This window comes from Lepisosteus platostomus, chromosome 10 (assembly GCF_059453375.1).
Source record: "Lepisosteus platostomus isolate fLepPlt1 chromosome 10, fLepPlt1.hap1, whole genome shotgun sequence".
NCBI lineage: Eukaryota > Metazoa > Chordata > Actinopteri > Semionotiformes > Lepisosteidae > Lepisosteus > Lepisosteus platostomus.
In genome coordinates, this window is record NC_142620.1 from 37,018,434 (window position 1) to 37,595,149 (window position 576,716).

The 576,716-nt window shown below is 38.4% G+C and overlaps 1 protein-coding gene, 1 long non-coding RNA gene and 2 pseudogenes across 3 annotated transcripts; all 4 read right to left on the bottom strand.

Moving 5' to 3' along the window:
- Window positions 1-58,498: 58,498 nt before the first annotated feature.
- Window positions 58,499-59,505, bottom strand: LOC148653666 (uncharacterized; annotated as a pseudogene).
- Window positions 59,506-247,173: 187,668 nt separating this feature from the next.
- LOC148653667 (uncharacterized) lies at window positions 247,174-256,770 on the bottom strand. 2 transcript variants are annotated; one of them, XM_088648937.1, is made up of 3 exons: window positions 256,634-256,770; window positions 255,199-255,277; window positions 247,174-250,537 (listed from the first exon to the last, which is right to left on the bottom strand). In XM_088648937.1, exon 3 carries the CDS (start codon window positions 250,534-250,536, stop codon window positions 248,767-248,769), a length of 1,770 nt encoding a protein of 589 aa, XP_088505063.1. In that variant the 5' UTR covers window position 250,537; window positions 255,199-255,277; window positions 256,634-256,770; the 3' UTR covers window positions 247,174-248,766. The 2 variants fall into 2 exon arrangements, with proteins under 2 accessions (XP_088505063.1, XP_088505061.1); XM_088648935.1 differs by lacking the exon at window positions 256,634-256,770 and having other exon boundaries at window positions 255,199-255,763.
- Window positions 256,771-407,491: 150,721 nt separating this feature from the next.
- Window positions 407,492-408,319, bottom strand: LOC148653668 (uncharacterized; annotated as a pseudogene).
- A 118,015-nt stretch (window positions 408,320-526,334) lies between these two features.
- On the bottom strand, window positions 526,335-526,969 carry LOC148653669 (uncharacterized). The gene is made up of 2 exons (XR_015941729.1): window positions 526,860-526,969; window positions 526,335-526,780 (listed from the first exon to the last, which is right to left on the bottom strand). It is a non-coding gene; the product is annotated as an uncharacterized LOC148653669 (long non-coding RNA).
- Window positions 526,970-576,716: the final 49,747 nt, after the last annotated feature.

Here is a 576,716-nt window from a genome sequence, read left to right on the forward strand (position 1 = left end):
GTGAGCCCTAAATGAATTAATAGCAACTATGGTTTCATGGAGAGCTTCTCAGATAGTTGGGCATTCAGGTAAACTGCCAGGTGAAAGGATTTGTAAACATATTTTGTTAAAGCAAGTCAGTTTTTTCCGCAACACATAAAATACATTTTTCCAAGAAAGTTTAGCCTTTGTCACTAATGAAACCACTAAATAAAGACATAAATATAGAAATCTTAAGATTTTTTTTATTCAATGTTGGTAGCAGGATGAACTGTGCTAAGGTCAAAGGTGGGGAGTAGACAGATAATAAGCCATATACTGTAGGTACTGAATGAGGATGAGGATTTTGAAGTTGACTCGAAACCTGATAGATAACCAATGCAAGGACTTGAAAACAGGTGTTATGCATCCCTGATAGGATTCTCGCTGTCATATTCTGAACATATTGAAGATTGCTCAGTGTGGATTTAATTTCCCCAGTGAACAGGATGTGCATTTATTAATTCTAGAAAAAAAAGCCTTTCTTGATTTCTCTAGTTCTTAGTTTCTCTAGTTCCCTTTAAAATAAACTATTATTCCACAATGCAGAGTATTACATTGCCAGTATTTACACATGATATTTGTGATTTCAAGAAATTAACACAAGCAGCTTTTGGAGATTTAAGTGTTGGCTGAGTTATTGCAGGATAAAAGACTAGAGATGTTGGTAAGAAGAAGATAATTTTGGGATAGCTGAGGAATACACTGATAACAAGAACACTTCCTAATGGGGTTAGGCATACTTTTGATGAAGATGATGAAGTTAACAGACTGTATGTTTACATAGATACTGAAATGAGGATTGTATTTTAGATTTTGTGTAGTTGCTAGCGTTGAACTGTGTGTTGGATGCACATGAATTGAAGGAATGGGCAAACATAGCTGATGCGGATCCACAGAGCCAGCATAATAAGATGTTTATAATTAGAGGCAATTTGTTTAAATAACTAGGTATGGATACTGATGTGCAAGAGAGGTGGAAAGGCTGTTTCCTTAAGCCAGCACTATAAAATGTTTTATTCTCAGTGAGATGCTGCCATTTCATAGTGGGTTTCTAACACTGTGTATAGTTCCATCCACACAGTGCCTTTACTTCCATCCATTTCTAATCTCTTTATCCAGTACAGAGGATTTGGAGCCTATCCCAGTAAGCGACGGACACAAGGCAGAATACACCCTGGACATAGCGCCAGTCCATCACAGGACAGACAGACACAAACACACACACACCAGGGCCAGTTTAAATCTAACCTCAGAACCTTTCTTTTCAGAAGACTTAGTGTCTGTATCTGCTTCATTTTCTAATTTTGGTAGCACCTCTAACTGCTTGTCTTTCTTATATGCATTTACTTTGTAATCTGTGGTCCTTTTATCTGTTTTTACATCTACTGTATTGCTTTGAGATGCCACCTTTAATGGTGATATATCAAATAAAGTTTTTTATTATTGTTATAGGGAAACATGATCAGATTTTCCCTGGTTCAGAAAAAAAGATCTAAAGTATACTAGTTTGTCACTCTTCTCATTCCCTTTGCTAAATGACTTTTCATACTAATCTGATCAATCTAACTGCCAGTTTTCTGTGCTTTCTCTATCCTGCTAGATTTGCAAATATTCTGAAAATTTTCATCTTGAAATAACTAATTTCTAAATACCTTTTTCACTGTTAACATCTTGCAGCAACTCTGCGACAAAATATACACTTAGCTCAACCTGACAGTTCATCCTGCTACCAACATTAAATAAAACAAATCTTAAGATTTCTATATTTATGTCTTTATTTAGTGGTTTCATTGGTGACAAAGGCTAAACTTTCTTGGAAAAATGTCTTTTATGTGTTGCGGAAAAAACTGACTTGCTTTAACAAAATATGTTTACAAATCCTTTCACCTGGCATTTTCGTAGTTAGAAATTATGGAACGCTCTGTTAAAAGCAAGGGAGTTTTTATGTCCGTTGCAGTTCTTTTGCAACATGAATATAATTATATCGTTATTAATTTCTTGAGATACACGATTCCATATTATATTCCCTTTTAATCAAATTCTAAAAGTATGCTTGTTGACTCCGGTATTGCGTTAGTTAAAGACTTTGATGCTTAAAATGTTTAGGGAGAAATGGAATACTGGTGTGTATGTTTTCTTTAAAGTACCGAGACCAGCCATATACTGTATGTTTAAGTTCCAAAATTAATATTGTTTATGGACTTCACACGCGTTGCAGTATGCTCCTATTCTTTTTATGCTCAGGCACTAAGATTTCCCTTCTGCTTTGTGTAAGGATGGTATCAAAAGCAATCTTAAGTGGTGAGAAAGCTGTGCTCAATGTATTTAAGGGACTTTCGAAACTCTGCCCCAAAGTCATGTGACTGATTTTTCGCCCTGTTTCGTTGGTTAAACGCAATGATCACAAGCATCACCATGGTAACTGGGATGTGTAGTTTTTAATTCCGTTTGAATTATGACTGTACGTACTGTCTTCATATTTGGCCAGGGCTTTAAAGAGAAGGCGCGCCAAAAAATTTCGGTGCCGTCATCTCCGCTTTAAAGGTACCCCCGTGCTGGAAGAATTTGACCTCGGAACGTTTGCCCAGCGTACTGTTAAACCAACGCCTTAGCATGTTAAAGCGATTCTATTGAAGGAGTAGCCCAGCTACCACTTGACACTGTACTTCCTACTTTGAATGCCTGTGAAACCGGTTTAATTCATCACAGCCAGCACTCCGGGAGAGAGGGGGTTGAGTACAGTAGTGGATGCAGGCGAGATTTCCAGCGAAAGACACCTTCCCCTCAAAAACCCAGTAAGCAGTAAAGCAGTAAAGTTGAAAATCGAGGTAGATTTTGAGGATGATAAAGAGGGTAAACTGGGATGGGAGGAGGGTTTGGTTTTGCATAGGGGTTTTGCATAAGGGGCAGAAGATTTCCCTTCTGCTTTGTGTAAGGGAATTGAGTGTAAGTAAAATTACCTTACACTCAATTTAAACACAAGCTTTCTTTCTGTATGAACCTCTAAGCTGGTTCATACAGAAAATGTAGAAATGCATTAGCCTGATTATGATTAAAAAACACATAATTAAACATGCGTTTGCGAATTAAATCAGAACACGATTTAAATCAATATAAATGTTTATATTGTAACGCATACTGTCCAGCCTCCATTTCTCTATAAAAATTTACTCTGTTGCACACACACACACAATAGAAGCAGGAACCGCTGTCAGAAGGGATGAAGGTGACTATTCATTGTTATCAAAAATGACTTAGAATCGATCATGTTGCGATATTTTGAAATATAAAAGTCAATTGATTGTCCATAATATCGCTATTCTATTTTTTCGAAGAAATGTTTGTTAAAAGAAAAGTCCAGCACCAGCTGGATTCGAACACACAACCTGTGCGTTGTTAGTCACGCACCTAGACCAGTAGGCTACAAGACAACTCGCATGAACAGGGAGGCGAAACAGCCTTACACAGCCCTGTCGCAGTACACGAATATAATCATACCGTTATTAAATTCTTTAGATACGTGATTCCATATTATATTCCCTTTTAATCAAATTCTAAAAGTATGCTTGTTGACTCCGGTATCACGTTAGTTAAAGACTTCGAAGCTTAAAATGTTTAGGGAGAAATGGTATACTGGTGTGTATTTTTTTCTTAAAAAGTACCAAGACCAGCTATATACTGTATGTTTATGTTCCAAAATTAATATCGTTTATGGCCTTCACACGCGTTGCAGTATGCTCCTATTCTTTTTATGCTCAGCTACTAAGATTTCCCTTCAGTGGTAAAATTCAATATCTACAACGGGCACAGTAAAGACGTTTACAGTAAGTCTTTCTACGACAGACCAACGGACCATGAGTGCCCCTGTCGGTCAACCAATCACGTACCGCGTCATCTTGCGTCATGATACGCGATACCGCAGCCAATTACCTGCGGTACGTGTCTGTACCGCGCACTTTGAATGGTTGCATCTGTATATTGTAGTGTTTCCGGGTTCAGCAAGGACGGGCACAGTAATTCAGACACTCTTGATTGAAAAACGGTGCTTTGATTTTTCGGCATAGCCAGCACAACCCCCACGCCCGCGCACCAGCAGAGAGAGAGATGAAACCACTATTGATAAACATACAGAAAAGAGTATTAAAGAATGCGCTACACCTAAAAAACAGTGACAAAAAATCTTACCACCACAAAGCCCTGCTGAGCCAGCTGGTCTTGAGGCTCACTGGCCCGAGCCACATAGACAGCAGCTAGCCTCAGAACAGCACTGCTAGAGCACCACAACTCACACTCAACCACATCACAGCACAGATCAAACAGCAATATCTCACACAGGGACACACACAAACACAACATAAACTGGAATGCTACAGAACCTTAAACAGACAATACATACTAGCCAGATATTTGACCAACATAAGAAACAGAAAAAATAAACAAACCCTGATGAAGTACAGGCTTGGTGACCACAGCCTGGCCATAGAAACTGGGCGACAAAGGCAGACCTGTCTGCCCAGAGAGGACAGGCTGTGCTCCCACTACCAGCGGGGAGAAATAGAGACAGAAGCACCCTTCCTACTGCACTGTGACAGATATTCTGGGATTAGAGAAACATTCTTCCCTAATTTCAGAAATCTACTCCCAGAGTTCCTACACCTTCCAGAATCACGAGTTCCAATGCTACTGGGAGAAGGAGGCGGGAACTCAGTTGAACTGGCAGCCCAGTATGTGATTTCCTTTCAAAGCCCGAGGAACAATTAATCTGTCTCCCAATAATGTTCAACATGTTTACAGCATATGTAAATATTTAATGATTTGTCTTTGTTGTAAATGTCAGTAATACTGTATGTCTGTAGATTTTTTTTTTGTTTTGTTTCATGTTAATTTTATTATTTTTATTTGCTTTGGCAACACTGATTGTACCCATCGGTCAGGCTAATGAAGCACCTTGAATTGAATTGAATTGAATTGAATTGAATTGAGAGAGAGAGAACAAGTGAGCACCAGAGAGAGCAAGAAAGAGAGAGCACAAATCCTTTCACCTGGCAATCTACCTGAACATAAAGCAAGTGGTCTCGTAACTCTAGGAGGTCTCATGAAAACACTACAGGCATGCCAAAATCATTTTCAAACTCCAAGCTAACTTTAACACAGTTGAAAACCGAAGAAAAAAATGACCCTGAAAAGGTTACAAGAAGCTTGAAATTATTATTAAATTAATACTGTTAATAATGACCAGACATATTATTATTGTTTCAGTGGTATTTTTAATACCGCTTTGTTTTTCTCGATTTTAATTACAATACATACGATTTCATTTTAAGGCTTGTGGCGTTAGATTGCCCCACTGAATAAAGTGTTTTGAATTAAACCGGTTGAACAACTCTCAGAGCTCTCATCTCTCAGCATTCTCAAAGAAGAATAGGTGAACCTTCCAATGAAAGACCCCTTCCCCCTGCGGACAGACTGACAAATGTTTTCACAGCCTTCACTTTGTCAGGCGTAATTCATTAGCAACAGACAAAAAACAAGCTGTTAACAGGCTGTTTCATGTTCTTCATAATATTGTTAAGTGGGGGACATTGTGATTTCAGATGCTTTTGTTCTGTCTTGCATTGTCAGATTGTGAATAAATAAAAACATTTTTTTAAATAAATATAAGGTAACCAGCAATCAAATGTCCTGTTTTTACTTTACATTCATTTTTCCATACTGTAATTTGAGTCTTTTTGTAAGCTGTAAGTTCTTTTTACTTCTTAAACATTTTTGAAACACTTAAATTTTGTAAACGCAACGCGCATTCTGTACAGAAATAAAATCATGTTTTCTACAGGTGTGAAGCAGATTAGCAGGTTGCTGACTAAATAGCGCACCATCCACCACTGCCCAGTATAACTTTAAATGAACAGGAAAAAGAGCATTTTCAGAGAGCAATTACGTTCTGTTTATGTAGAATAAGTGATTAGATTTATGAGCAATTTCATTTCTTATTAGTTTAAGATAAATGAGGGGAATTAAATCAATCAGAAACTTGGAGTGCCAATTGTAAAAATAACTCTTCTTCCTTCATTTGTTTAACTTAAATAATTTTGCGAAGAAAGTTTGTAATGTAGGGCGCTCTGAACGAGTTTGTCAAGATCACAGTTTCAAAATAAAAAAAAATATCACCCCTTAGATTGGTTGAGAACATCATGATTGTTTTGCAAGGATGTGAACTTTGAACGTTTTGTGATATTTAGAAATACCAACAAATTCAATATAATGTCGATAATATTTATTATCAGTAATAACAACAGTTGAAGCAGCTTGAAATTATTTGTTGTTATTACTAAATGACTTAGCTTCGAACATGTGATATTTAGAAATACAAAAAATGTCAATATAGTATCCATAATATTTGCTATTTTAGTTTTTCAAAGAAATGTTTATTTGTTAAAAGAAAACTCATGGCGACAGCTGGGCTGGTACCTCCAACCTCATATGAGGTACATGCTTAAGCCATCACACCACAGACTTAATCATGTGGAAAGGAGTGAAACTGAAGCAGACATATCCAAAGAAAGTGTACTACTGTGATAATTTGAGCTACAGTATATGCATATAATTATATTGTTATTAATTTCTTTAGATATGCGATTCCGTATTATATTCCCTATTAATCAAATTCTAAAAGTATGCTTTTGTTTACTGCGATAACGAGCTTATTTGCAGAAAAGGTTAAAACATTATAACTTTTTACAAAGTATATAAACTTAATATAGTCAGAGGGAGCATGTAAAAACGTTTCCAAAATAACCACATGTAAGACTCTGATGCTTAAAATGTTGAGGATATAAAGTGGAATACTGGTGTGTATTTTTTCTTTAAACTACCAATGCCAACCATATACATACATACATATATATACCATATACACTTTATATAATATGTTTATTTTCCTAAGTTAATATAGTTTATGAGCATGTGAAAGGCATGGTGAATCGGAGATTCTCAAAACTTACTTTGTATGATTGGAAACGAATACCTGATCGGATCAATGAAATGCTGTGGTGTTACTTTTTGTCAATAAAAAATAAAGTATTTTAATTTACAAAGATGGTTACAAAGAAAGTGGACCACGGTAAAACTTTGAGCTTACAGCCTGTCCAAGGTCATTCATTATTAATACTATTAGTAACATCTTCCGTAAAGACTTTGATGCATAAAATTTTTCAACTAATACCAGCCATATACAGTTTACATAATATGTTTATGTTCCTAAATTAATATAGTTTATGACCATCAGACGAGTTATGTTCCTCTTCTTTTTATGCTCAGCTACAAATATTTCCCTTTAGTTGTAAAATTCCATATAAATATTCAATACTAAGCAGATTTAAACATGCACAGTAAAGAGATTAAATGATTAAATTTTTTCACTAACAACCAATGCACCACAAGTGCTCCTGTCTGTCAATTTGGCAAGCTAATCACATACTGTGGTACAATGCAGTGACCTGTGGGTAAATGCATGCAGTACAGGTTTGTACCGTGCATTTTGAATGGCTGCATCTGTACAAGACCATTTCTAGTTGCATATAATGCACAAGAGTATATTCATTATGTGCATGCTGTAGAAGAAAAACAACAACAAAGTTTGTTGTGCCATTTTTCTCTGTTTTGTTAATGTCAAGTGTTGTGTGTGTTTTCTTTACAGAGAATATTTTGTGTATAATTGTATATCTTTTTTTTATACACAAAATATGCAATTCAGTAAAAGAGTTTGTTACGTCCTAGTGTGTGTTCTGTGTGTGTTTCTTCTGTTATGTCCACACTGCTGACCCTTGATTGTTGTCCCTTCCCCACTGGCCCACCATTACAGCACACTTTCAGTATGACGTCATCATCAATTAGCTCTCAGCCAATCAGAACACATCTTATTCAGCATATAACATGAAGGTTTTCAGCAAGGAGAGGCCTTTTCGTTTGACTTTGGTCCCGTTTGGTTTTGGTTATTGCTTCGCTTCGCTTCTGGTTATTGCTTCGGCTTCGTTTGTTGGTTTGTTTTGCTTTGTGTGTGTGTATTTTCGTATAGCTTCGGCTTTGTTGTTTTGTTGTTTTTTTGTTAGTTTCTTTGTACTTTGTTTGTGTGTTCATCCTTGTTTTGCCATTACCTTGCCCCAGTGTTACATGTTCAACTTTTGTGTTCTTTTGTACCCTGCTCCTGTTGATTACTCTTGTTTTCCCTTATTTGTATTCCTGGTTCACTTGTGTTTTTGTGTGAACTTTTGTACATAAGGTTAGTTTAGGTTGTACACTTTACACACTTAGTTGATTTTGTATTAGTACACTAGTTTAGTACGGGTGAGTGCCATTTGTCTTGTATGGTTTTGGGTAGTCAGTGCAGGTTAGCTAAAGTGTTGAAGACGCCGAAGACCCGTGTGTTTCGAGTTTTCTTTTGTAGTTAGGTTAGCTTTCCCTCACTGTCCTAGCCAGCTCCATTTTGTTTGATATTTTCTTTTCTTTGGCACGACTCTAGTTTCTTACCCTTATCACGCTTCCTAGTCCCTCACCAAAACCCACCTGCTTCCAAAAGAAGTATCCTAAACGTTACACCCCTTTACCCCTAGACACTTGGGGTCGTAACAGAGTTAAAAAACCACACTCCAAATAAAAAATATCCAACTTTTTCAAGGGTATTACCAAAATAAAGAGGCATAGGCAAACAGACTGTTTCTAAATATGTGGTAATTTTCCCCAAATTGGATTTAAATCAAAAAATGTTTTTGGATCATAGCCTTTAACAAGTTCCCTTTTGAATAGTTTTTGTGGTGTGAGGAGAATGTTCACATATGACCTTTCTGCCAGATACAATCAAACTCTCATTGCAGTTCATTAACATTGTTAACATTTCCCCTCAACAGTGACCAGGGACATGGACCCATGACCACTAAATCAGAGATTTGAATGCATCTTATTAAAAACCCTTCTATCTAGCTGGTGGAAACTAGGTGATGAAACCTTCTGCATTCAGGAGCTGTGAAGGCTAAATTCTCAGTATACATTATACATCGCAGTATACATCTCACATCTCATCTCATTACAATGCTTAGATCGTTGCATGAAAATACAGTACATAGATCTGGTGGCTTTTTATGCAGTGTTAATGGACCATGAATTGCAATTCTGCAATTCTAAGCAAATATGTTAAACTGTTAACCCACTTTTATTTATAATCCAATTTTACTTGAACAAACTACCACACTAAATGCTCTCTAATTTTGCATAGAAAATTATTGTGTATAATAGCAAGTAGATTAATTTATTTTTTATTCACGAATTGTAGATGAAGTGTAGTTTTAAAAAAACAGAGTTTATGACAAATGTTTGGGAGGGCTGACAACAGCCAATTTCAATCAAACTCAGCTGTCAGTAATTCGCAATTACTCCTGATGTCCTTAACTACCTCTTTCTGCATCCCATCTCCACTACATCTTCACCTTTGCAGCTTCTATTTGGTCACTCCTCACTCTGCATCAGGGTCTTAGCTTAGTCCTCCAATGGCCAAGAGGTTAGCACACAGTCAAGTGAGTAAAGCTATATTTTGACTAAAACACTCCATAATCCTTCCAATACACTTACATTCTTGGAAGATGTTATTCCAGTTATTCCTAAATTGAATTTTGCTAGTCATTTGAAAATTACTACCCTAAATCCCACACCAGAGTTTATTTTAAAAATGTTACTGTAGGATGCCCTGAAAAAAAAAAATTAAAAATACAACAGAAAAGTTCACAACATCTTTATGGTATGAAATATGAAATGGAAAATGAAACAAACTGGACATTCGTCATGTGTTAAGCTCCTTTAATCAGTGAATGTTTAAGTGATTCGTGGGTTTACAACAGAAACAATGCCTGCGTTCTAAAAAAAACAGGAAGAACAGTGAAGCAATGATGTTTCTTCTGCTAAACACTTGAAGGAAAACAAAAAAATATTTAATTTGTTAAAAACCATCCTGTAAGTATCTCAAGTGCCTAACATGTGAAATTGAATTTTAAGAAACAGGGTTGAGCCTGTTATAGTGACTTAAACCCCTATGGTCACGTCCAGAACTGTGGCAGCTTTCAGCCTAAGGCTGCAAAGGCAACCTTTCAGTTCAACCTTCCCCCTACCAATCATCTAATTAATTCAGATTCCCTATTTAATTCCTGAAGGGGTACAAGAAAGGTGCTGACATTGATCTGCTGAGCTCCTGCTACATTCACCCCATCTTTAAGATATGCTATCAGTGAACCTGAAAAAGCAGAAACTAGGTCCCTGCAACTTGAAACCTAAGACCCAAAAATCAAAAACCAGCCTGAATCTAGTTTATCAGTATTTTTACCATGGCATTCTTTCCTGTCCATTCCTCCCCTGTATCTTGATCCTGTCTGTATTCACCCAATCAGCCATTTCTCACTTCTCCACGGCATACTCCGCTACCCTCTGGAAAATTCGGAGCTCCTCCAATTTGATTCCCTGCCTGCCTATGAGACATGCTGTCACCAGCAGAAAACCATGTCATTACACCTATGACACCCAAAAGCACTGATATTTACCTTGACATTTTGTCTGACATGTTTATTAGTGGAATGCACTGCCGTTGGATTAGACAATGTGTAGCCAGTGTTATGCCTGAGAAACAGACATAACCTGCAGACACCACAGTTTTGTTGATGTTATAACACAGGATAATATAAAGGAGAATAATGCAATAGGATCTCTTGGGTATATTAAACCACTTTGTATTATTCATTTTTACAATTATTATCTTTAATGGACCATATATTCGGCTATTGTCCTCCTACGTCTTGGAAAGAACGAAGTGAAAGGGGAACTGCAATGTTTTTATATTTCAGGGATAGAATGAATCAGCATTGATGGGTGCATTTCAAATCACAATAAAAGTAAAATGTTCACAGTAACATGGAAAACCTCCAATTTACATAACAAAATAGACATCATTTCCAGGTATGCACAACACGTTTTTGCCATCATTATCTGTGATTTAGAACAAGACAACAAAACTTCCACTGACGTGAAGCAGCCTTATTATTTTGTAAACAAGCAGGCTTGTGAATACATCTCTTTTAACCCTACAGAGATATTGCTCTCAGCTTTGAGACGGTTTTGCCTAAAAATGTCTGCTGAACAACTTGTGCTTATTTGCTCGTAAAGTACTTTGCATTACATTAGTTATTACAGTAACAAGTAAGCAGGAAGGGCCATTTCACATCACAATTTGCATGAACTCTTGCTCACACCCATGGTGAGATCAGCAGTTTGCGATGGTTCACGACTTATTGTAGCCGAGCTAGTTTGGATACGGTGACGTCAGTGCCCTCACTGTGCATAGCAGGGACCTCAGCTGCCTGGACTGGGGCTGGAGTCTCCTTTAGCTCACGCGGTTGGTTCCCTGTTGCATTACGCCGGAGACCCAGGTTCGCGTCCCAGGTGTGCAGGACGGAACGGGCGGCGGGGGGCAGGACACTGCGCAGAAGCGCGACGATCACATTGGTGCCGTGACTTGGGCGGGAGTGTGGAGTGTTCTTCGCCTAGGCGAAGTTCAGCAGGGGAGGGTGTAGCAGAGCTAGTTTGGATACAGTGACATCGGTGCCCTCACTGCGCATAGCAGGGACCTCAGCTGCCTGTACTGGGGGAGGTCTCCTTTAGTTCACGTGGCTGGTGCCCTGTTGCATTACGCGCCCCAGGTGCTGCGGGACGGAACAGGCGCTAAGGGACACAACACCGCGCGGAACCGCGATGATCACATTTGCACTTAATTCGAAATTTGTAAAATATTTCCGTACCGTCAATTAATGTATTTTGTTACCCAGATTAATAATTTGTCTGAGAAATAGGGGCTGCACTTCCCCTTTAATTGAATGTTTTAGATTCTACAAATATGATAGAAATACTTGGATGGTTGTTTTTTCATAAACAAATATAGTTTTATAAGCATTGTGGTTAATATATACTGTATGTGGACTGGTTACTCTAGAAAATGAACCTGAACCTCATAGTTGTATGTTTAACATGTGGATTGTACAACCATTCATATGAATGACAAGTTAGCAGTTTTTGAACTGTTGCTTTAGCAGCCACTGGTCGTGACTCAATTCTCACTGTACTCCTATATCTGATTTCCCATTACTATATTTATACAGATGCAGCCGTTCAGATTGTGCATCAAAACTCATTGCCATGGAAAGCTGATTGAGTTGTACCACATGTGATTTGACCAAAGAAGTTTGATACACTTGTGGCACTTATGGTACATTAGATGGAAGTGAAAATATGAGCTTTTTAACCTGTTGTCCTAGTTCTTAAAATCCACTTAATATGGAATCATGTAACTTAAGAGAAATTCTGAAAATAAAAATAAGAATCTGAATGTCATCAAGGATATTAAGTAATGATATCATTATAACTGTTAGTGGTAATTAAAAATTAAAAATAAGGTACACAACAATATTCCACTTTCTTCATAAACAATTTCCTGCATCAAATCCTTAAACTCAGTCACTTGCAATGGTTATTTTGGGAAAGTTTTGACATGCTCATTTTGATTAGATTTTGCTGTTGTTACTGCTGTAAAGGGAAAAACGAAATGCTTGTAATTTATAATTTAACTTGTCCAATTAGAGTGACACTCTGGTTCAATAGTAAAATTCTTGCTTCTTGTGGATGGTCTGGGTTCGATTCCTGGTTTGTACTTTTAACAATTAAATACTTTTTCCCTAATAACAAAATATAATAAATAATATGTATGGTTCATTGACAATTATATTAATTGTATGTAGCGGCAATGCTTGTTAATAAGACAGAATTAAGCGTTGCTGTGCTTTCCCAAATGAGGCCCCATCTCTCTCTTCATCTCCGTGGTGCATCCACAGAGAAGCTATTCATTCAGGCTGATTTAAGCTGTTTTCTTTTGATAAGGGATAGCTCCTAAATGGGGATGCACTTGGCTAAGCCTGGCTATCATGATCAATGGTCATCCATTGGCTCCTTTATGTCTAGGGAGTGCCAGATGGACATCTGGACTGCATTCCTAAGTGTCATGAGTAAATGACTCATATCTCACCTTGATCAACCAATCAGGGACTGGCAGGGGGTGGTAATACCACGTGGGTCTCTGATGCCCATGAAACTTTCAACCAATGAACAACCTGCAGTTCCTCTAGGTAAAAACAGGCAACACAGAGAGCCTGTAGAACAATTCCTGGGCAGAATGGTTTGTGGGGCAGAACAGTTCCCAAGGGAACACATTTCCCAAGCGCAGAACATTCTCTCAGCGCGCCTCCTGGTCATTCAGCCTCAGGGCTCCACCTGAGCATCCTCAGACTCAGCCCGGAACACCACGTAACGGCCAATGTGTCCGAGTGCCAGGACTTTTCTTTGTTGTAAGAGTCGAGAGGAGACGTTGCCAGCGCGTGACCAAAGCATCCACCTGAGGTTAGCATCAGAAGCAAGCCTCCTGAACAGCTCAGAACTGTGGACAGCTGAATCACTATTCAGAACTAGCGCTTCATCAGGAACGAACCGGTCTTCTTCCTGACCTGCTGGGACCCACAGTCACTTTTTCTCCTGTGCACAAACTCTGCTAGATTAAGGCAACACTACCTAGCTGGTTTTCAGAGAGCATCAACCGCATCGCAGGAATCTCTTTCACAACGTCGCAAGCAGCACCACTGCTTGACACCGAGCCAGAGAGCGCAGATTGGACAGCAACAAGCCTGCCTTTTCTTTGTGTCGAGCGGGAGATCTGAATCTCCACAGCTGGATGAGTATTCAACTTCACTGCATTACCGCTCGAGAATTCAATTGTTATCTCAACGAGTTGATATCAATTTAATTCCTAGGAGTGATGTACTTGTTTTGAGTATCTAGTGTAGAACTTGTAATCCAAGTTCATTTATGAAACGGTCTAAATGAATGATATACTGACTGTATGTCCTCTTGGTATGTGCAACTCTTCGTGATTGAATATATACCTTTTGTATTCTGCTAACCCTCACGATAAGATCTGTTATGTTCATGTGCACATTTTATGTATTAATAAATGTATTATCGTGTATAAGTACCTGTGTGTGTGCGTTGTTTGAGTTATCCCGCAAAGTTGGATTCTAATACCATGAAAAGAATAATTTTGTGACTTACTGCTACAATTAAGAATTGTCCCAGTAAATGCACAACCCCTACATTACTGGAGCCTCGTGAGAGGATACCACATAAATTAGCGTCCTTGGATGGGCATCGTGAGACTGAAATGAGTTGACCAAGCGGAATCATTCAAAAAGAAAATGCCGCGGGTTTCATGCATGACAATACAGAGTGTGCTGTAACACAGGAGAAAGTGTTTCTGGTCAGGAAAACCACCAGCAGAGCTGTACATGAGTGGATGGCTAGGCAGATGAAGGAAGTCTGTAATGACTTTGAGGAGCTGTGTCAACCACTTATCCAAGAATACAGTGTGTTTATTGACCCGACTGCCGCGATAGCCACCACCCTTAACATTAAGCACGAGAGAGCCGAGTCCCCTAGCTAATATTATGAGAGACTTAGACAAGCTTATTTTGCAGGGTGAAATGATGAGGGTTGCGAAGAGAACACAAATTTCAAGGGTTTATTCATTGCCAATCTCCACCCTTCAGTCAGAAAGATGATCTTAATACATACAGATGCACAGACCAAGAAAATGACTGATATTAGGAGATTGGTGCAAAAAGCCTGGGAGTATGATGTCCAAAATCGCTCCGAGCAAAAAGCTGTTAAAGCGACTGTGTTCGCAGTCAGATCCAGAAGGGTTAATTCCCCCCTTAACACACTGCAACTTTTTGAATGGATTTTTATCACCTTCATCACCTTTATCTGTCTGGGTCATGGGGGTTGCATCCCCATCCTCAGTTTAACATCTGATACGTCCCTAGTAAACCGAGAGACTAAAACCCACTATCGATAAAACATCTACTTTGCGACATTTCTCAAATTGCTTCAAAGTTGGGCACAGAGTAAAATCCTCTAAACTGAAAGCCACGATGGACACCACAATTACCTGTCACACAAACTGTAGTACTGTAATACCTGTAATACAAAGGACCACTACAAACTAAAACAACCCCAAGTGCAGCAAGGAAAAACTATTGGCTCCACAAAACAAATAGAAGATAGATCCTTAACAAGCAACCAAATATACTACATCCCCACTGTAGTTACGGTAAGGTGAAAGTGGGAAGCTGATTTTTTAAACTTGTTTAAAGAAAATCGAAAATAAGAAACAATGACATGTCCCAGCCTAATTTAGACATTGCATGACTTTAAAAGTTTAAACTTTAAACAGTAGAAACTCAATTATATTCACAATTGCATTTCCAGTTTCAACAGATACAAATCTTACCACAAATCCAAAACCTTTTAAAACAGAAGCGCTACATCACACCTGCATTTCCAGTTCTTGGTGTGCCCAGCAGCTCTTTTGTTTGGATTACATTATGAATAAATCCCTGAGGCATATCATCCAAATTTTTGAAATTAAAAAAAAAATCAAACCATTGTATCTTTTGAGGAATCGTGTACTGACTGCAAAGAATCTGATTCTGACAAACCTTAAAGAGCTAATGTTGCTTGAAGAGTTTAAAATCTGTCTGCCTGTATTGCAGTTTATTTCACTGAACTGTTTGGACAGCTGCGGAAGTACCCATTTTAAATTTAAGGTCTGCTTCTTTCACAATTTTGTTGTGTGAAATGTTTTTACACTTGTTAAACTCAGAGATCCTGACTGATTTGACTTTATATTTGCCCCATCAAGCTGAAACAGAAAAAGAATACGTTCTGTAGTTAATATTTTTTTAGTTCAATTTATTATAATATTTGTTAATTGCCATTATTGTTAATAATAATTAGTGTTACATTATTTATTATAAAACCACTAACATCGACACAGGTGCTGCTGCTGTTCATACCCTTTCATTAACTTAAAATGGGCTGAACTGTGCCACACAGTACTCCTTTGAATTTTTAACACCTTTATCACCTCTACCCCACTATGAGAACATGAATGTGAATTGAACATTCAAATACTTTGATATATAAAATGAATACCATGATACAACCAGCTAAATACATATATCTATATCAATAAATTAAAATCATCAACAGCGCACAGAAACTTGTTGGAAGCAAATTCTTCAAAAATTAAGAAGCTTCATATCGTAATGATTGTTACACAAGGAAGTGAAACATGACAATTTGTTATATTTATGATCAGGAGAATTTTTTAAAATTATTTTTATTATTTTTTTATTTATTGGTGGCTGCTGCAGTTGCACCTTGGCTAGATAGTTAACCCTTCCAAATTGCTTTGTCAGTCTGTCCATAGAGGGGTGGGGTGGGGAGTGTTTCCTTGACATCTGACACTCCTCCGTATGTTTAAGTGATCGTGAATGTCAAGTAAATATAATGTGATATATAGAATTAATACAAACATCAATGTAAACATCATATTTACAATTGCTTTAATTTGTCATCGCACTTCAAACTTGGATCACAAAGAGAATAAAAATGGTTGTAAAGTTCTCAAAAACCTCATTCAAGAACCGAGAGTTCAAGCAGGGAGCTGCATCAGCATGCGATGTGTAGGCTGCAAAGTAACAACTAAAGGTTTATTCCATGCTGAAAAGGGAAGAAAAACACAATGTTTCAGGAGTGAATTGTAGTCTAATTTTCAATTTCAGCCCAAACCTTCCCCCTTATAGGATATACAGAAATAAATCACTTTATAGCTTTATATGGTCAGGTGTTTTGCATATGTAGGAATAATAATTCTTGCATTATGAACTCACTTAGACCTGTGATCCACTTTATTCAAAATAAGGTTTTTGAAAATGGAACCAGGTACTAGATGTTGTTTATTAAGAGCTTTTTCACAAATTGTGATCTTTATAATGCCTGTAGTTTGAAGGCTCTGTGTCATTTGTTGGCAAAGTTATTGACATCTGAAGCATCCTGCCAAAAAAATAGGCATTTTAATAAGAAAACAAAGGTTGTGAATACAATGACAAATGACCCTGAACAAAATACAGTTTGAAATTGTTATTATTAATTATTTAATATTTAATATCTCCATAGTAAAAAAAATAAAATGACATGCATGGTACCTTAAGGATTGTTTGAAAAAATAAAAAAATGTATTGGGCAGTACCTTAAGACATACAGTGGCATGTTCTTGCAGCAAACCTCATAGCAAGAGGTATGCCCTTAATAGATATGCCCTTAAGGTTGGCAGGGGCTAAAGCTTGGATATTCTGTCTTGCCCACTACATCTTTTGGCAGTGAAATAGTATGCCTACCTTGCAATGCATTATTTGTGTTTTAAACCCAGCTCTGGGAATGCCTAAATCTATAAGGTTTTATAATTAAACAATACATAATCAATTTCATGGAACAATTTAACTGTAACCAGTTAAACTATTTTAATTAACTGATTTAGACATAATTTGAATAAAAAACAGTCCTGACCAAACCTCCTTTTATTAAACAAATTATTTGCATAATTGATCAATGACTTACAAGTGTTCCTAATATTTTGAAAAACAGGTAATTCGGGGTGACCTATCAGACTGGGGCTCTCAGGAACTTGGATATCCCTGTTTTAATTAACATTACATTTTTTAAAAAGCAGATGAAGGACATGGAGGATGTAATAATATGTTTACAGTAGAAACAAAACATCAGCATTTATTTAAGAATTCACGTGAATTCATTTAGCAAGCTATTTAAAATAATCTACCTCATCTTCATCTCAGTCCGGAATTAAACGTATGGAATTTGTGGTGAGTTTATAACTGATTATGTGACAAGAAACAAAAAATAAAGTAACACAACTGTATAAATGGTTGTTTGTTTCAATTAAGTCTTAACATCTCACATTTCTACAGGATTAGAAACCTCGTACTACTGAATGGCTTATAAACCTGAAAAAGCTAAAGATACTTCTTATGTCTGTCATTCTTTGATATTTACTAGGTTGCAAGATGGAGGTATCCCACATTTCTTATACCAATTCATTTCTTATATCAATTTCACCCTTTTGTTAGCTGAGTTGGGAGGTCCACAATGACAGAGCGGACACACAGACACATACATACATTCAAGTATTGGACCAATTTTTCCAGAAGTCAACTAACCGACCATAATGTTTTGGACTGTGGGAGAAAACTGAAGCACCCAGAAAAAAAACACATTAATATGGAAAGAACATACAGATGCAGCCATTCAAAACTCGCGGCATGACGCGGTATCACGCGTCATATGACGTCATATCGGATTGTATCCAGAATCACCCGCCAGGAGGAGCCAATAAAGCTTAACCTCTCATGTACAGCATTTGAGCTTTTAAATTTAAACTGTGTATTACAGCATGTTAATCATCAGTCATTAAGAAGTTGGTATATTTTATGAAAGCATTATTGCTCAGTTGGACAAAAGTGCACAACCTACCTTTATCATAAATATTTTAATTATGCAGAAATATTTTATGCATCAAAGCCTTTACCGAAGATATTACTAATAGTATTAATAATGAATGACCTTGGACAAGCATTACGCTTTTCCACATTATTTGTAACTGTCATTTTAAATGAAAAGACTTTATTTTTTCATCGACAAAAGGTAACACCACAGCATTTCGTTGATCTAACTAACAAGGACGGGACATTAGCTAGACAATAGGATAAAGGAATAAATTACTTTTTTTGTTTATTTCTTAAGCACATTTATTTGAACATTTCCATCGATTGTACAAGCACTGAAAAACTGTCCAATCCCTAGTTCGTCAGGCATTTTCTTTTTGTATCACAAACATAATAACTCCCTTGCTTTTAACAGAGCGTTTCATAATTTCTAACAACTAATATTATTTAAACTGCGACACTTATCATTCAACCAGAGCTCAAAACATCACAAGGATCCTCAAGAGACAACAAAAGATACTTGTATCAGATACATAAGAATCCAAGCTTTTTTATTTATGCTTTCTTATCTACGCTAAGAATTAGTCTAAAATTTATCACACAGTAAAAAGTCAAATTTCTGGGGCGTCAGTATACCAGAGATTATGGTACCGCTTCAGAAGGGTGTCAGCTAGTCAGATTCCAGGACCGGAATTATCTGTTTTATAATCGAGAATATGTAATCACGTATCTAAAGAAATTAATAATGATATTAATTTAAGGATCTAAATATCTAAATCTATGTATCTATATAGCTGGTAGTATTACTTTATTTCACTTTCTTTGTAAAGACGTTTTGTTAACACCCGAATCGCAGGTTGATTCTGTTTTTTGGTCTGTTATGGTCTGTAGCTCAAATCCTGCTTAACTAAAAATTAGACACAAGAAGAGTATTATTGGACAATGTTGTGAGGCTCTGGCGGAATTTCTCTGTTAACTGAAGAGTTATAGAGGAGACAGGTTGTGTATCGCTTCTTTTGATACTTGTAAAAAAAACATTCCAATGTTAATGCGACACGGAAGATAATGTGGTGTACTGGTCTTTTGTGAAAAGATTTTATCATTTAATCTCTTTACTGTGCACATTTTAATCCGCTTAGTATTGAATATTTATATGGAATTTTACCACTGAAGGGAAATTTTAGTAGTTAAGCATAAAACGCAGAGGAGCATAACGGTCATAAAGGTCATAAACGATATTATTGTTATTGTTGTTATCCTGTAAAATGCTTTGAGAAGCATACTGTCCAGCATATTGTATTTCATTGCACTTTGACAGATCGTCTTATAATCACTTGTTGTTAGAATATCCCCCAAGAGGATATTCCCCCCAAGAGGATATAGAGGATATCCCCCAAGAGGTATCCAGGTAACAGTGAAACAGGTGTACAGTCTGGGGAGATCGCCCGTTTTCCATGTAAATAGTTCCCTGGTTCCGCACCCCTTGGTGTCTCTCTCTCTCTCTGTCTGTCTCTCTCTGTCTGTCTCTCTCTCTCTTGGGCCCGTGCTCTAGGCGGGCTTGTCTTGTGTCTCTCTCTCGTCTGGGTGCGGGAGTGCTGCTGGCGAGTGGTGACGGTAAAGAAATAAAGCACAACCACCCACCTGCTGCAAACAGTACAACCCAAGGATACAGTCCTCGTGGACTGGGGCAGGGTAGAAGGAGTGTTTCACCCTCGCAGCCCAAAAGTGCACGGTAAGCGCCCTGGGGGTCCGGCTGCCTCGGTGCCCGGCAGGACACCAGGCCGCAGCAGGGTGATGGTCGAACCGGTGTCGACGAGGGCCTAGCAGGGTCTGCCCTTGATGAGGCAGGGAAGAAATAAGCCCTGGCTATGACCAACCCTTCCCACAGCAGGCAGGGTGAAGCGCTCTTTCTGGCTTTCCGGAGCGGGGATAGCTTCGCTCAAGGGCGGCTTTCCCCCCTTTAGGCCGCCCGCTCCCGTTTCCCGTTGGCCTCCAGTGTCCCCAGGGCACCTGGCACTCCCAGGCGATGTGCCCCCTCTTCCCACAGTGGTGGCAGATGTCTAGCCGTCGTCGTTCCCCCGGTGTCGCCGTGCTGGCCGTCTCCTCCTCCCCATCTGATTCCCCGTGTGCCCCTTCGTTGGTGCCCACCGGTCTCCTCGAATACAGCATCAGCTTGCTCAGCCAGAGCCAGGGCCTGCTCCAAGAGGACCGGCGCGGCCAGCATCACGTGGCGCTGCACCTCAGTCGGCGCCAGGGCCCAGAGGAACGCCTGGAGCACTATCTCCTGATGGGCCTCCTCCTGGAGAGTAGGGTAACCCTGGCGGGCTAAGTAGGCCACGTCTGCAACGACTGGACCCAGTGGCTCTCCCGCTAGGCAGCAGCGTTGGGCCAGCGTTGCCAACAGCAGTCCCAGCGCCTCCCCTCTCCTGCCAAAACGCCTCCGGATGGCCAACACCAACGCCGTGTAGTTGTACCGCTGGTACATCCAGCAACGCCTGGCAGGCCTTCCCCTCCAGGACGGCGGTGAGGTGGCCCACCATCTAAACCTGAGACCAGCCGTTTGCCCAGTCCACCATCTGAAACTGGGCCTCAAACATCTGCCATGGGATCTCCCCGTATAACGGCTTGGTCTCACCGGCGCAGGCTGGAGCAGGGGTGCTGCTCGCCCCCAAAAGGCGCTTTAGGGGGTCACTCGGCTGCTGGGGGAACCGGCGCTTCTCTGAGTCCGACATCATCGGCCGTTCACTGTCCATCCTCCTGCTTCTAACACCAATGTCATGAATTTGGGTTCGTTGAGGATGAACACAGAGACTCAAACTTGTGGAGTTAAAAACTGCGCTTTATTTCTTCTCTGTCACCACCCGCCAGCAGCACTCCCGCGCCCAGACGAGAGAGAGACACAAGACAAGCCAGCCAAGAGCGTGGGCCCGAGAGAGAGAGAGACAGAGAGAGAGACAGAGAGAGAGAGACAGAGAGAGACAGAGGGAGAGAAAGACAGAGAGAGAGACACCAAGGAGTGCGGAACCAGGGAACTATTTACAGGGAAAACGGATACCTGGATACCAGGATACCTCTTGGGGGATATCCTCTATATCCTCTTGGGGGGAATATCCTCTTGGGGGATATTCTAACAACAAGTGATTATAAGACAATCTGTCAAAGTGCAATGAAATACAATATGCTGGACAGTATGCTTCTCAAAGTGCTTTACGGGATAACAACAATAACAACAACAATTTTCCAAGTCCTGGGAGGAAGAATATCATCAATATAAATAATAATAAACTTTATTTTATATAGCACCTTTAAAGGTGGCTTTTTTAAAAAAAAAACTTTTTTTAAATGCATTTGCATTTGCACACAGCAGTGTTTACTTGAACATGGAGATGCCATACTGAATAATTCCTGCACACAACCATTGCAGCGGAATTTGAATTGTTTGGCAGGGCTGTGATTTATACAAGTGGTGGTAGATTTGGAGACGAAATGTATTTACATTGGGTTGCTGTAAGTGGAGCACTAATAAGCCCAAAGCTCTACTTATTATTTTACAAGAGAATGCACCTGACAAGCGGGACAGTATGCTTCTCAAAGCGCTTTACAGGGTAACAACAACAATAACAACCAACAATTTACAAGTTCTGGGAGGAAAAACATGATCAATATTAATAATAATAATAATAATAATAATAAACTTTATTTTATATAGTGCCTTTAAAGGTGGCTCCTCAAAGCGCTTTACAGGATAACAACCGATGAAACAACAGGGGCTGGGGATTGAAAATACCTGTGAAACTGGTTTGTTTACAATGTACTGTAGACACAGAGTGTTACACCAACGCATTAGCATGTTAAAGCGATACCATTGTGGAGCCGGGAGCGATCATTTTTTTGTTCCTTGATATCTGATCTGCAAGGCCATTTGGCTGCAGCGAATGTGAATTCTGTCTGAAAAAATAAAAGTATTTTAATCAAGATTCCCTTATACAATTAACGTGAAACAAAACAAAAACTAAAAATAAGACAATCTACAGACATTCACAACATAAACATATCTTAAAACATTTACATATATTTGTAGCCCGGGAAAGAACACACCGTACTACAATAAACTTAAATGGGGAATTCTTTTTATTCTGGATCTGCATGAAATCATAAAAATGAGTGGTTGTATTATTTTCTGTTACAGAACTTAGATTGGATGCAGTATAACCTTTAACCCAAAAGATTCACATAGATATACATGGAGATATACACACACCAGGATGCACAAAGTGCTACTAAAATAACAAAGACAAAGGAAAAAATACGGTAGTGGCAATTTCCTTTAATCTCGTCTAATCCAAGACGCACAGAATATCACAGTCTTCTTTTAACACGCTCTCTGCATTCACATCACACGGAGCCACACACCAAGCTCAACTTTACAATGTCCACTTTCACAATTACTGGCGCACTGACGTCACTCATAAGTGCGTGTCTTAAAGCGACAGCTACCAATTTCAGTGTCAGATTTCAAATATCCACTCCGTAACCACCTGGTTACATATTGTTAAATTATTACTTTAAATATATACTTTAAGTTACTGAAACAGCCAGTTAATAAAATTGTTGCAATTTGGAGGTGGGGATATTCTGACAACAATTGATTTAAAGACAATCTGTCAAAGTGCAATGAAATACAATATTACGGAGGTACCTTTCAAGCGGAGATTATGAAAATAAAGTTTATTATTAATTTGCTGGACAGAGAGGTGAACAATATTATGCAGAAGACAAAGATAACGATTTATGTTGCATTGCCAGATTGTGAGTCAATAAAAATATTAAATTAAACACGGGTTTGAGATTTAAATGGAAATTGGGTGATGGGAACTCTTAATCTAAATAAAAATAAAATAAATAAAACAGGTTTCGATAGTTAATAACCACTTTTTATGTGTGAAACACGGGTGATTCTTCTTCCTCCTGATCAGTTTAGAAATCTGTGTACGCTGTAAGGTTTTTACTTCCTAATTAAACTTTTAAAATACACGTTTCGAATAGAAGCAGCATATGCTCATGTCTTCCTGCTATGTAGAACAGATTAGCAAGTTTTTTTTTTCTCCAATCAAGGGGTGTCAGATGGTGTCAGCCAATCACCATTCTGAAGCCTACCGTAATCTCTGGTATAGGGGTAGCCTAGAATTCTGTCGCATTTTCATTTTAGGAAATTATGAAACGCTCGGTTAAAAGCAAGGGAGATTGTCCGTTATATTGGACATAAAAACAAGAGTATGCTGTGGCAATTTTACCAATTTTAACACAAATCGCCGGCATTATATCCTAGAAGACACAGAAAGAAAATGCAGATGAACTAGGGATTGGACAGTTTCCAAGTGCTTGTACAATCAATGGAAATGTTTGAATAAATGTGCAAAAGAAATAAAAAAAATAATGTATTCCTTTATCATATTGGCTAGCTAATGTTCTCTCTTTGCTAGTTACCTGTGGCTGTGTTTCTGTGTTGCGTAGCAACTAGTGACTATATTCTCAGGCGGAGGAACGTAAACAGCTTAATTTTTGTGTTAAATAATTAAAATTCAATCTATACAGCAATCGCATATTTGGGGACCATTTCATAAAACTTTGATGCTTAAAATGTTTAGGGAGAAATGGAAGACTGGTGTGTATTTGTTTCTTTAAACTACCAAGACCAGCCATATACAATACATTTTACATACAGTAATATGTTTATGCTCCTAAATTAATATCGACCAGGTTGATCTGTCTGCCAGTATGGAAAAAAAATGATGATGCAGTTGGAGTTTTGAAAAAAAAACAATAATTTACGCTAGTAAAAGAAGCACAGAATATTATGAAATCCAACCCGAGGCTAGTGAGGAAGTCACCAGAGGCCTTTCTAATGTGGGTAATGGTATAGAGGGGAGTGCTTCCAAAGATTGTTGAGTGCATTGTCTGATTGTTGATGTTCACTTAAAAGTGATTGAAGCAGAAGACAAATGTTTTTTTTTTCTTTCTTTCCCATTTTTATTACTGCTTGTGCTTCTGGAGGTTCTAACTTGAACTCCTTTTCTTGCCAGAACATATCTTGATTTTGATGATGCAGAACAGCATCTGGAGGAGTCTAGGAACTTAGCTCAATTTGGTCATACCAGCATACTGTATACAAAAAAGTGGGTCTTGCTCTTTTTCTTATTCAAATCAATGTGATTTGAATAATGAAAATGAAGTGCTTTTCAGAAAGTCTCCAGTGTGGAAATATCATATAATTCATTTACAGATCTTAAAAAAATACAATAAACTGAGTTACACAAATCATCTGAAATGTTAAATATATATTAACATTATATAAATATAGTCTTTGCTTGAGGTTCCTAAACCAGTTTTTTAAACCACCTTAAATCATCTGATTCAGAATACTTGAAAGTTATTGTCAAGTGAGCAAATAAGTTGTTTAATTAGGTAATATTAGGACTTGAGATCTGCTGAGCATTAGATATAACTTAAAATGAATTTCAAATTAACAGCAACAACAGCAAATAACCTGTTTAATTGATTACAAACATCACTAGTCTTTAAAATTGAGGATGGACAGTAAAGTTTACCTTCAATATTACACCTACTGGCATGGAACTTTCCCACACGGCAGGGTTCCTGCCACATAGAGAACTATGTCCAAGGGAAGAAAAAGACAGCAAACATCTTTTTTTTTTCGAACAGCAAGAAAAATAAAATAAAGTTGGATTTAAGAATAGTCTAATAATCTAAGGATTTAAGTGTTTTGACGTGCAAGGCATATGCCTAAAAATATACTAACAGAAAAAAGAAACGCAACACCTCCTCCTCCACACTCTGGCCCTCCCGTCTATGTGGAACAGCCTGAAGAGTGACTCATTCATGAAGAGGACCTGATGCCACTGCTGGCGAGTCCATCAGTCGGGTGTGACATCTAGGAGGTTGTGAGCAGAGGGCTTTTGACAGGTCGCCTTGTGTTGGATCGGCTCTGATGTGGTCACTCGAGTGCGACCGGATCTTGGATGGTTATCTGTTCTGCCAGTCTGCTGAAACCTTCTCTGCAGTAGGGACACAGTGGAGCGGCTAACTCCATAATGTCTGGCAGCGCTGGCACATAACTTACCTGCCTGCAGCATGCCGGTGGCCCTCTCCCTTGCTTCTGGAGACATTCAAGGCATTATGGAATGCACAGAAAACTAAGTGAGGCATTTTTCTTGCAGTGACCTAAGCTTTGAATTTAGGAATGTTTTAAAGGTGACCTGATCAGGCATGGTTTCACCTGGTTTTACCTCGTTGGGTAACAGTGGACCAACAATGTTTTGTGTGATTGGCAAGTTGCATGCCTCACTGCACAAGCTGTATTGGTCAAAAGGCTTAAAACAAACTGACAACTTTTTGTGAAAATACATAAGCTATGAATATAGTATTCTCAGTCCAGAAAATGTTGCATTTCTTTTTTCCATTAGTATAGTATTAAAGAAAGATATAAGATGTGAAAAAGGGGTTAACTGATTTCTTTCTGCACTAAGACTTCTTGTAACACAAGACATTCCATGCTTAGGCGCCTTTGAGTTATGGCAAGGATGGGAGTTAACAGGGCATTCCATGCTTAGGCACCTTTGAGTTATGGCAAGGATGGGAGTTAATTGATATGAAATTCCAAGTGCAAGATAAAGACCCCCCTAACTAAGGAAAGATAAAAATGACCATTAAAAGTGTTCAAGGTCTTGGGAATGTCCAAAAATAGGTGGTCCCCCATTACTATGGTAACAATTTGCATCAGAAGCGGGTGAAATTTGCTATATAAACTGGAAGTTTTATACCTATATTTTGAACAATACTTTGGTCTTATTGTTCCTTGCATGCAATAAACTCAGTTGTTCAAACTTCATCTCGGGTTCTGGTACTTATTTGTCTATTTCTACAGTTTAAAAACAGAAAAGGGTAAAATAGCTCCTTGGACATGAAAAGATGCTCAAATGAGATTGTTTGATATGGAAAGAATTTTTAAGAGGAAACTATCATTAATGTGAAAGACTCTTTTTCTTTTTACCTACCTTTTTTTGCAAACTGCGGGATGAGAATACTCTACCCAGTCTAACAGGTAAGGCTGAATTATAGGTCACGTGTATTCCAAATACAGATGATTCCAAAATCTGTATAAATTGCTCCTAAAGCATGATCTGATCTTCATCTCAGTAATTAAAACAGATAAACACAATCAGATTAATAAATAACACACAGACTATTGTACTTTTTCATGTCTCCATTTACTTCAATTACCCCCTATAATTGAGGTCATTATTCCTAGAGGTTCACATACTTTTCCAGCATAGACAGTGAATGTTTAAACAATATGTTCAATAGAGACAAGAAAAAGTACAATTGTGTGTGTTATTTGTTTAATCAAAGTGTGTTTTCATCTATTATTATGACGTAGATGAAAGTCAGACCACACAATTAATGCAAGAACACGAAAAGGTTCACAAACTTTTTCTCACAACTGTATAGAAGTGTTAAGTTTTGGCAATGACATTCTTCACATTGTTGAAAATAAAAAAAATGATTGTTGTTAATGTTCATGATACCTTAGAAATATAGATATTTAATTTCCTTTTTTAAACATTTCTTTCCATCTTCAGAAATCTTTCTTGGGAGAAGCAGAAACAGAACCTTCAGCACTCTTTATTTTCAGTTTGCTCTCTGCCAACATTTACTGATGAACAGTAAGCTTGTATCTGGTAAATTTTCCCTTTGCTCCAACCTACCAGGGCATCTATTAACTCTTTCAAAAAGGCCATAGCCCCTGCTGGCTGATATCAAAAGTGAAAACTGGCATACTAATTTTGATTGTGACTCAACAGATTCACACACAACACTGGAAAAATTGGGTCCTCTCCATCATGGAAATGGTGTCATTTGAGTTTTCTGGTTTATTGCTGTGCAGTGATGTGATCTCAACCAGTCATTTCTTCAGTATCCTTCTAAGTCTTTCCCAAACAGTGGTTGGCAAGGAAATCAGAATCAGTACAATTTAGTTTATACACATACAGTTCATTTATCACTGCAATTACCTATACGTGCATTCAAGCACATTGATCTTATTTCACACATGAACATAACACTTACTTTTAAAAACACAAATTAAACCCTACTGTTTATTACAGTACAAAATAATTTTGCCCATTGTGTTGAACATTCTGTTGAAATTATTCCAAACGTATTAGGTATGTAGAGGCAATGCTTGTTAATAAGATAGAATTAAGTGTTGCTGTGCTTTCCCAAATGAGGCCCCATCTCTCTCTTCATCTCTGTGGTGCAGCCACAGAGTAAATTGGCATCCCTGGGTGGGCATGGTAAGACTGAAATGAGTCAACCAAGCGGAATAATTCAAAAAGAAAACCCATGCACGACAATGCAGTGTGCTGAAAGCCGAAAGAAAAAAAGTTCCCCTTGCTCTTTAAGCAGTGCTTGATTGTTTTGTGATCTTTTGCAATCTACCGGGTTGATTGCATGCTTGATCTTGTGGTTTTCTGTGGTAGAACTGTGATTTTGTACTTAAAAGTAATACTCTTTAAGTTTAACGATTGTTGTTAAAAGGTCTGAATTCGAGTCACTATTAAGCACTCTCTCTAGCAGCGACAAGTCTGACTACTGGCATAGTATTCAGAGAGGGCTAGAAGCTAGGCTGCATGAAAAAGGAAGGGAATTGGAGAGTTTATACGAACGTAACCATATTATGAGCCAGGACTTAATCAAGTTCAAGTTCAATTTTATTGTCATTATACTCATATACAAGTATATATATAATAGTATATGCTATTTAGCTAGCTCTCGGACATAAGTAGTGCAAAGAAAAAACAACAACAACAATATAATTGTATAACAAAAGAAAGACAGAGACAACAGGCAGTGTGCAAAGAGCAACAACAAGCGATGTGCAAAAACAACAACAGGCAATGTGCAAAAATAACAAAAAGGTAACAGGTTATGTGCAAAAACATGCATCAACAGAATGAAATAAAGGGATAGAAATTATGGGGAGTGAGCTTTTGTTGGTAGAGGTAGATTTTCAATGTGTGTTTGGGTTTTTGGTAAGGAAGAAGGCACTGTGAGGTTCAGATCATAGGTGAGAGGTGAGGTGAGAGTGAGAGAGGCTGGGAGTTTAATAGTTTGATAGTGCTGGGGTAAAAACTGTTTCTGAGTCTGGTAGTCTAGACCCGAATGCTCCGGTACCGTTTTCTAGATGGTAGCGGATCATACAGTCTGTAGCTGGGGTGTCTGGGGTCTTTGATGATACTTAGAGCTTTCCTCAAGCACCGTCTATCATAAATGTCCTGTATAGATGGGAGGGCAACCCCAGTGATGGACTGGGCAGTTTTCACCACCCGCTGTAGGGCTTTGCGGTCAGCAGTACTGCGGTTGCCATACCACACTGTGATGCAGCCTGTCAGTGTGCTTTCTGTAGTGCATCTGTAAAAGTTAGTGAGGATCTGGGGACATATCTTAGCCTCCTTCAACTGTCTTAGGAAGTACAGGCGCTGTTGTGCTTTCTTGATCAGACAGGTGGCGTTGAGAGACCATGTGAGGTCCTCGGTGATATGGACACCAAGGAATTTAAAGTTACTGACCCTTTCCACTTCAGTCCCATTGATGTGGATAGGGGCATGTCCAGTTTGCAGTTTCCTAAAATCAACGATCAGCTCCTTGGTTTTGCTGATGTTGAGGGTAAGGTTGTTGTCATCACACCACGTTGTAAGGAGATTGACCTCCTCCCTGTAGGCCCTCTCATCATTGTCTGTGATCAGACCTACAACTGTGGTGTCATCGCCAAACTTGATGATGGAGTTAGTGTTGTGTTTGGCCTAACAGTTGTGGGTTTAGAGGGAGTAGAGCAATGGACTAAGCACAAACCCCTGGGGGACCCCAGTGTTCAGAGTTAGTATGGTTTCCAAGCCTGACAGCCTGAGGTCTGCCTGTCAGAAAGTCCCTAATCCAGTTGCAGAGGGTGGTGTTGAGACCCAGTGGACTGAGTTTCTTGGCTAGTTTCTCTGGGATGATAGTGTTAAAAGCTGAGCTGAAGTCGATGAATAGTAGTCTTGCGTATGTGTTCTTTATGTCCAGATGGGATCGGGCAGTGTGTATGGCAATGGAGATTGCGTCATTCGTGAATCTGTTGGACCGGTAGGCAGACTGGTACAGGTCCAGTGTGTTTGGATTGGTGTCCTTAATGTGCTTCATGACCAGCCTTTCGAAGCACTTCATGATGACAGGTGTTAGTGCCACCGGTCGGTAGTCATTAAGACATGCCACTGTGGTTTTCTTTGGTATTGGGATGCTGGTGGTTGTCTTGAAGTGGGTGGTGACTACGGCTTGGGCCAGAGACATGTTGAAAATGTCTGTGAATATACCCGCCAGTTGATTGGGTATGCCGTCGGGTCCTGCAGCCTTGCATGTGTTCACTTTTAGCAGAGATCTCCTCACCTCATCTGCAGACAGTGAGAGCAGCTGGCCAGCTGCGGAGGGTGCAGTTCTGATGACTGGTTCCGTGTTGTTGGCTTCAAACCGAACATAGAAGGTGTTGAGCTCGTTAGGCAGGGAGGCATCATGGGCAGGTGCACAGATGTTCTTCCTCTTGTAGTCTGTGAGGGCCTGTATACACATACTCCTTGGGTCATTAGTGGTGAAGTGTTCCTCTAATTCCTGTTTGAGCGTGTTTTTTGCATGTTTAATACCATTGTTAAGATTGATCCTGGCTGCCCTTAGTTCTGATTTATTGCCCGATTTGAATGCTGCATCCCTTGCTTTGATTAGGATGCGAACCTCACTGTTCATCCATGGTTTCTGGTTAGGAAAAGTTCTTATTACTTTTGTGAGTGTGACATCGTCAGCACATTTCCTGATGTAGCTAGTGACTGACGATGCATATTCCTGTATGTCGGTGTATGATCCCTGTGTGGCTGCCTCTTTAAACACATTCCAGTCAGTGCATTCAAAACAGTCCTGCAGGGTTGATTCAGCTCCTTCAGGCCACACGTCCTGACCACTGGTTTCACTCGCCTGTGCAGCTGTCTGTATGCCTGGAGGAGAAACAGAGTGATGTGGTCTGAGTTTCCACAGTGGGGGAGGGGTACTGCCTTGTAAGCGTTCTGAATCTTGGTGTAAACATGATCCAGAGTGTTTTCTCCTCTCGTTGGGAAGGAGACATGCTGATGGTATTTTGGGAGAATGGATTTGAGATTTGTTTGATTGAACTCACCCGATAAAGGTTGCGTCAGGATGTGCAGATTCCTGTTTGTTTATTGCAGTGTGCAGTACCTCTAGCGCTTCTTTGACATTAGCGTCAGGGGGGATGTAGACGGTGGTGATAATAACAGATGTAAATTCCCTCGGCAGATAGAAGGGGCGGCACTTGATCATTAATAATTCCAGACCAGGTGAGCAGTGTTTCGTGATGTTAGATACATTGTTGCACCACGCATTGTTAATAAAAATGCACAACCCCCCACCCCTGGTTTGACTGTAGTTCTGTACACGCGGAAGGCAGAAAATCCGTCTAGGTGTATCGCCGAGTCCGTAATACTGTCTGTTAGCCATGTTTCAGTAAAAATAAAAGTGCAGCATTCTTTAATTTTTCATTGTCGGGAGAGCCTCAGTCTGAGATAATCAAGTTTGTTGTCGAGGGATTGGACATTGGCGAGTAAAATGGTTGGTAAAGGATGTTTGTTCTGTTTGGTCTTTAGTCTTGTTTGTAGCCCAGCTCGCTTACCGCGTTTCCGTTTTCGTTTGTGAATCTTCCTGGCTTGGTTACCTTGTTCAGGTGATACCGTTGTTTCCAGGCCTTGTCGGAGAAGTCCAGATCTTCCAGACTAAGTGATAGTCCTGCAGATCTTGTCCCGATGTTTAAACCTGTTTGTGGATCATAAGTTATGTACATGAACATTGTGGAGAGGGAAACTGAGGACTAAGGACTAAGTAACAAATGAAAGAACAAAGAAAAAGAAAACAATGATTAAGATCTGTTTAAGAGAGCTCGCTGGGCTGCTGCCTGCGTGGGCGCCGTGGGTGACTTGTTGCGTGTCAGTGAGGGTAACAACTCGCTTAGACAGCAGCCGCACCACATGGTCCTCACCTCCAAGCAGTCCGGAGCACTCAGTTAGCCAGGAGAAAAAGGTTCCGCCTGTACAAGATCTCTCCCGGACGGGATCTGTAACTGGGTCATTGTGGGGTACAAAGCTGAGTTGATTAAGGCGTGAGCCCCCAGACCACGATCTCCACCATATCTCCGTCAGCGGAGAAGCTAGAAAAATATACCTCTATTCTCTGAGAGAGCTCACAAAGGACATAGAGAGATTTGACCCTGCAGTGTCAAAGAATAATATCGAGAGTTATATTCAGGACCTAAGGCACACACTGCCGTTCATGCCAAAAGCCACAGAACAGGAGAAAGTCTGGTCAGAAAAACTTATAGCAGAGCTGTACATGAGTGGATGGCTAGGCAGATGAAGGAAGTCTGTAATGACTTTGAGGAGCTGTGTCAAGCACTTATCCAATAATACAGTGCGTTTATTGATCCGACTGCTGCCATATCCGCCGCCCTTAACTTTAAGCACGAGAGAGCCGAGTCCTCTAGCGAATATTATGAGAGACTTAGACAAACTTATTTTGCAGGGCGAAATGATGAGGGTTGCGAAGAGAACATAAATTTCAAGGGTTTATTCATTGCAAATCTCCACCTGTCAGTCAGAAAGATGATCTTAGTGCATACAGATGCACAGACCATGAAAATGACTGATATTAGGAGATTGGTGCAGAAGCCTGGGAGTATGATGTCCAAAGTTGTTCAGAGCAAAAAGCTGTTAAAGCGACTTTGTTCACCATCAGAGCCAGCAGGGTTAATTCCCTCCTGCTCGAAGGAGCACAGGTTTGAGCTGGCTAAGCCCCGGCACACAGCAGGCACACAGGACCGCACCAAGTGTCCTAAATGCTGTGAGAACACCGGGGGAGGGAAAAGGCTAGAAAAGGCTGATCAAAAGGGCTCAGTAGCCGCCCGCCTGGCCAGGCTTGAACAAGCTTTATTAGGACAGAGACAACCGTTCCTCAAGGCTGCCGGAAAGGTGAATGAGCTAGAATCCACCCCAGGAGAGCAGGCCACACCCCTCTCCACTGGAGGCAGTGGAGACCCGCCCCCTCTCCCTCCCTCAGTCTATCTGATTGAGCGGAAGGGTTCCTGCCTGGATGAGTACAGCCACTTCCAAGCGAGTGCTGACTCCACCCCTGAAGTCACAAAGCAGGCAGCATAATACAGAGGGAAAGCAAGAAGCTTTTACCTCTAGTCTGCCATGGGAGAAGTCTTACACAGTGAGACACTGATTGACACTGAGGTTGAAAGGTGTTTGATGTCACACGGCAAGCTCAAACGGATAGAAAAAGAAAAGGGCGTGCAATGGAGAGGAACCATTAGTGGATCACCAGCAGGGTAAATTGTGGGATCAGGTCAAGGCCCCTAAGCTTTCTGTACAGAAGGAAAGGGGGGCCAAGAGGCACACTGTGCTCACACAGTGCCCACCGAACAGAAAAGCCCATGTGGAGATTCCTTCTGTTCCCTCTGGACAAGAAGTAAAAATATTTTCTTGTTCCCCGGATATACAGGGAAGTCGTGTCCCGGCCAAGATCCCAACAGCCTCCTTGCCACAGGAGCGGTGCTCCAAGCAGCCGCCTGATCTACCAGCTAAAGCACACCCCTGTACAGCCCTAAAGAGGAGCAGATCTCCCCACCTGGTGATGAAAAGGAGCTTTCCCTGTGCACCCTGACACCCAAGAGGGGTCAGGACCACCACCCCAAAGTGGTGGAAGGGATCCAGATGGCAGAAGAGCAGGTTGGTGATGTAGCCCTCACCCTTAGCCCTGAGAGGGCCTCTATTAGTGAGGATCTGCTTGAGCAGCTGTCCCAGGGTCACCGCCAGGTGTCACTGGTGCAACATTCACAGGTTAGACAGGAGGCCCAGCTGGACATTGGGACATTGCGCTGTGGACACAGCTGATCTCAGATGCCGATTTCCTCTGCTGTGACCCAGGGAACCTGCAGTCAGGTAACATTTTTTCTTACAACTACCAGGTAGTGAGTGAGATTGACCTGATTGTTCCTGCCTCAACGGCAGGGTTTCCAACACACCCAGTCCCCAGGAAGGGACAGGGAATGAAAGCCGATGAGGTTTTCTTACAGCCACCAGCTCAGTTTGTCAGTCTGAGTCTGACCAACAATGGTACACCCAGACTGGAGCTGGATGGTCAAGCCACCCACCTGTTAGTGCAGAACATGGAAAAGGGGGGTGTCAGAATCCCCGCCTGCACTGACATGGGCCTGGTGAGTGATAGCGAGTTCAAAGACTGTGAACTAGCTATCCCAGTGCTGGGGCAGCTCCCTGAACCCCTAGCGAGGGAAAGGGGGAGCGAGCAGGTGTCCTACACCCACGCCCAGCAAACAATTATAAACATGCTGATAGAGGGATTCTTCAATCAGGAGGTGTGCAGGGTGGACCTGTACAGTGAGAATGGGGTAACAATCCCAGATCACTCAGGTGCTCCAGACGACCACTCAGCCGAGGGTCAGGCATGCTCCACCGCTTCACCACCCCCAACGGGGTTCCTAGAGAACAGGCATGACGTAATTGAAAAAGCAGATGCCCTGGAAATGGAGGAGCAGCATCAGCAACTGCATCAGATCTCCCCAGATTTCCAGGATATTGGTGCCCAAGATGCCACATGGCATAGTGAGAAAGACACCATGTACATGCTGCGCCAGCTTAGAAAGGCAACAGTCACTCAGAAGGAGATGACTGAGATCAGCCACCCTAAAAGACTTTTGGGAGGACTGATTGCTGCCTCCACTGTTGTGCATTTGCTATTTTTGGTAGGTTTGTTTGCTACTGACACTGCCCCAAGAAGGCAGGTGTCAGAAATAGCGGGGGGTAGTGACAGACTGTATCAACACAGCAAAAGCTGGAAAGCCTAGGGAAAACTCTACAGGCAACTTTCTACAAGTGGACATTATTGTCGTTGTTATACAATGGGTTTACGCTTGTGTGCAACAAGCCAGAATGTTGACGCAAGACCTGGTAAGGGAGCTTAGTGTCACTGTAGCCAGTCTAGCCATTGCACAATTCCCAAACCACTTGATTCCACTCCTCTCAGTAGAGGAGCATGTGACATTAACCACCCCATCGCTCGTAGCTCACCCAGAAGGTGATCCAACATTGAATTTGGTTCCAAATCTTGAGATGGGTATGGCTACCAAGGCTATCCATTGGCTGTGTCTAAATGATCCACCAATGAAGGGTGTAAAGCTACTAATGAGCAGAGGGAGGTTAATAAACCCCACAGAGAGTAGGTGGGAAGTAAATGGCTGGTCAGCACACCACATTTAACTGTCACTATGACTTATGACAGGCATGATACAGCTACCACAATCCAGCTGCCTAATCAAACAGTTTTACTGCAAGTTCCCAAGGAGGCCATAGTACATCTTGGACTTAACACTGTAGACTTAACACTGTAACCAGACAATATAAGACCAAACTTGAGGTCGTGGATGCCTTCATGGGCCACACTATTGAATTGGATAGAAATCCAAGAAACAGTAAGCCCTGAAGAGGGACAGATAGTTGGGTTTGCTTTTAATGGAACAAACCTCCAAACCACCCTAGCAGGTGCCCAACACAGGTGTTGTGGTTCATCAGGGGGGCTGGGAACAGGAACCGGTGTTATTGTAACACTGCTGCTGGGTAGCTGGATCATGACTGGGTGTATTCTGGATGCTGTACTCTAACATCAAGATATACTCCAGGTAGCATGAATGAGTCAAAGGTAGTATGTCAAAAGAAAGGAAGTGACTACTCCCCAAATATCTGCCTACTTCAGAGGTATCAGATACTGACTGTGAACTTTCTGATGCGTAATGCCTAGACTGAGATGATGTCTCCTACCTTGTTTATACATACACCAGATGTTGTTCATCATGTTTGTTTCCAATGCTGGTTCCTGTATGAATTCTCGAGGAGTAATGTAGACATTTAAGGTTAATGTTCTAATGACAAGGGACAATACTTAACTCTGTTTTTGTTTTGAAGGCAACAAAAAGGGGGGAAATGTAGCGGCAATGCTTGTTAATAAGACAGAATTAAGCGTTGCTGTGCTTTCCCATATGAGGCCCCATCTCTCTCTTCATCTCTGTGGTGCAGCCACAGGTATATTATAGTCAAGCTAAACTGATTTTACTTCTCATAAGGAATATCTGTAAATCCAACAAAAGTTTTATTTTGAGTCATTCACCATGTCTTTGTCTGAGCAGTTCATCTTTAAGATTGAATGGTTTACTTTTCCCCAGTGGTTAACTATCAGCCTTTATTTCCACACTGTGTTCGAGAAAGCAATCTGGAGACTGAATTGATTTTTTAAAATTCCATTAATTTAATTACAAATTAAAATATCTGTAACACAGTTGTATCCAGAAAATACCCATGTGGTCTGCTTTATCAAAAGGTTTTTACTAATACGCAGTTTATGAAGTATGGTGTGTATCTTGGTGCAAACAGCAAAAAAAAGAAACCACATTTTGTCAGAAAATAAATCTCCATAGGTAGGTGAGTAAATAATAATTGTCCATATACTAATGCATTGGCCAGTGTTTAATATTTTTCATAGTCTTTGATGTTTCAGTAATTAATATATAGCCTGGATATAGGTTTTAAATCTTTCTATTCTTTGGATAATTACACCTTGTATGTAAAACAGGTTGAAGAAATAACCTATAGCACCTTGTAGCTTACAAGGACAAACACCTTTAATACACCCTTATAAAGTTAATTTAATTTATACTGTATATCTAGTATGGAAGTTAACAGTAATGTAATGTATTAGTTAACATCTCATTGTAACCTAACACAATGTTCCATATACAACAAAGGCTCAAAAGTATATAGATTTATATTTGTTGCAATTTGAATTACATTTACTACATACTTTATATAAAGAAAAACACAACAAATGATTTCTAGCTTTTTTGGAATAGATGTCTATCATTCAAGGACTCATCTAGCAAAATTCCTGTAGACTGGAAAAACATTTTCATTCTTTCAAGGATTGTTAATGAACAATTATTTAACATTCCTCAAAATGTGCAGTTTTACAATACAACTATATTTGAAACTTTAATGCTAATGTGTGTACCCTGATGGATATACAGTAACTAAATTCACAATTTTCATAGCAGCTATATGTACATTACATTTGTGTACAAGAATCATCACATCAGTTGTTTTTATAATTACATAGAGTTGCAACGTATTGAAAGTACAGAAAGTGTATCACATGCTGTCTGCTATCCTTTTTTCGAATATTTAAACCACCTTTCTAAATCATGTTGACATGTTAAATGTGCTGTAGACAACAGACCAGTAGTAGGAGTTATAAATCTAAGCTAATTTGATTTATTGAATCCAACCATCCATTTTCAATAATTTCTTCTATTACAGAGTCAGTGAGCCTGAGAAAAACTTGGAAGACAGTTGGCTTTAGATAAAATACACCCAGAATGGGACACAAAATCACAAATTAACCACAATTGAAGGATGCCTTTGGACAGTGGGAGGAAATTGGAGCACCTGGTAAATCCCAGATCCACAATCCATGTTTGTCATACTAAAAACACACTGTTTGTCTTTTGATTGAATGTTCTGATAATCATAACCAAGCTGTGCAGGTTTTTCTCCATTATTACTAAAAACAAAATGAGCTTACATATTCATTCCTGAGGGTTTTCTGCATACAAATTATTCCAAAATCACTTTGCAGTTTCTAGATTAAAAAACCTATAGGCATGCTTTCTCATATATAAAGCAAATAGATGCTTCTGATAATCAATTTCTCCTAAAATAACAATCATTCACCAATCTAAAGTGTTTAACAATCTAAAGTGTGTAACACCTGGTAGTATAAGCATTTTCAGCTTCAAAACAGAGAGGATGTTTGCTGAGATGTAGGCTGTTCAGAGTCTGTGATCAAAACAACCCTAAAGTTTACCATACAGATGCAGCCATTCAAAGTGCGCGGTACAGACACGTACCGCAGGTAATTGGCTGCGGTGTCGCGTATCATGACGCAAGATCATCGCATATTTGGGTACCGTTTCATAAAACTTTCATGCTTAAAATGTTTAGGGAGAAATGGAAGACTGGTGTGTATTTTTTCTTTAAACTACCAAGACCAGCCATACACAGTACAGTTTACATACATATAGTAATGTTTATGTTCCTAAATTAATATTGTTTATGACCTTCAGATGCGTTATGCTCCTCTTCTTTTTATGCTCAGCTACTAAAATTTCCCTTTAGTGGTAAAATCCATATAAATATTCAAAACTAAGCGGATTAAAATGTGCACAGTAAAGACATTAAATGATTAAATCTTTGCACTACCAACCAATGCACCACGAGTGCCCCTGTCGGTCATTTTGGCCAGTCAATCACTTGCCCTGCGGTACCCTCCGGTGCCCCGCGGTGGCTTGTGGGTAGGTTAACGTACCGCGGGTTTTTACCGCGCATTGTGAATGGCTGCATCTGTACAGCGTACCGGAAAATAATGCGGTATCGCCTGCGCATTTTGAATGGCTGCATCTTTAGTTAATTTCATTCTGGGTAAATGATTAGGTGTTAATCAACAGTCCAGAAACACACAATATAAGATCAGAATGGGAAAAAAGGAGAAAAGAACAGACCACAAGAGAGTGAAGAGAGGGAACTTGAAGTTTGTGCCAAGCGATCATCCTAAAAACCCAATTGCAGCTAAAAATCTGAATCTTGCTAAGAGAGCTTCTGTAATCCAATTCTGTAACTTGTATTTCCTGAGTAAAGAATCCCCTAGATCTGTGTTATGCATCGCATGGCTCACGAGCCAATTGGAGGCTCCTGTCCATCAATAGTATATAACCAAATATTGCATCAAACACAGTGCACTTTGCAAAAAAGGTTTTTTTGAAGCAGCCAATATATTCGGCATAATATGTGTCTTATTCAGTAGGTGGCAGCATATGAAAACTATATTACAAATTCCAAAACACCGTATGGTGGCGAGCAAATATCGTTTCTCTTTGTTTAGTGGGGTTTCATAGTTAGCAGTGTGCTCTATCAAGGAAAACCATGAATCGATTTGTGGCACTATTTTGACATCTTTAGAACTTGATTAATATGGAATATAATATGGAATCGCCTATCTAAAGAAATTAATAATGATATGATTATATTCATATACTGTAGCTCAAATTCTAATAAACTAAAAATTAGGCACAAGAAGAGTATTATTGGACAATGTTGTGAGGCTCTGATGGAACCTCTCACTGATGGCTCTGTAAACTGAAGAGTTATAGATGAGACATGTTGTGAATCGCCTCTTTTTACACTTGTAAATAGAACATTCTAATGTTAATGAGAAACCTTCGCACAAATTCGTATTGAGCAGTATTTTTTACACAGAAGACTGACACAGATTTGCATTGTGAATCTCTTTTCTCCTGGTTTCATTTAATGTGGCACAATGCACTGGGAAAGGGGGATGCTGTTCACGAGCCAATAGCATTTAAAACACAACACCCACAAAGCCTCGCTTTGGGTTGTGAAACCTTTTTAATTTTTTTTAATACAGAAATACAAAATGTACTTGCAAAAATAGCTATTACAAACATTTAAAAATCATACTTCCTTTATACTGTTATACTTTACAGTGTTTTAAAACACTCTATGGTCACTACACTTAGAGTAATGCTGCCTATTAAACCTCTTTTCCACAGTTTCACAAAGGGCAAGGTCACGTAGCTGATTCACAGCTGGATACAATTTTATCTTGCAAAAATTCAGATATTTGTCAACATTTACTAAAACTATTGTAGCGGCGAGGCTTATTAAAGTACAGGAATTAAGTTTTCTGCTCCTTTGCCAGTCCCTCTCTCCTTCATCTCAGTGGTGCTTGATACAGAGAGGCTATTCCATTTGGTTCACAATTGAGGTGTTTTTCTAGCTGATAGAGTGTCCTGATAAGGAACAACTCCCCAAAGCTGGGACACATCAACCACCCTAACAAGTAGTTATCTGGCACCTTAATGTCTGGGAGATTCCAAGGGAGTTTATTCAAAGTTGGTTTACAACTCTAAGGTCAGAGTGCATGGTTACTCATCATCAGCCAATCAGGAGCTGGTAGGGCATGTTAATCCCACGTGGGTCTCTGATACCCATGAAACTTTCAACCAATGAACAACCTGCATTTCCTCCAGGTAAAACAGTCAACACAGAGCGCCTGTAGAACAGTTCCCAGGAGCAGGACATTCTCGCAGCACACCTGCTGGACATTCAGGCTCAGGGCTCCTCCTGAACATCCTCAGACTCAGCCCGGACCACCTCGTAATGGCCAGTGTGTCGAGTAGTAGGACTTACCTTTGTTTTAAGAGTTGAGAACGGAGGTTGCCAGCGAGTAACCAAAGGATCCACCCAAGGTTAGCCAGCAGCAAGCCTCTTGAACAGGTCGGATCTGTGGACAGCTGAATCAGTATTCAGAACTAGCGCTTCATCAGGGACGAACCGGTCTTCTTCCTGACCTGCTGGGACCCGCAGTTACTTTTCTCCTAGGCACAAACTTTGCTAGGTTCAGCCAACACTAACTAGCTGGTTTTCACAGATCATCAGCAGCGCATTGCAACAGGAATCTCTTCCACCACGTCGCATGCCACAACAGCACTGCTTGGCACCGAGCCAGAGAGCGCCGATTGGACAGCAACAAGATTGACACTTCTTCTTTGTGCCTGCAGGAGATCTGAATCCCCAGAGATTGGATGAGTATTCAACATTCTGCATTACCGCTCGAGAATTCAATTGTTACCTCAACCTGAGTTGATATTGTAACGCCCTCGCCTGGTGGTGAGGAGGAAGCGCCCCTAGGCACTCATAGTACCGCTGGGCAGGCTGGGAGTCGTAGCCGGGGAGAGTCTGAGGGTCAGCACGATGACCAGCGGCTGACCCTACCTGTGTAAATAATGTCATAGTAGATCTACTGTCCTGTGTAGTCTTATAAGTGTATAGCTTGTTGTTGAGTAATTACCACCCTAAAGATGTGTACAGATGCAGCCATTCAAAACAAGCGGGGTATGCTGCAGTATACTATGGTAGGCGTATCGCAGTATACCGCATCATACTGTATGCAAATTACATTATGTTAATAGTATCCGGATCACCTTGTAAAACCGCCAGATGGAGATAATAAAGGTTAACCTCTCCTGTACAGCATTTGAGCTGTCACCAGAAAACGTTGGTTTCGAATCCCGATCACTGCTGAGGGACAATCTTTATTCAATTAAGAATTTAAGTTGTATACTCTTTAGACTTTTAAATTAAAACAGTGTATTACAGCATGTTAATCATTAAACATTAAAAAGGCGGTATATTTTATAAAAGCAAGATTGTTCTGTTGGACAAAAGTACACAACCTACCACCATTATCATAAATATTTTAATTATGCAGGAATATTTTATGCATCAAAGTCTTTACCGAAAATATTACTAATAGTATTAATAATGAATGACCTTGGACAAGCTGTAAGCTCAAAGTATTACCCTGGTCCACATTCTTTGTAACCACCTTTGTAGACGAAAAGAGTTTAATTTTTCATTGACAAAAAGTAACACCACAGCATTTAGTTGGTCCGATCACGTATTCGTTTCAAATCATACAAAGTAATTATTGAGAATCTCCGATTCACCATCCCTTTCACATGCTCATAAACGATATTAATTTAGGAACATAAACATATTACTGTATGTAAACTGTACTGTATATTGCTGGTCTTGGTAGTTTAAAGAAAAAATACACACCAGTATTCCATTTCTCCCTAAACATTTTAAGCATCAAAGTCTTACATGTTGTTATTTGGGAAACGTTTTTACGTGCTCCTTCAGACCATATTAGGATTATATACTTTGTGAAAAGTGATAGTCTTCTAACCTTTTCTGTGAATTCGCTTGTTATCTAACAAATTCATACTTTTAGAATTTGATTAACATGTAATATAATATGGAGATGCGTATCTAAACAAATTAATACTGATATAATTATATTCATGTACTGTCTGGTGGAATAAACTGAAGAGGTTAGTTAATGCGACACGGAATTATTAAGAATTATCACCTCTTTTTACACTTGAGAACAAATGAGAACATTCCACTCAGTGGGCGGTGCATTGTTATCTCAATCACCTGCTAATTCGTTTTACACCACTGGACGACAGGAGAATATGACTGTACTGTATCTGTACAGAATGTGTGTTTCAATCAATACAGTAATTGATTAAAATCGCAATCGCGTGTTTAATTAAATGCCTTTTTTGATTCACAATCTGAAAATGAAAACCACGGTAAAGTCACCTTGAATTTAAAAAAAAAACGATTTCGGCATGCCTGTAGCATTTTCACGAAACCTCCTAGAGTTGTGAGAACACTTGCTTTGTGTATAAAGTACATTGTGAATGTTTTCACAGCCTTCACTGTCGTTTTTATGCCATTTTTTTTACCACGCACGAATATTCCTATGTCCGTATCTTCGCAAGGGAATCAGTGCGAATTTTAATACTAATCAAATGACCGCGGGCACTTTCCACCCCCTCTACATTCTCAGAGTAGAACAGACTAACCTTCTAATGAAAGACGGTCCACCCCCCCCCCCCCCCCCACGGACAGGAAAATAGCCCACAGGCACTTAAACTTAATATGGTCAGTAACAGTAAACAGTAACATGGTCAGAAGGAGCACGTACAAACGTTTCCGAAATAACCACATGTAAGACTCTGATGTTTAAAATGTTTAGGGAGAAAGTGGAATACTGGTGTGTATTTTTTCTTTAAATTACCAATACCAGCCATATACAGTCTGTAACGTAGGGATTTCTATATGTCTTTATTTAGTGGTTACATTAGTGACAAAGGCTAAACTTTTAGCTTCAGTAACGCGTAAGCCGTATGGCATAAATGTTTGTTTTGGGTTTTGCTGGTTCACATATCTCCCCTTTTTATAAAATGACATGATTGAAAACTGTTCCAGAGCCACTGTTGTTTCATCAGTGAAAAGTACATCATGAAATGCCTCTCCCTGTTCAATCCACTGGAAAAAAAGAAAAAGGGCATAAAGCTTCTGATGGTCATAAGCGATATTCATTTAGGAACAGTATCAGAGATATGTTTTTAACTGCACTGCATTGGAGAGAATACCATAGTGTGTTTTTTTTTTTACACCCTGGCGGAAACTGGTTTCCGTAAGAATCAGTATGGCTCAGAGATTAAATAAAACTTCACTCGCACCAAACAAATGTATATTTCTAAATATCACAACATGATCAAATTTAAGTCATTTTAATAACACTGAATAGTCACCTATGTGTTACAATATAAACATTTATATTGATTTTAATAGCGTTTAAATCGCCTTTATTTAAAACCCATAAATAAAGCTGATACTGTTTAGACTTTTAATTATTTAAAACTGTATTACAGCAGCACAATGCACAATGCAATGTAAATCGCTATCTTTGTCTTCTGTGTAATAATGTTCACCTCTCTGTCCAGCAAATTAACAATAGTAATAATAATTAACTTAATTGTGTATGGCGCCTTTAAAGGTGGCTCCTCAAAGCGCTTTACAGGTTAAAAACAATAACAACAATACTGTTAGGCTGGGCAAACGATTTTTTTTTTAAGAAATACAAAATGAGATATAATGATGTGTTCCGGCTTAGACATTAACGAAGAGCATAACACGTGGGCGGCATGGGCAGGCTCTGGTTTTCCAATCTACTGTATACCGATGCACTGCAAATACACCCCCCCTCTCTGCGGGAGTGCTGGCTGTGACAAATTAATCCGGTTTCACAGGTATTTTCAAAGTAGAAGGAGGTGAGATTTCCAGCGAAAGACACCTCCCCCCTTCCAAAACCCAGTAAGTACAGTACTTACTAATTAAGAAAGCAAGGCTCCTCAATGAAATCGCTTTAACATGCTAATGCGTCAGTGTAACAGTCCGGGCGTGGCAAGCTTCTAATGTCAACTTGACTACGGCGAAAGGAACCCTTCTTTCATTGGAAGACAATGAACATATTCTAGCCCTAAATGAATTAATAGCAAACATGGTTTACATAAAATAAGGGGTTTTGCATAAGGGGTGGGGTTATGGAAATGAGGTATATTTGGAAATGTGGAGTTACATGTTCTGGCTGTTTGTGAATTATCATTGTTGAGTATGGAGTGTTGAGGTATTGATTTTGTGTAATGCTTTATGTTGAAAATTGAGGTGGATTTTGTTTATAATAAAGAGGATAAACTGGGATGGGAGGAGGGTTTGGTTTTGCTTAAGGGGCAGGATTATGATAATTGGAGGAACTTGAGAGAGTTTAATGGTTTGATTTTGTATTGCGGTTGTTATCTATGTTTTGGTTGGTATTATGTTTATATGGTTGTTTTTGTTGGTTGGTCGTTATTATGGTTATTAATATTATGATCTATAGTTGAAATCGGAGCCTAAATAAAAAGAAAAGGCATTTTCAGAGAGCAATTACGCTGTGTTTATGTAGAATAAGTGATTAGGTTTATGAGCAATCTAATTACTTATTCGTTTAAAACGCTATATAAAATAAAGTTTATTATTAATTTGCTAGACAGAGTGGTGAACATTATTATGCATAAGACAAAGATAACGATCCTGATCAGCTTAGAAATCTGTGTACGCTGTAAGGTTTTTACTTCTTAATTAAACTTTTAAAATACACGTTTCGAATAGAAAGAAATCCTCTTCCTGGTACAGTATGTATAGCAAATGTCTTTTTTCTCCAATCAGAGGGGTGTCAGATGGTGTCAGCCAATCACCATTCTGAAGCCCTACCATAATCTCTGGTATGGGGAGACCCTAGAATTCTGTCCGATAGTTTATGTAGATAGATGATAGATACTTTTATTGATCCCGTGAGGGAAATAAAGTAAATCATTTTCATTTAAGGAAATTATTAAACGCTCAGGAGATTGTCTGTTATAGTGGACATACACAGTACAGTTTACGTACATACAGTAATGTTTATGTTCCTAAATTAATATCGTTTGTGACCTTCAGATGCGTTATGCTCCTCTTTTTTTTATGCTCAGCTACTAAAATTTCCCTTTAGTGGTAAAGTTCCATATAAATATTCAAAACTAAGCGGATTAAAATGTGCACAGACATTAAATGATTAAATCTTTTCACTACCAACCAATGCACCACGAGTGCCCCTGTCGGTCATCTTGGCCAGCCAATCACTTACCGCGGTGCCCTGCGGTGGCTTGTGGGTAGTTTACCGTACCCAGGTTTGTACCGTGCATTTTGAATGGCTGCATCTGTATGTGTTCCGTCAGTCTCCACATGTTTGTATATCCTGTGTTTGGTTTTGTGTGGTAGATAAAGAATAAAGCTTTTGCTTGGTTCGTTTATCGCGTCTCCACTGGTCCTTTGTCCTGAAAAGAACCTGTTAACGCTACAATATCAATGTAATTCCTATGAGTGATGTACTTTTGAGTATCTAGTGTAGAAGCTGTAACAAGTTCATTTACGAAAGGATCTAAATGAATGATATACTTTAAGTTTTACTTGAAGATGTAAAAAGGGTTAACTTAACCCTTTCAGGTTCTGCCTGAAAATTAGACTTCTAAGCAACAGGGGTTTATGGCAGGAAAGGGGGTTAACTGATAAGGATTCCAGATGCGAGCTAGGAACCCCCTGGGGGCGTAATCTTGAACTGACCATTTGGCCAGGATCTCTTAACTGGCCGAATACCATGACCCCCCCCCCCCCCCTTACCATAACACCGAATGACGTATGAAGCAGCAAGGAAGGACTATATAACCTAAAAGTTTGTATTGGCACATGGAACAATACTTCGGTTTTGTTGTTTCTTGCGGGAAACAAGACTTCGGCTTTATTGTTCCTTGCATGCAATAAACTCATCTGTTTTACTTCATCTCGGGATCCAGAACCTTATTCTTTCTGTTACATCAAATTTGGCGTAGTCGGCGGATGCTCCAGAAGGCGCAGAACTTCCCATCGGCAGGAGAGACGGTCAGCGCTCACATTACTAAGAGGTAAGGACTCCTCTTTTAAAAAAAAAAAAGTCCCGACTCTCTGACCGATTGGGAAATCTCTGCTCCCTGCGAGAATCGCCCGAGATGACAGAGTAAACGTAAGTTCCTGAATTCCTCTGGCCCGGGGAAGACACCGGTGTATGTAATGGGTAGTTTGCTGTAAGCCCAGAATTTGGTCTGGCAGGCAGTGATTCGCGGTATTGTGTACAGGCGTTCGAAACTGGTGTATGCCTTAATTGCACGTGGAGTTTTTGAACGGGTTTTGGACCTTTACCGCGAAGTTCAGGACTGGTCTGGGCCTTAATTGCGCCCGGAGTTCTGAGGCTCAGGATCGGTGTGGGTCTTAATTGCACCTGGGGTTCTGAAGCTGAGTGGTGCATTAAATGCACGTAATTCAGGACTGGTGTGGGCCTTAATTGCGCCCGGAGTTCTGAGGCTCAGGATCAGTGTGGGCCTTAATTGCGCCCGGAGTTCTGAAGCTGAGTGGTGCATTAAATGCACGTATAATCCAGGATTGGTGTGGGCCTTAATTGCGCCAGGGGTCCTGAGATTAGCTACGCCTTGATTGTGCACTGATTGGCATGGCGTGGTTTTTTGTTTTAAAGGGAACAGGAGAGAAGTAGAAGATATAGATGTATGTTTTTGGTGTTTTCCTTGTTTGTGAATACATATACACACGCACGACACTAACATAAACACACCTCATAATAAAAGAGCAAAGCACTAAGTAGCAGGATCTAAAGGACGCTGAGATCCGAGAATCTCCCTGATTGAGCTCAGTCCACCCCGGGGCAAAAGCAGCGAGGCTGGCGTTCTGGGGATGGTGAATTACTGATCAAGGAAGGGGGTTTTCGAGGTCTCGTTCCCTGCCTGTGAACAGTGCGGTGTAAGTCCTCTCTAAAGGCTCTAAGAGGCATTTAGATCTGGAGGTAACAGAAGCCCTTAGCTGAATGAGTGCAGGAATGCACAGGATTTTCAAGGAAAAGCATCCCCCTACTGTATGAGCTGTTACCTCACACACGACAAAAGTAAACTCTTAAAGAGACCAAACATGTGTGCTAACTGATGGTTTGAGAAAGTGGTGGAAGGGTCCGTTTATATATCTGAAAAGTGTGAATTGACGGAAAAGAAGGAGAAAAATATGGGAAAAGCTGAGTTTGTCAGAGGGAGTTTGGGGCGAAGACGCCTGTAAAGAAAGCATATGAGTATTGATTGGCAAAAGCACAAGCATGTAGCTGCCACCCTGGTGCACGGCCGGCACCAGTGGTGGCAGATACATGAGAAAAAAAAAAAGAAATTGGGATGTGACTTCTTAAAAGTGTGTTTACGAGAAAAACAAAATCCCCAAAAGAAAAGATACTTTACTCGCGACGAAAGAGTATGAACAAAAGCGAAAAGAGGCAGTGCAGGAGAATCAGAAACTAAAGGAAGAATTAGTTCCTGGTCGCACTGCACTAGTTAATGTGTTACAACCGTCAACTAAATTATATCCTGCTCTCCCATAGGGGAACAGACAGGCAGGAAATGAAAATAATTGGGATCAATTCCCACAGTGACCATATGGAGACGGCGGGTCTGAGTGGGATGACACCTGGTACGAGTGTGATAGAGACGAAACACAGACCTGTACTCTCACCTGAAGTGGGAAAGGACTTGATGTAGTGGGGGCTGGCGCTGTTGATGACAGCGTCACTCTAACTGTCTCGCACCCCGTCGAGGGGGTCCGCACTCGCACCTAACTTCCCTGATTCCCCCATACGATCAAATTCAAAACCGGAAGATATTGACCAGTGGGCTAAAGTACCGCATCCGAAATTAGTAATGCAGCGAATCTGGAGTGCACTTCAGGAATTAAAAGGATTCATGTAGAAGTGAATCAAGAATAAAGCACATTGTAGTACGAAGAGAAAAATATATTCTCGATGTGTATGTGTGTTTTATCAATTTGTGTGCCAGCATGTATGTGTGTAACTGTGAGTTTTGGTATACTAAATGACGGTGCGAGTGTGTTTTGCCAGTGGGACTGGCTAGAGACGTAACTAAAGAGACTTGACGAAAATCAACTTGAGGAGATTGGAAAATATAAGAGCGTCTGAAACGTATAAGTACAGTACAGGTGGATGTAAAAGGAGTTAGATAAACAGTTTTTGTATGTATATACAATTAGTTGTAATAGTGGAAACAAGTTGGATTTATGCGAATGTCTCAAAACCAGACATGCTGAAACGGTGTAGGTATAGAACCGAGACTGGGGAGAATAAACTGTCTTGTGAGAAGATCTGTTTACCTAACGATTAGATCCTGTAAATCCCTTGTAGCCTCCCTAAGTCTGTCCCAGTCCAGTGCATAAAAAGGAGTTAAACCTAAAATGTACTGTTAATGGCGTGTTGGTTTCTCTGTTAGGTGATACTGGAGCACTACTGTCATGCTTGATTCACTCCTCTGTTCAACAGTGTGCTATAGAGTAATGTATATGGGGAGACGGCAGGAGGCCACAGGAGTATTGGGGCAGCAAGTTTTACTTGCTGAGTACCAGATTTTAACATTCACGTGCACTTATCACGCGAATGTGGGTAGTTTGGTTCAAGCAGCAAAAGCCGCCTGTAATAATTTGAAACAAGCTCTCTTGCAGGTATTGAGACTGGGGTTTCCTCAGATTGATCAACCATACCTTTGTATGTAAGTGTGGACAAAGCGTTCTGGGAAGCTGTGCTGATGCAGGAGCATGGAGGTAGGCACTATTATACCATTAGATGCTGTAGCCAAAAGGTGGGGGACTGTGAAAATTTAAGAAAATGTAATACTGTTTACTGATGGGTCCTCTCTGATGCATGAGGGAGAACAGAGAACAGGCTGAGCCATTACAACAGAATTCAAGGTGCTAACAATAAAAAAAATGCCCCTCCACTGCCTCAGCGCAGCAAGCCAGTTAAGAGCACTGATGGAAGATTGTAAAAAGAAAGATGTTAAAGGGTTACTGTATATGTATATAATGTATGTATTTGTTGCATGCAGGCCACAATTCTGGTGGCTATGGAGAAATACGATTCTCTCACAACGGCAGGGACTCCAGTTAAGAATACTGGGCTTGTCTCTGAACTGATTTGTAGTTTTACAGCTGCTGACGGAAGCAGCTGGAGTAAGGTGTAAATAACACAATAAATAAAGAATTCCAATAACTCAAGGTAACAACCATGCAGATGCAGATGCCAGACGAGCGGCACTGGGAGAGCGGGAGTCTGAGACCCCTGTGAATCCTCTATTGGGAAAAGGGGAGAATTCAGGTTGAGGCCTTTAATAGATGTTTAATAGTGGTTAGAAAAAATGTGTAAAGAATGTGTGATTGTATGATGATAGGATATGGGCTGGCGCATACCCAAGTGTATGACAAAGATGATCCCGTGGTACGGACTGCCCTGCCCCTTGGATACTGATCTAGGGGCATACTACACTGGGAAGGTGTGCCAGGCTGTAATCGCCTCACTAGGGGTAAGTTGGAAATCACATTGCCCCAATCACCCACAGTCTGAAAGACCAACTAAGGAATTATCAACTGAAGGAACACCGTGGGTAGATGCTCTACCTCCGGTCCTGTGCAGTTTGCGGGCTGGAGCAAACGGAACTGTGAGACTGAGCCCATTTGAGATCATCACGGGCAGCCAAAGAAACTCTCTGGAAGTTTTGCTAACGGACTGTTGAATTTACTAACTCTCTACTACAGTATTGTAGGTTTGTTAACTGAAGTGGTGCACAGGGCTTGTGAACAGGTGCTGGACAATTGAGGACCTCCAGTAGAGGGGAGACACGACCGGATACCTGGCGAGTGGGTGTAGGTGAAGAAGAGATACCCTGCCAGACGTTGCAATCCTGCTGGGAGGGACCATATCAAGTGCCACTAACTACTGACTGTGCCATCTGAGTGACAGGATGAGATCGCTGGATCCACGCATCGCACTCTCACCGACCCACGGCACCAGAGACTGAGTGAACAGAAAAAAGGATGTTGTTACCGTTTCTGTGTCTGATGCTTCCTAAGACCAACAGTGTGCTTGTTAGGCCTGAAGAGTATTACTGGGGATATGGTATCAATACATTCCGGGTGTTGGCATATCTATCAGCCAAAAAATGATAATCGGAGTTGGGTCAATATTGCTATTCCAAGATCCTGACGATAGATCTCCACATGGCTGAGGTCTGCGTTTGGGTCCTGGGGTAGGACTTTATGTATTTGTAGGATTAGGATTGTTTTATATGTATAATAGTTACTATCACTTGTACAAAAACATCAATCACATCTTGTTGTAACCCTGGAATGCACAATGTCATGGTAATGCATGCCTGTACATCTAAAAAGGAAAGATCTGCCCTGACATTGTATGTGTAAAAATAGGCAGTCCTGACATATGCCATATTTTATAAGGGGGGAATGAAGTAAGACACAAGATGTAAAAAGGGTTAACTTAATTCAGTTCTGCCTGAAAATTAGACTTCTAAGCAACAGGTTTATGGCAGGAAAGGTTAACTAATAAGGATTCCAGATGCGAGCTAGGAACTGACCATTTGGCCAGGGTCTCTTAACTGGCCAAATACCTTGACCCCCCCCCTTACCATAACACCGAATGACATACGAAGCAGCAAGGAAGGACAATATAAACTAAAAGTTTGTACCGGCACATGGAAGAATATTTCGGTTTTGTTGTTTCTTGCGGTAAACAAGACTTCAGCTTTATTGTTCCTTGCATGCAATAAACTCATTTGTTTAACTTCATCTCGGGATCCAGAACCTTATTCTTTCTGTTACAACATACTGAACGTATGTCCCTCTTGGTATTTGTAACTCGTTGTGATTGAATATAAGCCTTTTGTATTCTGCTAACCCTCACGATACGATCTGTTATGTTTATATGCACATTTTATGTATTAATAAATGTATCTCGTATATTAGTACCCATGTGTGTGCGTTGTTTGAGTTATCTCGCAAGGTTGGATTCTAATTACCGTCAGAAGAATCATTTTTTGACTTGCTGCTACAATTAATAATTGTCCCAGTTAAGCACAGAACCCCTACATTTACTGGTGCCTTGTGAGAGGATGTCTACACTATTTTTCTCAGTATTCATGCATAATTAAAATATTTATGATGAAGGTGGAAGGTTATGTACTTTTGTCCAGCTGAGCAATCTTGCTTTTATAAAATATACTGACTTTTTCATGTTTAATGTTTAACATGCTGTAATACAGTTTAAAATGATTAAAAGTCTAAACAGTATGCAACTTGAATTCTTATCTCTATTAATATGTCTATCAAGTGGTTTTAAATAAATACAACTTTATTGTATAGATGACACTTTTCTAAAATGTATTAAATAAAAACAATTACAATCTTATCTTTCCTCGTGTGAGCCCATGAGGAAGTATAATACGCTGCTGCTTTGTTTAATGATGGTATGAAAAATAAATCTAAATGGTGAGAAAGCTATGCTTAAAGTTAATTAAGGGACTTATAAGACAAATGTAACAATTTACGTTGCATTGTCTGATTGTGAATCAATAAAGGCATTTAATTAAACACGCGTTCCTTGTAACTACACTGCTGTCGATATTGTAGCAATAGACAAAATGAAACGGTTAGAGTTCATAATTTCTATATTTATGTCTTTATTTAGTGGTGTCATTAGTGACAAAGGCTAAACTTTCAGCTTCAGTAACGCGTACGTTGTATGGCCGACATTACAGGTATTGTGTGAGCCAACTTGCCGCTGCAGTGATGTCACTGCCTTTCATGTGAATAGCAGGGACCTGATCTCAGGGCAGATCTCACTGTAGCTCGACTGGCTAGTTCAATACCCCAGCTGGTAGGGTACATACCCATGGAAGTGCTACATTATTAATAATATCTTCCTTGGAATGTTCTTTTTTATAAGTGTAAAAATACACAATGTGTCTCCTCTATAAATCTTCAGTTTATAGAGAAATTCTGACAGAGCCACACAATATTGTCCAATAATACTCTTCTTGTGTCTAATTCTTAGTTTAGCAGGATTTGAGCTACAGTATACAGTATGAATATAATTATATTGTTATTAATTTCTTAAGATACATTATTCCATATTAGGTTCCGTTATAATCAAATTCTAAAAATGTTAATATAGTGTCCATAATATTTGCTATTTTAGTCTTTCAAAGAAATTGTTATTTGTTAAAAGAAAACTCATAGTGACAGCTGGGTTTGAACATCCAACTTACTACTCAGAAGGCACACGACTATCCTATTACGCCACAAACGTAACCATGTGGGAGAGAGTGAAACTGAAGTAGACATTTCCAAAGAAAGTGTACTACTGTGATAATTTGAGCTACAGTATATTAATATAATTATATTGTTATTAATTTCTTAAGATACATTATTCCATATTATATTCCCTATTAATCAAATTCTAAAAAGTGTGCTTTTGTTTACTGCGATAACAAGCGTATTCGCAGAAAAGGTGGTAGGTTGTGTACTTTTGTCCAACTGAGGAATCTTGCTTTTATAAAATATACTGTCTTTTTAATGTTTAATGATTAACATGCTGTAATACACATTTTAAAATTATTAAGTCTAAAGAGTATACATCTTAAATTAATGGAAAAATTGGAAAAAGATTGTCTTTCAGTAGCGACCAGAATTTGAAAGCAGGCGTTTTCTGGCAACAGCTCAAATGCTGTACATGGGAGGTTAGGCTTTATTAGATCTGCTTAGCAGTTTTACAATGTGATTCTGGATACTTTTATCATAACTGCGGTATGACACGGTATGACATGTTGTGACCTGCAATGCCTAACGCGTTTTACTGCAGCCTACTTCGTGCATTTTGAATAGCTGCATCTGTATATCTGTCAAACACTAAGTGGCATGGAAAGAAATGCATAGGTAGTTTAGATAGATATGCTGAATGTTGGTTGTATTTGGTAGGTAGCTCTCCTCTTGATGGTGTCCCACCAATGCGGCTCCCTTGGTAAAAATAGTGAGGAACACTGCCCTAGATTAAAATTGCCTTGGTTGCATTTTAGAATAGGGAGGTAGGCTCCCATTTATTTTATGGCATCGGGTTAGAGAGAAAGATATTTAATCATAGGTTTTATTCTATTTACTCTAGAAGGAAGCTTATCTCTTCTTTGGCCTCTGTAGGCATTATTTAGAGTCAAATACTTACAGATGCAGCCATTCAAAGTTCACGGTACAAACCCGTACGGCATGCATTTACCCACAAACCACCGCGGCATGTGATTGACTGGCCAAAATGACCGACAGGGGCACTCGTGATGTATTGGTCGGTAGTGAAAAGATTTAATCATTTAATCTCTTTACTGTGCACATCTTAATCCGCTTAGTATTGAATATTTATATGGAATTTTACCACTAAAGGGACATTTTAGTAGCAACGCATCTGAAGGTCATAAACAATATTAACTTAGGATCATAAACATATTATGTAAACTGCGTCAGTGGCGTTATGGCTTAAGGGACTGACTTATAAGCTTGAGGTTGGGTGTTCAAATGAGCTATTGCCACGAGTTTTCTTTTAACAAATAAACATTTATTTGAAAAACTAAAATAGCAATAGCAAAATAGCAATATTATGGACACTCTATTGACTTTTTATATTTCTAAATATCACAACATGTTCTAATCTAAGTAATGTATTAATAGCAACAAATAGTTTCAAACTGCTACTGATATCATTATCATCAATATGTGAAAAAAGTTAATCCTGTTTTTTTATGGTCTGTAGCTCAAATCCTGCTTAACTAAAAATTAGGCACAAGAAGAGTATTATTGGACAATGTTGTGAGGCTAAAGAAATCAATAACGATATTAATTCAAAGATCTAAATATATTTAATGCATACGCCTGACATTAGAGGGTGTGTCTGCTCGCCTGGGCTGTGACGGCACTGTATTTCCCTCTGAATCACTTCAGTAGCAGGAACCTGTACTGAGTGGATCCCTTTAGATCTCCCTTCAGATTTAAAAGGTTATTAATAATATCTTCAGTGTCGCATTAACATTGGAATGTTCTTCCAAGTGTTAAAAGAGGTGATTCTCAACATGTCTCCTTCATACATTTTCAGTTTACATACCATACAAGATCAATTTTTATTAATAATGTCTTCCGTATCGCATTAAAATCGGAAAGCTTTTCACAGGTGTAAATCCACCTATTTTCTAAGTGCTTTATCCAGGACACATAACAGTTTCACAACTCACCCTTCCCCCTGCCTGTCTGACTTTCTTTTTAACCCTTCTGTGCCCGAATCACAGCGGGTAAGACATTTTTCCAAGAAAGATCTGATGACAAGGAAAAAAAATCACCTGTTTTTGTGCACAAAAAGTGGTTATTAACTATCGAAACCTGTTTTTATTGCTTTTAAAGTCATGCAATTTCTAAGTTAAGCAGGAACACATCATTACATCTAATTTTTTATTTTTTTTTAAATTAAAAAAATCGATTGCCCAGCCTAAAAGGCATTTATAATATTGTAGCATTATTATATAGGACAGACACAGTGACTCAGGCACTCGTTGAATGAAAAACGGTGCTTTATTTTTCAGTACAGCTGAGTAAAGAGAGACACACACACACTTTTTCATTGACAAAAAGTAACGCCACACTCTCTTGTTTAACGCACACAGGCAGCTGAAGCACCACATCTCTTCCTGTAAAAAGTCTTTGTTTCCATACTATGACCACTGTAGTCCAGGCTCGCTGAGTTTCTTGTAATGTGAGCTCAGCCCAATCCCTTGGTCTATTTATATTATGTTCTCATGTACGAGTAGAATAGGTTCTTTGTCTTCCAATGAAAGACAGGTTGCTTTCGGTCAAGACAGACAGGGGACATTAGAAACTCGCCACACCCAGACTGTTACAGTAACTGAATCAACTTTAATAGGCTTGCAAATGAGCTCACACTGTTGGATATATACACGATGCTCCAGAGATGTCACATTTTACTGTACACGTGAAACCGGTTGCTTTCTATTGCAGATGTGCTCCTGCGGATACTTTTTTTCCTCATAGCACTTTACACTTAGTTTAAACTACTGAGTGAAATAGGTTTAATACAGGTGGGTAGCCATATACAGCATGCGTAGGCTGCAAATGAGCAAGTGATAGGTTTATTCCATGCTGAAAAGAGAAGAAAGACAACACAACGTTTCGGCTGTTTCAGGCTGCGCTGTTCTGCTTCCTACAGATGCAGCCATTCAAAACGCGTGGGGTATTTCGCGGTACACTACGGTGGGCATGTCGCATGAAAACGCAGTATCACGCGGTATATCGCGTCATTTGACGTCATGCCGAAAAGTATCCGGAAACACCTTGTAAAACCGCCAGGAGGAGCCAATAAAGCTTAACCTCTCTGGTACAGCATTTGAGCTTTTAAATTTAAACTGTGTATTACAGCATGTTAATCATCAGTCATTAAAAAGTTGGTAAATTTTATGAAAGCAAGATTGCTCAGTTGGACAAAAGTACACAACCTACCTTTATCAGAAATATTTTAAATATGCAGAAATATTTTATGCATCAAAGCCTTTACCGAAGATATTACTAATAGTATTAATAATGAATGAATTTGGACAAGCTGTAAACTCAAAGTATTACGCTGGTCCACATTCTTTCTAACCGTCATTTTAAACGAAAATACTTTTAGTTTTTTCTTTGACAAACACCACAGCATTTTGTTGATCTAACTAACGAGGACAGGACATTAGCTAGCCAATACAATAAAGGAATGACTTTTTTTACTAATTTCTTTAGCACATTTGTACAAGCACTTGGAATCTGTACAAGCCCTACTTTGTCAGGCATTTTCTTTTACTGCAACGGACATAAAAACTCCCTTGTTTTTAACAGAGCATTTCATAATTTCTAACTATGAAAATTATTTATACTGCGACACTTATCATTCAACCAGAGCTCATGAAAGACTGTATTAAAAGATACTTGTATCAGATACATGAGAATCCAGACTTTTTTATCTACGCTTTCATTTCCATATACCAGATATTATGGAACCACTTCAGAAAGGTGTCAGCCAGTCAGATTCCAGGAATCGGTACTTTAAAGAAAAAATACACACCAGTATTCCATTTCTCCCTTAACATTTTAAGCATCGAAGTCTTTAACTAACATGTGAAATAGCGTGTAAAAAAGTGGTAGTTTTAAGCTTTTCTGCTAATATAATATGGAATCACGTATCTAAAGATACAATAACTATATAATTATATTTGTGTACTGCGACAGGGCTGTGTAGGGCTGGATCACCTCTCCCTTCACGTGACTTCCCCAGTAGCCACCTGGTCTAGTGCCTGATTACTAACCTACAGGTTGTGTGTTCAAATCCAGCTGGTTCTGTGACTTTTCTTTTAACAAACATTTCTTTGAAAAAATAGAATAGCAATATTATGGACAATTAATTGACTTTTATATTTCTAAATATCACAACATGATCAAATTTAAGTCATTTTTAATAACAATAAATAGTCACCTTCTTACCTTCTGACGGTCCCTGCTTCTGCTTCCTGTTTCTATTGTGTGTGTGTGGGGGGGGATCCCTTTAGATCTCCCTTCAGATTTAAAAGGTTATTAATCATATCTTCAGTGTCGCATCTTACCAGTGCAGTTGATCTTTTGCTGCCTGGGTCAACTATCACAAAGCTTTAGAGAACTTAACACGTCTATTATCAACAAATTATAAATACGACGTTTACATTGGCATTATTAATTTTTCACATGGGTGTATGGAGGATTGTCAGCTGTCACTGACAGTAGACCCCCCCCCTCTTAGGCTGCGCAGACGATCTTTTAATTTTTTATAGAGAAATGGAGGCTGTACAGTATGCGTTACAATATAAACATTTATATTGATTTAAATCGCAAACGCGTGTTTAATTATATGTGTTTTTTTAATCATAATCAGACAAATGCAACATAAATTGATACAGTATCTTAATAAACTTTCAGCATAGCTTTCTCCCCGTTTAGATTTATTTTTCTTGGGATTTTGGGATCAAACGTGGAAAGATTAGATTGTAATCGTTTTTATTTTTTAAATATGTTTTAGAAAAGTGTAATCTATACTAAAAAGCTGTACACCACCTGCTATATAGATACATATTGTAATACTTTCAGGTTCGGATAGGATTGACACAAGAACTCAGACTTGCGGAGTTAAAGGAAGTGAAAGCCTTTATTTTTCTTCTCCGTCACCACCTGCCAGCCCGGCTCTCCCGCGCCCCCGCCTGCCAACAGCACGAGCCAACACACCGCCCGCGCGCCCGAGAGAGAGAGAGAGAGAAAAGAGAGAGAGTAAGACCCAGGGGTTCAGAAGCAGGGAACTATTTACAAGGAAAATGGATACCTCCCCAGACTGTATACCCGCTTCACTGTGGGATAGCCGCACTGGTCAGCAGCCTTCCTAAACCCCGCCCTGACCACTTTCACTCCTGTCTTGCCCCTCACTGCGCACCCCAGCCGGGCGCTCTTCAGCCTCTGCCCGGGGCGAATGTATATTTTGATATTTAGACCCGGTGCGGCACCGAGAGAGCGTCTGCATTTATAACTTAGTTTTTAAAATTAGTCAAGCAATATGAAGCATCTCTTTTAACTTTTAAGTCCCTTAATTATCATTAAGCACAGCTTTCTCACCACTTAGATTACTTTTTGATACCGTCCTTAGACAAAGCAGAAACTTCTTGTATTTTCCGATGACATACAAGTGGAAAGATTACAGATTTTAATCGTCTTTAATTTTGTTACGTTATACATTTTAGGAACGTTTCATCTATATAAACACCACAAAACTATTCTCGATTGTATTTCTGAATGTTATGTTACACTTACAGTAGTTCACTGTTTTAAATACATCTAATTAAGAAAGTTAGGTGTAAGCATAAACTATTAGTAATCAATAATATTGAATTTAGCACTGTAATAAGTTGTTGCACTTTCCCCTGCATCTTGTTAAAATATATTTTCATTGTTCAAATATACATTAAATCTGACTATCATATAATAAGTTAAATACAAAACCAAAGAAAAAACAGGGTAAAATATAATTCAAAAAATTTTGCGTACAATGTTAACTGTTTATAAATAATCACTTGTGTTAACTAAGGAGTAGGATGGCACAGTTATTAGTATGCTTTTTGTTTTGTTTCTTTTTCATAAATAAAACAGTAGAACCTGATGTCTCAGTGGCTTTCAAAATTAAATTATGCATGTAAACCTGTGAACTGGCCTGTGATACTGGCTATGTAATACCCTGCATTGTGGAATAATAGTTTATTTTAAAGGATAGAGAAAGCACAGGAAACAGGCAGTTAGATTGATCAGATTAGTATGAAAAGCCATTTAACAAAGAGGGAATGAGAAGAGTGACAAACTAGTATACTTTAGATTTTTTTTTCTGAACCAGGGAAACTCTGATCATGTTTCTCTATAACAATAACAAAAAACTTTATTTTATATAGCACCTTTAAAAGTGGCATCTCAAAGCAATACAGTAGATGTAAAAACAGGACCACAGATTACAAACTAAATACCCAGACAAACGCAAACGGGTTTTTAAAAAAATGCTTTTATTAATTCAGCAGAGAGAGTGAGAGACATCCAGCAGTGAGAAACACACACACCGGTTTTTATTGACAAAAAGTAATTGTTTTTTTTTTACACTCCTCTTGTCTAACAGGAATGTTTTGTTTGTGGACAGACTGTCTACAAACGTGAGACTGTCTTTCTCAGACTCACATTCCCGAATGTCCCCCGCCCCGGTCAACAATCCTAGGAAGAACACGAAATAGCCTGTTAATAAAATTGTTGCAATTTTGTTCGGTCACTTCTTCCTCCCAGAATTTATAGATCGCATCGATCAGTTCCTGCTTTGTGACGGGCTTAGCAGTTTTCCGAACATAGTCTTTCAGCGAATGCCAAACCATCTCTATCGGATTTAGATCTGGGGATTCGGCTGGAGTTTTCACCCAGTTCACTCCTTCTGCTACAGGCCTTGCCCTTGCTGCTGTGTGTTTCGGATAGTTGTCTTGAAAGAGACGCTGCCTTGATCCAAAGTGCTCCCTGATATATGGGGCGGCATGCTGTTTCACCACTGCTTCCTCGAATAATTCACGATCCATAATTCCATCGAAAATAAAAAGTGGTCCCGGGCCTCTTCTAGATATTCCCCCCCAGACGTGAACCTTCAGTGGATGTTTGGGCTTTGGCTTGTCCACATATCTCCCCTTTTTACAAAATGACATTGTTGAAAACTGTTCCAGAGCCACTGTTGTTTCGTCGGTGAAAAGTACATCCTGAAATGCCTCCCCCTGTTCATTCCATTGGAGCCCTTGTGTTGGTTTTTCTGTATCTCCATCCGAACCTCCTGCGCACTCTTCTTATCGATGTCGGACTAACCCTCGCACCGAGGTCAGCCCATAGCCGTCTTTGGACTTGCATCGCCGGTAGCTCATCATTTTCATCAGTCAGTCTGTCGATAGCTCGCACAATAGGACTTGAAAAAAAAAGAGATCAACAGTTAGTTTTAAAAATAATGTGCATAGTTGTATTTACATGAAAGAAAAGTATTTTTAGAAAGTTATTTACCTTTGAATCGCCCTCGGTTTAGATTCTCTTTGCCTCCTCTCCCCTTTATAATGTCGTCTCACTGTGCTTTCACAAACGAAGATGTCCATCGAAGCCAAATGCTGTACAATGTCCCGTGTTGACTTCCCGTTTCTTTTCATCTACATTATTTGGTATGAGAGAGTCTTCGTAATTTTGGCCATAGTCCGTCTCCTTACCAAAGCGATACAGTGGTGCAGCTTGAAGTCTGTTCCTATATATAGTATGGTACAGATAAAACTTACACCATACCGATGAGCTAATACGAGGGAAAGACACTCCTATTTTATTTTAAACGCAATACGCCAGGAAATGTGTCTGATGCATTAGCCAGTTAAAAAAAATGAGTCGAAAACCCGGGCATAACAGTTGTTTCCTTTTTCTGATCACTCGCTCTCTGGATACTCGTCTCACCTGTCCTGTTCTTTGTTTTCTTATTTATTTGCTGATTATGCCTGCTGCGATCCACTCCTGCCCTCACACCTAAAGAAGACTATTTTAAATTTCTTTGTGAGGCCCATTGTGCAATTAACCCTTGTATGTGCTGTCCTTTTACAAAACAAGACTCACCAGATAATGTGAATCGAAACCTGTTTTTCTAGCCTTTAAAGTCATGCTATGTGTAAGCAAGAACACATCATTATATCTTACATATGAAAAATATATAATATAGCTCCCAAACAAACGCAAACTTGTTTTTAATAAAATGCTTTATTCACTCATAATCTGACAATTTCAGGAAGACTAAGGAAGGAGTAAGGAAGTTGTCATCTGTTGTTGAAGCTCTGTGAGCTTGGTGACTTTGAGACCACTTGTTATCCCAAGTTGTTTGAATCGCCACAATTCAAATAGAGAAAAAAGAGCTGACTGACGAATTAAGATGTGGCTGTCAAAGTTGGATTAAAAAAAAACACATTGCCAAACGTTAATTGCATTGCTTGAAAAAAAAAATTATTTCGAGAGACTGGATAAGTAATTCAAGTGTTTTTTTTAACTTCCTGAAAAGTAAATAATAATTTAACAATATGTGCAAACGTTTTATGATATGTCGCTGTTGTGAATGTCTGTGGAGTGTATCTTATTTGCCTGTCCTGGCTGGTGGAGCTCATCCAGCTGTGTCTGGATATCTTGTCAAATATTCGGCTAGTGTGTATTGTCTGTTTAGGGTTCTGTAGCATTCCACACGGCTGGACAGCTTGTTCCCCACTCCCGCCCCCCTCTGTGTTCAGTAGAGCCTCCTGTGCTGGCTGGAAAGGAGGCTCCACTGTACACAGAGAGGGGCGGGAGGGGGGAACAAGCTGCACAGCGTGTGGTTCAAGCTGATATGCTGGATTCTCTCCAGACAGAGCTGTATGGGCTCCACCATCCAGGACAGGAGGCTCTACTGTACACTGAGAGGGGCGGGAGGGGGGGGACAAGCCGATACATACTCTTAGAGTTTCATTAATAGGGAACATAATATAAAAATATAGTACTAAAAATAAGATACACTCTGCAGACGTTCACAACAGCGACTGTCAGAAGATAGGACACAGCGGCTCAGACACCCGCTGAATGGAAAGGGGCACTTTAATGTTCTGTACGGCTAATATTAAAGCCTACACTTTAATATTCTTTTCTGTATGTTTAACAATAGGGGGTACTGGCCTAATTCGGCCCTGCTCCCGTTGTTAGGTGTTAATGTGTTGTTGTTAAGTGCCTGCACTACAGCGACCACAGTACAGTATGGAGACCAAGACCTTTTACGGTAAGAGATGGGGTGCTTCTGCCGCCTCAGCCTCAAAGAGAGAAGGGTAAACAAATACAGCAGGCATTATCTGAAATACGCGATTATAGCGCATATTACAAGGTATTATTGCTGTTTTGAATTTTACATTCAATTATAAATATTTCTTCGTAGCCTGTTCTTCAAGAAAACACTGCACAGGCGAAACGCTCTTCGAAATCTACCACCAGGACAGTAAAATAGAAAGCAGTAAGACGGATAAAAAGAAAAGTTTATTTTGACATCTGTTCCGCAACTGATGAATACTACTGTGTGACGCTGTACACAGTGGTCCCCCATGCTCCAGTTAGTGCGTAATTATGCATCGATGAAAAACCAGAGGTTTAAAAAAAGAGAATTAGCTCACTGATAGTTTTATGTGGAGGCTGTGAAGATTTTCACTTGTTGTGGTCTTTAAAATGGATTTGGTTTGAAGGCTTTCTGTGTTTCCTTTCCAAAGATATGGACAGAAGAATATTCGAGCATGATCAAAAAATGGCTTAAAAATGACATACAGATGCAGCCATTCAAAGTGCGCGATACAGACACGTACCGGAGGTAAGTGGCTACGGTGTCGTGCATTGTGACGCACAATGACACGCGGTACCGCGGTACGTGATTGGTTGACCGACAGGGGCACTAGTGGTCCGTTGGTCTGTCGTAGAAAGATTTACAGTAAACATCTTTACTGTGCCCGTTTTAGTATTGAATATTTATATGGAATTTTACCACTGAAGGGAAATCTTAGTAGCTGAGCATAAAAAGAATAGGAGCATACTGTAATGCGTGTGAAGGCCATAAACGATATTAATTTTGGAACATAAACACACAGTATATGGCTGGTCTTGGTACTAAAAAATACACACCAGTATTCCATTTCTCCCTAAACATTTTAAGCATCGAAGTCTTTTAATAACGTGATACCGGAGTCAACAAGCATACTTTTAGAATTTGATTAAAAGGGAATATAATATGGAATCGCGTATCTAAAGAAATTAATAACGATATGATTATATTCATGTACCGCAACACAAAAATAGTACATGCTGTACATTGTCTGTTGATAATGTTTCTGTAGTGCTTTTTCAGCACTCTGCATGTGACCTTGCCGGTGGCGCTGTGGGTTAGGTTCCTGATTCCCACATCACACGGTCTGTGATCGAATCACACTGGAGCCCTGACTTCCTTTTTTAACAAGCATTTCTTTGAAAAAATGAAACGTTTCCCTTGGTCAGAGATTAAATAAAACCTCACTCGCACCAAACAAATTTCAACATATTTCTAAATATCACAACATGATCGAATTTAAGTCATTTTAATAATAACGAATAGTCACCTATGCGTTACAATATAAACATTTATATTGATTTAAATCGTAAACGCGTGTTTAAATATATGTGTTTTTTTATTCACAATCAGGCAAATGCAACATAAATTGATATCTTTGTCTTCTAAGTATCTTAATAAACTTTCAGCATAACTTTCTCCCCGTTTAGATTTATTTTTCTTGGGATCTTGGGATCAAACGTGGAAAGATTAGATTGTAATCGTTTTTATTTTTTAAATACATTTTATAAAAGTGTAATCTATGCTAAAAAGTTGTACACCACCTGCTATAAAGATACATATTGTATGCTTTCGAGTTCGGATAGGACAGACAGGAGAACTCAGACTTGCGGAGTTAAAGCAAGTTAAAGCCTTGATTTTATATATCACCTTTAAAAGTGGAATCTCAAAGCAAAGTAAATACCCAACACTGATTGTACCCATCTGTCATGCTAATAAAGCACCTTGAATTGAATTGAATTGAGGGAGAGAGGGGGGGAGGGCGAACGAGAGAGCCAGGACAAACAGGCAAATAAGATTCACTCCACAGACATTCACAACAGCAACATAACATAAAACGTTTGCACATATAGTTAAGTTATTACTTGGTTTTCAAAGTGCAATGAAATACAATATTGTTGTTGCTGTTATTGTTGTTTTTATCCTGTAAAGCGTTTTGAGAAGCCACCTTTAAAGGCGATATATAAAAGCGCTGATTCTTTGAATGTGAATGTGTGGGGATTCACATTTTGTTTTTAATCGCGTATCTAAGGAAATAGCAGTATAACTTTGTTCATGTACAAACAGTGGCATGTTACATTATTAATTTGGGTGTCTCCCCTTGCCAGAAAGCTCTAAATTGCATTTTGAGTGCGGTTTTTGACTTTTTCTAAATTGCAACCCATAAATAAAGCTGATACTGTTTAGACTTTGAATTATTTTAAACTGTATTACAGCAGCACAATGGACAATGCAACGTAAATTGCAAAAATGCACTTGGAATCTGTCCAAGACCTACTTTGTCAGGCATTTTCTTTTACTGCAATGTACATAAAAATTCCCTTGCTTTTAACAGAGTGTTTCATAATTTCTAACTACGAAAATTATTTAAACTGCGACACTTATCATTCATTCCATTCCATTCCATTATCAATCTTCCATTTCTCCCTAAACATTTTAAGCATGAAAGTTTTATGAAACGGTACCCAAATGTGTGATTGCTGTATAGAATGAATTTTATTTTTAAAAAATTATTTAACACGAAAATTAAGCTGTTTACATCTTCCGCCTGAGAACAGTCACCCGTTGCTACCCAACGCAGAAACACAGCCACTAACTAGCAAAGAGAGGACATTAGCTAGCCAATATGATAAAGAAATAAATGATTATTTTGTTTATTTCTTTTGCACATTTATTTGAAAATTTCCATCGATTGTACAAGCACTTGGAAACTGTCCAATCCCTAGTTCATCAGGCATTTTCTTTTACGCTGCGGGCATTCTCCTGGTCTGGCGCCGGTCTTTGTCTTCTAGGATATAATGCCAGCTAACTCTTGTTTTTATGTCCACTATAACAGACAATCTCCTTTGATTTTAACCGAGCATCTAACCCCTCTGATTGGAGAAAAAAGACGTGCTGGTTTGCTATACATACTGTACCAGGAAGATGATTTCTTTCTATTCTAAACGTGTATTTTAAAAGTTTAAGAAGTAAAAACCTTACAGCGTACACAGATTTCTAAACTGATCAGGATCGTAATCTTTGTCTTATCCATAATAATGTTCACCGCTCTGTCCAGCAAATTAATAATAAACTTTATTTTATATAGCATTTTAAATGAATAAGTAATTAGATTGCTCACAAACCTAATCACTTTTTCTACATAAACACAACGTGATTGCTCTCTGAAAATGCTTTTTCTTTTTATTTAGGCTCAGATTTCAACTATAGATCGTATTATTATAAACTTTCTTGGAAAAATGTATTTTATGTAAACCATGTTTGCTATTAATTCATTTAGGGCTAGAATATGTTCATTGTCTTCCAATCGAGTCGAGTTGACATTAGAAGCTTGCCACGCCCGGACTGGTACACCAACGCATTAGCATGTTAAAGCGATTTCATTGAGGAGCCTAGCTTACTTAACTAGTAAGTACTGTACTTCCTTGGCTTTGGAGGGGGGAGGTGTCTTTACCTGTGAAACCGGTTTAATTCATCACAGCCAGCACTCCCGCAGAGAGGGGGGTTGTACTCGTTAATGTCTTAGCCGGAACACATCATTATATCTCATTTTCTATTTCTATAAAAAAATCGTTTGCCCAGCTTAACACTATTGTTGTTTTTGTTTTTATCCAGTAAATTGCTTTGAGGAGCACAGCTTTCTCACCACTTAGATTACTTTTTGATACCATCCTTACACAAAGCAGAAACTTCTTGTATTTTCCAATGACATACAAGTGGAAAGATTACAGATTTTAATCGTCTTTTTTCTGAACCAGGGAAAATCTGATCATGTTTCTCTATAACAATAATAAAAAACGTTATTTTACATATCACCTTTAAAAGTGGCATCTCAAAGCAATACAGTAGATGTAAACCACAGATTACAAAGTAAATACCCAGACAAACGCAAATGCGTTTTTAATAAAATGCTTTTATTCATTCAGCAGAGAGAGAGCGTAAAACCTGGGCGTAACAGCTGTTCCTTTTTCTGATCACTTGCTCTCTGTATAAACATCTCACCTGTCCTGTTCTTTGTTTTCCTAATTTGCTGATTATGCCTTCTGCGATCCACTCCTGTCCTCACACCTAAAGAAGACTATTTTAAATTTCTTTGCGTGGTCCATTGTGCAATTAACCCTTGTATGTGCTGTCCTTAAGGTGATATTACATAAAGGTGATATGTAAAGTAATGTTTTTTATTATTGTTATAGAGAAACATGATCAGATTTTCCCCGGTTCAGAAAAAAAGATCTAAAGTATACTAGTTTGTCACTAGTATACTTTTAATACAGTCTTTGCTGTGCTCTAGAGGATCCTTGTGATATTTCAAGCTCTGGTTGAATGATAAGTGTCGCAGTTTAAATAAATTTCGTAATTGGAAAATTATGAATCGCTCTGTTAAAAGCAAGGGAGTTTATATCCCCGGCGGAACACATTCCATAAGAATCAGCGCTTTTATATATCGCCTTTAAAGGTGGCTTCTCAAAACGCTTTACAGGATAAAAACAACAATAACAGCAACAACAACAGTATTATATTTCATTGCACTTTGACAGATCGTCCTTAAATCAATTGTTGACTTTTCTCTCTTTACTACTGGACTTGTTTGGATTGACTGAGCTCCGTTCTGTACCACACAATGATCCCCCCAGAGTCTCTGCCCCTGTTGATTTGGTTTTTTTTTACAAAGGGTAAAAAACTCTCTCTCACACTTGCCCTCCCCCCCGTGTATTGTCTGTTTTTTTTGTGCTGTCCTTTGACAAAACAAGGCTCGCCAGATAATGTGAATCGAAACCTTTTTTTCTAGCTTTTAAAGTCGTGCGATGTGTAAGCAGGAACACATCATTATATCTTACATATGAAAAATAAATAATATAGGTCCCAAACAAACATATTTTTAATAAGATGCTTTTAATCACTCATAATCTGACAATTTCAGGAAGACTAAGGGAGGTCTGGCTTTTTTTCTGGAAAACCATAACTCTGGTCTTGTCCAGATTGACTGTCAGCGCCCAGGTCTGACAGTGCTGCTCCAGTAGTGCCAGGTTCTGCCGCAGCCTCTGTTCTGTGGGCAACAGCAGGACCAGGTCGTCTGCAAAGAGCAGCAACTCAATTTCTGTAATTAATGCAGATCAGTAGATCAAGGGACAAAACAATTATTGCGCCCGGCTCCTCAATGGGCTTTGACGTGCTAATGCGTGGGTTTAACAGTCCTAGTGTGGCAATGTTTTTTTATTAATGTTATAGAGAAACATGATCAGATTTTCCCCGGTTCAGAAAAAAAGATCTAAAGTATACTAGTTTGTCACTCTTCTCATCCCCTCTTTGCTAAATGGCTTTTGAATAGAGTCACATGAAGAGAGAGGTGAAACAGCCCTACACAGCCCTGTCGCAGTACACGAATATAATTATATCTTATTAATTTCTTTAGATACGCGATTCTTTTAATACAGTCTTTGCTGTGCTCTTGGGGATCCTTGTGATATTTCGAGCTCTGGTTGAATGATAAGTGTCGCAGTTTAAATAATTTTCGTAGTTAGAAATTATGGAATCCTCTGTTAAAAGCAAGGGAGTTTTTATGTCCGTTGCAGTTTTTTTCCAACATGAATATAATTATATCGTTATTAATTTCTTTAGATACGCGATTCCATATTATATTCCCTTTTAATCAAATTCTAAAAGTATGCTTGTTGACTCTGGTATCACGTTAGTTTAAGACTTCGATGCTTAAAATGTTTAAGGAGAAATGGAATACTGGTGTGTATGTTTTCTTTAAAGTACACAGACCAGCCATATACTGTATGTTTAAGTTCCAAAATTAATATTGTTTATGGCCTTCACACGCGTTTAAGTATGCTCCTATTCTTTTTATGCTCAGGTACTAAGATTTCCCTGCGGTGGTAAAATTCCATATAAATATTCAATACTTAAACGGGCACAGTTAAGACATTAAATATACATATACATACTGTATACAGTACAGTTTGCATACGGTAATATGTTTATGTTCCTAAATCAATCTCTTTTATGAGCATGTGAAAGGCATGGTGAATCGATTCTCAAAAATTACTGTACTTTGCATGATTGGAAAAAAATGCGTGATTCCAAAATGCTGTGATGTTACTTTTAGAAAGACGGTCAATGAAAAAAAATAATGTGGACCAGGGCAATACTTTGAGTTTACAGCTTGTCCAAGGTCATTCATTATTAATACTATTAGTAATATCTTCGTTAAAGACTTTGATGGCGACAGCTCAAACCTGAGAGGTTGAGCTTTATTAGCTCCACCTTGTGGAAATTCCGGATACTATTATTTTGCTTGCGGTATTATAGGAGAATTTACGGTAACTAGCGGTATTTATCGGTAACTCGCGGTAGACTGCGTAAAGCGCACTGCAAAATAATGCGGTATCGCCCGCGCATTTTGAATGGCTGCATCTGTAGTGAAGGTTGTGAAAACAGCCACATGTACTTTGTACACACAGCAAGTGTTTTTGTAACTCTATTGGAGGTTTTGTGAAAAAGCTACAGGCGTGCTAATTGTAATCTTTTTTATTTTTAAATACATTTTAGAAAAGTGTCATCTATACAAAAAAATTTAATTTAATACCACTCGATATTAATATATTAATAGAGATAATCTCTCTATTAAAACTCAGATCAAAGATCAAGCACAGATCAAACAGCAAGATCTCACACACTGGGACTGATTTTTGATCTCTGATGTGGTTGAGTGTGTATTGTGGTGCTCTATCAGGCTGAAAAAAGAAATAAAAACCAGTTTAACAACTCTTGAGAATACTTTAGTATTTGTTAACACATGTTTATTAGTGAAAAGACCGGGGGCATTTTTCCTCCCCCCTACATTCTCAGAGTAGAATAGAATTTATTATTAGCACAATTTATTACAGTGCTTAATTTAATATTATTGACTACTAATAGTTTATGCTAACACCTAAATAAGATGTATTTAAAACAATGAACTAAGTGTTACATAGGATTCAGAAATACAATCGAGAATAGTTTCGTGGTATATGTATAGATGAAACTTTTCTAAAATGTATAACAAAATTAAAGATGATTAAAATCTGTAATCTTTCCACCTGTAATGTCATTAGAAAGTACAATACGTTCCTGCTTTGTCTAACAATGGTATCAAAAAGTAGTCTGAGTGCTGAGAAACCTGTGCTTAATGATAATCAGGGACTTAGAAGTCAAAGAAAATGATCTACGTTGTTTAATTTGAATGAATGCAGACGCAATTGGTGCTTTATGGCCATTGTGCAATAAGTTCAGCGCTTCCTCCCTCTCTCGGTGCCGCCTCCCCCTCTGACGCAGTGCAGTTGGCAGCACGCTGTTTTCAGAGACTGTGATTGTTCTACATACCAGGAAGACAATAGAATATTATTTTTTCTATTCGAAATATATATTTTAAATGTTTAATTAAGAAGTAAAAGCCTTACAGCGTACACAGAGATTCTAAGCTGATCAGGAGGAAGAAAAATTACCCATTTTTCGTGCATAAAAAGTGGTTATTACTATCGAAACCTGTTTTTATAGATTATAAAGTTGTGCCATGTCTAAGCAGGAACACATCATTATATCTTGTTTTTGCTTTATTTTTTAAGAATTAAAATAAAAACTAATTTTAAAGACCTCTACTTGTGAAAGTTTTCACAGCCTGTACATAAAACTATATACACAATACTGCTGACAGCCAGAACATTCATATTCTTTACTCAGCAGCTTATTAAAAACAGCAGCCATGGTGTTCAAACCGTTTTTTTTTTACACAGAAGAGTGACACAGCTTCACATTGTGAATCTGTTTTTCTGTGTTTACAAAGAAAGTGGAATACAGTAATACTACCTGCTATATAGATAAATATATTTAGATATTTAGATGATCCTTAAATTAATATCATTATTAATTTCTTTAGAAATTGAGGATCCTTGTTTGAGCTCTCATTGAATGATAAGTGTAGCATAGTTTAAATCATTTTCATTCTTAGAAATTATAGAACGCTCGGTTAAAAGCAAGGGAGATTATGTCTGTTATAGTGGACATAAAAACGAGAGTTCGCTGCGGCGTTATAGGAAACCCAATTTTAACAACAAATTGCTTGCGTTATATCCTTGAAGGCACTGAGACCAGGACCAGTAGGAGCGCTCCCACAGCGAAAAAGAAAATGCCTGGCGAACTAGGGATTGGACAGTTTTTCAGTGCTTGTACAATCAATGGAAATGTTCAAATAAATGTGCTAAAGAAATAAACAAAAAAGAAGTCATTTATTCCTTTATCATATTGGCTAGCTTTTCACAAAGTATATAAACGTACAGTAATATGGCCAGAAGGAGCACTTAAAATGTTTCCAAAATAACCACATGTAAGACTTTGATGCTTAAAATGTTTAGGGAGAAATGGAACACTGGTGTGTATATTCTTTAAACTACCAAGACCAGCCATATATAGTACACTTTACATACATTAATATGTTTATCTTCCTAAATTAATATCTTTTATGAGCATATGAAAGGCATAGTTTGTATGATTGGAAACAAATGCGTGATCGGATCTGTGGTGTTACTTTTTGACAATGACAAAATAAAGTCTTTTCATTTACAATGATGGTTACAAAGAATGTGGACCGGGGTAATTCTTTGAGTTTATCGCTTGTCCAAGGTCATTCATTATTAATACCTTTAGTAATATCTTCTGTAAAGACTTTGATGCATAAAATATTACTGCATAATTAAAATATTTATGATAAAGGTGGTAGGTTTTATACTTTTGTCAAACTGAGCAACCTTGCTTTCATAAAATATACCAACTTTTTAATGTATAGTTATTAACATGCTGTAATACACAGTTTAATTTTAAAAGTCTAAAGAGTATACAACTTAAATTCATAATTGAATAAGATTGTCCCTCAGCAGTGATCAGGATTTGAAACCAGATGTTCAAATGCTGTACAGGAGAGGTTACCCTTTATTAGCTCCGCTTGCCGGTTTTACAAGGTGATTCTGGATACTATTAACATAATCTAATTTGCATACGGTATAATACGGTATACTGCGACACGTTCACAGCGTTGTACCGCAGCATACCCCGCTTGTTTTGAATGGTTGCATCTGTAGATCTTAGGTCTCAAATACTTAGAGACATAGGTCTCTGAAACGCCTAGTCTGGAAACCTGTAAATACAATAACTTGTGTATTGTATATTTATGTTGTGCATAGTGTGTGTCATTGTTAATAAATATGTTTAACCCAATGTACCTGAATTGTTACTCCTTTCACCAAAGCTGTGCTTGTGTTTCTCCTTTCTATTTTCCAGCATGGACTTAACCTTTACTTGTTCTGTATCAGTAAATATGTAAAGTTATTTTCTAATAATAATAAATCACTCAACACAACACATACACGTGGAATTTACTCACCCTTCATTCTTCACCTTTCATTTTGTGACTGCAGCTTTGAGGTTAAATATTCCTCTTTGATTTAGCGACACATAAGATGTGAAAGTAAGAACATAGACTTGTTATAATAAATAAAATAATGAATAAAGAAAATCCAATGTTTAGCTGTCACTGGAATGCTACATTTATCAGAAGCCAAGAGAAATCAAAACATGTAAACATGTAACATGTCTCTTCTCAGTTCAGTGTGTATAGAGCAATTGCTGACAGACTCAGTCAGAAGTTGTTGACCAGCAGTTTGGACTGCATAAAGCACTTATGGCACAACGGTATACATTTTCAATTGGTTCCAAAGACCTCAGTAAACCAAAGAAACAATACATTGGACTTATAAAATATGTGTCAATTTTGTCTTTAATGTTAACTAGTAGATATATATCAATGCTAAAGATAAATCTCTGGTTGTCCACATGTTCTGTGACCATAACTTGCTAAGTTTGATTTCAATGGGATAATTACATTTAATTGAACTGTGTGATTAATATAAAATGTACCTGTATATCAATAATAATAAATAAATATGTATATTTACTTTAATTAAGAATAATAAACTGTGTATGTTTAAAAATAATACATGTTTTTAACAACGTATGCTGCAGTTGTATCTTTTAACATATATAGTATGCCAATAATACAATGACCCACAATAAGCATGTAGTTTGGCATTCATTTATTTTATATAATGTTATGATTTTTTGAAAATTTAGCATTTACTTGAAAAAATGATTACTAGCTAAATTTGATTCTGTACTACGAACTATCAATACAAAATTTTTCTTCTGAGTACTTATAACTAAGCTGAACAATAGAACAACATTACTTTAAATAAGTAGCTTTTATTTCTGACATTTCTAGCAGCTAAATACCATTTGGCTTCATTTAAACATATGAAGAAATATGACATGTTGGCAAGTTTCTTCATTCCTCTGATGCCAAATCAGGCATTTCTCCAACAACTTTCTGGACCAGCATTTGGGGGGTTATTACACTTCTGCAGCTTTAAATTGGCTTCTCAGTACTCAAGGTCTTTATATGAAATGTTGTAGTAATTAGCACTTACATCTGGTATGTTAAACAGCTCAGGGAAATGTTCATAACACAGTGAAATATTTTAAGGAAGCCAAAACAGATTAAGTTTAACTTCTAATTAAGTAAAAAAAAAATCACAGTCATATTTTATTGATCATTTTCTTTTTACAAGAATAATACAAATATTGCAAATTTTATAGATTATTCTTCATAAATATTAAAAGCTGTTTCACAAAATATGTCTGTTCTCATTGTAAACATTCAGTTGTATATTTAGGCCTTTTCATTTGCTCAATTATTTTCTAGAAGTGCATACACTACTGAAAAAGTAATATTTATTTTATTAGGAATGATGACACCCAATCAGATGTTGATTAGAAAAATTAGACATAGAGAATTTTGACCTAATCCATTAGGTTAACCTCAATTAACCTCAGTTAAAATTTTCCATGTACCAGTGACTTAGTCCACATCGTGTGAACAAATACTAAATAGCAGAGTAAATTAGTTTATTAAGAAGCATAAAAAACAAAGGTAAAAGTAAAGGAGTTAAAAAAGTTATGCATCATAAAATGACAAGGAAACATTTTGTGGATAAATTCAAGTTTCAATTCCTCATGCTGCCTACTTGTTAAAAACAATCATTCTATTTCTCTTTTTATTTACAAATGTGAAACCAGACATTCCATAATTATTATAAAGATCTTCAACCTTTTCGCAACAGGCCATCTCAATGTCTGTAACAATTGCAGAAAAAAATAATTTGAATGGAAGCAATTTTCTGTTGTTGCATAAACCAATCTAGCCAAATATGTAGAAGTCAAATTTATTTGTGAAACTATGCATATATAAACAATATACTGCAAAATGTTCAGTGTTCTATACTGACCAGAAATTAGCAGAAATATGTTTACTGCATTTATTGTACAAAGATATATACATTTTATATTCATAAGATAAACAACCTTTTATATAGACGCAGCCATTCAAAATGCGCGGGCGATACCGCATTATTTGCTGGTGCGCTTTACGCAGTCTACCGCGAGTTACCGATAAATACCGCTAGTTACCGTAAATTCTCCTATAATACCGCAAGCAAAATAATAGTATCCGGAATTTCCACAAGGTGGAGCTAATAAAGCTCAACCTCTCAGGTTTGAGCTGTCGCCATCAAAGTCTTTAACGAAGATATTACTAATAGTATTAATAATGAATGACCTTGGACAAGCTGTAAACTCAAAGTATTGCCCTGGTCCACATTATTTTTTTAATTGACCGTCTTTGTAAAAGTAACACCAAAGCATTTCGCAATCACGCATTTGTTTCCAATCATGCAAAGTACAGTAATTTTTGAGAATCGATTCACCATGCATTTCACATGCTCATAAAAGAGATTGATTTAGGAACATAAACATATTACCGTATGCAAACTGTACTGTATACAGTATGTATATGTATATTTAATGTCTTTACTGTGCCCGTTTAAGTATTGAATATTTATATGGAATTTTACCACCGAAGGGAAATCTTAGTACCTGAGCATAAAAAGAATAGGAGCATACTTAAACGCATGTGAAGGCCTTAAACGATATTAATTTTGGAACTTAAACATACAGTATATGGCTGGTCTTGGTACTTTAAAGAAAACATACACACCAGTATTCCATTTCTCCCTAAACATTTTAAGCATCGAAGTCTTTAACTAACATGATACCGGAGTCAACAAGCATACTTTTAGAATTTGATTAAAAGGGAATATAATATGGAATCGCGTATCTAAAGAAATTAATAACGATATAATTATATTCATGTTGCAAAAAAACTGCAACGGCTATAAAAACTCCCTTGCTTTTAACAGAGCGTTCCATAATTTCTAACTACGAAAACTATTTAAACTGCGACACTTATCATTCAACCAGAGCTCGAAATATCACAAGGATCCCCAAGAGCACAGCAAAGACTGTATTAAAAGAATCGCGTATCTAAAGAAATTAATAAGATATAATTATATTTGTGTACTGTGTAGCGGCAATGCTTGTTAATAAGACAGAATTAAGTGTTGCGGTGCTTTCCCAAATGAGGCCTCATCTCTCTGTTCATCTCTGTGGTGCAGCCAAAGAGAAACTATTCATGCAGGCTGATTTAAAGATGTTTTCTTTTGATAAGGGACAGCTCCCAAATGGGGATGCACTTAGCTAAGCCTGGCTATCATGATCAATGGTCATCCATTGGTGCCTATCTGTCTAGGGAGTGCCAGATGGACATCTGGACTGCATTCCTAAGTGTCAGGACTAAGTGACTCATATCTCACCTTGATCAACCAATCAGGGACTGGTAGGGCCGAGTAACCCACGTGGGACTCTGATGCCCATGGAACTTTCAGCCTATCAATGAGCTGAAGTTCCTCCAGGTAAAAACAGGCAACACAGAGAGCCTGGTAGAATTCTGAGAATTCTGTAGACTTTTCTAAAGGGAATTCAAAGGAGAATTCCAGGGCAGGACGGCCCAGGAGCAGAAGGCTCCCAAGGGCAGGACATTCTTGCAGCGCGCCCCTGACCATCCTGAGACTCAGCCCGGACAACCACGGAACGGCCAGTGTGTCCGAGTGCCAGAACTTTCCTTTGTTCTAAGAGTCGAGAGCAGAGGTTTCCAGAGAGTAACCAGAGGATCCACCCGAGGTTAGCACCAGCAGCAAGCCTCGTGAACAGGTCGGAACTGTGGACAGCTGATTCAGTATTCAGAACTAGTGCTTCATCAGGAACGAACCGGTCCTCTTCCTGACCTGCTGGGACCCACAGTCATCTTTTCTCCTGTGCACAAACTTTGCTAGTTAAAGCCAACACTAACTAGCCGGTCAGTGAGCATCTGCAGCGCACCGTCGCACACCGCACAGCACAGCCTGGCACCTAGCCAGACAGCGCGGATTGGACAGCAACAAGCCTGCAACTGCTTCTTTGAGTCCGCAGGAGAACTGAAACCCCAGAGATTGGATGAGTATTCAACTTCATTGCATTACTGCTCGAGAATTCAATTGTTATCCCAACCAGTTGATATCAATTTAATTCCTAAGAGTTATGTACTTGTTTTGAGTATCTAATGTAGAAGTTATAACCAAGTTCATTTACGAAACGGTTTAAATGAATGATATACTGAACGTATGTCCTCTTGATATATGTAACTCTTTGTAACTGACTGAATATATACCTTTTGTATTCTGATAACCCTCTCGATAAGATCTGCTAGGTTTATATGCATATTCTATGTATTAATAAATGTATCCTCTTGTATTAGTACCTGTGTGTGTGCGTTGTTTGAGTTATATCGCATGGTTGGATTCTAAAGCCATCAAAAGAATCAATTTTGTGATTTACTGCTACAATTAATAATTGTCCCACTAAATGCCCAAACCCAACAGAACTGGTGCCTTCAGAGAGCACACTACAACTGCGACAGGGCTGTGTAGGGCTGTTTCACCTCTCTCTTCATGTGACTCTATTCAAAAGCCATTTAGCAAAGAGGGGATGAGAAGAGTGACAAACTAGTATACAGTACAGTACTTTAGATCTTTTTTTCTGAACCGGGGAAAATCTGATCATGTTTCTCTATAACAATAATAAAAAACATTGCCAGACCCGGACTGTTAAACCAACGTATTAGCAGGTCAAAGCCCATTGAGGAGCCGGGCGCAATAACTGTTTTGTCCCTTGATTTACTGATCTGCATTAATTACAGAAATCGAGTTCCTGCTCTTTGCAGACGACTTGGTCCTGCTGTCGCCCACAGAACAGAGGCTGCGGCAGAACCTGGCACTGCTGGAGCAGCATTGTCAGACCTGAGCGCTGACAGTCAATCTGGACAAGACCAGAGTTAAGGTTTTCTAGAAAAAAAGCCAGACCTCCATTAGTCTTCCTGAAATCGTCGGATTATGAACGAATAAAAGCATCGTATTAAAAACACGTTTGCTTTTGTTTGGGAGCTATATTATGTATTTTTCATATGTAGGATATAATGATGTGTTCCCGCTTACACATCGCACGACTTTAAAAGCTAGAAATAGAGGTTTCGATTCATATTATCTGGTGAGCCTTGTTTTGTCAAAGGACAGTACAAAAAAAACAGACATTGTGTGGTACAGAACGGAGCTCAGTCAATTCAAACAAGTTCAGCGCTGATTCCGTTTAAAAAAAACTGCAACGGACAGAAAAACTCCCTTGCTTTTAACAGAGCGTTTCATAATTGCCAACTACCAAATTTATTTAAACTGCGACACTTATCATTCAACCAGAGCTCGAAATATCACAAGGATCCTCTAGAGCACAGCAAAGACTGTATTAAAAGTATACCAGTGACAAACTAGTATACTTTAGATCTTTTTTTCTGAACCGGGGAAAATCTGATCATGTTTCTCTATAACAATAATAAAAACATTATTTTACATATCACCTTTATGTGATATCACCTTAAGGACAGCACACACAAGGGTTAATTGCACAATGGACCGCGCAAAGAAATTTAAAATAGTCTTCTTTAGGTGTGAGGGCAGGAGTGGATCACAGAAGGCATAATCAGCAAATTAGGAAAACAAAGAACAGGACAGGTGAGACGTTTATCCAGAGAGCAAGTGATCAGAAAAAGGAACTGCTGTTACACCCAGGTTTTAGCTCTCTCTCTGCTGAATGAATACAAGCATTTTATTAAAAACGCGTTTGCATTTGTCTGGGTATTTACTTTGTAATCTGTGGTTTACATCTACTGTATTGCTTTGAGATGCCACTTTTAAAGGTGATATGTAAAATAAAGTTTTTTATTATTGTTATAGAGAAACATGATCAGATTTTCCCTGGTTCAGAAAAAAGACGATTAAAATCTGCAATCTTTCCACTTGTATGTCATCGGAAAATACAAGAAGTTTCTGCTTTGTGTAAGGATGGTATCAAAAAGTAATCTAAGCAATTTACAGGATAAAAACAAAAACAACAATAGTGTTAAGCTGGGCAAACAATTTTTTTATAGAAATAGAAAATGAGATATAATGATGTGTTCCGGCTAAGACATTAACGAGTACAACCCCCCTCTCTGCGGGAGTGCTGGCTGCGACGAATTAAACCGGTTTCACAGGTATTTTCAAAGTAGAAGGGGGCGAGATTTCCAGCGAAAGACACCTCCCCCCTCCAAAGCCAAGGAAGTACAGTACTTACTAGTTAAGAAAGCTAGGCTCCTCAATGAAATCGCTTTAACATGCTAATGCGTTGGTGTACCAGTCCGGGCGTGGCAAGCTTCTAATGTCAACTCGACTCGATTGGAAGACAATGAACATATTCTAGCCCTAAATGAATTAATAGCACACATGGTTTACATAAAAGACATTTTTCCAAGAAAGTTTATAATAATACGATCTATAGTTGAAATCTGAGCCTAAATATAAAGAAAAAGCATTTTCAGAGAGCAATCATGAGCAATCTAATTACTTATTCGTTTAAAATACTATATAAAATAAAGTTTATTATTAATTTGCTGGACAGAGCGGTGAACATTATTATGGATAAGACAAAGATAACGATCCTGATCAGTTTAGAAATCTGTGTACGCTCTAAGGTTTTTACTTCTTAAACTTTTAAAATACACGTTTCAAATAGAAAGAAATCATCTTCCTGGTACAGGATGTACAGTATAGCAAACCAGCATGTCTTTTTTCTCCAATCAGAGGGGTTAGATGCTGGGGTTAGATCTCCGGCGGAACACATTCCATAAGATTCAGCGCTTTTATATATCGCCTTTAAAGGTGGCTTTATCCTGATTTACAGGATAAAAACAACAATAACAGCAACAACAACAATATTGTATTTCATTGCACTTTGAAAACCAAGTAATAACTTAACTATATGTCCAAACCTTTTATGATATGTCACTGTTGTGAATGTCTGTGGAGTGTATCTTATTTGCCTGTCTGTCCTGGCTCTCTCGCTCGCCCTCCCCCCTCTCTCCCTCAATTTAATTCAATTCAAGGTGCTTTATTAGCATGACAGATGGGTACAATCGGTGTTGGGTATTTACTTTGCTTTGAGATTCCACTTTTAAAGGTGATATATAAAATCAAGGCTTTAACTTGCTTTAACTCCGCAATGTATTTAAAAAATGAAAACGATTACAATCTAATCTTTCCACATTTGATCCCAAGATCCCAAGAAAAATAAATCTAAATGGGGAGAAAGCTATGCTGAAAGTTTATTAAGATACTTAGAAGACAAAGATATCAATTTATGTTACATTTGTCTGATTGTGAATCAAAAAACACATATATTTAAACCTGCGTTTGCGATTTAAATCAAAACGTGATTTAAATCAATATAAATGTTTATATTGTAACGCCTAGGTGACTATTCATTGTTATTAAAATGACTTAAATTCGATCATGTTGTGATATTTAGAAATATAAATTTGTTTGGTGCGAGTGAGGTTTTATTTAATCTCTGACCAAGGGAAACGTTTCATTTTTTCAAAGAAATGTTTGTTAAAAAAAAAGTCATGGTTCCACAGTGGGATTCGATCACAGACCGTGTGACATGGGAGTCAGCGCCACCGGCAAGGTCACATGCAGAGTGCTGAAAAAGCACTACAGAAACATTATCAACAGACAATGTACAGCGTGTACTATTCTTGTGTTGCGGTACATGAATATAATTATATCGTTATTAATTTCTTTAGATACACGATTCCATATTATATTCCATTTTAATCAAATTCTAAAAGTATGCTTGTTGACTCCGGTATCACGTTAGTTAAAGACTTCGATGCTTAAAATGTTTAGGGAGAAATGGAATACTGTTGTGTATGTTTTCTTTAAAGTACCAAGACCAGCCATATACTGTATGTTTAAGTTCCAAAATTAATATTGTTTATGGCCTTCACACGCGTTACAGTATGCTCCTATTCTTTTTATGCTCAACTACTAAGATTTCCCTTCAGTGGTAAAATTCCATATAAATATTCAATACTACAACAGGCACAGTAAAGACGTTTACTGTAAATCTTTCTACGACAGACCAACGGACCACGAGTGCCCCTGTCGGTCAACCAAACACGTACCGCGGTACCGCGCGTCATCGTGCGTCACAATGCACGACGCCGTAGCCAATTTCCTCCGGTACATGTGTGTACTGTGCACTTTGAATGGCTGCATCTGTATATGTCCATCGATTTATTTTAAAGTTGCATTACCAGTAAACTTGTAATAATTTGCTAGATAGTTCTCCTTTTTCACAAAAGCTTGTGTTACAGTAAGATGACCCCTTAAACAAGAATTATTCCTGCCCCTTGTATGATTACGCAACCCAGTAAATACAAACGGGTGCTAGGGCCCCTCTACTTTGCCACAAGGTCTGTTTGTCTCCCAGAATCACATATGCACACAAACCAGGAACAAACACTAATATTGTTTGAGTGCTCTTTTTATATTTTCCATGCACATCAACATTTACTTTTACCCCAAGAAGAAAAAAAAAACAGCTTCTGTAGAAACAAAAGGTAACTCCAAAGGTTACACTAGATTCCAGAAGGTCAGCAGTCCATTTAGGTAATGAGGGAATGGCACTAGGAAGTCCTTATTAGTCTTCAAAAGTACATGATGGTACATAGCCATACAAAGAAGAAGGATGTCCCGTAGTCCAATTTCCCCAATTTTAAGCATCTGTTTGGGCTGTAATGAAAGTCCTCCCTGTGTTCCACTCAGTTCAGTGGATTTAGAAACCCCAGTGAGAAGAGTGTTACAGCAGTCAATTAGAGAGAAGAGAAATGTGTTGATCAGGTTTTCAGCCACAGTGATAACATAGGACGTAGTCTAGCAATATTTCTGAGGTGAAAGAAAGATGTTTTAACATATGCTGCGCTTGTGGGTTGAATCTCAAGCCTGAATCAAATATCAGGTTTTTCAATTTTGATTAAAGCTACAGTACCATCCACAGATAGGATTACAGCATTGGCTTTACAAAGTTGATGGGGGGTGCCAATAAGAAATTTTGAGTTATCCAAGTTTGTATGTCGGAGATGCAATTAGTTAGACTAGAGACAGTCACATTAGTGTCAGGTTTGGTATAAATTTGGTATATTTGAGTATCATCAGCATAGTAATGATAGTTGAGGTCATGTGATCTAAAAAGCTGACCAAGTGGAAACGTAAATACTGAAAAATAAGGAGCCCAGTATTGAGCCCTGAGAAACACCAGACTTAACGAGTCCAATTTCAGACCTAAAACCGTCAAGAGAGACAAAGTGACAGTGATCAGCGAGGTAAGGCTTGAATCATTTGAGAGCAGCATCAGAAACTCCAAACAGTCTCAAGACGAGAAAGTAAGAAATCATGGTTAACAATGTCGAAAGCTGCACTGAGATCAAGATGAAGTATTAGAACATGGTTAGTGACTTTGACCAGGGCAGTTTCTGTGCTGTGAAGTTGTCGGAAGCCGGATTAGAGGGGTTCACAAAGGTTATATGCAATGTGGTGGTTATGTAACTGAAATGTGACAGCACATTTTAGAATTTTTGCAAGAAAGGGTACTTACCCTTTCTTGCAAAAATTCTAAAATGTGCTGTCACATTTCAGTTACATAACCACCTCATTCAACTTTGAAGATGGTGCGAAAATTGATTAGATTGTCCGGAGCCATGTTAGGCTTCTTTGGCACAGGGGTAATGGCAGAAGTTTTGAAGACCATTGGTACAACACCAGTGCTCAAGGATTCATTTGTTACATTGAGGACAACGGGGTGGAGAGAAGTGAAACAGGACTGAAAAATATTGATCGAGATGGGATCTAATATACAGGTGGTGGGTTTCATGTTTGAAATCAGTTTACTGATGGATGCAGAGTCAAGAAGAGAGAGGCTGAAGTAAACCAGAAAACTTGGGCAAGCAGGGAGGAGGTGTGGAAATGATATGCGCTGTGGCGAGAATGTGATGTCGGATATTGTTGATCTTGGAGCTAAAGCAATCTAAGACTGTGTTGCAAAGTTGCGATGAGGCAGGTAATGTCTGTTGATGGTGGAGAAAAGACGCCTGGGGTTGTTATGGTTATTTTCAATGATGTGAGAGACGTAGGTGGATCTAGCAGACTATCATATCCTTATATTCAGACAGGTAATCTTTCTAAGCCTGATAATGTACATTAAGTGTTGTGTATCTTAATAAAGAGCCGTTCTTATATTCTTTTGACTGTTTTATTAACAACACAAATCACACCCTTACACCATATATTCCCGCCTCTACTCTCTCGTTCTGTTGTCTCGCGATGTCTACTCACAAAACTTCATCCCCTTCTTTGTTATTTTTAAAGTCCATAACTTTCCCACTTCTGTCCTTTCCTCATTAGTTTTCTAAGGAGTTCTGATATATCTGCATAATTAGGAATTAATTTCTTCAAAAATCCACAAGTGCCTAAGAGCAAGCGCAAAAGTGCAACATTCTCAGGTCTCGGTGCACTGCAAACAGCTGTCACCTTTTACTGAGTCTGGTTTTATTCCTTCTGTAGTGACCAAATGTCCCAGTATCTCGATCTCTTTTTATGCCAAAAATACACCTATCTGTATTTAAAGTTAAGCCTCTGTCTTTGAATCTTTGGAATACTTGCCTGTAATATTCAAATTTGGTTTTACCAGGAAATAAATCCATTTCAGTTGCAGTAGATGCAGTGAGGTGTACCTTAGAAGCATGTTCATGGAATCTGAATCTGAAGGGAATCTTGAATCAAGGCAGTAGCAGGTGGTGAAATGTCCTCAGTTGAACAATTCCATCGGGGAGAAGTCGACAGTAGAAGCAGCAGTCACAGTGGAAGTGGAAGTCATGTTTATAAATTGCAACACAGAGTGGAAAAAAATAAGTAATTAGAAACCAGGGTGGCAGAGAAAGAAAAAACTGGTGAGAGGAGCGGCAGCCAAACACGCCAGCGTTCCCTCTCAGCTGGAACCAGAACCATACTGGAACATGTATCTATACCAGAACATGTATCTATAGGTACAAGCACAAGTCTTTAGGTCCTCTGCCATCCGAGGCCAGTAAAAACTTAAGCACAAAACCAATAGGATCTTCTGACTTCCAATTGTCTCCTATTGAGACCACTTGCCTCATGGTATTCTTACAGAGCAATGGTATATATCTTGGGGGACTCTAGCACTAGCACCCCCCCCCCCCCCCCCGAAAGAGGTTGAGATTCTTCTGGAGCCCTTCTTGTCAACACTGTTGCTTCACTTCCTGGCTGTGTTGCCCCTGATCAATTCCTTCCCATTTTACTTGCAGGGTAGGAGTCTTGCTGTAGAGGTAATCCAGTCACTGCTCCTGCCTCTTCTGGAACTGCATGCTGTGCTAAAGCTGCCACTATGGCAATACCTGTGGGTTTCCTTGACAATATATCAACCTCATGATTGAGCACCCCTGGTCTTTACTTAATGTCAAATGAAAAGTTTGCTAACTGGGCCACCCACCTCTGTTCAGTTGCACCAAGGTGGACAGTATCCAAATATACTAATGGGATATATAATCAATGAACACTGTAACCTCTGCTCCCCACACATAGTCCTTAAATTTCTCTGTGACTGCCCACTTCAAAACCACCAGCTCAAGCTTGAACAAATTATAGTTCTGATCATTTCATTTTGCAGGTTGGAGACTATGGCTGGCATATGTAATGACCCACTCAACTCCTTGCTCTTGGTCCAACAATGCCCCAGGCCCCAGAAGCTGGCATCCATGTAAAGCTTAACTAGCCAGCTGAAATCTGCATTGTCTTGGATTGGGGCATTGAGAAGTTCTCCTCTAGTGTCTCAAAAGCTTCCTGGCAGGCTGGTGTCCAATCCACTTCCTTTCTCTTTCTCCCAAGGGCGGCTGTGTCACAAAATTAGGCATTCAATGGGGCCTCAATCTATGAAAACCATGGGATAAACTTGTAATATCCCACAAAACCCAGCGCACCTCGAGTACTGTCCAAAGTGGTGGCCAATATTTCATCGTCAATGTTTTCTCAGGATCAGACTCAACCCCAGATTTACTGACCACATGCCACAGGTACTTTATCTTTTTGAGAAAGAGCGCACATTTCTGTTTTCAGTTTTGAGGCACCTCTTCCAGATGCTGTAGGTGAGCATCAAATGTAGGTGAGTTCACAATCACGTCATCTACAGATACAGCCATTCAAAACAAGCAGGCGATAGCGCATTATTTTGCGGTGCGCTTCACGCAGCCTACCGCGAGTTACCGTAAATTCTTGCATAGTACCTCATAATACAACGTGGTACCGCAAGTAAAATAATAGGATCCAGAATTTCCGCAAGGTAGAGCTAATAAAGCTCAACCTCTCATGTTTGAGCTGTTGCCATCAAAGTCTTTAACGAATATATTACTAATAGTATTAATAATGAACGACCTTGGACAAGCTGTAAACTCAAAGTATTGCCCTGGTCCACATTCTTTTTTTCATTTAACGTCTTTGTAAAAGTAACACCACAGCATTTCGCAATCACACATTTGTTTCCAATCATGCAAAGTACAGTAATTTTTGAGAATCTCTGATTCACCATGCCTTTCACATGCTCATAAAAGAGATTGATTTAGGAACATAAACATATTACTGTATGCAAACTGTACTGTATACAGTACAGATGCAGCCATTCAAAATGGGTGGGGTATTTCGCGGCATACCCCGGTGGGCGTGTCGCGGTATCACGCAGTATCACGCAGTTAATCGCGTCATTTGATGTCATGCCGGAAAGTATCCGGCGTCACCTTGTAAAACCGCCAGGGGGAGCTTAACCTCTCATGTACAGCATTTGAGCTTTTAATTTTGAACTGTGTATTACAGCATGTTAATCATCAGTCATTAAAATGTTGGTATATTTTATGAAAGCAAGATTGCTCAGTTGGACAAAAGTACACAACCTACCTTTATCAGAAATATTTATGCATCAAAGCCTTTACCGAAGATATTACTAATAGTTTTAATAATGAATGACTTTGGACAAGCTGTATACTCAAAGTATAATTTCTTTAGCACATTTGTACAAGCACTTGGAATCTGTCCAAGACATACTTTGTCAGGCATTTTGTTTTCCTTCAACGGGCATAAAAACTCCCTTGCTTTTAACAGGGCGTTTCATAATTTCTAACTACAAAAATGATTTAAAATGCGACACTTATCATTCAACTAGAGCTCAAAATATCACAAGGATCCTCAAGAGCACAGCAAAGACTGTATTAACAGATACTTGTATGAGATACATGAGAATCCAGGCTTTTTTATCAATGCTTTCTTTTCCGTATACCAGATTTTATGGAACCGCTTCAGAAGGGTGTCAGCCAGTCAGATTCCAGGAATCGGTACTTTAAAGGAAAAATACACACCGGTATTCCATTTCTCCCTAACGATTTTAAGCATCGAAGTATTTAACTAGCATGTGAAAAAGCGTGTGAAAAAGTGGTAGTTTTAAGCTTTTCTGCTAATATAATATGGAATCGCGTATCTAAAGAATTAATAACGATATGATTATATTCGTGTACTGCGACAGGGCTGTGTAGGGCTGTTTCGCCTCTCTCTTCACGCGACTTCACTTGTAGCCCACAGTCTATGGCCTGATTACCAACTCACGGGTTGTGTGTTAAAATCCAGCTGGTGCTGGACTTTTCTTTTAACAAACATTTCTTCGAAAAAATAGAATAGCAATATTATGGACAATCAATTGACTTTTATATTTCAAAATATCACAACATGATCGATTCTAAGTCATTTTTGATAACAATGAATAATCATCATCTTCCCTTCTGACAACGGTCCCTGCTTCTGCTTCCTGCTTCTATTGTGTGTGTGTGTGTAATAGAGTAAATTTTTATAGAGAAATGGAGGCTGGACAGTATGCGTTACAATATAAAAATTTATATTGATTTAAATCGTGTTTTGATTTAAATCGCAAACGCGTGTTTAATTTTATGTGTTTTTTTTAATCATAATCAGACTAATGCAACATAAATTGATACAGTATCTTTGTCTTCTAAGTATCTTAATAAACTTTCAGCATAGCTTTCTACCCGTTTAGATTCATTTTTCTTGGGAATTTGGGATCAAACTTGGAAGGATTACATTGTAATCATTTTTATTTTTCAAATACGTTTTAGAAAAGTGTAATCTATACCTGCCCAGACTGTACGCCTTCCTAAACCCCGCCTTTCACTCCTGTCCTGCTCTTCCCCGCGCACCCCAGGTGGGTGCTCTTCGGCCTCTGCCCGGGACGAATGTATATTTTGATATTTACACCCGGCGCGGCACCGAGGGAGCGTCTGCATTTATAACTTAGTTTTTAAAATTAGTCAAGCAATATGAAGCATCTCCTTTTACTTTTAAGTCCATTAAATACATTGAGCACAGCTTTCTCACCACTTAAGATTACTTTTTGATACCATCCTTACACAAAGCAGAAACTTTCCGATGACATACAGTACAAGTGGAAAGATTACAGATTTTAATCGTCTTTGATTTTGTTACGTTATACGTTTTAGGAACGTTTCATCTAAACAAACACCACAAAACTATTCTCGATTGTATTTCTGAATGTTATGTTACACCTACAGTAGTTCACTGCTTTAAATACATCGAATTAAGAAAGTTAGGTGTAGCACTTTAGATCTTTTTTCTGAACCAGGGAAAATCTGATCATGTTTCTCTATAACAATAATAAAAAACTTTATTTTACATATCACCTTTAAAAGTGGCATCTCAAAGCAATACTGTAGATGGAAAAACAGTAAAAAGGAACATAGTAAATACCAGACAAACGCAAACACGTTTTTAATAAAATGCTTTTATTCATTCAGCAGAGAGTGAGAGGGACATCCAGCAGAGAGAGACACACACACTGGTTTCCATTGACAAAAGTAATTGTTTTTTTACATTCCTGTAGTCTAACAGGAATGTTTTGTTTTGTGGACAGACTGTTAGACTAGAGGAAAAGAGTGCCTCCTTCTACGAAGCATTTCGTTGATCCGATCATGAATTCTTTTCCAGTCGCACGAAGTAAGGGTTGAGAATCTTCAATTCACCATGCTTTTTTTTTGTGATGGGAGCTCACCCAATCCCTTGGTGTATTTATGCTACAGATGCAGCCATTCAAAGTGCGCGGTACAGACACGTACCGCAGGTAATTGGCTGCGGTATCGCGTATCATGACGCAAGATGAAGCGGTACGTGATTGGTTGACCGACAGGGGCACTCGTGGTCCATTGGTCTGTCGTAGAAAGACTTACTGTAAACGTCTTTACTGTGCCCGTTGTAGATATTGAATTTTGCCACTGAAGGGAAATCTTAGTAGCTGAGCATAAAAAGAATAGGAGCATACTGTAACGCGTGTGAAGGCCATAAATGATATTAATTTTGGAACATAAACATACAGTATATAGCTGGTCTTGGTACTTTAAAGAAAAAAATACACACCAGTATTCCATTTCTCCCTAAACATTTTAAGCTTCGAAGTCTTTAACTAACGTGATACCGGAGTCAACAAGCATACTTTTAGAATTTGATTAAAAGGGAATATAATATGGAATCGCGTATCTAAAGAATTTAATAACGGTATGATTATATTCGTGTACTGCGACAGGGCTGTGTAAGGCTGTTTTGCCTCCCTGTTCATGTGAGTTGTCTTGTAGCCTACTGGTCTAGGTGCATGACTAACAACGCACAGGTTGTGTGTTCGAATCCAGCTGGTGCTGGACTTTTCTTTTAACAAACATTTCTTCGAAAAAATAGAATAGCGATATTATGGACAATCAATTGACTTTTATATTTCAAAATATCGCAACATGATCGATTCTAAGTCATTTTTGATAACAATGAATAGTCACCTTCATCCCTTCTGACAGCGGTTCCTGCTTCTATTGTGTGTGTGTGCAACAGAATAAATTTTTATAGAGAAATGGAGGCTGGACAGTATGCGTTACAATATAAACATTTATATTGATTTAAATCGTGTTCTGATTTAAATCGCAAACGCGTGTTTAATTATGTGTTTTTTAATCATAATCAGGCTAATGCATTTCTACATTTTCTGTATGAACCAGCTTAGAGGTTCATACAGAAAGACAGCTTGTGTTTTAATTGAGTGTAAGGTAATTTTACTTACACTCAATTCCCTTACACAAAGCAGAAGGGAAAATTTCTGCCCCTTATGCAAAACCCTTATGCAAAACCAAACCCTCCTCCCATCCCAGTTTACCCTCTTTATCATCCTCAAAATCTACCTCGATTTTCAACTTAAAGCATTACTGCTTACTGGGTTTTTGAGGGGGAGGTGTCTTTCACTGGAAATCTCGCCTGCTTCCACTACTCAACCCCCTCTCTCCCGGAGTGCTGGCTGTGACGAATTAAACCGGTTTCACAGGTATTCAAAGTAGGAAGTACAGTGTTAAGTGGTAGCTGTGCTACTCCCTCAATAGAATCGCTTTAACATGCTAATGCGTTGGTTTAACAGTACGCTGGGCAAACGTTCCGAGGTCAAATTCTTCCAGCACGGGGATACCTTTAAAGCGGAGACGACGGCACCGAAATTTTTTGGCGCGCCTTCTCTTTAAAGCCCTGGCCAAATATGAAGACAGTACGTACAGTTATAATTCAAACGGAATTAAAAACTACACATCCCAGTTACCATGGTGGTGCTTGTGATCATTGCGTTTAACCAACGAAACAGGGCGAAAAATCAGTCACATGACTTTGGGGCAGAGTTTCGAAAGCTTAACCTATCAGCAACAAAGCGAAATTTACACGATAGGCTACCTCAAACTGTCAGTTACACGACTGTGTATGTCGCTTAAGCCACTCCTATTTGGTATTTTAGTTATGGAGGCGAGAAGACCTCCCCCCCCCCCCCCTCTGGGTGTCTGATTTGCCACCATCTTTAACCGCTTCATGTCCGAATGGTAGTAGCTACGCGTACGAAATAAAGTTCATCCCAGCTACAAAACATATATATTTTTGTGGTTAGAGGGAGCAAAACATCAGTATTTACTGCTATTAATTAGTGTACGATCTACTGAGCCTAAATATAAAGTTAAAATCTCGACAAAGCAATGAAGGAAATACAGATGCAGCCATTCAAAGTGCGCGGTACAGACACCGCAGTACAGATACCGCAGGTAAGATGACATGCGATACCCCGGTGCGTGATTGGTTGACTGACAGGGGCACTCGTGGTCCGTTGGTCTGTCGAAGAAAGACTTACTGTAAACGTCTTTACTGTGCCCGTTGTAGATTTTGAATTTTACCACTGAAGGGAAATCTTAGTAGCTGAGCATAAAAAGAATAGGAGCATACTGTAACGCGTGTGAAGGCCATAAACGATATTAATTTTGGAACATAAACATACAGTATATAGCTGGTCTTGGTACTTTAAAGAAAAAAATACACACCAGTATTCCATTTCTCCCTAAACATTTTAAGCTTCGAAGTCTTTAACTAACGTGATACCGGAGTCAACAAGCATACTTTTAGAATTTGATTAAAAGGGAATATAATATGGAATCGCGTATCTAAAGAATTTAATAACGGTATGATTATATCCGTGTACTGCGGCAGAACTGTGTAAGGCTGTTTCGCCTACCTGATCATGCGAGCTGTCTTGTAGCCTACTGGTCTAGGTGCGTGACTACCAACCGGCAGGTTGTGTGTTCGAATCCACCTGGTGTTGGACTTTTCATTTTTATTTATTTATTTTTTAATCGCGTAACATAAACATATTACCGTATGCAAACTGTACTGTATACAGTATGTATATGTATATTTGATGTCTTAACTGTGCCCGTTTAATTGAATTAAAAAAAAATTATTTAACACGAACATTAAGCTGTTTACATCTTCCGCCTGAGAACAGTCACCCGTTGCTACCCAACGCAGAATGGTGATTGGCTGACACTATCTGACACCCCTCTGATTGAAGAAAAAAGACGTGCTGGCGTGCTATACACACTACCAGGAAGAGGATTTCTTTCTATTCAAAACGTGTATTTTAAAAGTTTAAGAAGTAAAAACCTTACAGCGTACACAGATTTCTAAACTGATCAGGATCGTTATCTTTGTCTCATGCATAATAATGTTCACCGCTCTGTCCAGCAAATTAATAATAAACTTTATTTTATATAGCTTTTTAAACGAATAAGTAATTAGATTGCTCATAAACCTAATCACTTGCTTTTTCTTTTTATTTAGGCTCAGATTTCAACTATAGATCGTATTATTAATAACCATAATAACAACCAACCAACAAAAACAACCATATAAACATAATGGTGGTGCTGGACCTTCCAGTTTTATTTATTTAGTTTTTAATCGCGTAACATAAACATATTACCGTATGCAAACTGTACTGTATACAATATGTATATGTATATTTAATGTCTTAACTGTGCCCGTTTAAGTATTGAATATTCATATCTAATTTTACCACTGAAGGGAAATCTTAACTTAAACATACAGTATATGGCTGGTCTCGGTACTTTAAAGAAAAAAATACACACCGGTATTCCATTTCTCCCTAAACATTGTAAGCTTCGAAGTCTTAAACTAACGTGATACCGGAGTCAACAAGCATACTTTTAGAATTTGATTAAAAGGGAATATAATATGGAATCGCGTATCTCAAGAAATTAATAACGATATAATTATATTCATGTTGCAAAAGAACTGCAACGGACATAAAAACTCCCTTGCATGGTTTCATTACGACCAGAATCGGTCTTGAGATATTTTTAACTTGATTTACAGTATTTGAGATGTATGTCTTAACACCGATACTACAGTGCTTAAGTACTGCTCACGTATATGTTTCTAGGTTTATATTATGCATTTCATACGGTCAAATTACTTTTGAGCAATAAGAAGCGAGAAACGGTATGCGTTTTACTTTCGTTTTGTGCTGGGACCCGTGGATTGATTAGAGATATCAAGTACATACAAGTCATTTTTTAAATGTTGTAGTTCGTCTTGAAAAAATGTTACGAGTACATCATCTATCAACAATTACACAGGTTCTGTTTCCATATTGCGGATTTTGGTTACGTAATATTATTTTCTAGATTTCACGTTGTGAATATGATGGGATGTCTGATGGGATGTTTCTAAAAATCAATCCTCTGTAAAACGTCTTCTCTAGTTGTCCTGCATATGTATTCGCTAATGAAGCTGTGTGTTCTGAGCCTAGATCTCTACATTTCTGTATGAACCAGCTTAGAGGGCTAAAGACAGCTTGTGTTTAAATTGAGTGTAAGGCAATTTATGCTTCTAAAGTCATGGTCAGCATTTATCTTTGTACTGTGTTGTAAACTTGTTCTGTGCCAAGTCACATTATTTTATAGCGTTTTTAAAGCGTTATCAAATACGGTGTTACTGTAGTTTACTGAGTCCCATGTCACATGGTCTGTGATTGAAACCTGTAAAACCGGTTTAATTCGTCACAGCCAGCACTCTTCAGGTGTGAGGGTCTTCTGCTCAGAATGAAACGCTAAAATGTTTGTGTATATTCTAATGGTAGTGGGAGCGGGGTGTGTGGGAACAGGTTTGGTTGAAACATTTTCTCTGAAAGCATTTTCTTCTTGTAACCGATCTTGTTACAGCATGTTACAGTTTACTATTATTAACCATATTAATTTTAAGTGCTTAATGTAAAATCTTGTAAAAATATATTTTCATTGTTCAAATATACATTAAGTCTGACTATCATATAATAAGTTAAATACAAAACTAAAGAAAAAATAGGGTTAAATATAATTCAAAATATTTTGCTAACAATGTTAACTGTTTATGAATAATAAAATGTATTAGCTAAGGAGTAGGATGGCACAGTTGTTAGTATGTTTTTTTTTTTTTTTTAACCCAATCTCCGGGAAACCATTAGTACGATGGTGAATCGGAGATTCTCAACCCTTGCTGCGTACGACTGGAAAAGAATTCGTGATCGGATCAACGAAATGCTTCGTAGGAGGAGGCGGTCTTTTCCTCTTGTCTAACAGTCTGTCCACAAACAAAACATTCCTGTTAGACAAGAGGAATTGAAAAAAAAACAATGTTGTCAATGAAAACCGGTGTGTGTGTCTCTCCCTGCTGGATGTCCCTCTCACAAACTGCTGAATGAATAAAATAATTTTATTGAAAACGAGTTTGCAATTGTCTGGTCTTTAAATTCTGGAGATACGCGATTCCATATTATATTCCCTTTTAATCAAATTCTAAAAGTATGCTTGTTGACTCCGGTATCGTGTTAGTTAAAGACTTCGATGCTTAAAATGTTTAGGGAGAAATGGAATACTGGTGTGTATGTTTTCTTTAAAGTACCGAGACCAGACATATACTGTATGTTTAAGTTCCAAAATTAATATCGTTTATGGGCTTCACACGCGTTGCAGTATGCTCAGGCACTAAGTAAAAGGAGATGCTTCGTATTGCTTGACTAATTTTAAAAACTAAGTTATAAATATAAAAATTGCAGGCGCTGCTCTGGTGCGTCGGCTCCTACATAGTGCCTGTCTGCCGTAAGCGTTACAATATACATACAGTTCCCAACACTGCTTGTACCCATCTGTCATGCAAATAAAACACCTTGAATTGAACTGAATTGAGGGGAGAAGGGGGGGATACTAAAGCCAATACTGGCTCAATGGGCTTTGACGTGCTAATGAGTTGGTTTAACGGTCCGGGTGTGGCAGGCTTCCAATGTCAACTCGACTTGATTAGAAGACAATGAACGTATTTTAGCCCTAAATGAATTAATAGCAAACATGGTTTACATAAAATACATTTTTCCAAGAAAGTTTATAATAATACGATCTATAGTTGAAATCTGAGCCTACTTTAAAAATAAAGGAAAAGCATTTTCAGAGAGCAATCACGCTGTGTTTATGTAGAAAAAGTGATTAGGTTTATGAGCAATCTAATTACCTATTCGCTTAAAACGCTATATAAAATAAAGTTTATTTAGAGATGAATGATCAGTGTCGCAGTTTAAATAATGTGAGTCAGGAAACTAACACAGCCCCACCGGATTTAATAACGCAATAAAAACGCTATAATATAATGTGACACAGTACAGCACAGTACAACAATACTGACCATGACTTTAGAAGCATAAATTACCTTACACTCAATTTAAACACAAGCTGTCTTTCTGTATGAACCTCTAAGCTGGTTCATACAGAAAATTTAGAAATGCATTAGCCTGATCATGATTAAAAAACACATAATTAAACACGCGTTTGCAATTTAAATCAGAACACGATTTAAATCAATATAAATGTTTATATTGTAACGCATACTGTCCAGCCTCCATTTCTCTATAAAAATTTACTGTTGCACACACACACACAATAGAAGCAGGAACCGCTGTCAGAAGGGAAGATATATTCAAAATATCGCAAATATCGATCATGTTGCGATATTTTGAAATATAAAAGTCAATTGATTGTCCATAATATCGCTTACCTATTTTTTCCAAGAAATGTTTGTTAAAATAAAAGTCCAGCACCAGCTGGATTCGAACACACAACCTGCCAGTTGGTAGTCACGCACCTAGACCAGTAGGCTACAAGACAGCTCGCATGATCAGGTAGGCGAAACAGCCTTACACAGTCCTGCCGCAGTACACGGATATAATCATACCGTTATTAAATTCTTTAGATACGCGATTCCATATTATATTCCCTTTTAATCAAATTCTAAAAGTATGCTTGTTGACTCCGGTATCACGTTAGTTAAAGACTTCGAAGTTTACAATGTTTAGGGAGAAATGGAATACCGGTGTGTATTTTTCCTTGTGATATTTTAAGCTCTAGTTGAATGATAGGTGTCGCATTTTAAATCATTTTCGTAGCTAGAAATTATGAAACGCCCTGTTAAAAGCAAGGAAGTTTTTATGCCCCGTTGAAGTAAAACAAAATGCCTGACAAAGTATGGCTTGGACAGATTCCAAGTGCTTGTACAAATGTGCTAAAGAAATTATACTTTGAGTATACAGCTTGTCCAAAGTCATCCATTATTAATACTATTAGTAATATCTTCAGTAAAGGCTTTGATGCATAAATATTTCTGATAAAGGTAGGTTGTGTACTTCTGTCCAACTGAGCAATCTTGCTTTCATAATATATACCAACATTTTAATGACTGATGATTAACATGCTGTAATACACAGTTCAAAATTAAAGGCTCAAATGCTGTACATGAGAGGTTAAGCTCCCCCTGGCGGTTTTACAAGGCAACGTGATACTGTGACACGCCCACCGGGGTATGCCGCGAAATACCTCACCCATTTTGAATGGCTGCATCTGTACAGAGAAAATAAATCCTTTCTGACATCTAAAATCAGTTGCGATCAAGGACTCTAAAACGAACAAGAAAAAGAGGATTTTCGGAGGGCAATTACGCTGTGTTTATATAGAATAACTGATTTATAATCTAATTTCTTGTTCGTTTAAAACAGTGAAATGTCAGCTGCAAAAGATCGCACCAGAAACAGCACTCTCTCTGCCTATCATAGACGTTCAGGAAAGGCTGAATGAAGTCATGTCAAGTACAATAATTCGGTAATCAATAATAACAGTTGTAGGACAAGAAACAAAAGATAGTGAAAACTTGAGGCTAAAACTCAAATTCATTCTACAAATTAATGCAAATGAAAATTCAGGACGTTAAAGTGCACAAAAATGCACATGGGCAAAAAGTTTTAGAAATGGAGCAGGTGTTGCTTTGAAATAAACAAACAGAAAAAAAGCCATGACTATAGTGCAGAAGAGGGATGCAGGAACACTTGCTTAGATATACAAAAAAATACACAAAAAGGTGTATGTTACAAAAGAACATGCAAACATGTACATCAATTTCCCTTCGCGATCAATAGTCTTATCTATAAACATGAAACAGAGTGAGGAATCAGAAATTAGCATGCATACAAAACAGCAATTCTGTCAGTGAGCCCTAAATGAATTAATAGCAACTATGGTTTCATGGAGGGCTTCTCAGATAGTTGGGCATTCAGGTAAACTGCCAGGTGAAAGGATTTGTAAACATATTTTGTTAAAGCAAGTCAGTTTTTTCCGCAACACATAAAATACATTTTTCCAAGAAAGTTTAGCCTTTGTCACTAATGAAACCACTAAATAAAGACATAAATATAGAAATCTTAAGATTTGTTTTATTTAATGTTGGTAGCAGGATGAACTGTCAGGTTGAGCTAAGTGTATATTTTGTCGCAGAGTTGCTGCAAGATGTTAACAGTGAAAAATGTATTTAGAAATGAGTTATTTCAAGATGAAAATTTTCAGAATAATTGCAAATCTAGCAGGATAGAGAAAGCACAGAAAACTGGCAGTTAGATTGATCAGATTAGTATGAAAAGTCATTTAGCAAAGGGAATGAGAAGAGTGACAAACTAGTATACTTTAGATCTTTTTTTCTGAACCAGGGAAAATCTGACCATGTTTCCCTATAACAATAATAAAAAACTTTATTTGATAAATCACCATTAAAGGTGGCATCTCAAAGCAATACAGTAGATGTAAAAACAGATAAAAGGACCACAGATTACAAAGTAAATGCATATAAGAAAGATAAGCAGTTAGAGGTGCTACCAAAATTAGAAAATGAAGCAGATAAAGACACAAAGTCTTCTGAAAAGAAAGGTTCTGAGGTTAGATTTAAACTGGCCCTGGTGTGTGTGTGTTTGTGTCTGTCTGTCCTGTGATGGACTGGCGCTATGTCCAGGGTGTATTCTGCCTTGTGTCCGTCGCTTACTGGGATAGGCTCCAAATCCTCTGTACTGGATAAAGAGATTAGAAATGGATGGAAGTAAAGGCACTGTGTGGATGGAACTATACACAGTGTTAGAAACCCACTATGAAATGGCAGCATCTCACTGAGAATAAAACATTTTATAGTGCTGGCTTAAGGAAACAGCCTTTCCACCTCTCTTGCACATCAGTATCCATACCTAGTTATTTAAACAAATTGCCTCTAATTATAAACATCTTAATATGCTGGCTCTGTGGATCCGCATCAGCTATGTTTGCCCATTCCTTCAATTCATGTGCATCCAACACACAGTTCAACGCTAGCAACTACACAAAATCTAAAATACAATCCTCATTTCAGTATCTATGTCAACATACAGTCTGTTAACTTCATCATCTTCATCAAAAGTATGCCTAACCCCATTAGGAAGTGTTCTTGTTATCAGTGTATTCCTCAGCTATCCCAAAATTATCTTCTTCTTACCAACATCTCTAGTCTTTTATCCTGCAATAACTCAGCCAACACTTAAATCTCCAAAAGCTGCTTGTGTTAATTTCTTGAAATCACAAATATCATGTGTAAATACTGGCCATGTAATACTCTGCATTGTGGAATAATAGTTTATTTAAAGGGAACTAGAGAAACTAAGAACTAGAGAAATCAAGAAAGGCTTTTTTTCTAGAATTAATAAATGCACATCCTGTTCACTGGGGAAATTAAATCCACACTGAGCAATCTTCAACATGTTCAGAATATGACAGCGAGAATCTTATCAGGGATGCATTACACCTGTTTTCAAGTGCTTGCATTGGTTATCTATCAGGTTTCGAGTCAACTTCAAAATCCTCATCCTCATTCAGTACCTACAGTATATGGCTTATTATCTGTCCCCACCTTTGTCCGTCTGACTCTGGTCTTCTAGCTGTCCTCAAGAACATCTACATTCTGTGGGTGACAGGGTCTTCTCTAGCTGCACCCCAGAGCTCTCAATTTGTATTCCCAGTGATATCAGTCATGTACCCTGAGTGCATTTAAATCTAACCTCAGAACCTTTCTTTTCAGAAGACTTCGTGTCTGTATCTGCTTCATTTTCTAATTTTGGTAGCACCTCTACCTGCTTGTCTTTCTTATATGTATTTACTTTGTAATCTGTGGTCCTTTTATCTGTTTTAATATCTACTGTATTGCTTTGAGATGCCACTTTTAAAGTGATATATAAAATAAAGTTTTTTATTATTGTTATAGAGAAACATGATCAGTTTTCCCTGGTTCAGATAAAAAGATCTAAAGCATACTAGTTTGTCACTCTTCTCATTCCCTTTGCTAAATAACTTTTCATACTAATTTGATCAATCTAACTGCCTGTTTTCTGTGCTTTCTCTATCCTGCTAGATTTGCAATTATTCTGAAAATTTTCTTCTTGAAATAACTCATTTCTAAATACCTTTTTTCACTGTTAACATCTTCCAGCAACTCTGCGACAAAATATACACTTAGCACAGTTCATCCTGCTACCAACATTGAATAAAATAAATCTTATGATTTCTATATTTATGTCTTTATTTAGTGGTTTCATTAGTGACAAAGGCTAAACTTTCTTGGAAAAATGTATTTTATGTGTTGCGGAAAAAACTGACTTGCTTTAACAAAATATGTTTACAAATCCTTTCACCTGGCAGTTTACCTGAATGCCCAACTATCTGAGAAGCCCTCCATGAAACCATAGTTGCTATTAATTCATTTAGGGCTCACTGACAGAATTGCTGTTTTGTATGCATGCTAATTTCTGATTCCTTACTCTGTTTCATGTTTATAGATAAGACTATTGATCGCGAAGGGAAATTGATGTACATGTTTGCATGTTCTTTTGTAACATACACCTTTTTGTGTATTTTTTGTATATCTAAGCAAGTGTTCCTGCATCCCTCTTCTGCACTATAGTCATGGCTTTTTTTCTGTTTGTTTATTTCAAAGCAACACCTGCTCCATTTCTAAAACTTTTTGCCCATGTGCATTTTTGTGCACTTTAACGTCCTGAATTTTCATTTGCATTAATTTGTAGAATGAATTTGAGTTTTAGCCTTAAGTTTTCACTATCTTTTGTTTCTTGTCCTACAACTGTTATTATTGATTACCAAATTATTGTACTTGACATGACTTCATTCAGCCTTTCCTGAACGTCTATGACAGGCAGAGAGAGTGCTGTTTCTGGTGCGATCTTTTGCAGCTGACATTTCACTGTTTTAAATGAACAAGAAATTAGATTGCTCATAAATCACTTATTCTATATAAATACAGCATAATTGCCATCCGAAAATCCTCTTTTTCTTGTTCGTTTTAGAGACCTTGATCGAAACTGATTATATAATTATACGAATTACACGAATATAATTATATCTTATTAATTTCTTGAGATACGCGATTCTTTTAATACAGTCTTTGCTGTGCTCTAGAGGATCCTTGTGATATTTCGAGCTCTGGTTGAATGATAAGTGTCGCAGTTTAAATCATTTTCGTAGTTAGAAATTATGGAACGCTCTGTTAAAAGCAAGGGAGTTTTTATGTCCGTTGCAGTTCTTTTGCAACATGAATATAATTATATCGTTATTAATTTCTTGAGATACGCGATTCCATATTATATTCCCTTTTAATCAAATTCTAAAAGTATGCTTGTTGACTCCGGTATCACGTTAGTTAAAGACTTCAATGCTTAAATTGTTTAGGGAGAAATGGAATACTGGTGTGTATGTTTTCTTTAAAGTACCGAGACCAGCCATATACTGTATGTTTAAGTTCCAAAATTAATATCGTTTATGGACTTCACACGCGTTGCAGTATGCTCCTATTCTTTTTATGCTCAGGCACTAAGATTTCCCTTCTGCTTTGTGTAAGGATGGTAACAAAAGCAATCTTAAGTGGTGAGAAAGCTGTGCTCAATGTATTTAAGGGACTTTCGAAACTCTGCCCCAAAGTCATGTGACTGATTTTTCGCCCTGTTTCGTTGGTTAAACGCAATGATCACAAGCACCACCATGGTAACTGGGATGTGTAGTTTTTAATTCCGTTTGAATTATAACTGTACGTACTGTCTTCATATTTGGCCAGGGCTTTAAAGAGAAGGCGCGCCAAAAAATTTCGGTGCCGTCGTCTCCGCTTTAAAGGTACCCCCGTGCTGGAAGAATTTGACCTCGGAATGTTTGCCCAGCGTACTGTTAAACCAACGCATTAGCATGTTAAAGCGATTCTATTGAGGGAGTAGCCCAGCTACCACTTAACACTGTACTTCCTACTTTGAATACCTGTGAAACCGGTTTTATTCGTCACAGCCAGCACTCCGGGAGAGAGGGGGTTGAGTAGTGGAAGCAGGCGAGATTTCCAGCGAAAGACACCTCCCCCTCAAAAACCCAGTAAGCAGTAATGCTTTAAGTTGAAAATCGGGGTAGATTTTGAGGATGATAAAGAGGGTAAACTGGGATTGGAGGAGGGTTTGGTTTTGCATAAGGGTTTTGCATAAGGGGCAGAAGATTTCCCTTCTGCTTTGTGTAAGGGAATTGAGTGTAAGTAAAATTACCTTACACTCAATTTAAACACAAGCTGTCTTTCTGTATGAACCTCTAAGCTGGTTCATACAGAAAATGTAGAAATGCATTAGCCTGATTATGATTAAAAAACACATAATTAAACACGCGTTTGCGATTTAAATCAGAACACGATTTAAATCAATATAAATGTTTATGTTGTAACGCATACTGCCCAGCCTCCATTTCTCTATAAAAATGTACTCTGTTGCACACACACACACACAATAGAAGCAGGAACCGCTGTCAGAAGGGAAGAATGTGACTTTTCATTGTTATCAAAAATGACTTAGAATCGATCATGTTGCGATATTTTGAAATATAAAAGTCAATTGATTGTCCATAATATCGCTATTCTATTTTTTCGAAGAAATGTTTGTTAAAAGAAAAGTCCAGCACCAGCTGGATTCGAACACGCAACCTGTGCATTGTTAGTCACGCACCTAGACCAGTAGGCTACAAGACAACTCGCATGAGCAGGGAGGCGAAACAGCCTTACACAGCCCTGTCGCAGTACACGAATATAATCATACCGTTTTTAAATTCTTTCGATACGCGATTCCATATTATATTCCCTTTTAATCAAATTCTAAAAGTATGCTTGTTGACTCCGGTATCACGTTAGTTAAAGACTTTGAAGCTTAAAATGTTTAGGGAGAAATTGAATACTGGTGTGTATTTTTTTCTTTAAAGTACCAAGAGCAGCTATATACTGTATGTTTATGTTCCAAAATTAATATCGTTTATGGCCTTCACACGCGTTGCAGTATGCTCCTATTCTTTTTATGCTCAGCTACTAAGATTTCCCTTCAGTAGTAAAATTAGATATGAATATTCAATACTTAAACGGGCACAGTTAAGACATTAAATATACATATACATACTGTATGCAGTACAGTTTGCATACGGTAATATGTTTATGTTCCTAAATCAATCTCTTTTATGAGCATGAGAAAGGCATGGTGAATCATTGTACTTTGCATGATTGGAAACAAATGCGTGATTGCGAAATGCTGTGGTGTTACTTTTACAAAGATGGTCAATGAAAAAAAGAATGTTGACCAGGGCAATACTTTGAGCTTACACTTACAGCTTGTCCAAGGTCATTCATTATTAATACTATTAGTAATATCTTCGTTAAAGACTGATGGCCACAGCTCAAACATGAGAGGTTGAGCTTTATTAGCTCCACCTTTCGGAAATTCCGGATACTATTATTTTGCTTGTCATATTATAGGAGAATTTACGGTAACTAGCGGTATTTACCGGTAGCTTGCGGTAGACTGCGTACAGCGTACCGGATAATAATGCGGTATCGCCCGCGCATTTTGAATGGCTGCATCTGTATATTCACATGTACGGCTAGAATGTTCATTGTCTTCCAATGAAAGGCAGGTTTCGATTCACATTAGCTGGCGAGCCTTGTTAACAAAAAAACAGACAATACACAGGGAGGGGGAGGTCAAGCCAGAGAGAGAGTTTTTTACCCTCTGTCTAAAACCCAAATAACCTGGGGCAGAGACTCTGGGGGGATCATTGCGTGGTACAGAGCGGAGCTCAGTCAATTCTTATGGAATGTGTTTTCTTTCTTCTATTTTTCAGCATGGAATAAATCTGTTACTTGATTCATATGGATGCCCGGTTACGTTATACGTTTTAGGAATGTTTCATCTAAACAAACACCACAAAACTATTCTCGATTGTATTTCTGAATGTTATGTTACACCTACAGTAGTTCACTGCTTTAAATACATCGAATTAAGACACCCAAATTAATAATGTAACATGCCACTGTTTGTTCGTGAACAAAGTTATACTGAAATTTCCTTAGATACGCGATTAAAAAAAACAACAAAAAATGGAATCCCCGGCAGAACACATCCCATAAGAATCAGCGCTTTTACATTATATATCGCCTTTAAAGGTGGCTTCTCAAAATGAATTACAGGATAAAAACAACAAGAACAGCAACAACAACAATATTGTATTTCATTGCACTTTGAAAACCAAGTAATAACTTAACTATATGTGCAAACGTTTCATATGTTGCTGTTGTGAATGCCTGTGGACTGTATCTTATTTGCCTTACGTCCTGGTTATCTCGCTCGCCCTCCCCCCCCTCTCTCCCTCAATTCAATTCAATTCAAGGTGTTTTATTAGCATGACAGATGGGTACAATCAGTGTTGGGTATTTACTTTGCTTTGAAATTCCACTTTTAAAGATGATATATAAAATTTTGACTAAAATAAATTGATATCTTTGTCTTCTAAGTATCTTAATAAACTTTCAGCATAGCTTTCTCCCCGTTTAGATTTATTTTTCTTAACTAGTATACTTTAGATCTTTTTTTCTGAACCGGGGAAAATCTGATCATGTTTCTCTATAACAACAATAAAAAAAAACATTATTTTACATATCACCTTTATGTCATATCACCTTAAGGATGCGCAAAGAAATTTAAAATAGTCTTCTTTAGGTGTGAGGGTAGGAGTGGATCGCAGCAGGCATAATCGGCAAATTAGGAAAACAAAAAACTGGACAGGCGAGACGTTTATCCAGAGAGCGAGTGATCAGAAAAAGGAACAGCTGTTACATCCAGGTTTTACGCTCTCTCTCTGTTGAATGAATGAAACCATTTTATTAAAAATGCGTGTGCGTTTGTCTGGGTATTTACTTTGTAATCTGTGGTTTACATCTACTGTATTGTTTTGAGATGCCACTTTTAAAGGTGATATGTAAAATAAAGTTTTTTATTATTGTTATAGAGAAACATGATCAGATTTTCCCTGGTTCAGAAAAAAGATGATTAAAATCTGTAATCTTTCCACTTGTATGTCATCGGAAAATACAATCAGTTTCTGCTTTGTGTAAGGATGGTGTCAAAAAGTAATCTAAGTGGTGAGAAAGATGTGCTCCTCGCATTACAGGATAAAAACAATAACAACAATAGTGGCTGGGCAAATGATTTTTTTTTATAGAAATACAAAATGAGATACTGTATAATGATGTGCATGAACAAAGTTATACTGCAATTTTCCTTAGATATGCGATTAAAAAAAAAAATTTTTGAATCCCCGGCGGAACACATTCCATAAGAATCAGCGCTTATATACAGTATATCGCCTTTAAACACATATATTTAAACACGCGTTTACGATTTAAATCAAATCGCGATTCAAATCAATATAAATATTTATTTTGTAACGCATAGGTGACTATTCATTGTTATTAAAAAGACTTAAATTCGATCATGTTGTGATATTTAGAAATATAAATTTGTTTGGTGCGAGTGAGGTTTTATTTAATCTCTGACCAAGGGAAACGTTTCATTTTTTCAAAGAAATGTTTGTTAAAAAATAAAGTCATAGTTCCATGGGATTCAATCACAGACCGTGTGACATGGAAGTCAGGAACCTAACCCACAGCACCACCAGTGCGAGGGCTGAAAAAGCACTACAGAAACATTATCGACAGACAATGTACAGATTTGATAAAGCTATAAAATAATGTAATTAGGCACAGAAGAAGTTTACAGCACAGTACAATAATAAATGCTGACCATGACTTTAGAAGCATTAATTACCTTACACTCAATTTAAACACAAGCTGTCTTTAGCCCTCTAAGCTGGTTCATACAGAAATGTAGAGAACCAGGCTCAGAACACACAGCTTCATTAGCGAATACATATGCAGGACAACTAGAGAAGACGTTTTACAGAGGATGGATTTTTAGAAACATCCCATCAGTGACATCACTGAAGTCAACTCCTAGGTAACTGTCGTGTGGATAGTTTCACAAGAATCAGACAAAGGTTTAAGCATCGCTTGTTCTAGATAAAACTGCAAAAAAAACAAAACAACAACCCATAATGTACTTCTTTGCGGCTCTGTTTGCCCAAATCATATATTCACAACGTGAAATTAGAAAATAATATTACGTAACCAAAATCCGCAATATGGAAACAGAACCTGTGTAATTGTTGACAGATGATGTACTCGTAATATTTTTTCAGACGAACTACAACATTTAAAAAATGACTTGTATGTACTTGATATCTCTAATCAATCCACTGCACTGCATTAAAACAAAACGAAAACTAGAACGCCCTGGGCATACCATTTTGCGCTTCTTATCAGTTGCTCAAAAGTAATTTGACCGTATGAAATGCATAATATAAACCTAGAAACATATAAGTGAGCAGTATTTACGTAGTATCGGTGTCAAGACATACCTCTCAAATACTATAAATCAAGTTAAAAATATCTCAAGACCGATACTGGTCATAATGAAACCATGTTTTGTATATGTTTTCTTTAAAGTACCGAGACCAGCCATATACTGTATGTTTATGTTCCAAAATTAATATCATTTATGGCCTTCACACGCGTTGCAGTATGCTCCTATTCTTTTTATGCTCAGCTACTAAGATTTCCCTTCAGTGGTAAAATTCCATATGAATATTCAATACTACAACGGGCACAGTAAAGACGTTTACTGTAAATCTTTCTACGACAGACCAACGGACCACGAGTGCCCCTGTCGGTCAACCAATCACGTACCGCGGTACCCCGCTTCATTTTGCGTCACGATGCGCGAAGCCGTAGCCAATTACCTCCGGTAGATGTCTGTACCGCCCACTTTGAATGGCTGCATCGGTACGTATATGTATATTTAATATCTTTACTTTGCTCGTTTAAGTATTGAATATTTATTTGGAATTTTACCACTGAAGGGAAATTTTAGTAGCTGAGCATAAAAAGAATAGAAGCATACTGTAACGCGTGTGAAGGCCATAAACAATATTAATTTTGGAACATAAACATACAGTATATGGCTGGTCTCGGTACTTTAAAGAAAACATACACACCAGTATTCCATTTCTCCCTAAACATTTTAAACATCGAAGTCTTTAACTAATGTGATACCGGAGTCAACAAGCATACTTTTAGAATTTGATTAAAAGGGAATATAATATGGAATCGCGTATCTAAAGAAATTAATAACGATATAATTATATTAATCTACCACAACACAAGAATAGTACACGCTGTACAATGTCTGTTGATACTGTTTCTGTAGGGCTTTTTCAACACTCATCATGTGACCTTGCCAGTGGTGCTGTGGGCTAGGTTCCCGACTTATACATCATCCATTGGGTGTTCGAATACAGCTGGAGCCGTGACTTTTTTTTAACAAACATTTCTTTGAAAAAATAAAATAGGGTTAGTGTTAGGGTTACTGTCAAACTTTAAATCAACAATTGATTTAAGGACGATCTGTCAAAGTGCAGTGAAATACAAAATTGTTGTTGTTATTGTTTTTATCCTGTGAAGCGTTTTGAGAAGCCACCTTTAAAGGCGCTATATAAAAGTGGTGATTCTTATGGAATGTGTTTTCTTTCTTCTTTTTTTCAGCATGGAATAAACCTATTACTTGATTCTTGGATGCCCGGTTCCGCCGGGGATTAAAAAAATAAAAAACATGGAATCTCCTCTTGCCAGAAAGCTCTAAATTGCATTTTGAGTGCGGTTTTTGACTTTTTTTAAATTACAACCCATAAATAAAGCTGATACTGTTTAGAATTTTAATTATTTAAAACTGTATTACAGCAGCACAATGCACAATGCAACGTAAATCGCTATCTTTGTCTTCTGCGTAATAATGTTCACCTCTCTGTCCAGCAAATTAACAATAGTAATAATAATGAACTTTAATGAATATAGCGCCTTTAAAGGTGGCTCCCTAAAGCGCCTTACAGGATAAAAATAATAACAACAATACTGTTAGGCTGGGCAAAAGATTTTTCTTTTTTTTTTTTAAGAAATAAAAAATTTGATATAATGATGTGTTCTGGCTTAGACATTAACAAAGAGCATAACGAAGGTCATAAAGGTCATAAAGGATATTAATTTTGGAACATCAACATATTATGTAAACTGTATGTTGCTGTTATTGGTATTTTAAAGAAAAAATACTGTAAAATCCTGGGTCAGGTAAAATGTTTCAGGCATTCATGTGAAGGACAACAGAGCTTTCACTGGCCGATTATCAAACTTTATTGATAAAACAAAAACTAACGCACCACGAGTGCCCCTGTCGGTCAACCAATCACGTACCGCAGTATTTTGTGTCATCGCGCGAGGCCGTAGCCAATTACCCGCGGTACGTGTCTGTGCCGCATACTTTGAATATCTGTAGATATATCAGCAAATGGGAGGTTACGTAAATGCTGAAAATCAGGAATTGACTGAGTGGTTTAGTTAATAAGTAAAATAATAATGCATAACCCCCAACTTGTATGTGATTTCACCGGAATATACCCAAGCCGTTGGTATAGTTGAAGGTACGTGAATTCTTTATTCACTTTTTTTTAATTTGGTTTGGATCATCATGAAGTAGGGGTACTCGCTTGGTGCAAGCTTCAAGTCCAAACTCTTCCAGACCCTTATCTCTCCTCTTCTTCATGTTTTTTCCTTTCTCTGTGCTCTTAATGTGATCTTATATTGTGTGTGTCTGTACTGCTCTTTGCCAATCATTAATCCACAACTTACCAAGGTATACTAAGGTAAACTTTACAATTGTTTCAGCTCACAGGGGATCCCCTCCCGGCCCTCAGCAAACATCCTCTCTGCTTTGAAGCTAAAAGTGTTTACTCTGCCGATTGTCACAAACGTTATCTGAAATCAAAGAGACACTTCACAGTCACCTAAAGCTGTAACAACTAATTTATCATTGGCCCAAGGCAGTGCTACATCAGTTGCTGAAAAGTTGCAGGGGAACCCACTCAAGCTCGTATAACCCCATTGGAGTGGTGAAGGCAGTCTTTTCCCTATTCTGTGCACTAACCTGCACCTGCCAGTAACTGCAGGCTAAGTCCCGATTAGAGTACCATTCTGCCTGTGACAATATTTGCAGTGACTCCTCAATGCAAGGGAGTGGAAAAGCATCTTTATGGGTCACTGTATTCAATGATCGCCCATAATGTCATTATCATAAAGATTGCTCAGTTGGTGTGGTGAAAGTGTGGTTTCCTTAAAAATCTTTTACAGTAAAGACTTGTATCAGCTACAATGAAACATGCAGTACATAACTGCAAGTCTTTCTTTGAAAGTCATTCAAATAACTATTTGCCTTTGTTTAAGTGTTTTAAGTGTTTATTTGTTTTTATATATAATGGTTTTAAAGTCACTATATAATATATTCTAAGAAATCAAAATGTAAAATAAAATTATGTTTTCTAATTACTATTTATGTACAATTACTAATAATTGTGTATGATGTATGTATTTAAAAAATAATATATATATATATCTTAGTATTACTGTATGATTAGCACAGGAAAGTTCTAATGGAATAATACTGATTATTTGAAAATATAAAAACGACAAGGCACAGTGCTGTTCATAATGCCGCTGTGCTTGTTGCAGTATGCTACCTGACAGCACATTTTATATGCCTGCTAGTGTATCATACTGTACGTGAACTATAATTTAGTATGTAATGTCTCTTGTGCATGTCTGTGTTTTTATTTTTTTTCTGCTTCCTGTATTCAGGTACCCCACCCCCCATTGGTCCATCACTACACTATCACTGCAGTTGTAACGTCATCAATCAACTCCAGGCCAGTCAGCAACCAAACCTCAAAGTTCAAATACCTGATGAAGTTTAGACTCCACTAGCTTTCTGTTTCGGTTAGCTTCGGCTAGTGTTCGTGTTTGTTCGTTTGTTGATTCAGCTTCGTTCGCTTGTTTGTTTTGATTACCTGTGTTTTATTACCTTGCCTGCACTTGTTACTTTCCTTTTACCTTGCTTGTGCCCATTTGTTACCCTATTACTTGCTCCTGTGTTTTCTTTGGTATCACCCGTTTTCCCATAATCATGCAATTGGTTCACAAGTGTTGTTATTGTTAACTGTGAACTTGTTGTACACCAGGGGAAAAGATATAGGTAAGGTCGTTGGGTTACATTGTGCACACTTAGGTTTGTTTCTGTCTAGACACACTAGATTATGGACGTGTGCCACTCATGTATTTTGGTTCTGGTTAGTTCAGTGTAGGGAAGTTAGGGCGCATGAAGACGCCAAAGACCCTTTTGATTTTAATTTGTTTGGGTTAATTAGGTTAAACCTCACTGAATTATCTATCTTTTGTTTTCTTTCCTTTGGCACCGCTCAAGTCCCTTTTCACTGTGTGTTATTGTGTCCTGTATATGTACCAGTCACTTATTCACTTTTTAAAAATAAATTACTTTTGCACAAACTTTTGTTTTCACACTTCCTAAGTGCCCCACCAGAAACTCATCTGCATCCAAACCCACCTTAAATGTTAAACACCTTTACCCCTAGACACCTGGGGTCGTAACATAGTATAACTGCAATTATACATTCAAATACACTGATCTCTGCTATTATGCGTGTTTCCAAAATGCGAATTAGCTCATACGTTACTGGTAAATAGGGGACATATTTCTGTATAACTCTAAACTTGTGTTGGCTTATACGCGATTTCAACCCCGACATGATTTCATTTTGCATGGTGGAGTACCAACTCTGAACGTGACGATTCCGTGGAGGAATACACATGATGCTTAGTTGTCCAACATGCTTTGTTTTGGAAGTGTTAATTGGGAGGTGCTCCTCAATTCTCGTGTTATTTTCACTAAATTTTCTGTATTGTTGATGTAGCAGCAGGGCTTATTATTAATACATGAATTAAGTTTGCTGTTCCTTGCCAGTCTCTCTCTCCCTCATCTTAGTGGTGCTTGACACAGAGAAGCCATTCCATTTAGTTCATATTTAATTTTTCTATCTGAAAGAGTTTCCTGATAAGGAACAACTCCCAAGGCTGAGATTCTCCAGCCACTCTAATGAATGATCATCTCTGGCGCCTTACTGTCTGGGAGATTCCAAGGGAGAGACTTATCCCAAGGTTTACAACCCTAAGGTCAGAGAGCATTGTTACTCATCCTCCACCTTGATCAGCCAATCAGGAACTGGTAGGGCAGGATAACCCCACATGGGTCTCAAATGCCTGCGAAACTTTCAAATAATGAACAACCGTAGTTCCTCCAGATAAAAGAGGCAGCACAGGGCCCAGAAGATGCCCCTCCAGGACATTCTCAGACTCATCTTGAACAATCATGTGACGGCCAGTGTGTCCAAGTGCCAGGACTTTACTTTGTTCTAATAGTCCAGACCGGAGGTCACCCGCACGTAGCCAAAGGATTCGCATGAGGTTAGCCTAGCAGCAACCCTTGTGAACTGCCGGTACCCCACCAAGAACACTCGCCTGATCAACGAGTGAACTACGGTCGGAACTGTCAACAGCTGAATCTCAGTATTCAGGACTAGAGCTACATCAGGAACGAACTGGTCTTCTTTCCGTCTAAAGAGTGTGCAGTCACTTTTCATGTGCATAAACTCTGCTAGTTCAGCCTGGACTAACTAGCTGGTCTTCAGAGAGTCACTGGCAGCACACCACAGCTGGAATCTCCCCCTCCGTTCTCCCACACCTCTAGCCGCACCAGGACTGCCTGGCACCGAGCCAGAGGATGCCGATTGGACGCAGCAACAGCCTGTTGCTGTTCCTTTGTGTCTGCAGGAGATCTGAATCCACATACATTGGATGAGTATTCAATATTCTGCATTACAGCTTGAGAATTCAATTGTTACCTCAACTCAGTTGATATCAATTTAAGTCCTATGAGTGATGTAATTTGAGCAGATACTTTTGAGTTTCTAGTGCACAAGTTGTAATCAAAGCTCATTAATGAAACAAAATAAATTAATGTTATACTGAATGTATGTGTCTCTTGGTATTTGTAACTCTTCGTGATTGAATATATACCTTTTGTATTCTGCTAACCCTCACTATAAGATCTGTTATGTTAATATGCACATTTGATGTATTTATAAATGTATTATTGTGTACTAGTATCTGTGTGTGCGTTGTTGAGTTGTTCTGCAAGGTCGGTTTTCTAATAGCCATCAAAGAATCATTTTGTGACTTACTGCTACAATTAATAATTGTACCAGTAAATGTACAAAACACCTACACTGTAAATATGAGTGAACAAAGTGACAAGGATGTGTCTAAGTGGTGTGCTAGTAATAAAATTTCAGGTGGTGAACTTCACTTTATATCAAGGTAAGGTCCTAAATTTACTGTAGTATTTATTTATTATTGTAGCTCCCTTGCCTGATGTCTTGGCAAAAGCACACTAGGATAATTAGTATACACCTCGGTGCAGGCTGGAACCACTGTCAGGGTACTGTTAGGAGAAGGGCTTAGGTCCCACAGGCTGACCGCTAGCTAACATTAGCTATGTAAATGTTTTTATAGAAAATTGTACTTGGTTGGTTGATGTTTACCCCTGTTTTCTTCTCAAGACCCATATCTACCCTAATGTTATTTATGTGTTCCCTTTGCTGCCCTTGTGTGTTTAAGTTTTGTTCAAGAGGTTTATGGTTTCTGTTGCCTGGTAACAGGCTGATGGAGGCCTGTAATAAAGAATGTGTGTGCTATCTCAATGTCTCATTGTTGCCCACATGAATCCCATAAGCCCTGTTATTTTTATTGCACGTTTTTGCATTATGCAAGGTTTTACAGGAATGCACCTATCGTGCTAAAGCAGAGACACATGTACATGCAATATCAAAGGTGCATGATAAAACAATTAAATTTTAATTTTCGAATTTACATACAAATCATTTTATTGAGTGGTGTTTTATCCTCACATATCAGACCACAAATAGTGAATCTAAGATATATAGAATTATGTTTTTTTAAGTAATTTCAAATGAAGAATACATATTTTTTCTCTTTTCATTTCTAAGTAGGATATACTTAGAATAAGAAAGCACATTAACCTCTTGTGTAGTCAGATTGATCATTTTTCTTGTGATCATTATAATCTGATACACTTTCACAAATATGTTAAGAGTGGTCATGAATCAATTGAATAATGTCTACAGTACCTAATGAGCACAGTACTGAAATGAATAATCCTGAGCTAAACATGGTGTATTATATTTAACTCATAGCTTTTAAAGTTCATTGTTCACTTGAAGAAAACTAAATATTGTCTTATTGGTCTGTATTTGGGGATGGGTGGGGTGGATCTGCAACTTTTAATTACAATACTTTACAATACTCTTTTCTCTTTTGAAAGCTTAAAACGTATAACGTACCTTTGCTGTATTGTTGATATGTGTAATATTAGTAGAAAAGGAAGATGCTTATTAAATTTATTGCCCATATATTTTAATTATACTAAAGTTTCACCAGTATTATTAACATTTTTAATAGAATAAATAGATTTAAAACTGAAGTGATCAATATATTGCATAGTTAATGGATTCAAATGAACAATTTAACGATTAAAAGGGATAACTGATCCCTGGTAAGTCTTGATGTGGTGTATTTTCACTCATTTTCCTATTTTCCTCATTATAGCTGTCATTTAGGACGAGGATGCCAACAGATACTATGGGCATAATCCACTATCAGAAAGACAGTTTTAATGGTGAGGGTCACAGCAACTCATAAACTTTCTTGGAAGCAGAGTGCAGAAGGTATGATTGAGAACATGACTGGCAGTCTTCCAGAGGGCCACAATAGCAAATCAAATGCAGCCGCCATATTTTTGGGAGGTAGAAGGAAATCAGAACACCTGGAGAAAACCCAATCTCAGCAAAGACTAACAAGATAATGCTTTATATCTGAAATCATGTTGTGGAGTTAAATACACTTTTGTTTTGTTTTTAAAATATTGCTGTCAATTTTTAGAGGGCTGAGTTTTGCTCCGTAGAATACTTTTTTCCCCAGTTTATATGTTTTTCATAGATGATGAGTTTTTATGGATTTTATTCACAGAGAAAAAAAAAAGATCAGACATGTCCTGGAGCAAAATGTTTAGAATGCTTTACTGCAAAATATTTGGATAGCTCTTACACAAGATCATTTAGATTTATATTTAAGCAGACATTAAAAGTAAACACAATTTAGAAAAATAAAAGCAAGCAAACACAAAACATTTAATTTGTGTTTTAACAATCAGTCTGTTTTCTAACCGTTTTATCCAGTTCAGGGTTGCAGAGGAGCCTAAGCCTTTCTCAGCATGCAACAGGATCAAGGTGGGAACACTCTGGATTGGGTTGCCAATCCATGGCAAGCCACACACAGACAAACACACACACTCATACGAGAGCCAATTTTCCCAGGAGCCAATAAACTTAAAGTATGTCTTTTGACTGTGAGAGGAAACCAGAGCAAATGGAGGAAACACACAAGGACACAACGAGAACCTACAAACACCGTCCAGATAGCACCCCAGGTCTAGAATTCAACCTAGGTGCTGCAAGGCAGTAATGCTAACCACTGAATCACTGTGCTGTCCTGTTTTCATAATAATTCAGTTATTGCATGTATTTGTTATGTATTTAAAAAAACAAACAAATAAACAGTACAGTGAATTTTTAGTTTCAGCTTTTGTTTGGATTTAAGAGTTTCTAGGGTGTTATTAATGTTATTGAGTGTTAATTAAATGAAAACTAGACACAAAAAACAAAAAACAACTCCAAAAGACACACATTCCAAACCAAAACAAGTATCCAACTGTACCCCAGTTACCAAAATCCTGCAGTCCAACACTTCTGTCATCTGTGTGGTCCTTTGGTTGTTCTTAGGCATCTTCTGTGGTCCTGGCTAAACCGAACAATGTCATTCCCTCATGCCCCCTGATTTCTCCAATTAAAATGTCAGGTAAGGGGGAGGAAGATGATGCTGGAGCCTTCCTCACCTGTAGAGTCCGTGGTTTCAGCATTCTCTCCTTGGCCCAGTGTTGTGATCTTTCCTACAATCCTTTCTGCTTCCAAAATAAAAAAAACTTCAGTTTTATATGACTGGGGCTTTTTCAAGCCTTCTTCACAAATGCTCTGGACTCTTCCCTCAGGGGTGGAAGCATCCGTGAGATGTGTGGAGAGGATGCCAGCAGCCCAGGGCTCATTCAGGTTATGAGCCCTTTCTCACACCTGAAGAAGGCTCCACGGCCAAAACGTTGTGCTTTCTTCTCTTTTCAGCATGGACTAAACCTATAACTTGTTCTTTTGCAGCGTACGCATAAAGACGCAGCTACACACCTGAACTACTTCAACTACATCTGCTGCTACCCACTATGTCTTCCTGCACATCTTTTTCCAGATCTCTTCATCATTTCTTCTCTTCCTCCCTCGGTCACTTGCCCCTCTCTCTTACTAAACCAGCTTTTCGTCTCTTCACAGAAATCGGTTCCAAGACCAGGCTTTCTAACCACCTTCTATTCATTTGCAGATGCCATCAACATAATATCATTCCTAAAGGATTTTGCCTGAAATTTAATACTTTTTCTTCTGACCCTGATACCACCCAGAATAAACTTCACTCAGAAATTTCTATTACAATTTCTAGGAAACTAATGCTTTCTACCATTTTCGCCCTCAAAAAACAGATGATCCTTTCTGACAACAACATCAAAGAGGCTAAGGAATTTCTATGGCTGACAGCTCCACATCATCTTTCCTTTATAACTAACCTAATCAGATCTCTCAACTCCAAATTCTACCAGTTTCTCACTACAGAGAAGGATAAAAAACTCAGTCATCTTCTACAGAAGAAAACCATCAACACCACCAACACCTCCACCAATCCTAACTTTGTTGTCACTATACCTTCTGACCTTTCCCTTTCACATGATGAGTGATCCCTCCTCGGCAAAGGCCTCAGTTTTGTACCAGTTCCCAGGAAGCTGGACCCAAGTCTACCTCAACCGCTTTTACTGCAGGATCTGGCTCAGAGCACATTTTGCTGACGATTCCTCCTCACAGGTAGCTGACAACAATCCGGTTATTGATGTCATTAACAATATTAACAGAGCTGTTGGACTCCCCCCTCCACCAGTCGATTATTTCATTAACCAATGCACCAATCAAGCTCCCAAGACACTCTCTATACCCAGTAAACTCAGGTCTAACCTCACCCAACTTACATCTCGGCCTTTCTTGACAGCCTTATGAGACTGCTGGTTGAAAGTATTCCCTCATACATCAAGGACACCAACCACACGCTCCATTCTTTTAATGATTTCCAATTTCAGGGCCCCAAATGCAACATTTTTACCATGGACATCACATCTCTTTAAACTGTCATTCCTATAATGACGGTCTTACAGCCCTCAAACACGCGCTGGACAAACACACAGTGCTTGATCCACCCACCCACACCCTAGTACGTCGTGCAGAATTGGTTCTCACACTGAATGCTTTCTCCTTCAATAACCTATTTTATAAACAGGTTAGTGGAGTCGCCATGGGCACCAGAATGGGACCCAGCTATGACAATATTTTTGTCGGCTTGGTGGAGGAACACTTCTTCGTTTCCTACACTGACTTTGTCCCTGACCTCTACAAGCGATACAGATCCAGTCATTCAAAGTGCGCGGCACAAACACGTACCGCGGGTATATGGCTACGTCATCGCGCGTATGTGGTGCGTTGGTCGGTAATAGAAAGATTTACAGTAAATGTCTTTACTGTACCCGTTTTAGTATTGAATATTTATATGGAATTTTACCACTGAAGGGAAATCTTAGTAGCTGAGCATAAAAAGAATAGGGGCATAACGCGTGTGAAGGCCATAAATGATATTAATTTTGGAACATAAACATACAGTATTACGTTATGTAAACTGTAAACAGTATGGCTGGTTTCGGTTCTTTAAAGAAAAAATACACACCAGTATTCCATTTCCCCCTAAACATTTTAAGCATCGAAGTCTTTAACTAACATATAAAATAACGTGTATAAAAAGTGGTAGTTTTAAGCTTTTCTGCGAATACGCTCGATACTGTAGCATACAAGCATACTTTTAGAATTTGATTAATAGGAAATATAATATGGAATCGTGTATCTAAATAAATTAATAACGATATAATTATGTTCATGTACTGCAACACAAAACAATGTCTGTTGATACTGTATGTGTACGGCTGTTTCACCACTCCTCATGTGACCTTGCGAGTGGTGCTATGGACTTGTGAGTAACAGGTTGGCTGTTCAAATCCAGCCAGTGCCATGACTTTTCTTTTAACAAACATTTCTTTGAAATAATAAAATAGCAATATTATGGACAATTAATTGACTTTTTATATTTCTAAATATCACAACATGTTCGAATCTAAGTCATTTTTTAATAACAGTGAATAGTCACCTTCTTTCCTTCTGACAACGGTTCCTGCTTCTGCTTCCTGCTTCTATTGTGTGGGATCCCTTTAGATCTCACTTCAGATTTAAAAGATTATTAATAATATCTTCGGTGTCGCATCTTCCCAGTGTAGCTGATCTTTAGCTGCCCACGCATGCTTACACAAACTCCCTGGGTAGACTATCACAAAGCTTTAGAGAACGTAACATTTTTATTATCAACAAATTGTAAATACGATGTTTACATTGGCGTTATTAATTTTGCACTTGAGTGTATGGAGGATTGTCAGCTGTCACTGAGAGCAGACCCCCCTCTTAGGCTGTGCAAACGATTTTTGGAGAAAAATGGAGTCTGTACAGTATGCATTACAATATAAACATTTACTGTCAAACTTTAAATCAACAATCGATTTAAAGATGATCTGTTAAAGTGCAATGAAATACAATGTTGTTGTTGTTGTTATTGTTGTTCTTATCCTGTAAAGCGCTTTGAGAAGCGTTTGAATAGCGTTGATTGATGTGGTATTGATGGATATCTATAAATAAAAATTTTACCAAGCAAAGCAAAATATACTGTAGTATAAACTGAGTTGCTTTCCGTTTAGGATAGCGACCAGAGTCCCTTATCATAAAATGGGATTTCTAACCATTACCAATTCTGAATACTGTAAGTTTTTACTCGAACCTATTTGTCCTACTGTACCAATATAGAAAAGCACATATTAAATTTGGTTTCAAATGTCCTCATATCAACGATGCCTATACTGTTTTCCTCTACAGTATGCTAATCTATTGTAGTGCATTCAACCTGGGCAGTGGCTGAGGAGTATTACCATGTATTTAAAAATATAAATGATTACAAATGCCAGCAGAGAGAGAGAGACACACACACAGTTTTTCATTGTCAAAAAGTAATTGTTTCAGCACCCAGACAATCACGTGTTTGTGCCGCGCACTTTGAATGACTGCATCTGTATCGCTTGTAGAGGTCAGGGACAAAGTCAGTGTAGGAAACGAAGAAGTGTTCCTCCACCAAGCTGACAAAAATATTGTCATAGCTGGGTCCCATTCTGGTGCCCATGGCGACTCCACTAACCTGTTGATAAAATAGGTTATTGAAGGAGAAAGCATTCAGTGTAAGAACCAATTCTGCACGACGTACTAGGGTGTGGGTGGGTGGATCAAGCACTGTGTGTTTGTCCAGCGTGTGTTTGAGGGCTGTAAGACCGTCATTATAGGAATGACAGTTTAAAGAGATGTGACGTCCATGGTAAAAATGTTGCATTTGGAGCCCTGAAATTGGAAATCATTAAAAGAATGGAGCGTGTGGTTGGTGTCCTTGATGTATGAGGGAATACTTTCAACCAGCAGTCTCATAAGGCTGTCAAGAAAGGCCGAGATGTAAGTTGGGTGAGGTTAGACCTGAGTTTACTGGGTATAGAGAGTGTCTTGGGAGCTTGATTGGTGCATTGGTTAATGAAATAATCGACTGGTGGAGGGGGGAGTCCAACAGCTCTGTTAATATTGCTAATGACATCAATAACCGGATTGTTGTCAGCTACCTGTGAGGAGGAATCGTCAGCAAAATGTGCTCTGAGCCAGATCCTACAGTAAAAACGGTTGAGGTAGACTTGGGTCCAGCTTCCTGGGAACTGGCACAAAACTGAGGCCTTTGCTGAGGAGGGATCACTCATTATGTGAAAGGGAAAGGTCAGAAGGTATAGTGACAACAAAGTAAGGATTGGTGGAGGTGTTGGTGGTGTTGATGGTTTTCTTCTGTAGAAGATGACTGAGTTTTTTATCCTTCTCTGTAGTGAGAAACTGGTAGAATTTGGATTTGAGAGATCTGATTAGGTTAGTTATAAAGGAAAGATGATGTGGAGCTGTCAGCCATAGAAATTCCTTAGCCTCTTTGATGTTGTTGTTGTTGACAAGTGCACCGCAAAATAATGTGGTATCGCCGGCTTGTTTTGAATGGCTGCATCTGTACATTGCTGACTGCATCAGTGCTGCCACATGCTCTAACGACCAGCTTGAGCACTTTCTGCATCATTTCACCAAATTCCACCCGTCCCTCAAATATACAGTTAACATATCTTCCACTACTTCTCCATTTCTAGACATCAACTTCTCCATTAACTACCCCCCACTCTCTACATCTGTCTATTACAAACCCACTGATTCACACAGCTATCTCCTGTATAGGTCATTTCACCCTAAACACACTAAAACTCTTCCTTTTTCACAGTTCCTTTGGCTACGATGACTCTGCAGCAACAACATCGATTTCCAGAACCAAGCCCTCAAAATGTACTCTTTTTTCATCAACAGATGATACCCTAACAGTGTTATTGACAGGGCCCTTGCCTGAGCCAAAAACACCCCTGGGACCATCAACTTGAGCAGGAACTCCTGCCGTAACAACTGCATTCCTTTGGTCCTTCCCTACCACCCCAACACACTTCCTATCCCCAGGACTAATAAAAACAGCTTTTCCATCCTACAGGATGATCCCTCCATTGGGTCCCTCTTTTCTGACCACCCCATCATCTCATATCGCCATCTTGTTCGCAGCTCCCTTGACAGCCCTCGGCAACCATCCACACCCGGCACTTTCCCTTGCAACAGAGCTTGCTGTATCACCTGCAAGTACATATCTAACACCACACTCATTCAAGGTCCCTCAGGACAATTCTGGATCACTCAGATGACATGTTGTACCTCCAGCAACCTTATTTACTGTATCTCTTGCAGTAAATGCCCAGCCATCTTTTCTGGGGAAACAGGAGGTAGACTTGGAGACCATTTCAGAGAACATGTAAGGGCTGTGAAGATTAAAGATTTTTCCAAGCCCATTATTTCTCATTTCACCTCTGACGGCCATGATCAAACCAATCGCTCCGTCTGTGTTCTCAAATCAGACGATTTCCACATCAGAAAGGCTACTGAAACTAAAATTATCCTGCAGCTAGGATCACACCTTTCTCCCTCTCTCAACGACAGACTCAGTTTCTTCTAAATTCTCTCTATTTATTGTTGGTTTCATTTCACACCTCTCCTCACCCATCCTGACTTCACACTACCTGATTGGCCACTCTGTCTGTCCCCTGCTCCTGCCTCAGGCCCCTCCTCTCTCCCAGCTTTTGTTCTCCTATGCTACATTACCTTTGCTTACTGCCGTGTCTTTCTCACACCTGAAGAAGGCTCCACAGCTGAAACATTGTGTTTTCTTTCTTCTCTTTTCAGCATGGAATAAACCTATTACTTGTTCCTTTGCAGAATATGCATGCTGACACAGCTACCCACCTAAACTCATTCAGGTTATGGCTGTCCAAAAATGGTCATGTGTAATGATGCTTGCAAAGCCAACCTGCTTATTGTAATATATTGTAACAATATAAAAACCAAAAAGTTTCCACACCAACTTATAATTGTCAAGCATTTCAGCATTAACTGAATTTAAAGATAGAGCAGGCTAAGCAGCAATTCATTGATTGATTATAATGCATCAAGAATGTATGTGTTTATTTTATCAATTTTGCAATGAGTTATGTACTGCATTTGGGCCAATCAATGTTTAGAAATGTTTAGAAAAATAAATTGCAAACTTTACACATTTTAGAAAAAGCAGCACTGTTGATTTCCATTCTGGTTACTAAAAACAGTCCCTTTGTAGGTATGAGTGTACTTAAAAGTACAGATACTTGAAAGCACTTATGGAGTGGTACATAAAGAACAAAACAAGGTGCTTGTAACTACACTTGTAATTTAGAGGGGTTCATAATTATGACCAGTTACAGATCCAGCCATTCTGAATGCATTCAGTACATTGCAGTGTGCACGCTGCACGTTTCTGCATGATTTTAAACATATTCAGTTATGCAGTACTTTAGAAAACTGCCAGTGAAAGCTTATCAAGGCATGTGGAAGCATTTGGGCTTTCACCAGAAAATACCTGGTTTCGAATACTGGTCAATGCTGCTGAGGGACAATCTTTTTCCAATTATAGAATTTAAGTTGTATATTGATTAGACTTTTATTAATTTAAAACTGTGTATTACCGTATTTAAAATATTACATTATTTTAAAAATGGGGCTATTTTACAAAAGCAACATTACTCAGTTCAATATATGAAAAATAGTTTATAATTGTACTGTGGCTTGTTGTGAACCGGTGTGCTTCTTTCAGGCTTACATCTGCATTGAGATCTATACTGTGCCTTTACGCAAATTTTAGCAATGGGTAATAAGGATAATTTAATTTTAAATTTTGATTGTGAAAAATATATTTCACATGTACTGTAGTGGCTTTAAAGCTGTAAGGTATAATACGTAACATAGGTAGGTAGCTGCATCAGCATGCATAGGCTGCAAAGGAACAAGTGATAGGTTTATTCCATGCTGAAAAAAAGAAGAAAGAAAACACAACGTTTTGGCCGTAGAGCCTTCTTCAGGTGTGAGCGTATTATATACCTCATGTATATACAGTAGTGGTAGTGGTAGCTAAGTATAAAAAGCACAAAGTACACACAGTATTCCACCATGTTCATGAACATTCTATGCATCATATTCTTTAACTACTTAACTTGCTGTGGTTATTTTTGAAAAGTTTTGATGTGCTTGTACTAACTACATAACGTTTATGTACAGTACTTCATAAAAAGCTATAATATTTTATCCTTTTCAAAAGATGTGTAATAAGAACTCTTGTCATTATTGTTCTAAAAAAAGGTGTAATGCTGATTTAATACCACACGATAGAGAATATTAATGTAAGCTTAGGTCCTGTTGTTTTGTTCAGTTAAGCAGTTTGAAATGTTTTTGAGTTGTGTGAACTTTTCTGGTTCAGTTGATGGATAGGTTTACTGTAATGTGACTGTGTTTCCTGATTGGTTATGGGGTAGAACGTGACTAGGAAAGGGTGAGATCAGGAAGAGAGAGAACATGGAGTAGTAAAGGTGGCTAATCAGTAATAAACTGCAAAAAAATATATCCGTCTCCATCGAGTTCCCTTACATACTGGCAGAGTGTTAAACCACCATTGCACGAAACTCACAGTTACATTAATATGGAATCATGTAACTAAAGACATTTAGGCAGTTAAAAATATCATTTTGGGATATCTTGAAAACATTTTGATGTCATTTTTTAAGATTATATTGTCCTTACAGTGGCAATGAACATTTAAATGCTCATAGACTGTAATATAGCACATTGTACCCAAGTGGCATTCAGCACACCTGTTAAGACAAGTGGTTTCTATCCCATAGAAAGTGGTTCAAATCCTGGTCAGATCCATCTTTTTGGTTACATTTTTTACATAGCCGGAAGTATGAAAATATTTTATTATTATAGCTTGTTGTAACTGCACCTCTTTCAGGTTTACATCCACATTAAGAACATTTATAATTGTCTTAATGCAATTTTCAGAAAAGAGAAATCAGCAATTTAAATAACTTTTGATCATGAAAATAATTTCACTTACACTGTAGTGACTTTAAAACCATACGGTATCATTCTGTATATACATTTTATTTATACGATCACACAGCAGTTCATTGATGTGTACGCTAATGTTTCAGTGTATCTGTGGATCTGACTGGGGATTGAAGAGAGTGATGAAAAGTGAAATAAAAGCCCACATCCAGTTTCCCTTCCCCCTACTTCGAGATGATAATTCACTAGCTGGCCAGCACAAAACAATTCCTCCCATGCTCTTTCCCAGCATCATAGAGATGATCTGGAGTTAATTTATGTTATTATGTTATTATAAATATGTATAGAGGGAAGTGGGGGTTGTCTTCCCACCTCTATGACTAAAATGTCAAACAGGAATGGCTTAAGTGGCATACAGAGCAGAATAGCTGGCACTTCGAGGTAGCCACTCGAGTAAATTTTGCTTTGTTGCTTTCGAAATGAAGTCATGTGACTGATTTTCAGCTCCTTTTCGTTGGTTAAACTCAATGATCACAAGCACCACAATGTTAACTGGGGTGTCTAATTCAGTTTAAATTTAAACAGTATGTACTGTCTGACTATTTGGCCAGGGCTAAATAGAGATGGAGTGCCAAACATTTTTGGTGACGTTGTCTCGGCTTTAAATGTAACCTCTGTCACATAATGGGCATTATACAGATGCAGCCATTCAAAATGCATGGAACAACCCCGGACAGCACACAATTACCCACAGTGCTAGGCGGTGTACCGCAGTACGTGATTGGCTGGCCAAAATGACCGATAGGGGCTCTCGTGGTGCAGTGGTTGTTAGTGAAATAATTTGATCATTTATTATCTTTACTATGCATGTTTTAATCTGCTTAGTATTGAATAATTATATGGAATTTTACAACTAAAGGGACATTTTAGTAGCTGACCATAAAAAGAAGAGTAGCATAACGCATCTGAAGGTCATAAATGATATTAATTTAGGAACATAAACATATTATGTAAACTGTATATGGCTGGTATTGGTAGTTAAAATCAAAAATACATACCAGTATTCCACTTTCTTCCTAAATATGTTAAGCATCAAAGCCTTGCATTCGGTTACATACTGTGATTATTTTGGGAAAGTTTTTACGTGGTCCTTCTGACTAAATTAAGTTTATATACTTTGTAAAAAGTTATAATGTTTAAACCTCTTCTGCGATTATGCTCATTATTGCAGTAAACAAAAGCATACTTTTTAGAATTTGATTAATAGGGAATATAATATGGAATCGTGTATCTAAAGAAATTAATAACTATATAATTATATTCATATACTGTATCTTAAATTATCACAGTAGTACACTATCTTTGGAAATGTCTGCTTCAGTTTCACTCCTTCCCATGTGTTTATGTCTATGGTGTAATGGGTTAGGGGTGTGCTTTCTGACCTGTAAGTCGGATGTTCAAATCCACCTATTGCCATGGGTTTTCTTTTAACAAATAAACATTTCTTTGAAAAACTAAAATACAAATATTATGGACACTATACTGCTCGAACGTGTGCCCACCAGCTAACACACAGAAGCAAACTGATTACAAAATGTACTTGCGAGAATAGAGATTACAAACATTAAAAATCATACTTGCTTTATACTGTTATACTGTACAGTGTATTAAAACACTCTATGGTCACTACACTGTGAGTAATGCTGCCCACTAAACCTTTTTTCCACAATTTCACAAAGGGCAAGGTCACATAGCTGATTCACAGCTGGATACAATTTTATCTTGCAAAAATTAAGATATTTGTCAACATATTTACTAAAACTATCGATCTCAGTATTTATGCATAATTAAAATATTTATGATGATGGTGGAAGGTTGTGTACTTTTGTCCAACTGACCAATCTTGTTTTTATAAAATATACTGACTTTTTCATGTTTTAATGTTTAACATGCTGTAATACAGTTTAAAATGATTAAAAGTCTAAACAGTATATAACTTGAATTCTTAATTGGAAAAAGATTGTCCCTCAGCATGAGACGTTTAGCTTTATTTGCTCCACCTGGCGGTTTTACAAGGTCTTACAAGGTGCTTCTGGATAATATTATCATAATCTAATTTGCATACGACATAATGCAGTATATTGTGCCACGCTCACCGCGTTTTACCACATGCATACCTCACTCATTTTGAATGGCTGCATCTGTATGTAAACTGCATATGCCTTTAAGAGAGCTGTGTTATGACAATAATTGCTGTATCCTGTGCAATGTTCTAACATAATGGTTTACGGCACCGGTGCAAGCAGCCGGTTGAATGTTATGTTAAAATGTAAAAAAGGCTCCCGCAATTATGCTTAGTTTTATTAGTTATACAGATCCAGCCTTTAAAAATGTGCGAGGTATGCGGTGCACATGGCGCAATATACCGCATCATACCACATGTTAATTGAAATATGATAATAGTATCCAGAAGCTCCTTGTAAAACTGCCAGGTGGAGCTAATAAAGCTTAACGTCTCATGTACACCATTTGAGCTATCGCCAGAAAACGCCTGGTTTCGAATCATTGTTGAGGGACAATCTTTTTCCAGTTAAGAATTAAAATTGTTTACTTTTTAGACTTTTATTAATTTTAAACTGTGTATTATAACATGTTAATCATTAAACATTAAAAAGGCGGTATATTTTCTAAAAGCAAGATTTCTCAGTTGGACAATAGTAAACAACCTTCCACCTTCATCATAAATATTTTAATTATGCAGACATATTTTATGCATCAAAGTCTTTAACTTGATAATTTTCATGGGTTCTGGTTTTAATGTGCTTGTTCTTACATTATTACAAATATTCTGTACTTCATAAAAAGTCATGACATTTTATCCGTTTCTAAGAATACGTAGTAAGAACTGCACTTGCTGTTGTTTTAAAAAGGTAAATGTTGTAGTGATGTTGTAGTGATTTATTAATATTAATAAAGTATCACAAGTGGACATTTTGGAAACATTTTGACATTCTTTTTTTTTTTTAAATTCTATTGTCCTTGTAGTGGGAATGAGCACTGTAATGTAGTGAGCTGCAGCCAGGCGGTTTAAAGCACGTTTAGAGAATTACTTTGTTATATATATATACAAATATATAGAAATAGTCCACTATTATAGTTCAGATTCTTGGGCTTGTGCCCTCACTGCTCCTGCCCCAGTTCGCCCTTCATCAGATGGACTTAAACCTGGGTCTCCTGGGGTGCTCAACATAAGTTTTTCCAGCTGAGCTACAGAAGACCTCCTTCAGAAACAAGCCAGCAGCCCTGTTATGCACAGGGGAGTGCTGTACTGTCACCACACTGCAACTGGCTTGTACCATCTATATGCCTGTCATTCATTACAATATTAATAATGAATGACCGTGGACGAACTGTAAACTGAAGAGTTAGAGAAGACACGTTCAGTCTTGTCTTTTCAGCTTAGAATTTAACCTTTGCAGGAACCGTTTTGGCTAAATGTTTTACATAGCCGGATGAGTAAAACTATATTGAATTAATAACTGGAGTAAGAAAAAATATTTCAAACATACTTTGAAACCATACAGCTTTGGAACAGCAGGAGGTGAGACCTGGCTGGAAGGTGGGGGGTGGAATTTTTTTTTCTGCTCGAACTGTATTCGCTACAATACTATAATGAGTCCCTGAGGCATACCGTTCAAAATTCAGAATGATAAAAATTAAACCGTTGTTGAGTTTGCATGAGAAACAAAAGGTACCTTTTGAGAAGTCGTGTACTGTTTGCAAAGTAGCAGATTTTGACAAACAGCTAATTTTGCTTGAGGAATTTAAAATCTGTCTGTACTGTAGCTTTATTTAATTGAGCAGAAAGTTACCTTGCTCTTACAAGCGGCTCTGTTAAGCAGAATTTGCGTACCCTTTTGAATGAATTTTAATCAACTTTGTCTGTAAGCTAAACAAATGACCGTGAGCACTTTTTCTTCACCCCTGGTCTGAGGTGATAATGCGGAAAACAGGTTTTTTAGGTACAGTGAGACTAACACAGTGAGTAACACAATTCAGTTGCAGCCTAAAACTTTCCCCACGCACCCTGCCCCTGCTGCAATTGGAATACACACAAACAAAGCACCTTACCTTCATATTTTTACTTTATAAGTTTGTATTTTACTTATGTTCTGATAGTCAGATTTAACGTATATTTGAACAAATTAATTAAATTAAATTAATGTTTTTAGAAGAAGTGTGGAAGAAGTGCAACAAATTTTTCCATTGCGAATTTTAATATTATTGATTATTAATAGTTTATGCTAACACCTGACTTTATTATTCAGATGTAAATAAAATATTGAATTAAGTGTGACATTCAGAGAAGCAATTGAGAATAGTCTGTGGTATTTGTATAGATGAACCTTTTCTAAATGTTTTTAAAAAATAGAAGCTGTAGAACAGTCTTTACGGTTAGTGGATGGTGTGTTATTTTGTCAGCAACCTGCTAATCTGTTTAACACCTGTAGAAAACCTTATTTTATTTCTGTACAGAATGTGTGTTGCGTTTACAATGTTAAATTGTTTAATAAAGAAGTAAAAAGAACTTACAGCTTATACAAAGACTCTAAACTGATCACGCGGAAGAAAAATCACCTGTTTTTCGTGCATAAAAAATGTTTTTAACTGATTTATATAAATAAAGTATTTTCATGTTGATTTACGTGTCCTTTTTCAGTTGGATTGCATGATTATTGTTATGATTTCTCTATTATTATCTAATCCCTCAACTCGTTCACTTGTGATTATTTTGGAAATATTTTGACATGTTCCTTTTAACTTGGAGTTTATAATGTTGGGCGCTCTGAACGAGTTCAAATGAGCTGTGATGCAGTACAAATAAATGTATTTCCCACAAGCTATACTGTAGTGGATTTAAAGCTATACAACATCACACTGTTTGCATGTGGCATGTCTTTGTTCCAAGTTTTAAAACTACAGTATGGAAAAACAAGTGTTAAGAAAAAAACAACATTTAATTGTTGGTTGCCTTATGTTAAACACCAACAATTACAACAGTACATGCTATTGAAAATTCCTTCCTATCCCCCAGAACTGTCTGTTCTACATAGCATTACACAGCGGGGTGTTAACACTCCTAGCCTTTGTGAGAAGTACAGAGCTGCAGTACATAAAGTAGCTGCAATGGAATATACTCGTAGGTAAAAGTTAATTCCAAGATGGAAAGAAAAGACACAATCTGTCTCCTCTATAAATCTTCACTTAACAGACCATCCAAGGTCATTTTTTTATTAATATTTCCAAATTGCATTAAAATTGGAACATTTTTCACAAGTGTAAATCCACTTATTTTCTAACCGCTTCATCCGGGACAGGTAACAGTTTCACCCCTCCCCCTTCCCTCTGTCTGACCTGTTCCCATTTTTAACATTCTGTGTCCAAATTGCAGCAGGTGAGAGAGAGTAGGGAGAGACAAAAAAAAGTGAACCCTCGTTTTTTGATGGTCAGAAGGCTTCAACTGATGCATAAAAAATATAGCATATGAAGTCACTTGCACCTCGGATCAGCTTTATTCAACTAAGGTTTCTAAAAATGCAACCAGGTACTAGATATTGTTTAAATAAAAGCTGTGAAATGTTTCACAAATCACAATCTTTAAATCTGTAGTTTGCAGGCTGTGTCATTCAGGTTTTTTTTTCATTAATAATATCTCTTAATATTGAATATGTTGTAATATATAAAAACACAAAAAATGTTAATGTAGTGTACATAATATTTACTATTTTTTTAAGTCTTTGTTAGAAGAAAAACTTTTGCTTGAAACAAGTATTGAACTCTGATCGGCTAGACAGAACCCCTATCAGCAAAGCCGCTATACCAACAGGCTGCTCAGGAACACAGCTGAGACGAACAGCTTAAAAATGTTTCTAAAGTAATCATGCATGAATGAGTCCAATTAAAAATAATACGTTTACAAAGAAAGTGGATTACAGTTATACTACCAGCTATATAAATACATACTGTATATTTAGATCCTTAAATTAATATCGTCATTAATTTCTATAGATAAGCAATTCAATATTATATTCCCTATTTAGCGGATTGTAAAAAGTATGAGTTTTTTTTACTGCGATAACAAGCACGAGTATTCATAGAAAAGGTTAAAACATTGAATACAGAGGGAGTTTAAAAAATTAAACAAAGGTCTGGAACACCCTGTCTCAACATACACGTTTAATAAATTGAAGTTTGTGAAAACAGTGACAAATCACCCCAAACAAAATACAATTTTAAAATACAAGTAGTTTGAAATTATTAGTTGTTATTAATAAATCACTTTGAACGTGTTGCTGTATTTAGGAATACCAACAAATTCAATATAGTGTCGATAATATTGACTATTTTAGTTCTTCAAAGAAATGTTTATTTGTTAAAAGAAAATTCATAGAAAGAGCTGGGCTTGAACCCCAGACCTCCAGCATGCAAGTTATATGCCAAAGCCATTACACCAACGTACTGCTCGACAGCTTAAGCTATAGCTGAAAAGGGCAGGATAAAAGTTTCCAATTAATCGCAGGTGATTGAGTCAAATTGATGCAGATGTTAACAAATAAAGTGTACTACTGTGACAATTTTAGCTACCACTACCAACCATATACAGTATGTATAATATATTAATATACCTAAATTAATATCGTCTATGATGTTTAGAGATGTTATGCCCCTATTGTTTTTATGCTTAACTACCAAAAATTTCCTTTAGTTGTAAAATTCCATATTAATATTCCAAATTGAGCAGATTTATACATGCACAGTAGATAGATTAAATGAAGAAACCGATTCACTAACATCTAATGCACCAGAAGTGCCACCTATTGAATATCTTTGGCCAGTGAATCCACGGTAAAGCGCAGCACAGTAATGTGTTATGGGTTTTAACATACATTCTGAATGGCTACATCTGTATGTTAGTTTTCAGAAAATATGGCCAGTCTTAAGTTACCTGTACTGTGCCTGCATCTAATGTATAAAACCTAAATGGAGGTTGCTCATAACTCTGGAAATTGTGTTATGGTTGATCTTTCACAAATCTTTCCAACTGAAAAATGAAGCCATTAAAAACCCCATTATTGCAACTTGAAAAACATCATAACTTTTTTATGAAGAAAAATGCTGAATTTAACCATTTTGTTTTAACTGCAGTACAAGTATAGGTTCCGATTCTTCATTTCATCAAAGTATTTTACTAAACTTTCCCTCTTTTATTTCTACAGATGCCAATTTAATATGAACATGTACAGCGTTATTTTAGACTCCATTTCTTGTTTTTATTAAATGAAACCAGATTTTATTCCTCAGATGTCATCTTAGTGTTCAGTTATTAATTAAAAAAATCATAAAACAAATGTCGTTTGCCCAAAAAAACAAAAAAAGAAGCAAAAAGGAAGACAAAAACAACTTTGTAAAATGCCTCTACTAAAAAAATGATGCACCAAAAGGGGAAAAAAGTAATTCCCTGTGCTTTTTCTGTGTCACCTGTTTTTTAACTTTCAGTTCTGCATGATGTGTGAGTTTAGTAAGTCAGTTTGCAGCTGTGATTTTCCTTTCCATTTATAAAAAGTAGCCATCAGCCACAAATATACTGTAGCAGCATCTTGGTGAGAAGGAACAAATGTGATATGGGACTAAAGCTCTAGAGATATAGGGCTATTTTATGTAACTGAGATGTACAGTACCTCATTGAATGTGCACATATCCTACTTGGAACTGGTGTATGCCCCTTCTTTTAGACGGATCCACGCATTTTCTTTTAAATGTTTTTCACCCTCTTTTAAAAGACAGATTTGTTTAGTGTTCTAGTCTAGTGTCCGTTATACTGTTTCTCACCATTATGTTTTTGTAAATTATTTTTTTATTTATTTTTTTATTATTGTTTTTTTTTTTTTTAACATTCCCCCATGTATCCAGGGCTGCATTTTCTGTTGATTACTACAAAAACAGAGACTTTCTTTCTGGTTTGAATTGAATTTGTATTCTCTTTTCATTGTTTGTTTCTCCATTTACTTTCTTCTGACCTTTTGTTTCAGATTAAACAAAATGAAGGAAAATGATTAGGAGAACAAGTCATGTCAGTTTTTTTTTTATGTTAGGCTATGCCATAGTCTCTACATTGGCCTTTAACCTGTCTGTCTGCCTGCAGTTGTACCAAATGTCACTTTATGAATGAGTTTTGTGTATTCCGTGTAACTGTGTTCTGTGTTTTCATGTGCCTCGCTAGAGTACCCAGTGGGCAGTGATTTGTCAAATATACGTATATTCACGGCGAAAATATGGCTATACGTATATATACGTCGCCACGACGTATAATCAACGTTGAATTGCAACCGTAAAATTGACGACATTAGTAAACGCATATATAACGTCGAAAACACATCTAACACAGTGCCTGAGGCTTTTTACTGTATAAATGGTGTGTGCCGCAACTAGGAGTATATGGCACTCTGCACAGTGTACAAAGTAAATTATTTTACAGTAATTAATTTATTTCTTATATTTATTACTATATTTAGTATACACATGTAAATAAATTAATTACTGCGAAAATAATTTACTTCGTACACTGTGCACTATATATACATATAGCTTTATTTTCGCCGTCGATATACGTATATTCGACGAATCACTGCCCACAGCTTGGCATACAAGGGTTTTGCGGAAGGGCTCTTGTCACCTGCCTGAAAAAAACAGTAAAATGTTTGAGTGCCTATAGAGTTTCTATTTTTATTTTCTTGAGAAAAGTTGATACCATTTCCTGGACACCCCGTCCCCCATCAGTGCGCGGTGCCCGGGGAAAAATCTGTTGGGGGGTGTCTGAAATTCTGACGGGGGGGTGATATTTCGGTTGAAATGGAGCTGTACGGTGCAGCTACCCAAATAAAATCTTGCAGCTATGCCATTGATTAGTGCTTCATGATAGAAGATAACGACTAGGAATTTGGTATTTGCGATGAAGTTCAGTTTCACATTTTCATCGCTCTCGTGGTTTCTATTGCCTGGAGCGAAAAGTACCATAATTGCAGCTACATCAATGGAGGTTCTCAATCGTTAAGAAAAAATTGTTGTAAAACCAACAGAAAGCACAGACTGCTATAACTAGTCCTAGTTATATAACGATTTTAAGTATAATGATAAACTACTGCAAGGAATCGGTCCACCTGAGCAAACAGGATCGTAATGTTGACACTCAATAGCGACACTGATACAGATGCAGCCATTCAAAATGGGTGGGGTATTTCGCGGCATACCCCGGTGGGCGTGTCGCGGTATCACGCAGTATCACGGGGTTAATTGTGTCATTTGACGTCATGCCGGAAAGTATCTGCTTAACCTCTCATGTACAGCATTTGAGCTTTTAAATTTGAACTGTGTATTACAGCATGTTAATCATCAGTCATTAAAATGTTGGTATATTTTATGAAAGCAAGATTGCTCAGTTGGACAAAAGTACACAACCTACCTTTATCAGAAATATTTATGCATCAAAGCCTTTACGAAGATATTACTGATAGTATTAATAATGAATGACTTTGGACAAGCTGTATACTCAAAGTATAATTTCTTTAGCACATTTGTACAAACACTTGGAATCTGTCCAAGCCATACTTTGTCAGGCATTTTGTTTTACTTCAACGGGCATAAAAACTCCCTTGCTTTTAACAGGGCGTTTCATAATTTCTACGAAACTACGAAAATGATTTAAAATGCGACACTAATCATTCAACTAGAGCTCAAAATATCACAAGGATCCTCCAGAGCACAGCAAAGACTGTATTAAAAGATACTTGTATGAGATACATGAGAATCCAGGCTTTTGTATCAACGCTTTCTTTTCCATATACCAGATATTATGGAACCACTTCAGAAGGGTGTCAGCCAGTCAGATTCCAGGAATCGGTACTTTAAAGGAAAAATACACACCGGTATTCCATTTCTCCTTAAACATTTTAGGCACCGAAGTATTTAACTAACATGTGAAATAGAGTGTGAAAAAGTGGTAGTTTTAAGTTTTTCTGTTAATATGATATCGAATCACGTATCTAAAGAAATTAATAATGATATGATTATATTCGTGTACTGCGACAGGGCTGTGTAGGGCTGTTTCGCCTCTCCCTTTATGCGACTTCCCTTGTAGCCCACTGGTCTACGTGCCCGATTACCAACTCACGGGTTGTGTGTTCAAATCCATCTGGTGCTGGACTTTTCTTTTAACACACATTTCTTCGAAAAAAATAGAATAGCAATATTATGGACAATCAATTGACTTTTATATTTCAAAATATCACAACATGATCTATTTTAAGTCATTTTTGATAACAATGAATAGTCACCTTCTTCCCTTCTGACAACGGTCCCTGCTTCTGCTTCCTGCTTCTATTGTGTGTGTGTGTGGGGTGGGGATCCCTTCAAATCTCCCTTCAGATTTAAAAGGTTATTAATCATATCTTCGGTGTCGCATCTTACCAGTGCAGCTGATCTTTTGCTGCCTAGGTGGGTCAGCTATCACAAAGCTTTAGAGAACCTAACATTTCTATTATCAACAAATTGTAAATTTGTAATAGAGTAAATTTTATTGAGAAATGGAGGCTGGACAGTATGCGTTACAATATAAAAATTTATATTGATTTAAATCGTGTTTTGATTTAAATCGCAAATGCGTGTTTAATTATATGTGTTTTTTTAATCATAATCAGACTAATGCAACATAAATTGATACAGTATCTTTGTCTTCTAAGTATCTTAATAAACTTTCACCATAGCTTTCTACCCGTTTCGATTTATTTTTCTTGGGATTTTGGGATCAAACGAGGAAGGATTAGATTGTAATCATTTTTATTTTTCAAATACGTTTTAGAAAAGTGTAATCTATACCTGCCCAGACTGTACGCCTTCCTAAACCCTGCCCTGACCACTTTCACTCCTGTCCTGCTCTTCCCCGCGCACCCCAGGCGGGCGCTCTTCGGCCTCTGCCCGGGATGAATGTATATTTAGATATTTACACCCGGCGTGGCACCGAGGGAGCGTCTGCATTTATAACTTAGTTTTTAAAATTAGTCAAGCAATATGAAGCATCTCCTTTTACTTTTAAGTCCCTTAAATACATTGAGCACAGCTTTCTCACCACTTAGATTACTTTTTGATACCATCCTTACACAAAGCAGAAACTTCTTGTATTTTCCGATGACATACAGTACAATTGGAAAGATTACAGATTTTAATCGTCTTTAATTTTGTTACGTTATACGTTTTAGGACGTTTCATCTATACAAACACCACAAAACTATTCTCGATTATATTTCTGAATGTTATGTTACACCTACAGTAGTTCACTGCTTTAAATACATCGAATTAAGAAAGTTAGGTGTAGCACTTTAGATCTTTTTTCTGAGCCAGGGAAAATCTGATCATGTTTCTCTATAAAAATAATAAAAAACTTTATTTTACATATCACCTTTAGAAGTGGCATCTCACAGCAATACAGTAGATGGAAAAACAGTTAAAAGGGACCAAAGTAAATACCAGACAAACGCAAACGCGTTTTTAATAAAATACTTTTATTCATTTAGCAGAGAGAGAGGGAGACATCCAGCAGAGAGAGACACACACAGGTTTTCATTGACAAAAAGTAATTGTTTTTTTCATGTTTCGTTTGTGGACAGACTGTCCACAAACGTGAGACTGTCTTTCTCAGACTCACATTCCCGAATGTCCCCCGCCCCAGTCAACAATCCTAGGAAGAACACGAAACAGCCTGTTAATAAAATTGTTACAATTTTGTTTGGTCAGTTCTTCCTCCCAGAATCGATCAGTTCCTGCTTTGTGACGGGCTTAGCAGTTTTCCGAACGTAGTCTTTCAACGAATGCCAAACCATCTCTATTGGATTTAGATCTGGGGATTCGGCTGGAGTTTTCACCCAGTTCACTCCTTCTGCTACAAGCCTCGCCCTTGCTGCTGTGTGTTTCGGATCGTTGTCTTGAAAGAGACAGTGCCTTGATCCAAACTGCTCCCTGATATATGGGGCGGCATGCTGTGTGACCACGACTTCCTCGAAGAATTCACGGTCCATAATTCCTTCGAAAATAAGAAGTGGTCCCGGGCCTCTTCTAGATATACCCCCCAGACGTGAACCTTCAGTGGATGTTTGGACTTTGGCTTGTCCACATATCTCCCCCTTTTGCAAAATGCCATTGTTGAAAATTGTTCCAGAGCCACTGTTGTTTCGTCGGTGAAAAGTACATCCTGAAATGCCTCCCCCTGTTCAATCCATTGGAGCGCTTGTTTGAGTCTTTCCTCTTTGTTTTTTAGCCTTATCATGGGGCATGTGTTGGTTTTTCTGTATCTCTATCCAAGCCTCCTGCGTACTCTTCTTATCGATGTCAGGCTAACGGTCGCACCGAGGTCAGCCCATAGCCATCTTTGGACTTGCATTGCCGGTAGCTCATCATTTTCATCAGTCAGTTTGTCGATAGCTCGCACAGCAGGACTTGGAAAAAAAGAGATCAACAGTTAGTTTTAAAAATAATGTGCGTAGTTATATTTACATGCAAGAAAGGTATTTTTAGAAATGTATTTACCTTTGAATCGTCCTCGGTTTAGATTCTCTTTGCCTCCTCTCCCCTTTATAATGTCGTCTCAATGTGCTTTCAGAAACTAAGATGTCCATCGAAGCCAAATGCTGTACAATGTCCCGTGTTGACTTCCCATTTCTTTTATCTTCATTATTTGCTGTGAGAGAGTCTTCGTGATTTTGGCCATTATCCGTCTCCTTACCAAAGCGATACAGTGGTGCTGACAGTAGGTAACTGTCGTGTGGATAGTTTCACAAGAACTTTGACCAGTTTTTACAGGACATCACAAAGAAATAGGATGGTATAATTCTTATAAATGCTTAGTGATTGTATTTGGAAGATTATGGACTAAACAGACTTCAGGGATGCCAGTGGATCATTGTGCTATTTGGAATTATTCCAAAAATCAAGTGACCTCTTTGCTGTAGTATCTTTAGTATTATTTATTTAGTATTAATAAAGAATAGATTTATTAAAGTCGTGCGATGTGTAAGCGGGATATGTAAAATAATGTAAAATAATTTTTTTTATTATTGTTATAGAGAAACATGATCAGATTTTCCCTGGTTCAGAAAAAAGACTATTAAAATCTGTAATCTTTCCACTTGTATGTCATCGGACATTAACGAGTACAACCCCCCTCTCAGGTATTTTCAAAGTAGGAAGTACAGTGTTAACTAGTAGCTAGGCTCCTTAATGAAATCGCTTTAACATGCTAATGCGTTGGTGTAACAGTCCGGGCGTGGCAAGCTTCCAATGTCAACTCGACTCGATTGGAAGACAATGAACGTATTTTAGCCCTAAATGAATTAATAGCAAACATGGTTTACATAAAAGACATTTTTCCAAGAAAGTTTATAATATGATCTATAGTTGAAATCTGAGCCTAAATATAAAGGAAAAGCATTTTCAGAGAGCAATCACGCTGTTTTTATGTAGCAAAAGCGATTAGGTTTATGAGCAATCTAATTACCTATTCGCTTAAAACGCTATATAAAATAAAGTTTATTTAAAGATGAATGATAAGTGTTGCAGTTTAAATAATTTTCGTAGTAGGGCTTGGACAGATTCCAAGTGCATTTTTGCAATTTACGTTGCATTGTCCAATGTGCTGTTGTAATACAGTTTAGAATACAGTAAGTCTAAACTGTATCAGCTTTATTTATGGGTTGCAATTTAGAAAAAGTCAAAAACCGCACTCAAAATGCAATTTAGAGCTTTCTGGCAAGAGGAGACACCCAAATTATAATGTAACATGCCACTGTTTGTGCATGAACAAAGTTAAACTGCAATTTTCCTTAGATACGCGATTAAAAAAATAAATTTTTTGAATCCCCAGCGGGACACATTCCATAAGAATCAGCGCTTTTGTACAGTATATCGCCTTTAAACACATATAATTAAACACGCGTTTACGATTTAAATCAAAACACGATTCAAATCAATATAAATGTTTATTTTGTAACGCACGGGTGACTATTCATTGTTATTAAAAAGACTTAAATTCGATCATGTTGTGATATTTAGAAATATAAATTTGTTTGGTGCGAGTGAGGTTTTATTTAATCTCTGACCAAGGGAAACGTTTCATTTTTTCAAAGAAATGTTTGTTAAAAAATAAAGTCATAGTTCCATGGGATTCAATCACAGACCGTGTGACATGGGAGTCAGGAAACTAACCCACAGCGCCACCAGCTCGGTTACATGCTGAGGGCTGAAAAAGCACTACAGAAACATTATCGACAGACAATGTACAGATTTGATAAAGCTATAAAATAATGTAATTAGGCACAGAACAAGTTTACAGCACAGTACAATAATAAATGCTGACCATGACTTTAGAAGCATAAATTACCTTACACTCAATTTAAACACAAGCTGTCTTTAGCCCTCTAAGCTGGTTCATACAGAAATGTAGAGAACCAGGCTCAGAACACACAGCTTCATTAGCGAATACATGTGCAGGACAACTAGAGAAGACGTTTTACAGAGGATGGATTTTTAGAAACATCCCATCAGTGACATCACTGAAGTCAACTCCTAGGTAACTGTCGTGTGGATAGTTTCACAAGAATCAGACAAAGGTTTAAGCATCGCTTGTTCTAGATAAAACTGCAAAAAAAAAACCAACAACCCATAATGTACTTCTTTGCGGCTCTGTTTGCCCAAATCATATATTCACAACGTGAAATCTAGAAAATAATATTACGTAACCAAAATCCGCAATATGGAAACAGAACCTGTGTAATTGTTGACAGATGATGTACTCGTAATATTTTTTCAGACGAACTACAACATTTAAAAAATGACTTGTATGTACTTGATATCTCTAATCAATCCACTGCACTGCATTAAAACAAAACGAAAACTAGAACGCCCTGGGCATACCATTTCGTGCTTCTTATCAGTTGCTCAAAAGTAATTTGACCGTATGAAATGCATAATATAAACCTAGAAACATATACGTGAGCAGTATTTACGTAGTATCGTGTCAAGACATACCTCTCAAATACTGTAAATCAAGTTAAAAATATCTCAAGACCGAGTCTGGTCATAATGAAACCATGTTTCGTGTATGTTTTCTTTAAAGTACGGAGACCAGCCATATACTGTATGTTTATGTTCCAAAATTAATATCGTTTATGGCCTTCACACGCGTTGCAGTATGCTCCTATTATTTTTATGCTCAGGCACTAAGATTTCCCTTCAGTGGTAAAATTCCATATTAATATTCAATACTTAAACGGGCACAGTTAAGACATTAAATATACATATACATACTGTATACAGTACAGTTTGCATACTGTAATATGTTTATGTTCCTAAATCAATCTCTTTTATGAGCATTTGAAAGGCAAGGTGAATCGGAGATTCTCAAAAATTACTGTACTTTGCATGATTGGAAACAAATGCGTGATTGCGAAATGCTGTGGTGTTACTTTTACAAAGACGGTCAATGAAAAAAAGAATGTGGACCAGGGCAATACTTTGAGTTTACACTTACAGCTTGTCCAAGGTCATTCATTATTAATACTATTAGTAATATCTTCGTTAAAGACTTTGATGGCGACAGCTCAAACATGAGAGGTTGAGCTTTATTAGCTCCACCTTGCGGAAATTCCAGATACTTTTATTTTGCTAGCGGTATTTACCGGTAACTCGCGGTATTTACCGGTAACTCGCGGTAGACTGCGTACAGCGTACCGGAAAATAATGCGGTATCGCCCGCGCATTTTGAATGGCTGCATCTGTATATGTATAATAGTCCTCTAAAGTTATCCTTATAATAGACCTCTAACCATATACGTATAATAGACCTCTAAAGTTATCCGTATAATAGACCTCTAACCATATACGTATAATAGTCCTCTAAAGTTATCTGTATAATAGACCTCTAACCATATACGTATAATAGTCCTCTTAAGTTATCCGGAACTCCAACCATATATGCATAATAGTCCTCTAAATTTATCCGTATAATAGAACTCCAACCATTTACGTATAATGAACATCTAATCATAGACGTATAATTGACGTATAACAATAGACGTATATTAGAATTTCATTCTAGACGAATTGCGGACCACATTTAGATGTCTAAAGTATGCGTTTAATAGACATATATTATACAGTGCCTTGCGAAAGTATTCGGCCCCCTTGAACTTTTCAACCTTTTGCCACATTTCAGGCTTCAAACATAAAGATATAAATTTTTTATTTTATGTGAAGAATCACCAACAAGTGGGACACAATTGTGAAGTGGAACGAAATCTATTGGATTTTTGAAACTTTTTTAACTAATAAAAAAATGAAAAGTTGGGCGTGCAAAATTATTCGGCCCCCTTGCGTTAATACTTTGTAGAGCCACCTTTTGCTGCGATTACAGCTGCAAGTCGCTTGGGGTATGTCTCTATCAGTTTTGCACATCGAGAGACTGAAATTCTTGCCCATTCTTCCTTGCAAAACAGCTCGAGCTCAGTGAGGTTGGATGGAGAGCGTTTGTGAACAGCAGTTTTCAGCTCTTTCCACAGATTCTCGATTGGATTCAGGTCTGGACTTTGACTTGGCCATTCAAACACCTGGATACGTTTATTTGTGAACCATTCCTTTGTAGATTTTGCTGTATGTTTGGGATCATTGTCTTGTTGGAAGATAAATCTCCGTCCCAGTTTCAGGTCTTTTGCAGACTCCAACAGGTTTTCATCCAGAATGGTCCTGTATTTGGCTGCATCCATCTTCCCCTCAATTTTAACCATCTTCCCTGTCCCTGCTGAAGAAAAGCAGGCCCAAACCATGATGCTGCCACCACCATGTTTGACAGTGGGGATGGTGTGTTGAGGGTGATGAGCTGTGTTGCTTTTACGCCAAACATATCGTTTTGCATTGTGGCCAAAAAGTTCGATTTTGGTTTCATCTGACCAGAGCACCTTCTTCCACATGTTTGGGGTGTCTCCCAGGTGGCTTGTGGCAAACTTTAGACGAGACTTTTTATGGATATCTTTGAGAAATGGCTTTCTTCTTGCCACTCTTCCATAAAGGCCAGATTTGTGCAGTGTAAGACTGATTGTTGTCCTATGGACAGACTCTCCCACCTCAGCTGTAGTTCTCTGCAGTTCATCCAGAGTGATCATGGGCCTCTTGGCTGCATCTCTGATCAGTCTTCTCCTTGTCTGAGCTGAAAGTTTAGAGGGACGGCCAGGTCTTTGTAGATTTGCAGTGGTCGTATACTCCTTCCATTTCAAGATGATCGCTTGCACAGTGCTCCTTGGGATGTTTGAAGCTTGGGAAATCTTTTTGTATCCAAATCCGGCTTTAAACTTCTCCACAACAGTATTACGGACCTGCCTGGTGTGTTCCTTGGTCTTCATGATGCTCTCTGCGCTTTCAACAGAACCTTGAGACTATCACAGAGCAGGTGCATTTATACAGAGACTTGATTACACACAGGTGGATTCTATTTATCACCATCAGTCATTTAGGACAACATTGGATCATTCAGAGATCCTCGCTGAACTTCTGGAGTGAGTTTGCTGCACTGAAAGTAAAGGGGCCGAATAATTTTGCACGCCCCACTTTTCATTTTTTTATTAGTTAAAAAAGTTTCAAAAATCCAATAGATTTCGTTCCACTTCACAATTGTGTCCCACTTGTTGGTGATTCTTCACATAAAATACAAAATTTATATCTTTATGTTTGAAGCCTGAAATGTGGCAAAAGGTTGAAAAGTTCAAGGGGGCCGAATACTTTCGCAAGGCACTGTATGTCTTTAGCCCACTGGGTACATTGTATGCACTTGTGTTTCTGTACACCTCAATGCCTGGGCATAGTTCAGTAGCTTCATACACTCATTATTCCCTTTATGCTCCTCTATGAACTACATGTTACCATATTCCAAGTTGTTATTCAAATAGACATTAAAGAGAGTGCAGAATACAACAAGTTAGGAACAAGAAGTTATGGCTAATGAGGTTAAACAACAGTTTCACTACCATTGTGAAGATGTTCTTCTGCAAAATGAACAATGCTCTAATCTCATCTATCTTGACCCTTACCACACATTTAGTCCATTGGTGTATAAAATTGCCAGCGTCATCTGTGCACATTTTTAGCACTGAGTCTGTGTGTCCATGTTAGATGTCTTGTCAGATATTACCTGCATTCTCCAAGTCAAAGTCTGTTCCTCTTGGCTTTCCCTGGGTCTGTCCATTCATTTGCAATTATCCAAAAGCCTCAGACCTGCTTGTCTTGCTCCACCTCCATCATGGTACCACTCTTGTTCAATGTCATGTTCTCTATGTGGACACAGCAAACATCATAGAGAATGTTCACCTGTCACCCTGCCAACAATGACTTGTTAAAAGTTCAGCCACACCGAGCCACTTGAAACTCAACAGAGGAATCTTTAGAAACAGATATTCATAGCAGCTTATTGTAATGGGTTCCCCTTCAGGTATCCTCTAGGAAGATTCACCCTAGAAAGCATCTGTGCATGTCAATATCCCCCTGTTCCAGACATGTCAAGAGGCCTTCAAATGCTGAACCTCAACACTCCACTGAATGGCACTCTTTCTATTGCTGCTGAGAAGCTGAAACGTGTATTTCCATATTTCCCCTATTTGACACAGTAACCAAAGGGGATTTGATCTCTATGCAAGGGTAAGATTCAGTATGTCTCACTGGCTTTCCATCCATGGATTTGGAGACGCTCCTCCTTCTGCCAGATTTAAACAACTGTTTGTCCAATTACGCAGTGTCATTTGATGCAGTCCTTTGTTGCTGAAGCTGCTTGAGCGCTGAATGCCAATAGTATCCTTCAGATTTTCCAGGCAATATTAATCTGGAAATGTCCATTTTATTTCCTCATCATGCCAGGCTTCTACTTGTGGAGATCCTTAGATTAATGAATGGCTTTGCCTACGCCACTGATAAGAGTCTTGTGGCTGTTACATTGGGTTGTCATGAGCAATGTCTAATACGCTTGCATATCCCAGACAGTGAAATACTGTTCCTTTTAGACAACCTTATTATTCCAAGTGTTCTCTATTATAAGTTTCCTCATCCTCAGAGTCTGGTAGGTGTGCTGAACCACTAAGTCCACAATAAACATAGTATATGAGTTTAGACTCAATGTAAGGCTTCCTGTCATAATTGCTATTTAAATCCTGTAATTTCCTAGCCCTCTCATAGTCATTATAACCATAATGCCTGCAAGAAAAATGTATGGCCTTCAAACAAATCCCCAAAATAACAGAAATGTATCATCAATAATAATTAATAATTCCTTAAACTAACAGTATTTTGCACTTTTCTGGATACTCCATTAAAGTCACTTTACAGGTAATGGGGATTCCCCTTAACCACCACCAATGTGCAGCACCACCAGTATGCTCACCACACATCAGCTATCAGTGGGGAGGAAAGCAGAGCAATGGAGCCAGTTAGATGGGGATTATTAGGAGACAATGATTGGTAAAGGCCAGTGGGAAACTTGGCCAGGATGCTAGGGTAACTCTTTTTGAGAAATGCCGACAGAGAGTGGGGCCTTTTTACACTATTGTGTCCCGATCACTATACTGGGGCATTAGAACCCACACAGGCCACACAAATATATATATTTCTGTGGCCCCTGTGTACCAGAGTAATCAGAAGACCCGAGTTTCTCTCCCTCACTGACAGAGCACTCTTTCCAATTACAAATTATCCACTGACAATGTAACAGCCTATCAGGCAGAGAACTCAGTATCTGTTCTAGTTATTGTAGGAGTAGGGGTAATAAATACAGCCCTACAGTTTATCTAGCTGGGTTACTCCACATATGTTTTTAAGGTTTTACCATTGGGTGTAGCTGGTCCTCTAAGTATTTCTGTGGCCACCTCTTAGAGATAACACTGTGGTCTAGAGCTGATTTATAAATTCCAGTCTTGGTTGCACTCCCTGTACATCAACATTTCGCACCTGGCCTACTAACAACTGTGTTTACATGCTATCCCATTGGATGCTGCCCACTCTTTAAAATGAAATGGAATGAACATACAGAACACATGAATGTACACAAAGACAAGAATTCGCTAGTACCATGGAGACAGCAATATTCCATTGGCTGGTGGTTAATTTTTATCATTCAGTTACAGAATAACCCTAATATTTTCACCTCTGAGTTTGTAATGTATATGTTTTTCAAATCTCTGGTTAAAGGGCTACAAAATGATTAAATTGGAAACAAATGCTCTTACTTTTACTCTCATGATATTTAAAGGGAAACGAGATGGAATATATTAACCTCTGCACTGTGAAATTACCTTTTGTTTAATAAAGTGAGTAAAAACTTTCAGGAAAGTTCCGTTTTACCCACTAAGCTTCATCAGCACAGTGAAACAAGCCACTTACAGTGCACAACATACAAAAAATATATAATTCTGAATTCCAAAACAGACAATTTTCTAATAAAAGTCCACATTAATGAATACTAATTTTCATTGAGATTAGTTGATGTTGAACAAAAATAGTTAACTCTGTCCATTCATTTTCCTTATTTGTCATTAACTATTACATCAGAAGTCCTACAACATACTGATATGTACTACATCTTAACAATGGATTGAATACAAAATAAACAGTTGTCCAGGCTTATAAAAACTGTTGCCTTATTCCACATTGGTTTTTAGAATATAAGTGCAAACATACAGAATAAATTTCCAAAACAAGGAAGGAAAATAAAATAATGAAAATAATTAAATGTAACATTCCAGTAATCATCAAATAAAGTAAATTCTAAAAGTGTCTGATGAGAACAAACAAGAACAGTATTTTTTATTTTATTTATACCATAAGACTGAAATATTAAAAAAAAAACTATTAGAGCTACAACTGCTCTAATCACTGTCCTGAAATTATTCACTAGTAATTTTAAGTGTACAGTATTGTGATAACCTGTATTTTTACATTATTATCTCCTTTCCTTGTATGCCTGGCATGCAGTGTTTGATTATGGTTTACACAGTAGTTCATTGCAAGCAAACAGCATTGATTTCCCATGTGTGACCACCTGACCAGTTGTTACTGGGCTCTTCTTGTTCTTCTTTTTTGCTCAAAGGCACAATTAGTGACTAGTTAGAGGAGTGAGAATCTTAATGGAAAGTTGGCTACGTAGCAGTGTGTGGTGTTGAATATTTGATTCAAATCCTTCTCCCTGTGCCAGCAGAGAAATACAGCTCCCTTTGCAAGACTCTGAATATACCCGAGGCTAATTACTTTTTCATTTAGTTTTTGTTGTTCATAATAATGAAGTTCAATCACTTTCTCCTTTGGCAAATAATGTGGTGCTCTATTCTGGAGAAGTTCATACAATATAAGAGAGGCTTTGTAGCTTATTTTTAATGCCATTTTAAAGTTTGTATTGCACTCTAAACCCCTACTTACAATGTGACTATCACGTTTTGCGACTTCCTTACAGAAAAAAAAACAGTGCTCAAAATACAAACTAGATACATGCACATTAATTGAGAAATTGAACTATCCAGAAAAAAAATCAAAGTCTGGCTCTGCTCCTAAGAGTTCCCTGTACTATAGATATCACATGTGACATGACAAATTGGCAATTTACTAGTTCATCTTATCACAGTAAAGGTCTGAAATCATTTGCAAGGTGGATTATTGAGGCCAAATTAAAACATCTTAAATAAGAGAGAAGATGTTGTGTATGTAACTTAGACATGGCTAAACTTGCAGAAATGACATCCCACATAGATAACTCCACCTTTATTACATTGATTTACAGATGCCACGTCTAATTGTTTGAACATATTGTGTTTGTTCCTTAATAATAATAATTCCTTACACTTATATAACAGTTTTCTGAACACACCACTCAAACCGTTTTACAGGTAATGGGGACTCCTCTCCACCACCACCAATGTGCAGCACCCTGGATGATGCAATACCAGCCATAGTACGCCAGCCAGACTACAGCTATCACTGGGGAGGAGAACAGAGTGATGAAGGCAATTCATAGATGGGGATGCTTCGGAGGCTATGACTGGTAAAAGGCAATGAGAAACTTGGCCAGGACACAGGGGTTACAACCCTACACATCTAAAAAAATTGGATTTCCAAAGAGAGTCAAGACCTTGGATTACATCTCATCCAAAGGATGGCACATTTTTGCAGTAGAATGTCCTCTTCACTATACTGGACCAGTAGAACATACACAGGATGAGCATCTCCTACTTGACCCAATAACATCACGTCCAGCAGCAATCTTAGTTTTTCCCAGGAGGTCTCCCATGCAGGTACTGACCAGGCTCACACCTGCTTAGCAGCAGCAGGTTTCCATTTGTGAGTCACAGGGTGATATGGCTGCTAGCTATTATCCTACCACAAGCTTGATTTTAAATGAAGAACACCCTTGTACTCTGGCAGAGTTCTTAATCATTAAAATTTAACTGCATTAAGCAGTAATTGCAACATCTGCATTACATCGCAACGGGCTACATGGTAATTTGCCCAAATATTAGGAACCTCCCATCTGATACTATTTCACAGTGCCAGTAAATACAGTACATAGCTGGCTTGAGCAGTATAAGACTTCCATCACCTTCCCTGGTCAGAACAATCCACAGATTGTAGTCCTACTGAAATCTAATGAGATCTTTGGAACATTTTGGAACATGGAGATACACCAATGCCTATGTTTCCTTGGCAGAAAAGGGTGTGAGGGTTTTAGTTCCCATTTTATTGAACCAGATAACGATCAAGTCCTGTTGTCTGATGGGTCCAGCATCAAGGTGCCAACCAGTTGTAGCGGCAATGCTTGTTAATAAGACAGAATTAAGTGTTGCTGTGCTTTCCCAAATGAGGCCTCATCTCTCCCTTCATCTCTGTGGTGCAGCCACAGAGAAGCTATTCATACAGGCTGATTTAAAGATGTTTTCTTTTGATAAGGGACAGCTCCCAAAGGGGGATGCACTTAGCTAAGCCTGGCTATCATGATCAATGGTCATCCATTGGCGCCTATCTGTCTAGGGAGTGCCAGATGGACATCTGGACTGCATTCCTAAGTGTCAGGAGTAAGTGACTCATATCTCACCTTGATCAACCAATCAGGGATTGGTAGGGCCGAGTAACCCACGTGGGACTCTGATGCCCATGGAACATTCAGCCAATGAACGAGCTGAAGTTCCTCCAGGTAAAAACAGGCAACACAGAGGGCCTGAGGGATTCTGTGGACTTTTCTAAAGGGAATTCAAAGGAGAATTGTAGGGCAGGACGGCCCAGGAGCAGGACATTCTCGCAGCGCGCCTCCTGACCATCCTGAGACTCAGCCCGGACAACCATGGAACGGCCAGTGTGTCCGAGTGCCAGAACTTTCCTTTGTTCTAAGAGTCTAGAGCAGAGGTTGCCAGAGAGTAACCAGATGATCCACCCGAGGTTAGCATCAGCAGCAAGTCTCGTGAACAGGTCGGAACTGTGGACAGCTGAATCACTATTCAGAACTAGCGCTTCATCAGGAACGAACCGGTCCTCTTCCTGACTTGCTGGGACCCACAGTCATCTTTTCTCCTGTGCACAAACTGTGCTAGTTAAAGCCAACACTAACTAGCCGGTCAGTGAGCATCAGCAGCGCACCGTCGCAAGCAGCACAGCACAGCCTGGCACGGAGCCAGAGAGCCCGCAGGAGATCTGAATCCCCAAAGATTGGATGAGTATTCAACTTCACTGCATTACTGCTCGAGAATTCAATTGTTATCCCAACCAGTTGATATCAATTTAATTCATAAGAGTTATGTACTTGTTTTGAGTATCTAATGTAGAAGTTATAACCAAGTTCATTTACGAAACGGTCTAAATGAATGATATACTGAACGTATGTCCTCTTGATATATGTAACTCTTTGTAACTGACTGAATATATACCTTTTGTATTCTGATAACCCTCTTGATAAGATCTGTTAGGTTTATATGCATATTCTATGTATTAATAAATGTATCCTCGTGTATTAGTACCTGTGTGTGTGCGTTGTTTGAGTTATATCGCATGGTTGGATTCTAAAGCCATCAAAAGAATCAATTTTGTGATTTACGGCTACAATTAATAATTGTCCCCGTAAATGCCCAAATCCTACAGAACTGGTGTCTTCAGAGAGCACACTACACAGTCAACTCTCAAAAGGTTAGCAATTCTGCAATTTAGAACTTAATTATCAGTTCTAAAATAATCGTTTTAAAATTCATTTTTATTAGTGGACAGATATGAACTATCCAATACCGAAGGATGGCTACCAGCTCAGCTCAGTTTTATCAAACAATAAGATTGATTTAAAATAATATCTATAGGATTAACATGATGTATATCAGGGGCATGCTGGCACTATGATAAACAGAGCTGTAGGGCCCTGGGTTCAATTTTTGAGGTGTTATCTGCTTGAAGTTTTAATGTTCTCCCCGTGTTCATGTGGGCTTCCTCCAGGATCTCCAATTCCTTCCTGCAGTTCAAAGACATACTGGTAGTTTAATTGGCTTCAATAAAATTGGCCCTGGTGTAAGTATGTGTTGTGTCTGTGTGGTCTAGTCCAGGGTGTATCCTGCCTAATGCCCATTACTTGCCAGGATAGGCTCCAGTTTAGAAAATGGATGGATGGATGTCAGGAGAAATCTAAATTAAAACTACAGACTGTCCCTTATGTCAATCTGCGTGTTCTTAAGTGATATTTGCACCATGAGTCAAATACAAAAGAATATCAAAATGATTATTTTAGACATGTTAGCATAGAGAACACTGTGTGTGTTTTAATGCTTCTATGTGCCTTTGTGCATAATTTTCAAGATTTTCAAGTGTGCTAGTTACATGATCCAGACTCCTTTCCTATTTTTATTTAAAGAAGTTTAGAAGATAATTATGATTAGAAGATAATTATGTTACCTAGAAATCACACATTTTTCTCATAAAAGCCATGATCTCTTTTATGCATTCTACTTGAAATAATGGATTTGCTGCATACAAAAAAACAGAGGCTGAAAATCCTGTAAATATATTGTGGGTGCCCTTAAAATAACATGCTGATAAACATAATGTATAGATTGTAATGGAAAGTTAATGAAGAAAAGTTTTTTATCCTAAAAATGTTGTATACAGGCAGAGCTGTGTTGTAAAAGCAGCTGGATTCTTTGAAGAAAGTGTGATTGTACCCAGCGAGTCAAGGGCACAGGATGTTTTAATAATGTTTATCTCTGCCCCAGGAAAAAAGGCTATACAAAACTGCACGTAGCTGTCTTCTCTGTCCTTCAAGGCTAAGACCTATAAGGACTGGAATATTACTGTCTTGCCTGTCTTTGTATTACTAACCAACCATAATGAAGTAAACAAGTTGAGGTGTTGCATCAGCTAAGTGTATAAAATTAGGGACCTTTCCCTATTTTACTTTGGAAATCAGGTCACACTTGCTGCACAGATTGGTGTTGCTGTTTGTCCCTATTGCGCAATATGAATAAATCCTTTCCTGGCTTGTCTTTGATAAAGATTCCACAACAAGATTCACCACGGGCATACTCTATTCTTGTGTAACAGTTATGATATAGGAGAAAAAATATTACATTAAAAACCTTCCCAGAATCTGGACAGACCACCCTTTAAAGGTAATCTCTTTAAAAAAGGTTAGAGGTCTCACATGTAGTATTCAAGCTATATAAATCACATAACCTCTGTTGTCTTCCTGGGGTGTTAATATTAATATTAAAAGGATTTCTACACTGCTCAAATACACTAGGGTTGATTCATTGTTAATCTCACCATTCAATAATAGGGCTAAAGTATTCCTTCCCCCTGCTAAGTACAATATAATATTAAAAATAAATAAACATGCCTAGAGCAAAGTAAGGCAGCATTCTTTTACAAGTTTTGAAAAGATTGCACTGCTTTACAAACAAACCCCAGCATTACCTTTTTTTTCTTTTCTCTCCGTGTAGTAAGTAATGCTGACCAAAAAATATGTTTTTCTGACTGTGCTTGTGCTGCCCCCTTTAGTTCAAATTGTAAAAACTCTTTAAAAACTCTTAACTCTTAAAAACACCCTGATAAAAACGGTTGAGTACTTGTAAGGAAAGGTAGAAAGGTAACCAGAATAAGAAAATCATACACTAGCTGATTATTCTTGTAACCATCCACTAAACACAACAAACTGTGCAGAATTAAGATGTACACTCTATGAGCATCATGGTAATGTAATATCTAATTAAACGTAAATGTTTGAATGGCTTAATAATAACATATGCATGTAGCTGTTTTCCATCACTAACCGGAAATAATGTAATATAAAAATATGGTGAAAGTTATTTTCTTGCTTTTGTTTTGTTTTAAGAAAAGATGTCATTTTCATTGCATGTTCTTTTCATCACGATAAAAAAAATCATGCAAAGGATCTATACTGTGGAAGATGGAAAACATGAAGATTTAAAATAATAGTTCCAGACTGTATTCTTGATAGATCTGGATCAGAAATGAAATTAATTCTCAAGAAGGGACTCTATATAAAAATATACCTTCATAAGTGATAATGAATCCTAAAGATTATAGCTTTGGATTTCATAGGAATTTTCCCAGACATACAGTACCTTTAGATTGTAATTTTAGTGGAATTTAACACAAAACAGGAAATATATACAGATGCAGCCATTCAAAATGGGTGAGGTATTTCACGGCATACCGCGGTGGGCGTGTCACAGTATCACGCAGTATCACGTGTGTCACGTGTGTCACGTGACTAACTATCCGGCGTCGCCTTGTAAAACCGCCAGGGGGAGCTTAACCTCTCATGTACAGCATTTGAGCCTTTAATTTTGAACTGTGTATTACAGCATGTTAATCATCAGTCATTAAAATGTTGGTATATATTATGAAAGCAAGATTGCTCAGTTGGACAGAAGTACACAACCTACCTTCATCAGAAATATTTATGCATCAAAGCCTTTACTGAAGATATTACTAATAGTATTGATAATGGATGACTTTGGACAAGCTGTATACTCAAAGTATAATTTCTTTAGCACATTTGTACAAGCACTTGGAATCTGTCCAAGCCATACTTTGTCAGGCATTTTGTTTTACTTCAACGGGGCATAAAAACTTCCTTGCTTTTAACAGGGCGTTTCATAATTTCTAGCTACGAAACTGATTTAAAATGCGACACCTATCATTCAACTAGAGCTTAAAATATCACAAGGAAAAATACACACCGGTATTCCATTTCTCCCTAAACATTGTAAGCTTCGAAGTCTTTAACTAACGTGATACCGGAGTCAACAAGCATACTTTTAGAATTTGATTAAAAGGGAATATAATATGGAATCGCGTATCTAAAGAATTTAATAACGGTATGATTATATCCGTGTACTGCGGCAGGACTGTGTAAGGCTGTTTCGCCTGCCTGATCATGCGAGCTGTCTTGTAGCCTACTGGTCTAGGTGCCTGATTACCAGCTGGCAGGTTGTGTGTTCGAATCCAGCTGGTGCTGGACTTTTCATTTTTATTTATTTATTTTTTAATCGCGTAACATAAACATATTACCGTATGCAAACTGTACTGTATACAGTATGTATATGTATATTTAATGTCTTAACTGTGCCCGTTTAATTGAATTTAAAAAAATATTTAACACGAACATTAAGCTGTTTACATGTTCCGCCTGAGAACAGTCACCCGTTGCTACCCAACGCAGAATGGTGATTGGCTGACACCATCTGACACCCCTCTGATTGGAGAAAAAAGACGTGCTGGTGTGCTATACCAGGAAGAGGATTTCTTTCAATTCTAAACGTGTATTTTAAAAGTTTAAGAAGTAAAAACCTTACAGCGTACACAGATTTCTAAACTGATCAGGATCGTTATCTTTGTCTCATGCATAATAATGTTCACCGCTCTGTCCAGCAAATTAATAATAAACTTTAATTTATATAGCTTTTTAAACGAATAAGTAATTAGATTGCTCATAAACCTAATCACTTGCTTTTTCTTTTTATTTAGGCTCAGATTTCAACTATAGATCGTATTATTAATAACCATAATAACAACCAACCAACAAAAACAACCATATAAACATAATGGTGGTGCTGGACCTTCCAGTTTTATTTATTTAGTTTTTAGTCGCGTAACATAAACATATTACCGTATGCAAACTGTACTGTATACAATATGTATATGTATATTTAATGTCTTAACTGTGCCCGTTTAAGTATTGAATATTCATATCTAATTTTACCACTGAAGGGAAATCTTAACATAAACATACAGTATATGGCTGGTCTCGGTACTTTAAAGAAAAAAATACGCACCAGTATTCCATTTCTCCCTAAACATTGTAAGCTTCGAATGAAACCACTAAATAAAGACATAAATATAGAAATCTTAAGATTTGTTTTATTTAATGTTGGTAGCAGGATGAACTGTCAGAGTGTATATTTTGTCGCAAAGTTGCTACAAGATGTTAACAGTGAAAAAGGTATTTAGAAATGAGTTATTTCAAGATGAAAAAGAAAACATACACGAAACATGGTTTCATTACGACCAGAATCGGTCTTGAGATATTTTTAACTTGATTTACAGTATTTGAGAGGTATGTCTTAACACCGATACTACAGTGCTTAAGTACTGCTCACGTATATGTTTCTAGGTTTATATTATGCATTTCATACGGTCAAATTACTTTTGAGCAACTAATAAGAAGCGCTAAATGGTATGCGTTTTAGTTTCGTTTTGTGCTGGAACCCGTGGATTGATTAGAGATATCAAGTACATACAAGTCATTTTTTAAATGTTGTAGTTCGTCTTGAAAAAATGTTACGAGTACATCATCTATCAACAATTACACAGGTTCTGTTTCCATATTGCGGATTTTGGTTAGGTACAGTATTATCAAATCCAGTGGCGCTGTGTGTTACTTTACTGAGTCCCAGTCTGTGATTGAAACCTGTAAAACCGGTTTAATTCGTCACAGCCAGCACTCTTCAGGTGTGAGGGTCTTCTGCTCAGAATGAAACGCTAAAATGTTTGTGTATATTCTAATGGTAGTGGGGGCAGGGTGTGTGGGAACAGGTTTGTTCTTCACACCTGAAACATTTTCTCTGAAAGGATTTTCTTCGAAGTTTAACCGATCTTGTTACAGCATGTTACAGTTTACTATTATTAACCATATTAATTTTAAGTGCTTAATGTAAAATCTTGTAAAAATATATTTTCATTGTTCAAATATACATTAATATACATTAAGTCTGACTATCATATAATAAGTTAAATACAAAACTAAAGAAAAAATAGGGTTAAATATAATTCAAAATATTTTGCTAACAATGTTAACTGTCCGTCCACCCCCCACGGACAGGAAAAGTGCCCACAGGCACTTAAACTTAATATGGTCAGTAACGGTAAACAGTAACATGGTAAGAAGGAGCACGTACAAACGTTTTCGAAATTACCACATGTAAGACTCTGATCCTAAAAATGTTTAGGGAGAAAGTGGAATACTGGTGTGCTTCCAGAAGAATCAGTATGGCTCAGAGATTAAATAAAACTTCACAGACATTAACGAAGAGCATAACGCGTGTACTGTATACACTGCAAGTACAACCCAACTCTCTGCAGGAGTGCTGGCTGTGACGAATTGAACCGGTTTCACGGGTATTTTCAAAGTAGGAGGCGAGATTTCCAGCGAAAGACACCCCCCCTCAAAAACCCAGTAAATACAGTACTTACTAGTTAAAGGCTAGGCTCCCGACTACGGCAAAAGGAACCCTTCTTTCATTAGAAGACAATGAACATATTTTAGCCCTGAATGAATTAATAGCAAACATGGTTTACATAAAAGACATTTTTCCAAGAAAGTTTAGCCTTTGTCACTAATGAAACCACTAAATAAAGACATAAATAGAAAAATCTTAAGATTTTTAAAATACATGACTTTGCTAAAATTTATTTGAAAATAAAAACAATTACAACCGCCAGGGGAGAGAGAGAACAGGGGAGGGATGTTGGTTTTGCATAAGGGGCGGGGCTATGGAAAGTAGGTATGTTTGGGAATGTGTAGTTACATGTTCTGGCTGTTTGTGAATTATCGTTGTTGAGTATGGAGTGTTGAGGTATTGATTTTGTGTAATGCTTTATGTTGAAAATTGAGGTGGATTTTGTTTATGATAAACAGGATAAACTGGGATGGGAGGAAGGTTTGGTTTTGCATAAGGGGCGGGATTATGATAATTGGAGGACTGTGCGAGTGTAAAATGGTTTGATTATTTGATTTTGTATTGTGGTTGTTATCTATGTTTTTGGTTGGTATTATGTTTATATGGTTGTTTTTGTTGGTTGGTTGTTATTATGGTTATTAATAATACGATCTATAGTTGAAATCTGAGCCTAAATAAAAAGAAAAAGCAAGTGATTAGGTTTATGAGCAATCTAATTACTTATTAGTTTAAAAAGCTATATAAAATAAAGTTTATTATTAATTTGCTGGACAGAGCGGTGAACATTATTATGCATGAGACAAAGATAACGATCCTGATCAGTTTAGAAATCTGTGTACGCTGTAAGGTTTTTACTTCTTAAACTTTTAAAATACACGTCTAGAATTGAAAGAAATCCTCTTCCTGGTATAGCACACCAGCACGTCTTTTTTCTCCAATCAGAGGGGTGTCAGATGGTGTCAGCCAATCACCATTCTGCGTTGGGTAGCAACGGGTGACTGTTCTCAGGCGGAACATGTAAACAGCTTAATGTTCGTGTTAAATATTTTTTTTAAATTCAATTAAACGGGCACAGTTAAGACATTAAATATACATATACATACTGTATACAGTACAGTTTGCATACGGTAATATGTTTATGTTACGCGATTAAAAAATAAATAAATAAAAATGAAAAGTCCAGCACCAGCTGGATTCGAACACACAACCTGTCAGCTGGTAGTCACGCACCTAGACCAGTAGGCTATACGACAGCTCGCATGATCAGGCAGGCGAAACAGCCTTACACAGTCCCGCCGCAGTACACGGATATAATCATACCGTTATTAAATTCTTTAGATACGCGATTCCATATTATATTCCCTTTTAATCAAATTCTAAAAGTATGCTTGTTGACTCCGGCATCACGTTAGTTAAAGACTTCGAAGCTTACAATGTTTAGGGAGAAATGGAATACTGGTGCGTATTTTTTTCTTTAAAGTACCAAGACCAGCCATATACTGTATGTTTACGTTCCAAAATTAATATCGTTTATGGCCTTCACACGCGTTACAGTATGCTCCTATTCTTTTTATGCTCAGCTACTAAGATTTCCCTTCAGTGGTAAAATTCAATATCTACAATGGGCACAGTAAAGACGTTTACAGTACAGTAAGTCTTTCTACGACAGACCAACGGACCACGAGTGCCCCTGTCGGTCAACCAATCACGCACCGCGGTATCGCGTGTCATCTTACCTGCGGTATCTGTACTGCGGTGTCTGTACCGCGCACTTTGAATGGCTGCATCTGTATGCTACATTATATATGTAGCATATATACATAATATAATAGCATTATGTAGCATAATATACATTTATATACATAATATGTATTATGTAGCATAATATACATTTGGTGTCCTGGCCAAATTTCCCCCCTGGCCTTTACCCCATCATGGCCTCCTAATAATCCCCCTCTATGAATTGGCTACATTACTCTGCTCTCCTCCCCACTGATAGCTGATGTGTGGTGAGCGTTCTGGCGCACTATGGCTGCCGTCGCATCATCCAGGTGGATGCTGCACATTGGTGGTGGTGGAGGGGAGTCCCCATTACCTGTAAAGCGCTTTGAGTGGAGTGTCCAGAAAAGCGCTATATAAGTGTAAGCAATTATTATTATTATTATTATTATTATATATAATAATAATAACATATGCATGTAGCTGTTTTCCATCACTAACCGGAAATAATGTAATATAAAAATATGGTGAAAGTTATTTTCTTGCTTTTGTTTTGTTTTAAGAAAAGATGTCATTTTCATGTTTCATGTTTGTGTTGAGAATTAATTATATATGGCTTATATATACATAAAAGCAGCCATATCACCCTGCAACTCACAACTGGCAACCCACTGAAGCTCAGCAGGTGTGAGCCTGGTCAGTACCTGGATGGGAGACCTCCTGGGAAAAACTAAGGTTCCTGCTGGAAGAGGTGTTAGTGGGGCCAGCAGGGGGCGCTCACCCTGTGGTCCACGTGGGTCCTAATGCCCCAGTATAGTGATGGGGACACTATACTGTAAACAGGTGCTGTCCTTCGGATGAGACGTAAAATTGAGGTCCTGACTCTCTGTGGTCATTAAAAATCCCAGGGCGTTTCTCGAAAAGAGTTTCCCATTGGCCTTAACCAATCATGGCCTCCTAATAATCCCCATCTATGAATTGGCTTCATTACTCTCTGCTCTCCTCCCCACTAATAGCTGATGTGTGGTGAGCGTTCTGGCGCACTATGGCTGCCGTTGCATCATCCAGGTGGATGCTGCACATTGGTGGTGGTGGAGGGGAGACCCCATTACCTGTAAAGCACTTTGAGTGGAGTGTCCAGAAAAGTGCTATATAAGTGTAAGCAATTATTATTATTATTATTATTACATTGAGAAACAGCAACAAATACTGTAGCTTGTATACTGTAAGTATTAAACAAAGCAAACACAAAAGGGGGTTGGGCTCACATTAGGTATTGTGGAATACATTTACTGGAGGATATGAAGGTAAGATTTTGTAAAATCTAAATTCTAAGAATAGTTCAAGTTCAAAGCTATACATTATATTTTCTCAGGGTAATGCATGTTTACAGAAATGAAATATAGAACAAATGTCATACTGTTTCCCACTAAACTCTTAAATTTTACATTTGAAGACTATCTAATAATGACCAATTACTGTCCCTAAATTACTTGATGCTGAACAGGCATTAACATAAAAAGTTGGTTTATTATTTAGATGCAATTGTATAAGAGATTGTATTGCAAAAATGAAATGTGTTACATTCTTTTAATTAGGGACACTTAATATTTAGCAATTGTTAATAGATTCCTCTTCAGGTGTAGAAATGTGGGTTGGAAAATTATTTTCGTTACAACAATTATATTCAATGGCCTCTTTACCATCACTTAAGCTTTTTTCAATTCACTTTTTTTTAGTTTTTAACATAAGTACTTCAGTTCGAAATATCTGGAATGGGATGAGATGTGTCTTCTTTTCCATATTGGTACTGTAAGGAAACAAAACTGTATGGAAGCCAGAGTGAACACAAGTAGAAGTAAATTAGTCTGTAAAGAATAATATGGGATACAGTAAACTAATTAAAACATTAATTAAGACTATGATACTGGGAGATGCTCTAAGCAATTCTCATAGATGTGTTCTTTCAGCACATACAATTGTTGACCAGAACCAGACTGAAGTATCTCGTCAAAGAATAATCAATGTTGCTGTGTAGGCCAACTTTGTACAGTATCAAATACATTTCTGCATTGCTTACATTGTATGTATTATAAATATAGCTATAGGAACAAAGGATTAAACTGCCCTAAATTATCTCTGCTTTTTTTTCCTAGAGAGATTAATAAAACCAACTAATGTAAAGTATACTGTAGCACACTCACAACATTTATTACAATACAATAGCCTTTCAGAAGATGAGGTATTGAGCAATACACTCAGTAGAAGGGAAAAGTGCAAACAAAATAAGTTAATTTTTATAAAGTAACAAAGATAACACTTTAAATATGAAAATGTTTCTCTCTTCAATTCATCTTTGATATGTGCTGGACTACAAAATCCTTTCAGTCTTGTTCTGATAACGAGCAATAAATATATACTGTAGGTTTAGATAGATAAGCACTAAAGAGCAGTAAATATATAAAATATTGATTGATAAATAGGGCTAATGTTTGTGCCTCCAGCATTTAAAAAACAGTAGAGAATAAAATTAAATTATAATATAACTGTGATAGTGATAAAGAGCAGGACAAAATAACTAGAGGAGCTAGATTTAAAAAAGCTGGTAGATTTGAAAAAAGTAGATCAATATATTAAAACGCTAGGGGCTAAATCTTTTATTTTATAGCAACAATGGAATGTTATATTCAAAAGATTACAATCTTATTCCAGTCATGATAACAAAAGCCTCCCATCAGCATCATTTGTTGAGAAAAAAAAGAAATCAGACAGATATTTTTATTTGTATAGCCCTAGGAAAGGAATGGAAAGGCTCTGAAATCACAATACACTGAATAATTGGTGTAGTCAGAGCCTTGATGAAATTTTGGAGGTGGTGCAATTATTTTGCCCTTGTCAATATCAATGAATCCTCCTCTATATAAACTTGGTAATGGGTTTCTACCCTGTGTCCATGTCCCTTTTCTTCTTTTATCAGCAGTTTTGGCTCCCTGGGGATTGGTCTGTTTTACAACACTGTCTTTGACACAAATGCTTACTGATACATTTCTCTTTGTCTAACTCCCCTCCAGAATGGAATTGGAGGTGATGTTAAGAACTGAAATTCCCATAGTTTTTAATCTAAAACAATCATTTTGTAGATTTTCAAATTACCAGGTAACTATGTGCACATTCACTGTTTATAATCCTATCAATATTAACTTTATTAGATCCATAATCTAATTCTGATCAATTTATTTTATTTATCATAATGTGTTGTAGACTGCTTCACAGTTAATCCAAAGGTCATAAATGGAGTATGCACTTAAACATGACCAGACAGATCCAGTTTCAAAGCACGTGATACGGAAAGTCTTACCCAGTAAACAACATGTTTGTTCGATAAATTGTGGTGCTCTGTATGTTAAAATGCTGAAGGGAGTAGATTTTTATCTAAATTTTCTTATTTCGTGTTGTTCTTTCTTTTCCTGTTGAATTTTTTTTTCGTATTTCTTTGTTGACTTCCTGCTTAGATTAACACTGTCACATAGCATGCTTTAAGATAAACATCAGGGGCTATTAACAATGAACTGTCCATTGGATCTTCAGATGTTAGCAACACAAACTACAGTTTTCTCAGACTTTCAGAAACACATTTTTTTTCTGTATTGTATAGTAATAATATATTAATAATAATTTAATGGTAATATAATGTTGGCTGTTCTCTGTTACTACTGTAAATAAAAAAGTCCACTGCAACTTTTAATCATGCACACTAAAAGAAATGTTTCCCAACCCTATCCCTCGAACTACAGTACAGGTGTTCTTATGTTATCTGTGACCCATTATTTGTATCTCAGTCCTTAGGGAAGAATGCACACAACACTTCAAGTACCCAAAGTATTATCCATTAAAGCCTTCTTCTAAGGTTACATTCCTTTTCACTATGGCAAATTACAATATGGAAATATGTGATTTAGTGTGATTCATCTGCCTTTTCCTGAGTGCATCTAAGATTGTGCTACTTGGAATCCTTATTGTATCAGTAGGGCAACTTTATCCATTTTCTCTATTGTGCACAACCATGTCAACTTGAACTTGAAGCTGTTGCTAACAGTTTTTGTCTTTGTGTATTCTTTTTTTCATTGCCATGCTCTTGGGATGAAAACTGACATTTGCCCTATGTTTCCTTCTCAGGTGCTTTGCATAGCAACCTCTTGACTCTGCAGTTTGTGTCATACTGCTGGCAGAGTTTGACATTTACAATTTGTACTATAGCCTGTCCCATATGAAAAACAAAGTGAAGTAAATTGGTTTCAAGAGAGTCTGTTTAGATTTCAGATTCACAGCACTTTCAGTGAAGTTTGTGGTTCAGACTTCTTAGTTGATGACTGAAAACTAAAAAGTCCAGCTTTGTAGCTCAGACCTTTTAGCTTTCAGTCATTAATAAAATACTCAAAGTGTGCATTATTTTCATTTTTTTCCTTCCTAAAAAATAATGTAATAAATCTATTATAAAAACCCTAAAACTTCCTGATGTAAATGTATATACCTGATATGGCATTGAGAAAAGATATATTATAAATACAATTTTGAGGATGAATGCTGAATATATTTAAATAATTAAAACGACTAATTTAATTAAAATCAGTATATGATACCTTCATTAGGAAGGCTATTGTGTAGTATAATTTCTCAATCCTCCAAGAATGTTCTTGGCTTTAAAATAATTGTAAGCAAATCCAAAGCTCTTGTTCAATTTTCCAATTAATATTCTTTTTTGTCTGAGCACTGCATGTTCAAAGCTTGTAGTGGCTCTGGCTCATTATCTGACTGTGCTGTAGGCTTATTTAAATATTAGATGAACAGCTTCATTTCCGGTAAAGAGGCTTACAATAGCCCTGGAAGTTGGTTGTCAATAGAACACTAAGTGATTCATTACAAACTTTCACAAACCAAGTGTAGCGTGGTGGCACAGTGATCCAGTTCCAGTGTTAGCTGTGTGAAGTTTTCCCTGTGTTTGCATCTGTTTCCTCCAGGTACTCCAGTTTCATGTCACAGTCCAAAGGTATAGTGGTTATTTATTTGGTTTCTATGAAAATTGTCACTGGGGTGAATGTGAGTTTGTGTCTATATAAACCCTCAATTCGACTGGCGTCCCATCAAGGGTGTATCCTGCCTTTCTTCTGTTTCTTGCCGGGACAAGCTTTGGCTCCCCTGCAACCCTGATTTTGGACAAGGCAGTTAGAAAATGGATGGATGGGTTTTCAAAATGAAAATGCAGCGATTAAGTCTGACATCAGCTAGGCACCTATATAATGTTATTTAGTTTTTAAACTAAGAGTAGGTTTTGTAACTGAATAATTTTCTCCTTTAATGTCTAAATACAGGCCCTGTGATATTTTAACACCAAGTTCTCTGTGTTTGGAATTTGAATTGATTTAAAATGGGTTGATTAAGCATCTGTATAAACTTCCATCAAAACAGACAATTTTTAATTTTAATTCATGCAAGATCTGACCTCAACTCAACTTAGTAATGAAGATCAATTTGAAACTATTGGCATGATAAGAGGCTCTGTAAGAACAGTTTCCCAGAAAATGATATTGTCCTGCTTTTGTAAAAAGCACACTGGTATAGAGAAATTATGAAACCATCTTTTTTATGCCTAAGATTCACCATGACCAGTCAGATCAAAATGATCTTTTGCATAATCAGTTTCAGGTAATGTTGACAGCTAAGAGAAGGAATCATCTTCTGGTAGTCAAATACAGATCCAACCATTCAGATTGTGCAAAACATAATATACCATAATGCATCATACATGCTGTGTTACAATGTGCTGTAATGCCCACCACATTTTTTATTTTTATTAAACTGTTGCAGGATTTTGTAAATGTTGTAAATTTTCTTAGATTTTTGTAATAATATAATAAATAACTTGTTTATAAACTCAGGCACTTAACTATTAGTTTAGTTAAAATGACTAACCTAATTCACATGTGGATTTATGACAGATTACTGTAAAAAATATTAAAATTAATGTTTTAATCAGTTTTTCCATAGCTTTCTGTAGTGGTTTGGTCACAGCTCGACTAAGTCAGCAAACGTATACACACACTGTACTCTAGTGGCTTTAAAACTGTACAGTATCATGCTGTATTTACTGTATATACAGTATATTTATACAGTATACAAATCATACTGCAGTTCATTGACTTGTTGTTTCATCATACCTGTGGATATGACTTCTTATGATTTTCACATGTGTCATGTTGGAAATTGTAGTGAATTGATTCACATGGCCGACATTTTAATATGGTAGTACACACTCTGAAGAAAATATGTTCATACCATTTCATAATAATAATGACGATGAACCACCTTTAGTAACACAGTGTTCTATAGAAAGTAACATTTGTGGTGCTTTTATCTAGAGACACTTTTTGCTGAGGTCCTGAGGTTTTAGGGCAAGCCAAGCTCCAGGCACAAACTCAAAGTGGATCCTCCCTCTGGAGTCTTCGGAAATGCATTTGAGAGATGATGAAGTAATAAAGCTGGCTGATTAAAAGTGGAGCTGTATGAGTAATGCGGACTGAAAATAGGCTGAACTTGAATATAGTTGCAGCTGTATTATCCTGCAGCTCACAACTGGAGCTCACAACCCACTGAAGCTAAGTAAGTGTGAGCTTGGCCAATACTTTGATGTGAGTAAAGCTAAAGTTGCTGATGGAAGAAGTGTTAGTTAACAATATGTAGGATAAATTATGTCGCAAATAAAAAATGTATATTTGTTTTATTATAAAATCACTAACATCAATACAGGACATGCATATTTTTCAGTGTGAAAACACTAATATTAAACCTGTTAATAATAGTATACACCTAAACAACAACACACGTCTATGGCTCACAGTATTATTATACATTATTGTATTAACAGTTACGACAGATAAAAATTTTAAAACAAATCTTACATATTTTAAGACAGAAGTTATTATCCCTACTGTAATTCATTCCTGCATGTGAGATCATGGTGTGCAGAGCTTTTGCTGTGTTTTGATTACTGAGTGTAAAGATTCAATGAGGACCAGGGGAAAAAGTAAGATTACTCAACAAGATAACTTTAGTAAAAGTTAGTTATAACTTCAGGACGTTTTCTGTGTCTCTAAAAACAACAAGAGATGCAATTTTAGCCTTAAAAGGAACTGTCACGGACGTCCAAAGGGACTAACCGTGGGGAGCAGGAGAGCGGAAAAAGACCCATATGCATAGCAGTGAGACGGGAAAAAGGCCCGGGCTCATTAGTGCAAAGAGTTCACGAATGCCGTATAGAAACCTATGCCCTCAGGAAGCAGACGTGGGGCTCCCTGGTGCTAGGCCGGTCTCAGGACATCCGAACGTCAATGCTGAGCGAGGGCAGAGTGCAAGACCCGGAAATATATAGCCCAAGGGAAAGAGAGCGACCGGAAGGACAGCAGGCAGGAAACTAGGGACAGGACAGAGAAGGAGCGCCCTCTGGCTGCAGAGGGCATGACAGGAACAATAGCAAACAATTACATTTTATTAAAAAAGCCTTTAAAAAGCATGTTGTAATACTTTGTAGCTGTGTTAATATTTTTTTTAAACTGAAGACGTAATGTAATCAGTTTCTCATTGAATTATTAAACAACTAGACAATTAAAAAAATGTTGAAAGTTTCAACCAGTCTGTCGAGTCACACATTTAAAAAGGCACTTTGTACTAAGTTTACCTATGTAACTATTGCATTATCTTGCAAATGCACTCATTTCAACTCCTGTGGCCAGCAGAGAAATCCTATTCTGTTGGGCCCCTAAGCAAGGCCCTTAACCCCAACTGCTCCAGGGGCGCCTTACAATGGCTGGCCCTGTCCTCTGACCCCAAGCTTTTCTCTCCCTGTCTGTGTGCCTGTGTCTCATGGAGAGCAAAGCTGGGGTATGCAAAAAGACAAATTCCAAATACAAGAAATTGTAAAGGGGTAATATAGTGATCTTATCTCTGCATCACTGCAATCTTTGTACTGACTGGATAGTTACCTCCAAATTGCTTTCTCAGTCTGTCCAGGGGATGGGTGAGACAGAAGTTTATTTCTCCTGCTCCGCTTCCTTAGTTTAATATCTGATATGTCCCCCTGACCTAGTAGCTGCTATGGGCTTAATAGATCAAGAATGTTGAATGAATATTTAATATGTGATATAGATTGTTACACCTATAGGTGACTAGGAAGTGCCTCAATGAGTTTAGATGGAATTTGTGACACCTGGCAGAATAAAGCCTTCTAGCTTCAAAGCAGAGGGAATGTAGGGGACCCTTGATCAAAAACAATTGTAAAGTTTTCCATGGGATACCTGTTGTGGTGGATTAAGGATTGTCAATGAGCAGTACAGAAATACACCATAGAAGATCACATTGAGACCACAGAGAGAGAACAAGAAAAAGAGACATCAAGCAGAAAAAAGGACAAGAACTGAGAGAAGAGAGGGAAAGTAGAGACGAGAGAGGAGTCTGGAAGAGTTGGAACTTGAAGCTTGGCCATGTGAGAGCTCCTACTTCATGATCATCCAAACAACACCTGATGGGAGATAAGTATCTGAACCTTCCTAGAGGGATCTTGCTATTCTGTTTTTAGGTACCTTTAGGTACCTTGGTTAGAGATACCATGGTTAGAGACATCTTTCCTTATGAATATTTGTCATCTTAATCATCTCCAGCTAAACACCAGCAAGACCAAAGAAATGGACTTTCGAAGGAATAAGTGTCACGACTATAGTCCCCCCTCCTTAAGGGTGCTCCAGCCCTTTCACTAAAGACTTCATTCCATGCACCTGCGCCCTATTCCCTGCCCACCTTATAAGCCAGGCGCTGACGCTCTTCCGGGCTCTGCTCTGATTTCCATATCGTGCGAGTCCGGGACCTGGAAGCGCCTGGTCCCGTTAAGGTTTTAACCCCTTTTCCTGTTCCTTGTTCCCTGTCCGACGGTTCCGACCCGGCCTTCGTGGTTTTAACGTCGTGTTTTGATGGATCTCCTGGTTTTGGACTTACTCGTGTGTTTTGGATACTCTATGGATTACTCTCTGGGATTGTTCGCCTCGGCCACGCCTCCCCCGTGCACCAGCGCACCTTGGACACGCCCCCCTGTCTTCAGCCCCGTTTTCCTGCATGACGTTTCCCCTGTGTTTCCCCACTCCGTCGGACTGTGTCGTCCGCATAGGGTCCGGAAAGAACTGTTCGTTACAATAAGTCTCTGCTGAACCCTGTTTCCAACCAGGGTGAGGACATAGAGGGGGTGCTGTCCTACAAGTACTTAGGGGTACACCTGGATGATAAGATGGAGTGGACTGGCAACACTGACACCCTATACAAGAAAGCTCAGAGACGACTCTATTTTCTTAGGAGGCTCAGGTCCTTTGGTGTGTGTGGAACACTGCTACACATTTTTTATGAATCAGTGGTGGCAGCGGCCATCTTCTACACTGTTGTGTGCTGGGGCAGCAGCGTCATGACAAGAGATGCAAATAGGCTCAATAAACTCATCAAGAAGGCTGGCTCTGTGTTGGGGTTGAGCCTTGACACCCTGGAGGTGATGGCTGAAAGGAGAATGCTAACCAAGCTCACAGCCATCATGAACAACACCTCTCATCCGCTTCATGGTATTGTTACTCGGCAACGGAGCACTTTTAACAACAGACTGCTCCAGCTAGGGTGTTCAAGGGAACGTTTCCGCAGGTCTTTCCTCCTGGCAGCTGTCAGGGTGTATAACGCTGCCCTAGGCTAGGACTGTTAGCCCTTCATTTTCTCATCTATGGACAGCATGTTGCTCCATTATACTTTTTGGACAATCAATCTGTATAAACTTATGCACATTTTGCATATATTCTATTGTTTTTTACAGTGACTATGATAATCATATTTTGCACACACCTATGTATTTATTTTTATTATTTATTTTATATTTATTTTGTATAATTTTTCATCTATTCTGTTGTCTGTTTTTGCTTGTCTCCGGCTAGACTGCTGTAACACATCAATTTCCCTTCGGGATCAATAAAGTCTTATCTATCTACTGTATATATTTTACTTATTGACTAATAACAATTCCAGATTTTCACCATTTTCGTAACCCCCCAATAGTAACAATATTAATTAGATTTTATTATTAGAGAATTAGTTTATTTAAGATTTTTTTTGTAAAAATATATTAAACATGGGAACTTGGGAAAAAATGCAAAAAATGTATTTAAAAGTAAATGAACACAAAAAGGCCAGAAACAACAAAACTTTTGTAATTTGTTGTGTTCTGTAGCACGCCTTACATTAAGGTGCATTAGAAACCAGGAGACACAGACACTTCCATAATTATATCAATTATCAACTGAAATTCAGATTTTTTAATTATAAAAAAATCATTTTAAATTAAATATTTAAGTTAATACTTACCCTATTGTGGTAGTTTAGAACCGCCAATGTGTCACTCTTTAATATGCATTTCATTTTATATTACAATTATATTAGATGCAGTTGTAGAAGCACGTTAACACTTTTCTGAAATAACCACAGCAAACATCCAAATTAAAGACATTGATGAAGAAAATATTTATGAAGACGGTAGAACACTGTTGTGTAAATTTATTTTTAACTACCAGTCCATGCTTTATATGTATATTATTTTTCATTATATGTTATTAATAAATTAATGTTGTTAATGAGGTTCAGAAATGTTATTATACTTATTGTTATTTCTATTTTTAGCTACCAACATTTCCCTTTACATGATTCCATATTAATATCCCCTATTAAGTGGATTAAAAAAGTACTTCAACTTCTTTACAATAATGACAGCAAGTAATCATAGAAAAAGTTAAAACATTATAGCATTTTATACAGTATAGAAATGTTATATAGTCAGAACAAGCATGTCAACTTTTTTGATGTTCAGAGGTGTAACAGCTCTGTTATATTTATTTTCACCTACAAAAAATTATGTTTAGATACATAATTCCATATTCATATTCTATAATAAGTGGGTTTAAAAAGTACAGTATAGAAACAGGTTAAATTAAGCAATCATTTCACTAATATCTAGCACACCACAAGTGCCACCCATCTATCATCTTTGGCCAGTGAGCCACACAGTAACGTACACCTCTTTGTGCTGTAGTACCTCTAACACAGCAATGAGTATTACCATGCTTTCTGAGTGGCTGCATCTGTATTATATTATTACAGCTAGATGGGGTGTTCAATATTTGCAGTTCTTGGACTTTTATAGCAAGTAGAAATAATATATGGAAGATGAGGTAATGAGAATGAGATGAGAAAAAAAACAGAAAACAAAGAACAGAAAAAGGGAATAATCATAAATACCAGGCAGTAGGTAAGTATTTGAAACTTGTTAAGGTAGCTTGCCATTCTGTTGTTCTTAGGAAACTGTGATTTCATGTGTAAAGAATCCCTAAGTTAAAATGGTCTCTGCTGGTTTTTGGATGTATTTTTTTAGAATAGGGATAGGACTCATTCTCTGAGAAACACAGGAAACTTAGACTTAAGCTATATGTTTCAGACAGTAGAATGATAAAGTTCTGTAATAATAATGTATGTTTTAACATAGAAGAAACAAAGGACTTTTAATTACTTCAAGCACTAAATATCAATAAATCTTCTGGGCCCAATTATATCCTACAAATTGTACATAAGAAATCAAAAGAGATGTTGTCCATAACTTATTGACACATTTGGAAAAACAACCTAATAAATCTACAGTAGCTTTGTGACTGTTTTAATGAAAAACAAAAAAGTCAAAATAAATTGAATTACTGTATATAATCTGTTAAATTTAACATACATATTTCTAAGAAAATAAAGAAAACCATGATCTGATTATACTGTCATGTTGAATTAGCAGTTCCATTTCTTTGATGCTTTCTAACACATTTAGTGACATTTAATTCTACTGCCTCAAAGCTTTTGGGTACTAGATTCAATGGCAGACAGGATCACCTCTCATGTGAAGTTTGCTTCTTTTCTTCATGTTTACATGTTCTATGTTTTCACTGGGTGCTCCCCATCCCTCCCAATTTCCAAAGACATGCTAGCTATGTTATTTAGTATCTCTCTTTTGTGTGTGTGCATGTGCCATGCAATGGACTGGCATACCATCCAGAGTGCAAGTCCACCTTGAGCCCTATGCTTCCAGGATAGGCAGCAGCATACCACTACCCCTACCAGAAATAAACAGCTTTTCTTATAATAGATAGATGGTTGACATCCCATTTAGCCTATTGGGACAAATTATAGTACTCCCAACTGTCTTGTTCTGTTTGCAGCAATGGCAAGTCTTAATGTGAAATCCTGAGTTATGTGCTATATTGCATTCCACAATTCAATTTCTGCTCAAATATACTGCTTTTGTCAAGATCCATCAGTGACCTGTTTGTACTATATATTGCTTTCCCTCCTTTAACCTACAATGGCTTAGCTCGTCATAGTAGCCCCATGCTATGGGCGATGAACAATCACACTTTCCTAATCAGAAGCCAATTTCACAAATCTAACACTTGGGACATCATATGTCTGGCTTCTGCTTTAACAGAGGGCTGACAAGTTAACACTATACCATTTCAAGGCACATTGCTGGCAGCCAGGCACAACATAATGGACTGAAAAAATGAAAGACAACTGAACATCATTACAAATCCCTATAATTAATTACTTTCAAAAAGTCACATATATTGTAACAGTTTAAAGAATACTATGACTGAATGCAGAATAAGATAAAATATCAGTTCATTGCCAGAATCATGCTAAATACATTGCATCGATACACATCATTGTTCAACTATTTTAATGGTGAAGAGATCCTTCAGTAATGAATATGATTAGTGTGATATTAATATGAGTTCACTATATCTGTCTAGTCTATTAAAAAGATTTCATGTACAGTAACATTTAATCCTGCTCATCAATATTGCTATAAATAAATAACTTATTTAAAGTTAATCTTACTGTTAAATTATTCTAAATATAAATTCAATCTATTTTCTTTCATTTATTTTTTTACATTTAATTCATCATTTTAAAATATTCCATATTCTTAATTTAAAAAACCTTGTCAGTAGACAAAAGAGTAGAAAATAACTTTTTAAAACATGTATAAATGTATTTACAGCATTATTAAAACATTTATCTAAAGCCATATAACTCAGTATTGCACAGGAACAAGTAATAGGTTTAGTAATAGGTGTTCACCTGAAGAAGGCTTCACAGCCAAATCAAAGGTTTTCTCTCTTCTCTTTTCAGCATGGAATAAACCTATTATTACTTGCTCCTTTGCAGACTACGCATGCTGACGCAGCTACCTACCTGAACTAACTCAGTTATTTTTTCTTTTTCATTTATTAATATGGGACAAAACATACAACTGAAAATATAAACACAATACAAAAATATATTATTCCCCAAAAGTTTCCCTCCCCATCACTGACACTTCTCCATCCTTTCCCTTGCACTCCCATCATTAGACAACCTCCCGCAGTCTATCACACTAAGGAACTGTGAAAAGAAAAAAACAACCCATGAATTAGTGAATGATGTTAGAGTAGTGAAGATACACCTTTTGTGAAAATCTTTAACAGGTCCCACGCCCTGTTTTTAACCAGTGGGTAATCATTATTTCTGTATAAGTAATAATGCTTTTGGCACCAATGGCTTGGAGATGCTGTCTTGTTCTGCTCTGTCTGGTCCCCCCTTGTCACTTGTATTTATAGTTTTTTTTAAAGAGTTTATAGTTTGTACTGAGTGTAGGTGGTCATGTCCACACAAAATTTCAGGGTGTTATATTATACTCCTATTGAGTTACGGCCGTATGGAGCCTAGTTAGGGCCATGTGATCCTGGGGTGGGTACGTGAGCCATGGCTGGGTGTCAGACTGGCTGTCTGAGTGTACAACCCAGGTGGAGGAGGCAAAGTATTTAAGGCATTAGAGACAAAGAAATAATAGGAATATCTTTGGTCCCATCATACCAGCAACAATAGTACCTCGTGAATTTGAATCATGCCTTATGTGTGTAATGTTTAGAACTCTGGTACCAAAGATGAGTTTCAAATATTAACAGTTTAGTTATCCCTACACAAAGAACAGTATAAAGTGAACAAGAAAACATATACCACTCAGAATACAGAGTTTTAAAATATATTACTTTTTTATTTCAAGAAAGATTTTGTATATTGTACAATTGAATCTTCAAAGGCTGTTACTAACATAAAATAACTAAAAAACTTAACTTTTCTTTTAGCGTATTAGTGTGTTAGCGTGGAAAATGGGTGCTTAGCATGTCACAATAACTACAGCTGTAGAAAGAAAATCAGCAGTGTCTGACAATGCACTCATAATTCCTTTTCATTCACCAGCTTTATATCTGTAAACTCAGAAGTGAGCAATGCTGTCAAGCAGAGTAAAAAAATAGCATAGTCTTCAGGGACATGGTACTGCCACGGGTTCTATTCAGAACCCATTGTATTTTAACATAGATCCCACTGTTATCACTGTTGCTTTCAGATCTGAAGACAGCTGATTTGTAATAATGTCATTCAAGCTCAATGTAATTTCTCTCTCTTTTACAACTTTGTGTACTTCATCATTTTTTTCTTTGACCTTCAATTCTAGTTTTGTAGAAACAAGGCTGTAGAGCCCTCTTTCAAAGATTTTTCTTTATACATTCAAAGTTCATTTTTTTTCCAATCTTTCAAATGGATCTGTGAAATAGAGTGTAGTATGGAGGGTTTAAGTTACAATAACTTTAAGGAATCAATCAAATATCATAATTTACAGTCTCTCACACATGGATTCTAAATATTGACTACATACTTTATTGATATAAAACCACAAAATGCCTAACATGAACATGGAGCCAAAGACATGTGAACATGGTGCCGGAGAGTGGTGACGTGTTGTGTGTTGCTCCTCATCTGACTGACAAGTGCTTATGGACATTGGTTCAAGAATTGTTGAGTTAAACACAGACATATCATATTTGGAACTGAGTGAACTATCCTGTGTCCCTCTGCACACGGACCCCCCACCTGACTCAGTGCAGAGCCAGCGACTGACAGACGCAGAGGTGCGGTTAGATGGGGAGGACTTTAAGCAAGAGTGAAGCAATGTGGCTACCAGACCCCACTCCCGAGTGTCCTCCTTGCAAACATGCAGTCCGTGGAGAACAAGATGGACGAGCTAAGGGGAAGGTTAAGCCATCAGCGGGACATCAGGGATTGCTGTATTCTCTGTCTCACCGAGACCTGACTGACCCCCACTACACCTGACTCCGTGCAGCTTGACGGATTCTCCACCTATTGTATGGATTGCTCTGGCTCAGCCGGTAAGAAAAAGGCAGTGGTGTTTGTCTGATGATAAACAACTCTTTGTTCTCCCGACCTGGAATATTTTACTGTAAAATGTAAGCCTTTCTTTTTACTGAGAGAATTTTTAACTGTCATCATGTGTGCAGTGTATATTCCACCCTGATCGGACATGAAAACGGCACTATGTGAATTATATGCCAACATTAACAGCTATGAAACTGCCAACCTCGATGATGTATCTTTTGTTGCAGGGGACTTTTAATCAAGTCAACCTAAGGAAAGTTCTTTGAAATATTACCAGCATATCTCCTGCCAAACAAGGGGTGTGAATATGCTTGATTACTGCTACACTGCAGTCAAAGACGCCTCCCGCTCCATCCCCCACCTGCACTTCGAACAGTCTGAGCATCTGCGGGTGCTTCTCCTGCCGACTTACAAGCAGAAGCTGAAGCGGGAAAATGTGTCCACAAAAGCAGTTCAACACTGGACGGAGGAGACAGATGAAGTGCTGCAGGACTGCTTTGAATCTGTGGACTGGGCCATGTTTAAAAGTTCACCAGTGATCCTTAACGAGTACGCTACAGTTGTCACCGATTTAATTAAGAAATGCATGGATGACTGTGTGCCCACAAAGACAGTTTACTTTTTCCCAAACCAGAAACCATGATTTAACATTGACATCCGAAATATGCAGGCATGATCGGAGGCCTTTAAATCTGGTGATCTGGATCGTTATAAGAAGGCAAGGTATGACCTGCAAAAAGCTATCAGGTACGCTAAAAGGAAATACAACATCAAAATTGAAACACATGCTGCCTCTGCCGATGTGCACCAAATGTGGCAGGGTATTCAGACAATTAAAAACTATAAAGCCAAAATATGCAGTGTTACATCAACCAGTAATGATTTCTCTCTCCCAGATGAGCTGAATGCCTATTATGCTCGCTTTGAGAAGGGAATCACAGAACTGGCTCGGTGCTCCCAGACGTTGCTGATACAGCTGTGTCTGTCACAAAAGCTGAAGTCAAGGCAACTTTCAGACAAGTTAACACACAGAAGTCGTGTGCAGACCAGTTGGCCACGGTTTTCACTGATATTTTTAAGCTTTCACTTTTACAGTCTTCCTTTCCAGTTTTAAGAAAACTATTATTATTCCAGTCCCAAAGAAAAATATTGTGACCTGTTTTAATGATTACAGACCGGTAACTCTTACGTCCACCATAATGAAATGCTTTGAAAGGCTGGTGTTGGGGCTCATTAGCACAATAGTACAAGTACATTAGTACAATAGTACCTGAGTGCTTAGATGCCCCTGTGGTTGCATACCGGCGAAACAGGTGCACTGATGATACTATTTCCCTGGATCTTCACACTGCCTTGACTCATTTGGAAGACAAAGACATACATCAGAATGATTACAGCTCCGCTTTTAACAAGATAGTTCCTTCCAGACTGGTCAGGAAGCTGAATGATCTGGGGATCAACACCTCTCTGTGCAGGTGGATTATGGATTTCCTGACTGGAAGACCACAGACTGTGAGGGTAGATGTAAAACTTTCTTGCACACTGACCATCAAAACAGGTACCCCCCAGGGCTGTGTGCTTACACCCCTGCTGTTCTCCTTGTTTACCCACGATTGTGTGGCCAGACACAGCTCCAGTTCCATCTTTAAATTTGCTGATGACACTACCCTCATTCACAATACCCTCAGTCACTGCTAATGATGAGACAGCCTACAGGGATGAGGTCAGGAACCTGACAATAACCTCTCTCCCAATGTCAGTAAATCCAAAGAGCTGGGCATTAATTTTAGAAGGCAGGGCGGTGACCACACCCCTATTGCCATCAATGTGGTGGCTGTTGAGGTTCTATCAGTTTAATATAATTTAATATCACATTTATTCTCAGATACAATTTAATATGCATTTACTTTTGTGAACTAAACAACAAACATGCATTTGGAATAACACTTACAGATGCAGCCATTCAAAATGCGCGGTAAAAACCCGCGGTACGGTAACCTACCCACAAGCCACCGCGGGGCACCGGAGGGTACCGCAGGGCAAGTGATTGGCTGGCCAAAATGACCGACAGGGGCACTCGTGGTGCATTGGTTGGTAGTGCAAAGATTTAATCATTTAATGTCTTTACTGTGCACATTTTAATCCACTTAGTTTTGAATATTTATATGGATTTTACCACTAAAGGGAAATTTTAGTAGCTGAGCATAAAAAGAAGAGGAGCATAACGCATCTGAAGGTCATAAACGATATTAATTTAAAACATTACTGTGTGTATGTAAACTGTACTGTGTATGGCTGGTCTTGGTAGTTTAAAGAAAAAATACACACCAGTCTTCCATTTCTCCCTAAACATTTTAAGCATGAAAGTTTTATGAAACGGTACCCAAATATGCGATTGCTGTATAGAATGAATTTTAATTAAAAAAAAATATTTAACACGAACATTAAGCTGCTTCCATCTTCCGCCTGAGAACAGTCACCCGTTGCTACCCAACGCAGAATGGTGATTGGCTGACACCATCTGACACCCCTCTGATTGGAGAAAAAAGACGTGCTGGTTTGCTATACCAGGAAGAGGATTTCTTTCTATTCAAAACGTGTATTTTAAAAGTTTAAGAAGTAAAAACCTTACAGCGTACACAGATTTCTAAACTGATCAGGATCGTTATCTTTGTCTTATGCATAATAATGTTCACCGCTCTGTCCAGCAAATTAATAATAAACTTTATTTTATATAGCTTTTTAAACGAATAAGTAATTAGATTGCTCATAAACCTAATCACTTGCTTTTTCTTTTTATTTAGGCTCAGATTTCAACTATAGATCGTATTATTAATAACCATAATAACAACCAACCAACAAAAACAACCATATAAACATAATACCAACCAAAAACATAGATAACAACCACAATACAAAATCAAATAATCAAACCATTTTACACTCGCAAAGTCCTCCAATTATCATAATCCCGCCCCTTATGCAAAACCAAACCTTCCTCCCATCCCAGTTTATCCTGTTTATCATAAACAAAATCCACCTCAATTTTCAACATAAAGCATTACACAAAATCAATACCTCAACACTCCATACTCAACAACGATAATTCACAAACAGCCAGAACATGTAACTACACATTCCCAAACATACCTATTTTCCATAGCCCAGCCCCTTATGCAAAACCAACATCCCTCCCCTGTTCTCTCTCTCCCCTGGCGGTTGTAATTGTTTTTATTTTCAAATAAATTTTAGCAAAGTCATGTATTTTAAAAATCTTAAGATTTTTCTATATATGTCTTTATTTAGTGATTTCATTAGTGACAAAGGCTAAACTTTCTTGGAAAAATGTCTTTTATGTAAACCATGTTTGCTATTAATTCATTCAGGGCTAAAATATGTTCATTGTCTTCTAATGAAAGAAGGGTTCCTTTCGCCGTAGTCGGGAGCCTAGCCTTTAACTAGTAAGTACTGTATTTACTGGGTTTTTGAGGGGGGTGTCTTTCGCTGGAAATCTCGCCTCCTATTTTGAAAATACCCGTGAAACCGGTTCAATTCGTCACAGCCAGCACTCCTGCAGAGAGTTGGGTTGTACAGTACTTGCAGTGTATACAGTACACGCGTTATGCTCTTCGTTAATGTCTGTGAAGTTTTATTTAATCTCTGAGCCATACTGATTCTTCTGGAAGCCAGTTTCCGCCAGGGAGTAAAAAAAAAACACACTATGGTATTCTCTCCAATGCAGTGCAGTTAAAAACATACCTCTGATGCTGCTCCTAAATGAATATTGTTTATGACCATCAGAAGCTTTATGCTCCTTTTCTTTTTTCCAGTGGATTGAACAGGGAGAGGCATTTCATGATGTACTTTTCACTGATGAAACAACAGTGGCTCTGGAACAGTTTTCAACCAAGTCGTTTTATAAAAAGGGGAGATATGTAGACGTTACTGAAGCTAAAAGTTTAGCCTTTGTCACTAATGTAAACACTAAATAAAGACATATAGAAATCCCTACGTTACAGACTGTATATGGCTGGTATTGGTAGTTTAAAGAAAAAATACACACCAGTATTCCACTTTCTCCCTAAACATTTTTAGGATCAGAGTCTTACATGTGGTTATTTCGAAAACGTTTGTACGTGCTCCTTCTTACCATGTCACTGTTTACCGTTACTGACCATATTAAGTTTAAGTGCCTGTGGGCACTTTTCCTGTCCGTGGGGGGTGGACCGTCTTTCATTAGAAGGTTAGTCTGTTCTACTCTGAGAATGTAGAGGGGGTGGGAAGTGCCCGCGGTAATTTAATTAGTATTAAAATCTTAGTTATCTTTCTAGTTCACAGGTTTGCATGCATAATTTAATTTTGAAAGCCACTGAGACATCAGGTACTACTGTTGTATTTATGAAAAAGAAACAAAACAAAAAACATACTAACAACTGTGCCATCCTACTCCTTAGTTAATACATTTTATTATTCATAAACAGTTAACATTGTTAGCAAAATATTTTGAATTATATTTAACCCTATTTTTTCTTTAGTTTTGTATTTAACTTATTATATGATAGTCAGACTTAATGTATATTAATGTATATTTGAACAATGAAAATATATTTTTACAAGATTTTACATTAAGCACTTAAAATTAATATGGTTAATAATAGTAAACTGTAACATGCTGTAACAAGATCGGTTAAACTCCGAAGAAAATCCTTTCAGAGAAAATGTTTCAGGTGTGAAGAACAAACCTGTTCCCACACACCCTGCCCCCACTACCATTAGAATATACACAAACATTTTAGCGTTTCATTCTGAGCAGAAGACCCTCACACCTGAAGAGTGCTGGCTGTGACGAATTAAACCGGTTTTACAGGTTTCAATCACAGATTGGGACTCAGTAAAGTAACACACAGCGCCACTGGATTTGATAATACTGTACCTAACCAAAATCCGCAATATGGAAACAGAACTTGTGTAATTGTTGATAGATGATGTACTCGTAACATTTTTTCAAGACGAACTACATTTAAAAAATGACTTGTATGTACTTGATATCTCTAATCAATCCACGGGTTCCAGCACAAAACGAAACTAAAACGCATACCATTTAGCGCTTCTTATTAGTTGCTCAAAAGTAATTTGACCGTATGAAATGCATAATATAAACCTAGAAACATATACGTGAGCAGTACTTAAGCACTGTAGTATCGGTGTTAAGACATACCTCTCAAATACTGTAAATCAAGTTAAAAATATCTCAAGACCGATTCTGGTCGTAATGAAACCCTGTTTCGTGTATGTTTTCTTTTTCATCTTGAAATAACTCATTTCTAAATACCTTTTTCACTGTTAACATCTTGTAGCAACTTTGCGACAAAATATACACTCTGACAGTTCATCCTGCTACCAACATCAAATAAAACAAATCTTAAGATTTCTATATTTATGTCTTTATTTAGTGGTTTCATTCGAAGCTTACAATGTTTAGGGAGAAATGGAATACTGGTGTGTATTTTTTTCTTTAAAGTACCGAGACCAGCCATATACTGTATGTTTATGTTAAGATTTCCCTTCAGTGGTAAAATTAGATATGAATATTCAATACTTAAACGGGCACAGTTAAGACATTAAATATACATATACATATTGTATACAGTACAGTTTGCATACGGTAATATGTTTATGTTACGCGATTAAAAAATAAATAAATAAAACTGAAAGGTCCAGCACCAGCTGGATTTGAACACACAACCTGCCAGTTGGTAGTCACGCACCTAGACCAGTAGGCTACAAGACAGCTCGCATAAGCAGGCAGGCGAAACAGCCCTCCTGCAGTACACGGATATAATCATACCGTTATTAAATTCTTGAGATACGCGATTCCATATTATATTCCCTTTAAATCAAATTCTAAAAGTATGCTTGTTGACTCCGGTATCACGTTAGTTAAAGACTTCGAAGCTTACAATGTTTAGGGAGAAATGGAATACTGGTGTGAATTTTTTTCTTTTCATGATACAGATGCAGCCATTCAAAATGGGTGAGGTATTTCGCGGCATACCCCGGTGGGCGTGTCACAGTATCACGCGGTATCACGCATTTCACGTGTGTCACGTGACTAACTATCCGGCGTCGCCTTGTAAAACCGCCAGGGGGAGCTTAACCTCTCATGTACAGCATTTGAGCCTTTAATTTTGAACTGTGTATTACAGCATGTTAATCATCAGTCATTAAAATGTTGGTATATATTATGAAAGCAAGATTGCTCAGTTGGACAGAAGTACACAACCTACCTTTATCAGAAATATTTATGCATCAAAGCCTTTACTGAAGATATTACTAATAGTATTAATAATGGATGACTTTGGACAAGCTGTATACTCAAAGTATAATTTCTTTAGCACATTTGTACAAGCACTTGGAATCTGTCCAAGCCATACTTTGTCAGGCATTTTGTTTTACTTCAACGGGGCATAAAAACTTCCTTGCTTTTAACAGGGCGTTTCATAATTTCTAGCTACGAAAATGATTTAAAATGCGACACCTATCATTCAACTAGAGCTTAAAATATCACAAGGAAAAATACACACCGGTATTCCATTTCTCCCTAAACATTGTAAGCTTCGAAGTCTTTAACTAACGTGATACCGGAGTCAACAAGCATACTTTTAGAATTTGATTAAAAGGGAATATAATATGGAATCGCGTATCTAAAGAATTTAATAACGGTATGATTATATCCGTGTACTGCGGCAGGACTGTGTAAGGCTGTTTCGCCTACCTGAACATGCGAGCTGTCTTGTAGCCTACTGGTCTAGGTGCGTGACTTCCAACTGGTAGGTTGTGTGTTCGAATCCAGCTGGTGCTGGACTTTTATTTTAACAAACATTTCTTCGAAAAAATAGGTAAGCGATATTATGGACAATCAATTGACTTTTATATTTCAAAATATCGCAACATGATCGATATTTGCGATATTTTGAATATATCTTCCCTTCTGACAGTGGTTCCTGCTTCTATTGTGTGTGTGTGTGCAACAGTAAATTTTTATAGAGAAATGGAGGCGGGACAGTATGCGTTACAATATAAACATTTATATTGATTTAAATCGTGTTCTGATTTAAATCGCAAACGCGTGTTTAATTATGTGTTTTTTAATCATGATCAGGCTAATGCATTTCTACATTTTCTGTATGAACCAGCTTAGAGGTTCATACAGAAAGACAGCTTGTGTTTAAATTGAGTGTAAGGTAATTTATGCTTCTAAAGTCATGGTCAGTATTGTTGTACTGTGCTGTACTGTGTCACATTATTTTATAGCGTTTTTATTGCGTTATTAAATCCGGTGGCGCTGTGTTAGTTTCCTGACTCACATTATTTAAACTGCGACACTGATCATTCATCTCTAAATAAACTTTATTTTATATAGCATTTTAAGCGAATAGGTAATTAGATTGCTCATAAACCTAATAACTTTTTCTTCATAAACACAGCGTGATTGCTCTCTGAAAATGCTTTTCCTTTATTTTTAAAGTAGGCTCAGATTTCAACTATAGATCGTATTATTATAAACTTTCTTGGAAAAATGTATTTTATGTAAACCATGTTTGCTATTAATTCATTTAGGGCTAAAATACGTTCATTGTCTTCTAATCGAGTCGAGTTGACATTGGAAGCCTGCCACACCCGGACCGTTAACGCATTAGCACGTCAAAGCCCATTGAGCCAGTATTGGCTTTAGTATCCCCCCCTTCTCCCCTCAATTCAATTCAATTCAAGGTGTTTTATTTACATGACAGATGGGTACAAGCAGTGTTGGGTACTGTATGTATATTGTAACGCTTACGGCAGACAGGCACTGTGTAGGAGCCGACGCACCAGAGCAGCGCCTGCAATTTTTATATTTATAACTTAGTTTTTAAAATTAGTCAAGCAATACGAAGCATCTCCTTTTACTTAGTGCCTGAGCATACTGCAACGCGTGTGAAGCCCATAAACGATATTAATTTTGGAACTTAAACATACAGTATATGGCTGGTCTCGGTACTTTAAAGAAAACATACACACCAGTATTCCATTTCTCCCTAAACATTTAAAGCATCGAAGTCTTTAACTAACGCGATACCGGAGTCAACAAGCATACTTTTAGAATTTGATTAAAAGGGAATATAATATGGAATCGCGTATCTACAGAATTTAAAGACCAGACAATCGCAAACTCGTTTTCAATAAAATTATTTTATTCATTCAGCAGTTTGTGAGAGGGACATCCAGCAGGGAGAGACACACACACCGGTTTTCATTGACAACATTGTTTTTTTTTCAATTCCTCTTGTCTAACAGGAATGTTTTGTTTGTGGACAGACTGTTAGACAAGAGGAAAAGACTGCCTCCTCCTACGAAGCATTTCGTTGATCCGATCACGAATTCTTTTCCAGTCGTACGCAGCAAGGGTTGAGAATCTCCGATTCACCATCGTACTAATGGTTTCCCGGAGATTGGGTTAAAAAAAAACAAAAAACATACTAACAACTGTGCCATCCTACTCCTTAGTTAATACATTTTATTATTCATAAACAGTTAACATTGTTAGCAAAATATTTTGAATTATATTTAACCCTATTTTTTCTTTAGTTTTGTATTTAACTTATTATATGATAGTCAGACTTAATGTATATTTGAACAATGAAAATATATTTTTACAAGATTTTACATTAAGCACTTAAAATTAATATGGTTAATAATAGTAAACTGTAACATGCTGTAACAAGATCGGTTACAAGAAGAAAATGCTTTCAGAGAAAATGTTTCAACCAAACTTATTCCCACACACCCCGCCCCCACTACCATTAGAATATACACAAACATTTTAGCGTTTCATTCTGAGCAGAAGACCCTCACACCTGAAGAGTGCTGGCTGTGACGAATTAAACCGGTTTTACAGGTTTCAATCACAGACCATGTGACATGGGACTCAGTAAACTACAGTAACACCGTATTTGATAACGCTTTAAAAACGCTATAAAATAATGTGACTTGGCACAGAACAAGTTTACAACACAGTACAAAGATAAATGCTGACCATGACTTTAGAAGCATAAATTGCCTTACACTCAATTTAAACACAAGCTGTCTTTAGCCCTCTAAGCTGGTTCATACAGAAATGTAGAGATCTAGGCTCAGAACACACAGCTTCATTAGCGAATACATATGCAGGACAACTAGAGAAGACGTTTTACAGAGGGTGGATTTTTAGAAACATCCCATCAGACATCCCATCATATTCACAACGTGAAATCTAGAAAATAATATTACGTAACCAAAATCCGCAATATGGAAACAGAACCTGTGTAATTGTTGATAGATGATGTACTCGTAACATTTTTTCAAGACGAACTACAACATTTAAAAAATGACTTGTATGTACTTGATATCTCTAATCAATCCACGGGTCCCAGCACAAAACGAAAGTAAAACGCATACCGTTTCTCGCTTCTTATTGCTCAAAAGTAATTTGACCGTATGAAATGCATAATATAAACCTAGAAACATATACGTGAGCAGTACTTAAGCACTGTAGTATCGGTGTTAAGACATACCTCTCAAATACTGTAAATCAAGTTAAAAATATCTCAAGACCGATTCTGGTCGTAATGAAACCATGCAAGGGAGTTTTTATGTCCGTTGCAGTTCTTTTGCAACATGAATATAATTATATCGTTATTAATTTCTTGAGATACGCGATTCCATATTATATTCCCTTTTAATCAAATTCTAAAAGTATGCTTGTTGACTCCGGTATCACGTTAGTTAAAAACTTCGAAGCTTACAATGTTTAGGGAGAAATGGAATACCGGTGTGTATTTTTTTCTTTAAAGTACCGAGACCAGCCATATACTGTATGTTTATGTTAAGATTTCCCTTCAGTGGTAAAATTAGATATGAATATTCAATACTTAAACGGGCACAGTTAAGACATTAAATATACATGTACATATTGTATACAGTACAGTTTGCATACGGTAATATGTTTATGTTACGCGATTAAAAAATAAATAAATAAAACTGGAAGGTCCAGCACCACCATTATGTTTATATGGTTGTTTTTGTTGGTTGGTTGTTATTATGGTTATTAATAATTCGATCTATAGTTGTAATCTGAGCCTAAATAAAAAGAAAAAGCAAGTGATTAGGTTTATGAGCAATCTAATTACTTATTCGTTTAAAACGCTATATAAAATAAAGTTTATTATTAATTTGCTGAACATTATTATGCATAAGACAAAGATTACGATCCTGATCAGTTTAGAAATCTGTGTACGCTGTAAGGTTTTTACTTCTTAAACTTTTAAAATACACGTTTAGAATTGAAAGAAATTCTCTTCCTGGTATAGCAAACCAGCACGTCTTTTTTCTCCAATCAGAGGGGTGTCAGATGGTGTCAGCCAATCACCATTCTGCGTTGGGTAGCAACGGGTGACTGTTCTCAGGCGGAACATGTAAACAGCTTAATGTTCGTGTTAAATATTTTTTTTTAATTAAAATTCATTCTATACAGCAATCGCATATTTGGGTACCGTTTCATAAAACTTTCATGCTTAAAATGTTTAGGGAGAAATGGAAGACTGGTGTGTATTTTTTCTTTAAACTACCAAGACCAGCCATACACAGTACAGTTTACATACATACAGTAATGTTTTAAATTAATATCGTTTATGACCTTCAGATGCGTTATGCTCCTCTTCTTTTTATGCTCAGCTACTAAAATTTCCCTTTAGTGGTAAAATCCATATAAATATTCAAAACTAAGCGGATTAAAATGTGCACAGTAAAGACATTAAATGATTCAATCTTTGCACTACCAACCAATGCACCACGAGTGCCCCTGTCGGTCATTTTGGCCAGCCAATCACTTGCCCTGCGGTATGCTCCGGTGCCCCGCGGTGGCTTGTGGGTAGGTTACCGTACCGCGGGTTTTTACCGCGCATTTTGAATGGCTGCATCTGTAGGTGTCGCATTTTAAATCATTTTCGTAGTTAGAAATTATGAAACACCCTGTTAAAAGCAAGGAAGTTTTTATGCCCGTTGAAGTAAAACAAAATGCCTGACAAAGTATGGCTTGGACAGATTCCAAGTGCTTGTACAAATGTGCTAAAGAAATTATACTTTGAGTATACAGCTTGTCCAAAGTCATCCATTATTAATACTATTAGTAATATCTTCAGTAAAGGCTTTGATGCATAAATATTTCTGATAAAGGTAGGTTGTGTACTTTTGTCCAACTGAGCAATCTTGCTTTCATAAAATATACCAACATTTGAATGACTGATGATTAACATGCTGTAATACACAGTTCAAAATTAAAGGCTCGAATGCTGTACATGAGAGGTTAAGCTCCCCCTGGCGGTTTTACAAGGCGACGCCGGATAGCTAGTTACGTGACACACGTGATACCGCGTGATACGCCGGTGGGCGTGTCGCTGTATGCCTTGAAATACCTCACCCATTTTGAATGGCTGCATCTGTAAACTCTCAAGAATTATACTGTGATTTAAACTCAAAAATCCATTGAAGGATATGCTTGACAAATTAAACTTTCTGTTTGGTGGGTTGGTCCATGGTCAAATTTTGGCAACTGTTACACAGTCCACCGTGTTTAGTTAGGGAGTTACAACATTGCTGTGCTAATGTTTTGGAATAGCGCTTTATGGTCTGATTGAGTCAGAAAGTCACTTAAGTCAGTTAATTATAACATAGGATGTAGTCTGGTGATATTTCTGAGGTGAAAGAATGATGTTTTAACAATATGTTGCACATGTGGGTCGAATGTCAAGCCTGAATCAAATATCATTCCCAAGTTTTTTGTTTTGATTAAAGTTCAAGTACAGATAGGGTTATAGCATTCACTTTACAAAGTTGATGTGGTGTGCCAATAAGCATGACTTATTAAAACTATGTCAGAGTTTAAATGGAGGAAATTTTTAGTCATCCACATTTTTGTGTTTGAGATGCAATTAGAGAGAATAGAGACAACCACATCTGTGTCAGGTTTGGTATTATGTAGATTTGAGTATTGTCAGCATAGAAGTGATAGTTAAGCCCAGTAGCCCATTACCAAGTTGTCTTTAGGACATGGAAGCAGCTGGAGCCATACAACCAAGCAAAAGTCCATCTGATTCCCTAGTGGTTGTGACATAAAAGAACAATGTGTCCCTCTATACATTAATTATCAGCAGCTGGACTCATACACAGTGAAAGGTGTCTTCCCACTGCTGGGGCAAAATTATCACCTTGGATTTGACTGCTGAGTACTGGCAGGTTGAGGCTGCTGAGTTTGATTGCACAAAGATAGCTTTTACCACACCTATGGGCCTTTTTGAATGTAACAGGATACCATGTGGGTTACAGAATGTTCCATCAACCTTCCAAAGGCTAATGACAAGCTGCTTTGGTGATGTGAATTTCTGTAGCCTGTTATTGTACCTGGGTGACATCATTCAGCTGCACATTCAAGAAACATCTGGCAGCTCTTGAGATGATCTTCTTTCGTCCAGGAGAACATGAGTTGAAGCTTAAGCCCAAGAAGTGCAGCTTCCTGAAGACCCAATTTAAATGCCTTGAGCACCTAGTATCAGAAGCAGGGATATCAACAGACCCTGAAAAGACTTCAGGGGACTAAAGGAGAAGCTTACAACTGTCACGATTGACCCACTGAGTAAACGGGAGGATGGACCCTACGCCGTACCTTAGGGGGTCTGAAGATAAGGAGGTAGTTTTCCGAGCAAACGAGGGTTAGATGAGTGGCTGGGTCGAAGGTGAGTTTCCGTAGTTCATAACGAGTAGGTCGGCAAGAAGGCTTCCAATCCAGGAGAGGGTTAGGCAGTAAACGTAGCCAAAGGGGTTGTTCCAAGGTTCGTAACGAGTGAAGAGTAGGATCCGAAAACAAAGGCAAGGTAGGAGCTTACCAATACCAGGCAAAGAGCAGAGGGTTAGGAGGGTTTAAGTATTGTGAGATGAAGAAGGTGCGCTGATTTATGGAGTGTCGTGGATGGCTGATTGATAGGAGCGATGTCGTTTGGCAGAAGTGCTCGGGGCTGGAGTATAATTAGCGCGAGTGTGCTTCCGTGTGAGAATCTGGTGGGATGAGGGCATGACAACAACAGCCCTGGTATGGGGGGATATGAGGGAAACAGTAAAACCTTCATCTTTCACCTCTAATTTTCTGAGTAGCTGCATCTGTTTATAGTTGCCCTTACAATTGTGATCTGGGTAATGTATTTTGATAGTATTGACTATTCAAGACATCAAACTGTCTCTACCATTTTTACCACAGCATTATAGCAATGAGTAATTGTATTTTTTAAATCTTTAAAAACGCTTGGAGTGTAATACTTTTAATGCTGTGGTTTTGTTTTGTAAAATATGTCAGGAACATTACAAAGTTATTTTTCTTCTACCTCAGTAACATTTCTTGTTATAGACCCTTACACTGCCTATTAAATGCTGAAATATTTATGTATACCTTTTTCATCAAGACAGGTCTACTTCTTTAATAACTAATAATGTACTAAAAAGTATGTCCAGAATTCTGTCTCTCATACATAGGTAAAAGTATACAGCAACAGCACATTGTCTCGATTGTAGTCCCTCCCCCTAAAGGGCGCTCCGGCTCTTCCTTGTTTTGCCTCATTCCCCGCACCTGTTCCTTATTCCAGCCCCTTTTCAGTTCCCCCTTAAAAGCCAGACGCTGACACTAATCAGGGCTCTGCATTGGTTCCGCATCATGCGAGCCCCGGTTCTGGATGCGTCCGGCTTTGTTATGTTTTTAACTTTCTGTCTCGACCCGGTTCCTGTCTGCATAGGGTCTGGAAAGAACTGTTTGTGACACACATACTAAGTCCTGTGCTCGGTAAATTGTAATAGTTCTAAATTTTAGAATTGACTTTATAATGTATAGTTTAGTTTTAATCTTAGTTTTACTGTGTTGTTTCCTCTTTCTTAACTTCTCTAATGTGTATTATGTGAATACTATTGTACATTGCAAAAGATAAGATGGATGGGATTTCTATTTTTTAAGGTATAACCCATTTTTTGGAACTGTTACAGTTTCAGAACCATCATAATATTAATGGGTGCTGCCTAGCTGTTTGTGCCTTGATGCAAATGTCCTCTAAATGTATAAGAATGATTGATGCAAAATGCCAGCAGCTATCATGTAATCTTTTATCTAAGAAAGCAAATGTTGCAACCTGCCAATGATTCAGATTATGGGATACACAAGTATTTTATCAGCCATAGTGAAAGCTTTTTAATTTTTTATTTTAATGATTATTTTAGATCAATAGTATTTGTTTATAGTTGTTTATTACCTTTGCCTTAATTTGAAAAGAGCTGCATATGGTTTAATACTGGATGATTTCAGACTGGAAAAATATAGACTAAAATATAGATTGGAATATCTGAGACTTAAATGGACACTGAAATGTTTTGACAGTGCTGGTATCAGCAGGGGGTGGGAGCTTGCCGTGATTCTTTCATCTTTAAAGTATACCCCTTTCCAGTCTCTTGATAATTGCTATGCTAAAGGGACCCTAATCACAATTTGGAGTAGTTATGTTGTCATAGTCATTGATGAGGCTTTGGATTAGCTGTTACTTTGTATGGGTAGGTTGATAATAGGATGATGTTAAAGGTGAACTCTGTCCTTTTACTCTTCAACATTTTTCTTTTACCTGATTATGTATATAAGGGACATATTTTGTGTTATTGGATTTTATTGATCACTTGCGCTTAATGATGCAGACCATTTTTTTGTTTTAAGTGGTCAACGATGAATGGTCAATTCAGGCACTTTTAAAATAATTGGCGTCTCAGTATTCAATTTGAATCTGGCTTTGCTAATGATCATTATCTGATCAATTATATTTGTTAAAATAATGCATTTAAAACTCAGAGAAAGCAACATTTTATTTGAATAAATCACAGAATGAAGTGTTGCAGTGAATTTTCAGTGAGGCCATTCTCTCTGGTCTGAACCACAAATTAGTCCCAGATGATCTTTGCGTGGTGGAAAGCAAGGGAAGAAGAGCTTGTTTGATAAGGAAACAACCCAGAACAGTGCTTTCCATGAAGTATACCAGCTTCTGGTGCTGGATGCCTAGTAGAGAAGGATAGGCTCATCTGGTCTTTAATTCACAGTTTGTGGTCAATCACCCAAAAAATGGATGGAGTGGTCCTCATCCTAATCGTGACAAAGGGCTGTGCTGGCCATTGTCACATGGCCTTGTGGCCTGTCACAGGATGTGTATATTGTTTTTTTTTTTTGTAGTATTTATTGCTATCTTATATGTATTGTTTTGTTTTGTTAAGTGTTATCTGTTGTGGATCCACAATGTTTCTGAAACGCTATAAAATAAAGTTTATTTAAAGATGAATGATAAGTGTCGCAGTTTAAATAATTTTCGTAGTTAGAAATTATGAAACGCTCTGTTAAAAGCAAGAGTTTTTATGTCCGTTGCAGTAAAAGAAGATGCCTGACAAAGTAGGGCTTGGACAGATTCCAAGTGCATTTTTGCAATTTACGTTGCATTATCCAATGTGCTGCTGTAATACAGTTTAAAATAAAGTCTAAACTGTTTCAGCTTTATTTATGGGTTGCAATTCGGAAAAAGTAAAAAACCGCACTCAAAATGCAATTTAGAGCTTTCTGGCAAGAGAAGACACCCAAATTAATAATGTAACATGCCACTGTTTGTGCATGAACAAAGTTATACTGCTATTTTCCTTAGATACGTGATTAAAAAAAAATTTTTTTGAATCCCCAGCAGAACAAATTCCATAAGAATCAGCGCTTTTATATATCGCCTTTAAACGCATATATTTAAGCACGCGTTTACGATTTAAATCAAAACGCGATTCAAATCAATATAAATGTTTATTTTGTAACGCACAGGTGACTATTCATTGTTATTAAAAAGACTTAAATTCGATCATGTTGTGATATTTAGAAATATAAATTTGTTTGGTGCGAGTGAGGTTTTATTTAATCTCTGACCAAGGGAAACGTTTCATTTTTTCAAAGAAATGTTTGTTAAAAAAAAAAGTCATAGTTCCAGTGGGATTCAATCACAGACCATGTGACATGGGAGTCAGGAACCTAACCCACAGCGCCACCGGTGCGGTCACATGCAGAGTGCTGAAAAAGCACTACAGAAACATTATCGACAGACAATGTACAGCGTGTACTATTCTTGTGTTGCGGTACATGAATATAATTATATCGTTATTAATTTCTTTAGATACGCGATTCCATATTATATTTTATATAATAATATTTTAATCAAATTCTAAAAGTATGCTTGTACACTCCGGTATCTCTTTAGTTAAAGACTTCGATGCTTAAAATGTTTAGGGAGAAATGGAATACTGGTGTGTATTTTTTCTTTAAAGTACCAAGACCAGCCATATACTGTATGTTTATGTTCCAAAATTAATATCATGTATGGCCTTCACACGCGTTACAGTATGCTCCTATTCTTTTTATGCTCAGCTACTAAGATTTCCCTTCAGTGGTAAAATACCATATGAATATTCAATACTACAACGGGCACAGTAAAGAGGTGGATTGAGGGTCAATACCCGGTTACTGCCTCGGATGACCATCAGTGGTCTTATGTCTTCCTCCAAACTCAGCAGAAATAGATTTGTTCAACATTCCCTCAGGATTCATTGTCTGCAAGATGACTGCCAGCCTGTGATTCAGCTTCTGCTGGGGGAATCGGGCATTCAGAGTCTTTTGCCTAGTTACTGTTACATTTTATTAATGTACAGTCTAACAAAATGCCCAGCCATCCAAACCACATATTAGTAATTCGGCAGGAAGTATTAATAATTTTCATAGTGGTAAAAAAGGTCACAAGGCTGATAATTGTTTCCTCATAAAGGGCAAATCCAATTTTTTTCTTGCTTCACATCAGAATAAACACAGTGAGTTTATTTGCCATATAAACCTTAATGGGAAGCTCCTGTATGTGTAAGTCGATAATGGTAGTGAAAGAGTCTTTTGTATCTGATGAAGTTAATAATGGGGAACTTACCATTCATACTATCTACAGCAATAAAAAGTAGTATAACCGTGTTCATGTCATTGGAATATAAAAGTAAAGCAGCCTGGAATGTTCTTAGTTGGAAAGGTTATTATTTTTTATTATAATAAACGTTTATCAAATATAATTATATTATTATGTTTTAAAAACATCAAAGTTCATTCCTAAAATCTGTACTACATTTATACATCATTGTCTCTTTTATTCATACAATTAAATGGTTTATGAGCATTCTTTCTTAAATACACTATCAAGAAGGTATATGTGTCTTTTCCAGCAGTGAATTTGCTATTTATATTTTTAATGTTTATAGAAAAATAAAATGTCTAAAAAGAAAAAAATATTTATTCTTATATCATTTTCTAATGCTTTTTTCAAAAATATTAATTTTGTATCAGTTAAGTTAAAACAGTTTCATTCTTCCGTGTAAGGGACACCAAGTGTATATTCATAACTGCGACATACTGCATGTGAATATAAGAATGGAATGATACTCTGCCCTAAATCTCCTCTGAAATTACCTCTGCTGACAGTATACCAAGCATGTTATAGAAAGTTCTCTGTGTCTCCTGAAAATAGAAGTTATGGAGACACCACCAAAACAGAGAAACATGGCAATCACCTGCAGTTATTAGGTCAGGTATTGGGTAATCCCAGGTACTCTCACAAACATATCGTCATAATCATATACCCAGCATTTTAAAGGACCTTTCACTGCCATTTCTGTGTTAAGCTCATACATGTTTGACACAGTGTTATACTTTTTGTCTTTAAATCACGATAAACTACTCAATAAAACAAATAATTACCATTAAATCTTTGTTTTGGACTTATTTTGTTTATGTACCGACAGACTGACAGAATATATAAATTCATTTGAAATACTATTTTATTGCACATTTAGAAATGTGCAATAAAAGTAAATGATTCTATTACAGTTACCAAATAAATTGTGCATTCCTAAACGTCCCATTAATGAACTATGAATAATATTTATATCATATTATTGATACTTTTATTATTTAATATTTATTTATTCAAGTCCATCTCTGTTATATAAATGGGATGTAATATACTTTTTTAACATTAGTTTTCCATTACAGATTTAGTTGATTGCTGAAGTTTTTCAGGTGTCAAATTTAAAGCTCTTAAAGAAGGTTCTTTTTTCCCAGTTTAACCAGGCCAATTACACTAGAAAATGAAAGAAGAAGCATTTCAAAGAAAAAATTAATTGAAAACTTGTCGGAATGAAAAAGCACAGCAAGCCGAAACAAACATGTCCAGCTTTAAAGCTAAGGGGATGTTTGCTCAGATATAGGACGCCCAGTTTCGCTGATCAAAGCAATTGTGAACTTTACCCTGGTTTACCTTAGGAACAAACTTTACCTGGGTTAAGTAAGTGGCAATCATTAGTCCAGAAAGACACCATATAAAAGATGAAGGACGAGACAGGGAGGAACAACAGACAATACCAAAAGAGAATGATCCAAGGCGAGAATTCCTTGCTCGAGATCACCTGGGAAAACCAGATTGACGCTTAGTACAGTATTTGAAACCTTGTTGAGACAGCTTGCTATTCTGTAGTTTTAGGAATTTTCTGAGTGAAGAATCCCTCAGTTAAAAAATGGTTAGTGGGTGAATTTTAGAATACAGAAATTGACAAAATCTGTTCTTTTGGCTTCTGTAAGTATTATTTAAGAGTTGAATACTAGGAAAAGGTCTATGGTTTTTCAGCATGGTTAGAACATTAGGTCTATGGGACACCTTCTTTGTACATATATATAGGATAACTTAGTGTTGTATGTTTACAGATGCAGCCATTCAAAACAAGTGGGCGATACCGCGTTATTATGTGGTGCGCTTGTCATGGTGTAACCGTATAATACCGTATTAATATAGTATATTCTTGCATAATACCGCATGTTACTGCAAGTAAAATAATAGTAATTTGCGGAATTTCCGCAAGGTGGAGCTAATAAAGCTCAACCTCTCATGTTTGAGCTGTCGCTATCAAAGTCTTTACCGAAGATATTACTAATAGTATTAATAATGAATGACCTTGGACTAGCTGTAAACTCAAAGTATTGCCCTGGTCCACACTCTTTGTAACCGTCTTTGTAAACGAAAAGATTTTATTTTTTTATATAGCGCCTTATTGTGCAGGTTTTAGTATTGAATATTTATATGGAAATTTAGCACTGAAGGGAAGTTTTAGTAGCTGAGCATAAAAAGAATAGGAGCATAACGCCTGTGAAGGCCATAAATGATATTAATTTTGGAACATAAACATAAAATATTATGTAAACTGTATATGGCTGGTCTTGGTACTTAAAAAAATATCCCCCAGGATTCCATTTCTCCCTAAACATTTTAAGCATCAAAGTCTCTAACTAACATGTGAAATAACGTGTATAAAAAGTGGTAGTTTTAAGCTTTTCTGCGAATACGCTCAATACCGGAGTAAACAAGCATACTTTTAGAACTTGATTAATAGGGAATAGAATATGGAATCGCGTATCTAAAGAAATTAATAACGATATAATTATAATGCATGTACTGCAACACAAACTTGATACTGTATGTGTAGGGCTGTTTCACCACATGGTGAAATGGTCTAACTGCCTGCCTTCTAAGCGAGAGATCGGCTGTTCAAATCCCGCTAGCGCCATTAATTTTCTTTTAACAAACATTTATTTGAAAAAATAAAATAACAATATTATGGAAAATTAAATTACTTTTTATATTTCTAAATATCACAACATGTTTGAATCTAAGTCATTTTTTAATAATAATGAATACTTATCATATGAATACTTTCCCTCTGAATCGCTCCAGAAGCAGGAACCTGTATCGGTGGGGATCCCTTTAGATCTCCCTTCAGATTTAAAAGGTTATTATTAATATCTTTGGTGTCACATCTTCCCAGTTTAGCTTATCTTTTGCTGCCTACGCATGCTTACACAGCTCCCTGGGTAAACGATCATACTTGACTGAGAAAGCTTTAGAGAACTTAACATTTTTATTATCAACAAATTGTAAATACGATGTTTACATTGGCATTATTAATTTTTCACTTGAGTGTATGGAGGAGTGTCAGCTGTTAATGAGAGCAGACCCCCCCTCTTAGGCTGCGCAAACGAGTGTAAAGAAATGGAGTGTGACAGAGGGATCTCTGTCACCGTCCGCAAACAGTACATTACAAGACACTCATCATCCATCTTGAGTTACACACAATCTCGTATACACTTTCCTGTCGGCTAGCTAGCTCATGAGGGTGCACACTCGGGGCTTGCCTAGCAGTTACCTATTTTCATACACGCAATACATTATCACCTCTTATTTCAAAATCCGTTTCTGTTACCTGAAGAGACACAAACGCAAACTCTGTTTCTCTTTATTTGTACTTATCTGTGTGAGAGAACCCTCTGTCTTTTTGTCTCTTCCGTGTTGCTGTCCGACTTCCTGGTATGGTGGCCTCTTGGGTCCAAACCTGATACCCGTTTTCAGCTTGGCTTTATAATGTCAACGTGGAGTGGTGCATGTGCACATCTTCCGGTAAAGGAAGTACCATTTTTACAGGAGGTTAAAAATAAGTGAACTGTATTCAGGGTTGGTGTTTTTTTTTGTACATTCTGTTTACACTATTCTTTAAAAGAAAGAAGGAATTCCCATGTTGGGGAAATTAGTTTATCTGGGGTGAAATGCAGCTCCATAATTTTGTAGTTGGGGAAATTAGTTTATCTGGGGTGAAATGCAGCTCCATAATTTTGTAACAGTGGTACAGTCCAAGGGGGCAGGGCTTTATGGTACAGATGCAGCCATTCAAAATGCGCAGGCAATACCGCATTATTTTGCGGTACGCTGTACGCAGTCTACCGCAAGCTACCGGTAAATACCGCAAGTTACTGTAAATTCTCTTATAATACGACAAGCAAAATAATAGTATCCGGAATTTCCGCAAGGTGGAGCTAATAAAGCTCAACCTCTCATGTTTGAGCTGTGGCCATCAAAGTCTTTAATGAAGATATTACTAATAGTATTAATAATGAATGACCTTGGACAAGCTGTAAGTGTAAACTCAAAGTATTGCCCTGGTCAACATTCTTTTTTTCATTGACCGTCTTTGTAAAAGTAACACCACAGCATTTCGCAATCACGCATTTGTTTCCAATCATGCAAAGTACAGTAATTTTAGAGAATCGATTCACCATGCCTTTCACATGCTCATAAAAGAGATTGATTTAGGAACATAAACATATTACCGTATGAAAACTGTACTGTATACAGTATGTATATGTATATTTAATGTCTTAACTGTGCCCGTTTAAGTATTGAATATTCATATCTAATTTTACCACTGAAGGGAAATCTTAGTAGCTGAGCATAAAAAGAATAGGAGCATAACGCGTCTGAAGGCCATAAACGATATTAATTTTGGAACATAAACATACAGTATATGGCTGGTCTCGGTACTTTAAAGAAAACATACACGAAACATGGTTTCATTATGAGCAGAATCGGTCTTGAGATATTTTTAACTTGATGTACAGTATTTGAGAGGTATGTCTTAACACCGATACTACAGTGCGTAAATACTGCTCACGTATATGTTTCTAGGTTTATATTATGCATTTCATATGGTCAAATTACTTTTGAGCAACTAATAAGAAGCGCGAAACGGTATGCGTTTTAGTTTCGTTTTGTGCTGGGACTCTGCTTTTAACAATGTCGCCGTGGATTGATTAGAGATATCAAGTACATACAAGTCATTTTTTAAATGTTGTAGTTCGTCTTGTAAAAATGTTACGAGTACATCATCTATCAACAATTACACAGGTTCTGTTTCCATATTGCGGATTTTGGTTACGTAATATTATTTTCTAGATTTCACGTTGTGAATATATGATTTGGGCAAACAGAGCCGCAAAGAAGTACATTATGGGTTGTTGGTTTTTTTTTTGCAGTTTTATCTAGAACAAGCGATGCTTAAACCTTTGTCTGATTCTTGTGAAACTATCCACACGACAGTTACAGTACCTAGGAGTTGACTTCAGTGATGTCACTGATGGGATGTTTCTAAAAATCCATCCTCTGTAAAACGTCTTCTCTAGTTGTCCTGCATATGTATTCGCTAATGAAGCTGTGTGTTCTGAGCCTGGATCTCTACATTTCTGTATGAACCAGCTTAGAGGGCTAAAGACAGCTTGTGTTTAAATTGAGTGTAAGGCAATTTATGCTTCTAAAGTCATGGTCAGCATTTATGATTGTACTGTGCTGTAAACTTGTTCTGTGCCTAGTCACATTATTTTATTGCGTTTTTATAGCATTATTAAATCCCGTGGCACTGTGTGTTAGTTTCCTGACTCCCATGTCACATGGTCTGTGATTGAATCCCCTGGAACTATGACTTTATTTTTTAACAAACATTTCTTTGAAAGAATGAAACGTTTCCCTTGGTCAGAGATTAAATAAAACCTCACTCGCACCAAACAAATTTATATTTCTAAATATCACAACATGATCGAATTTAAGTCTTTTTAATAACAATGAATAGTCACCTATGTGTTACAAAATAAACATTTATATTGATTTGAATCGCGTTTTGAACCAGCTACCAGTTAACACTGTACTTCCTACTTTGAAAATACCTGTGAAACCGGTTTAATTCGTCACAGCCAGCACTCCGGCAGAGAGAGTACTCGTAAAGTAGAAGCAGGCGAGATTTCCAGCGAAAGACAACACCTTTGAGTGCTTTGTGTATATTCTAATGGTAGTGGGGGCAGGGTGTGTGGGAACAGGTTTAGTTGAAATTGCATTGGAGATCTATGTTCTTCACACCTGAAACATTTTCTCTGAAAGCATTTTCTTCGCAGGTTAGCTGATCTTGTTACAGCATGTTACAGTTTACTATTATTAACCATATTAATTTTAAGTGCTTAATGCCATTTTTTGACCAGGCACGAATATTCTTAAGTCCATATCTTCGCAAGGGAATCAGTGCGAATTGCAATGCTAATAAAATGACCGCAGGCACTTTCCACCCCCTCTGCCAGCAGGAACATTCCTATTCTTAGCTCAGCAGCTCATTACAAACCGGGTTTTTTTACACAGCGATACAGCTTTGCGTTGTGAATCTGTTGTTCCGTGTTTACAAAGAAAGTGGAATACAGTGATACTACCTGCTATACAGATGCATATGTTTAGATATTTAGACCCTTAAATTAATATCATTATTAATAATAATGATTATAATGATAATAATGATAATCGGCCAGTGAAAGCTCTGTTGTCCTTCACATCAATGCCTGAAACATTTTACCGAACCCAGGATTTTACAGAGAGGGAGGAGGCGCGGAGCTCAGCAGTACAGAACGAACATTCTGCTGCCTGGAGCGCTTATGGCAGCGATCGCGTCTGCATTTATAACTTAGTTTTTAAAATTAATCAAGCAATATGAAGCATCTCTTTTTACTTTTAAGTCCCTTAATTATCATTAAGCACAGCTTTCTCACCACTTAGACTACTTTTTGATACCATCCTTAGTCAAACCAGAAACGTGTTGTTCTGTGTAATGACATTACAAGTGGAAAGATTACAGATTTTAATCGTCTTTAATTTTGTTACGTTATACATTTAAGAAACGTTTCATCCATACAAACACCACAAAACTATTTTCGATTGTATTTCTGAATAGTATGTTACACTTAGTTCACTGTTTTAAATACATCTAATTAAGAAAGTTAGGTGTTAGCATAAACTATTAGCAATCAATAATATTAAATTTAGCACTGTAATAAGCTGTTGCACTTTCCCCCGCATCTTGTAAAAATATATTTTCATTGTTCAAATATACATTAAGTCTGACTATCATATAATAAGTTAAATACAAAACTAAAGAAAAAATAGGGTTAAATATAATTCAAAATATTTTGCTAACAATGTTAACTGTTTATGAATAATAAAATGTATTAACTAAGGAGTAGGATGGCACAGTTGTTAGTATGTTTTTTGTTTTGTTTCTTTTTCATAAATACAACAGTAGTACCCGATGTCTCAGTGGCTTTCAAAATTAAATTATGCAGCAAACCTGTGAACTAGAAAGATAACTAAGATATCCATCCATTTATAATGGTGGCGAAGTGGTTAGCATTGCTATCTTGCAGCACTGGGGTCCTAGGTTCAATTCCTGCCATCCTGTGTGTGTGGCGTTTACATGTTCTCTCTGGGTTACATGGTTTTTCTCCATATGTGTGATATGACTCCCTCTCCCACTCCAAAACATACTGGTAAGTTAATTGGTTTATGGGAAAACTGGCCCTGGTGTGTGTGTGTTTGTGTCTGTCTGTCCTGTGATGGACTGGCGCTATGTCCAGGGTGTATTCTGCCTTGTGTCCGTTGCTTACTGGGATAGGCTCCAAATCCTCTGTATGGATAAAGAGATTAGAAATGGATGGAAGTAAAGGCACTGTGTGGATGAAACTATACACAGTGTTAGAAACCCACTATGAAATGGCAGCATCTCACTGAGAATAAAATATTTTATAGTGCTGGCTTAAGGAAACAGCCTTTCCACTTCTCTTGCACATCAGTATCCATACCTAGTTATTTAAACAAATTGCCTCTAATTATAAACATCTTAATATCCTGGCTCTGTGGATCCGCATCAGCTATGTTTGCCCATTCCTTCAATTCATGTGCATCCAACACACAGTTCAATGCCAGCAACTATACATAATCTAAAATACAATCCTTATTTCAGTATCTATGTAAACATATAGTCTGTTAACTTCATCATCTTCATTAAAAGTATGCCTAACCCCATTAGGAAGTGTTCTTGTTATAAGTGTATTCCTCAGCTTTCCCAAAATTATTTTCTTCTTACCAACATCTCTAGTCTTTTATCCTGCAATAACTCAGCCAACACTTAAATCTCCAAAAGCTGCTTGTGTTAATTTCTTTAAATCACAAATATCATGTGTAAATACTGGCCATGTAATACTCTGCATTGTGGAATAATAGTTTATTTTAAAGAGAACTACAGAAACTAAGAACTAGAGAAATCAAGAAAGGCTTTTTTTTTCTAGAATTAATAAATGCACATCCTGTTCACTGGGGAAATTAAATCCACACTGAGCAATCTTCAATATGTTCAGAATATGACAGCAAGATTCCTATCAGGGATGCATTACACCTGTTTTCAAGTCCTTGCACTGGTTACCTATCAGATTTCGAGTCAACTTCAAAATCCTTATCCTCCTTATATACTGTCCTACAACTGTTATTATTGATCACCGAATTATTGTACTTGACATGACTTCATTCAGCCTTTCCTGAACGTCTATGGCAGGCAGAGAGAGTGCTGTTTCTGGTGCGATCTTTTGCAGCTGACATTTCACTGTTTTAAACGAACAAGAAATTAGATTGCTCATAAATCACTTATTCCATATAAACACAGCGTAATTGCCCTCCGAAAATCCTCTTTTTCTTGTTCGTTTTAGAGACCTTGATCGAAACTGATTTTAGATGTCAGAAAGGATTTATTTTCTCTGTATTTCCTACACTGCTTTGTCGAGATTTTAACTTTATATCTAGGCTCAGATTTCAACGATAAATCGTACAGTAATTAATAGCAGTAAATACTGATGTTTTGCGCCCTCTTACCACAAAAATATATGTTTTGTAGTTGGGATTAACTTTATTTCGTACGCGTAGCTACTACCATTCGGACACTGAACAGTTAAAGATGGCGGCAAATCAGACACCCAGAGAGGGGGGGGGGGCGTCTTCTCGCCTCCATAACTAAAATGCCAAATGGGAGTGGCTTAAGCGACATACACAGTCGTGTAAAGTTCGCTTTCTTGCTGATAGGTTAAGCTTTCGAAACTCTGCCCCAAAGTCATGTGACTGATTTTTCGCCCTGTTTCGTTGGTTAAACGCAATGATTACAAGCACCACCATGGTAACTGGGATGTGTAGTTTTTAATTCCGTTTGAATTATAACTGTACATACTGTCTTCATATTTGGCCAGGGCTTTAAAGAGAAGGCGCACCAAAAAATTTCGGTGCCGTCGTCTCCGCTTTAAAGGTACCCCCGTGCTGGAAGAATTTGACCTCGGAACGTTTGCCCAGCGTAGTTATAGTGGACATAAGAACAAGAGTTCACTGGCATTATATCCTAGAAGACACAGACCGGCGCCAGACCGGTAAATGCCTGATGAACTAGGGATTGGACAGTTTCCAAGTGCTTGTACAATCGATGGAAATGTTCAAATAAATGTGCCAAAGAAATAAACAAAATAATCATTTATTTCTTTATCATATTGGCTAGCTAATGTCCTCTCTTTGCTAGTTAGTGGCTGTGTTTCTGCGTTGGGTAGCAACGGGTGACTGTTCTCAGGCGGAAGATGTAAACAGCTTAATTTTCGTGTTAAATAATTTTTAAAAATTAAAATTCATTCTATACAGCAATCACATATTTGGGTACTGTTTCATAAAACTTTCATGCTTAAAATGTTTAGGGAGAAATGGAAGACTGGTGTGTATTTTTTCTTTAAACTATCAAGACCAGCCATACACAGTACAGTTTATGTACATACAGTAATGTTTATGTTCCTAAATTAATATCGTTTATGACCTTCAGATGCGTTATGCTCCTCTTCTTTTTATGCTCAGCTACTAAAATTTCCCTTTAGTGGTAAAATTCCATATGAATATTCAAAACTAAGCGGATTAAAATGTGCACAGTAAAGACATTAAATGATTAAATCTTTTCACTACCAACCAATGTACCATAAGTGCCCCTGTCGGTCATTTTGGCCAGCCAATCACTTACCGCGGTGCCCTGGGGGTAGATTACTGTACCGCGGGTTTTTACCGCTCATTTTGAATCCCTTGGTCAGAGATTAAATAAAACCTCACTCGCACCAAACAAATTTATATTTCTAAATATCACAAAATACATTCATTGTCTTCCAATCGAGTCGAGTTGACATTGGAAGCCTGCCACACCCGGACTGTTAAACCAACGCATTAGCACGTCAAAGCCCATTGAGGGTACTGAGCCAGTATTGGCTTTAGTATTCCCCCCCTCTCCCCTCAATTCAATTCAATTCAAGGTGTTTTATTTGCATGACAGATGGGTACAAGCAGTGTTGGGTATGTATATTGTAACGCTTACGGCAGACAGGCACTGTGTAAGAGCCGGCGCACCAGAGCAGCGCACCGAGGGAGAGTCTGCATTTATAACTTAGTTTTTAAAATTAGTCAAGCAATATGAAGCATCTACTTTTACTTTTAAGTCCCTTAAATACATTGAGCACAGCTTTCTCACCACTTAAGATTGCTTTTGATACCATCCTTACACAAAGCAGAAGGGAGATCTTCGTGCCTGAGCATAAAAAGAATAGGAGCATACTGCAACGCGTGTGAAGTCCATAAACGATATTAATTTTGGAACTTAAACATACAGTATATGGCTGGTCTCGATACTTTAAAGAAAACATACACACCAGTATTCCATTTCTCCCTAAACATTTTAAGCTTCGAAGTCTTTAACTAACGTGATACCGGAGTCAACAAGCATACTTTTAGAATTTGATTAAAAGGGAATATAATATGGAATCGCGTATCTCAAGAAATTAATAACGATAAAATTATATTCATGTTGCAAAAGAACTGCAACGGACATAAAAACTCCCTTGCTTTTAACAGAGCGTTCCATAATTTCTAACTACGAAAATGCCAGGTGAAAGGATTTGTAAACATATTTTGTTAAAGCAAGTCAGTTTTTTCCGCAACACATAAAAGACATTTTCCCAAGAAAGTTTAGCCTTTGTCACCACTAAATAAAGACATAAATATAGAAATCTTAAGATTTGTTTTATTTAATGTTGGTAGCAGGATGAACTGTCAGAGTGTATATTTTGTCGCAGAGTTGCTGCAAGATGTTAACAGTGAAAAAGGTATTTAGAAATGAGTTATTTCAAGATGAAAATTTTCAGAATAATTGCAAATCTAGCAGGATAGAGAAAGCACAGAAAACTGGCAGTTAGATTGATCAGATTAGTTTGAAAAGTCATTTAGCAAAGGGAATGAGAAGAGTGACAAACTAGTATACTTTAGATCTTTTTTTCTGAACCAGGGAAAATCTGATCATGTTTCCCTATAACAATAATAAAAAAAACTTTATTTGATATATCACCATTAAAGGTGGCATCTCAAAGCAATACAGTAGATGTAAAAACAGATAAAAGGACCACAGATTACAAAGTAAATGCATATAAGAAAGACAAGCAGTTAGAGGTGCTACCAAAATTAGAAAATGAAGCAGATACAGACACTAAGTCTTCTGAAAAGAAAGGTTCTGTGGTTAGATTTAAACTGGCCCTGGTGTGTGTGTGTTTGTGTCTGTCTGTCCTGTGATGGACTGGCGCTATGTCCAGGGTGTATTCTGCCTTGTGTCCGTCGCTTACTGGGATAGGCTCCAAATCCTCTGTACTGGATAAAGAGATTAGAAATGGATGGAAGTAAAGGCACTGTGTGGATGGAACTATACACAGTGTTAGAAACCCACTATGAAATGGCAGCATCTCACTGAGAATAAAACATTTTATAGTGCTGGCTTAAGGAAACAGCCTTTCCACCTCTCTTGCACATCAGTATCCATACCTAGTTATTTAAACAAATTGCCTCTAATTATAAACATCTTAATATGCTGGCTCTGTGGATCCGCATCAGCTATGGTTGCCCATTCCTTCAATTCATGTGCATCCAACACACAGTTCAACGCTAGCAACTACACAAAATCTAAAATATGAGCTCTACTTGCCACTTACAATACCAACAGTACCAGCTAACTTTAGAAGTGACATTTTCATGGATCTTTTTAACAATAAAATTTACAACATCAGACTTCAGACACAATTAAACAGGCCTCAAAAAAGTCTGGTACAAACATTTTCAGCATGGAATAAACCGTTACTTTAATGGTATAAACCTTAAATTGATTCATATTCTCAATAAGATTTGGTGCTCAGTAACATGACTTAGAAAATGACAGAAGACATACGTATCATGCTTAGCCTTCTATTTTTCATAATCGTAAACTCCTTAAGGCAGTTACATTTTCTCTGTTCTGACCTGGAGTTACAGAGAAATTTAAATTCTAATAAGAGATTTGTAATGAGGAAAGTCATACCAATCACTCATACAGTACCAGGATTTGCAATTACAATACAAATACTTTCTTTCTGTATGTGTTTATTTTGCAGTTTGAGTCTATGGCATTCCTTTGGGGGTCTATACTCCAAGGCATGACTTTTTTATGGGAACATGACATTTTTTTAAAGTCTTTTAATGCAAGCTTGATATAAACCCTTAGCAGTGGTTACTGTCTGGAGCAGGCACTTGAATGGCACAGATTCATTGAAATGATTCAATTTCTTTTGAAAATATCTGGGATAATACATATTCCAGAAATCACAGCCGTTGAATTATCCAGAAATTAATTTCTCTCAGGGTGTATTTAACCCCTCATGGATGGCATTGTATGAAATGAGTTTGTAATTCCCCATTTGCCTCTATTATGAGATGCTGTGGACACTATTTTATACATTTTAGGAGTGTCCATAGGAAGGTATGTTCTAGAAAGAGTGAACTTCTGTTTTGCCATTATTTTTAATAGGGACGTTACATGTTTACACTTGGTGCTCCTACTAGAGGAGAGGATATGATTAATCTAGGCTTATCACAGAAACTGAAACACATCTGGTTGGTGAGTCTACTGTGGGTAAAATGTTACTGGTACCGCATGTTGTAAAGCACGGTATTTTCTCTCTTGGCCTGACTTTTTTTAATGTCTGAGTGTTAGAATCCATGTTGTTGATGGTAAGGGAACGGTAGGTGCTGTGATTGACACAGTCAAAGCCTTGTACAGAAATACCATTGTAGCTGTTTGACAGTATTTTAGATGCCCTTAGTTAAAAGCATGGGAGGAAGCCAAAGGGAGGGGGGGAGCAAGGATTTTTTCTTTGAGTTTGTGAGGTTATTTTTTGTTATATTGTGTTTCAGAAAGCAAGAAAATAAAATGTACTGTATGATAAAAAGAGAAAGAGCTGGAGTAGATCCTCAGATCAGTTTGCTACCAGCAATCAAACAAAAAAAATGGAAAGAATTGTCTCCTCCTGATTGGAACCTTTCTTACTGTCTCATAATTTATCAGGCTACCTTTTAATTTCCACTGAGAGAAGGAAGTCACTTGTCATGCAGCTATTTTATTCTTCATTGCACAATATGCTCTAAGTTAGCAAATGAAACATGAACACTTATTGAAATAAATCAAGAATACGATTAACATGAATGTATAAACATCCAAACTATACTTTATCACATTTAATTATTGTTTACATCTTCCGCCTGAGAACAGTCACCCGTTGCTACCCAACGCAGAAACACAGCCACTAACTAGCAAAGAGAGGACATTAGCTAGCCAATATGATAAAGAAATAAATGATTATTTTGTTTATTTCTTTGGCACATTTATTTGAACATTTCCATCGATTGTACAAGCACTTGGAAACTGTCCAATCCCTAGTTCATCAAGCATTTACCGGTCTGGCGCCGTTCTGTGTCTTCTAGGATATAATGCCAGCGAACTCTTGTTTTTATGTCCACTATAACTACGCTGGGCAAACGTTCTGAGGTCAAATTCTTCCAGCACGGGGGTACCTTTAAAGCGGAGACGACGGCACCGACATTTTTTGGCGCGCCTTCTCTTTAAAGCCCTGGCCAAATATGAAAACAGTACGTACAGTTATAATTCAAACGGAAATAAAAACTACACATCCCAGTTACCATGGTGGTGCTTGTGATCATTGCGTTTAACCAACGAAACAGGGCGAAAAATCAGTCACATGACTTTGGGGCAGAGTTTCGAAAGCTTAACCTATCAGGAACAAAGCGAAATTAACACGATAGGCTACCTCAAACAGTCAGTTAATCCCAACTACAAAACATATATTTTTGTGGTAAGAGGGCGCAAAACATCAGTATTTACTGCTATTAATTACTGTACAATTTATAGTTGAAATCTGAGCCTAGATATAAAGTTAGATATAAAGTTAAAATCTCGACAAAGCAATGTAGGAAATACAGAGAAAATAAATCCTTTCTGACGTCTAAAATCAATTTCGATCAAGGTCTCTAAAACGAAAAAGAAAAGAGGATTTTCGGAGGGCAATTACGCTGTGTTTATATAGAATAAGTGATTTATGAGCAATCTAATTTCTTGTTCGTTTAAAACAGTGAAATGTCAGCTGCAAAAGATCGCACCAGAAACAGCACTCTCTCTGCCTGTCATAGACGTTCAGGAAAGGCTGAATGAAGTCATGTCAAGTACAATAATTCGGTGATCAATAATAACAGTTGTAGGACAGTATATAAGGAGGATAAGGATTTTGAAGTTGACTCGAAATCTGATAGGTAACCAGTGCAAGGACTTGAAAACAGGTGTAATGCATCCCTGATAGGATTCTTGCTGTCATATTCTGAACATATTGAAGATTGCTCAGTGTGGATTTAATTTCCCCAGTGAACAGGATGTGCATTTATTAATTCTAGAAAAAAAGCCTTTCTTGATTTCTCTAGTTCTTAGTTTCTCTAGTTCCCTTTAAAATAAACTATTATTCCACAATGCAGAGTATTACATGGCCAGTATGTACACATGCTATTTGTGATTTAAAGAAATTAACACAAGCAGCTTTTGGAGATTTAAGTGTTGGCTGAGTTATTGCAGGATAAAAGACTAGAGATGTTGGCAAGAAGAAGATAATTTGGGGAAAGCTGAGGAATACACTTATAACAAGAACACTTCCTAATGGGGTTAGGCATACTTTTGATGAAGATGATGAAGTTAACAGACTATATGTTTACATAGATACTGAAATAAGGATTGTATTTTAGATTATGTGTAGTTGCTGGCATTGAACTGTGTGTTGGATGCACATGAATTGAAGGAATGGGCAAACATAGCTGATGCGGATCCACAGAGCCAGCATATTAAGATGTTTATAATTAGAGGCAATTTGTTTAAATAACTAGATATGGATACTGATGTGCAAGAGAGGTGGAAAGGCTGTTTCCTTAAGCCAGCACTATAAAATATTTTATTCTCAGTGAGATGCTGCCATTTCATAGTGGGTTTCTAACACTGTGTATAGTTCCATCCACACAGTGCCTTTACTTCCATTTCTAATCTCTTTATCCAGTACAGAGGATTTGGAGCCTATCCCAGTAAGCAACGGACACAAGGCAGAATACACCCTGGACATAGCCCCAGTCCATCACAGGACAGACAGACACAAACACACACACACACCAGGGCCAGTTTTCCCATAAACCAATTAACTTACCAGTATGTTTTGGAGTGCGAGAGGGAGTCATATCACACATATGGAGAAAAACCATGTAACCCAGAGAGAACATGTAAACGCCACACACACAGGATGGCAGGAATTGAACCTAGGACCCCAGTGCTGCAAGATAGCAATGCTAACCACTTCGCCACCATTATAAATGGATGGATATCTTAGTTATCTTTCTAGTTCACAGGTTTGCATGCATAATTTAATTTTGAAAGCCACTGAGACATCAGGTACAACTGTTGTATTTATGAAAAAGAAACAAAACAAAAAACATACTAACAACTGTGCCATCCTACTCCTTAGTTAATACATTTTATTATTCATAAACAGTTAACATTGTTAGCAAAATATTTTGAATTATATTTAACCCTATTTTTTCTTTAGTTTTGTATTTAACTTATTATATGATAGTCAGACTTAATGTATATTTGAACAATATACAATATATTTTTACAAGATTTTACATTAAGCACTTAAAATTAATATGGTTCATAAAAGTAAACTGTAACATGCTGTAACAAGATCGGTTAAACTGTGAAGAAAATGCTTTCAGAGAAAATGTTTCAGGTGTGAAGAACATAGATCTCCAATGCAATTTCAACCAAACCTGTTCCCACACACCCTGCCCCCACTACCATTAGAATATACACAAAGCACTCAAATCTTTCGAGCTAATGATCAGGTGACCCGAGAGAGAGCGAGAGAAACACCAAGGGGTGCGGAACCAGGGAACTATTTACATGGAAAACGGGCGATCTCCCCAGACTGTCCGCCCGTTTCACTGTTACCTGGATACCTCTTTATTTAGAACTCACTAACACTGATTTTTAGTTTAGAAGGATTCAAGTAGGGTTTTAGATGAAAGGCAGCGACCTTAATCAAGCCCAAATCATAATTGAACCCATTCAGAGCCTACATTAAATTTTAGCGTTTCATTCTGAGCAGAAGACCCTCACACCTGAAGAAGGGGGAGGTGTCTTTCGCTGGAAATCTCGCCTGCTTCTACTTTACAACCGGAGTGCTGGCTGTGACGAATTAAACCGGTTTCACAGGTTTCAATCACAGACCATGTGACATGGGAGTCAGGAAACTAACACACAGCGCCACCGGATTTGATAACGCTATAAAAACGCTATAAAATAATGTGACTAGGCACAGAAAAAGTTTACAGCAGAGTACAATAATAAATGCTGATCATGACTTTAGAAGCATAAATTGCCTTACACTCAATTTAAACACAAGCTGTCTTTAGCCCTCTAAGCTGGTTCATACAGAAATGTAGAGATCCAGGCTCAGAACACACAGCTTCATTAGCGAATACATATGCAGGACAACTAGAGAAGACGTTTTACAGAGGATGGATTTTTAGAAACATCCCATCAGTGACATCACTGAAGTCAAATCCTAGGTACTGTAACTGTCGTGTGGATAGTTTCACAAGAATCAGACAAAGGTTTAAGCATCGCTTGTTCTTGATAAAACTGCAAAAAAAAAAACAACAACCCATAATGTACTTCTTTGCGGCTCTGTTTGCCCAAATCATATATTCACAACGTGAAATCTAGAAAATAATATTACGTAACCAAAATCCGCAATATGGAAACAGAACCTGTGTAATTGTTGATAGATGATGTACTCGTAACATTTTTTCAAGACGAACTACAACATTTAAAAAATGACTTGTATGTACTTGATATCTCTAATTAATCCACGGGTCCCAGCACAAAACGAAACTAAAACGCATACCGTTTCGCGCTTCTTATTAGTTGCTCAAAAGTAATTTGACCGTATGAAATGCATAATATAAACCTAGAAACATATACGTGAGCAGTACTTAAGCACTGTAGTATGGGTGTTAAGACATACCTCTCAAATACTATAAATCAAGTTAAAAATATCTCAAGACCGATTCTGGTCATAATGAAACCATGTTTCGTGTATGTTTTCTTTAAAGTACCGAGACCAGCCATATACTTTATGTTTATGTTCCAAAATTAATATCGTTTATGGCCTTCACACGCGTTGCAGTATGCTCCTATTCTTTTTATGCTCAGCTACTAAGATTTCCCTTCAGTGGTAAAATTAGATATGAATATTCAATACTTAAACGGGCACAGTTAAGACATTAAATATACATATACATACTGTATACAGTACAGTTTTCATACGGTAATATGTTTATGTTCCTAAATCAATCTCTTTTATGAGCATGTGAAAGGCATGGTGAATCGATTCTCAAAAATTACTGTACTTTGCATGATTGGAAACAAATGCGTGATTGCGAAATGCTGTGGTGTTACTTTTACAAAGACGGTCAATGAAAAAAAGAATGTTGACCAGGGCAATACTTTGAGTTTACACTTACAGCTTGTCCAAGGTCATTCATTATTAATACTATTAGTAATATATTCGTTAAAGACTTTGATGGCCACAGCTCAAACATGAGAGGTTGAGCGTTATTAGCTCCACCTTGCGGAAATTCCGGATACTATTATTTTGCTTGTCGTATTATAGGAGAATTTACGGTATCTCGCGGTATTTACCGGTAGCTTGCGGTAGACTGCGTACAGCGTACCGCAAAATAATGCGGTATCGCCCGCTCATTTTGAATGGCTGCATCTGTAAGTGCAATTGTGGCTGAGCCATCATTTAGTTTTAAAAGGACGCACTTGGGCACCCCTCCTGCCCTCCCTGTGACATTTGGTGGCAGCTGTGGGATGGCTAGCCGCAAGACAGTGCGTCCCTGGAAAAAACGTGTAGGCCTGCGTTCACAAGGAAAGGCACTGCCACAGTTCAAAGCAGATGAGCCTTGGGACACGGTGGCCTCATCAAAGGAAGAAGGATGCTGTGAAGAGCTGGGATCTAGACCTAGAGTCACCTCTCAACAAGTAACAGGTGTAAGACATGCGTCCAAGACAGAACCTCAAGGGGAGATGGTGAGCCTGCTCCGAGACTTTCTGTCTGGGCAACAAAAGAGAGAGGAGGGATTGTTTGAAGAATTACGTGGACTTAAAACCTCCCTTCAGGAGATCTTAATGGTACCAGCATCACAGGCTCAGGGAGCAACACCTGGAAGCATGGAGACAGCAGAAAGTCCACGGCTTGCTCTTCCTACACCAGCACTACGACAATGCACTGCAGTGACATCAGGTCAGGACCAGGGTCCACCAAGGTCAACACCCATGTATGCTACATGTGCTTCAGCAGAGGGCATGTTCCGTAAAGAGTCTAAGATGCCCCCCTACCAGCAAGGTGAGGACATTGAAAATGATCTCCTCCGATTTGAGCGCATGGCCAGAACCTGGAAGTGGCCAGAGGAGGAGTGGGCCTGTCGGCTTGTGCCTCTGCTTACAGGCAAGGCCTTGGAGGCTTACAGTGCCATGGATGAGGACCGATCTAACATATACAGTGACCTGAAGGAGGCGCTACTTACTAAATTTGACATATCCCCAGAAACATACAGACAGCACTTCAGGATGACCACAGTTTCTCCAGGAGAAATGCCTACGGAAACCTAAAACCGCCTGAGGAGTCTGTACAGAAGATGGATTCGCCCAGAACAGCATTCCAAAGAGGAGATTGGCAAGGCCATTATTTTGGAGCAGCTGCTACGTGTCCTCCCCTATGACACAAGGACTTGGGTGAAAGAACATGAGCCAGCCGATGGGTTGACACCAGCTAAACTGGCTCTACAATATATCAACGCGCGACAAGGGGGCCCTCCACGACATCCATCTTCTGTGTCAAGAAGGACCAGAGATAATCAAGAGCCCAGAGGTAACTCTGTTGAGGCAAGGAGGGCACAGGGGGAGGTCAAGGACCCTAGTTTGCATGGTACCAGTAAGGGTCTGGTCTGTCCAGGACATAAAGCTTCCACCTGTCCAGTGCGCAAGCCAAAACTGACTGGGTTTTGTTATGTCCCAAGAAAGGATGACATCCCTGGATGGGAAGAAGGAGGAGAGAATATTAGTAGTTTTGCAAATTGTTCTGTTCTAATTAATGGTCAGACAGCAAATGCTTTACTGGACACTGGCAGTTCAATGACTCTTGTAAAAAAAGCCCTGATTTCGGATAGTAGAATCAACTTTGAAAACCAAACATCTGTACAATGCATACATGGAGATAAAAGGAAATACCCAATGACAGAACTTACTGTGGGGGTGGATGAACAAATGTATTTGTTAAATGTAGGGGTTGTTCCAGAGTTGCCAGCAGACATTATCTTGGGGAGGGATCTGCCGGTGTTAACAGATTTGTTGAAAAATCTCAACTGTTCTAAGAAGCAAAGTGGGGCACAAACTTCATGTGCGGTTGTTACAAGACTCCAAGCAAAAGCTGGTTTACAGCCACTCCCAGACTTAGATGATAGTCTATGTGAGGGCGGAACCAAAGGGCCAAGAAAAACGTGCTGTCAGCGGCGCATTGCAAAATACTTGGGTACTCCAATGCCTGAGATCGATGGGTCTGGTCTTGCTGTCCAGGGATGGGAAGTCACGGCTAACATTGCCTCTTTACAGCGGGATGACTTATCTTTGCAACCCTTGTTTGTAAAAGCAGGTGTGGAGAGTGGGAAACCTAATACAGAATATAACTGCGGGGATGTTTATTCCATTGATAATGATATCCTATATGTCAGGGAGACGGGAAGCAAACGTTTGGTTGTACCTAAAATATGTAGACCATTAGTACTTCACCTCGTACACACAATCCCCTGGGCAGGTCATCTAGGACAGCAGAAGACATACAGGCGCATCAGTTCACGTTTTTATTGGCCCACCATGTACACTGATGTCCAAAAATACTGTACTACTTGTGCAGTTTGTCAAAAGACAAGTGCTGTCCGGGGATCTGATAGAGCTCCATTGTATCCATTGCCGGTGATCTCCACTCCTTTTCAGCGCATTGCGATGGATATAGTAGGACTATTAGAGAAGAGCCATACAGGATATCAATATATCCTGGTTGTATGTGATTATGCCACCCGGTTCCCAGAAGCTTTTCCACTTCGCTCTATCACAACACCGAAAATCATAAGTGCTTTGGTGCAGTTATTTTCCAGGATGGGCATTCCAGATGATATAATCACAGACCAGGGAACTAACTTCACATCCCGCCTGATGGGTCAACTCCACAAGCAGCTTGGCATCACGACTATCAAGACCAGTCCCTATCACCCACAGACAGATTACCTGGTTGAGCGCTTTAACCAAAACCTCAAAAATATGCTGAGGAAGTTTGTCTCTGACACAGGTAAGGACTGGGACAAGTGGTTGCCATTCCTTCTCTTTGCATATAGAGAAGTGTCACAGTCCTCTACTGGGTTCTCCCCCTTTGAGCTCTTGTATGGGTGGACTGTCCAAGGACCTTTGGATCTTCTGCGGAAGACCTGGGAAGCCACTCCTGTTATAACTTCGGAAAAAGATATTGTGCAGTATGTGTTGCAGATGAGAGACCGCCTTGAGAAGTATTGGGAAGAGGCTCAAGAGAACCTAAAAGAAGCCCAACAGGCCCAGAAGCGTTGGTATGATCAGAATGCATGCCAGCGGGAGTACCAGCCAGGACAGAAGGTATTGCTCTTGCTTCCCTCTGCAAACAGTAAGCTGCTGGCCAAGTGGCAAGGGCCTTACACCATCCTCCGTAAGGTAGGGCTGATTACATATGAAGTGCACCACCCAGACAAGGGGAAGGAAAAGCTGACGTACCACATTAATCTCATTAAGGAGTGGAAAGAACGGGAGTCTGCGACCTCGCTTATGGTGTGTAAAGTGGAGGAGGAAAAGGATGACTTTGCCGGCTTAGAGGCATGGAAGCAGCAGACAGAAATGAACCTAAAACACCTGACTGGAGGCCAAGTAGCAGAGTTGCAGCAACTGTTTGTGGAGTTTCCTGTCCTATTTGCTCAGAAGCCTGGGAAAACCAGCATCTTTCACCATGCCAGTCACCTCAATAATCCTACACCAATTTGCCAGAGACCACATCGCGTGCCTGAGAGGCTAGCTGGAGCACTGAAAGAAGAGATCCAAACCATGAGAGACATGGGAGTTATTGAGCCATCGACCAGTGAATGGAGTAGCCCCATAGTCATTGTGCCCAAGAAGGATGGGTCACTAAGAGTTTGCTTGGATTTCCTTAAGCTCAACGCTGCCTCCCAGCTTGATGCTTACCCAGTGCCCCGTATTGATGACCTCCTTGAGAAGATAAGGGCTGCCAGTTTCATTACCACCTTGGATCTCTGTAAGGGGTATTGGCAGGTGCCTCTGGATGAAGCATCCAGACCTTACACCGCATTCCGTACACCATTGGGATTATACCATTTTACTGTGATGCCTTTTGGACTACATGGAGCAGCTGCAACATTCCAACAGGTTATGGACCGGGTACTAGAAGGCTGTGAGGATTACAGTGCGGCTTACCTAGACGATGTGGTCATTTTCAGCAACACCTGGGAGCACCACCTAAAACATCTCCACCAGGTCCTGGGGAAGATACACAGTGCTGGACTGACACTCAATGCCCAAAAGTGTGAATGGGCCAAAGGAGAGGCCTGGTACCTAGGATACCACCTGGGGAATGGCCAGGTCCATCCACAAGTTGACAAAGTGGAGGCTATTAGGAATAGCCCTCGTCCCCGGACCAAGAAACAAGTAAGATCCTTCTTGGGTTTGGCTGGGTGGTACCGACGGTTCATTCCACACTTTGCCTCCATTGCGGTACCGCTGACTTACCTCACTACTAAGGTGTCCAAAAATCCCGTTGTATGGACAGAAGAGTGTGAAAGAGCATTTAACACCCTCAAGAACCATCTTAGCTCTGCCCCATTGCTTCGTAGTCCAAACTTTCAGGAGAGGTTTTTGGTACAGGTGGATGCCTCCGCTGTGGGTATTGGAATGTTAGCTCAAGGGATGGAAGGGGAGGAGCAACCTATCTTGTATTTGAGCCGCAAGCTCCTGCCCCGGGAAGTCCGGTACTCCACCATCGAGAAGGAATGTCTTGCCATCAAGTGGGCCCTTGACAGTCTCCACTACTATTTGCTGGGACGAGAGTTTGATTTGGACACTGACCACCAAGCACTCACTTGGTTGCAGACCATGAAAGATCACAATGCTAGGGTGACACGGTGGTACTTAGCATTACAACCATATTGTTTTAAAATTCGTCACAAAGCTGGCAAGATGAACATCACTGCGGACTACTTATCTCGATTGCCAACATTCGTCAATCTTGAAGAGGAGGGAGGTAATATGACAGAGGGATCTGTCACCATCCGCAAACAGTACATTACAAGACACACATCATCCATCTTGAGTTACACACGATCTCGTATACACTTTCCTGTCGGCTAGCTAGCTCATGAGGGTGCACGCTCGGGGCTTGGCTAGCAGTTTCCTATTTTCATACACACAATACATTATCACCTTTCAAAATCCGTTTCTGTTACCTGAAGAGACACAAACGCAAACTCTGTTTCTCTTTATTTGTACTTATCTGTGTGAGAGAACGCTCTGTGTGTTTGTCTCTTCCGTGTTGCTGTCCGACTTCCTGGTATGGTGGCCTCTTGGTTCCAAACCTGATACCCGTTTTCAGCTTGGCTTTATAATGTCAACGTGGAGCGGTGCATGTGCACATCTTCCGGTAAAGGTAGTACCATTTTTACAGGAGGTTAAAAATAAGTGAACTGTATTCAGGGTTGGTGTTTTTTTTTGTACATTCTGTTTACACTATTCTTTAAAAGAAAGAAGGAATTCCCATGTTGGGGAAATTAGTTTATCTGGGGTGAAATGCAGCTCCATAATTTTGTAACAGTGATACAATCCAAGGGGGCAGGGTTATATGGTACCTATTTAGGAAGGGGGGAGAGATCTAACTGGGTTTTAGTCTCGCTATCGCTACAGTGTGGAGCTGATAGAACCTAGGTGTGCTAGAACTCCTGACCTCTTTCTTAGACAAAGGTTTTTTTTTTTGTGTGTGTACTAGTTCAACTTTGTTGTTTCTTTTTTTTTGTTGTTTTGCTATATATAAATAGTCTGTGGGGAGCATTGTCATAATATACCATCATCTTTGCACCTAAGTGCAATTGTGGCTGAGCCATCATTTAGTTTTAAAAGGACGCACTTGGGCACCCCTCCTGCCCTCCCTGTGACATGGAGGCTGTATGCGTTAAAAAGAGGAAACACTTTACACTTTAACTCTTCAGTTCACAGTGAAATTTCACCAGAGCCACTCACTAATAGTTTATGCTAACACCCAACTTTCTTAACACATGGCCCCCCTGGGGGTTCCAGTTAGTGCGTGATTCCGCATCAGTGAAAAACCGGAAGTTTAAAAAAAGAGAATTAGCTCACTGATCTGCGCCTCAGGTACTGTGATATGGTAAAACTTTACAAATACACGTTGAAAAAAAAACTCCCATCTTCTTTAAAACACAATAGGCCAGGAAATGTGGGAGCTTTTGATAGAGATTTTCAAAGTATGTTTGCAAGATTGTTCCATTTTGGATGACCAATTCTTCTGGTTTTGATTTATTTAAATTGTTCTATTTCTCCCAGAAACCGTTCTGATTTAGTGACTCCTCAATTTCTGCAAGTTGTTTGTTTATATATGTGTTACTTTTCTTTTTCAGCGTGTGTTTGTAAAGTTTTACCATATCACAGTACCTGAGGCACAGATCTGTGTTGTGTGGTTGTCTGTGTTTTTCATTTGAGACTTTTTGTAGTGCATTTCTGATATTATTGCACTCCGTATCAAACTGCCTTTCTTTTGCTTTTGTTTTTTGTTAGTTTATTTATTTATTTATTTGTTTTTAGCTTGGATTTTGATGCTAGTTTGTGAAATAAGTGATTTAGTTTTTGTGTGGCCAAGTTTATGCCTAATTTGTTGGTTTGATATTTAGTTTGATATGGACACCAACAGTGTCTGAATTTCGTCATCGTCCAGTGCAGTTTGGAATCTGTCTAGGCTGTCTGTGTCCGATCTGTATGCCTGGTTGAGGTCATACAGCAGGCTGGGCTGTGTCAGTGTGTCTCTGTGCTGGTGTGCTCTCTTCATGTAGAGTGTGATCTGGCTGTGGTCGGAGAGAGGACCTTTAAAGGTGGCTTCTCAAAGCACTTTACAGGATAAAAACAACAATAACAACAACAACAATAATGTATTTCATTGCACTTTGACAGATCATCTTTAAATCAATTGTTGTCAGAATATCCCTGCCTCCAAACAAGAACAAAATTGTGACAATTTTATTAATGGGCTGTTTCAGTAACTCAAAGTATTTATTTAAAGTAATTATTTAACAATATATGTAAATGTTTTATGATATGTCGCTGTTGTGAATGTCTGTAGAGTGTATCTTATTTTTAGTTTTGGTTTTAGTTTTGTAGCCAGAGGGCCTACAGATCAGAATATCAAGGAACGAAACAATTACCGCGCCCAGCTCCTCAATGGAATTGCTTTAACTTGCTTATTGCGTTAGTGTTAACAGTCCGGGTGTGGCAAGCTTCTGTCTCCCGACTCCAGCGAAAGAAACCCGTCTTTCATTGGAAGACAACGAACACATTCTACCCATACATGAGAATATAATATAAATATACCAAGGTATTGGGTTGAGTACCCATCACATCACAGCAACCATAGTATGAAGACCTTTTACGTCTTACATTTTAGCACCCAAACAAACGCAAACATGTTTTTAATAAAATGCTTTTATTCATTCATAATCTATCTCACATAACTCACATTCCCGAATGCCCCCCACCCCGCTTAACAATTTTAGGAAGACTAAGGAAGAACTAAGGAAGTTGTCATCTGTTGTTGAAGCTCTGTGAGCTCTGTGACTTTGAGACCACTTGTTATCCCAAGTTATTTAAATCACCACAAATCAAATAGAGAAAAAAGAGCTGACTGACAAGATTTAATATGTGGCTCCATAAAAAAATGAATTAAAGAATGTGCAATTAAGTTTTTTGTACCTGAAAGGTTTTCATCATCACCATTTCACTGATTCCCAGTTTTAGGTGCTCTGGGATATGTTCAGACACAATCAAGTTAGTATGTGCCAGAAACCCAAAACTATTCTCTGAAGACATGTTGGCAGTGCACAAAATGTTGTAGCTAAAAATCATTTCTAGCATTCACGGGATAAGAAGTATAACATGAAATAGGTGAGTATTTAGATTTGCATTTGTTCTGTAAGTTAATGCTAATTGGCATTAAATAAAATTTATTCTTTTGTGTTTTTAGAAGCATTTTCAGACACATTTAGTACGGCCTCAGAAAACAAAAACTACTTTTACCTGTACCTAAAATCAACACTGTTCAGATTTTGTTCACACAGGGAATCTTCACAAGTGGAAATGGCTCTGTCTTCGCATTAATGTGAGTGTTTTGCATCAGGGAAGACGAATACGAACCTATTTCCCTTTGAAACTCGTCAAAAAAGATACACTCACTAGAGCTTGCACAACTAAAACAACTAAAACCTCTTCACTGTGTGATAATACAACCTTTATAAGTTTATGCAGGTAAATAATTGCTATTAGGAATGATTTTTTTAATCTATCAATGTTAGATGTTAATCTATCAACACATTGCCCGACGTTAGAAAGCATCTTGCATTACATTGCTTTAAAAATAATTTTATTTTGAGAGACTGGATAAGTACAGATGCAGCCATTCAAAATGGCTAGGGTATTTCGCGGTAAACCCCTGTGGGCGTGTCGCAGTATCATGCGGTATCATGTGGTTAATCGCGTCATTTGACGTCATGCCGGAAAGTATCCGGCATCACCTTGTAAAACCGCCAGGAGGAGCCAATAAAGCTTAACCTCTCATGTACAGCATTTGAACTTTTAAATTTAAACTGTGTATTACAGCATGTTAATCATCAGTCATTAAAAAGCTGGTATATTTTATGAAAGCAAGCTTGCTCAGTTGGACAAAAGTACACAACCTACCTTTATCAGAAATATTTATGCATCAAAGCCTTTACCGAAGATATTACTAATAGTATTAATAGTGAATGACTTTGGACAAACTGTAAACTCAAAGTATAATTTCTTTAGCACATTTGTACAAGCACTTGGAATCTGTCCAAGCCCTACTTTGTCAGGCATTTTATTTTACTGCAATGGACATAAAAACTCCCTTGCTTTTAACAGAGCGTTTCATAATTTCTAACTACGAAAATGATTTAAACTGCGACACTTATCATTCAACCAGAGCTCAAAATATCACAAGGATCCTCCAGAGCACAGCAAAGACTGTATTAAAAGATACTTGTATCAGATACATGAGAATCCAGGCTTTTTTATCAACGCTTTCTTTTCCGTATACCAGATATTATGGAACTACTTCAGAAGGGTGTCAGATAGTCAGATTCCAGGAATCGGTACTTTAAAGAAAAAATACACACCGGTATTCCATTTCTCCCTAAACATTTTAAGCATCGAAGTATTTAACTAACATGTGAAATAGCGTGTAAAAAAGTGGTAGTTTTAAGCTTTTCTGCTAATACAATATGGAATCGCGTACCTAAAGAAATTAATAACGATATGATTATATTCGTGTACTGCGACATTTCTTTGAAAAAATACAATAGCAATATTATGGACAATTAATTGACTTTTATATTTCTAAATATCACAACATGATCGAATTTAAGTCATTTTAATAACAATGAATAGTCACCTATCGTTACAATATAAACATTTATATTGATTTAAATCACGCTTTGATTTAAATCGCAAACGCGGGTTTAAATATATATGTTTTTTGATTCACAATCAGACAAATGCAACATAAATTGATATCTTTATCCTCTAAGTATCTTAATAAACTTTCAGCATAGCTTTCTCCCCATTTAGATTTATTTTTCTTGGGATCTTGGGATCAAACGTGGAAAGATTAGATTGTAATCGTTTTAATTTTTTAAATACATTTTAGAAAAGTGTAATCTATACTAAAAAGCTGTACACCACCTGCTATAAAGATACATATTGTAATACTTTCGGGTTCGGATAAGACAGACACAACAACTCAGACTTGCGGAGTTAAATCTCAACAAAACAACAACAAATCTCAATATCTTGTACGAATTATTCATAATACAAAGCAAAAATTCTCTCAAATTCCTCCAATTATCATAATTATCATACCCCGACCCTTATGCAAAACCAAACCCTCCTCCCATCCCAGTTTATCCTCTTTATCATAAACAAAATCTAGCTCAATTTTCAACATAAAGCATTACACAAAATCAATACCCCAGCACTCTATACTTAACAACGATAATTCACAAACAGCCAGAACATGTAACTCCACATTCCCAAATAGACCTCATTTCCATAGTCCCGCCCCTTATGGAAAACCAACATCCTTCCCCTGTTCTCTCTCTCTCCGCTGGCGTTTGTAATCGTTTTTATTTTTAAATAAATTTTAGCAAAGTCATGTATTTTAAAAATCTTAAGATTTCTATATTTATGTCTTTATTTAGTGGTTTCATTAGTGACAAAGGCTAAACTTTCTTAGAAAAATGTATTTTATTTAAACTATGTTGGCAATTAATTCATTTAGGGCTAGAATATGTTCATTGTCTTCCAATGAAAGAAGGGTTCCTTTCGCCGTAGTCGAGTTGACATTAGAAGCTTGCCACGCCCAGACTGTTACACCAACGCATTAGCATGTTAAAGCGATTTCATTAAGGAGCCTAGCTTTCTTAACTAGTAAGTACTGTACTTTTGGAGGGGGGAGCTGTCTTTCGCTGGAAAGCTTGCCCCCTTCTACTTAAAATGCCTGTGAAACCGGTTTAATTCGTCACAGCCAGCACTCCCGCAGAGAGGGGGGTTGTACTCGTTAATGTCTTAGCCGGAACACATCATTATATCTCATTTTGTATTTCTATAAAAAAATAGTTTGCCCAGCCTAACAGTATTGTTGTTATTGTTTTTAACCTGTAAAGCGCTTTGAGGAGCACAGCTTTCTCACCACTTAGATTACTTTTTGATACCATCCTTACACGAAGCAGAAACTTCTTGTATTTTCCGATGACATACAAGTGGAAAGATTACAGATTTTAATCGTCTTTTTTCTGAACCAGGGAAAATCTGATCATGTTTCTCTATAACAATAATAAAAAACTTTATTTTACATATCACCTTTAAAAGTGGCATCTCAAAGCAATACAGTAGATGTAAACCACAGATTACAAAGTAAATACCCAGACAAACGCAAACGCGTTTTTAATAAAATGCTTTTATTCATTCAGCAGAGAGAGAGCGTAAAACCTGGGCATAACAGCTGTTTTCTGATCACTCACTCTCTGGATACACGTCTCACCTGTTCTTTGTTTTCCTAATTTGCTGATTATGCCTTCTGCGATCCACTCCTACCCTCACACCTAAAGAAGACTATTTTAAATTTCTTTTCGCAGTCCATTGTGCAATTAACCCTTGTATGTGCTGTCCTTAAGGTGATAACACATAAAGGTGATATGTAAAATAATGTTTTTTTATTATTGTTATAGAGAAACATGATCAGATTTTCCCCGGTTCAGAAAAAAAGATCTAAAGCATACTAGTTTGTCACTCTTCTCATCCCCTCTTTGCTAAATGGCTTTTGAATAGAGTCACATGAAGAGAGAGGTGAAACAGCCCTACACAGCCCTGTCGCAGTACATGAATATAATCTTATTAATTTCTTTAGATACGCGATTCTTTTAAACTGTATTACAGCAGCACAATGCATAATGCAACGTAAATTGCAAAAATGCACTTGGAATCTGTCCAAGCCCTACTTTGTCAAGCATTTTCTTTTACTGCAACGGACATAAAAACTCCCTTGCTTTTAACAGAGCGTTTCATAATTTCTAACTACGAAAATTATTTAAACCGCGACACTTATCATTCAACTAGAGCTTGAAATATCACAAGGATCCTCAAGAGCACAGCAAAGACTGTATTAAAATAATTAAAAGTCTAAACGGTATCAGCTTTATTTATGGGTTGCAATTTTTAAAAACTCAAAAACCGCACTCAAAATGCAATTTAGAGCTTTCTGGCAAGAGAGCCAAAATTAATAATGTAACATGCCACTATTTGTGCATGAACAAGGTTATACTGCTATTTCCTTAGATACGTGATTAAAAAAAAAATAAAAAAAAAATTGAATCCCCGGCGGAACCGGGCATCCATAAGAATCAAGTAATACATTTATTCCATGCTGAAAAAAAGAAGAAAGAAAAACACATTCCATAAGAATCAGCGCTTTTATAATTTGCCTTTAAAGGTGGCTTCTCAAAATGCTTTACAGGATAAAAACAACATTAACATTATTGTATTTCATTGCACTTTGACAGATCGTCCTTAAATCAATTGTTGACTTTTCTCTCTTTACTACTGTACTTGTTTGGATTGACTGAGCTCCCCTCTGTACCACACAATGATCCCTTCACTGTCTCTGCCCCGGGTGATTTGGGTTTTATTGACAGAGGGTAAAAAACTCTCTCTCTCGCTTGCCCTCCCCCCCCCCGTGTATTGTCTTTTTTTGTGCTGTCCTTTGACAAAACAAGGCTCGCCAGATAATGTGATTCGAAACCTGTTTTTCTAGCTTTTAAAGTCATGCGATGTGTAAGCAGGAACACATCATTATATCTTACATATGAAAAATACATAATATAGCTCCCAAACAAACGCAAACATGTTTTTATTAAGATGCTTTTATTCACTCATAATCCGACAATTTCAGGAAGACTAAGGAAGGACTAAGGGAATTGTCATCTGTTGTTGAAGCTCTGTGAGCTCGGTGATTTTGAGACCACTTGTTATCCCAGGTTGTTTGAATCGCCACAATTCAAATAGAGAAAAAAGAGCTGACTGACAAGATTTAAGATGTGGCTGTCAATGTTGGATTAAAAAAAACACATTGCCCGACGTTTGTTGCATTGCTTGAAAAATAACTTTATTTAAAGAGACTGGATAAGTAATTCAAGTGTTTTTTTTTAACTTCCTGAAAAACAGCTAGTAATTTAATTATATGTGCAAACGTTTTATGATATGTCGCTGTTGTGAATGTCTGTGGAGTGTATCTCTTATTTGCCTGTCTGTCCTGGCTGTGCTCTCTCGCTCGCCCTCCCCCCTCCCTCTAAAATCAAGGCTTTAACTTGCTTTAACTCCGCAAGTCTGAGTTCTTGTGTCTGTCCTATCCGAACCCGAAAGTATTACAATATGTATCTTTATAGCAGGTGGTGTACAGCTTTTTAGTATAGATTACACTTTTCTAAAATGTATTTAAAAAATAAAACAATTACAATCTAATCTTTCCACGTTTGATCCCAAGATCCTAAGAAAAATAAATCTAAATGGGGAGAAAGCTATGCTGAAAGTTTATTAAGATACTTAGAAGACAAAGATATAAATTTATGTTGCATTTGTCTGACTGTGAATCAAAAAACACATATATTTAAACCCTCATTTGCGATTTAAATCAAAACACGATTTAAATCAATATAAATGTTTATATTGTAACGCATAGGGGACTATTCATTGTTATTAAAATTATTTAAATTCGATCATGTTGTGATATTTAGAAATATAAATTTGTTTGCTGCGAGTGAGGTTTTATTTAATCTCTGACCAAGGGAAATGTTTTATTTTTTCAAAGAAATGTTTGTTAAAAAAAAGTCATGGCTGGATTCAAACACTCACCATGTGATGCAGGAGGCAGGAACCTAACCCACAGCGCCACCGGTGAGGTCACATGCAGGGTGCTGAAAAAGCACTACAGAAACATTATCAACAGACAATGTACAGCGTGTACTATTCTTGTGTTGCGGTACATGAATATAATTATATCGTTATTAATTTCTTTAGATACGCAATTCCATATTTTTAAATATGTTTACTTTTAAATGCACAGTGACATGGTCAGAAGGAGCAAGGGGCACGTAAAACGTTTCCAAAATAATCACATGTAAGACATGTAAGAAATGTTTAGGGAGAAATTGAATACTGGTGTGTATTTTTTCTTTAAAATACAGTACCAAGACCAGCCATACACGCCTTTATATAGCGCCTTTAAAGGTGGCTTCACAAAGCGCTTTAGGGGATAAAAACAACAGCTGTTAAACCGGTTTTTATCTATTTTTCGGCACAGCCAGCCAGCTGTTGAGTGGTATTAAATGCAACTTTTTTGTATAGATGACTTTGCTAAAATGTATTAAAAAATAAAAAACGATTACAATTGGCACACCTGTAATTTTTTCACAAAACCTCCTAGAGTTACGAAAACATTTGCTTTGTGTGTCACATTGTGACTGTTTTCACAGCCTTCAAAATGCCCTTTTTAAGCCATTTTTTTTTTTACCACACTCGAATATTCTTCTGTCCATATCTTTGGAAGGGAAACACAGAAAGCCTTCAAAGCAAATGCACTTTGAAAACCACAACTTGTGAAAATGTTTACAGCCTCCACAGAAAACTAGAAAATCAGCGAACTAATTCTCTTTTTTTAAACCTCCTGTTTTTCACTGATGCGTAATCACGCACTAACTGGAACCCATGGGGGGGGGTGCCATGTGTTAAGAAAGTTAGGTGTTAGCATAAACTATTAGTGAGTGGCTCTGGTGAAATTTCGCTGTGAACTGAAGAGTTAAAGTGTAAAGTGTTTCCTCTTTTTAACGGGAAGAGACGTGGTGCTTTTTTTAAATCCCTGGCGGAACCGGATTTCCATAAGAATCAAGTAATAGGTTTATTCCATGCTGAAAAAAAAGAAGAAAGAAAACACATTCCATAAGATTCAGCGCCTTTATATAGTGCCTTTAAAGGTGGCTTCTCAAAGTGCTTTACAGGATAAAAACAACAATAACAACAATGTTGTATTTCATTGCACTTTGACAGATCGTCTTTAAATCAATTATTGATTTAAAGTTTGACAGTAAATGTTTATATTGTAACGCATACAGCCTCCATTTCTTTATAAAAATTTTAAAAATCGTTTACGCAGCCTAAGAGGGGGGGTCTGCTTTCATTAACAGCTGACACTCCTCCATACACTCAAGTGAAAAATTAATAAACGCCAATGTAAACATCGTATTTACAATTTGTTGATAATAAAAATGTTAAGTTCTCTAAAGCTTTCTCAGTCAAGTATGATCGTTTACCCAGGGAGCTGTGTAAGCATGCGTAGGTAGCAAAAGATCAGTTAAACTACGAAGATGTGACACCAAAGATATTATTAATAACCTTTTAAATCTGAAGGGAGATCTTGAGGGATCCCCACACGATACCGGTTCCTGCTTCTGGAGCGATTCAGAGGGAACGACGGTGATAAGTATTCGTTGTTATTAAAAAATGACTTAGATTCAAACATGCTGTGATATTTAGAAATATAAAATGTCAGTTAATTGTCCATAATATTGCTATTTTATTTTTTTCAAATAAATGTTTGTTAAAAGAAAATTAATGGCGCTAGCTGGATTTGAACAGCCGACCTCACGCTTAGAAGGCAGGCAGTTAGACCATTTCACCATGTGGTGAAACAGCCCTACACATACAGTATCAAGTTTGTGTTGCAGTACATGAATATAATTATATCGTTATTAATTTCTTTATGGACACTTTAAAACACTTTTTAAAAAAGCCACCTTTAAAGGCACTATAAAAAATAAAGTTTATTATTATTATTAATATTGATGATATTCTTCCTCCCAGGACTTGTAAAATTGTTGTTGTTATTGTTGTTATCCCATAAAGTGCCTTGAGAAGCATACTGTCCAGCATATTATATTTCATTGCACTTTGACAGATCATCTTATAATCACTTGTTGTTAGAATATCCCCCAAGAGGATATTCCCCCCAAGAGGGTATAGAGGATATCCCCCAAGAGGTATCCAGATAACAGTGAAACGGGCGAACAGTCTGGGGAGATCGCCTGTTTTCCATGTAAATAGTTCCCTGGTTCCGCACCCATTGGTGTTTCTCTCTCTCTTTCTCTCTCTCGGGCCTGCGCTCTTGGCTGGCTTGTCTTGTGTCTCTCTCACGTCTGAGCATGGGAGTGCTGCTGGTGGGTGGAGAAGGAGTAGAAAAAAAACACAGTTTTTAACTCCACAAGTCTGATTCTCTGTGTTTGTCATCAACAAACCCAAATTCATTACAATGGTGTCAGAAGTTGGAGGATGGACAGTGAACAGCCGATGATGTCAGACTCAGTGAAGCGCCTGTTCCCCCAGCAGCCGAGTGACCCCCTAAAGTGCCTTTTGGGGGTAAGCAGCAGCCGCCAGGGGCCGGGACGACCCCTCAGCACCGCCAGTGGCCACAGCTCTTATCAGGGCTACCCAACGGTGACCTACTCAGCAGAAGGGGGGCCCTTTCCTGGGTCGCCTCAGGCAGGTCGCCTGTGGCAGGAAGGAGACGCCAGACCAGCGGGGTCCAGCCCACCACCCCTGCTCCAGCCTGCGGCGGTGAGACCGGGCCATTATAATGGGGAGGTCCCATGGCAAATGTTTGAGGCCCAGTTCCAGATGGTGGCCTGGGCAAACGTCTGGTCTCAGGTCAAGATGGCGGGCCACCTCGCCGCGGTCCTGGAGAGGAAGGCCTGCCAGGCATTGCTGGATGTACCCGGGGACCAGCGGTACAACTACGCGGCATTGGCGTCAGCCCTCTGGAGGCGTTTTGGCAGGAGAGGGGAGGCGCCGGGACTGCTGCAGGCAAGGTTGGCCCAACGCTGCTGCCTAGCGGGAGAGCCACTGGACCTGGTCGCCGCAGACATGGCCTACTTAGCCCGCCAGGGTTACCCTACTCTCCCGGAAGAGGCCCACCGGGAGATAGCGTTCCAGGCATTCCACCGGGCCCTGGCGCCAACTGAGGTGCAGCGCCACGTGATGCTGGCTGCGCTGGTCCCCTTGGAGCAGCTCCTGGCTCTGGGTGAGCAGGCTGATGCCGTATTTGAGGAGACCGGTGGGCACCAACGGAGGGGCGAACGGGGAATCAGATGGGGAGGAGGAGACGGCCAGCGCGGCGATGCTGGGGGAGAGATGACGACTGGTCATCTGCCACTGCTGTGGGAAGAGGGGGCACATCGCCCAGGAGTGCCAGGTGCTGGAGCCCCGGGGATTCCATTGAGCGACGCTATCCCCACTCCTGAAAGCCAGAGGGAGCACTTCACCCCGCCTGCTGCCGTGGGAAGGGTTGGCAACAGCCGGGGCTTATTTCTTCCCTGCCTCATCGAGGGCAGACCCTGCCAGGCCCTCGTCGACACCAGTTAAGCAATCACCCTGCTGCGGCCTGGTGTCCTGCCGGGCACCTAGGCAGCCAGACCTCCAGGGTGCTCACCGTGCACTTTGGGGCTGTGAGGGTGAAACACCCCTTCTACCTTGCCCCAGTCCGTGAGGACTGTATCCTGGGGTTGAACTGGTTGCAGCAGGTGGGTGGTTGCCTTGACTTGGGCCGGCGAGAGTTGGTGGGGCAGGGGGAACGAATCAGTCTCGCGGTTGGCGGGCGGGAGGTGTCCCGGGTGTGCGGGTTGATCAGAGCGGGAAGTGGAGGTGGCAGTTGCGGGCGTCGCCTGTGCCTGTCGGAGCCACGGGTGTCGGGGCGAGTGTGCCATAGCTGACTCCCAGGATGGTGAGATAAGCTTGCCCCTCACCAGAAGTCTGTAAGGCCCTCTGTGCACTGTGGGAGGCCTTGGAGGTAAGGGACGGGGTGCTGCGCCAGGGTGGCAGGTGCCCTCCAGCGGTGAGGTCACTGCTTGGTGGCTTCCAGCTGGCTGTGCACCGCTTGGAGAACTGCCCCAAGGAGCAACCGCAACACCACAAACTGCCACCTGATCTCGCCGCTGAAGGGCACCCACCACCCCCAGCAAAGCACCCCGTCCCTCACGCCCAAGTCAAGGCAGTAACCCACCTGCTGCAACTAGTCCAACCCCAGGATACAGTCCTTACAGACTGGGGTGAGGAAGAAGGGGTGTTTCACCCTCGCAGCCCCAAAGTGCATGGTGAGTGCCCTGGGGGTCCGGCTGGACTATGCCCGGCAGGACAGCAGGCCGCAGCAGGGTGATGGTCGAACCGTTGTTGACGAGGGCCTGGCAGGGTCTGCCCTCGGTGAGGCAGGGAAGGAATAAGCCACGGCTGTGGCCAACTCTTCCCACAGCAGGCGGGGTGAAGCGCTACTTCTGGCTTTCCGGAGCGGGGGTAGTGTCGCTCAAGGGTGGCCTTACCCCCTTTAGGCTGCCCTGCTCCCATTTCCCGACGGCCTCCGGAGTCCCCAGGGCTGGGGGAACCAGCGGTTCTCTGAGTCTGACATCATCGGCCGTTCACTGTCCATCCTCCAACTTCTGACACCAATGTAATGAATTTGGGTTTGTTGAGGACAAACACAGAGAATCAGATTTGTGGAGTTAAAAACTGCGCTTTATTTCTTCTCCATCACCACCCGCCAGCAGCATTCCTGTGCCCAGACGTGAGAGAGACACAAGTCAAGCCCGCCAAGAGCGCAGGTCCGAGAGAGAGAAACAACAAGGGGTGCGGAACCAGGGAACTATTTACATGGAAAATGGGCGATCTCCCCAGACTGTACGCCCGTTTCACTGTTACCTGGATACCTCTTGGGGGATATCCTCTATATCCTCTTGGGGGGAATATCCTCTTGGGGGATATTCTAACAACAAGTGATTATAAAATGATCTGTCAAAGTGCAATGAAATACAATATGCTGGACAGTATGCTTCTCAAAGCACTTTATGGGATAACAACAATAACAACAACAAGTCCTGGGAGGAAGAATATCATCAATATTAAAAATAATAATAATAAACTTTATTTTTTATAGCACCTTTAAAAGTGGCTTTTAAAAAAAAAAAACTTTTTTTAAATGCATTTGCATTTGCACACAGAGCAGTGTTTACTTGAACATGAAGATGCCATACTGAATAATTCCTGCCCATAACCATTGCAGCGGAATTTGCATCCTTTGGCAGGGCTATGATTCATATAAGTGGTGGTGGATTTGGAGACAAAATGTATTTACATTGGGTTGCTGTAAGTGGAGCACTAATAACCCCAAAGCTCTACTTATTATTTTACAAGAGAATGCACCTGACAAGCTGGACAGTATGCTTCTCAAAGTGTTTTACAGGATAACAACAACAATAACAACAACAATTTACAATTGGAAAATTGTAAAATTGGAAAAATATTATCAATATTAATAATAATAATAATAATAAACTTCATTTTATATAGCACCTTTAAAGGTGGCCTCTCAAAGCGCTTTACAGGATAACAACTGATGAAACAACAGTGGCTGGGGGTTGAAAATACCTGTGAAACTGGTTTGTTTACAAACAATGTACTGTAGACACAGAGACTCAGTAGCAATAGCAATTACCAATAGCAAAATAGCAATATTATGGACACACAATTGACTTTAAAAAAAAACTTTTTTTGACAGCTGGTTTTTGTTGACAGCTTGACACAAGTTTATCAGTGAAAAGACCAAGGGCATTCTCCCCCCCCCCTACATTCTCAGAGTATAATAGAATTTATTATTAGCACAATTTATTATAGTGCTAAATTTAATATTATTGATTACTAATAGTTAATGCTAACACCTAGCTTTCTTAACGCGAGAAGTTCTACCGTAAGTACTGTACTTACTGTACTGTACTTAAGTACTACTGTAAGCAAAAAAAAGGGGCTTTGGAGGGGGGCAAGGTGTCTTTCGCTGGAAGACTCGCCCCCTTCTACTTTGAAAATACCTGTGAAACCAGTTTAATTCGTCACAGCCAGCACTCCCGCAGAGAGTGCTGAAAACCGCGCTGCGCCAGGCGAATGCACATAATGTTGGGCTTTTGGGCTCAGGTGGATTTGCGCCCTACAGTTCAACCTGCGGTACCGCTGTGTACTGTACATACAGTACGAACATGTGTTATTTTGAAAAATAAAAAATGTCAATATATTGTAGTGTCCATAAGATTTGCTATTTTAGTTTTTCAAAGAAGTGTTTTTGTTAAACGAAAACTCATAGTGATTGCTGGATTTGAACACCCGACCTCACACTTATACTGTAAATTGGTCACTTAAGCCATGATGCCACCGAGGCAAAACATGTGATATACACTGAAACAGCAATACAGATATTACAGTAATATGGTTGGAAGGTCAACCACATGTAAGACTGGTGCTTAAAATGCTTACGGAGAAATTGAGTATTGGTGTGTATTTTTTCTTTAAAATACCAATAACATCAACATACAGTTTACATAATATGTTTATGTTCCTAAATTAATATCGTTTATGACCTTTATGACCTTCGTTATGCTCCTCTGCGTTTTATGCTTAGATACTAAAATTTCCCTTTAGTGGTAAAAGTCAATATAAATATTCAATACTAAGTGGACAAAAATGTACACAGTAAAGAGATTAAATGATTAAATCTTTTCACTAACGACCAATACACCACATTATCTTCCATGTCGCGTTAACATTGGAATGGTTTTTTTACAAGTATCAAAAGAAGCGATACACAATCTGTCTCCTCTATAACTCTTCAGTTTACAGAGAAATTCCGCCAGAGCCTCACAACATTGTCCAATAATACTCTTCTCGTGTCTAATTTTTAGTTCAGCAGGCTTTGAGCTACAGACCATAACAGACCAAAAAAACAGAATCCATCTGCGATTCGGGTGTTAACAAAATGTGTTTACAAAGAAAGTGAAATACAGTAATACTACCAACTGTATAGATACATAGATTTAGATATTTAGGTCGTTAAATTAATATCATTATTAATTTCTTTAGATACTTGATTACATATTCTCGATTATAAAACAGATAATTCCGGTCCTGGAATCTGACTGGCTGACACCCTTCTGAAGCGGTACCATAATCTCTGGTATACGGACACCACAGAAATTTGACTTTTTACTGTGTAATACATTTTAAAGACTACTTTTCAGCGTAGATGAGAAAGTGTAGATAAAAAATCTTGGATTCTCATGTATCTGATACAAGTATCTTTTAATACAGTCTTTGTTGTGCTCTTGAGGATCCTTGTGATATTTTGAGCTCTGGTTGAATGATAAGTGTCGCAGTTTAAATAATTTTCATTGTTAGAAATTATGAAATGCTCTGTTAAAAGCAAGGGAGTTTTTATGTCCCTTATAGTAAAAGAAAATGCCTGACAAAGTAGGGATTGGACAGTTTCCAAGTGCTTGTACAAATGTGCTTAAGAAATGAACAAAAAAAGTCATTTATTGCTTTATCATATTGGCTAGCGAATGTCCTGTCCTCATTAGTTAGATCAACGAAATGCTGTGGTGTTTGTCAATGAAAAAAATAAAGTATTTTCATTTAAAATGACAGTTAGAAAGAATGTGGACCACCGTAATACTTGGAAATATTTATGATAAAGGTAGGTTGTGTACTTTTGCCCAACTGAGCAGTCTTGTTTTCATAAAATATACCAACTTTTTAATGACTGATGATTAACATGCTGTAATACACAGTTTACATTTAAAAGCTCAAATGCTGTACATGAGAGGTTAAGCTTTATTGGCTCCTCCTGGCGGTTTTATAAGGTGATTCCAGATACTTTCCGGTTTGACGTCAAATGACGCGTTATACTGCGTGATACTGCGTTTTGATGCGACACGCTCACCGTGTTGTACTGTGAAGTACCCCACGCATTTTGAATGGCTGCATCTGTAAATAACACTTGTATTCTTGAAAGTGTCTCCTAAACTGTGCTTTGAATAAATTGTAATAGCTATTATATGGTCATATGGTATTGTGTGAAATATTTGCTTTACAGTTACAGTTTATGCAGCCACATTTTCTGTTTGCATGGTGCATATAATTTCAATACTTCTTTCTGACCATACTAATAACTGTTTAACATCATGCTTCTGCTGCTGGAATATCTAAAAGAATAAAGGTAATTGATAGAATGTTTTTTTTTTTTGCTTCCTATGTTTGGAGCTACTAATGCTGTACATTGCTAAAATTATGTTTGTTTTTGCTTCAAAATGTACAAGACATCATCTTTATTTCAATATCAAAAAAACAGCAAAGCTGAAATCATATTACATATTTTTTTTTATTTTAGATAGGTTTACTATCATTTTTTGTACCAATTTTCTTGAAGGTTTTATGTTCAAATCCAAGTATTAGCTTACAGCTACCACTTAAATTGCACATACAATTGCATTGTGACTGTAACTGTTAGGTTTACAGAGTCAAAGGGAGAACAATCAAAGTCGGAAGTGTGGAACATAACAACATACACACATAGACCACACACTGGGACGTAACAGTGTCACAGCAAAGATGCTACAGATGCAGCCATTCAAAGTGCGCGGTACAGACACCGCAGTACAGATACCGCAGGTAAGATGACACGTGATACCGCGGTGCGTGATTGGTTGACCGACAGGGGCACTCGTGGTCCGTTGGTCTGTCGTAGAAAGACTTACTGTACTGTAAACGTCTTTACTGTGCCCGTTGTAGATATTGAATTTTACCACTGAAGGGAAATCTTAGTAGCTGAGCATAAAAAGAATAGGAGCATACTGTAACGCGTGTGAAGGCCATAAACGATATTAATTTTGGAACGTAAACATACAGTATATGGCTGGTCTTGGTACTTTAAAGAAAAAAATACGCACCAGTATTCCATTTCTCCCTAAACATTGTAAGCTTCGAAGTCTTTAACTAACGTGATACCGGAGTCAACAAGCATACTTTTAGAATTTGATTAAAAGGGAATATAATATGGAATCGCGTATCTAAAGAATTTAATAACGGTATGATTATATCCGTGTACTGCGGCAGAGCTATGTAGGGCTGTTTCGCCTGCCTGATCATGCGAGCTGTCTTGTAGCCTACTGGTCTAGGTGCGTGACTACCAGCTGGCAGGTTGTGTGTTCGAATCCAGCTGGTGCTGGACTTTTCATTTTTATTTATTTATTTTTTAATCGCGTAACATAAACATATTACCGTATGCAAACTGTACTGTATACAGTATGTATATGTATATTTAATGTCTTAACTGTGCCCGTTTAATTGAATTTAAAAAAAATATTTAACACGAACATTAAGCTGCTTCCATCTTCCGCCTGAGAACAGTCACCCGTTGCTACCCAACGCAGAATGGTGATTGGCTGACACCATTTGACACCCCTCTGATTGGAGAAAAAAGACGTGCTGGTGTGCTATACCAGGAAGAGGATTTCTTTCAATTCTAAACGTGTATTTTAAAAGTTTAAGAAGTAAAAACCTTACAGCGTACACAGATTTCTAAACTGATCAGGATCGTTATCTTTGTCTCATGCATAATAATGTTCACCGCTCTGTCCAGCAAATTAATAATAAACTTTATTTTATATAGCTTTTTAAACGAATAAGTAATTAGATTGCTCATAAACCTAATCACTTGCTTTTTCTTTTTATTTAGGCTCAGATTTCAACTATAGATCGTATTATTAATAACCATAATAACAACCAACCAACAAAAACAACCATATAAACATAATACCAACCAAAAACATAGATAACAACCACAATACAAAATCAAATAATCAAACCATTTTACACTCGCAAAGTCCTCCAATTATCATAATCCCGCCCCTTATGCAAAACCAAACCTTCCTCCCATCCCAGTTTATCCTGTTTATCATAAACAAAATCCACCTCAATTTTCAACATGAAGCATTACACAAAATCAATACCTCAACACTCCATACTCAACAACGATAATTCACAAACAGCCAGAACATGTAACTACACATTCCCAAACATACCTACTTTCCATAGCCCCGCCCCTTATGCAAAACCAACATCCCTCCCCTGTTCTCTCTCTCCCCTGGCGGTTGTAATTGTTTTTATTTTCAAATAAATTTTAGCAAAGTCATGTATTTTAAAAATCTTAAGATTTTTCTATTTATGTCTTTATTTAGTGGTTTCATTAGTGACAAAGGCTAAACTTTCTTGGAAAAATGTCTTTTATGTAAACCATGTTTGCTATTAATTCATTCAGGGCTAAAATATGTTCATTGTCTTCTAATGAAAGAAGGGTTCCTTTCGCCGTAGTCGAGAGCCTAGCCTTTAACTAGTAAGTACTGTATTTACTGGGTTTTTGAGGGAGGGGGGGTGTCTTTCGCTGGAAATCTCGCCTCCTACTTTGAAAATACCCGTGAAACCGGTTCAATTCGTCACAGCCAGCACTCCTGCAGAGAGTTGGGTTGTACTTGCAGTGTATACAGTACACGCGTTATGCTCTTCGTTAATGTCTGTGAAGTTTTATTTAATCTCTGAGCCATACTGATTCTTCTGGAAGCACACCAGTATTCCACTTTCTCCCTAAACATTTTTAGGATCAGAGTCTTACATGTGGTTATTTCGAAAACGTTTGTACGTGCTCCTTCTTACCATGTTACTGTTTACCGTTACTGACCATATTAAGTTTAAGTGCCTGTGGGCACTTTTCCTGTCCGTGGGGGGTGGACCGTCTTTCATTAGAAGGTTAGTCTGTTCTACTCTGAGAATGTAGGGGGGGTGGGAAGTGCCCGCGGTCATTTAATTAGTATTAAAATCTTAGTTATCTTTCTAGTTCACAGGTTTGCATGCATAATTTAATTTTGAAAGCCACTGAGACATCAGGTACTACTATTGTATTTATGAAAAAGAAACAAAACAAAAAACATACTAACAACTGTGCCATCCTACTCCTTAGTTAATACATTTTATTATTCATAAACAGTTAACATTGTTAGCAAAATATTTTGAATTATATTTAACCCTATTTTTTCTTTAGTTTTGTATTTAACTTATTATATGATAGTCAGACTTAATGTATATTAATGTATATTTGAACAATGAAAATATATTTTTACAAGATTTTACATTAAGCACTTAAAATTAATATGGTTAATAATAGTAAACTGTAACATGCTGTAACAAGATCGGTTAAACTTCGAAGAAAATCCTTTCAGAGAAAATGTTTCAGGTGTGAAGAACAAACCTGTTCCCACACACCCTGCCCCCGCTACCATTAGAATATACACAAACATTTTAGCGTTTCATTCTGAGCAGAAGACCCTCACACCTGAAGAGTGCTGGCTGTGACGAATTAAACCGGTTTTACAGGTTTCAATCACAGATTGGGACTCAGTAAAGTAACACACAGCGCCACTGGATTTGATAATACTGTACCTAACCAAAATCCGCAATATGGAAACAGAACCTGTGTAATTGTTGATAGATGATGTACTCGTAACATTTTTTCAAGACGAACTACAACATTTAAAAAATGACTTGTATGTACTTGATATCTCTAATCAATCCACGGGTTCCAGCACAAAACGAAACTAAAACGCATACCGTTTAGCGCTTCTTATTAGTTGCTCAAAAGTAATTTGACCGTATGAAATGCATAATATAAACCTAGAAACATATACGTGAGCAGTACTTAAGCACTGTAGTATCGGTGTTAAGACATACCTCTCAAATACTGTAAATCAAGTTAAAAATATCTCAAGACCGATTCTGGTCGTAATGAAACCATGTTTCGTGTATGTTTTCTTTTTCATCTTGAAATAACTCATTTCTAAATACCTTTTTCACTGTTAACATCTTGTAGCAACTTTGCGACAAAATATACACTCTGACAGTTCATCCTGCTACCAACATTAAATAAAACAAATCTTAAGATTTCTATATTTATGTCTTTATTTAGTGGTTTCATTCGAAGCTTACAATGTTTAGGGAGAAATGGAATACTGGTGCGTATTTTTTTCTTTAAAGTACCGAGACCAGCCATATACTGTATGTTTATGTTAAGATTTCCCTTCAGTGGTAAAATTAGATATGAATATTCAATACTTAAACGGGCACAGTTAAGACATTAAATATACATATACATATTGTATACAGTACAGTTTGTATACGGTAATATGTTTATGTTACGCGATTAAAAAATAAATAAATAAAACTGGAAGGTCCAGCACCACCATTATGTTTATATGGTTGTTTTTGTTGGTTGGTTGTTATTATGGTTATTAATAATACGATCTATAGTTGAAATCTGAGCCTAAATAAAAAGAAAAAGCAAGTGATTAGGTTTATGAGCAATCTAATTACTTATTCGTTTAAAAAGCTATATAAAATAAAGTTTATTATTAATTTGCTGGACAGAGTGGTGAACATTATTATGCATGAGACAAAGATAACGATCCTGATCAGTTTAGAAATCTGTGTACGCTGTAAGGTTTTTACTTCTTAAACTTTTAAAATACACGTTTAGAATTGAAAGAAATCCTCTTCCTGGTATAGCACACCAGCACGTCTTTTTTCTCCAATCAGAGGGGTGTCAGATGGTGTCAGCCAATCACCATTCTGCGTTGGGTAGCAACGGGTGACTGTTCTCAGGCGGAAGATGGAAGCAGCTTAATGTTCGTGTTAAATATTTTTTTTAAATTCAATTAAACGGGCACAGTTAAGACATTAAATATACATATACATACTGTATACAGTACAGTTTGCATACGGTAATATGTTTATGTTACGCGATTAAAAAATAAATAAATAAAAATGAAAAGTCCAGCACCAGCTGGATTCGAACACACAACCTGCCAGCTGGTAGTCACGCACCTAGACCAGTAGGCTACAAGACAGCTCGCATGATCAGGCAGGCGAAACAGCCCTACATAGCTCTGCCGCAGTACACGGATATAATCATACCGTTATTAAATTCTTTAGATACGCGATTCCATATTATATTCCCTTTTAATCAAATTCTAAAAGTATGCTTGTTGACTCCGGTATCACGTTAGTTAAAGACTTCGAAGCTTACAATGTTTAGGGAGAAATGGAATACCGGTGTGTATTTTTCCTTGTGATATTTTAAGCTCTAGTTGAATGATAGGTGTCGCATTTTAAATCATTTTCGTAGCTAGAAATTATGAAACGCCCTGTTAAAAGCAAGGAAGTTTTTATGCCCCGTTGAAGTAAAACAAAATGCCTGACAAAGTATGGCTTGGACAGATTCCAAGTGCTTGTACAAATGTGCTAAAGAAATTATACTTTGAGTATACAGCTTGTCCAAAGTCATCCATTATCAATACTATTAGTAATATCTTCAGTAAAGGCTTTGATGCATAAATATTTCTGATGAAGGTAGGTTGTGTACTTCTGTCCAACTGAGCAATCTTGCTTTCATAACATATACCAACATTTTAATGACTGATGATTAACATGCTGTAATACACAGTTCAAAATTAAAGGCTCAAATGCTGTACATGAGAGGTTAAGCTCCCCCTGGCAGTTTTACAAGGCGACGCCGGATAGTTAGTCACGTGACACACGTGACACAGCGTGATACCGCGTGATACTGTGACACGCCCACCGCGGTATGCCGCGAAATACCTCACCCATTTTGAATGGCTGCATCTGTATGTGAAGAACAATGAAACATATTTATGAATACAATATAAAAAACCTAGTCCAGTGACAAAGAGGACTGCAGCTCATGTAAACATCATTTTCTGCACATCTTAAGCATGCTAAGATAGCTGTTAGGTAAGTTTAATGAGATTTTAACTGGGGAATTTCTTGTAATCATTATATCATTTTTGGCAAAGGCAGCAGTAAACAAAACAACTTTAAACAACTCTGAAAACCATAGCTCAAAAGCAGCAAGGACTGAACATGAATGGTGACAAAATATGCTTTTTAGTACTGTATTCCTGTATTAAATGAGGATGCAGTAGGAATCAAATTCACTGTGGTAGACAAACTTGGCAGGTGGAAATATTTAGATGTTTCTAGAAGAATTGCATTACTGAACAAATGCAGAAAAATATTGAAACACCTCATTAAAACAGCCAATTAAGACACCCTGGAAAAATTCCTCAAAGTTTCTAAAGAAAATAGTGGGATAAGATCTTTAAAACCTACAAAAGATCATCAGAATTATTTTCCAGTGGTAGGTTAATCTCAATTTTGTGAAAAAAACAACAACATTACAGTCATTTCAAACTTAATTAATGTAAAACTGCCTGTGAAGACTGAATCCTTAAAAGATTTCTGTTGCCATTTACAATGTAACTGTGTTATTTACTTAGATATATTTAGATATATATTACTTAGATTTATTTAGATATAAAATAAATTGTTAAAATGATAGTGAGAAACCAAGAGTAATTTCATAAAGGGAGCATGGAAAACTGATGGGAAATCTTCAAAATGTATCAAAGATAACCTTTACATCTTCTATTTGTTTAGCAGAATAAAGTACAAGTGTTGCATAATTCAAATAGTAATAGTGGTAATAATGTGATTTACATTTCTATAAACACTTTTAATGTGAGAGCATGAAAAAAGATTCTAAATATGACTTGGTTAACTTATATGCCATTGTAAAACTATATTACTTTATTTTACCATTTCTTGTTAGAAAGGAAACATATCTTGAGATTTTTGCACTTCATGTCTTCTGAAGTGTTAAAACATCACACATTATTCTCCAAATTCTGTGTGACAGAATATTTTATTTGCAAAAATACTGACTATATTTGCAGTTTCAGAAGTATGGACTGAACAGGCTTAAACAAAACTATCTGTTTTCAAGCTGTCGTCATTTTTTTCCAATGACAATTGAGTGTCAGATTGACTTGTGCATTGTCAAGAGAAAAGGTCTGCTGAATCACTTTTTCATGCACGCAACCAATCACTTTATAGGTAAAGATTGCAGTAGCTGTGACAAAATAGTCTTTTCTAAGCTGAGCAGGCCTTTTTGGCCTGCCATTCTTCAATGGCATTGCTCCAAAAAAGGAGAGAATTTTGTAGATCTGCAGATCAAAAACTCACAGGTTCCAGCAAGAAATCAATGCACAATCTTAGTTTCTTGATGCTTTTCACTGAGGGAAGCAAAATTTGCACTGCAAGAGGCAGTGCTGAAAGAATCTCCTTAACACCACCAGCACACTCTATATATATATATGTATTGAACCTGTCACCAAGCAGGAAAAAGAAGAGTCATATAACTTGATCATACATTTGCGCTCAGGGAAATAAAGAATATAGTCTACTTTTGAATGCAGTTTGCATTTTTTTTTGGATGTTGTTTTCTCCCTAGAATGTAGGACATTTTTACTTACTAGTATTTAGAATTGTGTTCAGTAAATCAATTAATATGTACCAGTAAAAAAAACAGAAGTAGAAAAGTCTTTAAAAAGCAAAGCCTTCATTCTGTCTGGCAATCATACACTGTAAAAATGCTTGTGAATTCAACAGAAAAGATCTGTTAAATGGCAAAAATAAAATACCTTCTCTTAAAAAATGTTAAGTCACCTTAAGTTCAACAGAAAACCTGTATATAGTAAACAAGAAACTGTATTCATTATTAGGAGCAATATCTGTAAATTAGATTTTTACCTTACAAACATAACATAAATTATGGTTGGGTAAATTTACATGTAAAAACCAATAAAAAAATTACAAAATTGTTTCAAATTTCTTTTCAAACAGAAAGTATTTTGGAGTCTAAATGTTATTGTTTATGTTATTGTTTAGCTTTTTTAATAAATATATATCCACGCATATGTATTTTATTTTTACTAGCGTTTATTAACTCTATAGGGGAGTTTAAAATCTGTATGTATTTGAGCAATATTAGAAGAAAGTAAAACTTCTGTCTGTTCTGTTAAATGTATTTTTAATAAGCATTGCTGTTTTAGCAAAATTAAATCAATATATGTTTACTAATAATATACTGGATACATATTTCCTATGTTTCTAGAACCTTCCACTCAAATTGCTACCCGATTTGTGTTTACTATTGACAAATTGTGACTGACAACGCATCCACATTTCAAACTTCAAGGGCATTATTCAAGGGTTATTATACATACACACAGTCAGGCTTTTCTTTTCTAAAATATTTAATCCTATATGGCTGTATCAAAGTTCCCCACTGAAGCTAACCAGGTCTGAGTCCAGCCAGTACCTAGATGGGAGAAAGCTAATGTTGACGTGGACACTATACTGTAAAAAGGCACCGTCCTTTGGGTAAAATGTAAAACTGAGGTCCTCACACCCTTTGGTCATTAAAAACCCAGGGCATTTCTCCAAAAGACTATTGGTATTACCCCAATTTCCTGTCCGAAATTTCCCATTGTCCTTTAATAATCGTGGCCGTACTGATAGCTGATGTGTGTAAAAGAGTACTGGCACACTGTGGCTGCCGTCGCCTCATCCAGGTAGGTGCTACACATTGGTAGTGGTGGAGGGGTGTACAGTGCCTTGCGAAAGTATTCGGCCCCCTTGAACTTTTCAACCTTTTGCCACATTTCAGGCTTCAAACATAAAGATATAAATTTTTTATTTTATGTGAAGAATCACCAACAAGTGGGACACAATTGTGAAGTGGAACGAAATCTATTGGATTTTTGAAACTTTTTTAACTAATAAAAAAATGAAAAGTGGGGCGTGCAAAATTATTCGGCCCCCTTGCGTTAATACTTTGTAGAGCCACCTTTTGCTGCGATTACAGCTGCAAGTCGCTTGGGGTATGTCTCTATCAGTTTTGCACATCGAGAGACTGAAATTCTTGCCCATTCTTCCTTGCAAAACAGCTCGAGCTCAGTGAGGTTGGATGGAGAGCGTTTGTGAACAGCAGTTTTCAGCTCTTTCCACAGATTCTCGATTGGATTCAGGTCTGGACTTTGACTTGGCCATTCAAACACCTGGATACGTTTATTTGTGAACCATTCCTTTGTAGATTTTGCTGTATGTTTGGGATCATTGTCTTGTTGGAAGATAAATCTCCGTCCCAGTTTCAGGTCTTTTGCAGACTCCAACAGGTTTTCATCCAGAATGGTCCTGTATTTGGCTGCATCCATCTTCCCCTCAATTTTAACCATCTTCCCTGTCCCTGCTGAAGAAAAGCAGGCCCAAACCATGATGCTGCCACCACCATGTTTGACAGTGGGGATGGTGTGTTGAGGGTGATGAGCTGTGTTGCTTTTACGCCAAACATATCGTTTTGCATTGTGGCCAAAAAGTTCGATTTTGGTTTCATCTGACCAGAGCACCTTCTTCCACATGTTTGGGGTGTCTCCCAGGTGGCTTGTGGCAAACTTTAGACGAGACTTTTTATGGATATCTTTGAGAAATGGCTTTCTTCTTGCCATTCTTCCATAAAGGCCAGATTTGTGCAGTGTAAGACTGATTGTTGTCCTATGGACAGACTCTCCCACCTCAGCTGTAGTTCTCTGCAGTTCATCCAGAGTGATCATGGGCCTCTTGGCTGCATCTCTGATCAGTCTTCTCCTTGTCTGAGCTGAAAGTTTAGAGGGACGGCCAGGTCTTGGTAGATTTGCAGTGGTCTGATACTCCTTCCATTTCAAGATGATCGCTTGCACAGTGCTCCTTGGGATGTTTGAAGCTTGGGAAATCTTTTTGTATCCAAATCCGGCTTTAAACTTCTCCACAACAGTATTACGGACCTGCCTGGTGTGTTCCTTGGTCTTCATGATGCTCTCTGCACTTTCAACAGAACCTTGAGACTATCACAGAGCAGGTGCATTTATACAGAGACTTAATTACACACAGATGGATTCTATTTATCACCATCAGTCATTAAGGACAACATTGGATCATTCAGAGATCCTCGCTGAACTTCTGGAGTGAGTTTGCTGCACTGAAAGTAAAGGGGCCGAATAATTTTGCACGCCCCACTTTTCATTTTTTTATTAGTTAAAAAAGTTTCAAAAATCCAATAGATTTCGTTCCACTTCACAATTGTGTCCCACTTGTTGGTGATTCTTCACATAAAATAAAAAAAATTATATCTTTATGTTTGAAGCCTGAAATGTGGCAAAAGGTTGAAAAGTTCAAGGGGGCCGAATACTTTCGCAAGGCACTGTATATAGTGCTTTGAGTACAGTGTCCAGAAAAGCACTATATACAGTAAGTATAAGGAATTGTCTCTCCCTGCAGGTGTACCAAGTGTAAACCACTGGGAGGAGACCCCAGGGGTTCACCCAGCATTCACTGGAGGGATTATATCTCTCAGTGGCCTTTGGAACACCTGAGAATCCCCCAGAAGGAGCTGGAGACATCTTCTGGGGAAAGAGATGCCGGATCCACTCTGTTCAGTCTATTACCATCAAGACCCTCACCAGGAATACGTGGTTAGAAAATGATGATGAAAAAAAGAATAGAATATTTGCAAACTGTCATCTTTATTTCTTTTGAATTTGAATAAATTTATAATATGTTCACATTACAAAGGAAAAGAAACAAAGCTTTAGGAAATCATGAGGTTTTCTAGAGATATTTTTAAATTCATTTACTGAAACGTCATGTCAGGAATAAGATTGCATTAGCAAATGCAAGGCTTTTTAGATCTTTTAAACTTACCATTAAAGAAGTTCAGGTGGGTAGTGCATCAGTATGCGTAGGCTGCAAAGGAACAAGTAATAGGTTTATTCCATGCTGAAAAAAATAAGAAAGAAAACACAACGTTTCGACCGTGGAGCCTTCTTCAAGTGAAGGCTACTTCACCTAAAGAGGCTCCACGGCCGAAATGTTGTGTTTTCTTTCTTCTTTTTTTCAGCATGGAATAAACCTATTACTTGTACCATTAAAGAATATTAAATCTACACATACAATACCTAAGTAAAGGTAAATTGTAATTGAAGACAAAGTTAAAAGCTTCAAATAACGATGCATATAATAATATTTAAAGAAGGGAAAAAAAGTTTTAAACCAATTATCCCATCATTATTTCAACAAATACTATTGTAGCTAAAGCCATGACTCAGATTAAGAAGTCCCTTACAATGCAATCTGTCTTCAATGTGTTATTTAAAATAGTAAATTTTTGGTTTGTTTAGTTGTGTGAAAGTGTTATTATACCTAAGGAAAGCATTTTAGTCATCTGGAACATTTCTTAAATAATGCCATTTTGCAAATGTGTTTATTTCAGCTTTCTGCAAGACAAGAGAGGCCTTTATGCAACATAAAACAGGAAACATGAAACACTCCTGCTTTCATCATAACCTGCCAGAGTACATTATTACAAGGCTTATTGGTTCTCTGATTTTCATTTAATGCTTCTCTGTGATGCACCATTGCTTTTCCTAAATTATCTCATTTTGTTTTATTATACTTCCATTGTGTCTTTCTAATGTTGTGCACTCTTTATGGCAGTCCAATAAATTGCCTCTGATTTTATTTAAAGCCTTTTGGCCATGTCACTACAGTGAAAGGGTTATTACTTGAAATGTCTGCATGCACATTACAAATGAGAACACAAGTGTCTTCTTAGAAGTGAAATAAACAAGGGTGTCCATGAAGTGTGATGCTGTTCAAGTAGCACTTTGATCAATCAAATGTATAAATCAGCTTTCTTAAGAAAGGAGAAAACCAATAACTACAGCCTTCCTAAGATAAATTGGCAGTGACTTATGCTGACTTCAGTCCACGTTTAATGAGACACTTTTCCATTTCCTAAGGGCTGCTTTCATTGTTTGAAAACCATATTGTGACAGACATTGCTGACATTGTGATTAGACATTGTTTCTAATCACAATCACATTATTTCACAGTCAACTATATATGCAGTGAATGTACTTTAATAAAAAGAAATATATGCAATTACCAATATCATATTTAATATTATTTTGGAATATTTTTAATGGAAAAACATGAATAGCTCCAAATAAAAAAAAAATCCCGGCAGGAGACAATGAGGATTTAAAGCTTAAGTGTTTTCAAAATGAGGCCTAACTTTAGTTTCTGCATGATAACTTATCTAGTAATAGCAAGATCTACAGACACCCCATCAAGAGTGCATTAATGTACTGGATAAAAATTTTAGAAAATGGACTATGTTATATATAATATATTAATTTGTATAACTCTTAATTTAATTGGATTTATAAAAATATTTTTAATGTTTTCTGAAATGCTTAAATATTTTTATAATTCTTTAAAATATTGATTTCAAGCTGTAAAACCTCTTAGAGCTTCTGCAAATAATCTGCACTAACATGAGCAAATAATGTATGTGAATAGTGTACTGTAGCTTGTATATTTTTTGTGTACCTGAGTTTATCATAAATCATCTGCATATAACCTGCTGCATTCTATTTAATTCCTAAATTAACTGAAGGAACAATAAATATGCTGATAAGCATTAAATTACAACATACTGTAGTTTTGAAGATAACTTATCATTTTAATACAATCATTTGAAACATCAAATGGCATAACTGCAGGAGGCACATTGAGGGAGATGCCAGGATAAGCATAGGCCCAAAAATTTAGGCTGCAAAATCCAGTTTGCCTTGTAGTGAAGCAATTATTTTGTGCAGCAACCTACAGTATGTCAATTAAATAGTTATGCAAATTATTCAATGAGCTCAGTTTTAGAGTTGCAAATACGGTAATAAGAATCACAATGAACATTAGGCTATTTGGTAGCCAATGTTACAGCCCAGAGGTGGGGAGCAAACCAGTAAAACAGTGCAACAATTAAAATTAACTAAAAAAAACAGAGAAGGGGCAGCAATAGTTATCAAGAAAAAAAAGCAATGAAATGCAAAGTTTATTTACTTGGAGTCTACACAACAGAGGAAAATGAGCATGAAAGAGACCTCTTTCAAGATGCCTCTGACACATATATTTAGCTTATGTTAGGGACAAAAATGTATATATCTTATGGTAGATTATGTTTTATTATGTTTATTTTATTATTATATTTATAATGTCTTACAGTATCTTATGCTTATGCTTAGGAAGCTTTAGCTTATATTGTCAGTGTTACCAAGAAGAATGTGACACAGGTGTCAGGTCCTCTGACAGTGAACAATAGCAGGAGTGGCAATGTAGTACAAGACTGCATTGGGAACAAGGCACAGCTGTCATCAACATCACTGGTGACACCACTGAAAAGGCTAGTGCAATGCATAATCTATGTAGAATAACTAATGTTCAATGTGGTCTGAATATCTTAAATCTAATGCAAAGAAACAGCTCTGGTTCCTCACTATTTTTCATTTCTAGGGGATATGTGAAAAAACAATTAACTAAGGCAGTAATAATGACACCTTGCTGGGTTGTTAAATATGTGCTATAGAACAAATATATATTTATAGAGTTTAGAAATAAAATACAATGATGACCACCTCAGTTGTTTTGTGCAAAGTGTCTTGATAATTTTCTGGGGTAGGTATCCTGAATTTCCTGCAAAAGGAAGCAGACAGAAAGGTCAGTGAAATCATGGTCTGGAGAGGTGCTCTGACATGTTCCCTGAAATGGTCAGGAAGTCTTCTTTATGCCATTTTCTGTAAGAGATGCAGCAAATGAAATGTCTCGGTACACACAATATTCTCCATGTAATTTTGAAATAGCCCATGGGTCCGTGTATATGTGTGATATTGCATATATATTTTCAGGTAATGCACTGGCTTCTGTTACAGGAGAAGGTGCCTGGTGTGTATGGAAGCTGTGGGTGCATAAGGGAACTGTGGACAAGAAGGTTTGGCAGATTTGTTGTTCAACACTATGAGATGGTAGAGGGTTGGGGAAAATGTTTCCAGTTGACAACTTCCAGCTCTATTCAATACATTGTGCAATACATTTATATTTATATTTATATTTATATTTATATTTATATTTATATTTATATTGTGCAATGCGACTTTTTTGTGTACTGTTCTGTTCTTTGTGTTTTCTGTACTGTGAGAAACTCTTCGTAGTGTACTTCTCACTGTACTGATTGTATTGTATGTATGGTATTATTATTATTGTATCATTCGTTACACTGTTGCTGTGTTGTCTGTGTTAAGCTGCTGTTGCACTGGAATTTCCCTCACGGGATCAATAAAGATCAGTCTTTCATCTATCTATTCCTTAAATTATGGTAAAGATCAGTCTTTCATCTATCTATTCCTTAAATTATGGTAACAATAATTAGAAACAAATTAAGGATCTTGTTATGTTAGAATTGTACTTTTAATTAGTAAGACCTCATTTAGAAAAAAAACCTAGAGCTTTGTTCACTGTATTATATCTGGAATCAGTTCACTTTTCTACACTGACATAATCATTTAATGTAATATTCAACTAAAATTTAATTCCAAGCACAATATGTCTCATGTTTTATTAATGAAGGAAGGTGTCATCAGTATTACTCCTACTGATGCACACAGAGCAGAGCATGTAGTCTGCAATAGAGAGATCTGAGATATATATTGAGATAAATATTCTGTAGAGGGAAAACAAGATTTCATAGACAAGTGATAACATCAACCCTAAAAAACAAGGCTGTGAAAACAATTTTAATTTTAAAGAATTATAATAACATACTTTGTATCACACATATAACTGAATTTTGATAATAATAATAATAATAATAATAATAATAATAATAATAATAATAATAATAATAATAATAATAATAATGCATGGGTTATACTTTAAACAGGTGGATAAAAAGAGATAGTTCATGAATATTTAAATAGGAAATATTTAAACAATCTGTTTATTGTCTATTTTAATGTTTTATTTTTACAGTACTGATATATATGCATCAAGATACCTTAAGATGACATTCCCATTGCTTAAATACATGATGAATATCTTTACTTATACAGCATTTTACAAGATGTTACCTTGGTAACTACACAGAGCTAATTATACTCCATTGACACCAGATAAACAACGAATTATGCTGTATCTCTGTGTTTTTTTTTTTAAAAGATTGAAACAATTTAGCAAATTGCTTAGAGAAAAATATGTACAAATTAACCCTTTGAATTAATTGAATACTTAAAACTTTCACTCTCTCAGAGTCTTGCTTGTCTTTCCCTCCTTGTTATATTTTTCCCCCTACAGTGTTCATCCTGCCATCTCTCTCTCTCTCTTTACCTTCAGTCCCTCTTTTACCCTTCTGCTTGTGACTTGTAACTGTGACTAACGTGTTAAACAGAAAATACCACGCTCCATCAGATGAAGATATATACCTCGCAGCTGTAATCACCTCAGTAGGTGACCTGTGTCATTTTTAACATTATTTTCACAGTTACATTACACAGTCAATATTGAGTTGACACAGAATTAAAAAATATATATTTAAAGGATGCACAAATGAGCAATATCATCTATCTATAAAGAAATTAAAAGAGTAAAGATAAAGAATGTTTATCTTTATTAGGCTCTACTGAATTCAGTTCTCGGAACACAAATGTAAACAGATTTCTACACATTATACAGTTGCATTATCACAACTAAACCTGATCCCATCAGATCTGAGAAACTCAACAATACTAGGCCTGGTCAATACTGCAGTGAATTAAGGTCAAAGAGTGACTTAAATTTGCAAAAGTTAGTGGAACTGGATTTGGATCAGCTTTTGGCATTGTACATCCGGACATTGGTCATACAGAGCTTTTACTAAAGTTCTGCATGAGAGACTAAAAAGCATTGCTCATAACTATGGCTTAAAAATTGCTGGAAAGCAGCAGTCTGTCACAGATCCATGCCAACAGACAGATGTGGAAAGTATGTTTGGCTCTTCGGGCTTTTAAGGTTGAATGGGTACAAAAACTTGCTTTAGGCTTAGATACTGTGCTTTGCAAAACAAAGTTTTACATCTCATTGAATTGCAAAATGTCCCTTTTGGAAAAAAATTGAGTTCTAGCCAGTTGCCTCAAAATACTAGTTGGGGTATAATGCATCTGTGCCCCAACACTGTAAGAACTGTCATTTTGTAATAGTTTAAGTCTGACTTAAATGGTATAGGAGAATTTCTAATACCTGATGTTGTGAAAGTGATCTGCTGAAACAGTTGAGTACAATTAACTTAGAACATAAGTCATTTATGTCATTTCCAGCATGGCATTGGATCCCTTTTTAAAGCCCTTAACATTAGTTCTAAATAATCACTCGGTGTAAGATAAAAATGTAAGTACAGTTGAAAACAATATACTGTTAGTGCATGCAGCAATTTTTTCATTACACATTATGGACATGCATTTCTCTTTCATCATTACACAAGCCCCTTTATTATTAGCTCACTTGTGATTTGTTACTTTTCCACTGAATAGCCTTTCAGTTCATATTAATAGACATTCTGATAAACAATCTAACAGCCTCAAAAAAGTCGGAACTGAAGAATTGCAGGACAGTTATTCTGTTCATGAAGCTCCCGTTTTTAGACACAGGCAAATATCTGGAACTATCATTAAAATCTCTCATCCAGTCTAAAGCATTTTACATACTGTACTGTATATTACTTCTGTGGTGACCTCATTAAAGACTGAGTACATTCAAACCACAAGTTCAAATGTAAATTAAATATTTTAATAATATTCAACAGAATATCCAATGTTCAACAGAATAATCTGCAATATACTAAGACAACTTAAGAGTCTACTTTCACCAGTTCTGACAAGTAATTAATGACCAATAACTGTAACTTGATCAAATGTATGAAAAATACACTGATGAAAAATAAAAATAAACAGGGGTTAACTTTTATGAGGTTGCTTTCTTCACTCATGTTCATCTGTAGATGTAAAACTAGGCATTTGAATATGCTATAAAGCTCAAAGATCAAAACATATTAACTTTAATGCATGTTAAATATACATGAAAAATAAGTCATAAATAAGTCTAATGGAATCCGTTTTTACACAAAGTTCATACCCAAACCCTTCAGATTTTTAAAGGTTGATTCTGGTCTAATTTAGCATCTTAAACCACCTATTTTTAAAGTATTTAATTTTTTATAAAGTTTTTTTGCTCATCATGTCACAAAACTTCATTTGGGATTCTGACAACTGGGGCAAATAATGAAACCAATTAGACCATCAACACATTACTGGAAGACATGTAGTGAGTGAAACACAAGACATAGTATGTCCTAGGCTGAAACATGAAATTCAGTTGAAGTGAAGGATTCAGTACATATTTACATCAATGCTTAGTAAACTGAGCCTGAATGAGGTATACTTGAAAAAGACATTCATAGTCAGTTTTAAATATGAACAAATTGATTTTTAAGTGATCATCCTATAGTACTATACACATTCTTACACAGCCTGGCTGCTTTTTGCTTCATTGTGTTGCCCAATTTTACAAGATGTTCAAGAAGGGATGCAAATTGGGCTAATCAGGCAGTTTGTCTTGTTATAACTGTGGAAATATAAAGTGTTTAAACCAGGATAGTTGTAGACAGCCTGCAAGCAATTGGAGATGAGTCATGATCTATCAGTTTTAGTAAGAATCATAGCAGAGGATTAATGGCGATTAAAAGTCACAGCAGTAAATATTGGTAGTGTTAGCGGGTTGTTTGAAAGACATTAGCATTCTGAATGTTTGTGGTCTACAAGTTAAAATGTACCTGTAGATGAACGGCTTCGGAAGCTTCTTGAGTAATACATTCAGTAATAATCCCATTCACAGTTCAAAGCTTCTCTGCACTGCATTTTTAGCTGGCTTTATAAAATATCCATTTATTACCATCACATATAGTTTAGAGTACAGTAGAATATGAAGATAAAAAAACCATACACAAATTACACGAATACAAAAAAGATCAAAACACTTTGACAAGTAAAAATCAAAATAGCTGTAGAGTAAAGATTAACAAAATCATCTAATTAAATAACTTTATTATACTGATGGCAGATAAGTTTACAAAAGCAAAGCTGTTCTTTCTTAGACCTGAGTTATTTTCTCTTCAGCAAGGTGTACAATATTTTGTACATATAACCAAATTATTTAGCATTTACTTAAAAAGCTAACATTTAACATTTGCTTGTGCATTTAATTTAGGGAAAAAATATTTTTATGGCTACCTGAGTACTTAGTACAATTGCTTAGATTATTTAAAAAAAAAAAACATTCAATCTAAAATATGTGATAAATCACTGAAATGCTTATCTTTTCCAAGCCTCTTTCCAGTCTACAACGGTGTAATAAAGACTCACAGGGAGCCATCAGCAGAGAAAAAAATATTTTATTTAAATAAAAGTTTGATTGCTGTGACCATGTGATCTGTGTTCAGTGCACCATGACATTAGGGATGCCAGCTTTCCTTTCTCTCCTATTTATGTAGTGCAAAGAGCTTTATACAAATTTGACTGAAACTACTAGAAATTGACATCAGTAAATCAGGTGGACACCCTAATACATCTGTAAATTATATCAGACTAAATCACAGAGAGCAGCTCTTATTTATCCATTCAGAGGTTTATTACCCTGGATGTCTTACAGATGCAGCCATTCAAAGTGCGCGGTAAAGACACCGCAGTACAGATAGCGCAGGTAAGATGACACGCGATACCGCGGTACGTGATTGGTTGACCGACAGGGGCACTCGTGGTCCGTTGGTCTGTCGTAGAAAGACTTACTGTACTGTAAACGTCTTTACTGTGCCCGTTGTAGATATTGAATTTTACCACTGAAGGGAAATCTTAGTAGCTGAGCATAAAAAGAATAGGAGCATACTGTAACGCGTGTGAAGGCCATAAACGATATTAATTTTGGAACGTAAACATACAGTATATGGCTGGTCTTGGTCCTTTAAAGAAAAAAATACGCACCAGTATTCCATTTCTCCCTAAACATTGTAAGCTTCGAAGTCTTTAACTAACGTGATACCGGAGTCAACAAGCATACTTTTAGAATTTGATTAAAAGGGAATATAATATGGAATCGCGTATCTAAAGAATTTAATAACGGTATGATTATATCCGTGTACTGCGGCAGGACTGTGTAAGGCTGTTTCGCCTGCCTGATCATGCGAGCTGTCTTGTTGCCTACTGGTCTAGGTGCGTGACTACCAGCTGGCAGGTTGTGTGTTCGAATCCAGCTGGTGCTGGACTTTTCATTTTTATTTATTTATTTTTTAATCGCGTAACATAAACATATTACCGTATGCAAACTGTACTGTATACAGTATGTATATGTATATTTAATGTCTTAACTGTGCCCGTTTAATTGAATTTAAAAAAAATATTTAACACGAACATTAAGCTGTTTACATGTTCCGCCTGAGAACAGTCACCCGTTGCTACCCAACGCAGAATGGTGATTGGCTGACACCATCTGACACCCCTCTGATTGGAGAAAAAAGACGTGCTGGTGTGCTATACCAGGAAGAGGATTTCTTTCAATTCTAAACGTGTATTTTAAAAGTTTAAGAAGTAAAAACCTTACAGCGTACACAGATTTCTAAACTGATCAGGATCGTTATCTTTGTCTCATGCATAATAATGTTCACCGCTCTGTCCAGCAAATTAATAATAAACTTTATTTTATATAGCTTTTTAAACGAATAAGTAATTAGATTGCTCATAAACCTAATCACTTGCTTTTTCTTTTTATTTATGCTCAGATTTCAACTATAGATCGTATTATTAATAACCATAATAACAACCAACCAACAAAAACAACCATATAAACATAATGGTGGTGCTGGACCTTCCAGTTTTATTTATTTATTTTTTAATCGCGTAACATAAACATATTACCGTATGCAAACTGTACTGTATACAATATGTATATGTATATTTAATGTCTTAACTGTGCCCGTTTAAGTATTGAATATTCATATCTAATTTTACCACTGAAGGGAAATCTTAACATAAACATACAGTATATGGCTGGTCTCGGTACTTTAAAGAAAAAAATACGCACCAGTATTCCATTTCTCCCTAAACATTGTAAGCTTCGAATGAAACCACTAAATAAAGACATAAATATAAAATCTTAAGATTTGTTTTATTTAATGTTGGTAGCAGGATGAACTGTCAGAGTGTATATTTTGTTGCAAAGTTGCTACAAGATGTTAACAGTGAAAAAGGTATTTAGAAATGAGTTATTTCAAGATGAAAAAGAAAATTTTTCACTTTGAAAATCCATGGAAGTTTATTTATCTGGCCAGATACAAAGTTTTGCACTGAATAATTAAACCAAGCTGCTTTCCTTATTTTAATTATCGTAATGACTCAGCATTCAATTTCCACAAATTAAGCATTTCAATTTCTAAGTTGTTGAAGAGCATTTGTTGTGTTTTAATTTATAAGGCATATTATTTTATTTATATACTTTATACAAATGTTATATTCCTCCCTATATTGGATGTTTTCAGCTATAAAATTAGGAATTAATTACTTTTTTGTTTCACTAGTGGTGAAAGAAATATTAATAAAGATGTATCAATATTTGTTTATATTTCAGCAGAATTTAGTTACTGTGATTCCTTGTATAATGCTATTATACATTATATAATGCTATTGCTTTAGCATTATTTCACAAATTATAATGTAAATGGAGAATGATTAAAATGTTCTTATTATTAAGATTAACAAATGTTCATATTTATTTTTCTTTTTATGTAATAAGGATATTACAAAAAAAACATTTATACCAATATCACTAAGAAAATGTAGAACCCTGATGTTTTAATTTCTCTCTGTTTAATACATTTTAAGGCTGTTTTCTATGGATTGATATCACAAAGCCCAATTATTATTAGTCCTGTACTTATTTATTGAATATAAGTCCAAAATTAGTGCTAATTAGAGTCTGTGAAACTAATTTGTTATACTGTTACAAATCGTAAATTATTTTTTAAGAAAAAAGATGCTTTATAACACCTAAAACATATGACAAAGAAGGGAAAGCAGTATATGAGGTTTCAAAGAGAGGGAAGGGAGTGTTCTAGCTAAATAAATCAAAACTACATTCTCAACTAATCAAGTGGAAGCCATCTCAGAGCAATCCAAATTGTGGCTCTAGCAGGACCTTTGGGATCTAAGGATACAGAAACACTCCCCTCTTCAATCAGTTACAAATAGATGAATTGACTTCACTTCAATCTGCGACTTGTAGTGGCTGAGAAGTAATGGATCATTCTGTTGGGAAGGACAACCAATTTCTCTGACCTTGTCGCACCATACAGTCCTCAGATCTTCACTACACTTTTTGATCTGTGAAGCTCAGCATACAGATATGGTTGTTTGTTTTTGCCCATTGTGTTTCAGTGTAAAGGCTTTTTTAGATTGATGCATTTAGAAAATACCACAGGGTGTTCTGAAATGTTTAAATACATTATTTTTGTATGGATGAAAAATTTCAATTGCCAACCTTAATTGGCAGAATGCAACATTTAGCTCTAAGAAGACATGGGTGAGGGGATAGTTATTGAAGTTTTCTCATTGTGAATCCTGTTAAAGGTTAAAAAAGAGTTAAGAAACCCCTGTCTTTTTCAAATATATTTCTTACTATTCTAAACAAGGTTGTTCTTTACTTTCTCTGAATATATTTTCTAAAATGGTAAGTCAAATCTTGACACAAATCTGGTTGGCTCATCTCACTACAGCTAACAACATGTTTATATTGTTTCTGTATATTGTATCTTTGTATTGTTACAAATAGGGGGTCAAAAAACAGAGAAAATCATAAATAAATAAGTGGATTAATCAATAATTAAAATAATAATAATTTCCAACTTATTATAAAATATTATAAATAGAACCAGAAGACAGAATGGAAGTGACATGGGACAGTTTCCTTCTACAGAAAGGTTCGTGGACTACATACAGTGTAACTTCCATGTAATTTGAACAATATCAAAACCAATTCTATGCCTTATGCAAGAGACTGTAGTTTTATATTTGTGGAGATTCTGATTTCCTATTTGTGGTATCTACCAGAATAAAATAAATCTTCTTTGCCTAGTGATTCATTCTTTGGTTAGTGATTATTCTAAATAGGGAAATATGGTATGTTTCCATTTGTTTAAGATTCATTTTGGTTTTGATCCTGGGTCCTTTGTTTCTCAAAACACAGGCTTTCTCTTTTTCTTTTCTGCTGTATAAACACCCGAGTTTCACAGATCTGTAAATGACTGTATCTAATTGTCTGAAACATTGTGTATATTTGTAATTTATTGTATATATATTTATTTTGCCACCTATTCGTTACCTAGCAATCAGGGCGTGAGACAAAGAAAATGTATAATTATCTTGCATAGCAAGCTGGTGTCATAGCCTGACATTGATTTGATTAAAATTTCCTATTTATAATTTAATCTCCCTTTATTCAGTTATTTTCAATTATTCACATCTTTATTCAATTATTCACTTCTCCTAACTCATTACAGTATTGTGCAAAGACATGACATAAAGACTGAGAAACACTGTTTTACAATGCGGTAAGTACTCTTATAGTCTCCTAATTTCCCCATGTCTTGTTTTTTCTAGGTTGTTAAAAAGAAATCCTAAGCTTTTTTATTTTTTTTCTTATCATAGAACAATTGAATATAGTGCAATATTATCATTATAAGCTTATATTATCATAAAAATTACACAACAAGCTTTTTACGTCTTAACCACACTAATTAGGATCAGGTTAAATCACATGTACAGTATATACAGCTCTACTCAAACATGATTGACGTGTGAGTGTGTTGTTCTATAGGATCCAAGGCTTTTGCAAGTTTTTTCACAACAGACATGTTGTGTACTGATGTTGTTGAATATAAATATTGTTTTTGTATATATAGTTATGACAAATCTTATAAAACTGACTGTCGAATCTTTCTTATGTTTTAGAGAAGAAAGGGAGAGATCAGATATACTGTATAACAGGAATAGGTTGGTTGAGTGAAACAAAAGCTTTCAAATTTTTCAAATAATCTGATGCAGGCCTGCACTACTCTTTAAAACTGCTGTAGGCATCCTCTCACGAGGCACCAGTAAATGTAGGGGTTTTGTGCTTAACTGGCACAATTATTAATTGAAGCAGTAAGTCACAGAATGATTATTTGATGGCTATTAGAATCAACCTTGCAGGATAACTCAAACAACGCACACACACGGATACTAATACACGAGAAAACATTTATTAATACATCAAATGTGCATATAAACATAACAGATCTTATAGTGAGGGTTAGCAGAATACAAAAGGTATATATTCAATCACGAAGAGTTACAAATACCAAGAGGGACATCCATTTAGTATATCATTCATTTAGACCGTTTCGTAAATGAACTAAATTTATATCAACTCAGGTTGAGGTAACAATTGAATTCTCGAGCTGTAATGCAGAATGTTGAATACTCATCCAATCTGTGTGGATTCAGATCTCCCGCAGACACAAACAGGCAGGGGCAGGCTTGTTGCTGTGTCCAGTCGGTGCTCTCTGCTAGGCAGTGCTGTTGCGGCTTGCGATGTGGTGAGAGAGATTCCTGCTGCAATGCTCTAGCAGTGGAAGTGACTGCGGGTCCAAACAGGTTACACTGTTTAGACAGGAAGAAGACCGGTTCATTCCTGAAGAAGTGCTAGTCCTGAATACTGGTATTCGGCTGTCCACAGTTCCGACCGTAGTTCACTTGTTGATCAGGTGAGCGTTCACGGTGGGTTCACGAGGGCTAACCTCGGGTGGATCCTTTGGTTATGCGCTGGTGACCTCCGTTCTCTGCTCTTAGATCAAAGGAAAGTCCTGCACTTGGACACACTGTTCGTTACATGGTTCTCCGAGCTGAGTCAGAGAATTTCCAGGAGGAGCTCTGAATCGAGAACGTCCAGGAGGTGCCCAGTTTTACCTGGAGTTTCATTGGTTGAAAGTTTCATGGGCATTCAAGACCCACGTGGGGTTAACCTGCCCTACCAGTTCCTGATTGGCTGAGGATGAGTAACAATGCACTCTGACCTTAGAGTTGTAAACAACTTTGAATAAGACTCTCCCTTGGAATCTCAGACATGAAGGCGCCAGAGATGAACATTTGTTAGGATGGTTGATGTGTCTCAGCCTTGGGAGTTGTTCCTTATCAGGACACTCTATCAGCTAGAAAAACACTTAAATTGTGAACCAAATGGAATGGCCTTTCTGTATCAAGCACCCCTGAGATGAAGGAGAGAGGGACTGGCAAGGGAGCAGCACTTAATTCCTGTATTTTTAATAAGCCTTACCGCTACACTGCCAACTGGTGCCTTCAATCCATAATGTACCGCAGCTGTGTGCAGCTGTCACACAGATCTTATTTTATTAATAAAAACATTTGAAGAATGTTTTTCTCTAAATCTCAGAAATTATAATGTAATGTTAACAGATCTAACAGATCTAACAGATGTTAGAATGAAGCTCTGAAACTATTCTGAGTTAATTCACCCAGTTTCACCATTTCTTTTGTTCTTTGTCACCAAATTTGAACATCAGGAAAACAGAATCTCAGTGTTATTTATGTAGGAGTTTTGAGCTTTTCATTGCCACCCTCACCATCCTTATCTTTGTGCATGGTGACAAGATGGGCTTACGTCCTCTTCCTGGCAAATTAACCACTCTTCCATTGGTATTGAATTTTTTAATTATTGCTCTGACAGTCATAATTGGTATTTTTAAGGTATTACTTATTTTTATTTGTAACCATTATTTGCATTGTGAAGATCAACAATGGTTTGCCTCATTTCTGTTCTTATTTCTTTGACATTCCCCATGCTGATGGATGCCAAAAGGTTTTTCTGTGCATGTTTCATCATTGTTATACCGTAGGGAAACAGGAAGTCACTAAAGTACACACATTAGTTCCTTAAGACAAAATGTAGTTTATTTTATTACAACTTTTTTTTCTTCATATTTATCTAGGGGTACCAATAATAATAAGTGACTCCACTGTAAACGACTGAGTCAGGAGATCCCGGAGGGAGAAGTTTTAACAAAAATCTGAGTATCATTTGCATACCAGTGAAGCTGGAGACATTTGCATATATTCTCACCGAGAGCAAGCATATGAATAATACAAAGTAATGGGCCAATGACTACACCCTGTGACACACCGTAATTGACAGGGGCCATGGGAGATTTATTTGGACCAAGGGAAACAAAATGCAGCCTGTCAGTCAGATATGAACAGAGCCAATTAAAGACCATACCATTGTAGAGGTTTTGATGGGTTTACTGAGACAATTATTAATTGTAGCAGTAATCACGAGGTTGTTCGTTGGGGCTTTTAGAAAATCAATCGTCAGAACAACTAACAACGCACACACACGGGTTCAATACACGGGATACATTTATTAATATAACTGTGCACCAAACATATACTAGTCTGCCTGGATACGAGCGGCAGACCTTACGGTGAGGGTTATCAATATACAAGGTATATAATCTCGAAGAGATGCAAACACAAAGAGATACACAACAGAGAATATATGTCAATATATCGTTCGGTTACCAAATCGCTAATCAGTGTTATTACCCACTGTTACTCTAAACTCGGAAGTAAATACATTACTCATGAATTAAATTGATAACAACTTGTGTTGAGGTACAATTGAATTCTCGAGACGCAATGTAGAACATGGGGTTTACTTATCCATTGTGTTTGGATTTGGAATTTCCCGGCACGAACACCAAACCAGCTGACAGGCTCTGTTGCAGCCTCTGTTGCAGCGGTTGTCCAATGGGCGTTGTGACGGCGTCCTCTGGCTACCGGCCAACCAGTCGAGGTGCAGCTCGGAGTAGGACGGGCGGAGGAATCTAACTGCGGCGCGCAGGGCAGTCGTTGCTCCGAGGGGATCTACCAGCAGTCCGGCTGGCTAGTAGAAAGTCTCTATGCACAGAGTGTGACCGCGAGTCCTCACAAGTCACTCTTTTGCCTGGGAAGAAACTGGTTCGTTCCCGGTCCAGCGCTGCTTCTGAATAAGCTATTCAGGTTGTCGACGAGGGTCCAACTGTAGGCTGCCGTTGATCAAGCGGAGCATTCACGTTGGTAGAATTCTGAGTACGTACGGGATCCTCGGCCTCGCGCTTTGAACAAAGTCCAAGTCCTTTTGCAGACAACAGCAGTTGTCACGTGATTGTCTCTGAGGATGCGCGAAAATGGCCAAGGAGAGCCCAGAACTGAGCTTGCGCTCCCTTTTTGATCAAGACCCAGATGTGTGCTGATTGGTTGAGAGTTTGGCGGGCATTGGAGACCCACGTGGTATTACCACGCCCTGCCAGTCCCTGATTGGTTGGTCAAGGTGAGATATAAGTCACTTACTCTTGACACTTAGGAATGCAGTCCAGATGTCCATTCGGCACTCCCTAGACTGATAGGCGCCAATAGATGACCATTGATCATGATAGCCAGGCTCAGCTAATTGCATCCCCGTCTGGGAGCTTGTTTCTTATCACAAGAAAACACTCTTAAATCAGCTTGCATGAATTCTTTCTCTGTGGCTGCACCACAGAGATGGAGGGTGAGATGGGGCCTCTTTTAGGAGCATACCAACGCTTAATTCTGTCTTATTAACAAGCATTGCCGCTACATATCCCCCCTTTTTGAAGGTCACGAGGTCCTGAGGCGTTGTTGCCTTCAAAACAAAAACAGAGTTAAGTGATGTCTGTTGTACCCCGGTGGATTCTACCACCCAATATTCACATTACCTCTCGAGAATTTGTACAGGAAATAGTGTTGGAAAGAACATTGCGTATACCTGCTCTCAGTTATAAGGTACATAGAAATGAGGCATCGGGCGTCATCATTAGCCCTAGACCTTAAACTTCCGGCAGTTCACTATCAGTATCGGATAGCTCTGCAGCAGGCAGACGTTTGGGCGTGGTTACCTGATTTCGGTGATAAACCATTGCTCCCTTTGTCTCATTCAAACTACCCCGCAAGGCTTTGATACAAGAGAACAGCATCCAACACATTACCCCAGCCATGATCCAGCTACCCAGCAGCAGTGTCAAGATGACCACGTTTGCTGTTCCTAGCGCCCCAGAGGATCCACAACGACTGTGCTTGGGACCTACCAGTGTAGTTTTTAAGTTTGTGTCGTTGAGAACAAATTCGACTACCTGTACACCCTCAAGACTTACTGTCTCTTGGATTCTCTCATCCAAGTCAACGCTGTGTCCTCTGAAAGCGTCCACAATCTCGAGTTCCGTTTCATACAGTTCTGACTCCAGGTGATACAGTGCTAAATCGTTGAGATGCACTATAGCTCCTTCAGGAACTTGTAGAAAAACTGTTTGGTTGGGTAGCTGCACTTCGGTAGCTGTATCATGTCTGTCATAGGTTATTGTAACCGTTAACTGTGGTGTGCTGACCAGCCATTTCTTTCCTACCTGCTCAACCTGGGGTTCGTTAACCTCACGTTTGCTCGTCACTTTGGCTTTACACTTTTCAGTGGCAGCCCCCTTTCTGATACCACACAACCTCTGAGTTGTGTCCCTAAGGAATGGCTTACTTGGGCATACCCAGTGGATATCCTTGGTTGATATACACAGTTCCAGGTTTGGAACAAGGTACAAATTCGGATCATCCTCCTGGTAAGCTACGAGCGGTGGGGTGGTCAACTTCACATGCATGTCCCCCCTCCAGAAGCCAACGTTCAATATAGACTTGAGTCTATAGATATCCTTGCTACTCACGATGGGAAGGTTCAACAGGAAACCTATTTCCTTGGCTTCGGGGTTGACATGTATGGGAATGGCACTGCCTAGACTGTATGCAAGATGTACTTGCAATGGCTGCACCATCTCGGAAGTGGTTGACTTCAGTACTTCTTCTACTAAGGACAGTGGAACCAAGTAGGTTGGAATCTGTCCCATGGCTAGGCTAGTTACTGTGGCACTAAGCTCCCTAAGCAGATCCTGCATCAGCATTCTGACCTGTTGCACATAAGCATAGTCCCACTGTAACACGTCGACAATCCTGCCCACGGTGTGGAGGGTGTTATTTAACAGTGCTGCATGAAGGTTTACTGCTAAAATTGTGCCCTGTAAGGTTTTCCCTAGGCTTTCCAGCCGCTGCTGCTGTTGATACAGCTTGTCATAAATTTCTGGCATTTCCTTACGTAACCCAGACACCTGCCTTCTCAGGGTGGTCAGGGTGACAGTGTTAGCAGCAAACAGACCCGCTGAAAATAGCGAACCCACGGCGGAGGTCGCAGCAATCAGACCCCCCAAGAACCTTTTGGGGCGGCTGAGGCCTGTCATCTCCTCCTGGGTGACTGTTGCCTTCCTCAGCTGGCGGAGCATGTGTATAGTGTCTAGCTGGGCATGCCATACAGTATCCCCAGCACACTGCCTACCATGATAGGACACCCTACTGTTCATGTTGATGTGCTTCTGAAACACATCATGTGGGTCCAGCCGTACATACACTCGCTGAGTATATGTTCTGCAATTTGTTAACAACAATCCGGGAGCGTCCTGCAGGACTATGCCGGTAGGAGGACCGGGTTCCACAACTTCAAGGGGCTGTGTCGAGGCGATCCACAGTACTGTCAGGACCAGCCGTGGCAGTTTTAGGATTCCCATTCTGGAACACAGATGAGGCACATGGTACAGTTCCACTATATTTTTGAATATATTTTCCTAGCAGGACCTACACTACCGTACCTAACTACCTGCAACTACAAAGGGGCACCCCCCTCTTTGATCGGGTTTAGACTTTTAACCCTATTCTGTGTCCTCCGGCGCCATTTGAGATGGGCGATACAACCGGAGGTGGTTGCGATGCACCCACTTGTAGACCAGAGATTGCCTTCCCTTTTCAATCCGAATTCGATAAGCTACCGGTGATACCTTATCGACAATCTCGTGGGGTCCTGTCCAACTGGGTAAGAACTTCCGGGCCACCCCTGTGGGTTTGGCAAATTGGAAGTACAGGACCTTGTCTCCTACTTGGAGTTCCTGGTTAACTGCCTTTCGGTCATAGTATGCTTTCCTACCCTCTGCACTCCTTCCCAGATTGTTCTGGGCAAAAGCAAAGGTTGCCTGCAGATGTGCTCGCAGGTCTGACACATACTGATGGGCCGTAGCAGCCCCCGTCGTGCTCAGGTCCTCCACCCCATAGAGACAGTGTAGGGGAAGAGTCATCTTCCGACCTGTCATCATCTCAAAAGGTGGGACCCCCGTAGAGCAATGGGGCGTGGCTCGGATGGCCATCAGAACCAGGGGCAGCTTAATGTCCCAGTCCCTACTGTTGGTGGAGACAAACTTTTTGAGCATACTAACCACCGTTCGGTTTGCCCTTTCTGCCTGGCCCGAGGATTGAGGGTGGTAGGAGATATGCAACTGGGCCTTGACCCCAAGCATATTCCACAGGGTTGCCATTACTGTAGCTGTGAAATGGGTTCCCCGATCCGAGTCCACGGTCAGGGGGAGTCCCCATCGACTGAACACATGGTTCACCAACAGCACTGCAGTTGTCTCTGCCGTGTCGTTGGGTGCTGGGAGGCACTCAATCCATTTTGTGAATGCACATGTAACAGTGAGGAAATATTTGTTCCCTCTGGATGACCTCACCAGCGGCCCCACCCAATCCATTTGTAGATTGGACCAGGGGAATGTCATGCCCTTTTTCTGGAGTGGTGCACGGTGCAAGGGCCGTGATGGTTGGAAATGGCTACACGTCAGGCACCCCTTTACATACGCGGCGATGTCTTGGCCCATTTGAAGCCAGAATGCCACCTGCTGGATAGTGTCGTACGTGGCCTTGATTCCCCGGTGACCCCCACAGGGTTCGTCATGAGCGTGTTGGATCATGACCCCCCGATGACAGCGGGGGACTACCCACTTTGGGACACCTTGTGCAACTGGTACACAAACCAACAACCCCTTTATAATTTTTAGGTTGTCTTTCACCTCTGCCAGCTCCTTCAGCTCCAGAGACTGGCTCAGCACCTGCTCTGAAAGAGGTTGACGCACTGGGTCAGCGATATGCTGATACATTTGCCCAATTGCTGGGTCCTGTTTCTGCATTTCCGCAAGATCGGTGTTAAAACCCTGTGACCCAAGCACTACAGATTGAGGGTCGGCTCCGACATCCTGTCTAGCCCTGCTTCGGGTGACCGCCTTGACCTCAGCCACGGTTTCTGGGGGTAGCCATTCCTGCTGGAACTGCCAGGGATCACCCTCTAAGGCGCCAGATTTGGCCAGCCGGTCGGCCTCATCATTCCCGTCTTTGTCGGGTCCCTTCACCTGGGAGTGTCCCTTCACCTTCCTCCAGTAAACCATCATTCCAGCCTCGGTCGTGAGCTTGTCACTGGCCAGGAACAACTCTTTGTTCTTTACTTCCTTGCCCCGGGCATTTTTCATGCCGTTACCCTTCCAATACGGAAGATGGGACACGAAGCTATGTCGGGCGTAGTTCGAGTCACTACAGATGACAAATTGTTTAAGGCCATTTGTCAGGGCCTGCTGGAGGGTGATCAGCACCCCAGCTACTTCCGCATACTGACTAGTCTTTGGTCCTAGCTTATAGCGGGTCGGCCCACAGGGAGTATTGTCTTGCCAGACTACACCTACCCCTGCTAGCACCTGCTGTTCGTGGCGAAAAGAGCAACCGTCAACATAGGCCATGGGTAAGCCCTGGCCCACGTTCTCATCGTAGTACCGATGATTGTTCGGTAGCTCAGCAGCGGGAATCATTTCTGGAGCTTCCATGTCAGTGTCACAGCCGTGACACACTTGGCCCAAAGCCAGGCCCTGTCCCAGGTACATTTTCTTGCTCTGTGCATAACGTACCTCTATCTCATAGCCTTGTAGGGCCATCATCCATGCCACAATCCTGCTATTTGACACCCTGCCTGCTTTCAGTCTCTGGCTATGCAGGAATGTCACAGGTTGGTGGCAGGTTTCGATGATGATCTTTTGTCCCCCTACATAACTACGGAAGTGTTCTACCGACCAGACCGTAGACAACAGGGCCTTCTCGCAGTCCAAGAACTTTTGCTCCACTGGGGTCAGGGCTCGACTGGCATACGCCACCACCCTTCGCTCTTGGTCATATTCCTGACTCAGAGCAGCCCCAAGGCAGTGCTCTGAGAACCCTGCTTCAAGGTAGAAGACCTTATTTTTGTCAGGGTAGGCCAAGCACGGCGCACTACCGAGTTTGCGCTTCAGCTCCATCACAGCCTGTTCTGGGGAAGGTCCCCACTCAAAGTGCACGTCTTTCTGCAACAGCTTGTGGAGGGGCCTTGCTATTTCAGCGTAATCCTCAATGAACTGCCGGGAATAATTACATACTCCCAGAAAGCTGCGCAGTTCAGACAGGTTAGTGGGCGACTTCATATTCTGGATAGCTTGGACTCTGCTGGACTGTGGCTGTATGCCTTGGGCTCCAACCAACAGTCCCACGTACTCCACTTGGGTCCTACACCACTGTCCCTTAGCCAGAGACAGTTTGGCCCCTGCACGGGAGAGCTGGGTCAACACATGCCTGATCTCGGCCATGTGTTCTTCCCAGGTCTGACTCCGCATCAGAATATCGTCCACATAGACCAGGTTGCCCCTGGCGGCTGCATCACTCATGGCTTTGTGCAGAAATATGTTGAACTCCGCTGGGGAGTTGGAATACCCAAAGGGGCATCGATTCCAGGTGAACTGCCTGTTTCCGAAGGAAAAGGCCAGTTTGTACTGGTCTGTCGGTTCTACCTTAAGGGTCCAGAACCCATTGGCCACATCCACTGTGGTGAAATATTTTGCTGTTGTCACCTTGGCTAACTCCTGATCTAGGTAGATCATTGGCCATCGTGACAAAGGAACCTGTTTATTCAGCTGCCGGTAGTCAATGGTCAGACGCCACTTACCATTGGGTTTCAGCACCGGCCACAGTGGGGAGTTATAAGTGGAGTTACACTCCCTTATGATCTGACGCTCTAGTAGAGCATCCAACGTCTGCTTTATGGACTCGTATGCCGTGAGGGGAATGCGATACTGCCTGACAGGTTGGGCGGGCGCCAGGGGCTCTGGGAATGCGCACTGTGTGCAAATCCGTCACCCCGCAGTCATAGGCATCCCGTGCAAACACCTCCTGGAAATCCTGGAAGATCTGACGCAGCTGCTGACGCTGGCTTTCCGTTTCCAGGGCATCTGCCTTACCAACCTGTTCCTGTACCTGCTCTAGGAACCCCGCTTTTGACGGCATGGCGGTATCCCGGGTCGCACTCTTGGCTGAGTGGTCCGTCGGAACACCTGCGTGTACTGTGTACACAACCATCTCATCCTTATCGCTAAGGTCCACTCTGCACACCTCCTGGTTGCAGAATCCCTCTATTGGCATAACTGCGATCATCCGCCGGGGGTAGGTGTAGTACACCTGCTCGTTTCCCCCCTCCCTGGCCAAGGGACCAGGGAGCTGGCCCAGTACTGGGATGGCCAGTTCGAAATCATAGAAACCATTGTCAATTACCAGTCCCATGTCAGTGCGAGCAGGGATTTTGACATCTTGTTTTGCTATGTTCTGCACCAACAGGCAGGTGGCTCGGCCATTCCGTTCCAGTCTGGGGGTACCACAGACTGCTAGGTTCAGTCTGATAAACTGAGCTGATGGTTGGAAGAAAACCATCTCAGCATCCATTCTTTGTCCCTTCTTCAGGACAAGGCGTACCGGAAACCCTGCTGTTGATGCAGGAACGATCAGGTCCGATTCATTTACAACCTGGCAGGCCTGAGGAATCGTCTGACCTGACCGAATGTTCTCGGGGTTGCCGCTTAGAGAGTGGGCATCTGGGTTCACCCGTGTCCACAGCACACTGTTTACTGTGTCCAGCTGGGCGCCCAGTCGAACCAACAGGTCTGCACCAATACAGACCGAATTGGTCAGCTGAGGTGCTACCTGGAAGTAGTGAGCAAACTTCCTTTTTCCGATGGAGATGGAAGCTACACAACTTCCTTTGCTCCAAATGGACCTATGAGGTGGGGGTGCCCACCACAGAACCTGTGACTGCGTCACCAGGGTCACCTGACGGCTTCGCGACAGGTCCTTGAACAGACCTTCACTGATTATGGACTTCTCAGAGCTGAGGCTGAGAATTACATCATCAACCTGCACTTCTGCCACCTGGACCCCTCCCACCACCATGGGGTGGTAGTCCTGGTCCCCCTGAGGTACCAGGGCGCACAGAAAGGACTCCCATTCATTACCGGACAGGGAGATCCACTCTTTTTCAGGGATGAAAAAGGGGTGTGCTTTACCTGGCGGGTCAAGCAGCTGCTCGGAGCACTGCTCCTGTAGTTGGGAGACCGTGGGAGTGCTGGCCTGGGCAGGACTTCCCTGTAGTTTTGGAAAGCAAGAAGAGACATTTATTTCTCGTCCAGAGGAACCAGGTGGAACCTCCAACTCAGCTATAGTGTTCAGTGGGCACTGTGTGGTCACAGCATAACCACTGAACCCCCCTTTTTGCTGTACGACAGGCTTAGGGTTTTTGACCTGAGCCCACAATTTTCCACGCTGGCAGTCCACCAGAGGCTCCAGCCTGTCAAGCAGGTCTTGGCCAATGAGTAGTGGCTCTGTTTTAAACCTAGAGATGTAAACAGGATGCACCACATTCATTGGCCCGAACCTAAGTGCCACCCACACTCGGTGTGTGATCCTGGCATGATCCTGGGTATAGCTGGAAATATCTATCTTACACGGTTCTACCTTAAGTCTGATGCCTTTTCCTTTCGCTACTCGTTTGAGCTCGCTGAGTAGATCGGCTGACATCAAACTAATTTCAGCCCCAGTGTCAATCAGTGCTTCTCTATCTAAGACGCTTTCAAGAGAGACCTTGATATAAATACGCCTTGCTTTGCCTTTCTGGCTGAGATTCCCTAAGAATTGTTGGAAGCCTGCCTTTCCTTTGACTTCAGGGGCGGGGTCAGCGCCCAACTCAGAGTCACAGCCTTCTTTCAGGCAGGAACCCTCCCACCCAATCAGATAGACTGAGGGAGGGGTTTGGGGTGGATCCCCGCCTCCTCCAGTGAGAAGGGGCGTGGTCCCCCTAAGCTCATTCACGCTTCCGGCATTCGGTGCGGAAGGTTTACCCTGTCCTGGTCTCTCAAGCAGGGCTTGTTCAAGCCAGGCCAGGCGGGCTGCAGTCGACTCCCTTCGTCCAGCCTTATGATAGGCTCTGCCTGAGCCCTTGCCTTCCCCGTAGCGCTCACGGCGGCTCTGACGCAAAGTGCGGTCCTGCCTGCCTATTTTGCGCCGGGGCTTATAGGGCTCAGGAACCTCAGCTCCCTCGAGCTGAGGCGAGTCGTCAACCCTGCTGGCTTTAGTGGCGAACACGGCCGTTTTAGCAGGTTTTCGCTCTGAGGAAGCAGAGACTTCAGCTCCCCAGGCTTTTTGAGCCAACCTTCTAATGTCAGCCATTTTCATCGCTTTTGCATCTGTGTGCATCACAATCATTTTCCTGACTGAGGGATGCAGATTAGCAATGAATAAACCTTTGAAATTCACGTTCTCTTCGCAACCCTCTTCATTCCGCCCTGCAAAATAAGTGCGCCTAAGCCTCTCATAATAGTCGCGAGGGGCTTCAGCTTTTTCGTGCTTAATATGGTGCGCAGCGGCCACGGCAGCTATGGGATCGATAAAAGCCGAAAATTCTTCGATCATTGCCTGACACAGCTCCTCAAAGCTATTACAGACCTCCGGTCCTTGTCTGGACATCCACTCGTGTACCGCTCGGCTAGTAGTTTTCCTTACTAACATAGCCTTTTCCTGTTCGGACGCTCCGGGCATAAACTGCAAAGTATGTCTCAGCTCATCGATGTAGGTTTCCACATTGTTCCCTGACACTGATGGGTCAAACCTTTCTACATCTTTGGCTAACTGCCTCAGGGAGTGGAGGTTAACTTTTACGGTTTCTCCGCGGGCAGGGGGACGGCCGTTATCAGGAGAAGGGGGTCTCTGCCTGAATTGCATCGCCCTTGCGTCTCGCGCAGGACTCGGCGATCTCCCCCATGCCGATCCGACCACAGACCCTGGCCGGGAGAAACCTCCTCCCGGCGTGCTGGGTGAGCGCTCCGGGCTGCTAGGTGGGCTGGCATGCAAGTGGGATCTAGCCTGTTTTGCTTCCAGTACGGCAGCATCTAACTCCTTTTGCCTTTCCTGGCTGAGCTCATTTAAACTCTCAATTTCTTTTTCTTTTTCTTTCAAGCTCGCTTCCAGGTCTCTCCTAGCTACCTCAGCCGCAGTTTCTCTAGCAGACAGGTCATCTAATTTACCTAAAACTTCCCTGAGTCTGTCTTCACTTTCCTCATTTTTCACTCTCTTTTCTCTGATTATATCCAACAACTCAACTCGCTCCGCCTTATATCTTTCTAGCTTTCCCTGAAGCTTTTGAAACTTTGTCAGCTCGGACAAAGACAGTTCCAGCTGTTTAGCTAGATTTAAGGCGAAACTCGATAGGACCTGAACTGCGTTCACGGACCCCCTGTGTTAAGCTGGTTCGCTACCTTGGCTACTAAATCTACTTGCAGCTTCTCAATATCATCAAAGTTCAACTTTTCGATACCGCTCCAGTAACCAGGATTGTCGTCGCTAGAAATAGTACTTATAAGCGACTCCACTTCAGACATTTTAGCAGCCATTGTCATTACGTCAGAGAAACTTTAAGAGTATTACTTTTTTTTCCTTTTACTAAAATACAGTATGGAATTTAAACACCCGAGCAGATGGATTTCCAATCAGCACACGTTACACTAAACGCTAGAAAACAGGGGGATTTCTTTGCGCAGTTATCAGCACACCCGGTATTCGCGTATAGAAGCCGTGGCGCTGTGCTGAACTTGAACTCACAGCAATATCAGTTATTCTGTGCGATTGATTCTCATTTCATTCTAAACTCCGCCCACCCAGGGACGCCATTAAATGTAGAGGTTTTGATGGGTTTACTGAGACAATTATTAATTGTAGCAGTAATCACGAGGTTGTTCGTTGGGGCTTTTAGAAAATCAATCGTCAGAACAACTAACAACGCACACACACGGGTTCAATACACGGGATACATTTATTAATATAACTGTGCACCAAACATATACTAGTCTGCCTGGATACGAGCGGCAGACCTTACGGTGAGGGTTATCAATATACAAGGTATATAATCTCGAAGAGATGCAAACACAAAGAGATACACAACAGAGAATATATGTCAATATATCGTTTGGTTACCAAATCGCTAATCAGTGTTATTACCCACTGTTACTCTAAACTCGGAAGTAAATACATTACTCATGAATTAAATTGATAACAACTTGTGTTGAGGTACAATTGAATTCTCGAGACGCAATGTAGAACATGGGGTTTACTTATCCACTGTGTTTGGATTTGGAATTTCCCGGCATGAACACCAAACCAGCTGACAGGCTCTGTTGCAGCCTCTGTTGCAGCGGTTGTCCAATGGGCGTTGTGACGGCGTCCTCTGGCTACCGGCCAACCAGTCAAGGTGCAGCTCGGAGTAGGACGGGCGGAGGAATCTAACTGCGGCGCGCAGGGCAGTCGTTGCTCCGAGGGGATCTACCAGCAGTCCGGCTGGCTAGTAGAAAGTCTCTATGCACATAGTGTGACCGCGAGTCCTCACAAGTCACTCTTTTGCCTGGGAAGAAATTGGTTCGTTCCCGGTCCAGCGCTGCTTCTGAATAAGCTATTCAGGTTGTCGACGAGGGTCCAACTGTAGGCTGCCGTTGATCAAGCGGAGCATTCACGTTGGTAGAATTCTGAGTACGTACGGGATCCTCGGCCTCGCGCTTTGAACAAAGTCCAAGTCCTTTTGCAGACAACAGCAGTTGTCACGTGATTGTCTCTGAGGATGCGCGAAAATGGCCAAGGAGAGCCCAGAACTGAGCTTGCGCTCCCTTTTTGATCAAGACCCAGATGTGTGCTGATTGGTTGAGAGTTTGGCGGGCATTGGAGACCCACGTGGTATTACCACGCCCTGCCAGTCCCTGATTGGTTGGTCAAGGTGAGATATAAGTCACTTACTCTTGACACTTAGGAATGCAGTCCAGATGTCCATTCGGCACTCCCTAGACTGATAGGCGCCAATAGATGACCATTGATCATGATAGCCAGGCTCAGCTAATTGCATCCCCGTCTGGGAGCTTGTTTCTTATCACAAGAAAACACTCTTAAATCAGCTTGCATGAATTCTTTCTCTGTGGCTGCACCACAGAGATGGAGGGTGAGATGGGGCCTCTTTTAGGAGCATACCAACGCTTAATTCTGTCTTATTAACAAGCATTGCCGCTACACCATCGTAGACAAGACTGTACACAATTGAGCAACACTGAATGATTTACTGTATCAAACAAGGAGCATAAGTATACGTATAGTCCCCAAATCAAACACAATAAGTAAATCACTTACAACCCTGACAAGAGCAATCTCAGTACTACAACTAGAGTACAAACCAGACTAGAAAGGTTCAAACAGCTATCATGTGAGTTGTAATTGATGTACAACCACACATTCTAAATCCTTGAATAGGAATGGTAAACTAGCAATTGGTCTGTAGTTAATCATTATATGAGAATCCAAACCAGGATATAGGAGTGATTAAAGCAGTCTTTAAAGCAGTAGGAACACCTATGGAAAGGGAACTTTTGATGATATTGACAATTAAGGGGCAGATGTTTGTCAGGTAAGCTTACAGTAAAGAGATAGGGTTGGGATCTGGGCAACAAGAAGATGTTTTGCAGCTGGTAATAATTTCTGTTAATTGATATGAATTAATAAGGCTAAATTCAGAACAATCTGAAAATCTGATACAGATGTCATTAGAAAAGTTGGGGCTCATATAGTTGGCCAAATCAGGAATGAGACTAATGGTTAATTCAAATAATTGTAGATTTATAGCATCAATCTTGGACTGAAAGAATTGCAAAAACGTAAGACAGGGGTCAGGGGTGGAAGAATGAGAAGAGTTGTCAGGGAGTATAATGAGCTTGCTAATAATAGAGAGGAGCACTTTATGATTTCCTAGTCGAGAGCTGATTGTATCCAAATATGGGAGGATCTGGCACAAGTTAAAGCAGCTCTGTAGACTTGCAGGTGCTCATTATAAGACTGAGTGTCAACCACTAGGCTATTTTTTTACTTAAGTGCTCCAGATACTTAAACATTATATATTATAATCTGCATTACTTTGCATTGTATTTTGCATACTTTGCATACTTTGCACACAACCATTTAACTAATCTAAGCAAAGAGACTGTGTGGTTCAATAGTAGATTGGTAGTTCAGTAATAGAACTCTTCTCTGATATGTGGGAGGTTTGGGTTCAATTCCTGGTCAATGCACAAAATGTACTTTAACAATTTAAATTTAAATTCCCACTTGGGGATAATAAATATATTTTCTTTAATAATAAAATATAACGAATATTAAGTATATCGATATTTTATTAATTTTATATGTCACAGTAAGCTGAACCTGTGTAGTGTATAGCAAATGTGAGTCACTGGGGCTGTTTCACAAAGCAAGATTACTCTGGTAGCCAGACATACAAAATCATTGTTTACTGTGTAGTTTGACCACAATGTGTTTTTTTCATGTTAAAATATGCATTAAAATAATTTAGATCTTGCCTTTATGCTAATTATACAATCTAAATGATAGAAGGAAACAAATATAAATAAGAAAAGATAGTTTGTTCTTTTGGTGAAAGAATTTATACATAATGGGAAGCTTTCTAGGCTTAGGAGGGCTCCAATGCAAAATTTATTTTATACCGTAAAAAGTTATCCTTCATACTGTGTGTTGTCTCTGGGGCAAAAACGTACGAAAATGAGATAAATTATTCAAACCACACTTTTCTTTCTTAATTTTCGTGGAGTTTAACTGTTTCTTCCGTCTGTTTATCTTCCAAACCCAGTCCATAATCCGTTCTCTCAATCCTTCTTCTATCTGAGTTCCAAAGTCTGTAAAGTAGCACAAATCCGTGCCGTATCCAAGCCCCAATCCGTAAACCGTAATCCATATTTCCTTTCAATAGGACCTTATTCTTTAATCCTTTCTTTAACACAATCCTACTTCCTCTCTATCCTCCAAATCACATTCACCTTATCAGCTTCCGTGCCAGTTCACTGCTTCCGGGGCATTTATATTTTGGTTCCTGATGAAGCTCAGCTGTGTCTCGTTGTTTCTCTGAATAGACCCTTTCCATATGCGAGTCAGCTGGTTCTTCTTGGCGGCCATTTTGCTCAGGTCTATGTCGAGTATATTAAGCAGGTCGTTCCGGAAATACAGGTTATGAGGAACCGGCTTCCTAAGAATACCGGCTTCCTAAGATACCGATTCCTAAGAAGGTTTAAGAAGGCTAAGATATGTCCCCAGATCCTCACATAACGTTTACAGATGCACTACAGAAAGCACACTGACAGGTTGCATCACAGTGTGGTATGGCAACTGCAGTATTGCTGACAGCAAAGCCCTACAGCGGGTGGTGAAAACTGCCCAGTCCATCACTGGGGTTGCCCTCCCATCTATACAGGACATTTATGACAGACGGTGCTTGAGGAAAGCTCTAAGCATCATCAAAGACCCCACACATCCCAGCTACAAACTGTGTGACCCTCTACCATCTTGAAAACGGTACCGGAGCATTCGAGCCCGGACTACCAGATTCAGAGACAGTTTTTACCCCCACACTATCAAAGTATTAAACTCCCAGCCTCTCTCACTCTCACCTCACCTCTAACCTATGATCTGAACCTCACAGTGCCTTCTTTGTTTCTTACCAAAAACTCACACATTGAAATCTACCTCTACCTTACATGTCAAAAAGCTCACTCCCCATAATTTCTATCCTTTTATTTCATTCTGTCGATGCATGTTTTTGCACATTACCTGTTACCTTTTTGTTGTTGTGCACATTGCCTGTTGTTGTTTTCCACATTGCCTGTTGTTGTTTTTTGCACACTGCCTGTTGTCTCCATCTTTCTTTTATCATAAAATTGTACTGTTGTTTTTTTTGTACTATGTATCTTCTGAGAGCTAGCTAAATAGCATTTCGTTATACCATACAGATGCAGCCATTCAAAATGCGCGGTAAAAACCCGCGGTACGGTAACCTACCCACAAGCCACCGCGGGGCACCGGAGCATACCGCAGGGCAAGTGATTGGCTGGCCAAAATGACCGACAGGGGCACTCGTGGTGCATTGGTTGGTAGTGCAAAGATTGAATCATTTAATGTCTTTACTGTGCACATTTTAATCCGCTTAGTTTTGAATATTTATATGGATTTTACCACTAAAGGGAAATTTTAGTAGCTGAGCATAAAAAGAAGAGGAGCATAACGCATCTGAAGGTCATAAACGATATTAATTTAAAACATTACTGTATGTATGTAAACTGTACTGTGTATGGCTGGTCTTGGTAGTTTAAAGAAAAAATACACACCAGTCTTCCATTTCTCCCTAAACATTTTAAGCATGAAAGTTTTATGAAACGGTACCCAAATATGCGATTGCTGTATAGAATGAATTTTAATTAAAAAAAAATATTTAACACGAACATTAAGCTGTTTACATCTTCCGCCTGAGAACAGTCACCCGTTGCTACCCAACGCAGAATGGTGATTGGCTGACACCATCTGACACCCCTCTGATTGGAGAAAAAAGACGTGCTGGTTTGCTATACCAGGAAGAGGATTCTTTCCATTCAAAACGTGTATTTTAAAAGTTTAAGAAGTAAAAACCTTACAGCGTACACAGATTTCTAAACTGATCAGGATCGTTATCTTTGTCTTATGCATAATAATGTTCACCGCTCTGTCCAGCAAATTAATAATAAACTTTATTTTATATAGCGTTTTAAACGAATAAGTAATTAGATTGCTCATAAACCTAATCACTTGCTTTTTCTTTTTATTTAGGCTCAGATTACAACTATAGATCGAATTATTAATAACCATAATAACAACCAACCAACAAAAACAACCATATAAACATAATGGTGGTGCTGGACCTTCCAGTTTTATTTATTTATTTTTTAATCGCGTAACATAAACATATTACCGTATGCAAACTGTACTGTATACAATATGTACATGTATATTTAATGTCTTAACTGTGCCCGTTTAAGTATTGAATATTCATATCTAATTTTACCACTGAAGGGAAATCTTAACATAAACATACAGTATATGGCTGGTCTCGGTACTTTAAAGAAAAAAATACACACCGGTATTCCATTTCTCCCTAAACATTGTAAGCTTCGAAGTCTTTAACTAACGTGATACCGGAGTCAACAAGCATACTTTTAGAATTTGATTAAAAGGGAATATAATATGGAATCGCGTATCTCAAGAAATTAATAACGATATAATTATATTCATGTTGCAAAAGAACTGCAACGGACATAAAAACTCCCTTGCATGGTTTCATTACGACCAGAATCGGTCTTGAGATATTTTTAACTTGATTTACAGTATTTGAGAGGTATGTCTTAACACCGATACTACAGTGCTTAAGTACTGCTCACGTATATGTTTCTAGGTTTATATTATGCATTTCATACGGTCAAATTACTTTTGAGCAAAAAGAAGCGAGAAACGGTATGCGTTTTACTTTCGTTTTGTGCTGGGACCCGTGGATTGATTAGAGATATCAAGTACATACAAGTCATTTTTTAAATGTTGTAGTTCGTCTTGAAAAAATGTTACGAGTACATCATCTATCAACAATTACACAGGTTCTGTTTCCATATTGCGGATTTTGGTTACGTAATATTATTTTCTAGATTTCACGTTGTGAATATGATGGGATGTCTGATGGGATGTTTCTAAAAATCCATCCTCTGTAAAACGTCTTCTCCAGTTGTCCTGCATATGTATTCGCTAATGAAGCTGTGTGTTCTGAGCCTAGATCTCTACATTTCTGTATGAACCAGCTTAGAGGGCTAAAGACAGCTTGTGTTTAAATTGAGTGTAAGGCAATTTATGCTTCTAAAGTCATGGTCAGCATTTATCTTTGTACTGTGTTGTAAACTTGTTCTGTGCCAAGTCACATTATTTTATAGCGTTTTTAAAGCGTTATCAAATACGGTGTTACTGTAGTTTACTGAGTCCCATGTCACATGGTCTGTGATTGAAACCTGTAAAACCGGTTTAATTCGTCACAGCCAGCACTCTTCAGGTGTGAGGGTCTTCTGCTCAGAATGAAACGCTAAAATGTTTGTGTATATTCTAATGGTAGTGGGGGCGGGGTGTGTGGGAATAAGTTTGGTTGAAACATTTTCTCTGAAAGCATTTTCTTCTTGTAACCGATCTTGTTACAGCATGTTACAGTTTACTATTATTAACCACATTAATTTTAAGTGCTTAATGTAAAATCTTGTAAAAATATATTTTCATTGTTCAAATATACATTAAGTCTGACTATCATATAATAAGTTAAATACAAAACTAAAGAAAAAATAGGGTTAAATATAATTCAAAATATTTTGCTAACAATGTTAACTGTTTATGAATAATAAAATGTATTAACTAAGGAGTAGGATGGCACAGTTGTTAGTATGTTTTTTGTTTTTTTTTAACCCAATCTCCGGGAAACCATTAGTACGATGGTGAATCGGAGATTCTCAACCCTTGCTGCATACGACTGGAAAAGAATTCGTGATCGGATCAACGAAATGCTTCGTAGGAGGAGGCAGTCTTTTCCTCTTGTCTAACAGTCTGTCCACAAACAAAACATTCCTGTTAGACAAGAGGAATTGAAAAAAAAACAATGTTGTCAATGAAAACCGGTGTGTGTGTCTCTCCCTGCTGGATGTCCCTCTCACAAACTGCTGAATGAATAAAATAATTTTATTGAAAACGAGTTTGCGATTGTCTGGTCTTTAAATTCTGTAGATACGCGATTCCATATTATATTCCCTTTTAATCAAATTCTAAAAGTATGCTTGTTGACTCCGGTATCGCGTTAGTTAAAGACTTCGATGCTTAAAATGTTTAGGGAGAAATGGAATACTGGTGTGTATGTTTTCTTTAAAGTACCGAGACCAGCCATATACTGTATGTTTAAGTTCCAAAATTAATATCGTTTATGGGCTTCACACGCGTTGCAGTATGCTCAGGCACTAAGTAAAAGGAGATGCTTCGTATTGCTTGACTAATTTTAAAAACTAAGTTATAAATATAAAAATTGCAGGCGCTGCTCTGGTGCGTCGGCTCCTACACAGTGCCTGTCTGCCGTAAGCGTTACAATATACATACAGTACCCAACACTGCTTGTACCCATCTGTCATGTAAATAAAACACCTTGAATTGAATTGAATTGAGGGGAGAAGGGGGGGATACTAAAGCCAATACTGGCTCAATGGGCTTTGACGTGCTAATGCGTTAACGGTCCGGGTGTGGCAGGCTTCCAATGTCAACTCGACTCGATTAGAAGACAATGAACGTATTTTAGCCCTAAATGAATTAATAGCAAACATGGTTTACATAAAATACATTTTTCCAAGAAAGTTTATAATAATACGATCTATAGTTGAAATCTGAGCCTACTTTAAAAATAAAGGAAAAGCATTTTCAGAGAGCAATCACGCTGTGTTTATGAAGAAAAAGTGATTAGGTTTATGAGCAATCTAATTACCTATTCGCTTAAAATGCTATATAAAATAAAGTTTATTTAGAGATGAATGATCAGTGTCGCAGTTTAAATAATGTGAGTCAGGAAACTAACACAGCGCCACCGGATTTAATAACGCAATAAAAACGCTATAAAATAATGTGACACAGTACAGCACAGTACAACAATACTGACCATGACTTTAGAAGCATAAATTACCTTACACTCAATTTAAACACAAGCTGTCTTTCTGTATGAACCTCTAAGCTGGTTCATACAGAAAATGTAGAAATGCATTAGCCTGATCATGATTAAAAAACACATAATTAAACACGCGTTTGCGATTTAAATCAGAACACGATTTAAATCAATATAAATGTTTATATTGTAACGCATACTGTCCCGCCTCCATTTCTCTATAACAATTTACTGTTGCACACACACACACAATAGAAGCAGGAACCACTGTCAGAAGGGAAGATATATTCAAAATATCGCAAATATCGATCATGTTGCGATATTTTGAAATATAAAAGTCAATTGATTGTCCATAATATCGCTTACCTATTTTTTCGAAGAAATGTTTGTTAAAATAAAAGTCCAGCACCAGCTGGATTCGAACACACAACCTACCAGTTGGAAGTCACGCACCTAGACCAGTAGGCTACAAGACAGCTCGCATGTTCAGGTAGGCGAAACAGCCTTACACAGTCCTGCCGCAGTACACGGATATAATCATACCGTTATTAAATTCTTTAGATACGCGATTCCATATTATATTCCCTTTTAATCAAATTCTAAAAGTATGCTTGTTGACTCCGGTATCACGTTAGTTAAAGACTTCGAAGCTTACAATGTTTAGGGAGAAATGGAATACCGGTGTGTATTTTTCCTTGTGATATTTTAAGCTCTAGTTGAATGATAGGTGTCGCATTTTAAATCATTTTCGTAGCTAGAAATTATGAAACGCCCTGTTAAAAGCAAGGAAGTTTTTATGCCCCGTTGAAGTAAAACAAAATGCCTGACAAAGTATGGCTTGGACAGATTCCAAGTGCTTGTACAAATGTGCTAAAGAAATTATACTTTGAGTATACAGCTTGTCCAAAGTCATCCATTATTAATACTATTAGTAATATCTTCAGTAAAGGCTTTGATGCATAAATATTTCTGATAAAGGTAGGTTGTGTACTTCTGTCCAACTGAGCAATCTTGCTTTCATAATATATACCAACATTTTAATGACTGATGATTAACATGCTGTAATACACAGTTCAAAATTAAAGGCTCAAATGCTGTACATGAGAGGTTAAGCTCCCCCTGGCGGTTTTACAAGGCGACGCCGGATAGTTAGTCACGTGACACACGTGAAATGCGTGATACCGCGTGATACTGTGACACGCCCACCGGGGTATGCCGCGAAATACCTCACCCATTTTGAATGGCTGCATCTGTATACCTGTATATGAGTATAATGACAATAAACTTGAACTTGAACCTATGAATGACCCTTCCCCTGGACATCTTACAACTGTAATTCCTTTAATAAAGTAAAGGTTATCTCTTTCTCACTCCATCTCTCTTTTGACTGGCTTCCTCACTCTCAATCTCTGTCTCAAATACTTTTAATTAAGCATAGATAAGCTCTAAAAAATTATAAAGCTTCTGTGATTTTAAAAAGCTGGACATGGGATTGGAATTCCTTAGTCACTTCTCACATTGCAGGGGGTCCCAGCCTCCTTGTCTTCAAAGTGGGGAGGAGGGGAACAAGGGGAATGTGAACGCATTTTTGGTTTGTTTTCATAACATCATTAATCTCAACATCTTTGTTGTTTATTGTCTTTTAAATTCTGCTTTCAGGTGTAAAAAAAATGTAATTAATTGTCAATAAAATGACTGCCAGCAAGAGAGAAGCTGGACTAGCAAGAAAGAAACTAGAAGTACATCGACCACACATTCACCACAATACCACAATATTTCTAACAAAATGTTTTTGATTTTTAATATGCTGTTTTGTTGTGTTACTCAGTAATTTCCTAATTTAGAATTTCTAGATCTATTCCAATCTCCTAATTTCCTCAGTAGGGGTATCACTGTATAATACCAATATTACCATACAAGACCAAAACACTCTACAAAGGGTTGTTGCAACTGTACAGAGGATTATAGGATCTGACCTACCAGACAAGATCCACACCATCTGCTGTCACAATAAAGTCCAGCCCATTATTGAGGATCCCAACCATCCCGACCACAAACTGTTCTCCCCTCTGTGCTCTGGCAAGTAGTATCACAGCATTAGAACACGGACCACTAGGATTAATAATAACTTCTACCTGATGTCAGTGTGCCCCATTAACAGATAATTGCATACTACATGAGAATTCAATGCATCTCTACACTCTTCACTTTCTTTTACTAGGCTACCACATGTTTAATTTGTTTAGCTTACACGTCTCATTGTATGTTGTTGTGCAATGTTGTCTAGCCAGTTGATTGCAATCCTCACATTCAGTCAGTGAAAACCTCCTAGACACTAACTACAGTACATCCCCCTATAAGCCACTCTATAAGCCACTGAAAGGCTGCCAGAGTGACACAAAGGCCAAACATATTGATTGCTATAGCCTCCTATAAAATGCATTCCTTTTAATCCAATCCTAAAATGTAGGAGACTTTACCAAACTGACCCTCCACCATGGTCCATGGTTCATCAATAATAAGGAGCAGATAGGCATCTTCCCTTGTAACCTGATTATGGTCTCAGTAGGTCACACAGAAATGAGGCATCCTTTATTCACCCTTAATTGAGCACCAGCCTAAATTCCACCTATGAAGGGCTCCATGAGCCTGGAGCTGGTGTCAGCTGGTGTTGACCATTCACTAAGGCTCCTCCAGAGAATGAGAAGAGTCTCAAGCAGCAATAAGGAAATAGTGGATCTCTTGTCAACCAAGGCCTCCACCCACACATACACCACAACACATGAAACATGCATGTGTCTCTGTGCTTATTTAGATGGGGCAATTCTCTACTTTGACAGCCACTCCTGTCACACCCACTACTGCAAGTACATCTGTTTTCCACAATATCAGTAGTGTATTGTGAGACCTCACATTCCATTGTCCTTCACCTCATGGCTAAATTCTTTCTCCTGTTCCTCATGCTTTCCCTGCTCTAAATCCACTGCCCTTTCAATGCACATTCACTGAAATCTGCCTATATCCTCTCTGCTAATTCAAATATTGAATCTAAATTAGGTGAATCCACAAGAATTACCTACTGGTGCAAAGGCACATAGAAGTCATCAGTGTGAGAACTTATTTTATCATTCCACCAGGGAGGAATGATTCTGGGCTACCATGTCTGAGGCAAAAGAGTTCAATCTCTTTGAGATGAGACATATCTTAGGGTCTAGCTACTGACAATATGTGATTTGAGGCTCTGAATTGCTGAAGCACCGTGACAAAGCCATTCACAGCTGTTTGTAAAAAGGTTGACCACCTGCTCTGCGCTGCATTTTTGATAATACAATTTGAATAACTCACTTAGAAATTATACACAGCAAATGCTGAAACTCAAAAGAACATAGATTTTTTGTGTTAATTACAAAAGTCTGTAATATTATTTATTTTTTTCATAGCGACTGTAAATCTGAACAAAGATCAGATATAAGCCTAAAATCACAGCCTAGTTAAGGGAATTGCATGGTTTCTTCTTATTGAAAAGTGAAAGTTTAATATCAGTTCTGATAATCTTTGCAGAAAACATTGAAAATAGTTTGAAAAGTTAAAAATATTTAAAAATTTGAAAGTAACCCCAGTAGGTCAAAAATGTGTCTTTTTCCACAAAAATAATAGACAGTTCAGTAGTTACTGGAACAGTTACACTTTTGAATGATGAACAGGTTCTGTGACCAAGAGGCTCTACCCTGCTTTATCAATAGAATAAATTGGATGATTTTCACTCGGTTATTATATTGTTCAAGGCAAACTCTTTTTTTAATACATCATTCATTGCCTAAGGCAATACTTTCTTCCTTTGATCCTCTGCAAGATTGTGCATAAAGGATCACAAGGAATACTGCCATTAGTACTTGGAGGATCAACTGATGTAAAAGAACAACTTCTTTTATCACTTTAATCAAAGTGTACTTGCCACTGCCCATTAAATATACACATACTTCTGCTTATGGAAAGTATAAAGTTTGTTCACAGGGTTGAGAAAAATTAACTTTTAAAAAAATAAGAGACTTTAAACCACTGTATCTATTGCCTGTTTTTGTTGCATGAGAGTTAAAACATATTTAATTGTAAAGCATCAGTAGCATTATAAAATGAAAAAAAAAGATTTTCACTGTAACCCAGTGGGCAAAAGATGTAGAATATACGTCTATTAAACGCATACTTTAGACGTATAAATGTGGTCCGTAATTGGTCTAGAATGAAATTCTAATATACTGTACGTATATCGTTATAGGTCAATTATACATCTATGATTATATGTTCATCATACATAAATGGTTGGAGTTCTATTATACGGATAACTTTAGAGGACTATTATACATTTATGGTTAAAGGTCTATTATGCATCAAAGATTTTAAATGCATTTAAAGGTTTTATAGGTTTAGAAACTAGTAAATCAAGCCAATGATTTGGTTTAGAAATGTATTCTGAAAATGTACAATCATTCACACCTAAAAAATATGTAGTTCAAATTATACATTATTACAATATTGTAATCAACATATGGCTAATCATCATAAAAAAACACAATTAGTAAACTTCAGCTACAAATTCTAGTAACATGGCAATATATATTGTAAATATATAAAGTAAAGACAAACTCAAACTAATTACATGAACATGCTAAAATTGAACTCAAAAACACATTTTGATTCAAATATAAGTTTCAAAAATTACAACTTCTATATTTCCAAGAAAATATTTTTACAGTATGAAGTTTTTTACTGCTCACCATTTGCAAAGCCCTGTCTAATTGTCCTAACAGTAAGAACCAGCAACTTATCATTTTCAGTGTCCAGACTTCCAGGCCCCCTGCCTTGCATACACATTCTTCAAACAACATTGTGTGTCCTTTATTTCTTTTTCTGTTGCTGTTGGGTGGGACTTCAGCACCGCAGCTAGGAGAAAATGTTATAATATTAGTACTCAAATAACAGATGATTAATCTTATCTTGAATATAATCTCAAAAAGAACCATTAATGTTAACTAAGCTCAATGCTTAATCAATGTATACGTTTAGCTTGCATCATAGTAATTGAGCAATAAAGTCTGCCCTAATTAAAGAGTACCCAAAGTTTGAAAGTACAACATAGAATAAGAGTACCTTTAATTGCTCTAGAAAGATTTGTGTCTCCTAGGCCCCTCTTTTGTCGTTGATCTTTCCGGTTAGTGCCAGCGAAGTTGAATTCCATCATCAGTTCATTTGTCTTAAGTCTTAAAACCAAATTATCACTGAGCCTAGACATTTTTCAAGTGAGTTTCCACTCAATGTTTATTTACTCAAATATTTAGGATCAAATCTACTATTGTAATCCTTAGATTTTAAAAGACAATTCTGCAGTTTTACATCTTGCAAATTCAGTGGTTAACACATAGGTATATATAAGCTACATTTTGTGGATATTTTAAGTTGATCGAAGTAAAAATATAATGTAAAAACATTTAAAAAATCAATAAGCAATACTTTGACAACACTGTGAACACACTCTGACATCACTGCCACCTACTATCCGAAGTGTTGCTAATGTACTACATGCAATTTATAATCTTAAAAATTTAAATTCCCACATTTGTAGTTGATTTTGTGTGATCTTCACCTTCACACTATTTTATGTGCCATTTATTGCTTATTAACATACTACTTTTAATCAAAATAATATTAAGTAAGACCTGGATGTATTCAAATAGTATTATTATTATTATTATTATTATTATTATTATTATTATTATTATTATTATTATTATTATTATTTATACTTACTCGTCAAAAGAGGATTGCTGAGATTTTTGCTGATTTCTTCTTCGTTGAAAAACTTGAGAGTATTTAACCAAAATGGCAACTAATGAATATCAGCAATGCATTGTGGTATGTAACCGGAAAAGTTACTGTGTTAGATATGTTTTCAATGTAAATAATATATGCGTTTATTAATGTTGATGAGATTACGGTTGCAATTTAACATTGATAATACATCGCGGCAATGTCCCCCCTGCTGTGTGCTGATGTACAACTTTAACGCATGCAGTTAGTATGGAAATGGTCACTGTTGTAAGGTATTATAATATATATAATGACACTATGGAATAGGATTGGGACAGGCCTGGCGTCACGGGGGGAGGGAGGGTGTCATCCCCTCAGTTCTGGGCAAAAGGATTTTTTAACACTTTCTCTCACTTAACCTGCACCCTAAAAAAATGTGGTACTTTGTCAATGATCAGATAACACTATTTGACACTAACAGTCACACGGACTGTTTGATGTGCAGGAGGGCTATCCGTCCAGGAACGGCACATATAAGTATCGTTATTGGGTGTCAACATGATCCTGTTTGCTCAGATTCCTTGCAGTAGTTTATACTTATACTTAAAATTGTTATATAATTAGGACTAGTTATAGTATGTGCTTTCTGTTGGTTTTACAACTTTTTTTTCGTAACGATTCAGAATCTCGTTACCGTCGATGTAGCTGCAAAAATGAACGCATGTGGTACTTTGTCGCTCCAGGCAATACTAACCGCGAGAGTGCCGATAAATGTGAAACTGAACTTCATCGCAATTACCAGATTGTTAGTCGTTATCTTCTATCATGAAACACTAATCAATGGCATAGTCGTAAGATTTAATGTAGGTAGCTGCAACGTACGGCTCCGTTTCAACCGAAACATCACCGCCCCCCTCAGAATTTCAGATGCCAGCCTACAGATTTGTCCCCGGGCACCACGCCCTGATGGGGGACGGGGTATCCAGAAAATGGTATCAACCTTTCTATAAAAATAAAAATAAAAAATCTATAGGAATTCAAACATTTTACTATTTTTTTCAGGAAGTTGGCAAGACCCCTGCCGCAAAACCCCTGTATGCAAAGCTGTGTAAATAAATTGCTGCGAAAATAATTCGTACATTATGCAGATTGCCATCATACTCCTAGTTGCGGCCGGCACACACGATATATAAAAAGCCTCAGGCACTGTGTTAGATGTGTTTTCGACGTTATATATGCATTTATTAATGTTGTTGATTTACGGTTGCAATTCAACATTGATTATACATCACGGCAATGTATATATACGTATAGCCATATTTTCGCTGTGATATATAATAATAATAATTACTTACACTTATATAGCGCTTTTCTGGACACTCCACTCAAAGCGCTTTACAGGTAATGGGGACTCCCCTCCGCCACCACCAATGTGCAGCATCCACCTGGATGATGCGACGGCAGCCATAGTGCGCCAGAACGCTCACCACACATCAGCTATCAGTGGGGAGGAGAGCAGAGTAATGTAGCCAATTCATAGAGGTGGATTATTAGGAGGCTATGATTGGGAAGGGCCAATGGGAAATTTGGCCAGGACGCCGGGGTTACACCCCTACTCTTTTCGAGAAACACCCTGGGATTTTTAATGACCACAGAGAGTCAGGACCTCGGTTTTACGTCTCATCCGAAGGACGGCGCCTGTTTACAGTATAGTGTCCCCGTCACTACACTGGGGCATTAGGACCCACATGAGCCGCAGGGTGAGCGCCCCCTGCTGGCCCCCCTAACGCCTCTTCCAGCAGCAACCTTAGTTTTTCCCAGGAGGTCTCCCATCCAGGTACTGACCAGGCTCACACCTGGTTAGCTTCAGTGGGTTGCCAGTTGTGAGTTGCAGGGTGATATGGCTGCTGGCTATATACATATATTTGACAAATCACTGCCCACTGGAATGCTATGTAAGCCATTAGCAAACTTATCCAATAGTTTGTAGTAGTTCAGGTAGTTCAGGTGGGTAGCTGCGTCCACATGCGTAGGCTGCAAAGGAACAAGTAATAGGTTTATTCCATGCTGAAAAGAGAAAAAAGACAACACTGACACCTGAAGAAGGCTCCACGGCCGAAATGTTGTGTTTTTTTTCTTCTCTTTTCAGCATGGAATAAACCTATTACTTGTTCCTTTGTCCAATAGTTTGCTGGTCTGACAATTCACCCAGGATAAGCAGTAAAATTTATTTAGGATTAAGTTTTAGTGCTAGCCTACCAGAATGAGCTGAATACCTTTTACTCCCGCTTTGAGGCTCAGAACACTGAGCCCGCTATCAAGGCTCCCTGTGAACCAGGGGACTTTGTGTTACAGCTCTCTAGACATGAGGTGCATAGAGCCTTTAAGAGAGTGAAAACTTGTAAAGCAGCCGGCCCAGATGGTGTCTTCCCCTGTGTCCTTAAAACATGTGCAATTCAGATATCTCCTGTGTATACAGACATTTTTAACCTCTCTCTGTCCCTGTCAGTTGTACCAGAGTGCTTTAAGAAAACCACAATTGTGCCACTTCCCAGGAAGACCAAGGTAACTTGCTTGAATGATTACCTCCCAGTGGCTCCCAGTGGCTCTCACTTCAGTGGTCATGAAGTACCTGGAAAGTACCTGGAAAGACTAGTATTGTCCTATATAAATTGCTCTATCCCAGACTCCCTTGACCCACTTCAGTTTGCTTACTGCCCAAATAGGTCAATTGATGATGCCGTATCTCTAGCACTTCACACTTCCCTAGAACATTTAGATGGATGGGGTACCTATGCTAGGATGCTATTTATTGATTACAGCTCGGCCTTCAACACAATTGTTCCTGCCAAACTGGTCCAAAAACTCTGGAATCTGGGATTATCAGATCTATCTGCAACTGGATACTGGATTTCCTGACAGGCAGTCCTTAGGTGGTGAAAATTGGCAACAATATCTTCCCTACAGCGATCCTAAACACTGGAGCTTCACAAGGGTGCTGTCTCAGCCCTAGGCTATACTCCTTGTTGACCTACGACTGTACAGCCACGAAAAGCCACAACCACAACATTAAGTTTGCAGATGACACCACTATAATTGGGCTGATCTACAACAACGATAAGTCTGCATACAGGAGTGAGGTAGGGCATCTTACAAGATGGAGCCTTGTCAACAATCTGGTCCTGAATGTCAACAAGACAAAACAACCCATTATGAACTTCAGGAGACCCAGAGGGAGCCATGCCACAATTAGCATCAATGAGACAGCAGAAGTCAGCTGCTTCAGGTTCCTCAGCCTGCAGATCTCTACTGACTTGGCTTGGTCTCAAACCTTGAAGCCAATCTGAAAAAGGTACAACAGCACTTGCACTTTCTGCGGGACTTAAAGAAATGTGGTATAGAGAAACATTTCCTCATGAACCTTTACCGTAGCACCATAGAAAGTGTCCTCACTAGTGGCATCACTAAGTGGTATAGCAATACTACCAAGCATGACAGAGATGCACTAGAAAGGCTTGCGGCAATGGCACATTATAGGATGTGATTTACCATCAATCAGTGAGATCCACACCATCTGCTGTCGCAATAAAGCCCATCCATCATTCAGGATCCCAACAATCCTGGCCACAAACTGTTCTCCCCCCTACCCTCTGGCAAGTGATACCACACTGTTAAAGCAAGGACCACTAGACTCAAGAACAGCTTCTATCACACTGCAGTATGCATCCTCAACAGCTAACTGCAGTGCTTTAATACACATCTGCACTACTGTTTTTTTGGTCTCACTACTACATATTTATTTGTCTACAACATATTTATTGTTCCTTATTGTTCATTGTGTGGTACTGTCTGTTGTACTGTGTATGTCTCGAGAAATCTGTGTGATTAAGATTTCCCATGTATGTGTACATATGGCAATTAGCTACTCTACTCTACTAACTCAGTGTCGGAAAAATCAACAGGGACAAGTTACTCAGCAGTCATATGTTGGTATTTTGGATTATTTAAAATATGAATCTCAAGTTTTTAAAAAAAGTAATTATTTAATGATGGAAGAATTTACAAATACAACAATACAAACTAAAATAATTTATATTATTACCCAACACTTAATATCGGTTTTAAATTGTATTATTTGCAGTTCTGGTTACTCTCATTGATTAAAGGTCCTCCTTTTGCAGACACTCGTTAATTACCAAAAGGTTCAGAGGTGACATGTGGGAATGCAAGACACGCCTAACTTGGCCTCTCAGGGGCTCTAGAACGGGGACAGAATAGACATTGCATCATTATACCCGGCATGGGGAGTCTGGTGAGGGCCGCAAGATCCCGGGGTGTTAGAGGCGCCAGCCGCGGTCGGGTGGCCGAATGGTTGTCTGGCCAGGCGGCTTATACGCTGCACAAGCCATGTCTCAAAAACATCCTGGGTTGTAAGCACACACACACACTGACTGCCCAAAGTCTCATGGAAAGAACTCTCAGGACAAACAGCATATGAAATGTGAACCACTTTATTTCATCAATAGATTTTCAAACACAGAAACATTGTAGTACACACTTTTCACAAATGTTACAGACTCCAGTTTGCAAGCATGTGAAATGCGAACCACTTTATTTCATCAATAGGTTTTCAAGCACTGAAACATCGTAGTACACACTTTTCACAAATGTTACAGACTCCTGTTTGCAAGCATGTGAAATGTGAACCACTTTATTTCAACAGTAGGTTTTCAAACACAGAAACATTGCAGTACACACGCGTTACCGGCTCCTGTTTGCAATCAACAATTAAATGTTGGTGCGGAAAATTAGTTAGGTACACGTAACCACCACCCCAACATTGCTGAGAAACTTTGAGGCATCTGAAAAAGCATTCATAATCCCCTTCCGCTCTCCATGTCTAAAACCATATGAACCACACTGGGTGATCCGATCTAGCAGAACAAAAAAATTAGCCTGCGTAATCAGCGGGATGGTGTTACCACAGGTTCTGTGCAAAACACGTTGTATTTTGGAATACACACTGCAGAATCCCCCAGGCTTCCGTTTCTGATCTGAAAACATCAGATCCGCAATAATTTCACTCATGTTCTTGACATACGCATCTATCTCTTTGACAAATTTAAGGACATTAGCATTCGACTCTTTGTTTTTCATATCAAGCTTTGTAGAAAGAAGTGTGTAAAGCACTCTTTGTAAGAATTCAGATGTATACATTCGAAATTCTTCATTCTTCGGACGATGGCACACCCGGGTCTGTAAAACAGAGTTTAAGCTGTATTCACACGCTGTGTATTTCACATTTTACATACAGTTGCAGCCATTCAAAATGCGCGGGCGATACCGCATTATTTTCCGGTACGCTGTACGCAGTCTACCGCAAGCTACCGGTAAATACCGCGAGTTACCGGTAAATACCGCTAGTTACCGTAAATTCTCCTATAATACGAGAAGCAAAATAATAGTATCCGGAATTTCCGCACGGTGGAGCTAATAAAGCTCAACCTCTCATGTTTGAGCTGTGGCCATCAGTCTTTAACGAAGATATTACTAATAGTATTAATAATGAATGACCTTGGACAAGCTGTAAGTGTAAACTCAAAGTATTGCCCTGGTCAACATTCTTTTTTTCATTGACCGTCTTTGTAAAAGTAACACCACAGCATTTCGCAATCACCCATTTGTTTCCAATCATGCAAAGTACAGTGATTCACCATGCCTTTCACATGCTCATAAAAGAGATTGATTTAGGAACATAAACATATTACCGTATGCAAACTGTACTGTATACAGTATGTATATGTATATTTAATGTCTTAACTGTGCCCGTTTAAGTATTGAATATTCATATCTAATTTTACCACTGAAGGGAAATCTTAGTAGCTGAGCATAAAAAGAATAGGAGCATACTGCAACGCGTGTGAAGGCCATAAACTATATTAATTTTGGAACATAAACATACAGTATATAGCTGGTCTTGGTACTTTAAAGAAAAAAATACACACCAGTATTCCATTTCTCCCTAAACATTTTAAGCTTCGAAGTCTTTAACTAACGTGATACCGGAGTCAACAAGCATACTTTTAGAATTTGATTAATAGGGAATATAATATGGAATCGCGTATCTAAAGAATTTAATAACGGTATGATTATATTCGTGTACTGCGACAGGGCTGTGTAGGGCTGTTTCGCCTGCCTGTTCATGCGAGCTGTCTTGTAGCCTACTGGTCTACGTGTGTGACTAACAACTGACAGGTTGTGTGTTCGAATCCAGCTGGTGCTGGACTTTTCTTTTAACAAACATTTCTTCGAAAAATTAGAATAGCGATATTATGGACAATCAATTGACTTTTATATTTCAAAATATCGCAACATGATCGATTCTAAGTCATTTTTGATAACAATGAATAGTCACCTTCTTCCCTTCTGGCAGCGGTTCCTGCTTCTATTGTGTGTGTGTGTGCAACAGAGTAAATTTTTATAGAGAAATGGAGGCTGGACAGTATGCGTTACAATATAAACATTTATATTGATTTAAATCGTGTTCTGATTTAAATCGCAAACGCGTGTTTAATTATGTGTGTTTTTTAATCATAATCAGGCTAATGCAACATAAATTGATACAGTATCTTTGTCTTCTAAGTATCTTAATAAACTTTCAGCATAGCTTTCTACCCGTCAAGATTTATATTTCTTGGGATTTTGGGATCAAACGTGGAAGGATTAGATTGTAATCATTTTTATTTGTCAAATACGTGATTGTATTTCTGAATGTTATGTGACACCTACAGTAGTTCACTGCTTTAAATACATCGAATTAAGAAAGTTATGTGTAGCACTTTAGATCTTTTTTCTGAACCAGGGAAAATCTGATCATGTTTCTCTATAACAATAATAAAAAAACTTTATTTTACATATCGCCTTTAAAAGTGGCATCTCAAAGCAATATAGTAGATCGAGAAACAGTTAAAAGGGACCAAATTAAATACCAGACAATCGCAAACGTGTTTTCAATAAAATTATTTTATTCATTCAGCAGTTTGTGAGAGGGACATCCAGCAGAGAGAGACACACACACAGGTTTTCATTGACAAAATTGTTTTTTTTCAATTCCTCTTGTCTAACAGGAATGTTTTGTTTGTGGACAGACTGTTAGACTAGAGGAAAAGAGCGCCTCCTCCTACGAAGCATTAATCGCGTATCTAAGGAAAATTGCAGTAGACCTTTGTTCATGCACATCATTATACAGTATCTCATTTTGTATTTCGATAAAAAAAAATAGTTTGCCCAGCCACTACTGTTGTTATTGTTTTTATCCTGTAAAGCGTTTCCTTTTTCTGCGTTTTCCATTTCCTTTTTCTGATCACTCGCTTTCTGGATACACATCTCGCCTATCCTGTTCTTTGTTTTCCTGGTTTGCTGATTATGCCTGCTGCGGTCCACTCCTACCCTCACACCTAAAGAATACTATTTTAAATTTCTTGGCGCAGTTCATTAACCCTTGTATGTGCTGTCCGCGCCCAAAATGTAAAAAAATTTCAAAAAAGTCAAAAACCGCGCTCAAAATGCAATTTAGAGCTTAATAAGATACACTCCACAGGCAAAATTAAAGACAAAATTAAAGACGATTAAAATCTGTAATCTTTCCACTTGTACTGTGAGTCATCGGAAAGTTTCTGCTTTGTGTAAGGATGGTGAGAAAGCTGTGCTCAATGTATTTAAGGGACTTAAAAGTAAAAGGAGATGCTTCATATTGCTTGACTAATTTTAAAAAACTAAGTTATAAATGCAGACGCTCCCTCGGTGCCGCGCCGGGTGTAAATATCAAAGTATACATTCCCAACAAGAATTGTACCCATCTGTCATGCAAATAAAACACCTTGAATTGATTTGAATTGAGGGAGAGAGGGGGGTAGGGGGACAGAGATACTGTAGACAGGACTCAAGGCAAATAAGATACTTATGGGTACGCAGGCATTCACGACAGCAACATACGAAACGTTTGCACGTACTGTATAGTTAAGTTATTACTTGGTTTTCAAAGTGCAATGAAATACAATATTGTTGGTGCTGCTGTTCTGGTTGTTTTTATCCCGTAAAGCGTTTTGAGAAGCCACCTTTAAAGGCGATATACAGTATACTGTAAAACCGCTGATTCTTATGGAATGTGTTCCGCAGGAGATTCAAATTTTTATTTATTTATTTTTTAATCGCGTATCTAAGGAAATCTCAGTATAACTTTGTTCATGAACAAACAGTGGCATGTTACATTATCATTAGTTTTTTTTAACAAGGCTCCCCAGCTAATGTGAATCGAAACCTGTCTTGCTAGCTTTTAAAGTCGTGCATGTGTAAACTGTACTAGAGGGCATGCAAGTTACTTTGCCCCTTTCAGCTGCAGGGAGTCCCTCTGCTGCAACACACAGCAGACAGAACGGGAGACTATTGCCTTTCATATCTGACACCAGTGAAGTAAAAGGGGTGTCTAAAGGGGTGATTTCAGACCACATTTTAGTTACTTTATTTTATTTACTTTTAACATTTCTGTAATTTACAGTAGATGTCACAATAGAAGCCCGAAGCCTATTATACTCAGTCTAGCCTTGGATCCTCTGAGTCCCATGACTTAGTCTTGTCTGCTTTCCTAGAATAAAACCAGTTAAGTCTTGTGTACTATGCAATTTATATTTTCCGATTCCATGCATTCCCTTAATGTTTAGAGTTTACTATATTCTCCAGACTCAAACACATAAGTACTAATAGCTCTGTCCCTTTAGGAGACTCTTTGCAGTACTGTGTCCCACTACCCCCATGAATTCTTTAGGTTGGGTCTAATATTTTCCAGTAATATACAGAATGGCATACAAAATGCTGTCAGGCAGGTAACAGAAAAGAGAAAAATATAAATATTTCCATTTTACAGACGTTCACACATTTATAACATTTTGGCTCAATAAAAAGATAACCCAATAATTAAATGTGATAAAGTATAGTTTGGATGTTTATACATTCATGTTAATCATATTCTTGATTTATTTCAATAAGTGTTCATGTTTCATTTGCTAACTTAGAGCATATTGTGCAATGAAGAATAAAATAGCTGCATGACAAGTGACTTCCTTCTCTCAGTGGAAATTAAAAGGTAGCCTGATAAATTATAAGACAGTAAGAAAGGTTCCAATCAGGAGGAGACAATTCTTTCCATTTTTTTTGTTTGATTGCTGGTAGCAAACTGATCTGAGGATCTACTCCAGCTCTTTCTCTTTTTATCATACAGTAAATTTTATTTTCTTGCTTTCTGAAACACAATATAACAAAAAATAACCTCATAAACTCAAAGAAAAAATCCTTGCTCCCCCCTCTCCCCTTGGCAGTACTTCCTCCCATGCTTTTAACTAAGGGCATCTAAAATACTGTCAATCAGCTACAATGGTATCTCTGTACAAGGCTTTGACTGTGTCAATCGCAGCACCTACCGTTCCCTTACCAGCAACAACATGGATTCTAACACTCAGACATTAAAAAAGTCAGGCCAAGAGAGAAAATACTGAGCTTTACAACATGCGGTACCAGTAACATTTTACCCACAGTAGACTCACCAACCAGATGTGTTTCGGTTTCTGTGATAAGCCTAGATTAATCATATCCTCTCCTCTAGTAGGAGCACCAAGTGTAAACATGTAACGTCCCTATTAAAAATAATGGCAAAACAGAAGTTCATTCTTTCTAGAACATACCTTCCTATGGACACTCCTAAAATGTATAAAATAGTGTCCACAGTTTCTCATAATAGAGGCAAATGGGGAACTACAAACTCATTTCATACAATGCCATCCATGAGGGGTTAAATACACCCTGAGAGAAATTAATTTCTGGATAATTCAACGGCTGTGATTTCTGGAATATGTATTATCCCAAATATTTTCAAAAGAAATTGAATCATTTCAATGAATCTGTGCCATTCAAGTACCTACTCCAGACAGTAACCACTGCTAAGGGTTTATATGAAGCTTGCATTAAAAGACTTTAAAAAAATGTCATGTTCCCATAAAAAAAGTCATGCCTTGGAGTATAGACCCCCAAAGGAATGCCATAGACTCAAACTGCAAAATAAACACATACAGAAAGAAAGTATTTGTGTTGTAATTGCAAATCCTGGTATGAGTGATTGGTATGACTTTCCTCATTAAAAATCTCTTATTAGAATTTAAATTTCTCTGTAACTCCAGGTCAGAACAGAGAAAATGTAACTGCCTTAAGGAGTTTACGATTATGAAAAATAGAAGGATAAGCATGATACAGATGCAGCCATTCAAAGTGCGCGGTAAAGACACCGCAGTACAGATACCGCAGGTAAGATGACACGCGATACCGCGGTACGTGATTGGTTGACCGACAGGGGCACTCGTGGTCCGTTGGTCTGTCGTAGAAAGACTTACTGTACTGTAAACGTCTTTACTGTGCCCGTTGTAGATATTGAATTTTACCACTGAAGGGAAATCTTAGTAGCTGAGCATAAAAAGAATAGGAGCATACTGTAACGCGTGTGAAGGCCATAAACGATATTAATTTTGGAACGTAAACATACAGTATATAGCTGGTCTTGGTACTTTAAAGAAAAAAATACGCACCGGTATTCCATTTCTCCCTAAACATTGTAAGCTTCGAAGTCTTTAACTAACGTGATACCGGAGTCAACAAGCATACTTTTAGAATTTGATTAAAAGGGAATATAATATGGAATCGCGTATCTAAAGAATTTAATAACGGTATGATTATATCCGTGTACTGCGGCAGGACTGTGTAAGGCTGTTTCGCCTGCCTGATCATGCGAGCTGTCTTGTAGCCTACTGGTCTAGGTGCGTGACTACCAGCTGGCAGGTTGTGTGTTCGAATCCAGCTGGTGCTGGACTTTTCATTTTTATTTATTTATTTTTTAATCGCGTAACATAAACATATTACCGTATGCAAACTGTACTGTATACAGTATGTATATGTATATTTAATGTCTTAACTGTGCCCGTTTAATTGAATTTAAAAAAAATATTTAACACGAACATTAAGCTGTTTACATGTTCCGCCTGAGAACAGTCACCCGTTGCTACCCAACGCAGAATGGTGATTGGCTGACACCATCTGACACCCCTCTGATTGGAGAAAAAAGACGTGCTGGTGTGCTATACCAGGAAGAGGATTTCTTTCAATTCTAAACGTGTATTTTAAAAGTTTAAGAAGTAAAAACCTTACAGCGTACACAGATTTCTAAACTGATCAGGATCGTTATCTTTGTCTCATGCATAATAATGTTCACCGCTCTGTCCAGCAAATTAATAATAAACTTTATTTTATATAGCTTTTTAAACGAATAAGTAATTAGATTGCTCATAAACCTAATCACTTGCTTTTTCTTTTTATTTATGCTCAGATTTCAACTATAGATCGTATTATTAATAACCATAATAACAACCAACCAACAAAAACAACCATATAAACATAATACCAACCAAAAACATAGATAACAACCACAATACAAAATCAAATAATCAAACCATTTTACACTCGCAAAGTCCTCCAATTATCATAATCCCGCCCCTTATGCAAAACCAAACCTTCCTCCCATGCCAGTTTATCCTGTTTATCATAAACAAAATCCACCTCAATTTTCAACATAAAGCATTACACAAAATCAATACCTCAACACTCCATACTCAACAACGATAATTCACAAACAGCCAGAACATGTAACTACACATTCCCAAACATACCTACTTTCCATAGCCCCGCCCCTTATGCAAAACCAACATCCCTCCCCTGTTCTCTCTCTCCCCTGGCGGTTGTAATTGTTTTTATTTTCAAATAAATTTTAGCAAAGTCATGTATTTTAAAAATCTTAAGATTTTTCTATTTATGTCTTTATTTAGTGGTTTCATTAGTGACAAAGGCTAAACTTTCTTGGAAAAATGTCTTTTATGTAAACCATGTTTGCTATTAATTCATTCAGGGCTAAAATATGTTCATTGTCTTCTAATGAAAGAAGGGTTCCTTTCGCCGTAGTCGGGAGCCTAGCCTTTAACTAGTAAGTACTGTATTTACTGGGTTTTTGAGGGGGGGTGTCTTTCGCTGGAAATCTCGCCTCCTACTTTGAAAATACCCGTGAAACCGGTTCAATTCGTCACAGCCAGCACTCCTGCAGAGAGTTGGGTTGTACTTGCAGTGTATACAGTACACGCGTTATGCTCTTCGTTAATGTCTGTGAAGTTTTATTTAATCTCTGAGCCATACTGATTCTTCTGGAAGCACACCAGTATTCCACTTTCTCCCTAAACATTTTTAGGATCAGAGTCTTACATGTGGTTATTTCGAAAACGTTTGTACGTGCTCCTTCTTACCATGTTACTGTTTACCGTTACTGACCATATTAAGTTTAAGTGCCTGTGGGCACTTTTCCTGTCCGTGGGGGGTGGACCGTCTTTCATTAGAAGGTTAGTCTGTTCTACTCTGAGAATGTAGGGGGGTGGGAAGTGCCCGCGGTCATTTAATTAGTATTAAAATCTTAGTTATCTTTCTAGTTCACAGGTTTGCATGCATAATTTAATTTTGAAAGCCACTGAGACATCAGGTACTACTGTTGTATTTATGAAAAAGAAACAAAACAAAAAACATACTAACAACTGTGCCATCCTACTCCTTAGTTAATACATTTTATTATTCATAAAGAGTTAACATTGTTAGCAAAATATTTTGAATTATATTTAACCCTATTTTTTCTTTAGTTTTGTATTTAACTTATTATATGATAGTCAGACTTAATGTATATTAATGTATATTTGAACAATGAAAATATATTTTTACAAGATTTTACATTAAGCACTTAAAATTAATATGGTTAATAATAGTAAACTGTAACATGCTGTAACAAGATCGGTTAAACTTCGAAGAAAATCCTTTCAGAGAAAATGTTTCAGGTGTGAAGAACAAACCTGTTCCCACACACCCTGCCCCCACTACCATTAGAATATACACAAACATTTTAGCGTTTCATTCTGAGCAGAAGACCCTCACACCTGAAGAGTGCTGGCTGTGACGAATTAAACCGGTTTTACAGGTTTCAATCACAGATTGGGACTCAGTAAAGTAACACACAGCGCCACTGGATTTGATAATACTGTACCTAACCAAAATCCGCAATATGGAAACAGAACCTGTGTAATTGTTGATAGATGATGTACTCGTAACATTTTTTCAAGACGAACTACAACATTTAAAAAATGACTTGTATGTACTTGATATCTCTAATCAATCCACGGGTTCCAGCACAAAACGAAACTAAAACGCATACCGTTTGGCGCTTCTTATTAGTTGTTCAAAAGTAATTTGACCGTATGAAATGCATAATATAAACCTAGACACATATACGTGAGCAGTACTTAAGCACTGTAGTATCGGTGTTAAGACATACCTCTCAAATACTGTAAATCAAGTTAAAAATATCTCAAGACCGATTCTGGTCGTAATGAAACCATGTTTCGTGTATGTTTTCTTTTTCATCTTGAAATAACTCATTTCTAAATACCTTTTTCACTGTTAACATCTTGTAGCAACTTTGCGACAAAATATACACTCTGACAGTTCATCCTGCTACCAACATTAAATAAAACAAATCTTAAGATTTGTCTTTATTTAGTGGTTTCATTCGAAGCTTACAATGTTTAGGGAGAAATGGAATACTGGTGCGTATTTTTTTCTTTAAAGTACCGAGACCAGCCATATACTGTATGTTTATGTTAAGATTTCCCTTCAGTGGTAAAATTAGATATGAATATTCAATACTTAAACGGGCACAGTTAAGACATTAAATATACATATACATATTGTATACAGTACAGTTTGCATACGGTAATATGTTTATGTTACGCGATTAAAAAATAAATAAATAAAACTGGAAGGTCCAGCACCACCATTATGTTTATATGGTTGTTTTTGTTGGTTGGTTGTTATTATGGTTATTAATAATACGATCTATAGTTGAAATCTGAGCATAAATAAAAAGAAAAAGCAAGTGATTAGGTTTATGAGCAATCTAATTACTTATTCGTTTAAAAAGCTATATAAAATAAAGTTTATTATTAATTTGCTGGACAGAGCGGTGAACATTATTATGCATGAGACAAAGATAACGATCCTGATCAGTTTAGAAATCTGTGTACGCTGTAAGGTTTTTACTTCTTAAACTTTTAAAATACACGTTTAGAATTGAAAGAAATCCTCTTCCTGGTATAGCACACCAGCACGTCTTTTTTCTCCAATCAGAGGGGTGTCAGATGGTGTCAGCCAATCACCATTCTGCGTTGGGTAGCAACGGGTGACTGTTCTCAGGCGGAACATGTAAACAGCTTAATGTTCGTGTTAAATATTTTTTTTAAATTCAATTAAACGGGCACAGTTAAGACATTAAATATACATATACATACTGTATACAGTACAGTTTGCATACGGTAATATGTTTATGTTACGCGATTAAAAAATAAATAAATAAAAATGAAAAGTCCAGCACCAGCTGGATTCAAACACACAACCTGCCAGCTGGTAGTCACGCACCTAGACCAGTAGGCTACAAGACAGCTCGCATGATCAGGCAGGCGAAACAGCCTTACACAGCCCTGCCGCAGTACACGGATATAATCATACCGTTATTAAATTCTTTAGATACGCGATTCCATATTATATTCCCTTTTAATCAAATTCTAAAAGTATGCTGGTTGACTCCGGTATCACGTTAGTTAAAGACTTCGAAGCTTACAATGTTTAGGGAGAAATGGAATACCGGTGTGTATTTTTCCTTGTGATATTTTAAGCTCTAGTTGAATGATAGGTGTCGCATTTTAAATCATTTTCGTAGCTAGAAATTATGAAACGCCCTGTTAAAAGCAAGGAAGTTTTTATGCCCCGTTGAAGTAAAACAAAATGCCTGACAAAGTATGGCTTGGACAGATTCCAAGTGCTTGTACAAATGTGCTAAAGAAATTATACTTTGAGTATACAGCTTGTTCAAAGTCATCCATTATTAATACTATTAGTAATATCTTCAGTAAAGGCTTTGATGCATAAATATTTCTGATAAAGGTAGGTTGTGTACTTCTGTCCAACTGAGCAATCTTGCTTTCATAAAATATACCAACATTTTAATGACTGATGATTAACATGCTGTAATACACAGTTCAAAATTAAAGGCTCAAATGCTGTACATGAGAGGTTAAGCTCCCCCTGGCGGTTTTACAAGGCGACGCCGGATAGTTAGTCACGTGACACAGGTGACACACGTGATACCGCGTGATACTGCGTGATAGTTTGACACGCCCACCGCGGTATGCCGCGAAATACCTCACCCATTTTGAATGGCTGCATCTGTACGTATGTCTTCTGTCATTTTCTAAGTCATGTTACTGAGCACCAAATCTTATTGAGAATATGAATCCATTTAAGGTTTATACCATTAAAGTAAAGGTTTATTCCATGCTGAAAATGTTTGTACCCGACTTTTTTGAGGCCTGTTTAATTGTGTCTGAAGTCTGATGTTTCTGATGGTACTGTTGGTATTGTAAGTGGCAAGTAGAGCTCATAGTTTACCGCTCCTGTCTTTCTGAGCAAGGAAGAGCTCTTCATCTGCAACATATCTTTATGAAAGCGACCCTTTAAGAACAAAACGAATTCCATAATTTGGTAACACCATGGCTGAGTCATTCATGCCTACCTCAGACATTGTACTACACTCATACTGTAAGTACTTCACACAAGTGCCAGACATCTTTTTCAACTTTCACTTTTGCAAGTGACAGAACTATAACAATAATTTATTATTAATTACTGGCAAAGGATTGTGTACAGCATATAAAAATTATCACATACACATACTGTATATCATTAAAACCTACACTTGTTCTCTCAAATCTATAAACAATAGTTTTATATATTTATTTATTGGAAACTAGCAAGTGCACAAAAACCAGGCAGACAGTTGGTAATTCTGTTTGATAGGCATGCTCAGTATTATATCAGGGCAGTACCAGGACCGTTCCACACTCTGTAATGACTATAGGTTATTGTGAAGTTAAAGGGAACTTCAGAGATTGTGCACTTTAAAATTATAAAGTGTTTAATAACCTTGCAAGGGTTTGTTGCTTTCAGCTATCTGTCACAACTTTTTTTTCCTTTGAGCAGGAGAAAGCCTGGATGAATTTATGAGAGATTTAAATGGTTGAGCATGTGAGTTTGAGGTAACATGCAAATGTGTGTTTCATGCATGAAGCACGAGATATGATATGGCGGCAGATGGTTCACTGAAATTGCTGCTGCAGACAATTCAAGGTACAGTATAAAGCTACTGTAACTGCTTATCATTTTTGTCAGAAGTATGAGATTTTATTTTGAAGATGGGTACAGTACAAAACAAATGTTTTCACATTAAAGGACACATCAGTCTTCTGCATTTGGAGAAATTAGCTTTCTAATGTAGAGTATTGAGATTATTTTATTTCAATGAAAGTTCCTCCAAAATTTAACTTCTGGACATATACTAGAGAAATTGAAAATTGAAGACTTTTGTTCAATGTTACATGTTGTGGCCTGAAAAAAGACACAGGCACATCCTTGCTTGTGACCTAATATTCTTGCTGAAGTGTCAAGAAATTCTGCTAATAGGCAAAATCCCTACTCAGCAAGCTGGTCATAAAGTTTTAAAATAATGTATAAGAGATCTTTGGGAGTCGTGTGGTGGGGGTCGGTGTTACGGTATTGACCCCCCCACACACACACACAAAGCCCCATGTGTTTTATCAAGAGCGAAAAGTATTCACTTATCAGTATATAAGTTTTAAACTTTAAAAGTATTAACACACAACACAAACACAAATGATGTGTTTGCCCAGAAAAGGAATTTTTAAACATGCAGGGTTGGTCTTAAAGTTTTAAAAATACTGTAATAAGACACAGCTTATTTTTAATAACACATTCGTGACAGCTTTTCAAAAGTTTGAAATGAATTTCCACACACTGCACGCGTAAAAGTCTTTAAAGTATTAACAGGCAACAAATGATGGGGTGTTGTTCTTTATATTTTAACGGACTGGTCTTAAAGTTTTAAAATAATGTATTATCGATCTTTGGGAGTCGTGAGGGTGGTCAGCGTCATGGTAGTTAATGGCTCTGCAATGCTGAGACAATTTATGGTTTTATCTAGCAAGCACGTGTGCACACCGGCCGGAGTCATGGGGGGGTGTGCTAAAATTGACCTCATAGGGAAAGTTAATAAAATGTGTCTATTTCACAGATGCTGGAGAGGGAACGAGCTACACATTTAAAAAATCTCGTTTGGGGTTTACAATACCCCCTCAAAACCTCAATTACCAGATCGCCTGGGAGAAGAGGTCGGTATTAAGGATTGTCTGTGTCGTGTTATAAAACATTCTTTTAGCATGTAGTAGTTCAGGTGGGTAGCTCCGTCAGCATACGTAGGCTGCAAAGGAACAAGTAATAGGTTTATTCCACGGTGAAAAAAAAGAAGAAAGAGAACACAACGTTTCGGCCGTGGAGCCTTCTTCAGGGACACCTGAAGAAGGCTCCACGGCCGAAATGTTGTGTTCTCTTTCTTCTTTTTTTCAGCATGGAATAAACCTATTACTTGTTCCTTTGCATTCTTTTAGCATGCACATTTAAAGGTGTCTATAACTAATAAAAATTCCCACCGTTTTCTATTTTTTGGTAATTTGGGATGTTGAGTTCTTTCACTAATGGTATTTTCCCTCTCCGTGCAGAACCAAAACCTTCAAAAAATAAACTGCGACGCAATGCTAAGACTTTAACTAAAACAGCGAACTCAAAACGTCTCAAATCAACAAACAAAGGTTAATATAATTTAAGCGTGGTCAAGATGTGTTATGATCCACTTACTTTAACAGTTACTTCTTTTGTTAGAATGTTAATTCATTGAAAGATCCTAGTTCACGTAGTTTTCTGTTTTGGGTTATTAAAAAGCCTTATTTTAAAACTGCTTAGCCTTTAAAGTTAAAAGCGACTGGTCTGCTCCATGTGTCTATATGCCGTTAACCATACTGCTTGACCCAGTAGCGCCACCACTGTCTTAAAGGAAACCAGTGTAACAACATGTCCGGGTAACTTGTTCCATTCACCCGCAGCCCTTTGTGTAAGGATGAGCCACATGTGTGGCGTTTTTATCCTAGTTATCGCAGTTTTCTGATTTTGACCATTTAGATTGCATTGATTGGTGTGTTGAAAAGTCTTTTATTTTTATTTTTATCATAGTGTAGTTTTCTGATTTTGAGATATGATACACTGGCATGGTATTAAAAAGTCTTTTATTTTGATTCACACAACAGCTGTATCGACGAGCGGTGAAAAAAGTGTGGAGGAAACGTCAGGCCCTAAGGTGGTGACAGCGTCGAAGATGGCCGTTAATATGCTGACCAAATCCAAATGTGTCAAGCCTTTGAAGCGAAATAATAACGCAACTAGAGACTTGGTGTTTGGTGATGTGCTAGATTCAGTACGGTGTATTACACAGTTACTATCAACTGTGAGCACTAATGTGGTGGATAAAAAATGAGATTTAGAGCATCTAAGAGCGGCTTTTGCATGTGTACATTCCTTGTTTCCAAAACCGATCCAGGCTTTCGCCGCTAACCTCTTAGATATAATTTCTACAGAGATTGCAGCTCTAAACTCAGGATTTCACAACGTGATGATGATATTTCATGATTCATTGGTGAAGATCCCCAGTGATAAATGACTAAGCATGCAGTCTAAAAAGTGTTTAAAACACCGACCTCTTGCCAACATCAAGCGGTTGTACATTAATAAAATAATTAAACTGGCAAAAGCATGTTTGTTGAGACGTAAAAGATTCAGAGAGAGGCCTCAGATTTCCCAAGGGCAGCCGAACGAAACAATGAGAATGCATTGGTGGAAAATAACCAACAGGATGGCGGTAACTTTGAAAACCAAGAACAGGTTGTGATGAATGTTGTGAATCAGGTTGGTGACGGTGTCGGCGCGAATAGACTCCTTAGTTTTCCTGGAGCGTATACGTAGTTATAAACGGTCTTATAATAATTTTAGAGCAACAGAGCACTATGAAGAATTTCGTTTTGTTAATCTTGACAGAATAGCCTCGTATGTACAGGCTATAGACGCTGTGCATGGTGCAGTCCAGAAAATACTGGATGAACTTTCTCCAAACATTGGGGCGAATGATTTTGTACAGCTGTGTTTGACTTGGGGTGGTTTTAACAAACCCTTGTTCTCATGCAGGAGACGCCCCGGAGAATTAAATGCTGACGAGGAGGCATATTTTTGCACTAACTGTATAGTCACCGGAACGCACACGCCTGTGTTAAAGCTTGTAAAACCTGTTTAGATCCCCAGTGTTGTGAAATAGCTCTCAGAGTTTGACGAGAAACTTTCAGAATGCGGCAACGGGTGTTAGTAAGTGTGAGCGCAGGGTCTTTTGTGAGAAATGTGGGGTTTATTACCTCGCAAGTCACAAATGTAAGAGAAACTGTGCTCACGTTGTAACAATGGGATCGACACCCCTGACACACATTTGTGCTACATCCCGCCTTTGAATAACCCCAAAATTTCAAACAAGTACATTTTTTTCGACTTTGAATACATGCAAGAAACGGGGACACACATACCAAATTACGTCCACGCCCTTCATATTAACAATAAACAAAGCTGGGAATTTTATGGTTGTAGCGGTGAGGCTTATTAATAAGGCAGAATTAAGTGTTGCTGTGCTTTCCCAGATGAGGCCTCATCTCTCCCTTCATCTCTGTGGTGCAGCCACAGAGAAGCTATTCATGCAGGCTGATTTAAAGATGTTTACTTTTGATAAGGGACAGCTCCCAAAGGGGGATGCACTTAGCTAAGCCTGGCTATCATGATCAATGGTCATCCATTGGCGCCTATCTGTCTAGGGAGTGCCAGATGGACATCTGGACTGCATTCCTAAGTGTCAGGAGTAAGTGACTCATATCTCACCTTGATCAACTAATCAGGGACTGGTAGGGCCGAGTAACCCACGTGGGACTCTGATGCCCATGGAACTTTCAGCCAATGAACGAGCTGAAGTTCCTCCAGGTAAAAACAGGCAACACAGAGGGCCTGGGAGACTTTTTGTGGACTTTTCTAAAGGGAATTCAAAGGAGAATTCCAGGGCAGGACGGCCCAGGAGCAGAAGGCTCCCAAGGGCAGGACATTCTCGCAGCGCGCCTCCTGACCATCCTGAGACTCAGCCCGGACAACCACGGAACGGCCAGTGTGTCCGAGTGCCAGAACTTTCCTTTGTTTTAAGAGTCTAGAGCGGAGGTTGCCAGAGAGTAACCAGAGGATCCACCCGAGGTTAGCACCAGCAGCAGGCCTCGTGAACAGGTCGGAACTGTGGACAGCTGAATCAGTATTCAGAACTAGCGCTTCATCAGGAACGAACCGGTCTTCTTCCTGACCTGCTGGGACCCACAGTCATCTTTTCTCCTGTGCACAAACTGTGCTAGTTAAAGCCAACACTAACTAGCCGGTCAGTGAGCATCAGCAGCGCACCGTCGCAAGCCACACAGCACAGCCTTGCACAGAGCCAGAGAGCCCGCAGGAGATCTGAATCCCCAGAGATTGGATGAGTATTCAACTTCAATGCATTACAGCTCGAGAATTCAATTGTTATCCCAACCAGTTGATATCAATTTAATTCCTAAGAGTTATGTACTTGTTTTGAGTATCTAATGTAGAAGTTGTAACCAAGTTCAATTACGAAACGGTGTAAATGAATGATATACTGAACGTATGTCCTCTTTATATATGTAACTCTTTGTAACTGACTGAATATATACCTTTTGTATTCTGATAACCCTCTCGATAAGATCTGTTAGGTTTATATGCATATTCTATGTATTAATAAATGTATCCTCGTGTATTAGTACCTATGTGTGTGCGTTGTTTGAGTTATATCACATGGTTGGACTCTAAGGCCATCAAAAGAATCATTTTGTGATTTACTGCTACAATTAATAATTGTCCCAGTAAATGCCCAAACCCTACAGAACTGGTGCCTTCAGAGAGCACACTACATGGTGAAACTTGTCTAAAAGAATTTGTGTGTAAATTTATCGATAGTCGTTTCAATAACCATACTTTCATATCGCACAATGGCAAGGGTTATGACAATTACCTAGTAATCAGACAGTTGTTAGATGAAAAGATGGACGTTGAACTAATTAATCAGGGTGGTAAGATACATACATGTGTATGACCGTAAAACCTCTGAACATCAGATTTATCGATTCTCTAAACTTTCTCCCTATGAAATTAAGCAAACTGCCATCAGCTATGGGGTTCCCGGGGGTAAGGGTCATTTTCCACACTTGATGAACACTTCAGAAAACCAAAATTATGTAGGCCCGATGCCGCCACCAGAACTTTATGGCGTTAACTACATGCTGCCGAGCGAGAAAGCCGAGTTTTTGGTTTGGTATGAAGAATGCAAGGGGAGTGTGTTTAACTTACAGAGAGAGTTGAAACACTACTGCCAGCTGGATGTGGCAATTCTAAGAGAAGTCTGTGTCAGGTTCCAGGACAAGGTCATGAATATGACCAGACAGACGCATGTGAGTGAGTCAGGGGCAGCCTGCGTTGTGTGCATAGACCCCTTTCAGTTTGTGACTATCGCTAGTGTCTGCATAGCCATGTTAAGACTTATGTTTTTACAGGAAGAGACGATGGCGTTGCTACCCCATGACAATTACCACGCCAACAAAAACAATTTTCTACACCCAGCATTCAGTGGCTTATGTACATCGAACACACAGAGCACGTTAAAATCCAACACGTGTTAACCACACCCGGTGAGTTCAAGGTTGGACCATATTTTCTGGATGGGTATGTTGTAATTGACGGAGTACAGACATCCTTTGAGTTCAACAGTTGCTTTTTTCACGGTTGTAGTGTGTGTTATTGTGAAAACTATTTTAATCCGCTGACAAACACTACTTTTGGTTGGTTGTACAGAAAGACGACGGTGAAAATTTTAACGTGTGTGTTTTGTGGGAACACGATTTCAGAGACATGCTTGTTGAAAATGGAGACTTGGGTAAATTTCTAACAGCTGCGCAGTTACCAGAGCCTCTGCAACGATTCGCTTTCTGGGGGGAGAACAAATACTATTTGTTTGCATTACACAGCGCAGCCCGGTGAAAAAATTCATTACTATGATTTCACCAGTCTGTATCTGTTTGTGAACAAAACTAAAAAATACCCACTGGGGCACCCCCGAATAATTTATAACAACTTTGGAGATTTAAAACGGTATTTCAGTTTAGCGAAGGTGAAAGTTTACCCACCCAGACGTTTGTACTTTTCAGTTCTTCCAACCAAAATTGACAAAAAACTGTTTTTCACACTGTCGTGCGTGTGCTAAAACAAAACAGACCACTCCCTGCGAGCACAGTGATGAAGATCACGCCTTAACTGGTGTCTGGTGCACCCCAGAATTACAGATGGCTTTAGATCTGGGGCATAGAGTAGGTAAAATTTACGAAATTTGGCATTTCGAAAAGTCCTCACACGATCTTTTTTCCAATTACATCAAACTGCATCTGAAAGGGAAACAGGAAGCTTCTGGGTTTCCAGAGTGGTGTACTGATGTCGCGAAACAACAAAGATATATCAGCGAATATTATGAAAAAGAGAGTGTCCGGCTGGACCCCGGCAACATTAAAAAGAATCCGGCCAAAGACAGCTTTCAAAAATTGCCTTGAACAGTTTGTGGGGCAAGTATGGCCAAAGAGACAATTTACCACAGACCACCATTGTGAGAAACCCCGATGAATTGTTCAGGTACTTATTTAAGCCATATCATGAGGTGTCAGCCTGCGAGGTTATCGATGAAAACACAGCCTGTGTTACATGGAAACACACTAAAGACCACTATACAGGCCACTAACATTTTCATCGCTAGCTTTACAACAGCCTATGCCCGCTTGGAGTTATACAACCTGCTAAATGCTTTGCAAGGCCGCTGTCTGTACCACGACACAGATTCCATTATCTTTGTGAGCCGGGAGGATGAGTGGAATCCGGGGCTGGGTGATTATTTGGGTGAGCTGACCAGCGAAATCGATGCTGGACAACACATCACCGAGTTTGTATCAACAGGACCCAGGTCGTATGGGTACAAGCTGTCTGGTGGGAAAGCCTGTTTTAAGGTGAAAGGTATTACGCTCAATGTGAACAATTGTGAAAAAGTTAACTTTGAGAGTCTGCAGGACTTGATTTTTGACTATGGTGTTAACCCCTATGCTGAGTGCCGGGAAGTTAAACACATTTCTATTCAACAGCCGATGATCGTGCGTGTTAAAAAGGATTGGCGCATTGAGACCCAGACCTTAAAGAAAACCCAGAAGGTGGCGTACGACAAGCGGGTGCTGCAAGAAAATTTGACATAGTTGCCCTACAGATATTAACATGATGGATGTCAGGTTAACACACCCTTTTTCATGCATTTTGTCCGGACCCTCGAATTGCGGTAAAAGTTATTTTATAAAACAACTCTTGGAGAACGGCGATACCGTTATGACTCGTAAACCCGAAAACATAGTCTTGTGTTACAGCTGCTGGCAACCTCTATACGCTGAGTTGCTTGTGAAATTTCCATACATTCAGTTTATAGAAGGACTATCGACGTCGATTTCCGCCGACCAGCTACTGCCATTGGATAGAGTAAATTTGATTATAGTTGATGATTTGATGGAGTCTGCGTGTGAAATTAATGAGATAGAAAAAGCTTTTACCAAATACGTACACCACCGAAACCTCAGCATCATGTACATCGTCCAAAATGTGTTTTGTCAAGGCCGGAAAAGTAGAACCATAGCGTTAAATACAAAGTACATAATGCTGCTTAAAACCCCTAGAGATAAACTACAGATTACAACCCTGTCCCAGCAGATGTACCCCGGTAAAGCCAATTTTGTTTTGGAAAAACCTTTCGGTTACTTGTTGGTGGATATAAATGCAGACACCCCAGATGACTATCGCTTGTAAACAGGTCTTTTCCCCCCAGATGTACCCATGGCTTATTTATTTAAAAAATCTAAAAGTCGGTGATCTCGCAACCATAAACTCATTCGAAAAAACACGTTCGGGCCGTCATCATATCTTCACGCATTCGGAGAAACCTGACTCTCTTACATTTTAAGGTAAAAGCCTTGAATACCTTCAATCGCCTTGAATACCTTGAAAGAGAACATACCGTTATCTGCTAAGCAGTTTGGGACCCTGAAGAGAAAGCGTAAGCTTATAAAGACTTTGAGTCGAAAGGGTCTTTCTCTTAAAAGAAAGAGACTCTTGGTGAACCAGTCCGGCAGTTTTATCGGGACCCTGTTGAGTATTGCAGTACCATTGATTACGGGGCTTCTACAACATCAATAATGGAGCACACTGAAAAAATGTACCTGGTACCTCAGAAACAGCTCGATCGACTCCGAGAGTGGTCTGGCCTCCAAAGCGATGTAAGAAAAATAACAACCCGCCGGTTGGATGATGAAATGAGAGACATTCTTCAGAACTCACATCTGGCCGAATATTAAAAAAGTAAAATTGTACAGTCAGGTGTTACAAAGGTATTTGACATTAGTACGCCAGGAGACTTCCGAAAAGGGGACTTTAACTGTTGTTCTACTGGAAAATGCACCCGTCGAGCTGTCACACACGTTAGCACAACAGCCGTCATCGAGCGACGCTGACTTTGGGTATATTTTGGACAGTGTGTCTCAGCGGTTCCGGAGAATTGCCGAGATATTGTTAAAGACTATGGCGCGCAATGAACCATTAATAGCCTGGAATGAAAAAGGGGAATTTGTGTACAAGGGGGCACCCGTTGAGGGCTCTCACATGATTGATCTTGTCAGGGCTCTCACGCAGCAGCAAGCAGTTGCGGCCAGTAAGAAGCCAAAAGGTTGGGATGTGTTCATGGAGGCTATGGCAGAAATCAACATGCTGGGCACCTTGCTAGCCAACGCTGGTAACCGAGAGCTACTTGAAAATCTCAAGGCTGCCCCGCTGGGGTGTGCAGCGTCGATTTTCAGAAACATTTCAACCATGCAGTCATTCTGGATTGCATTCGTAGAATAATAATAATTAATAAAGATAAGCCTTTACATCTATGGTATAGAAAAAAGACGCAATGTAGTCCGCAGGTCACTGCAAAAGAATCTTGCAATTGTCTGTTGTTGTAAAATATGGAATTAGCATTTCTGTTTAAGAAATCAATAATGTTCTTGGGAAAGAAAAAGGCTTCTGGTGAAAATCCGTAGGAGTAAAAAAATTATTCTCCCTCGTCATCAGGTAAGTAAATAGCAAGCCAGTGTTCACTGGGGCGGTTGTGCGGGCGGGTATTAACTATTAAACTCAGATGGTTTAATTAAACTCAAAGTTAACATTGTAGTGTTTAAAATTGAAGGGGTTTTGTGTAAAACTGCAGCTGAATGCTGCGTTGACCACAAACCCCAAAATTACCACTTTGGGTTACTGCCCGAGAAAGAGGTTTTCTTGGTTACACACATGCTCCCTGCAGGCAGACTGAAGACTTTCATCTGTACGCGGTCTATGGGGTATTTAGCGTTGGACGTCAGGAGTGCTTCGGCGTGTCCCAGTCTGACCCCTGGTGACACTCTGACTCTTTTCACAAACAAAGATGCAGAAAGTACGCTCAGTTTGTGTTCTCCAATGTTGTTCATTAAGCAGAAAGCATCTCTGTTGCGCGTGAGTTTTATTTTCAGGTCAAAGCCATTCAATAGTAGTTTGTCCTGAAAAAACAGGTCTGCGTGAATGTGACCCAGGAGCTCCAGTTTTCAGCTTTACGTCGTGTATGATGCTCTTTTTCAGAACCCCTGATTGGGTCCATCCAAAATTGTGGACTCGTGTTGCCCGGCTGTGTCTTTGTAAAAGAGCCCTGTTGAATACTGCGTCTTCAACGTCTCTTCACTGTAGTTCAGGACAGACTCTATAAAGGCTCTGTAAGGATAACAGTTGTTGCTCTGGCTGACCAATCAGTCTCCTATGGTGATGTCAACCTAGCTGAAGATGGCAGCGATGGGGAAATTCAACAGACTCACACTGGCTGCCGTATTAATGTCCCAACCGTCTGCTTTCATTATTTTACAGGTCAAATAGAGCAGCGTGTTGTTTAAATCTAAATAATCTTCTCCATTGCCTGCAATGTAGAACTCCAGAGGTGCGTTTTCTGTTAGGGCCGTGAGGGGTGGAACTTCTATGTAAAGGCTTTTCTCGATGCTTGTTTGGGTAGGCGCTAATTGAAATATGTCCAGCTCCAACTTTGCGCATTCTGCAGACCCGCCGTGAACAAAAGCCATATTTCAAATATGTCTTGTTTCGTATCTCTTTGATTGCGGTGTGTCACGGCCCTCTTCTTGGTTGACCTGAAGCTTTTATGAGATGACTGTCTTCTCCTAGCCGTTCTTTTATCAGGTTTCGGAGGCCCCCGACGGTGTGATGATGACGTCTGTCTTTTTCTCTTGACACCTCTGCAGATGTATGCTAGACCCGAAACTTCCTGCTGATGTGCAGCCACCTTAGACATGACTGCACTTGTAACTTTGCTAACCACGTCTTTGGCGATGTTTTTAGCCGCCGATGCCATGTGCGGCTTAGCTATTTCAAACCCTCGTTTCAGAAAAGGCATGGCTTTTCTAAATAGTGCTCTGAAAATACCCCCTATACCCGCGCCGTACTGAACCGGTAGCCCAGAAAATCCTGGTATGCAGCTTGACGATGACTTTACCAAATGCAAATGACACGTGCTCGTTTTGATCCGTCTTTATTTCAATAGTGATGTTGTTAAAATGATCGATGCTCACCGGCACATAATGGGGTTTGTCATACAATACTGTGACGAATTCACCAACCACGACTCTGAAGGGCACACAACGCAAAAGCAGTGCGTAGACGTCGCCTATTAACTGGTGTTCTATGATATCGGTCTGCATATACAGATGCAGCCATTCAAAGTGCGCGGTACAGACACGTACCGGAGGTAATTGGCTACGGCCTCGCGCATCATGACGCGCAATGACACAAAATACAGCGGTACGTGATTGGTTGACCGACAGGGGCACGCGTGGTCCGTTGGTCGGTCGTAGAAAGATTTACAGTAAATGTCTTTACTGTGCCCGTTTTAGTATTGAATATTTATATGGAATTTTACCACTGAAGGGAAATCTTAGTAGCTGAGCATAAAAAGAATAGGAGCATACTGTAACGCGTGTGAAGGCCATAAACGGTATTAATTTTGGAACATAAACATACAGTATATGGCTGGTCTCGGTACTTTAAATAAAAAATACACACCAGTATTTCATTTCTCCCTAAACATTTTAAGCATCGAAGTCTTTAACTAACGTGATACTGGAGTCAACAAGCATACTTTTAGAATTTGATTAAAAGGGAATATAATATGGAATCACCTATCTAAATAAATTAATAACGATATAATTATATTCATGTACCGCAACACAAGAATAGTACACGCTGTACATTGTCTGTTGATAATGTTTCTGTAGTACTTTTTCAGCACTCTGCATGTGACCTTGCTGGTGGCGCTGTGGGTTAGGTTTCAGACTCCTGTGTCACATGGTGAGTTTTCTAATCCGGCTGAAGCCATGACTTTTTTTTTTAACAAACATTTATTTTTTTAAAATAAAACTTTTCCCTGGGTCTGAGATTAAATAAACCTCACTCGCACCAAACAAATTTATATTTCTAAATATCACAACATGATCGAATTTAAGTCATTTTAATAACAATGAATAGTCACCTATGCGTAACAATATAAACATTTATATTGATTTAAATCGCGTTTTGATTTAAATCGCAAACGCGGGTTTAAATATATGTGTTTTTTGATTCACAATCAGACAAATGCAACATAAATTGATATATTTATCTTCTAAGTATCTTAATAAACTTTCAGCATAGCTTTCTCCCTGTTTAGATTTATTTTTCTTGGGATCTTGGGATCAAACGTGGAAAGATTAGATTGTAATCGGTTTTTTTTTAAATGCATTTTAAAAAAGTGTAATCTATACTAAAAAGCTGTACACCACCTGCTATAAAGATACATATTGTAATACTTTCGGGTTCAGATAGGACAGACACAGGAACTCAGACTTGCGGAGTTAAAGCAAGTTAAAGCCTTGATTTTATATATCACCTTTAAAAGTGGAATCTCAAAGCAAAGTAAATACCCAACACTGATTGTACCCATCTGTCATGCTAATAAAGCACCTTGAATTGAATTGAATTGAGAGAGAGAGAGAGGGGGGGAGGGCGAGCGAGAGAGCACAGCCAGGACAGACAGGCAAATAAGATACACTCCACAGACATTCACAACAGCGACATATCATAAAACGTTTGCACATATAGTTAAATTATTACTTGTTTTTCAGGAAGTTAAAAAAACACTTGAATTACTTATCCAGTCTCTCGAAATAAAATTATTTTTCAAGCAATGCAACTAACGTCGGGCAACGTGTTCTTTTTAATCCAACATTGACAGCCACATCTTAAATCTTGTCAGTCAGCTCTTTTTATCTATTTGAATTGTGGCGATTCAAACAACCTGGGATAACAAGTGGTCTCAAAGTCACCGAGCTCACAGAGCTTCAACAACAGATGACAGTTCCCTTAGTCCTTCCTTAGTCTTCCTGAAATTGTCAGATTATGAGTGAATAAAAGCATTTTATTAAAAACATGTTTGCGTTTGTTTGGGAGCTATATTATGTATTTTTTCATATGTAAGATATAATGATGTGTTCCCTCTTACACATCACACGACTTTAAAAGCTAGAAAAACAGGTTTCAATTTACATTGTCTGGCGAGCCTTGTTTTGTCAAAGGACAGCACAAAATAACAAACAATACACAGGGGGGGAGGGCAAGGGAGAGAGAGTTTTTTGCCCTCTGTCAAAAAACCCCAAATCACCCGGGGCAGAGACTGGTACAGTCATTATGTGGTACAGAGCGGAGCTCAGTCACTCCAAACAAGTAGTAAAGAGAGAAGAGTCAACAATTGATTTAAGGACGATCTGTCAAAGTGCAATGAAATACAATATTGTTGTTGTTGTTATTGTTGTTTTTATCCTGTAAAGCATTTTGAGAAGCCACCTTTAAAGGCAATATAGAAAAGCGCTGATTCTTATGGAATGTATTTTTTCTTTCTTATTTTTTTCAGCATGGAATAAACCTATTACTTGATTCTTATGGATGCCCGGTTCTGCCGGGGATTCGAAAAAAAAGTATTTTTTTAATCGCGTATCTAAGGAAATAGCAGTATAACCTTGTTCATACACAAACAGTGGCATGTTACATTATTAATTTGGGTGTCTCCTCTTGCCAGAATGCTCTAAATTGCATTTTGAGTGCTGTTTTTGACTTTTTTTAAATTGCAACATATAAATAAAGCTGATACTGTTTAGACATTTAATTATTTTAAACTGTATTACAGCAGCACATGGATAATGCAACGTAAATTGCAAAAATGCACTTGGAATCTGTCCAAGCCCTACTTTGTCTGGGCTTAACAGCTGTTCCTTTTTCTGATCACTCGCTCTCTGGATTATACCTGCTGCAATCCACTCCTGCCCTCACACCTAAAGAAGACTTTTTTAAATTTCTTTGGGCGGTCCATTGTGCAATTAACCCTTGTATGTGCTGTCCTTAAGGTGATATCACATAAAGGTGAAATGTAAAATAATGTTTTTTATTATTGTTATAGAGAAACATGATCAGATTTTCCCCGGTTCAGAAAAAAAGATCTACTTTTAATACAGTCTTTGCTGTGCTGTTGAGGATCCTTGTGATATTTTGAGCTCTGGTTGAATGATAAGTGTCGCAGTTTAAATAATTTCCGTAGTTAGAAATTATGAAACGCTCTGTTAAAAGCAAGGGAGTTTTTATGTCTGTTGCAGTAAAAGAAAATGCCTGACAAAGTAGGGCTTGGAGAGATTCCAAGTGCTTGTACAAATGCGCTATAGAAATTATACTTTGAGTTTACAGCTTGTCCAAAGTCATTCATTATTAATACTATTAGTAATATCTTCTGTAAAGGCTTTGATGCATAAATATTTCTGATAAAGGCAGGTTGTGTACTTTTTTCCAACTGAGCAATGTTGCTTTCATAAAATATACCAACTTTTTAATGACTGATGATTAACATGCTGTAATACACAGTTTTAATTTAAAAGCTCAAATGCTGTACATGAGAGGTTAAGCTTTATTGGCTCCTCCTGACGGTTTTACAAGGTGATGCCGGATACTTTCCGGCATGACGTCAAATGACGCGATTTACCCCCTGATACTGCGTGTTACTGCGACACGCCCACCGGGGTATACCGCGAAATACCCCACCCATTTTGAATGGCTGCATCTGTACATGGTGTTAAATCCGCCAGTCATATCGACGGGGTGTGGTGATTTTACACTTCCGACACCCGATTTGAAACCCAACATCCTCACCAGACGATTATGCACATGTATAACAAGCCGGTTAGCACTAACAATCTTTACTGACCGGCTAATGTGGTTGTATTTGAGTTGTATTAAGGTTGTATTTAAGACTTACAGTCGTTTACTTGGATTTTTCCGCAGCCCGTTTCATTTCATGCAAGAGCTGCTCGATGTTGCTGTAGTACCCTCTAGGTAAGGTACATATCCATATAGTCTTGAACTCATCGCTGACGAACAGAAAAACTTCGTCTTCATCAAACGTGTTTAGAGTATGCGGATAGTGTCGCTGGACCAGCCCCACTTCCCAGCTCCCGTCCAGGTCAATCGCCTTTGCCAGATGCTCTGTGAAGCACACGCTGGTGTTCTTTGGAAACATCTTTGAGGATGAATTACTGGCCAGCTATTGGGGTTCATTTTTCACCACCTCTATGTGTCTCTGATCTCGGAAGCCTTCACCCAACTATTGAATTTATCGCTTCAGCCGTGCCAGTTTACCAAAAGCTGTTTGTTTTTGCCACGACCCCTGGCTGCTAAAATCTTTTGGATGCGGTAGATGTTCTCAACATCTGGGTTTATCTTCTGTAGCTCTTCTGCATAGAAGGAGCCCTTAATGTTGTCGCCTGCGTAGTCCTGCAGTTTGTAATAGGGTCTCAGAGCCGAGGTCCGCTCTTTGACAATGAAAATTTCATCTGTGAAGGTCTGTTCATTCTCAAACACTCCCTTTATTTTGGACACCCGCACGCGATCACCCACATTAAATGAAAACTTTGACAGTTTTCGCTTAAATGTTCATCATAGACCGTTCTCCACACCTCAAGGTAGTTGTCAGCCATAACAGAAGCCGGGGTTCATTTCATAGTCGTGTGGTAACTATGGTTACAAGAGTAAATAAGATCTGATAGGACATCGATATATCGAAAGGTGTTTTTGTGTGTCGGATACCTCCACATTTTTGTTTTAATAGTTCTTTTAAACCTCTCGACCACGCTAGCCTTCACATAGCTGGCCATAACGAAATGTTCAATATTCTCACATTTGAGAAAATTTTGGAAGGTCCTGTTAAGAAATTCTTTACCCTCATCCATTTGTAGCTTTTTAGGAGCACGCCCCTCTTGCTGTATATTTCGTAAGGCGCCTGTCACAGCCCCTCCAGACTTGGTTTTCAGAGGCACTGCCCAAGCGTATTTAGACAACATGTCTATACATGTTAAGATGTAACAGAAACCGTCGTTGAACTCGCGGTGTTCTTTCATGCCCACCAAGTCGGCCTGCCACTGCCAGTCCATTTCCAACACCAACGTCCTGTTTCTCTTAAAATGTACGCACGCCGGCTTGTGAAGCGTATAAGCCGCCTGGCCAGACAACCATTCGGCCACCCAACCGAGGCTGGCGCCATTCACACCCCAGGATCTCACAGCCCTCACCAGACTCCCCATGCCACTGTAACTCCCCGATTCCTTAGGTTTATAATAAAGCGCACTCAACCCCGCGGAAGACATGGTCCCCTTCCAAACCAATACACGCTTTCACACACATAAATCGAGGGATTCGGCGGCTGGTGCTTTTGGACCCTGAGGCTCCAGAACGACCGGCAGTTGGAAGGCGGGAGTTCTGACCCTTAACGACACACCATTGGCTCCTGAGGGGGTGGGACATGCATCTATAACAACCCACCATTGACTGGCAAGGGGGCGGGACATCCACCCACCGTGGACACCCATTGGCTAAAAAAAGGGGGCGTGGTACCTGTAAAAAAAGTTTGACGATTGGTGTCGCTTTATACTACTAAGGGACACTTCCACCCCCCCCGAGAATGAGTCCTGGCTAGGGAGCTTCATAAATTCCAGTCAGGAGGACTAAGAATAGGAGGATTTGAGAGGGAGGAAGTGAAGGGGACACAGATTGGAGCATTGTATCCAGGAGAGGTCTTTAAAAAGAGCAGTAGAGAAAGGCTCCGGCATTATCTTCCTCTCCTCATATCTGACATTGGACTTGGAGAAATCAAGGTAAGGGGGGAAGATCAGTGACCTGGGAAGTCGTGTTATGTGTTCTGTGTGTCACGTGGGCAGTTCTAGAAAGTTGGAACTTGAAAGGTTCAGATTTAAAACAATAAACAACATATACTTGAACAAACATAAATTATATTCAATGTATGTTTTTTTTAGTGTGTTTCTGTAAATTTCAGGTATGTTTTTGTTCAGTGTTTTTTATTCATATTGTTTTATTTCAAAATATTTCAAGTTAATTTGGTTTCACTTGCTCTGCAACTAATTATAACCCAATAATTTAAATTAGTGTTAATATTATATATTGTATATTATGTTTCTTTTCAGTGTAATGGATTTAATTTAGTTTATCCAAGTAGAGTTACACATTGGTGGTTCAGTGGTAGATTTTGCCATGCAAGAGGCTTGGTTCGATTTCCAACCAAAGCACAAATTGTATTGTAACAATTTAAATTATTTGAATTGTCCCTTGGGAATAATAAAGACTCTTTCTCTAATAATACAATATAATAAATTATATGTTTGCTATATTGACCTTTTGACTAATTTTATGTAGAAAATATGTTAAATGTTAAAAATTAATATTATTTTATTATTGTTATTGTTGTTATTAGGAAAAAGTAATAGGTTTATTCCATGCTGAAAAAAAGAAGAAAGAGAACACAACGTTTCGGTCGTGTTCTCTTTCGTCTTTTTTTCAGCATGGAATAATCTTATTACTTGTTCCTTTACAGCCTACGCATGCTAACGCAGCTACCCACCTGAACTATTGTTGTTATTAATATATAAATAACAATAAAAATAACAATAACATGGATAAACCTGTGTAGCGCATAGGAAACATGACACCCTGGGGCTTTTTCACAAAGCAAGATTACTCTGTTGTCCGATATATATATATAAAAGAGTTTATTATATAGTCTAAATAAGTGGGGTTTTTTTCAGAGGCAATTGATTGTTGGGTAGAACAGGTAACTGGGGGCAACAAGCTCTTGGAAAATATACTGAACCTTTTTCTTTTAGAAGGGGAGGGACAATTTGATGAAGACATATAGAAGATGCCCAAAGAAGCTAAGAAATTAGTGAAATGAATGGACAGCATGGGAAAAATCTTAATATATTAGTGCTTGGGTTGGCTATAACTTTCATTATAGTATGTAAGTAGTAAGATTGTAGTTAAAAATGTTAATAAACGTTTCTATTTTTATTTGCTAAATGTATATAAAGTATTTATTTGTGCTTCCTCATTACTCTACCATCTCACTGTGCCAAGAAGAAACACAGAAATTATGTAATCCACTTGTACATTTCTAATTACAGACAGTGTTATCAGATAGAGCCCCTTTAAACTGGTGTCAAGATACTTATTATTTTAAATTAATATAGCACCCAGAGAACCCTATCCTTTTTAATATGTTGATATTCAGCAATTGGCAAAAACAATCTAATCCCTTTAAACAGGATCACCTTCAACTGATGGTAGTAATGTAAGGTCTGAACTACAGTCACATTCCAAATATTTGTAGCACGATTGGTCAGGTAAAGTGATAGAAGTTTGTTTCACATCAAAAAACATATTAGAATAATTATTGTGGAAAGCAAACAATTTTAAATTGCAATACTATATATGTTATTTACATTCTTATTATTGATAAATAATAATGTGGATTTAAAAGATTTAACCATTATTCCTGCATTTTTACCAAATTCCATATGTATATGTATTTTTACCAATTGTTATTCATAGAACAATACATTCTGAATTAAAATTCAGCATGCACTTTTTTAATACTTCAGAAATATCTTAACATCTTATTTTAGGTATAGTTTTGTTTCACATAAAGTGTGAGAATTACAAAAAAAAACATCAGTGCAGCTCTGACTTAAGTGCTTCTGTCCTGCAGGAAGATCTAACACTCTTTCTTGATAAAGGACAATCAAAAATAGATCAACTCGGTCGAACAATGACAAAATATTTTAGTTTTATCCAGTATGATCCTCTCATAAGCATATACTAAAACAATGTATTATGCTTAGGTTACATGTTGCAGTTAAGAATTATTTCATCATCAAAAATATTTTTAATTATAAGTCAGTAATAAGATTGAAACTTATTTTAAAATCTTCCTTGGCTATCTTTTTAATTAACTTTTAGCTCATTAAGAAGTTGACTTGTACAAATTAATTTAATTACTTAATGTTTTGCATAATTCTTTTGAGATTACTTTTGTAATTGCAAATTCAAAATATTAATGACATTAAAATGGTTGTAGGAGCTATTTGTTACATTTCATTGCAGTTACATGTATTTTGTTTCTTAGCCATTAGTTAATCACATATGTCTGAAACTTCATCTGATAACAAGCAACTTGGTATCAGATGGATGTTATCAGGTATGCCCAAATCAGTTTTGCTTGAAACTGGATGGACAATTTAACCACTTGCTTAAGCACTGATTTGTGGACCAATTATGATTGAAATCACTTTATTTTACTTTGAATGTACTTTTTAATTGGTGCGATGTCTGTTATAGCCTTACAAATATTACTATAGTATACTTACTAATTTAGTTCAGGTGGGTAGCTGCGTCAGCATGCGTAGGCTGCAAAGGAACAAGTAATAGGTTTATTCCATGCTGAAAAAAAGAACAAAGAGAGCACAACGTTTCGGCCGTGGAGCCTTCTTCAGGTGAAGTAGCCTTCACTTGAAGAAGGCTCCACGGCCGAAACGTTGTGTTTTCTTTCTTCTTTTTTTCAGCATGGAATAAACCTATTACTTGTTCCTTTACTTACTAATATTACTTTTTTTGTGGAAATAAAACTGCATAGAATTAATAGCTAAAGTCTGAAACTTTTACATGTACAAGCAATTAGTGCAAGGTGATGTGTTATTATTGTTAATTGATATTTTTATTGTAACAAGTTATAGGAACTTATGTTCTAAAGAGTTTTAAATATAAATATCTAGGCCATTTCTTACCTTCAGAAAAGTTAAGATTATTGAAATCACAATCAGTTAATTATACATGATTGAGGATCCTTAATCATCAAATGTTAACTTTTGTTTCCATAACAAGGTGTTTCAAGTACAGATATGCATTGAATTCCAAGTATAATTATAGAAAATAGATATTTCAATAATCCCAAATCCAGATTTTAGCTATAGCCCAGTTTTGGCTAGGGTATCATTGTAATTGTAGTGTATGCTCACGGACATCTTCAATTATTACAATGTAAGACATCCAAACAGTCATAATGAACCACAATATACCTTCATATGCAGTATTAACCTTTTCTTGGGAAACTATATCAAAGATATCAAAGTATATAGATTTAAAATATAACATGTTATCAAAAATATAAAAATCTCAAGACAAATGCAAAATTTCAGAAAGAATAAGAATTAATTTAATATGACAGATTGTGTCATAGCCATCTCAGATGCATAAGTGCCGCCATTAGGTAAACAAACACAATGTTCTTTTTTACAGTGTAGGGAAAAAAACCCAACATAAAATTCAACAACTAAACAAATTAATGCCTAGCTCTGTTTGACCTCTAATTATACGTCTTGTGTCTCTCTCTACATGCAGCCAGAAAGTTAAAATGTTTACCAGATTCAAATATTCTGTCTCTCCAAGACTCAAATGCTTTCTGTAAAACTTACTGCACAAACCATTCTCTCTTCTTAAGTTTCTCACTCTTCCATGCTTATTCATGCTTTATTTATTCTATGGGCTCAACAGTCAGTCACTCCCTTGTTCATCATTGGTTGGGTGACTGAGGATGGCAGGCTGTTCTGGGCGGTACTGTTCTGACAAGAACCCTGAGCTTGTCATTTCCTACTGCACTCTTACATCATTCTATCAGATTTTTAAAACCCCACTCACCAAGCACAGACACACATTCTTAATATATTAATATTGTAACGCCCTTGCCCGGTGGTGAGGCGAAAGCGCACCTAGGCACTCATAGTAACGCGGAGCACGCTTGGAGTTGTAGTCGGGGGGAGTCTGAGGGTCAGCACGATGACCAGCAGCTGACCCTGCATATGTAAATAGTGTAATAGTAGTTTTAGTGTCCTGTGTAGCCTTATAAGTGTATAGCCTGTAGTTAACGAATTACCACCCTAACGATGTGTACATGTTCCGTCAGTCTCCTCATGTGTGTGTATATCCTGTGTTTGTTTTTTTTTTGTGTGGTTTCAATAGGAGAATAAAGCAGTCGTTTGGTTTACTATCACGTCTCCACTTGTCCTTTGTCTTGAGGGAACCTGCAAACGCTACATTGGTGTCAGAAGCGGGCAGGATGGACAAACCGTGGTAGACACTAGCTGATTCTGTCAAGCGCCCGCTGACCCTAAAATAGACCGATCCCACCGGCAGCGCACACACTGAGCATGAACTCCTGGGTGCGACAGGTGGCCACAGCCCTTACCAGGGCTACTCAGTAGTGGTCCCGCCGGTAGAAATGGGGCGACTGCCCACTACTCTTCCCACACCTGCCGGTGCGGGTGCAACCCGGTCGCTACGACGAGGAAGCGCCTTGGGAAACCTACAAAGGGCAGTTCCAGCTCGCGGCCCGAACGAATGGCTGGAGCCGGGCAGAGATGGCCAGCCACCTGGCGGCAGGGCTGGAAGGAGCAGCCTGCCAGGTGCTCCTGGATGTCCCGGAGGAGGACTGAGGCAAATTCACGGCGCTGGCAGCAGCTCTCCAGCTGCTCTTCGGCGTGGAGGAGGTGCCGGACCTGATGTGGGAAAGGCTCGCCCTGCGGCGGCGTTGACCAGGAGAGCGACTGGGCCCGGTCGCCGCTGATGTCATGTTCCTTGCCCGCCGAGGATATCTATTTTTCCCCCGGGAGTTGCAGCAGGAGATGGCTCTCCAGGCCTTTCTCAGGGCCCCCACACCCGAGGAGCTGCGGCGCCACGTACAGCTGGCCACGCCAGCCTTGCTGGATCAGGCCTTGGCCCTTGCTACATGGGCTGAGGCCGTGTTCGGGGTGGCTGGAATCGCCAGCGGACACAGTGCGCCCTGCTGGCTGACCGAGGCGGCGACGGAGGAGTCCAGCGAGGGGGAAGAGGAGTCAGCCTGCGCAGTGACCCCCGCAGAACAGCACCTCAAGCTGTTTTGCCAATGCTGCGGGAAGAGGGGACACCGAACCCGGGATTGCCGGGCCCCAGAGCCTTGCATCGGCATCGGGAAACAGGAACAGGGCAGCTCAGTGCGGAGATGAACACCTCAACCCCCGCTCCGGAGAGCGCTGCCCGACACCGGCTCATTGGTAATCCTACTCCGGCCTGGCGTCCTCCCCGACACTGAGGGCACCAACCCCCCAGGATGGGAGGCCTCTGGCCTGCGGCTGAGGACCGTGACAGGACAGCTTGCTGCAGTCCGGGGAAACAGGTGCTTGCCTTCCTTCTGGGTACAGCAACGGTGCGCCACTCCTGCTACCTTGCACCCATCCAGGAGGACTGCATCGTGGGGCTGGACATGCTGCAGCTGGCAGGGGCCAGTTTAGACTTGGGCCGTCAGGATTTGGTGTGGCAGGGAGAGTGACTTCACCTGGTTGAGGGCAGGCCTGGCGAAGGCCGAGGGACGCAGGGTTGCTGGAGTTGGAGGAAAAAGAGGCAGTGGCGGCGGCGGCAGTCGCTGGGGCAGACCGGGCCTGCGAGCCGGGGAGTGAGCGTGCCGCATCCTGCCCCTGAGTCACCCGGGGGGCCAGACAAGGCAGCGTTGGCAGGGGCCGAGCGTTGTGTGGAACTGCGGCACGCCGTTGAGGACCTCTACCAGCGAAGCAGCGAGGGCCTTGATCAGGACCAGCGGCAGTGGCTCTAGGCGCTACTCGCCCAAAACAACTGCACCCACACTGCCCTGGTCCAACATGAGATCAACACCGGCGGCGCTCGGCCCATCTGGATCACACCGGGACGCATAGCTCACGCCAAGTGGACCGCCACCGAGGAAAAGATCCAGGAGATGGCCCCAGCGGGGGTGATTGAACCTTCCGTGAGCCCGTGGTCGTCACCAGCTGTACTGGTCCAAAAAAAAGATGGCTCGTGGAGATTCTGTGTAAACTGCAAGCTGAATGAGGTCACCCGGAAAGACTCCTACCCCCTGCCGAGGATAGATGACGCCTTGGACTACATTACCGGGTCAACCTGGTTCAGCTCCCTTGACCTCCGCTGTGGCTACTGGCAGGTACCGCTCGCTCCTGATGCTCGCCCAAAGACTGCCTTTTCCATCGGCCAGGCCCTCTGGCAGTTTACTGTCATGCCTTTTGGCCTGTGCAATGCCCCAGTGACTTTCGAGAGGCTGATGGAGAGGGTGCTGGCATCAGTTCCACGGAACCAGTGTGTGCTGTACCTGGACGACCTGCTGGTTCATGCTCGGGCTTTCGACCAGGCCTTGACGAACCTCCAGGTGGTGCTGGCCTGCATCCGCCGTGCTGGTCTGAGGCTCAATCCCCGCAAGTGCGAGGCAAAATACGGTGGCAGCTGGTGGTGCCACAGTCGCTCGGCGGGGCTGTGCTCCGAGCGGTGCACGGCCAGCCGGGCGTGGGGCATTTGGGCTGTAAGAAAACTCTGCAGCGTCTCCGAGGCCACTTTTATTGGCGGTATTGCCGAATGTGTGCGGTATGCTTGGTGCAGAAGGGTCTCCCCGAGCGCTCTCGGGCCCCCCTCCAACAACATCAGGTGGGGGCTCCTGTGGAGTGGGTGGGGGTGGATGTTTTGGGCCCGTTTCTGTGCACCGAGGCCGGGAACCGGTGTCCTGGTGGCAAAGGACTACTTTACGAAATGGCCGGAGGCCTATGCCCTCCCGGACCAGAGTACCACCACCATGGCGGATGCACTACTGGAGGGGATGTTTGCCAAGCTAGGGGTGCCGGAGGAGTTACACAGTGACCTGGGGCATAACTTTGAGTCCCAGCACTTCGCCAGCGTGTGCCAGCACCTGGGAATCTCTAAAACACGGACCACCCTGCTGCATCCCCAGAGTGACGGGTTGGTGAAGCGGTTTAATCGGGTGCTCCCAACCCAGCTGGCCACCCTGGTGTCCTGGCACCAACGGGACTGGGACCTCCACCCCCCCCTTGCGCTCTGGGCATTTTGGACCACGGTCCAGGAATCTACTGGGTGCACCCTGGCCTCGCTCATGCTGGGCCTGGAGATGAGTCTGCACCGCTGACTGAACCGGACTACGAGTGGGACCTGCGGCAGCGAATGCTGCGGGTGCACAGTTTTGCGCGGACCCACCTGACTCAGGCGGGACACCGGCAGAAGCGACACTACGAACTGCGCTGCAGGGGACCTGCCTTCCAGCCCGGGGACTTGGTTTGGGTGTACAGCCCGCGCCGCTGCAAACGCCTCAGCCCTAAGCTGGCGCAGTGATGGGAGGGGGACGCTGAGGTCCTCAGGGTGGTGGGCGAGGTCTGCTACCGGGTCCGGTTGCGAACAGTGGTGAGAGTGGTGGTTTTGCACCGTGACCGCCTGGCCCCCTACCGGGTCCGGGAAGGAGGAGCCCCGCGGGGAGGCTCTGGAGGAGCAGCCGGGGCCAGAGTCGGCAGACAATGGGGCGTCCGTGGGCCACGAGCTGCCACCCCGGCGCAGCCATTAACCTGCAGGATGCCAGACGCTTCAGGTGGGGGCAGTGTAACGCCCTCGCCCAGTGATGAGGAGGAAGTGCACCTAGGCACTCAAAGTACTGCGGAGCAAGCTGGGAGTTGTAGCCGTCTGAGGGTCAGCACGATGACCAGCAGTTGACCCAAATATGTAAATAGTGTTATATTAGTTTTAGTGTCCTGTGTAGCCTTATAAGTGTATACCCTGTAGTTGACGAATTACCACCCTAATCATGTGTACGTGTTCCGTCGGTCTCCTCATGTGTGTGTATATTCTGTTTGGTTTTTTGTGTGGTTTCGATAGGAGAATAAAGCAGTCGCTTGGTTTACTATCACATCTCCACTGACCAATTAGTCCTCTGAAAACAATGGCATCACCTCAGGGATCCAGTTGACATTGGAGTTACATAGTCATAGCCAAAACTCTTTTCAGTTCTCAGATGTTTTTATTTATGAAACATACTATACTAGCTTTCATACCATTTTTTTTTGGTCATACATCAGTAAATATAATCAAAAAGAAATTTCATGAAATAGCAAAAAAAATCCTCATGTACTGTACAGTACTATCCACTCTACTATTTATGTAACAAGGTATTGGGATTAAACAATTATTAACCTTAACTGCAATCTGTTATTTAGCAATTACATTTTCTTTCGTTCATTTGTGTTTCACCTGAATATGATGAGCTACTTGTTGGAGATAGTGGTAATGCCTGCACAACTTTTTTAATGACTACCTATCATGTTCCTGATTCTGGAGTCCAGGCCCAGTGTATTTGGGTTCTTATGAAGACATGAGCCCACATAGAAATAAGATTTGGGATCTGGAAGTCAAGATTCCATTGTCTTATAGGTCAGACAGGGCCTTTGACATTACTGTTGTATATGCTGTGCTACATAATATTGCCACCCTAAAGAAGGAGGCAGTTTCTCCCCTTCTACCCGTACCATATGATGACCTGACTTCCATTCATCTGGATCAACAGGATGGCACAACTGTGAAAACATTATTACCGAACATTTTAGTTGGAGTAACCATTTTTTGGGGGTAAAATGTTTTTGCATTGTGTTTAGGTTATTTGTTTATTTATTTGGTTAGATTTTTTCACTCAGATATTTCACACCAGAAAGTGTTGGACAATCAAAAACAACAATCCAAATAATTAATATGCTCTTTCCTGTGAGGATGATAATGATTCCTCTGAAGGTAGAAGAAATGGTCAAATGGTAAAAAAATCGTCAGTCAACAAGTACTCTGCACTCAAATCGTTTTACTGAATTGTTCTACACATACACACTCAAGTTCAGCTGTTTCTCAGGACGTTTTATTGCCACATTTCACATTTCACATTTATCCTTTTTTAGCCTGTTCTAGTTATGAAGTTTCCCTTTCAAAGTCTCTAAAAACCAGAATTGTATATACAGATTCAGGCATTCAGAATGAATGGAGGATAATCCAGTACATTGCAGTGTGCAGTAGGGTTACTGCATGTTTTTAAAAATATTCATTTGTTGGACTGCAGTACTTTGTAAAACCAGGAGATGGACCAATGAAAGCTTAACATGACATGTGGAAGCATTTGGGGTTTGCCAGAAAATGCCTGGTTTTGAATACCAGTCAATGCTGAGGGACAATCTTTTTCCAATTATAGAACTTAAGTTGTATACTTATTAGACTTTTATCATATTATATAACTTTTATTTTAAACTGTGTTAATGAATGTTAAATTAATTAAGAGAGTAAGGCTATTTTACAAAAACAACATTACTCATTTTGACATGAGTATAGTTTATTATTCTGCTGTGGCTTGATGTGCTTCTTTTAGGCTTACATCTGCATTGAGATAATCTATGTTGTGCCTTAATGCAAATTTCAGCAATAACCAGCAAGTAACCAGGATAATTGATTCAATTATGAAAATTATTAAAAATATATTTGACACATACTGTAATGTAGTGACTCTAAAGCCATATGGTAACATACATAGTATATACCTAATGTACATACAGTACAGTAAGTACAGGAACCTGTAGTGGTTATGCTTGTTCTAACTTCATACTTCATAAAAAGATATCCGGTAGCACTTTAGAATAAGGTTGCAATATTAAGGGTTTATAAATTATCTTATAATAATGAACTAATAAGGATTTATAGTTTATTGAAAATAAACAAAGTATTAATTAAGGATTAACAAAGGTGTTCTTAGGCCTTTATTAACTGTGATTTCCATGCTTTGTAAATGTTTTCTTAGAATGGATTTAACACAAACTCAGTTTATAGAGAATGAACAACACATTAACAGATGCCAATTTTTGTTTTGCTAGACTCTGTAGAAGAGCAACACAAGCTGTCCCTGGTGCACCTACAGTAAGTGCTTTATGGAACACCCTTTGAGGAGATCCACAGCTTACTCAACTACAACCACATGCAGACTAAGCCTTATGAACAACCTTCCTATTTACTAACCCTACATTGGGTACATATATACAGTATTAATAACAGGCATTTGTAAAGGCTTTATAAGCCTTTTATACATTCTTTGCAGCACCCAATGTAAAGTGTGAACCTATGTGTGCTTATTAATGCATAATCATGTTGCAGTAAACTATTAATAGACATTAATAAAGCCTTTGTAAACCACACATTAAATATGCCAATAATACAGACCACATATCTAAAACATTATTTTAATGACAATTATTGTAACCATTGTATTACTTACAGAAATAGTTTGCAAATACAAAAACAGAAATCTTGGACAAAGTAACTTTACAGTATCTTAATGAAAAATATTTGTATTTTACACAGAAATTAAATTTAACAAATATCCTATATTTTCAACAAAAACACTGAGGTATGGTAACAAAGTAAATATTATTATTAATTCAGAAAAATAGATAAAATTGAATATGAAAGTCGGTTAACAAATAGAAAAATTATTATTTTTTTTGTTGGAAATTTTTTTGTTGGAAAAATTTGTTGGAAATATTAGAAAAATACCTTTCATTTATATCTTCCTACATTACTCCATGCACATTGTTATTATTGGTCACTGAATTATTGCACTTAACATTGCTTAATTCACCCTTTTTCTCAAAGTCTATGACAAGCAGAGTTGTGCCATCTCTAGTGCGATCTTTTACAGCTGAAATTTCACTGTTTCAACTAATAAGAAATTAGATTGCTAATTTCTAATCTAATCACTTATTCTATGTAAACACAAAGTAATTGCTCTCTGAAAATGCTCTTTTTCTCGTTCAATTTGGAGACCTTGATCGAAACTGATCTGAGTTGCCAAAAGAATTAATGTTCAATTTGTATTTCTGCTCCAGACAAATTGTGCATTTCTACCATTGCTCTTTTTCTCCAAACAACAAAACCTCAATTTTATTATAGTTGAGTTACAAAACGTTTTCACACATCGAAGTCTTTACTTCATTCATGCAATTAACTAAAGTGATAATAGAAGAGTTGTCGTTTGGTGTAAACGAAATGCATATTTGTGTGTCATCACCATATGAATGAAAGTTAATATTATTTTTTTCATATTATCCTACCTAGCCGGAGCATGTAGAGAGAGAACAATATTGGTCCCAGCACTGATCCCTGTGATACCCCAAATTGAACTGGTGACATTGATGAAGCAGTACAATTATTAGATATTTGAACATAATGAAAACGATTACTTAAATATGAAGTAAACCACTTAAGGACGGTTCCAGATAAGCCAACCTCAAACTCAAGCCTGTGTAACAAAACAGAGTGGTCAACCGTGTCAAAGGCAGCACTAAGATCTAGAAGCACAAGCACTGTTGCATTCCCTAAATCAGTAGCTAACAGAATATCATTTACAACTCTTGTTAATGCAGTTTCAGCACTGTGGCCTGTGTAGTAACCAGACGGAAATTTCTCAAGTATATTATTTGAATCCAGATACGATTGCAGTTGGACCACAACTATTCTCTCAAGAATTTTAGATAGAAATGGGATGTTTGAGACAGTCCTGTAGTTGTTAAGAACTTGTGGATCCAAATTTGGTTTCTTAAGAAGCGATCTAACAACCACTAACTTAAATTGGTCAGGTACAACGCCATATGCAAGGGACATGTTCGTTATACTAATTATAAATCCAGCCAGTACTTCGAGGGAAGCTTTGACTAGCTGAGTGGGGATGGGATCTAGCGGACAGGTGGTTGACTTTGTCTTAATAATTAATTTCTTGAGTTCTTGTTCATTAACTAATTGAAAAACACTAAAGAGGTGCTCATATTGTGTCTGTACCAGACTTCTTTGTGGCTTATTTGATTGTGTTTGAAGTCTGATGGTGTTAATTTTATCGTTAAAAGTAAAAAACAAGGAAGGGCTGGAGCGTCCTTTAGAGGAGGGGTTTACGATCGTGACAGTAAACCTCTTCTGCTCTAGTTTGGGGCACTCCTGTTTAAGGGATCGTGTGTGATCATTATACCATGGAGAGTGTCTAGTGGTTTTGACTACCTTAGTCTTTAATGGGGCAATTTCATCAAAGGCCTCTCTGACCACTGGACTATAGTTATGTGTGATTTTGTGAACATTATTACTGGAGATGAAGCAAGCATTGTTCATCATTTCATGAAATTTCATGAAATTCATTTTAAGTACCCCCCCCCCTTAATGTGTCAAGTTGTAATAGTCTTCTCCTTGGCAGCTATCAAGGGCAGTCGAATCTCGAAAGTAATTAAAGAGAGTTATTGATGGGATGGACTAGTACATGATGAATATTAGCTCTGTGAATGATAATTAAGTCTAGTGTATGATTGTATATGTGTGTTTGTCCTGTTATATGCTGACTACAACCTACAGAGAGATACCTAGTTGTCCACCTTATCTGGGTAAGGCTGTAAATTTATATTGCTTATTTATATTTTGCAAAGTTTATGAACCCAGTATACAACCCATTATACAAAATATTATGGGAAAACGTGGCTCTTTATAGTTGATGTATAATAGGATACTATAGATTTCTACTGTATCACTTGGATTAAAATTAAATTATATTCCATCCTCTGTCAATACAGATTTTGATCTGGGCATTTGATGGTTATTCACTTGTAGTACCCTGAAAAAGCTATTAATTGTAACTATAATTGATAGATCAATAACATAAGCACTAATATACTGTCGGTGTAAGAAAATCAGTGAAAAACATGTTTTTCATCCTCTTGCATACATCTCCTTATTGTATTGGTATGCACAAGAAATCGCCAAGTAAATGAAAAAAATAACGTATTTTGCCATCCTACTAAAATACATGCGTAAATCAAGAGGAAGGACAATGAAAGTGTTAAATATCAGGCAATTTAATCTGAAACCAATTCCCTAAAACTAAAGAGAAAACAATTTAAATCAACAAATAAATTGGTTGAACTTTTAGTTACTAAACATTCCCTCACTGACTCTTGAATTAGATTTGCCCAAGGATTGCATCTTCGTCAAATAGATATGATTCAGGATGGCATAGCCACGAGCAGCAGCTCTTTGTCAAAAATGGCCAAGAAGTTCTGGGGTGTCTGTGTGAAAACTATCTGGAGGTACCACAGAGACAAAGGACAAGTCCTGGGTGGGAGATGGGAGGTTGTAGTAAATGATGAGAGCAATTTCAGACACAGAAGAAAGGTACATTCTGTATGTGATATTTATGGCATTCCATAATTGTTTCATTTTCTTTTAGCTTTCTCTTCATATTCTGATGATAGGAAAATATATTTCCAGACAATTGGAACACTATTAAGACAAAACTATAAAGTTCTAACAATAATTTCTTGAGAGCAGATTTTGCAATAATAGAACAACACACCTTACAGATTGACCCATTTCACACAAAAGAATCACTAGAATGATTCTTAAAAAAATGAAGATAGAAATGTAGAGCAAATCTCCACTTTTGTTATATTTTCTTGTTATGTAATAGGTACTGTATTTGATAATGTTTAAAGTAACCTGTTTCCTTTTTCTTTTTTTGTCAGTATGAAAGGGTGTGGCAACATGGCAAAGTGAAAATGGGTTTTTGGAATGCTGGGGCTGAAGGCTGAAAAAAAGAAGCCAGTACTGCGTCTAGTGGAGAAAAGGTCATGAAGACATCTGATACCCCCTCATTGTTCATTATGTTCGATAATATGTATATACTTGATTTTATTTACACCTGAAGAAGGCTCCACAGCCAAAGTGCTGTGTTTCTCTTTCCTTTACTTTTCAACTTGGAATAAATCTTTGCCTGTTCCTATTTGATTTTATGTATTTACTATTTTGTCTTCAGTAGTCATTTCTTTGTTGCCATGCCTCAAAGTCAACTAAATGTAATTTCTAGCTGTGTAAAACAAATATTGTTTTGTTAAGATATTGTAAAGATACATTGTATAAGATTTCTGTTTTTGTACTTGTATTTACAAAATAGTTTTATAAGTAATAAAGTGGTTACAATTATTTACATTAAAATAATCTTGTTTTAGATATGTGGTCTATATTATTGGCACTTTTAATGTGTGGTTTACAAAGTCTTTATTAATGTCTATTAATAGTTTACTGCAACATGATTTTTCATTAATAAGCATGAATAGGTTCACACTTTACATTGGGTGCTGCAAAGAATGTATAAAAGGCTTATAAGGCCTTTACAAATGCCTGTTAATAATACTGTATATATGAACCCAATGTAGGGTAAGTAAATAGGAAGATTGTTCATAAGGCTTAGACTGAATGTGGTTGATGGTTATAACTGGCAGAATACCGTAACAACACAAATAACATACCGCCATTCTACCACTGTCCTGGATGAAAGGAGTCCACAGCCTGTAACTGCATACACACTCACTTTAACACATCTAAGTTTACCACTAATATCCAGTAAACCTTCAATTGTAACCTTGTAGTTGAGTAAGCTGTGGATCTCTTCAAAGGATGTTCTATAAAGCACTTAGGTGCACCATATACAGCTTGTGTTGGTCTTCTAAAAGTATGGAATTCATGTCTAGCAAAACAAAAATCTACATCTGCTAATGTGTTGTTCATGCTCTAAAAACTATAGGTTTGTGTTCAATGAAATATTTATAAAGCATGAAAATCACAGTTAACAAAGGCTTAACAACACTTTTGTTAATCCTTAATTAATACTTTGTTCGTTTTCAATAAACTTTGTGTCACGAATCACACTTGGGCATGTAAGCGTTCCCACATTCCCACAAGCTCTTCTCTCCCTAAACGCACCAATCTTCTCAGCACTATTTAAACCCTCACTAGTCATCCTTTCCTTGCTCATGATTGAGGTCTCCTCCCTGAGCTGGTTTTAGTTGTATATAAAAGATTGAACTAAGTGTGACATAACATTCAGAAATTCGAGAATAGTTTGTGGAACAGTATTTGGATAGATTCAACATTTCTGAAATGTATTTAAAAATTAAAAACCATTAATGTATAATCTTTCCAAGTCTAATGTCATTCGGAAGTACAATAAGCTTCTGTTTTGTTTAACTGTGGTAAATAAAACTAACTGGTGAGAAAGCTATTTTTAATCATATTTAAGACTTGAAGTTAAAAGAAATTGTTTATGTCGGTTGATTAATTTTAAAGGCAGATACGCTTGGTGTCATACGCGCTCCAGGTGGCAAAACACTCATTCTGTATGTTGGAACAGACAATTAAGTTCTGAACCCCGTGTATGAAGTTTAAACAACTGAGTTTTATTGCATGCAAGGACCAATATGATCAAAGAATTGTTCAGAGATATAGGTACAAAGCTCCAGCTCCAGCTCCAACTTCAGCCGTTTCTGACGCAAATTGTTACTATGGTAATGGTTGGAGGTCACCTCTGTTCGGACATTCTCCAGACCTTGAACACTTTGAATGGCTGGGTCTCTTCTTCCCATGGTTAGGGAGTCTCTAGCTCGCATATATTTTATCAGTTAACTCCCGTCCCTGCCATTACTCAAAATTGCTTAAGCATGGAACGTATTGTACCAAAAGAAGTCTTTGTGCAGAATGAAATCAGTTAACCTTTTTTTACATTTTGTATCTTTCTTCATGTATTACTGACCTCCACGCCTCCTCTCTCTCCATGCCACCACTTGACGGAGCTCAATGGGCTGTGTGCTATTTTCTCAGCCACTAAAAATAAAAGACCTGCTGATCTGCTTCACAGTCACCATCTTTCCCTCTGAATCGCTCCAGTAGCAGGAACCTGTATTGTGTGGATCCCTTTAGATCTCCCTTCAGATTTAAAAGGTTATTAATAATATCTTCGGTGTCGCTCTTTCCAGTTTAGCTGATCTTTTGCTGCCTACGAATGCTTACACAGCTCCACAGGTAAATTATCATACTTGACTGAGAAAGCTTTAGAGAACTTAACATTTTTATCATCAACAAATTGTAAATACGAGGTTTACATTGGCGTTATTAATTTTTCACTTGAGTGTATGGAGGGGTGTCAGCTGTCAATGAGAAGAGACCCCCCCTCTAAGGCTGGGCAAATGATTTTTTTAATTTTAAAAAAATAAATAAAAAATTAGATATAATGATATAAACATTTACTCCAATACAATACTGCAACGTTCCTGCTGTGAATCCTTCTTCACGTGTGAGGGTCTTAAGCTCAAAATGAAACACTTGGAGTTTGTAATGTAGGGTGCTCTGGACAGGTTAAACTTTAATGGAGGAAAAATATATTTCCCAGAAGCTACAGTACAGATGCAGCCATTCAAAATGCGCAGTCTACCGCAAGCTACCGGTAAATACCGCGAGTTACCGTAAATTCTCCTATAATACGACAAGCAAAATAATAGTATCCGGAATTTCCGCAAGGTGGAGCTAATAAAGCTCAACCTCTCATGTTTGAGCTGTGGCCATCAAAGTCTTTAACGAAGATATTACTAATAGTATTAATAATGAATGACCTTGGACAAGCTGTAAGTGTAAACTCAAAGTATTGCCCTGGTCAACATTCTTTTTTTCATTGACCGTCTTTGTAAAAGTAACACCACAGCATTTCGCAATCATGCATTTGTTTCCAATCATGCAAAGTACAGTAATTTTTGAGAATAGATTCACCATGCCTTTCACATGCTCATAAAAGAGATTGATTTAGGAACATAAACATATTACCGTATGAAAACTGTACCGTATACAGTATGTATATGTATATTTAATGTCTTAACTGTGCCCGTTTAAGTATATCTAATTAAAATATCTAATTTTACCACTGAAGGGAAATCTTAGTAGCTGAGCATAAAAAGAATAGGAGCATACTGCAACGCGTGTGAAGGCCATAAACTATATTAATTTTGGAACATAAACATACAGTAAATGGCTGGTCTCGGTACTTTAAAGAAAACATACACGAAACATGGTTTCATTATGACCAGAATCGGTCTTGAGATATTTTTAACTTGATTTACAGTATTTGAGAGGTATGTCTTAACACCGATACTACAGTGCGTAAATACTGCTCACGTATATGTTTCTAGGTTTATACTATGCATTTCATACGGTCAAATTACTTTTGAGCAACTAATAAGAAGCGCGAAACGGTATGCGTTTTAGTTTCGTTTTGTGCTGGGACTGTGCTTTTAACAATGTCGCCGTGGATTGATTAGAGATATCAAGTACGTACAAGTCATTTTTTAAATGTTGTAGTTCGTCTTGTAAAAATGTTACGAGTACATCATCTATCAACAATTATACATTATATGTTGTTGTTTTTTTTGCAGTTTTATCTAGAACAAGCGATGCTTAAACCTTTGTCTGATTCTTGTGAAACTATCCACACGACAGTTACAGTACCTAGGAGTTGACTTCAGTGATGTCACTGATGGGATGTTTCTAAAAATCCATCCTCTGTAAAACGTCTTCTCTAGTTGTCCTGCATATGTATTCGCTAATGAAGCTGTGTGTTCTGAGCCTGGATCTCTACATTTCTGTATGAACCAGCTTAGAGGGCTAAAGACAGCTTGTGTTTAAATTGAGTGTAAGGTAATTTATGCTTCTAAAGTCATGGTCAGCATTTATTATTGTACTGTGCTGTAAACTTGTTCTGTGCCTAGTCACATTATTTTATAGCGTTTTTATAGCGTTTTTAAATCCGGTGGCACTGTGTGTTAGTTTCCTGACTCCCATGTCACATGGTCTGTGATTGAATCCCATGGAACTATGACTTTATTTTTTAACAAACATTTCTTTGAAAAAATGAAACGTTTCCCTTGGTCAGAGATTAAGGTCGCTGCCTTTCATCTAAAACCCTACTTGAATCCTTCTAAACTAAAAATCAGTGTTAGTGAGTTCTAAATAAAGAGGTATCCAGGTAACAGTGAAACGGGCAGACAGTCTGGGGAGATCGCCCGTTTTCCATGTAAATAGTTCCCTGGTTCCGCACCCCTTGGTGTTTCTCTCGCTCTCTCTCGGGTCACCTGATCATTAGCTCGAAAGATTTGAGTGCTTTGTGTATATTCTAATGGTAGTGGGGGCAGGGTGTGTGGGAACAGGTTTGGTTGAAATTGCATTGGAGATCTATGTTCTTCACACCTGAAACATTTTCTCTGAAAGGATACTAATTAAATGACCGCAGGCACTTTCCACCCCCTCTGCCAGCAGGAACATTCCTATTCTTAGCTCAGCAGCTCATTACAAACCGGGGTTTTTTACACAGCAATACAGCTTTGCGTTGTGAATCTGTTTTTCCGTGTTTACAAAGAAAGTGGAATACAGTGATACTACCTGCTATACAGATACATATGTTTAGATATTTAGACCCTTAAATTAATATCATTATTAATAATAATGATTATAATGATAATAATGATAATCGGCCAGTGAAAGCTCTGTTGTCCTTCACATCAATGCCTGAAACATTTTTTTCATAATGTCGACATACACAGTCGTGTAACTGACAGTTTGAGGTAGCCTATCGTGTAAATTTCGCTTTGTTGCTGATAGGTTAAGCTTTCGAAACTCTGCCCCAAAGTCATGTGACTGATTTTTCGCCCTGTTTCGTTGGTTAAACGCAATGATCACAAGCACCACCATGGTAACTGGGATGTGTAGTTTTTAATTCCGTTTGAATTATAACTGTACGTACTGTCTTCATATTTGGCCAGGGCTTTAAAGAGAAGGCGCGCCAAAAAATTTCGGTGCCGTGGTCTCCGCTTTAAAGGTACCCCCGTGCTGGAAGAATTTGACCTCGGAACGTTTGCCCAGCGTAGTTATAGTGGACATAAAAACAAGAGTTCGCTGGCATTATATAATTATACGAATTACACGAATATAATTATATCTTATTAATTTCTTGAGATACGCGATTTTTTTAATACAGTCTTTGCTGTGCTCTAGAGGATCCTTGTGATATTTCGAGCTCTTGGTGAATGATAAGTGTCACAGTTTAAATCATTTTCGTAGTTAGAAATTATGGAACGCTCTGTTAAAAGCAAGGGAGTTTTTATGTCCGTTGCAGTTCTTTTGAAACTGAACTTGTTTGAATTGACTGAGCTCCGTGCTGTACCACACAATGTCTGTTTTTTTTTGTGCTGTCCTACTGTACTTCCTACATTGAAAATACCCGTGAAACCGGTTTAATTCATCACAGCCAGCCCTCCCGCAGAGAGGGGGGTTGTACTCGTTAATGTCTTAGCACAAAGCAGAAACTTCTTGGAAAGATTACAGATTTTAATCGTCTTTTTTCTGAACCAGGGAAAATCTGATCATGTTTCTCTATAACAATAATAAAAAACTTTATTTTACATATCACCTTTAAAAGTGGCATCTCAAAACAATACAGTAGATGTAAACCACAGATTACAAAGTAAATACCCAGACAAAAGCAAACGCGTTTTTAATAAGATGCTTTTATTCGTTCATAATCCGACAATCTCAGGAAGACTAATGGGGGTCTGGCTTTTTTTCTGGAAAACCATAACTCTGGTCTTGTCCAGATTGACTGTCAGCGCCCAGGTCTGACAGTGCTGCTCCAGCCTCTGTTCTGTGGGCGACAAAGAGGAGGAAAGAGGAGGAACTCAATTTCTGTAATTAATGCAGATCAGTAAATCAAGGGACAAAACAGTTATTGCGCCCGGCTCCTCAATGGGCTTCGACGTGCTAATTCGTTGGTTTAACAGTCCGGGTGTGGCAATGTTTTTTATTATTGTTATAGAGAAACATGATCAGATTTTCCCCGATTCAGAAAAAAAGATCTGAAGTACTGTACCGTATACTAGTTTGTCACTCTCATCCCCTCTTCGCTAAATGGCTTTTGAATCGAGTCACATGAAGACAGAGGTGAAACAGCCCTACACAGCCCTGTCGCAGTACACGAATATAATTATATCTTATTAATTTCTTGAGATACGCGATTCTTTTAATACAGTCTTTGCTGTGCTCTAGAGGATCCTTGTGATATTTTGAGCTCTTGGTAAATGATAAGTGTCGCAGTTTAAATCATTTTCGTAGTTAGAAATTATGGAACGCTCTGTTAAAAGCAAGGGAGTTTTTATGTCCGTTGCAGTTCTTTTGAAACTGAACTTGTTTGAATTGACTGAGCTCCGTGCTGTACCACACAATGTCTGTTTTTTTGTGTGCTGTCCTACTGTACTTCCTACATTGAAAATACCCGTGAAACCGGTTTAATTCGTCACAGCCAGCCCTCCCGCAGAGAGGGGGGTTGTACTCGTTAATGTCTTAGCACAAAGCAGAAACTTCATGGAAAGATTACAGATTTTAATCGTCTTTTTTCTGAACCAGGGAAAATCTGATCATGTTTCTCTATAACAATAATAAAAAACTTTATTTTACATATAACCTTTAAAAGTGGCATCTCATAACAAAACAGTAGATGTAAACCACAGAATACAAAGTAAATACCCAGACAAAAGCAAACGCATTTTTAATAAGATGCTTTTATTCGTTCATAATCCGACGATCTCAGGAAGACTAATGGGGGTCTGGCTTTTTTTCTGGAAAACCATAACTCTGGTCTTGTCCAGATTGACTGTCAGCGCCCAGGTCTGACAGTGCTGCTCCAGCCTCTGTTCTGTGGGCGACAAAGAGGAGGAAAGAGGAGGAACTCAATTTCTGTAATTAATGCAGATCAGTAAATCAAGGGACAAAACAATTATTGCGCCCGGCTCCTCAATGGGCTTCGACGTGCTAATGCGTTGGTTTAACAGTCCGGGTGTGGCAATGTTTTTTATTATTGTTATAGAGAAACATGATCAGATTTTCCCCGGTTCAGAAAAAAAGATCTGAAGTACTGTACCGTATACTAGTTTGTCACTCTTCTCATCCCCTCTTTGCTAAATGGCTTTTGAATCGAGTCACATGAAGACAAAGGTGAAACAGCCCTACACAGCCCTGTCGCAGTACACAAATATAATTATATCTTATTAATTTCTTGAGATACGCGATTCTTTTAATACAGTCTTTGCTGTGCTCTAGAGGATCCTTGTGATATTTCGAGCTCTTGGTGAATGATAAGTGTCGCAGTTTAAATCATTTTCGTAGTTAGAAATTATGGAACGCTCTGTTAAAAGCAAGGGAGTTTTTATGTCCATTGCAGTTTTTTTGCAACATGAATATAATTATATCGTTATTAATTTCTTGAGATACGCGATTCCATATTATATTCCCTTTTAATCAAATTCTAAAAGTATGCTTGTTGACTCCGGTATCACGTTAGTTAAAGACTTCGATGCTTAAAATGTTTAGGAAGAAATGGAATACTGGTGTGTATGTTTTCTTTAAAGTACCGAGACCAGCCATATACTGTATGTTTAAGTTCCAAAATTAATATCGTTTATGGACTTCACACGCGTTGCAGTATGCTCCTATTCTTTTTATGCTCAGGCACTAAGATTTCCCTTCAGATGTAAAATTCCATATAAATATTAAATACTACAATGGACACAGTAAAGACGTTTACTGTAAATCTTTCTACAACAGACCAACGGACCACGAGTGCCCCTGTTGGTCAACCAATCATGTACCGCGGTACCCTGCGTCATCTTGCGTCACGATGCGCGACGCCGTAGCCAATTACCTCCGGTACGTGTCTGTATCGCGCACTTTGAATGGCTGCATCTGTATACTGATTCTTATGGAAGCCCATTTCCACCAGGGAGTATAAAACAAACACACTTTTTCATTGACAAAAAAGTAACGCCACACTCTCTTGTTTAAAGCACCATGTCTCTTCCCGTTAAAAGGAGGAGACACTTTACACTTTAACTCTTCAGTTCACAGAGAAATTTCACAAGAGCCTCTTCTTGTGTCTAATTTTTAGTTTATCAGGATTCAAGCAGGATTTCAGATGAAAAGCAATGACCTCAAGCAAGCCCAAATCATAGTTGAACCCGTTCAGAGCCTACATTACATTTTAGCATTTCAATTTGAGCTGAAGACCCTCAGACCTGAAGAAGGCGTCACAGCCGAAATGTTGCGTTTTCTCTCTTCTCTTTTAAGCATGTGTACGATTCTGTAATACAGTTTAAAATAATTAAAAGTCTAAACAGTATCAACTTGAATTCTTATCTCTATTAATATAACTATCAAGTGGTATTAAATAAATACAGCTTTTTAGTACAGATTACACTTTTCTAAAAAATTATTTAAAAAATAAACAAACGACTGCAATCTAATCTTTCCACGTGTGATCCCAAAAGGAATCACAATGCACTCCTGCTTTGTTTAGTGATGGTATGAAAAATAAATCTAAATGGAGAAAAAGCTATGCTGAAAGCTGATTAAGATACTTAGAAGACAAAGATAACGATTTACGTTGCATTGTCAGATTGTCAATCAATAAAGGCATTTAATTAAACACGCGTTTATGTTTTAATTTAAAATGGGGCTAATGCGGACTATCTTATTATCTGTCTTTCCGTGGGGGGAAGGGGGACTGTCTTTTATTGGAAGGTACGCCTATTCTACTCTAAGAATGCCCGTGGTCTTTTCACTGATAAACTTGAGTTAACAAAAAATACAGCATGCTTAAGAGTTGTTAAACAGGTTTTTCTTTATTTTTCGGCATAGCCAGCCGGCTGTGCCTGCTAGAGCACCACAATTCACACTCAACCACATCACAGATCACAGATCAGTCCCAGTGTGTGAGATCTTGCTGTTTGATCTGTGCTTGATCTTTGATCTGAGCTTTAATAGAGAGCTTATCTCTGTAAATATATTAATATCGAATGGTATTAAATGCAACTTTTTTGCATAGATGACACTTTTCTAAAATGTATTTAAAAATAAAAATGATTACAATTGGCACGGCTGTAGCTTTTTTACAATACCTCTTTGAGTTACGAAAACACTTGGTGTGTGTACAAAGTACATGTGGCTGTTTTCACAACCTTCACTATGTCGTTTTTAAGCCATTTTTTTACCACACTTGAATATTCTTCTGTCCATATCTTTGGAAGGGAAACACAGAAAGCCTCAAACCAAATGCATTTTAAAGACCACGACATGTGAAAATGTTCACAGCCTCCACATAAAATTATCAGTGAGGTAATTCTCTTTTTTTAAACCTCCAGTTTTTCATCGATGCGTAATTACGCACTATCTGGATCCCGGGGGGACCGCTGTGTACACACGTATACAACGCGAGAAATACTGCTTAATACAGCTTCGTTCGAAAAACCTGTATATAACCATAGGAAACAGAACAGCGTAGCCTGTAACCACAAAACAAACGAATAAACCATTTCTTTATGTTCTCTTTTCACTCAGGTAAGGGTCAACTATATACACAATACTGCTGAAAGCAGGAAAATTCCTATTCTTTACTCAGCAGCGTCTTAAAACCAGCACCCATGGTGTTCAAACACATTTTTTTTACACAGAAGACTGACACAGCTTCACGTTGTTAATCTGTTTTTTTTTTAAAAAAAGGTGAGTGGGGAGGTGGACTTGCCCTTATTAGTCTTTGAAAATACCTGTGAAACCAGTACCAGCACCAGGCGAATGCACATTAATGTAGAGCTTTCGGGCTCACGTGGATTTGCGCCCTACAGTACAACCTGCGGTACCTCTGTGTACATACAGTACGAGCATGTTGTGATATTTAGAAATATAACAAATGTCAATATAATGCCAATAACATTTGCTATTTTAGTTTTTCAAAAAAATGTTTATTTGTTAAAAGAAAACCGATGGCGACAGCTGGGTTTGAACACTCAACCTCAGGGTTATAAATCAGTCACTTAAGCTGTAACGCCACCAAGGCAGTCACATGATTTCTTTAGATACATGATTCCATATTATATTCCCTATTAATCAAATTCTAAAAGTATGCTTCTGTTTACTCTGATATAGAGCGTATTTGTAGAAAAGCTTAAAACTATCACTTTTCTCACAAAGTACTGTATACTGTATAAACGTACAGTAACATGGTCAGAAGAAGCAAGGAGCATGTAAAAACGTTTCCACATGTAAAAATAACCACATGTAAGACTTTGATGCTTAAAATGTTTAGGTAGAAATGGAATACTGGTGTATATTTTTTCTTTAAAATACCAAGACCAGCCATATACAGTACAGTTTACATACAGTAATATGTTTATGTTCCTAAATTTATATATTTTATGAGCATGTGAAAGGCATGGTGAATCGGAGATTCTCAAGAATTACTTTGTATGATTGGAAACAAAATATTGATTGGATCAACGAAACGCTGTGGTGTTACTTTTTGTCAATGAAAAAATAAAGTATTTTCGTTTACAAAGACAGTTACAAAGAATGTGGACCAGGGCAATACTTTGAGTTTACAGCTTGTCCAAGGTCATTCATTATTAATACTATGAGTAATATCTTCGGTAAAGACTTTGATGGCGACAGCTCAAACACTGTACATGAGAGGTTGAGCTTTATTAGCTCCACCTGGCGGTAATTCCGGATACTATTATCTTACTTGCAGTATTATGCAGTATTATACGGTAACCCGTGTTATACCGCGAAATGCCTACCGCATTTTGAATGGCTGCATCTCTACATATATGGTTGGAGTTCTATTATATGGATAACTTTAGATGACTATTTTACATATATGGTTAGAGGTCTATTATACATCAAAGATAGGTTTTATTGATGTAGAAACTAGTAAATCAAGCCAATGATTTGGTTTAGAAATTAATTCTGAAAATATTCAATTATTCATACCTGAAAAATATGTAGCTCAAATTATACATTATATACAATATTGTAATCAACATATGGCTAATCATAAAAAAAACACAACTAGTAAACTTCGGCTAAAAATTCTAGTAACACGGCAATATATTTACAAACACAAACTACTTACATGAACATGCTAATATCTATCTCAAAACCACATTTCGATTCAAATAAAAGTTTTAAAATGTACAACTTCTATATTTCCAAGAAAATATTACTACAATGTGTAATTAAGACGATTTTTACTGTCCACCATTTGCAAAGCCCTGTCTAATTGTCCTAACAGTTAGAACCAGCAACTTATCATTTTCAGTGTCCAGACTTCCTGGCCCCCTGCCTTGCATACGCATTCTTCAAATAATGCATTGTGTGCTCCTTTATTTCTTTTTCTGTTGCTGTTGGGTGGGACTTCAGCACCGCAGCTAGGAGAAAATGTGATAATATTAGTACTCTAATATTGGATGATTAATCTCTTCTTGAATATAATCTCTAAAAAGAACCATTAAGGTTTACTAAGCACTAAGCTTAATCTATGTATTAAATTTAGCTTGCATCATAGTAATTGAGCAATAAAGCCTGTTCTACTTAAAGAGTACCCAAAGTTTGAAAGTACAACATAGAATAAGAGTAACTTTAATTACTGTATAAAGATTTGTGTCTCCCAGGCCCCTCTTTCATCGTTGATCTTTCCGGTTTGTGCCAGGAAAGTTTAATTCCATCATCAGTTCATTCGTCATAAGTCTTAAAACCAAATTCTCACTGAGCTTAGACATTTTTCAAGTGAGTTTCCACTCAACGTTTATTTACTCAAATATTTAGGATCAAATGTACTACCGTAATCTTTATATTTTAATAGACAATTTTACAGTTTTACACATTGCAAATTCAGTGGTTAACACATTCAATTCAATTCAACTTTATTGTCATTAAACTTACACATGTGCATAGTATAATGAAAAGTGTTTCTCATTAGTCACTCAGGTGCAGTATATAAATAGGACAGAAGATAAGACAATAGACAGTAACACAATAGCAATAACAGTAACATCTAATAACATAACATAAATAACATGTTATCAAGTAATCATAGGTCATAGGTATCATAGGTATCTAGGTATCATAGGCTCATAGGTATCTATAAGCTAAATTTTGTGGATATTTTAAGGTAACAATGTAAGGTAAAAACATTTAAAAAATCAATAAGCAATACCTTGACAACACTGTGAACACACACTCTCTGATATGACATCACTGCCACCTACTCTCCAAAGTTGGTTTATCTGGAAATAATATTACATTAGAAATAATATTAGAAGCTATTTTACTACTAGATCTTCATTAATTAACTAATCAGACATACCCATTACACATGACCATTCAATGGAATGAAGACATTTTCACGTATTAACTGCGCTTTTCTGCAGTATTTACTTAGTCTTAGAATCCAAAGTGACCATATTTCAAAGTTCAAAATTTGTAGTAACTTTTTAGAACATGGAGTTTTTTGTAAAACACTTTATTTTGGCATTCCAAGATGAGCAAGATTATACATTATAAACCAAAAATAAGAAAGTATCCCAGAGATGGAACCTATTAATTAGATGTAGGCTGTCAAATTATGACCTATCTGTAACCCAGAATACTAGTAGTGAATATTGTCTACACCACAGACAGAATATAATATCATACCAGCAGGTTTTGATTATCCCTGTTGTAAAGGTCTCGCTCATGTGTACAGTATTCTTCCATTGTGCTCAGCCTCTTGATGTGGAACTGGGAGTCCAACGGTTCTGTACACCTGCCCACATGCCTCAGTTCATCTCTGATCTCTATCAGGAGACCCAATACCTACTTCTGAAACTCTGAAATCATTCACAATTTGTATCAGCATTTGAAAGGAATTAGGTCAGGATTTTCTCTCACTATTGTTACATTAGCATAACTGTGATGTTGCTAATGTGCTACATGTAATTTATAATCTTAAAATTTGTAGTTGATTTTGTGTGTTATCACCTTTACACTATTTTATGTGCCATTTATTGCTTATTAACGTACTATTTTTAATCAAAATATTATTAAGACCTGTATGTATTAAAATAGTATTATTAATATTTATACTTACTTTTCAAGAGAGGATTGCTGAGATTTTTGCAGATTTCTCCTTTGTTGAAAAACATGACAGTATTTAACCAAAATGGTGACCGACGAATATCAGCAATGCATTGTAGGATATAACCAAAAAAGATGCTGTGTTAGATATGTTTTCAATTTCAATTATATATGCATTTATTAATGTTGTCTAAATTAAATAAAAAAATATTTAACATGAAAATTAAGCTGTTTACGTTCCTCCGCCTGAGAATATAGTCCCTCGTTGCTGCGCAACGCAGAAACACAGCCACGAGTAACTAGCAAAGAGAGGACATTAGTTAACCAATATGATAAAGGAATAAATGACTTTTTTTGTTTATTTCTTTTGCACATTTATTTGAACATTTCCATCAGTTGTACAAGCACTGAAAAACTGTCAAATCCCTAGTCCATCAGGCATTTTCTTTTACTATAACAGACATAAAAACTCCCTTGCTTTTAACCGAGTGTTTCATAATTTCTAAGAATGAAAATGATTTAAACTATGCGACAATTATAATTCGACGAGAGCTCAAAATATCACAAAGATCCTCAAGAGCGCAACAAAGACAGCAGAAAAAGATACGTGTATCAGATACATGAGAATCCAAGCTTTTATATCTACTCTTTCTTATATACGCTAAGAAGTAGTCTTTAAAATTTCTTTATCACACAGTAAAAAGTCAAAATTATGGGGTGTGCGTATACCAGAGATTATGGCATGGCTTCAGAATGGTGTCAGCCAATTGCGGTTCTGAAGCCATTCATTTTTTTCCTCTTATTGTGGAGAAAAAGACCTGCTAATCTGTCCTACATATCAGGAAGACAACAGAATATGATTTTTTCTATTCAAAACGTGTATTTTAAACATTTAATTAAGAAGAAAAAACCTTACGGCGTACACAGATTTCTAAGATGATCAGGAGGAAGAAAATCACCCATTTTTCATGCACAAAAAGTGGTTAACTATTGAAACCTGTTTTTTTTTAAAGTCATGCAATTTCTAAGTTATGCAGGAACACATCATTGCATCTCATTTTTTATTTTTTTAATAAAAAAGTATTTTATTTTATTTTTCAGTACAGCTGAGTACAGAGAGACATACACACACACTTTTTCATATATAAGATTTATTACATATTTTTCATATATAAGATATAATGATGTGTTCCTGCTTAGACATTGCACGACTTTAAAAGCTATAAAAACAGGTTTCAATAGTTAATAACCACTTTTTATGTGCTTAACAGGGGTGATTTTCTTCCTCCTGATCAGCTTAGAAATCTGTGTACGCTGTATGGTTTTTAAGCCTTACTCCTTCTTGGCTATCCCAAGAAAAATAAATCTAAGCGGGGAGAAAGCTATGCTGAAAGTTTATTAAGATACTTAGAAGACAAAGATAATGATTTATGTTGCATTTGTCAGATTGTGAATCAATAAAGACATTTAATTAAACATGCGTTTGCAATTTAAATCAAAATGGGGGTAAGGGGGACTTGCAGTGCATCGGCATAAATGGGAAAGCCAGAGCCGACCGCTATACCACCCTCGTGTTTTGAAATCTTGTGACTTTTAAAATTTACTGGGGGTTGAAAATACTTGTGAAACCGGTTTGTTTACAAACAATGTAGACACAGAGACTCAGACAGCAGCAATAATAACTCTAATAATTAATAACCCTAATTACTCGAATCCCAGGTGTGAGTTCATAGAGCCTTAATTACATACTATGCCTACGTCTGCGAAACATCTGATCATCTACTCTAATGATTTCAGTGCTTTATGTATATCCTAATCGCAGTGGGGGCAGGGTTTGTGGGGACAAGTACCGGGGTAAAGTTAGCTTGAAGTTCAAAAACGATTTGTGAGAGTTGTGAGAACACTTCCTTTGTGTATAAAGTACATTGTGAATGTTTTCACAGCCTTCACTTTGTCGTTTTTATGCCATTATTTTGACCATGCACAAATATTCTTAAGTCCATATCTTCGCAAGGGAATCAGTGTGAATTTTAATACTAATTAAATGATCACGGATAATTTCCACCCCCTCTACTCTTCTCAGAGTAGAATAGGCTAACCTCCGGTGGCTGTTTTGGGTTTTGCTTGTTCACATATCTCCCCTTTTTATAAAACAACATGGTTGAAAACTGTTCCAGAGCCACTGTTGGTCATAAATGATATTTATTTAAGAACAGCCTCAGATACATTTTTTTTAACTGCACTGCATCAAAGAGAATACCATAGCGTGTTTTGTTTTTTACTCCCTAGCACATTATTTTTTTACTCCCTGGCGGAAACGGGCTTCCATAAGAATCAGTATAGCTTCTGGGAAATACATTTTTCCTGCATTGAAGTTTAACTCGTTCAGCGCGCCCTACATTAGAAACTCCAAGCGTTTCATTTTGGCTGTGTTTATTTAACAGGCAGTAAAAACAGTAACAATGTACTTTGTATGCACAGCAAGTGTTTTTGTAACTCTAGGAGGTTTTGTGAAAAAGCTACTTCAAGCTAACTTTACTCTGGAAAACACCTGATCATCTGCTCTAAAGATTTCAGTGCTTTGTGTATATTCTAATCGCAGTGGGGGCAGGGTGTGTGGGGACACTGGTGTTCACAAGCCAATAGCATTTAAACCACAGCACCCACAATGCTGCAAGTGTTTTACACACTAAGCACACTAAGCACTAAGCACAGAAGAGTGACACAGCTTCGTTTTTAAGCCTTTTTTTTACCACGCTCGAATATTCTTTTGTTTATATCTTCGCAAGAAAAACACAGAAAGCCTTCAAACCAAATGCATTTTAAAGACCACAACTTGTGAAAATGTTCACATTTTCCACATAAAATTATCAGTGAGGTAATTCTCTTTTTTTAAACCTCCAGTTTTTCATCGATGTGTAATTACACACTAACTGGAACCCCGGGGGGGACTGCTGTGTACACACGTTCACAACGTGAGAAATACTGCTCAATACGGCTTCTTGCAAAAACCCATATATCACCATAGGAAGCATAACAGCGTGGCTTCCCATTACTCAGACTGTAAGCACGGGAATAAAGCTTTGTTTGATTTCTGAAACGCTTTCTTTATGTCCTGTTTTCATTCAGGTAAGGGTCAACTATATACACAATACTGCTGACAGCAGGAAAATTCCTATTCTTTACTCAGCAGCTTATTAAAAACAGCCCCCATGGTGTTAAAACCAAGTTTGTTACACAGAAGACTGACACAGCTTTGCGTTGTGAATCTGTTTTTCTAAGAAAACATGTGTCCTTGGGGAAAGGTGAAGTCTCTTTCATGGAAGACTCACCCCATTCTACTTTGAAAATACCAGTGAAACCGGTTTGTTTACAATCAATGTAGACACTGACTCAGACAGTGGAGTGAAATTCAGCACAGCCGGCACATCGGAGGGGAGGGAGAGAGAGAGAAAGATGCGAAAACTGTGCAGCACCAGGCGAATACACAATATTAATGTAGGGCTTTCGGGCGCACGTGGATTTGTGCCCTACACCCTGCGGTACCGCTGTGTACATACAGTATGAACATGTTGTGATATTTAGAAATATAAAAAAATGTCAATATAATGCCAATAATGTTTGCTATTTTAGTTTTTCAAAGAAATGTTTATTTGTTAAAAGAAAACTCATGGCAACAGCTGGGTTTAAACACCCGACCTCGGGGTTATAAATTAGTCACTTAAGCTGTCACACCACCAAGGCAAGTCATGTGAGGACCACACACATAGCAATGGAAAGTCTCATACTACTGTTTGTGCAACAGTACATGGATATAGTTATACTGTTATTAATTTATTTAGATACACAAATCCGTATTATATTTCCTATAAATCAAATACTTTTGTTTACTCCGATAACGAGCATATTTGCAGAAAAGGTTAAAACGATCACTTTTCACAAAGTACATAAACATACGATAAAATAGTCAGACGGAGCATGTAAAAACGTTTCCGAAATAACCATCTGTAAGACTTTAATGCTTAAAATGTTTTGGGAGAAATGGAATACTGGTGTGTATTTTTTCTTTAAACTACCATGACCAGCCATATACAGTACAGTTTACATACAGTAATATGTTTATGTTCCTAAATTAATATGTTTTATGAGCATTCGAAAGGCATGGTGAATCGGAAATTCTCAAGACTTACCTTGTATGATTGGAAACGAATGCGTGATCTGATCAAAGAAATGCTGTGGTGTTACTTTTTGTCAATGAAAAAATAAAGTATTTTAGTTTACAAAGAAGGTTACAAAGAAACTGGACCAGAGTAATACTTTGAGTTTACAGCTTGTCCAAGTTCATTCATTATTAATACTATTAGGAATATCTTCGGTAAAGACTTTGATGCATAAGATATTTCTGTATACTTAAAATATTTATGATAAAGGTGGTAGATTGTGTAGTTTTGTCCAACTGAGCAATCTTGCTTTCATAAAATATGCCAACTTTTTAATGTATAATGATTAACATGCTGTAATACACAGTTTAAATTTAAAAGTCTAAAGAGTATACAAATTTAATTCTTAATTGAATAAAGACTGTCCCTCAGCAGTGATCGGGATTCAAAACTGTATGTTTTTTGGTGACAGCTCAAATGCTGTACAGGAGAGGTTAAGCTTTATTAGCTCCACCTCCCAGTTTTACAAGGTGATTCCAGATACTATTAACAGAATCTAATTTGCATACGGTATGATGCGGTACACTGCGACACGCCCACCGTGTTATACCGCAGCATACCCCGCTTGTTTTGAACGGCTGCATCTGTACTTAAAATCTTTATATAACAAGGACTAGTTATAGTGCTTTTACAACTATTTTTTCTTAACAATTCGGAAAAAAATTGTTACCGTCGATTCAAACAATCAAAATTTTATTTTTATTTTTTCAGGCAGGTGACAAGACCCCCTCCACAAAACCCCCGTATGCAAAGCTGTGTAAGTAAATTACACACTGAGAAAATAATTTACTTCATACACTATGCCTATTGCGGTCATACTCCTAGTTGGGTAAATGATACCCTTACCCAGTTTCTCAGAGCACCTACAAAAGGACATGTTTGTAAAGATCTTTATTTTTTCAAAATATCAAGACAGAGTGAAGCAACCAGACATGAGAGAACCATTAGGGAGCTGTGACTACAATATGAATCATACTTTTGAGACTGTTCAGGTTGAATCAGGAGCAAAATTGAAAATTTCCAGGAAGGACATTTTGAAAGAAAAATACATTGTTTAAAAGAACTAAAATGAGATTAGATGGACATAAAGTTAGTGGGACATTTTTGGCAACAGTTTTTTCAAAAACTTAGCCAAAAGCTAGAAAGGGATAATTCAAATGGTTCAGCAAATCAGTTTGGAAAAATAGGAGGGAAAAGAGGGCAGCACAGTGACACAGTGGTTAACGTTGCTGCCTTGCAGCACTGGAGCCCTTGGTTCAATTTCCAGACTTCGAGTGCTATCAGAGAGTATTGTTTGTATGTTCTCATGTTTGCATGGGTTTCCTCTGTGTGCTCCAGTTTCCATCCACAGTCCAAAAACATACTGATATATTAATTGGCTTCTGGAAAATGTTGCCATTGGCATATAGAAATAATACTGTTACAGGTATAGCTGACTAGGAACTGTTTAGATAAAGTTTGTGACACCTCGTAGTGTAAACATTTCTAGCTTCAAAGCAGAAGGGATGTTTGCCGAGTTGTGGGGAAGTCCACTGATCAAAAACAATTGTAAAGTTTACCTTGGTATTCCTATGTAATTAAATCATGGGTCAATTATTGTCAATGAGCAGTACAGAAATGCATCATATAAGATAACATTACGACAAAGGGAAAAAAAAGAAGAGGATAGACAAGAGAGGAGTCCAGAGGAATTGGAAGATGAAGCTTGTGCCAAAAAAAGCCCTACTTCATGATTATCCAAGAAAACCTGACTGAGCTGAGTATTTGAAACTTGCTAGAGAGATCATGTTATTCTGTGTTTTTAGGGTACTTGGGTTTCCTGGGTAAAAGATATTTCGGTTAGAGATGTCTTTCCAGCTTGGGGTACATTTTTAGAATAGGGATATAGGCCCCCATTTATTTTGTGACATCAGGGGTGCAGAGAGATTTAACTGCAAGTTGTATTGTATTTGTTTAGAAGGCAGCTTATCTCTTATTTGGCCTCTGTGGGCATTATTCTAAAGATCCATACTTAGTGGAAGTCAGGGGATTTGTCTCGGTGATTAGAATATTAAGCTTCTGAATCATCTTGTCTGTAAATACTGTAAAAAAGAACTAGTGTTTCATCGGGAACAAACCGGTCTTCTTCCTGACCTGCTGGGACTCGCAGTTACTTTTCTCCTGTGCACAAACTGTACTAGTGTCAGCCAACACTAACTAGCCGGTCTTCAGAGAGCATCAGCAGCGCATCACAGGAATTTCTCTCCAGCCGCAACAGCACTGCCATGCACCGAGCCAGAGAGCGTCGATTGGACAGCAACAAGCCTGCCACTGCTTCTTTGTGTCTGTGGGAGATCTGAATCCCCACAGATTGGATGAGTATTCAACATTCTGCATTACCGCTCGAGAATTCAATTGTTTTCCCAACCAGTTGATATCAATTTAATTCCTATGAGTGATGTACTTGCTTTTGAGTATCTAGTGTAGAAGTTGTAATCCAAGTTCATTTACTAAATGAATGATATACTGAACGTATGTCCCTCTTGGTATTTGTAACTCTTCGTGACTGAATATATACCTGTTGTATTCTGCTAACCCTCACGATAAGATCTGTTATTTTTATATGCACATTTTATGTATTAATAAATGTATTTCGTGTATTAGTACACATGTGTGTGCGTTGTTTGAGTTATCCCGCAAGGTTGGATTCTAATAGCCATCAGAAGAATCATTTTTGTAACTTGCTGCTACAATTAATAATTGTCCCAGTTAAGCACAACCCCTACATTTACTGGTGCCTCGTGAGAGGATACCTACATATGTTTATAACATTAACTTTAAACCAATAAAAATGCATGATGCATGATATTCATGTTAAAATAATGTTGCAGAACATGTAAAAATTGTACAGTACAGAGAGTAATTAAGATACAAAATTCCCAATTCCCTACCCACATTCCATACAAATCTTCCCTCATTGTTAAAGATTTTTAACAATGATAGCAAATCAGCAGGTTTTCTAAAAGCGACATTCCTATAGAATATGTTTGTTATAAAGTGTCCTTCATGTACTTATCATATTCTCCAAGAGAAATAAAATTCCAATCCCCTCTCATCCTTTCATCTTTTTTCTTTCTCTACTCAGAGTATTGCATCAATGTGATGCTTAATATAAGAAGTGCATAATATTAATTAATCTTATATACAGCTTTGGACTTTGCTTACAACTTTGACATTATCACCAGGATTTGGCCTTTGCTATGGACTGAGCTTCCCTTTGCCACCACATTCAGAATACTGTTTTCGTTGTCACTCTTGTTCATCTGTGAGCTGACTATTCAGAGTCTAGGGAGTGGATTCACTCCTCAACTCTGTGACTGTTGCCCTCTCCAGGTCAGTGCATGTTATTACAAAACTAATGTGAAAAAACTGAAATACGTTGATAAGTCAATATCTGATGGAAGCACCTTGGCAGCAATCACAGCCACAGGTCTTTTTTAATATGGCTTTGACAAATTTTCAACCTGTATAGTGCACGTTTGTCCATTTCTCTAGGCAGATTTTCTTAGTGTCTCTCAAGCACCTTGACAATTACTTATGGTCTGTATATTTTGAAACTTTTTCCACAGATTCCACAGAATAAAGGGACACATGAAGGACTTTCAATTTCTCATTCATAAGGTAGTTCAGAGTACCTCTGGGTTTCAGGATTTTTTATTATCCTGGTAAAAGTTGGATTTTTATCACATTTTGAGGTCTGAAGCTGGTCTTCTTCTACAATTTGCTAGTACATTGTCCCATCTATGTTCCCATCACAGTATTGATAATCTTGCCAATACCTGATGATGCTTGACAGCACATATGGTGTTGATTGAGTGATGCACTATGTTGGGTTTATGAAATTAGATGTAAAGATTTGCATTTAGTTAAAAAAATTCAAATTTATCGTCTCACCACAAAAACATTTGCCACCTGTTTGCATTAGCATTTAAATGCTTTGTTGCAAACTTCATTTAATCTGTTAAATGTTTTTGTACTTTTCTGCTGATTTGTACTTCTATACACTTTATTCCCAAGTTTTAAAAACTCCTTGGTCTTCATTGTTCATTCTTTGTTTGAAATTCACTGACTGAGTGACTGAGGGATCTTACAAAGATGGGTATTTTTATTCTGAAATAATTTGAACTACTATTATTGCATTCTGACAGCAGCTGCTCAACTAACTGAGTCGGTTACTTTGGTAATTTGACATGAACATGAATTAATTGATGTTTGCCACAGCAAAGGGTTTGAATATGTCTTCAACAATTATGATTTATTTATTTTTTCAACTGAGTTATTTATTCAAATGCATTTATTCAAATCTATCATTTATTTAATTATTTCTTTTTTTAGTTTTTTTGCTTTGAATGTGTGGAGTAGTTTGTGTATGTAGCAAATATTAATTGCTAATTTAAAGTGTTATGACTGCAAGCTTTAAAGAAAGGGTTTCCTTTTTCCTGAACTGTACATTTTGAAAAACTTGAAAGATGCATGCAGTCAGAGTGACTTGGATTGTCTGAGGCTCATCATATAACCCTATTTTCACTACCTAAGAAAAATAATCTATGTTAGACATGAAATTCTATAGGAAGAATTCCATTCTTGGAACATCTAGATTAAATTCAATGGTAAATGGCATGTCAAAGTAATTTTGAATTCTTAGTTCAGTTACAGACCAACACATGTTTCACTTTACTTTCGCAATTGATCTGTAGAAACCCACTTGTTGCAACTTGCACTTCTTATGAACTGAAAAGGATATAAATAAATGTACTGAGAAGAAAACCCAAAGTCTTTTTAACTAAGTAGCGTTGTGAAACTATACTTTGAAACAATTTTTTAAAGCTTTTTTTGTTACTTCTTATATATTTTTAAATGTTAGATGGAACCATTCTTTAGTACAGACCAAGCCATTCAGAATGCACGCCAGATAATGCAGCATTGTACGCACCACACCTCACTGCAAGGCTTTTTAAAAAATATTCTGTTGTGGGGCTACAATAGTTTATAAAACCACGAGGTGGTGCATACAATGCTTAACATAGTGTGTGGAAGCATTTGGGTTGTTGCCAGAAAACAAGGTTTCAAATACCAGTAAGTGCTAAGCCCCTTGGGACAGTCTTTTCCCAAATATAGAATATACTGTATATATATATACTGATAAGAGTTTTAATAATTTTATACTTTTTCACAAAAACATTTTTTTCAGTTGGATATATAAAATAGTTTATTATTATAGCTTATTGTTTCTTTCAGGTTTACAGCTGCATTACAATAATCTATCTTTTGTCTTAATGCAAATTTCAGCAACAAGTAATCAGGAATACAATTCCCCACATACTGTATTGTAGTGATTTAAATCCATATTGTATCATACTTTATATACAGTATATGTATATGTAATCAAATTTGCACAAGAGAAAAGAGTACCTTTTGAGAAGTCATGTTCTGCTTGCAAAGTAGCTGATTTTGACAAACTTCCTGCCTGACTGTATCGTATATTATTGTATATTGACTTATTTCATTGGGCAAAAAGTTATCTTGCTTTTACAAGCAGCTGTTTAAGCAGATGAGTTTGTGTTAACACGTAAGAATGTGCTTACTACTGTTCAAACCTCCTCTAACGGAAATTATAAAAACTAAACAGTTCCGACCTACTGTGATATTCAATTTAAACTTAATTCTGCTTCTTTGATAATCTTATTATGCAAAATGTTTTAGACCCACTTGCTCCCATATTAAACTCTGAGATACTGACTGATTTGACATTCTATTTATCTCATTTAGCTGAAACAGGAAGAAGACATTCTGTTGTTAAACATATTGGAATTCAATTATAAAACCACTAACATTGACAAAGGATCTGCTGCTTCTTATTAATTTACAAATGCGCTGAATTTTGCAACAGTACACCCTTTTGACTGAATTTATTACCTTTCTTGGTCTGTTTGGGGCATGGGGGTTTGGGCTGAAGATATTGTCTCCCTTGCTTAATTTAACATCTGATGCATTAGATCTGCATTTAATACCTTTCTTGATCTTTTTGGGGGATGGGGGTTTGGGCTGAAGATATTGTCTCCCTTGCTTAATTTAACATCTGATGCATCTGATGCATCAGAACAACAGATCAGTGGATAATGCTGTCTCCCTGGCTCTGCATACAGCCTTGGAACACCTGGACACTAAGAACTCGTATGTGAGAATGCTGTTTGTGGACTACAGTTCAGCATTCAATTCCATCATACCCAGTCAACTGGTGACAAAGCTCAGGGGATTAGGTCTGTGCAACTCTGTCTGCAACTGGCTGCTGGACTTATCGAGAGACCACAGGTGGTGAGGATAAGCAATAAAACATCAACACCACTCACCCTGAGCACTGGAACCCCACAAGGCTGCTGTCTGAGTCCAAGGTTGTACTCCCTGTTCACTCACGACTGCACAGCAAAACACAGCAACAATCGCATCATTAAGTTTGCAGATGACACCACTATAATAGGACTGATCAGTGATGATGACGAGTCCACTTACAGGGATGAAGTCGTACAGCTGCTTAGGTGGTGTCATAGCAATAACCTGGACTTGAACGTAACGAAAACGAAAGAGCTAATAGTGGATTTTTGGAGACACAGGCCACACACTCACAGCCCACTCAGTATTGATGGAACGGAAGTGGAAACAGTCACCAGCTTAAGGTTTTTGGGAATTCACATCTCTAAAGATCTAACCTGGACTGTAAACACTGACTCTATCATGAAGAAGGCTAAGCAGCGCCTTTATTTCTTGAGGTGCCTCAAGCGATGGGGGATGCCAATACATTGAACTTCTACCGCTGCACCATCGAGAGCGTCCTCACCAACGGGATCACCGTGTGGTATGGCAAAACCTCTTCTCAAGAAAGAAAGGCACTGCAGAGAATGGTCAATATGGCCCAGAAGATCATCGGCTGCGGTCTCACCGAGGTTAAACAGCTCTATGAGGACCGCTGCCGTGGTAGAATTCTGGCCATCACAGTGGACAGTCACCACCCCGGGCATGAGCTCTTCACCCCACTGTCCTCAGGCAAGAGATATAAGAGCATACGGACACTTACCACTTAGATTCTTCAATAGCTTCTATCCACAAGCAGTGAGATTGGCGAACACATTTAGCCATCCCCCTCGGACCACACCTACACCATCACCATCTACCTCTGTATGATTTCTTATCTATTGCACATCTCCAGTCATTGTTTACACGTCTGTATTGTTTACATTCAAACTGTCAACATGTTTACTTGCACATTGTCTACTGTTTGTTTGTATATTGTCTTGATGCACTTTTTGCACTTTGTTTTGTTTTTTACACTTGTTTTACAATCGAGAGACTTTCTGTAAATAAGAATTCCATTGTACCAGTACCAGTTACATATGGCAATAAAGTTCAAGTTCAAGTTCATTCCCAGTACCACTATGGATTTAAGAGATCATGAATATAAAGTGAATATTTAACAGACTGTGATATATAAAATTAATGAAAACAACAATATAGTATATATATATCAATTTAATTTAAGAGAATGTATAGTATTAAAATAAATACACTTTATTTATTTAAGATTTTAAGTATAGTAATATATTAATCATAGTATATTTTTACTTAAAAGACCAGATTAAAATCAGGAATTACTTGTCAGGTGATGTAGAATGGAGGTGGGGTTCATGGGAATTGGATTTCCTAGGCTAAATCTGCATCAGTGACTATGGAGAATGTGTATTGATGGAGAATGCAAATAAAAGCCCAGTTTACCTTCCCCCTGCAGCAAAGTGGTAATGTGTAATTGCTATTATTGCAAATACACTTTATATTATTATTCAGTTTGTGTCTATATGTAAATTATAACCAGCTATTATGTTGCTCCCCACTTCCACCTTGCCGTAAGAATAGTGGGGATGTAAAATATTTCAGGGCTGGTCCAGGATCTTTGATCTGTTTTGGGGAGTTTGTATTTTTCCATTGTGTGCAGTTGGGTTCATTTTTGTTTTTAGTGGTCCTTTGTGTTATGGGTGCTCTATAGGGGTAATTGATGGTGTCCATCATGGCATTCAGCTTAGAGATTTCACTCTGTGCCTCAGTTTGATAAATGCAGCATTATGCAGATATTTTATTGATAGCAAGTTCCTAGTCTCTTGGTTTACCCGAAGATATCAGAGAGTCACCTTCACTGAGCTCTTTCAAATCTAGACTCAAAACTTTATTTTTTTATTTAAAAAGACTAGACTTTTTCTGACTTCATTGTGTTATTGCAAGGCATAGACATTGGCTATATGAAAGTGCCATAACATACTATGCATTTACAGTTTCATATTATCACCAATCCTTTAAAGGTAGAGATACAGATGCAGCCATTCAAAATGGTTGAGGTATTTCGCGGCATACCCCGGTGGGCGTGTCACGGTATCACGCGGTATCACGCATTTCACGTGTGTCACGTGACTAACTATCCGGCTTCGCCTTGTAAAACCACCAGGGGGAGCTCAACCTCTCATGTACAGCATTTGAGCCTTTAATTTTGAACTGAGTATTACAGCATGTTAATCATCAGTCATTAAAATGTTGGTATATTTTATGAAAGCAAGATTGCTCAGTTGGACAAAAGTACACAACCTACCTTTATCAGAAATATTTATGCATCAAAGCCTTTACTGAAGATATTACTAATAGTATTAATAATGGATGACTTTGGACAAGCTGTATACTCAAAATATAATTTCTTTAGCACATTTGTACAAGCACTTGGAATCTGTCCAAGCCATACTTTGTCAGGCATTTTGTTTTACTTCAACGGGCATAAAAACTTCCTTGCTTTTAACAGGGCGTTTCATAATTTCTAGCTACGAAAATGATTTAAAATGCGACACCTATCACTCAACTAGAGCTTAAAATATCACAAGGAAAAATACACACCGGTATTCCATTTCTCCCTAAACGTTGTAAGCTTCGAAGTCTTTAACTAACGTGATACCGGAGTCAACAAGCATACTTTTAGAATTTGATTAAAAGGGAATATAATATGGAATCGCGTATCTAAAGAATTTAATAACGGTATGATTATATCCGTGTACTGCGGCGGGGCTGTGTAGGGCTGTTTCGCCTGCCAGATCACGCGAGCTATCTTGTAGCCTACTGGTCTAGGTGCGTGACTACCAGCTGGCAGGTTGTGTGTTCGAATCCAGCTGGTGCTGGACTTTTCATTTTTATTTATTTATTTTTTAATCGCGTAACATAAACATATTTCCGTATGCAAACTGTACTGTATACAGTATGTATATGTATATTTAATGTCTTAACTGTGCCCGTTTAATTGAATTAAAAAAAAATTATTTAACACGAACATTAAGCTGTTTACATCTTCCGCCTGAGAACAGTCAACCGTTGCTACCCAACGCAGAATGGTGATTGGCTGACACTATCTGACACCCCTCTGATAGGAGAAAAAAGACGTGCTGGTTTGCTATACATACTGTACCAGTAAGAGGATTTCTTTCTATTCAAAACGTGTATTTTAAAAGTTTAAGAAGTAAAAACCTTACAGCGTACACAGATTTCTAAACTGATCAGGATCGTTATCTTTGTCTTATGCATAATAATGTTCACCGCTCTGTCCAGCAAATTAATAATAAACTTTATTTTATATAGCGTTTTAAATGAATAAGTAATTAGATTGCTCATAAACCTAATCACTTGCTTTTTCTTTTTATTTAGGCTCAGATTTCAACTATAGATCGTATTATTAATAACCATAATAACAACCAACCAACAAAAACAACCATATAAACATAATGGTGGTGCTGGACCTTCCAGTTTTATTTATTTTTTAATCGCGTAACATAAACATATTACCGTATGCAAACTGTACTGTATACAATATGTACATGTATATTTAATGTCTTAACTGTGCCCGTTTAAGTATTGAATATTCATATCTAATTTTACCACTGAAGGGAAATCTTAACATAAACATACAGTATATGGCTGGTCTCGGTACTTTAAAGAAAAAAATACACACCGGTATTCCATTTCTCCCTAAACATTGTAAGCTTCGAAGTCTTTACCTAACGTGATACCGGAGTCAACAAGCATACTTTTAGAATTTGATTAAAAGGGAATATAATATGGAATCGCGTATCTCAAGAAATTAATAACGATATAATTATATTCATGTTGCAAAAGAACTGCAACGGACATAAAAACTCCCTTGCATGGTTTCATTACGACCAGAATCGGTCTTGAGATATTTTTAACTTGATTTACAGTATTTGAGAGGTATGTCTTAACACCGATACTACAGTGCTTAAGTACTGCTCACGTATATGTTTCTAGGTTTATATTATGCATTTCATACGGTCAAATTACTTTTGAGCAATAAGAAGCGAGAAACGGTATGCGTTTTACTTTCGTTTTGTGCTGGGACCCGTGGATTGATTAGAGATATCAAGTACATACAAGTCATTTTTTAAATGTTGTAGTTCGTCTTGAAAAAATGTTACGAGTACATCATCTATCAACAATTACACAGGTTCTGTTTCCATATTGCGGATTTTGGTTACGTAATATTATTTTCTAGATTTCACGTTGTGAATATGATGGGATGTCTGATGGGATGTTTCTAAAAATCCATCCTCTGTAAAACGTCTTCTCTAGTTGTCCTGCATATGTATTCGCTAATGAAGCTGTGTGTTCTGAGCCTGGATCTCTACATTTCTGTATGAACCAGCTTAGAGGGCTAAAGACAGCTTGTGTTTAAATTGAGTGTAAGGTAATTTATGCTTCTAAAGTCATGGTCAGTATTATTGTACTGTGCTGTACTGTGTCACATTATTTTATAGCGTTTTTATTGCGTTATTAAATACGGTGTTACTGTAGTTTACTGAGTCCCATGTCACATGGTCTGTGATTGAAACCTGTAAAACCGGTTTAATTCGTCACAGCCAGCACTCTTCAGGTGTGAGGGTTTTCTGCTCAGAATGAAACGCTAAAATGTTTGTGTATATTCTAATGGTAGTGGGGGCGGGGTGTGTGGGAACAGGTTTGGTTGAAATCGCATTGGAGATCTATGTTCTTCACACCTGAAACATTTTCTCTGAAAGCATTTTCTTCGCAGTTTTACCGATCTTGTTACAGCATGTTACAGTTTACTATTATTAACCATATTAATTTTAAGTGCTTAATGTAAAATCTTGTAAAAATATATTTTCATTGTTCAAATATACATTAAGTCTGACTATCATATAATAAGTTAAATACAAAACTAAAGAAAAAATAGGGTTAAATATAATTCAAAATATTTTGCTAACAATGTTAACTGTTTATGAATAATAAAATGTATTAACTAAGGAGTAGGATGGCACAGTTGTTAGTATGTTTTTTGTTTTGTTTCTTTTTCATAAATACAACAGTAGTACCTGATGTCTCAGTGGCTTTCAAAATTAAATTATGCATGCAAACCTGTGAACTAGAAAGATAACTAAGATATCCATCCATTATATTCCATAATATCCATGAAATATATGGCGCTGAAATACAGTATGTGTGACGCATAAAAGACACCAAGGGATTGGGTGAGCTCCCATCACAAAAAAAAAAACTGCGAACCTGCACTACAGCGACCATAGTACAGTATGGAGACCAAGGCGTTTTACGAAAAGAGACGGGGTGCTTCTGCCGCCCCAGCTTCCAAAGAGCGAAGGGTAAGCAAATACAGCAGACTTCATCTGAAATACGCGATTATAGCGCATATTACAAGGTATTATTCCCGTTTTGAATTTTAAATTCAATTATAATTATTTCTTCGTAGCCTGTTCTTCAAGAAAACACCGCACGGGCGAAACGATCTACCACCAGGACAGTAAAAAAGAAAGCGGTAAGATGGAAAAAAAGAAAAGTTTATTTTGACTTCTGTTCCGCGACTGATGAATACTACTGTGTGACTTTATTTCTTACATGAATTATGTTATTTTGCCACAGGCCGTGGGTCTCTGCTCTCGGCCACTGGCCAGGGTGCCAACCTGTAGAAGCACCACCTGCATGGAGACATTTCGGCAGCAGCGGGAGCATTACGATGCATTACTGGGGAGGATTGGGAGGCTAGAGTTCCAGCAGTCAAACAGTTGAGCAGCTGTCTCCCGAAAAGTACCTCTCCCCGCCGCGCAGGCTGCAATGCCTGGCGGAAGCTCTGCCCCCCGCAGAGCACACACCGCCTCAGGACACTCCATCCCGGCCTCTCAGTTCACCACCGCGCAGGAATCTGTTGATGCTGTCCCCGCCGGCTATCTCCCCCCAGGAAGCACAGCGGAATTCACAGATGCCAGTGGGACGAATAATTCTCCCAGATGTCCAACTGCTACCCATCACCCAGGAGATGGAGGGGGGGTTGTACTTGCAGTGCATCAGCATAGACGGGAAAGCAAGAGCCGACCGCTACGCCGCCCTCGTGTTTCGAAATCTTGTGACTTTTGAAATTTACTGGGGGTGGACCACGTCTGTAAATTTCGATGGGTCCAGAGGCAAAAGTGCCTTGCCTTGCAATCTCCGGGAAACCATTAGTACGATGGTGAATCGGACATTCTCAACCCTTGCTGCGTACGACTGGAAAAGAATTCGTGATCGGATCAACGAAATGCTTCGTAGGAGGAGGCGGTCTTTTCCTCTTGTCTAACAGTCTGTCCACAAACAAAACATTCCTGTTAGACAAGAGGAATTGAAAAAAAACAATTTTGTCAATGAAAACAGGTGTGTGTGTCTCTCCCTGCTGGATGTCCCTCTCACAAACTGCTGAATGAATAAAATAATTTTATTGAAAACGAGTTTGCGATTGTCTGGTCTTTAAATTCTTGAGATACGTGATTCCATATTATATTCCCTTTTAATCAAATTCTAAAAGTATGCTTGTTGACTCCGGTATCACGTTAGTTAAAGACTTCAATGTTTAAAATGTTTAGGGAGAAATGGAATACTGGTGTGTATGTTTTCTTTAAAGTACCGAGACCAGCCATATACTGTATGTTTAAGTTCCAAAATTAATATCGTTTATGGGCTTCACACGCGTTGCAGTATGCTCAGGCACTAAGTAAAAGGAGATGCTTCGTATTGCTTGACTAATTTTAAAAACTAAGTTATAAATGCAGACGCTCCCTCGATGCGGTGCTCTGGTGCGTCGGCTCCTACACAGTGCCTGTCTGCCGTAAGCGTTACAATAAACTAAATACTAAATACTAAAGCCAATACTGGCTCAATGGGCTTTGACGTGCTAATGCGTTGGTTTAACAGTCCGGGTGTGGCAGGCTTCCAATGTCAACTCGACTCGATTGGAAGACAATGAACGTATTTTAGCCCTAAATGAATTAATAGCAAACATGGTTTACATAAAATACATTTTTCCAAGAAAGTTTATAATAATACGATCTATAGTTGAAATCTGAGCCTACTTTAAAAATAAAGGAAAAGCATTTTCAGAGAGCAATCACGCTGTGTTTATGTAGAAAAAGTGATTAGGTTTATGAGCAATCTAATTACCTATTCGCTTAAAACGCTATATAAAATAAAGTTTATTTAGAGATGAATGATCAGTGTGGCAGTTTAAATAATGTGAGTCAGGAAACTAACACAGCGCCACCGTATTTAATAACGCAATAAAAACGCTATAAAATAATGTGACACAGTACAGCACAGTACAATAATACTGACCATGACTTTAGAAGCATAAATTACCTTACACTCAATTTAAACACAAGCTGTCTTTAGCCCTCTAAGCTGGTTCATACAGAAATGTAGAGATCCAGGCTCAGAACACACAGCTTCATTAGCGAATACATATGCAGGACAACTAGAGAAGACGTTTTACAGAGGATGGATTTTTAGAAACATCCCATCAGACATCCCAACGTGAATTCTAGAAAATAATATTACGTAACCAAAATCCGCAATATGGAAACAGAACCTGTGTAATTGTTGATAGATGATGTACTCGTAACATTTTTTCAAGACGAACTACAACATTTAAAAAATGACTTGTATGTACTTGATATCTCTAATCAATCCACGGGTCCCAGCACAAAACGAAAGTAAAACGCATACCGTTTCGCGCTTCTTATTAGTTGCTCAAAAGTAATTTGACCGTATGAAATGCATAATATAAACCTAGAAACATATACGTGAGCAGTACTTAAGCACTGTAGTATCGGTGTTAAGACATACCTCTCAAATACTGTAAATCAAGTTAAAAATATCTCAAGACCGATTCTGGTCGTAATGAAACCATGCAAGGGAGTTTTTATGTCCGTTGCAGTTCTTTTGCAACATGAATATAATTACATCGTTATTAATTTCTTGAGATACGCGATTCCATATTATATTCCCTTTTAATCAAATTCTAAAAGTATGCTTGTTGACTCCGGTATCACGTTAGGTAAAGACTTCGAAGCTTACAATGTTTAGGGAGAAATGGAATACCGGTGTGTATTTTTTTCTTTAAAGTACCGAGACCAGCCATATACTGTATGTTTATGTTAAGATTTCCCTTCAGTGGTAAAATTAGATATGAATATTCAATACTTAAACGGGCACAGTTAAGACATTAAATATACATATACATATTGTATACAGTACAGTTTGCATAGGGTAATATGTTTATGTTACGCGATTAAAAAATAAATAAAACTGGAAGGTCCAGCACCACCATTATGTTTATATGGTTGTTTTTGTTGGTTGGTTGTTATTATGGTTATTAATAATACGATCTATAGTTGAAATCTGAGCCTAAATAAAAAGAAAAAGCAAGTGATTAGGTTTATGAGCAATCTAATTACTTATTCATTTAAAACGCTATATAAAATAAAGTTTATTATTAATTTGCTGGACAGAGCGGTGAACATTATTATGCATAAGACAAAGATAACGATCCTGATCAGTTTAGAAATCTGTGTACGCTGTAAGGTTTTTACTTCTTAAACTTTTAAAATACACGTTTTGAATAGAAAGAAATCCTCTTCCTGGTACAGTATGTATAGCAAACCAGCACGTCTTTTTTCTCCAATCAGAGGGGTGTCAGATAGTGTCAGCCAATCACCATTCTGCGTTGGGTAGCAACGGGTGACTGTTCTCAGGCGGAAGATGTAATCAGCTTAATGTTCGTGTTAAATAATTTTTTTAAATTCAATTAAAGGGGCACAGTTAAGACATTAAATATACATATACATACTGTATACAGTACAGTTTGCATACGGTAATATGTTTATGTTACGCGATTAAAAAATAAATAAAAATGAAAAGTCCAGCACCAGCTGGATTCAAACACACAACCTGCCAACTGGTAGTCACGCACCTAGACCAGTAGGCTACAAGACAGCTCGCATGATCTGGCAGGCGAAACAGCCCTACACAGCCGTGCCGCAGTACACGGATATAATCATACCGTTATTAAATTCTTTAGATACGCGATTCCATATTATATTCCCTTTTAATCAAATTCTAAAAGTATGCTTGTTGACTCCGGTATCACGTTAGTTAAAGACTTCGAAGCTTACAATGTTTAGGGAGAAATGGAATACTGGTGTGTATTTTTTTCTTTAAAGTACCAAGACCAGCTATATACTGCATGTTTACGTTCCAAAATTAATATCGTTTATGGCCTTCACACGCGTTACAGTATGCTCCTATTCTTTTTATGCTCAGCTACTAAGATTTCCCTTCAGTGGTAAAATTCAATATCTACAACGGGCACAGTAAAGACGTTTACAGTAAGTCTTTCTACGACAGACCAACGGACCACGAGTGCCCCTGTCGGTCAACCAATCACGCACCGCGGTACCCCGTGTCATCATACCTGCGGTAACTGTACCGCGGTGTCTGTACCGCTCACTTTGAATGGCTGCATCTGTATGACCTACAGAAGTATTGATGTGGTATTTAAGTGACTTCAGAACGCTTTGACAGATGCATTAAAAAGTGTAACAATGTATGCTGTGGTGAAAAAAGCTATTGAGCACAGAACATGTTTCCTCCTGTCAAATGAATTGCATAGGTAACTTATTCTTATCTGAGTAAAAACAGAAAATACAGAGTTTCACAACTTAAAGAAAGGTTGAACCCAATATTCACACTGGATGCATAACTGTAAAGAATTTGAAGTTTGTGTTATTCTGCCTTATATGTTCAGGTGTTTCAATTACATAGCTTTTGAATAGTAATTCTTGCTTACACTAGGGATCTGCTTTATTCAAGCCTGTGCATAATTGTACAGGTAAAAAAACCCTAAGCTTTCTAAAAATGCAACTAGGTACTAGATGTTGTTTAAATAAACGTGAAAATTTTCACAAATAGCGATCTTTAAAATGCCTGTGGTTTCAAAGTTATTGACATCTGAATTATTGACATTGTCATTGACATGGTGTCTCAAAAAATAGTTTTAATGAAAAAGTGAAGGTCGTGAAAACAATGACAAATCACCCTGAACAAAATACAAGCAGGTTGAAATTATTTATTATTAATACATTAATATTGTTAATAATGTTAAGAGACATTTCTTTTCATTACCACTTTGTTATTCTAGATTATAATTATTTTATAAACAGTATATGATATTGTTTAAAGACTTGTTGTAAACTGGTAGAACTGTTTTTCACCCCCACCATTGACAGTATTCACGTTTGCTAACTCATTCATGTTTTAAATTCATTAATAGCATTTTAATATTAAATAGGTTGTGATATACAAAAATTATACAAATGTCAATATAGTGTACATATTATTTTTTTAAATAAAACTTGTTTTTTGTTGCATTTCAAATCTAAGTCTTAGGTTTGTTAATGTGTTTATGTGAAAGAGCATGTTGTTATTGTTATGTTGTTTTTTGTAAAAAAAAAAAAACATAAAAAAGTCATATTAAATTTGAAATGCCTTCATTCCCTTCTCCCAATCTGTCCCTTTATTAAAAAAATCATGTGCCCTTACCAGGAATCATATATAAACTTAATATAATTAGAATGAGCACTTTCCACATTTCCAAAACAACCATACTAAATGACAGAGTTAAAGACTTTTATGCAGAAAATGCTTATGAAAAGGTGGAATACTGCTGTGTTCTTTTAACTACCAGCCATGACATTATGTAGAGTATATTGTTATGATCCCAAGTCTAGGGGTAAAGGGGTGTAACGTTTAGGATAATTTTTGGAAGCAGGTGGATTCTGGTGAGGGACTAGGAAGCATGAGAACAAGGGTGTGTGCAAAAGTGATGATTTTAAGTTGAATAAGTGACTGGTAAGACACGATAACACACAGGGGTAAGGAACTAGAGTGGTGCCAAAGAAAAGAAAATAAACAAAAATGGAGCTGGCTAGGAAAGTGAGGGAAAGCTAACCTGACTACAAAAGAAAACCTGAAACACACTGTCTTTGGCATCTTCAACACCCTAGCTAACCTCCACTGTCTACCCAAAACCATACAAGACAAACGGCACTCACCCGTACTAAACTAGTGTTACTAATACAAAATCTACTAAGTGTGTAGAATGTACCCAACAACCTAAACTAACCTTATACACAAAAGTTCACACAAAAACACAAGTGAACTAGGAATACAAAATAAGGGAAAACTAGAGTAATCAACAGGAACAGGGTACTAAAGAACACAAAAGTTGAACATATAACACGTTAGGTCAAGGTTATGGCAAAACAAGGATAAACACACAAACAAACAAAATTACAAAGAAGATGAACAGAAAGAAACAAAAGCCAAAGCTATAAGAAAACACACACGCAAAGCAAAACAACAAACCAACAAAGCCGAAGCAAAATCAGAAGCGAAGCAATAACCAAAGCCAAATGGGACCGAAGTCAAACAAAAGGCCTCTCCTTCCTAAAAACCTCCATCTTATATACTGAATAAGATGCACTCTCATTGGCTGAGAGGCTGATTGATGATGATGTCATACTGAAACAGTGGTGTAATTGTGGGCCAATGGGGGAGGGAAAACAATCAAGGTCAGCAGTGTGGAACATAACAAGAAACACACATACACTATACACTGGGACGTAACAATATTTATAAGCCTAAATTAATATTGTTTATGCCATTCAGAGACATAGAAGCAGAAGTATAATATGTTATTTGTATTGTCAGCTACCAAACTCTCCTTTTAGTTACAGAGTTCTACATAAATATTTCATATTAAGTGGATCTAAAGATGGTAAACAGTAGGGAAAAAATTAAATGAAGCAACTGTTTCACTAACATCTAACGCACCAAAAGTGCCACATATTGATTGCCTTTGGCCAGTGAATCACATAACGTGCCGCATTACAGGTACTGTGTGTTGAAGAAATGATGTGCATTCTGAATGGCTGCATCTGTACCAGTGCATTTTATTAATTGACAATGTAATTACTTGTTTTAGAGATGTGTTTCTGTCATGTTTACATTATGTGGTGGTAAGAAATATTCAAATGAATATCTTTTTAACTGATGTTATTTGACATTAACATTCTGACTTACATCAAATGTGCTGCCTAAAATAAGTTACATGTTCCTAGCTTCAGATGATGATGGTATGATGGTATTGTTAGCATGATTGCTTTAATCTTTGGGCAGAATCCTGTGTAATCCTCAGTTTTCTTACAGGTTTTACAGCCTTTATTACTTGTATAGTTTTTCAGGTGATCAAAATTGGTTTCATAATACAAGAACTTTGTATGTAAAGGTAGTGCTGAACTGACATTTTATTTATCCCTAGTCCAAATAAATTCAATGCATTCTATATATGATTTAACATATAACATGCCTACTGTATGTAAAAAGGTGCATATGTAAAAAGGGACCTCCAAACAAGGTGAAATATACTAGTTTATTCATGCCCACAATACATCAAGTTTCTGCCATTTCACAAACTTAAAATATTAGATAATACTGTAATATATATTTTTCTTACAAGGAATACCTTTCAGGGTTGAAGTGTGTTTAAGAGCAATTATCCACTTTGATTTGTACACTATGAAATGCACAGTATACTGTATACTTAATTATTCACATTCCCTAAATTTTTATAAAAAATAATATACAGTATTTGTGCACTTTATTCATGCTTGCTACTGTGTTGGCAGATTTTCACCCATCTCCGTAACATAAACTTTCAAAGTTTAAAAAAGTTCAAAGTACTTAAATGTTCTTGCTCAGCTTCTACGTTTGGAGGGATGCAATGACCTGGGCAGCGTGCTTGCTTGTTATTCACTACCTGATTGTAAGTCTATACAGAAATAGGTGCATTTATTCTGAAATCATGTGAACCAGTATTAATCTACACAGGCAGTTCAGCCAATTAGTCAAATTAAATAAAAAAGATAATGACAACATTCTGTTCTAATGTAACTTGTTTAAAAAACAATCCGTTTAACCCAGGACAAAAATACGATAAACCCTGAATGGGACACCAGTCCATCATAGGGAACACACAGTACAGACACAAACACACGTACACTTATGCAAGGGCTGGTTTTCCTAGAAACCAGCTAGCCTTCTAGTATGTCTTTGGACTGTGGGAGAAATCAAGAGCACCAGGAGTAGGTCCACGCAAAAACAGGGAGAACATAGAACCCCCATACAGATAGCAACCCAGGTCCATGGGCTCCAATATTGCAAAGCAACAATGCTAATCAGTGAACCATCAAGCCACACCAGAGATAATATGATAACTTGAAAAAGAGCACAAAATACCACGTTCCCAAGTCATAATGTTTCTGTATTTTCTGAATATTGAGATTGGAGAATACAAAAAATTAGTTGGTAGTATATGAAATAGATTAAACAAAGAACTACAAAAATGTATTTTGTAAGTTCCTTCAGAAAACACATTATCAGGGTTCTTGGTTAGATTACTAGATTATAGATAATAGATTATAGTAACCAACAAAAAGCAAACAGAAATTAAAGGCCTCTACTTAATTTTGACTTAAGGTCAAATCTAGACTACAATTTTAGGTAAAGCAGAATGCGCCAAAAAAACGTTTAAGTTTTTTAAGTGAAGCTAACAACTTACAAACAAAATTTATGTTTTTTTAGACAGACAGATTTATTATTGGAGTTTTATTTTGTATAGGGAATATTAATCGTCTATAAATTGTTGTTGCATTTAAAAACAAAAATGTATTACATTTAACACTTTATAATCAACTTCACATGAAATCATTACTAATGTGAACATTTTACAGAAGCAATTTGATTTTAAGATCTGAAATGCATGTTAATGTATTTTTCTTTAACAGACATATTAATTTGTTTTTATACAAGATGCACCCATTCAAAATGGGTGGGGTATTTCGCGGTATACCCCGGTTGGCGTGTCGCAGTATCACGCAGTATCACGGGATTAATCGCGTCATTTGACGTCATGCCGGAAAGTATCCGGCATCCCCTTGTAAAACCGCCAGGAGGAGCCAATAAAGCTTAACCTCTCATGTACAGCATTTGAGCTTTTAAATTTAAACTGTGTATTACAGCATGTTAATCATCAGTCATTAAAAAGTTGGTATATTTTATGAAAGCAAGATTGCTCAGTTGGACAAAAGTACACAACCTACCTTTATCAGAAATATTTATGCATCAAAGCCTTTACCGAAGATATAACTAATAGTATTAATAATGAATGACTTTGGACAAGCTGTAAACTCAAAGTATAATTTCTTTAGCACATTTGTACAAGCACTTGGAATCTGTCCAAGCCCTACTTTGTCAGGCATTTTCTTTTACTGCAACGGACATAAAAACTCCCTTGCTTTTAACAGAGCGTTTCATAATTTCTAACTACGGAAATTATTTAAACTGCGACACTTATCATTCAACCAGAGCTCAAAATATCACAAGGATCCTCAAGAGCACAGCAAAGACTGTATTAAAAGATACTTGTATCAGATACATGAGAATCCAGGCTTTTTTTATCAACGCTTTCTTTTCCATATACCAGATATTATGGAACCACTTCAGAAGGGTGTCAGCCAGTCAGATTCCAGGAATCGGTACTTTAAAGAAAAAATACACACCGGTATTCCATTTCTCCCTAAACATTTTAAGCATCGAAGTCTTTAACTAACATGTGAAATAGCGTGTAAAAAAGTGGTAGTTTTAAGCTTTTCTGCTAATACAATATGGAATCGCGTATCTAAAGAAATTAATAACGATATGATTATATTTGTGTACTGCGACATTTCTTTGAAAATATAGAATAGCAATATTATGGACAATTAATTGACTTTTATATTTCTAAATATCACAACATGATCGAATTTAAGTCATTTTAATAACAATGAATAGTCACCTATGCGTTACAATATAAACATTTATATTGATTTAAATCACGTTTTGATTTAAATCGCAAACGCGTGTTTAAATATATGTGTTTTTTTTATTCACAATCCGATGATGGCAGTCTTTGAAAAAGATATATGAATTATTGATTTTACTGTAAATATGGACACATTTGGCTAAATTAAAGTTAAGTCCTGAACCAAACAAAATATCACATGGACTTTTCAAGATTCTTATCATATGTGGAGAGGTTAAGTTTACTAATGACAACCATATAGTGCATACTGGTAAAAGGCATGAAAAAAAGTTTTTCTACACAAGATAACAAATGCAACAATTTACTGCTCTTAAAACAGAGACAACAGAATAGTAACATGAAACTAAAATGGTCAGATTATTGTAGATTCATCTTTATCTTTACATATTACAAGATGTCATCAGAAATTCAGTGTTAAATGCAATATATATATGGTATCTCATTGTGATATTAAACTCAAGGCATATCCCTTTTATTTTGTCAACAATTTTACTGCCCTGTACAGTAGATAGGGTCAAGTTTTAATGAGTTTTCATCTTGTTCATGGTCAAAATGTACCCAAAAATAATGGATTTTTCCCATTAGCAAAAAGCACTATATGTCTGAGTTTCCATAAACCCTGTGACTAACATGCATATAAACTAGGAATACATAATCCTTTCATAACAGTAGGAGAGGAACCATGATGTCTCCCAGCTGATATGAAAGCTTTTGATTGAGCCTCCCAAGAGAAGATAGTTGATCTCTGTAATTGGATTGGTCCCTGACAACAGTTTGTAATGTGTTTATTAATTATAATGCCTAATGTGCAGGAGACAACACCTCAGTTTCACAGTGCTGTAGTCTCCCACTGAGTGCTAATAGTGCCTGATGGGAAAGGCTATGTAGGATCGCTAGAAGGCATGCTCTCCAACTGCTAACGATCACTGCTGGAACTAAGCGTGTTACCGTTTCTCCCCTTTAATTAGCCTCGCTTCTTTCTGACATGCAGTGTAGAAGATTCTCTAATCAGTAGTTGCAAGAGCGTGCTTTCTCAGGAGGATTCGCAATAGACAGCTCTTAAAACAAAGAGCTCTTACAAATAAATATGCAAAGCCAACATGTTCTGTCTCAGGCAAAGACTCAGAAATTATTACTACAAATTTCATTCTCCTTAACTATAACTTAAATTCTCATTGTTCTATAAATGAACCATATAACTTTGCACATGTTTTAATTTTTTCTGTCAGTGAATGTTAAAGGAAGAAGTAGAAGACATTGAATAATGTGGATCATAGTGTACATTGTATGTTATATATATATATTTTGGTAAGCAAAAACAGTCAAATAATGTGTGTGAAGTCACACCCTTCTGAAAGTTTACTACAGTGAACTAAATTACATTTTTTTTTGCACTTTTACGAGATGCATCACATTTCTCTTATAATGTGGTTGGATGTCATGACAGTGGGGTTACCAAAAAGTAAGTTTTTTTTTGTAAATAATGTAATTGAATTCTGTAGAATGTAAGAATGTTTTCCAGATTTATTATACATTTATTATAAAGTGTATTATATAATACACTATATATAATATATTTATTATAAAGTGTACTATCATAAGAATGAATTTCACTCATACATCAGGGAAACTGGAGCTTGTAATTACTAATTATAATTACAAATTGTGTAAATCTGTGCATTTCACAATGTATTTGAGTCAGGGAACAGTTTAGCTGGCCTGGATTATAGAGAGGGCATTTAGTTTCATTTATTATTTGGAATCACACTTTTGATGGTAAACAACATGGGGTGTTATCCCAACCTTCACACCATATGTGGAACATCCTCCGAGGATATAGCTGAGAATGTTTGCACATAAAAAACAACCTGCAGGTTACAAATAAACCAGGATGGCTTTCTTTATACAGGTCCAATCTCTAAATAATGAAAAATCAAAATATTTTACAGGAACAAAAGGCAACTTAGATCTATTGAACTAAAATTTAGAGAGCATACACTCTTTACACCAGGCCAGCTAAACTGTTCCTAAGTTCAAACATGCACGTCATATTATATGAAATTAGGGTATGTTTGATCATTTTTTGCTAACTGATAAGTCTGCATGCATCCCCTACTTGGGACGTCTCTGAATAATGGCCATGAACAAAGTAGGTCTGGTGTTTCTCAAGTCAAAAGAAGTGACCAACCTGTTCCAGAGACAAAATCATAAATTTTGCTTGAAAATTGGCAAAGAATGCAAGAAAGAACTTTTGTTAAGGTTCAGTTGTAAGAAAGTGGGCAAACATGCCTTAGAATCCTTCATTGTCCATTTATTCAGTGGCTGAATGAGTGGCTATAGCTTGTATAACCAATCAGAACCAATAAAATAGCATCCTTCATTCTTTATTTGTAAAAGACTTTATTAAGTATTGGTTGTGTTGCCACATCACATACCTCATACCTGATTTACAAAAGGCTAAGCACAAAATATTCAATTAAAACAAAATATAAGGCACACTGATTATTCAATATATTGTTTGGTATCAATTGAATGTGAGTGAATGGGCAAAACATAGGTAGTTCAGAAACCTAAATATCAGACCTATATTTATTACATAGAAAAAGTTAAAAGCTTTCAAATATACTGGATATTTTATCCTGTCTGTACTGATAGCAGCAATAACAGTTCCTGAAGGGGAGATCTTAGATTCAAATTGGGTAATCAAAATCCTGGCAAACAAGACTTTTTAATGTCTTTTTAGACTCATAAATAATGCAATCCAAGAATTTGGAAGTTAGGAAGATGTGGAATTCAGGTCCTGGGTCGTCAAGACCCAAGGAAGCCAATGCACGAAGGAGAAGAAGGAACCCATCTATTTAAACTAAACAAATTTAAACACCAGATCAGCTCTTAATCCAGTTCTCACTGCTCCTCACTTTGATGATCAGTCACAGATCAAGTGATGCCTACTTCACCACTATCTAGAACATAAGCGATAGGAACACACCAAGCTTCTCTAGTTTGCACACATTCTAAGGACATAATTTGCATTTACACTGTGCTTGGATTCAATGCTTGATAGAAATAGAGTGAAATATTTATCTTGATAAGAATTTAATGTAAATTCATGCCTTTTGCCACAAATTAGAATTGACGTTTTATAGTAAAACTTCAATTAGTTGTTCTATAGTAAGCAATCCTGACTTTAATTCATGCAGACCAACCTCACCTCTCATATTTTAAAGTGTAGCGGCAAGGCTTATCAAGGTATAGGAATTAAGTTTGCTGCTCCCTTGCCAGTCCCTCTCTCCTTCATCTCAGTAGTGCTTGATACAGAGAGGCCATTCCATTTGGTTCACATTTAAGGTGTTTTTCTAGCCGATAGAGTGTCCTGATAAAGAACAACTGCAAAAGCTGAGACAAATCAGCCACCTTAATAAATGTTCATCTCTGGCTCCTCACTGTCTGAGATATTAAGGGAGAGTCTCATCCCAAGTTTGTTTACAACCCTAAGGTCAGAGTGCATTGTTACTCATCCTCAGCTGATCAGGAACTGGTAGGGCAGGTTAACCCCACGTGGGTCTTGAATGCCCATGAATCTTTCAACCAATGAACGACCGTAGTTCCTCCAGGTAAAACAGGCGGCAAAGGGCTTCCTCGGAGCACCTCCTGGACATCCTCAGACTCAGCCCAGACAATCACGTAACGGCCAGTGTGTCCGAGTGCAGGACTTAAATTTTGTTCTAAGAGTCGAGAACGGAGGTAGCCAGCGCGTAACCAAAGGATCCACCCGAGGTTAGCTCCAGCAGCAAGCCTCGTGAACCCACCACGAACACTCACCTGATCAACAAGTGAACTACGGTCGGAACTGTGGACAACTGAAATCAGTATTCAGAACTAACACTATATCAGGAGTGAAAAGGTCTTCTTCCTGTCTAAAGTGTGTGATCTGCTTGGACCCGCAGTCACTTTTCTACTGTGCAGAAACTCTGCTAGTAACCCAGAACTAACAAGCCAGTCTTCAGAGAGCATCAGCAGCGCATCGCAGCAGAAATTTCTCCTTCCACCACGTTGCAAGCCACAACAGCACTGCTTGGCAACGGGCCAGAGAATGCCGATTGGACATGGCAACAAGCCTGCCACTGCTTCTGTGTGTCTGCGGGAGATCTGAATCCACAGAGATTGGATGAATATTCAACATTCTGCATTACAGCTCGAGAATTCAATTGTTACGTCAACCTGAGTTGATATCAATTTAATGTACTTGCTTATGAGTGTCTAGTGTAGAAGTTGTAATCCAAGTTCATTAACGAAACGGTCTAAATGAATGATATACTGCATGTATGTCCCTCTTGGTATTTGTAACGCTTTGTGATTAATTATATACCTTTTGTAATCTGCTTACACTCATGATAAGATCTGTTATGTTTATATGCACATTTTATGTATTAATAAATGTATTCTTGTGTATTAGTATCCATGTGTGCATTGCTTGAGTTATCCTGCAAGGTTGATTCTAATAGCCATCAAAGAATCATTTTGTGACTTACTGCTACAATTAATAATTGTCCCAATAAAAGCACAAAACCCCTACATTTACTGGTGCCTCATGAGAGGATGCCTACAAAAGCAAACATTAATTGAAAACATCTAATAAGACATATCATCTTAATCAAATGATCCAATACAATAAAGCACAGTGTTAACAGACCTGTTAAAACATCAGAAAACCATGGGGCATACATCCAACCATTTTGTAATTTCTTCGCCAATTCAGGGATGAGAGGGGAGTCAGAGTCTATCCTGACAAACAGCACCCTTGATGTAATGACAGTCCATAGCAGGGTAGAAACTCACACTAGGGCTAGGTTTCCCAGAAGCCAATTAACCTACTACTAACCTCTTTGGACTGTGGAATGAAACTAAAGCAATGGCAGGAAACACACATAAACTAGAAAATACGAACTCCACCCAAGGTGGGAGGCAGCAATGGTAACCACTGCATTACTGTGTCACCCCTAGAGAACATCTAAAGTAATATTAAAATTTTATTTTTACGTCTAAAGTAATGGTAAATACTCCATATGCTAACATTCACAATGAAACTGTCAATAAATTCTGTAAATTGTATATTGTAAATCACAAAAAGTATATTACATCCTTCAAAAGGTAATCTGAGCTTTTTTTTTTTACTTTTTGCAATACATTCAAGAAATAAAAAAAAATCCCCTGTCGTTCCTCAGGTAAGTAAGATACACATTATTGTTATCTGTAGATGCACTGTCACTAAGCCTTTGCACTTCACTTGACACTTTATAAAAACCCTTTCCAAAGTGTTGCTGATGTCAGTAACAGGCGATTTGCTTCTTCACTTAACAGGGTCTGATTAGGCAACCTGCTGCAACTGTGATGGGAATGTTAAGGAACAGTAAGTAGAGCTCTGACACAGCCTTGCATATAGTACGTTATTGTAACTGAATATACATTTAAAAAATATGTTATTATAAATTTTTTGTGCTTATTTTTTGCACACCATAATCTGCATAATTTATTTTCTGTGAATTATTAATTCCTTAAATAAAATGTGGTACTGAATTGTATTTATTAATGTAAATGTTATTCCCTTAGGCTACCAATGTGTCATAAAGCAAAAACAAGACATAAAATAATAGAAGATATTAGGACAACATCATATCACATTACAAGTAAGCCCTTTTAAATAGCTCCAACTATAAGAAATCCTATTTGTTTGAAAATATTTACTTTAGTTTATTAATAGTTTTAAAAAGGTAATAATCATTTATTAAATTCTTTAACTCATAGTTTATTAAGGAAATACACATAAATACAAGATTTAACCTCTTTTTGCTCTATATCTTACTACAAGTAAAGCATTAAAGTGCAGCTGTTAGGGCTGCTGCCCCCATAGCTCCAGAGCCCTGAGCTTGAATCCTACCTAGGTCATCTGTATGTGTGGAACACCCATGTGACCCCTATGTCCAGGATTGGCTGGCTACTCTAAATTCTTCCTGTAGAACTCCATTCTCTTTTAGTCACACTTTGTGTTCTGTGCTTCTGGGACAGACTTTGGCTTGTTATGACCCTCACCAGGATAAGATAAATTATGATAATGTATGAATATAGCATATCCTATTAAGTCTAGTTATAATGAATTAAATTATTCAGTACATCATACATATTCTAAAAAGCATTCTCTTGGTAGCATTCTATTGACTTAACATTAGGTGAAGCAAACAAGGATTACCACAGTATGCATATTTTCTTTTTAGGTTGCAACCAAACAGCATTGGTAGCATATCAAAAAGATCTGTAAATCCCCCTTGTCGTCATCTCCCACCTGAAAGCAGAAAACAGCCTTTTAACCTGCAAGACATACAATACATTGTGTGCTCTTATAAAAATATATAGATGCTTAATGATAATTAATTAGATAGTAAATTAACAGATGTAATAACAATTCAAGTAGTGCAGAAACTGAAAATACTAATACTCATATTTTTAAATGATATAAATACTTTCCAAATGTGAATCTGATAATTAGTAGAAATTAAGTGATAACTGCAACTCATTATATACCTGTTTATTAACACATCTCATTGATTTTGTACAGAATTAATAGAAATATGAACCACCTGTTGAGATATCAGACAGCTCTGAAACCAAAAACAAGTCTTTGAAGAGAAGTATTGATGTTTTTTCTGTAGCACAACATGTACCTGTAATGTAGTTTTCTTGTAAAAATGTTGATAAAGAACAATGCAGTGCAGTATATGGACTGCAATGTTACTATTTGTAAATGGATTATTATAAGATTAATACGTGTTTAGTCTAATAAAGGTAACTATGACAATGACATGTTCTAAAATACAATTTTAGATGTTCCAGTCTGTTACAACAAATTAACTAAAAGTGCATCACTTAATTCCAATGAAGTATCTCTTGGCCTGAAAGATGATGTTCTGTTTTAAAAGTCAGGTAAAAAAAAAAAAGAAGTCAATCAATCAAATTTTATTATCAAATGCACAACAATACAGCAAGCAGCAGTGGTTGCTGGCAATGAAATTTATTTTCTGCTAGCTCACCAGGGGGTGGGGCTGGGGATATAAATCACAAAATCAAGGTTACAAAATAAGGTTACATAATAATGGATAATAATGCAATCGAATTTGAATAAAATAAACTCAGACAAAACTCAATATAAATAGAGCTGCTATATGGTCAGGGTGTATGAAATATATTATAAGAAGTGCAGTATGCCGAATACAATGAAAACTGTATATCCATGCAGCCATTACAGGTGAATTACTGAAGGAGCTGTAGGTTGGCTATTTAGCAGTCTTATTGCATGGAGGTAGAAGCTGTTTGACCAAATGCTTCGGTACCGTTTACCAGACGGTAGGAGAGAAAATAGTTTGAAACTGGGATGACTGGGGTCCTTGAGAATGGACCTGGACTTCTTAAGACATCTAGCTGAGTAGATATCCTGGATGTTTGGTAGCTCACAGCCGCTAATGAGCTGCACTGACTTCACCACTCTCTGCAGTACTTTGTGATCCTGGACAGAGCAGTTCCCATACCAGGCAGTGATGCAACCAGTCAGGATACTCTCAATAGTGCACCTGTAGAAGCTGGCCTGGGTATGTGGTGGCATGCTGAACTTCTTTAGCCTGCGGAGAAAGAATAGGCACTGCCATGTTGTTTTGACCACGATGTTGGTGTAGTGGATCCAGGTTAAGACCTCTGTGATGTAATCTCCCAGGAACTTAAAACTGCTGACCCTCTCCACAGTAGTCCCATTGATATAGATAGGTATGTGATCTCCCCCCTGGTGTTTTCTATAATCCACAATCATCTCCTTAGTCTTACTGATGTTCAGAGAGAGGTTGTTCTCCTGGCACCATGCTGCCAGGGTTCAACCTCCTTCCTGTAAGCAGACTCTTCACCCTCTGTGACCAGGCCAATAACTGTTGTATGGTCCACAAACTTAATGATGGAATTTGAGTTATGCCTGGCAACCCAATCATGGGTAAATAAGGAGTAGAAGACACAGCCTTGGGGGGCTCCAGAGTTTAGAGTCATGGTAGAGGATATGTTGGTAAAATATCTCTTGATCAAAAAGCTTTAGAATATTTAAACCTTGATCACAGAATAATCATCATCATCATAATTTATCTTTTTCACTTTAGAGAGGAACTGCAGTGCCAATTTCTCAGGCTAGTTATTAAATCTCTGCAACGGAATAAATTGACAGTTTCACAAAATTTTACAAATTCTGAATTAAGCACAAGATTGTGAAAATACCGTATGGTTGCCATGTTGTTGCAAACCACTGAACCTGCAACTGGAGATAACGAGAGTTCATGAGGACTGTGACCCTAGCTCTCTAGTCACTGTAATGACTAATGTAAAGCGATGTATGAGCAAAAAGTACAGGTTGTGCAGCAGACATTTCATCACAGAAATGTTCCAGTGTGATCTGCATTCAGGGCTAACAAGTAAGTAGTATTTGTCGGCAAAGCCGATTTCTATTGAATTCACAAGCATAGCTGTTTACAATTCAATAGGACCTTATCATGTCATCTGACGTTTTTTTGCCTCTTTCTGAATCACAGACAATGACAGCAATATGGTGCAGCACAAACCTGGATTTTGTTTATTTTGTGATTTTAATGGGAGGTTTTACATATTACTGTGTACTTTTTATTTATTGTGGTTTGAAATGAACTCATCAGTACCGATTAGTTCTAACCCAAAATATAGTCTTGCAGATCCCCTTTATTGCCCCTGTAGCAGGGGGACATTACATTTCTATGTATGCCCATTGAATAAATATTTCAGGTAAAGGAAAAAAAATATCCTCTCATATGCTTTCTATAATTTTTTAATGTACTACCCATGGTCCGGTTCAAATACAATTAAACAGTGAAAAGTGAAAAGATAAAAAGATTCTCCCAGGTATATTATATCAGGTAGGACAGAAGACTAATCAATCACACTGAAAATGTTTTTTTACTTTGTTACAGTTGGTATGTTTTCTCATTTCTGCATGTCGAACTGAAGTACATTCGTCTTTTGGTCTAGTTCATTGAAGAGGGACTGCACACAGCTCAACAAAATACAAGGCATAGACATATAGTAAAACATCAAGATGTATCAAGATCTATTTACCATATGATAAATAGATATTACAAATGGTAAAGTGCACATTAAAAAGAAAAAATTGAAAAAAATGAATGTTGAATTAATTAGTATATCAAAGATTGCAAAAATAACATTAGAAGAGCAGAGCTACGTATTGTACTTATCAATGTGGTATAATTTCAAATTATATAAAAACATAATGCGATTAATGCTTTGATTCCAAATAAGGGAAGGCCATAGAGTGATTTATAACAGTTTGATTATTATAAAAAAATCTCAGAATGAGTAATAACAACTTAGATTATACATAAAAAGTGAATGGTCAACACATATACAATATACAGATTTTTATAGTTATTTTTATTCGTTATTAATAAAAATAGTTATTTGATTTAAATGTTTTAACTTAAGCAAACACTCAATCCAGGGCCAATTTTCCGAGAAGACAATTAAATTTACCAGAATGTCTTAGACTATGGACTATGGGAGGATACTGGAGTACCAGGAGGAAACCCATGCAAACAATGAGAGAACATAAAAACCCCACGTAGTCCAGAAATGAACCAAGAGCTCCAGCACTGCAAGGCAGTACAATGACAACAAAAATACAGTTCAACATAAGCAGTTACAATGAATAATAGTTTAAATTAATATACTTCCTAGAGTTTTGTGTATATATAGCAAATGATCCCACTTTATAAAATAAGGTGATTAAACATTTTGAAAAATATATGACAGATCATTTCATTTGGCAAAGAAAGTGGCCATGTGTTAAATTATTTAGGTAAAGTTGCCTAATTTTAAAAGTGGTTTGGCACTTATATAGACTCAAATTGGGTTAGTAATGACTCTTGGTTCACTGCGCCCAACTCACTCATGAGTATTATGAAAAGTGATGGAAAGAATATGACCAACTTGGTGAGGTGTAATCCCATTCTTAGTAGCAACAAAAATGTGTTTTCCTTTGGAAGGTCCTATTTGAACTTCTGTTGATTTACTTTTGTTGCAAATAAAACAACCGCAGCACTTTTTACGTGTTGTAAATGCAACTTTAGTGCTAATTCAAAAGGACAGAGCTCCCGGTCTTCAGTTTCCACAGTAAGAGATGACATTCGCACAGACATGGTGCCACCTGGACTCAGAACGACTGACTCTCTCGCCCAGCTGCCACTAATTAGCACTCAGTCAGCTATTTAACCCCTGTTTTCCCCTGCTTCAGGCCTCTGCTATTTGAACTAACTTGACTACAGCTTTTCTCTCAGCGATCAGTTACCTTCTCTTCGTGCATCAGAGCCAGCCCACTAAATATTCCCTTGCATGCCCAAACCCGGAATGGCAGACTCTCTCAGTTACTTGTAGTGTGTGGAACATAATTATTGTAATAGGATCCTATACAATTAAATTAATTGTGTGTCATTAGAAAAACCTCTTGTTCCACAATTACCATTCACTTAAATTGTAACTAAATATTAAAGATCAAACAATTACAATGTTTCACAATGTGTTTTCTTGTGTTAAGCAATTGGACCCAGCCCTTGAAGCAAGCTTTCATAGAAACATTTTTAAACAAATTGAAATCCCTGTAAAGTCCAGTGAGAATATGATGCAAGTGCAAGTAGGACCTTGAACAACAATAAACTTTTACCACAACTTTAAGAACAATAAAAGAAAGTTTGAGATTGACAGAATAAAAACCCAAAACGCTGTCCACCTTGTTGGAATTTATAACTAGTTTAACCTAGTGGCTTATCTTACATAATTAGAGGCCCACTGCACCAGTCATAATGCCTTTTTGTTCAGGGATGTTATGCAGTTTCCTAAACACATAGCATGTTTTAGAGTTAGAAAAATAATGTGATATATTTGGACGCACTTAAATATTTAAAAACATGCCTTTCCTGTCTTACTTCAACTAGCTAAATCTCCCATCCCATGACAGTTCAATAATTCTTTGTTCTGTTTCAATTTCTCACCTCTCTTACTAATGTACTTATATTATATATGAACATGCCACCTAAAAGTATTGGAACTAAAAAGCAAAAATAATTTTGACATATACTTTTTCCAACTTTAGAATGGTCAGTGGAAGACCTTCATCTTTGATTTATCTTCATCTCTGTTAGCCTACGTCTTTTATTTCCTTCCTTAATATTTTCTTCTTACATAAGTCACCATACAATTCATCTACTGAGTAGAGAAAACCTCAAAATCTCCTTTATTTTTAATAAATTTTATTTTATTTTTGGAAGCACAGCCTGGTACAATTCTTAGTCTCTTAATCAGTTTTTTATAGAGATCACTTAATGACTTCTCTACACCGATGATCTCATTCTGAAAATCTCATCCCTTATCATGAAAATAATACTATTGTTATTGTCTTTATAGCTCTCACACAAACCTCCTCTCCTTTATTCTTTTTCTGTGACCCACTTTACAAAAAAACACACTATTGTGGTTTTTAATCAACTCGCTCCATTTAATCTGAGAGACAAAACGTTACATGATTGTCCAGTCTTTGTATCTCTTTCTAAACTTACTTCTCACCTCTATGTCTGGATCTGGAGTTAAACTTCCAGATCCCCACATCATTTTTCACTTCTTGTTTTAACAAAAATATTTATATTTTGAGAGCTTATGGTCTGAAAAGTAACAAGAATATAGCCCGTGCCCACATTTAAATTCCCTACTTAAAATAAAATCAATTTGTGAAGCTTGATTTTCAATTTTAAATCTTCTAAAATATTTCATATAATACTGATGCCTCGTCCCTTGTCCCATAGTCTTATTTACTGTTCCATAGTAAATAAGATTATGGACTCCACCCATTCAGATCTTAATTCTAATTCTAATAAGAATGTCTTTTTTGCTTTTCATTACAAAATATCCATCTTTAAATTCCTTCTGCATCATATAGCACTACCTTACACTACAATATTTTTATATGTGATCAATACTGCCATCTGATCTGCTTTAATTTGTACCGTTCCAAAATGAGTGTCCGCTTGGCCACACACTTTCCTAAGCCTTATAGGATTCTGTATTTGGAAGGCCACACTCTTGCAAAAAATGTTCTGCTACCTCGTTACAATATGTCTGTGCCTTCAGTGGTAAAGTGGTTTGCATTGCTACCTTATAATACTGGTACCCTGGGTTCAGTCCCAGACCTGGGGTGTTATCTGTGTGGAATTTTTATTTTCTCTCCATGTTTGCATGTTATTCTACCAGGTGCTCCAGTTTCCTCCCATACTCAGTCTGAAATACTGGTAGATTAATTGACTTCTGGGAAAATTGGCCCTGGTGTGAGTGTGTGTGTTTTTGTTCCTGTGCATGTCCAATAAAGGCTCTCCATTAAGTTTTATAGAGGCACAGCACAGGTAGGATCTATATGTATGACATCCTCTAATATGTTCTTCACTGGGTGTGCTAAATATTTACTAAACAATGTATGATCAAAATGTAAAAGACTTATACAGTAGGTCTCCAATTTCTAAGCTTGGTTTTATCATTTTCTTAAAAGAGAATCACTATCACTCCCTCTTACTTTATGACATAGAGATGCAGCCACTCAGAATATATGTTATTTCTTCCTTAAAAGGTAAAAGTAGTGTGGTGTGTTGCAGTATGCAATTCACCAGCCAAAGACAGTGAATCAATACTGTAGGTGGCACTTGTGGTGCATTAGATGTTAGTGAAACAAATTGAAACAAATTTAATCTGTTTCTCTACTGTGCATGTTTAAATCCACTTAATATGGAGTATTAATATGAAATTTTACAACTAATGGAAAATTTTGGTAGCTGAAAATAAAAACAGAAGTATGACATAATACGTAATTAATGCGCATTTCAGCAAAAAGTAATCAGAAAACAATGTAACTTTAAATTTTGATTATGAAAAATATATTTCACACATACTGTGCTCTAGTGGCTTTAAAGCCATACAGTCTCATGTTTCTACAGGTTCTCCAACATATATTTCCATACTACATACACCTGGAAACAATGGAGCTCACCACAGTTTAATTCTCACGTTGTATTGGCCACTCATAAAGGGCATCATATTTTCTCTCTATCCATAGCATTTTCAAGATAGCACCATGTTAGTGGCAGCCTGCTACAGCAGCTCTGTGTCTTTTTGTTGTCTTTTTGTTTCCTTCAATTAGTTAATGCTAGTGTGTTAGTGTTTTTTCTTCATACCTTTGCCGGCAACTAGATTTGCAATCACAACATGATAGATACTAGGAAGCTGAGATACTTTTTCTTGTTTTTTATGATTCTCGGACCTTTGTTTCTATCGGGTTGCAATGCTGATAGCTAAAGAGGCATTGTCTACACGTGGGACCAGCTGATCGCTCTAGCGTGTCCGGCTCTACTTACTGGAGAGAAGCCATCGGTGCCGGAGGAGCTGAGGAGGAGAAGCCGAGGCTGTAGGGCTGGTGGGACGCGAAAGGCGAAGAGAAGGAGATTTAAACCCTACCTTCCTTCAATCATCATGGGAAATGTGAGGTCCTTAGCGAACAAGATGGACGAACTGGGAGCATTGGTGAGGAGCCAGAGGGAGTATCGTGAATGCAGTATCATGTGTTTCACCAAGACGTGGCTGCAGGAACTTATTCCGGACTCGAACGTTACAATCGTCGGCTTTCAGACGGTGCGGGCGGACAGAAACAATGAGAGCGGTAAGAGGAAAGGAGGGGGGCTCGCGGTGCTTGTCAACAACAGATGGTGTAATCCTGGACATACTCATGTTAAGGAGCGCGTCTGTAACCCAGACATCGAACTGGTAGCCATAGGACTGCGTCCATACTATCTGCCGCGGGAGTTTACATGTGCCATCTTTGTTGTTGTTTACGTTCCACCTACGGCAAACGCAGAGGTAGCATGTGACGTCATAAACAGGGTCACAGCCAGGCTACAAACAAAGCACCCTAGCACTTTTATAGCTATTTCAGGGGACTTTAACCACATATCTATTTCCACCCCTTTGCCTACTTTCCACATGTTTGTTAAGTGCCCGACCAGAGAAAACAAAACACTGGACTTATTATATGCCAATGCTAAGGATGCATATAGTTCCACAGCCCTTCCCCCCCTTGGCAGATCAGATCACAACCTTGTCTTGCTTGCACCACTATACATGCCTATTGTCCAGCGCCAACCTGCGACCATGAGGACTGTTAGGAGATGGTCTCAGGAGGCTATGGAGGATCTACGTGGTGCTTTGGAGGCCACAGACTGGGATGTGCCGTGCGAACCACATGGGGATGACATAGACAGCATGGTGGACTGTGTCACTGACTACATCAACTTCTGCGTAGACAACACCATCCCCACCAAAGACGTACACTGCTTTCCCAATAACAAACCCTGGATCACCAGCAACTTGAAGGCTCTTCTGAATTACAAGAAGAGAGTCTTTAGGAGGGGGGATAAGGAAGAGGTCAAGCGTGTACAGAGGGACCTAAAGCAGAAGTTAAGAGAGAGCAAGGACACCTACAGGAGGAAGATAGAGGACAAGCTGCAAAGGAATAGGGTGAGGGATATATGGAGCTGCATGAGAGATCACTGGCTTCAAACAGGCTGGGGGTGCAACAGAGGGGAACCTGGAGATGGCCAACGAGTTGAACCAGTTCTTTAACAAGTTTGATTCTGGGTCCTCTGTGGCTCAACACCCATCCCCCCACAGCCACACGCTCCCTAACCCTTCACAGCTGCAACTGCCCAACACCTCCTCCATCCCCCCACAACCAAGGCCGCCTACAGCTACAACCCCTGACAGCTCAACCACCCATCCCCCACAGCTGCCACTCTCCAACACCTCCGCCATTAACACCTGCAGCACTGAAAGCGCTATGAGCACCATCCCCCAGGCAAGGCTGACCATCACGGCTGACCAGGTGAAGAAGGAGCTGAAGAGGCTGCACCAGGGTAAGGCCACAGGACCAGATAACATGTGTCCCAGAGTTCTGAGGGCCTGTGCTGATCAGCTGAGCGGAGTGCTCCAGCGACTGTTCAACCTCAGCCTCCGCTTGGAGAGAGTCCTGGTGCTCTGGAAGACATCATGCCTGGTCCCGGTACCAAAGAAAGGGCGCCCCTCTGTCCTCAACAACTACAGACCAGTTGCACTGACTTCTCACGTCATGAAGACACTGGAGAGGCTGGTTTTATCCCACCTGAGACCCCTGGTCAGCTCATCACTGGACACCCTACAGTTCGCCTACCAGCCCAGTGTTGGTGTGGAGGATGAGATCATCTACATGCTGCAAAGGGCCTACTCACACCTGGACAGAGCTGGCAACACTGTAAGGATCATGTTTTTCGACTTCTCCAGTGCCTTCAATGCCATCCAGCCCTTACTTCTAAGGAGGAAGCTGGAGGAGATGCAAGTCGATGCCTCCATGACCTCTTGGATCACTGACTACCTGACAGGCAGACCACAGTCTGTGAGACTTCAGAACTGTGTGTCGGAACAGGTATTGAGTAACACAGGGGCACCTCAAGGGACAGTTCTTTCTCCATTCCTCTTCACCCTCTATACTTCGGACTTTAAGTACAACTCAAAGTCATGCCACCTACAGAAGTTCTCAGATGACTCTGCAATTGTGGGATGTATCAAGGGGAGGACTGGTCAGCAGCTTTGTGGAGTGGTGTGGGGTGAACCACTTGGAACGGAATGTAACAAAGACAAAGGACCTGGTGGTAGATTTCAGGAGGAAAAGGGTCAAACCTACTCCTGTCTACATCCATGGGAGTGGCGTGGAGATGGTGGACTCGTACAAGTACCTGGGAGTGCACATCGACGATAGACTGGAATGGTCTAAGAACATCGAGGCCATCTATATGAAGGGACAGAGCCGACTTTACTTCTTGAGGAGGCTCAGGTCCTTCAATGTATGTAGTAAGATGCTACATATGTTCTATCAGTCGGTGGTAGCGAGCACCATTTTCTACGCAGTGGTATGGTGGGGTCTTGGGATTAGAGCAGTGGATTCTAAAAGGCTGAACAAGCTCATCAGGAGAGCAAGCTCTGTCATTGGGTCTGACCTGCACCCCTTGGAGGTAGTGGCTGAGAGGAGAATGGTGTCCAAACTAGAGGCCATCATGGACAACACCTCCCATCCCTTCTATGACAGGCTTGTAGAAATGAAGAGCACGTTCAGGAATAGACTGATTCATCCACGGTGCGACAGGGAGCGCTACAGGAGGTAATTCTTGCCTTCTGTCATAAGACTGTACAACGCATCCACCTTGCGTCTGGGCAGAGGCAACATTGACAGTGACCTGTTTCTGGACTGAACGCATCTACACATCTACTGCTACATCTGTTCTCTTTCTTTTCTTTTCCTGTTTACAACCATTTTTTGTGCAATATATGCCAGGGACCCGTGCAATACATTTATATTTATATCTATATCTATATTTACATCTATATTTATATTCATATGTGTAATACGATTTTTCTGCGTACTGTTCTGTTCTAGTTTGTTCTTTGTGTGCCCGGACTGTGAGTAACTCTTTTAGTGCACCCCTCACTGTACTGATTGTATTGTATGTATTGTACTATTATTATTATTGTATCACTGTGGCTGTGTTGTCTGTGTAAAGCTGCTGTTGCCCTGCAATTTCCCTCATGGGATCAATAAAGTATCTATCTATCTAGATAAGAACATGAATAAAAAATGGGTCTTGATATTTTGGAGACTTACCTGGCAGAGGTTACTAGTTCCTTGCTAGCTAGCAATTCAGCAAAGAATACGATGTGCAGCCCGGATTGCAGAAAGCAACTGAAACTTCTAGTGCACTTAAACAGGAGGTTACTATCATTGCTAATACCTTGAATCAACTCACTTGTCAGGCAAGATAATATCAGAACTGGCCTCCACCAGAAGAAAGCTGACTTCAGTTAAAACAGGGATCTCCTTCATGTTTTACATGACAAGATGGCAGACCTGGATGACAGGAGCCTGAATTGTAATTGTCAGAATATTCAGGATTCCCAAGAATGTTGAAGATGTCAGTGATGTCTACTTAATTTTCCTTAACTTAAGTTATGTCACAGGGAGGGCTTTGGCCCCACAGCCGAAACATTGTGTTTCCTTTCTTCTTTCTTCAGCATGGAATAAATCTTTAACTTGTTCCTTCGCAGCCTATGCATTCTGACGCAACTACCTACTTGAACTACTTAAACACACAGTGATCGGTATCTGTGGAGCTGTGGTTCCTGAACACAAGGACAGATTTAAGACTGATGTAGATATTGTCTACAGGCTGGGAGGGAAGAAACAAAGCAGAATTCCAAGAACAACAATTATTCAGTTAACCAGTAGATCTACACATGATCTGCTTTGGAAACGAGCGAAGAACTGCGAGTCTCTCAAATTGGAGTGTCTGCAGTTCACGGAGGACCTGACCTTGATGCACTGTTTGTTTGCATATAAAATGCACATTTACTGTTTGAATATTATTTTTATAGTTGTTCAGGTATAATGGATGTTTTTTTCTTTGTTTTTCTCTTTATAGTTGTTCAAGTATAATGGGATTTTCCTCTCCCATGTTAGTTGAAAATTATTAAAGGTAATAAGGACCCCCTGAACTACATATACTTCAGTTTTCATTCAAGAAAGTTTTTTCTTGTTAAAGTTTTTTTTATGTCTTTGTAACTTTGTTCTATTAATGTCAGGGGTATTTGTAATTTGACTGAACAAAAGGTTCTTTTTCTGTATTGCAATAGGTTTGATGCAGATTTTTATTTTTTGCAATATTAAAGGGTACATTTAAAGGTAAAGTTATTAGTAGTAGAGTCAATCAGTTAGGCAGATGGATAATTATTATAGTGGTTCTTGATGGGAAATGTTTTGCTGGGGAATATACATTTACAGGACATTTATGACAGTCGGTGCTTGAGGAAAGCTCTAAGCATCAGTCAAAGACCCCACACACCCCAGCTACAGACTGTTTGACACTACCATCTGGAAAATGGTACCAGACCATTTGGGCCCGAACTACCACACTCAGAGACAATTTTTACACTCAAACTATCAAGCTATTAAACTCTCACCTACAATCTGAACTCTTACGGTGCCTTCTCTCTTTATCAAAACTCACATTGAAATCTACCTCTACTTCACATGTCAAGATGTTTACTCTCATAATTTGGTATCCTTTATTTAATTCTGTTGACGTATGATTTTGTACAGCTGTTGTTGTTTTGCACATTGCCTGTTGTCTCTGTCTTCTTTTCTTGCATAATTGTATTGTTGTTTGCAACACTTACCATCTGAGAGCTAGGTAAATAGCATTTTGTTATACCGTATACCTGTGTATGAGTATAATGACAATAAACTTGAACTTGAATTGTACGGTTTCAACATATTGATAAGCTGTTTTCAAGCTTCTGGCAATTGAAAAAAAAACCCTTCCTCCCCACTTTGTTTAACTAAAAGAATTCCATCAAGAAATCCTTAATCAGAAAACCATCACTTATAATAATTCATCCAGATACACACACTCATGCCCATTTTTGCCAGTAACAACCCCCCAGTAAGTCTGCAAACAGTACTATACGCAGTAATGTATAGTAAAATATATGGTTTAAAGTTCTTAATTTTAAGTTAAATCATTGGTTGATTACTGGTTGCTGAAATTTGGATTAAGACAAAATATAGATTTTCTCAATTGAGTGTAAGGAAGAGGCACATTGTGTCTCAAAGAGGCGCATCACATTCACAACAAGCTATAATAGTGAACTATTTTAATATATTCAGCTTTGGAAGAAACACACCAAAAGTATTGCTCTGATTGGGCTTTGAACGACCTGGGTAGAGCGTGCTTCTTTACGGTCCATGAGGGTTCCATTGTCCATTAGCATTATAAGGACACTAAAAGTTTATTAAAAAAAACATGTCAAAATGTTTCCAAAACATCCACCTGTGATATTTTTAGCTGCCTAGTTACACAATTCCATATAAACCTTTCTTTACAATAACAGCAACTGATATTCTTACTACGTATTCTTAGAAAAGAATAAAACATGATAACTTGTTATGAAGTACAGTATATAAGCTTTATAATGTTAGAAAAAGCAAGTTAAAACTTTTCCATAACCCCTGTAAGTCACCAAGGTAAAGAGTTTGATGCATAAAATATTTATGAAGAAGGTGGAATAATGTTGTGTACTTTTTAAATATTTAACTACCACTACTATCTACTGTGTGTACATTAGGTATACTTCTGTTTTTATTTTCTGCTACCAAAATTTACCTTTGGATTTTCTCTATGTGTATCCAGTCCTGAAAGAGGCACCTCATGTTCACAAGCTACAGTATAATAATAAACTCCAGCTGAGCAATCTTGCTTTTATAAAATATACCTACTTTTTAATTAGTTTAATATTTAACATGCTGTAATACACAGTTTAAAATTAATACATCTCTAAACAGTATTCAACTTAAATTCTATAATTGGAAAAAGATTGTCACTCAGCATTGACCAGGATTTGAAACCAGGCATTTTCTGGCGATAGCTCAAAAGCTCCATACTCCATGTTAAGCTTTCACTGCTTCACCTGGTGGTTTTATAATGTAGTGTAGTCCCACAACTAAGTATTTTTAAAAAGCTCCGGTAGCCCACAGAAACTGAACCATAAACTACTGCAGTATCCTCAGCCCATTCTGAATGGCTGGATCTGTATATACTTACAACAATAAGCAATATAATAGCAATTTGTTGAAGAAGTGTTCAATACAGTTAAAGACAAATTTCAGGATAATGACATTATTTAAGGGGGAGACTTTAATACGGTTTTTGATGTTGTAGTGTGTTCTCTGAAGGCACCAGTTCTGTAGGGTTTGGGCATTTACTGGGACAATTATTAATTGTAGCAGTAAATCACAAAATTGATTATTTTGATGGCTTTAGAATCCAACCATGCGATATAACTCAAACAACGCACACACACAGGTACTAATACACGAGGATACATTTATTAATACATAGAATATGCATATAAACTTAACAGATCTTATCGAAAGGGTTATCAGAATACAAAAGGTATATATTCAGTCAGTTACAAAGAGTTACATATATCAAGAGGACATACGTTCAGTATATCATTCATTTAGACTGTTTCGTAAATGCACTTGGTTATAACGTCTACATTAGATACTCAAAACAAGTACATAACTCTTAGGAATTAAATTGATATCAACTGGTTGGGATAACAATTGAATTCTCGAGCTGTAATGCATTGAAGTTGAATACTCATCCAATCTCTGGGGATTCAGATCTCCTGCGGGCTCAAAGAAGCAGTTGCAGGCTTGTTGCTGTCCAATCCGCGCTCTCTGGCTCGGTGCCAGGCTGTGCTGTGCGGCTTGCGATGGTGCGCTGCTGATGCTCACTGACCGGCTAGTTAGTGTTGGCTTTAACTAGCAAAGTTTGCGCACAGGAGAAAAGATGACTGTGGGTCCCAGCAAGTCAGGAAGAGGACCGGTTCGTTCCTGATGAAGAGCTAGTTCTGAATAGTGATTCAGCTGTCCACAGTTCTGACCTGTTCACGAGGCCTGCTGCTGGTGCTAACCTCGGGTGGATCCATTGGTTACTCTCTGGCAACCTCCGCTCTAGACTCTTAGAACAAAGGAAAGTTCTGGCACTTGGATACACTGGCTATTCCGTGGTTGTCCGGGCTGAGTCTCAGGATGGTCAGGAGGCGCTCTGCGAGAATGTCCTGCCCTTGGGAGCCTTCTGCTCCTGGGCCGTCCTGCCCTGGAATTCTCCTTTGAATTCCCTTTAGAATAGTCCACAAAGTCCAGAATCTCTCAGGCTCTCTGTGTTGCCTGTTTTTACCTGGAAGAACTTCAGCTCGTTGATTGGCTGAAAGTTCCATGGGCATCAGAGTCCCACGTGGGTTACTCGGCCCTACCAGTCCCTGATTTGTTAATCAAGGTGAGATATGAGTCACTTACTCCTGACACTTAGGAATGCAGTCCAGATGTCCATCTGGCACTCCCTAGACAGATAGGCGCCAATGGATGACCATTGATCATGATAGCCAGGCTTAGCTAAGTGCATCCCCCTTTGGGAGCTGTCCCTTATCAAAGGAAACCTTAAATCAGCCTGCATGAATAGTTTCTCTGTGGCTGCACCACAGAGATGAACAGAGATGGGGCCTCATTTGGGAAAGCTCAGAACACTTAATTCTTTCTTATTAATAAGCCTCGCCGCTACAATGTTATAATGGACAGATTCTCTATACGTACTAGATCTTCCCCTTCTGACATGGAGTTGCATAGGTTATTTCAAGGCTTAGGAATTATTGATATTTGGAGATGTAAACATCCAGGGCTAAAGGAGTAATCCAAAGCTAACATGGTGTAATAAGGATAGGTCTAAATAAGGCTGGCCAGCAGCTATATCACCCTGCAACTCACAACTGGCAGCCCACTGAAGCTAAGCAGGTGTGAGCCTGGTCAGTACTTGGATGGGAGACCTCCTGGAAAAAACTAAGGGTGCTGCTAGAAGTGGTGTTAGTGGGGCCAGCAGGGGGCGCTCACCCTGTGGTCTGTGTGGGTCCTAATGCCTCAGTATAGTGACGGGGACACTATACTGTAAACAGGCACTGTCCTTCGGGTGAGATGTAAAACCGAGGTCCTGACTCTCTGTGGTCATTAAAAATCCCAGGGTGTTTCTCGGAAAGAGTAGGGGTATAACCCTGGCATCCTGGCCACGTTTCCCATTGGCCCTTGCCAATCATGGCCTCCTAATAATCCCCATCTATGAATTGGCTTCATTACTCTGCTCTCCTCCCCACTAATAGCTGATGTGTGGTGAGTGTTCTGGCACATTACGGCTGCTGTCGCATCATCCAGGTAGATGCTGCACATTAGTGGTGGTGGAGGGGAGTCCTTGGGAGCCTTCTGCTCCGGAATTGTCCTGAGGGGCCTCGAATGAGTGTGGTGGTTGATGTGTACTTGCAGGTGATACAGTGAGCTCTGTTGCAAGGGAAAGTGCCTGGTGTGGATGGTTGTTGAGGGCGGTTGAGTGAGCTGTGTACAAGGAGCTTACGCAGATTAGGTGGTCGGCGATATGAGATATAGGATCACACATTCTCCCTTCTCTCAACGACAGACTACTGTACTTTTAAATTTTCTCCATTCATTGGAAGTTTCATTTCACACCTCTCTGCACCCATTCTGACTTCTGACTTCACACCTCTTGATTGGCCTCTCTTTCTGTCCCCTGCTCCCGCCTCTCACTCCTCCCCCCTCCCAACCTTTGTTCTCCCACTACTTTACCTTTGCCTACTGCCCTGTCTCTCTCACACCTGAAGAAGGCTCCACGGCCGAAACGTTGTGTTCTCTTTCTTCTTTTTTTTCAGCATGGAATAAACCTATTACTTGTTCCTTTGAAACCTAGATGTTGACATACAGATGCAGCAATTCAAAATGCGTGGGGTATTTCGCGGCACACCGCGGTGGGCGTCGTATGAAAAGGCAGTATCACGCGGTGTATCGCTTCATTTGACGTCATGCCGGAAAGTATCCGGAATCACCTTTTAAAACTGCCAGGAGGAGCCAATAAAGCTTAACCTCTCATGTACAGCATTTGAGCTTTTAAATTTAAACTGTGTATTACAGCATGTTAATCATCAGTCATTAAAAAGTTGGTATATTTTATGAAAGCAAGATTGCTCAGTTGGACAAAAGTACACAACCTACCTTTATCATAAATATTTTAATTATGCAGAAATATTTTATGCATCAAAGCTTTTACCGAAGATATTACTAATAGTATTAATAATGAATGACTTTGGACAAGCTGTAAACTCAAAGTATTACGGTGGTCCACATTCTTTCTAACCGTAATTTTAAACGAAAATACTTTTATTTATTTTTTTGACAAACACCACAGCATTTCATTGATCTAACTAACGAGGACCGGACATTAGCTAGCCAATACGATAAAGAAATGACTTTTTTGGCTAATTTCTTTAGCACATTTGTACAAGCACTTGGAATCTGTCCAAGCCCTACTTTGTCAGGCATTTTCTTTTACTGCAACGGACATAAAAACTCGCTTGCTTTTAACAGAGTGTTTCATAATTCCAGGAATTGGTACTTTAAAGAAAAAATACAGACCAGTATTCCATTTCTCCCTAAACATTATAAGCATTGAAGTCTTTAACTAACATGTGAAATATTGTGTAAAAAGTGGTAGTTTTAAGCTTTTCTGCTAAAATAATATTGAATCACGTATCTAAAGAAATTAATAACTAAATATTAATATTCGTGTACTGCGACAGGGTTGTGTAGACCTACTGGTCTACGTGCCTGATTACTAACCTACAGGTTGTGTGTTCAAATCCAGCCGGTGTCGTGACTTTTCTTTTAACAAACATTTCTTTGAAAAAATAGAATAGTAATATTATGGACAATTAATTGACTTTTATATTTCTAAATATCAAAACATGATCGAACTTAAGTCATTTTCAATAACAATGAATAGTCACCTTCTTCCCTTCTGACAACTGTCCCTGCTTCTGCTTCCTGCTTTTATTGTGTGTGTGTGGGGGGGGATCCCTTTAGATCTCCCTTCAGATTTAAAAGGTTATTAATCATATCTTCGGTGTCGCATCTTACCAGTGTAGTTGATCTTTTGCTGCCTGGGTCAACTATCACAAAGCTTTAGAGAACTAAACATTTCTATTATCAAAAAATTGTAAATACGATGTTTACATTGGCATTATTAATTTTTCACTTGAGTGTATGGAGGATTGTGAGAGCAGACCCCCCCTCTTAGGCTGCGCAAACGATTGCTTACAATTTTTATTAAGAAATGGAGGCTGTATGCGTTACAATATAAACATTTACTGTCAAACTTTAAATCAACATTTGATTTAAAGACGATCTGTCAAAGTGCAATGAAATACAATTTAAACTGCATTACAGCAGCACAATGTGCTTTCTCATCGTGTGTCTCTCTCTGGTCGGGGCGCGGGAGAGCTCGCTGGCAGGTGGTGACGGAAAGAAATAAAATAAAGGCAGCTTTTAACTCCGCAAGTCACACACCAATACTCCATTTCTCCCTAAACATTTTAAGCACCAAAGTCTTTCATGTGTTTTTCATCACTCTCTGCGGGAGTGCTGGCTGTGCCGAATTAAACTGGTTTCACAGGTATTTTCAAGTGGTCGAGTTTTCAGCGTGAGGGGGGAACAAGCTGCCCAGCCGTGTGGAATGCCACAGAACGCCAAACAGACAATACACACTAGCCGAATATTTGACCAAGATATCCAGACAGCTGTATGAGCTCCACCAGTAAAATTCAAAGTATTACGCTGGTCCACACTATTTGCAACCGTCATTTTAAATGAAAATACTTTTTCATCAACAAAAAGTAACACCCACCACAGCAGTTCGTTGTTCTAACAAGGATGGGACATTAGCTAGCCAATATGATAAAGGAATAACTTACTTTTTTGTTTATTTCTTTAGCACATTTATTTGAACATTTCCATCGATTGTACAAGCACTGAAAAACTGTTCAATCCCTAGTTCGTCGGGCATTTTCTTTTACTATAACAGATAGAAAAACTCCCTTGTTTTTAACAGATATTTCATAATTTCTAACAACGAAAATTATTTAAACTGTGATACTTTTATCATTCAACGAGAGCTCAAAATATCACAAGGATCCTCAAGAGATCAACAAAGACAACAGAAAAAGATATGTATATAAGATACTGTCCATGGGAGTCCAAGCTTTTTTTATCTATGCTAAGTAGTCTTTAATATTTCTTCATTACACAGTGAAGTCAAAATTCCGGGATGTGCCTATGTACGCTGGGCAAACGTTCCGAGGTAAAATTCTTCCAGCACGGGGGTACCTTTAAAGTGGAGAGGACGGCACCAAAATTTTTTGGCATACATAAAAAATAGCAATTCTGTCAGTAAGCCCTAAATGAATTAATAGCAAACATGGTTTAAATAAAATACATTTTTCCAAGAAAGCTTAGGCTTTGTCACTAATGAAACCACTAAATAAAGACATAAATATAGAAATCTTAAGATTTTTTAAATACATGACTTTGCTAAAATGTATTTAGAAATAAAAACAATTACAAACGCCAGCGGAGAGAGAGGGTGCTTACTTTGTCAGCTCCCAGACAAAAATACAATGCTTTTATTCATTCTTAATCAGATGGTGAGAGTAAAGGGGGAGCACCTGCCACCCCCGGTGCAGCACCCCGTCCCTCACGCCCAAGTCAAGGCAGCCACCCACCTGCTGCAACCAGTCAAACCCCAGGATACCCCGTCCCTCACCTCCAAGGCCTCCCACAGTGCACAGAGTGCCTTATAGACCAGGTAGGGGCAAGCTTATCTCACCGTACTGGGAGTCAGCTCTGGCACAGTCGCTGTTGTAAATGTCTGTAGAGTGTATCTTATTTTTAGTACTATATTTTTATATTATATTCCCTATTAATCAAACTTTAAGAGTATGCATCGGCTTGTCCTCCCCTCCCGCCCCTCTCTGTGTACAGTAGAGCCTCCTGTCCTGACTGCTGGAGCTCATACAGCTGTGTCTGGAGAGAATCCAGGGTATCAGCTTCAACCACACGACTGGGCAGCTTGTTCCCCCCTCCCGCCCCTCTCTGTGTACAGTAGAGCCTCCTGTCCTGACTGGTGGAGGCCATACAGCTGTGTCTGGAGAGAATCCAGGGTATCAGCTTCAACCACACGGGTGTGCAGGTTGTTCCCCCCTCCCGCCCCTCTCTGTGTACAGTAGAGCCTCCTGTCCAGCCAGTACAGGAGGCTCTACTGTACACAGAGAGGAGCAGGCTGTCCAAGCCGTGTGGAATGCTACAGAACCCTAAACAGACAATACACACTAGCCGAATATTTGACCGAGATATCCAGACACAGCTGGATGAGTTCCACCAGCCAGGACAGGCAAATAAGATACACTCCACAGACATTCAAAACAGTGACATATCATAAAACTTTTGCACATATTGTCAAATTATTACTTGTTTTTCAGGAAGTTAAAAAAACACTTGAATTACTTATCCAGTCTCTCAAAATAAAATTATTTTTCAAGCAATGCAACTTATGTCGGGCAACGTGTTTTTTTAATCCAACATTGACAGCCACATCTTAAATCTTGTCAGTCAGCTCTTTTTTCTCTATTTGAATTGTGGCGATTCAAACAACTTGGGATAACAAGGGGTCTCAAAGTCACCAAGCTCACAGAGCTTCAACAACAGATGACAACTTCCTTAGTCCTTCCTAAGTCTTCCTGAAATTGTCAGATTATAAGTGAATAAAAGCATTTTATTAAAAACACGTTTGCGTTTGTTTGGGAGCCATATTATGTATTTTTCATATGTAAGATATAATGATGTGTTCCTGCTTACACATCACACGACTTTAAAAGCTAGAAAAACAGGTTTCGATTCACATTATCTGGCGAGCCTTGTTTTGTCAAAGGACAGCACATACTTTGAAAAGACCACAAATGTATTTAGCAAGGGTTAATTGCACTATGGACCGCACAAAGAAATTTAAAATAGTCTTCTTTAGGTGTGAGGGCAGGAGTGGATCGTAGCAGGCATAATCAGCAAATAACAAGGAAACAAAGAAAACGGGGCAGGTGAGACGAGTATCCAGAGAGCGAGTGATCAGAAAAAGGAAACAATTGTTACGCCCGGTTAATAAAAGCATTTTATTAAAAACGCGTTTGCGTTTGTCTGGTTATTTACTTTGTAATCTGTGTTCCTTTTAACTCTTTTTACATCTACTGTATTGCTTTGAAATGCCACTTTTAAAGGTGATATGTAAAATAAAGTTTTTTATTATTGTTATAGAGAAACATGATCAGATTTTCCCTGGTTCAGAAAAAAAGATCTAAAGTATACTAGATTGTCACTCTTCTCATTCCCTCTTTGCTAAATAGCTTTTGAAGAGAGCCACATGAAGAGAGATGTGAAACAGCCCTACACAGCCCTGCGCAGTACACAAATATAATTATATCGTTATTAATTTCTTTAGATATGTGATTCTTTTAATACAGTCTTTGCTGTGCTCTTGAGGATCCTTGTGATATTTTCAGCTCTGGTTGAATGATAAGTGTCGCAGTTTAAATAATTTTCGGAGTTAGAAATTATGAAACGCTCTGTTAAAAGCAAGGGAGTTTTTATGCCCGTTATAGTAAAAGAAAATGCCTGACAAAGTAGGGCTTGGACAGATTCCAAGTGCAATTTACGTTGTATTGTGCATTGTGCTGCTGTAATACAGTTTAAAATAATTAAAAGTCTAAACAGTATCAGCTTTATTTATGGGTTGCAATTTAAAAAAAAGTCAAAAACCGCACTCAAAATGCAATTTATAGCTTTCTGGCAAGAGGAGACACCCAAATTAATAATGTAACATGCCACTGTTTGTGCATGAATAAGGTTATACTGCTATTTCCTTAGATACGCGATTCCATGGGGGGGGGGGTTTTGAATCCCCGGCGGAACCGGGCATCCATAAGAATCAAGTAATAGGTTTATTCCATGCTGAAAAAAAGAAGAAAGAAACACATTCCATAAGAATCAGCGCTTTTATATAGCGCCTTTAAAGGTGGCTTCTCAAAATGCTAAACAGGATAAAAACAACAATAACAACAACAACAATATTGTATTTCATTGCACTTTGACAGATCATCCTTAAATCAATTGTTGACTCTTCTCTCTTTACTAATTGTTAGGAGTGACTGAGCTCCGCTCTGTACCACACAATGATCCCCCCAGAGTCTTTGCCGCGAGTGATTTGGGTTTTTTTGACAGAAGGCAAAAAACTCTCTCTCTCGCCCACCCTCCCCCCTGTGTATTGTCTGTTTAGGGTTCTGTAGCATTCCACATGGCTGGACAGCTTGTTCCCCCCTCTAGCCCCTCTCTGTGTACAGTAGAGCCTCCTGTCCTGACTGGTGGAGCTCATACAGTTGTGTCTGGAGAGAATCCAGGGTGTCAGCTTCAACCACACGACTGGGCAGCTTGTTCCCCCCTCCTGCCCCTCTCTGTGTACAGTAGAGCCTCCTGTCCTGACTGGTGGAGCTCATTAAGAATGAATAAAAACATTTCATTAATAACGCGTTTGCGTTTGGGTGCTGACAAAGTAAAAAACAATTACTTTTTGACAATGAAGAACTGTGTGTGTGTCTCTCTCTCTGCTGGCGTTTGTAATTGTTTTTATTTTTAAATACATTTTAGCAAAGTAATGTACCATAAAAGTATTGTGAGACATATTAGGGTTAACATGTTCAGTATTTAGTGTGTGGTAATTTGTTTGGTGCGAGTGCATTTTTATTTAATCTCTGACCCAGGGAAAAATTTTATTTTTTCAAAGAAATGTTTGTTAAAAAAAAAGTCATGGCTCCGGCTGGATTCGAACACCCAACGTGTGATGTATGTAGGGAACCTAACCCACAGCGCCACTGGCAATATCACATGATGAGTGTTGAAAAAGCCCTACAGAAACAGTATCAGCAGACATTGTACAGCGTGTACTATTCTTGTGTTGCAGTACATTAATATCATTATATCGTTATTAATTTATTTAGATACGCGATTCCATATTATATTCTCTTTTAATCAAATTCTAAAAGTATGCTTGTTGACTCCGGTATCACGTTAGTTAAAGACTTCGATGCTTAAAATGTTTAGGGAGAAATGGAATACTGGTGTGTATTTTTTCTATAAAGTACCGAGACCAGCCATATACTGTATATTTATGTTCCAAAATTAATATCGTTTATGGCCTTCACACGCATTACAGTATGCTCCTATTCTTTTTATGCTCAGCTACTTAGATTTCCCTTCAGTGGTAAAATTCCATATAAATATTCAATACTAAAACGGGCACAGTAAAAACATTTAAATCTTTCTACGACCGACTTCACAATGCGCGAGGCCGTAGCCAATTACCCGCGGTACGTGTCTGTGCCGTGTACTTTGAATAGCTGCATCTGAATAAACAGAAAAGATACAAATGCAGCCATTCAAAACAAGCGGGCGATACCGCATTATAATGCAGTGCACTTGTCGCGGTATAACTCAAGTTACCATATAATACCGTATTAATACCGTATATTCTCGCATAATACCGCATGGTACCGCAAGTAAAATAATAAAAAGCTCAACCTCTCATGCTTGAGCTGTCGCCATCAAAGTCTTTACCAAAGATATTACTAATAGTATTAATAATGAATTACCTTGGACAAGCTGTAAACTCAAAGTGTTGCCCTTGTCCACATTCTTTGTAACCGTCTTTGTCAACAAAATGATTTTATTTATTGTGCATGTTTCAGTATTGAATATTTATATGGAATTTTACCACTGAAGGGAAATTTAAGTAGCTGAGCATAAAAAGAATAGGAGCAAAACATGTATGAAGGCCATAAACGAAATTAATTTTGGAACATAAACATTCAGTATTATGTAAACTATGGCTGGTCTCGGTACTTTAAAGAAAAAATACACACCAGTATTCCATTTCTCCCTAAACCTTTTAAGCATCAAAGTCTTTAACTAACATGTGAAATAACGTGTATAAAAAGTGGTAGTTTTAAGCTTTTCTGTGAATACGCTCGATACCGGAGTAAACAAGCATACATATGGAATCACATATCTAAAGAAATTAATAATTATATAATTATATTAATGTACTGCAACACAAACTTGATACTATATGTTTAGGGCTGTTTCACCACTTATCACGCGACCGTGTGAATGGCATGATGGTCTAAGTGCCCGACTTTTAAGCGAGGGGTTGGCTGTTCAAATCCAGTTAACCCCAATAATTTTCTTTTAAATAGCAATATTATGGACAATTAATTGACTTCTTATATTTCTAAATATCACAACATGTTCGAATCTAAGTCATTTTAGGAATGAATACGTACCACCGTCTTTCCCTCTGAATCGCTCCTGAAGCAGGAACTGGTATTGTGTGGGGATCCCTTTAGATCTCCCTTCAGATTTAAAAGGTTATTAATAACATTTTCAGTGTCGCATCTTCCCAGTTTAGCTGATATTTTGCTGCCTACGCATGCTTACACAGCTCGCTGGGTAAACGATCATACTTGACTGAGAAAGCTTTAGAGAACTTAACATTTTTATTATCAACAAATTGTAAATACGACGTTTACATTGGCGTTATTAATTTTTCACTTGAGTGTATGGAGGAGTGTCAACTGTCAATGAGAGCAGACCCCCCTCTTAGGCTGGGCAAATGATTTTTAAAATTTTTATAAAGAAATGGAGGCTGTATGTGTTACAAAATAAACATTTACTGTCAAACTTTAAATCAACAATTGATTTAAAGACGATCTGTCAAAGTGCAATGATATACAATATTGTTGTTGTTATTGTTGTTTTTATCCAGTAAAGCGTTTTGAGAAGCCACCTTTAAAGGCACTATATAAAAGCGCTGATTCTTATGGAAACCTATTACTTGATTCTTATGGAAGCCCGGTTCCGCCAGGGATTTTAAAAAAAGCACCACGTCTCTTCCCATTAAAAAGAGGAAACACTTTACACTTTAACTCTTCAGTTTACAACGAAATTTCACCAGAGCCACTCACTAATAGTTTATGCTAACACCTAACTTTCTTAACACACAGCGCCCCCCCCCACCCACCCCGTGGGTTCCAGTTAGTGCGTGATTACGCATCAGTGAAAAACCAGAGGTTTAAAAAAAGAGAAGTAGTTCGCTGATAGTTTTCTGTGGAGGCTGTGAACATTTTCACAAGTTGTGGTCTTCAAAGTGCATTTTCTTTGAAGGCTTTTTGTGTTTCCCTTCCAAAGATATGGACAAAAGAATATTCGAGTGTGGTAAAAAAAAAATGGCTTAAAAAGGGCATTTTGAAGGCTGTGAAAACAGTCACAATGTGACACACAAAGCAAATGTTTTCGTAATTCTAGGAGGTTTTGTGAAAAAGCTACAGTACAGGTGTGCCAATTGTAATCATTTTTATTTTTGAATACATTTTAGCAAAGTCATCTATAGAAAAAAGTTGCATTTAATACCACTCGACAGCCGGCTGGATGTGCCGAAAAATAGATAAAAACCAGTTTAACACCTCTGTTATTTTTATTAAAGTGCTTTGAGAAGCCACCTTTAAAGGCACTATATAAAGGAGCTATATAAAGGCGCATATGGCTGGTCTTGGTACTGTATTTTAACGAAAAAATACACACCAGTATTCCATTTCTCCCTAAACATTTCTTACGTCTTACATGTGGTTATTTCGGAAACATTTTACGTGCCCCTTGCTCCTCCTGAGCATGTCACTGCGCATTTAAAAGCATACTTTTAGAATTTGATTAATAGGGAATATAATATAAAAATATAATACTAAAAATAAGATACACTCTACAGACATTTACAACAGTGACTGTCAGAAGATAGGACACAGCGACTCAGACACTTGCTGAATGGAAAAGGGCACTTTAATTTTCTGTACAGATGGTACAGCATCCCACTATGCCCGCGCCAGCAGAGAGAGAGAGACACATACACAGTTTTTCATTGTCAAAAAGTAATTGTTTTTTTACTTTGTCAGCACCCAGCAAAACGCAAACACGTTTTTAATAAAATGCTTTTATTCATTCTCAATCTAACTCACATAACTCACATTCCCGAATGCCCCCCCTCCCGCTCAACAATCCTAGGAAGAAAACGAAACAGCCTGTTAATAAAATTGTTGCAATTTTGTTATAATAATAATAATAATAATAATAATAATAATAATAATAATAATAATAATAATAATTACTTACACTTATATAGCGCTTTTTCTGGACACTCCACTCAAAGCGCTTTACAGGTAATGCGGACTCCCTTCCACCACCACCAATGTGCAGCATCCACCTGGATGATGCGACGGCAGTCATAGTGCGCCAGAACTCTCACCACACATCAGCGATCAGTGGGGAGGAGAGCAGAGTAATGAAGCCAATTTATTGTTCTGTTAGTTCTTCCTCCCAAAACTTGTAGATCGCAGTGATAAGTTCTTGCTTTGTTTTGGGTTTAGCAGTTTTCCGAACATAGTCTCTCAGCGAATGGCATACCATCTCTATTGGATTTAAATCTGGGGATTCGGCTGGAGTTTTCACTCAGTTCACTCCTTCTGCTATAAGCCTCGCCCTCGCTGCTCTGTGTTTCAGATCGTTGTCTTGAAAGAGACGGTGCCGTGATCCAAAGTGCTACCTGATATATGGGGCGGCATGCTGTTTGAACACGACTTCCTCGAAGAATTCACGATCCATAATTCCTTCGAAAATAAGAAGTGGTCCCGGGCCTCTTCTAGATATACCCCCCCAGACGTGAACCTTTAGTGGATGTTTGGGCTTTGGCTTGTCCACATATCTCCCCTTTTTACAAAATGACATGGTTGAAAACTGTTCCAGAGCCACTGTTGTTTAATCCGTGAAAAGTACATCATGAAATGCCTCTCCCTGTTCAATCCATTGGAGCACTTGTTTGAGCCTTTCCTCTTTGTTTTTTACCCTTATCATGGGGCATGTGTTGGTTTTTTTATATCTCCATCCAAGCCTTCTGCGCACTCTTCTTATCGATGTCAGACTCACCGAGGTCAGCCCATAGCCGTCTTTGAACTTGCATCGCCGATAGCTCATCATTTTCATCCGTCAGTCTGTCGATGGCTCGCACAATAGGACTTGAAAAAAAGAGTTAGTTATAAAAATAATGTGTGTAGTTGTATTTACATGTAATAAAAGTATTTTTAGAAAGGTATTTAACTTTGAATCGTCCTCAGTTTAGATTTTCTTTGCATCCTCTCCCCTTTATAATGTCGTTTCAATGTGCTTTCACAAACAAAGTTGTCCATGGAAGCCATATGCTGTACAATGTCTCGTGTTGACTTACCATTTCTTTTCATCTTCATTATTTGGTGTGAGAAAGTCTTCGTGATTTTGGCCATAGTCCGTCTCCTTACGAAAGCTATACAGTGGTGCAGCTTGTTGTCTGTACCTGTATACATTATGGTACAGATAAACGTGCACTATACTGATGAGCTAATACCTGGGAAAGACACTCCCATCTTATTTAAAACACAATACATCAGGAAATGTGTCTGACAACGCATTAGCAAATTTAAAAAAATTGCTTTGAAAGCCGGGTGGAACAATTGTTTCCTTTTTCTGATCACTCACTGTTTGGATACTCCTCTCACCTGCCCTGCGCTTTGTTTTCCTGTTATTTGCTGTGTATTCCTGCTGCAATCCACTCCTGCCCTCACACCTAAAGACGACTATTTTACATTTCTTTATATGGTTCATAGTTCGATTAACCTTTGCTAGTATCTTTGCGGTCTTTTGAAAGTCTCTCTGTGCTGTCCTTTGAAAGTGAGATGATCTCTGCTTCTTTGACAAAACAAGGCTCGCCAGAGAATATGAAAAAGACATATTTTTTACCTCACTTGCTGTCTTCCAATCACATTACATCAACATCCAAAAACATGATTTCTTCTCTTTACATGTCTTGTAAAGATGACTTATAGCTTGGCTTGTTTTTCAGGAAGTTAAACACTTGAATTACTTATCCAGTCTCTCGAAATAAAATGATTTTTCAAGCAATGTAATGCAAGATGTTTTCTAACATCGGCAAAGTGTATTTTTTAATCTAACATTGATAGATTAAAAAATCATTCCTAATAGCAATTATTTACCTGCATAAACTTATTTCACAAGGAATGACGGCAGCCGAAAGCTTGGAAGAAATTAGAATCGTTTATTGAGATGTGGAGATTTGGCGTAACCCGCTTGGCTGAGGGCCAACCTCCCGGCCGTTGGACGGAGAGGATAGGACCCCCATGCAACCATTTGGGTACAGATGCAGCCATTCAAAGTGTCCGGCACAGACACGTACCGGGGGTAATTGGGAACTTCATTGCACGTCAAGATGTAAAATACCGCAGTACGTGATTGGTTGACCGACAGGGGCACTCGGTCGGTCATAGAAAGATTTAAATGTCTTTAATGTGCCCGTTTTAGTATTGAATATTTATATGGAATTTTAACACTGAAGGGAAATCTTAGTAGCTGAGCATAAAACAAATAGGAGCATATGTATGTGAAGGCCATAAATAATATTAATTTTGAAACATAAACATACAGTATTACAGTATATGGCTGGTCTTGGTACTTTAAAGAAAAAATACACACCAGTATTCCATCTCTCCCTAAACATTTTAAGCATTGAAGTCTTTAACTAACATGTGAAATATCGTGTATAAAAAGTGGTAGTTTTAAGCTTTTCTGCTAATATAATATGGAATCGCGTATCTAAAGAAATTAATAACGATATAATTATGTCCGTGTACTGCAACACAGTAATACAGGCTGTACAATGTCTGTTGATTCTGTATGTGTAGGGCTGTTTCACCCCTGATCATGTGACCTTCCCGGTAGACTGCTGGTCTACGTGCTCAATTAGTAACCCACAGGTTTTGTGTTCAAATCCAGCCAGCGCCATGACTTTTTTTTTAACAAACATTTCCTTGAAAAAATAGAATAGAAATATTATGGACAATTAATTGACTATAAATATACAAAAGCACATATTCAATTTGGGAAATAGTTTTAATATGTAAATAATTCCCTGGTTCTGCACCCCAGGGTGTTTCTCTCTCTCTCGCTCGTTCGCTCGCACTCCCCCCTCTCAATTCAATTCAATTCAAGGTGCTTTATTAGCATGACCTATGGGTACAATCAGTGTTGCCAAAGCAAATAAATTAATGAAATTCACACAAAACAAAAAAAAAATAACATTAATATAAAATCTACAGACATATTACATTTACAACTGCTTTAATGGTTTGATATATTTGATTTTTTATTGTGGTTGTTATCTATGTTTTTGGTTGGTATTATGTTTATATGGTTGTTTTTGTTGGTTGTGCGTTATTATGGTTATTATGGTTATTGTGTCATTTATGATTATTGGATGTAATCCAATCTCGCGCCAGCAAAGAGAGAGAGACACACACACACATTCGGGAATGTGAATCTGATTAAGAATGAATAAAAGCATTTTTACACCACCTGCCAGCCGGCTCTCCCGTGCCCTGACCAGACATACGACCAGCCTCCCGAAAGAGAGAGAGAGAGAGAGAGAGGGCAAGAGTGTACCTTCTTTTAGTTTTGTAGCCAAAGGGCCTTGCAGATCAGATTGGATTCCCTTCCCTCCACGGAAAGACAGACACATGTTTTCACAGTTTAGAAGTCGCTATTCAGACGCAGGCGAGCAGCCCCTAGATAAAACATCAACTTTATATAAACTCCAACGAAAGTATTAATGTTTTTTAATTACCATACTCTTATGGAACATGCCACCAGACATCTGCATTGAATGATTAAAAATAGAAATGATTACGATTGGCACTCCTGTAGCTTTTTCACGAAACCTCCATCAGAGTAATAGGTTTCATTGCACTTTGACAGATCGTCTTTAAATCAATTGTTGATTTAAAGTTTGACAGTAAATGTTTATATTGTAATGGATACTGTACAGCCTCTATTTCTCTCTAAAAGATCATTTGCGCAGCCTAAGAGGGGGGCGAATGCATGACAATAGATTAGCATACTGTAGAGGAAAACAGTATAGGCGTCGTTGATATGAGGACCTTTGAAACCAAATTTCTCAAATTTAATATGTGCTTTTCTATATTTATTGTCAATTGATTGTCCATAATATTGCTATTCTAAGCAAGAAGGAGCGCTTCACCCCGCCTGTTGTGGAAAGAGTTGGCTTATTCCTTCCCTGCCTCACCGAGGGCAGACCCTGCCGGGCCCTCGTCGACACCAGTTCGACCATCACCCTGCTGCGACCACCTGCCAGCCGACTCTCCCGTGCCCTGACCAGACATACGACCAGCCTCCCGAAAGAGAGAGAGAGAGAGAGGGCAAGAGTGTACCTTCTTTTAGTTTTGTAGCCAAAGGGCCTTGCAGATCAGATTGGATTCCCTTCCCTCCACGGAAAGACAGACACATGTTTTCACAGTTTAGAAGTCGCTATTCAGACGCAGGCGAGCAGCCCCTAGATAAAACATCAACTTTATTTAAACTCCAACGAAAGTATTAATGTTTTTTAATTACCATACTCTTATGGAACATGCCACCAGACATCTGCATTGAATGATTAAAAATAAAAATGATTACGATTGGCACTCCTGTAGCTTTTTCACGAAACCTCCTTTTTCACGAAACCTCCATCAGAGTAATAGGTTTCATTGCACTTTGACAGATCGTCTTTAAATCAATTGTTGATTTAAAGTTTGACAGTAAATGTTTATATTGTAACGGATACTGTACAGCCTCTATTTCTCTCTAAAAGATCATTTGCGCAGCCTAAGAGGGGGGCGAATGCACGACAATAGATTAGCATACTGTAGAGGAAAACAGTATAGGCGTAGTTGATATGAGGACCTTTGAAACCAAATTTCTCAAATTTAATATGTGCTTTTCTATATTTATTGTCAATTGATTGTCCATAATATTGCTATTCTAAGCAAGAAGGAGCGCTTCACCCCGCCTGTTGTGGAAAGAGTTGGCTTATTCCTTCCCTGCCTCACCGAGGGCAGACCCTGCCGGGCCCTCGTCGACACCAGTTCGACCATCACCCTGCTGCGACCACCTGCCAGCCGACTCTCCCGTGCGCTGACCAGACATACGACCAGCCTCCCGAAAGAGAGAGAGAGAGGGCAAGAGTGTACCTTCTTTTAGTTTTGTAGCCAAAGAACCTTGCAGATCAGATTGGATTCTCTTCCCTCCACGGAAAGACAGACACATGTTTTTACAGTTTAGAAGTCGCTATTCAGACGCAGGCGAGCAGCCCCTAGATAAAACATCAACTTTATTTAAACTCCAACGAAAGTATTAATGTTTTTTAATTACCATACTCTTATGGAACATGCCACCAGACATCTGCATTGAATGATTAAAAATAAAAATGATTACGATTGGCACTCCTGTAGCTTTTTCACGAAACCTCATTTTTCACGAAACCTCCATCAGAGTAATAGGTTTCATTGCACTTTGACAGATCGTCTTTAAATCAATTGTTGATTTAAAGTTTGACAGTAAATGTTTATATTGTAACGGATACTGTACAGCTTCTATTTCTCTCTAAAAGATCATTTGCGCAGCCTAAGAGGGGGGCGAATGCACGACAATAGATTAGCATACTGTAGAGGAAAACAGTATAGGCATCGTTGATATGAGGACTTTTGAAACCAAATTTCTCAAATTTAATATGTGCTTTTCTATATTTATTGTCAATTGATTGTCCATAATATTGCTATTCTAAGCAAGAAGGAGCGCTTCACCCCGCCTGTTGTGGAAAGAGATGGCTTATTCCTTCCCTGCCTCACCGAGGGCAGACCCTGCCGGGCCCTCGTCGACACCAGTTCGACCATCACCCTGCTGCGGCCTGGTGTCCTGCCAGGCACCGAGGCAGCCGGACCCCATGGGCGCTCACCATGAACTTTGGGGCTACGAGGGTGAAACACCCCTTCTACCTTGCCCCAGTCCGTGAGGACTGTATCCTGGGGTTGGGCTGGTTGCAGCAGGTGGGTGGTTGACGTGAATTGGGCGTGAGGGACTGGGTGCTGCGCTGGGGGTGGCGGGTGCCCTCCAGCGGAGAGGTCAGGTGGCAGTTTGTGGTGTCGCGGTCGCTCCGTGGGGCAGTTCTCCAAGCCGTGCATGGCCAGCCGGAGGCCGCCAAGCAGTGACCTCGCCGCTGGAGGGCACCTGCCACCCCCGGCGCAGCACCCCGTCCCTCACCTCAAAGGCCTCCCACAGTGCACAGAGTGCTTTACAGACTCTGGGTAGGGGCAAGCTTATCTCACCGTACTGGGAGTCAGCTCTTGCACGCTCGCACCTGCGGCTCCGACAGGCCCAGGCGACGCCCGCCGCTGCCACCTCCGCTTCCCGCTCCGGTCGACCCACACACCCCGGACACCTCCCGCCCCACCTACCGTGAGACTGATTCATTCCCCCTGCCCCACCAACTGTCAGCGGCCCAAGTCAAGGCAACCACCCACTTGCTCAAGGGCGGCCTTCCCCCCTTTAGGCCGCTCCTCTCCTGTTTCCAGCTGGCCTCCAAAGTCCCCAGGGATCCAGCGCCCGGCACTCCCGTGCAATGTGCCCCCTCTCCCCACAGTGGTAGCAGATGATTAGCTGTCGTCGCTCCCCCAGCATCGCCATGCTGGCCGTCTCCTCCTCCCCATCTGATTCCCCGTGCACCCCTCCATTGGTGCCCACCGGTCTCCTCGAATATATCATCAGCCTGCTCAGCTAGAGCCAGGGCCTGCTCCAAGGGGACCGGCGTGGGCAGCATCACGTGGCGCTGCACCTCAGTCGGCACCAGGGCCCAGAAGAACGCCTGGAGCGCTATCTCTTCCGGGAAAGTAGGGTAACTCTGGCGGGCTAAGTAGGCCATGTCTGCGGCTGTTACCTTCACTGTTACCTGGATACCTCTTTATTTAGAACTCACTCTTCCCCCTGCCTGTCTGGCTACTTTTAATCCTTCTGTGCTCGGATTGCAGCGGGTAAGATGTTTTTCCAAGAAAAAAAGAAAAATTAAAAAAAGAGAGCCTCTTCTCGTGTCTAATTTTTAGTTTAGAAGGATTCAAGCAGGATTTTATATGAAAGGCAGCGACCTTAATCAAGCCCAAATCATAATTGAACCCATTCAGAGCCTACATTACATTTTAGCGTTTAATTCTGAGCAGAAGACCCTCACACCTGAAGAAGTCTTGCGTTTTCTCTCTTCTCTTTTAAGCATGTGTACAAAGCTGTAATACAATTTAAAACAATTAAAAGTTTAAACAGTATCAACTAAACTCTATTAATATAAGTATCGAGTGGTATTAAATAAATACAGCTTTTTAATATAGATTACACTTTTCTAAAATGTATTTAAAAAATAAAAATGATTACAATCTAATCTTTCCACGTTTGATCCCAAAATCCCAAGAAAAATAAATCTAAACGGGGAGAAAGCTATGCTGAAAGTTTATTAAGATACTTAGAAGACAAAGATAACAATTTATGTTGCATTTGTCTGTGAATCAAAAAATACATATAATTAAACACGTGTTTGCGATTTAAATCAATATAAATGGTTATATTGTAACGCATACTGTACAGCCTCCATTTCTCTATAAAAATTTAAAAGATCGTTTGCGCACCCTAAAAGGGGGGGTCTACTCTCAGCTCTGTGATAGTTGCCCAGGCAGCAAAAGATCAGCTACACTGGGAATATGCGACACCAAAGATATGATTAATAACCTTTTAAATCTGAAAGGAGATCTAAAGGGATCCCCCCACACACGCACGCGCGATAGAACCAAGAAGCAGAAGCAGGGACAGTTGTCAGAAGGAAAGAAGGTGACTATTCATTGTTATTAAAAATGACTTAAATTCGATCATGTTGTGATATTTAGAAATATAAAAAGTCAATTAATTGTCCATAATATCGCTATTCTATTTTTTCAAAGAAATGCTTGTTAAAAGAAAAGTCGCAGCGCCGACTGGATTTGAACACAAAACCTGTAAATTACTAGTGCGGCACGTAGACCAGTAGGCTACTGGGGAAGTCACATGAGCAGAGGCAAAACAGCCCTACACAGCCCTGTCGCAGTACACGAATATAATTATATCGATATTAATTTCTTTAAATACGCGATATTATATTAGCAGAAAAGCTTATAGCTACCACTTTTTTACACGCTATTTCACATGTTAGTTAAAGACTTTGATGCTTAAAATGTTTAGGGAGAAATGGAATACCGGTGTGTATTTTTTCTTTAAAGTACCGATTTCTGGAATCTGACTGGCTGACACCCTAGTATCTTTTAATACAGTCTTTGCTGTGCTCTTGAGGATTCTTGTGATATTTTGAGCTCTGGTTGAATGATAGGTGTTGCAGTTTAAATAATTTTCGTAGTTAGAAATTATGAAACGCTCTGTTAAAAGCAAGGCTGTTTTTATGTCCGTTACAGTAAAAGAAAATGCCTGACAAAGTAGGGCTTGGACAGATTCCGTGCTTTGTAAAGAAATTAGCCAAAAAAGTAATTCCTTTATCGTATTGGCTAGCTAATGTCCTGTCCTCGTTAGTTAGATGAACGAAATGCTGTGGTGTTTGTCAAAGAAAAAAATAAAAGTATTTTTGTTTAAAATGATAGAAAAAATGTGGACCAACGTAATACTTTGAGTTTACAGCTTGTCCAATGTCATCCATTATTAATACTATTAGTAATATCTTCGGTAAAGGCTTTGATGCATAAAATATTTCTGCATAATTAAAATATTTATGATAAAGGTAGGTTGTGTACTTTTGCTCAACTGAGCAATCTTCCTTTCATAAAATATACCAACTTTTTAATGACTGATGATTTAACATGCTGTAATACACAGTTTAAATTTAAAAGCTCAAATGCTGTACATGAGAGGTTAAGCTTTTTTGGCTCTTCCTGGCGGTTTTACAAGGTGAGTCCGGATACTTTCCAGCATGACGTCAAATGATGCGATAAACCGCGTGAAACTGCGTTTTGATGCGACAAGCCCACCGCGGTGTACCACGACATACTCCACGCATTTTGAATGGCTGCATCTGTAGCTGCAAAGGTGGAAAGAGGGTGGAGGAGGGATGCAGAAAAAGAACGAGGAAGAGGAGAGGGTGACGTTTGATATATATGGAGACTGGTTGCTTACGTCAGGATAAGTGAGAATTGCAGCAGCTGTGTCGAATGAGCTTGGCTGCGTTCATTCCTCCTGAACTTTCATTAAAAACTCCATTTCACGAGGAATGACGGCAGCCGAAAGCTTGGGAGAAATTAGAATCGTTTATTGAGATGTGGGGATTTGGCGTAACCCGCTTGGCTGAGGGCCAACCTCCCGGCCGTTGGACCGGGAGGATAGGACCCTCAAAAGAACCAAGCGGGACCCCCAGTCACCAGTACAGAAAAAACAAAAACAAAAACCAAATGATTATTAAACTAATTCAGCCAAGGAGAGAAAGCGCCTGCTTGAGGATACCGGGGTAAGTTTTAATGTATGCATGATAAGCCTCGGAGGACCAACAGCCGAGTTGCTTGATGAGATACTCGGCTATGCCTTGGTAAGCGGCGGAGGATGCGGCCCCTGATCTGAAGGAGTGCCCGGAGAATTGTTCGGGGGGTATCCGGCGGTTAGAAGGATGTCGTGGAGGTGAGAGAGGAACCAGTCACAGGTCACGATACGGCCCTTCTCATTTACGAACAGAGGGTCAGTAGGCAAAGCTCCGGCAGAGGTGCGAAGATGTGCGCAATGGGATAGAGGTTCATATGGGCTTATGTACAGATGCAGCCATTCAAAATGCATTGGTCGGTAGTGAAAAGATTTAATCATTTAATCTCTTTACTGTGCACATTTTAATCCGCTTAGTATTGAATATTTATATGAAATTTTACCACTAAAGGGAACTTTTAGTAGCTGAGCATAAAAAGAAGAGGAGCATAACGCATCTGAAGGTCATAAACGATATTAATTTAGGAACATAAACATTACTGTATGTAAACTGTACTGAGTATGGCTGGTCTTGGTAATTTAAAGAAAAAATACACACCAGTCTTCAATTTCTCCCTAAACATTTTAAGCATGAAAGTTTTATGAAACGGTACCCAAATATGCGATTGCTGTATAGAATGAATTTTAATTTAAAAAAAATTTTTAACACGAAAATTAAGCTGTTTACATCTTCCGCCTGAGAACATAGTCACCTGTTGCTACCCAACGCAGAAACACAGCCAAAAACTAGCAAAGAGAGGACATTAGCTAGCCAATATGATAAAGAAATAAATGATTATTTTGTTTGTTTCTTTTGCACATTTATTTGAACATTTCCATCGATTGTACAAGCACTTGGAAACTGTCCAAACCCTAGTTCATCAGGAGTTTTCTTTTACGCTGCGGGCATTCTCCTGGTCTGGCGCTGGTCTGTGTCTTCTAGGATATAATGCCAGCGATTTTTTGTTAAATTTGGGTTTCCAATAACACGGCAGCAAACTCTTGTTTTTATGTCCACTATAACAGACAATCTCCTTTGCTTTTAACCGAGCATTTAATAATTTCCTAAAATGAAAATTATTTACTTTATTTCCCTCATGGGATCAATAAAAGTATCTATCATCTATCTATCTAAACTATGGGACAGAATTCTGGGGTCTCCCTATACCAGAGATTACGGTAGGGCTTCAGAATGGGGATTGGCTGAAACCATCTGACACCCCTCTGATTGGGGAATAAAGACGTGCTGATCTGCTCTACATACCAGGAAGAGGATTTCTTTCTATTCGAAACGTGTATTTTAAAAGTTTAATTAAGAAGTAAAAACCTTACAGCGTACACAGATTTCTAAACTGATCAGGAGGAAGAAAAATCACCCGTGTTTCGTGCATAAAAAGTGGTTATTAACTATCGAAACCTGTTTTATTTTATTTTTATTTAGATTAAGAGTTCCCGTCACCCCCATTCCATTTAAATCACAAACCTGTGTTTAATTAAATGTCTTTTGACATAAATCGTTATCTTTGTCTTCTTCATAATAATGTTCACCACTCTGTCGAGCAAATTAATAATAAACTTTATTTTATATAGCGTTTTAAATGAATAAGTAATTAGATTGCTCATAAACGTAATCACTTATTCTATATAAACCCAGCGTAATTGCTCTCTGCAAATGCTTTTTCTTTTTATTTAGGCTCAGATTTCAACTATAGATCGTACACTAATTACTAGCAGTAAATACTGATGTTTTGCTCCCTCTTACCACAAAAATATTTAAAATAATGTATTGTAGCTGGGATGAACTTTTTTTCGAACGTGTCTCTACCTGCTGCGACTCGGACACGGAATGGTTAAAGATGGTGACAACTCAGGCACCCAGAGATGGGGGGGCTGCTTTCCGCCTCCATAACTAAAATGCCAAATAGGAGTAGTTTTTAATTCAGTTTGAATTATAACTGTACGTACTATCTTTGTATTTGACCAGGGCTTTAAAGAGAGGGCGAGCCAAAATTTTTCGGTGCCGTCGTCTGCACTTTAAAGGTACCCCTGTCGCGGAAGAATTTGACCTTGGAACGTTCACCCAGCGTAATTATTGTACTTTGACAGATTGTCTTTAAATCAATTGTTGTCAGAATATCCCCACCTCCAAACAACAACGAAATTGCAACGATTTTATTAACTGGCTGTTTCAGTAACCTAAAGTATATATTTAAAGTAATAATTTAACAATATATGTAAATGTTTTAAGATATGTTTATGTTGTGAATGTCTGTAGATTGTATCTTATTTTTAGTTTTTGTTTTGTTTCACGTTAATTTTATAAGGGAATCTTGATTAAAATACTTTTTATTTTTTCACAATCTGGTAATGCCAGACAGAATTCACATTCGCTGCAGCCAAATGGCCTTGCAGATCAGATATCAAGGAACAAAACAATTATCGCGCCCGGCTCCTCAATGGAATCGCTTTAACATGCTAATGCATTGGTGTATTATTTTTAATATTGATCAGATTTTTCCTCCCAGAACTTGTAAATTGTTGTTGTTATTGTTGTTGTTATCCTGTAAAGCGCTTTGAGAAGCATACTGTCCAGCTTGTCAGGTGCATTCTCTTGTAAAATAATAAGTAGAGCTTTGGGCTCATTAGTGCTCCACTTACAGCAACCAAATGTAAACACATTTTGTCTCCAAATACACCACCACTTGTATGAATCAAAGCCCTGCCAAACGATGCAAATTCCGCTGCAATGGTTGTGTGCAGGATTTATTAAGTATGGCATCTCCATGTTCAAGTAAACACTGCTCTTTGTGCAAATGCAAATGCATTTAAGAAACTTTTTTTTAAAAAGCCACCTTTAAAGGCGCTATATAAAATAAAGTTTATTATTATTATTAATATTGATGATATTCTTCCTCCCAGGACTTGTAAAATTGTTGTTGTTATTGTTGTTATCCTGTAAAGTGCTTTGAGAAGCATACTGTCCAGCATATTGTATTTCATTGCACTTTGATAGATCGTCTTATAATCACTTGTTGTTAGAATATCCCCCAAGAGGATATTCCCCCCAAGAGGATATAGAGGATATCCCCCAAGAGGTATCCAGGTAATAGTGAAATAGGCGTACAGTCTGGGGAGATCGCCCGTTTTCCATGTAAATAGTTCCCTGGTTCTGCAACCCTTGGTTCTCTCTCTCTCTCTCTCTCTCTCTCGGGGCTGCGCTCTTGTCGGGCTTGTCTTGTGTTTCTCTCTCGTCTGGGCGCGGGAGTGCTGTTGGCGGGTGGTGACGGAGAAGAAATAAAGTGCAGTTTTTAACTCCACAAGTTTGAGTCTCTGTGTTCGTCCTCAATGAACCCAAATTCATTACATTGGTGTGAGAAGCGGGAGGATGGACAGTGAACGGCCGATGATGTCGGACTCAGAGAAGCACTGGTTCCCCAAGCAGCCGAGTGACCCCCTAAAGCACCTTTTGGGGGCGAGTAGGAGCCGCCACGGGCCGGGATGACCCCTCAGCACCGCCAGTGGCCACAGCACTTATCAGGGCTACCCCACGGTGACCTACTCAGCGGAAGGGGGGCCCTTTCCCAGGTCGCCTCAGGCCGTGTGCTGGAGGGCACCCGCCATCCCCGGCGCAGCACCCCGTCCCTCATGCCCAAGTCAACGCAATGACCTCTTCTAGTATATAACCTAACTTTTGTACTTGTGTTCTTTTAGAGTAAATCATTGCCATTTTGAATTTTAGTGCTGTATTTCTGCGATAAGAATATACAAGAGGTTACAAAGAAGAATAGGCCATTTAGACAATCTAGCCACTTTGGTACTTAATTAACTGAAGTATATAATTCAGCCATTTCTTGAAATAAACCAGTTTTCAGCTTCAACAATATGATTGGTTAGCTTGTTCCACACTCCCACAAATTAATTTAAGGTTGTGGAGCACAATTCTAATGTTACTTCCATATTTTCTGTATTCTCTTAGTGCAGTTACCTGAAAGCCGTGCCCTAGATAGTCACACCCCTTCATGTTTAAACCAATCATCCATTAAAGACGAGGAATACTATAATATAAAAATAAGAGGTTGTGCCAAGTAAGTCATTCAGACCTTAACTTAAACCACAATTAGAAGCCCCAAAGGCTCACTGGGACTGAGGCTGTAGATGCCAGGTAAAACTAAATAATTACTGATCCAGATTCATCAGAATATATTGCATTTTTCATAAGTGACATTATTCACAGATGGTCCTTTTCTAAAGACCTGTCTCAGTATACATATCAGTCTTTCAAAGCTCATTAAAAGGATGCTTGATTACATTACCTGAAATATAAGACTTGGTTCACCAAATGTCTGTTATTTCCATCTTCTGGTATAATTATATAAAGCTTAGATGTTTCTTCATTGTTGTTATATAGTAGTATATATACTGCTGTTTTATTTTCACTTTTAGGATGCCTTAAGAATATATTGTATACATATTCTTCTGAAATATCAAGACAACAAATTCCAATATGTATTTCTTTAAATAAACACATTTTAGTATGCTTAGCCTGTCGCAAAAAGTTATTCTAGCATATTTTTGTGTTTTCAAAGTTGAAACATAAGTATATGTTATTCATTAATCATGAACTCATCTTGGCTAACCAATCCATCTACAACTGATTTATTCATTCAAGGAGGTGATAAAACTGACCTGGTATTCCAAAAAACCTTGCATAGGCTTCATACAAACTTTTAGCAGCTGGGATACACTGTTGATGAGGAAGATTCCTTAGGTTACCAATTCAGCATCTAAAAATCTTATTGGAAGTCTGTTGTATATGCTTTTACCATGAGGTACAACAAGCACCCTTGCATACCTTGACACTCTTCAGGTGTGGTTATGGTTTGAATAAAACATAACATAACATCACTTTATTAACCCTATACAATTTCTTACATTAGGAATTAGTCTTTTCGCATACCCCAGCTTGCTCTCCATGAGACACAGATACACAGACTTCGATTTTCATTTCTGTAGACAGCTATATTTCTTGCCTACAACTGATGCTCTTGTTAAATGGTGTTTCGTGTCTTGGTCTTTTGCTTCAGTATAAATAGACCTAGTTTCCCGAACACACTGCAGCTACAGTATTCATGGCACTACTTAAGGAACCTCTCTATTCCCTTCCTGACTTCACTGTATTCTGCACTTTATTTTTTAAAACTCATATTTATGGTTCCGTAAAGGGCAAAGATGAATGGTGGAGTCATAAACTGCTACTGATGTGGTCAGGTCTTTATTACACTTTTTTATGACTTCACTTCTGGAGTTTATTGGGAGATATCAACAATGGATGTACTAATAATAAACAAATTGTTCACCAAAAAGGAAAAAAAAGAGATGTAGATGCTACGGTACTATTCCAGCACTTCCTTGTAAAGTCATCCACACAGGTTGTTTTATTTTTGGTTTACTTACTAGATGATATATACAACATTCCTATCCCTGAAATGGGAATATGACATAGAAGGGCTGTGTTTAAGTACAGTACTTAATAAGGAACTGTCTAAAACCTGCCAGTCACATTAACGGGCAGTACACCAGATTGGTTGGATCTCCGTAGAGCTTTGTAATGAGAGAAATATTACTAAAATCGGGATATTGAGCTGGCATGTTACCAAAAAAAATCACTAAAATATTATTGACTTTTAATGTTTAAAAGGAAAACAAATAAAGGCTTCTCATGAGAAAAGAAAATAGAGGTATAAAGGGTTGTACAGTACCAAGAATATTGATAATCACCAAGCTGAACACGTTGATCTAATGAAGATCCTAATAAAACATGGTATGTCTCCTTATCCTTTATTTAGTTCCTACGTTGAACTATATTGAACTATATTGAATCAATTAATCATTTCCTCACTTGGAAGCAATTTAGCATTTTAGAAAAAAGGAAAAAAGAACAGGCCTCTGTGCAACATTTTATAAAGTAAAAAGATCAATAGACAACTGATTGAACAGGACCCGAGTCTAGAATCTCACTTTTCAAAAACAATGTAAACTTTTATAAAGTCATTGAGTAACTGACATACCTTTTTTTCTTGTGTATTTTTCTTGTGCAATATTATCAAGCATTGGGGAAATTAAGGCTTTCGGATATTTAAAACAAAAACAAATCCATTAATATAAACTCTGATTAAGCCTGTTTTCGTATGTGGTTGTAAAATCCATACAGGTGCTTTGTCCCAAGTCCAAGCAGTTATAACCAAAGGACTCAGTGGGAAACTAATGTCTATCACTATCAATACGTTAGGCTGTGAATGATGTTTCTAAAGGAAAACTTTACAAATTATGGCTTGTGGTGCTGTCTCGGATAATCTCCATCTCAATCACTTGAGCCCTGATTATAAACCAAAAATATACACTTCAGTCCTGTTAGGGGACCATGCACTTGTGTTAACCCAAAGCACCACAGCGACATAATCCTATTGATCCTTGTGGTATCATGATATCCTAACAACAAGGCAGGTAAAATACACATTGATGAGTTGTGTATCAAAGCGTTTTACAGGATAACAACAACAATAACAACAACAATTTTACAAGTCTTGGGAGGAAGAATATCATCAATATTAATAATAATAATAATAAACTTTATTTTATATAGCGCCTTTAAAGATGGCTTTTAAAAAAAAAAACTTTTTTTAAATGCATTTGCATTTGCACACAGAGCAGTGTTTACTTGAACATGGAGATGCCATACTGAAGAATTCCTGTACACAACCATTGCAGCGGAATTTGCATCGTTTGGCAGGGCTATGATTCATGTGGTGGTGGATTTGCAGACAAAATGTATTTACATTGGGTTGCTGTAAGTGGAGCACTAATAAGCCCAAAGCTCTACTTATTATTTTACAAGAGAACGCACCTGACAAGCTGGACAGTATGCTTCTCAAAGTGCTTTACACGATAACAACAACAATAACAACAACAATTTACAAGTTCTGGGAGGAAAAATATGATCAATATTATTAATAATAATAATAAACTTTATTTTATATAGTGCCTTTAAAGGTGGCTTCTCAAAGCGCTTTACAGGATAACAACCGATGAAACAACAATGGCTGGGGGTTGAAAATACCTGTGAAACCGGTTTAATTCATCACAGCCAGCACTCCCGCAGAGAGTGATGAAAACCATGCAGCGTCAGGCGAATGGACATTAATATGTTTGGCTTTTGGGTTCGGGTGGATTTGCGCCCTACAGTTCAACCTGCGGTATAGCTGTGTACTGTAAATACGGTAAGAACATGTGTTATTTTAAAATTTGAAAAATGTCAATATACTTTAGGAAAAATTGAGTATTGGAGTGTATTTGTTCTTTAAAATACCAATAACAGCAACTTAAAGTTTGCATAATATGTTTATGTTCCTAAATTAATATCGTTTATGACCTTTATGACCTTCGTTATGCTCCTCTGCGTTTTATGCTTAGCTACTAAAATTTCCCTTTAGTGGTAAAATTCCATATAAATATTCAATACTAAGTGGATTAAAATGTGCACAGTAAAGAGATTAAATGATTGCATCTTTTTACTAATGACCAATACACCACATTATCTTTCGTGTCGCATTAACATTGGAATGTTTTTTTTTACAAGTGTCAAAAGAAGCGATACACAACCTGTCTCCTCTATAACTCTTCAGTTTACAGAGAAATTCCGCCAGAGCCTCACAACATTGTCCAATAATACTCTTCTCGTGTCTAATTTTTAGTTAAGCAGGATTTGAGCTACAGACCATAACAGACCAAAAAACAGAATCCACCTGCGATTCAGGTGTTAACAAAATGTGTTTACAAAGAAAGTGAAATACAGTAATACTACCAGCTATATAGATACATAGATCTAGAAATTTAGATCCTTAAATAAATATCATGATTAATTTATTTACAAACGTGCTTACATATTCTCGATTATAAAACAGATAATTCCGGTCCTGGAATCTGACTGGCTGAGACCCATCTGAAGCGGTACCATAATCTCTGGTATACTGACGCCCCTGAAATTTGACTTGTTACTGTGTGATAAATTTAAAAAAGACGTAGATAAAAAAGCTTGGATTCTCATGTATCTGGTACAAGTATCTTTTAAAACAGTCTTTGTTGTGCTCTTGAGGATCCTTGTGATATTTTGAGCTCTGGTTGAATGATAAGTGTCGCAGTTTAAATAATTTTCGTTGTTAGAAATTATGAAATGCTCTGTTAAAAGCAAGGGAGTTTTTATGTCTGTTATACGAAAGAAAATGCCCGACGAACTAGGGATTGGACAGTTTTTCAGTGCTTGTACAATCGTTGGAAATGTTCAAATAAATGTGCTAAAGAAATAAACAAAAAAAGTAATTTATTCCTTTATCATATTGGCTAGCTAATGTCCCATCCTTGTTAGTAAGATCAACAAAATGCTGTGTTGTTTCTTTTTGTCGATGAAAAAATAAAGTATTTTCATTTAAAATGACGGTTACAAATAATGTGGACCAGCGTAATACTTTGAGTTTACAGCTTGCCCAAGGTCATTCATTATTAATAATATGAGTAATATCTTCGGTTAAGGCTTTGATGCATAAAATATTTCTGCATAATTAAAATATTTATGATAAAGGTAGGTTGTGTACTTTTGTCCAACTGAGCAATCTTGCTTTCATAAAATATACCAACTTTTTAATGACTGATGATTAACATGCTGTAATACACAGTTTAAATTTAAAAGCTCAAATGCTGTACATGAGAGGTTAAGCTTTATTGGCTCCTCCTGGCGGTTTTACAAGGTGATTCTGGATACTTTCCGGTATGACGTCAAATTACGCGATACACCGCGTGATACTGCGTGAAACTGCGTTTTGATGCGACACACCCACCGTGGTATACCGCGAAATACCCCACCCATTTTGAATGGCTGCATCTGTATGAACAGAGTTTGAAATAATAGATGAGAGTGCAGGACCCTAGTTGGTCGGTTTTGCTTTTCTTGAGATAGAAGGTCAGTGTATCGGAAGATAAGATGGAGATGTCAGATAAGCAGGGTTGAGAAGATGGTCGAAGGATGTGGAACCAATGGTAATTTCAGAGCATCTTAGGAAGCCGAAGAAGGCTAACAAGAATAAAGATTCAAGAGTGCGGTCGACCCAGGGTGAGTGGTAACCCGACCTGAGAACGTAGATGCAGGATTCGAGGATGTCCGAGGTAAGTGGTGCGCGTTGGTTCGGAAGTGGTTTTTCAAGCCATTGAAAGCCTTTAAGCAGGAGAGTAATTTAAGTGTGGATAAGGGAGGGACAGGTCGTGCCGAAAAGGAGTTTATGGAAGAAGTGGATGTCGCACAGGTATACTGTGGTGGTGGATGCTTGTACCTTGAGTGAGTTTCTAAAATAGCAAACAAAGGATGATACGGTGAGAATATCGAAATAAGGGAATTTTACGTTTGCAGAGAGGTAGAAGGATTGGAAGCCCTTCCAGGCAGTCCAGTAAGAGTTGAGAGTTTGAGGGGGGATCCCTAAGAGGATAGTTTGCTGGGCCAGCTGGACATAGTGATGGGAAGGATGATTCAGAGGAACGTGAGTTCCGAATAGGGAGGTACTGTGCATGGGTTCGATCTTTCATCTGGTGCCAAGTTCCTGAATTTCTGAAATTGAAAGCGAGAGAGAGTCAACTATCTCATTAAGGTGGCCTGGAATGTGAGCAGCTACGAGGATGAATTGATGTGTGAGAGAAATCCATTTAAGGCGGCGGAGAAATTTCATGATAGATTGGGATGATGACGTTCTTTGTTGATTATATGGACTACTGCATAGTCGTCCGAATGGATAAGGACGGATTTTTGTTTCCAATTGTGGCCCCAAAGAGAAGCGGCAACAACAATTGGAAATATTTCTAACAAGGCCGATGACTGGTCGGCGAGTGGGATTGAAGAGAATTCAGGAGGCCAAGGGGCCGCAAACCATTGGCCCTTGTAATAGCCTCCGAAAACGACTGAGGGGGCTGCGTCTGTGAAAAGCTGGATATCCTCGGCGTCGGAGAGGAGGTCATCGTAGAAGAGAGATATGCCATTCCAGTTGGCCAAGAAAAGCTGCCAAAGCCTGAGCTCAGATTTGCAGTCGGCTGAAAGGCTTACGTGGTGGTAAAGAGAGGGCACGGAAGAGGCGAGGTTGAGAAGGTAGGAGATGAACAACCGTCCTTGAGGAATGATACGCATGGCGTAATTAAGTTGGCTGTGCAGAGAGAGAAGTTCCCTCTTTGTGCAAGATTTGGCGGAAGAATAGGTAAAGATATACGTCTGGATCCTGTCGATCTTGTCGCAAGGCAGGGAGGCAGAGAAATTGATGGAATTGAGGGTGATCCCCAGGAATTGGATTATATGAGAGGGGCCGGTTGTTTAGTCTGTGGTGAGACATACCCCTAGTTTCCTAAAAACGGAAATAAGTGTGGAGGAGGCTCTTGCAGGTGGGGCATGGGGAAAATCTATGGTAAGGAAATCGTCGAGAAGGTGGATGAGCAAAGGAAGCTCAGTGGCTTGGGATATGGAAGCCGAAGACTGTTGAGGAGGAATTGAAGCAGGGGCGAAGGCTGCGTGAAGGACTGAGGAGGCTGCCGAGTCGTCTTGGACGCCAGGGGGTGGGGGAGGGTAAGGGCCACCTGCTGGCTGAGCTGGGGGTCGTTTACTGGATGCCCTTTGGGCTCTAGCTTTAACTTTCACACTTGCTTTAGCACAGATGCTTCTCCGTCTCTGTACCTTTCTCTGTACATCTTCTGTACCAAACTCCCTGATAAGGAAGGAATGTTTTAATTACTCTGAGTCCTTGAGTTTCTTGAGAAAGTAGTTCAAAGACAGGAGGGGGTATGGCAATTGATGAAAGTCACTTAAGACACAAAAGAAAGGTATGAATGGTTTTCCGAATCACATCAAGGGCAGTTTGAATTTGTGCCACCGCATTAATATTTGGTAGTTCACCTTTTCAAATACAGTTTAAGAAATGTTGCTGTCCTTCAGTTAACGCACTATAATTTTTATAAATAATGTTTAGAAATATAAAAGTAGAATAAAGCGACACCTTTCGTCAAACATTTTTGACAGGTGCCACGCCCCCTTTTTCAGCCACTGGGAGTCCACAGTTGGCGGATGTCCTGTCCCCTTGCCAGCCAATGGAGTGTTGTTATGGGTGGATGTCCTAGCCCCCTCAGGAGTCAATGGTGTGTCGTTAAGGCTCAGATGTCCCACCTTCCGGGGCCTGAGCCTCAGGGTCCAAGAGCCTCGGCCGCCGCAGCCCTCAATTTATAAATAAGTGTATGAAAGCGTGTGTTAGGGTTGGAAGGGGACCATGTCTTCCGCGGGGTTGAGCGCTCTCTATTATAACCCTAGGGAATCGGGGAGTAACGGCGGCATGGGGAGTCTGGTGAGGGCCGCGAGATCCCGGGGTGTGAGAGGCACCAGCCGTGGCCAGGTCGCCGAGTGGTTGACCCTGACAGCAAGTCTCAAAAAACATCAAGGGCGTGTAAGCACTCACACACACACAGTGACCACGTAAAGTCTCACGGAAAGAACTCGTAGGAGAAACAGCATGTGAAATGTGAACCACTTAATTTCATCAATAGGTTTTCAAATACTGAAACACTCAAAAACATCAAGGGCATGTTAGCACTCACACACACAGTGACTGCGTAAAGTCTCACGGAAAGAACTCGCTGGATAAATAACATGTGAAATGTGAACCACTTTATTTAATCAATAAGTTTTCAAGCACAGAAACATCGTAGTACACACTTTTCACAAATGTTACAGATTCCTGTTTCCAAGCATGTGAAATACAAACCACTTTATTTCAACAGTATGTTTTCAAACACAAACATCTCAGTACACACGAGTTACCAGCTCCTGTTTGAATTCAACAATTAAATGTTGGTGCAGAAAATTAGTTCAGTACACGTAACTACCACCCCAACATTACTGAGAAATTTTGAGGCATCTGAAAAAGAATTCATAATTCCCTTCCGCTCCCCATGTCTAAAACCATGCGAACCGCACCGGGCTATCCAATCTAACAGAGCAAAAAAATTTGCCTGCGAAATCAGCGGATGGTGTTACCACAGGTTCTGTGCAAAACACATTGTATTTTGGAATACACACTGCAGAAGCCACCAGGCTTCTGTTTCTGATCTGAAAACATCAGATCTGCGATACTTTCACTCATGTTCTTGACATACAGCTGCAGCCATTCAAAATACACGGTACAAACCCGCAGTACTGTTAACTACCCACAAGCCACCGCAGGGCACCCCGGTAAGTGATTGGCTGGCCAAAATGACCGACAGGGGCACTCGTGGTGCAGTGGTTGGTAGTGAAAAGATTTAATCATTTAATCTCTTTACTGTGCACATTTTAATCCGCTTAGTATTGAATATTTATATGGAATTTTACCACTAAAGGGAAATTTTAGTAGCTGAGCATAAAAAGAAGAGGAGCATAACGCATCTGGAGGTCATAAACGATATTAATTTAGGAACATAAACATTACTGTATGTAAACTGTACTGTGTATGGCTGGTCTTGGTAGAGACACCAGTCTCCATTTCTCCCTAAACATTTTAAGCATGAAAGTTTTATGAAATGGTACCCAAATATGCGATTACTGTATAGAATGAATTTTAATTAAAAAAAAATATTTAACACGAAAATTAAGCTGTTTACATCTTCCGCCTGAGAACATAGTCACCCGTTGCTACCCAACGCAGAAACACAGCCACCAACTAGCAAAGAGAGGACATTAGCTAGCCAATATGATAAAGAAATAAATGATTATTTTGTTTATTTCTTTTGCACATTTATTTGAACATTTCCATTGATTGTACAAGCACGTGGAAACTGTCCAATCCCTAGTTCATCAGGCATTTTCTTTTAGGCTGCGGGCGTTCTCCCGGTCTGGCGCTGGTCTGTGTCTTCTAGGATATAATGTCAGCGATTTTTTGTTAAATTTGGGTTTCCAATAACGCCGCAGCAAACTCTTGTTTTTATGTCCAATATAACAGACAATCTCCTTTGCTTTTAACCTCAAAACATCAAATATATCAAACCATTAAACTCTCTCAAATTCATCCAATTATCATAATCCCACCCCTTATGCAAAACCAAACCCATCCCAGTTTATCCTGTTTATCATAAACAAAATCCACCTCAATTTTCAACATAAAGCATTACACAAAATCAATACCTCATCACTCCATACTCAACAACCATAAATCACAAACAGCCAGAACATGTAACTCCACATTCCCAAATAGACCTAATTTCAATAGCCCCGCCCCTTATGCAAAACCAACATCCCTCCCCTGTTCTCTCTCTCCACTGGCGTTTGTAATCTTTTTTATTTTTAAATACATTTTAGCAAAGTCATGTATTTTAAAAATCTTAAGATTTCTATATTTATGTCTTTATTTAGTGGTTTCATTAGTGACAAAGGCTAAACTTTCTTGGAAAATGTATTTTATGTAAACCATGTTTGCTATTAATTCATTTAGGGCTAGAATATGTTCATTGTCTTCCAATGAAAGAAGGGTTCCTTTCGCCGTAGTCGGGTTGACATTAGAAGCTTGCCATACCCGGACTGTTACACCAACGCATTAGCATGTTAAAGAGATTTCATTGAGGAGCCTAGCTTTCTTAACTAGTAAGTACTGTACTTACTTGGGTTTTGGAGTGGGGGAGGTGTCTTTTGCTGGAAATCTCGCCCCCTTCTACTTTGAAAATACCTGTGAAATCAGTTTAATTCGTCACAGCCAGCACTACCGCAGAGAGGGGGGTTGTACTTGCAGTGTATCGGTATACAGTAGATGTTTCGGCCAGAGCCGACCGCTACGCCGCCCAGGTGTTATGCTCTTCATTAATGTCCAAGCCGGAACACATCATTATATCTCATTTTGTATTTCTTTAAAAAAAAAAAAATTGACCAGCCTAACAGTATTGTTGTTATTGTTTTTATCCTGTAAAGCGCTTTGAGGAGCCACCTTTAAAGGCGCCATATACAATAAAGTTCATTATTAATACTATTGTTAATTTGCTGGACAGAGAGGTGAACATTATTACGCAGAAGAAAAAGATAGCATTTACGTTGCATTGTGCATTGTGCTGCTGTAATACAGTTTTAAATAATTAAAAGTCTAAACAGTATCAGCTTTATTTATGGGTTATAAATAAAGGCGATTTAAATGCCATTTAAATCAATATAAATGTTTATATTGTAACGCATAGGTGACTATTCATTGTTATTAAAATGACTTAAATTCGATCATGTTGTGATATTAAGAAATATAAATTTGTTTGGTGCGAGTGAAGTTTTATTTAATCTCTGAGCCAGGGAAACGTTTTATTTTTTTAAAGAAATGTTTGTTAAAAAAAAAGTCGTGGCTCCAGCGGGATACGAACAACCGTACATGAATATAATTATATCGTTTTTAATTTCTTTAGATACGCGATTCCATATTATATTCCCTTTTAATCAAATTCTAAAAGTATGCTTGTTGACTCCGGTATCACGTTAGTTAAAGACTTCGATGCTTAAAATGTTTAGGGAGAAAGGGAATACTGGTGTGTATGTTTTCTTTAAAGTACAGAGACCAGCCATATACTGTACTGTATGTTTATGTTCCAAAATTAATATAGTTTATGGCCTTCACACGCGTTACAGTATGCTCCTATTCTTTTTATGCTCAGCTACTAAGATTTCCCTTAAGTAGTAAAATTCCATATAAATATTCAATAACTAAACGGGCACAGTAAAGACATTAAATATACATATACATACTGTATACAGTACAGTTTGCATAAAGTAATATGTTTATGTTCCTAAATCAATCTCTTTTATGAGCATGTGAAAGGCATGGTGAATTGGAGATTCTCAAAAATTACTGTACTTTTCATGATTGGAAACAAATGCATGATTGCGAAATGCTGTGGTGTTACTTTTACAAAGACGGTAAATGAAAAAAAGAATGTGGACCAGGTCAATACTTTGAGTTTACAGCTTGTCCAAGGTCATTCATTATTAATACTATCAGTAATATCTTCGTTAAAGACTTTGATGGCGACAGCTCAAACATGAGAGGTTGAGCTTTATTAGCTCCACCTTGCAGAAATTCAGGATACTATTATTTTACTTGCGGTATTATAGGAGAATTTATGGTAACTCGCGGTAGACTGCGTCAAGCGCACTGCAAAATAATGCGGTATCGCCCACTTGTTTTGAATGGCTGCATCTGTACACATCTATCTCTTTAACAAATTTAAGGACATTAGCATTTGACTCCTTGTTTTTCATATCAAGCTTTGTAGAAAGAAGTGTGTAAAGCACTCTTTGTAAGAATTCAGACATATACATTCGAAATTCTTCATTCTTCGGACGATGGCACACCCGGGTCTGTAAAACAGAGTGAAAGCTCTATTCACATGGCGTGTATTTCACATTTTACATAGATCTTTTTTTTTGCATCTGTAAAAATAAGAATAATGTTTCTTTTGCAATGCATCAAAAGTCACGTCTACTAATTTTTCATCTAGCTGTTCAAGTATGGAGCGTACATGCACGTATGGCGAGTGGTCATCAATTATGTTTTTCAGCAAGTGTTTTATGCCCCGCTCAGTGTCATTTGTAATGGTGTATGAACCCAGACACCTGGCGATGTACAGAACAGCCGATAAAATTCAGGCTAAACTGAGAGACTTAAAAATTTCTAAAGCAGCAAACGTCACATCTTCAAACCCATCTGTTTAGCCAACAGCCAGGCATGTGTGACCCCGTTGACCTGGGTGGTCAATCAAACAAGCCGGGAATTCATCAATCAGAACCCCCTTTAAACAGTGAAGATGCAATAAACTACTGCTTTCACAATCTGGGCCATAACATCGGGCTCATTAGGGAAATCGTTAGCTAAACCTGGTTGAGCATCATCATTTATTAACATTTTGACGAACACACAAGCATAGACACGAAACATTCAGGTACGATGGTAGTTTGAAGATTGATGCATCGACATCTTCGTTATGCCATTAAAGGAAAAAGCAAAGGAAGGCTTAACAAAATAAATAGACATGCTTTGTACCTAAAATATCTATCATTTAACGCCTCTTTTGAATTAGGTTTTTTCGTTAATATTTACCATTTGTAGTGACGTATCATCACCACTACCAGGCAGTTCTTCATTACCAGGTTCCCCATTCGAATTCACATGACAGCCGCTGTCACACGTCGCAGAGGATTTTGCTAAAAAAAAGACCAAGTATTAAAATGACATACGCTAAGCACCGATTGAAACAACAATTCCACGATCAGAAAAAAATATTTTAGCAGCCTACCTCTTCACTTTGTAGAGCAGAGGAACCCGATGTTTCTCCACACAAAGAAGCCATCTTTATAGCTACTAACACCAGGATAGTGTCTGACAGCTCCAGGGACACGCTGCACCAGTGTCATGCCAGAGCGTTTAAGAATATGAACCAATGGTGTAACCACGCCTACATAACACAAGACATTTTTCAATTGGTTGTTGTGTTTTAGAACGACCCCCCCCCCACACACACACACACACACAAAGCCCCATGTGTTTTATCGAGAGTGAAAAGTATTCACTTATCAGCTTATAAGTTTTAAACTTTAAAAGTATTAACACACAACACAAACACAAATGATGTGTTTGCCCAGAAAAGAAATTTTTAAACACGCGTGGATTGGTCTTAAAGTTATAAAATAGTGTAATAAGACACAGCTTATTTTTAATAACACGTTCGCGACAGCTTTTCAAAAGTTTGGCACAAATGATGTGGTGTTGTTCTCTATATTTTAACGGACTGGTCTTAAAATTTCAAAATAATGTAATAGAGATCTTTGGGAGTCGTGTGGGGGCCGGTGTCACGGTAGTTAAAGGCTCTGGAATGCAGAGACAGTGTTTGGTTAAAAGGATATAGGAGTTATAGTTTTTCATTTGTTTTAAATGCTGTTTAGTATATACATTTTAGGTTAATAGAAATGTAAAGTTTTCTAATTTATAATCACCACATGTATTTTATGCAAAAATGTAAATGTTCTTAACATCACATTGCGAAAAAATAAAAACCTCAAAACGTCAAGGTTGGTTTGTGAACATGTCGCTATAAAGAATAGATACATTTTCTTATAACGATACCATTAATAAAAAAAACATTTTTCTTAATAATATTCTTAGACACCGTTGTTTGTCTTAAAATAATATCGATTTTAACATTATAACGGTCTAAAACGTTTTCTAAAAATGTTTCTTAAAATAATTTCTACAGCCCAGCACGTGCACGCCCCATGATACCTAAGGTTAAAGGATTTATAGGGGGGGGACATGTGGGAAACGTGTTTCTTAGAAGAGGATGTTTATCAGGGGGTATAAGAACCAGTGGCATAACATGCGAAGTTTTGGCTAGATTCCAATTCTTTCAGTCTCGCATCAGAATGGATCACACCGATCAAATTCAACAATCTGAAGACAGTTTATTTATGGACTTAACACAGCTCGATTTGATAGATGAAGACGAGGATTTCCAGAATCACCCAGGTATGTATATCTGGCTTATTGTGAGATAAAATTACAACGTCTCGGTGCATGTCTCATGTTGACGTGTTGTTAGCTATAGATGCAAAACAGGAGTAAGTGACTCATATCTCACCTCGATCAACCAATCAGGGACTGGTAGGGCCGAGTAACCCACGTGGGACTCTGATGCCCATGGAACTTTCAGCCAATCAACGAGCTGAAGTTCCTCCAGGTAAAAACAGGCAACACAGGGGGCCTGAGAGGATTCAGGAGAATTCTGTGGACTTTTCTAAAGGGAATTCTAAAGGAGAATTCCAGGGCAGGACGGCCCAGGAGCAGAAGGCTCCCAAGGGCAGGACATTCTCGCAGCGCGCCTCCTGACCATCCTGAGACTCAGCCCGGACAACCACAGAACGGGCAGTGTGTCCGAGTGCCAGAACTTTCCTCTGTTCTAAGAGTCTAGAGCGGAGGTTGCCAGAGAGTAACCAGAGGATCCACCCGAGGTTAGCACCAGCAGCAGGCCTCGTGAACAGGTCAGAACTGTGGACAGCTGAATCACTATTCAGAACTAGCTCTTCATCAGGAACGAACCGGTCCTCTTCCTGACTTGCTGGGACCCATAGTCATCTTTTCTCCTGTGAGCAAACTTTGCTAGTTAAAGCCAACACTAACTAGCCGGTCAGTGAGCATCAGCAGCGCACCGTCGCAAGCTGCACAGCACAGCCTGGCATCGAGCCAGAGAGCGCGGATTGGACAGCAACAGCCTGCAACTGTTTCTTTGTGCCCGCAGGAGATCTGAATCCCCAGAGATTGGATGAGTATTCAACTTCAATGCATTACAGCTCGAGAATTCAATTGTTATCCCAACCAGTTGATATCAATTTAATTCCTAAGAGTTATGTACTTGTTTTGAGTATCTAATGTAGAAGTTGTAACCAAGTTCAATTACGAAACGGTCTAAATGAATGATATACTGAACGTATGTCTTCTTGATATATGTAACTCTTCGTAACTGAATGAATATATATCTTTTGTATTCTGATAACCCTCTCGATAAGATCTGTTAGGTTTACATGCATATTCTATGTATTAATAAATGTATCCTCGTGTATTAGTACCCGTGTGTGTGTGCGTTGTTTGAGTTATATTGCATGGTTGGATTCTAAAGCCATCAAAAGAATCAATTTTGTGATTTACTGCTACAATTAATAATTGTCCCAATAAATGCCCAAACCCTACAGAACTGGTGCCTTCAGAGAGCACACTACAATATTAACAATAAACGAAGCGGTGAAACTTGTCTAAAGGATTTTGTGTGTAAATTTATCGATAGTCATTTCAAAAACCATACTTTCATGTCGCACAATGGCAAGGGTTATTACAATTACCTAGTAATCAGACAGTTGTTAAATGAAAAGATGGACGTTGAACTAATTAATCAGGGTGGTAAGATAATGTGTATGACCGTAAAAGCTCTGAACATCAGATTTATCGATTCTCTAAACTTTCTCCCTATGAAATTAAGCAAACTGCCATCAGCTATGGGGTTCCCTGGGGCTAAGGGTCATTTTCCACACTTGACGAAGACTTCAGAAAACCAAAATGATGTAGGCCCGATGCCGCTGCCAGAACTTTACGGTGTTAACTACTTGCTGCCGAGTTTTTGGTTTGGTATGAAGAATGCAAGGGGAGTGTGTATAACTTACAGAGAGAGTTGAAACGCTACTGCCAGCTGGATGTGGCAATTCTAAGAGAAGGCTGTGTCAGGTTTCGGGACGAGGTCATGAATATGACCAGACAGGTGTGTGTGACTGAGTCTGGGGCTGCCTGCGTTGTGTGCATCGACCCCTTTCAATTTGTGACCATTGCTAGTGTCTGCATGGTCATGCTCAGACTTATGTTTTTACAGGAAGAGACGATAGCGTTGCTACCCCATGACAATTACCACCGCCAGCAAAAACGATTTTCTACACCCAGCATTCAGTGGCTTATGTACATCGAACACACAGAGCACGTTAAAATCCAACATGCGTTAGCCACAACCAGTGAGTTCAAGGTTGGATCATATTTTCTGGATGGTTATGCTGTAATTGATGCAGTGCAGACAGCCTTTGAGTTCAACGGTTGCTTTTTTCACAGTTGTAGTTTGTGTTATTGTGAAAATGATTTCAATCCGCTGACAAACACTACTTTTGGTTGGTTGTACAGAAAGACGATGGTGAAAATTAATTTTCTCAAAATGAGAGGTTTTAACGTGCGTGTTTTGTGGGAGCATGAATTCAGAGAATTGCTTGTTGAAAATGGAGACTTGGGGAAATTTCTAACAGTTGCGCAGTTACCAGAGCCTCTGCAACCGCGTGATTTGCTTTTTGGGGGGAGAACAAATGCTATTTGTTTGCATTACATCGCACAACCCGGTGAAAAAAATCATTACTATGATTTCACCAGTCTGTATCCATTTGTGAACAAAACTAAAAAATACCCACTGGGGCACCCCCAAATAATTTATAACAACTTTGGAGATTTAAAACAGTATTTCGGTTTAGCGAAGGTGAAAGATTAAACACCCAAACATTTGTACTTTCCAGTTCTACCAACCAAAATTGACAAAAAACTGTTTTTCACACTGTGTCGTATGTGTGCTGAAACAAAACAGACCACACCCTGCGAGCACAGTGATGAAGATCACACTTTGACTGGTGTCTGGTGCACTCCGGAATTACAGACGGCCTTAGATCTGGGGTATAGAGTAGGTAAAATTTACGAAATTTGGCATTTCGAAAAGTCCTCACACAATCTTTTTTTCCGACTACATCAAGCTGCATCTGAAAGGGAAACAGGAAGCTGCGGGGTTTCCAGAGTGGTGTACTGATGTCACGAAACAACAAATATATATCAGCGAATATTATTAAAAAGAGGGTGTCCGACTGGACCCCGGTAACATTAAAAAGAATCCGTCCAAAAGGCAGCTTTAAAAAATTGAACAGGTTATGGGGCAAGTATGGGCAAAGAGACAATTTACCACAGACCACCATTGTGAGAAACCCCGATGAATTGTTCAGGTACTTATTTGCGCCTTATCATGAGGTGTCAGCCTGCAAGTTTATCAATGAAAACACAGCCTGTGTTATGTGGAAACATGCTAAAGACCACTATGCAGACCATTCAAACACTAACATTTTCATTGCTAGCTTCACAACCGCCTATGCCCACTTGGAGTTATACAAGCTGCTAAATGCTTTGCAAGGCCGCTGTCTGTACCACGACACAGATTCCTTTATCTTTGTGAGCCGGGAGGGTGAGTGGAATCTGGAACTGGGTGACTACTTGGGTGAGCCGACCAGCAAAATTGATGCTGGACAACACATCACCGAGTTTGTATCAACAGGACCCAAGTCGTATGGGTACAAGCTCTCTGGTGGGAAAGCCTGTTTAAAGGTGAAAGGTATTACGCTCAATGTGAACAATTGTGAAAAAGTTAACTTTGAGAGTCTGCAGGACTTGATTTTTTACTATGGCATTAACCCTTATGCTGAGTGCCGGGAATTTAAACATTTCTATTCAACAGCTGATGATCGTGCGTGTTAAAAAGGATTGGTGCATTGAGACCCGGACCTTAAAGAAAACCCAGAAGGTGGTGTACGACAAGTGGGTGTTGCAAGAAAATATGACATTGTTGCCCTACGGATATTAACACGATGGATGTCAGGTTAAAACACCCTTTTTCATGTATTTTGTCCGGACCCTCGAATTGAGGTAAAAGTTATTTTATGAAACAACTCTTGGAGAACGGCGATACCGTTATGACTCGTAAACCCGAAAACATAGTCTGGTGTTACAGCTGCTGGCAACCTCTATACGCTGAGTTGCTTGTGAAATTTCCATACAATCAGTTTATAGAAGGGCTACCGATGTTGTTTTCCGACGACCAGCTACTGCCACCTGATAGAGTAAATTTAATTATAGTTGATGATTCGATGGAGTCTGTGTGTGAAAATAATGAGATAGAAAAAGCTTTTACCAAATACGTACATCACCGAAATGTATAAAGTCCAAAATGTGTTTTGCAAGGCCAAGAACAGGTCTTTTCCGGAAAAGTAGAACCATAGACTTAAATACAAAGTACATGGTGCTGTTTAAAAACCCTAGAGATAAACTACAGATTACAACCCTGTCCCGGCAGATGTACCCGGAAGCGTTCGATGACGCTACTAAAAAACCTTTCGGTTACTTGTTGGTGGATTTAAATGCCGACACCCCAAATGACTATCGCTTGCGAACAGGTCTTTTCCCCCCAGATGTACCCACGGCTTATGTATTTAAGAAATCTAAAAGTCGGTGATCTCACAACTATAGACTCAGTCGAAAAAACACGTTCAGACCATCGTCATGTCTTCACACATTCGGAGAAACTCTCTTACATTTTCTGGTAAAAGCCTTGAATACCTTGAATCGCCTTGAATACCTTGAAAGAGAACATACCGTTATCTGCTAAGCAGTTTGGGACCCTGAGGAGAAAGCGTAAGCTTATAAAGACTTTGAGTCGAAAGGGTCTTTCTCTTAAAAGAAAGAGACTCTTGGTGAACCAGTCCGGCGGTTTTATTGGGACCCTGCTGAGTATTGCAGTACCATTGATTACGGGGCTTCTACAACGTCAATAAAGGAGCACGCTGAAAAAATGTACCTCGTACCTCAGAAACAACTTGATCGACTCCGAGAGCGGTCCGGCATCAAAAGCGATGTAAGAAAAATAACAACCCACCGGTTGGATGATGAAATGAGAGACATTCTTCAGAACTCGCATCTGGCCTAATATGAAAAAGTGAAATTGTACAGTCAGGTGTTACAACAGTATTTGACATTAGTACGCCAGGAGACTTCTGAAAAGGGGATATTAACTGTTGTACTATCCAAAAATGCACCCACCGAGCTATCACTCACGTTACCACAACAGCCGTCATCAAGCGACACTGACTTTGGGTATATTTTGGACAGCGTGTCTCATTGGTTCCGGAGAAATGCAGAGATATTGTTAAAGACTATGGCCCGCAATGAACCGATAATAGCCTGGAATGAAAAAGGAGAATTTGTGTACAAGGGGGCACCCGCTGAGGGCTCTCATATGATTGATCTTGTCAGGGCTCTCACGCAGCAGCAAGCAGTTGCGGCCGGTAAGAAGCCAAAAGGTTGGGATGTGTTCATGGAGGCTATGGCCGAAATCAACGTACCGGGCACCTTGCTAGCCAATGCTGGTAACCGAGAGCTACTTGAAAAACTCAAGTCTGCCCCGCTGGGGTGTGCAGCGTCTGTCAAAACATTAAAACAACCGGTAGAGATGTCGACGCCCGACCCGGTCTCTAAGATAACCGCAGAAAGGAGACGATCATTAATACCTAGACCCAACAAGATTTTTTCTCTCATCTGTGGGTATTTGTGTTTGTGATAAATGACTTGAAATGTATATTAAAAAGCGTGAGCAATATAGTTATGTTAAAAATGTTTGTAATAAAATGGCTTGGATGTAATGTGTGATGTGAGACATCAGGTACTATTGTTGTATTTATGAAAAAGAAACAAAACAAAAAGCATACTAACAACTGTGCCATCCTACTCCTTGGTTAATACATTTAATTATTTATAAACATTTAACATTGTAAGCAAAATATTTTGAATTATATTTTACCCTATTTTTTTCTTTAGTTTTGTATTTAACTTATTATATGATAGTCAGATTTAATGTATAGTTCAGGTGGGTAGCTGCGTCAGCATGCATAGGCTGCAAAGGAACAAGTAATAGGTTTATTCCATGCTGAAAAAAAGAAGAAAGAGAACACAACGTTTCGGTCGTGGAGCCTTCTTCAGGTGTGAGAGAGACAGGGCAGTAGGCAAAGGTAATGTAGCGGGAGAACAAAGGTTGGGAGGGAGGAGGAGTAAGAGGCGGGAGCAGGGGACAGAAGGAGAGGCCAATCAAGAGGTGTGAAGTCAGAATGGGTGCAGAGAGGTGTGAAATGAAACTTCCAATGAATGGAGAAAATTTAAAAGAACAGTAGTCTGTCGTTAAGGGAAGGGAGAATGTGTGATCCTAGCTGCAGAATAATTTTAGTTTCGGTGGTCTTTCTTATGTATGAGTTCGGAAAACCATCTTTGAGAACACAGACGGAGAGATTAGAGTGGTCATGGCCGTCAGAGGTGAAATGAGAAACAATGGGCTTGGAGAGATCTTTAATCTTCACAGCCCTGACGTGTTCTCTGAAGCGGTCTCCGAGTCTCCTTCCTGTTTCTCCAATGTAGATGGCTGGGCATTTACTGCAAGAGATACAGTAAATAAGGTTGCTGGTGGTACAAGATGCTGTCTGGGTGATCCGGAATTGTCCTGAGGGGCTTTGAATGAGTGTGGTGGTGGCTGTGTACTTGCAGGTGCTAAAAGTATGTCCGGTTTTCCCGGTGTTACTTTTACAAAGACGGTCAATGAAAAAAGGAATGTGGTCCGTTGGTCTGTCGTAGAAAGATTTACAGTAAACGTCTTTACTGTGCCTGTTGTAGTATTGAATACTACAGGGTACCTCATAATTTTAATGAAATCAAATTTGTACTGTACATGTAAAACTGAAGCTGATCTAACAACCATCCCCTTTTGTTGTGTGTGTTTAATTGTGTTTAATTGTACTGTTTCAGCACATCAGTTTTGCAGAAAAGGGGATGGTTGTTAGGTCAGCTTCAGTTTTACACGTACAGTACACATTTGATTTCATTAAAATTATGAGGTACCCTGTATCTGCAGGACTCAAGAGGCTCTCAGTCATGTCACTTTGCAGTTGATGTCTCCTAGAGGTTCCTAGATTCTTATTGTAAATAAAAGGAACAGCATACAGTGGGACTTTTTCAAAAACGGGGAACAAATTTCAACATCCGACTGCACTGAGCACACAAATATTGGTTCTAGGCTCCTGAATCGCCTTTGGTCCCTGGATCATTGCTTTTAACCATTTACACAAGGTTTTTACTGTAAAGCACTTTCACAGCTCAACATAAATGGACCTTCTGGGGCACAGGCTTTAAAGGAACTTTTTTTAAAAAACAGACTTTGCCTTTCCTGTTATAAGCTATTCTTTTAGCATATGACAAGCATGCCCTTATTATGGCGATATCCTCCTAAACATTGGAGAAATAACTCTAGAAGTTCAATTAAAACAGAAATGCTTCAAATCACTTGGGATACAACAAAAAAGTGGTATATTATAAAGTGTCATAAAAATGTAGCTAGTTTGTTTTCATACCTTAGATTATAATAAAACCTCACCATTTAACACCAACAGGTGTTTTCTTTAAGTCTGCTAGCTTCAAAGTTTATGGTTTGGCTTTTGTGTATAATGATAGTGAACTGCATTGGAAATGTAGGAAAGTAAGCATTAATAAGCAGGAAAATTAAACCAAGAAACACCTAAAGTACTAGACTATATTGCAGATAAACTACCGATCTACCTTTTAAGCCTGTACAACCTGCAGAACTCCAGCTTTAATTGATTGGACTCAACAGCCTAAGTTTTAAGGTTATCCTTACAAGTGTGGAAAAGCATGGGCGTAATGTTGCAGCCTTCACTGTTGTTTTAGAAGTTGTTTTTTCCAGCTGTACATGAACATTTCTGTCTTGAGTCTTTCTTAACAATATGGTGTAAACAGTGTCTGGTTTCTACTGTGATCATTATTTCATTACTGAAGTAGCCTTTTGATATTTACACATTTATCTAAACTTTATTGTTAAGCTTTAATGATTGATGTTGTACCAGTAACCTTTAGAAATACTATAGTACTTCACAAATGCTTTGTGTGTTTGGAAATCTTTTGAGTAAAAGACATGAGTACAGGACATCACAAAGAAATAGGATAGGTATAATTCTTATAATTGCTTAGTGATTGTATTTGGAAGATTATGGACTAAACAGACTTCAGGGATGCCAGTGGATCATTGTGCTATTTGGAATTATTCCAAAATTCAAGTGACCTCTTTGCTGTAGTATCTTTAGTATTATTTATTTAGTATTAATAAAGAATAGATTTATTAAAGTCGTGCGATGTGTAAACGGGATATGTAAAATAATGTAAAATAAAGTTTTTTATTATTGTTATAGAGAAACATGATCAGATTTTCCCTGGTTCAGAAAAAAGACGATTAAAATCTGTAATCTTTCCATTTGTACGTCATCGGACATTAACGAGTACAACCCCCTCTCTGCCGGAGTGCTGGCTGTGACTAATTAAACCAGTTTCACAGGTATTTTCAAAGTAGGAAATACAGTGTTAACTGGTAGCTAGGCTCCTCAATGAAATCGCTTTAACATGCTAATGCGTTGGTGTAACAGTTGGTGTAACAGTGGCAAGCTTCCAATATCAACTCGACTCGATTGGAAGACAATGAACGTATTTTAGCCCTAAATGAATTAATAGCAAACATGGTTTACATAAAAGACATTTTTCCAAGAAAGTTTATAATAATACGATCTATAGTTGAAATCTGAGCCTAAATATAAAGGAAAAGCATTTTCAGAGAGCAATCACGCTGTGTTTATGTAGAAAAAGCGATTATGACACGCGATTATCCACGTGACACCGCGTGATACCGCGACACGCCCACCGGGCGAAATGCTGCGAAATACCCCACCCATTTTGAATGGCTGCATCTGTACAACATGTTTGAAGCTAAGTCATTTATAAATAACAATGAATAATTTCAAACTATATAAGGGTGTATCTAAAGAAATAAATAACGATATAATAATATTCATATACTGCCTGGCGGAATAAACTGAAGAGTTAGTAATGCGACACGGAACCTGGTTTTAATAATGTAGCGCTTTGGGGCTCACATAGATATGTGCCCTACCAGTTAGGGAATTGAACCCAAGCCTCCACCAACACTCAACAGGGAAGCAGCCAGTTGAGCTACAGCGAAATCTGCCCTCTAACCTGACGGACCAGATCTTTCCCATTCATATAAAAGGCAGTGACGTCATCGCGTTGGCAAGCCCTCAGTCACCTGACCAGTGGATGCACTGCATCAGAGAGAGTCAGTATAGTTTCTGGGAAATACATTTTTCCTGCATCAAATTTTAACTCGTTCAGAGCACCCTACATTACAAACTCCAAGTGTTTCAATTTGAGCTGAAGACCCTCATACCTGAAGAAGGCTTCACAGCCAAAACCTTGTGTTTTCTCTCTTCTCTCTTCAGCATAGAATAAACCTATTACTTGTTCCTTTGCAGACTACGGAGGCTGACACAGCCACCCACCTGAAGTAGTGTTGTACAGTGATAATAGACTTGGGTAATGTCATCCCCATTAAACAATGTGCTTATTGCGCAAACCCTGCTAAACTAAAAATTAGACACAAGAAGAGTATTATTGGACAGTGTTCTGAGCGTCTGGCAGAATTTCTCTGTAAACTGAAGAGTTATAGAGGAGACACGTATCACCTCTTTTTACACTAAAAGAACATTCCACTCTCAATCACCTGCTAATTCATTTTACACCACGGAAAGACAGGAGAATGTGATTGTACTGTACCTGTATGGAATGTGTGTTGCATTTACAAAATTAAAGTGTTTAAAATGTATGATTAAAAAGTAGAAAATTACAGCTTACACAAAGATTCTAAGATGATCACAAGGAAGTGTATTGCTGTCTAATGGTTTAATGTTCCATTTATTTTTCGGCACAGCCAGCCGGCCCGAACCACACAGACACCAGCTAACCTGCTATAGCACCACAACTCACACTCAACCACATCACAGATCACAGATCAGTCCCAGTGTGTGAGATATTGTTATTTGATCTGTGCTTGATCTTTGATCTGAGCTTTATAAGAGAGCTTATCTCTATTAATATAACTAATGAGTGGTATTAAAAAAAATATAACTTTTTTGTATAGATGACACTTTTCTAAAATGTATAAAAAAATACAAATGATTACAATCTAATCTTTCCATGTTTGATCCCATAATAATACGCTCCTGCTTTGTTTAACAATGGTATGAAAAAATTAATCTAAATCGTGAGAAAGCTATGCTTAAAGTTAATTAAGGGACTTGGAAGACAAAGATAATTATTCAAATTGCATTGTCAGATTGTGAATCAATAAAGGCATTTAATTAAACATGCATTTGCAATTTTAATCAAAATGGGGGTAATGGGGTTAGATAGAATCGGTTTAACAGCTCTTTAAGCATAGTGTAGTTTTTGTTAACACAACTTTGTCAGTGAAAAAAGAGACCATGGGCACTTTTCCTCCCCCCTACATTCTCAGAGTAGAATAGGCACACCTTCCAATGAAAGACAGTCCCCCTTCCCACCACGGACAGACAGACAAATGTTTTCATTGCCTATTATTTGACGCTGATGTCCCTGCTAGCTATTCAGATAGAAAAGTGACGATGTCAACATACTGGCAAGCATGTTCTTTAGAGAAAACCCATGGCGACAGCAGGGCTTGAACTGTAGACATCAGACATAGAAAGCACACACTTAAGCATCACGCCACAGACGCAGTCACATAGAAAGCACTGAAACAGCCGTGAACATATCAATAGAACGTTATATACTACTGTTTGTGCTACAGTATATGAATTTAATCATATCATTATTAATTTGTTTAGATACACAACTGGAATCGATTATCTAAAGAAATTAATAACAATATTAATTTAAGGATCTAAATATATGTATTTATATAGCTGGTAGTATTGCTGTAATCCTCTTTCTTTGTAAACATGTTTTAATCAATAATTAGATTTATAATCACTACAGCATTTATCTAAGTGGTGTTCTTATAACGTATTCTTAGAAAAGGATAAAACATTATAACTTTTTATGAAGTACAGAATATAAGCTTAATAATGTTAGAACAAGCACGTTAAAGCCAGAGCCCATGTAAATTTCCAAGTTAAAGACTTTGATACATAAAATATTTATGCATAATTAAAATATGGTAAAATGATGGTGGAAGGTTCTGTACTTTTCTCCTACTGAGCAATCTTGCTTTTATAAAATATACCAACTTTTAAATGTTTAATGATTAACATGCTGTAGTACACAGTTTAAAATTAAAAGTCTAAAGAGTGTACAACTTAAATTCTTAATTAGATAAAGATTGCCCCTCAGCAGGAATCAGGATTCAAAACCGGGTGTTTTCTGGTGACAGCTCAAATGCTGTACATGAGAGGTTAAGCTTTATGAGCTCCACCTGGCTGTGATTCCAGATACAATTATCATAGCTGCGATATTATGCGGTATGATGCGATATGACGGTTTATGACGCGTCATGATGCGATACGCCCACCGTGTTGTACCGCAGTGTACCTCACTCGTTTTGAGTGGCTGCATCTGTACATACAGTAGATTGGTAGTGGTAGCTTAATCTGAAAGAAAGTACACACAGTATTCCACCATCTTCATAAACATTTTATGCATCAAAGTCTTTAACTCGGTAACCTGCGATGGTTATTTTGGAAAAGTTTTGATGTGCTTGTTCTAACTGTATAAAGTTTATATACTTCATAAAAAGCTATAATGTTTTATCCTTTTTGAAGAATACGTAATAAGAACACTTGTTGGTATTGTTGTAAAAAAAAGTTGTGATGCTGATTTTATATCACACGATAGGGAAAATTAATGTAAGGTTAGGTCCTGTTGTAGTTATGTTCAGTTGAGCAGTTTGAAATGTTTTTGAGTTGTGTGGACTTCTCTGGTTCAGTTGCTGGATAAGTTAACGTGAAGAACGTGACTAGGACAGGGGGAAATCAGGAACAGAGAATGTGGAGTACTAAAGGTGGCTGTATACAGTATATATCCATCTCCATCCAGTTCCCGGCAGGGTGTTTGTGACTGGAGACTCGGATTCCAGATCACCTTGCAGTTGTGAGGTATCCATACATACACACATACATTCACATATGCAAACAATTCACTGTCTAAACAAATATGATAAAACTGGTTTCAAACATAAACTTTAACTTTGGAATCCTGGGGATATCTTTGCTTGCTCTGTGGGTGCACACAAAGTGTGAAGTAAGGTCGTTCACGTATGATCAAAATTAAACTAATTCAAACCAAACACCCTTTTTCTTTGTTTTGTAAGTGAAAAATTGGTGTTTAACTCACATGTTTCAAATAAATGTCTTGTTTTGTTTTCTCACAAGCAAAGTGGTTTGTCCCGCAACCTGTAGGACCCAAACCATGGCATGGCAACAGGGGCTGGCATAGTAGTACCTGTTCCAGGGCTGCACATGCGTGGATTGATTTGAAAGAAAATACCATTATGAGGGGGTAGTATTTTCTTTAAAATATTTATATACATAGAAGAATTTATGGCATTTTATTTTTGTTAATAATATGTTAATTGTTAAATTGTGTATTTATTGGAGGCATGTTTATATCAGAGTTCTGATCATGTCTTTGTAGAATTTCTTTTTGCTTTGTAGTTGAATATTCTGGGGGGGAGTTTTACCTAGAAAAGAAGCTCCTCAAGATAGGAGAAGGGAGATAGGAGAAAGCTTGTAGCAGTGTTGAGTAGGATTAGCTTACAGAAATCTATTTTTTTTTTAAATCAATGTATACTGTATATTCTTGTACTATAGTTCTTTTGTTTTTTTTTTCTCTTTGGTTAGTTTGTATTTGTCACTTTGTTTTGGTTTATTTGGTTGCGGAATGTGGGAACACAGTTCCTCACAATAACCACCTTTGCACTTCTTTGCAATTGTGGCTGTGCCATCATTATTGCTGCATCCCATCTGTTCTTCTAAACTTTTGAAGGACGAGACTATGACAGTGTTTAACCACCATCTGTAAAAATATTTCACACATACTGTAGTGGCTTTAAAACCACATGGTATCATACTGTATACATAGTATATTTATACAGTATTAAAATCCCACTGCAGTTCATTGATGTGTACGCTACTATTTCAGTATATATGTGGATCTGACTTCATGGGATTCTTGTGTCTGGAATGTTGGGATAAGAGCCCTGAGGGGGCTTTGTTTTGATTATACTATGAATGTGTCCCTGAGGCATACTGTCCAAGTTTAGAAATGATAAAAAAAGACTTTGTTTAGTTTGCATGAGAGACAAAAGGTACCTTTTGAGAAATCATGTACTGCTTGCAAAGTAGCTGATTTTGATAAACAGCTAATAATGTTTGAAGAATTTAAAATCTGTCTGTATTGTAGCTTTCATTTAATTGAGCAGAAAGTCACATTACTCATACAAGCGGCTCTGTTAGCAGAGTTTTTGTTAACACACTGCACCCACTACAATAGATATTTCACACCTGAAAACACAGGTTTTCTATTCTACTGGGAGTGTGAAGATTGAGTGAGTACCTGGGTGAATAGTAAAACAGTGTGATTGCCTAGATGGATAATTTTAGTAAATATTTGGACAAATGGATTTTCAGTTTCACGAGGCAAGATTAAATTGTATCCAGCTGCGAATTAGCTACCGTTCATGACCTTGCCCTCATGAAGTTTTTAAGAAAGGGAGTTGGTGGACAGCATCCCTCACAGTGTAGTACCCATAGAATGTTAGTTTTAATATAACAGTGTATTACTGTGATCTTGCGAGTATGTTTTTAAATGTTTGTAATAACTATTCTAGCAAAAATTTACTTTGTTATGTATTGTTATTAAGTGTCTGCTTGTTGGTAGGCATCTCAAATCAGTTTCGATCAAGGTCTCCAAAACAAACAAGAAAAACATTTTCGGAGAGCAACTGTTTTGTGTTAACATAGAATAAGTAATTAGAAATTTGAGCAACCTAATTTATTATTCATTTAAACAGTGACATTTCAGCTGCAGAAGATCGCACCAGAGACAGCATTAGCTCTGCTTGCCATAAAAGTTCAGGAGAGGTTGAATCAAGCCATGTCAAGTACAATAATTCAGTGATCTATAATAACAGTTTAAAATGTGTGTAGATTAATGTAAAGATTCTGGGAACTTCACAATTAAAGAGCTCTGTAGGACAAGTAACAAAAGACAGATAAAACTTAAGCTTTTCAAGGCTGAAGATAAAATTCAGTCTAAATAATTAAGACAAATTAAAATGTAGGATGTTAAAGTGTTAGATATGTAAATAAATGGTTTAGATATAAAAATACAAAAATGCATATGAGAAAAATGTTTTAGAGAAGAAGCAGGTGTTACTTTGAAATGAGCAAACAGAAAAACGTGAATCATGACCAGACATAGTGTAGAAAAGGAATGCAGGAACACCTGCAAAAGCTGCAAAATACAAAAAAAAACAAACAGAAAGTTGTGTGTTGCAATAGAACATGTGAACACTGTTGAATGTTTACATAGATACTGAAATGAGATTAAACATATTTTAATCATATGTTAATCGAAACATATTAAACAAACATATTTTAGATTTTGTGTAGTTAAAGATGCAGCCATTCAAAATGGGTGAGGTATTTCGCGGCATACCCCGGTGGGCGTGTCACAGTATCACGCAGTATCACGCGGTATCACGTGTGTCACGTGACTAACTATCCGGCGTCGCCTTGTAAAACCGCCAGGGGGAGCTTAACCTCTCATGTACAGCATTTGAGCCTTTAATTTTGAACTGTGTATTACAGCATGTTAATCATCAGTCATTAAAATGTTGGTATATATTATGAAAGCAAGATTGCTCAGTTGGACAGAAGTACACAACCTACCTTTATCAGAAATATTTATGCATCAAAGCCTTTACTGAAGATATTACTAATAGTATTAATAATGGATGACTTTGGACAAGCTGTATACTCAAAGTATAATTTCTTTAGCACATTTGTACAAGCACTTGGAATCTGTCCAAGCCATACTTTGTCAGGCATTTTGTTTTACTTCAACGGGGCATAAAAACTTCCTTGCTTTTAACAGGGCGTTTCATAATTTCTAGCTACGAAAATGATTTAAAATGCAACACCTATCATTCAACTAGAGCTTAAAATATCACAAGGAAAAATACACACCGGTATTCCATTTCTCCCTAAACATTGTAAGCTTCGAAGTCTTTAACTAACGTGATACCCGAGTCAACAAGCATACTTTTAGAATTTGATTAAAAGGGAATATAATATGGAATCGCGTATCTAAAGAATTTAATAACGGTATGATTATATCCGTGTACTGCGGCAGAGCTATGTAGGGCTGTTTCGCCTACCTGATCATGTGAGCTGTCTTGTAGCCTACTGGTCTAGGTGCGTGACTACCACCTGGCAGGTTGTGTGTTCGAATCCAGCTGGTGCTGGACTTTTACTTTAACAAACATTTCTTCGAAAAAATAGGTAAGCGATATTATGGACAATCAATTGACTTTTATATTTCAAAATATCGCAACATGATCGATATTTGCGATATTTTGAATATATCTTCCCTTCTGACAGCGGTTCCTGCTTCTATTGTGTGTGTGTGTGCAACAGTAAATTTTTATAGAGAAATGGAGGCTGGACAGTATGCGTTACAATATAAACATTTATATTGATTTAAATCGTGTTCTGATTTAAATCGCAAACGCGTGTTTAATTATGTGTTTTTTAATCATGATCAGGCTAATGCATTTCTACATTTTCTGTATGAACCAGCTTAGAGGTTCATACAGAAAGACAGCTTGTGTTTAAATTGAGTGTAAGGTAATTTATGCTTCTAAAGTCATGGTCAGTATTGTTGTACTGTGCTGTACTGTGTCACATTATTTTATAGCGTTTTTATTGCGTTATTAAATCCGGTGGCGCTGTGTTAGTTTCCTGACTCACATTATTTAAACTGCGACACTGATCATTCATCTCTAAATAAACTTTATTTTATATAGCGTTTTAAGCGAATAGGTAATTAGATTGTTCATAAACCTAATCACTTTTTCTACATAAACACAGCGTGATTGCTCTCTGAAAATGCTTTTCCTTTATTTTTAAAGTAGGCTCAGATTTCAACTATAGATCGTATTATTATAAACTTTCTTGGAAAAATGTATTTTATGTAAACCATGTTTGCTATTAATTCATTTAGGGCTAAAATACGTTCATTGTCTTCTAATCGAGTCGAGTTGACATTGGAAGCCTGCCACACCCGGACCGTTAAACCAACGCATTAGCACGTCAAAGCCCATTGAGCCAGTATTGGCTTTAGTATCCCCCCCTTCTCCCCTCAATTCAATTCAATTCAAGGTGTTTTATTTGCATGACAGATGGGTACAAGCAGTGTTGGGTACTGTATGTATATTGTAACGCTTACGGCAGACAGGCACTGTGTAGGAGCCGGCGCACCAGAGCAGCACCTGCAATTTTTATATTTATAACTTAGTTTTTAAAATTAGTCAAGCAATACGAAGCATCTCCTTTTACTTAGTGCCTGAGCATACTGCAACGCGTGTGAAGCCCATAAACGATATTAATTTTGGAACTTAAACATACAGTATATGGCTGGTCTCGGTACTTTAAAGAAAACATACACACCAGTATTCCATTTCTCCCTAAACATTTTAAGCATCGAAGTCTTTAACTAACGCGATACCGGAGTCAACAAGCATACTTTTAGAATTTGATTAAAAGGGAATATAATATGGAATCGCGTATCTCCAGAATTTAAAGACCAGACAATTGCAAACTCGTTTTCAATAAAATTATTTTATTCATTCAGCAGTTTGTGAGAGGGACATCCAGCAGGGAGAGACACACACACCGGTTTTCATTGACAACATTGTTTTTTTTTTCAATTCCTCTTGTCTAACAGGAATGTTTTGTTTGTGGACAGACTGTTAGACAAGACGAAAAGTCCGCCTCCTCCTACGAAGCATTTCGTTGATCCGATCACGAATTCTTTTCCAGTCGTACGCAGCAAGGGTTAAGAATCTCCGATTCACCATCGTACTAATGGTTTCCCGGAGATTGGGTTAAAAAAAAACAAAAAACATACTAACAACTGTGCCATCCTACTCCTTAGTTAATACATTTTATTATTCATAAACAGTTAACATTGTTAGCAAAATATTTTGAATTATATTTAACCCTATTTTTTCTTTAGTTTTGTATTTAACTTATTATATGATAGTCAGACTTAATGTATATTTGAACAATGAAAATATACTTTTACAAGATTTTACATTAAGCACTTAAAATTAATATGGTTAATAATAGTAAACTGTAACATGCTGTAACAAGATCGGTTACAAGAAGAAAATGCTTTCAGAGAAAATGTTTCAACCAAACCTGTTCCCACACACCCCGCCCCCACTACCATTAGAATATACACAAACATTTTAGCGTTTCATTCTGAGCAGAAGACCCTCACACCTGAAGAGTGCTGGCTGTGACGAATTAAACCGGTTTTACAGGTTTCAATCACAGACCATGTGACATGGGACTCAGTAAACTACAGTAACACCGTATTTGATAACGCTTTAAAAACGCTATAAAATAATGTGACTTGGCACAGAACAAGTTTACAACACAGTACAAAGATAAATGCTGACCATGACTTTAGAAGCATAAATTGCCTTACACTCAATTTAAACACAAGCTGTCTTTAGCCCTCTAAGCTGGTTCATACAGAAATGTAGAGATCTAGGCTCAGAACACACAGCTTCATTAGCGAATACATATGCAGGACAACTAGAGAAGACGTTTTACAGAGGGTGGATTTTTAGAAACATCCCATCAGACATCCCATCATATTCACAACGTGAAATCTAGAAAATAATATTACGTAACCAAAATCTGCAATATGGAAACAGAACCTGTGTAATTGTTGATAGATGATGTACTCGTAAATTTTTTCAAGACGAACTACAACATTTAAAAAATGACTTGTATGTACTTGATATCTCTAATCAATCCACGGGTCCCAGCACAAAACGAAAGTAAAACGCATACCGTTTCTCGCTTCTTATTGCTCAAAAGTAATTTGACCGTATTAAATGCATAATATAAACCTAGAAACATATACGTGAGCAGTACTTAAGCACTGTAGTATCGGTGTTAAGACATACCTCTCAAATACTGTAAATCAAGTTAAAACTATCTCAAGACCGATTCTGGTTGTAATGAAACCATGCAAGGGAGTTTTTATGTCCGTTGCAGTTCTTTTGCAACATGAATATAATTATATCGTTATTAATTTCTTGAGATACGCGATTCCATATTATATTCCCTTTTAATCAAATTCTAAAAGTATGCTTGTTGACTCCGGTATCACGTTAGTTAAAGACTTCGAAGCTTACAATGTTTAGGGAGAAATGGAATACCGGTGTGTATTTTTTTCTTTAAAGTACTGAGACCAGCCATATACTGTATGTTTATGTTCAGATTTCCCTTCAGTGGTAAAATTAGATATGAATATTCAATACTTAAACGGGCACAGTTAAGACATTAAATATACATATACATATTGTATACAGTACAGTTTGCATACGGTAATATGTTTATGTTACGCGATTAAAAAATAAATAAATAAAACTGGAAGGTCCAGCACCACCATTTTGTTTATATGGTTGTTTTTGTTGGTTGGTTGTTATTATGGTTATTAATAATACGATCTATAGTTGAAATCTGAGCCTAATAAAAAGAAAAAGCAAGTGATTAGGTTTATGAGCAATCTAATTACTTATTCGTTTAAAACGCTATATAAAATAAAGTTTATTATTAATTTGCTGGACAGAGCGGTGAACATTATTATGCATAAGACAAAGATAACGATCCTGATCAGTTTAGAAATCTGTGTACGCTGTAAGGTTTTTACTTCTTAAACTTTTAAAATACACGTTTTGAATAGAAAGAAATCCTCTTCCTGGTATAGCAAAACAGCACGTCTTTTTTCTCCAATCAGAGGGGTGTCAGATGGTGTCAGCCAATCACCATTCTGCGTTGGGTAGCAACGGGTGACTGTTCTCAGGCGGAAGATGTAAGCAGCTTAATGTTCGTGTTAAATATTTTTTTTTAATTCAATTAAACGTGCACAGTTAAGACATTAAATATACATATACATACTGTATACAGTACAGTTTGCATACGGTAATATGTTTATGTTACGCGATTAAAAAATAAATAAATAAAAATGAAAAGTCCAGCACCAGCTGGATTTGAACACACAACCTGCCAGTTGGTAGTCACGCACCTAGACCAGTAGGCTACAAGACAGCTCGCATGATCAGGCAGGCGAAACAGTCCTACATAGCTCTGCCGCAGTACACGGATATAATCATACCGTTATTAAATTCTTTAGATACGCGATTCCATATTATATTCCCTTTTAATCAAATTCTAAAAGTATGCTTGTTGACTCCGGTATCACGTTAGTTAAAGACTTCGAAGCTTACAATGTTTAGGGAGAAATGGAATACTGGTGTGTATTTTTTTCTTTAAAGTACCAAGACCAGCCATATACTGTATGTTTACGTTCCAAAATTAATATCGTTTATGGCCTTCACACGCGTTACAGTATGCTCCTATTCTTTTTATGCTCAGCTACTAAGATTTCCCTTCAGTGGTAAAATTCAATATCTACAACGGGCACAGTAAAGACGTTTACAGTACAGTAAGTCTTTCTACGACAGACCAACGGACCACGAGTGCCCCTGTCGGTCAACCAATCACGCACCGCGGTATCGCGTGTCATCTTACCTGCGGTATCTGTACTGCGGTGTCTGTACCGCGCACTTTGAATGGCTGCATCTGTACTAGCATTAAACTGTTTATTGGATGCAGATTAATAGAAGGAATAGGCAAACATACAGTAGATGATGCTGATCCATGGAGCCAGCATCTTAAGATGTTTTGTATCTAGAGGCAACTTAAACTTAAATTTAAACAAAAGCTATGGATACTGATGTGCCAGAAAGGTGAAAAGGCTGTTTCATTAAGCCAGCACTTTAAAATTTATCTTCAGTAAGTAACTGCTGCCGTCTCATAGTGGGTTTCTTTTTTTATCATCTTTTCACGTGTAATGTCATTAGGAAGTACAAAAGCTCCTGCTTTGTTTAATTGTGGTTTCAAAAATAAAACTGGTGAAAAAGCTATGTTTAATGATAATTAAAAAACTTGAAATTAAAAGAAATGATTTACATTGCATGATTATTTTTAAAAACCTTTAAAGGCAGACATGATCAGTGCCGTAAGCAATCCAGGCTGCAGAATGGCAGCCTTCTCTTTCTTTCTCTTGCGGCCTCTTTGACTGAGGTCAGTGGGTGGTGCACTATTTTCTCAGTGACCTACTGATCTGCTTCACACCATGGTGTGTTTACAAAATTAAAGTGTTTAAAACGTTTAATTAAAAGTAAAAAATGTACAGCTTACGCATAGATTCTAATATGATCACAATGAAGAAAAATCACAAATTTTTTGCACATAAAAGTAGTTTTTAACTATCTAAACCCCATGCAATGTCTAAGGCAGGGACAATCATTGTTTTTATTTTTAATAGTGTAGTAGCACCGCCTGTTAATAAGACAGAATTAAGTGTTGCTGTGCTTTCTCAAATGAGGCCCCATCTCTCTCTTCATCTCTGTGGTGCAGCCACAGAGAATCTATTCATGCAGACTGATTTAAAGATGTTTTCTTTTGATAAGGGACAGCTCCCAAATGGGGATGCACTTAGCTAAGCCTGGTTATCATGATCAATGGTCATCCATTGGCGCCTATCTGTCTAGGGAGTGCCAGATGGACATCAGGACTGTATTCCTAAGTGTCAGGAGTAAGAGACTCATAGCTCACCTTGATCAACCAATCAGGGACTGGAAGGGCCGAGTAACCCACGTGGGTCTCTGATGCCCACGAAACTTTCAGCCAATGAACGAGCTGAAGTTCCCTCAGGTAAAAACCAGTGTGTCCGAGTGCCAGAACTTTCCTTTGTTATAAGAGTCGAGAGCGGAGGTTGCCACGAGTAACCAAAGGATCCACCCGAGGTTAGCATCAGCAGCAAGCCTCGTGAACAGGTCAGAACTGTGGACAGCTGAATCAGTATTTGGAACTAGCTTCATCAGGAAAGAACCAGTCCTCTTCCTGACCCGCTGGGACCTGGAGTCATTTTTTCTCCTGTGCACAAACTTTGCTAGTTAAAGCCAAAACTAACTAGACAGTCTTCAGAGAGCATCGGCAGCACACAGTCGCAACCCGCACAGCGCAGCCTGGCACGGAGCCAGAGAGCACGGATGGGACAGCAACAAGCCTGCAACTGTTTCTTTGCTTGTGTCTGCAGGAGATCTGAATCCCCAGAGATTGGATGAGTATTCAACTTCACTGCATTACTGCTTGAGAATTCAATTGTTATCCCAACCAGTTGATATCAATTTAATTCCTAAGAGTTATGTACTTGTTTTGAGTATCTAATGTAGAAGTTGTAACCAAGTTCAATTACGAAACAGTCTAAATTAATGATATACTGAAAGTATGTCCTCTTGATATGTGTAACTCTTTGTAACTGAATGAATATATATCTTTTATATTCTGATAACCCTCACAATAAGATCTGTTAGATTTACATGCATATTCTATGTACAGATGCAGCCATTCAAAACAAGCGGGGTATGCTGCAGTATAACACGGTGGGCGTGTCACAGTATACCGCATCATACCGTATGCAAATTAGATTATGTTAATAGTATCCGGAATCACCTTGTAAAAACGCCAGGTGGAGCTAATAAAGGTTAACCTCACCTGTACAGCATTTGAGCTGTCACCAGAAAATGTCGGTTTCGAATCCCGATCACTGCTGAAGGACAATCTTTATTCAATTAAGAATTTAAGTTGTATACTCTTTAGACTTTTAAATTTAAACAGTGTATTACAGCATGTTAATCATTAAACATTAAAAAGGCGGTATATTTTATAAAAGCAAGATTGTTCTGTTGGACAAAAGTACACAACCTACCACCTTTATCATAAATATTTGAATTATGCAGGAATATTTTATGCATCAAAGTCTTTACAGAAGATATTACTAATAGTATTAATAATGAATGACCTTGGACAAGTTGTAAGCTCAAAGTATTACCCTGGTCCACATTCTTTGTAACCGTCTTTGTAAATGAAAAGAGTTTATTTTTTCATTGACAAAAATAACACCACAGCATTTAGTTGATCCTATCACGCATTCGTTTCCAATCATACAAAGTAATTCTTGAGAATCACCGATTCACCATCCCTTTCACATGCTCATTAACAATATTAATTTAGGAACATAAACATATTACTGTATGTAAACTGTACTGTATATTGCTGGTCTTGGTAGTTTAAAGAAAAAAATACACACCAGTATTCCATTTCTCCCTAAACATTTTAAGCATCAAAGTCTTACATGTTGTTATTTGGGAAACATTTTTACGTGCTCCTTCTGACCATATTAGGATTATATACTTTGTGAAAAGTGATAGTCTTTTAACCTTTTCTGTGAATTCGCTTGTTATATAACAAATGCATACTTTTAGAATTTGATTAACAGGGAATATAATATGGAATTGCGTATCTAAACAAATTAATAACGATACAATTATATTCATGTACTGTCTGGCGGAATAAACTGAAGAGGTTAGTTAATGCAACATGGAATTATTAAGAATTATTAACTCTTTTTACACTTGAGAACAAATGAGAACATTCCACTCAGTGGGCGGTGCATTGTTATCTCAATCACCTGCTAATTCAATTTACACCACTGGACGACAGGAGAATGTGACTGTACTGTATCTGTACAGTAATTGATTAAAATCGCAATCGCGTGTTTAATTGAATGCCTTTTTGATTCACAATCTGAAAATGAAAACCGCGGTAAAGTCACCTTGAATTAAAAAAAAAACAATTTTGGCACACCTCGTACATTGTGAATGTTTTCACAGCCTTCACGTTTTTATGCCATTTTTTTGACCACGCACGAATATTCCTATGTCCGTATCTTCGCAAGGGAATCAGTGCAAACTTTAATACTAATACGCTGGGCAAACGTCCCGAGATCGAATTCTTCCGCGACGGGGGTACCTTTAAAGCGGAGACGACGGCACCGAAAATTTTTGGCGCGCCCTCTCTTTAAAGCCCTGGTCAAATACGAAGACAGTACGTACAGTTATAATTCAAACGGAATTAAAAACTACACATCCCAGTTACCATGGTGGTGCTTGTGATCATTGCGTTTAACCAACGAAACAGGGCAAAAAACCAGTCAAATGACTTTGGGGCAGAGTTTCGAAAGCTTAACCTATCAGCAACAAAGCGAAATTTACACGATAGGCTACCTCAAACTGTCAGTTACACGACTGTGTATGTCGCTTAAGCCACTCCTATTTGGCATTTTAGTTATGGAGGCGAGAAGACGCCCCCCCCCCCCCCCCCCCTCTCTGGGTGTCTGATTTGCCGCCATGTTTAACCGTCCGTGTCCGAATCGCAGTAGCTACGCGTATGAAATAAAGTTCATCCCAGCTACAAAACATATATATTTTTGTGGTAAGAGGGCGCAAAACATCAGTATTTACTGCTATTAATTACTGTACGATTTATAGTTGAAATCTGAGCCTAGATATAAAGTTAAAATCTCGACAAAGCAATGTAGGAAATACAGAGAAAAGAAATCCTTTCTGACATCTAAAATCAGTTTCGATCAAGGTCTCTAAAACGAACAAGAAAAAGAGGATTTTCGGAGGGCAATTACGCTGTGTTTATATAGGATAAGTGATCTATGAGCAATCTAATTTCTTGTTCGTTTAAAACAGTGAAATGTCAGCTGCAAAAGATCGCACCAGAAACAGCACTCTCTCTGCCTGTCATAGACGTTCAGGAAAGGCTGAATGAAGTCATGTTAAGAACAATAATTCGGTGATCAATAATAACAGTTGTAGGACAAGAAACAAAAGATAATGAAAACTTCTTTAGGCTAAAACTCAAGTTCATTCTACAAATTAAGGCAAATGAAAATTCAGGATGTTAAAGTGCTAGAGGTGTAAAAAATACAAAAATGCACATGAGTAAAAAGTTTTAGAAATGGAGCAGGTGTTGCTTTGAAATAAGCAAACAGAAAAAAAGCCATGACTAAAGTGCAGAAGAGGGATGCAGGAACACTTGCTTAGATATACAAAAAAAATCACAAAAAGGTGTATGTTACAAAAGAACATGCAAACATGTTCATCATGTACATCAATTTCCCTTCACGATCAATAAAGTCTTATCTATAAACATGAAACAGAGTGAGGAATCAGAAAATTAGCATGCATAAAAAACAGCAATTCTGTCAGTGAGCCCTAAATGAATTAATAGCAACCATGGTTTCATGGAGGGCTTCTCAGATAGTTGGGCATTCAGGTAGATTGCCAGGTGAAAGGATTTGTAAACATACTTTGTTAAAGCAAGTCAGTTTTTTCTGCAACACATAAAAGACATTTTTCCAAGAAAGTTTAGCCTTTGTCACTAATGAAACCACTAAATAAAGACATAAATATAGAAATCTTAAGATTTTGTTATTCAATGTTGGTAGCAGGATGAACTGTGCTAAGTGTATATTTTGTCGCAGCTTTGCTGCAAGATGTTAACAGTGAAAAAAGGTATTTAGAAATGAGTTATTTCAAGAAGAAAATGTTCAGAATAATTGCAAATCTAGCAGGATAGAGAAAGCACAGAAAACAGGCAGTTAGATTGATCAGATTAGTATGAAAAATTATTTAGCAAAGGGAATGAGAAGAGTGACAAACTAGTATGCTTTAGATCTTTTTATCTGGACCAGGGAAAACTGATCATGTTTCTCTATAACAATAATAAAAAACTTTATTTTATATATCACCTTTAAAAGTGGCATCTCAAAGCATTACAGTAGATATAAAAACAGATAAAAGGACCACAGATTACAAAGTAAATACATATAAGAAAGACAAGCAGTTAGAGGTGCTACCAAAATTAGAAAATGAAGCAGATACAGACACTAAGTCTTCTGAAAAGAAAGGTTCTGAGGTTAGATTTAAATGCACTCAGGGTACGTGACTGATATCACTGGGAATACAAATTGAGAGCTCTGGGGTGCAGCTAGAGAAGACCCTGTCACCCACAGAATGTAGATGTTCTTGAGGACAGCTAGAAGACCAGAGTCAGACGGACAAAGGTGGGGAGTAGACAGATAATAAGCCATATACTGTAGGTACTGAATGAGGATGAGGATTTTGAAGTTGACTCGAAACCTGATAGGTAACCAATGCAAGGACTTGAAAACAGGTGTAATGCATCCCTGATAGGATTCTCGCTGTCATATTCTGAACATATTGAAGATTGCTCAGTGTGGATTTAATTTCCCCAGTGAACAGGATGTGCATTTATTAATTCTAGAAAAAAAAGCCTTTCTTGATTTCTCTAGTTCTTAGTTTCTCTAGTTCCCTTTAAAATAAACTATTATTCCACAATGCAGAGTATTATATGGACAGTATTTACACATGATATTGTGATTTAAAGAAATGAACACAAGGAGCTTTTCGAGATTTAAGTGTTGGCTGAGTTATTGCAGGATAAAAAACTAGAGATGTTGGTAAGAAGATAATATTGGGATAGCTGAGGAATACACTGAAAACAAGAACACTTCCTAATGGGGTTAGGCATACTTTTGATGAAGATGATGAAGTTAACTGAGTGTATGTTTACATAGATACTGAAATGAGGATTGTATTTTAGATTTTGTGTAGTTGCTAGCATTGAACTGTGTGTTGGATGCACATGAATTGAAGGAATGGGCAAACATCGCTGATGCGGATCCACAGAGCCAGCATATTAAGATGTTTATAATTAGAGGCAATTTGTTTAAATAACTAGGTATGGATACTGATGTGCAAGAGAGGTGGAAAGGCTGTTTACTTAAGCCAGCACTATAAAATATTTTATTCTCAGTGAGATGCTGCCATTTCATAGTGGGTTTCTAACACTGTGTATAGTTCAATCCACACAGTGCCTTTACTTCCATCCATTTCTAATCTCTTTATCCAGTACAGAGGATTAGGAGCCTATCCCAGTAAGCAACGGACACAAGGCAGAATACACCCTGGACATAGCGCCAGTCCATCACAGGACAGACAGACACAAACACACACACCAGGGCCAGTTTTCCCATAAACCAATTAACTTACCAGTATGTTTTGGAGTGCGAGAGGGAGTCATATCACACATATGGAGAAAAACCATGTAACCCAGAGAGAACATGCAAACCCCACACACACAGGATGGCAGGAATTGAATCTAGGACCCTAGTGCTCCAAGATAGCAATGCTAACCACTTTGCCACCATTATAAATGGATGGATATCTTAGTTATCTTTCTAGTTCACAGGTTTGCATGCATAATTTAATTTTGAAAGGCGCCGAGACATCAGGTACTACTGTTGTATTTATGAAAAAGAAACAAAACAAAAAGCATACTAACAACTGTGCCATCCTACTCTTTAGTTAATACAATTTATTATTTATAAACAGTTAACATTGTTAGCAAAATATTTTGAATTATATTTAGTCAGATTTAATGTATATTTGAACAATGAAAATATATTTTTACAAGATGCGGGGGAAAGTGCAACAACTTATTACAGTGCTAAATTTAATATTGATTGCTTATAGTTTATGCTAACACCTAACTTTCTTAATTAGGTGTAATTAAAACAGTGAACTAAGTGTAACATACCATTCAGAAATACAATCGAGAATAGTTTTGTTGTGTTTGTATGGAAGAAACGTTTCTAAAATGTATAACGTAACAAATTTAAAGACGATTAAATTCTGTAATCTTTCCACTTGTAATGTCATTAGACAGAACAAGAAGTTTCTGCTTTGTCTAAGGATGGTATCAAAAAGTAGTCTAGGTGGTGAGAAAGCTGTGCTTAATGATAATTAAGTGACTTAAAAGTAAAAAGAGATGATTCATATTGCTTGATTAATTTTAAAAACTAAGTTATAAATGCAGACGCGATCGCTGCCATAAGCGCTCCAGGCAGTAGAACGTTCGTTCTGTACTGCTGAGCTCCGCGCCTCCTCCCTCTCTCGGTGCCGCGCCCCTCTCTGACGGAGCGCAGTGGGCGGTACGCTATTTTCAGAGCCTCTGATTGGGAAAAAAAGACCTGCTGATGAGTTTCACACAACAGGAAGAGAAAAGAATGGGATTTTTTCTCTTCGAAACGTGTGTTGTCTTTATGAAATTCGTGTATTTTAAACGTTTAATTAAGAAGTAAAAACCTTACAGCGTACACAGAGATTCTGAGCTGATCACGAGGAAGAAAAATCACCCATTTTTCGCGCATAAAAAGTGGTTTTTAACTCTCGTAACCCATTTTTATACGTTTTAAAGTCGTGCAATGTCTAAGTTAAGCAGGAACACATCATTATATCTCATTTTTTATTTTTTTTTTAAAAAAATTAAAAATCGTTTGCCCAGCCTAATACTAATTAAATGACCGTGGGCACTTTCCACCCCCTCTACATTCTCAGAGTAGAACAGACTAACCTTCTAATGAAAGACGGTCCATGCCCCACGGACAGGAAAAGTGCCCACAGGCACTTAAACTTAATATGGTTAGTAACAGTAAAAAGTAACATGGTCAGAAGGAGCACTTACAAACGTTTCCAAAATAACCACATGTAAGACTCTGATGCTTAAAATGTTTAGGGAGAAAGTGGAATACTGGTGTGTATTTTTTTCTTTAAACTACCAATACCAGCCATATACAGTCTGTAACGTAGGGATTTCTATATGTCTTTATTTAGTGGTTACATTAGTGACAAAGACTAAACTTTTAGCTTCAGTAACGCGTACGCCGTATGGCATACATGTTTGGGTTGGGTTTTGCTTGTTCACATATCTCCCCTTTTTATAAAACGACATGGTTGAAAACTGTTCCAGAGCCACTGTTGTTTCATCAGTGAAAAGTACATCATGAAATGCCTCTCCCTGTTCAATCCACTGGAAAAAAGAAAAGGAGCATAAAGCGTCTGATGGACATAAACGATATTCATTTAGGAACAGCATCAGAGATATGTTTTTAACTGAACTGCATCAGAGAGAATACCATAGTGTGTTTTTTTTTACTCCCTGGCGGAAACTGGCTTCCATAAGAATCAGTATGGCTCAGAGATTAAATAAAACTTCACTCGCACCAAACAAATGTATATTTCTAAATATCACAACATGATCGAATTTAAGTCATTTTAATAACAATGAATAGTCACCTATGCGTTACAATATAAACATTTATATTGATTTAAATCGCGTTTAAATCGCCTTTATTTAAAACCCATAAATAAAGCTGATATTGTTTGGACTTTTAATTATTTAAAACTGTATTACAGCAGCACAATGCACAATGCAACGTAAATCACTATCTTTGTCTTCTGTGTAATAATGTTCACCTCTCTGTCCAGCAAATTAACAATAGTAATAATAATGAACTTTATTGTATATGGCGCCTTTAAAGGTGACTCCTCAAAGCGCTTTACAGGTTAAAAACAATGACAACAATACTGTTAGGCTGGGCAAACGTTTTTTTTTTAAGAAATACAAAATGAGATATAATGATGTGTTCCGGCTTAGACATTAACGAAGAGCATAACACGTGGGCGGCGTAGTGGTCGGCTCTGGCTTTCCCATCTACTGTATACTGATGCACTGCAAATACAACCCCCCTCTCTGTGGGAGTGCTGGCTGTGACGAGTTAAACCGGTTTCACAGGTATTTTCAAAGTAGAAGGGGGCGAGATTTCCAGCAAAAGACACCTCCCCCCCTCAAAAACCTATTAAGTACAGTACTTATTAGTTAAGAAAGCTAGGCTCCTCAATGAAATCGCTTTAACATGCTAATGCGTTGGTGTAACAGTCCGGGCATGGTAAGCTTCTAATGTCAACTCAACTACGGCGAAAGGAACCCTTCTTTCATTGGAAGACAATGAACATATTCTATCCCTAAATGAATTAATAGCAAACATGGTTTACATAAAATACATTTTTCCAAGAAAGTTTAGCCTTTGTCACTAATGAAACCATTAAATAAAGACACAAATATAGAAATCTTAAGATTTTTAAAATACATGACTTTGCTAAAATTTATTTTAAAATAAAAACGATTACAAACGCCAGCGGAGAGAGAGAACAGGGGAGGGATGTTGGTTTTGCATAAGGGGCGGGGCTCTGGAAATGCGGTCTATTTGGGAATGTGGAGTTACATGTTCTGGCTGTTTGTGAATTCTTGTTGTTGAGTATGGAGTGTTGAGGTATTGATTTTGTGTAATGCTTTATGCTGAAAATTGAGGTGGATTTTGTTTATAATAAAGAGGATAAACTGGGATGGGAGGATGGTTTGGTTTTGCATAAGGGGCGGGATTATGATAATTGGAGGAATTTGAGAGAGTTTAATGGTTTGATATATTTGATTTTATATTTTGGTTGTTATCTATGTTTTTGGTTGGTATTATGTTTATATGGTTGTTTTTGTTGGTTGGGCATTATTATGGTTATTAATAATATGATCTATAGCTGAAATCTGAGCCTAAATAAAAAGGAAAAGCATTTTCAGAGAGCAATTACGCATTTAATAAAACACGCGATTGCGATTTTAATCAATTACTGTACAGATACAGTACAGTCACATTCTCCTGTCGTCCAGTGGTGTAAAACAAATTAGCAGGTGATTGAGATAACAATGCACCGCCCACTGAGTGGAATGTTCTCATTTGTTCTCAAGTGTAAAAAGAGGTGATAATGTCGCATTAACTAACCTCTTCAGTTTATTCTGCCAGACAGTACATGAATATAATTATATTGTTATTAATTTGTTTAGATACGCATTTCCATATTATATTCCCTGTTAATCAAATTCTAAAAGTATGCATTTGTTAGATAACAAGCGAATTCACAGAAAAGGTTAAAAGACTATCACTTTTCACAAAGTATATAATCCTAATAGAAGTCGAAATCCTAATATAAGTCTAAACAGTATCAGCTTTATTTACGGGTTGCAATTTAAAAAAAGTCAAAAACCGCACTCAAAATGCAATTTAGAGCTTTCTGGCAAGAGGAGACACCCAAATTAATAATGTAACATGCCACTGTTTGTGCATGAACAAGGTTATACTGCTATTTCTTTAGATACGCGATGTCTGTCTGTCCTGGCTGTGCTCTCTCTCTCTCTCTCTCTCTCTCTCTCTCTCTCAATTCAATTCAAGGTGCTTTATTAGCATGACAAATGGGTACAATCAGTGTTGGGTATTTACTTTGCTTTGAGATGCCACTTTTAAAGGTGATATATAAAATCAAGGCTTTAACTTGCTTTAACTCGCAAGTCTGAGTTCTCGTGTCTGTCCTATCCAAACCCGAAAGTATTACAATATGTATCTTTATAGCAGGTGGTGTACAACATTTTAGTATAGATTACAGTTTTCTAAAATGTATTTAAAAAATAAAAACGATTACAATCTAATCTTTCCACGTTTGATCCCAAGATCCCAAGAAAAATAAATCTAAATGGGGAGAACGCTATGCTGAAAGTTTATTAAGATACTTAGAAGACAAAGATATCAATTTATGTTGCATTTGTCTGATTTTGAATCAAAAAACACATATATTTAAACCCGCGTTTGCAATTTAAATAAAAATGCAATTTAAATCAATATACATGTTTATATTGTAACGCCTAGGTGACTATTCATTGTTATTAAAATGACTTAAATTCGATCATGTTGTGATATTTAGAAATATAAATTTGTTTGGTGCGAGTGAGGTTTTTAATCTCTGACTCAGGGAAACGTTTCATTTTTTCAAAGAAATGTTTGTTTAAAAAAATTCATGGCTCCAGCGGGATTCGATCACAGACCGTGTGACGTAGGAGTCAGGAACGGTACATGAATATAATTATATCGTTATTAATTTCTTTAGATACGCAATTTCATATTATATTCCCTTTTAATCAAATTCTAAAAGTATGCTTTTTGACTCCGGTATCACGTTAGTTAAAGACTGCGATGCTTAAAATGTTTAGGGAGAAATGGAATACTGGTGTGTATGTTTTCTTTAAAGTACCGAGACCAGCCATATACTGTATGTTCCAAAATTAATATCGTTTATGGCGTTCACACGCGTTACAGTATGCTCCTATTCTTTTTATGCTCAGGTACTAAGATTTCCCTTCAGTGGTAAAATTCCATATAAATATTCAATACTTAAACAGGCACAGTTAAGACATTAAATATACATATACATACTGTATACAGTACAGTTTGCATACGATAATATGTTTATGTTCCTAAATCAATCTCTTTTATGAGCATGTGAAAGGCATGGTGAATCGATTCTCAAAAATTACTGTACTTTGCATGATTGGAAACAAATGCGTGATTGCGAAATGCTGTGGTGTTACTTTTACAAAGACGGTCAATGAAAAAAGGAATGTCGACCAGGGCAATACTTTGAGTTTACAGCTTGTCCAAGGTCATTTATTATTAATACTATTAGCAATATCTTCGTTAAAGACTTTGATGGTGACAGCTCAAACACGAGAGGTTGAGCTTTATTAGCTCCACGTTGCGGAAATTCCGGATACTATTATTTTACTTGCGGTATTATAGGAGAATTTATGGTAACTCGCGGAAGACTGCGTAAAGCGCACCGCAAAATAATGCAGTATTGCCCGCTCGTTTTGAATGGCTGTATCTGTAAGTCGTCATCCAAGGAGTACACCGGTGGCAAACAGTCCGAGGCGAGAGGCGAGGTCCAAAGTCGAAAAGGCAGGGTGGGGGGAAGTGCAAGACGGAAGGTAACCGGGATGATCCGGGAGAGTATCCTGAAGGGGTCGATATACCTAGGCCCGAGCTTCCTGGAAGGCAGGCATAGAGGTAGGTTCCTTGTTGATAGCCAAACAAACTGTCCTCTCCGAAAACGGGGGGCTGGTCTGTGGTGTCAGTTTGCAAATTTGGCCTGGTGCTGGGTTGACTTGGTGAGGGCTGTCCTCACCATTCTCCAGGTCCTCCACAGCTTAGAAATATATTGAAGCACTGACGGCACAGCCGTGTCCGGAGGGGTGACAGGGATGAGAGTGGGTTGATAACCTAGTGAACAGAGGAAGGAAGAGTAACCCGTGGAGGAGGAGGTAAGAGAATTATGGGCATACTCTGCCCAGGGAAGTAGTGATGACCAGTCATCCTGCGAGTTGGAGGTGAAGGCTCTCAAAAAGGTAAGGATGCTTTGGTTGGTCTGTTCCACCTGACCATTGGCCTCAGGATGATAGCCCGAAGTCAGTGATACATGGCTCCCTAAAGCTTGACAGAACGCCTTCCAAAAGGCCGAGACAAATTGAGGTCCCCTGTCTGAGACCACATCGTCGGGTAACCCATGTATCCTAAAGACCTGCTGCACAAGCAGTGACGCCATTTCCTGGGCTGAGGGCAATGCTGGGAGGGGGACGAAATGGGCTGCCTTGGAAAAACGATCAGAGATCACCAAGATTACCGTATGACCTTGACTGTTAGGAAGGTCCGTAATGAAGTCAACAGCTATGTGGGACCAAGGGCGGTGTGGGATTGGAAGGGGATGAAGGAGACCGGTCTTCTTGGCACACGGAGTCTTGATCCTGGCACAGACCGGGCAAGCTCGGACGTACTCTGCAGCATCGGATCGCATGGAAGGCAACCAGAAATCCCTGGTGAGTAGGTCCAGAGTGCGTCTGCACCCGGGATGACCTGCAAACCGGGAGTCATGCCCCCACTGCAAGTTGTCCAGTACAAAAAGTTTATCCGGGGGGTAGCACAAAGGAACTGTAGTTCCGTTGAGGGCACGTCTGACCTGATCCTCAATAGAGCATTGGATTGCCCCGAGGATTCTGTTAGATGAAATGATTGGTTCCGGTGTGTAGTCCAGATCCGGGGGATCATGGAGCCGAGAGAGAGCATCAGCCCTCCCATTCTTAGAGCCAGGCGTGTAGGTGATAACAAAATTAACGCGAGAAAAGAAAAGAGACCAACGGGCCTGAGGGGAATTGAGGCGTTTGGCAGACTGAATGTAGGCCAGGTTCTTATGGTCCGTGATAATGACAAAGGGGTGATGAGCCCCCTCCAACCAGTGTCTCCATTCCTCCAGGGCCAGCTTGATAGCTAGGAGTTCACAATTACCGACATCATAATTAACCTCGGCTGGGGAGAGCTTCCTTGAAAAGAAGGCACAGGGATGTGGAATGTGCTTATCCCCGTGGCACTGGGACTGCCCCAACCCCATAGGCTGAGGCGTCAACCTCCACAATGAATGGCTGAGAGGGATCCGGGTGTCGTAGAAGTGGTGCCGAGCTGAAGAGTTGTTTTAAGCGTAAAAAAGCCTGGTTAGCCTCTGGGTTCCATTTACCCAAGTCTGGTCGATTGTGGGTTAGAGCTGTGATAGGCGACACAACGGAGCTAAAGTTCCGGATGAAACGTCTATAGAAGTGGGCAAAACCTAGAAATCATTGAATTTGCTTTAAGTTACGAGGAGCTGGCCAGTCATTGATGGCCCCCACCTTAGCAGCGTCCATCTCTACACCAAGAGTGGAAATGATGTAACCCAGAAAGTGAATCTTAGAGGCGTGAAAAACGCACTTCTCAAGCTTGGCGTAGAGTTTTTTGTCAATGAGTCTAGTCAGGACCTCCTGGACGTGGTGGACATGATCCCTAGGGTTGGCAGAAAAGATGAGGATATCATCCAGGTAAACCAAAACAAAATTCCCAATAATGTCCCTAAAGATGTCATTCATGAATGACTGGAAGACCGCCGGGGCATTAACAAGACCAAAAGGCATCACCTGATATTCATAATGTCCATGGGTGGTCATAAAGGCCGCCTTCCACTCGTCCCCTTCATGTATCCTGATTAGGTTGTAAGCCCCCCATAGATCTAATTTCGAGAAGATGGAGGCTCCCCTTACGTACTCCAAAGCGGCTTGAATTAAAGGCAGGGGGTAACGATGTTTGACCGTAATGGAGTTCAGTCCTCTGTAATCGATACACGGCTGCAAGGAGCCGTCCTTCTTCCCAATAAAGAAAAAACCCGCACAGGCTGGAGAAGAGGAGGGTCGAATGAATCCTGAGTCCAGAGCCTCCTTAATATAATCTTGCAAAGCCTGATTCTCTGCCTGAGTGAGAGGGTAGATCCGTCCTTTGGGTGGAAGGGTTCCAGGGAGCAACTCTATAGCACAGTCGCAGGTACGGTGAGGTGGAAGAGAAAGAGCCTTCTGCTTATCAAAGGCTTGTTTCAGATGCCTGTATTGGGGCGGGATGGTAGAGTGCTCCTCCATAGAGGTTACTGCAGCAGCAACCTTAACCAGCTGACGACAACAGTTGACATGACAGGCGTGGCTCCCGGCAATGAGCTCATTCTTGTCCCAGGAGATGTGGGGATCGTGCTTCTTGAGCCAGAGAAGACCCAGGATTACCGGGTAGGCAGGTGAGTCCAGGAGAAAGAGTGAAATTTCCACAATATGAGTGGCACCAACTGTTAGAGAGAGAGGAACGGTCTGCCAGGTAATCCGTCCAGGAGCAATCGGGGATCCATCCAGAGCTTGAATACAGATCGGGGGTGAAACCAGAGCCAGCGGAATATCCCACTTCTTAGCAAAAGTGGCGTCTATAAAGTTCCCTGCTGCCCCCGAGTCAACAAAAACCAAAAGGGGAAGGTATAAGTCAGTCCAAGAAATTTCAGCTGGGAATAAAGGCCGAGACGAGATTTGAGACAAAACAGCACTACTGACTCCAACAGTAGGCTGCGGAAGGGTTCAAGAGGGAAACGGGGGTCTCAATGGACAAGCAGAGAGAAGGTGATCAGGTGCAGCGCAATACAGACACAGTCCCTCCCGACGGCGCCTTTCCTTTTCCTCCGAGGAAAGGGGTGCATGATGCAGAGTGGAAATTGTGGGGGTAGTACCTTCGGGACGGCCAGGACTGCTTCCAGCAAGACTCTCTGCTCTCCGCAGCCGAAAGCAGGTGTCCAGTTCAACCACCTGAGCGATCGCTGCCTCGAGAGAGCGGCTGTGAAGTGGCGAGAGCACCAGGTGGTCCTTTAGTTCTTCAGAGAGACCCTTAGAAAAAAGGCAAATCAGGGCTTCAGGGTTCCAGTCAGACTCCGTGGCGAGGGCTTGGAATTCAGCCACATAATCATTCAGAGATCCATCACCCTGATGAAGTGAGGCGAGCCGGAGATGAGTCAGGTCCGGGTCGACTGGAGAAAAACGTGCCTGGAGCCGGTCAGCAAAAAGCCGGAAATCAACAAACTGAAAATCTCCCCTAGCAAGCAACACAGCTGCCCAGTCCAGAGCCTTGCCGTTGAGCAAGGAAAGGGCAAAACCGATCTGCTCCCGGGGAGAAAAAAAAAAGCTCAGGATTCAATTGGAAAGCCAAGGAGCATTGCGCAATAAAACCCTTATAGCCCGCGGCATTGCCGTCATATCTTTCTGGGAGAACAAACGGTGAGGTTACGGGAGTGGTGGGTGGGGTCATGGGGATCGGAGCAGTGGTTGGTGGTGGAGGCGAAGAGATAGGGGAGGGCGGAAGGCTAGCGACGTGGTTGGAGAGAATGTGGAGCAAAGATTGAAGCTGGGTAAGAGCTTGGGAATGGCTATTGAAAAGTGAGCGAAAGGCTTGTGCATCCGTGGGATCCATCTTTGTGACGCAGGCACGGGTAGTAGATGAGGCAGGCGAACAATCCAAAATGAGAGGCAAGGTCGTGGTCAAAAGGCGTAAGGTAAGTCGTAATCCAGGGAGTACACCGGTGGCAAACAGTCCGAGGCAAGAGGCAAGGTCCAAAGTCGAAAAGGCAGAAGCGGAGTCCCATAAGCAGAATAAACAAGGTACGGGAAAAACGCCAGGTAGAGCTCTCAAGGAGTAGACTCAATACCGAGCAGCGGGAAGCAGGTTAAGATGGTATAAATAGCACTGCGTACCGCATGGTGGAGTGTGTGCAGGTGTGTAAACTATGCGGCGGCGTTTGTTAATAATCACTCGCTGCTGGTGCTGATTAGATTGCTTAAGAGTTGGTCTTAACTGCCTGGCGGTCGTGACAGTACCAACACGCCACTCAGAAACATAGCTGAAATAGACAGGTCAAAATGTTTCCAAAGTAATCATGAGTGACTGCATGAAATAAATTGATGCAGATATTTACAAAGAGAGCGGAATAAAGTAATACTACCAGCTATATAAATATATTATTTTTAGATTCTTAAATTAATATTGTTATTAATTTCTTTAGTTCTGTGATTCAATATTATATTTCCAATTAAGTGAATTCTAAAAAGCACACATTCATACTGCAATAATGACAGCAAGTATTCATAGAAAAGGTTAAAAAAATATAGCTTTTTATAAAGTATATAAACTTAATATAGTCAGAACAAGCATGTCAAAATGTTTCCAAAATAACCACAGTAAGTGATCGAGTTAAAGACTTTGATAAAATGTTTATGAAGAAAGTGGAATACCATTGTTGTTTTTTTTTATTTTAGCTACCACTACCAGCCATATACACTATGTATATTTATATTCCTAAGTTAATATTGTTTATGATGTTCAAAGATGTTATGCTCCCGTTTTTTCTAAGCTCAGCTACCTAAATTCCCCTTAAGTTGTATAATTCCATTTTAATATTCCATATTAAGCAGATTTAAACATGCACAGTAGAGAGATTAAATGAAGCAATAATTTCAGGAACATATGCACCATAAGTGCTACCTGTCAGACCAAAGTCAGCGAATCAAATGCTACATTAGAAGCCCCAATAATCCATTATGGGGTTTTAATGCACATTCTGAATGGGTAAAGCCATAAATGGGAGCCTACCTCCCTATTCTAAAATGCACGCACCGGGTAGAAGACAATTTTAAACCTAGGAATTCTTCACTCAGGAGCTCCAAGTTCCTTAAAATCTACAGAATAGCAAGCTATCTTAGCAAGATGCAAACAATTAATTAATTAATCAGGTTTTTTAGATGATCGTGAAGTGGGGAGTCTAGCCTGGCACAAGCTTCAAGCTCCATTTTTTTCTGTCTCCTCTCTCTCGTGTTGTCTGATTTTCTTTTCCTTTTTTCTTTTCCTTTCTCCTCTCCTGAACTGATCTTATATGGTGTATTTCTGGATTGTTGATTGACACTTAATCATTTCCCAGATCTTAATTAACTAAGTTAAACTCAAGCACAATATTCCAGCTGTTGAGCCATTTTTAGTTGTCACATACTTGCACATCTTAAGAATGCTGAAAAGTAAACATTAGATTTATTATTTTCTCTTTTTAGAATGGAATTAACATTTACTTGTTCCTGTGCTATAAACATACACTGACAAAGCTCCAGAAATACTTCTTCAGTATTATGAAAACCTAAAATATCTGATTATATTGAATACGAGTGATTTAATCTACATATCCATTTAAAAAAAGTGAAAAGAGGCTGAAAGCTAAAACTTTGTATCACAAATTTACTTTTTGACATGGAACTATACAAAGAGATCTATCTTTGATTTTATTGATGGTGAAAACCTTATAACCTTATCCCTGTTTCATTATTAACATGCCTGCAAAATATCCTTTTGTGTGCACATAATATCTTGATATGAAACTAATTATGTTGAATTCTAAAGCATTAGCTGAAAAATAATACTTTATTGATATTTGTTCCATGTTCTTTAAATGGCATGAAATAAGTTTGGATATAATGTTGATATGATTCTCTTTTTGTTCACTTAAAAACAATGCTCAAGATCTTTTTTTTAAAAAAAGGTACTTATGAGAATACCATTCCCTTCTGTTTTTTTTTTTAAATGGTAGTAAATCAATAAAAATATCAGTTGTTATTGTCTCTCTGGTTATCCATGAAAATCTTACATGATCATTAAATATCCTTATATAGTTATGAATGTGTTGCAAATTGTGATAAGATGACATTAGAAATAATATATTGAATCTGTGTAGGATGATGATTATAAATGTATTCAATAACCTTTTCTTTTTGAAATATATAATATTGAAAAAAGCTGTCCCCTCTTACTAATTAATGAATGAATTCTACATATGTAATACCCAGTGGTAACCGCATTACATGGAATAATGAAAGTTGTAATATGCAGATGCATGTATTTTCAAATGTCAGTAATACTGCATCAAATGGCATCTCTTTCAGTGTTGCACCTACAGTATTTAAAGGAATAAAGCAACTGTGATTTAACAAAGCTTGTATACTCTTGTAATTCTGACCTTCCTAAGAAAGCTGAAACATGTTTAAATGTCTTATTTGATGGTAAATATTGATTGTTAATATCTAATGTTGATAAATTAAAAAAAATGTTCCCATTATAAATAACACTCTAGAAAAAACCTAGCATTACCTGTATTTTTTAAAATATTATATTAAATGCAATTTCTCCTTTAAAAATAATAGCATATATAAATAAAAACGCTATTTTTAAATGTAGTTAATTACTTTTCTTATTACACTATTGCTGCCTTGCAGTACTGGTGCCATAGATTCAATCTGCATGGGGTTTATGTCTTCCTCATGTTTTCATGGGTTTCCTCCAGGTGATTTCCTCCCAAAGTCCAAAGACATCTGTTAGATTAATTGGCTTCAGGAAAAAATGTCCCTGGTGTGAATGTGCCCAGTCATGGTCTGGTATACTGTCCAGAGTGTACACACCTTTTTGCCCATTGCTTGCTGGAATAGGCTCCTGCTCTGAACTGGATGAAGTGGTTAGGAATGGATGGATGATATCTACAATGCCAGTAACTCAGACATCTATTGTTTGATCTGCAGAATCATAAAATTATCAGGCCTTTAATTTCTGTTGAGAAACATTTTGATTGAAGTATGATTTTTTTTAACAATACTTGTGGGAAAACTGTAACTATAAATGCAAATCTATTATTTCCTCTCTTTATGTGATATATTGATGATAAGTGACTCAACTGGAACAAATAACATTAGATATTATCTAGAAGAAATATTTGAATAAAAAAAAAATGACATTTTTTACTTGTATTAACAAACATTCTCCATTTGCTGTAAAATAAAAGAAATATTACTGCTTTTATATATTAGGACTGAACGTGGGTGTTCCAACAAAGCTGGTGTCACTTGGAGCAGTAAGATGTTTCATAGAACTTCTGGGTACATCCCAAAGTTATCACTTTTTTCATCACTCACTTACTTTCAGAGACTGTACATTAACCATCCTTACCCTTATTCCTACCATTATAATTAACTAAAAATAACCATTACCCAAACCCTTTTCTTAACCTTATAAAAAGTGTTAACTTTACAATTCTCATAGACACCCTTGACCCAGGTTAAACTAGATTTACAAGGCTTTCAGCTTTGTTCCTTGACATATGATAAGAATGATAAGATATGATATGATATCGTGATATGATAAGAATTTCCTCTTTTATAAGAAGAGGAAAACAACATTAGATTTTTAACACAGTGTCAGTGAAGTCACTAGGGACTTGTGAGAAAAGGGGGTCGGACCCTATGCGGTGCTGAGGGAGTAGGTGTCCAAAATCCTAGGAGCGAAAGGCAGGCTTGGTCAGGTTTCCGGAGAGTCAGATCGAGAGTATACTAATCCAAAGACGCTAGGCAGAGACGAAGTCGAAGCCGGAGACAGAGCTGGGTCGGGTAGCCAGACGTTAGGTCAGTAAGGTATCCAAATCCAATAACCGCTAGACAGAAACGAAGACGAAGCCTGCGATAGAGCAGTCGGGTATCCAGAAGTCAGGTCAGTAAGGTATCCAAATCCAAAAGCTGCTAGACAGAAAGGAAGACATAGCCGAAGACAAAACAGGGTCGGAATCCAGAAGTCAGATCAGTAAGGCACAAGAGAAAGGCTAAAGTCTATCTCAACAGTGAGCGAGGACAGAGAGGAGTGATAGTGTATAAATGGATAAAAAGGGCATGAGCAGTGCTAATATCTTAACTAGGACGCAGGTGTTGACGCTGAGAGGTGAACGGGGGAGTACGGTTTGTGACACAGTCCATATTATATAAATAAAGCTGATGAATACTATATATACAGATAGGCATTGAAATATAACGGATGCATATAAATATAATAAATGACCCAATATCTGTTGTGTTTTCTGCTTCTTAGTACATTTCATATTCTATTTAACATTAAATACATAGTTCTACCAATAGAAATTCATACAAAAGGATGTTTTTTAGTCTTAGGCTTTTCATGTCCTTAAGAGCAAATGGTTTGTCATATAAATACATAGCTGTGAACATTTTATCAATTATTTTACTCAGCACACAGAACTTTATTTAATTCACATATGATTTATTATGTATTTAAATAATCTTTGTAGTGCCTCTCTAATAGTACATTCTGACATAATCAGCCCTTAGATAATTCCATAGACAATACAATTTTCTACCACCTTATGGCATCTTATAATACACACTTATGGAATGCTCATAAACATAAATATATATATATATTATTTATAAGCCTTAAAATATTAGTAGCAGGACTTCTGGACAGGATGCACAGTAGAATGGCAGGGTAATACAGATCGTCTCCCATCATTCTGGGTGTGCCCTAAAATAAGACATTTTCGGACAGATTTACATGAGGCCCTGGAGAACATATTTAGAAGGAATTTATCCTTTAAATTTGAGATTCTGTATCTTGGCAAACTGGATTTTCACTTCAGTGGCACTGATAAATATCTGTTTGGAATGTTTCTATCTGCAGATAAAAAGACTATAAAAAGGACATGGATTTACCAACAATAAATGATTGGATTGCATGAATATATGCAAAATTTACATTTTCACTTACAGATTAAAAAAAATTGTCAAATGCTGTCTAGATGGGTTAAATAGATTATACATACTACTGTCCAGTATATTAAAGATGCTTCTTTCAACTATAAATACCTAAGGAATTTGATCACACTACAGTATGTCATTGACACTTACAGATGCAGCCATTCAAAATGCACGGGCGATACCGCATTATTTTCCGGTACGCTGTACGCAGTCTACCGCAAGCTACCGGTAAATACCGCGAGTTACCGGTAAATACCGCTAGTTACCGTAAATTCTCCTATAATACGACAAGCAAAATAATAGTATCCGGAATTTCCGCAAGGTGGAGCTAATAAAGCTCAACCTCTCATGTTTGAGCTGTGGCCATCAGTCTTTAACGAAGATATTACTAATAGTATTAATAATGAATGACCTTGGACAAGCTGTAAGTGTAAACTCAAAGTATTGCCCTGGTCAACATTCTTTTTTTCATTGACCGTCTTTGTAAAAGTAACACCACAGCATTTCGCAATCACGCATTTGTTTCCAATCATGCAAAGTACAATGATTCACCATGCCTTTCACATGCGTATAAAAGAGATTGATTTAGGAACATAAACATATTACCGTATGCAAACTGTACTGTATACAATATGTATATGTATTTTTAATGTCTTAACTGTGCCCGTTTAAGTATTGAATATTCATATCTAATTTTACCACTGAAGGGAAATCTTAGTAGCTGAGCATAAAAAGAATAGGAGCATACTGCAACGCGTGTGAAGGCCATAAACGATATTAATTTTGGAACATAAACATACAGTATATGGCTGGTCTCGGTACTTTAAAGAAAACATACACGAAACATGGTTTCATTATGACCAGAATCGGTCTTGAGATATTTTTAACTTGATTTATAGTATTTGAGAGGTATGTCTTAACACCCATGCTACAGTGCGTAAATACTGCTCACGTATATGTTTCTAGGTTTATATTATGCATTTCATATGGTCAAATTACTTTTGAGCAACTAATAAGAAGCGCGAAACGGTATGCATTTTAGTTTCGTTTTGTGCTGGGACTCTGCTTTTAACAATGTCCCCATGGATTGATTAGAGATATCAAGTCATTTTTTAAATGTTGTAGTTCGTCTTGTAAAAATGTTACGAGTACATCATTTATCAACAATTACACAGGTTCTGTTTCCATATTGCGGATTTTGGTTACGTAATATTATTTTCTAGATTTCACGTTGTGAATATATGATTTGGGCAAACAGAGCCGCAAAGAAGTACATTATGGGTTGTTGTTTTGTTTTTTTTGCTGTTTTATCTAGAACAAGCGATGCTTAAACCTTTGTCTGATTCTTGTGAAACTATCCACACGACAGTTACAGTACCTAGGAGTACGCTGGGCAAATTCTTCCAGCACGGGGGTACCTTTAAAGCGAAGACGACGGCACCGAAATTTTTTGGCGCGCCTTCTCTTTAAAGCCCTGGCCAAATATGAAGACAGTACGTACAGTTATAATTCAAACGGAATTAAAAACTACACATCCCAGTTACCATGGTGGTGCTTGTGATCATTGCGTTTAACCAACGAAACAGGGCGAAAAATCAGTCACATGACTTTGGGGCAGAGTTTCGAAAGCTTAACCTATCAGCAACAAAGCGAAATTTACACGATAGGCTACCTCAAACTGTCAGTTACACGACTGTGTATGTCGCTTAAGCCACTCCTATTTGGCATTTTAGTTATGGTGGCGAGAAGACGCCCCCCCCCCCCCTCTCTGGGTGTCTGATTTGCCGCCATCTTTAACCGCTTTGTGTCCGAATGGTAGTAGCTACGCGTACGAAATAAAGTTCATCCCAGCTACAAAACATATATATTTTTGTGGTAAGAGGGCGCAAAACATCAGTATTTACTGCTATTAATTAGTGTACGATTTATAGTTGAAATCTGAGCCTAAATATAAAGTTAAAATCTCGACAAAGCAATGTAGGAAATACAGAGAAAAGAAATCCTTTCTGACATCTAAAATCAGTTTCGATCAAGGTCTCTAAAACGAACAAGAAAAAGAGGATTTTCGGAGGGCAATTACGCTGTATTTATATATATAAGTGATTTATGAGCAATCTAATTTCTTATTCGTTTAAAACAGTGAAATGTCAGCTGCAAAAGATCGAACCAGAAACAGCACTCTCTCTGCCCGTCATAGACGTTCAGGAAAGGCTGAATGAAGTCATGTCAAGTACAATAATTCGGTGATCAATAATAACAGTTGTAGGACAAGAAACAAAAGATAGTGAAAACATAAGATTTTTAAGGCTAAAACTCAAATTCATTCTACAAATTAAGGCAAATGAAAATTCAGGACATTAAAGTGCTAGAGGTGTAAAAAAAATACAAAAATGTACATGAGCAAAAAGTTTTAGAAATGGAGCAAACAGAAAAAAAACATGCCTATAGTGCAGAAGAGGGATGCAGGAACACTTGCTTAGATATACAAAAAAATCACAAAAAGGTGTATGTTACAAAAGAACATGCAAACATGTTCATCATGTACATGAACATGTACATCAATTTCCCTTCGCGATCAATAAAGTCTTATCTATAAACATGAAACAGAGTGAGGAATCAGAAGATTAGCATGCATAAAAAACAGCAATTCTGTCAATGAGCCCTAAATGAATTAATAGCAACCATGGTTTCATGGAGGGCTTCTCAGATAGTTGGGCATTCAGGTAGATTGCCAGGTGAAAGGATTTGTAAACATACTTTGTTAAAGCAAGTCAGTTTTTTCCGCAACACATAAAATACATTTTTCCAAGAAAGTTTAGCCTTTGTCACTAATGAAACCACTAAATAAAGACATAAATATAGAAATCATAAGATTTTTTTTATTCAATGTTGGTAGCAGGATGAACTGTGCTAAGTGTATATTTTGTCGCAGAGTTGCTGCAAGATGTTAACAGTGAAAAAAGGTATTTAGAAATGAGTTATTTCAAGAAGAAAATTTTCAGAATAATTGCAAATCTAGCAGGATAGAGATAGCACAGAAAACAGGCAGTTAGATTGATCAGATTAGTATGAAAAGTTATTTAGCAAAGGGAATGAGAAGAGTGACAAACTAGTATGCTTTAGATCTTTTTATTTGAACCAGGGAAAACTGATCATGTTTCTCTATAACAATAATAAAAAAACTTTATTTTATATATCACCTTTAAAAGTGGCATCTCAAAGCAATACAGTAGATATAAAAACAGATAAAAGGACCACAGATTACAAAGTAAATACATATAAGAAAGACAAGCAGTTAGAAGTGCTACCAAAATTAGAAAATGAAGCAGATACAGACACTAAGTCTTCTGAAAAGAAAGGTTCTGAGGTTAGATTTAAATGCACTCAGGGTACGTGACTGATATCACTGGGAATACAAATTGAGAGCTCTGGGGTGCAGCTAGAGAAGACCCTGTCACCCACAGAATGTAGATGTTCTTGAGGACAGCTAGAAGACCAGAGTCAGACGGACAAAGGTGGGGAGTAGACAGATAATAAGCCATATACTGTAGGTACTGAATGAGGATGAGGATTTTGAAGTTGACTCGAAACCTGATAGATAACCAATGCAAGGACTTGAAAACAGGTGTAATGCATCCCTGATAGGATTCTCGCTGTCATATTCTGAACATATTGAAGATTGCTCAGTGTGGATTTAATTTCCCCAGTGAACAGGATGTGCATTTATTAATTCTAGAAAAAAAAAGCCTTTCTTGATTTCTCTAGTTCCCTTTAAAATAAACTATTATTCCACAATGCAGAGTATTACATGGCCAGTATTTACACATGATATTTGTGATTTCAAGAAATTAATACAAGCAGCTTTTGGAGATTTAAGTGTTGACTGAGTTATTGCAGGATAAAAGACTAGAGATGTTGGTAAGAAGAAGATAATTTTGGGATAGCTGAGGAATACACTGATAACAAGAACACTTCCTAATGGGGTTAGGCATACTTTTGATGAAGATGATGAAGTTAACAGACTGTATGCTTACATAGATACTGAAATGAGGATTGTATTTTAGATTTTGTGTAGTTGCTAGCGTTGAACTGTGTGTTGGATGCACATGAATTGAAGGAATGGGCAAACATAGCTGATGCGGATCCACAGAGCCAGCATATTAAGATGTTTATAATTAGAGGCAATTTGTTTAAATAACTTGGTATGGATACTGATGTGCAAGAGAGGTGGAAAGGCTGTTTCCTTAAGCCAGCACTATAAAATATTTTATTCTCAGTGAGATGCTGCCGTTTCATAGTGGGTTTCTAACACTGTGTATAGTTCCATCCACACAGTGCCTTTACTTCCATCCATTTCTAATCTCTTTATCCAATACAGAGGATTTGGAGCCTATCCCAGTAAGCGACGGACACAAGGCAGAATACACCCTGGACATAGCGCCAGTCCATCACAGGACAGACAAACACAAACACACACACACCAGGGCCAGTTTTCCCATAAACCAATTAACTTACCAGTATGTTTTGGAGTGCGAGAGGGAGTCATATCACACATATGGAGAAAAACCATGTAACCCACAGAGAACATGCAAACCCCACACACACAGGATGGCAGGAATTGAACCTAGGACCCCAGTGCTCCAAGATAGCAATGCTAACCACTTTGCCACCATTATAAATGGATGGATATCTTAGTTATCTTTCTAGTTCACAGGTTTGCATGCATAATTTAATTTTGAAAGCCACTGAGACATCAGGTACTACTGTTGTATTTATGAAAAACAAAACAAAACAAAAAGCATACTAACAACTGTGCCATCCTACTCTTTGGTTAATACAATTTATTATTTATAAATAGTTAACATTGTTAGCAAAATATTTTGAATTATATTTAACCCTATTTTTTCTTTAGTTTTGTATTTACTTATTATATGATAGTCAGATTTAATGTATATTTGAACAATGAAAATATATTTTTACAAGATGCGGGGGAAAGTGCAACAACTTATTACAGTGCTAAATTTAATATTATTGCTAATAGTTTATGCTAACACCTAACTTTCTTAATTAGATGTATTTAAAACAGTGAACTAAGTGTAACATACCAATCAGAAATACAATCGAGAATAGTTTTGTGGTGTTTGTATGGATGAAACGTTTCTAAAATGTATAAATGTGATTGAATCCCATGGAACTATGACTTTATTTTTTAACAAACATTTCTTTGAAAAAATGAAACGTTTCCCTTGGTCAGAGATTAAATAAAACCTCACTCGCACCAAACAAATTTATATTTCTTAATATCACAACATGATCGAATTTAAGTCTTTTTAATAACAATGAATAGTCACCTATGTGTTACAAAATAAACATTTATATTGATTTGAATCGCGTTTTGATTTAAATCGTAAACACGTGTTTAAATATATGTGTTTAAAAGCGATATACTGTATAAAAGTGCTGATTCTTATGGAGTGTGTTCCGCGGGGGATTTTTTTTTTAATCGCGTATCTAAGGAAAATTGCAGTATAACTTTGTTCATGCACAAACAGTGGCATGTTACATTATAATTTGGGTGTCTCCTCTTGCCAGAAAGCTCTAAATTGCAACGTAAATTGCAAAAATGCACTTGGAATCTGTCCAAGCCCTCCTACGAAACTTATTTAAACTGCGACACTGATCATTCATCTCTAAATAAACTTTATTTTAAATAGCGTTTTAAGCGAATAGGTAATTAGATTGCTCATAAACCTAATCGCATTTTCTACATAAACACAGCGTAATTGCTCTCTGAAAATGCTTTTCCTTTATATTTAGGCTCAGATTTCAACTATAGATCGTATTATTATAAACTTTCTTGGAAAAATGTATTTTATGTAAACCATGTTTGCTATTAATTCATTTAGGGCTAAAATACGTTCATTGTCTTCCAATTGAGTCGAGTTGACATTGGAAGCTTGCCACTCCTGGACTGTTAAACCAATGCATTAGCATGTTAAAGCGATTCTATTGAGGGAGTAGCCCAGCTACCACTTAAAACTGTACGTCCTACTTTGAATACCTGTGAAACCGGTTTAATTCGTCACACCCAGCACTCTGGCAGAGAGGGGGTTGAGTAGTGGAAGCAGGCGAGATTTCCAGCGAAAGACACCTCCCCCCCCCCCTCCCCTCAAAAACCCAGTAAGCAGTAATGCGAGAGTATAATGGTTTGATATATTTGATTTTGTATTGTGGTCGTTATCTATGTTTTTGGTTGGTATTATGTTTATATGGTTGTTTTTGTTGGTTGGCCAATCACCATTCTGAAGCCCTACCATAATCTCTGGTATGGGGAGACCCCAGAATTCTGTCCCATAGTTTAGACAGATGATAGATACTTTTATTGATCCCGTGAGAGAAAAAAAGTAAATCATTTTCATTTTAGGAAATTATTAAACGCTCGGTTAAAAGCAAAGGAGATTGTCTGTTATGGTGGACATAAAAACAAGAGTTCGCTGGCATTATATAATTATACGAATTACACGAATATAATTATATCTTATTAATTTCTTGAGATACGCGATTCTTTTAATACAGTCTTTGCTGTGCTCTGGAGGATCCTTGTGATATTTCGAGCTCTGGTTGAATGATAAGTGTCGCAGTTAAAATCATTTTCGTAGTTAGAAATTATGGAACGCTCTGTTAAAAGCAAGGGAGTTTTTATGTCCGTTGCAGTTCTTTTGCAACATGAATATAATTATATCGTTATTAATTTCTTGAGATACGCGATTCCATATTATATTCCCTTTTAATCAAATTCTAAAAGTATGCTTGTTGACTCCGGTATCACGTTAGTTAAAGACTTCGATGCTTAAAATGTTTAGGGAGAAATGGAATACTGGTGTGTATGTTTTCTTTAAAGTACCGAGACCAGCCATATACTGTATGTTTAAGTTCCAAAATTAATATCGTTTATGGACTTCACACGCATTGCAGTATGCTCCTATTCTTTTTATGCTCAGGCACTAAGATTTCCCTTCTGCTTTGTGTAAGGATGGTATCAAAAGCAATCTTAAGTGGTGAGAAAGCTGTGCTCAATGTGTTTAAGGGACTTAAAAGTAAAAGGAGATGCTTCATATTGCTTGACTAATTTTAAAAACTAAGTTATAAATGCAGACGCTCCCTCGGTGCGCTGCTCTGGTACGCCGGCTGTTACACAGTGCCTGTCGGCCGTAGGCGTTACAATATACATACCCAACACTGCTTGTACCCATCTGTCATGCATATAAAACACCTTGAATTGAATTGAATTGAGGGGAGAGGGGGGGAATACTAAAGCCAATACTGGCGCAATACCCTCAATGGGCTTTGACGTGCTAATGCGTTGGTTTAACAGTCCGGGTGTGGCAAGCTTCCAATGTCAACTCGACTCGATTGGAAGACAATGAACGTATTTTAGCCCTAAATGAATTAATAGCAAACATGGTTTACATAAAATACATTTTTCCAAGAAAGTTTATAATAATACGATCTATAGTTGAAATCTGAGCCTACTGTAAATATAAAGGAAAAGCATTTTCAGAGAGCAATCACGCTGTGTTTATGTAGAAAAAGCGATTAGGTTTATGAGCAATCTAATTACCTATTCGCTTAAAACGCTATATAAAATAAAGTTTATTTAGAGATGAATGATCAGTGTCGCAGTTTAAATATTTTTTGTAGGAGGGCTTGGACAGATTCCAAGTGCATTTTTGCAATTTACGTTGCATTGTCCAATGTTCTGTTGTAAAACAGGCTAGAATACAGTTACAGTAGTCTAAGCTTTATCAGCCTATTTAAAATATTTTTTTTGAATCCCCGGCGGAACACACTCCATAGGAATCAGCGCTTTTATACAGTATATCGCCTTTAAATACATATATTTAAACACGTGTTTACGATTTAAATCAAAACGCGATTCAAATCAGTATAAATGTATATTTTGTAACACATAGGTGACTATTCATTGTTATTAAAAAGACTTAAATTCGATCATGTCGTGATATTTAGAAATATAAATTTGTTTGGTGCGAGTGAGGTTTTATTTAATCTCTGACCAAGGGAAACGTTTCATTTTTTCAAAGAAATGTTTGTTAAAAAATAAAGTCATAGTTCCATGGTATTCAATCACAGACCATGTGACATGGGAGTCAGGAAACTAACACACAGCGCCACCGGATTTAATAACGCAATAAAAACGCTATAAAATAATGTGACTAGGCACAGAAAAAGTTTACAGCACAGTACAATAATAAATGCTGACCATGACTTTAGAAGCATAAATTACCTTACACTCAATTTAAACACAAGCTGTCTTTCTGTATGAACCTCTAAGCTGGTTCATACAGAAAATGTAGAAATGCATTAGCCTGATTATGATTAAAAAACACATAATTAAACACGCGTTTGCGATTTAAATCAGAACACGATTTAAATCAATATAAATGTTTATATTGTAACGCATACTGTCCAGCCTCCATTTCTCTATAAAAATTTACTCTGTTGCACACACACACACAATAGAAGCAGGAAGCAGAAGCAGGGACCGTTGTCAGAAGGGAAGAAGGTGACTATTCATTGTTATCAAAAATGACTTAAAATCGATCATGTTGTGATATTTTGAAATATAAAAGTCAATTGATTGTCCATAATATCGCTATTCTATTTTTTCGAAGAAATGTTTGTTAAAAGAAAAGTCCAGCACCAGCTGGATTCGAACACACAACCTGTGCGTTGTTAGTCACGCACATAGACCAGTAGGCTACAAGACAACTCGCATGAACAGGGAGGCGAAACAGCCCTACACAGCCCTGTCGCAGTACACGAATATAATCATACCGTTATTAAATTATTTAGATACGCGATTCCATATTATATTCCCTATTAATCAAATTCTAAAAGTATGCTTGTTGACTCCGGTATCACGTTAGTTAAAGACTTCGAAGCTTAAAATGTTTAAGGAGAAATGGAATACTGGTGTGTATTTTTTTCTTTAAAGTTCCAAGTCCAGCTATATACTGTATGTTTATGTTCCAAAATTAATATCTTTATGGCCTTCACATGCGTTACAGTATGCTCCTATTCTTTTAATGCTCAGCTACTAAGATTTCCCTTCAATGGTAAAATTCAATATCTACAACGGGCACAGTAAATACGTTTACAGTAAGTCTTTCTACGACAGACCAACGGACCACGAGTGCCCCTGTCGGTCAACCAATCACGTACCGCGTCATCTTGCGTCATGATGCGCGACACCGCAGCCAATTACCTGTGGTACGTGTCTGTACCGCGCACTTTGAATGGCTGCATCTGTACATAGTACAGTGGTGTGAAAAAGTGTTTGCCCCCTTTCTGATTTCTTATTTTTTTGCATGTTTGTCACTGTCACGCCCTCTGCAGCCAGAGGGCGCTCCTTCTCTGTCCTGTCCCTAGTTTCCAGTCTGCTGTCCTTCCTGTCCCTCTCTTTCCCTTGGGCTATATATTTCCGGGTCTTGCACTCTGTCCTCGCTCAGCATTGACGTTCGGATGTCCTGAGACCCGCCTAGCACCAGGGCGCCCCACATCCGCTCCCTGAGGGCATTGGTTTCTATAAGACATTCCTGAACTCTTTGCACTAATGAGCCCGGGCCTTTTTCCCGTCTCGCCGCTACGCATATGGGTCTTTTTCTGCTCTCCTGCTCCCCACGGTTAGTCCCTTTGGACTTCCGTGACAGTCACACTGAAATGTTTCAGATCATCAAACAAATTGAAATATTAGAAAAAGATAACACAAGTAAACACAAAATGCAGTTTTTAAATGAAGGTTGTTATTATTAAGGGAAAAAAAATATCCAAACCTACATGGCCCTGTGTGAAAAAGTGATTGCCCCCTAAACCTAATAACTGGTTGGGCCACCCTTAGCAGCAACAACTGCAATCAAGCGTTTGCGATAACTGGCAATGAGTCTTTTACAGCGCTGTGGAGGAATTTTGGCCCACTCATCTTTGCAGAATTGTTGTAATTCAGCCACATTGGAGGGTTTTCAAGCCTTAACCGCTTTAAGGTCATGCCACAACATCTCAATCAGATTCAGGTCAGGACTTTGACTAGGCCACTCCAAAGTCTTCATTTTGTTTTTCTTAAGCCATTCAGTGGTGGACTTGCTGGTGTGTTTTGGATCATTGTCCTGCTGCAGAACCCAAGTGAGCTTCAGCTTGAGGTCACGAACAGATGGCTGGACATTCTCCTTCAGGATTTTTTGGTAGACAGCAGAATTCATGGTTCCATTTACCACAGCAAGTCTTCCAGGTCCTGAAGCAGCAAAACAGCCCCAGACCATCACACTACCACCACCATAGTTTACTGTTGGTATGATGTTCCTTTTCTGAAATGCTGTGTTACTTTTACACCAGATGTAATGGGACACACACCTTCCAAAAAGTTCAACTTTTGTCACGTCAGTCCACAGAGTATTTTCCCAAAAGTCTTGGGTCTCATCAAGATGTTTTCTGGCAAAACTGAGACGAGCCTGTATGTTCTTTTTGCTCAGCAGTGGTTTTCATCTTGGAACTCTGCCATGCAGGCCATTTTTGCCCAGTCTCTTTCTTATGGTGTAGTAATGAACACTAACCTTAACTGAGGCAAGTGAAGCCTGCAGTTCTTTGGATGTTGTTGTGGTTTTTTTTGTTACCTCTTGGAGGATTTGTCGCTGCATTCTTGGGGTAATTTTGGTCGGCCGGCCACTCCTGGGAAGGTTCACCACTGTTCCATGTTTTCGCCATTTGTGGATAATGGCTCTCACTGTGGTTCGCTGGAGTCCCAAAGCTTTAGAAATGGCTTTATAACCTTTTCCAGACTGATAAATCTCAATTACTCTGTTTCTCATTTGTTCCTGAATTTCTTTGGATCTCAGCATGATGTCTAGCTTTTGAGGATCTTTTGGTCTACTTTACTTTGTCAGCCAGGTCCTATTTAAGTGATTTCTTGATTGAGAACAGGTGTGGCAGTAATCAGGCCTGGGTGTGGATAGAGAAATTTGAACTCAGCTTTCCAAAGATGTGATAAACCACAGCTGATTTATGTTTTAACAGGGGGGGCAATCACTTTTTCACACAGGGCCATGTAGGTTTGGATTTAATAAAAACCTTCATTTAAAAACTGCATTTTGCGTTTACTTGTGTTATCTTTGTCTAATATTTCAATTTGTTTGATGATCTGACACATTTCAGTGTGACAAAGATGCAAAAAAAAAAGAAATCAGGAAGGGGGCAAACACTTTTTCACATCACTGTATATAAGTGTCATATATAAATATAATTAGGAAGAAAATCTCATCAAGTTTTTCGATGCAGATTCTAGATTGACATTGTTTTGTGTTTTAATAGAATGCGAAAAAAAATAATTGTTCACCAATAGCTGAAAGGTCGGTAGTGAAAAGATTTAATCATTTAATCTCTTTACTGTGCACGTTTTAATCCGCTTAGTATTGAATATTTACGTGGAATTTTACCACTAAAGGGAAATGTTAGTAGCTGAGCATAAAAGGAAGAGGAGTATAACGCATCTGAAGGTCATAAACGATATTAATTTAGGAACATAAACATATTACTGTATGTAAACTGTACTGTATATGGCTGGTCTTGGAAGTTTTAAAAAAATACACACCAGTGTTCCATTTCTCCCTAAACATTTTAAGCATAAAAGTTTTATGAAACAGTCCCCAAATATGCAATTGCTGTATAGAATGAATTTTAATGTAAAAAGATTATTTAATATGAAAATTAAGCTGTTTATGTTCCTCCGCCTGAGAATATAGTCATTTCATTGCTACGCAATGCAGAAACACAGCCACAGGTAACTAGCAAAGAGAGGATATTAGCTAGCCAATATGATAAAGGAATAAATGATTTTTTAATTTCTTTTGCACATTTATTTGAACATTTCCATCGATTGTACAAGCACTTGGAAACTGTCCAATCCCTAGTTCGTCTGCATTTTCTTTTATGCTCCGGGCATTCTCCCGGTCTGGCGCCGGTCTGTGTCTTCTAGGACATAATTCCGGCAATTTTTGTTAAAATTGGGTTTCCAATAACGCCACAGCAAACTCTTGTTTTAATGTCCACTATAATGGACAATCTCCCTTGCTTTTAACCGAGCATTTCAGAATTTCCAAAAATGAAAATGCAACAGAATTCTGGGGTGTCCCTATACCAGAGATTACAGTAGGCTTCAGAATGGTGATTGTCTGACACCATCTGATTGGAGAAAAAAAAAACTTGCTGATCTGTTCTACATAGCAGGAAGAAAACAGCATATGCTGCTTCTGTTTGAAACGCGTATTTTAAAAGTTTAATTAGGAAGTAAAAACCTTACAGCGTACACAGATTTCTAAACTGATCAGGAGGAAGAAAAATCACCCATGTTTCGCACATAAAAAGTGGTTATTAACTATCGAAACCTGTTTATTTATTTTATTTTTATTTAGATTAAGAGTTCCCGTCACCCCCATTTCCATTTAAATCGCAAACCCGTGTATAATTAAATATTTTTATTGATTCACAATCTGGAAATGCAGCGTAAATCGTTATCTTTATCTTCTGCATAATAATGTTCACCTCTCTGTCCAGCAAATTAATAATAAACTTTATTTTCGTCGTCTCCGCTTTAAAGGTACCCCCGTCGCGCAAAAAATTGACCTCGGAAAGTTTACCCAGCGTAATATTGTATTTCATTGCACTTTGACAGATTGTCTTTAAATCAGCTGTTGTCAGAATATCCCCACCTCCAAACAAGAACAAAACTGCAACGATTTTATTAACTGGCTGTTTCAGTAACTTAAAGTATATATTTAAAGTAATAATTTAACAATATATGTTAATTTTTTAAGATATGTTTATGTTGTGAACATCTGTAGATTGTATCTTATTTTTAGTTTTTGTTTTGTTTCACGTTAATTTTATAAGGGAGATTGTCATAGAGATAACTCCTTTACCCCCGATCTTGATTAAAATACTTTTATTTTTTCACAATCTGGCAATGCCAGACAGAATTCACATTTGCTGCAGCCAAATGGCCTTGCAGATCAGAAAATCAAGGAACAAAACAATTATCGCGCCCGGCTCCTCAATGGAATCGCTTTAACATGCTAATGCATTGGATGTTTCATCGGTTGTTATCCTGTAAAGCGCTTTGAGGAGCCACCTTTAAAGGTGCTATATAAAATAAAGTTTATTATTATTATTATTATTATTATTATTATTATTAATAATAATAATAATAATAATAATATTGATCATATTTTTCCTCCCAGAACTTGTAAATTGTTGTTGTTATTGTTGTTCTTATCCTGTAAAGTGTTTTGAGAAGCATACTGTCCAGCTTGTCAGGTGCATTGTCTTGTAAAATAATAAGTAGAGTTTTGGGGTTTTTAGTGCTCCACTTACAGCAACCCAATGTAAATACATTTTGTCTCCAAATCCACTACCACTTGTATGAATCATAGCCCTGCCAAATGATGCAGATTCTGCTGCAATGGTTGTGTGCAGGAATTATTCAGTATGGCATCTCCATGTTCAAGTAAACACTGCTCTGTGTGCAAATGCAAATGTATTAAATTTTTTTTTTTAAAGCCACCTTTAAAGGCACTATATAAAATAACGTTTATTATTAATATTGATGATATTCTTCCTCCCAGGACTTGTAAAATTGTTGTTGTTATTGTTGTTATCCTGTAAAGCGCTTTGAGAAGCATACTGTCCAGCATATTGTATTTCATTGCACTTTGACAGATCGTCTTATAATCACTTGTTGTTAGAATATCCCCCAAGAGGATATAGAGGATATCCCCCAAGAGGTATCCAGGTAACAGTGAAACAGGCGTACAGTCTGGGGAGATCGCCCGTTTTCCATGTAAATAGTTCCCTGGTTACGCACCCCTTGGTATCTCTCTCTGTCTCTCTCTCTCGGGCCCGCGCTCTTGGTGGGCTTGTCTTGTGTCTCTCTCTCATCTGGGCGCGGGAGTGCTGCTGGCGGGTGGTGACAGAGAAGAAATAAAGCGCAGTTTTTACTCCACATGTCTCAGTATCTGTGTTCGTCCTCAACGAACCCAAATTCATTACGTTGGTATCAGAAGCGGGAGGAAGGACAGTGAACAGCCAATGATGTCGGACTCAGAAAAGCGCCAGTTCCCTCAGCAGCCGAGTGACCCCATTAAGCGCCTTTTGGGGGCGAGCAGCAGCCACCAGGGGCTGGGACGACCCCTCAGCACCGCCAGTGGCCACAGCCCTTATCAGGGCTACCTCACGGTGACCTACTCAGTGGAAGGGAGACCCTTTTCCCAGTTCGCCTCAGGCCATGTGGCAGGAAGGAGATGCCAGACCAGTGGGGTCCAGCCCGCCACCCCTGCTCCAGCCTGCGCCGGTGAGACCGAGTTGTTATAATGGGGAGATCCCATGGCAAATGTTTGAGCCCCAGTTCCAGATGGCTGCCTGGGCAAACAGCTGGTCTCAGGTGGAGATGGTGGGCCACCTCGCTGCCATCCTGGAGGGGAAGGCCTGCCAGGCGTTGCTGGATGTACCCAGGGACCAGCGGTACAACTACCCGGCGTTGGCATCGGCCCTCCAGAGGTGTTTTGCCAGGAGAGGGGAGGCGCCTGGACTGCTGCGGGCAAGGTTGGCCCAACGCTGCTGCCTAGCAGGAGAGCCACAGTCCAGTCGCCGCAGACGTGGCCTACTTAGCCCGCCAGGGTTACCCTACTCCCCCGGAGGAGGCCCACCGGGAGATAGCACTCCAGGTGTTCCTCTGGGCTCTGGTGCCGACTGAGGTGCAGCACCACGTGATGCTGGCCGTGCCGGTCCTCTTGGAGCAGGCCCTGGCTCTGGCTGAGCACGGGGAATCAGATTGGGAGGAGGAGACGAACAGTGCGGCGATGCTGGGGGAGCGACGACGGCTGGTCATCTGCCACCGCTGTGGGGAGAGGGGGCACATCGCCCGGGAGTGCCAGGCTCTGGATTCCTGGGGACTCCAGAGGCCGTCGGGAAATGGGAGCGGGGCGGCCTAAAGGGGGGAAGTCCGCCCTTGAGAGACGCTACCCCCGCTTCACCCCGCCTGCTGTGGGAAGGGTTGGCCACAGCCGGGGCTTATTCCTTCCCTGCTTCACTGAGGGCAGACCCTGCCAGGCCCTCGTCGACACCGGTTCGACCATCACCCTGCTGCGGCCTGGTGTCCTGCCAGGCAAGTGGGTGGTTGCCTTGACTTGGGAGTGAGGGACAGGGTGCTGTTTGCGTCCATAGCAGCTCCCCTCACGAACCTCACAATCAAAACCGCCAAAAACCCAGTAGTCTGGACAGAGGAATGTGAACAGGCCTTCAACACACTGAACGTTTAACTTCAATACCACAAGGGAAGACGGGGGAAGAATGTCCAATCTTTTATTTAAGTAGGAAATTGTTACCACAAGGAGAGATACCAACGGTGACATATAACCGCCTAAAGGGACTATATAAGAGATGGATTCGTCCAGAACAGAGTACTAAGGAACAAATTGGAGGACTTTTGTCAAAGAACTGGTTTGCTTTTATTGTCAACAGGCAGGACATAAAGCCACAGTGTGTCCAGTGCGTAAACCAAAATTGACAGGGTTTTGTTGTGTACCTAGAGAAGGGGACAAATTTAAGAAAAGAAATGGAGATAAAGAAAATTGTTAATATTGGCCAGTAATTGTCAATGGTCAATCTGTGCAAGCTTTACTGGATACGGGTAGTTCAGTGTCTCTAATGAAATGTTCATTAGTCTCAGATAGTAGAATAGACTATGAAACGCAAATAATGGTTAAGTGCGTACATGGAGATAAACGAAAATACCCAATGACAGAGATTACTATAGAAGTAGAGGGGTAATTGTATTTATTAAATGTAGGAGTCATTCAGAACTTACTGACAGCACTTCAGAGATCCGAGACTTCCAGGGTGAGTCAGCTTATGGTGGCCTCAAAAGGCCAAACCTAACCCCAGTTCTCAAGGGTTATTTATGGAAAGGGGAAAAACCACTTTGAATTAGAGAAATGTTTTTCTCCAGAGGGGGAGGGGCTTACAAGCTATTTAAGCTGGCTCCTCAACCTAAGAGGGGTTGGTTGTTGGTGGTGAGATAGAGAGATAAAGAGATAGAGGATTTACCTTTGTTTGAATAATTAGTTTTGTTTTCTGGTGTGAAGGACTGGGAGCACTGTAAATAGACTGCACTTGTTTCTTGGGTGCTGTTGCGGCAGAGCCAGTTTGAGATAAAACGGACCTACTTTTACACACAGGACACCAGGCCGCAGCAGGGTGATGGTCAAACCGGTGTCGACGAGAGCCTGGCAGGATCTGCCCTTGGTAAGGCAGGGAAGGAATAAGCCCCAGCTGTGGCCAACTCTTCCCACAGAAGGCGGGGTGAAGCGCTCCTGCTGGCTTTCGGGAGCGGGGATAGCATCGCTCAAGGGCAGCCTACCCCCCTTTAGGCTGCCCCGCTCCCATTTCCTGATAGCCTCCGGAATCCACGGGCCTGGGGGAACCGGCAGTTCTCTGAGTCCGACATCATTGACTGTTCACTGTCCATCGTCCAGCTTCTGACACCAATGAAATGAATTTGGGTTCGTTGAGGTCGATATGCTGGACAGTATGCTTTTCAAAGCGCTTTACAGGATAACAACAATAACAACAACAATTTTACAAGTCCTGGGAGGAAGAATATCATCAATATTAATAATAATAATAAACTTTATTTTATATAGCGCCTTTAAAGGTGGCTTTTTTTAAAAAAAACTTGTTTTAAATGGATTTGCATTTGCAGACAGAGCAGTGTTTACTTGAACATGGAGATGCCATACTGAATAATTCCTGCACACAACCATTGCAGCGGAATTTGCATCGTTTGGCAGGGCTATGATTCATACAAGTGGTGGTGGATTTGGAGACAAAATGTATTTACATTGGGTTGCTGTAAGTGGAGCACTAATAACCCCAAAAGAGAATGCACCTGACAAGCTGGACAGTATGCTTCTCAAAGCGCTTTACAGGATAAGAACAACAATAACAACAACAATTTACAAGTTCTGGGAGGAAAAATATGATCAATATTAATAATAATAATAATAATAATAATAATAATAAACTTTATTTTATATAGCACCTTAAAAGGTGGCTCCTCAAAGCGCTTTACAGGATAACAACCGATGAAACAACAGTGGCTAGGGGTTGAACATACCTGTGAAACCGATTTGTTCACTAACAATGTACTGTAGACACAGAGACTCAGTAGCAATAACAATTAGCAATATCAAAATAGCAATATTATGGACACACAATTGACTTAAAAAAAAAATTGACAGCTGGTATTTGTTGACAGCTTGACAAGTTTATCAGTGAAAAGACCACAGGCATTCTTCCTCCCCCCTACATTCTCAGAGTAGAATAGAATTTATTATTAGCACAATTTATTACAGTGCTAAATGTAATTATTGATTACTAATAGTTTATGCTATCACCTAGCTTTCTTAACGTGAGAAATACTACTGTAAGTACTTATTGTACTGTACTTAAGTACTACTACCGTAAGCAAAAAAAAGGGGTTTTGGAGGGGGGAGAGGTGTCTTTCGCTGGAACACTCGCCCCCTTCTACTTTTAAAATACCTGTGAAACCGGTTTAATTAGTCACAGCCAGCACTCCCGCAGAGAGTGATGAAAACCACGCAGTGCCAGGTGAATGCACATTAATATGTTGGGCTTCTGGGCTCGGGTGGATTTGTCCCCTACAGTTCAACCTGCGGTACCGCTGTGTACTGTACATACAGTACGAACGTCTTATTTTGAAATATAAAAACTGTCAATATACTTTAGGAAAAATTGAGTATTGGTGTGTATTTTTTCTTTAAAATACCAATAACAGCAACATACAGTTTACATAATATGTTTACGTTCCTAAATTAATATTGTTTATGACCTTCGTTATGCTCATCTGCGTTTTATGCTTAGCTACTAAAATTTCCCTTTAGTGGTAAAATTCCATATAAATATTCAATACTAAGAGGATTAAAATGTGCACAGTAAAGAGATTAAATTATTAAATCTTTTCACTAACGACCAATACACCACATTATCTTCCGTGTCGCATTAACATTGGAATGTTTTTTTTACAAGTGTCAAAAGAAGCGATACACAACCTGTCTCCTCTATAACTCTTTAATTTACAGAGAAATTCCACCAGAGCCTCACAACATTGTCCAATAATACTCTTCTTGTGTCTAATTTTTAGTTAAGCAGGATTTGAGCTACAGATCATAACAGACCAAAAAACAGAATCCACCTGCGATTCGGGTGTTAACAAAACGTGTTTACAAAGAAAGTGAAATACAGTAATACTACCAGCTATATAGATACATAGATTTAGATAATTAGATCCTTAAATTAATATCATTATTAATTTCTTTAGATACGTGATTACATATTCTCGATTAAAAAACAGATAATTCCGGTCCTGGAATCTGACTGGTTGACACCCTTCTGAAGAGGTACCATAATCTCTGGTATACGGACGCCCCAGAAATTTCACTTTTTACTGTGTGATAAATTTTAAAGACTACTTCTTAACGTAGATAAGAAAGTATAGATAAAAAAGCTTGGATTCTCATGTATCTGATACAAGTATCATTTAAAACAGTCTTTGTTGTGCTCTTGAGGATTCTTGTGATATTTTGAGCTCTGGTTGAATGATAAGTGTGGCAGTTTAAATAATTTTAATTGTTAGAAATTCTGAAACGCTCTGTTAAAAGCAAGGGAGTTTTTATGTCTGTTATACTAAAAGAAAATGCCCAACGAACTAGTTCAAATAATGTGTCAAAGAAATAAAAAAAGATGAAGAGAGAGATGGGAGATGAAAGCACAGCAACGCTTAATTCTGTCTTTTTAACAAGCATTGCTGCTACAACACCATTGTCTTAATTTCCTTTAAGCATTTAAAATTGATAAATAAAGGGAAATGAATGATTTCACTTAGTGTGAAAACATTGCTCACTAAATACATTTGTGATTATTACAATATTGAAGAACTTACTTAAAGTTTGATGAATAAAGGTAAAAAACAATACAAATCTTTTAAGACATCATGTCTTAATCACATATAGTATAATCGTGGCAGCAATATTGGATAAATTAACATTGAACATTTCTGTAATTTTTCTATATACTGTAAATACTGGAAACCTTTATTGCTGAAATGAACAAAGGAGAAATATCTTCTGTAATTCAATTATATCTGGCATTCTCACAGCATATTTCATCAGTGCTGAGTATTTTAAGGTAAGGTTATTTATGGTTGAATCACAATGAAAGTATTTTAATTTAAATGACGATTTTTCTTATATTTATTGTTGCCATTTTCTTCACTAAATTATTGATCAATTTTGATGAAATAAGAAATAAGTTTAAGGAGAAAAAGTTATTCTTTAACATTAAGCCATGTATTTGAAAGGAAATCACATTCATTCTGTTCCTTGCCTTATCAAGTCAAAAATGGCATCACAAATGACATTGTTCATCTAATAGCGACAGTTTTCTGATTAAGGTCAGTGAAGAAAAACCTTGTTAATATTCCTTAATCATTTTATGCATATGAAATAGAATTGCCTTGACAGCATGCATTAGCACACTCATGGATATATGGTACAGTGTTCATAGTCTGTGATGGATTTTACCTGAGTTCATTTTCAATAATTTATCTGAATATGGGAAAGCAAGCAAGCAATTGTAAAATGTAAACTTTTTTAAATGACAGAACATTATGATCAAGGTAAAAGTCTGTTTTGTAAAAAAATGTGACAAGTAATTATATAACGTGTAAATATTTGGTAAACAGCTTACCACTAATGAACTACCAGTTGTTGTGCATAGACAGTACTATACATCTTCTGTATATATAAATATATAGACAATTTTAATAACATGAACCTTCGGTGTAAGCCAAATTTAATGCTGTAGTGAATTTTTTTGAAAATCATATGACAATATAATTACAATGTTATAATTGTTAAATATTTATTACCAGAAAGTATAGTAAATTAAAAGGTTGCATGTAATCCCAAATGCTAAGACCTTGATAAGATTTATTCAGAATTTTATTCAGTTAATACATTATCTATTTAGTTAATGGAATTCTAATAAATCAATGACTTCACATATCCTTTTGATTATTTTGGCTTCTAATCGCTCTGAACATTATTCCTCTTGCTAAAATTTTAACTGATTTGGACAATTAGTTTCCTAATGTCTAATCATACCACTGTAGGATGACAGGTTTTGGTGCCATTAAAAATGGTAACTCCACAGAATAATGCATGTTTGAACTAAACTGTGTTCCAGTAAATATCACCCATTTAGTATGATTTACGCAATAAGCACTTTATTTTGTTGGAGTGGCATAACCCACATCTAAATCATATTGTATGACACTCATTTGAGTCAAAGTGTTGGAGAATAAAACTATCTCTCCTATTTCTGTTTCTGATAAATGAAAATAGAAAATCAAATCAATGAGGATATTGGACTTTGAGAAGTGAGTGCATTGGTCTCAACATTTTGCATAACAAGGCCATCTGCATCCGGACAGTATACAAATCTGCTACTACACACAGATGCAGGCGCTGCAAAGAAAACAAAGTGAGTAACTGGCTCTTTAAAAGGTGTAACATTTCATTTCTCGGTCATGGTACAGTTCCAATGTAAGGGCAGGAAAAGTAAATACTGTATATAAAGCTGACTCAGGTATGGGCAACAACTCTAAAACCTTGTCACATTACTTAAATTAATGAAAAACTGACTTTATAATGAGTCTTCATTCTAGACTGCGAAGAAGACAATGACATTTTGGCGCGAGAACAAGCATTTTGCTCACGAAAGGTACTGACATACACGTACTGTAGTACAATAACTTGTGGCCAATAACTGAATTATTAGACCCCCATTTATCCTTTAATAATTCAGTGGACCCCTAACACTACATCCAAATAAAATTTCAGCTGAACTAAAGCCAAGGTATTCCTGGATAGTTTATCTGACAGATACAAGAGGCACCGTCTCATATCATTCTTTCCTGGTGTCAAAAGAGTTTGCACACAACATAGATTTTTGAGTCTGATGAAATGCACTTTGAGACTGTGGATGATATGTGCCTGAGATAACATGCTTAACAGACAATTACATAACACACAGCTACATAACCAGTGCAAAAACTTTGGACATGAAATTTGACCCTTGGTCAGTCTGTTTTGGTAGCCCAAAGACAGAAAAAAATAAACAAAACCTTTATAATCACCGACGTGGTAATTTTACAAAGAAGATCAGCCTCAGGAAAACATAGCTGTACACATCACGGTCAGTAAATAGTGTTTAGCTGAACACATCATGTTCAGCAAATACTGTTTTTTTAGCGACGGACTGGCACAGTTAATGATAACATGTTCAAAGTGCTATTCTATAATTGGTATGATAGAGTGGCACAGGAGAAATAACCTGTTTTGGTTTTCCTGTTATTTGATAAGTGGCTACAGAACTGTGCCAAATCTGTCTTCAAACTAATCAAAAAAATCTGTAAAATATGATTATAATTTTTATTTAAAAAATATGTCACAGACAGCAGACCAACAAGCAATAAGAGAATGATCAGCTTTTTGTGCTGCAATAAGTTGTTCCCTAGTTACTGGCAATTGTCAAATAAATATTACATCCTGGTCACTTAATTGCAGCTGAGCCTGCTTGTCATAGCTTGGATTTTTAGAAGCTGGACAAGTCAAAGGAATCTTATCCACCCTGAAAGAAGCAGCTACAAAATTGACAATGCAAATTCTGAATGTAACTCTGTGATCACATGACAACACACATAGAAAATACCTCAGGAAATGTACAGATGCAACCATTCAAAATGCACGGTACAAACCCATACCCCTGGCAACTACACATGAGCCACCACGCCGTACATCAGTATGTGATTGGCTGGCCAAAATGAACGACAGGGGCACTCATGGTGCATTGGTTGGTAGTGAAAAGATTTTATCATTTAATCTCTTTACTGTGCACATTTTAATCCACCTAGTATTGAATATTTATATAGAATTTTACCACTAGAGGGAAATCTTAGTAGCTGATCAAAAAAAGAAGAGGTGCATAATGCATCTGAAGGTTATAAATAATATTAAATGATAAACGATATTAATTTAGGAACATAAACATATTATGTAAACTGTATATTGCTGGTATTGTTTTTTTAAAGAAAAAATACACACTAGTATTCCATTTCTGCCTAAACATTTTAAGCATCAAAGTCTTACATGTGGTTATTTTGGAAACGTTTTTACGTGCTCCTACTGACCATATTACTGTACATTTATATACTTTGTGAAAAGTGATCGTTTTAACTTTTTCTGCAAATACACTCGTCATCGGAGTAAACAAAGCATACTTTTGAAATTTGATTAATAGGGAATATAATATGGAATCACATATCTAAAGAAATTTATAACAATGTAATTATATTCATGTACGGTAGCACAAACAATCGTAAATACCTTACACATATCTATTGATATGTGTATGGCGGTTTCACTGCGTCAGTGGTGTGATGGCTTAAGTAACTGACATAAGTATGAGGTTGGGTGTTCAAATCGAGCTATCACCATGAGTTTTCTTTTAACAAATAAATATTTATATAAAAAACTAAAATAGCAATATCAAAATAGCAACATTATGGACACTCTATTGAGTTTTTTATATTTCTAAATATCACAACATGTTCAAATCTAAGTCATTTATTAATAACAACGAATGGTTTCAAACTGCTACTGATATCATTATCATCAATATGTGAAAAAAGTTAATCCAGTTTTTTTATGGTCTGTAGCTCAAATCCTGTTTAACTAAAAATTAGACACAAGAAGAGTATTATTGGACAATGTTGTGAAGCTAAAGAAATCAATAACGGTATTAATTCAAAGATCTAAATATGTTTAACGCATACGCCTGTGTAGGCACCCTTTTACGACGCACCAGTAAATGTAGGGGTTTGTGCATTTACTGGGACAATTATTAATTGTAGCAGTAAGTCACAAAATGCTTCTTCTGATGGCTATTAGACTCAACCTTGCGGGATAAATCAAACAAAGCACACGCAGGGTTCTAATACACGAAAACACATTTATTAATACATAAAATGTGCATCTAAACATAACAGATCTTATCGAGAGGGTTAGCAGAATACAAAAGGTATATATTAAATCACGAAGAATAACAAATACCAAGATGGACATACGTTCAGTATATCATTTATTTAGACCGTTTCGTAAATTAACTTGGTTACAACTTCTACACTAGATACTTAAAAGCAAGTACATCACTCATAGGGATTCAATTGATATCAACTGGTGTTGAGGTAACATTTGAATTCTCGAGCTGTAATGCAGAATGTTGAATACTCATCCAATCTGTGTAGATCTCCTGCAGGCACAAAGAAACAGCTGCAGGCTTGTTGCTGTCCAATCGGCGCTCTCTGGCTCGGTGCCAGACAGTGCTGTTGTGGCGTGCAACATGGTGGGAGAGATTCCTGCTGCGATGTTCTAGCAGTGGCTCTCTGAAGACCAGCTAGTTAATTCTGGCTTTACTAGCAGAGTTTGTGCACAGGAGAAAAGTGACTGCGGGTCCCAGCAGGTCACATTTTTTAGGCAGGAAGACCAGCTCGTTCCTGATGAAGCGCTACTCCTGAATCCTTAGATTCAGATTGGGTTCACGAGGCTTGCTGCTGGCTTACCTCGGGTGGATCTTTTGGTTACGCGCTGGCCATCTCCATTCTCGACTCTTAGAACAAAGGGAAGTCCTGCACTCGTACACACTGGCAGTTACGTGGTGGTCCGGGCTGAGTCTGAGGATGTTCAAGAGGAGCTCTGAATCTGAAATTGTCCAGCAGGCGCTCTGAGTCGAGAATGTCCATGAGGCACCCTGAGGGACTCTGTGTTGCCTGTTTTACCTGGAGGGACTACGATCGTTTATTGGTTGAAAGTTTCATGGACATCAGAGAACCACGTGAGGTTAACCTGCCCTACCAGTTTCTGATTGGCTGATGATGAGTAACCATGCCCTCTGACCTTAGAGTTGTAAACAACTTTGACTAAGACTCTCCCAGATTCTCCCAGACTTTGAGGCGCCAGAGATGACCATTTGTTAGGGTTGCTGGAGAATCTCAGCTTTGGGAGTTGTTCCTTATCAGGACACTCTATCAGCTAGAAAAACACCTTAATTATGAACCAAATGGAATGGCCTCTCTGTATCAAGCACCACTGAGATGAAAGAGAGAGGGACTGGCAAGGGAGCAGAAAACTGAATTCCTGTATTTAAAGAAGCCTTGCCGCTACACATGACATTAGAGGGTGTGTCTGCTTGCCTCAGCGGTGATGTCACCGTCTTTCCCTTTGAATAGCTACAGTAGCAGGAACCTGTACCATGTGGATCCCTTTAGGTCTCTCTTCAGATTTAAAAAGTTATTAATAATATCTTCAGTGTCGCATTAACATTGGAATGTTCTTCCAAGTGTAAAAAGAGGCGATATGCAACGTGTCTCCTTCATACATTTTCAGTTTACAGACCATAGAAGATCATTTTTTATGAATAATGTCTTCCGCATTGCATTAAAATTGGAACGCTTTTCACAGGTGTAAATCCACCTACTTTCTAATCGCTTTATCCAGGACAGGTAGCAGTTTCACAACTCACCCTCCCCCCTGCCTGTCTGACTTTCTTTTTAACCCTCCTGTGCCCAAATCGCAACGGGTAAGAAAGAAAGACATTCTTCCAAGAAAGATCTGATGATGAGGAAGAAAAAGCACCCATGTTTTGTGCACAAAAAGTGGTTATTAACTATCTAAACCTGTTTTTATCACTTTTAAAGTCATGCAATTTCTAAGTTAAGCAGGATCACATCATTACATCTCATTTTTTATAATTTTTTCTAAATTAAAAAATTTGAGTGCCCAACCTAAGAGCGTTTATATTATTGTGGCATTATTATATAGGACGGACACAGTGACTCAGGCACACGTTGAATGAAAAACGGTGCTTTATTTTTCAGTACAGCTGAGTACAGAGAGACACAGGAAAGACGGCGACGTCACCACACCCTCTAATATCAGGTGTATGCATTAAATAGCAACAAGTAATAGGTTTATTCTATGCTGGAAAAAAAATAAGAAAACACAACGTTTTGGCCATAGAGCCTTCTTCAGGTGTCAGGTATGTGTTAAATATATTTAGATCTTTGAATTAATATCGTTATTGATTTCTTTAGCCTCACAACATTGTCCAATAATACTCTTCTTGTGTCTAATATTTAGTTAAGCAGGATTTGAGCTACAGACCATAAAAACAGGATTCACTTTTTTCACATATTGATGATAATGATATCAGTAGCAATTTGAAACTATTCATTGTTATTAGTAAATGACTTAGATTCGAACATGTTGTGATATTTAGAAATATAAAAAAGTCAATAGAGTGTCTATGATATTGCTATTTTGCTATTGCTATTTTAGTTTTTCAAATAAATATTTATTTGTTAAAAGAAAACGCATGGCAATAGCTGGATTTAAACCCCTAACCTCATGCTTATAAGTCATCACACCACTAACGCAGTTACAGGACAACCAGTGAAACAGCCATACACATATCAATAGATATGTAGTAGTTCAGGTGGGTAGCTGAGTCAGCATGCGTAGGCTGCAAAGGAACAAGTAATAGGTTTATTCTATGCTGAAAAAAAGAAGATAGAAAACACAACGTTTCGGCCATAGAGCCTTCTTCAGGTGTGAGACAGGCAGTAGGTAAAGGCAGTAGGCAAAGGTAAAGTAGCGGGAGAACAAAGGCTGGGAGGGAGGAGGAGTAAGAGGCGAGAGCAGGGAACAGAAAGAGAGGCCAATCAAGAGGTGTGAAGTCAGAATAGGTGTAGAGAGGTGTGAAATGAAACTTCCAATGAATGGAGAAAATTTAAAAGAAGAGTAGTCTGTCGTTAAGAGAAGGGGGAATGTGTGATCCTAGCTGCAGGACAAGTTTGGTTTCGGTAGTCTTTCTGATGTATGAGTTCGGAAAACCGTCTTTGAGAACACAGACTGAGAGATTAGAGTGGCCGTGGCCGTCAGAGGTGAAATAAGAAACAATAGGCTTGGAGAGATCTTTAATCTTCACAGCCCTGACATATCAATAGATATGTGTAAGGTACACTATATATGACTGTTTGTGCTACAGTACATGAATATAATTATATTGTTATTAATTTCTTTAGATACGCGATTCCATATTATATTCCCTATTAATCAAATTCTAAAAGTATGCTTTTGTTTACTCTGATATCGAGCGTATTCACAGAAAAGCTTAAAACTATCACTTTTCTTACAAAGTACTGTATATAAACGTACAGTAACATGGTCAGAAGGAGCACGTAAAAACGTTTCTGAAAATACTGGTGTGTATTTTTTCTTTAAAATACCAATACCAGCAATATATAGTTTACATAATATGTTTATGTTCCTACATTAATATCGTTTATGACCTTCAGATGCATTATGCTCCTCTTCTTTTTATGCTCAGCTACTAAAATTTCCCTTTAGTTGTAAAATTCCACATAAATATTCATTACTAAGTGGATTAAAATGTGCACAGTAAAGAGATTAAATGATTAAATCTTTTCACTACCGACGATTGCACCACGAGTGCCCCTGTCGGTCATTTTGGCCAGCCAATCAAGTACCGCGGTACAGCACGGTGGTTTGAGCGTAGATGTGTGTGGTACGGGTTTGTACCGCAAGCTTTGAATGGCTGCATCTGTATCATTAAACATCCCCTTTGCTTTGAAGCTGGAAGTGCTTACACTGCCAGGTGTCACACACTTTATCTAAAACTCTTGGAGACACTTTCTAGTCACCTATAGCTGGAACACTGTAATCTAAAATAAAATGGCATTCAAAAGACAATAAAGAATAAACATTTTAGTGGTGTTTTATGAAACAAAACCAAAATATGAGATGCATTTGCATGTCCTTAGAATTCTCCTCCTCCCTAATTTTCTAATTAGGACTTCATAAACTCCTACATAAGACTTTTGGCCTCCCACATAGGACTTTTAATATTTAACATACTACAACTTCATCAAAGACATATTTGCCCAGGTCAGAAAAAAGCATAAACCTGTGGCAGGGTTACTTTCCAGTAGCATTTAGCATACAAACGCAATTGTTGCTGTTCCTAACTATTGTAATAATGACATTTTCAATTACATATTTCATGCATTTAGCTTAGAATAGTCTATCCCTTCTAGTTTAGCATTTTATCATCTTAATTATCTAAAAAAAGGTGGTGTATCTCCAAGAAAAATGTATTTGCTGTATTTAGATGATTGGCCTAGCTTTCAGCAGCAATACATTTTGCAACCACTGACAAGCACATCTCAAGTATATTAGTTGAGGAGAACATTTGTCAGAATTTGATATGCCAAGTTCTTAGTAGGTGGCTGCAAAGTTCTGCACTCAAGTTGCTTTGTCAAATAGTGACACTGCCAGCTTTCATTAAATCTCTTGACTTTTCCGTGCAACAACTTTGGGATCACTGTCTTATGCTGGTGCCCCTGCCATACCAAATATAAAATCCTGGTTACGCCACTCCTGACAGGTGCTTCAATGACATCCACTGAGCCATTAGAAAAACTAGTTTCTGAATCAATTTATAGTATATGATAAAGATGTCATGCAACATCTTAAGTAAGATTTTTAAGATTTAAAGATCCCTTAATTGGCTATATAAACTTATAATTAACATAATTTGTCAGATTGTTAAATTAGCATTAAGGGAATAATTGGCATAATTTGTAAGATTGTTAAATTAGCATTAAGGGAAAATATAAATTATTTTAATGTGAATGTAAACTTGAAAAAAACATATCACTTTCACGACAGACTATACAATAAGCTTTTTTATACATATATCCAATTGAGTTATCTTACTTTGTGAAACAGCCCCAAGCTGTCATGTTTACTTCAGTAACTCTACGCTACATGTCATTATTACTTTTATTATTAATATTAATTTAATATTTAACATATTGTGATATATAAAATATAGTATACATATTATAGTATGTTATTAGAGAAAGAGTCTTATTATTCCCATGACGCAATCTGTTAATATAACATGCATGGTGGCTAGAAATTGTACTCGACCTTTCTTTTGGTCCAATGCATCATTCTGCTTGGATGAGCCAAATTAAAAACTACAGGTATTTAATTTTACATTACACTGCAAAGAAGGTTCAGACAGTATATACAATACATAAAGTATATGTGTATAAACAACAAAAAAGTTCAATTACTGATGTTATAATAGCTTGCAGGGGAAGGGCAACCTGATGGACCTGAAGTGATTTGTAATGAAACAATATAAATTAAAAATGCTGAATGAAAATGTGCATGAATGTACTGAGAATCTCACTAAAAAAACAACATATTATTAATCAAAAACATTATGTTATAATTGTGGTGTTGTTGTTCTGATAAACGTGTGGTCTCCTTAAGAAAAAACACCTTTGTTTAGTGCAGACTTGTATTAGCTCCAAAGAAATTCACAGAACTCCATTGTAAGTCATTCTCAGAAAGTCATTCAAGTCACTATTAGCCTCTTTTTTTCTTTTTTACATGCTTATTTGCTTTAAAATACAACATTTTTTAAAAGCCACTATGTTTAACAATACTACAATAAAAATGATTAATAGATAATTATTAACAATTCTGTATGTTGCATGTAATTTAAAAAATCTGTTAGTGTTACTGTATAGTATTATTAGTGCAGGAAATCATTAATGGGTTAATAAACAGTTATTTTTTTATTATTAGAACAAACATTACTGTACATGACAGTCACCTGCAACTGCGGTACACTGAGTGACTGCCACCTGGCACAGTAATACATCAAATTATGTGGAAAAAAATGTACAAATTAATTACACTGTGGTCTTCGCTATACAGTGGCATTTATTGCAGTATAACCTCTGACACTTTGCACATTTTAAATTGCTGCATATGTGGTTGAAGCTGATATTTTGGCTTTATTCAAAAAATGGTTGGAAGAGATTTTTGGATCAGTTAACTACTAACTACTAACTACTAAATGGACTGCATTAGTGTGTGGCCTTCTATGATTTGTAAATTGTATGCTCTTCTGTTCTTTTTAGCTATAGGGAATAATAGATGAAAGGACACATTTCCAATGATTGGAAAAAATGGAACTTTAATAGAACCAAATTCAGAATGGCTGGGGTAGGTGGCCGTCAAGTCCGCCAAAAGGGTGAGTGGGTTTACTTTGTCTATGACCTTTCCTCTCAGACTAGAGAAGTGTAACATTGCATGAATGACAACACCACTCTCCATGCAGTCATTGCCTAAGGGAAAGATTGTTGCCAAGACTGCAATGCTGCTGTCCTTACCACATGAGGGAGAGTGTTGCCTGAATGACAATGCCGATATACCTGCAGTTTACATCCTGGAAGAAATTTGTTGCCAGAGTTACCAGCAAACTGTCTGGAGAGGACAGAGAAGAAAAAAGATTAGAAGAAAAAAGCAGGTCTCTGTTGAGACAAGATGGGACTTGTAGCCTCTGGTCTTCAACTAGGAGATGTCTCACAGTAGAGGTGTTCAACCCTGGTGGAGGCCTGTGAGAACTGTGCTGCTTCTTTGGCGGTTGATGTTGTCCCATTTGCTGAGTGCTGAGGGGGAAGGTTGGGGCACACCAGCTCTATAAGAAGCCACTTAAGGATGCTACATAGCCTCTAATGTTTGCATATAGTCTCACAGCGGGTGTTAATTATTTTATTGATTAGTTTAGTGGTGAAGCCAGTTTTGGTACATTCTCGCATGTGTGTAATAAGGCTTGTTGAATATTTAAAGGCATGCACAGTGCTAGTTTTTGTGGGGCGTTTTTGAGTGCTCATTTTGTTACCTGTAAAGGCAAAAAACTACCTCGCAGACATCAGTATTTCAGGTTGTCATGAGTTTTTTATGTGCAGATCTTTGGGACCGCCCTGCTTTTAAGTAGGGTCTGTACATACATATATATATATATAAAGTTAGTATAACATTCCTTTCTTGTTACATGTACTAGGTCTAGAAGATATTTAAATGAAAATACCCCTGGAACATATGAAATATTGCTTTCTTTCAGTTCTAAATTCAGACATACCATCCAGGGTAATTGGCAGTTCTAAATTGCGTGAGTGTGAGTTTTCCAATTGTGGAATGGCATCCAAGCCAGGGTTTTATCTCACTTTGTCCACCATGCCTCTTGCCACTGTTTAAGTATTGTACTTTTCTTAGGTACTTTTTTTAGTTTTTAGTTTTTTTAGGTTGAAGTAGATTAGATCTAGCATGGAGCAGTTGCTGGAAAGGGGATCCAAATATTTAAGGTTTATTAGATCTGATTTATTTGAAGTGAGAATTAAACTTAAATTAAGACTCTGCATGCATTCATGCTATCATATCCAAAAGTACTTCTTCCTGAACCTGATTTTACTGGAATATCAATTTTTACATGTGATAGTGATATACCACAGAATACCATATGAAATCTAAAATTGAACATGAAGCATCCAGGGAAGAACCAGGAAAATGCAGATTTGAGATCACATCTCACATACTGTTAACTCACAGTATATTCAATATTTGTGGTTCATCTGTACAAATTGAGGATTGTAACAGTGCAGTACTATATTACTATATAAAGCAAGAAATCAAAACCTTAGTTCTAAAAATTATATACATGCACAGTACATTTACAACTGAATGTAAAGTTAATAGAATTGCATTAAAATAAAAAATCTATTTCTGTGAAGCCATTTTATTGTTTGCACTTGCATGCATATTTGTTTCCCTGATAAGATTTCACTCTTATTTAAGGTTCCTGAACTATCAAGTTGAACTATCATAAAGGCATTTTTTATGCATGCAAATAGTAGTCTTATGATTACATCATTATTACATCATAATAAGGATAAAAGATGTACATTTTCCAGAATTTCCAAAGAAGTCACAGTTTTATTCAGAAAACGTCAAATGTTTCAACTCCAAGACACCTTTTTTTAAAAGAACCTACAGAAAATGTATTTTATGTATTTGGAATGTGCATGTAAATATGTTAACATTAATAAAGTCTTGTTCTTATTGAAAATAAGTAAGATTAAGCTAATCATGTTTGCACACAAGGAGAAATTAAGTAATTATCCCTTTGTTTTTAACTGCAAAGTAATGAATAGCATTAGTCTTGTGTTTATAAAGTACATGGGTATATTTCTTATGCATTTCATCTCAACAGGGTTAAAAAAATACATAACCATGGTTTGACTTTGATCCATGTAGCATAATAAAAAAAATTACAGAGCAAACCACTGGAGGCAGACACATGTGAGGGTGAGGGTACACGCAACAGTGATGGTATATTAAGCACCTGAAGAAGGCTCCATGGCCGAAACGTTGTGTTTTCTTTCTTCTGTTTTCAGCATGGAATAAACCTATTACTTGTTCCTATTAAGCACCAATACTGATAAATGCTGCAAAGTGTCAGTTTTGAACATGCATCCGATAGATATTGTCACACTTGCATGATAACTAGGTCTGATGTACAGATCACCATATATTGTTACCGTGTCTTCTCTGTATGGATTTTTTTATTTTGATGTATTTTATTTTTTGTTTTGATTTGATCTCTAAATCCCAAGAACGTTAGACACAACCTCTGTGTGTCACAGCAGTAGTCATTAGTGGACTCACATATTTTGTTTTACACAAAAGCTGGCCTATGAATATTCAAAAGCATCCCTTTAAACATAAGAGGATGTTTGCAAAGCACACTGTGCAAATTTAACAACCATGGGTTTGACATTTCAGTGCTTTTCATTTTTCATCAGACAGCATTGTTTATTTTCACTGTAAGCCCATTGGCTGTATAATTCAACTTCTGTGCCACTCTTCACCTGTGGCTATGGACCCACACAGCACAGGTTTTAATTGCTCACAAATGGTAATGAGACCATAACTCTTACTGCATTTTTTTCCATTATGCAGCCTTAAAATCAGACAACAAAAGAGACTAAAGAATGAACACTTAGACACACACCCAGCAATCAGTCATCCTAACTGTGACGGAAAACAGTGCACTTCAATAAGCCATTCTCTCTTTTCAATCTTTCCTATTTCTTTTGCATCCTCTGATCTCCGATTGATGAATTTCATGCTGTGATTGGTTGTTACATTTTAGTCAATTGCTGTATTTTACTTTTATCTACTTATTAAATTAATTCATTAATATGACTCGGAATTAATGACTCTGTCCCTCTTATACATACAGTATAATAAGATGGGCTGCACTAGTCAAGGCCCAAATTTTCAATATTGCTGACCTTCCATTTTTAACATGCCATTTTGGGATCCAATCATACTGTTCTATTATATAAATGTAGTTAATGATACAACCAATACAATTAATGATAGAAGTAAATATAAGAAAACTGAAAAAATAGCCGTAATTACAGCTGTGCATGTGTTGTAATAAGTGTATACCAAATTTACACATCAGGATTGTGGAATTTTTAGCAATTCTTATTTTACCTAATTTAGGTTTGTCATAGCAAAGGAGATCAATGCTTATCCAATCAACATAGGTAAGTTTTTTGTTTTGTGGTTTTAGATTACATTTAACTTTTTTCACCTTTAAAAGTGTTCAGCTTGAGGAGTTTTGATAAAACATATTCACTTGAAAAAAAATGTACACAGTACATCTTTTAAGACATGCCCAAGTGTGTCTCCCCTTTAAGAATCACAAACTTACACAGAAGTTGAGGATTAATACAGAGAAGTTTAATTAGCAATAGCTATGAGTTTTCTTTTAACACATAAACATTTCTTTGAAAAAATAAAATAGCAAATATTATGGACACCACAGTATATTGATTTTTTTTAATTTCTAAATATCACAACATGTTCGTACTGTATGTACACAGCAGTACCGCAGGGTGTAGGGCGCAAACCCGCAAGCCCTACATTAATGTTGCGCATTCGCCTGGCACTGCGGCCGAAGAGTGCCCGGCTGGGGTACGCGGCAAGGGGCAGGACAGGAGTGGTAGTGATCAGGGCAAGGATTAGGAAAGCCGCTGACCAGTGCAGCTGACCCACTTTGAAAAGAGCGTACAGTCTAGGGAGATCACCTGGTTTTTGCACCCCTGTGTCTGGTCTGGTCTGGTCTGCTCTGCTCTGCTCTCCCTCGGGAGTGCTGGCTGTGCTGAATTTAACTCCACACAAAGTCTGAGTCTCTGTGTCTACATTGTTTGTAAACAAACCAGTTTCACAAGTGTTTCCTCAGCTTCTTCATTTTCAAAGTAGAATAGGGCAAGTCTTCTGATGAAAGACAGTCCACCTTCCCCCCACAGACAGACTGACACATATTTTCTTTGAAAAACAGATTCACAACACGAACCTGTGTCAGTCTTCTGTGTAAAAAAAATAATCGACTTGAACACCATGGGTGCTGTTTTTAAGAAGCTGCTGAGTAAAGAATATGAATTACCTGCTGTCAGCAGTATTATGTATATGGTTTAATGTACAGTCTGTGAAAAGTTTTACAAGTAGAGGTCTTTAAAATTAGACCATTTTTTTTTGTTCGTGTTGTGAATCTGTTTTTCAAAGAAAATGTGTGTCAGTCTGTCTGTGGGGGGAAGGTGGACTGTATTTCATTGGAAGACTTGCCCTATTCTATTTTGAAAATGAAGAAGCTGAAGAAGGAAACACCTGTGAAACTGGTTTGTTTAGAAACAATGTAGACACAGAGACTCAGACTTTGTGGAGTGAAATTCGGCACAGCCAGCACTCCCGAGAGAGAGAGGGCAGAGCATAGCAGAGCAGACCCGACCAGACCCGACCAGACATGACACAGGGGTGCAAAAACCGGATGATCTCCCCAGACTGTATGCCCGTTTCAAAGTGGGTCAGCTGTACTAGTCAGCACCGAACACACAGGTCCGTGGGGGAAGGTGGACTGTCTTTCATTGGAAGACTTGCCCTATTCTACTTTGAAAATGAAGAAGCTGAGGAAACACTTGAGAAACTGGTTTGTTTACAAACAATGTAGACAGAGACTCAGACTTTGTGGAGTTAAATTCAGCACAGCCAGCACTCCCGAGGGAGAGCAGAGCAGAGCAGAGCAGACACAGGAGTGCAAAAACCAGGTGATCTCCCTAGACTGTACGCCCTTTTCAAAGTGGGTCAGCTGCACTGGTCAGCGGCTTTCCTAATCCTCGCCTGATCACTACCACTACTGTCCTGCCCTTTGCCGCGTACCCCTTTGGCTGCAGCGCCAGGCGAATGCGCAACATTAATATAAGGCTTGTGGGTTTGCGCCCTACACCCTGCGGTACTGCTGTGTACATAACATTCTAGAGCTATAATGTAGAATGTTGAATACTCATCCAATCTCTGGGGATTCAGATCTCCAGAGAGCAGACACAAAGAAGCAGTGGCAGGCTTGTTGCTGTCCAATCCGCGCTCTCTGGCTCGGTGCGGCTTGCAACATGGTGGGAGAGATTCCTGCAGCAATGCGCTGCTGATGCTCTCTGAAGACTGACTGGTTAGTATTGGCTGAAACTAGCAGAGTTTGTGCACAGGAGAAAAGTGACTGGGGGTCCCAGCCGGTCAGGAAGAAGACCAGTTCGTTCCTGATGAAGTGCTAGTCCTGAATTCAGATTGGGTTCACGAGGTTTGCTGCTGGCTAACCTCGAGTGGATCCTTTGGTTACGCGCTGGCAACCTCCGTTCTCAACTCTTAGAACAAAAGGAAGTCCTGCACTCGGACACACTGGCAGTTATGTGGTGGTCCGGGCTGAGTCTGAGGATGTTCAGGAGGTGCTCTGAGGCGGTGTCCAGGTGGCACGCTGCGAGAATGCCCTGTGCTTGGGAACTGTGCTATAGGCGCTCTGTGTTGCCTGTTTTACCTGGAGGAAATGCAGGTCGTTCATTGGTTGAAAGTTTCATGGGCATCAGAGAACCACGTGGGGTTAACCTGCCCTACCAGTTCCTGATTGGCTGATGATGAGTAACCATGCCCTCTGACCTGAGAGTTGTAAACCAACTTTGAATCAGACTCTCCCTTGGAATCTCAGACTTTAAGGTGCCAGAGATGATCATTTGTCATCTCAGCTTTGGGAGTTTTTCCTTATCAGGACACTCTATCAGCTAGAAAAACACCTTAATTGTGAACCAAATGGAATGGCCTCTCTGTATCAAGCACCACTGAGATGAAGGAGAGAGGGACTGGCAAGGGATCAGAAAACTTAATTCCTGTATTTTAATAAGCCTCGCCGCTACACTGTAGTGTCCATAATATTTGCTATTTTAGTTTTTCAAAGAAATGTTTATTTGTTAAAAGAAAACTCATAGCAATTGTTGGACCCAACCTCACGTTTATAAGTCAGTCACTTAAGCTATCATGCCACAGATGCTGTGATGTGACAAGTACTGAAACAGCAGTACATATATCAATGGAAAGTTTTATACTACTGTTTGCGCTACAGTACCTGAATATAACATATCGTTATTAATTTCTTTAGATACGCGATTCCATATTATACTCCCTATGAATCAAATTCTAAAAGTATGCTTTTCTTTACTCCGATAAACATATTAGCAGAAAAGGTTAAAATGATCACTTTTCACAAAGTAAATATTGAAGTTCAATTTGTTTCTCATTAAATCTTGCGTCATTTGTGTAGAAGAGTAAAAAAATATGTAAAATTAAATAGTTAATATTTTTTGGTTCTAATTTAGCTTATGTTATAGTGTGTGCCTTCATGACACAGGTGAATGCTATTCAGTCATACTATCAATAATGAAGTCAGTATCTCGCTACCAACTGCTGAACATCACTAATAAGGAACAGCATGTATGAAAGAACTATGCGTCTGAGATAATAGTATCTGTACCCTGGCTTTATACATTCCAAAGCTATTTTCATCCTTAACTTCAAAAGTCTTAGTCCTGCAACTTAAATATTATCTACACTTTAAAAAAAGTAATTTTGATTCTGTGTATTGTATGCTTTCTAGCTCAGCATTATATTTCACAGTAAAATATTACATATGCTGTATTTTGAGATCAGAAAATGGCAAGTAAAAGGGAAACATCTTCTTTTTAAATACTTCATTAAACATCTTTTTTTTTGGTGAATAGTTCTTTTGAAAGCATACTTGATAATCATGCTTAGAGGTTGCTAAGGGCACATCATGATTATCATCAGGGGCCTTTTTCATAGATCTATTTTGAAGTATTTTCAGGTAATTCTGTTTGTGTACATTTGACCTGCATTAAGCAAGGTATTGTTCTCCTGTTCATATGAAGTGTCTATAGTTAACTTATTCTATGATCTTGAGCCACTATTTATGAGATGTTGGAGTTTTTTACTAGATACTAGACTGCTACATTTTCTGAAGTGCATTAAATTATGTATACAGTATATTCAAACTAATATCATTAATGTTATTAAAATTATTTTAATATATTTTTTTATTTAGTTCTATTAGAGGAATGCACCTTTTTCCTCATTTTTTCATATTGCTATTACATATTCTAGTGTTTAGTTTTTAATCAAACAATTTTGAGCATAATATAGGTTTGTCAGGTTTAGGTGACTAGGAAGTGTCTCTAAGAGTTTAGATAACATGTTTGCTGATATATGAGGGGGTCACCTGATCAAGAACAATAGTAGATTTTACATTGGTTTACCTATGTGTCAGGGATGACCCGCTAAGGAAACGGGAGGATGGACCCTATGCGGTACCTAGGGGGCTAGACAAGAGGCGAAGTTCAAGTCAGGTTCCAGGATCATAGGAAAAGGCAGGAGAGAAGGTTTCCAAATCAGAGAAGGGCAAATCTGAAGTTGTAGTCGAGAAGGCAGATCCAAGAGTCAATAGGAGGAGTTTAACGAGTAGGCTTCCAAACCAAGGGGCAAGACAGTAGATGTAGTCAAAGGTGAGTTCCATGGTTTGTAACAAAGAGCAAGAAGGAAAAGAGCATCAAAGGCAAGGTAGATGAACAAACAAACAACCAATACCAAGCAATGAAGAGGGGCTTCTGGAGGGTTTAAGTATTGTGCGAGGGAGAAGGTGCGCTGATTGATGGAGTGACGTGGTTGGCTGATTGGCAGTAGCGGTGTCTTTTAGCAGAAGTGCTCGGGGCTGGAGTGTGATTAGTGCAGGTGCATTTCTGTGTGAGAATGTGGTGGGATGAAGCCGCGACACCTAGTTAATCAAGTTGTGGGTAAATGATTGATAATAAGCAGTCCAGAAACACACCATATAAGATCACATTCATACAACAGAAGAATAAAAGAGAAGAGGAGAAGGAGGAGAAAGAGGAAAAAGACGGTCAGACCTCGAGAGTTTGAAATTGAAGCTTGCACCAGATGAGAGCCCCTACTTCATAATCATTCAAACAAAACCTGAGCTCAGTATTTGAACTTTGACCGAGTGAGCTTGCTATTCTTGCTATTGTTTCTATTTAGAATAAGGAGATAGGCTCCCATTTATTTTGTGGCATCCCGGTCTGCAGAATGAAAGGTTTAACTGCAAGTTGTATTGTATTCATTAAAAAAGCAGCTTATCTCCTATTGTGACCTCTGTGGGCATTATTTACTGTAAGAGTCCAATGCTTAGTAGCAGTCTGAGGATTTCTGTGTGATTAGAATGTTAGGCCTGTGAAATAGCTTGAGTGTACATACTGGAAATATACTAACTTTTGTGTTGTATATTTTGTTGTAGAGTAGTCTAGAATATTGCTTGTTAATAAACATTTGTTTTAACAAGGGTACCTGGATTATTACTCTTCTCGCCAAAAGAGTGAAAAAAGTATTTGTTCTGTGCCCGAGAACAAATAATTCATGTGCTTCTAATTATATCAACTGTTCAGGTTTATTCTGAAGAAATCTTTTGTTGGGGTTGATGAATAATTATTGTACTTATTGACTAAACCACTTGTAATGCAAACCCCCATTACTAATATTGGAATAAATAGGAAGACCTACGAAGGTTCCTTGAGCCACACTCTGAGTTTCGGATTTTCCTCATTGTTCAATAGTAGAACAGTAAAGTGGAAATCAAATTAATATTTTCTTTTCTGATTTATATTATTTAAAATTAGTTATGAAGCCAATTAACTGACTTTTACCAGGATGGCTTTATTATTTTTTAAAAAAAAATATTTATCTTTTCATCATCCTCCTTCAGCTAGGTTCTGTCATGGAGGTAATCAATTAAAACATTTTAGAATGCCTTACTCCTTTCTCTTCTTTAGACATTCTGGTGTGCTTTTATTTTAAAACTATTACTTAACTGGTGTATTTCAACACTTTATATGTGTGAAATGTGACTGCAACACTGGGTTTCAGAAAATACATTATTGGTTATATCAAATATGATGGTGGTCAAAAAATCAAATTCTCTTAATATTAAAATAATATGGTAAGTTTTTACAACACAGAGTTAAATAAACTAGATAGGAAAAAAGGAATACTTAAGTGCAAAGGCAAGTCTTTGCTAGGGTACATACAGTATAAATTATTCAGATATCTGAGAGGTATTTTTTATATGAGTCTAGATGAAGCACCAACAAAATATCTGTTCAAAGAGAGTAACTCATTTCATTGCATATTAAAATATTAATGATTGATTAAGCAAACCATGAGAGTTACATTTATCCCATCTTGTAAGAGAATGTTTGAGAACTTGTTTCTGCTCAAATTGCAAAATCAATGAATATTTTAAAAAATACCCCAGTGAAATTAATTTTTCTAGCCTTGTAAAAACATCACACATTTATATTCAGTGCATTAATTTACAAACATTATTACCACACTTTGAATTTGTCATTATATTCTTAATATTTTTAGCTTCTTCTTAGAATGCAAAATGTTTTATCTAAAAAATAATGTGCCAATTCCATCACTACGGAATAGAACATGTATGGCAGAGGACAGAATTTATTGTTGTGTGTCTCTTTTTTCTGTTATTATCTATAACTAAATGATATTGAGATTTTAAGGGAATGTTAATGTTAATCTTTTTGTTCATTATTGTATTTACAAATAGACCATAAATGCCATATCACCAGAATATTGTAAGGATATTATAAATTCTGATTCACTGGAGCATGATACAATTATATAACATATATATATATAAACTCTTCGCCCAACTTTGTCAAATATATTTTTGATTGCTGTTGGGCTCAAGAATTTCTTTCAAGCTTTTAGGTGTAAATGTAGTTAGGTAACGACTGGTGTCTTACAGAGGGTATTATTCTTCGTGTGAACCAATCTATATGCATATCTATAAATATAGATAAATTGGCATATAATTGTAAGTATAAAGGTTTAAAGGATTGGCTTATCCATCGTCACCTAACTTGTTTTCTTCTTTGTCCAATGTAATAATAAAGGGGAGAGGGTTCATTTTACACAAGAGGATAAGTAAACAAAAACGTGCGTGTCCATGTGTTTTTTTTCCCCCCACTTCCTGTATTCAGGTACCCCCCCCAATGGTCCATCATTACACCTTCGCTGCATTTGTGACATCATCACCAATCTACTCTTGGCAATCAGAACCCAAGATCAAGTTTATATACCTGAAGAAGTCTCGACTCTATCAGCTTTTTGCTCAACTTCGGTTAGCTCTGGCTCGATTTAGAATGTTCCTTGCTCTTTTGTTAGCTTTGGCTTTGTTTTTGCTTGTTTAGTTTTTGTTTGTATTACCTTGCTCGTTGCTCCTTACTTGTTCTCATTATACCCCATTCCTTGCTTTTGTATTGTATATTCGCATATTACCTGTTTTCCACCATTGTGCAATTTGCTCACTCGTTTTGTTTGTGTTTAACTGTGAACTTGTCGTACACTTGGGGAAAAGGTAATAGATAAGACCGTCACGTATACATTTCACTCGTAGGGTTGTTTTCTGTCTAGATACACTAGGTTAGGGGCATGTGCCACTTGTGTATTTTGGTTCTGGTAAGTCAGTGTAGGAAAGTTTTAGATCATGTGAAGACGCCAAAGACCATTTAAAGAGATGTAAGTATAAAGGTTTAAAGGATTGGCTTATCCATCGTCACCTAACTTGTTTTCTTCTTTGTCCAATGTAATAATAAAGGGGAGAGACATTGACCGTCGCCAGCAGCCATATCACCCTGCAACTCACAACTGGCAACCCACTGAAGCTAAGCACGTGTGAGCCTGGTCAGTACCTGGATGGGAGACCTCCTGGGAAAAACTAAGGTTGCTGCTGGAAGAGGTGTTAGTGGGGCCAGCGGGGGGCGCTCACCCTGCGGTCCATGTGGGTCCTAATGCCCCAGTATAGTGACGGGGACACTATACTGTAAACAGGCGCCGTCCTTCGGATGAGATGTAAAACCGAGGTCCTGACTCTCTGTGGTCATTAAAAATCCCAGGGCGCTTCTCGAAAAGAGTAGGGGTGTAACCCCGGTGTCCTGGCCAAATTTCCAATTGGCCCTTACTAATCATGGCCTCCTAATAATCCCCCTCTATGAATTGGCTACATTACTCTGCTCTCCTCCCCACTGATAGCTGATGTGTGGTGAGCGTTCTGGCGCACTATGGCTGCCGTCGCATCATCCAGGTGGATGCTGCACATTGGTGGTGGTGGAGGGGAGTCCCCATTACCTGTAAAGCGCTTTGAGTGGAGTGTCCAGAAAAGCGCTATATAAGTGTAAGCAATTATTATTATTATTATTAGATGTAAAAATATAGCAGCAAAGCACAACATTGACACCCCTCCTGCACCCCTAGGTGATGCAGGCAACCAAGACTAAGAACCACTGCCTTAGATGGAAGTTTGAATTACACAGATGCAACCATTCAAAATGAGCGGGTTATAATACGGTAAAACCCAGTGGGTGTGTCACGGGATAACACCGGTTACCGTATAATACCATATAATATCGCTTAATACCGCAAGTAAGATAATAGTTTCCGGAATTACCGGCGGGTGGAGCTAATAAAGCTCAATCTCTCATATACAGCGTTTGAGCTGTCGCCATCAAAGTCTTTACTGAAGATACTACTAATAGTATTAATAATGAATGACCTTGGACAAGCTGTAAACTCAAAGTATTACCCTGGTCCACATTCTTTGTCACCGTCTTTGTAAACAAAAATACTTTATTTTTTCATTGACAAAAAGTGACACTACAGCATTTCGTTGATCCAATTACACATTTGTTTCCAATCATACAAAGTAAGTCTTGAGAATCTCCGATTCACCATTCCTTTCACATGCTCATAAAATATATTAATTTGGTAACATAAACATATTACTGTACGTAAACTGTACTGTAAATGGCCAGTCTTGGTAATTTAAAGAAAAAATACACACCAGTATTCCATTTCTCCCTAAACATTTTAAGCATCTAAGTCTTACATGTGGTTATTTCGGAAACATTTTTACGTGCTCCTTGCTCCTTCTGACCATGTCACTGTACGTTTATACAGTATATACAGTACTTTGTGAGAAAAGTGATAGTTTTAAGCTTTTCTGCGAATACGCTAGATACCGGAGTAAACAATCATACTTTTAGAATTTGATTAATAGGGAATATAATATGGAATCGCGTATCTAAAGAAATTAATAACGATATAATTATATTCATGTACTGTAACACAAACAGTAGTATATACACATACAGTATCTATTGATATGTGTATGGCTGTTTCAGTGCTTGTCCTATAACTGAGTCAGTGGTTTGATGACTTAAGTGACTGACCTAAAAGCATGAGGTTGGGTGTTCAAATCCAGCTATTGCCATGAGCTTTCTTTTAACAAACATTTCTTTGAAAAACTAAAATAGCAATATTATGGACACTCTATTGGCTTTTTTATATTTCTAAATATCACAACATGTTCGAATCTAAGTCATTTTTTAATAACAACGAATAGTCACTGTCTTTCCCTCTGAATCGCTCCAGTAGCAGGAACCTCTATTGTGTGGATCCCTTTAGATCTCCCTTCAGATTTAAAAGGTTATTAATAATATTTTCGGTGTCGCATCTTCCCAGTTTAGCTGATCTTTTGCTGCCTACGCATGGTTATACAGCTCCCTGGGTAAATTATCATACTTGACTGAGAAAGCTTTAGAGAACTTAATATTTTTATTATCAACAAATTGTAAATACAGCGTTTATATTGGCATTATTAATTTTTCACTTGAGTGTATGGAGGAGTGTCAGCTGTCAATGAGAGCAGACCCCTCCTCTTAGGCTGGAGAAACGATTTGTTTAATTTTTAAAAAAGAAATAAAAAAATAGATATAATGATATTGTAACACTATGGATGCCCTCACCACTGCCGCATCAGGACAGCCCCCCACCATTGGGGACTCGAATCCAGGCTTCCATTATCACTCAACAAGGACCCAGCCACTTGAGCCAAAGGGGAATCTTCTGTCAGTCCTTGCGGCTGCAGTCCCTGCTATACACAGGGAAGGGCGGTGACGTCACCGCGCTGGTAAGCTGGCTCTCACAAGCAATTGAGGCCGTATTCGTTACAACATAAACATTTACTGCAATATAATACTGCAATGTTCCGGCTGTGAATCCTTCTTCAGGTGTGAGGGCAAGTAAGCCCAAATCATAGTTGAACCTGTTCAGAGTCTACATTACATTTTAGCGTTTCATTTTGAGCTGAAGACCCTCACACCTGAAGAAGACTTCACAGCCAAAACGCTTCGTTTTCTCTCTTCTCCTTAAGCATGTGTATGATGCTGTAATACAGTTTAAAATAATTAAAAGTCTAAACAGTATCATCTTGAATTCTTATCTCTATTAATGTAACCATCAAGTGGTATTAAATAAATACAGCTTTTTAGTATAGATTACACTTTTCTAAAATGTATTTTAAAAAAACAATTGAATCTTTCCACGTTTGATCCCAAGAGGGAGTACAGTACAATACGCCCCTGCTTTGTTTCACGATGGTAAGAAAAATAAATCTAGATGGTGAGAAAGCTATGCTGAAAGTTAATAGCTTAACGTTGGAATGTTCTTCCAAGTGTAAAAAGAGGCGATATGCAACGTGTCTCCTTCATACATTTTCAGTTTACAGACCATACAAGATCATTTTTTATGAATGATGTCTTCTGTATCGCATAAAAATTGAAACGCCTTTCACAACCCTTTTGTGCCCGGATTGTTTTTCGTGCCCAAAAAGTCATCATTTTCTATCGAAACCTGTTTTTATCGCTTTTAAAGTCATACAATTTCTAAGTTAAGCAGGAACACATCATTACATCTCATTTTGATTTTTTTTTAATTAAAAAGTTCGATTGCCCAGCTTAAGGGGTGTTTATAATATTGTGGCATTATTACAGTGCCTTGCGAAAGTATTCGGCCCCCTTGAACTTTTCAACCTTTTGCCACATTTCAGGCTTCAAACATAAAGATATAAATTTTTTATTTTATGTGAAGAATCACCAACAAGTGGGACACAATTGTGAAGTGGAACGAAATCTATTGGATTTTTGAAACTTTTTTAACTAATAAAAAAATTAAAAGTGGGGCGTGCAAAATTATTCGGGCCCCTTGCGTTAATACTTTGTAGAGCCACCTTTTGCTGCGATTACAGCTGCAAGTCGCTTGGGGTATGTCTCTATCAGTTTTGCACATCGAGAGACTGAAAATCTTGCCCATTCTTCCTTGCAAAACAGCTCGAGCTCAGTGAGGTTGGATGGAGAGCGTTTGTGAACAGCAGTTTTCAGCTCTTTCCACAGATTCTCGATTGGATTCAGGTCTGGACTTTGACTTGGCCATTCAAACACCTGGATACGTTTATTTGTGAACCATTCCTTTGTAGATTTTGCTGTATGTTTGGGATCATTGTCTTGTTGGAAGATAAATCTCCGTCCCAGTTTCAGGTCTTTTGCAGACTCCAACAGGTTTTCATCCAGAATGGTCCTGTATTTGGCTGCATCCATCTTCCCCTCAATTTTAACCATCTTCCCTGTCCCTGCTGAAGAAAAGCAGGCCCAAACCATGATGCTGCCACCACCATGTTTGACAGTGGGGATGGTGTGTTGAGGGTGATGAGCTGTGTTGCTTTTACGCCAAACATATCGTTTTGCATTGTGGCCAAAAAGTTCGATTTTGGTTTCATCTGACCAGAGCACCTTCTTCCACATGTTTGGGGTGTCTCCCAGGTGGCTTGTGGCAAAATTTAGACGAGACTTTTTATGGATATCTTTGAGAAATGGCTTTCTTCTTGCCACTCTTCCATAAAGGCCAGATTTGTGCAGTGTAAGACTGATTGTTGTCCTATGGACAGACTCTCCCACCTCAGCTGTAGTTCTCTGCAGTTCATCCAGAGTGATCATGGGCCTCTTGGCTGCATCTCTGATCAGTCTTCTCCTTGTCTGAGCTGAAAGTTTAGAGGGACGGCTAGGTCTTGGTAGATTTGCAGTGGTCTGATACTCCTTCCATTTCAAGATGATCGCTTGCACAGTGCTCCTTGGGATGTTTGAAGCTTGGGAAATCTTTTTGTATCCAAATCCGGCTTTAAACTTCTCCACAACAGTATTACGGACCTGCCTGGTGTGTTCCTTGGTCTTCATGATGCTCTCTGCGCTTTCAACAGAACCTTGAGACTATCACAGAGCAGGTGCATTTATACAGAGACTTGATTACACACAGGTGGATTCTATTTATCACCATCAGTCATTTAGGACAACATTGGATCATTCAGAGATCCTCGCTGAACTTCTGGAGTGAGTTTGCTGCACTGAAAGTAAAGGGGCCGAATAATTTTGCACGCCCCCACTTTTCATTTTTTTATTAGTTAAAAAAGTTTCAAAAATCCAATAGATTTCGTTCCACTTCACAATTGTGTCCCACTTGTTGGTGATTCTTCACATAAAATAAAAAATTTATATCTTTATGTTTGAAGCCTGAAATGTGGCAAAAGGTTGAAAAGTTCAAGGGGGCCGAATACTTTCGCAAGGCACTGTACATACAGTAGGACGGACACAGTGACTTGTCGAATGAAAAAGGGCACTTTAATTTTCTGTACAGCTGGTACAGCACCCCACCGCTCCTGCGCGCCAGCAGAGAGAGAGACACGCATACTTTTTCTTTGACAAAACGTAACGCCACACTCTTAACAGGAATGTTTTGTTTCTGGACAGACTGTTAAACTAGAGGAAAAGAGCGCCTCATTTCTTCAAAACATTTAGTTGATCCGATCACAAATTATTTTCCAATCGCACAAAGTAAGTGTTGAGAATCTCTGATTCACCATGCTACTAATGGTTTCCCGGAGATTGCAAGGCAAGGCACTTTTGCCTCTGGACCCATCAAAATTTACTGATGTGGTCCACCCCCAGTAAATTTCAAAAGTCACAAGATTTCGAAACACAAGGGAGGCGTAGCGGTCGGCTGTGGCTTTCCCATCTATACTGATGCACTGCAAGTACAACCCCCCTCCTTCTCTTGACTGATGGGCAACAGTTGGATATCTGGGAGAATTGTACATTGCACTGGCACCTGCGAATTCCGCAGTGGAAACGGTGTTTCTTGAGCGGAGATAGACAGCGGGGACAGCATCAGCCAAGTCCTTTGCCGTGGTGAGCATAGAGGCCAGGATGGAGTTTCCTGAGGTGGTGTTTGCTCTGAGGGGGGGGGGGGGGGCAGAGGGTTGTCTGGAGATACACCTTCTTTCAGGCATTGCAACCTGTGAGGCAGGGAGAGGCACTTATCAGGAGATGAAGGTCTATTCGGAGACAGCTGCCCTAGCGGAACCGGAACTGTCTCCAGCTTCATGAGTGTCCCTAACCTCCCAGTCCTCCCCAATAATGAGTCGTACTTCTCCCGCTGCTGCCGAGAAGTCTCCATACAGGTTCTGCTTCTACAAGTTGGGATCCTTTACAGGATAACAGCTGATGAAACAACAGTGGCGTTGGAACAGTTTTCAACCATGTCATTTTGTAAAAAGGGGAGATATGTGAACAAGTCAAAGCCCAAACATCCACTGATGGTTCACGTCTGGGGGGGTATATGTAGAAGAGGCCCAGGACCACTTCGCATTTTTGAAGGAATTATGGATCGTGAATTCTTCTAGGAAGTCATGGTCAAACAGCATGCCGCCCCATATATCAGGGAGCACTTTGGATCAAGGCACCGTTATTTTCAAGACAACGATCCGAAACACACAGCAGCAAGGGCAAAGCTTATAGCAGAAAGAGTGAATTGGGTGAAAACTCCAGCCGAATCCCCAGATTTAAATCCAATAGATATGGTATGGCATTAGCTGAAAGACTATATTCGCAAAAATGCTAAACCCAGCACAAAGCAAGAACTGATCAATGCGATTTACAAGTTCTGAGAGGAAGAACTGACAGAACAAAATTGCAACAATTTTATTAAGAGGCTGTTTCGTGTTCTTCCTAGGATTGTTGAGCGGGATGGGGGGCATTCGGGAATGTGAGTTATGTGTCAGATAATGAATGAATAAAAGCATTTTATTAAAAACACGATTGTGTTTATCTGGTGCTATACCAGCTGTACAGAAAATTAAAGTGCCCTTTTTCATTCAATGGGTGTCTGAGTCGCTGTGTCCTCCCTATATACTGTAATAATGCCACAATATGTCTTTTATGTGTCGCAAAAAAATGACTGGCTTTAACAAAGTATATTTACTAATCCTTTTGCCTGGCAATCGACCTGAATGCCCAACTACAGTATCTGAGAAGCCCTCCGTGAAACCAAAAGAACCACAATAGAATGAGTTTCGATAAGAGATTAAGACTTCCCGTCACCCCTATTTCCATTTAAATCGCAAACATGTTTAATTAAATATCTTTATTGAGTCACAATCTGACAATGCAACGTAAATCGTTATCTTTGTCTTCTGCATAATAGTGTTCACCTCTCTGTCCAGCAAATTTATAATAGTAATAATAATAAACTTTATTTTATATATCACCTTTAAAGGTGGCTTCTCAAAGCTCTTTACAGGATAAAAACAACAATAACAACAACAATATTATATTTCATTGCACTTTGACAGATTGTCTTCTAATCAATTGTCAGAATATCCCCCACTCCACACAAGAACAAAAATACAACAGGTTGTTTCAGTAACTTAAAGTATATATCTAAAGTAATAATTTAACAATATATGTAAATGTTTTATGACATGTCTATGCTGTGAATGTCTGTAGATTGTATCTTATTTTTAGTTTTTGTTTTATTTCACATTAATTTTGTAAGGGAGAGTGTCATAGAGAAGACTCCTTTACCCCCATCTTGATTAAAATCGCAAACATGTGTTTCATAAAATACTTTTATTTTTTCACAATCTGGCAATGCCAGATAGAATTCACATTCACTGCAGAGAAATTGCCTTGCAGATCAGAAAACCAAGGAAGAAAACAATTATCGCAGCCGGCTTCTCAATGGAATTGCTTTAACTTTCTAATGTGTTAGTGTAACAGTCTGGGTGTGGCAAGCTTCTAATGTCTCCCGACTTTGGCGAAAGGAACCCGTCTTTCATTGGAAGACAATGAACAAATTCTACCCGTACATGAGAATATAATATAAATGCACCAAGGGATTGGGTTGAATTCCCATCACAAAAAAATCTGTGAGCCTGCACTACAGTGACCACAGTATGGAGACAAAGACCTTTTACGGGAAGAGACGTGGTGCTTCTGCCGCCCTGGCTTGCAGGCTTCATCTGAAATACGCGATTATAGCGCATATTACAAGGTATTATTGCTGTATTAAATTATACATTCTATTATAAATATTTCTTTGCAGCCTGTTCTACAGGAAAACACCGCACACGCGAAACGATCTTCGAAGACTACCAGGACAAAAAAAAAGAAAGTGGTAAGACGGATGAAAAGAAAAGTTTATTTTGATGTCTGTTCCGCAACTGATGAATACTACTGTAAGACTTTATTTTTTACATGGATTCTGTTATTTTGCCACAGGCTGTGGGTCTCTGCTCTCAGCCACTGGCCAGTGTGCCAACCTGTAGAAGCAGCACCTGTATGGAGACTTTTCGGCAGCAGCAGGAGCAGTACGACTCATTACTGGGGAGGATTGGGAGGTTTGAGACACTCCCAAAGATGCAGAAGCTGGAGACAATATGTTCCGGTAGTCAAACGCTAGGGCAGCTGTCTCTGAACAGAAAGTGCAACATACAATTCTCCCAGGTATCCAACTGTTGCCCATCAGTCAAGAGAAGGAGGGAGGGTTGTACTTGCAGTGCATCGGTATAGATGGGAAAGCCAGAGCCGACCACTACGCTGCCCTTGTGTTTTGAAATCTTGGCAAATGGTATGCCGGCTTTCCCAAAACTTTGTGGGAAGCAGATTTGCAGCAGTAGTCACTGACATGGTATGGTATCTCAATGTGATGTGTGCAAAAAGAACTCAACTACAACTCAGGTGTGGGTGCCACCTCTAAGACGACCTGCCCCTGAAGGGCCTTTCATGCATTGGCAAATTGACAATTGTAGCTTGCCAGTATATAAGGGAAAACTGGACTCTTATTGATGGTGGATCTATTTTTTGGGTGGGTCGAGGCAGCAATCTGGGTTTCCAGTTAAAAGAACCACTGCTTCTGTAACTGCTAAACATTTGATGACGGAGATAATTCCTCGGTGAGGACTGCCCTGCCTCCTGATCAAGGGAAACACTTCACAGGGAAGGTGTGTTAGGCTGTGGCTGTGTTGTAAGGGGTGAGATGGGACATCTGTTGCCCCATCACACTTAGTTTGAATGAACGAACAGAACTCTGAAGACCGAAGAAATATCAGACTGAAGGAACACCGTGAGTAGATGCTTTTCCTGCGGTCCTGAATAGCCTGCGAGCTGGATCAAACAGAACTGTGGGACTGAGCCTGTTTGAGATCATCATGGGCCGACCAATGAAACTTCCTGGAAGGCTGAATTTGGCTAGTGGTTTGTTGACTTTGCTAACTGATTTTCTATTGCAGTAATGTAGGTTGTTAATTGAAGTGGTGCATGTGGCTGCTGAACAGGTGCTGGATGCTTGGGGACCTCCAGTAGAGGGAGGACACGACCTGATACCTGGCGAGTGGGTGTGGGTGAAGAAGATACCCTGCCAGACATTGCAACCCTGCTGCGGGGGCCCATATCAAGTGCTACTGACTATTGATTCTGCCATCCGAGTGACAGGATGAGATCACTAGATCCAAATGTTGCACTGTCACTGAGCCACTGCACCAGAGACTGAGTGAACAGAAATGATGATGCTGTTTCTGCTTCTGTGTCTGACGGGCTTCCTGAGGGGGTTCTGACAGCGTGCCCGTTAAGCATAAGGAGCGTTACTCTAATAATGGGGAATATGGAATCAATACATTCTTGTTGCTCTAATATCTATCAGCCACAAATAGTAATCAGAGCTCATGTTGGGTTTGTATTGCTTTACCAAGTTATGCTCATGAGAGGCATCCCCTTTAATAGAAGTGATTATTTAGGTTTATTGGCATGGGTAAATAGTTCTGCTTTTAGTCTGAGTGTGACTCAAATGTATCAGAATGGAACTAACCGTACAGCCTTTAGTGTCTAGAAGTACAGTTGTAGGCTGATAAGCAGCTGTTAAGGGGAGAGAGATACTGTATTGTTCTATTCTATGGATATACAGTAGGCGTTATCAACATGAGCCTTCCTTTAGCCTCTAATGTCACACCTAATGGGAGATACTTCATTTGTGGAAAGAACGCTTACCCTTGGCTGCTCAGGTAGCTGTTATTTAGGATACTTAATGCCTCATATACAAATACAATTACATAGTTCCTTTATTTTTGAAAAGAGAAGTAAAAGAAGAATTACTGAAGAGAACATTTCTTTGCAATCGCTTTCTCCATGTATGTACTGCTTAAGCTTTCTTGAGAATGTATTAATATGGCTGCTTCTTTAATAAAAATAACTAATGATACCTCTGAGGGGTTGAAAGCTGTAAATGATTAAAAGGTAGCCCTAAGGACAGTGCCTATGCAGAATAGACGAGCCTTAAACTATGTATTGGCTGCTCAAGGGAGGACATGTGCAGTGATTGGAGCGGAGAGCTATACTTATATCCCTGACAATTCTGTGCATATCACAGATTTGGCACAACATATCTATGATGAGGGACAGAAATACTATAATTATAATCCTGATGACTGGAGAATTGGGGAATTGGCAATTGGCTTCAGTCTGTCTTTGGGTCTTGGGGAGGCACACTTGTACAATACCTGTTTGCAGGTCTCATTTTATTGATTGTCATTGCTGTAATTATACTGTGTATTAGGAAGAGTTACAAAAACAATAAGGAACTTGCTTGACTGCTTCTTCACGTGCACAGCCAATGTCTAATCCTTTTTATGGACAAGTTTAACAGACTTTGCTGTATAAAAAGACCACTCTTTGTAATACTTCTTTGAGTCTGGCCTGCAAGAGCTAGGCTCCCATATGCATACAGTATGTACAATAATAAAGAAGACTTCTCCTACACAGACACCCGAAGTGCTGTCATTTCTAAATTAAATTCTGCCCTTGCTTTACATAGTACGCCCCAATTTGAATGACTAGGTGTTTTCTTATGCAACTCCTCCAAACGTGATACAACCGCTTCTAAATCTTGCCTCTTTTGTATTGAATTTTTTTTGTAACGAGGTATAAGAAATTATATGCCCTGGAATAGTTGCCGTAGCACCATCCCACATCATTACAGGTGAGTTTTTATTGTCTTCATAAAAATGAAGAATCTGCTGCCGGAACAAGCTATAGAACTCAAAGCTTGCTAGGAGAAAGTAGTTAAATCTCCAGAGTCTACTTCGCTGTATTGGAATACTAAAATTAACTGATAGTTGGACATGTCAATGATCAGATAAAATGATTGAACCGATGTTACACGATAAAACATTATGCAAATAAGAATTCGGTATAAAAATATGATCTAGTCTTGAATAGGAGGTACGGGGGTTTGAATAAAACATATAGTCTTTAACTGCATGATTCAGCCTTCTCCACATATCCACAAAGTGTCTGTTGTGACAGAGGAGTCTGTCACGGGGTACAGATAGCACAGAAAATACAACATTCATACACCTTCCATTGAGCGGTTGCTAGATAAGTTCCTGAGTGTGGACACTCAGGGCTTGACTAGTAACTGCTATTGCTTAATTTCATATACATTCACATACATAAACATACCTAATTTCACATACATTCAAATACTATGTGTTTTTGTGGTGGAGCCAGTTTTAGATAAAACTGACCTACTTTGGCCTTGCTCAGGCCATTGTGTGACATCTGTACACTGATTTTTAAGAGTGGATGCTGATCTACAGTTTTAAACAGGGGTGGTTGAGAGTTTGTCTAAGGTTTTATCTAGAATGCAGTTAAAGTCACCTACTAGTAAAACCTTTACAATGCTTGTTAAATAAGAGCACGATGTCAGCCATAAATGTGGGACAGTCTTCCTTAGCAGCATAAATATTGAGGATAGTAATATGCTGTCCAAATATAGAACCTGATATTGAAACAAATCTGCCTTCAGAATCATTAACGTTGCTCTAGCAGTAGGTTTAGCAGATTATAGTTTTTGTTTATATAACGGTATATGGTGGACCAGCACATGATCGGAATGTCCAAGAGCTGCATGTGGAATGGAAAAATATAAGTCTTTTATTGTTGTGTAGCAATGATCTAACATACTCTCATCCTTGGTAGCGAACATAATGTGCCGTCTATATTTGGGGAGTTCCTGGGTCACGTTTGCTTTGTTAAAGTCCCCAAAAATTAAAAGAAGGGAATCTGCATGTGTTTGTTCCATCCTGATTATCTGTTCTGCCAGTTTTTGCTGTGTCTCGCGCACACAAGCTTGTAGCGGAATATATGCACTGATCAGAATAAAAGAGGCAAATTCACAGGGAGAATAAGGTTTGCAGTCAATAATAAGTGATTCCAGGTTGCAAGAGCATGATTTTAATAACACTGTTACATCATTACACTTGTCTTCCATTTTATAGAAGCAAATTCCCCCTTCTCTAGATTTCCCTGATAAAGCTGGCAGCTGCAGTGCACTGTCTGGAATCAGCTCATTGAACCCTGTCTCTGAAAAACAGAAGACAGATGAAAGGGAAAAATCCTTTTTTGTCTTGATCAGGAGTCTCAATTTGTCTAGTTTGTTATTCAGAGAGCAGAGGTTTCCGAGGATGATCCCAGGGAGAGGTGTTCACGTTCCTCTCCGACGAAAGCCTACCGGGGCCACCCCTCGATTGCCCTGTCTCCTGAGTCGTGCAACTTGGGACAGAACTGCTTAATTAAAACTTGATTAAAACATAAAAATATCTATTGAAGGGAAAATATTTAAGCTTACATTATATGGAATGGAATATCTGATGCTGAGAAATTCTTCCCTTCTTCTTCTTCTTCTTCTTCTTTTTCACAGCCTTAGTCCCAGACTGTCCTGGGGTCAGCTGCTTTGGTTGCTCTTCTCCATTTGTCTCTGTCGAGCACATCTTCCTCACTCACTTCACATACCTCCATATCTTTTCTCACACAATCTATCCATCTCTTTCTAGGCCTGCCTCTTCCTCTGTTACCTTCCACCTCAAATTCCATTACCCTCTTTGTTACTTCCTCAACGTCCCTCCTCATGATATGTCCATACCACCGTAACCTCGCTTCTCGCATCTTCTCAACCACATCCACCACCCTACATCGTCTACGGATTTCTTCATTTCTGATCTTATCCTTCATTGAAATCTGCAGAATCCATCTCAACATCCTCATTTCAGTTCTTCTCATCAAGTTCTCTTCCCTCTTTCCAACTGCCAAGCATTCAGCTCCATATAGTAATACAGGTCTAATCACAGTCTTGTACATTTTGCACTTTAACTTTCTAGGAATTTTCCTGTCACAGATTATTCCAGTTATTTCTCTCCACTTGTTCCATCCAGCTTTCACTCTTTGTTTTACTGCCTCCAGTGTTTCTCCTCCCTTTACCAGTTTTGATCCAAGGTATTTAAAGTCATCAACTTGTTTCAGTTTTCCTCCATTTGTCTCCTCAACATTGGTCATAGTATCTCCTCTTCTCTCCATTACCATTATTTCAGATTTTTCTGCATTCATTTTCAGTCCACCCTTTTCCAGACTCCTCTGCCATTTGAACACTTTCTCCTGTAGTTCTACTTCTGAGTCTGCCATCAGTGCCACATCATCAGCAAAGATGAGTTCCCAAGGCACTTCTGTTCTTACCTCCTCTGTCAGTGTGTCAATAATGTTTATGAAAAGGAAAGGACTTAGTGCTGATCCTTGGTGTACTCCAACTGTGATTTCAAACTCTTTTGTCTCTCCCTGTTGTGTTATCATCTTTGTAGTTGTATCTCTATAGGTTGCTTGAACTAACTTCACCATGCTTTCTGGTACTCCTTTCTTCCTCAAGCACCAATACACCACCTCTCTGGGCACACGGTCATATGCCTTCTCCAAGTCCAGAAAGGCCACATACAGCTTTTTCCCTTTCTCTAGTGTCTTCTCCTGTAACTGTCTCATCACAAAAATGGCATCTGTTGTGCTTTTCCCCGCTGAGAATCCAAATTGTGAGTTGTGGATCCTGATTATCTTCCTGAGTCTCTTGTCCAGAATTTTTTCCAGGATTTTCAATCCATGTTCCAGAAGTTTTATTCCTCTATAGTTTTTACACTCCATTGGGTCTCCTTTCTCCTTGTAGATGGTAACCATACTGCTTTTTGTCCATTCTTCTGGAATTCTCTCTTCCTTTGCAATATTGTTTAGCAATCTCGTCAGCCACTGAATCCCCTCTTCATCGAGGTTCTTAAAGTGTTCTGCTGCTATTCCTGATGGTCCAGTTGCTTTGCCCACTTTCATCTCTTTGATAGCTTCTGTCACTTCCTTTACTGACATTTCTTGGATTGGTCCACACACTACGTCTGCCTCCACTAGGTTCTCCCTCTCATTTTCTACATTTAACAGATTTTTGAAGTACTCCAGCCATCTTTGCTTGATCTGTTCTTGTTTAATCAAGACTCTGCCTTCTCCATCCTTGAGTACCGCCACCCGGATAATATCTTTTTTCTGTCTCGCTCTATGTTTAGCAATCTTGTAGATTTGGTCCTCTCCTTCCTTTGTTTCAAGTTTCTCATACCATTCTTTCCAGGCTCTTTCCTTTGCTCTTGCTACACTTCTTTTTGCTACCTTCTTTAGTCTCTTATATTCTTGTAATTCTCCAGTGCCATCTTTCAGTGCCTTGTATGCTTTTTTCTTTTCCTTCAGTGTTTCCTGAACTTCCATATCCCACCACCACTCTTCATTTTCCCTCGGTCTGCCTCCTCTTGTCTTTCCACAAACCCTGGTAGCAGCCTCTTCTAGGATGTGGCTCATCTCAGTCCACTCTTCTTCAACTGAAGGCTCCTCTGTTTCCTCTGTGTTGTTTTTCATTTCTTTCACCAGCCTGTTGAAATCTACTTTGTTTTCTCTCAGTTTCCACACTTTTGTTCGTGCTGGGTGTTTCCTCTGCCTTATTCTTCGCTCCTTCAATATTGTGATGTCCATCACCAGTAGCCTGTGTTGTCTGGTAACAGCCTCATAGGGCAGGACTTTAGCATCTTGGACTTTCGCTCTTCCCTCTTAAAGATTATTCTGTTTGGTTCTCCACAAACACCTTTAACACAAAAAAACAGAACAAAACACGTAAGAGCAACACACTGTGGCTGCCAATCAAGGCACCATCTTCGGGCTTGGTTTTGGAAAGCCATGTCGTCACTGCAAAGTCGTCAGAGCCCGAGGCACTGTGAAAAAGGGGGAGAGTTTTTAGTATGTGTGGGGTTAAAAGAGCTGTACAAGAGATAGCTGTTTGAAGAAGTAGAGAGTCGTGGATGGTTAATGGATATGTTAATGTCTATTACGTAGACCTACTGTATATCTGTACTGCATATACAATATTAGTACTGAATCATATTGTAGAGGTCAGTAGAATGCTGAGTAGAAGCATTAGCAGTAGAATGTTGATTGCTGAGATCTGTTAACTTAGGCCATCTCAAAATATAGCAAACAAAGGTGACTTGTACTAACAGCTGCAACAACAAATGCCGTGCTGTAAGTGTTAAAGGAGGAAAATAAACAGAGGAAGCCATAAACAAGGAAAACACCAAAAGTGTCAAGTCAACTCCTGTCATATTAAAGTGTGAAGTACTGTAGTAACTTTTGTCTCTCAGTCTGTACTGTATATAAGAGCTAGGAAACCCTTGCAGTTTGCCTGTTCTGCTAGACAGGCCCAGTATGCATTGATGTCCTTATTGAGGCTCAATAAAACTGAATCTGCAGAAGACTGTGTCCTTTTCCCTTTGATGAAGAATTTCCCACAACATCTAGAAATGGAAGAGTAGTGGATGATTTGTTAACTCTATACTTGAGAGAAGTTGGTGAAGTGATGCAGGAAATGCTCTTACCTTTGCAGCTTATGCATGCTGACGCAGCTACCTGCTTGAAGTACTTCAGCCCTTTTTCAGAAAGACTAAAACAATGGGTATCATATGAGGTGGCATTATAACGCTTCCCAGACAATTCTTTCTTTGTCGCAAATTTCTTCTGATCTAGGAATGATCTGTTCCCACAAACCTGAATGCTTAAGATAAAACAAACAAAGCTTCTGATTGTGAATAAGGTGGAAATCACTTTCCAATGATTAACTATTGAGATGGTAGAACTATTGAACTTTCTTTTTCACACACTGATATTGAATGCTGGCTTATATAATATAAAGACTTGGTGAGGACTAGGTGAAGGTCAAATATGTCCAAATATATTAAAATAAAAAATCTTAAGGAGATGTATTTACTTTTCCACACATTGTATATGTAGAGTGTCTACAAAATAGAAGACAGCACACAGGATTCTTTCACAAGAATATTCATTCACAGCTGCTTAGAGATAGAGCTGTAAAACATTAAAAGTCTTAAAATCCTTTGCTGGTTATAATAATATTGATTTATGAAAACAACTAAGCCATACAAAATTCTTTGTATTTGGGGAAAAATGACCGTAGGCTGTTTACAGGCTTTATGGCTTTGTTTTACATTTTTAGTCTGTACTCTAGGAAATTGAGATAATGTTCATAATGCCAAAGGGGACTGAAAAACATTACCAAATTAATATTTAATTTGTAGTTTTCTAGTCTTTTCTATTAAGTGTGGATCACAGAATGCCAGTGGCTATTCATGATTATTAAGTGGTCACTTTTTGAATTCCAGTGTACGCAGTATAATTAAATATGAATTGTGTCATGACTTCTTATTGTCTTCCAATGCACCTTACATCAAATGATTTTACAGCCCGTATAAACTCATCTGAACAGATAATGTAATAATAATTTACTCAGACATACTGTACATGAACACCTAATCACAAACTCCCATTTTTTATACACAGTAAGGAAAGATTAATAATATGAAACTGATAATTCAGAAAAAACTATCAATATGTAGATATTTATTTAATTACATAGCAGAAAACAATGTAGACCAAGGCATTTTACAAGGAACACCTTTCAGGTTCATTATGTTTCAGTAGCATACAAGAGCTGTTAAGAATTATTTAGATGAAAATTATATAGTTCTTGCCATTAAACAATGCTGCATATATAAAATCAAAGTTTCATAGTTGAAATTACCATAGGAAGAGCTTAACTGGTATGTTATTGTCCCATTTCATCTGGACAAGGCTAGTATCTTCCAGTTCAGAATATTTGTAAAAAATGTAGAGACCAGTTCATTTCAAGACCAATAGAATGAGACTAAAAATTACCCTAAAACATGCTAATTTCTGGGTTTCACATCTCAACTAACTTCATGTACTGTTTTTATAACTAAATGGTCTCCTTTCTGCATTAAGAAAACATATCATGGGACTGTCACTGCCACCTGTGTCTCTAATTAATACTACTAATTACTAAACAAAAAGAGTTGTTGAAGCTATATGGGAGCAACAATGTTAAGCTACATCAAAATCTGCTCTCTACATGTCTTGGAAATTATACATTTAAAAGTATTTGTGGATCTATGTCCTGAGAGTAAAATACTGTTAGAAATCATTATGTTCAATATTGCTCAACTGAAGTAATAACTTTATAGGAATATTATAGGGATAATGCAGGATCAAAACTGAGGCACACCCTTTTGGACAGATCCTTTCCTTTCAGGATTGCTAAATGGCAAGAGCTAATTAATATTTATTTTCATCATTTATAGCAGATGCATACACTCAAAAATATACCATTAAACTAAACGGTGTAAGCCATTAGATTAAAAAACTCTTTGGAACAAAATATGTGCTAAGAAATCTTACTCACAAGTTTTGGAACAGAAAAAAGGTGTTACAATGTATAGGTAAATAAAGGCTCAACAAAGGAAGAAAATGGTTTTAAATGGTTTCAAATGGCTTTGTGAATTATTTGCTTTTTCAAGGTCATTACACAATAAAATGGGCATTATTCAAATGCTTGGGAAATATGTAGCCCACAGTCATATTGAACTGTTTCTGATTTAACTCAATGATATTTACATGTTACAAAATCCATAAGTGAAACAGCAAGAGTAATACACACTAGTGATAATGGGTCTCCAGGGTCCAATTTCATTGACATAAAGATCGAGTAACTTTAAGTGTAACAGCTGCTTCTGTTGCTGCTGGACTGTAACAAATTTGTTGCAGGTGCTTTTATTTATTTTTCTGACAGAAAGAACAAGCTCTTACCTCAAAATTCAAGTGTAACATGTTTCTCAGTAGCTGTATACCTATCAAAATATTATTTCTGCAGAGGTATCTGGGTGCAGGTGCAATCTGTGTGCAATCACTAAGCCCAACGTAATACATAATTAGAATGACTGCATGAAAAAAAGGTCATGTCAATGAGAAAAATGGTTAAACAAGTGAAATCTTTAATTACTGTTATTAAAAAAACTAAAACAGAATCTAGACATTCTAGAAACAGTAGGGGAAAAAGCCAGTGTTCACCCACTATCCCTATCAGCTTGGCAAAGACTGCTAGGCAACTGTACATCTTTAATTCAATTAAATGTTTTCCATTACAGCAGTCCTAATTTCTGTAATTATTGATGTATAAACCATCCTTTCATGCAGTTTCTTACCAAACATAACTGTCTGCAGCAAAGCACTGATGTCTCTTATCCACCCATAGTAAGATTATATGGTGAAAAGGCCATTCTTTTTATGAAGAATTATTTATCAGTCCTTAAACGTCTGATAAATAACACCAGTTCCAAGTGTTTTGAGGGTGTTGAAAATGGGAACTCAGTGTTGGGGGCAAAGAGTTTCAGAAATCATCTGCTCAGTTCCATTCATCCATGTTTTAAAAGTTTTTGGAAGCAATGGACACAATACCCTGGACAGTATGATACAGACACACACACCAGGGCCAGTTTTCCCAGAAGTCAATTAACCTACCTGTATGTCTTTGGAATGTGGGAGAAACCGGAACACCTGGTAAAAAAAAAACACACCAACACGGAGAGAAAATACGTCCATGCAGGTGCCCAGATACATGTGTATGAAATGTCTGAAAAGAAAAAATCCATAATAACTTGCTGCAGGGAGTAAAAAAGTTTAAAAAATTGTTTTTACTCATATTAGAGGAGCCATATGTGTGAGGAGTCTCTTATGAACTAGGAAGAGAGGTATACCCATTGCTGTTACCTATTGTATTGTTTAAAAAAACATCTAATTAATGAATTTACATTTATTAACCTTGAGGATCCATTCAGCATCCTATGGGGGCGGGGGGTAGACTAATGCTCAAGAGAGCACAATTTGCTAGGTTAAAAGTAATTCAGGGCTAGAGGGATATACTGCCACTGTGTTAATATGCTTAATGAAGAGGAAGTACAGGACACCTGTATAATAATTTATAGCAGTGCTGGAACACCAGCAGTATCTGTAACATCAGTGCAAGCAAATTAACACACAATTTCAGCAAAGCACAGATGAGCAGACAATCTGACAAGTGAATAGCTCTATTAATTATGACATACTGGGTGACTCCAGCTTACAAATTAGCAAAGGTGAAGTCTGGTGAGATGAACATTAGTATTTATGAGAAGAATGTTATCCATGGCAGACATCATCTTAATGTATATTATTTTTATTTCATAGGATTTTTCACAGAGAGCATGATCATTATAATCATATTTTTATATAGCCTTTCACCAACTATACCCAGCTATTATAATTAAATGACAATTTATGATACATGACTTCAGCATTTTTGTCAGTCATACAACAGATCTGCTAGTGCAGAAAAAAGTTTATTTCTGCCAAGCACCATATATTATAGAAAACTGTGACTTGTGACTAAATTCTTCCAGTTATGTTCTGTGATTGAAGATGTAGTAATTGTTTTATTACTTTTGTCACCAATTGCTTTGCCTGTTGTAATGTTCTACAATGGTGTTTTCAAGATCAGTCAAAACAGCTTCTGAGTCCACATTTATTTTTTGTATCATATATTTAAATACCACTATTTACACAGAACATTCAGACGCAAAGGAAATATGAGGCAGATTAACCAACAGCACACTCTAAGAATACATTAGTTAGCTTTAAATTTGGAGTAGTGAGCGAGCAAATTGCTTTTTACATACCAGTCTACAGATAGAAAACATCCTGTTTACATAGGAAAGTTTATATTTTGGAAAATATTATATAGTACATCCAGACAATCTTTCTTTAATTGGAAGCAAGAAAAAAATCTTAATAAGGGATGAAATGGGAAAATGATGGATGTCTGCCATTGAATAGAAGAAATGACCTATTTAAATAATGTGGCAGGATACTAAAGAGCTGTGAAAAAGATATGTTTTCAATGGTAATGAAAAATATACTGCATCAAATGAATCAGCACATAAACTTTATCCCAAAGGGGAAGAGTACTCTGAAATGCTTTGCATCGTAATAATCTTATCTTTGCACTGACCCAATATGAAACCAATTGAATGAAAATTAGGTAGATGAAAGAGATTGGGATATTAAATACATAACACAACAATAATGATAATCAGCCTTTTACCATTTTGTTTGGTTGTTAATTTAATCCAAAGGTTCTGTGAACAAGGATATAATTATGGTTATTTTTTTTACAGAAATGTTGTTATATTAATGCAAATTCATGGCATAAAACAGGAATTTACATAATCTTACTTACCCTTCCCTATGTCCTGTCATCAATTCCTTTTACCCACTGAGAGAATGTGCTGAAATCACAGAATAAGAGTGAAAAGGACAAATCCTAAAAAAATCCTTGTCTGGCATAAACAGAACAATTTCATAGTATTTCTGTAGGATAGCTGCAATTAAATGTGTGTTCATGCAGTGTATAACATTTTTTTAAATTCAAAATCATTTTAATGAGGTAAAGACTAACAGATCATAAAAAATCTTTTTTCATAAGATTTCTGAGTTTTTTTTACTTAGATTCAGTTCTGTTTCACCTTTATTTCATATATTTGCACGAAGATTTGAAAAATAAACTGACACAATATATTGCTCTTAAGAACTCTATTTTGACATTTATTATATAAGACAATCAGACACACTTTGTTTTAAAAGTTCATGTTTTTTTATACATTTTTGCTGTCCTTCTGAAGATCCGCTCTCCTTTTTTAAATACAGTACATAGAATCAAGAGCTAGCTGGTCCTTATTCGCACTGGAAGCTCTGCAGTGTCCACAGCACAGTAATCAATGATTGCTGTTACGCATTCCACTCGCGCCACTCTTCCTTCTTGCATTCCCACGCGCACACCCTGTAAAACAAGCTCACGCCGCAAGTAAACGCCAATCACCTTTCTCTCCCGTCTCTATTTTAGTTCTCCTTTTTCCTCACTTCCCCGCTCACTATTGCGGATTCTCTTCGAGCTCCCTAGTGCGCGGTTACCTCTTGCTTCTCTCCGGTTTTCGATCTCCTAGTCTGCCTCTCGTTTTCGGTTTCGCCTTGTGATTTGGATTGCTGCTTCCTCGTTTGTGCTTCCGTGTACTGATCTACTCGCCCGCTTCCTGGATTCGATTTTGCCTAGTGTTTTTGGATTGTTGCTTCCTGCTTGTCTCTCTGTGTGCCGACCTACTCACCTGCCTCCTGGTTTTCGTTTTTGCATAGCGTATCTGCTTAGTGTCATTCTCTTGTCTTGAGTCCTGCATAGGATCCTATTGCCCAAGCAGCCCTATCTTACAGAATAGTGAGCCCACATGGATCCAGCGGACCAGAACACCACCACCACCACCTTTTTGCAACAGCAGTCCCAGGCTCTTCTACAACTGACCTCTGCAGTTCAACGCCTAGTGGACCACACCACCCGGCCACCACCCCCTCCAGTGGCGCCCGTGCCTGTCCCTCCCCTCGCTGCTGCTGCTTGCCCCTTGCCCCCTCCCACCCCGGAGAAATTTGAGGGTGACCCAGCAGAGCTTCAGAATTTTTTAACCCAGTGCTGGATGGCCTTCCACCTTCGACCAGACTGTTTTCCCTCTGACAGAGAGAAGATTGCCTTCATGGTCTCCCACCTCTCCGGTCGAGCCCTGGACTGGGCTACCTCCCTCCTCGCTTGGAATCTCCCCGTGACTGCTGATGTCAACCGGTTCGCTGCTGCCATGCAGTCCATTTTTGGTCAGATCCACTCCCACCATATTGCCATCTCCCGTCTCACCTCTCTCACCCAGGGTTCCCGTTCTTTTCAAGATTATGCCATGGAATTCCGCCTCTTGGCCTCCCAAGTCCCCTGGAATGAAGAGGCTCTTATCCACCAGTTCTGCCAGGGCTTGTCTTCTGCTTTCCAGGACCACCTCACATATCTCCCATTGGACTTTTCTCTCCTTGGAGCACCTCATCTCCCGTCTGGCTGAAATTGATATCAGGCTCCAAGAACAACGCTCCCGGCTTCTACCCCCTCCTGCCACCTCCCGCCCGACCTCCTTCTTCAGGCTGTCTTCTGAGGAGCGACGCCGCCGACTCTCCCAGGGTTGTTGCCTTTATTGCGGGGCTGCTGGCCATATCTGAGCTTCATGCCCTCTCTGCCCCCCCCCGTACTTCCCTGCCCTCTGTCAAGGTCGGAATTCTTGCCCCTTCTACCTCTTCTGGCCTCTTTTTGCCCGCACTGGTTTCAGGGGATGGATTCAAAGAATCTCTTCTGGCTTTTGTTGATTCAGGCGCAGAGGAAAACTTCCTAGACTCCGGACTCGCCACCACTTGGAATATTCCTCGCATCCCTGTTTCTCCCCCTATTTGCCTCCTCACCCTGGACGGATCCCCTCTCATTCTTGTTGAATGGCAAACAATTCCCCTTACTCTCCGCATTGGCGCCCTCCACACCGAGAGCATCCAGTTCCTACTCCTCCACTCTCCTCCCCATTCTCTGGTTCTTGGATACCCTTGGATGAAGATGCACAACCCCCACTTTCACTGGTCCAGCAGTGAACTACTCACCTGGGGACCCAATTGTCATCATCGTTGTCTGCAGTTGCCTCTCAGACTTTCCTCTGTTCACGTCTCCCAGGAGGACACCAGCGGAATCCCTTCTGTATATTCTGACCTGCACCTCGTCTTCAGCAAGCAAAAAGCACTCTTCTTGCCGCCACACCGTCCCTCCGATTGTGCCATTGACCTACTGCCTGGAACCCTCCCTCCAAGAGGAAGAATCTACCCTCTTTCTATTAATGAATCTGACGCCCTGGAGTCCTACATCCCTGATTCCTTGGAATCTGGCTTCATTTGCCCGTCTACTTCTCCGGCCTGTGCAGGTTTCTTTTTCGTGGAGCAGAAGAAGAAGGATGGAGAAAGAAGGAGAAGAAGGTCGGATCCCTGCGGCCCTGTATCGATTATAGAGGTCTTAATGAGATTACTATCAAGAACTGGTATCCCCTTCCACTCATTAACTCTGCATTGGAATCTCTTCAGGGAGCCTCTGTCTTCACCAAACTTGACCTACGGGGTGCCCACAACCTCATTCGCATCCGTGAAGGTGACGAGTGGAAGACAGCCTTCATTACTACTCTTGGTCATTATGAATATCAGGTCATGCCCTTTGGCCTGGCTAATGCTCCTGCTGTATTCCAGGGCTTTATGAATGACATTTTTAGGGACATCGTTCAGAAGTATGTTTTGGTTTACCTTGATGATATTTTAATTTTTTCTCGCAACATGGATGATCATGTCCTTCACGTCCGCGAAGTTCTCACCTGACTCATCAATAACCATCTTTATGCCAAGTCGGAGAAGTGTACTTTCCATACGTCCAGGATCCACTTTCTAGGATATATAATCTCCTCTCTGGGTGTTGAGATGGACCCTGCTAAGGTCTCTGCTGTCCTGGACTGGCCCACACCCAAGAACCTGAAACAAGTGCAGCGTTTCCTAGGCTTTGCCAACTTTTACCGCCGTTTCATCCGAAACTTTAGTTCTGTTGTAGCACCCATCACCTCCATTACTCGTAAAGGTCCTGGACAGGGAAGGTGGACCCCAGAGGCTGATAGGGCCTTTCTTCGTCTCAAGCAGAACTTCTCCTCAGCCCCAGTTCTCTGTCATCCCGATCCCTCTCTTCCTTTTGTGCTCGAAGTCGATGCCTCCATTTTATCTCAACGCCATCGTCCGAAGGGCACGCTCCATCCGTGCACCTTTTTTTCAAGACGCCTATCCCCTGCCGAGATGAATTATGATGTTGGGAACAGGGAACTTTTGGCCATCAAGCTTGCCTTGGAGGAGTGGAGACACTGGCTGGAAGGGGCCATCCATCCCTTTACTATCCTCTCTGACCACAAGAACTTGGTCTACTTGCAATCTGCTAAACGCCTCAACCCCCGCCAGGCTAGGTGGTCCCTGTTCTTCTCCAGGTTCCGTTTTTTCATTACCTATACTCCAGGCTCCAAGAATATCAAAGCTGATGCCCTTTCCCGCATTCACGACCCCATGGACTCCGAAGACCCTCCAGTGCCCATCGTGCCACCTGACAGGTTCCTTGCAGCTGTACATTGGGACATCGAAGACAAGGTGAGACGGGCTCTCCGGAACCTCACAGTTCCTCCCCAGTGCCCCCCAGACCAACTCTTTGTTCCTGATTTAGTGCGCTCCGCAGTTCTTCAATGGGGCCATGACTCCCGCTTCGCTGCTCACTCTGGCACATCGTTCCATCGAATTCATTTCCAGGGACTTCTGGTGGCCTTCCCTAAAGTTTGATGTAACAGAATATGTATGAGCCTGCCCCACCTGTGCTAGGAGCAAGACCCCTCGGCAGAAGAGGGCTGGTCTCTTACAACCTCTTCCCATTCCTTCACGGCCTTGGTCTCATCTCTCGGTAGACTTCCTGACGGATCTGCCAAAAGCCACGGTAAAACAACAATCATGGTGGTCATCGACCGTTTCTCTAAAGCTGCGCATTTTCTTCCTCTTCCAGCCCTCCCATCAGCCCAGGAGATGGCAGACCTTTTTGTCCAACATGTTTTCCGCCTCCATGGCATTCCAAAGGATATTGTTTCTGACAGGGGTCCGCAGTTTATATCTAAATTTTGGAAGGCTTTCTGCCAGACCTTAGGGGCATCCTCCTCCCTCACTTCTGGTTACCACCCCGAAGCCAATGGTCAGGCGGAGAGAATTAACCAGGACCTGCTGACTTACCTCAGGTCCTACAGATGCAGCCATTCAAAATGCGCGGTAAAAACCCGCGGTACGGTAACCTACCCACAAGCCACCGCGGGGCACCGGAGGGTACCACAGGGCAAGTGATTGGCTGGCCAAAATGCCCGACAGGGGCACTCGTGGTTCATTGGTTGGTAGTGCAAAGATTTAATCATTTAATGTCTTTACTGTGCACATTTTAATCCGCTTAGTTTTGAATATTTATATGGATTTTACCACTAAAGGGAAATTTTAGTAGCTGAGCATAAAAAGAAGAGGAGCATAACGCATCTGAAGGTCATAAACGATATTAATTTAGGAACATAAACATTACTGTATGTATGTAAACTGTACTGTGTATGGCTGGTCTTGGTAGTTTAAAGAAAAAATACACACCAGTCTTCCATTTCTCCCTAAACATTTTAAGCATGAAAGTTTTATGAAACGGTACCCAAATATGCGATTGCTGTATAGAATGAATTTTAATTTAAAAAAATTATTTAACACGAAAATTAAGCTGTTTACATCTTCCGCCTGAGAACAGTCACCCGTTGCTACCCAACGCAGAATGGTGATTGGCTGACACCATCTGACACCCCTCTGATTGGAGAAAAAAGACATGCTGGTTTGCTATACCAGGAAGAGGATTTCTTTCTATTCAAAACGTGTATTTTAAAAGTTTAAGAAGTAAAAACCTTACAGCGTACACAGATTTCTAAACTGATCAGGATCGTTATCTTTGTCTTATGCATAATAATGTTCACCGCTCTGTCCAGCAAATTAATAATAAACTTTATTTTATATAGCTTTTTAAACGAATAAGTAATTAGATTGCTCATAAACCTAATCACTTGCTTTTTCTTTTTATTTAGGCTCAGATTTCAACTATAGATCGTATTATTAATAACCATAATTACAACCAACCAACAAAAACAACCATATAAACATAATACCAACCAAAAACATAGATAACAACCACAATACAAAATCAAATAATCAAACCATTTTACACTCGCAAAGTCCTCCAATTATCATAATCCCGCCCCTTATGCAAAACCAAACCTTCCTCCCATCCCAGTTTATCCTGTTTATCATAAACAAAATCCACCTCAATTTTCAACATAAAGCATTACACAAAATCAATACCTCAACACTCCATACTCAACAACGATAATTCACAAACAGCCAGAACATGTAACTACACATTCCCAAACATACCTAATTTCCATAGCCCCGCCCCTTATGCATAACCAACTCCCTCCCCTGTTCTCTCTCTCCCCTGGCGGTTGTAATTGTTTTTATTTTCAAATAAATTTTAGCAAAGTCATGTATTTAAAAAATCTTAAGATTTTTATATTTATGTCTTTATTTAGTGGTTTCATTAGTGACAAAGGCTAAACTTTCTTGGAAAAATGTATTTTATGTAAACCATGTTTGCTATTAATTCATTCAGGGCTAAAATATGTTCATTGTCTTCTAATGAAAGAAGGGTTCCTTTCGCCGTAGTCGGGAGCCTAGCCTTTAACTAGTAAGTACTGTATTTACTGGGTTTTTGAGGGGGGGGGTGTCTTTCGCTGGAAATCTCGCCTCCTACTTTGAAAATACCCGTGAAACCGGTTCAATTCGTCACAGCCAGCACTCCTGCAGAGAGTTGGGTTGTACTTGCAGTGTATACAGTACACGCGTTATGCTCTTCGTTAATGTCTGTGAAGTTTTATTTAATCTCTGAGCCATACTGATTCTTCTGGAAGCCAGTTTCCGCCAGGGAGTAAAAAAAAAACACACACTATGGTATTCTCTCCAATGCAGTGCAGTTAAAAACATACCTCTGATGCTGCTCCTAAATGAATATCGTTTATGACCATCAGAAGCTTTATGCTCCTTTTCTTTTTTCCAGTGGATTGAACAGGGAGAGGCATTTCATGATGTACTTTTCACTGATGAAACAACAGTGGCTCTGGAACAGTTTTCAACCAAGTCGTTTTATAAAAAGGGGAGATATGTACACGTTACTGAAGCTAAAAGTTTAGCCTTTGTCACTAATGTAAACACTTAATAAAGACATATAGAAATCCCTACGTTACAGACTACGTTACTGTGTATGGCTGGTATTGGTAGTTTAAAGAAAAAATACACACCAGTATTCCACTTTCTCCCTAAACATTTTAAGCATCAGAGTCTTACATGTGGTTATTTCGAAAACGTTTGTACGTGCTCCTTCTTACCATGTTACTGTTTACTGTTACTGACCATATTAAGTTTAAGTGCCTGTGGGCACTTTTCCTGTCCGTGGGGGGTGGACCGTCTTTCATTAGAAGGTTAGTCAGTTCTACTCTGAGAATGTAGAGGGGGTGGAAAGTGCCCTCGGTCATTTAATTAGTATTAAAATCTTAGTTATCTTTCTAGTTCACAGGTTTGCATGCATAATTTAATTTTGAAAGCCACTGAGACATCAGGTACTTCTGTTGTATTTATGAAAAAGAAACAAAACAAAAAACATACTAACAACTGTGCCATCCTACTCCTTAGTTAATACATTTTATTATTCATAAACAGTTAACATTGTTAGCAAAATATTTTGAATTATATTTAACCCTATTTTTTCTTTAGTTTTGTATTTAACTTATTATATGATAGTCAGACTTAATGTATATAAATGTATATTTGAACAATGAAAATATATTTTTACAAGATTTTACATTAAGCACTTAAAATTAATATGGTTAATAATAGTAAACTGTAACATGCTGTAACAAGATCCGTTAAACTGCGAAGAAAATCCTTTCAGAGAAAATGTTTCAGGTGTGAAGAACAAACCTGTTCCCACACACCCTGCCCCCACTACCATTAGAATATACACAAACATTTTAGCGTTTCATTCTGAGCAGAAGACCCTCACACCTGAAGAGTGCTGGCTGTGACGAATTAAACCGGTTTTACAGGTTTCAATCACAGACCATGTGACATGGGACTCAGTAAAGTAACACACAGCGCCACTGGATTTGATAATACTGTACCTAACCAAAATCCGCAATATGGAAACAGAACCTGTGTAATTGTTGATAGATGATGTACTCGTAACATTTTTTCAAGACGAACCACAACATTTAAAAAATGACTTGTATGTACTTGATATCTCTAATCAATCCACGGGTTCCAGCACAAAACGAAACTAAAACGCATACCGTTTCGCGCTTCTTATTAGTTGCTCAAAAGTAATTTGACCGTATGAAATGCATAATATAAACCTAGAAACATATACGTGAGCAGTACTTAAGCACTGTAGTATCGGTGTTAAGACATACCTCTCAAATACTGTAAATCAAGTTAAAAATATCTCAAGACCGATTCTGGTCGTAATGAAACCATGTTTCGTGTAAGTTTTCTTTTTCATCTTGAAATAACTCATTTCTAAATACCTTTTTCACTGTTAACATCTTGTAGCAACTTTGCGACAAAATATACACTCTGACAGTTCATCCTGCTACCAACATTAAATAAAACAAATCTTAAGATTTCTATATTTATGTCTTTATTTAGTGGTTTCATTCGAAGCTTACAATGTTTAGGGAGAAATGGAATACTGGTGTGTATTTTTTTCTTTAAAGTACCGAGACCAGCCATATACTGTATGTTTATGTTAAGATTTCCCTTCAGTGGTAAAATTAGATATGAATATTCAATACTTAAACGGGCACAGTTAAGACATTAAATCTACATATACATATTGTATACAGTACAGTTTGCATACGGTAATATGTTTATGTTACGCGATTAAAAAATAAATAAATAAAACTGAAAGGTCCAGCACCAGCTGGATTCGAACACACAACCTGCCAGTTGGTAGTCACGCACCTAGACCAGTAGGCTACAAGACAGCTCGCATAAGCAGGCAGGCGAAACAGCCCTACACAGCCCTGCCGCAGTACACGGATATAATCATACCATTATTAAATTCTTGAGATACGCGGTTCCATATTATATTCCCTTTTAATCAAATTCTAAAAGTATGCTTGTTGACTCCGGTATCACGTTAGTTAAAGACTTCGAAGCTTACAATGTTTAGGGAGAAATGGAATACTGGTGTGTATTTTTTTCTTTTCATGATAGGTGTCGCATTTTAAATCATTTTCGTAGTTAGAAATTATGAAACGCCCTGTTAAAAGCAAGGAAGTTTTTATGCCCGTTGAAGTAAAACAAAATGCCTGACAAAGTATGGCTTGGACAGATTCCAAGTGCTTGTACAAATGTGCTAAAGAAATTATACTTTGAGTATACAGCTTGTCCAAAGTCATCCATTATTAATACTATTAGTAATATCTTCAGTAAAGACTTTGATGCATAAATATTTCTGATAAAGGTAGGTTGTGTACTTTTGTCCAACTGAGCAATCTTGCTTTCATAAAATATACCAACATTTGAATGACTGATGATTAACATGCTGTAATACACAGTTCAAAATTAAAGGCTCGAATGCTGTACATGAGAGGTTAAGCTCCCCCTGGCAGTTTTACAAGGCGACCCCGGATAGTTAGTCACGTGATTCAAGTGATACCGCGTGATACCCCGGTGGGCGTGTCGCGGTATGCCGCGAAATACCTCACCCATTTTGAATGGCTGCATCTGCATGTCTCTGTTGCCCATGATAACTGGGCTTCCCTTCTCACCTGGGCTGAATATGCCCACAATTCTCTATATACCTCCTCCACTAATATGTCTCCGTTCCTCTGTTCACTGGGCTATCAACCCTCGCTCTTCCTCCACACTATTCCCGACTCTGATGTCCCTGCTGTTCGGGCATATTTTTCTTCCCTTCCAGAACTCTGGAAGAAGGCAAGGACTGCTCTGCTTAAGACCTCTAGGAGACGGAAAACTTCTGCTGATAGACTCCGACGCCCCTTTCCCCGTTTACGTCGAGGCCAATTCGTCTGGTTGTCATCCAAGAATATTCCACTCCAGCAACCTTCCCGCAAGCTGGGTCCTCGCTTCATTGGCCCTTTCAGAATTCTATCCCGTGTTACCCCTGTTTCTTACCGCCTCGCCCTCCCCCCCACCCTCAGGATTCACCCCACCTTCCATGTTTCCCTCTTGAAGCCTTACCACAGATCCCCACTTTCTGCTCGGCAACCTCGCCCACCTCCTCCCCGACTGATGGATGGATTTCCCACCTACACTGTGAATAAGATCTTGGACACCCAATGGCGTAGAGGTATCCGCCAGTTTTTGATTGACTGGGAGGGTTATGGTCCAGAGGAACGTTCCTGGGTTTCTGAAGTGGATATCCTGGACCAAAATCTTATTCGAGACTTCCTTCACACCCATCCCGCGCCAGCTATCAGGTCGTCAGGAGCCGACCCTGTGTGGGGGGTACTGTTACGCATTCCACTCGCGCCGCTCTTCCTTCTTGCATTCCCACGCGCACACCCTGTAAAACAAGCTCACGCCGCAAGTAAACGCCAATCACCTTTCTCTCCCGTCTCTATTTTAGTTCTCCTTTTTCCTCACTTCCCCGCTCACTATTGCGGATTCTCTTCGAGCTCCCTAGTGCGCGGTTACCTCTTGCTTCTCTCCGGTTTTCGATCTCCTAGTCTGCCTCTCGTTTTCGGTTTCGCCTTGTGATTTGGATTGCTGCTTCCTCGTTTGTGCTTCCGTGTACTGATCTACTCGCCCGCTTCCTGGATTCGATTTTGCCTAGTGTTTTTGGATTGTTGCTTCCTGCTTGTCTCTCTGTGTGCCGACCTACTCACCTGCCTCCTGGTTTTCGTTTTTGCCTAGCGTATCTGCTTAGTCTCATTCTCTTGTCTTGAGTCCTGCATAGGATCCTATTGCCCAAGCAGCCCTATCTTACAATTGCAGAATTGATGCATATCTCACTGCCAACACTGCAAGCTTGCAAGCACAAAGCAGATTGCAGTCTGCCATTTACTGATCTGTAGCAACCTGAGGATTCTGTTGTTGATTTATACAGATGCAGCCATTCAAAATGGGTGGGGTATTCTGGGGTATACCCCGGTGGGTGTGTCGCCGTATCACACAGTATCACGAGGTTAATCGGGTCATTTGACGTCATGCCGGAAAGTAACCGGCATCACCTTGTAAAACCGCCAGGAGGAGCCAATAAAGCTTAACCTCTCATGTACAGCATTTGAGCTTTTAAATTTAAACCGTGTATTACAGCATGTTAATCATCAGTCATTAAAATGTTGGTATATTTTATGAAAGCATTATTGCTCAGTTGGGCAAAAGTGCACAACTCAATTCAATTCAACTTTATTGTCATTAAACTTACACAGGTGCATAGTATAATGAAAAGTGTTTCTCATTAGTCACTCAGGTGCATTATATAAATTGGACAAAAGATAAGACAATAGACAGTAACACAATAGCAAAAACAGTAACATGTAATAACATAACATAAATAACATGTAATCAAGTAATCAAAACTGTGCAAAAATCCGCAAACAGAGAAAATATAACAGGACAAAAACAGTGCAAGGCAATTCTTGGAACAGTGCAAAAATAGTATGGTTAAAAATAGTATGGTTAATTAATAAATATTAAATATTATTACGACCGTTACAGTTTTACTGGGCTATCGAGGGGACAGTACAATTTCGGCTTACGTGTGTGTAGTGGTGTAGGAGTACAGTCACTGTGGGTACAGGAAGACATTAGGAGAGATCATAATATGGTGGGAGGGGGTGGGGGCGTCACCAACTTGACAACTCTGGAGAAGAAGCTATTTTGGAGTCTAGTTGTGTGCGACTGGACTGACCGGAAACTTCTGCCAGATGGTAGGGGAACAAACAAGTTATGACTGGGGTCAGACATAATTTTGGTGGCTTTTTTCAGACTCCTGGTGTTGTATATTTCCTGGATGGATGGTAAGGCACTGCCGATGATGTGTTGGGCAGTTTTGACCACCCGCTGTAGTGCCTTACGGTCAGATGCGGTGCAGTTGCCGTACCAGACTGTGATGCAGCTGGTCAGTATGCTCTCCACCGTACATCTGTAGAAGTTGGTGAGGATCTGTGGATGTAGGTGTATTTTCTTCAGCCTTCTCAGGAAGTACAGCCGCTGTTGTGCCTTCTTGATGAGACTGGAGGTGTTCAGTGTCCATGTAAGGTCCTTAGAGATGTGAACACCTAGGAATTTATTCACCATCTCCACCGCAGACTCTTCTATGTAGATGGGGGAGTGAACTTTTCCTTGTCTTCTGAAGTCAACAATCAGCTCTTTGGTTTTGCTGATGTTGAGACATAGGTTGTTGGTTCGGCACTAGTCTGCAAGTTGTTTTATCTCCTCCCTGTAGGCAGTCTCATCATTGTCAGTGATCAGGCCCACGACTGTGGTAACGTCAGCATACTTGATGATGGTGTTTGTGCTGAACTTGGCAGAACAGTCGTGGGTGAACAGGGAGTAAAGCAGTGGGCTGAGCACACGGCCTTGAGGGGCACCAGTGTTAAGGGTGAGTGTGTTGGAGGTGAGGTTGCCAATCCTGACAGTCTTGGGTCTGCTGGTGAGGAAGTCTAGGATCCAGCTGCAGAGGGTTGTATTTAAACCTAGAGCCCTGAGTTTGGTAGAAAGTTTTAAGGGTATGATGGTGTTAAATGCTGAGCTAAAGTCAATGAACAGCATTCTTGTAAAGGTGTTCCTTTTATCCAGGTGGGTTAGTGCAAACTATACTGTATACAGTATGTATATGTATATTTAATGTCTTAACTGTGCCCATTTAAGTATTGAATATTTATATGGAATTTTACCACTGAAGGGAAATCTTAGTGCCTGAGCATAAAAAGAATAGGAGCATACTGCAACGCGTGTGAAGGCCATAAACGATATTAATTTTGGAACTTAAACATACAGTATATGGCTGGTCTCGGTACTTTAAAGAAAACATACACACCAGTATTCCATTTCTCCCTAAACATTTTAAGCATCGAAGTCTTTAACTAACGTGATACCGGAGTCAACAAGCATACTTTTAGAATTTGATTAAAAGGGAATATAATATGGAATCGCGTATCTAAAGAAATAATAATGATATAATTATATTCATGTTGCAAAAAAACTGCAACGGACATAAAAACTCCCTTGCTTTTAACAGAGCGTTCCATAATTTCTAACTATGAAAATTATTTAAACTGCCACACTTATCATTCAACCAGAGCTCAAAATATCACAAGGATCCTCTAGAGCACAGCAAAGACTGTATTAAAAGAATCGCGTATCTAAAGAAATTAATAAGATATAATTATATTCGTGTACTGCGACAGGGCTGTGTAGGGCTGTTTCACCTCTTTCTACATGTGACTCTATTCAAAAGCCATTTAGCAAAGAGGGGATGAGAAGAGTGACAAACTAGTATACAGTACTTTAAAACATTAATAAAATAATAATAATAAAAACAATAATAAAAAACATTGCCACGCCCGGACCGTTAAACCAACGCACTAGCACGTCAAAGCCCATTGAGGAGCCGGGCGCAATAACTGTTTTGTCCATTGATTTACTGATCTGCATTAATTACAGAAATCGAGTTCCTGCTCTTTGCAGATGACCTGGTCCTGCTGTCGCCCACAAAACAGAGGCTGCGGCAGAACCTGGCACTGCTGGAGCAGCACTGTCAGACCTGAGCGCTGACAGTCAATCTGGACAAGACCAGAGTTATGGATTTCCAGAAAAAAAGCCAGACCTCCAGTAGTCTTCCTGAAATCGTCGGATTATGAATGAATAAAAGCATCTTATTAAAAACACGTTTGCGTTTGTTTGGGAGCTATATTATGTATTTTTCATATATAAGATATAATGATGTGTTCCCGCTTACACATCGCACGACTTTAAAAGCTAGAAAAACAGGTTTCGATTCACATTATCTGGTGAGCCTTGTTTTGTCAAAGGACAGCACAAAAAAAACAGACATTATGTGGTACAGAATGGAGCTCAGTCAATTCAAACATGTTCAGTTTAAAAAAAACTGCAACGGACATAAAAACTCCCTTGCATTTAACAGAGCGTTTCATAATTGCCAACTAAAAAATTTATTTAAACTGCGACACTAAAAAAAACATTCCAATGTTAATGCGACACGGAAGATAATGTGGTGTATTGGTCGTTTGTGAAAAGATGTTATCATTTTATCTCTTTACTGTGCACATTTTAATCTGCTTAGTACTGAATATTTATATGAAATTTTACCGCTAAAGGGAAATTTTAGTAGCTAAGCATAAAACACAGATGAGCATAACGAAGGTCATAAAGATCATAAACGATATTCATTTAGGAACATAAACATATACTGTATGTTGCTGTTATTGGTATTTTAAAGAAAAAATACACACCAATACTAAATTTCTCCTACAGTATATTTACATTTTTTATATTTCAAAATAACACTTGTTCATACTGTATGTACAGTACACAGCGGTACCGCAGGTTGAACTGTAGGGTGCAAATCCACCCGAACCCAAAACCCCAACATATTAATGTGCATTCGCCTGGCACTGCGCGGTTTTCATTTCTCTCTGCGGGAGTGCTGGCTGTGACGAATTAAACCGGTTTCACAGGTATTTTCAAAGTAGAAGGCGGCGATTCTTCCAGCGAAAGACATCCCCCCCCCCCTCCAAAACCCCTTTTTTGCTTACACTAGTAGTTCTTAAGTACAGTACAGTAGTACTTCTCGTGTTAAGAAAGCTAGGTGTTAGCATAAACTATTAGTAATCAATAATATTAAATTTAGCACTGTAATAAATTGTGATAATAATAAATTCTATTCTACTCTGAGAATGTAGGGGGGAGGAAGAATGCCCGTGGTCTTTTCACTGATAAACTTGTGTCAAGCTGTCAACAAAATCCGAGTTTTTTTAAAAAAATTAATTGTGTGTCCATAATATTGCAATTTTGATATTGCTAATTGCTATTGCTACTGAGTCTCTGTGTAATGTAAATACATTTTGTCTCCAAATCCACCACCACTTGTATGAATCATAGCCCTGCCAAATGATGCAAATTCCGCTGCAATGGTTGTGTGCAGGAATTATTCAGTATGGCATCTCCATGTTCAAGTAAACACTGCTCTGTGTGCAAATGCAAATGCATTTAAAAAAAGTTTTTTTTAAAAAAAAGCCACCTTTAAAGGCACTATATAAAATAAAGTTTATTATTATTAATATTGATGATATTCTTCCTCCCAGGACTTGTACAATTGTTGTTGTTATTCTGTAAAGCACTTTGAGAAGCATACTGTCCAGCATATTGTATTTCATTGCACGTTGACAGATCATCTTATAATCACTTGTTGTTAGAATATCCCCCAAGAGGATATAGAGGATATCCCCCAAGAGGTATCGAGGTAACGGTGAAACGGGCGTACAGTCTGGGGAGATCGCCCGTTTTCCATGTAAATAGTTCCCTGGTTCCGCACCACTTGGTGTCTCTCTGTCTCTCTCTCTCTGTCTCTCTCTCTCGGGCCCGCGCTCTTGGTGGGCTTGCCTTGTGTCTCTCTCTCGTCTGGGCGCAGGAGTGCTGCTGGCGGGTGGTGACGGAGAAGAAATCAGCAAGTTTTTTTTTTCTCCAATCAGAGGGGTGTCAGATGGTGTCAGCCAATCACCATTCTGAAGCCTACCGTAATCTCTGGTATAGGGGTAGCCCAGAATTCTGTTGCATTTTCATTTTAGGAAATTATGAAACCCTTGGTTAAAAGCAAGGGAGATTGTCCGTTATAGTGGACATAAAAACAAGAGTTTGCTGCGGCGTTATTGAAAACCCAATTTTAACACAAATCGCCAGCATTATATCCTAGAAGACAGAAAGAAAATGCAGACGAACTAGGGATTGGACAGTTTCCAAGTGCTTGTACAATCGATGGAAATGTTAAAATAAATGTGCAAAAGAAATAAAAAAATCATTTATTCCTTTATCATATTGGCTAGCTAATGTCCTCTCTTTGCTAGTTACCTGTGGCTGTGTTTCTGCGTTGCCTAGCAACGAGTGACAGGCGGAGGAACGTAAACAGCTTAATTTTCGTGTTAAATAATTTTTTTTTCAAATTAAAATTCAATCTATACAGCAATCGCATATTTGGGGACCGTTTCATAAAACTTTGATGCTTAAAATTTTTAGGGAGAAATTGAAGACCGGTGTGTAGTTTTTCTTTAAACTACCAAGACCAGCCATATACAATACAGTTTACATACAGTTTACATAATATGTTTATGTTCCTAAATTAATATAGTTTATGACCTTCAGATACGTTATGCTCCTCTTCTTTTTATGCTCAGCCACTTAAATTTCCCTTTAGTGGTAAAATTCCATATAAATATTCAATACTAAGCGGATTAAAACGTGCACAGTAAAGAGATTAAATGATTAAATCTTTTCACTAACGACCAATGCACCACGAGTGCCCCTGTCGGTCATTTTGGCCAGCCAATCACGCACTTCGGTACAACGCAGTGGCTTGTGGGTAGTTCCGTCCGGTATGGGTTTGTACCGTACATTTTGAATGGCTGCATCTGTATAACATCAAGTAATAAGAGACTGTAGACTTGGGAAGGTTTGTGAATACTTCCTTTAACCTCTACTGCTGTTTGAATGAGAATAAATGAGTTTCAGGTTTTAGTATTTTACCTTTGATGGACTACACTCTGCATTAAATTAACTACAATGGAGTTAGTCAAAATAAGCCTGAAAATATTTTCCTTGTATAACAGAAAAAAAATTCAAAGGCATAGAATAAAAATGAGTTTTTAATATAAAAATGTTAAGCCCCTTTTCAAGATTTGATTAAAAAGTTTCTCTTGACTGTTATGTTAACTTTTATAAAGCAGAACCATCCATCCTCAGGATACTTTTCCACTGCAGCTTGGCTGGGCCCGGTACAGCTACACTTGCTGTAATACCTTTTGTGCTGTTTATCTGATTAAATGTTTAAATTTTTAGATAACTATTTGTTACTTTTGGACAAAAAACATTAATAGCACATTCATCATTATTCTAGTTCAAGTAATACCCTGTATATAATTTGCAGTATTTTCTTAACTTTCTGTTTATTATTCTTAAATGTGCTTAATTGTGTTGCTTTTAATAAGAGGATGAAAGTGGAAACTTTGAAGTGTTTTTTTTTTTCTTCACAGTTAATGATTACTGTGTATGTGCAATTTGTATGTAATATTCTGTTCCATACCAAATCACAACTGTTGTTCAAAATGTAATTTCTTTACAATACATATTTTATCATATAACTTTTACACTATGACTGCAAGTAATTAATGTTAACAAATGTTGCAAACGTATAATAAAAAAGTAAAATAATTATATCTTTTTAATTTAGACACACTGAAATCAGATAAGATGAAAGATATCTTCTTAACAACATTTCCCAAAAAGCTGTGGGGATATGCCTGCTTCCTTTATAGAAACCTCACAGGAGATTGTATCACTGGACCAGGCATCAGCTGTGTGTCCTGCTGTAGTCCAAAACAATAGGTCAGAGATGACCAGGAAATGACCAGGAAAAGTCTGAGAGAGATGACCAAGAAAAGTCTGAGAATGGCATTTGCAGGATCGTCAGCACAGGCTAATCCAGCCTCCAGTATGAAGGCAACTCACTTAAAGTTTCTACCTCTGCAAATCCCAGCCTTATAGCTGAAGAGCAACTCTGCTATTTTTAAGCACAGGCACTTGCCATGTTGCTTGCTGTTTCTTTTTTTCAGTCTCAGGGCTGAAGAGCAGCTTTTCTGCTACTGCACAAGCTGTTTACCTTTTCATCCTGTTCTAGGGCTGAAGAACAGCTATATAGCAGTCTTTGCACACACTGTTCATCTAATCATTTTAAACTGCTTTGTCATTGCACCAGTATCCCTTTTCACATCAGATTTGTGCTTGCTGGCCATGGTTGGAGTAAAGTCTTGATAAAAAATATATATCTGTGGGCTATAAAGAATACCGACAATTACAATCATACAGCTACACTACTCAAGAGAGTAATTCTGTATTATATACACTATAATAATAGTAATATTAATAGTAATAGTAATTTTGAATTATATACACTATAAACATTTTATGTGACTCTATGTGACTATGTGAATAATTGTATTTTAATAAAGTTGTACATAAGTATGACTGTAGGTACTGTAAGTCTGGTACTACAAAACTGCCATTAGGCCATTGTCACAGAAGCCGATAGGTCTCCCATGGAGGGTGGAATTTAGACCCTATGTGGGGCAGCAATACTGGAAGAAGAACCATAGACTGGGTTCAGGGAGGACACACAGGGTATATTGGTGCTCACAGTGAAGTAGGGAGGTTTGTGCAGATGTGCCGGGAAAATCCGTAGGCAAACGTATCTAGGGAAATCCAAAGGGAAGTCAGGAAGCAGTCCATAAGTCCATTGCGGGGAGATCCATCAGGGAACGCAGACAAACAGGAACACAGACAAGATGACAAGAATCCAGGAATTATGGAGCTCTCTTCCAAGCCCTGGGCTCAGTGGGTTGAGGAGCATTGACAGGCCTGTGCCCTCAGGTCAGGGACGTGGGGCGACCTAGTACTAGGTGGGCCAGCAAGCCACCGTGTACCAAAGCTGAGTCTCAAAGGCAGGAAGAAGTAAACTTAAATAAGGAAACTAAAACAAGGCACACTAGGAAATAATGCAGGTAATAATTTAAAGAACTAACGTGACGAGGTTGGTGCGCCCTCTGGAGGAGAGGATGGTGACCGTGACAGCCATGTTATCAAACTATGGTGTTGAATATTGTGTTCACTGTTATGCTGATGATATTCCAATCAACCTGCACACTTCACCAAATTCTCAAATTGCTCATTCAACACTAATCAAATGTCTTGAAGATATATAGTTGTGTATTGCTCATAATTAAACAAGAATAAAACTGAGATTATTTTAATTGTCTCTCTGCATTGAGTCTCAAAATTGGTCAGTCTAAAACTCACTTTTGGTGATAAGAAATTGTTCCATTAAAGTCTGTGAAAAACTAATAATTTAATATTTTTTTAATCTTCCCTATATTTTGAATCACATATCTACAAAGTCTGCTGCACATTGTTCTTCCATTTGCAAACATACAGATTTACAGATGCAGCCATTCAAAGTGCGCGGCACAGACACATACCGGAGGTAATTGGTTACGGCCTCGCGCGATGACACAAAATACCGCGGTACATGATTGGTTGACTGACAGGGGCACTCGTGGTGCGTTGGTTGGTCATAGAAAGATTTAAATGTCTTTACAGTGCCCGTTTTAGTATTGAATATTTATATGGAATTTTACCACTGAAGGGAAATCTTAGTAGCTGAGCATAAAAAGAATAGGAGCATAACGCATTTGAAGGCCATAAATGACATTAATTTTAGAACATAAACATACAGTATTACAGTATACAGATGCAGCCATTCAAAATGGGTGAGGTATTTCGCGGCATACCCCGGTGGGCGTGTTGCGGTATCATGCAGTTCACGTGTGTCACGTGGCTAACTATCCGGCGTCGCCTTGTAAAACCGCCAGGGGGAGCTTAACCTCTCATGTACAGCATTTGAGCCTTTAATTTTGAACTGTGTATTACAGCATGTTAATCATCAGTCATTAAAATGTTGGTATATTTTATGAAAGCAAGATTGCTCAGTTGGACAAAAGTACACAACCTACCTTTATCAGAAATATTTATGCATCAAAGCCTTTACTGAAGATATTACTAATAGTATTAATAATGGATGACTTTGGACAAGCTGTATACTCAAAGTATAATTTCTTTAGCACATTTGTACAAGCACTTGGAATCTGTCCAAGCCATACTTTGTCAGGCATTTTGTTTTACTTCAACGGGCATAAAAACTTCCTTGCTTTTAACAGGGCGTTTCATAATTTCTAACTACGAAAATGATTTAAAATGCGACACCTATCATTCAACTAGAGCTTAAAATATCACAAGGATCCTCAAGAGCACAGCAAAGAGAGTATTAAAAGACACTTGTATTTATCAACGCTTTCTTTTCCGTATACCAGATTTTATGGAACCACTTCAGAGGGGTGTCAGTCAGTCAGATTCCAGGAATCGGCACTTTAAAGGAAAAATACACACCGGTATTCCATGTCTCCCTTACGATTTTAAGCATCAAAGTATTTAACTAGAATGTGAAATAGCGTGTGAAAAAGTGGTAGTTTTAAGCTTTTCTGCTAATATGATATGGAATCGCGTATCTAAAGAATTCGTGTGCTGCGACAGGGCTGTGTAGGGCTGTTTCGCCTGCCTGTTCATGCGAGCTGTCTTGTAGCCTACTGGTCTAGGTGCGTGACTACCAACTGGCAGGTTGTGTGTTCAAATCCAGCTGGTGCTGGACTTTTCATTTTTATTTATTTATTTTTTAATCGCGTAACATAAACATATTACCGTATGCAAACTGTACTGTATACAGTATGTATATGTATATTTAATGTCTTAACTGTGCCCGTTTAAGTATTGAATATTCATATCTAATTTTACCACTGAAGGGAAATCTTAGTAGCTGAGCATAAAAAGAATAGGAGCATACTGCAACGTGTGTGAAGGCCATAAACAATATTAATTTTGGAACATAAACATACAGTATATGGCTGGTCTCGGTACTTTAAAGAAAACATACACGAAACATGGTTTCATTATGACCAGAATCGGTCTTGAGATATTTTTAAATTGATTTACAGTATTTGAGAGGTATGTCTTAACACCGATACTACAGTGCTTAAGTACTGCTCACGTATATGTTTCTAGGTTTATATTATGCATTTCATACAGTCAAATTACTTTTGAGCAACTAATAAGAAGCGCGAAACGGTATGCGTTTTAGTTTCGTTTTGGGCTGGGACCCGTGGATTGATTAGAGATATCAAGTACATACAAGTCATTTTTTAAATGTTGTAGTTTGTCTTGAAAAAATGTTACGAGTACATCATCTATCAACAATTACACAGGTTCTGTTTCCATATTGCAGATTTTGGTTCAGTAATATTATTTTCTATATTTCATGTTGTGAATATATGATTTGGGCAAACAGAGCCCCAAAGAAGTACATTATGGGTTGTTGTTTTTTTTTGCAGTTTTATCTAGAACAAGCGATGCAGACCTTTGTCTGATTCTTGTGAAACTATCCACACGACAGTTACAGTACCTAGGAGTTGACTTCAGTGATGTCACTGATGGGATGTTTCTAAAAATCCATCCTCTGTAAAACGTCTTCTCTAGTTGTCCTGCATATGTATTCGCTAATGAAGCTGTGTGTTCTGAGCCTGGATCTCTACATTTCTGTATGAACCAGCTTAGAGGGCTAAAGACAGCTTATGTTTAAATTGAGTGTAAGGCAATTTATGCTTCTAAAGTCATGGTCAGCATTTATGATTGTACTGTGCTGTAAACTTGTTCTGTGCCAAGTCACATTATTTTATAGCGTTTTTATAGCGTTATCGAATCCGGTGGCGCTGTGTGTTAGTTTCCTGACTCCCATGTCACATGGTCTGTGATTGAAACCTGTAAAACCGGTTTAATTCGTCACAGCCAGCACTCTGGTTGTAAAGTAGAAGCAGGCGAGATTTCTAGCGAAAAACACCTCCCCCTTCTTCAGGTGTGAGGGTCTTCTGCTCAGAATGAAACGCTAAAATGTAATGTAGGCTCTGAATGGGTTCAATTATGATTTGGGCTTGATTAAGGTCGCTGCCTTTCATCTAAAACCCTACTTGAATCCTTCTAAACTAAAAATCAGTGTTAGTGAGTTCTAAATAAAGAGGTATCCAGGTAACAGTGAAACGGGCGGACAGTCTGGGGAGATCGCCCGTTTTCCATGTAAATAGTTCCGCACCCCTTGGTGTTTCTCTCGCTCTCTCTCGGGTCACCTGATCATTAGCTCGAAAGATTTGAGTGCTTTGTGTATATTCTAATGGTAGTGGGGGCAGGGTGTGTGGGAACAGGTTTGGTTGAAATTGCATTGGAGATCTATGTTCTTCACACCTGAAACATTTTCTCTGTAAGCATTTTCTTCGCAGTTTAACCGATCTTGTTACAGCATGTTACAGTTTACTATTATTAGCCATATTAATTTTAAGTGCTTAATGTAAAATCTTGTAAAAATATATTTCATTGTTCAAATATACATTAAGTCTGACTATCATATAATAAGTTAAATACAAAACTAAAGAAAAAATAGGGTTAAATATAATTCAAAATATTTTGCTAACAATGTTAACTGTTTATGAATAATAAAATGTATTAACTAAGGAGTAGGATGGCACAGTTGTTAGTATGTTTTTGTTTTGTTTCTTTTTCATAAATACAACAGTAGTACCTGATGTCTCAGTGGCTTTCAAAATTAAATTATGCATGCAAACCTGTGAACTAGAAAGATAACTAAGATATCCATCCATTTATAATGGTGGCAAAGTGGTTAGCATTGCTATCTTGCAGCACTGGGGTCCTAGGTTCAATTCCTGCCATCCTGTGTGTGTGGGGTTTACATGTTCTCTCTGGGTTACATGGTTTTTCTCCATATGTGTGATATGACTCCCTCTCGCACTCCAAAACATACTGGTAAGTTAATTGGTTTATGGGAAAACTGGCCCTGGTGTGTGTGTGTTTGTGTCTGTCTGTCCTGTGATGGACTGGCGCTATGTCCAGGGTGTATTCTGCCTTGTGTCCGTTGCTTACTGGGATAGGCTCCAAATCCTCAGTACTGGATAAAGAGATTAGAAATGGAAGTAAAGGCACTGTGTGGATGGAACTATACACAGTGTTAGAAACCCACTATGAAATGGCAGCATCTCACTGAGAATAAAATATTTTATAGTGCTGGCTTAAGGAAACAGCCTTTCCACCTCTCTTGCACATCAGTATCCATACCTAGTTATTTAAACAAATTGCCTCTAATTATAAACATCTTAATATGCTGGCTCTGTGGATCCGCATCAGCTATGTTTGCCCATTCCTTCAATTCATGTGCAGAAACTAAGAACTAGAGAAATCAAGAAAGGCTTTTTTTCTAGAATTAATAAATGCACATCCTGTTCACTGGGGAAATTAAATCCACACTGAGCAATCTTCAATATGTTCAGAATATGACAGCAAGAATCCTATCAGGGATGCATTACACCTGTTTTCAAGTCCTTGCACTGGTTACCTATCAGATTTCGAGTCAACTTCAAAATCCTTATCCTCCTTATATACTGTCCTACAACTGTTATTATTCATCACCGAATTATTGTATTTGACATGACTTCATTCAGCCTTTCCTGAAAGTCTATGACAGGCAGAGAGAGTGCTGTTTCTGGTGCGATCTTTTGCAGCTGACATTTCACTGTTTTAAACGAACAAGAAATTAGATTGCTCATAAATCACTTATTCTATATAAACACAGCGTAATTGCCCTCCGAAAATCCTCTTTTCCTTGTTCGTTTTAGAGACCTTGATCGAAACTGATTTTAGATGTCAGAAAGGATTTATTTTCTCTGTATTTCCTACATTGCTTTGTCGAGATTTTAACTTTATATCTAACTTTATATCTAGGCTCAGATTTCAACTATAAATCGTACAGTAATTAATAGCAGTAAATACTGATGTTTTGCGCCCTCCTACCACAAAAATATATGTTTAAAAAAATGTCATGTTCCCATAAAAAAGTCATGCCTTGGAGTATAGACCCCCAAAGGAATGCCATAGACTCAAACTGCAAAATAAACACATACAGAAAGAAAGTATTTGTATTGTGTAGTGTTTCATAGCCAAAATGTAATGTAGTGGCTCTCTGAAGGCACCAGTTCTGTAGGGTTTGGGCATTTACTGAGACAATTATTAATTGTAGCAGTAAATCACAAAGTTGATTCTTTTGATGGCTTTAGAGTCCAACCATGCGACATAACTCAACCAACGCACACACACAGGTACTTATACACGAGGATACATTTATTAATACATAGAATATGCCTTAAACCTAACAGATCTTATCGAGAGGGTTATCAGAATACAAAAGGTATATATTCAGTCAGTTACAAAGTGTTACACATATCAAGAGGACATACGTTCAGTATATCATTCATTAAGACCGTTTCGTAAATGAACTTGGTTATAACTTCTACATTAGATACTCAAAACAAGTACATAACTCTTAGGAATAAAATTGATATCAACTGGTTGGAATAACAATTGAATTCTCGAGCTGTAATGCATTGAAGTTGAATACTTATCCAATTTCTGGGGATTCAGATCTCCTGCAGGCACAAAGAAACAGTTGCAGGCTTGTTGCTGTCCAATCCGCGCTCTCTGGCTCGGTGCCAGGCTGTGCTGTGCGGCTTGCGACGGTGCGCTGCAGATGCTGCTGACCGGCTAGTTAGTGTTGGCTTTAACTAGCAAAGTTTGTGCACAGGAGAAAAGATGACTGTGGGTCCCAGCAAGTCAGGAAGAGGACTGGTTCGTTCCTGATGAAGAGCTAGTTCTGAATAGTGATCCAGCTGTCCACAGTTCCGACCTGTTCACGAGGCCTGCTGCTGGTTACTCTCTGGCAACCTCCACTCTAGACTCTTAGAACAAAGGAAAGTTCTGGCACTCGGACACACTGGCCGTTCCGTGGTTGTCCGGGCTGAGTCTCAGGATGGTCAGGAGGCGCGCTGCGAGAATGTCCTGCCCTTGGGAGCCTTATGCTCCTGGGCCGTCCGGCCCTGGAATTCACCTTTGAATTCCCTTTAGAACAGTCCACAGAATTCTCCTGGATCTTAGTCTGAATCTTACTGAATCTTCCTTCTGAATCTTCCAGGCTCTCTGTGTTGCCTGTTTTTACCTGGAGGAACTTCAGCTCATTGATTGGCTGAAAGTTCCATGGGCATCAGAGTCCCACGTGGGTTACTCGGCCCTACCAGTCCCTGATTGGTTGATCAAGGTGAGATATGAGTCACTTACTCCTGACACTTAGGAATGCAGTCCAGATGTCCATCTGGCACTCCCTAGACAAATAGGCGCCAATGGATGACCATTGATCATGATAGCCAGGCTTAGCTAAGTGCATCCCCCTTTGGGAGCTGTCCTTAACAAAGGAACTAAATCACCCTGCATGAATAGTCTCTCTGTGGCTGCACCACAGAGATGAACAGAGAAATGGGGCCTAATTTGGGAAAGCTCAGAAACACTTAATTCTTTCTTATTAATAAGCCTCGCCGCTACAATTGTAATTGCAAATCCTGGTACTGTATGAGTGATTGGTATGACTTTCCTCATTACAAATCTCTTATTAGAATTTAAATTTCTCTGTAACTCCAGGTCAGAACAGAGAAAATGTAACTGCCTTAAGGAGTTTACGATTATGAAAAATAGAAGGATAAGCATGATACGTATGTCTTCTGTCATTTTCATGACAAGTCATGTTACTGAGCACCAAATCTTATTGAGAATATGAATCAATTTAAGGTTTATACCATTAAAGTAACGGTTTATTCCATGCTGAAAATGTTTGTACCAGACTTTTTTGAGGCCTGTTTAATTGTGTCTGAAGTCTGATGTTGTAAATTTTATTGTTAAAAAAATCCATGAAAATGTCACTACTAAAGTTAGCTGGTACTGTTGGTATTGTAAGTGGCAAGTAGAGCTCATATTTTAGATTTTGTGTAGTTGCTAGCGTTGAACTGTGTGTTGGATGCACATGAATTGAAGGAATGGGCAAACATAGCTGATGCGGATCCACAGAGCCAGCATATTAAGATGTTTATAATTAGAGGCAATTTGTTTAAATAACTAGGTATGGATACTGATGTGCAAGAGAGGTGGAAAGGCTGTTTCCTTAAGCCAGCACTATAAAATGTTTTATTCTCAGTGAGATGCTGCCATTTCATAGTGGGTTTCTAACACTGTGTATAGATCCATCCACACAGTGCCTTTACTTCCATCCATTTCTAATCTCTTTATCCAGTACAGAGGATTTGGAGCCTATCCCAGTAAGCGACGGACACAAGGCAGAATACACCCTGGACATAGCGCCAGTCCATCACAGGACAGACAGACACAAACACACACACACCAGGGCCAGTTTAAATCTAACCTCAGAACCTTTCTTTTCAGAAGACTTAGTGTCTGTATCTGCTTCATTTTCTAATTTTGGTAGCACCTCTAACTGCTTGTCTTTCTTATATGCATTTACTTTGTAATCTGTGGTCCTTTTATCTGTTTTTACATCTACTGTATTGCTTTGAGATGCCACCTTTAATGGTGATATATCAAATAAAGATTTTTATTATTGTTATAGGGAAACATGATCAGATTTTCCCTGGTTCAGAAAAAAAGATCAAAAGTATACTAGTTTGTCACTCTTCTCATTCCCTTTGCTAAATGACTTTTCATACTAATCTGATCAATCTAACTGCCAGTTTTCTGTGCTTTCTCTATCCTGCTAGATTTGCAATTATTCTGAAAATTTTCATCTTGAAATAACTCATTTCTAAATACCTTTTTCACTGTTAACATCTTGCAGCAACTCTGCAACAAAATATACACTCTGACAGTTCATCCTGCTACCAACATTAAATAAAACAAATCTTAAGATTTCTATATTTATGTCTTTATTTAGTGGTTTCATTAGTGACAAAGGCTAAACTTTCTTGGAAAAATGTCTTTTATGTGTTGCAGAAAAAACTGACTTGCTTTAACAAAATATGTTTACAAATCCTTTCACCTGGCATTTTCGTAGTTAGAAATTATGGAACGCTCTGTTAAAAGCAAGGGAGTTTTTATGTCCGTTGCAGTTCTTTTGCAACATGAATATAATTATATCGTTATTAATTTCTTGAGATACGCGATTCCATATTATATTCCCTTTTAATCAAATTCTAAAAGTATGCTTGTTGACTCCGGTATCGTGTTAGTTAAAGACTTCGATGCTTAAAATGTTTAGGGAGAAATGGAATACTGGTGTGTATGTTTTCTTTAAAGTACCGAGACCAGCCATATACTGTATGTTTAAGTTCCAAAATTAATATCGTTTATGGACTTCACACGCGTTGCAGTATGCTCCTATTCTTTTTATGCTCAGGCACTAAGTAAAAGGAGATGCTTCATATTGCTTGACTAATTTTAAAAACTAAGTTACAAATGCAGACGCTCCCTCGGTGCGCTGCTCTGGTGCGCCGGCTCTCACACAGTGTCCGTCTGCCGTAAGCGTTACAATATACATACCCAACACTGCTTGTACCCATCTGTCATGCAAATAAAACACCTTGAATTGAATTGAATTGAGGGGAGAGGGGGGGAATACTAAAGCCAATACTGGCGACGTGCTAATGCGTTGGTTTAACAGTCCGGGTGTGGCAGGCTTCCAATGTCAACTCGACTCGATAGGAAGACAATGAACGTATTTTAGCCCTAAATGAATTAATAGCAAACATGGTTTACATAAAATACATTTTTCCAAGAAAGTTTATAATAATACGATCTATAGTTGAAATCTGAGCCTACTTTAAAAATAAAGGAAAAGCATTTTCAGAGAGCAATCACGCTGTGTTTATGTAGAAAAAGCGATTAGGTTTATGAGCAATCTAATTACCTATTCGCCTAAAACGCTATATAAAATAAAGTTTATTTAGAGATGAATGATCAGTGTCGCAGTTTAAATAATGGGAGTCAGGAAACTAACACACAGCGCCACCGGATTTAATAACGCAATAAAAACGCTATAAAATAATGTGACTAGGCACAGAAAAAGTTTACAGCACAGTACAATAATAAATGCTGACCATGACTTTAGAAGCATAAATTACCTTACATTCAATTTAAACACAAGCTGTCTTTCTGTATGAACCTCTTAGCTGGTTCATACAGAAAATGTAGAAATGCATTAGCCTGATTATGATTAAAAAACACATAATTAAACACGTGTTTGCGATTAAAATCAGAACACGATTTAAATCAATATAAATGTTTATATTGTAACGCATACTGTCCAGCCTCCATTTCTCTATAAAAATTTACTCTGTTGCACACACACACACAATAGAAGCAGGAACCGCTGTCAGAAGGGAAGATATGTTCAAAATATCGCAAATATCAATCATGTTGCGATATTTTGAAATATAAAAGTCAATTGATTGTCCATAATATCGCTTACCTATTTTTTCGAAGAAATGTTTGTTAAAAGAAAAGTCCAGCACCAGCTGGATTTGAACACACAACCTGCCAGTTGGTTGTCACGCACCTAGACCAGTAGGCTACAAGACAGCTTGCATGAACAGGCAGGCGAAACAGCCCTACACAGCCCTGTCGCAGTACACGGATATAATCATACCTTTATTAAATTCTTTAGATACGCGATTCCATATTATATTCCCTTTTAATCAAATTCTAAAAGTATGCTTGTTGACTCCGGTATCACGTTAGTTAAAGACTTCGAAGCTTACAATGTTTAGGGAGAAATGGAATACCGGTGTGTATTTTTCCTTTAAAGTACCAAGACCAGCTATATACTGTATGTTTATTTTCCAAAATTAATATAGTTTATGGCCTTCACACGCGTTACAGTATGCTCCTATTCTTTTTATGCTCAGCTACTAAGATTTCCCTTCAGTGGTAAAATTCCATATAAATATTCAATGCTAAAACAGGCACAGTAAAGACATTTACTGTAAATCTTTCTACGACCGACCAACGGACCACGAGTGCCCCTGTCGGTCAACCAATCACGTACCGCGGTATTTTGCGTCATCGCGAGTCATGATCCGAGACGCCGTAGCCAATTACCTCCGGTACGTGTCTGTACCGCGCACTTTGGATGGCTGCATCTGTATGGCTGGTCTAATTTTACCACTGAAGGGAAATCTTAGTAGCTGAGCATAAAAAGAATAGGAGCATACTGCAACGCGTGTGAAGGCCATAAACGATATTAATTTTGGAACTTAAACATACAGTATATGGCTGGTCTCGGTACTTTAAAGAAAAAATACACACCAGTATTCCATTTCTCCCTAAACATTTTAAGCATCGAAGTCTTTAACATGTGAATTAGCGTGTAAAAAAGTGGTAGTTTTAAGCTTTTCTGCTAATATAATATGGAATCGCTTATCTAAAGAAATTAATAATGTTAATTATATTTGTGTACTGCGACAGGGCTGTGTAGGGCTGTTTCGCCTCTCTTCATGTGACTTCGCCAGTAGCCTACTGGTTTACGTGCCTGTTTAGTAACCCACAGGTTGTGTGGTCAAATCCAGCTGGTGCTGTGACTCTTCTTTTAACAAACATTTCTTTGAAAAAATAGAATAGCAATATTATGGACAATTAATTGACTTTTAATATTTCTGAATATCACAACATGATCTAATTTAAGTCATTTTTAATAACAACGAATAGTCACCTTCTTTCCTTCTGACAACTGTCCCTGCTTCTGCATCCTGCTTCTATCGTGTGTGTGTTTTTTTTCAAATACATTTTGGAAAAGTGTAATCTATACTAAAAAGCTGTACACCACCTGCTATATAGATACATATTGGCAGCTTTTAACTCCGCAAGTCACACACCAATACTCCATTTCTCCCAAAACATTTAAAGCACCAAAGTCATCACTCTCTGCGGGAGTGCTGGCTGTGACGAATTAAACCGGTTTCACAGGTATTTTCAAGTGGTCGAGTCTTCAGCGGGAGGGGGGGACAAGCTGAAAAGTAACAAAAGTAAAACCCACCACAGCATTTCGTTGATCTAACTAACAAGGATGGGACATTAGCTAGCCAATATGATAAAGGAATAACTTTTTATTTCTTTAGCACATTTATTTGAACATTTCCATCAATTGTACAAGCACTAAAAAACTGTTCAATCCCTAGTTCGTCGGGCATTTTCTTTAACTATAACAGATAGAAAAACTCCCTTGCTTTTAACAAAGCGTTTCATAATTTCTAACAATGAAAATTATTTAAACTGCGACACTTTTATCATTCAACGAGAGCTCAAAATATCACAAGGATCCTCAAGAGATCAACAGAGACAACAGAAAAAGATATGTGTATAAGATACTTATACCATGGGATATAGCTTTTTTATCTATGCTACAGTAAGTAGTCTTTAAAATTTCTTCATTACACAGTGAAGTCAAAATTCCGGGATGTGCCTATATGTACACTGGGCAAACGGTCCGAGGTAAAATTCTTCCAGCACGGGGGTACCTTTAAAGTGGAGATGACGGCACCGAAATTATTTGGCATGCATAAAAAACAGCAATTTTGTCACTAAGCCCTAAATGAATTAATAGCAAACATAGTTTACATAAAATACATTTTTCCAAGAAAGTTTAGCCTTTGTCACTAATGAAACCACTAAATAAAGACATAAATATAGAAATCTTAAGATTTTTAAAATGACTTTGCTAAAATGTATTTAAAAATAAAAACGATTACAAACGCCAGCGGAGAGAGAGTGCTTACTTTGTCAGCACCCAGACAAAAATACAATGCTTTTATTCATTCTTAATCAGATGGTGAGAGTAAAGGGGGAGCGATAAGGTTTAAGGGGAGAAAAAGAAGTGAAAGAGGGGGAAGCTTAATTGACTAGAACAGGGGAGGGTTTTGCGTAAGTGGCGGGATTATGGAAATTAGGTCTATTTGGGAATGTGGAGTTACATGTTCTGACTGTGAATTATCGTTGTTGAGTATGGAGTGTTGAGGTATTGATTTTGTGTAATGCTTTAAGTTGAAAATTGAGATGGATTTTTTTATGATAAAGAGGATAAACTGGGATGGGAGGAGGGTTTTGTTTTGCATAAGGGGCGGAATTATGATAATTGGAAGAATTTGAGAGAGTTTGCAGGCTGTTTTTGGTTTGTATTTCGAATAATTCGTACAAGATATTGAGATTTGTTGATAATTGGAGGACGGTTTTGCTTTAATGGTTTGATATATTTGATTTTGTATTGTGGTTGTTATCTATGTTTTTGGTTGGTATTATGTTTATATGGTTGTTTTTGTTGATTGGTCATTATTATGGTTATTATGTTTATTGTGTCATTTTTGATTATTGGATGTAATAATCAAAAGAGAGAGAGATAGCAAGCGCCTTCTTTTTACTTTTGTGGCCAAAGGGCCTTGCAGATCAGATGCCCTTCCCCCTACAGAAAGACAGACACATGTTTTCACAGTTTAGAAGTCGCTATTCAGACGCAGGCGAGCAGGCCCTAGATAAAACATCAACTTTATTTAAACTCCAACGAAAGTATTAATGTTTTTTAATTTCCGTACTCTTATGGAACATGCCACCAGCCATCTGCATTGAACGATTAAAAATAAAAACGATTACGATTGGCACTCCTGTAGCTTTTTCATGAAACCTCCTTTTTCACGAAACTTCCAACTGAGCTGTTCAACCGTTTTTTATCGGGCACCTCTTATGTCAGGCGTAAGCGATAAATACAGTATTTCGCTGAAAAGCTGTACAACGCAAGACATTTCGTTACTCTAGGAGGTTTCGTGAAAAAGCACATTGTGCTGCTGTAATAGTTAAAAAAAAAGTCTAAACAGTATCAGCTTATGTATGGGTTGTAATTTAAAAAAAGTCAAAAACCGCACTCAAAATGCAATTTAGCGCTTTCTGGCAAGAGGAGACCCCCAAATTAATAATGTAACATGCTACTGTTTGTGCATGAACATAGTTACTGTATACTGTTATTTCTTTAGATACGTGATTCCATGTTTTTTTTTTAAATCCCTGGCAGGACCGGGAGTCCATAAGAATCAAGTAATAGGTTTCATTGCCCTCTGACAGATCGTCTTTAAATCAATTGTTGATTGAAAGGTTGACAGTAAATGTTTATATTGTAACGCATACTGTACAGCCTCTATTTCTCTATAAAAATCTAAAAAATCGTTTGCGCAGCCTAAGAGGGGGGCAAATGCACTACAATAGATTAGCATACTGTAGAGGAAAACAGTATAGGTATCGTTGATATGAGGGCTTTTGAAACCAAATTTCCCAAATTTAATATGTGCTTTTCTATATTTATTGTCAATTGATTGTCCATAATATTGCTATTCTAAGCAAGGAGCGCTTCACCCTGCCTGCTGTGGGAAGAGTTGGCTTATTCCTTCCATGCCTCACCGAGGGCAGACCCTGCCAGGCCCTCGTCGACACTGGTTCGACCATCACCCTGCTGCGGCCCCGCTTCCCGCTCCAGTCATCCCACACACCCCGGACACCTCCCGCCCCGCCCACCGCGAAACTGATTCGTTCCCCCTGCCCCACCAACTCTTGCCGGCCCAAGTCAAGGCAACTACCCACCTGCTGCAACCAGTCCAGCCCCAGGATACAGTCCTCACAGACTGGGGCAAGGTAGAAGGGGTGTTTCACCCTCGTAGCCCCAAAGTGCACGGTGAGCGCCCTGGGGGTCCGGCTGCCTTGGTGCCCTGCAGGATACCAGACCGCAGCAGGGTGATGGTTGAACTGGTGTCGACGAGGGCTTGGCAGGGTCGCTCAAGGGCGGCCTTCCCCTCTTTAGGCCACCTCGCTCCTGTTTCCTGACGGCCTCCAGAGTCCCCAGGGCTCCAGCGCCCGGTACTCCCGTGCGATGTGTCCCCTCTCCCCACAGCGGTGGCAGATGACCAGCCATCGTCGCTCCCCCAGCATCGCCGCGCTGGGCGTCTACTCCTCCCCATCTGATTCCCAGTGCACCCCTCCGTTGGTGCCCACTGGTCTCCTCAAATACGGCATCAGCCTGCTCAGCCAGAGCCAGGGCCTGCTCCAAGAGGACCGGCGTGGCCAGCATCACGTGGCACTGCACCTCAGTTGGCGCCAGGGCCCAGAGGAATGCCTGGATAGCTATCTCCCGGTGGGCCTCCTCTGGGAGAGTAGGGTAACCCTGGCAGGCTAAGAAGGGCCAAGTCTGCGACTGTTACCTTCACTGTTACCTGGATACCTCTTTATTTAGAACTCACTCTTCCCCCTGCCTGTCTGGCTTGTTTTAATCCTTCTGTGCCCGGATTACAGCGGGTAAGATATTTTTCCAAGAAAAAAAGAGAAATTAAAAAAGAGCAATTTCACCAGAGCCCCTTCTAAAATGTTTAGTTTAGAAGGATTCAAGCAGGATTTTGGATGAAAAGCAGCGACCTTAATCAAGCCCAAATCATAATTGAACCCATTCAGAGCCTACATTACATTTTAGCGTTTCATTCTAGAAGCGTTTCATTCATTACATTTTAGCAGAAGACCCTCACACCTGAAGAAGGCTTGCGTTTTCTCCTGTTTTAAGCATGTGTACAATGCTGTAATACAATTTAAAATAATTAAAAGTTTAAACAGTATCAACTAAACTCCATTAATATAAGTATCGAGTGGTATTAAATAAATACAGCTTTTAAGTATAGATTACACTTTTCTAAAATGTATTTAAAAAATAAAAACGATTACAATCTAATCTTTCCATGTTTGATCCCAAAATCCCAAGAAAAATAAATCTAAACGGGGAGAAAGCTATGCTGAAAGTTTATTAAGATACTTAGAAGACAAAGATAACAATTTATGTTGCATTTGTCTGATTGTGAATCAAAAAATACATTTAATTAACTGCTCTCAGTGACAGCTGACAATCCTCCATACACTCAAGTGAAAAATTAGTAATGCCAATGTAAACATCATATTTATAATCTGTTGATAATAGAAATGTTAAGTTCTCTAAAGCTTTGTGAGGCAGCAAAAGGCAGCAAAAGATTTGAACACCCTATATTGTAATGAGCTGCTGAGCTGAGAATGGGTTATGTTCCTGCTGTCAGAGGGGGTGGAAAGTGCCCGCGGTCATTTAATTAGTATTACAATTTGCACTGATTCCCTTGCGAAGATATGGACATAAGAATATTCGTGCATGGTCAAAAATGGCATTAAGCACTTAAAATTAATATGGTTAATAAGAGTAAACTGTAACATGCTGTAACAAGATCGGCTAAACTGGGATCTATCGCTTACGCCTGAAATTGGAGTCGCAGTGAATAGCGACTAATAAGTCTGTCTTTCTGTGGGGGGAAGGGAATCTGATCTGATCTGCAATCCTCCAACAGAGCTGTTCAACCAATTTTTGTCGGGCACCTCAAGTGTCAGGTGTAAGCGATAAATATATTTAGCTGAAAAGCTGTACAACGCAAGACATTTCGTTACTCTAGGTTTTGTGAAAAAGCACATTGTCCTGCTGTAATACAGTTTAAAATAATTAAAAGTCTAAACAGTATCAGCTTATGTATGGGTTGTAATTTAAAAAAAGTCAAAAACCACACTCAAAATGCAATTTAGCGCTTTCTGGCAAGAGGAGACACCCAAATTAATAATGTAACATGCTACTGTTTGTGCATGGATATAGTTATACTGCTATTTCCTTAGACACGTGATTCCATGTTTTATTTTGAATCCCTGGCGGAACAGGGGATCCATAAGATACAAGTACTGTAATAGGTTTATTCCATGCTGAAAAAAAGAAGAAAGAAAACACATTCCATAAGAATCCGCGCCTTTATATAGTGACTTTAAAAGTGGCTTCTCAAAACGCTTTACAGGATAAAAACAACAATAACAACAACAATATTGTGTTTCATTGCACTTTGACAGATCATCTTTAAATCAACTGTTGATTTAAAATTTGACAGTAAATGTTTATATTGTAACGCATACAGCCTCCATTTCATAATAAAAATGTAGCCTAAGAGGGGGGGTCTGCTCTGATAATCCTCTATACGTCGTATTTACAATTTGTTGATAATAAAAATGTAAAGTTCTCTAAAGCTTTGTGATAGTTTACCCATTGTTATTAAAATGACTTGGATTCGAACGTGTTGTGATATTTAGAAATATAAAAGTCAATTAATTGTCCATTTCTATATTTATGTCTTTATTTAGTGGTTTCATTAGTGACAAAGGCTAAACTTTCTTGGAAAAATATCTTTGCTGTCTTGCTGATAGGTTAAGCTTTCGAAACTCAGCCCCAAAGTCATGTGACTGAGTTTTCACCCTGTTTCGTTGGTTAAATGCAATGATCACAAGCACCACCATGGTAACTGGGTAGTTGTAGTTTTTAATTCAGTTTGAATTATAACTGTACTTACTGTCTTCATATTTGGCCAGGGCTTTAAAGAGAGGGTGCACCAAAAATATTCGATGCCGTCGTCTCCACTTTAAAGGTACCCCCGTGCTGGAAGAATTTAACCTCGGAACGTTTCCCCAGTGTACATATAGGCACATCCCGGAATTTTGACTTCACTGTGTAATGAAGAAATATTAAAGACTACTTAGCGTGGATAAAAAAGCTTGGATTCCCATGGACAGTATCTTATACAGTACACATATCTTTTTCTATTGTCTTTGTTGATCTCTTGAGGATCCTTGTGATATTTTGAGCTCTCGTTGAATGATAAAAGTGTCGCAGTTTAAATAATTTCCGTTGTTAGGAATTATGAAACGCTCTGTTAAAAGCAAGGGAGTTTTTATATCTGTTATAGTAAAAGAAAATGCCTGACGAACTAGGGATTGAACAGTTTTTCAGTGCTTGTACAATCGATGGAAATGTTCAAATAAATGTGCTAAAGAAATAAACTAAAAAGTTATTCATTTATCATATTGGCTCCCATCCTTGTTAGTTAGATCAACGAAATGCTGTGGTGGGTGTTACTTTTTGTCGACGAAAAAATAAAGTCGTTACAAATAGTGTGGACCAGCGTAATACTTTGTCTGGGTGCTGACAAAGTAAAAAACAATTACTTTTTGACAATTAAAAACTGTGTGTGTCTCTCTCTCTCTCCGCTGGCGTTTGTAATTGTTTTTATTTTTAAATACATTTTAGCAAAGTCATGTACCATAAAAGTATGGTAATTAAAAACCATTAATACTTTCGCTGGAGTTTAAATAAAGTCGATGTTTTCTCTTTTTGGCTAGACTTGACTATTTAGCCATGAGATAAACAATACTTTGTCATTAAACAACCTTATCATAAGGTGCATTTATGAGCAATCTTATTTCTGAACATTATTACGCAGAAGACAAAGGTAGTGATTTACGTTGCATTGTGCATTGTGCTGCTGTAATACAGATTAAAATAATTAAACAGTCTTAACAGTATCAGCTTATGTATGGGAGTGTAATGATTCATAGTCATTCAGGGACGCCAAATATGTAAACGTAGTGGCTCTCTGAAGGCACCAGTTCTGTAGGGTTTGGGCATTTACTGAGACAATTATTAATTGTAGCAGTAAATCACAAAGTTGATTCTTTTGATGGCTTTAGAGTCCAACCATGCGACATAACTCAAACAACGCGCACACACAGGTACTAATACACGAGGATACATTTATTAATACATAGAATATGCATATAAAACTAACAGATCTTATCGAGAGGGTTATCAGAATACAAAAGGTATATATTCAGTCAGTTACGAAGTGTTACATATATCAAGAGGACATACGTTCAGTATATCATTCATTAAGACCGTTTCGTAAAGTGAACTTGGTTACAACTTCTACATTAGATACTCAAAACAAGTACATAACTCTTAGGAATTAAATTGATATCAACTGGTTGGGATAACAATTGAATTCTCGAGCTGTAATGCATTGATGTTGAATACTCATCTAATCTCTGCGGATTCAGATCTCCTGCGGGCTCTCTGGCTCCGTGCCAGGCTGTGCTGTGCAGCTTGCGACGGTGCGCTGCTGATGCTCACTGTCCGGCTAGTTAGTGTTGGCTTTAACTAGCAAAGTTTTGCTCAGGAGAAAAGATGACTGTGGATCCCAGCAGGTCAGGAAGAGGACCGGTTCGTTCCTGATGAAGAGCTAGTTCTGAATAGTGATTCAGCTGTCCACAGTTCTGACCTGCTCACGAGGCCTGCTGCTGTTGCTAACCTCGGGTGGATCCTCTGGTTACTCTCTGGCAACCTCCACTGTAGACTCTTAGAACAAAGGAAAGTTCTGGCACTCGGACACACTGGCCGTTCCGTGGTTGTCCGGGCTGAGTCTCAGGATGGTCAGGAGGCGCGCTGCGAGAATGTCCTGCCCTTGGGAGCCTTCTGCTCCTGGGCCGTCCTGCCCTGGAATTCTCCTTTGAATTCCCTTTAGAAAAGTCCACAGAATTCTCCACTGAATCCCTTCTGAATCTCTCAGGCTCTCTGTGTTGCCTGTTTTTACCTAGAGGAACTTCAGCTCATTGATTGGCTGAAAGTTCCATGGGCATCAGAGTCCCACGTGGGTTACTCGGCCCTACCAGTCCCTGATTGGTTGATCAAGGTGAGATATGAGTCACTTACTCCTGACACTTAGGAATGCAGTCCAGATGTCCATCTGGCACTCCCTAGACAGATAGGCACCAATGGATGACCATTGATCATGATAGCCAGGCTTAGCTAAGTGCATCCCCCTTTGGGAGCTGTCCTTATCAAACCTTAAATCAGCCTGCATGAATAGTTTCTCTGTGGCTGCACCACAGAGATGAACAGAAAAAGTCAAAAACCGCGCTCAAAATGCAATTTAGCGCTTTCTGGCAAGAGGAGACACCCAAATTAATAATGTAACATCCTACTGTTTGTGCAAATTATATTGTTATTAATTTCTTTAGATACGTGATTCCACATTATATTCCCTATTAATCAAATTCTAAAAGTATGCTTGTTGACTCCGGTACCGAGCGTATTCGCAGAAAAGCTTAAAACTACCACTTTTTATACACATGTTATTTCACGTTAGTTAAAGACTGCGATGCTTAAAATGTATAGGGAGAAATGGAATACTGGTGTGTATTTTTTCTTTAAAGTACTGAGACCAGCCATATACAGTTTACATACTGTATGTTTATGTTCCAAAACTAATATCGTTTACGGATTTCACACACATTATGGTAAAATTCCATATAAATATTTAATACTTAAACAGGCACAGTAAAAACATTAAAAATACATAAACATACTGTATAAAGTACAGTATACATGTTCCTAAATCAATATCTTCTATGAGCATGTGAAAGGTATGGTGAATCGGAGATTCTCAAAAATTACTGTACTTTGCATGATTGGAAACAAATGCGTGATTGGATCAACGAAATGGTGTGGTGTTACTTTTACAAAGGTGAATGAAAAAAAAGAATGTGGACCAGGGGAATACTTTGAGTTTACAGCTTGTTCAAGGTAATTAATTATACTTTAAATACTATTAGTAATATCTTCGGTAAAGACTTTGATGGCGACAGCTCAAACATGAGAGGTTGAGCTTTATTAGCTCCACCTTGTGGAAATTCAGGATACTATTATTTTATTCATGCGGTTTCATGCATATGAAACTATGCGAGAATATACGGTATTAATACCGTAACTTGTGGTATACTGCGTCAAGTGCACCGGAAAATAATGCGGTATCGCCCGTTTGTTTTGAATGGCTGCATCTGTAGACACTCAGAATGCACAACACATGCTGCTGTATGTTAAAAGGTCCTGCTGCACACCATTTCTTTTTCAAATAATCTGATGCAGGACTGCACTACTCTGTGAAACTTCCAGGTGGTGCTGTGTATCCTTAATGAACCATTGTGTCTCACATATAGTTAATATTCTTTTCTGTGCTAGTCATAGTGTAGAATAACACAAACGTTTTCTTTATTTTCATTAATAATATAATGTACATATATAATTATACGTATGTATATATAACATTATAATATACAGAGTTATTTTTAATTGTATATAATCAGTGCTGTCTGGTTATGTGTTAATATCAATTTTTGTCATCCACATGTGGAACATTGGGAATTGTAGTCTATTTTCATGCATTCTCTTCACATGGCCAACTTTTTAAAACTACAGAACATGCTGTGAAAGATATACTTTCTTTTCCATTTGGAATAGACTATCCAATCTAAGAATAAAAAAGTAATTGGATCTTTAATCATACAAGCAATATGCTGTAGAAAGTAACAGCACAGGTTCACAGAGGATCCTCAGGAATCTTCAAAAATGCTCAGTGAGAGGGAAACTTCATTGATTGATGATGAAGTTATAATGCAGACTTGTTGAAAATGGAGCTGTATGAATAATGAGACATGAAAATAGGCTATCTTAGTGCAGCAGAAAGGCTGACTTGATTACAGTAGCTATAATTACTACTAAGCCAGTAAAAAAAGCTTCCTTAATGCAGTGGAGAGACTGGCTTGATTACAGTTGTCTGAATTGGAGAGGCTGGCTGGAATGAAGCTGTCTGAAATAATGCAAAGGCTCCCAGTGAATTGAGTCTGGAAAAGGCAGCAGAGAAAACTGGGGAACTGCAGCTTAGGAGGAGATAGCAAAAAAATAGCTTCTCAAAGCGTTTTACAGAATAACAACAAACAAAGAAAATACACAAGATATACACAATGAGAGGAGACAGTAGATGGGGATACTGAATACGGTATATAACAGAACCTGTTAAGTAAAAGCCCTTCTAAAGAAGAAGGTTTTGATTCTAGATTTAATAGAGCTAAATAAAGGTGACTCTCTGAAACTCTTAAGATAGAGTTCCAGAACCTTTAAGGCACATCAAGAAAAGGCCATGTCACCCATAGACAGGTTTAGGCAACAGATAGGAGGCCAGAGAGAAGAGTGAAGGTTGTGAGGTGCGGAGTTGGACGATAGTAGGTCAGACAGGAACTGAGGTGCCAAGCCATGCAAAGCCTTATAGGTGAGCATGAGGATTTTGAAGTCGATCCAAAATCTGACAGGAAGCCATTGAAAAGAATCCAAGATAGGAGTAATGTGATCAAATGCACAAACCTGGTCAGGATTCTGGTTGCTGAATTTTGGACATACTGGAGTTTGTTCAATGTGAATTTTGAAACCCCAGTGAGTAGAGCGTTACAATAGTCAATTCAGGATAAGAGAAAAGTATCCATCAGCTTTTCAGCAACAGTTAGCGGTAACATAGGACATAGTTTGGTGATATTTCTGAGGTGAAAGAATGATATTTTGACAATATGTTGCACAAGTGGGTTGAATGTCAAGCCTGAATCAAATATCACCCCAAGGTTTTTCAGTTTTGACTGAAGTTCAAATACAGTACCATCCACAGATAGGGTTACAGAATTGGCTTTACAAAGTTGATGGGGGGTGCCAATGACTTCAGTCTTGTCACAGTTTAGAGGAAGGAAATTTTGAGTCCTCCATGTTTTAATGTCAGAGTGCAATTAGAGAGAATAGAGACAGCAAATTCTGTGTCAGGTTTGGTATGGATGTAGATTTCAGTATCATCAGCATAGAAATGATGAGCCCATGTAATCTTAAAAGCTGACCAAGTGGAAACATATAAATATTGAAAAGAGACTCAGAAGAATGAGGACAGAAAGAGAGCCAGAATCGGCAGCTATTAGAAGATCATTAGTGATTTGACCAGGGCACTTTCTGTGCTGTGAAGCTGTCGGAAATCAGATTGGGGGATTTCGAAAAGCTTACGCAAGGAGGTAATTGCAAATGCACATTCTAGAATTTCTGCAAGAAACAGCAAGTTAGAAATGGGGCGAAAATTGTTAAGATTGCCCAATCCCGTGTTTGGTATTGTTGGCACAGGGGATATGGCAGCAGTTATGAGGACCATTGGCACGACCCCAGTGTTCTAGGATTCATTCATCATATTAAGGACAATGGGGCAAAGTAGTGAAACAGGGTTGAAATAAAGTAGTGGGAATGGAAAAGACAGGTGGTGGATTTCATATGTAAAACAATTTTACTGAGGGACAGAGTGTCAAGAAGAAAGAAGTTAGAAGGGAAGAAGTAAAGTTAGGCAAGAAGGGAGGAGGTATGGAAGCGACATGCATTTTGGAGAGAATGTGATGTCGGATATTGTCGATCTTGGAGCTATAGAAATTTAAAATTGTGCTGCAAAGTCGCGATGAGGCAGTTTGGATGTAGCAGTCTGTTGATTGGTGAGAAAAGGTGTCTAGGTTTGTTACAGTTATTTTCAATGATGTGAGAGACATAACTAGATCTAGCAGACTCTAACATATCCTTATATTCAGTAAAATTACCATGCCTGATAATGTACAGATGCAGCCATTCAAAATGGGTGGGGTATTTCGCGGCATACCCCGGTGGGCGTGTTGCGGTATCACTCAGTATCACGCGGTTAATCGCGTCATTTGACGTCATGCCGGAAAGTATCCTGCGTCACCTTGTAAAACCGCCAGGGGGAGCTTAATCTCTCATGTACAGCATTTGAGCTTTTAATTTTGAACTGTGTATTACAGCATGTTAATCATCAGTTATTAAAATGTTGGTATATTTTATGAAAGCAAGATTGCTCAGTTGGACAAAAGTACACAACCTACCTTTATCAGAAATATTTATGCATCAAAGCCTTTACCGAAGATATTACTAATAGTATTAATAATGAATGACTTTGGACAAGCTGTATACTCAAAGTATAATTTCTTAAGCACATTTGTACAAGCACTTGGAATCTGTCCAAGCCATACTTTGTCAGGCATTTTGTTTTACTTCAACGGGCATAAAAACTCCCTTGCTTTTAACAGGGCGTTTCATAATTTCTAACTACGAAAATGATTTAAAATGCGACACTTATCATTCAACTAGAGCTCAAAATATCACAAGGATCCTCAAGAGCACAGCAAAGACTGTATTAAAAGATACTTGTATGAGATACATGAGAATCCAGGCTTTTTTATCAACGCTTTCTTTTCCGTATACCAGATTTTATGGAACCACTTCAGAAGGGTGTCAGCCAGTCAGATTCCAGGAATCGGTACTGAAGAAAGATGTGAAGACGGGGGTTTGAATTTAATCTTTTCTGTAGGGGGTTTAGACTTCCAAGTCACAAGCTGGGGTTTATGGCAGGAAAGGGGGTTAACTGATAAGGATTGCAGATGCCAGCTAGGAACCCCCCTGGGTGTAATGTTAAACTGACCATTTGCCCAGAACATCGTAAACTGGCAAAATACCATGAACCCCCCTCTTTACCATCAGACCGAGTGACGTCAGAAACGGAGAAGAAAACTGTATATAACCCAAAAGTTTGTAACAGTACGTTGAACAATACTTCGGTTTTGTTGTTTCTTGCGGGAAACAAGACTTCGGCTTTATTGTCCCTTGCATGCAATAAACTCATCTGTATTACTTCATCTCGGGATCAAGAACCTTATTTCTTCTGTTACAACAAATTTGGCGTAGTCGGCGGATGCTCCAGAAGGCGCAGAAGTTCCCATCGGCAGGAGAGACGGTCAGCGCGCACATAACTAAGAGGTAAGGACTCCTCTTTTATTTAAAAGTCCCGACTCTCTCTGACCGATTGGGAAATCTCTGCTCCCTGCGAGAATCGCCTGAGATGACGGAGTAAACGTGAGTTTCTGAATTCCTCTGGCCCGGGGAAGGCACCGGTGTATGTAATGGGTTGGTTGCTGTAAGCCCAGAATTTGGTCTGGCAGGGGTTCCGCGTATTGTGTACAGGCGTTCGAAGCTGGTGTATGCCTTAATTGCGCGTTGAGTTTTGAACGGGTTTTGGACCCTTACCGTGAAGTTCAGGACTGGTGTGGGTCTTAATTGCACCCGGAGTTCTGAAGGTCAGAACTGGTTTGGGTCTTAATTGCACCCGGAGTTCTGAGGCTCAGAATCGGTGTGGGCCTTAATTGCGCCCGGGGTTCTAGAGCAAGTGGTGCATTAAATGCACGTAGTTCAGGACTGGTGTGGGTCTTAATTGCACCCGGAGTTCTGAAGGTCAGAACTGGTTTGGGTCTTAATTGCACCCGGAGTTCTGTGGCTCGGGATCAGTGTGGGCCTTAATTGCGCCCGGGGTTCTGGAGCTGAGTGGTGCATTAAATGCACGTATAATCCAGGATTGGTGTGGGCTTTAATTACGCCCGGGGTCCTGAGATTAGCTACGCCTTGATCGTGCACAGATTGGAGTGGCGTGGTTTCTGGCGTGGCGTGGTTTTTTTGTTTTAAAGGAAACAGGAGTAGAAGAGATATATGTATGTATGTTTTTGGTGTTTTCCTTGTTTGTGAAATACATATACACACGCACGACACTAACATAAACACACCTCATAATAAAAGAGCAAAGCATTAAGTAGCAGGATTTAAAGGACGTTGAGACCCGAGAATCGCCCTGATTGAGCTCAGTGCGTAAGTCCACCCCGGGGCAAAAGCAGCGATGCTGGCGTTCTGGGGATGGTGAATTACTGATCAAGAAAGGGGGTTTTCGAGGTCTCGTTTCTTACCTGTGAACAGTGCGGTGTAAATCCTCTCTAAAGTCTCTGAGAGGTATTTAGATCCGGAGGTAACAGACGCCCTTGGCTGAATGAGTGCAGGAATGCACAGGTTTTTCAAAGCATCCCCCTACTGAATGAGCTGTTACCTCACACACGACAAAAGTAAATCTTAAAGAGACCGAACATGTGCGCTAACTGATGGTTTGAGAAAGTGGTGGAAGGGTCCGTTTAAATATCGGAAAAGTGTAAGTTGACGGAAAAGAAGGAGAAAAATATGGAAAAGCTGAGTTTGTCAGAGGGAATTTGGGGCGAAGACGCCTGTAAAGAAAGCATATGAGTATTGATTGGCAAAAGCACAAGCATGTAGCTCCCACCCTGGTGCACGGCCGGCACCAGTGGTGGCAGATACATGAGAAAAAAAGAAAAGAAATTGGGATGTGACTTAAAAGTGTGTTTACGGGGAAAACAAAAACCCGGAAGAAAAGATATTTTACTCGCTACGAAAGAGTATAGAAAAAAAGCTAAAAGAGGCAGTACAGGAGAATGAGAAACTAAAGAAGGAATTAACTCCTGGTCACGCTGCACTGGTTAATGTGCTGCAGCCAGCGACTAAGTTATATCCTGCTCTCCCACAGGGGAACAAACAGGCAGGAAACGAAAATAATTGGGATCAATTCCCTCAGTGGCCATATGGAGAAGGGGGGTCTGATTGGGATAACACTTGGTATGAGTGTGATAAAGACGGATCAGGGTCTCCCCTGTTAGAGGGAGGGCGCCCGCAGATCTGTACTCTCACTCGAAGTGGGAAAGGACTTGATGTAGCAGGGGCTGGCGCCGTTGATGACAGCGCCACTCTAACACTGTCTCGCACCCCATCGAGGGGGTCTGCAATCGCACCTACCTTCCCTGATTTCCCCCATACGATCAAATCCAAAACCGTAAGATATTGACCGGTGAGCTAAAGTACCGCACCCGAAATTAGAAATGCAGCGAACCTGGAGTGCGCTTCAGGAATTAAAAGGATTCATGTAGAAGTAAAACAAGAATACAGCACATTGTATTACGAAGAGAAAAATATATTCTCGATGTGTGTGTTTTATGAATTTGTGTGCCGGCATGTATGTGTGTAACTGTGAGTTTTGGTATACTAAATGACGGTGTGAGTGTGTTTAGCCAGCGGGACTGGCTAGAGACGTAACTACAGAGACTTGACGAAAATCAACTTAAGGAGATTGGAAAATATAAGAGCGTCTGAAACGTATAAGTACAGTACAGGTGGACGTAAAAGTAGTTAAACAGTTTTTGTATTATTATAAATTATTATAAATTGTAATTTATACAATTAGTTGCAATAGTGGAAACAATTTGGTTTTATTCGAATGTCTCGAAACCAGACATGCTGAAACGCTGTAGGTTTAGAATCGAGACTGGGGAGAATAACTTCTTGTGAGAAAATCTGTTTACCTAACGATTAGATCCTGTAAATCCCTTGTAGCCTCCCTAAGTCTGTCCCAGTCCAGTGGTTAAAAATGTACTGTTAATGGAGTGGTGGTTTCTCTGTTAGGGGATACTGGAGCACTACTGTCATGCTTGTTTCACTCCTCTGTTCAACAGTGTGCTATAGAGTAATGCATATAGGAAGACGGCAGGAGGCCACAGGAGTATTGGGGCAGCAAGTTTTACTTGCTGAGTACCAGATTTTAATGGGTGGTTTTATCCCAGATCTATTGGGTTGGAATATTATGTATTACAAAGAATGACTATCCAGAACAGGGTATCACGTGGCTTCAACTGGCTGTGATCACTCAGTATGTTGATGGTATTCTGAGTGCTTCCCCTGACGAGGAAACCCACAAGTCTGAGTTGCTTCAGCTTTAGAGTGTCTAATAGAAGCAGTTATGATAAGGCCCTTTTGTGTCTAGCATTGTGAAATTTTAACAGGGCCTGGGTGCAATGTTTTTTACAGGGTGAGCACAACTCTTAACAGATCTGCTTAAGGGGGGAGTGCAGTACAAGGACAAGATTGCCTTGGTTCCCGCAGCAAAAGCCGCCTTTAATAATTTGAAACAAGTTCTCTTACAGGTGCTGAGACTGGGGTTTCCTCAGATGGATCAACCATTCCTTTGTATTATTGCAAGTAGCTGACAGAGGCCACCCAAGGAGCCCGCGGGCAGGTCCTGGAGGCGTGGGGACCACCACCTGAAGGAGGGCACAACCTCATCCCAGGAGAGTGGGTGTGGATCAGGAAATTTCCTTCACAGGTTCTCCAGCCCAGGTGGGACGGACCCTACCAGATCCTGTTGACAACTGAGTCTGCGGTTCGAGTGGAAGGAAAAGATCGCTGGATCCACGCGCCACACTGCCGACGAGCCTCATCCCCATTTACAGACTCAGAATGAAATCATTTCTGTTAATAACAATAATTGTTGCTGTAGGACTATGTTCCGCAGGAATTAATGATCATCTCTCCCACAAAGGAGAACATGGAATTAATTCCTTTTTAGGCCTCTCCTATCTGACAGCTAAGAAAACCAACCAAAGTGCCTGCTGGGTGTGTGCCGCATTACCCAAATATGTACAGGGAGGACTTCCTATGGGAGCCATTCCTTGGCGTCTCGAGGAAGTCATAGGCATGATCATTTGGAGGGATAATTTAGGAGATTTTAATATGACAAACTATGGGGGGTTGCCATAACACGACTTTAACCTGCACAACATTACAATATCTACAGGAGCGAGGCTTAGAGCCCACGAGTTTCACAGGCTCTTACGCTCCTAAATATAACAGAAGCCATACACCACCATACCTGACTCTAAATAAGGAACGTGAGGGAAACATATGTTTTCAGCACACTAATGGTCTGCACTTGGTTGGATGGAGTCGTTGCAACCTTACCATCGCTGCAAATATATCCACCTCTACCTTCCAAATTCCAGGATGGGATCGGCACACCCCACAATTCGGTATAAGTTTCTTATTTTCAGAGGCATGGGGAGCGCCAAACGGAACATATTTCATTTGTGGAAAACGAGCCTACCCATGGTTGCCAGCCCAGTGGTCTGGCTCATGTTATTTAGGATATGTGGTTCCTCATATCCGTGTTCAAATCCACAGCCCCTTCGGACCTAACCACAGACCACAAAGAAAATTGGCTGATTGGGAATATTATTTAGGTATAATATTTCCACAAGCCGGCATGAACTTTCTGAGTCGAGAGTTAATTCAAATGGCCTCGACTTTAGAAGAATTAGCAAATTCTACCTCATCTAGTCTGAAGGCTGTTAATGATGAGATGGTAGCCCTCAGAACAGTGGCCATGCAGAACCGACTAGCTTTAGATTATGTACTGGCGGCCCAAGGAGGAACTTGTGCAGTAATTGGCACTGAATGCTGCACATATATTCCTGATAATTCTGAGCACATCTCAGATCTGGCCCAACACATTTACAATGAGGGACAGAAATATCAGGACTATTATACTGAAAATTGGGGAATTGGGTTTTGGGTAAAGTCTGTGTTTGGGGCCTGGGGTGGAACCTTTTTATAGTGTTTATCTGTAGGAGTAGTATTGTTTATATGTATAATTGTAATCATCACATTCACAAAAACATGTATCACATCTTGCTATAACCGTGGAACGTACAATGACATGGCAATACATACCTGTTCGCCAAGAAAGGAAAGATCTGCCCTGACATTGTATGTATAAAAATAGGCTACACTGACGTATGCCATATTTTATAAGGGGGGAATGAAGAAAGATGTGAAGACGGGGGTTTGAATTTAATCTTTTCTGTAGGGGGTTTAGACTTCCAAGTCACAAGCTGGGGTTTATGGCAGGAAAGGGGGTTAACTGATAAGGATTGCAGATGCCAGCTAGGAACCCCCCTGGGTGTAATGTTAAACTGACCATTTGCCCAGAACATCATAAACTGGCAAAATACCATGAACCCCCCTCTTTACCATCAGACCGAGTGACGTCAGAAACGGAGAAGAAAACTGTATATAACCCAAAAGTTTGTAACAGTACGTTGAACAATACTTCGGTTTTGTTGTTTCTTGCGGGAAACAAGACTTCGGCTTTATTGTTCCTTGCATGCAATAAACTCATCTGTTTTACTTCATCTCGGGATCAAGAACCTTATTTCTTCTGTTACAACAGTACTTTAAAGGAAAAATACACACCGGTATTCCATTTCTCCCTAACGATGTGAAAGCGTGTGAAAAAGTGGTAGTTTTAAGCTTTTCTGCTAATATAATATGGAATCGCGTATCTAAAGAATTTAATAACGAAATGATTATATTCGTGTACTGCGACAGGGCTGTGTAGGGCTGTTTCGCCTCTCTCTTCATGCGACTTCCCTTGTAGCCTACTGGTCTACATGCCCAATTACCCACTCACGGGTTGTGTGTTCAAATCCAGCTGGTGCTGGACTTTTCTTTTAACAAACATTTCTTCGAAAAAATAGAATAGCAATATTATGGACAATCAATTGACTTTTATATTTCAAAATATCACAACATGATCGATTCTAAGTCATTTTTGATAACAATGAATAGTCACCTTCTTCCCTTCTGACAACGGTCCCTGCTTCTGCTTCCTGCTTCTATTGTGTGTGGGTGTAATAGAGTACATTTTTATAGAGAAATGGAGGCTGGACAGTATGCGTTACAATATAAACATTTATATTGATTTAAATCGTGTTTTGATTTCAATCGCAAACGCGTGTTTAATTATATGTGTTTTTTTAATCATAATCAGGCTAATGCAACATAAATTGATACAGTATCTTTGTCTTCTAATCTTAATAAACTTTCAGCATAGCTTTCTACCCGTTTAGATTTATTTTTCTTGGGATTTTGGGATCAAACGTGGAAGGATTAGATTGTAATCGTTTTTATTTTTTAAATACGTTTTAGAAAAGTGTAATCTATACCTGCCCAGACTGTACGCCTTCCTAAACCCCACCTTTCACTCCTGTCCTGCTCTTCCCCGCGCACCCCAGCCGGGCGCTCTTCGGCCTCTGCCCGGGACGAATGTATATTTTGATATTTACACCCGGCGCGGCACCGAGGGATTTATAACTGCATTTATAACTTAGTTTTTAAAATTAGTCAAGCAATATGAAGCATCTCCTTTTACTTTTAAGTCCCTTAAATACATTGAGCACAGCTTTCTCACCACTTAAGATTACTTTTTGATACCATCCTTACACAAAGCAGAAACTTTCCGATGACATACAGTACAAGTGGAAAGATTACAGATTTTAATCATCTTTAATTTTGTTACGTTATACGTTTTAGGAACGTTTCATCTAAACAAACACCACAAAACTATTCTCGATTGTATTTCTGAATGTTATGTTACACCTATAGTAGTTCACTGCTTTAAATACATCGAATTAAGAAAGTTAGGTGTAGCACTTTAGATCTTTTTTTCTGAACCAGGGAAAATCTGATCATGTTTCTCTATAACAATAATAAAAAACTTTATTTTACATACCACCTTTAAAAGTGGCATCTCAAAGCAATACAGTAGATGGAAAAACAGTTAAAGGTTAAACATTAGAGGCTTGCCACACCCGGACTGTTAAACCAACGCATTAGCACGTCAAAGCCCATTGAGGACCCGGGCGCAATAGTTGTTTTGTCCCTTGATTTACTGATCTGCATTAATTATGGAAATCGAGTTCCTGCTCTTTGCAGACGACCTGGTCCCGCTGTCACCCACAGAACAGAGGCTGAGCCAGAACCTGGCACTGCTGGAGCAGCACTGTCAGACCTGGGCGCCGACAGTCAATCTGGACAAGACCAGAGTTATGGTTTTCCAGAAAAAAGCCAGACCTCAGGGAAACAGGTACAAATTCACACTTAACAACACATTAACACCTAACAACGGGAGCAGGGACAAATTAGGCCAGTACCCACTATTGTTAAACATACAGAATAGAATATTAAAGTATTGAATATTAGTATTGGCTTTAGTATTAGCCATACAGAATATTAAAGTGCCCCTTTTCCATTCAGCGAGTGCCTGAGCCGCTGTGTCCTATCTTCTGACAGTCGCCGTTGTGAATGTCTGTAGAGTGTATCTTATTTTTAGTACTATATTTTTGTATTATATTCCCTATTAATCAAACTCTAAGAGTATGTATCGGCTTGTCCCCTCCTCCCGCCCCTCTCTGTGTACAGTAGAGCCTCCTGTCCAGCCACCACATGTCCACAGACATTCACAACAGCACCATATCATAAAACGTTTGCACATATAGTTAAATTATTAGTTGTTTTTCAGGAAGTTAAAAAAAAACACTTGAATTACTTATCCAGTCTCTCGAAATAAAGTTATTTTTCAAGCAATGCAACAAACGTTATATGTTTTAGGAACGTTTCATCTAAACAAACACCACAAAACTATTCTCGATTGTATTTCTGAATGTTATGTTACACCTACAGTAGTTCACTGCTTTAAATACATCGAATTAAGACACCCAAATTAATAATGTAACATGCCACTGTTTGTTCATGAACAAAGTTATACTGAGATTTCCTTAGATACGCGATTAAAAAAAAAAAAAAAAAATTGAATCCCCGGCGAAACATAAGAATCAGCGCTTTTACAGTATATATCGCCCTTAAAGGTGGCTTCTCAAAACGCTTTACAGGATTAAAAAAACAAGAACAGCAACAACAACAATATTGTATTTCATTGCACTTTGAAAACCAAGTAATAACTTAACTATATGTGCAAACGTTTCATATGTTGCTGTTGTGAATGCCTGTGGAGTGTATCTAATTTGCCTTATGTCCTGGTTATCTCGCTCGCCCTCCCCCCCTCTCTCCCTCAATTCAATTCAATTCAAGGTGTTTTATTAGCATGACAGATGGGTACAATCAGTGTTGGGTATTAACTTTGCTTTGAGATTCCACTTTTAAAGGTGATATATACAATTTTGACTAAAATAAATTGATATCTTTGTCTTCTAAATATCTTAATAAACTTTCAGCATAGCTTTCTCCCCGTTTAGATTTATTTTTCTTAACTAGTATACTTTAGATCTTTTTTTCTGAACCGGGGAAAATCTGATCATGTTTCTCTATAACAACAATAAAAAAAACATTATTTTACATATCACCTTTACGTGATATCACCTTATGGATGCGCAAAGAAATTTAAAATAGTCTTCTTTAGGTGTGAGGGTAGGAGTGGATCTCAGCAGGCATAATCGGCAAATTAGGAAAACAAAGAACTGGACAGCCGAGACGTTTATCCAGAGAGCGAGTGATCAGAAAAAGGAACAGCTGTTACACCCAGGTTTTACGCTCTCTCTCTGTTGAATGAATGAAAGCATTTTATTAAAAACGCGTTTGCGTTTGTCTGGGGATTTACTTTGTAATCTGTGGTTTACATCTACTGTATTGTTTTGAGATGCCACTTTTAAAGGTGATATGTAAAATAAAGTTTTTTATTATTGTTATAGAGAAACATGATCAGATTTTCCCTGGTTCAGAAAAAAGACGATTAAAATCTGTAATCTTTGCACTTGTATGTCATCAGAAAATACAATCAGTTTCTGCTTTGTGTAAGGATGGTGTCAAAAAGTAATCTAAGTGGTGAGAAAGCTGTGGTCCTCAAAGCGCTTTACAGGATAAAAACAATAACAACAATAGTGGCTGGGCAAACGATTTTTTTATAGAAATACAAAATGAGATACTGTATAATGATGTGCATGAACAAAGTTATACTGCAGTTTTCCTTAGATACGCGATTAAAAAAAAAATTTTTTTGAATCCCCGGCGGAACACATTCCATAAGAATCAGCGCTTTTATACAGTATATCGCCTTTAAACACATATATTTAAACACGCGTTTACGATTTAAATCAAAACGCGATTCAAATCAATATAAATGTTTATTTTGTAACGCATAGGTGACTATTCATTGTTATTAAAAAGACTTAAATTCGATCATGTTGTGATATTTAGAAATATAAATTTGTTTGGTGGGAGTGAGGTTTTATTTAATCTCTGACCAAGGGAAACGTTTCATTTTTTCAAAGAAATGTTTGTTAAAAAATAAAATCATAGTTCCATGGGATTCGATCACAGACCATGTAACATGGAAGTCAGGAACCTAACCCACAGCGCCACCGGCACGGTCACATGCTGAGGGCTGAAAAAGCACTACAGAAACATTATCGACAGACAATGTACAGATTTGATAAAGCTATAAAATAATGTAATTAGGCACAGAAGAAGTTTACAGCACAGTACAATAATAAATGCTGACCATGACTTTAGAAGCATAAATTACCTTACACTCAATTTAAACACAAGCTGTCTTTAGCCCTCTAAGCTGGTTCATACAGAAATGTAGAGAACCAGGATCAGTTACATCACTGAAGTCAACTCCTAGGTAACTGTCGTGTGGATAGTTTCACAAGAATCAGACAAAGGTTTAAGCATCGCTTGTTCTAGATAAAACTGCAAAAAAAAACAACAACCCATAATGTACTTCTTTGCGGCTCTGTTTGCCCAAATCATATATTCACAACGTGAAATTAGAAAATAATATTACGTAACCAAAATCCGCAATATGGAAACAGAACCTGTGTAATTGTTGACAGATGATGTACTCGTAACATTTTTACAAGACGAACTACAACATTTAAAAAATGACTTGTATGTACTTGATATCTCTAATCAATCCACTGCACTGCATTAAAACAAAACGAAAACTAAGACGCCCTGGGCATACCGTTTCGCGCTTCTTATCAGTTGCTCAAAAGTAATTTGACCGTATGAAATGCATAATATAAACCTAGAAACATATACATGAGCAGTATTTACGTAGTATCAGTGTCAAGACATACCTCTCAAATACTGTAAATCAAGTTAAAAATATCTCAAGACCGATACTGGTCATAATGAAACCATGTTTCGTGTATGTTTTCTTTAAAGTACCGAGACCAGCCATATACTGTATGTTTATCTTCCAAAATTAATATCGTTTATGGCCTTCACACGCGTTGCAGTATGCTCCTATTCTTTTTATGCTCAGCTACTAAGATTTCCCTTCAGTGGTAAAATTCCATATGAATATTCAATACTACAACGGGCACAGTAAAGACGTTTACTTTAAATCTTTCTACGACAGACCAACGGACCATGAGTGCCCCTGTCGGTCAACCAATCACGTACCGCGGTAACCCGCGTCATCTTGCGTCACGATACGCGACGCCGTAGCCAATTACCTCCGGTACGTGTCTGTACCGCGCACTTTGAATGGCTGTATCTGTACTTTTAGGCCAGAAAGACACCACCTACACTCAAGTTTCCAGGAGAATGCCTTCGTTGAACACAGATGGTCGCTTTACCAGAGAGCGGAGTGAGAAAAAAAGATGGTTTGAGTTTCTAGAGGAACAAGGGTGTCAAGTGTAGATAAAAGAGCGCTATTAAGCAAATGTATTTTGTCCTCTAGAAGATCAGAGGTAGGGAAACAAAATAAGGAGAAACGGTCATTTAATTAGCATTAAAATTTGCACTGATTCCCTTGCGAAGATACGGACATAGGAATATTCATGCGTGGTAAAAAAAATGGCATAAAAACGACAAAGTGAAGGCTGTGAAAACATTCACAATACAATAAATACACAATACACAAAGCAAGTGTTCTCACAACTCTAGGAGGTTTCATGAAAATGCTACAGGCGTGCCAAAATCGTTTTTTTTTAATTCAAGGTGACTTTACCGCGGTTTTCATTTTCAGATTGTAAATCAAAAAGGCATTTAATTAAACACGCGATTGCGATTTTAATCAATTACTGTATTGATTGAAACACACATTCTGTACAGATACAGTACAGTTACATTTTCCTGTCGTCCAGTGGTGTAAAACGAATTAGCAGGTGATTGAGATAACAATGCACCGCCCACTGAGTGGAATGTTCTCATTTGTTCTAAATTGTAAAAAGAGGTGATAATTCTTAATAATTCTGTGTCGCATTAACTAACCTCTTCAGTTTATTCTGCCAGACAGTACATGAATATAATTATATAGTTATTAATTTGTTTAGATACGCAATTCCATATTATATTCCCTGTTAATCAAATTCTAAAAGTATGCATTTGTTAGATAACAAGCGAATTCACAGAAAATGTTAAAAGACTATCACTTTTCACAAAGTATATAATCCTAATATAAGTTTAAATCCTAATATAAGTCTAAACAGTATCAGGTTTATTTATGGGTTGCAATTTTAAAAAAGTCAAAAACCGCACTCAAAATGCAATTTAGAGTTTTCTGGCAAGAGGAGACACCCAAATTAATAATGTAACATGCCACTGTTTGTGCATGAACAAGGTTATACTGCTATTTCCTTAGATACGCGATGCCTGTCTGTCCTGGCTGTGCTCTCTCACTCTCTCTCTCTCAATTCAATTCAAGGTGCTTTATTAGCATGACAGATGGGTACAATCAGTGTTGGGTATTTACTTTGCTTTGAGATGCCACTTTTAAAGGTGATATATAAAATCAAGGCTTTAACTTGCTTTAACTCCACAAGTCTGAGTTCTTGTGTCTGTCCTATCCGAACCCGAAAGTATTACAATATGTATCTTTATAACAGGTGGTGTACAGCTTTTTAGTATAGATTACACTTTTCTAAAATGTATTTAAAAAATAAAAACGATTACAATCTAATCTTTCCACGTTTGATCCCAAAATCTTAAAACTAAATGGGGAGAAAGCTATACTGAAAGTTTATTAAGATACTTAGAAGACAAAGATATCAATTTATGTTGCATTTGTCTGATTATGAATCAAAAAACACATATATTTAAACCCGCGTTTGCGATTTAAATCAAAACGCGATTTAAATCAATATAAATGTTTATATTGAAACACCTAGGTGACTATTCATTGTTATTAAAATGACTTAAATTCGATCATGTTGTGATATTTAGAAATATAAATTTGTTTGGTGCGAGTGAGGTTTTATTTAATCTCTGACTCAGGGAAACATTTAATTTTTTCAAAGAAATGTTTGTTAAAAAAAGTCATGGCTCCAGCAGGATTCAATTACAGACCATGTGATGTGGGAGTCAGGAACCTAACCCACATTGCCACCGGCAAGGTCACATGCAGAGTGCTGAAAAAGCACTACAGAAACATTATCAACAGACAATGTACAGCATGTACTATTCTTGTGTTGCGGTACATGAATATAATTATATCATTATTAATTTCTTTAGATACGCGATTCCATATTATATTCCCTTTTAATCAAATTCTAAAAGTATGCTTGTTGACTCCGGTATCACGTTAGTTAAAGACTTCGATGCTTAAAACGTTTAGGGAGAAATTGAATACTGGTATGTATGTTTTCTTTAAGGTACCGAGACCAGCCATATTCTGTATGTTTAAGTTCCAAAATTAATATCGTTTATGGCCTTCACACGCGTTGCAGTTGCTCCTATTCTTTTTATGCTCAGATATCCCTTTAGTGGTAAAATTCCATATATAATATTCAATACTTAAACGGGCACAGTTAAGACATTAAATATACATATACATACTGTATACAGTACAGTTTGCATACGGTAATATGTTTCTGTTCGTAAATCAATATCTTCTATGAGCATGTGAAAGGCATGGTGAATCGATTCTCAAAAATTACTGTACTTTGCATGATTGGAAACAAATGCGTGATTGCGAAATGCTGTGGTGTTACTTTTACAAAGACAGTCAATGAAAAAAAGAATGTGGACCAGGGCAATACTTTGAGTTTACAGCTTGTCCAAGGTCATTCATTATTAATACTATTAGTAATATCTTCGTTTAAGACTTTGATGGCGACAGCTCAAACATGAGAGGTTGAGCTTTATTAACTCCACCTTGCGGAAATTCTGGATACTATTATTTTATTTATGGTATTATAGGAGAATTTAAGGTAACTTGCGGTAGATTGCGTAAAGCGCACCGCAAAATAATGCGGTATCGCCCGCTCGTTTTGAATGGCTGCATCTGTAAATCTAGTGAAAAAACAAGGTGTTTGTCAGATGAGCGTGTCAGTACAGTGATGCTTAGCACTAAGTGCTTAGATCAATGTCGGAGTACCCAAAATCCAAATTAATTGCCTTATTGGTATTGGGAGGGTCTGCCTGTTTGAAAAATGAATGACCTCTGGTAGATGTGTCCTAAGTGAATTTGCTTGAGGTTGGAAGGAGGCTGAGAGTGTACCCAAATGTGTTGGTTGTCTGGGGCAACATCAGGTCTTGGCACTCCCAGCCTGAGCGTAACAATAACCCCATTAATACAAGCACTTGACCATTAGAAACACACTTTGGTTATTCAGTGTAACTATAGGGAACTTGAGAAAACAACTGTATTTTCATAAAAAGATTATGCTAGCATCTCATAATAATAATAACAGCCAAAGTGAGCCAGTATGCTCAACACACATCAGCTATCAGTGGAGAGGAAAGTAGAGTAATCAAGCCAATTTATAGATGCATTTCAGGAGCTACTGTAGTTACTTAACCAAATAAGATTTGATCCTGCTTCATGGAACCAAAACTCCAGACTTTTGTTAATTTGTTAACTAAAGTTATCTGGTTGAGTGATATTTCTTTGAGCTTGAACACTCTAAGAACTCTAAATAGAAGACCCGCCTGGCACATCATTCCTGAACGCTTACTGTGATATATAAAAGTAATAAAAGTGTCAATATAATATACATTTTATTACAGTTTCTTATTAGATAAAGAGTCTTTTAAAAGTACAACTGGTGCATTGGCCAGGAATCTAACCTTGGACCTAAATCTGTCTTCTAGCTTATCTGTTAGCTTGCAAACATAAATTCTACCAGTAAACCAAAGTGTAACCCATTTTGAATGAACACATCTTGAACACATCCCATTTCATTCACTTTCTTCTACTGGTCCTAGGCTGCTCAGCATTCCAGGGACTTCATATTGTACATTATGTGAACTTTTTAGTTATAATCTCTCATCTTTGGAATACTCCTCCTGAATATTTTAACAATACACCCTTTACTGATATTTTAAATCTTGCCTCAAAAATTACTTGTTTACAATGTTTTTCAATTCTTAACCTATTTCTTCTTTTAATATCACATTTATTCATATTTTTTTAATTATTATTATTCTTTTTCTGTTCACTGTACTTTTTGTATATGCATCATTTTTGTAAAGGGCTTTGAGAATGTTTTGGAGTGAAAGGGGTAATATAAGAATACAATTTCTTTCTATTTTATTGATTGCTTAAGGTACCATAAACAGTCAAATACACATTCTACTTTGACACCACAATTAAATTAAAAAAAAGAATGAATCATAAAAATGATTAATGAAAAGGATTAAAGGTTAAAACTAGCATCTTATTGACTCACAAAATAGTTATAAAACAGCAGGGTATTACAGTGCCTTAAAAAAGTGTTTGCCCCCATCCTGATTTCTTCTATTATTGCATATTTGTCACACTGGATGTTTTCCGATCTTTAGATAAATTCTAATATTAGATAAAGGGAACCTGAGTGAATATATAACATTTTTTATTATGATTATTTCATGTATTTAATAAACAAATTTATCAAACACCCATATCCCCTAGTAATTAATTAAGTACACTTAATAACTGGTTGAGCCACCTTTAGCTGCAATGACTGGAACTAAACGCTTCCTATAAATCAATATCAGTCTTTCATATAATTGTGGAGGAATTTTAGCTCACTCTTCCTTGCAGAACTGCTTTAATTTAGAAACATTGGTAGGTTTCGAGCATGAACTGGTTGTTTCAGGTCCTCCCACAGCATCTCTATTGGGTTTAGGTCTGGACTTTGACTAAGCCACTAAAAAACTTTAGTTTTGCTTCTTTTCAGCCATTCTGATGTGGACTTGCGTTTGTGTTTTGGATCATTGTCTTGCTGCACGACCCAGCAATACTTAAGCTTTAGCTCACAGACTGATGACTGGACATTCTTCTTAAGAATTTTTTGATACAGAGAAGAATTCATGGTTCTTGTAATTATGGCAAGTTGCCCAGGTCCTGAGGCAGCAAAACATCCCCACACCATCACACTACGACCACCATGTTTGGCTGTGGGTATGATGTTCTTGCTGAGGAATACTGTGTTTGCTTTACACCAGACATAATGGGACCCATGTCATCCAAAAAGGTCCACTTTTGACTCATCTGTCCATAGAACATTCTCCCAAAAGGCTTTGGGATCATCCAGGTGCTTTTTGGCAAATGAGAGACAAGCATTTATGTTCTTCTTGGTTAGCAGTGGTTTCCGCCTTGCTACTCTCCCATGAAGCCCATTTTTGCCCAGTCTCTTTCTGATTGTGAAGTCATGAACACTGACCTTAGCTGAGGCAAGAGAAGCCTGCGGTTCTTTGGATGTTTTTTTAGGATCCTTCGTGACTTCCTGGATGATTTTACGCTGCGCCCTTGGAGAAATTGTGGTAGGTCGGCCACTCCTGGGAAGATTCACTACTGTTCCAAGTGTTCTCCATTTGGAGATTATGGCTCTCACTGTGGTTCAGTGGACTCCTAGAGCCATAGAAATGGCTTTGTAACCTTTCCAGACTCATAGATATCAACAACTTTTTTTCTGATCTCTTCAGGAATTTCCTTTGATCGTGGCATAATGTGCTTGTTGAATTTTTGTGCTGGCAACTTGAGTCTGATGGTAAGGATAAAAATAAGTGAGGTTTATTTTGAGCAGGGCTGGCTGTAATCAAGTCTGGCTGTGTTCAATCAGCTGACTCTAAATTATCCCTTTAATTGGGTTGATTTAACTAGGGGGAACTGACTTTTTCACACAGTGACAGTTGGCGTTGGATAACTGTTCATTAAATAAATGAAATAAGTAAAAAGAAAAAGTGTTATTTGTTCACTCAGGTTCTCTTTATCTGATATCAGAATTTAGTTGAAGACCTTAAAACGTTCAGTGTCAATAATCTGCAATAATAGAGGAAATACTTTTCATGGCACTGTACATGTATAATATTAAGTATTTATGACATACTAAATCCTAAATAAAAAGTGATATATTATCTTTTTATTTCCATTAATACTTCAAGAACTTCTTTTGTATATATTTAAGTTTACAATTCTTGTAAGAGTTTTTGGTTGTGCTGACATATTATTACATAATAGTCATGCATGTCATGTGCATTAGCTGCTATCCTATTATATTGTAGAAATATTGTATTGTCTGTTATGTCACTAAACTGTACACATTGCCTTTGATATTGTTAATCCTTTGAGACTCCATGGCTTTGGAAGCATATGTCCGTTTAGTAATCAGTTAATTGAAGATGAAAAGTATTTAAGCAAAGAAGATAGCACTATTTTAATTTAACGTCAAAAGATAATTTCTCCTGTAATTATTTTCTTAAATATTACTTTCTAATCTGAGAGACATTAATTCAGTATATTTATGAAATTAGTTGAAGAACGTTCAGAAAAAATGTACTATACACATGAAACCAGTTTGGATATACAATTGAAATGCTATGTTTGGGTCATTGCAACAATTTTATTAACAGGCTGTTTCGTGTTCTTCCTAGGATTGTTGAGCGGGATGGGGGGCATTCGGGAATGTGAGTTATGTGAATCAGATTATGAATGAATAAAAGCATTTTATTGAAAACACATTTGCATTTGTTTGGGTGCTATACCAGCTGTACAGAAAATTAAAGTGCCCTTTTTCATTCAACGGGTCTGAGTCACTGTGTCCTCCCTATATACTGTAATAATGCCACAATTTGTCTTTTATGTGTCGCAAAAAACTGACTTGCATTAACAAAATATATTTACTAATCCTTTCGCCTGGCAATTGACCTGAATGCCCAACTACAGTATCTTGTTTCACAATCTGACAATGCAACGTAAATCGTTATTTTTGTCTTCTGCATAATAATGTTCACTTCTCTGTCCAGCATATTAATAATAATAATAATAATAATAATAATAATAATAAAAAACTTTATTTTATAAAGCGCCTTTAAAGGTGGCTTCTCAAAGCGCTTTACAGAATAATAACAACAATATTGTATTTCATTGCACTTTGACAGATCATCTTATAATCTTATAAATGTTGTCAGAATATCCCCCCCTCCAAACAAGAACAAAATTGCAACAATTTTATTCACAGGCTGTTTCAGTAACTTAAAGTATATATTTAAAGTTATAATTTAACAATATATGAAAATGTTTTATGATATGTCTATGTTGTGAATGTCTGTAGATTGTATCTTATTTTTAGTTTTTGTTTTGTTTCACGTTAATTTTATAAGGAGAGGGTCATAAAGAAGACTCCCTTACCCCCATCTTGATTAAAATCGCAAATGTGTGTTTCATAAAATACTTTTATTTTTTCACAATCTGGCAATGCCAGACAGAATTCACATTCACTGCGGTAAAAAGGCAGATCAGAAAATCAAGGAAAAAAAAAACAATTATCATGCCGGCATCTCAATGAAATTGCTTTAACTTTCTAATGCATTACTGTAACAGTGGCAAGCTTTTGATGTCTCCTGACTTGGTAGACAATGAACACATTCTACCCGTACATGAGAATATAATACAAATACACCAAGGGATTGGGTTGCGTTCCCATCACAAAAAAATCACAGCAACCACAGTATGGAGACAAAGACCTTTTACGGGAAAAGACGCGGTGCTTCTGCCACCCTGGCTTGCAAAGTGCGAAGGGTAAGCAAATACAGCAGGCTTCATCTGAAATACGCGATTATAACGCATATTACAAGGTATTATTGCCACATTGAATTATACAATGATATTAATTTAGGAACAGCATCAGAGATATTTTTTTAACTGCACTGCATCGAAGAGAATACCATAGCGCGTTTGTTTTTTACTCCCTGGTGGAAATGGGCTTCCATAAGAATCAGTATACTGTAGCTTCTGGGAAATACATTTTTCCTGCATTAAAGTTTAACCCGTTCAGAGCACCCTACATTACAAACTCCAAGCGTTTCAAGACCCTCACACCTGAAGAAGGATTCACAGTCGAAACGTTGCAGTATTGTATTGCAGTAAATGTTTATATCATTATATCTAATTTTTCATTTCTTTTTTAAAAATTAAAAAAATCTTTTGCCCAGCCCACGAGGGGGGGGGGTCTGCTCTCATTGAGTGTTGACACTCCTCCATACACTCAAGTGAAAAATTAATAACGCCAATGTAAACATCGTATTTACAATTTGTTGATAATAAAAATGTTAAGTTTTCTAAAGCTTTCTCAGTCAAGTATGATAATTTACCTAGGGAGCTGTGTAAGCATGTGTAGGCAGCACAAGATCAGCTAAACTGGGAAGATGCGACACTGAAGATATTATTAATAACCTTT

Coding starts and splice junctions, on each gene's coding strand:
- LOC148653667 (XM_088648937.1), bottom strand. CDS start 250,536: ATGGGAATCCTAAAACTGCCACGGCTGGTCCTGACAGTACTGTGGATC.